Below are 514874 nucleotides of genomic sequence, written 5' to 3'. Positions count from 1 at the left end.
AATGTGATCAGAGAGACAAGTAGGACAGGACTTGGTGTGTCATCTGGAAGGAAATTAGATAAGGATACTTGGTGCTGGAATGAAGACGTGCAGGAGAACATTCAGAGTAAGAAGAAGTGGGACATGAGAGGACCGAAGAAAGTAGGCGGCAGTACAAGGAGATGCAGAAAAAGGTGAAGGTAGAGGTGGCAAAGGCCAAACAAAGATGACGATTTGTATTCTAGGCTGAACAGCAAGGAGGGAGGGAACGACTTATACAGGTCGGTGAGACAGAGAGACAGAGATGAGAGGGACGTCCAAAAGGTTCGAGTGATTAAGGACAGAGATTGTTGACAGGTGACAGAAGATGGGAAACTGGAAAGAATATTTTGACAAGTCGCTCTTCAACTGATGTTCACACCCAGACTCATCCCGCCTGAACCTCGTTACAGAAAAAGTATCTACTCGGCACGGTTAGACTCCTAGTGGGAAAGTGCCAAACCGAGTGGAGGCGAGCCAAACCGGGCTGAGTAGGTACTAGTGGAAAAGCGCCATTAGAGAGTGAAAGGATGCCTGAGGACTGGAGGAGAAATATGCTGTTGTCAATTTTTAAGAACAAGGGAGATGTGGAGAGTAGGGCTGAATGAGGGCTGAACAATGTTGGAAAATAATCTAATTGTGAGTTTTATTTTGTGGATAGCAAAACACGCATGCAACTCAACATATATTTGGATATCACTTTCTGTGCATTTAAGTTATTTATGAAACAACTTTAAAGGAGCTTGAGGCCGGATTGTGGCAAGATTTATGAAAAAAATCCGTATACATTTTAAGTTTTCTAGTAATAATGTCAGATGAAGCGTTCCAAACCCAAAAGAATGAGCCCTCTAGTGTATCTCTCCTTTGCCTTGAACAGGCTGTGTGCTGCAAAATGTGCTGCAATTCGGTCCCGAATTTCCCGCGCTGGGCTGCGGATGTGACGTCACATGACGCTGCATGCGCGTTCTCCCCGTTCTCCCGTGCCGGCTTCACTGTTGGCTGCAGTACCCCCAACAGCCATCGTGGTGAAGGGTGGCGCTAGAGAGTCTCATTTCTTAAAAGGAGCCTCAAGCTCCTTTAAGTTATTTATGAAATAACTTTAATTCCATAATCAATACATTTTGTCAGGTTGGCAAGTAAACATATTAAAGAACTGTCATCTCACATATTTGTTAGCAGTGCTTTGGCATAATTATGTATGTTTACTTAATGAACCCATCATAGATCAAAGAAATTGTTGGCACCCATCTTGAACATCAGCAGTTCATGTTAAGGTTCAATCCTTCGAATAAAAGGGCTGTGGGACCTTTTTCTATCTTATTACCATGATACTTTTCACAAGCACCAATTTGGTGTTTTTCAACACCTTTAGAAGTCCAGAGTGTACTGCTGTGACCAATAACGTCTTAATTTGCACAGTCACAGTAGCAGCTCTTCACTAAGGTGTTGGAAGTGTCCCAAATTTAGCAGAACATCTAGGTCACACAAACACTAGGTCAGTTGTGCAATACCAACGAGGCAGATGTTAAAAAACACACGGATGTACACAACGGCTTAAAACACACCTGTAAACAGAGTGTCCTTGGGGCCGGTCGGTGACCGTTCTCCAAGCAGATCGAATCATCAAAGTGCAAAACGGGCAGCACGCAGGCGGTAAAAGCTTATCGTCGCTGTTCCTAAAATAAAGCAGAAAGATGGAGATGATGATAGTTCGTTAAATGGTCAGAGACTATGCTGTGTAGCTACGTTTGTTTACTTTGTATAGGTCTCAGCACCATTTCCCTTTTGCTGTGTTTGTGTGAGGCTGCCTTGTAAATATGGGTTCAGCCACACACACTGCAGTTTAGACGTATATTTGTGTTTTTGCACAAAAATGTGTGTCGTGTGTGTTGTTGCATGTCTTTGCACAGTAATAGCATAGACTCCATGGAGTAATAGCATAAAATCCACGCCTCAACACTCACATCTAGTGAGCCAGTCACGTATTTAATCACACAATTTGACACGGCGCGTGGGCCCTCAGGTTGTGTGTTAAATTTCCTTCTCCGTTTTTTTTTTTATTTTATTTTTTTAGTCGTTTTTTTTTTTTTTTTCCTGGCTCTTTCTTTGGCATGCTTGGTTTATTGTGCTGCTGTCTTTGCCCCCTCTTTCATTTTTAATATTCCCACTGAGGCTAAATGTTTTTGAGAAGAAAAACAAAGGCAGCAAAAGAAAGAAAAACATGTAGCGGGTCATAGAACAGGGAAAGAAACATGAGATCATAAACACAAAGAGTCGGTAAGCAGCGCTTTATTTCTCAGACGCGCTGTGTTTGTCAAGTACGATAATGCAGACGAGAACATCTTCGGATGCGGCCCCGGCAGAAACTTGCAGGCAGGAAGATTCGGTTGACAGAAATGTTTATCCTTTTACATACAGAAGCAGCAGACTGTACAGCAAATATGCCGTCAACATCTGCTGTTAGCAACACTAGGGTCTTGGGTATAATTGGCTGTTTGTTACTTCTTTTGAATTAAGCTCTATATTTCACCTTACTTACTGTTTGCTTCGCCTTGTTTGGTGTCATTATTTTCAGCACAGGCTCGCCTGTGTGGAATTGCAGTTATTTTTTTTATTTTGGCAGACTGTATTAACACATTGGACCTCAAATTACACAAAACCTTCTTTACCGTGACAATGACAAACATGTTTAACGAACCATTGCTACAAAATTACATACACTTTTACATTACAATGCAGACAATGACTCACACCGTTGATGGATTTCCAAAAAATATGGAGGAAAGTGGGTTTCAAAACCACAGACTGTATAAAACAATGATGAAGATTTAGTCACGTGACTTCAGAAGAGCTTTGGCTACCAGCTCCAGCAAAGGACTGCGTATTTTACGTTCCATCACCAGTCAAAAACCATTCCATTTGCAGATTGATTGTTCAGGGTAATCAAATTGAAAGAGGGGTGTGTGAGAATGACACATCAGAGTTGAACTGAGGTCTGCTGTGTAGAGATGGAAAACAAACATCTGATTGTCTTAATTAGTGGCGGCATCAAGCGGAGTCTGAAAGTACGAAACTGTTGTCTCTGCTAACTTTCGTGACAAATTTGCTCCGACTGTGACAACTCAAAAGGAACTTTCTTTGCAAGGACACAAGTATTGACCGTCCTCTCTCTGATCAATCAGCTCTGTTAAAATACAGCAGATTACTCCCCGCGTCCCAGTGGAATCAACCTCAGTGTAAAGTTGTATTAAAATACCTTTGATTTATTTTCTCACCATTAAAACAAGATTATTAGGCTTCATAGAATATTAAGTTGTTAAGCTTGTTATTCAGTCATTACATGCATGTTTTTTTTTTTTAATTAATTTTCTTACTGCCAATCCCTTCTCCTGTGATGTTAGACCTTCATCCTTGCTTCTTCCCTCCTTCACTCTGCTCATCCATCAGGTCGCTTTATTGATCGCATCACAGGATTATCCTATTCAACATGACGTCTGGGAGAAGACGCTTGTCACGGCAGATACACTATCGATTATCTTTAACCAGGGCCTCCTTGTGACACGCACACATACGCGCAGAAACACAATAGGGGAGAAAATGGAAACAATTTGGTTGGAGGTAGCGTGATGTGGGAGAGCTGGGGACGTTGCTCTCTCTGATGTGAGATGAGTGGGTCTCTATATATGCAAATTTGGTTATAATATTTGCTTTGAATTATTATGTAAATTGGAGTTTAGCCTTTATCTGTGACATTAATGTTGCCATGTTTTAAGAAAGATCATGTCAGACTTGTTTGAGACAGGCTCTGCTTTTCCTCATTAAGCTCTTCTCTTCTCTTCTATACATAGTCAATAATATCCCTTCTGTCTTTTATTCTTCCATTATTTCTTCAGGATGGCCAGTCCAGGACAGTAAGGCAGTTCCAATTCACCGACTGGCCTGAGCAAGGTGTGCCCAAATCCGGGGAGGGATTCATAGACTTCATCGGCCAGGTGCATAAAACCAAGGAGCAGTTTGGACAAGATGGACCTATTTCTGTCCACTGCAGGTGAAGGATCCGTCATGTCACGCTTCATTTTCTTGAGCACAGTGCAATAAAGATGCAAAAGGTATCACGAGTTGTATATTTTAATGAAGAGCGCCCCGCTTTGCCGCTCGCACGGTTGGCTGCCTTTTATCTTTTAGACACACTTGCTATCTTAAGAGGTGTAAGGCTGTAAGTATCACAACAAGATTAAATCAGTCCTTAAGATGGTTATTGTTTGGTCCCCCAGTTCCTCCTGAGGTGCCGCTCTAACCGTATCATCAGATATGATTCCTCTTCTCCTTTCTGCCTCTTTAGAGCGCTACCTCCGCACATCCACAGGCCCTTCTCCTCCATAATTGATAAGGCTGAGATGTGGCTTGGCATTTGCAGAGAGGAGACCTATCAAATGAAAAAGCCATTCTTTTAGTTTTTATGGTTGCTTCATGATGCATTTTTATCACCTCAGGTGTAGCTTCCAAGGTAACTTACATCATTAACTCCTCATGCTGGATGATGGTAAAAATTTGATATTTGGTAGTGGTTGTTGCCAAGATTATTCATATTCACTGTTGGACCTTGAGGAGGAGCCATCTGGTTGAGTTCTGACTTGCTATTCCCGCGCAATAAACTATGATTACACCTTATTGTTTTGTATCACTTATAAAACTTGGGATATTTTTTCTTTGTTTGATTAGCATTCAGAAACAGATACTTTGATTTCACGGCAGTTCCTTGAGACAGGCTCAACAGTTTTCTTTCTGGCTCGTTAAAAATAGTTTCAACTTTGAACCAGAATGTCAGTTTTCTCTACATTTCCATCACACAGGCACCAGGACATGAGCTATCTTGTCTCGATAAGGAAAATGATGTCACCAGCACACGGCCCTCCGGGAGATGTAATATCTGTCGTTTACCGTTAAAGGGGTGGGGGGAGGAGAGTCCTTCAATTACTGAGCTTGGAGTAATGGACCAAAAGGCCCTCTGCCTATTAAAGGCATGAGTCACGTGACCGTGAAATCATAAATCATAAGGTTCTGTTGCTGCTGATCAGGTCACACACAGATGTAGAAAGGCTGATTGCTCCGGAAAGACATTGCTCTTGCGAAGCGATATGAAGATGTTGTCAGATCTGCCGGTGCAGCACCACCTCCTGCTCCTCCTCTTTCATCCTTTGGACTTGATCATCCCCTTCAGGAGGGCTTATGCACTGTTTTGGAGGGTTTTTTTTCTTACTATTGTTTTCTTGCGCTAGTCTTTCCCATCTGTCATCTGCCTATTCCGTTAATCCTCTCACTTTCTTTTCCTCTATGCCCTTTCTCTAGGATTTCTTTCCCTACGCTTGTTCCCTCAGCCTCTGTCCGATAGACCCACATGCCTTTTGTCATTAATTGCCTGATTACGTCCCGTGAATGGGGACACCAAATCCTCTCAGTCTGCAGTGACTCGTCGAGCTTTAAGTTTCAGATCGGGGGAGAAAAAAGAGGTTTTGAGAGAAAGAGAGGGAGAGAGAAGGTTGGACTGAATCTAAGAGTCCATGTGACACACTGTGACTGCAGCGGCTTTGGGTGGTCTTGGAAATATAGCGACGTATTGGTGGTGGGGTTGAGTTCTGCATGATTTACACTGCTGTGCTTGTTATCTATCCACATAAGTCAAAAAATACCAGGTACCTTTGTCTTCACACACACACACACACAAACGCACTCGTTCATTTACTTGCGTACAAGCCAGAAGTGTCTGCAGCAGTCATTTTCACCCCTCACTCAACAAAGTGGCATCAGAGGCTGGAAGAAGCCCAAATAAATCTGTTGTCATATCAATTATTGTTCCACTGGTGAAGTGGAAGTCATTTCACAGCAAAGCAGCTTAGAGAGGCAGCTCTCAGGATCTGAGTTAAGACTCAAGACTGTATTTCTGAAGAGCAGCAGACTTGAGGTTTTTTTCCCCTCGCACACACATGGGAGGAGGGGCTTAATGAGACGGAGTGTTGTTTGTGTGATTTTGAATGCGTGTGTGTGGATGTGTCTCCTTGAGGACGAGAACACGGGCACACATCTAAGTGGATTCGCAAGGTTCTCGCATGGAAATTTTCTCCTTGACATCAATGTCGTAGCTACCGTTTAAGGAGAATTTCTGGCTCGAGAAGTTTTTCTTCTTTAACTAGTTACATTTAAATCCTGCTGTTAATACGCTTTTCCATTTTTGGGAAATGTAAGTGTCTGAATAATTTCTTGGAGGCCTCGGTTAGATTAATCTGGCTATTGAAGTGCATTTAAAGACGGGACGGTTACCTTAGAGCAAAAAGTGAATTGTTTTGATGTTGAAATAAGTCGGCGTGATTGTGTGTGTTACAAACATTATCTCATGTATTGTTCATGCAAAACATACACATCACATCGTGTTTTTTTGTGCATCTAGTGCTGGAGTGGGAAGGACCGGAGTCTTCATCACCCTCAGCATCGTCCTGGAGAGAATGCGTTACGAAGGTGTGGTTGATATCTTCCAAACAGTGAAGATGCTCCGGACACAGAGACCTGCTATGGTCCAGACTGAGGTCAGAACTCACACAAGACCGGCACCAAAACATAAGAACATAGTCAGAAAATATTGTACTTACTTTAAATGTATTGAATAATCACAGCAAACTCCTTTCTGATGATTTATCCCCCCCCCCCATGTGTTTTTCTCTTCTACAGGATGAGTACCAATTCTGCTATCACGCAGCTCTGGAGTACTTAGGAAGCTTTGATCACTATGCAACGTAAAAAGCCATCTCTTCCCCCAGAATCCTGTTGCCCCCACCTCTACAGTTTCCTGAGCCATAGAAACTTAAATTTGAAACGACGACAGCAGATGACAATTTCACCACCTCTAATTCAGACGTACCAAACAGGATCCTGTAGATTTGTAGAAAAACAAAAAAAGAAAAAGAAAACATTATCCCAAACCAACCTGTTTAGGGTAATTCCGATTAAATCACGAGGAACAGGAGAAAATTGCCCATAATTTAAGAAGATCGTCAGTGGGGGGGGAGAATCTGAAGCTGTGGCTCAAGCTGTGGGGCGGGTATCGATCAAAGTGTCAGACTGCTTATTTTACCTCAAGTGTTTCAATGTGGAGGACATTGTAAACATTCGTGGACGTTTCTCTTCTGAAAAATATCTCTGTGATACAGCAGTAACAAGCAACAGAAAAAGGAGATAAAGGACCGTGAAAGCAAAAATCAAGAAGAAGCAGATGGATGTAGCCAAGACTGGGAGACTTTCTTGTTATGGGTGTGAAAGGGGTTCAGATATTTTTATCCAAGGTTTTTGTGTTATCCACCAACGTGGCCAAATCGCTGCCTCTGTAAACACAACTGGCTTTCAAACAAGATCACTGAGACGAGTCACTGAGACAGCAAAGAGCAAGATTACTATGATTTGGAATTAAATAAGCCTTCAGTTTTTCTACTGTTCCCGTAATATTATGCATAGGTTGCGTGGAAAAATTACTCCAAATCACTGAACTGCCTGTTTTTAAGCGCTCGGAGCTTAGAGGAGGAGCCGTCTGTGGTCGACATGAAGAAGCATCAACCCATATTGTAAATCTCATAGTTTAATGAATTGCGGACATGTGTAAAAGCCGTATCTTAAACCAGGTAACCGAGGCGATGTTGAGAAGTACCGCAGTATATTTAGAGCAAAGGTGCCCCTGGACAGTTCCATGTCTCATTCACAGGATAACCGGTGGAAAACCTCGTCTGGTGCGGGAATTTTCCTCTTGGTCTCATTTTTGATTGGCCGGGAAAGGAGAAATGTCAACATGTCCCATGATTTTTTTTTTTCTTTTACAATCACCCCTGTATTTGGAAGTGTGAAATCTAGGGAATGTGGCGTTGACATCCACCATCGATCCAGTGGGGAAGACGGTTTTGGAACAACCAAACAGAGATGGCCGTGAAGTCGGGCCTTCTCTGTGTACAGTGACCAATGCTCATCATCGTTGTTTGGAAATTTCCTGTCTTTTGAAGAACTATCTTTTTCTTTATCCTTTTTTTTTTTCTTGGATTTATTTTTTATTTTTTTTGTCAAAAACCAAACATGCTGCTTAACCCGTGTATGCTGTACATGTGACTCTTGAAGGGGAGGAAACTGATGAACAAAAGATGCCAGCTCTGCTCGCTCCTCGTGCCCCGGACAGGCACGTCTGAAAGTGCATCCACACAATTTCATCATCCACACTTCCTTCTTCTTTTTTTTTTCTAACATCCTCTGAAATCATCTATATCATTTTACAGGAGACTTCAGAGTGGCAAAGACCTGTTGCAATTCCAACGCTGTAATTAATGTGGTTGACTAATCGATCCTATGTTCCACTGTGTGTGTTTGGTAAATGGTGGATAAACAAAAACGATGCTTTGGTTTTATGCCCCACATTTTATATTTGATGTTTTTGTGGGTGACGCAACTAGACCGAGCAGCCATTTTGGATCTCGATGCCATAATGTGTTGACAAAAATCTTTCGGTAACGAGTTACACATCCCTGAGATAAAACAGAATAAGCTTGAAACAAATACCCCTGAAACAACTGCAGCGTGATGCACTTATGCATACGACTCTGATTTAAGGGAAGGCAAAAAAAGAAACAGAAAAAAAGCTTTTGAAATCTGCGGGTCTTATTTCGAGAAACAGCGCTTTTGCGTAAGCGTGGGTACGGACTTTTCAAAGGTGTCTGGTGGGTGTGCACTAAAACCAGAGGGATGGATAGAACTGTGTGTAATCTTTTCTTATTTCCAAAAAAGCCTTACTGTTATTGTAACATTATGAAAGCATTAATGTTGTATTATTATGACTTCTTTTACATTATGTATGTCTACTTTTTGTTTCCTTTTTGGTTTAGTTTTTTTTTAACAGAGCTGTTGTATCACTTTTTTTTAATTAGCAGGAAAAGAGAAATGCTTATCTGTTCATATTATGTTAAAAGACATTCTATTTTTTCACTGTAGAAATGTTAAGTATAACATGTCTGTCTGTGTGAACATGTGTGTTTGTGTGTGTATGTGTGTGTATACATACACACACACGCAAACACATTAGACACTCGCACATACATATATATTTAAATGCAGATTATGAAGATATATCCAAACACTTACCATGAATTTGATTTTACTCCTCATCTTTTTTAATACCTGCGGGTTCTTACATTTGAAAATGTGATTATTATTATTTCCTTTTTATAAATAACATTTAAATGTTATTCAAAAAAAAAATAGAGTATGTCTCTTAAGGAAAACAGGTGGTGCCAGCGTGAACCGGAGTCTTTTTTTTTACCCTCTGATCATTGGGTAAAGCCTGTATCAATGGGGAGATGCCATTTTAAAAACCTTGGGTTTTTTTTGTTTATTAACTTTTTTAGCCTTGATATTACTTTTTTTTTTGTTAATCCTCAAGTATCAATCAAAAATTTCTGAACTGACCATTTTTATCTATATCTGATCAACTTGACGTACTGTACCTTGTATGAATTTGTACAGACTCTGACCCTCGCAATGAAGACAATTCTCTCAAAGTCCTTTTTTTTTTGTTTTTTTTTTACTTATATTTTTAGGTACAATGTGGCCATTCATTTTATTAGATATCCATTATTATCTAGAGTATACCTGTAAATAAACAAATATATAGATTATATGTATTTGTATCATTTGACCCTCAAGATCTCATATTTTAAGTGATAACAAAAAATGCACAGCTGAAGGTTTTGCTCATGTCCAGCTTCTTGGTGTTTGTGGAGCCTGTTTTCTCAAACGCTCTTTCCCTGGTCCTGCTCCCTGGTCTTTAATTACCTCTCTCCTTTTTTTCTGCTTATAATTTCCCCTTTGAGCAGTTAAACTGGGAAACATGCCAGCTGCAATTCCCACAGCCATAGCCTCAATGAGGGCACAAAAATCGGCTCCAGTGGTCTCCTAGCTGAATTTGAAGCTCGGAGGTGAGTTAGGCCCCTGTGCCAAGTTCCTGTTTGAATCAACACTCATTATTTGCGCGGAAGCATGCGACTGGAGGCTTTCAACAACTCAGAGACCCAAGCGTGTTCTTCAGTCTTTAACAGCTTCCCTCAAATACCCCAAACATCTCCAATTGTCCAACTACCTGGGATGCCGAGGTGTTAACCCATAAATGAAATACAGCTGTGCTATAGGCCATAACTGGTTCAGTCATGACATGACGCTTTAATTTCTCCTCAAAGTATTTTGAAAGCCTTGTATCGAACCATGCTTATATCGTGTTTTATTTGACCATGTTTCATTATGGGATGCCGAAAGAAGTCAGGATTCTAAGAAAAAAGCAGCAGCGCGACACAACCAAGGACAGACCAAGACAACCAAAAACGTGCTGCAAATTCATAATTTCCAGCATGTCATTTCCAAACAGTGGGGACCTTGAAATGTTTCACGATGAACTGAAATCCTTTGGGATTCAAAGAGACTTGGTAAAAGGGGCCCATGCCAAAACTGAAATAATGGTCATTCGAAGCTTCAATGTGTTACTCTTTTGACTTCTTGTAAAGTTGCGAGACTTCGGAGAACAGCCGCCAAATTTACTGGAATATGTTGCTGAATATTGGGGGGGTGGGGGACAAACAAAAGGACAACACCTACAAAAAGAAAAAAATAAATGCCATCAAAAGAAATGGAACATATACAGTCATCCTGACAAGTGAAAAAGAACCCAAACTCAGCAAAATAGATTTTCCTTTGTATGAAGGCCAAGTGCTATCACTTTCAAACTGTTACTTCTAACTGAAACAGTAATTGGTTTAAAGCCACTGTGTATGTAGATATGTTGACTTTGTATTAAAGAAATGTTGTCTGAAAACCATTTTGCATGGGATTTCTTTAGCTCTTACAATGTTTTTGTCCCCTCAGCTATTCTCCATCATGCTTGGTTGTCTACCATCTACAATGAGGGGAGCAAACACAACAACTTGCACATTATTTAAAGCCTATATTTATATGCAAGACTGTTTCTGAACTGTTTCAAGACAGCTTCATTGGCCCTGTTTTTCTTATAAACCATTGCACAAATGTGACTACACTTGCAGCAGATAATCCAGGCAACAGTTTGCTCTCAGATACATACACCCCTCCACATGGTTCATTCCAGTTGCACCCTGTAGTTCATCAGTCTATTTAAAGACCAAAACGCTGTCCTTCTTTGCCTTGCCAACCCATGCACAACTTCTAAGCTTGCTCCTATTCAAAAGCCTCACCAGCAGCCCCAGCATCCACTTGTTGACTCCAGTTCTAAGGATGAGGACAGGGGTTAAGTTTTTGATCATCACCCCCAGTATCTTATAGTGATTAGGTTGGAGCCTAGATGCTATCATCTGTTTGTTCAAATAATGATAATAAAAAATGGGTATATATTGTAGTGTGAATTGACCAAATTTACTTTTATAGTCTTCTGTTGCTCTGGAACCAACTTTTTGGGGTTGTGTTGATGGCATCATGGTAAGAATAAGCGTATGCATCCATCTGTTTTCCTGGTTAATCCTGTTCAGGGTGAAAGGGGGTGGAGGTTGTCCCTGCAGCCACAGGACATGGTCTCCAGCCAATCACATGGCTACCATGGCTCAGATACATTACAATTCATTTCGGAATTACCAATTACCAATTGTAAAATGCTTTACGTGCAGCATTCCTGTCTTTGAAATATGCCAGGCGACAGCGGTAAACATTTTATCGCTGAAGATTCACAAAAAATAGAAAATATCCCCAAAAAATAGAAAATATCCATTCCAGTATTTCCAATATTTGTTCAATTTTCAAATAAAGATAGGATTTTGATGAGTGACACAAAAAATATTATTTACATAATATTTTTTGTGTTGTTATTTATTTAACTTAAATACTGGCTGAAAATAGATGATATGCCCCTATCTGTTAATGTGAAAATGTGCTGAGAATGCTTTAGCTACATGACTTCAATTGCATTAGTGCTTACTTTGTGGAACTTGCATAAAAAAAAATAATTTTAAATTAAATCTGTGAACAGTAGAAGTGATGAAGCAAAACAGATGGCGTATCCTTTTGTTGGTAGATAGCTTGATTAGCTCCCTCCTATATTTATCCACCAGCTACATTCACAAGCACATCCTGGTGTCCTTAAGCCCCTCTTAAAGCCTGATAAATGCCATCCAGACAGGATGATATTGACGCAGAGGTAAACCCTCACCTGGTGGTATTTTCTCTCTCATACATGCTTAAAAGAGTCTCTCTTCAGATACCTGCTAAAGTAAAAAGTCTGGGTTGTGTAGGTGTTGGGGCCAAACCTTCACCTTACACAAGCTTTCTTATTGCTTTCCATTCCGACCTGTAAATAAAAAAGGGTGTTATTTAGCTATATTGTTCAAATATTCGCTGCAGTAACTGAACCCTCTGGAGAATCAGGAAGGAAGGAATAATCAGAAGTCATCTATACCCAGGATGAGGAACATAGAGGAGTATAATTTCACATCTGAATCTACTCAAATCTTATACATTTATAGCAGCTCAGTAGAAGCTTTTTTTTCTTCTTTTTACTTTGTTTTTATTGCTATTGTTTTTGAAAGCTTGATGACAGCACGGGTGCTTGGTGGCGGAGGTGGGGGGTTGTTGAATGTGGCATATAGAGAGTATATCCCTTCCTTTTGCCATAAAGAGGGCTGGGATGGGCCCCAGCAGACTCTTGTGACCCAAAATAGCAATAAGTGGGTATAGATAATGGATGGAAGGTTGAGACAAATCACGGCCCACCTTATCGCTGATGACCACAGCTGACGGTACGTGGGGCTGCCTGCAAAATAAGTAGGTTTTCATCTTTAATGTAGTTACAGAGTGAAGAAACCGGAACAATGTTCACTTATGGCTCTCTTTAATTATAGCGCAGTCGTAGACCAAACTAAAGCGATCTCTAACACACTTTCAAGGTATATAGGCTAGTAGCTGTTGGGTGTGAGGGATGAAATTAAAAAGCTATTTATAGGCCCTGTTTAACTTATTTCTAGGTCTCCACTAAATGAAAATGTGTTACCCACTTTGAGGGCTGTTTTGGTTTTTTTCAAGTGATGTTTGTGAAGTTCTTCTGAGTTTCTGTAGTTTGTGCCAAACCTGATGCAGAGTGCAGTCACAGCACTCTCAGTCTGGAGATGGGCAGTGAGGCTAACAGCATTTCAGAATCAGGCCGTAAAGGTGTGAAATTTCACCTTTTAAAACTTCTCAAACATCATAAACGTCATAGCAGCTTGAGAGAACTGTAGTTGATTTACATGTAGAGGAGCTGAGAATTACTGATGGACATCATTTCTAAAAAGATTTCAAAGATGGAATGTGTTTGTACTTTTCCTGGGAGTTTCAGAAGAAAATCGTCACCGTTTGATTGTTATTGTTTTGGAAATAAGAGCAGGGAAACTGTCACGTAGAGCTGAGAGGCAGCTCGTGCCGCTGCACAATAACCCAGACCAACATGGATGAGAATGGTGATAAAATGAATAACCGGGAGGTCATGTGGTGTAAATATGGTGTTTGCTTAAATTTGTTAGAAATGTATTCAATTCAATGCGACTACAGGGCAGCATGCAGCCCTGGTTAACATATACAGAAGAGACAAGAGAGGGCAGACCAGCACAACAAACTACAAGAACAATGGAGAGAAATTATACTTACGAGATATTTCTAATTAATAACTGTGGATTGAGCTTAAGAAAGGAAAGAAGAGGAGAGGAAAAGAGGTGAGGAGCATCGCTCACTGGATCATGTTGGTGTGCAAAGGTGTCAAGTAACGAAGTACAAATACTTCGTTACCTTACTTAAGTAGAAATTTTGGTTATCTATACTTCACTGGAGTGATTATTTTTCAGACGACTTTTTACTTTTACTCCTTACATTTTCACGCAATTATCTGTACTTTTTACTCCTTACATTTTAAAAACAGCCTCGTTACTCTATTTCATTTTGGCCTTTAAAAAAAAACTATCCAGTTAAATTGCTCCATCCGGATAGAGTGAATTTGGTTGTGGTTGTTTCAGATGTTCTTGTCCAGTTTTGTTCTTACATCCGTTCCCTCAGATTCCTGCAACTAAACTTGGATGTACATTCCAATAAAGGTTAGGATAAATGATAACATGCCTCTGAAGTTTGACTTTTTGCACCATTACAATACTTATAGGCAACTAGTCATCATATCTCCTGCTCTCTGAAACACATGTTAATGCTCAATAGTACACATATATGGTTCTTTAATATATTTGCATTATACTAAGATGCATTCATTTTCAATGGCTTTTGTCCTTAACGGCTTTTTCCCCCTTACATTACTTTTACTTTTATACTTTAAGTAGTTTTGAAACCAGTACTTTTATACTTTTACTTGAGTAAAAAACTTGAGTTGATACTTCAACTTCTACAGGAGTATTTTTAAACTCTAGTATCTATACTTCTACCTGAGTAATGAATGTGAATACTTTTGACACCTCTGTTGTTGTGCCCCTACAGCGTAGGTCTGTAGCAGCATATGTAGGATGAAGCTATGTTTAACACGAGCTGCTGTAGTCTTGTCCTGTAGCTGCAGCTTTGACTACTGGCCCTAACAATCTAGAGTTTACACCAACTATAGGCTTTACTAAACAAAAAACATTTTAAGTTTGGTTTTAAAGGTGAAGGTGGTGTCAGTCTCCTTAACCCAAACTGGTAGTTGGTTCCATAGTAATGGTGCCTGATGGTGCCTGAGCAGAAGACCCGCCCTCCAAATCTGCATTTGGATACTCTAGGACAGGGGTGTCGGGATCCAGTCCTCGAGGGCCGCAATCCTGCATGTTTCAGATGCTTCCCTGCTTCAGCACGCCGTGATGAAAGGAGCTGTGACACCAACAGAGCTGTCCAGACCTTGATGACAAGCTGGTGACGACCATTCATTTCAATCAGGTGTGTTGATGCAAGGAGACATCTAAAACATGCAGGACACCGGCCCTCGAGGACTGGATCCCCACACCCATGCTCTAGGAACTATACGAGTAAACCTGCACTCTGAGAACGGAGAACTCTATTAGGGATGTAAGGCACTATCAGATGGTACAAATATCGCGGAGCTAGGCCGTTTCAAGCTTTATACTCAAATAATAGAATTATTAATTGGATTCTAAATGTTATGGAGTGCCGATGGAGGGAGGCTAACATAGAAGAGACGTGGTCTCTCTTGCTGATTCCTGTCAGCATTCGCGCTGCTGCATTTTGGATCAGCTGGAGGCAATTCAGAGAATTACTATTTATGAGGTTTGAGTTGGTGTAGAAGTTGAAAGCTTTTTCTCCATGCCGCTCATTTTGAGTAGCTGGTAGATCAGCTCACCATCAGAATTCCTGATGTTCCGAACTGAGGTTTCTGTGGTCATTGTTCACTAATAGAATGGTGAAGTATCCCACAAAATTATCCACAATCGAGCTCCTTCACTCTCTCGTATCCATATTGGACTTTCATGCGGATCAGTTGATGATGATGTCCCTCAGCATAATGGATCATCAGCTTGCGCTGCAACCTGACAACATTCTGCTAAGTAGCAAGGGAATTGCCTTTTTGTGATTAAAAAAAGGGTAATATACACAGGATGACTCCCTATTTCAAGGAAGATGTTACTAATTGTCTGTTCGAAGAGATGTTTCAGTTCATTCTGTTCTAATAGTGGCGAGCCAGCAGACCGAGCGTGAGGGTAGGCAAAGTGAATTAGGGCGGCGATTATGCAGTGATTCAGACAGCGCCTCATTAGGACCCAGCTAAGCAAGCAATCAACGAATCGATGTGACAGTGGACCCAAAAGCCACAGAATTTTGTAATAAATGGCAAAGCGATAAATTGGATTATCCACAGCCCCGTGGCCAAGCTCTTTCTGTTGCAAATGACAAATCAATCCAATCATGCCACGAAAGAAGCCAAAGAACCAGAACAGGGGGCCTTGTGTTGCACCAGCTGGGGAGGTTATCCGTCTGAGATGTGTCTTGTTAGGAGTGTAGTTTTCCAGAGGTCATTTCTGTATGATATTCAGGGCTCTAAAATATTCATGGCAGACCATTAGATGTTTATGACTGCCATTTATAAGAGGAGATTTACCGGCATTTGAACAACAGCCAGAACCATACAGGTGTCAAAGGGCTGCCGTGCCACATGCCTACTGATTCACCGGGAAGGAAGCACAGCTCTTCTTTGAGGATGCACTTGAGCAGCCATGGATCACCAATAAATAAGATGTACAGGCAGCAGAATCTTCCCTTACGGCTTAGATCGCTTGCACTATATTCAAAGCTCAAGAGATGATTCGGCTACATCAACTTGTCAAATCATTGTCACTTGAGCGTCACCACTCACAGCTGGAGAACAGGTTGAGGACACTCCGGTGGGCTGAAATGAGCCGGTAGATGATTTAGAAATGTTAACGGTTCAAATATATATGTGTAAAACTGGAAAATGTGAAAATATTGGATCGTAAATATCAAAAAGTGGGGGAGAAACTGTTAAAGGGCTTTGCTGCCACCTGCAGGATATTACGTGGTATTTCATCACCGTGGTGACAAATTAACGTTGACGATGAGATGTACTGAAGTGCAGTCTTCTCCACAGGATCTTACTTTCTCTATGCTAATAGACCACTATAATGTCCTAGTGGTGCTCACAGCTGGGAACACTAACAGCTTTTACTAGGTAAAATGAAAAGCCATTGTACTGCCAGATTAGGTAATATTTAAAAACACACCAGGCCCTGGCGGTGAACTGCATGTTCAAACATCTGTCAGCAATAAACGGTGGCATTTCAAAACTGTGCTGTGACATGACTCATGTTCATGGCTGGTTATTTCATATAATCTGTCTTATGTTCTCTGGTTCCTTTCTGCCGTCTCCTTATGCAGCCTGAGCTTTACCTCTGAGTGATTGCCGCTATTAAACACCAGCTCCTGTTTGAGAGGAAAGGCAGTTTCCTCTCTCTACTTTCCAAACACCGTCCCCCCCCTCCCCTCCACCTCGCTCCTCTTTTGTCCACTGTTCTTTCTCATCTAAAGTTTTCAGTTTCATCAATATTTGTACACTGTTCTTTCCTCCTCTCATTTCCTCTTGGTTATATTTGCCCTTTTTAATCTAAGGAAAAACACATAATAACAGCAAGATAAACAGTAGTTGTTTCAACCAAAGACAGCTGTTTGATCTGAGTTGGTTGCAATTTTGTTGTGCTTGATTGTTGTCTATGTTTTTAATGTAGAAATTTAGCACAAACAAATTTGAAATGTTTTTGGCTGATTACTGCTCAGCTTTTTCCACAATCTTTTAAAGCTTTCTGTCTGATCTTCTGTTCTCTTGAAGCTCAAACATATTGTCATAAACCCCAGTTCATATGATCTTTAATGCAACTCTTCTGGGTAAGGATGCCTGATTTAAGAAGAGTAAATGGACCTTAGGCTGCACATAAATCCTGCACATGGGGCAATATTTTCCTGCTCTTATTTGCCTCTTGGATTAGTCTTACATGACATGTTTGATCCAGTTTGTACTGTTGTGTATTTGGGTTAGCACTTAAGAGGAATTTGCGGATGTCTTGTTAAAGTGTTTTGGTTTTTTCCTTCCCGTGCCCGTACAAGGACAAGGAATGTCACTGGTACTACTGTTATATAATGGCTCCGTTCTAGTTACAAACAGCCGCCATTCAGTTTATGGTTTGCAAGAGCTGTAAACTCTGACGGAAACGTCTTCAAAATGTGCTTCATGTCGGGGTAAACCATTTTTCTATAGCTATTAGACAAAACTCATTTAGACTTTGGTCTCAAATGTCATATGAAACATTCAGTTCATCAAGCGAATGGGTCCATTACTTTACAGATAATGTTTCCGTAGTCGAAAGCAGAGCATAGGAACCATGGCAGTGAATAAAACCCTACATTATTATCTGTTCTGTTGGGCTCTCATGTGAGTTCCACCATAATGATCAAGGATTTATGAAACCATCTGCACGGGAACCATTAAAGCCTCCTTGTACACATGTACATTTGAGCAGAACAATTTCACACTCCAGTAGCGTGAGAAGCTGAGAAATTGAGTTTAGGACAAAAACTAATTACAATGCATTGCAATTTTAGATCAAGCAACACAGACGGAGCCCTCTACCGGAGCTAGATGTGGTCAGCATCTCCTGGTCAATCCAGATTTGCACATTGCAAACTCAGCCATACCAGCCCGAGCCCACAAATACAAACGCCAATAAAAAGAGGGCGTTTGCTAAATGCTAGATTCACTTGAGTTTACCACATATGAAAAGAGAATCACCACCACTATGTCCTTCATGTGCTCTTTACGGGACGAGCTGGAATCTGCCGCCGCTAATGCTGCAAACTCAGTTTTGCACTTCTCTAGACTTGGTTGCGTGGCCGAACCAAGATTATGTGAACATGGATTCATCACTTGCTCTGCACAACTGTTGAAGGACATGTATTCAGACTTTTTTGATTCTTTACAAGTTTCCACAAATTCCAGTGGTCTTCTCACCCCAGTCCTAGCAGCTATTTTTAAACACTAAATTTTAGATGGATGCATTGCACCACTGCTGGTCATTCCCACTTCTTTCACGGTGTCTTTTATGATTGGCTTTAAAACTTTGTGCACCTTTTGAAACAAAATTTGGAAACAAATTCATCAACCTTAGGTCCTGTTATAACATAAGATAGCATTATAGTACCTATATAGTCTATTTTGCCTAAAACATAGAACAATTAACTCACACAAAAAGTTGAAAAGGCATATATTTGAAAAATATATTTTGAAAAGTAATTTTTCTAGGCTTAAGAACATATGTTGTGGTATGAAGTGATAAAAAAAAACTCCAACTTAAGACAACCTTATTAGTTATTTAATTAGGGCGGCCTGAGTCATTCAGTTATTCTGTTCTGATTTGCAGTGATTTGTGACATCACAGACCCAACGATGAGTATATTGTCCAGCTTTCCCATCTTTATCTCCACCCAATTTCACATTATGCAGCACTCACGGTTCTTCTACAGTCTGTATTGCAAAGGTTTCATTCTTATTTCCAAAAATGCACACCTTACTGGACAGAACAGGCGAGCCAAATTTGTAGAAATGGATGGTAATGGAAATGGCTGTGAACGGGAGGGGTACCAGACCCATTTCATAAGAGAGCATTTTTGCTAAGTAAATTACCGTGGCTAGACATGGCTAATTATTCTGTGGAAAATGTGAAAGATTTTCAGTCGTCACACATGTAAATATTACCAAAATCCCTTTGTCTTCAACCTTATACAGTAGAAGAAAATCTTGCCAGATGACGCCTTTGTTATGAAAGCAAGATGTCATCATAGCACCATCAACTACAATTTCCCAGCTTGGGATAAATAAAGTATATATCTAAGTTTATCTATCGATCTATCTATCTATCCAGCAGGGAGATGCTTGGACTGAGGCCACAGAAAAGTCGCTTTAATGGGCCGCATTTCAGTCCCAATGTCAGATTTGTTTCACTGACCATCAAAAGAAAAATAGAACAACAAGAGCTGGTTTAGGGGAAAGTTGGCTGTATATGTGAGCACCTAGTCAGAAAAATGAATCAAAGACATGAAAAGTAAACACATGTAATATTTATAGCAGGCTGAATGTAGCACATCTGCTGCAACCAAATCAGGAAGGAAAGCTAGGAAACAATGCAGATATTGTGAAAGTGCAAACTGATGAGCTTATTAATATCACTGCCACGTCATAAAGTAAGTAACTGATTACAGATGCATCTGCATATGCTGCAGGTGACTCTCGCTGAAGCAGTTTCAGTCTCATTCTCTCAGATGTAACACTGAAAGAACATAAAAAACGATTCAGATCACTGGGGTTATTGATATTAATTTCCTGTCATCCAAGTCCTCAAAGGTTAGAAAGGATTTTAGTTGTCCATATGTAATTATTTTTTCAACATGCAAACATTGTTTGATGCTATTTGGCGGCTATGATGCACAGCTCACAGAGACCACAACAAGGAAAACCTTTACAGCCTGGATATTTAAGTAATGACAAGATGAAAAAAAATACAGCTCAAAGGCTAAAAAGGTTAACAGAAAAAAAAAATTGGAAGCAATTGGATGTGTTTTCAGCTGTGTTTTGCAAATACAGAACAGTCCCTTCTGCTGAGATACATTACAACTCTTGCAAAAAATATTTTCCAGTGAAAGTTGTCAGAAAGGTTTTATTCTGGGAGATATAAAAGAGAAAAGACTCCCCCACTGGTCAAACATGTCTTTTTTGAATGTGTTTGAATCTGTAATAAACACAGTTTGTAAGGAAATGAGGATTTAAAATGTATTGACTTTGATTATCAACCACAGTGAAGCTGCTGCATCGGAACCATAGGTAAAAAGCAATTTAACTGATTTCATGATGTGAAAATGCTCTTGAAATACTTGAAAGTGAAGCCAGCTCGCAAAGGCAATAATGCAATGTTTTAAGGGCCCCAAACAGGCAAACAACGCTTTGTCCAGTAGAAAAATAATGAGGTTTAAGGATATGTTTTTCCATGTGACAAATTATAATCATTATTATTTCATATCAGCTACTAATGGCATTTTTACCTGCACATTAAATATTGTTACAAGAGACAAAAGCCTGTCTCGATGTTTTTTTTTGCATCAAACTGGCACCATCCATGTCACATCTAATACATTGTTTTTGGGCTTCGATGGAAAACAGGCTATTGTGTACAATGACGCAGTTGCTGTGACTGCTAAAAATGGACTCAGTTTTGTTACATGAAGGCTAATAAAATACATTAGCTGTCAATATTGGAATGAAGTCAAGGGCTGCGAGCTATCTGTTTTCTGTCAGCTTATTTGTGTTGGCAGACATGCTCCAGTTGAATAATACATTTAGGTCTGCAGTGGTACTGCAGACAGAGCCTTACTTGGCCATGTTGCATATCAGAGACAAGAGCATAGATTTCTCTGTCACAAAGGCTGAGTGAACTTTTGTGACACATGCACTTTCTAATTGTAGCCTCTTTGTTTTGGAGGACACATTACAGCATAGAAATTCAGGGTTAAGGGTGCAAAATCCAAAGCTTTCTACAGGACTCATGAAGTCATTTGACTGTAAATGACAGTTTCAGTAAGGGAGAAAGAAGATGAGCTGTTGGATTAACATGAGTAAAATAAAGACTCACAAGAATTCAGAATTTTTTTTCTTTCTTTAAAAGATGGGTTGCTTGAGAACATAAAACAAATTGGGCATTTAACTGTGAGATGTTTTTAAACCATTTCACTTGTAATTTCAGAGGCACTGAGTATGTCTATATAAAACCATCAGCTCAACTTCTTTGTTCTGGTTTAAATGGGAAACACTGTGCAATTATAGGAAAATGTAGCCATGAAGCGATTTACGCTGTCTCAGCGCAGAACAAGAGGGTTCTGGGTTCAAACCTGGGGCACTAACCTGCATGCCATCGCCACCCTGAGCTGGATATTCTCCCAGCTCTGCAGCTTTGCATAAGTTCCAAGACATGCATGCAAAATAACCTTGTCCAACTAGTGTTTAGAGACAGTGTACTTTCCCATGTTTCTGTGTCCACCTCATTACACACAGAACAAAATGGGAACACATGTAACACATATAGTAATCAGAGATACTGTGTCTTTGAATACACAAAGTTTCCTAGTTACTTAGACAGGGCGCATACAGAATGAGTCACCTGGTTCACTTTAAATAATTTTTGTTGTTCCAACATGCCTTCATAGACAGTTGCAGATGACGTGACAGGTTGCTTTGTTTTTTTTTACAGCTGATTTTTCAAGATGCAGTCTTGCCTATAAAAGAAATCAGTTTTTACTCTTCCAGGCTCCTTTTTTCCCCCAGGGATTTATCGTTGAATTTTTTGTTTTGTTGTTATTTTGACCTTTTCTACACAGAACAAACCTATTTTGTCACATCTGAACACCAATCTCTGGAGTCATCTGCCACAGGTATGACCCTCTGGCTGCGTTCGCTGAGCTGCTTTGTGAGGTATTTTGGTTCTCCGATTCTTTCTCACCACACAGCTCACAAAAGTTTAAGAACAAGAAAATGGCATCAGACTTGGAACTTGTGTCCTTTGAAAAAAAGGTACGCTTTTAAAACATAGATTCTCTGAAAAAGGTTCAGTGTACTTCTCACCGGTGTGTTTCGCTCTGGTTTCACAGTGTGTGTGTGTGTGTGTGTGTGTGTGTGTGTGTGTGTGTGTGTGTGTGTGTGTGTGTGTGTGTGTGTGTGTGTGTGTGTGTGTGTGTGTGTGTGTGTGTGTGTGTGTGTTTATCAAACGTTTCCAAAATAACTGCATGTTTCAATCCCCATGTTGGTTTGCAAATGCATTACTTACTGTGTAAAGCTCATAATTTAGATGTTTAGAAACACAAGTTGACATTGATACGTCAATAACGCCTGGTGTTGTGCTTCATGTAAGTAGCTACTAAAGTCGTGTAAATAAAACCCAAAAACAGAATAATAGTGTTTTGGTTCAGGACCAGTCAGATGATATTTATGATGACATGTCCTTTAATTTTGGCGTTGCACAACTTCAGGATCTTGGTTTGAGAATGGCAGATAGCATAACTGCAAAAATGGTTTATTTTGATCACTGGCAAACTCACAGTTAATACATATTCCAAATCCAAGGTACAAATATAAAGAGGAAAGACGAAGTAAAAACTGCTTATATGGAGAATGTGCCATACAGAATCAATAGACTCCAAACAGCCAATGAATTACTGAAGGTGAGCGTGATGCTGTGTAAGAGCGAGTAGAAAGGATGCAGGAAAGAAGAATAAAATGGATAATGTTTAAGTGAAAGTTTTTCATTTTGTTTGCAGAGTTAAAAAGGTTTGGTGCCAATTGCTCTACTACTGTCAGGCCTGAATGTGCATAATATTGAGGAAACGCCACTGAATCCTTTAAATAGTTTAGCCTGGATGGAGAATAATATAATTTAAACCTCCTAGGATGCAGCATACATCCAGAACCGAAATGAATCTTAGCAGGTAAGCGATACAACTTAGAGCACAGCTGCTACTTTATTTGCAACTTTTGGAGAATGATTTGAAGTGATGCATGCAAATCTAATTGCAAAGTTAAAAGGCGTTTCAGTTAGCTGCAATATCCAGCTTTCAGTAACAATCGCAGAATAATGAAGGCAGTGTGATGAGATCACAGGTGGGTTGCAGTGCAGAGCACAAGGCTTAATTCAAGATGCTTCTGATGAATTGTTCTTAAACTCTTTGTCCCAATCTCATTTTATTTCTTTAACATGTGCAAAGATAAATATATAGTAAGTTGATGGAATTTGTCTATACTTTTTTTAAATTTTATTTTACAGCCATCTATACACCCATATAGCTTTATTATTCAACAAATGGACACTTGATGTTTTAAAACCTCATGTCCAGATTTTTTTTTATCCATTTGCATTTCCCTGACATATTGTTTTCTCTTGAATGTTATACCATAGAATCCAGGAAATTGACAATATCTGAGTGGAAGAGATTCACGGTTCATACAAACGTAAACGAAAAGTTAAATCTTTCAGATGTATGCACTCTACAGAAGACTGTATAGGTATAACAAATACCTGCTCTGATAATGAATGGTGAAATCATAGATTAGATGCAACAGATAAATGTACTCAACTTAATTTCTCTAAGATCTTATGCTCTGGAAAAACGTTCAGTATAGTGTAACCATGAAATGGTTTCCAGTCCATCAGATCCATGTGTGCGATTGTTGGAAAAGAGCTCGGCCTAGTCGCTTCAGCATGCTGCGTTTAATCTCAGCTCTCCCCTGCAGTGTATCTTTCTTCTCCAAAAAGGGCTCACACACACACACACACACATACAACCACACGAAGGGTATAAAGCCCATAGGATTACCTAAGCGTATTAAATTGACGTTTTTCGGACACCTGCTTTTTGATCTTTTATCTCGCACCCCGTCACCTTTTCATCTCCCAAACAAGGAATAGAGCAGCGAATGCCAAGCTTTAGCTGGGTAAAGTCAGCACACAAACTATGCTTTTGTCTTGTGTTTCATATTGTTGTTTGAATTTAATACACATTCACACATACTCTGCATATGGAAAATAATTAAATCATTACAATGTGACTGGAGCAATGGCTTATCCTTTATGGCTTGAACACTTAAGCAAGGATACATACATCATAACAAGGGCAAACACGAGATGCAATGTTTGCATTTGTAGAGTTAAAGCTCTATATAACTTAATTAAATAATTTTCTGGAGCCTTGATCACTAACATCCAACTATAAAGCAGCCAGAGATTATTTGATCACATTATCAAGTGTTTGAAGATCCGTCTGAAATGATGGAGCTGACGTATTTGTTTCTATGAAAAAAAGAAGGAGAACCAGAACATTTACCACATACATTTAAACCCCTTTATCTATTAATGTTATAAATTAATGTTGGTTGATATGCTGTGCAACACCAACACATCTATTGCTATAACTTCTTTTTTATCATTTACTTTTTAAATCTGTTATTTATATATAGGCTCAATAAGACAGAGATGTATATGGATGCATGACCCACAAATGGTATGTTGTGATTAGCTTTTCAACTTTCTGAGGGCAAGCAAATCATTCTGTGTTAATTTCTCCAATACTGTGCTTTAGGATGGGCTGTGCCTTGTTCGGACATCCTTAAACTTCAGGGGTTGCTGCAGTAAGCATGCATGTATAGAGATCTCCTGGAGAGTTCGAGGGCACAACTTATTTTGGCATCTTATTTTCACTTATGGTACCTGTATAGTGGTTGCATATGGACAGTGTTTGTAGCAGGTGAATATGCTGTTAGATCATAAAGCACAGGTGTGCAGCAATGCCGAAAACCAGGTGTGAAAGATTAAAATGGCAGCAAGCAAAACTGGAACACACAGACAGGATGAAATGCCATACTAAACAGTATATACTAAAAAGTATACTTAAATTCGGCACACTTTTGATTAAATATCAGTAGTGTGCATTAATTCGGACGTACTATTAAGAGCGCACACGTCACTTCCTGCCGTTGGGAGGAAGTGACGTGTCACAGCAGCAGTAGCAGCGTAGCAGCGCTCCGCTATTTCCCGTTTTATTCTGGCTGAAACAAGATGACATTATATAATATTATTAAATACGAATATTATAATATTAATATTATATAATAAGATTATTATACTTAATATTATACTTATGACATATACGTATCACTTAGCAACCAAACGCTGCTGCATTGCATTGTGGGAAGTTTCTGCTTAGCTAGTGTCCATCAATCCACACTCATAAATTTCTCCGTAATGAGTATGGATAGCGCACACTATTGAGTATGTACTAATGTTTCGGAGGCATTAAAAAATCTTGCATACTCATTTTGCATACTCATTAGGATGGAAGTATGCAATTTCGGACGCAGCCAGAGAAAAATATTTCCAACTAAAATCTGATGTATACAAAGAATTTGAATAAATAGACATGAAGAGCAAAACAAAACAGCATGTAAGCAAGACTCCAAACAGACTGTCAAAAGTGGCACATCCTTCACTGGGATTTTTATTTGGTTTCGGAGTGTTTGAAAACTCATGTTAACCCCTCTGGATGAATCTCAGAGCGTGTCACGGTATGATCATTGACACAGTTGTATTCCCATGCTCTAATCGGGAAGAAATGCAGAGGCTGTTTATGCTATGCTAGTCAACCTTGCTGTTTACTTGTGTTTCAAACATATTTAATCATTCTGTCTTACAGGTATTTAAACATCAAAGTTAGCCAGTAGAAAACCCTGTTGTATCCTGAATTCGCAGCAATGCATGACTCTCTGCTTATAGGTTACTGCTGGTTGCCTGGCAACAGAACAGCAACAATATGACAGTGTGAGGTTAAAATGTGTAGGGCTGTTGCTCACCAGGACCTCCTAATAGTGCCAATAGACTTTTATTTTATTTACCTTGGTTTATGAATTGAACAAACAGTTTGGAGTTTTAAATGGTTAAATGAAGAGTTGGTTGGTTTGTGCTATAATAAATACAAAAAAAAAGGTTTCAATGGACAATTGGGGAAAAAAACAATAGAAACTCTGTATTGTATAGCAGTATTTGTCAGCCCACCAGTGACTTATTCTCCTCTTATACCACGGTCTGTGTGAATACTCGATTCTGATTGGCTGGCAGGTGTAGGTTATAAGTGATAACCTCATTGCGCTGGATCAACTGCCAGGTGGTAACCACGGCAACGGAGATTCAGAGAAGAAGAGCCAGTTACCGCAGGACGGCGACATGAGTGATTTTGTAATTTCTTTTAATTTATTTGGTGAATTTAACAACTTTGATAACTGGGATGCAGAAGAGGAGGGAAAAGAAAAGGAAGGGGGCACGTAGGCGCAGCTGGTAGTGCAGCCGTCTCACAGCACACAGCTGGGTTCGATTCCCGCCGGGGACGCTGTGGGCGCTGAAGTGCGTGTTAGTTTCCCCATGACTTTGGTGGGGTTGGTGAAAGGGCCTTTCTGTGTGGAGTTTACATTTTCTCCCCGTGCTCCCTTGGGTAGCTAATGTGAGCTACCCTCACAAAAACATGCACACAGTCCTGGGCTATACTGCCCCCTCTGGCCAGCCGGGGCGCCAGATGGGGTGGGGAGGATCTGGCCGGAATAACGTGATCCTTCCACGCGCTACGTCCGGCCGGAGAAGCCCCACCCTGTCTGGTGAAAAGATGCGGCCTGCTCACTCCTCAGGTTAAGGAGGAGACCTCCCGGGGTTGGTAGAGAGGAGCAATGCCCAGGACTGTCACTTAGGTAGGAGCACTGGGTGATGAAAAATGGGAAAAAAATCGGGGATAAAAATAAATTAAAAAAAAAGAAAATGAAAAGAAATCGGAGAAACGGCACAAGGAGGTGACATAGCCTCCGGAGCACAGCTGTCGGCCGTCTCTCTGATGTTGGGCTGGAAACTCGCCAGATCATGTCGGTGACAGGTCATCGCTGTGAAAGCAGCCTGCAGGTTTACTGGGCTCCATCAGTACAGGAGAGACGAAAATGGAGCAACATTTTATCATCTCCCAATGCAAGCAGTGGCGAGGATTGCGAGCCGCAAACTTTAAACGAACAAGCGGCTGCAGACGAGAGATTAAATAGTCCGCTCAGCCGCTCAGCTGTGGCTTGTTATAAAGCTAATGATTTCAACTGACAAAACACATTAAAGCATGAATAACTAATTTAATATTTATGTTTTTTGGTAAGTGACCGTGGTATAAGCGGAATAATGCCCTTCGAGGTGTACATTGTCATAAATATATGGACTTAGCGGAGGCAAACCGTTCCATATATTTCTCATAACTTACACCTCGTCAGGTATTATCCCTTACGTAACTAACAAACTAAGAGTCAGAACTGTGCTTAGCTACAAGTATGTGGCCGGGCAGGCACAAATCTGCTCTCTATATGTGTCTGTGCTGTATATCTGTTTCTTATTTGATACTTAAATCTCTGTTAAAGCTAGTTCCTATATCAAATAGATTTAAAACATCTGCTATTGCTGTCCAGATTTTTCCAGTGTGTCCAACTTTTGAAAGTCTGATGTCAATGGCTTTAAATCAAGCTATACAAAATGTTCCAGTGTACAACAATACTAATGTTAATCAAGTCCTACCTCCCTGATAGTGAGAGTTTAGAAGTGGGCAGGACCATATAGCATTTTTGTTAGACATTCAAACCCTCATTTTGGCTCTTCTGTTCTCTAAACCACATGTTTACAATTCAAAACATTCAGGTTGTTTTTGTTTGTTTGTAGAACTCGACTAGACTCGTCCATCACATATTATGGCACAAGGAAAAAAGTTGAATTGGTAAAGCAAAAAAAGAAAAGTGCATATTTTTCAGTGAGCTCCTTTCTCCTGTTAAAAAAAGTCATTTTCTATATTGTCTTTCTAAAGCCCGCCCCCCTTGTTTTCCGGGGAGGGGGGAGCTGAGCAAAAGGAAGTGTGGTCAGAAGTCCAGATGAATATCTTAGCTGCTGGAGGAGAGAAAGCACAACTGGGGGAAGGGAGTGGAGTTGGTCCAGGATTACTGCACATAGCTTGTTGTTATAGAGGACTTTTTTTCTTCTCGTTTGTTTTTATGAGATGAGATTTACCGTATATGATACCTTCTCCACCTTTTCTGGTAGTTATTGTTTGTGTTGCTGTAGATAATCAAATAAGACAAATAAGACCACAGAGATGCATTGGATGGATTAATGAAAACTTGTTGGTAAGATTAATCTTAATTGCTCACAAAATATATGATTAGTCAAAACATATTTTAATGTTTTTATTATATATATTTTAGTTTCACATTGTAATTTAAGTTTACAACAAGGTATATGATGTGGAGATGAATTGTGGAGAAAGACCAAACTCAAATGCTATAGTGTAATTACAAAAATATATATTTTTCTTCCTGTCTATCTTTCTTTATCTCCTTTTTTAAAGAACTGTTTTGAAACAATAACATTGTAAGCCTCAAACCTAGCAAGCACTGCAGAACATCCCATTCAGCCACTTTAAAAGAAAAAAAAAGATAGCTTTTTTTCATTAGTAGTATTTTTATTTCAGTTTATAAGTTTTAGTTCAGCACAAAGGAAAGTTTTAAGATTCTCCTGATTTTCTTGTCAATACCTGCAAGAATGTACCAGACATTTAAAAGGTTTGTCAGGCTTTTTTCCTTCATATCTTTTCAACTCATTCCACAGCCTTTTGGGTCAAATTTGTGGAATCAGCCCCTTGTGGTTGTAGCAGTTTTGATCAATATAAAAATAAACCAACAACAGAAATTCAATCCCTTCTAAACGATTAAACAATTTAATATGGGACCATTAGCATTTATTTATTTCCATTTTCTGCACTCAAAGTCGTTTGCATAATATGTAAAACAAAAGTCAGTTTGCCGTGAATGGTCTTTATTGGCACTGATAGTTTTTTTCTTTTCATTGACGGATTTTTTAAATAATTTATTTGAATTTTGAAATTGATTGACTGTGAGTAAGTCAATCAATTTGAGTTACTCGAGTTACCTCCACCGTTGGTTTGAAATCTCTGTCTTTACGCTAAACATTCATTTCTGTGGTTTCCCATTAGCGTTAATGGGAAGTCATTTTTCCATTTTACTCAGATGCTAATATCCACTTTTGGTTGATGTCATTTTCAAAAGCATCATCTGTCTTCTTTGCTATTGCTCCTGAGAGAACCTGATAAAATGTAATTTATTAGAGAAGAAGCTATTCCTTGCCTGGATTCATGGATCTTTTAATCAATCATAGCTTTAGATAATCATAATTTATCCACAAATGAAATGATTAAAATTACTTCTTAATTTGTATGCAGGAGCCTTGATCGCTGAGTGGTTGGAGCAGCTTCCTCCCTGCAGGAAAGCTCCCAGTTTGACTTCCAGCAGGGGGCCTTTCTGTTGTGGGTTTGCATGTTCTCCCAAGTGTCGCAGTTGGTGTTAAACCTGTGTCAAATCAATATGCAGACTGCAACGCTCCACTGTGCCAACCCCTCTGAAAGTAAGAGGGATTAAGCCAAAAGATTAAAAACTTATTAGGATCCCAAAATTGCATAACATTGCTTTAAAATTGAACATGACAATCGTTTTTCTTGTTGTTTTTTTACTACAAATACAGGATTCTGTTTTAACTAATGTCTTAAAGCCATGTGGTTTTGCTCATTGGAAAAGTGGATGTCATGACCTCCTGTAGAGTGAAACATTACCCTTTGAGTCCGTTTAAACCAAAGATGTAAGGGGCAATATTTAGGTAAGAAACAGACTCCTCTATTGTCTTTTTGTGATGCGGTTAAACAGACAAAGGATTTGTCTTTTCCAGCTACATAGTTACAAACTATCTAGTACGTACACAGGGTTCATTTAAATCAGAGCAAATTCAAAAGAAGAATAGTCACTAGAAAAGAAAAGAACTACTATATTCGTGCTGGTGGGCATGAACTTTTTATGGCACCTAGAAACACTTTTAAACTAATGTATTTTGACTGGAGGTTTCTTTTATGTCTAAACCACAACTTTTGGAGAGGTTGTCCAGTGAATCACAAGAAAAGGAGCTTGTCTGATGGTTGAGTGTCTGGTTGAAGGCGAACCACAATGTTTTCACTGCCTAAACAAAATGTTGTCCAATGTCCAAACCACATACAAATGAGCCGCAACCATCAACAATAATGCTACAGTAACTACAAAAAAACTCTTAGTTGATGGTTTTGTGTGGCTTCACTTCACCACCAAAAAATGCTGATTATGGCCACTTTCATAAATCAGCAGATGACGTGTTGTGACAGTTTCACAAACACCTGTGAGACTGCTACAGTAACATATTTACACATTAAAGGAGCTTGAGGCCGGATTGTGGCAAGATTTACGAAAAAAATCTGTATACATTTTAAGTTTTCTAGTAATAATGTCAGATGAAGCGTTCCAAACCCAAAAGAATGAGCCCTCTAGTGTATCTCTCCTTTGCCTTGAACAGGCTGTGTGCTGCAAAATGTGCTGCAATTCGGTCCCGAATTTCCTGCGCTGTCCTGCGGATGTGACGTCAAATGACGCTGCATGTGCGTTCTCCCTGTTCTCCCGTGCCGGCTTCACTGTTGGCTGCAGTACCCCCGACGGCCGTCGTGGTGAAGGGTGGCGCTAGAGAGTCTCATTTCCTAAAAGGAGCCTCAAGCTCCTTTAAGTTACACTGGGCCAAAAAGCTCATTTAAAGGGCATTTTTGCTTTCTTTTTTCAATTCAATTCAATTCAATTTTATTTATTTAGCATCTAATACAACAAAAGTTGTCTCTAGACGCTTTCCAGAGACCCAGAACATGACCCCCGAGCAGTTATTACATAAACAATGGCAGGTAAAAAACTCCCCTAGTGGGAGAAAAACCTTAAGCCAAACAGTGGCAATGAAAAACTCCCCTTTAGGAGGGAAGAAACCTTGAGCAGGACCAGGCTCATAAGGGGGGACCCTCCTGCCGAGGGCCAGACTGGGGGTCGGGGACGGCAACAGCACAGCAGGCAGGTGGAAGCAGCAAAGGGATGACCGGGGGTGGGGACCGCAGGCCAGCACGCAGCTCCCGAAGCTCCGGCCCAATCAGCAAGTCCCAGGTTGGGGTGCAGGGTCGGGGAAAGGTTGAAAAGGGGCAGGGCCAGGGAGAGGAGTCTTGACGTACAAACCTCTCCCCCGCATGCCCGGGCCTTTACCCTGCCCCTCTCACTCCCACGCTTTTCTTTTGTTCTTCAGTGAAATATAAGTATAATTAAAGCTGCAAGCAGCGATGAACGGGCCCTCGCACTCACTGCTACCGCCCCCCATAAGCATATCAGAAATGACACCACCCACGACTTCCTATGTCAAACCATTCAAAAGTTATAGCAGAAAAAAGGGACAACCAATCAGAAGAAGGGGCGGGGCTAATTCAGGCCAATGAAGGTCAAGGACTCCATACAGAATCTGATGACACCACCCACGACTCTCTATGTCAAACCATTCAAAAGTTATAGCAGAAAATCGGGACAACCAATCAGAAGAAAGGGCGGGGCTAATTTGCACCAATTATGGTCAAGGACTCAATACCAAGTCCCATGACACCACCCACGACTCTTTATGTCAAACCATTCAAAAGTTATGGCACAGAAAAGTATTCTAGGGGGCGCTGTTGAGCCGTTAGGCCACGCTCATTGATGCAAACCATGAAATATCAAATTTATCACCAGGCCTGGCTTGCATGCAAAATTTGGTGACTTTTGGAGAACTATCAAATATGGACCAATCAGATGAAGGGGGCACGCTTTTTGGCGTCTAGCGTCGCCACCGTAACACTTTTGAAAGAGAAAAGTAATGCGCGTAGTTGCAAGATGAAGACGCACATTTTGATGTATAACACACCTGGGTGCACATTACGGTTCGGGCAGTATTAATTGCCGAAGGAATGGCATAAATTGCGCCAAAATTACACAATTAATTCAAAATGGCTGACTTCCTGTTCGGTTTCGGCCATGACACCAAGAGACTTTTCTTTAAGTTGCAACATGATACAGGTGTGTACCGATTTTCGTGCATGTACGTCAAACCGTATTGTGGGGCTTGAGGCACAAATTTTTCCGGGGGGCGCTGTTGAGCCATTTTGCCACGCCCATTAATACCAACCATGAAATATCAAATTTATCGCCAGGCCTGCCTTGCATGCAAAATTTGGTGACTTTTAGGGAACTATCAAATATGGACCAATCAGATGAAGGGGGGCGCGCTTTTTGGCGTCTAGCGTCGCCACGGTAACACTTTTGAAAGAGAAAAGTAATGCGCGTAGTCGCAGGATAGAGACGCACATTTTGATGTATAACACACCTGGATGCACGTTACGGTTCGGGCCGTATTAATTTTTGAAGGAATGGCTCATATTGCTCCAAAATTACGCGATTAATTCAGAATGTTCAAAATGGCCGACTTCCTGTTCGGTTTCGGCCATGGCGCCAAGAGACTTTTCTTTAAGTTGCGACATGATACAGGTGTGTACCGATTTTCGTTCATGTACGTCAAAGCGTATTCTGGGGCTTGAGGCGCAAAGTTTTTTCTATCTGAACCAATCAGATGAAGGGTGGGCGCGCTTTTTGGCGTCTAGCGTCGCCACGGTAACGCTTTTGAAAGAGAAAAGTAATGCATCTTGTCGCAGGATGGAGACGCACATTTTGATGTATAACACACCTGGGTGCACATTACGGTTCGGGCAGTATTAATTGCTGAAGGAATGGCATAAATTGCGCCAAAATTACACAATTAATTCAAAATGGCTGACTTCCTGTTCGGTTTCGGCCATGACACCAAGAGACTTTTCTTTAAGTTGCAACATGATACAGGTGTGTACCGATTTTCGTGCATGTACGTCAAACCGTATTGTGGGGCTTGAGGCACAAATTTTTCCGGGGGGCGCTGTTGAGCCATTTTGCCACGCCCATTAATACCAACCATGAAATATCAAATTTATCGCCAGGCCTGCCTTGCATGCAAAATTTGGTGACTTTTAGGGAACTATCAAATATGGACCAATCAGATGAAGGGGGGCGCGCTTTTTGGCGTCTAGCGTCGCCACGGTAACGCTTTTGAAAGAGAAAAGTAATGCATCTTGTCGCAGGATGGAGACGCACATTTTGATGTATAACACACTTGGGGGCACGTTACGGTTCGGGCCGTATTAACTGGCGAAGGAATGGCATAAATTATGCCAAAGTGACATGATTAATTCAAAATGGCTGACTTCCTGTTTGGTTTCGGCCATGTCGCCAAGAGACTTTTCTTTAAGTTGTGTATTGATACAGGTGTGTAGCGATTTTCGTGCATGTACATAAAACCGTATTGTGGGGCTTGAGTCACAAAGTTTTCCGGGGGGCGCTGTTGAGCCATTTTGCCACGCCTATTAATGTAAACCATTGAATATCAAATTTTTCGCCAGGCCTGACTTGCATGCAAAATTTGGTGACTTTTTGGGCACGTTTAGGGGGGCAAAAAGGCCCTCCTTTCGTCAGAAGAAAAAAGAAAGAAAGAAAAAAAATTCCTACAGATACAATAGGGCCTTCGCACTGAAGGTGCTCGGGCCCTAACTAGAACTGGAAGCTTTTAAAGTGCTTTTGCTTTTTAGGACAACTCATAAAACTTGTTCCGCTTATTGACGAATGGTCTTTGCAGTGCAGAGTCCTTTGTTTGGGGTTCAAGTGGGGAAGCTAAACAATAGCGTTCCGCACATTACTTTTGCAATGGAATACACGTTTACATAACATTTCCATAACAAAGTTTCTGGACATTGAAAGGGAATGTGTCAAGAAAATTCTCTCACTGCTGTTGACAGTTTACATGCAAAGCCGAACGATTAGCTCACTGCCACCTCAATTCATCAATAGAAACACACCTTGCGTTTGTGCATTTTTCTTTGTATCGGGAGTTAATTTCTCCCTGATACCCAAGTGTCGGCTTTTATTTTTCTTTACCATATTTGCTAATACAATTGTAGAACATTCTCCTTTATTTTAAAGACACCTCGTATCTTAAATATACTCATCTTTAAGCCATTGTATTTTATTAAAGTAGCACCAGGATGCTTATTGGAGGCCAGGTCCACATCCTGATGTGATCCCTGTTACTAATGCCCTTGTTAGTTATACATACGTTCAGTGCATGTACTTTTTTTTTAAAGAAACAGAGAAATAGTGAAAAAATACATTTTTGCTTCGGATACTTCATCTAACTGTGCAGACTTTTTAAATTGAAATATTCCAGGTTTTTCACATGGCGAGTTTTATGGTTGGTTAAGTTTATTTTGAAAAGTCAAGTCTTGAGACTTTGAGGCTTCCTTATCATTTAAAAAAAATGCTTTAATCCAAAATTATGTATTATATTTTATTGTTTGAATCCATACTTACTGATCTTATTTTTTGGATTCCATTTAACTGTCCAACACAATACAGATTTCTTTGTAATCAAAAACTGGAAGTTATTTACTGGTAACAGACCGTGGCAAACGTCATCATCACAGACTCATGGGACCACTAACTTCCTGTTAGTGGATCTGTCATTACCACTCTGCAACAGCATTTCCTGCCAGGATATGCCAGTTCTCTGTTTCTCTCATTTCAGCTTCATCACTCTGTATTGCTGCAACTGTCTACATGCTGCTGTGTGTGGCTGTAATATATGCATCATTTGAGTTGTTCATTTGGAAGTGCTTAAACATGTTCCTCTTATATATTTTTTTCAGGACAATTTATAACAGTGTTAACCTCGAGGGCCTGAAATCTGCACATTTTAGATGTTTCCCTGTGCCAACATACCTGATTCAAATGAAAGAGTCATTAAAGGACTTGTACAGACCTTGATAACAAACTGATGGATAGGATTGGGGTTAGTTGTTGTAACCTTATTAGGTTAATTGGAAACAAAAAGAGGATATTCAGAGGCAGTCTCTTTTAAGTAAAAGTGTGCACAGTTTAACCAGTCTGCAAAAAACTGTTTACACGTGGGGAATCCTTTTCAGAGTCATTTTTCTCAGTGTGAAATTATAGCGACTCATCTCATCATCTACTGTGCGTAATAATATGAAATTATTCCCAAAATTTGAAAACATTTCAGTGTTTAAAGGAAAAAGCTAAAAGAGTGTTGGGTGCCAGTGAGTTTTTAGTCCCCAGTCGACTAGGCACTAACAACAAGTATGAATTTATTACAGAAAACCCTGCATGGACTCAGTTGTTGCAAATTAAAGCTCTAAGAACTAAAAACATCGCCACTTTCTGTACACCAAGGATCATTAGTCAAACAAATCAAAATTTTAAATTCTGTTTGGATCACGGATGCCACGTTCTCTGGACAAAAGAGGAGACGGACCATCCAGTCCATTAAAATAATAGCTGGAATTGGCATCACTGGAAAAAATAATGTTAAAGCTAAAAGATAGATGCAGGTTTTAGAAGAAACACATGATTGTTTATTCTTTTTGGGGGGGCATCTTTCAGCAAGAAATTCCTACATGACATATTGTATCCTCTTACAAAAGCATGGGATCTTAGTAGAAGAATCTGAGCTGGCATGCTTGAAGACCAGATGCTTCACCAAATGAAAACCCTAAGTGCATCATGAAATTTAAGTCAAAGAAGATCCAGCACTGAATCTTATACAAGATAGAAAAGAATGGGACAGTATTCCCCTCCCAAAAGTCTCCCAGAAATAGTCCCCCCCTGTTCACAAACACTTATGGACTTCACATTTTATGTGACTTGTTTTGGTGTAGAGGTTGTATTAATCCTAAAATCATGCTCAACCAAACTGGAGAATTGAAAAATGAACGGGTGAAGACAAGCACAATTTCATTATCCGTAGAGTTGACTGAGGATCATCTAACAAGTTATGCACAAAAGTAAACACACGTGGATGTCAAGTGGAACAAAATCTTTCCAACTTTCCATTCTTCCTTTATGTTTGCTATGTTCATTTCATTAATTTGTATGATTGGTTATGTATTTTAAAATGAATGATCTTGAAATGTATCTTTTTTTCTTTTCATTTTTGAGGTTAAATGGAGAAATGAGATTCCCATCACTTGTACTGTCTCTCCATCGCTGAGTGACCTGGAACGCCACACCTGCTGAGCACCATGAATGACTCAAACAACACGATCCCACTCTGCTTTGCCAACACCAGCACCCCCTTCGTGTACTACCCAAATGGAGATGTCTCCTACTCAGCCACCTTCAGTGCTTTGGGCCTCACCTCTAACCTCATCGCCCTCATTGTTCTCTTCAAATCCTTCCATCAAACACTCAGCCGCTCACGCTCTTTCTTCCTGATCTTCCTGTGTGGACTCGTGGTAACTGACTTCATGGGCCTTTTGGTCACAGGCACTGTTGTGCTCTCCTTCTATGTTACGCGTTATGATTGGCGTCAAATAGACCCAAAGTGCCACCTCTGCAATTTTATGGGTATGTCTATGGTCTTCTATGGATTGTGCCCACTGCTGCTTGGTGCCACGATGGCTGTGGAGCGATTCGTTGGCATCAACTGTCCCTTCGCACGTTCTACGAGCGTGTCCAAGGGACGGACATTCTCCATGGTGCTGATGGTGTGGTTTATTGCTGGCTGCATATCGTTGCTGCCCTTAATTGGGTTTGGTAGCTATCACATTCAGACGCCGGGCTCCTGGTGTTTTATAAACGTCAGCTCGGAGAGAAGTGACTGGGTCTTCGCCCTGGTCTTCTCACTGCTTGGACTGACTGCCATCGCAGTATCAATTCTGCTGAACACAGTGAGTGTGGTGACCCTGATCAGGGTGTGCTGTGGACCGCACAGGACTCAACGACGTCGAGACCATGAAGTGGAAATGATGGTGCAGCTTCTCCTGATCATGGCTATTGCTACAATCTGCTGGTGCCCATTGTTGGTGAGTTGGCTTTTGTTGTTGTTCTTGTTGTTTTTAGACTTATTAGTGTGTGCATGTCCACCATGCTATCACCTATATCTGCTATTACTTAACACCAGCATTAAAGGTTCACATATTTGGCATTTAAATCTGACTTAAGCATATTTTCCTGCATGACACATTAGGGCTGGGCGATATGGACCAAAAGTCATATCTCGATATTTTCTAGCTGAATGGCGATACTCGATATATATCTCGATATTTTTTCTGTGCCATAATTGGGGTTTCCCCCAAAGCATTATAGCATAGCATCTCTGTTAGCTTCATTTTTTTCTGAGGCAAACCCTTAAAAAAACAGTCAGTTTTAATACAAAGCCTCGTGCCAAATGTCACACAGGTTCCTTTATTAACAGAGGTCTGCACAATATTAAAATGTATAAAACAAATGAAATAAAAATAAACTGCCTGCATATATAGAATAAAATGCTTCTTGAATAAAATAAAACAAATATCCCTTTCCTGCATAACAATTAAATTAAAATACACTGTAATTAATACAGTGTAGACAGTAACAGGCAGACTTTTCCACTGAGGTTGACAGTTGTGCAAATAACAAAACATTTGTGCAGATCTCAAATAAAACATTCAAGTCAATTTGTCACAAAATAAGCTATATCAAAATTTAAAAAAAAATAATAATATATATATATTTTTTTTTTAAATCGATATAAACGATATTGTCTTGTACCATATCGCGTTTGAAAATATATCGATATATATTAAAATCTCGATATATCGCCCAGCCCTATGACACATCATAGCTCAAGTTATATTTATCTACTGGATGTATCTTAGAATATGATCTTACAGATAAAAGCTTATTTAGTGAAACTACCATTGCCCATCACAGGAAAGTCTTTGGCCCCATTTCAACCTGGGAAAATGTGTGTGAGCTTCTGTGTCGATGTCTGTGGTCTGTGACAGTGTGTGTAATGTGTTGATAAGACAAGTATTGAGACAAGTATTCGCTCTGCTGCTGTAGACAAAAATGGCAAACATTTTACTCAGACCTTCATTTTCCTCATGTTCATTTTTATAACAGTTGATGGTATTATTTTGACTGTAACCTCTCAACATCACAATTTATTCAATAGGTAGCTGCAAAAGTACATGAGAAGTCATGTAAGGTTATTTTTAACCTGAGAGCCACAGCTCCTTGGATGTTTCAGGGCTAAGCTCCTTTTCTCTGCATCCATCTGAATGCTTCATTTCTTATTTGCAATGGAGTTTCATCAGAAGCTGATCTGAAAGCATTCTGGTCTCAGCCATAGAAGGTATAGGGGGCCTTTTATGCCCAGTGAGGAGGGGCATGTACTGATCTTTAGTGCATGTACAAATTAGTGCCTTTAAAGGAAATCCACAACTTGAATATGATGTCAAATATGACTAAAAATAGCTCCAACGGGACAGTAAACGCATGCAGCCAAGCATTCAATCAGACTGGAAACCATCACTAAGAGTGTTTTTTATTAATTGTAAAGAAAGTAAAGCTAAATGGTTGAATCACTATGTGAATTATAAACTTTCATACTTGCACCTCTCCTGTGTCACAGATCAATATAATTTGTTTGAAACTGAAACTATGTATATATTTACAAAGTTTATTATTATCTGCTGGGGTTGTGGTACAATTAGGCTCTTCTTTAGTGCCTTTCCATAATAATTATCTTCTATGTTGAAGCATTCATGTCTACAGATATATTGGGAAGTTTCTAGTTTTATAAAAACAAGAAACTCCTGTTAGATCCAAGTGCAGTCAATTGCACAACTTTTCATTTTACCGGTATTTCTATTTATTTATTTATTTATTTATTCTATTTAGCACCAAAGTCTGTCAGTCACTGTCTAAACCCAGTTATAAGTGGAGCACAAACTAGAAACTAGAAAGACCAACATCCCTGTCTGGAACTCACAGTGTTCTGCAGTCCTGTCTAACCTTAGATGTGTGATCCTGCACAGATATATATTCTGGTGAGCGCAGTGATGGACTCCGTAAAAGGTGAAAAGACTTTGAGCTACATACGAATGGCCACCTGCAATCAGATACTTGATCCCTGGATATACATCCTGTTTCAAGTGTCCCACCTGAGGCGAGTAAAAAGTAAGATGAATGTCAAAATGTTGTGGCACAGCTTACCAGGTCGCTGCTCACCTCCATCGTATATTATTTTTGGGCTGCAAGCCACTGACTACATCAGCATGCCAGACTCCGTCTGCTCATAAAACTCACGATACGCTCATTGCAATTGCCCATGCGGTTCATGCCAAACCATTATCCACGAGTTTACCATGTGACTCAAATCATGCTAGATTCCATGCCCCATCTGCACTTCGTTTCCATTTCAGGCAGTCACTGAACAGTCCGACAAAACATTTTGAGCCCTTGTATTTTTGCCTGTGTCACCTTTTTTTATTTCCTGAAACTAATAAAAGTTATTTCTAAATCAAATGCATGATAGCTTTTCAATTTGCCGAATTTATTCAATCAAGCATTACACTAACACCTGCCTAAAAGCTTAAATTTTAAAATTGCTGTGGTCCTTATTGGGCAACACCATGAACAGTGTTGGGCAAGTTACTCAAAAAGTTTTAACTCATTGAGTTACATTTTAGCTGTTACTCCATATAAGCTATTAAAGGTGTTAGGTGTTCAATGATATCCTGTGTCAAATTGCAAAAAAATTGAGCCGCCCTCCTCCCATACCGCATCCTCCTAGTATTTAGGAAAGATGATGAGATGAAAAATGCCGTGAAGTGCAGGTGTGGCAGTGAACAAGGTGGTGGACTGAGGCGGGATGCTGCAAGTTAATTTAATGTCATTAGTACAATTCTCTCAGGATTCAATTCAATTCCATTTTATTTACCGTATATAGCGTCTATTACAACAGAAGTTGTCTCTATGCGCTTTCCAGAGACCCAGAACATGACTCCCGAGCAATTATTACATAAACATAACATAAACAGGATCAGTGTGCTCGTGGGAAAGTGGGTAGTAAACTTTCCATCCATCCATCCATACATACATCCATGTCTTCTTCCACTTTTCCGGAGTCATGTTGCGAGAGCAGTAGCCTAGGCAGAGAAGCCCAGACTTCCTTCTCCCTTACCACTTCGTCCAGCTAATCTAGTGGTATCCCAGGGCGTTAACAGGCCAGCCGAGAAATATAGTCCTGACACATAGTCCCGAACGGAGGAAATAAAATGTATGTATGTATGATCCTTTATGGCTTGATAGGTTTTGTTTTCTTGAGATCCTAAATTAATTATCTCGTTATCACAGGAAAACAGAGGAAAATGATCCTGTTATCACGAGAAAACTGAGGAATGATCTTGATATCACAGGGGAAATGATCTTATTATCACAGGAAAATGGAAGAAATAAAATGTATGTATTACCATTTAGGGCTTCCATACGTTAGTCCATAAAAATTCATAAATTAGCTGCACCGTTGGTGTAAAAAAAGTACGGTATATGATACATTTTCAATGGTAATAGATTGCTTTGAGAAATCCACTTGTAATTGATAACTTGAATAAAAAAAAACAACTATTTGTTATGTTATTAGCAATTGAAGAAAAAAAAAGTAATTTAACATGTTACTTTTGGGAGTAATGAATTATTTAGTAACTTTGCAATGAGTTAAAACCAACATGAAACATAATTTGGAGGTGGTGAAAGTAATTGTGGGACAGTACTGCCCAACACTGACCATGAATCACACCATAAGCCATAAGCTACTTGGCACGATGCAAAGCTGTATTTCTCAGTTGTTTCAGTTTCTGAAGCCATTCTGCTGCTGAGGAAAGTGTGCCAGACAAAAGCTGTGGTTAACACCTCATTTCAATATTTGCATGCAAAAAGTTTTAACCCAATGATGTGGATCCAGGTAAGTGTTTTCTGCTTGAGTATAGACCACGGCAGGACACCGGCTAAATGTTGGAGAGAAACTGCGGCCAGTTCATCATTCTGAAATGTGCTTGTTAGCATATTTGTCTTCACCAGGGATTCTGTGGGTATTGATAATACAGAAAATGCTGCAGTTTAACCAAGATAGGGAGGTTAATTGTGTTGTCGTAACCCTTGCCTCCAGAGAGCAACAAAAGATCCTTACCACTGAATGAACTTAACCATGTCAATATTCATGTGCATTTGCAATGTTAACCAATTTAATCTTTTTTCTGGTTTCCTCTATCTGTCCTCTTTTCAATAATTTGCTTCCTTTAACTCTTCTATGTGTCATTGACTTTTGTTTTTTCTGATCTCTTTAATGTTTTCTATCTTTGCCCACTCAATTTCTTGAACTCTTTCCACCTGTCTCTATCCTATCCCTACGCCTTGCAGATCTTTATTGCTCAAAATGCTTTCTCAGGGAGTGGTCTTGAGGTCAAATACCTTGTACTGTGGATACGCTTTGCCACCTGCAATCAGATCCTGGACCCCTGGGTATACATCCTGTTTCGTAGATCAGTTTTCAAGAGAGTGAACCCTCGCTGGTCCCGAGCATCCATCATGAGCATGTACCCATCTTTCCGTGAGACTGTTCGCAGATTCACGCAATCTTCACTTGGAAGTAACATTGGCACAGAAAGCGCAGAAGACGTGGAGAAATCTAATGTGATGCCCCTATCGACTGAAAAGCCAACACCACCATCTCCCATGAGTAGCTGAATTTGGATTATGATAACAGGAGACTGACATAAGGGTCAAAGTTAATGTGATAGTTTTTATTTCTTAATCACTGTTTTTTATGTTGACTGTGTTGATGGTAAGCTGCAAGTTTGCACTAAGGATGTCAGAGGATTTAATTATATTATGTTGTTGTAGGCCGATGAAACGCTTCAATATTTAGAGCAAAGCATTCACACAAAGCAGGAGTGCACGGTTACCAGAGCCCAAACCTGTAACCTACCATCAAAAAAAAGAGTCCTGCTACACAGTTAATTATGATACTGCAATCAGCTAAGGCACTTTTATTTTTATGGTTTATTTTGCTAATACTCATGTTACAGCAGATAATGGCAGCCTTTATCTTTGATGAGATGATTACAACCTTTGTGACATTTTAAACAAATGAACATTTAGCTCTGATTTTCTTAAATTTCTTAAAGAAATCAATCTCAGGAGCACCAAACAATGAATACTGACTCCTTATCTTGCATTGAGTTTGTCTGTGATGGTGCGTAATCCTGGCATGTAAATGTAAATATTTTATATGTATTTGTGTATTGCAGATGATATTGTTCTATGTTCTTGCAGGAGAGTAACTGTTATATCACATTCAATCAAGAAAGATTGGTTGCAAGCTTTTTTGGCCTTTACACAAGTATGTGGAAATTATGAAAATCATTGTCTTGCATCTTTCATTAATCCCTCGGGGTCCAATATACAGATTTCATGCATGTATCTGTATATTGGAATCAGAGTTATGATAGTTAGGAATTTTTTAATAGTTTATGTTTTTTATTTAGTTTTTCAGTTTGAGTATTTCAGTTTATTTTTAGTTCATTTACAAAGCACATTATTATTTTTGGCTCAGTGTTAGTTTTGGAAAAACCTGGTTAGTTTCATTTTAGTTTCTTTTTCATCTAAGTTTCAGTTTTTGAAGAACTGACTGATATGGATGAAATAATCCTATTGACAGTGTCAACAGTACAAAATTACTTTTCCTTTGAATAATTAAAAAAAGTTTTTTAATTAGAAATTAGAAAAATGAAGCCGGAAACATTAAATAAAAGTTAAAATACTGCTACTCTTATTAATAATAATAATAATATTAATAATACAAATTATTTTACCAGTAAATCTAATTTGTTTCAGTTAGTTTTGTATTGTTCAATTTTTATTTTGTTTTATTTTAATGAAAAACTTTAGTTTTTATTTTCATTTCAGTTAACAGGATTATTTTTTAACTGTTAGTTTCAGATTTAGTCTTAGTTTTCATGAACTGTAATAACTCTGATTGGAATCTATGTTTGCAGAAAATCAAAGTGCAGAAACCAAAATGTGTGTTTTGTTTATTTTAATTTTGATGAATTTCAAAAATGTCATGTTGAAGAAAACGTTGGATACTGTTTGGTTCTCTACACTGGTGATTTCTTACATTCTTAAAAAATACTCCTAATTATCTCATACTCCTCTTGTCATGTATTTGTAGAGACCGTTATCTTCCTAAGACATTGTTCACAGGGATGTTTTATATGAGATGTAACATGTACTGTATGTGTGCTGCATAAATAAAATGAAAAGTGACATTTGAAAGCAGTTGTCCAGATATATGTTAAATATTAATATTTAGTGCAGTATTTCCACATTGTGGTATTAGTATGGAGACCGACCAGATATACAGGTAAGAGAATATATGTATAATTTGTGTTAGTCTAAACTTACCATAGGGACGCAATTAACTGCTGACCTTCTGGTTTTTCCAAGACAGCCATACAAGACTGACTATGGCGTTGTCATTGGACCAAACTTTATTTGTCTGGTTTTGTTCTGTGTGCGTCAAAAATATAATTACAGTAAATGATGTTGTTCACATAAGCCCTTAAAACCGTTTCAGATGCTTGACTTTACTGTCATAAGTTGGCACATTTATTAAATGTAAGCTAAAAATACCCTAAATACATTTAACCTGTCACTTGTTGGAGAACCTTAACCTTTTGAAGGTGAGACCACAAAAAATTTGACATTTCATTGAATTGGAACCTCTAACACAACTTCACTGTTTAATCCTTTTTATTAAAACTATGACAGAATGTTATCCCAGTGAAATCAAAGCCCCCCTGTGAGCTGTAGTGCTGCACTGATTTTTGGGCAAAGTAGAGGTAGGTGTGTGTGCGTGTGCGTGTGCGTGTGCGTGTGCGTGTGCGTGTGCGTGTGCGTGTGCGTGTGTGTGTGCGTGTGCGTGTGCGTGTGTGTGTGTGTGTGTCTGCTACAGGTGTGCTGCGCCCAGTGTTGGGTGTAACGAGATTACATTCGCCAGTAATGCAGTAATGTATCGCGTTACAGTTGTAATTTGGGTAATCCCGTTATAGTTACTCTAAGACAAAAAATTACGTTACTTTAGTTACTTTAAGCTTTTCAGCTACATGTAGAACGGGAGAACAGAAAAGAAAATCAAACTTGCCTTTCATGCGTCTTCAACATGGATGTCTTCACGCGTGCTGCAACACTTGTCTGACTTAAGGTGCGGGTATACTTCTGCGTCACACACACGCAGAGCACACGGCGCACCCGTGGTGCCGTCACGAATCGTTCAGAGTTCTCCGTCTCTCCGTTTGGTCGCGGTGCAGTACCCCCCGCGGCCACTAGTTAGCGATCTTTTTCTGAATGGTTTATCCGACTTTTTCCGGTCACAGTAAATCAAAGAAATAAGGACAACTATTGTGCAAAAAACAAAAACAAAAAAAATCACATATAAACGAAGAAAAAAGCCCTGGAAGTTCACTACTGATTCAAACCGGAAACCGGAAATGCTTCGCTTTCAAACGAACCAATCACAGCCCTCTCGGTCTGCGTGTGGACGGCGTCTCCTCGACGCGTAGTTACAATTTTCGGGAGGTGCACGTCACTGACGGCGCATGTGACGGCGTGTCCTCTGCGTGTCCAAAAACCACACGCCGTAGACACGGCGTCGTTTTGACGCAGAAGTATAATTCAGCCTTTAAGGCTGATTTATGGTTCCACGTTAAATCAACGCAGCCTACGGCGCGCACACGTACGGTGCGCGTCGCCGCGTACCATACGCCGTAAGTACTGCGTAGAACCATAAATCAGCCTTTAACGTGACTTTACGAGATTTTACGGGATTTTACGGGACTTCTGGTGCTGATCTGGGCACTGTAGTAATAAGGTTCCAATTACAGGACTGTCTCAGAAAATTAGAATATTGTGATAAAGTTCTTTATTTTCTGTTATGCAATTAAAAAAAAACAAAAATGTCATACATTCTGGATTCATTACAAATCAACTGAAATATTGCAAGCCTTTTATTATTTTAATGTTGCTGATTATGGCTTACATTTTAAGATTAAGATTCCCAGAATATTCTAATTTTTTGAGATAGGATATTTGAGTTTTCTTAAGCTGTAAGCCATAATCAGCAATATTAAAATAATAAAAGGCTTGCAATATTTCAGTTGATTTGTAATGAATCCGGAATGTATGACAGTTTTGTTTTTGTAATTGCATTACAGAAAATCACAATATTCAAATTTTCTGAGACAGTCCTGTACATGTTGTTCATTGGCAATCGAGTTATGGTGCAGCTCAGGTGATATTGTGGAGTAATCCAAAAGTAATATAACTAGTTACTTTCAGCAACCAGTAATTAGGTAGTGTAAGGGATTACTTTTTTTTAAAGTAACTCGTAATATGTAATGGATTACTTTTTTTGAGTAACTACCCCAACACTGGCTGTGCCATTGCTGCTGGGACGTTGCTATATTATCATGTCATCAATCTGCAGCTCCTTTACTGTGGTGACCTCATCAATCATTGTCAGAGGATGTTCATGTCTCACTATATGATCTGTTATTGTGGTTGATTAAACTAACTGTTGTCTGCTCTGCTTAAGATCTTCCACGTACTAAAAAACTTCAACATCAAGACTTTCTACACAAAAACAGCAATATGCCCATCTCTGAATCGACTCAGGAGCTCAGATCATTTGTCAATCTTTTTTTATGTTTATGGTATAAGAGATCTTTCAACTGTTCACTTTGGTCTGCGTTGGATATTTTTTGCTCCACTTAGTCAAAAATGGAGCACACTCAAATCATATTTTAATTTAATGTAATCCAACTTCTTTTAATTTTTATTTGTTTTATACTAATTTAAGTTTAAAAAGCAATATTTTCCTCCCTTCATTTGTTCCACCACTCTTTAAAATTGGTTCCTGTTTTTCCAAGTTGATAGTAAGTACAGTAAGAAAGGTTTATTTATAGAGCGCTTTTCGCAGATAAAAATCACAAAGTGCTTTACAATAACAGATAAAAATCAGAAAAACAACCTCTTAAAAACAAAGCACCATAAAACACACATAAAAACAGAATAAAATAGGCAAATAACAAAAAAAGGGGAATAACATCAAAATTGTTGGCTAACCTTAAGCAGATTTAAATAAATGCGCCTTGAGCTGGGACTTAAAACAGTCTAAACTGTTGGCAGATCTAATGTTGGCAGGGAGAGCATTCCAGAGTCAGCCAAGCTTTAAGCAAGAAAAGGGCTGTTTTTGAAGCAGTGGTGATTAGGTCACACGTTTTGTTGTTTAGATAGAAGACTGATGGATACAGACAACCATCTTAAAATGGTGAAAATTTACAATTTTTGAAGTGACTACATATTAAAATGCATTTTAGTATTTTCTGTACCTTCAGAAAGTAGAGCGGTGGGGTCAAGTTTCCATTAGAGAAGCAGCACTGGTCATAATGAGGTTGTTTTTTTTTTCAGCTAATGTTGACTGTTATGGAACCGAAACACATTTTTCTCTTTCATACGGCATTTGGGAATCCAGGACTCTTCATGGATGCAGCAAAGAGGGTTGAAGTAAACAGCCATTTGCGCTTCAGCCAAAGTCAGCACGCCTGATGCTCTCACTTTGGGAGACATAAGTAAGTGGAGGCTGCTTTCCATGGAAGGAAACTTGGAGCCTTTCATGTTTGTCTTTTATGGTACTGAGAACAGGGAGAGTTGAACTGAATATTCCAGAGCTTTCCAATTCAATTCAATTTTATTGAACATTAAGCCTGAGCAATTATTACATAAACATAAACAATGACAGGTAAAAACTCCCCTAGTGGGAGTAAAACCTTAAGCCAAACAGTGACAAGGAAAACTCCTCAGAGACCGTTGTCTAGGATGGAGATGGACAACAGGAAAGATCTGGAATATTGTGAATGCCAAACAGTTTAACGTAAAATAAAAGAAGAAAAAAAGGCAACAAGCATTTGCTTATTTAGGAGATGGGATTGACTCTCTGTATCATTAATATTTACAATATAAGCCAACACAGCAGTTGATCAATATTTTATACAAACAAAGAAACAATGGGATTTATATGAAAAGTTAAATGATACTAGAGTGATTGTGAAATACAATTTATGGCATGCAAATGATTACTACATATGATGTGATGGATATGTTAGCTTATGACATATAGAAGTAATTATCCTAATAGTATAATCATTAAAACTATAACAATACAAATAACCATCATGGTTTTGGTTTTTATTTCATGTTTTATTTTGAAAGCCTGTGTCCTTGTTCCTGTCTGCCCTGATCGTCTGCACCTGTGTCTCATCAAGCCTTCTGTGTATATCTTGTCTTGTCTTTCCCTTGCTCCCTGCTGGTCTGTACTGGTTTGTCCCTCCATGATTCAGGTCAGGTTTTTGGATTTTTTCATGTTCTGGTTTCTTTGCAATCCTGCTAAGCAGTGCCTTTCTTTGTTTTAAGTTCAAATGAATCATTTTTTTTGGAACTCCTGCCTCCTGGTCTCCTGCATCTGGGTCTTTTCCACCATATTGACAATAACATTGCTTTCACTGTTTTTGGAGATCCAGAGGTTTCCAGTACAGACGTTGCTCCTTGTACAACAAATCAATCACCAACCGTTGTCTGTTTCACACTCCGTCAAACGTCTTCATTACCTGTCTAAACATGGCAATCATCATGAAGTAGTATTGTATTGACAAAAAAGAGAGGCTGGATCAACAAACTGCTAAAACCATAAGCTTTATTCACTGAATATTGTTGGACTATATGAATGTTGATTTCACCATATTTGGTCAGAACAAATCAATATTGCATGTGAATAGAAAATTTAAATGATTGAAACCATAAAATGTTTCACTGACATAATACATTACTGCCTATGTGCTACAAATAAGAAATAGGAAAGATAAATTGCTTTTTTTTTTAATTAATACTTTTCAAATTAAATAAGTAAAGAAAAAAATTCTATCTCAAGTATCTACATGACTTCTGTTTATTTGTAACCTCCACTGGAGCAACTCCAATCAGGTATGGTCAAGTTTTCTTGGGATGGTTTTAATATAATCCCCATCACATACCTGCTGTTTACATTCTCTACTAAGAGTACATCCTTCTAAATGTACATTCAGCCACTAACCTTTTTAGTTTTGTTGAATAAATTGAATACACTCTGACTCTGCTTAGTCTGCTGTCTGAAAGGCCGCAGTTCCTGAATAGAGAAAATGTCACATCTCCTGGGAACCTCTGGGAGGTCGAAGGTCTCTGAGGCCCTCTCCGAGTTGTAGGGGAGGTGGTGGTTAACTGTCAAAACCTTTTTGAAGTGAGCCGTCTTCAAAAAAGGTAATAACTCTTTAACACTGCTGAGAAGATTATATGGAAGGTGCCCTTGTAGCTGAAAAAGAGGGATCTAGAGTTGTCTGAGGTCTAAATGACAACATGCTTTCCAGCAGCAAGGCATTTTGGATAGTTTCTGTCACCTCTTTCTCAACATAACTACAGTATAGTGCAGTCCTTAAAAACTCACCACTAGCGAGATAACGGCCATTTTATTTTGTATGCATTTATAGCCAACACTGTGGAGTGTGGTTTTCTCTTCTTAACCCTTATGGACACAAAAATATCAATATTTCCTCACCACTGATAGACCTACATATTGACTATCAAGTCTGAACTGTTTTTACTGATTTCCACCACAATCACATAAATCATTTTAAAATAAACGCAGGAGCTTTGATGGAATATCAAGCATGTTTCTGGAAGCTTTTCTTTTTTCCCTTCTGAATAGTCCTGCATTTAAAAAATGCAGGATTTTTTACTAGAATAAAAAGCTCATTACTTTCCCTTGCCAGGGATGTGTTGGTTAAATTGGTATTTTATGCATTACAGTGCAAAAGCAAATTAGAAATACACCCTGCATGTAGTTGGATATTTTAATATCCTCTGAAATCTAAAGTGAATTCCTCTACGAAACAAAATAGGAGAAGTGATGCGTCTGCACACAAAATCTGTCATGACATAGTGCCCTGACAATCATTCATTATTGTCTGTGTTCACTATGGTCTGCATCTAACATTTTTGGATCCAAGCCAGACTGTACAAGAAGAACTAGACAACCCCCCTGTGACATCACTCATTGATTTTTCTGAAAAGTGTTTTTAAAGCCTCCTTTTCCTTGTCCTGCATGACACCAAGTTAAGTAAGAATAGTATTCATCTGTTCTATTTATTGTAACGCAGTGTAGCTGCAAAAGTCTCTCAAACAGTCAACATTATTCCAAAAAAGTGTGTGTGTGTGTTATCTTCTGAAACCACCTCTTAAATCATTTAATTGTTTGAGTTTCATCAGTCAGTTATTCTCTTGTACCCAACTGTGATGGACTGGCCACCTGAGCCCTTCCTTCCTGCATGGTACTAACTGAACGGCTCCAGCACCACTGACTTGTGGGAGTTTTGAAAAACAAATCAATCAATTTGCAGAATGAACTGGAACACAGAAGAAGTAATAACTGTGTTAAGTTCGTGAATAACACTGACTTCACACATTTAAACATGGAGAACTTATAACAAACATTGTGGTGAACAGCAGGAGATGCTAGGTAGGATCGCCCACGCTTGCATCACAGAATCCCACATCTTAATGGTTCCCATGGTAACTATATGCATGTAGGCTACAGTTTAGCTGCATCAGCCGTAACGACAGAGCTGCTTTAGACGTTTATCGTACAGCTCAGCACGTTTAGATAGGTCTATTTGATATTTTCCCTCAGCTGAGATCTTAAATCACATCAGCAGTTAACAAAGTGTGAATTGAAGGCCTTATTTGTTCACATTAAAATCCTGCAGGACCAACTAATGGATTCAGAGCTAAACTAAAAAATGTAAACCCTATTGTGACTAAACTTCATCATATGGGTGGAATTATCAAGGCTGATTTTAAAATTGCTGCTCCATCCTACCCTGCTACATAAAAATGCGATAATCAAAGGAACTGAAATCATAAAAAACGTCTTTATATGCACATTTTTATGTACTCATCTTTGTAATGCATTGGAAATAAATGTTAAATATAAACCAATGAAGAACATTTGATTGAATTGATTGTCTTCTTTGTTAACCCTCAGTTTTTGGATTTTTAATCGGGTTATCAAATTTATTATAACCAGCAGCCATCATTCCATCAAACAAAAGGAAAGGCCTCAATTCAGTGAGTCATAATTGTATATGTTGTCTTTGTTATCAGGTGGTAAAATGTTCTAACTAGAACCCTGATTACTGACTGACATGAACCTAGGAGGAGCAGGCCGTGTGAATGGAGAGAATAGTATTCGTCGTATAACTATGAGTTCTGCAAAGTAGTTTGTCTGCTCTTTGTCTAATACTGTGTAGCTGCAAAACTCAAACCTTCAACATGATTCTGAAAAAAAGTATCTTATCTTCTGAAACTCTCTTGAATCATTTTATCATTTGAATTCAGTCAAACAATCCTTCTCTTATAGCCAGCTGTAATCAAGTGGCAACCTGAGCCGTGCCTACTCATGCGGTAGTAACTGAGCGGCTCCAGCACCCCTGACTTGAAGCAGTTTTGAAAATCACATTAATTTCAAGGGTTGCTGCTTACGTAGAACAAACTGTAAACAAGACCAGCTATAAAGGTAACCGGTACCTACAGTATGTCCCCAAGACAAGCACAAGAAATACCAAAAACTGCAAGCAGATATTGATGTCTCTGCCTTAATTCAAATAAACCGTCTTTTCTGGAACTCAAAGGATCTGTACAGCATGAAGCTACTTCTGACTAAAGGTCCTAACGCAAATTGATCTGTTTCAACTGAACTGAAAGACAGAAGAAGAAATAATTGTGTTAAATTGGTGAAGAACACCAATTTGACACATTTGAAAATAGAAAATGATTCTGGGTAGGATCTCCCATCCCGACATTGCAGTATCCCTCGTGATGCCAACTAGATGCTTGTAGCTTACAGTTTAACTGCAGTGGGCATTGGCTACAGGCCTCCTTTAAGGGCAGATCATACAGCTCAGCAGGTTGAGATTATTCAGTGTGGATTAAACGGTTTATTGGTTCAGATTAAAACACTGCAGGATAACTACTGTATCTAATGGAGTCAGACTTAAAGATAATAGGTCAAAATTGTAAAAACGTATTGTGATGAAACCTGGAAAATCAAATCATCAAGTACATTTTATTTACAAAGGTAATGCTTGAATTATTGAATTTCTGTCTTCCAATAATCTGACAATTATCTCAAGCAAGACATTCGGTTTGGTTAAAATGCCTGAAATGTCTGATAGCAAATATATGTGCTAACAGTTTATAAATGTTTTTAATTGTATGCCTTCATACAAAGCTTAACGTCCATCTGATAGGATCTATGGAAAAAAATATGATATAACTTGAATAAGATACTGCTCCATGAACATAAAAAACAAAACTGAGTTCAGGGATACTCAAGCAAGATCATATAATGTATTTATATTATACTGAAAAAGGGTAACACTGAAATAATTGAGTTCTTCATGGGAGCAGGATGTATGAAGATCCTGATTTTGTTATTAGGTCAGATTGATCCAAATGTACACAAGCTGGACAACAGATAATCACATTTTCCTTTGACTTGTTTATTTTTATCATGGGAAGCAAAGAGTTGAGTTACTGTTGGGAAAATTTGTATTGCATAGTTGGCCGTTCAGCCAGAGATTTGTCACTTGCCATTCCATTTTTCTCACGATAAACCTGATGAATGTCTTTTAAAAAAACATAATTTTTTTCCAAGTCCTTGGTCACCGACTGGAGGACTGACATTGACTGATAATTGTGTGTGCTGTTGTTGTGTCTTTGTTCTGTGGGTGGGGGGCTATTATTGATTCAACTATCAATCTTTTCTTTAAGGGGACTTACTGTTCTGCTCTGAACTGACTTGTAACTGGCTCTCCCAATGAACACCCGGGAGAAGGGACTGACATCTTATTTCCGATCAGAATAATAAGATTCAAATAAGTTGAAAGTCTGCTGTCGATTGTTTTTTCACCAAGAGAAACACGCAGAGAAATCTTGTCCACTTTAGTTTTGATATTGAGTGCACAAATACATTCATGGTCATCCATAAAAAGATCATGTCCTTGTTTTCCCTAGTGACTTTAATGAGGGCAAGTGAGTTTATTTGTGATTATTCAACTTCCTGCATTCCTAGATAGTTCACAAAAGTCATTTGCTGAAGTAAACTGCTGTTTTATACCTTCTTTAAATTGCAATCCATGTAATCATCTTTGATCAAACATGAAAAACCTATATGTCATGGTGAACCAGCAAATCCTAAAATCACCATCACATTGCAGTTAAACTGGATATAAAACTGCACTGCAGTCTTTTTGCATGCATATCATTGCATTTAGTGGGGGGATTTGTTAGGAATACCTTTCATTGTCCAAAGGTAAATTATTGATCTAATACTGGTTCCTATCGTGGTTGTAAAGATTAAAAGTCATGACATGGACTTGGAAGGCAACATTAAAACAATCTTATGCTGTGCTTTTTTTTTTACAATGGGATGGAATATGAGAAAAAATAATTTCTCTTTATTATGTCAATTTCTAAATTCTGCCATTTTTGACATCTCCAATAGCGCCCCATACATCAAACAAAAACACATCGGGGAAAGCAAAATCTCCCAACACTGAATCCAACGCTTCAGCAAAGTCGTCAGGATTCTTCTTGTCTTTGCCCGCTTCCACGATGGTGGTTGCTGCAAAAAAAAGAAAATACAAGTTAACATTTTTGAAACAGTGTCCAAGGTTAACAGGTTACCTATTTACTGTAGTTGTATCATTATTTGTCTTTTTTTTTGTCTACAAAAAAATAAATAAACAAGAGTAAAGCAAGCAAAGTCCATGGCTTACTCACAATATCATGTGTTGAAGAATAACTGTAAAATGAGGTCTGGGATCCAGTTTCCATCTGACTCTTTATAAGTAATAATAATAATAATATTAATAAGAGAAAGACAATTGATGGGAAAATGTATCTACCGGTATAGATTTTTCCACAAACTGCCTGCGAAACTAAATCACATTTTTTAAGGATTTTATTTATTTATTTATTTTTTTTTTTAGTCCCAGAAATAATTTATATCCCCCTCCATGAGCCTTTGGTCAAATATGTGAAGGACTGCACTTTTTCATGAAGTAATCTAAGCAAACTAAGGGGAAGAGCACACGTAAAAATCTTTATCTTACATCTCCAGAGATCCCAAATGTTTCTGAGGAAATCTGGCTTGGAAATCTGTGAAAGGACATTTCATTCTCTAACAATCACCACAATAAACCACAGCCGGTTGCCATTCTTCATTCAGTTAAGATGCTGTGATCTTCAGTGAGGATACTAAGTCTTTTAATGAGTGCAAGAGTGTAATTCACTGATAAAACAAAGATGAGATCTGAGTCAAATTAAATGGCTTTCTTTGGCTTCTACCTCTCAGGTACTTTACTGTAATGTTAGATCACACACATTAGATGACAACTAAGGAAACTGCCTCAGCACAGGAGTATGGGATGTGGCAAAAAGCTCTAAAAAAGCGTCTCCCCTCCCCAGGAGATGACATATTCTTGTGAATGAATAAATATGCAATTGAACTGTTTGTGTAAAAAGAAAGGTCAAAAATGTTGAGGAGGAAATAAACTCCACTCGAAACTTCCAAAAATATCAAGGATAAACACACAGCTGCTCATTTAGTACATTTACTTTATCAAAGATAATCCATTTTTGAGGATTATTATTTCTTCTCCATCCAGCATTCCAGTGATATGAACAACATGGGAAACAGACAGCATTGATTAGATTTTTTTTCCTTCTTTAAACCACTCAAACCGCTCTCACACTACAAGCCACACTCCCACAAACAAAATGTCTTATAGTGCTGTATAGTGCTTTTTCTATGTTACAAATGCACCCACAAAACAACGAGTGTATCGGAGAGCTGCTTCATATTTTGGCATCTCTTGAAATTTAGTTTGTCAGGACAAGAGTGTTAGGTGGGTGGTCTTACCCAACTCAAGATCTCTAATACCCATGTAGCTCTCCAACAGGTCATCTACTTTCCTGGTGGCCCGTTCTTCAAATTCATTCTGCTGGCAGAGCAAACAGAAAAACACAGATATGGAAAAAATGGTCATGTGTTTGTCAAAGCATGTGAGGCTCTGTTTGATTTCATGTAATACAAATACATCAAAGGTTATGGATAATTACATCCTCATTTAGACGTATGAGGGAGATGCGACTGTGTCCATGTGGAATCTTTCAAAGGTGCCCTGCCTTTTAAACCAGTGAGCCTTTTCAGCCTCCAATTATTAATTTTAAACAATTTTGTCTGTAAACATGAGTTTAATTTGTGAAATTCTGTGCGCGTATTGAGGAAGTTCCCACAATTGAGTTTGATTTGTTTGTTCGTTTGCGTGTGAGTGGGATCAAAAGTCAGTGTTTGGTTCAGTTCAAGTCAGCTCCACACTGTGTTATGGGAGCTTTCAGCATGAATGAGTACAACAACCCTCGAGTCAAGAGATCTGTAAACAACTAGAGCATAGAAATGACATGGAAAATGCAGTTTAAGTGTGAGGATAAAAACATAAACAGTCCAGTAGCTGTGTGTGAGTGTGTGTGCACGATTAGGAAGTTAAAGCAGACGTTGTTGGTCAGAACTTTTGTAACTCACCACCTCTTGAACTGTCGCCGCACCCTTGGAGCGTAGTCTCAGCGTCTCCTTCCCGTTCACCATCTTGCCCTCATTGGATTTTGGCGCTCTCGTCCTCATTCCAATCATGTCTAATTGCACACACAGGATGGTAGTCATTATTCAAAACAAATAATTCATTTAGTAAGTGATAACATAGTTAATATCCTTTAAACTTATTTTTTTTATTAATGAGTCTCCTTGTATTTGGCTTTGACTGTTAAACCAGTAAGCTGTTCTTCTATTATTACCCAAGAAAAGAATATATTGCCAACAACTCGTATCTGCATTTCACACACTGAAATTACACATCTGGATACGAAACATTGCAGGGCGCAAAATAAGGCGCTGTGATTCTCATTCCCTTGTTAAGAAGTGTTCAATTTTTTTCCCACAGAGGGAAAAGATGAGTTTTTTGATAAATTTAGGATAAACTAAGAGAACATGGGGACTCACAGCAGCATGTTACATCTTAGGGGACAGAGTACCTCCGCAGAGGCCCAGATGGCCCCACATTTTCGGTCATATGTCGAGCACTGAACTATTTCTCAGGGGGCTACTATAAAATAACATTGTTTTAGCATATGGGTCAACGACACTGCAGAGAAAAATAAATATTTCCAAGGGTAAGTCACTTGTTAACATCAGCTGAAGTGTGATTGAGAGAAGGCATCTACCCCATTGAATTAATGAATGAATGAATTTATTTCGAACATGTATATAAAAAATAAAAATAAAAATAAACAGTAACATCTTCATATGCATGCATAGGTTCGAAAAAGGAGTAGGAAGAAGTATGCACTTTTTCCTAGTTCCTAGCCCTTTATAAATCGAATGAAAGAATTTATATTATTGCTATTTTTATATCTACACAATATCCATATAAATATAGTCTATATAAATACTACGTAAACATGCCTATTACTACATAATTATCCATTTAAGTATATAGAAAATATAAATATTACATAAATATTATATCAATATATAAAAAATACAAATATTATATAAATCTATATAAATATACACTATATAAACTAAATAAATATCCCTATATATATATATATATATATATATATATATATATATATATATATATATATATATGCTACATACATAATAAATATATAATATATATTACATAATTATAACTATCCCTCTCAACATATAATATATACTACATAAATAACCACATAAATATCTAAACATATCTTAAGCAAGTATAATATACATTTTTCTCTACTTTACCTGTCTATAACACTCCTCGTTAACCCATTTCCTCTTCCATATAACTGTTTATAAATAATCTTTTTTATCTCTTTTTAAACAGATTTATTAGTACTTTGTTTCATTTTCTGCTCCGAACTGTTCCACAGTGTCACTCCACAGTTTGATATGCACATGCTTTTCATTGTTGTTCGTACGCTATGTTTTCTAAAATTTTGTTCTCCCCTTAGATTATAGCCCCTTTCTCTCTCTGTGAACATTCCTCTGATATTTTTTGGTAGTAGATTATTCCTTGCTTTGAACATTATTTGCGCTGTTTTGTATTTAACCAGATCCATAGTTCCATAGATCCATTAGTTATGTAGGCCATGCATGTCCCAAAAACGCTCAATGCTTTAACCATATGCATTCATGGATGTGACTTGGATTAACCCCTGACACAAATATTACACCTCTGCATGAGGAAGTGTAGACGTTCCTCAAATACAACATTATCCTTAGACAATGCATTGCTTTAATAATTTATTGCAATGCATCAAAACCATCATATTCAGATATAAGCTAATGTGGGTGTGTGTTTAGGGTATTCATATTTTTAATTTGCTAAAGTAAAAAGTACCAACTGATTTAAAAATGAAAGTGAGGTGGATTCTGCTCGACACCTGTGGCAGTGACCAGTCTGATGTAGTGAACAAAACAGAACATGACGGTTCACTCTCACACAAGAGGTGGAGGGTAGAAACGCCACGTGGAATTACAGAGTGGGACAAGTGAGCGTATATTTTATGACAGGTGTATATAGTGCTTCCCTCTATTATTGCAACTACAGTGTACATCAGCAGGAACCCATAAAGCTGAGTCCTAGAGACTGCAGCCTGAAAAGGATATCTGCACGGTTTAGAGGATCTTCTCTTTATCAATGTGAGCTATCATGTTATTATTTATTAACACAAAAGCCAAAAGCCCCCCCCAAAAAAAAAATTCTTAGTCATTTGATATAATAATGATATGAAGCCTGTGGGCTGAGAGAGAGACAGGGCCATTATGAAGCATTATAAAGCAGAAGATAAAGGAAGCGTTAGAAGCTGGAACAACTCCTTAGGTTATTTATATTTTCATTCAAATGGGAGGATTTTTGACTCAGGTTTCACGTAACAGTGAATTAACTTCTCATTCAGGTCACTTACACATTTTCCTGTTTACGTTTCCCTGGTATTTTCATCTTATCTTTACTTAACAGTGAGGTGACCTGAGATATGGATCTTTTCCAGGAAATCGCTCCGATTTACTGTTAACCACCTCACTCAGTTTCATGCCGGAAATGCGTGCTTTCCATGTTCCAAACCGCATGCAAAACAATAAAGCATCCGCTGGATATCTGACATGTAAAACCATTTCTTGAAAAGACGGTGGGAAAAAAGCTGTCTTGTACTGAAACTGAGCCATCTTGCACACAATTACTTGACTTGTGTGGGGAAAGTGCAGTGCACCACGAAACAGCTGATGTCAAATATTACTGGAAGTTGGGTCATTTTTTACCTATAAAAATAATAATCAAAAAATGGACGTATGAAATATTAACACAAATTGCTGCCTAAACAAGCAGTTAGTGTCTGAAATTTGATCACAAATGGGGACTTAAGTCATTAATCAGAATCAAATGTGTTTCAAAAGTTACACTATTTTTGAACCTTTGACCAAAAACATTTGATCACGTTACCTTTCAATGAAAGTGAACTTTTGTGAAGACTCTGACATGCAAGGCAATTAAACAGAAACTAGGTTTACTGAAGCGGGACAGACAGTACTGCCTGTTCTAATCTGTACAACATACTGTATGGTACTTATGAAAACTTTGAGCATGTACAGTACGTCTCACAGGAAACCAATCTTTATCCAATTTAAAGTTTGATTATTTACTTTCTGGGCAGGGTAACAGATGTTCTATTTAAAAGCTGTACTTGTTGTTGTTGTTATGTTGTTATGTGTGAAGAAATTTTTACCATCTGTTAGTAGAGTTGATATTTAGCATGCATAAAAGTTGGAACTGGCTTAAAAGTTAAAATGTACATGTACTGTACAGGTTAAGTATTCTTGGCAATAATTTTATGCAATAAGGGACAAGGCTCATTGCATAAGAGGTTGAGGGTGGACACCATGCTCCTGTCTGACAGGTGCTTCCTTGATCTTCTATTTTTGTTGAGAGTTACTTTATGCATTTCCTTTTGTGCCTGGAAATGACCTCACACTAATAATTTTGGCTGACGTTTCCCGAATGCTGTCATTACACTCATTTTATAGCTGTAGCTTCTGTGATTATAATTTTCATTATCTCGCAGGCAGTCTGTTTGCTGATGATGAGAAGAGGTTATTGTTCAATGTGGCAGAAAATTACCTTGTGGTCAGGTTTGGGTTTTCCAATAATCTTTCAGAATTTCTGCTTCATATGAGGTGAGAGTTTATGATTGAAATTTGGGAAAATGTGCTCCTTGTTCCAGTGTGTCCAAATCCCTATGCTAGCTGCCATTCATTTTAATTCATTTAAAGACTCAGAAGACACAAATAATTGCATTTTTAGTCCAAATACCCGCAAATGTTGTTGACTGTTGATGGTTTTTGTTGGCCAGTACTCAAAGGGCAATCTCAACCAGCGATTTCAGCTGACAATTCCCACATATTGTGTTGTATTTTTCACTTACCAAAGGCCCTTTTGGGCCCCACGAGGCGGAGAGTGAAGGGTATGCCTCTCGGTTGCTCTTTCAGCATCTTAGCCACCTCATAGTGCCGACATCCTACAATGCTCTGCTCATTGATAGCCTCGATGTGGTCACCAACACATACTGTCTTCAGCTGGTCAATGGTGCTGCCTTCTTTTATCCTCTGGAAAAAATATGCTTAAAATCATTCTCGTATATTTAAGTTGCACAGCGCTTTCAAATTGGTGATCCAGACATCATCAAATGGGAATTAATTCACGCAACTGTTGAAAATAGAAATGTTATTGATATCTAAAACTGAGTTTTAACATCTCTCAAATGCCCTTACAACTTGTTTTTGTGTCTTTGCTACTGTAAACATCATGATCCAAAGGGTTGCATTTATGAGTTTGATTTTATCTGTCTTATGTGAGTGTTCCTTTATGTCATAGGTCCTACTGTGTTATAAAACTTTCCGGAGATTTTCCATGCAACAATTGAGACTATAGTGGTTTTCAGAAAAAAAACACGGAAGAGGAATCCTTTAAATTTTTCTGTCACAGAGGAAAAAGCCATGATAACGTAGCCTCTCTGTAATTAGGTTTTACATCGGTCTTTTACTGAAAGTTCTGACCGACTTTCTGAAAACTGCAGTTGTATACTTTTACAACCAGCCAATAAAAAACTACATGTTCAGCCCTTCTTGTCATTCACCTTAATAAAAGCATATCCAGCTCCATTGTCTGTGATGGTCAGGCCCAATGCATCTTCTGTCTTTGTCACCTCCACTTCTTTGGTCTCCCCTCTGACGTGAGCGAAGATGAAGTCCTCTAGTCCAATCTGTCCCCCCAGGAGCTTCTGCATGTCCACTTTATGAGAGTTTAGGGTGCAGAAGAGGATCTGAAGGGGGGGGATCAGAAAAAAAGTCACAACAGTTACTTTTTACTACCAAGGTGAATGTATCAAACAGATCTGGAACAAATGTCACTATCATGACAAGTGGTTGACAAAAGACAAAAGACATAATATTCTATATTAAAGTATGGGACTATTTCTCTGAAATATCCTCTGAGTTTATTACTAAAGAAAATACAGCAGATCAGAATTTTTAGTGATGTAGTAAAGATATTAAACAGCAGGGGGCAGTAGAGCCAAATGGGTTTGAATTCTTGAAACATGTCCAAAGTAAAAGTCCTCAAGTCTGAATTTCAATCTCACACCCTTATACTTGTCTTAAATAGAAACACATTTTTTTCACGTTAGAACTTGCCACTCTCTAAACACACAAGTCAGCGTACTTTTCATTTAGTTGCAGTGTTTTTCCTCCTAATTCTTGGTTTCATGTTAAAATAAACAAAAACTGCTGTTTATACTCAATTTAGTATTCAGCAACGTTACCTTAAAGTTCAAGTAATAGCCTACTTCATAATCAATGAAGGAAATCCAAGATAACATATAAGGACTGTTGTCTTGGAGAAGTTCCTGTTAACACTGACTTTCTTGCTAAGTTGAACAGCCTGACTGGAGTCCAATGTCTTCTGCGTCTGACTGTATAGTACCGGTAATTGAACACTGCTGCTGCTGCTGTTCTGTCAACTGGAGGTCAAGGAAACATTTGCACTTCTCACTATCTCCAGCTGACAGCCTGATATTTCTGCTGCAAGGCGTCTTGTATCTAGGTGTGCGTGGGGTTCAAGGCCCCATAGGTAGGCTACACTGATAACGCAGCAATTTATATGCTATTTAGAGGAGGCATTGGTACAGATCCAAAATTAAATTACTATTAAATTACTTAGTAAAAACTTACTTGTACTTGTTACTTTACTTGTGTGGCAACTCCACCTGTTTCATACTTTACTCTTAATCTGAAGCTGGTCTATGCAGCAGGTTTTTCTACGGTTTAATTTGTTGGTGGACTGTAGTTATCCATACCAACACGTTCATACAGGAAGGAAAAGTTGTTCACATAACTTTGACAGTTTCTGTTTCAAGTAGAAAGCTGTGGTTAATGAAAGTTACACAGCAAACTATCAGGAAAACTTCACAATGCAGTTCAAGCTTCCTGGTGCACCTTGCTGCCAGGCTGGTTATCAAAAACTATTGTTTTGTTTCTGTCAGGCTCTCATAGCCATTTTTTGTAAGATTCAAAGAGTCCAAAAGCAGTAATTAAAACTCCTGCGTTAATGAAAATCATATTAGTGTTTAATAACTTGGCTTGTTTAACAAAAGGAAGCAGGGGAGTGCAGTAGACGCGACCAGGCGCAGTGACGGCCTGACAACAGCTAATAACCTTGGTGAATATGAAATATACACTTGTTCATATCACTTCATCAGTAATCATGTATGGTCATGTGTAATGCACAGGAAGCAAAAGCCTTCGTCGTGGCCTTCAATACTGATAACTATTTGATAAAGGTGGTGTTGAAAAGTCATTGTTGTTACTGAGTATTTATCCAAGACTGCAGTGGAATAATAGCAATTATTTGCCACTTGATTGATTTGCTATTTGATTGTTTAATTTAACAAAGTGTTCAAGTCCGAAACATAAAATAGCTACTCCGACTGCAAATGCCTTTCTGAAGTATTAAAAAAGAACGTGTGCGGAAGTGAAGCGTGGAATGTGGTAAGTTTGGTCACCCCTGACCTTGATCTTGTCTCGAGGACTCCTTACCGCCACTCTTAAACCTTTGATTACACAAAGAGGTTCTGATCAAAGCCTTAGTTCAGGCTTGGAGCCTAAACATTTAGGAAAAAAAATGAGCTGAAATGTACAGGACTGTCTCAGAAAATTTGAATATTGTGATAAAGTCCTTTATTTTCTGTAATGCAAAAATGTCATACATTCTGGATTCATTACAAATCAACTGAAATATTGCAAGCCTTTTATTATTTTAATATTGCTGATCATGGCTTACAGCTTAAGAAAACTCAAATATCCTATCTCAAAAAATTTGAATATTCTGGGAATCTTAATCTTAAACTGTAAGCCATAATCAGCAATATTAAAATAATAAAAGGCTTGCAATATTTCAGTTGATTTGTAAGGAATCCAGAATGTATGACATTTTTGTTTTTTTAATTGCATTACAGAAAATAAAGAACTTTATCACAATGTTCTAATTTTCTGAGACAGTCCTGTATAAACGATTGTCTCCACAACACAAACCTATGCAAACAGAATAGAGATGCTGGGTAATGTTTCTTTTTGGATAGTTTTGGGCTTATTTTCATTTTATTGAACTCTCTGGTAATTATAAATTAGATTATTAAAACATTTAGACAAATGCATTAACAACTAAGTGTTTGAAGTTCTTTTAGTAAACACAAGATTATTATCAGCTGGCTTTGTTTCACTCGGAAGTCCCACCCATGCCCTCTTAAATGAAAAGTATAGGTGTTTACAAAAATCTACTTGTTTGTTTCCGCTGTAACGCTCTATCGGATGAGTGCAAAGTCTGGCAGACGGTAGCAGTAAATAATCTCAAACAGTGCATCATGGAAAAAAACATGGAATGGAAACAGAATGCCAGCTTCCTACGGTGCTGTTGGACCAGCAATGCAAGACTGACCTATGACCTGGCTGTTTTAAATCTTCCTTATTTTCAATTTAACGGTAAATGCCACTTTGTAAGCATTTTGCTTTGGTACCTCTGAGGGTGAAATGTCAAACACCTCTGCGATCTTGGTATACAGCTCTTTCACGTTGGTGAATCCGTGGATGCGGCCTGTTGGACTCCCATGAGCCAGCTGGGTGTGGAATATGAGCCTTGGTCTCAGGTATTCTGGAGGCCCTGGTGGCGGTGGTGAAGGGGGAGGAATAGGGGGTGCTGTGGGCTCCATACACCCCTGTTTTTGGGCCTTCTGCTCCTCTGTGGCCTCAGCCCCTGCTGCCTTGGAGTCCTGCGGGCTCATATCCTCGCGGTGCTGCATCGACCCAGCTCAGGTTTTAGTCCTTCCCTGGAAGCCCTGCTGGTGCACCACTCTGGCAGAAAGAGAAACACCGTCCTTCCTTGCACTTAGCTGAACAAACACCCAACCAACCGCCCAGAGGTTTAGGGTGAGATAAATTAATGATGAGGTGTAGCTTGGTAACAGTAGCTGAAAGAGGCCAGCCAGTCCCTGCCAGCTGGAAACCCAACACCTTTTGAGTTCAGGTGTGTCACACCTGAACTTGTTGCAGCTCCCGCACAGAGAGCACTAACAGCACACACCAGGTACATTTATAACACTAATTCCCCATATCAGTCAAGCTGCAACAAGTCTCACGCACAATTAGCCCTTGATATGGGAACATCCCTCTGAGGTATGAAAATTTCCGGCATATCTGCATAATAACTTTTGCGCTGAGCAGCCACAGACAATACCCGAGTGTCACTGGTAAGATGATACTGCTGTGCACGCAGTAAGGTGCAACTGCCCACCGGCCTTGTTTAATGAAAGAGGATTTTTCTAGGTTGAATTTTTAGTGAAGAGCTGACCTTTTTAACAGAGCTTGCAAATACTCAAGATGACAGTTTTGGCCAAGTATACATATGCTAGTTCTCATGGGTATCCTTTTTACACTGCCAGCATTTTAAAATATCGTTTTCCTTCCTTTATTCTACCAAAACATGTATCAACACTACTTGGTGCTCCATGAACTAATAGGATAATGGGAATAACTAAGATACAGTAGCTTAGAAAGGGAATTTCCACACATCACACAGGAAAACAAGTGATGGATGTTTGCTTGTGCACAAATACGGGTGTTGTTCTGAAAATCCATGACAACCAGCCTTGGCATTTTTAATTAACTCTGTCATGGACCTAATATAGTCTTGACATGTTATTTGTCAGTTCATGCCATGTGATGTGCTCATCCCATGCAAAAAATAAATGTGTTTATGTCAGGATGCAGAAAGCTATCTTTCTTCCTTTCAGATGGAAAGATTCCACACAAATAGTTGGTGAAGAGCCAGTCCAACACACAGTAGGTCTTTTATTCACTATGACTTCTGTCTTTTTCAACCTGGAGTAAAGCGAAAGGAGCAACAACAGAATATGAACTCAGCCAAGAGAAGCCATCGCCTTAGATTGTCTCACATATTTCGGCCTTCCCATCCTGACAGCAGCACCATGATAAGTGTGATAACCCTACACGAATCACCGATACAGAGGGGTTGCAGAGCAATGCTCAAGGCCTTTGCGGGGTTTGTCTAACTGTTAACTGAACTGTTGGTGTATGGACCGGGAAAATCTTGCCAAAGCTTTCTACGATAAAAATGATGTTACAGTGCATTTCAATGCCTACCCATGGCATTTTCTTAACAGTGTAACATATTGCACATGCTTTGAACCATTAGCTCTAAAGCTTCACTATGTGACAAGTTAAAAGAAGAAAATATTCTATTTTTAGAAAGCACCACAAGAAAATGTGGTATATCATAAACAAAGTAGTCAGATGATTTAGCTGCAGGATTTAAATTATTGATGATCAAGTCATTTTCCATTTGAATAGTGCTACATTGTTAAATAATCTTGCAAAGTGTGCTCTCTGTTTTTGAAACATGCCAGTTTACTTCTCCTTTCCCAGACTTCTAGTTTTTATACTATGTCTCCATTTGTTAAACATATGCCGTGTTTTTGAATTAGATATATATTTACGTGTATCATCGTGCAGTATATCAAAAGTTAATTTAATGCATTCAGATGTATAGAAAGTGTACAATCTGTGTTCTTCTCCTTTATCCTGCTTTATAATCACGACTCTCTGCACCTGCGATATAATGTGCATGGCTATAGCTATGTGTGCGTCACTGCCCTGGTTTTTCATGCAGATGTGCCCTTTAGGCTATAACAAGGTTTCCTGAAGTGTTTCCTCATTCTTATCTTCCAGAAAAAATCATCCATATGTTGTTGTTTTTTTACTGCAGATTAGCACAGGCAAAGTACAGTATATAAGACAACACAAATGATGTAGATAGGAAACTAATGATACAATTTCAGAGGTTTCGTTTAAACTCAACTTACATCAGATAAACTATTGTAGCCTAAATTTCTCACTGGTCCGTAAAGAACAAAGTGGTTTACGGATGTCTCTGGTAGTGTGGAGTCTGTGACATCAACAGCTATAACAGATGTATGCTTGAGCTTATATTTTTACTTATATAACATTTGAACAACTTTGGCTGCAAACATTCTTTATTACAAAAGAAAGCCGCTCCTTCAAATCTGAAATAGAGAAGAATTTCATGACAGCCAGTAAAAGAAAGTGAGTTACATTTTGACTGATTGCATGACCATAGCTTAAATATTTTCCCCATATGAGACTCTGAAGAGATTGTGTGTGCATTATTTTTTTTATATTGTTAAAGTTACTTACAAATATTGACAAGAGGGTGGAGAAAATTAAGTTGAATACCGTAGTCTGTCAATATTAGCTAAATGTGTTGTCCGCAGTGAATAACTTAGAGCTGGTCAGCTATGTTGATGTCAGTTTTACATCTTTCCGTCCACTCAACATTTTGAAGTTTGATGATTTGCTGCTGCTAACTAAATTATCACTTAATAATTGTTATCCTAATCTTATATATTCTATGCCTTTACACAACGATGCATGCGCACACCAATACATGCAGAAATAAGATATATTCTGACCTAGGTATTGAGTCTTTGACGCACAGTAAATTAAGTGGCGTTAATAATCAGCAGCGTTGCTCTGATATTATCTATGATGTCATCAGAGCTGCTGTGATAGAAATGTTGTTAAAGGTTAGAATGCTGTTACTAATGCCTCTTTATGAAACACATCCTTGTGGACAGGGCAGAAAAATAGTCTGTAACCTTCATATTACGAAGTAAATCTGTGATGAATCAAATTACATCAAACCAACTGACATGCTGGAAGAGTGGGCTTTTGTGGTGATCAGTCTATCTGCCCACTTAATTATCCATCATCCACACTGATAATTCAGCAGGAAAAAAGAGGCGTTCATTGCCTACGCTACAGCTACTCCACTTCCTCATGAAGCGTGATTTCCTCCTCTGTATCTGCCTTGTTTTCTGGCAGTGGGGATGGAGGGAAAGACCAGGGACTGGCTGGTGTAAGCCAGAATGTGTGAGGGTGGTGTGTTAGCTGTGTCATGTGTCAGCACACAGCCTCTTCTGTTTCTGGTGGCGTGGCAGTGCCTGAGCAGCCCGGTGAGGGGAGAGAGAGAGAGAAAAAGCAAATCCTTGTGTGCCTTTCTCCGAATTGTTGTGTTATCAAGCTCTCTATCAGTAGAAGTGTGCGTTGTAATGAGCTGGAACTGATACCACATTGATTTTGTCAGCGAGTAAACAGCAACATATATATTCTATGTGTTTATATTTCCTTTTTATTGAGGCCAAGTTCAGGGTCAACTACTGAAACTCTCAAACAACTTGCCCAACTTGCCCAAGGTCAGTTGCTGTATCAAGTTGCTCAGATCTGTGCTATTTATGTAAAACTGAACTCTTATCACTACCCTGCTACATTTTGCTTTGCTTTTTAAGACAGTCACAAACAAACAAATTCAGTCCCCCAGTGTGATTACAATTTGAACAGGCTAACAGACAAGTTTAGCCTTATGACCTTGTTCTGCTGATTGTAGCTTATTGTGGATGAGGACTTTATTCTGCAAACAGGAGGAAGAGTGAGATTTTACCTTTTATTTAATGTTTTTCACTATGTGGCATTACAACAAAAGCCAAAAGAAGACTTTTTTCCTGAGTCAAGGATTTTTACTTCTTCTCATTAGAATGGGAAAACATGTCCCCAGCTTTTCTTGCTCATTATGGGTCATGAGATCAAATTTAATTATGACTTTATGACTGGTGGTTGTTACCTCACCACTGAAAGTGCATAGATGTATGCATGTTATACCCATGCTTGATTGTGTTTGTTAGCTATTTTATTCTCTCAGTTCCAAAGCATGCATGCATGCATTGGTGATTCTAAATTTGCTCATAGGAGTGAGTGAGCATGCGTGGTTATCTGCATGCTGACAAACGCTATATGCTGAGCATCAAGAGGCAGAGCCCCACCCAAGTGTTTCTGACAATATGACACGGTTTGCCTTTATGATATTAAATTTAGAGGTATAATATGCGTTTATATAATCAGTGTTTTTAAACCACGGCGTCCGTTATCCATCACATGTGACCTTTGAAAATTACTGATTAAAGACTAAGACCGGCAAAGACTGTATCCACCATTAAATGGGTCTTACCCGGCTTTAAGGAACGCCCATTACCATATAAGGTAGTGGGCGTTCCGTCCATTACCATATAAGGCAGTGGGCGTTCCTCGGAGCGCCGACTACCACATTCTGATTGGATAACCGATCTGACATGACCGCGTTTCTCCGGTCGTCGCCGCTTCTGATTGGTCGTCGGAGCTTGGTCCGATTTACCCTCATTATCCTAATCAGCCACGGATGAGGTGAGAAGGGGGGCAACAAAAAAAAGGCAAAAGCCAAAACAAGAACGGTGGAGTTTGGCGTGGAGAGTGGTTTCTACACGAACCGACCGCCGCTGGCCGAGGAAAGAATGCTTGAAAATAAAAGAGAGAGGTTGAAAACCTTTCTCAGAAAGATCGACGAGAAGGCGATCGTGAGGATAAAGCACTTCATGAAGGAGAGGTGAGTTAGCTGAGCCGCTATCTGCCGGCCAGCATCACCCACTCTAACGGGCTTTCTCCGCAACAGATAACTCTGTTCCATCAGGTTTAGCTGTTTTTATTTCAAAAGGGTCATTCACTATTAAACCCAGCACTTTGGGGCAAGTTTAATGTCGTGGTTTTATGTGAAATATATGAGAGATGGTGCTAGCCGCCAGCATGCTGGGCTGAGGATGTGGTTGCTGTTTAAATCATTATTATCAAGTATTGTTTCATGTTAGGGGGGACTGAATTCAAAAACGAAAAACACATTTCCCCCCTGCAAGATGATTGTAGTTATTTGGGGCATTATTGAAATGTACATTTGCAGCACTGTTAAATCCGTCATGACTCATTTCTTAAAGCATGAGTTAAATCGACGCAGAGCCTACGGCGTAGCCTACGGCGTAGCCCGCGGCGTACGGTGCGCGTCGCCGCGTACCTTACGCCGTAGGCTCTGCGTTGGTTTAACGCGGGACCATAAATCAGCCTTAAGCCTCACCAGTGACTGATCTGGTGACCTAAGCACCTGACTCCGATGATGTGTCTATATACACACTTTAAAGTTTGAGAATGATGCTTTACAGCAGTTAATGTTATTACTTGGGACTGAATTCATTATATACATTATTTGCTGGAATTATTTCAGTCATAATGCCATTCTTGTATATATGGTTATACAGGCATGCATACAATATATTTATAGTTATATGCATGCATACATAAGATAAGATAAGATATCCTTTATTTTCTCCCTCAGTGGGGACACTTATTTTGTTGTCAGCAGTACACTTAGCACACACATGCAGGGGAGGGGTAAAAAGACTGAAAAGTCAGAAATAAAAATATATAAAAAATACATATAAAATATGTATAATCACAGAATATGATCAGTATATACAGTTGGTTGAAAGAAGAAACGGTGCAGAAAAAGCAGGTGGAGTGTTGTGAGGTAGATTGGCAGATATTGCACATCTTATATTATACATATTGTACATACATACATACATACATATTGTAGATGGTTTAATTCCTTGTTCCTGCTTTTGTTGTGTAGCTGAGTATTTAATCAGGTTGGTTTAAACAAGCAAAATTATATATGGGACAATTGTGTAAAAAATACCTCATCCAAACAGTTTTTTGGTTGTTTTTTTTTTTTTTTTTTGTCTTTGTCTACCTCTCAGAAATCTTCATGCACGTGTCTATGTGGATTGGATTAACATCAAGAACATGCTGATCCAGAGTTACACAGTTGCCAAGCTTTGCAAGGGCTCGTTTATACATTTACACATACTCTTTTCTAAACATTCACATGCAACAGTGTATTGTGTTTCCCTCGGCCCAATGGGAAACGTGCACACTTGTCAAACATTAGATGAGAAAATGTGCTCTCTCAGGACAGCCTATTTTTAGGCTTTATAAGTTGACCACAGGTGTTGCATGGTGTTGAATGAATGCTCCCAGAATCTCACCGTTAGTACTCCCTGTCCCCCTGAGCGTTGCCTTTAATGTTCCAACCCATAGATAGCCATTTGCTGGAGTGAAAGACCCCAGCCAATCAGAAGTGGCCCATAGGTTATCAGCATGGTATGGTATGTTTGCGATATGGTATGCTGTAGAGGGGGATTATCAGTTTCCACAACACACGTGCTCTTGTTGTAGCTTTAATGAGCTAAGACTCTATTTATATAAATACAACACCCGTCCAAAGCCATTTCATCCCCTTTTTATAAGTTCTTGGTTATATATATATATATATATATATATATATATATATATATATATATATATTTATTTAATTTTTTCAGACTTGCCTTTAAAATTTCAATTAAGTTGTGCCAAAAAAAAAGTAGCCTTAACACTGAACATCTGCTTCCAAGTGCTTCTAAGTTGCTTTGTATACAGATTTGTGTAGCATTTTTAAAATTAAAATAATAAAAAAAGATTTTTCTGGTGACAGAAAAACCTGGTATAGCTGCAAAACCTCTGAAACTGGAAGATCCTAGAATAGGTTGGGTGGAACAGCTGCTCAGGCGTCCTGTTGGCTGAGGAAGATGCTCCCTGGGCAGAGTTTCATTGCTGCTGTGGGCTGAGAAAGCTGCATGGGTTTAAATTATGATATTCTTCAGACGGAGGGAGAGAAGCCAAGTTAGAGGATTAAAACCACATTTGTAGGACTGTTTACGTCTTAATGAAAGGTTGCCGACTAACCATCTGGTCACTGTTGAAGTTATGTGCTCCTTCTGTTGGACTAGTGCTAATGACGGGTCTGCTACACAATATAAAAGCTATATTCCTCTTAGCTGTTTCACCTTTTGGCATTTAAAGTGGCCTGGTTAGTTCCACTTAAGGCTCATGTCGTAGGCCACTCTAATTTCAGACATTCAAAGCTTTATTTACGCGTATCTAAAGGTGTTATTAAACTGTTTTCTTTTGGGTTTTTTTTTTTTATCTCCATGGCTTTTAAAAACAGAATATTATTTGATTTGATCATTTCTCTGCAGGAAATTGATTTGTCCGACCTTAATATTGAGCAAGTCAGCTATTTTTGATAATTCTATAATTTAAAAATCAATTAATTGTTTATGTTCAGGTGCTCATTGGAAGCTGTTGTATGTTTAGGGAACGGGAGGTTATTTTAATAGAGCAATTCAACAACAAGGTTTAGCTGCTCATTGGAAGCTGTAGTATCTCTCGTGAAATAATCAAATTTTGTTTTATTTATTTTGTTTTTTAATAGAACGATTTGTGGCTGAATGTAACAATACTTCTTCTAACCATTGCCTCTCTTGTCATAAATGTGGTGTAAGTACCAATCCAGTTCTATGGAAGCAGATGCCATGATCTCTCCACCTTTTGTGTCTATTGAGGGTAGTTGGTACTGGGGCTGCAACTAACGACTATTCTGATAGTAGATTAGTCATAAACTATTGAAACGATTAGTTGACTAATCGGATTATGAATCTCATAATTATTAAATGGCTCTTATTTAGCTGGTAGAAGATGCCTCATTCTGTTAATTATTTTTTGTTGACAAATAGATTTGTCTATGACTGTTTTTGTTATCGACTTTTGTGACGTCGTCGGCTAATCGCTGCACCCCTAGCTGCTGCAGTTATGGCCCTAACCCTATGACTGGATGGAGTTGTGTGTACAACTTTTGTACACACATAAAGTAAACATTTCTATTGTTTGTCTTTAGGGAACCTGTCAGCGCTTTCACTCAAGTGGAATAGTGTTTTTTGATACTAGTCGGTGGCTGAAACGCCACTTTACTCTGATGTAGCCGGAGTAAATTTGTTTGCAGCCTTTTTAATTGATTTGAATATTGAATACTAATTTCAATATGGTTAGTTGCATTTGTTTAAATGTGAAGTGGAAGTAAGGTCAAAAATAAGTATTGTCATGTTGTTTTTATTATATAAATGTAGTGTAGAGTGCTACAGACTACTTTTCTATGTAATTATTTTTAAAATCTAGTTGTTTATTCCAGACCCCACTGTACACATGTTCAGCCAATGAAGGGGGAGTAACCTTGAAGAAAAACCTGTCTGTATCCAGTTTGTACGGGATGCTTTGTGCAAAAGGCCACATGACCTCCCACTCCAAAGCACACACTCTTATTTGGTAACACATGAGCACAGGCGCATTCTCTGTTCCACTTGATAAACACACGTGCACACAAACTGCTCCCTGCTGTGGAGCCCTGCAGGACACCACAGACTTTTACTTTTCACTCCCTGCAGTGCATTTTTAATGCTTTATATAAGTCGATATTCGTCTATATACACATCGAGACAATAACTTTTCTTTTTGAGCTTAACCCAAAGGCAGGTTTGGGTTGTCTATAGACGTGTTTCCACTAGCAGGAGTGCACGGTAAACCCGCCAGACAGGAACCTCAGGGCGGACTGTTTTCTCAGCCCCTGCAACCAGCGTCTCTCCATTGCACTGTAGCGCCACTCAAACTTTGACTGAACAAATAACAAAACTGACCACAGGGTGGTGGTAATGTACATTTTTTGCTATTTGAGAACAGCCAGCAGCATACAAAGAGGAAAAAAAAAAAGAAGAATGAAGCAAAATAATAAAGAGGGAGGAAAATGTAAACAATGGATGCCACTTGAATTTTTTTAATTTTTTTTAAACACAGACGTGGTTGTAATGATTGAGATTAAAAGAAACCCCCCGCCAGACATCTACATTGGCGCGATATGCCAACAAGACCTGAACTGATTAGCTGTTTCCTGGTAATGGAGATGCACGCCAACAATCTATCCCTGAGAAATCTACACAGAACTTCCACTAGTGGAAATGTGCCTTTTGTCTCTTTTTATTTTCAGTACACACAGCAGCTCTATTGAACAATTTCACTTTTGTTTTTGCGCTCCAGATTATCACGGATGTGGACTGTGTAATGTGGTTGGCTCTGAAGTTATGAAACCCTTCATGTCTAAATTGCTCAGCTGCATTTCTGTGGAACAAATGAATTTAAATGAAGGGAATCAGTAGGTCATGTGGCCAAAAATTGAAGGGAGGGGAAAAAAAATCTTTGGCTGTCCAAAATATGGTGCTATCATACCACGTGGCTTTGCTCTTCCTCAGACTTTTGCAAGCCTCACACGGAAACCCGGGCCTCACGTTGTTCAAGCAGCAGCGCCGGTTGTGGGAGGGTGTTCGGCATAGAAAAAATTTTGCCTTAAGGGTGCTACAGCTGCGGACCAGCTGACGTGGCTGACTGTAGAGAGACTCTGGGGATCATCTCTCATATCTTGGGACAGAAAGTGAATGCGTTGGATCTTTTTTCCCTTAAGGAGTTCTTTTGCTGACTGGAATGTCCTGTTCTGGGTAGTTTTGACATTTGCCCCCTTTTTGAATCAAGATTTTAAAGTTTTTAAATATATGTAGTCCTGTTAAAGACACTTTGTATAGTAAATTTGCTGAATGTAATTAATGATTGGAAGATTATTGTGGGCATAAAAGCCTTTTCCGGGATATCTAAATGACTTTGCACATCATCATGAGCATCCTAAAGTCTTATCTGTAGATAACCTGGAGTGACAGAGCCAGGGTGGACGTGTGGGAAAATTGACGTTAGAATGACATCACAGTGTATTGTATGCATTTAGACATGTTGAAATATTGCTTTACTTTAGGGCAATTATGTTGTAAATACAGTAGTCAGCATTTGAAGTGGGCCAAAACATGTCATCGAAATTGTCCTAAGAAAATAATGGATATATTTAAAATCCTTAAATAACATGCAAGGCGGTTTTGAATCCACTTCAAATAGTGACTACTGTATAATGTCAAGTGACATCTGACTAATGCTGGGGCATCTTTCCTTACTTTTATGATTGGGGAAGGTTTTATTTTATTTATTTTTATTTTTTTTATTTATTGGCTTTGTCTCGAACACAACAAAACCCAATCAAATTAAAAGCATCAGAATAAAAAAAAATAAAAGCAAAACAATTTAACAGTCTCATTCAAAAATAAAACACACAGCAAAACAATGTGTTCGAGAGGGAACAGGAGGAAGCAGAACGCTTATTTAGTCCTGTCCCTTCCTCACAATATCATATATAAACTATAAAAATTAAATAAAATTAAAAGAAAAGAAAAAGAGAAAAGAAAGTAAGGAAAAAAAAACAACAAAATAACAAAAAATAAATAAATATTTAGTCAGTTAGTCAGTTAATAAATAATAATAAAGTGTGACTAAAACTGTGACCCATTAATTTATCCATGAATACCAATTGACAGAGAGCAGATCAATGGTCACAATTTTAGTATTTCTAACCAGGACAAATATTTATAGGGTCATTGGCTCTGAGAGGACGGATATTTGATCATTTTTCTTAGATAAGTCTATTCTTTTTTAAACTCTATTTTAAAAATGGTGGTCTCATGAGTATGGGAAAATCTACTGATAAGGAGTTAATGCTGAGATATGTGAATGTTTGCACTCCTTTTAACTAATTTTACTCATCTAATTAATTAATTCACAATGAATATACCTACTATTGTCGTGTATACTGTCCTCCTTTTAAAGTCATCCCCTGTGTGTTAATGAGAAAAGGGTATTATAATCTGGTTCAGGGTTGAGAATGGCTTTCCAGTGTTTGCATCAACCCCCACACTTCCACCAGCTACCTCACGCTGTGAACTGTTTCCACGACAACATGACACAGATGCTTTATCAGAAAAGGACAAAAGGCACGTTTGGTGTTTTTTAAAAGTGAATAGGTCTCCTTTTGCTTTGCCCTTCTTTATTTGGCACTGCTATGTATATCTATCTGGCTGTGGCTTTATCTTTATGGTATGCTCTTTGATGCTTTCTTTACTGGCAGTAAAAAAGACCTTTACTCCCAACTGAGTTGGGTTTAAGTGCGAAGGGTGCCGTCAGACGGTCATTCAGCTGACTTTTCCCAGGGGTGGCAACAAGTCTCTTAGGATTGTGGAAGAAGAGAAGGGAAACTTTACTTGGTCCTGCAGACAAGGAAAGACTTTGTGGATCAACAGGATACTTTGGCTCAGGCTATGGATCAAGGAAGGTATGTCGAAGTAACATCTGAGTTTCTAATATCAGCCAGCACTTCTTAAACCGTCAGACAAGCCATATTGGGTTGATAAATGAAAAAAGAGCATGCATTTTCCACTAACCCCTTCGGTCGAGTTTTCAGTTTCTTTCATTATGTCATAACGTTGACACAAACATGTATGAAAGCTTGCTTTTTTTTTTGTGGTCACCCAGTAAGCATTTGTAAATCCATGGAAAACTTGCGAGCATATCTTGGTGGTATGCTGACATCTGTGACTCCATAAGGAATGTATTGATCTTGGTACAGAACAAATGAAGATAAAAGAAGTGTACTAATATTTGTCATGTTTTTTCACTAATCTTAGTCACAGAAAATTACACCATGTGAGGCTGCTTTTAAGCTGTAAACACGGGACAAATCATACTTTAGATAGAAACAAACTTCTTGTTCACATCTGCAATCGTCAGTCTCAGATGATTTAATATGTTTGTGTTTTTAAGCCTAGTTCAGAGTTATTATCGTTCACGAAAACTAACGAAAACTAAAATTGAAAAAACAATTTTGTTAACTGAACTAAATAAAAACGAAAATTAAAAGAGAAAAACGATAACTAACTGAAACTATATTGCATGTTTAGAAAACTAACTAAAACAAACTGAAATTATAGATATAATTTCCTCCGTTTTCGTCCCTGTCAATATGAGAATATGATCAATTTATTCCGCTCTGGCCGTTTCTCTCCAACTGGCAGCTACGGCACCTGAACGCCAAAACTAAAACTAAAACTAAAACTAATAAAAACTAAACTAAAACTAAGCATTTTTGAAAATATAAAAACTAGCAAACCCACACTAAAAACGAATTAAAACTAACTGAATTGAAGGAGAAAAAGTCAAAACGAAATAAAACTAAACTAAAATGAAAAATTCAAAACTATTATAACCCTGGCCTAGTTTTAAACTGACTATAGCTCTATGGTGTTTCATAGCACTTGAAGAGAGAAGTAGGTAAGAGGTTAAGTTCTGAGTGTGAACAATCCACACCCCTTACCGGCTGCCTCCTGTTTTGTACATGCAAATCAGCAATTTAAGAGACTCCACTGTTGTGCAAGCTGAGTCAAAAGTTCAAAAGGTTTTATTCCATACTGCTATCATCAGATCATTTCTGTTTGTTTTTAATTTCCTCATTCACTACTAACAGGCCACCGTTGATGATTTTGACCTTGATCACTTTTATAGACTCCTGGCCTCATAAACGTTTCCTTGACATGAAAGCACATCATGCAATAGTTCACCATTGGATATTAGATAATTGGGTCCTTGTATGGTTTTGTTAGCCTTGGTGTCCGTGTTATAGCAGCACAGTAATTGTGCAATTATTAGAGGAGAATTTTACACACTGGCTAACCTAGTTGTTTTGACAAACATAAGACAGAATTGTGCAGATATAGACCATGTTTATCCTATCATCTGTCAGTGAAATAATCTGAAAATTCAAAACTAAAATTCTAAATATCTAAATTTAAAAATTATCTTATGTATATTCATCATCATTGTATTAGGTATACCAGTTGCGCCTATGAAAGTAAATGAGTGTTTTGTAAGTAAAGAAGAAATTCCGATGAAACGTGGACTTGGTTGAGGTTTCTTGCATGTTTAAAGGATGGGTTTATGGTTACAGTTAGACCTGTTTTATTGAAAGAGGAAGTAAGAGAAGAGCAGTTGTTTTTAGTTTTAATACCACATACGCTGCTCTGGCTCTTGGGAGCCAGGTGGGAGCTGGGTCAGGTGAGCATATTTAATCATATGCACCTGGCCAATAGTTAAGCACAGATTATTAAACATTTTCTTCTTTTTTTCCTTCCTTCCCCAAGCCAACTTGTTCTCTCAATGTTGTACAGTAACATGTCAGAGCCACCCTTTACATGCAGCATATTTTTATTGATTGTGTAAGGAAGGACCTCTTGCTGTTATTGACTCAATTTTGATAATTTCAGAGTTCCTTAACAGGTCTTGTCTGGTTTAAGTAAAACTACTGCATGTACTCCAGTCCAGTGAGCACATTTATCCCGATATACCTCACTACTTCAGGAAAAATACAAGTTCCAACATTAAAATATACATCTTAAGAAGCCTTCCAATCAGGCCTTACATCTTTTTTATTAGGCATCTATTGGTTTGATTTATATTAAAAAAGCTGGCTTTATATGCTTTCATCCATACCAAAATAATAAAAACCAAGCTACAAGTTTGAACAAGTGTCTTTGCTTGCTCAATAGCAATACGTTAAAAAAATTGTGCAAATATATTTCATCATTGTCTTAACTGAAAACGGTGACATGATTTTATGTTTAACACTTGCAGTTTTTTTCACCTATTACAAATAAAAGAAAACAATGGATTGATTTGCATTTCAGAACTAATTAGAGGCTGAAGTCCCACATCAAACCTCTCCACCACCACCACTTATCTCAAATTAATCACGTGCCAATGAGACTTGCAAAACAGGTGTTACTAGCAGAGTGAAATGGAAAAACACTTCATCAGGAAACAAGTGAAATATAGTTTAGTTCTTTTTTTTATTTCAATGTTCAGTTGTTGTAAATTTTTATTTTAATAGTGTTCCTCCATAAGGAATGGACCATTTTGTAAATATTTAATTGATTTTAACAAAGTCTTAGATTTCTGAGTCATCTGAAGAAAGTAATTTCTGATGATTTTTCTTGTGTCTTCATTACAATCATGGCTGAGCATTTGGTGGAATCAGCCGGGTTCTTAACATGCTGGTGCCTGTGTTGCTCTCCACTCTGTGTTTGTGTAAGAGAAGGAGGGGGCAGGCGGGCTGTGTATTGGCTGGCCTTTTTCATGCTTATTTGGTTTGGGGGGGGGGAGTGGCTGGGCTTGACGTCAGCAAATACGGAGAGTCACACCACTCTCAGAACAAACTGGCTTCCTCGTTACTGGCACATTCATAGAGCAATACAGCAGCGGCTTTTCTGGCAGGATGTGGAAAGGAATTATTCTTACTTTTTATTGTCATGTTAACTGGTTTTAAACTACGCATTTAGAACGAGGAGGACTAAATCTTTTTTGGGGGGGAGCGCATTATCTTTGTCTTGAGCTCCTCTTTTTTTTCTTTTTAAAGGCCAGAACATTTAGATTATAAAAGCTATTAAGAAACCTTTTTTTCCCCCTTTTCTGTAAGAGCAGGAAATGCCTACAGTCAGTAGGTATATGAGTTTTCGTTCATCAAAGCGGTTTAAGATTGGCAGGTAAGAAGTCATGGTTGTTTTGAACTTTTAAAATTGTTGTTTGCTCTTATATAGTTTAGTTGTTTTGCCAGAGATGTTCATTCAGACATTGTGTAACGTCTAGCCACTGGATTGGATTTGAATTCATATTATCATTCAGTTGAATCAGTGTCCTTTCAGTGAGTTGTTGCTTCTTTTTTTTTCCCGGTCAAGGACAGGCCAAGGCCTTTGAAGAACACGTAATGAGTACTGCAGTCTTCATTGTTATGGCCTTCATGTTTTTACTTTATTGAAGTGACATGTTTGCATATGATTGACAGTTGTATAACCTACTTGCAGCAGCTTGTAAAGGAGACATGAGATGGATTTGTGCAGTTTGACTATTGATGCAATATGTGTCTATAAAAATTTTCATTTGGAGGGAAATCATTTCCAGGACATCATAAAGGCGAGTCCATTGTTTGTCAAATAAATCCCATCCTTACAAACTTTAATTGTGAGTAATCTTGTTGAATATATACAGTAAATGATTAGATAGCAAAATGGCACATAGTTGGCAAAACACTAACTATATGCTGGTTAAAATGCCGAGCCTTTAATTATGGTCTTCGTTAAAGCAAGATTTTAGAGGCGACGGCTGTTTTTGCAGAGGTAATATTTCAGGGCTTTTTGGTAGCACTTCATTCTTTCATTTTTGTTTTTGTATCAAACAGCATTCTCAGGTCTGTTATGATTTATCTGCAGTAAAGTGGGGAGCTTCCTTTGAAACAGCTCTAGTAGACCACAGTTCTATTTTTGAATTGATTTGGGTACAAGGGCTTTGTAATTTATCAAATGGTTCTTTGTGACTCTGTGTGAGCAGGCATTAGGGGGAAATTTCAAGCATCATGCTGCAGCCTTTCTTCCCAAGAAGCATTGAATGTGCACACTGAGCGTGTATATACAAGTACTTTGCTGAATATTTAGCATGAAGCTAAATCTGTCCTTCTTTTTTTTTTTCCTTTTCTCCCTAGCAGTTACCCAGTCGACGGCAGTGGTGGCGGTCTGCCAGCCAAAGTGAAGAAAAGCAGGAGCAGCCTGAGCAATGGTAGCATCAAGAAGGCGGAGACGAGGAAAGCTTTGAGTCTAGACACAGCCCAGCTTGAGATCCAGCAGTCGCACAAAACTCTGACCAGGCAAGTGTCTGTCAGGTGGGTTTCATGGGGAAACTGTTGAAATTCTGTTAAAATCACAAAATGTGACAAAATCACCTTCATTTCAGACTGTAAAATTAAATTTACTAGTCATGTTGATATGAATTATTGACTGCAAACGACAACCTATATATTTCTTTATTTATTTGTACCTGTATCTCTTCAAATCTTAATGTAACAAAGACTTTTGCTGTCTTTGAATGCTGAAAATCACATTGTTGTGGAGACCTGCAGCTATTCATGTCTCGCATCACAAGACCTGAGCAACTGTCAGCTGTTGTTCACTTGTGACACACACACACACACACACACACACACACACACACACACACACACACACACACACACACACACACACACACACACACACACACACACAACTGCACTTTTAACACTTGTAAGCTGGCTGAGTTCTCACGTGATGCAAATCTAGACCTACATCTAGTCTCATTGAACTAAAGATGAAATCTAGAGATAAAGATTTACTTCATTCTGAATTGAAATGAGATAACGAAGCACAGCCATCACGTTTACCCCAGACTACAGCAGCTTTTTGCTCCCCGCGGCAGCAAAAGTCCACTAGTCAGACAAAATGTGACTACAAAAAGAAAAGCGAATCATTTTATCCCGTGTGAAAGTGACCTTTCTCAATCATTATAAGCTTAGAAAAGAATCAGACTAAGATAAAGATTTATTTTCTTTCTCACCATATTGAAATTCTTCCCATTCCATATTTTGTTTTTTATCTTTCCCTCCAAACTGACGTTGACCTTCTAAACACAGGAGTTTTATTGTTCAATAAAATTTGTATCAGAGCCACCGTATCAGTTGTGACACACACCTGACTGGAAAGCAGTTATAAGCTTACTAACGTCACTGCAGAACAAATATGAAATCCTTTTGCTCGTGTGAGATTGACCGTGCTATGCCATTGTAGGCTCCACTGTTTTTAAGATATTTGAATTTAATTTTTCTTTCCATAGTTCTGAAGTTTAACTTGTTATGACACTGGGGGCAGGTTTTTTTGTGTCTGTCTCTGCTCAGACTTGGTGAAAGATTTTGCCTCATGGAAACAATTGCACAGCCTATTATTGGAATAAAGTGCACATTCATGTTGTGTGTCCATCTTACCACATTAATGAAGTCTTTTCGGAAGCAGATTTCTTTTAAACTGACTGAGCGAACTCTTTGTCTTTGCAGGTCCCAGACTTTTGATGTGGACCCCAGAGGTGTTGAAAAGACGGAGGGCAGCGGCACACAAACTGTAAGTCCACCAGACTTAATTTATCCACTTATCAGTAAACCTCGTGTGTTACTTTAAAGGGCATGAAGAGTGTTTTTGTTCTTAAAAAATTTAATCTTGATCCTTTTTTTTTTCTTTCTATTTTTCTTTTTTTTAAAGAGTTTCACAAAGCACAACAAGACATTCCACAAGTTATTTCCAAACATTCCTGAGAATGAAGATTTAATACATGGTGGGTAAATGGAAGCAAACAACACTAGCCAATTCAGATGAAATTAATTGATCTGTATTAAAATGGAAACGCTTGTTCTCTCCCTTCCCAGCATATATCTGCGCCATGCAGAAGGAAGTGCCCTACCATGGTCGGCTCTACGTCACTGACACCAACGTCTGTTTCTATTCCTCAGTTCTGCTGAAGGACACGAAGGTAGGGAAGGACGCAAGCTGTCCCCTGGAATCTTTTTAACTGTTGTCTGACGCACAGATTTCTAAGTCTGAGCATTTGTGCTGTGATTTGCTTTTGCAGGTAGTGATTCCAGTTTCATCCATTCACTTAGTGAAGAAGCAGAACACAGCTTTGCTTGTCCCTAATGCCTTGTCAATTCGTACCACAGAAGGAGACAAGGTCAGTTTATCAGCTTTAACTCTACAATCTCTGTAGATATCACTCGATTAAATGATGGGATGTTGCGTTTTTAGGGTTGCTTGCTTTAAGACTAATATTCCTGAATTTCTTTTATTCTGTCCCATTGTGCAGCACCTCTTTGTGTCGCTGCGAAACAGACAATCATGTTACAAGCTTCTGTGCTCTCTCTGTCCTCACATGGAGGTGAGTGGTTCATAGCAAACATTACAAACTGCACCTGAAATCACAAGTGTTGCATAGCTTAAATTAAAATAAAGTAAAAGGAAGCAACTTTAAAGATATTTACACTAATGCATTAGTGTTGATGAACATTTGTCTTGTCAAACTGTAGAAGTGCATTTTCTCATCACAAAATGTACAACTCTTTAATTTGGCCACGAGGCAGCTTTGTTTATGAGCCTCCATATTTATTTGTTACAGGATGTCAGCACAAACAGCAGCCCTCTCTTCTCCTCAGGCGAAAACAGCTTTGACAAGAATAAAGTTGTGGTAAGAAACCTTTCCCTTAGTCAAGTGAGTAGTTTTTAAGAGCACTTTTAGACTCCTCGTCTCTAAAGCACTGGTCCTTTTATGTCTCCCACCAGCAGAACTCCAGCCTATCCAGTTTGGACGATAGCTTCGACCAGTTGGATGGCTCTGAAACTCAATCTTTACAAGACCAATCTGTGCAGGGACCCAACAGAGGTGAGAATTTGATGCCATGCTGTGACGTTGTGTTTACCTTCCAAACAACAGAGTTTATATAGTAAACATTATGTGTACCTGGAGTATTTATGTAAAATGGAGACATGTGTGCCATGATTTTGCTGTTTGTCATGCCGTGTGCATAAAGTAATGTTGAAATAAGTAGGCAGTTGGGAAGTTCAAGGTTAAACAGAAATGTCAAATGTTTTTCTTAATCATTTGTACTTTTTTTTTCTGTAGAAGCAGTGCCTAATGGAAATAATCCAACTTTCAGAAGCCTGCACATGCAAGAAAGTGATAGTTCATCCTCTGAAGAGCTCTCAGAGTCAGGTAATACACACATGTATAGATTGTATTTTATTTTTATTTCAAACCGTGTCTTATCCTTTACAACTTTACCCAGCTAAAATTAAGGTAGAAGACGGGTGCTTGTTATTTGGAGACTTAATATGCTGCAATATTCAGATTTTTAGTGGGACACGTGTTTTTAAATCTTCACATGATTTTAAAACTGAGCACATTTGTTTATTTTGTTTGTTTATTCATTTTTACATGTCTTTCTCCCTCAGGTGTGTCCTGGGTCTGGAATGTGACTGAAAAGGCTAAATCTCTGCTGGTTCAGAGAGAAGCCAGCACCCTCAACACTCTCCTCTTCATTTACTTGATTCTGTAAGCACTGCTTCCTTTGTCTTGATCGTCTTTCTCTGCTCCCTCCCAACTCCCTTTAATCCAAGGCTTCGACTTCCTGTGAGCTAGTCTCTGCTTCTCACTCACAAGTAGCAGTCTGTAAAGAAAAGGCTGAGAAATGTCTCCATTACAAACCGGATCAACTTGAAGAGTCTTATCACAGTAACAAAAATAGATCTTGTCCACTTATTGGAAGTTTGCCTGCATCATTTTATTCTGGTGATTCTTTCTCTGCATGTCTGCATTGTATACATTATTTATTGGCCATGCCGTCATTTTAGAACAACTGCCTGAACACAGCTGCTGCCCTGTAATAATGTGTGTGTGTGTGTGTCTGTGCAGGGTTGTGCTGCTGCTGCTGTCTTCGGGCTACATCGGTCTGCGTATCGTGGCACTGGAAGAACAGCTTACGTCCCTCGGTGCGCTGCCTGAGTTCAGCTTACAGAGTGAGTAAGATGTTTCTCTTTTCATTTCAGCCCTCGTTATTCTGTGCTCACAGGTTGATTATTTATTTTCACAACTATCCCCCATTTCATTGACTTTTTATCTAGTAAACACTAGACTAGTTGGTATTTTTTTATTCTCCAACAAACCTTTTTTTAAATTTTTTAAAAACAACAACATGTTACTGTTAATACTAAAACTACTGTTTACAGTGAGTCCTAAATGGGAATATATTTGTGTCTATAAGACTGGTTTTGTGGCCTCTTCTTATAGGAATATTTCCATAAGACTTACACTATTTATTGAGACCTGTGATTGCATTTCAGGGAAATGGAAAAATGAATTCCCATCATGGGTGCAGCTTCACTGTTTTAACTGAATGCCTTAAGTGGTGTGAGTGTCTGAGAATGGTATGCTTTTAATAACTGCTTTCTTCTGTTGTCACAGGTATCACAAAGGAACATAACACTCAATGACGGAAGGAGAGAATGGTCGACTGATGATTGGAAGATAAAGTCAGCCTCTTTTCAACAGAACCCAGAAGTTGATCTATGACGTTCTCAGCCTCTGCTTCCAACGTGGCCCGTGCTGCTGCGTAGAGGGAGAGTGGCCAACCTGTGCAATTTTAGAGGTGTTGACTTGAAGGGCTATATTTCCTCCTCGTGCAGTAAACAAAAGATCACGCCGCGGCTCAGTCACGCAGAGCTAAGCCAAATGTATTCTCACACTGCCTGGTTGCAGTGTGTCTGTTGTAAACCAAAGCCAATGGCTCAAACTCAGTCAGGTGCCGCATTAGCCAAGCTGGTGGGCACTCTGTTTTCAGAAACTGTTCCACATCTTTGAACTTGTTGCCCATTTCCCCCCCCCCCTCATCTCCCTGAGCATGCAGTCTAAAGAGGGCTATACCAGTCAGCATTAGCCTGCTGTAGTGTGTGTTACTGCACCTCAACACTGGAGACGTAGTGCTATGCATAGCCAAAGATGCACACTGTGCACATCTTTTGCATGAGTGCACACAAAAGACTTTTCTATCACTTATTTAACCCTCCATCTCCATCTTTAAGCTGTATAGTCAGTCTTGTCTCCATCTTTATATTCTGCTAATTGTGGGTACTTCAGGTGGGTGTTGTCTATCTAATCGGGTATGGGTTGAAGTGATGACAGAAATCTCAAGTGCAGATCAGCCCACGGAGGCTCTATACTTTCCTGATGGTCTTAATCCTTTCTCTCTTTCTCCAATCAGTAATGATTGCAGTATTAGTTTTCTCTTTGGCATGATTTAAAACTGGTAAATGATCAATGCTCAGAGGTTACTTTTCCATCAGGCTCTACTGGGTAATCGCATCATCAGTGCACCGATCTGTGCAATAGGATATGAGGATGTTGTCTCGGAGGCACAAATGTGTTTTTATTAACTGTTCCATGACTTTGGTCTTCAGGAGTGGATTTAAAACTTGTCTGCTTTTAATGTGCCGTCTACCAGGAAGAAGTGCAAACCTCTCGAGGACTAAGCAGCATTTCTAGATTGTCTGGTTATTTCTAAAAGTAGCACCAACATTGTATTTCAAATGCATGTCTGCAGTTGTTGAGACTCGGCTGATACTGTATATCCATTGTTGCGCTTGTCACGGGGGGGAGTTTGAAAAACTTGCTGCACGGTCCAAGTTTTCAAAAGTGAAACGTGGTCCAAAAATAACTTTCAATATGCAACAATTTGTTATGCATGGGAAAAAAATAATAACTTATGTTTGTGTGCAGTTTTAAGTGGAGCTTGATGTTTGTGGGGAAGAAGTTGTGCAAATATAAAGAAAAACGGAGTGAGTGAAAGGAACGGCTCAAGAGAGCGAGCGCACTTTAAAAAAAATGTGTTGTGCCTGTCACAATCCAAGACACCTGGTTTGGATTGAGAAGAAATGGCAAAGCTGGCATTCTGTGGTATCTGGTGCTAAGATTTTATTTTATTTTATTTTTATAATTGTTTTCACTCAGGGGTGGTGGGCACTATCTGCCATGTGGTTTTAGGTGGACCAGCATGTCAATTCAAAGTTGAGTGCCCATGATGCATTTCACATTTTGCACCTCTTTGGTGGTTTTTATGTGAACCCTCTCAAGGGAGACATTCATACACTCTGTCAGCTTTTCAGAATGCTTGCTTTATCTGTTCTTCCCCTGTTTTGATCAATTTTAAACTGACCTAAAGACTCATATCTGTACCACATCTCAACATTTCCTGTTATAAAGTCCTTCAGATGAAGTGTAGTAAGTGAGTCAGCTTTTGCTTCATCCAGGGGAGTCATTTATAATCTTGAAAGGTTTTTGCCATGCCATACACAGTACTCAGTTATTATAATCCCCCAGCAGGGGGCAGCACACACAGCCACTGTTCTCATACGACTCACTTCAAGACTCTGGATGAGGACAGCATTTGTGTGATTTTGCACTATTCAGTGTTGTAAATAATTTTTTACCAGTTGTTAATGTCCTTAATTCAACTATGGTCCTATATATATTTATTTGCATTCTGTGTAAGTCAAAGTAGTCTCTGTGAGATGGCTTTGCTTTTTGTTCAAAATAAAATATTTCGAATAAATCATGGAATGTGTCTTTGCTCTTTATTATTCCTGCTCCAGATGTGTCGACACTGGTCAAAGTAAAGTTTATGTCGTCAGCTTTCTCTATGAAGATCCAGATGTGTCTGAAGGTCTTTTGGCATGTTGAAATTGTAAATTCAACCAAAACTGGTCTTTATAACTCTTGATTATTCTTTCTGCTGGCTTTTGGGGGTAAACTGGCTGTTAATCCAGTCTTAATAGAAAAAAAACAAAAAAAACCATTGTGCCAGTTTTTACAAATGGTCAGAATCATAACATGTTAGATGTGCTGAAATCAGAACATTAATTTATGTTCAGAACGATACACCACGTTTAAACGTACTCGATGGCTGAAGACATATCCTGTCACTTTTTCAAAACTCAGGAGCACCATCTAGTGGAGAATTTGGAGCACAAAAACTGTACTGAGATAGAGTTCAGTTGTACTCATTTTGTTCTATATCTAAAAAGATTATGAAATATTTATGGCCACAAAACAAAAATCCCAGAGTTTGTAGGTAAGATGACAAATGAGCACAGGAGTAAACTGATTTCTATTTATTTAATTGTAACTAATCAAAAGCATCTTTTAATATCCGGTGCAGCAGAACTGGAGCTCATGAATGTTCAGCTGTCCGGGTTATTTGAAGGAGCAGGTTCTGCTGTTGTCCTCTGGAATGCGCAGATCTGAAACAGACCTAAAAGAGACAACAAAAAGTCCTTAATTTTTAAATGAAAATGGTACATTTCACATTGAGATTATTGCTACTCAAGGGTAGTTGTTGCTGCTGATTTTAAATTATTATGAATTTGAATTTAAATTTTAAATTCTATACAATCATACAATTTTATGCAACTATGCTGCTGTGAGGGCATTTTATCTGAGGTAGCACTGCTCTGCACAACAAGCATCAAGTGCGAGTTTTTTTTTTTTTTTTAATTGAATAAAAAACGTAAAACTTTCATTAAGTGGGTGAGAAGTTTGATATTGACATTTGGGTTATTTGACACCGACATAAGAGACAGTTTAAGGATAAATACCTGCTGCAAAAGCTAAAATGACTGCAACCCAGCCTATGATGTAGGACCAGGAAAAGCGCCAGTCCAGGAAGCGTTTGCCAAAGAAAGTCACGGTCACACCAGTGTAAACTGCCAAAGCCAGCAAAGCAAGAAAACCTGACATAACGAACAAGAGAGAGAAAAATCAGAAAAGGTACTTTTTTTTAATGAAATATGTCATTTGGAATTAGCTCTCCTCGTAAAGGCACAAATAAAGTGGACCCACATCTGGCGAAGGTCTGTGACTAGGGTTGCCACCCGTCCCGTAAAACACAGAATTGTCCTTTATTTGAGAAAAAAATGTTGCGTCCCGTATTGAACTAATACGGGACGCGATTTGTCCCGTATTTTCATTAATTTTTACACCATATTCTAGTTGAATTATTGAAATAAATTAACTTTTACATCATATTCTAGTTGAATTATTGAGATAAGTTAACTTTTACACCATATTCTAGTTGAATTATTGAAATAAATTAACTTTTACACCATATTCTAGTTGAATTATTGAAATAAATTAACTTTTACACCTTATTCTAGTTGAATTATTGAAATAAATTAACTTTTACACCATATTCTTCACCTGTAGGCTATATTATACATCTGGGCTGATGTGGACATACGTAGCATAGGAGGCTATTTCAGTTGCTATATGGTTGTCTGTCTGTACAGTCATGAAAGTTCAATGCTATTAAAGCACTTTAAACTTTAAATCAAAGCATTTTGTTTTTCATATAAAATAAACACATTTTTATTCAGTTTAGAAGTTTTAGGGCTTTTTTTTTTAGCTCCTTCGCTGCTGAAATCAGGGCGTCCCTTATTTCTATTTCTGAAAGGTGGCAGCCCTATCTGTGACCCAGGCACATGGTTAAAATGTGATCATTTATTTGAGCCTGGCCTTTAGTTAGGTTACCTGACAGCGCCAGAGCGATGCCACCGGTGCGGACTCTACGGTTCTTGGTGCCGTTCGTGAAGGCGCTCAAACCGAGCACCACGCCGGCGAAGCAGCTCAGCACGGCCAGCAGCATGAAGGCCCGTGTGGCGTCCCAGAAGGCTGGGCACACAAAAGGTCAAGACCAACCATAACACACACACAAATAACAAATCCAGATGGACCTTTGAGCTCTATGACCTTCGGGAGGATGAATGAGGTCACTTCTAAGGTACTTACCCACCGTTATGGTGTGAGCATGGCATTTGTGGTTGATGCAAAACCTCCAAAGCCCTTGGTTGGCCGAACTACCCGAGTATCGATACTGCATCCAGAAGTCCGTTGCTGTGGAAACGATGAGGAGCACGAGGGCGGCCACACCACACAGAGTGCCTCCTCCTGCCAGAGTGTACAGCATTGTGGAGATGCTGTGGAAAACACATTCAGCAACTGTGCAAGAAACACGAGACAGAGTAGATGGCACACTTAGGTTTCTTATTGAAGTTGGAAACATTTTCATCATTTCATCACTCCTACTGTTTGTGTTTGTTGCCTGCCATGTTAAAAAACTAAGAAGGGATGTAATAAAGAACCATAGGATTCTTAACCCAGAAATCAACAAGACTTGTATTTACATATACTGAAAGCAGCTAAACTTCTTTTAAATATACTTCCACCCCCTAGTTGTTTGAAACGGTGAGGTTTACAGTCCAGAACTTGCTGCAAATCTAAGGCCAATAAAGTATTAATGAGGCTTGAAAGCTGTAGCAGCTGCTGCAAACCAGCTGCCTTCCTTTTCAAGTTTAATGTAGAGTTTAGTTAAGTTTCAATGTGAACAAGAATCATTAAGCAGCATCTTTTTCCAGTAAATGCTCCTAAACGGCATCTAAGATCAACTATTTTAAGAAGTTTTAAAAAAAACATTTGTTTCAATCACACATGTTCCCATCATACACACATCAGGAGGAAAGTAACAAAGCATTAAAAAAAAACAAAAAAAAACGCAGTTAAATTGGTCAGATAGCCAGAAAAAACACTTGACCCAAACTGCTGTGTGACACTAAAGTTTGCCTATCAGGCAGTTCAGCACTATTGTTCACCACTAAGTCCCTGCACCATAAACTAATCTACGGAGCAAGTGAACTGTCAGCATTGTTGCTCTCTGTTACCCAGCCAGCAAACTGATGATTTCATGCACTGATTAGGACTCCTTTGCTCCTCTCTGCAGCTCTTCACGGCTAAAATACTCAAATGTCCAACAATATCCACCAGAGGTGGACATACACACTTGAATCTCAATTTTGTATTAATCTATCAGGTAACGTCAGCAAGCCCCAGTTTGTAAACTGTGCAGATGTTTTCTATCGCAACAGAGGATCAGATCCTCAAACTTAATCTCCTCTATGCCTTTGCAGCTCTTGTTGGTTCCCCAAAGCAACTCCACCGATTCGCTTGTCAAGACCTCAGAAAAAGTTGCATCTTCCTTGTAGCGCGGGTTCTGTGTAATTCCACAAGTTTTTCCTTGTTTCTTTCCCCCGTTTTTATTCTGATACCTCTTGTTTGGCTGGTCTCTCTCCAGGGATGCTGGCTGTAACTGTGTGCCTATCCTTTTTAAGCTCTCTACCTCTGGCTCCCATTGTCTGTGGGACAAAAGAGGGAATGATCGAGCGCAGCATGTGAGTGATGGTAAATCCCCCCCCTTGCCCTCCTCTCTACCATCACTTCTATCCATCTATCACCCCACAGCACCTAACCGTCTTGTATTTCATCTTTGCCTCTATACTTTCATGACTTTAAAAAAATCCTCGATTGTTTCTGTAAAATAGCCGATTAGTCTTGGTACTTGCCTCCAAAATAAGTTGCAGAATGAGACTTCTCTGTCAGTGGCCATGGCCTCATCCCAACACCAAACAGCTAAGCCCTGCCAGCAATGCAAGTGTGTTGCATAGGCGCTGGCAGTCATCCTTTTTTTGTAGAGAAGAAAGTAAAGCTGTGTGCACACGGTGCTGTGTGCACACGGTGCTGTAAATAATGCATATTAAAAACACACACACACACTCATTCATTTATCATATTTATTGTTTCAGATTGCTCTAAATTGCCCCAAAAGCAAATGCATGTGTGAGACAGAAACTTTTTTTTTTCCTCTGTTAACAGTTTGAACCACCCAACCTTTTGGTGACTCCAACAATTATAAAGCACTTGTGCATAAACATCCTTTAAAACTACAAAGGTGGACATCAACATCAAAAAATGACACAGAGGTTAAAAAATTAGATGCATTTTGTGATAACCATGAATAAATATTCTCTGCACTTACACAGGCTTGTCTCTCTCTCACATTTCTCAAGTTGCTCAATACAAGTGAGGATGAAATGCAACTTTTAGTTGTAAAATGTAAAGGGCTCAGTGACCAGATGCATAAAAATGTTGATTAGTTCCATCATTAAAGGTATTTGAATGCACAAAAACAGAAACATACAGACACATCCTTTTCTCTAGATTTAAAAAGCCATTCATAGCTTTGTGTATCTTTCCTAAATTAGTCATTGTGAATGAAATGCTATGCACATCCAATTTGATTCACAAATTGGTGTCGACACTGCCCTCATTAATAATTTCTACATAATCATGTGAGAAACACAACTAAATAGACTTTGCATGGAAGCAAATGGTCAGATAAGTAAAGAAAAGAGGAAACCTGCTTAAAATTCAATGTCTAATTTTATCAGAAGCTTGTTTATAAATTAGTTTCTGAACCAGTGAAGTGCCAAACATCAACCTATTTTGAACCTTCATGCAAAGTACTTTTATTATAATTACTGAAAAATCCCTTTATAATAACACTACAAGGGTGCACAAATGCCAGTGGCTGATCGGTACCTGCACAACAGAGACATTGTTTACAGAAATAACATTTTAATCAATACAGGCTTCCAAAAAAATCTATGATTATTACAAAAAGGCACATTATGATATGCATAACTGAAAGTGGCTTCTTTTTTTCCACAACATGGACTGCAGTAGTTGTAAGTTGCTTTGGATACAATCATAAATGAAACTGTTCCTGTAACGGTAGCATCCAGTCACTGCTTCCAGTGGAAAGTATAGATGATGCAGCGCCTCCAAAGCGCAGTATGCTTGCAGTGAACGGACTTGTGCCTTTTGATGAAGACATTATCAACCAGTTCTTGACTTATTCCACGTTTGTCATTATATCTTTTTACCAGAAGGTAATAAACCAACACACATCCTCTAAAGCCACATGGATCCCTTATGGAAACATAACATTTATTGTTTCCTTTTCCTTTGGCATTTTTCTATCAAATTAAATTACAGTCACCTTGAATGCCAAATACACACATATTTCTAAAATAACATATTTGCTGGCAAACACACAAAGCCACATGCTCATAAAGACACTCACAATAGGATTCAAACCTACAAACAGCAACTGTCATGTTCTGGGTCTCTGGAAAGAGCCTAGTGACAACTTTTATTGTAATAGACGCTATATAAATAAAATTGAATTGAATTTGAAAACACGCTCATGCGTGTTTTGATCGACTTGATGCTTCAAAATTGAATTGGGCACACGATTTCTTTGCTTTAAACCAAGCAACACTAAGACAACTCGATGCTCACAAAGTGCACTCACATCAATTCACATACACACACACACCTCACTGCAATTAGGGAACCCATGACAGATGTTTGTGCACACTGTGCTCTTGTGCTCACGGCCGCTCTTGCTTTTATTTGTACTTCTGCCTCTCAGGGGCCTGGACCCCAAAGGACGACAGTTCGATCAGCAGATGAAGACAGGAAGGTCCCGTTACGCGGGTGCCACCTGCACTGGATCACCTTGTCTGAGTGTTCTCCGGCTAACGTTTGAGGGAGGGGCTTCGTCAGGTCACCTGGGGTCAAGAAGAACGGAGAGCAACACAATGGGCATTTTATCACTCTTGTAACTGTAGGCACCAAATGCAGAATAATAAAAAAAGAAAAATATCACTTAAAAATGTATACTGTACTGGTGCACATGCTATGTACGCATTGTTTTCTTTCCATATGTAAGTGTTGGTACCTTGAAGGTCGCTGATGATGATCCTGTTGTCATAGGAGCCGGTGAGGAGGTGATGGGCTCCAGGTGAGAAGCGAACAGAGCGAATGTCGCTGCTGTGGGGGCGACACGTCTGGACGATGCGGCCTCCTCTAATATCATACAGCATGCAGGTGCTGTCCTCCTGACCGGTGGCCAGCAGGCGGCCACTGGGATCCACAGCTACTGAAGCAACTGCACTTCCTGGTTGAATGAGAGAGATACTGCAGGTTAGAAAAGCCTACATCTAAGGAGACTGAAGAGTTTTAATGTTTCTGAATCTTTTTTCCATGAAATCGCCTCATCTGAATTACCGTATTTTCTGGACTATAAACCGCTACTTTTTCATAGGTTTTGAAAAATGCGGCTTATACAAAGGTGCGGCTATTATTCTGTGGATTTTTCTTCCACCGCTCGGGCCGCTCTAACCGGGATTAGAATCAAAACTAAGACAAAATAAATGCAAAGAAGAATACGCTACTTCTTCTTTAGCAGATAGAAGTAGGTAGAAGCAGATTTCAAACAGATAAATAGATAAATAAATACTGGTTATTTTCTCTTGGTTCTGTCCCGTTTTAATCAGCAAAGTTGCTGCCGTGTTAAAAGACACTGTTAGGAAAGGATCTATTTAGGTACGTACCTGTACATCATTTACAGTTCAAAATCATTCTGTACATGTAGTAAATATCTAATCTAACAACATAAATATCTGCGGCTTGCATATCTTTTTTTTGTTTTTTTTTAAATAGAGCGGATGCGGCTTGTATATCTTTTTTTAATTATTTTTTTAAAAATAGAGCGAATGCGGCTTATATGTAGGTGCGGCTTATAGTCCAGAAAATACGGTATGTTCCTCCTTAATATTGTGTGTTAACTTGTATTTACTAATCGTTATCAGTGTGGGGTCAGCTGTTAACAGAGAGGATCAGCTCCAGCGTGACTCGGATGGGGTTGGACTCACCTGACCCGTGCAAAGTTGTGCCCACCACCCGAACACAGCTGGGTACTCGCAGGTCCCAGAACCGAACCGTCTTGTCCTGTGAGCCTGAGGCGATCATCCAACCTCCCCAGGTGTACAGAGTCAGAATGTGACCTGTTGAGATATCATAGCGTTAACTACATATCATACTCATACACATTATTACACTATTTCATGGTTACTATCTACTACTGTACTATAGTGTTAGCGCTTCTAATTATTTATCTATATAGAAACAAAAGGAAAGTCATTTTGTAAAACATCTCAGAGATTAAGGTTCTATGAAAGCCTTCTGCAGATGGTCTACTCTTCCTATGATAAATCAGTTTTTTTACATTCAGCTGCAGGTGGAGAGATAAGTTACCCGTGTGTCCGCTCAGGGCGTGAAGCCCTTGCCCTCTCTGGCAGTCAGTGGTGTAGATGTTGCAGTCTCCAGCCCCGGCACTGATCAATATAGATCCCCCACTCTCAGGGCCCTCCATGAAGGCCAGGTCCCTGATAGTACCATCATGCATGCTGAACTCCAGGTCTGGGCCTGAAACAGAGTGGTGTATATGAGCGGCAGCACCGAGGGTCACTAGCATCTCCCTACCAAGAGAAAGAGTGTCCTCAGTGGTGGGGGCTTTCTTTTGCAGACCTTTTGCATGCACAAAAAGTGACGTAAGTATTAGAACAATATAATTAAAAGATCAGCAGCAGTACCTGTGGCATTGCAGCTGTCGGCATTGAAGGGCAAGACTTTAACATATTTATCATTGGAGCCGGTAGCCAACAGTTGTCCACAGTGGCTCCAGGCCACACAGTAGATTGAGCCTTTGTGATGTTTGTTCCTTCTGAAGCGAACCGCAGGCTGCTTGACGGAGCCACTAAAAAAAGTATAAAAATTACAAATACAGATGAGAAACTGCAGGGGATCATTCTGCTTACTGAACAATGTAGGCTCAAGGAAAAATAGCACCTTTGACGGTTTACTCTTTATCAATCAACAGTCCCTTTTTCTGCAATTTACATTTTCTACTAAGTACATTTAAGTATTTAATCATGATAATTATATAATAATTATGTCATGTGCAATAGTGGCATGGCATGAAATATGGGGATGACAAAACACAAAGTATAATAATTATTATCAACATTTATGCTATCAATTAACAAATAATCTATTGTAAATGAGACTTACCTGGAGGTCATTGTTTCTGGATAGGCACAAACTCGGAGGGTTTTTGAGTTGGACCCGGCGGCGTACAGGGCTCCAGAGGGGTGGAAGGCCACTGCGCGCAGTGCCTGTGTGTCCTCAAGCTGGCTCAGTTTAACAAACTGGCTTTTCAACTTTCCTGGCTATAAAATATCGCAAAAAAAAGTCTATGAGTCCGAACTTGTAGTACAAAAGCAATAATTTTTCAGCTGAAAGCGTGGCAGAGGCCCGTATTTACCTCGTGTGTGTTACGTGTGGTCGAGCAGCTCAAATCGCCTTGGATTGTGGGACCAGACGCTCTGATTCTTTCAGCGCTGAAGATCATAATGAGAACAAGAAAGTCATTTTTAAGCAGCACATCTACTCCAGAATCCCCAATTCTGACAATATTAAACATGACATTTAAAATCCATTACAAAGGGCTTCATTATTATTCTTTTCTAAATTATAAGATATTTATTATAAGAAGATGCATTTGCTGCAAGGATGAAATGATGGTTCCACTTACCAACTTAAGCAATATAACATTCTGATTTCAAAAGTCTATCTTTAAATATGAATAGAAAATCCTTGGTTCTTGCATAAATACAATGCTGAGTTTATTGTTTTAGTAAAATCTGATAACACTTAGCAGACTCTTACCTCTGACTAGTAGGAAGTGGGGACTCGCTATGTGGAGGAAAGTCATGGCTCCCGGGGCTTAAAGGGCTGCTGCTGCTCCCCACACCCGACTTACTCCCCTTGTCTGAGGGGTGGCGGGCGTTGGGTGTCCTGGGGTTGGAGCTGTTGTTGCTAACCGCCAGTCCGTTCCACTGCTGGCCCAGCTGAGTCATCACTTCATCTCCTCGGTGGTCAATGCTCACGTTCATCTCCTCCAACCTCTGAATGGATCTAGGCAAAAAGGCAGGACCTTTCTGATGCTGCACTTCCCTCACCAGCGGCTCTGCATCCTCCCATATGATTCCCTCACCTGCTGAGGAACGTCTCGGTGAGTTGGTCGTGCTGGGCTCCATCCTGCGGCTTCACTCCTCCCTCCAGCAGCATCTGCTGGTAAAGCTGCCTCTGCTGCTGCTTCTGTTCCAGGTGCTGCTGCACGCGGAGGCGATGCCGGTAATACTCCTGTATGTGCTCTGTGGAGTCACAGCCCTGGACACAAGCAGACGCAGAGCCCCTATGATACAACTCAAATCACTCTGGAAAATAAGCAAAAATATATATACTGTATACACAGCTCTGGTAAAAAAGTATTCTAACAGCATCTACTTTAGCTGAGCGGCCCCTGTAAGCTGTTAGGATATTTATTATTCCCTGACAAACTTTTTAAAGAGCCACTAATAACAACTCTTCAACTCCCAAGGCTCCGATTTCCATCTTCCATCCCATAAAACTTGTTTCCAAGGCCTTTGTCATATACTACTCTACAGTATTTTTCTCTTCGGGCCTCACACCAGTTTTCCCACACAAACATGCACACGCAGACCACAATCTAATCTTAAACAACATTGTTCCCCCAGGTGGTACCTGGCATGCATAAAGATGAGCGATGATGACATCAGCGGGCCCACGCACATCAAACTAGATAATGTGCTCCCAGTGACCGTGATCTCTGTTATCATACTCTGGGACAGAGAGGGGAGGCAGCAGGGCGCCAGGGCCCCATGGATGTTGTCAAAGATCTGGTCCAGATTTATGATGGAGTAGAGGTACTAAGAACATAGGTTCAGGGGCAAATCATTTTATACCTCTTAAATCTCCCGTAATGACTCCAGAGATGCAGAAAGTCTCCCTTCGACTTTGACTCAAGTGACCCAAGAACATTTTTAGTACATCTCAATGAAATCCATGAGACCAATTCAGCCTGAACAACCAAAGATGATCCTGATCCCCTCAGCACCTGTAAACTTCAACATTTATTTTAAATAGTGCCAACCTAAGCTTTCATAAGAGGTGCCTCATAAATCTAGGGGTATGTTTAAGGTCAAAACGTGCTCAGAATATAACTATACACACATCAAGAGACCGATTATGGACTACAGTTTATATCACCTCGGGTGTTTCTGTGCTGGATGCTGGCCTGCCATCTTTCCCAGGATTCAGAGGGGTGCGTGTGCTGTTGGGTCTGTCCAGCCCCTGGGGGTGCTGCCTACAGGGAGGAAAATATACACACAATGTGAGTAGCTATAGTGCAATAAAAATCATCTAGCACCTTCTTTAATAATCATGTCTGCCTCACTCTGCTTCACCTCTCACTTTTGTACTTCTCTGTATAATTTTTTAAAATTTTTTTGTATAATTTGTCTTGTAAAATTGTAAATAGGTTATTCTTATTTTTATTCAGAACTGTCCTTTTTCACTACCTCAAACTGCTGCACCTTTAAAATGTTTATTCTGTACATAGAAATACCACATTGTTTATTGTTTATTTTTACTACCAAAGAGCGAAATTACCGGAGTTAAATTCCTTGTTGGACAATGTTCGAACCTGGCCAATAAAGCTGATTCTGATTCTGATTTTGATTCTGAGCTATGTTTGAACAGCTTGTAGAGCAATACATGCAAGAGAGAATACAAAAATAAGAGAAGAACTTTAATAAAATGAGTCTATGTATTAAACAGAATAATAATCTTCAACTGTAATAAGAATATTTTAACTGCGACCCTGTTTTAAGTTGAGATCATGACACATGAAATCCTTTCAGAGGATGTAAAACTCTTGAATCTGTTCATCCTATCAAAGTGACTTCACTTTTTATCAGTTGTGCACTCAAACTCTGTCCAGCAGGTGGAGCCAGAAGAGACTTGATGACGTCACCTGAGGGGTGTGACATTTTAACAGTGTGACTATAATAAAGGAAACCTGCTCGCTGGCCTTGATGAGTAAGTGAAGCGTTATCCATTGGACTTATGTCCTCTTCAGCTCTCTCTCTCTCTCACACACACACACACACACACACACACACACACACACACACACACACACACACACACACACACACACACACACACACACACAAAACAATGCGCCAGTTTTGCTCTGTGGCCAATCCACAGCATTAAACGTGGCTTGCTAGACAAAGAGATAAACCCCACTAAAGTCTTGGCTCAGATACAAACCCAGGAGGCCACAGTATTGGACGAGCAATTTACAGACACCCCTGTTCATAATATTTCAATGCTGTAAAATATCTGAGTTTCCACATAGGATAATTAACGTGTCTTCTCTTTTCAGGCCTGACTCAGTATTGCCCTGAGTATTACCCAGTTATCAGGTATAACACAAACTTCAGGTACAGCTTTAAGATGTACTCAAGAAGCTAGAGTCACCAAGTGCATCACTGATGGATGAGACACATTGTTTCTGTTAAGCTAATGGGATTAATGGTGCTATAGATAGAGCCATATAGCTCTAACCCGGCAGTAAAGATACTTAAGGTTAAAGGTGTGCACGATAGGGGACACAGCTCGAGAGGAGGAACAAGTTAGCACCGCCTTAAAATACAAAAGTATTCCAGATATTTAGTACCATTCATTTTGAAAATTGTTTTGTTGCAGAAACTGGCCTAAGTCATTAAATAAAGATGAAAAAAGAAATATAAGATCTTTCAAATAAAGCGGATGATCTTATCAGTTTTGGTTGTAAGTTGTTAGTAAAAAAAGGATTAAATATTGTTTTCAGCATGGGACGGAGGGTATTTTTTTCCCAGAGTTGTTATCTTTTTAAATGAAGAGCTTTATGAAAGTAAACCTTTAGTCGACAATGAGGAATAGTTTATACGTGAAAGCTTGTCAGCTCTGCAGAATTTTCAATATTTCTGCATATATATTAGCTAAACTTCCTCATATTTTCTCCTAACTTTAAAGGACATGAAAAAACTTGATTTAACAAAGGAAAAAAACATTTATACTCAGTTGTTAATTTGTTGAAAAAAGTGGCTCAATGTTGTGTGATCAGGTTAAATAAGGTAATGTGGAAATCCCCTCATTTTTGGAGCCGTACCTCTCAGGTGAATCATCCTGCTGATGCACATTGTTCTCCACGAGGCTCCGGCTGAGAGCAGGCTTCATGTTGGCCTCCATGCTCCTCTTGTCCTGCGCTGCCAGACCGTGAGACAAGCCATCCAGAGCTGGGTTGAGGGATCTCGACATGTAGGTGTCGGCTGAATGGGGGCGCTGGCGAAAGGGCGAGGTGGGGCAGGGGGACAGACGGTTGATTAATGGAGCGAGGAGGTCGGCATGTCCGGCCTTGCTGGGCTTCACCAGGCGGTCCACGTGGATGCTGAGGGTCTTCTGCTCGAAAGCGCAGGTGAAGGCACTGGAGGAGAGGTTCTGCAGCCAGGAGAGCAACGACAAATCCAGCTCTTCGCAGCCGTTCCCACACAGCAGATCCACACCGAGCAACACCTCACCCTCTCTGATCTCTTCTCCAGTGGCTTTACTCTAGACAGCACAAATAAGAAATTAATTCAATTCAATTTATATAGCGTCTATTACAACAGAAGTTGTCTCTAGGCGCTTTCCAGATACCCAGTACGACCCCAGAGCAATTATTACATAAACAGTGGCAAGAAAAAACTCCCATTTAGGAGGGAAGAAACCTTGAGCAGGACCTGTCAATTAGACCTGTCATGCTTTCTAACCTTTATAAACTTTCGGCTAAAACTTGATAAAGCGTTTCATCTGAAAAGGATGCTGCAACGTTACAACGTGAAAACAAGTATCTACAAATTCAGGGAGAGAGCATTCAGTGGTGATACCTGGCCAGAGGTGTCAAAAGTATTCACATTCATTACTCAGGTAGAAGTATAGATACTAGAGTTTAAAAATACTCCTGTATAAGTTGAAGTATCAACTCAAGTTTTTTACTCAAGTAAAAGTATAAAAGTACTGGTTTCAAAACTACTTAAAGTATAAAAGTAAAAGTAATGTAAGGGGGGAAAAAAGCCATTAAGGACAAAAGCCATTGAAAATGAATGCATCTTAGTATAATGCAAATATATTAAAGAACCATATATGTGTACTATTGAGCATTAACATGTGTTTCAGAGAGCAGAAGATATGATGACTAGTTGCCTACAAGTATTGTAATGGTGCAAAAAGTCAAACTTCAGAGTTATCATTTATCCTAACCTTTATTGGAATGTACATCCAAGTTTAGTTGCAGGAATCTGAGGGCAAAGGATGTAAGAACAAAACTGGACAAGAACATCTGAAACAACCACAACCAAATTCACTCTATCCGGATGGAGCAATTTAACTGGATAGTTTTTTTTTAAAGGCCGAAATGAAATAGAGTAACGAGGCTGTTTTTAAAATGTAAGGAGTAAAAAGTACAGATAATTGCGTGAAAATGTAAGGAGTAAAAAGTAAAAAGTCGTCTGAAAAATAATGACTCCAGTGAAGTATAGATAACCCAAATTTCTACTTAAGTAAGGTAACGAAGTATTTGTACTTCGTTACTTGACACCTCTGTACCTGGCAGAACTCCACACAGCACTCGTAAAGGACCCCTTTGATGAGGAGCTGGAAGAGGCGGTTCCCGCTGGCCCTGAATCCGGCCTCACTCAGCTTCCTGTCTGCCGGGATGAACTCGGCTACCATGGCACAGGCCTCCTCGAAGCAGTGGACGCGCGCCGTGCTCGGGTTCCAGTCCTTGAACTCGGCGTGGTGGGTGAGGCGGGGCAGGGTGAGGAGGAGGCACAGCTTGCTGTAGTCGTCCTTGGTCGGACAGAATTCCTCCAGGCTGTGAAGGCATTTGACCGCCGCCTGCATGGTGAGCTCCAGCTGTAGACGACAGCTGCAATTGTTTTACTTCACTGTTATTTCACTGATAACGGTCAACATTCAGTAAAATCGCTATGAAAACTGCTTTTCATTAGCTTTAGGAGGTCTTATCATTTCTCCCATATCTTCCGTATCTAAATGGCTTCATGCTCATGTAAAAGAGGGTATTACAAGTATTCACGCTGCTGCTGAACAACCTGAAATGCCTCAGTAGTAGGCTTTTCTTCAGGAACATAAAAGTAAGTGATTCAATGCCATTTCCTCCACAAAACCTTTTTTGTCACATTCAGTAAATAGCAGTAAACATCTTCTCACAATCCACTTCTAACTGATCTCCCGAGTGAAATCAAAAGGTCTTATATTGTCTACTAAAGGATTTCAAGAGGACATATTTGTCTCTGCAATAATTCAGGTTTAAGTGTATTTCTACAGTTTTACATATCCTGATTTTCTTGTACAGATTTATCATTCAGCTCCCCTGAAGCCGAGACATATCAAACTGAGCGTATCTGGTATCCTATTCAATCCCGTCCTTGTAAAACCACTAAACATACCAAAACTCACTGCATAATCAATCATGTACGTACGTTATGAGGATCTTCAGCAGCTGACATGGCGTTATTTACACACAAAGCTTCCAGGAACTTCTGTTTCAGGATGATGTAACGGAACCTAGAAGTACAAAAGTGAGTATTGAAATGGATTTTGAAGATTTATAGGTGAGTATGAAAACTCCAGAGAGTAAAATGTGGAACCAGTGGATGTCAGTAATATGACAAGCTCATACCCCTGCAGTACAGACACTTGGCCTACTTTAGCTCCAAAGACTATACCAGCTCCTCGGTTTAACTGCCAAAGCCAGTCTGGACCCCAGTGAAGGGACCTCATTTAATAACTGCAACTAATATAATACTTATAATACACAAAGCCTCGGTTTTAGTTGTAGCTCATGATCCTCTCATGATGACTGAACAGCAAATACCTCTGGTTTTCAAACATTTTCTTCATGCCCCTTTTTCTCAGTGAAGTGCTGGTTCAAAAATACAAATATAAACCGATCCGCTGTGATCTCTTCTCTCACCTTTTCTTGTCAAACTTGTCCATTCCTTCCAAAGGCTGAATGAACTGCAACACCTCCTCCCACTGGCCATCCAGAATGAGTTGCCTGTTAAGAGTAACCGATATACAACTGAAGAATCCTCTCAACGGGACACCTCTGTGTTCCCCAAGTCTGATGTGATTACCTGAGGAAGAGCATGTCGTCAGAGTAGAGTCCGTTAATGACCCCACTTTCCTTCTCCAAGGCCAGCATGCTGATGTGCAGCCTCCTGGAGTTGAGGAAGTCCAGGATGAGCTTGATCACCTCCCCCTCCTTAATGTTGATGGCTTCCTCTGCCGTCATGGTGTCAGGTGTGTGGTGGCGGCTCGTAGCAGGCTGGAGAAAAGAGAGAAGGAGAGTTAAACAAGTTCCAACAGAAAGGCAAACATGTTCCTCGTGTTTTTAATGTATACTTGCTGTTTCGTTTACTTTTTAATCATTATTTTAAGGAGTTCAAGTCAAGTCTGTTTAACAGCTACAGTTATCATTTAAAGACATGAAAAGGAGAGATTATTATTTACATACAATATTCAGTTGTTGCTTGGCCCAAAGTCCTCCAGCTCTGAAACTGTTCACATGATCTGCCGGCACAAAGGACAAGAAAGAAAAACATCAATCTTTTGCCTGGAATAAAAGCCAAGATTAAAATGTAGAATGTGATCAGGGATCTTTGCAGATAAGCTCATAATCTGCAAATAAATTAAACCATTCATTTGCGGAAAGCACTTCAAAGAAAGCACATCAACTGTAAAAATGAATAAATAAAAGAAGATTGTTTAAGAGGCAATAAATCAGATCTTGGGAGAGGTTCATGACCTCAAGCATTGTTACATGCATTATACAACTTTTCCAGTATTCTGCCTCTTCTGTCTCTTTTACGTCATGTTGCTGACACAGAGTTCAAAATGAGCCTACATTTTTCAAAACAACGTATGTTATTTGGAAAACATTTGACATGTTGCTGCAAAATTTGGGGAAATGCAGTGTAATGGAGCTATTTGTGTATATAAGAACAACATGTCAGTATAGACAAGTGCCATTAAATACATAAGCAGTGTCAGAACACAAACACCTAATAGAAAATCTGCATAAACACTTGTTATTTCCCCCCCTGCAGGCTGTAGCCTACAGTCACAACCCCCTTGATAAATTATAGTGATATTCTCACAAGGCCATATGGTGATCTCACATTAAAAACTACACCAGTAAGAAGGCACTTTTTAAACTCTATCTCTAACATGCATGCAGCATTACCAGATGTAAAGCACGTTTGGTATTATTAATGCCTTCTTACATGTATGCATGCACGCAAAAAAATATACATTTTTATGTTTTTATAAATTAGTTTGAGAACTTGTTTTGGTGATTTTTTTTTCATAAGACTTCCTTTCAGTTTCAGTCTTTCGTTTAGCTTGAAATGTATTTGAGAATTAGGCCATCCAGTTAAGATTAATGTTATGTTGTTGAAATTGGTTGTTGCTTGGTTGTTAAAATCTGGATGAAGGATATTTTATTTTACTTTTCATTTATTTATTTCATTTATTTTTCAGTTCCCCCCCTGATCTGGACACACAGCTAACAACTGCCGTAACAACTGCCATGAAGAAAACACTAACAGTGTTGATCGTGTTTGGAGTCTCTGTTCAGTTTTCTCAACTTAATAAATGTCAACAACAACAGTTATCTTATGCTTTTATTATAGCAAAGAAACTTGTATTGATGTTTTTTTTAAAAAAAAAAAAAGAAATCCCTCCTGTTAAATTGTGGCTGGAAGAAATGGTGAAGCTCTAGTAAACAAACTGAGACGGTTCAATAAGACTTGGCAACCCCTTCTGCGATATATTGATGACTCAAGCTGAATAGCGGTACGATTTGATGGCCACCTCTGTTGTGACAAGATGTAAGTCCTGGGAAGAGGGGAGGGGGGTGGGAAATGGGGATTGTTTTACACAGGTCTTTTTTTGTGTGTTGTTTTCTTATGTACCTTAGTTTAGTTTAGTTTAGTTTATTTCGGTCATGACATCACAAAAAAAAAGAATAAAAATGACTACAAGAAAACGAATACACTGTTCAAAGAAAACATTACAAAAATTTCCAATATACAAATACCATCTACACCGAAAAAGGTGTAGGCTGAAGCAAAGCTTATTATTTGCCTACCCTCAAAAAGATTAATTAAAGTAATGAAATGAAAGCAAGAAGTAAGAGAAAAGACTGACAGTAAAACAAATTGCCTCCATGGGGATAACAAAAATTCCTCAAGAAATAAAAACAAATTAAAATAAAGCTGCAGTCTACATGTTACCTTCATCCTTAAAAAATCAACCCTACCTTGTGTTCGTTTTGTATATCTTTTATTTAAAAAATTTTAAAAATTAGGATAAAACTGTGTTATTGGACATTTTCTTCTGTGACTGATTCCTCAATAAAAAAGTTAAACAAGAAAACACTAACAGTGTTAGAAATGTGTAAAAAAAAAAACACATTTCAGTCTGCCCCCTCTTATGTGCATTCCTAGAACCGGCCCTGTATGCATGTAAGTCATTGTATGTGTATGTCACAACTGCCCTCTTGCATACATTGAATGCATGCAGGAGGACAGTTGTATGTGCAGTATGGGCAGTTGTGAAGGGTAAAAGCGCGCACCATCACTCATGCAGTCACGTTATTGACGGTGCGAGAGCAGCAGATCACCCGATGACACCACCCAGCAGAAACACAACATCCAGCTCACTACCTGGATGTGGCAGCAAGTCCGCGGCCCGAATGTCACCGTTTCACCACTTTATCCGACACACCTTGTTTACTTGATCAGGACATACTCTCTGGACACACACACACACATACACACACACGCACTGCAGACGAAGACATCATGCCAGTCATGTTCCCTCACGCCGCAGGATGATCCGCGTCAGCTGCTCACCTGTCTGTCGGTCTGCGCAAACTCCAGTCCCGCCGCCTTCACTGGACTCACCAGCGTTAACGTAGAGGAAGATAATAGCGTGTCTTTAATGATCAAACTCTATTTTTCCCCCTGAAAGGAAACTCACCTCTGCCGTATTTCTTTTTTGTACACAGCTTGCGGTTTCCATGCGGACGCAGACGCAACCCACCAATCACGTTGTGACGACGGCCCGCGGCCACGCCCACTCTACGCCGCTCTAATGGTCATAAAAAGGTAGATTGGTGATATTATAACTTTAGTGTCCAGACCTTCGTTATTTATTAATAACAAGGGACATGACGCGGAAAAAGTATCATTTTAAATCATTTTGTGCATTTGGTGTGTCTACTCATTTGAAAGTTAGCACATAGGCGAGTGGTACTATAATTTTAATTTGAATATAGTCCCTCATATGCTTCCATACTATAGACCTCGATGAAAGTTATCTTAGGTCGAAATCATCAGCAGATCTGGAAAAAGTATTAGGAATTTTGAAAAATTTGCCTAAAACAGATATACCTCTCTAATATGACGTTTGTTATCGTGGAAATTTTAGGATTAAAGTAAAAGCAGTGACGCGTTACAATATCATGTTTGTTACAGACAATAATTAGTTATGTATAACACAATTTCAGCAAACTGTTTTCAGAAAAAGGTCAAATTTTATACCCAGTTAATTGTACTTCATTATGGGTTGGTTGATTATTGTCTTAGTTAATCATATTATGAATACTAATATGAAACTATAGCTTTCACACACTGAAGTGGTAGTTTATGCTGTTAAAAAAGACAAGTGAAAAGGTAGACTATCTCAAATTTGTACTTATGTACTTGTATACTTGTACTTGTATTTAGTTAAATTCAAAACTGCAGGGTTTTTTCCCGTTTTGAGACAGTCCTGCAAGACAGAACTACATATCATAATTCAATAATTTGACAAGCCTGCTTAGTTCATAATTGTCATCACTATTAGGTTGCCTACAATAGTTTTTATGACAGATTGACTGGAAATGTCCATTAAGATGCAGTTTTCAAGTAGAATATGCAGTTTAAAAACAAACAAAAAAAGCAAATACTGTCATGTCTTTTTCAGTATATTTTGCTTAATAAACAGCATAAATGCTGAGGCCATGCTTGAGTTTATTTAATGAAAAAAAAAATCAAAAATGAGACTTCAGTTTCTGTAGTATGTTGAATGACAGCACAGCATTTAACAAACTGAACAAAATAATCATAGCAAATAAGTAGTTCACATGAACAGACTGTACAGCATCGTTACACTTTAAATTATCTTGTGCCTCGGCCTTCAACAGCCAACTGCAGGTGGACAGAGCTTGTGTGGACACATCCTTTCAATTAACAACAGTGAAACACATCTTTCTGTCGTACAAGATTACATAAAAAAAGACAGACAACAAAAAAACATGTACATGCTCTCTTTTGGTCTTAAATAACCCCGCCCCCCACGCAACACCATGTTAGCAGATTTATTTTCCTGACAACTGCACATAGTGTGGATTTGACATTCGGTGGCAAAAAGTAACAAGACACAGACGCCAACAGAACCCAGCAGTGAGTCTCTACCCGTTTGCAGCAGTAAGGATCCACGTCCATTATTCTGCCTTGCATTAGAAGGTGGATTTTGAAGATTAAATTGCAAAAACAAGGTAAGAAAAACCACCATACTGACCTACCTAAGATGTGTTGCATTTATAGGTAAAATACACATTTTCTGCCAATTCACACACTTCATGCCTAAAACCTACATGTGTGACATGAGCAAAAGATGCAGGTGTGGCAAGTTTTAATGGGAAATCTTTAATAAACTGGGGAATACTGATCTTTACAGATAAGAAACATTTTGTTAATTCATCTGTGGTCAATGGTATGCACTATGCTAACATTTTGGTGCTTTGCGGAAGTGTCTTACATTTTGAGTGTAAACATTATTAAGACGAGCAGTATAAGTATGAATTTAATACTGTTAAAGCACTAGTGCAATTTAATTAAATTAAGATTTAAAGAGTAATAAGATTCATTAATATTTGTTGGATTCTAGTAATATTCCTCATCCCCATGTACTTTAAATACCACAAAGATCCTGCATTGGGAGCATTTGCTAATAATAATAATAATAAAGAAAGTAATACTGAATGATTTTATTTGTTCACAAACCTGTTGTGAACCAGCAGCAAAGTAGTCATTCCTTTCGGCTGAATTGATCCAAACAAATGTGGAAGTTAAGTCTGCTTTCAAATAACTGTTTAACTTAATTGAAACAACTTCTGTAGATCCAGATAAAATTTAAATTATTACTAAAATTATAACCATGGCAGAATGCTTATACTGTATATTAGAAAACAGTTTTTCACACATTGTTCATTATGGCACAAATCATCTGCACGCCGGTGGAAAACCGGTGGTCCGTAGCAACGCCCTGCACGCATTAAAATCTCCTCCTCAAAAAGGGTTCTGAAAAAAGCTGAAACCGCTTGGCTTTGTTGAGCTGAACACACACCGACTGTGTGGTAAACGCTAGCTGTATGCAATTAGTTCTTTTGGCCCTTCGCGTACCTTCATATACAAACTGTTTAGCCTACAGAGCTTAAGAAAAAGTGTTCTTCCAAATACAAAAAAAAAAAGAAAAGCTTCTGCTTTACAATCACTTCATTGCACTCACACGCTAAAAAAACAAAATGCTCATAAGGCCACACATCAACAGGATAATGCAAACAGAAATTCAATTTGTATGAATGAATTAAAAACATTCAGTGCTTCAGTGTCACAAGTAAAATGTCCTAGCATTCATATTGTCTCTTTTTTGATGTTTGGCACATAGAAACAAAAACAAGCTCACGCATGCCTTCATAAGCCGAGTCAAACATGGCCATCTTTAAAAACACAGATGATCAGATGGTCAGTCCGTCATTCTTCAGCATGTCATATATTTCAGTTATCTACCGCCTTAATTATTGTCACATCCAGTCCAGAGTAGACACGATAAACAAGGACATGAATGCAAAATGAAACTAACAGGAGAAAAAGACGCATATGCATTCATCTAACTGGCATTGCAGGTGTTTGAATCTTTATGGATATGTACAGTGAAGTGCAAATTGAGATGGGTTTGTGGAGGGGGAAATGGTAACAGTTGGGGTATCAAGTTCCACTAGGACTGCACAGGCACTACTTTCTTGGGGGTGGCTGGCTTCTTGGTTTGCCAGAGGTGGCTGTGGATGGTCACGGCGTCCACACTGGCCGACATGGTCTTGGCTGGAATCTGACTGAACTGCTTCTTGTCAGAGTTGTACTTGTAGAGCCCGTCGATCATCTTGCGTGTGATGCTCTTGGGGCCGATGCCCGCCAGCTTGTTGATCTCTTCCGTTTCAGGACAGTATGTGTAGATAGACCGAAACTGGCAGCCGGCATCCCGGAACAAAACCAAGAAGTTGTTGGCCTCTGATTTTTCCATTTCCTGTTCAAGGTCAAGAAAAGCGAAGTTCATGAAATACACAGAATACATGTTACACCTCCTTTAGAAACAGTGACACGCCTTCCCTTTCCGCGATACCTGCTTTTTAAAATATTCGTTACGTCTTATGTTAAACCAACAAAAACAGCCTGGAAAAATAATCCGAACTATATTGAATTGGCACACATGGTCCCTGTTTCAGTGTAGGGACCGGTATGAAAAATGCTCCGTGCAGTTACCTCCAGGATCTTGTTCTTTTGCCCCTCGTTGACCTTTCCTGCGAGGCAGCAGTGAGCAAGAGCATTTTGGATGATGTGCTTGTTAGATTTGGCACTGGGTTCCTTGTAAAGCTTCGGTCCTGAATTAAAGCAGAGCAGATAACGTCAGAATCAGTCTGTTGCCCTAGCAACCACTCACTTACGCCACAGAAAAGACCCGCCTTCCTATTTTTACTCTCTTGATAAATCATGGATGGAGATTTGTGTGCGCCATAAGTCTGCCAAAGGCATTTGATCAATAACAAACTCCAATTGTTGTTACAAAGACTTACATTTTTTTTAAATAAAATAAAATAAGATAAAGATAAAATGACAAACTATTTGCAATAAACACTGGACAGATATTTAAAACGGATATTTGCCACCTTAATATATTTACACTATAAATATCTGCTAGTTAAAGCATTTGCACCAAGGTGACCTACCAGTATATTCTGTGTTTGATGTAACAGACGAGGTGGTGGATCCATTCTCCCAGTCCTTTTCTCCATTCCTGCTGCTAGATCGACTTGGGGACAGGAAGCCATCTGCAGAGTCTGGCCTAAAATACCGCCCACACACACACACACACACACACACGCACACATACACAATGACTTTTAGTTCACCTGCACTGCATGTGTGCAAATCCCTTGTGTCCAGGATTTACACAAATGCAAGCGAGGCTGGGCAGTGATTCAAAAGCAAGGACACGGTGTGACATTACAGTAAAGGAGTAAAGCAGCAAAGCTTGCAAGCATGGGCAGAATGTGCAGTGTGAGACAAGGTTATCAAATATAGTTGAGCAGTTGGCATTTACTTGCTCTTTTTTATATTGAGACAATTATAATACTATGATAATTAGGAGACACAAATCCACCATAGCGTCTCTGTAATTATGTGAAAATGAGATAGACGAAACAATTTTTTGACAAGAGCAATTAAAGCCAGCATTGATTAGAGTCGGTAAGTGGTTTTTGCAAAGAGTTAATAGTTATATTTGGCTTTATATGTACCAAGAGCAGTTATTATAAAAGGGACAATCTTAAAGAAATGACTTATATCATGCATTTTATTTAGGCTCTAGGGGATTAGTGGTCCAACTCTCTTGTTCGGTGGTTACGAACAAGATAATTAAAATTCATCAGGTGAAAAAAAGAAAGAATAAAACAACTTAAGAGTAAAGGGATGGGAAGGGAACAGCAGAGAGGAAAGTGGCTAAAGAAAAGTTATTGTTCTCTGTCAAATATCACTTAATATCTCATCATGCGGCGGTTCACAGTCCACTTATATACCACAGTGAGAATTTATCTAAAATGTTGCCCGTGTCCTGAAAGGTCTTCTGAAAGAAGAGCGATTTTTTAAAGCTCCATAAGGACCGGGAGGCACTGCATAATGAGACACACTGATACGTTTTCAGAGAACTGCGATTACTCTGGTTATCAAACGTTTTGTGGTTGTGACAGCATAAAAAGCAAAGCTCTGGACCCGTCCTTTGACGTTTATCATGGGGTTGTTTGCAAACGGTGAATAAAATATATCGCCTTCGGCTCAAGTGCCTACTCAATCCGTGATAAAACCCACCGTGGGGGAAGGGTTTCGGTGCAGGATTGGGTTTGGGACAGCGGGAAGTGCCTCAAATTATAACTGCTAAGAAGAAACCAACCTTTTCCTTCTCCGCTTAGGGGAGCTCAAAAAGTAGAAGAGACCACTAGAAGCTAAACTAGAACTTCTGACACGTGAAAACAGCAGGACAGAAAGTGGTGAAAAGGGAAGATTGAAAGAGAGCAAGTTAGAGGGAATCACAGTTACTCTGGATGTCCAGATGCCACTGCAGTTGTTTCTCATCAGACGTTCAGCAAAACATCCCACCAATTGTTACTCTTTACGCTATGCAAGAAATCAGTCCTCATTTATGATAGATGAGTGACTGTAATTCTTAAGAATGAACACATTTTAAATGCTAAATTATTTGCAGCATAATCATGTTGCCAAGACTGCTGGGATGTTTTGCATCAGAAAAACACCAAAAAAAAAGGTACAGATTTACCAAAACACCACAAGATGGTGCATACAATTAAATTAAGTTGTGACCCCCATAAGTCCACAAACATGAGAATTACATCCTAAAATCATCAAGTCGGTTATAAACGGTACCAAAAACACCAAATCTTTTATTGAATTTAGCATTGGACACCATTTCATCTGCATTTGTAAACTGGGGCGAGCGTCTCACCTCGGCGTCCTCTTCTCAGACTGAACGCTGTCGCTGTCGCCCAGGGTGAGGGAGGCCAGGGACAAGCTGGAGACTGAAAAGACACGTTGCCGTGAACCTGGAGGTAGGACAATAAATGTGGCACAAGACAACACCGTTACAGACACTGTGAATGAAGACGACGCCGGGCTGTCTGCTCGCTTTTGTGCCAGCCACATCTCAGAGCAATGCAGGCAGTTTTATGACTAAAATGAACGTTCACATCCAGGAGATTAATGAAACATCGATCTGTTCACATTCTGCATGCCTGTGTTTAAATCAAAATGATGTTTTAAGCTGAATGCTGCATTGCTCCTCCAATAGGTCAGTGTATTCAATTTAAAAGATTTCTGGATTATTATATTTATTTATTTTACAAGACTGTTTGTTATTATTACTTATTAGATATTATTAGATATACTGACTTCAACTATGCAAATCTGACATTCTTAGGTGGCACCATGCAGAGCAGCAGCAGGACACTGATTTGACAGATGGGATGACTGTGACCTCACTGAGCCGTGGCTGCCACCACGTCTCCATGGTTACCTGTAGCAGTCCTGGCAGGCGTTTTTGGGGAGTCCATGCTGTCACGATGGATAGACTTGGGTCGACCTCGCCTCTGCCGGGCCGCGCCGGCTGGTCGAGGCTTGATGACAGTGTCCATGTCTTCCATCAGCTTCAACTGCTTCCTCCTCAGGTACTCCTGCTTGATGAACTCCCTCCTGGCCTTTTCCTCCTCCTTTCTGAGACGCTCCTCCTCTGCTTTCAGCCTGAGCAGGAGCAGGGACACAAGGAGAGGAATATTGGGGAAAGCTGATGTTTGTACAATGCTCAGATAGCTGATTAAAACAGCTGAACATGACTGTCTTTCATGCATTTCATTTTAGGTCAAACATGTCTGGATTCTGGTATGTCAGGCAGACCAAATATATAATTTAAAGATGCTATCATGAGCTTTCAAAAACTCTGAGAACTTCCACCTGCAACTTTCATCACAAGATAGAAAAACAGGTAACGATCTTCCTACCGAGCTTCCTCCTTCTTTTGTTCAAGCTCTGCCTCCAGCTGCATCTTCTTCTGCTGGCTCTCCTTCTCTCGTCTCATCCTTTTCTCCAACAGCGCAGCTCTCTTCTGTGCCATGTTTTCCTCAGCCTTCTCATCGTCCTGCAGGAAAGCAAAGGCAGTGGCCTTACAGGCTGAAACAATGGTTGTTTTAAAACGTTGAAAATTAATCTGACTTTCTAGCATTGAAACAGTCGGACCAAATGAGTCATTTTTTGCTTCTTAAATTCATAAAAAATAAATAAATAAATAAAATACAGTACAAATGTTTTGAAGTAAAAAGTGAGTCTGGGGCTTTAGCCTTTGAATATCCTCATTTCAATTATTTTAATATTTATTTTAATTTCTCCCTGTCATTAATAAAAACCTTCACTATGGCAGAATCAAAGGTCAATGATCAAATGATGATCAGACCTATGGTAAATACTTCTGATGCAATACTTAGACCAATCCTGATTAACAAAATACATTTGAATTCAGCCTCAGAGTTTATTCATGTGAGAACTCATTCCTCAGCCGTCTTCATCTATTCAACCCTTCTCCCACCCTCATTTCCACAGCTGGGCCTGAATTATTCACACCAGCCCCAGTTTTACGACCTACATCCAAACCCAGACGGCGGTGAACAACAATTTGATATACTGTAGCATACGCCGTCCTCACTCGACGTGTTTCCTGAGACATTAATCATCTCCTGCTTGGAGAAAAATGTCTCTTTCATGCGCATGTGTGGAAACGCTCAGAGCATCTAAAGGCTTCCAGTGGTGCGTCTGCTGCAAAATGAATTCTGCAAGTTTTAGTGTGAATTAATTTCTTTATGGTGAAAACTGTTTGAGTTACCTTAAAGAAGAAGCCGCGACACATCATCTGTTCATCGTCCAGGCTCTCCAGATTGCATTCCAGCTCAGAGCCGTCATCAGTCATCAGTTCCTCCAGCGGCTTCACGACAGACAGTGGAACTTCAATCAAACTGCTTTTGGCGAGGCCTGACGGTTCTGGCTCAGGAGGAAACTCTGTTGGTGCTACGGTGAAAGTCTCCACCACAGGGTGGGCCAGAACTTCAGGGAAGGACGACTCTAAAGTAGGTTTGAGTTCCATGTATGACTTCTGCCCACCGTCGTTCTGGTCGTGAGTCTCCATGTCAGAAGAGTGACCCTCTGCTTCCTGGTTTTGCTCATTTGATTGTTCTTTTTTGCTCTGCAGGTTGGGGGAACTCGGGGGGGAAGTGCCCGTGTATATATTTGCTATTTCTCTCTCTGGGGAAAGGAGCGAGTCCAGCTCCTTGTTATTACCCCCGTCTGGGCCGACTGGCTTCTCCCCCATGTAGATGAAGGCGCTCGCCAAGGGCTGGCACGGAGAAAACCGGCGCAGCCGTGGGATGCTGTCGACAGACTGCGGCGCAGTTAGGACTCGATTGTAAGGGGCCAACTTAAGCTCAGTGGGTCGAGCTGTGCGAGGATTGCGCGAGTGGAAGGATGCGGATTTGCGCTTGATGCTGGTTGGAGAGCGATGTGTGGAACGAGGCGAGTCGACGGGGGAAGAGGGTCCCGAGGAACGGGTGATGGCTCCGGCTCTGGTGTGCTTTTGCGGCGAGGGTGTGGTGTGTGGAGGAGGAATGACCCAAGCTTGTTGATGATGCTGCTCCCTCATGGCCATGATCACTTCCTGCTGCTGAGCCAAGCGCTGCATCTCCGTCTGGAGGAAAGCTAAAGAATGGTTGAGCTTGTCGATAGACCGCGTGTAATCTGAGAGATCCACCTCGGTTGGCTGAGGATGACTTTGTACTCCTTCCTCACCTGCTCCTGGTGTCTTTTGCCAACAGGGGGATTTGCTGCTTTGCTCTGCCCCGTCAGGGGTGTCTGCCTTGCTTCTACCAAATTTAAAGGTGGGACTGGTGCTTGCCGACTTCCCTTCTGCCTCACCTTTCCCTCCTTCCTCTCCACTAGCAGCTCCATCCCCTTTCCTCTTCACCACATTTAGGAATGCCGAGTTTCCGATCTTTTGCCGATGCCTCGTAAAAGCTGCCTCCACTTTCTTTTTCTGTGCTTCTATGGCTTTCCGTTTCTCCTCAAGCCTCATCCTCAGCTGGACCATCTCTGTAGCCATGACCTGCGCAGGGTCATTGGGTGGAAGTTGGAGGGGCGCGGCCGATGCCTGAAGAGGAACAGGTGGTGGAGTTTGATGGTGTATGGGGCTGTGCTCGGGAGTTGGGGCCCAGGACACGGATAGAGGTGCCCCAAACTCAGAGCCCTCCGGAGGCGTCTTCAGGGAGCTGCTGCTGCCCCTGCCCGAATCTGGAGCAGTTGGACTGAGCTTCTTCATCTTCTGCTCAGCAAAGGTGGTCATTTTCACTCCCGATGGGGATTTACTCCGACTGCTCGGACAGGGGCTCGGAGGATCCACATCCAGGTCCATGTTCACAGAGCAGTCTTTGAGAGACGAGTCTTCATCCAGCATGTCCTCTGTCCGGATATGGATGCCCGTGTCAACCTCTGTGGTGTCTGTCGTGCTCAAAAGTCCTTTGGAGTCCGACTCTGACACTGTGCCTAGGCCACCAGCACCGGCTCCGTGGCTCTGATTGTGCAGAAAGAAACCATTGTTGATTCCTTCTGCAGGTGGCCGACTGGGGCTGTGGATGATCTGGAGGGCTTCCTCTATGGAGGGAGACTTTTCCATGACACTGCCGTGTCCGTTGGGGTGTGCTCCACTGCTCGGCTCCACACCGGCGAGGCTGTCTGGGCAGCCTTCCTCCTCAATGCCAACGCCCTGACCGTTCACCGGCTGGAAGGACAGGTTGCGCTTCATTCCACGCGGCATGTGGTGGACCTTGAAACCAGAACCGTCGTCTGTGCTGACGGACCGGACCATGCCACGCGCGGAGGAAAATGGGTCCGGAGCAGAGTCCTCTTTGTCAAACGGGATGTCAAAAGAAACTCCATAAGGCCCAGACCTTGACGGAAAAGTGAGAAAGTTTCATTCAAACTGCTTTTACTTCTTTTATGACAAATCTGAATGTGAAGGTTACTTTGGAAGCAATCTGACAACACATTTTGCTACATCCCTCAATTATTACATTGGTTTGGATGGACTTTTTATTATCCCCCTGTTAGTTGGTACATGAGTAATACTAGCCTTTTCTCTTTGGGCCAAGTCCCCAGGTTGCCATCAACAAAGGACATTGAGGTTGACCTCTTGATTTCTCCTGGAGGAAACAGATAAGTAGTCACAAATTAAAATAAAGCTTTTTTTTCCTACACGTACTTGTATTTTTTTAAATAGAATAATAGTACAATGTAGGTGATAATAAAAATGTGATTAACCTGAGTTTCGAGGCTGGGGCCGAAGGGGTAAACTAGAGAATGAGACACGGACAAGTCTATCACAATTTGCATGATTACAGTACATATTAGAGATGGGCGGTTTAGACAAAAAAATGTATCACGATAATTTCTGGCGTTTATCCCGATAACGATAAAAATGACGATAACAAAATACCAATTCAACTCCACCTTTGTAACTATAAATCTATCTCGCTCTCAGATCCGCCATGTTTGTTACACAAAAACGTCATCGACAGGAATTTATCCTTCTTTCTTTCTTTCTTTCTTTCTTTCTTTCTTTCTTTCTTTCTTTCTTTCTTTCTTGCTCATTTCCTGCTTCCTTCCTTCCTTCCTTCCTTCCTTCCTTCCTTCCTTCCTTCCTTCCTTCCTTCCTTCCTACTTTCCTTCCTTCCTTCCTTCCTTCCTTCCTTCCTTCCTTCCTTCCTTCCTTCCTTCCTTCCTTCCTTCCTTCCTTCCTTCCTTCCTTCCTTCCTTCCTTCCTTCCTTCCTTCCTTCCTTCCTTCCTTCACGTACGTTGTGCGTGGATTTAACGCAGAACTTTAAATCAGCTTTACACAAAAACGTCATCAACGGGAATTTATTGTTTTTACCGCGAGATGACAAATTCTTACCATGGGGAATTTTTTTGATGGTAAAACGTGAACGGTAAAATATCGCCCATTCCTAGTACATATTATGTCTTACTTTATTATTTTGCTTAAATGTCATCAGACTCTTACACTGAATACTTGGGCCAACATACCTAGGTCCTTCGGGACTTGGAGGTCTCTCCATGAAACTTCTTTTAGTTGCCTTGGAGATGGGGATAGCTGGTATGTTCTTCAACAAGGATGAGGGTTCTGCATTGACAACAGACAAACGCTCAGTATGCTTTAACAATGGGCCACTGGATTGTGCTGCTTAATTGTCCTCTTCATTTTTATCAGTACATCTATAAGTTACATTATCTAATAACTACCATTATCTACTTAACCTCATCATTTTATTGCTCCTAAACATGGAAGACTAGGACATTATACTTGCCTGTACTGTCATTTTCCAGCATTCTTGGCTGCACAAAAGATGGTTTGACCACCTCAAACCACCAAAACAGCTCTGCCATGAACACCAGGTAGTTACTCTGGAGAAGAAAAGAGCACAAAAATAAGAACGTGCAGCGGAGGGTCTAATAAGCTATAAAAGAGACACGGGTTCGTGAGCATCCTTCCTTCCCTACACCGATACAGTTGCACTGAAACCATTTGTCCAGTAGGTGTCACTGCCGATGATGTATGAATTTGTCTGTCTGCATCTTTTACTGTATTTTTATTTTATTTATTGCTCTTAGTGAATTTCATTTTTATTGTGCAGCACCTTGATTAAGCTCTTGTTTTAGCAGTGCTTTGTGGAAAAAAAAAAAATCGACAGACAACAGTTCTGTTGTGTTGCAAAATAGTGTGAGAAGATGCAATTCTCAAATGAAAAAGGTGCTAATTAACATGTCATTCTCTACAGCAAACAAAGCTAACATAGTCAGCATAATTGTTTTTCACATGCTCCATAACTTAATGTTCCATTTTCATAATAATAAGAATAGTATTTATACCTGTGCTGATCCACGTGAGTGATTTAACCTAATTTGCATGATAGAGGGTAGAGGACTTCTCTTTATGGTCTCGGTCACCAGCAACCGACCCATCAGCCAGCACACGTGTCAGGCTAAGAAATGTTGTGCCAATACATATCCACATCTGAATCAGGTCAGCAAACAGCAGGAGGTTAAACAGCTAAAAGGACACTACACTGAAAAACGATCCAAAACTCGGGGCATTGCTTGTTTTCTTCAATCAAAAACGTGTGTACTGTATAATGTGGTTAAAATGCAGGCGTTGCACACGCCCATCAACCTGAATACCCCCCCCATCCCACCATCTCTTTAAAACATTAATAACTGTCTCATTCTCAATCCAAACATTGTAGTTGGAAGGATTTAAGCCACCACAAGAGACGGAAACCTTATAAAAAGACTTTAAATGTGCCATTATCTTAAATCAGAACAAAGGAAAAGTCAGATGATTATTTCAGCATCATTTTATTCCCGTTTAACCACATTTCAGGATTTGGAGCTTAATAATCTGTAATAAACTGCAATTTCTCTGCGGGCACATGCACATCTATGTCACTGTTGTGGACGCGCAGACACGAGGGCAGAGCATAATGAGCGCAGTGAAGCACAAACGACCTTGAGGAAACACACCCTTCTCTCCGCCCTCAGTCCATGGCCCCCAGACAAAGACAGCAGAGCACGGCTATGCTCCAAAGATGCCCAATTCCCCTCATCAGCAACATTTTGCACAACCAAAGGGGATACTACGCCGTGCAAACGCGCCTAAAGCCATTAGAGTGCTGCCCAAAAGCCCAGCAGGAGGGTCGGGGGCAATTAACACCAGTGTCACAGTCATACCTCGCTCCTTACTGCACATTTGACAATTCTTTTCTCCAATTCCTTCTCTTACCCACGTGCTGGGGTGCCAAGCTGCCATTACAAATTCTTTTGTGAGCATGCAAAGCAAGTACATTAGAATAAAAACACCTTTCTTAGCAAAATGAACTCTCAACATGAAAACTTACCAGTTCTCTTGGCTTAAATTAGCTCACAAGTCACTGATAAACTCTAAATCAAGCCCCCCCCGGGGTTATCTTTAGGCGTGTTCATCATGAAAAAAGCCATCCTCAGATGTAATGAATAATAGAAAAAGTAAGACAAGCAAATAGAGTCGAAAAAAATACAGAAAGATAGAGATATCCTCTTCTCTGTGGCGCCCAGGATGTTAAGAGCAACTAAAGCTTACTTATTAGCCTTCCTCCCATCTGTTCGCCTGTCTACTACAGGCACACCAGGTGTGAGTGTTACCACTTAATACCACCCAGAAGCCGGTGCACACACACTCACAGAGATCACCAGACAGCCCACCACTGCACCACCACCCTAGTGGCCGACTCTACTTCTTTGTGGGTTGCCAGGTTTGCAGCAGTGCCAGATATGGCTGTTTGCAAATTTTAATATGCGACTGTCGGAACCTGGTTGGTAATAACAAAAAGAGAGCTTAGAATTGATGATTTGGGAGGGGGGGGGGGTTAATCCCTTATTCAGGGATAAATCCACAATACAAAAGAAGAAAAAAATGCACCAAGGGGGTCACTTGTGTTTCCCTTGCAAACGATGGCATCCAGATCTGAAAGTCAGAGAACTGGCCACACAATGAGCATTTAGAGGGAATTCATTTTAACAATCAATTTGGGCCAGAAGGGTGCTTGATTAGGTCTTGCAGCCAGCCGGCCTGACTCACTCCAATCTGGAAATCCCACTCTTTAATTTACTGCCAAGTTTTTCTAGCTGCTGTCACTTGCCCGCTGAAAAACCTCGGCCTGCTAGTTTGTGTTAATAGAATTGCTCCGTTAATTCCTGAGTAATTAGGTCATTTGTTTAATTGTGTGCTAGTTTTTAACAGATGAAACTTCACAATGGGAGCTGTCCTTCATTGTTGGCATCTTTACTAGTTAAGAGTCACAATAAGGACGCAGCTTATGAATTAGACTGAAGTGTTAACCGCCTTCCTCAGAAGGTACCGAAGCATATTTCCTATGAATTCCTGACAGGAAAAGGCTGGCGAAAACCCAAAATTGGTGAATTTAATTTCTACTCCTTGGATACACAGATGGCAATTTAGATGTGCTGTGCATTAATTAAATGTAGCATTAGGAAATGGGAGTGTTTTGACCTGATTTACTAGCCTGGGCCTCTCAGGAAAGAACAGCTCTCAGTATGTGATGTATGGCTTTGGGGGGTTGTGTTCTGGAGGCTAAAGTATTTTCTCTCACTGAGACATGATGCACCGGCCACGGGGAGGGATCCTGTCTCCACCAGACAAGACAAATGCTGTAAATGGACATATCCCTTCATCACATCAGGTAACCTGTGCAGCGCTCTACTGAATGCATGGAACCTAATAAACAAATACACGTGGGAGGGTGTGGTGCTGGGTGAATAAACATACTTACACAAGCGTTAAAGGTTCACTGTGTGAGGCTGCGTTTTAAGATCCAATTTTATGCACTTAATTTTTCTGAATGACCGATGATATCTCATAAATTGTTTTACTCAGAAGAGCTGCGGCACAGTGCAGTCCTTCCATTTAAACTAAATTGAAACCTTTCCTGGAATATCACTCTTCCACGGATACCAATTATTTGTTAACACTACTGAGGCAAAAAGTCAAATTTATGATATCCGACTAAGGACTTCATTTATTTTCAGAGAAACATAAAAAAAAACCATCTACTCACTCAAGTTGTTCCTTTTCTTTTTTATATTTGAGATCACACATATTTAAATTCAGTGAAGAGTAGATGTGGTCATGCTGTGTCTGTTTGTAAGATAAATTGGGAGGTCCTTGCCCCTCTTTGCCCATCTTTGTCTCTCTCCCACCCCAGTTCATTCTTCCTTTAATTGTTTCACGCTCTGTTTTCCCGTTTCCATTTTCTTCTGTATCAACACCTCTCTCAATTCGCCTCACCTCTAATTTCTCCGCCTAGTCTCTATAATAAGGCCCTCCATTAGCGGGCCAGGCCACAAGCACACAGCCACAGAGGGTGTGCCCGCCTGGAATCTGGGTCAAGGTTACTGAATCTAACTGGTTCTGCACGCAGTTCTGGCTGCACTGCTTCTCTCAGGCAATAACTCTGCGCTGCCGGGACACTTTTATCCCTGCAGAAATCAGTGTCAGCAAAAACAATGCCGCTGACTGGTAGACATAACTCAATCGTATTTTTTGGCTTTGTGCTGTCTGCAGCATAAAATTCAGCAATCTGGTGCAAAATGAAACCCTCCTTCAAATATGACGTTATTCTAACACCGTTGTCGGTATTCGTAGTTAACATCACTGCTGCAGTACCGAGCACCTAAGAAACTCATTCTGCTGCAACGTGCATCAAATACTTTAAGCGACGGTTTCACACTACTGGTTTGTGGATTTAAGCACCTTTTTTTATCCCCAGAAAAATTAAATACGACCCTATTAACAGTATCTAATCCCATGTAATTATAGTAAGATTATTTCATTCATAATCCTCAGTCCTTTCCCTGCATAATTATTTCAGACTGGGAAAAACATTCACTGAAACTGCTCACTAAATATGTGACAACTACTCTGAGAGCAGCATTTTTTTTTTATTTTTAAATAATGTATCAGGCAGATGTTTGGTCAGTTTAGTATCAAGCGTGTCCATAGGGTGACCTGGATCCTGCCTGTGCTGAGAACAACAGTCCTACTTCTGACGACATGCTGAGATGGCAGAAAGGAAAAGCCAGACTCGTCCATAAGGACATACCAACTTACTGCTTATGCAGACCTCAGGAAAAACACGAAAACAGAAAACACTTGCATAACAAGAAGAGACCATGCAGAAGTGAGGAAAACTATGAGTTGTTGCAAACACAAATGTGCACAACAACCTTTAACGAAATACCTTTGATTCAATATTAACACTAAGCAAAAGATAAGATACGATAAAAGATAAGAAAAGATAAGATAAAGTAAGATTTTTTCTGTTTTCAAGCATGTAAATAAGTGTGCATGCATCAAACATGACAAAAAGCCTTTTCAAGCTTTGTTAACCAAATTCTAGAGATCAATATAACTTCTAATTGCTGAAGAAAGAAAGAAGGCGTTGTTCCTCTCTACATCCAGGTTGATTAAAACAGAACAGAAGAAAATCCTTTAAAAAAAGTCCTGAAGGCAAAACAAGAAAGGAAGACTTAAAAAAAAAATGGACAAGAAAGACAAAGGAAGAAGAAGAAAAAAGAATGGGATAAAGGGATTTTATAAAGAATAACATGGAAAAAAGTGTGCAAGGAAAGAATGGGAAAAGAACGCACTTATTAAGAAAGCAGACTGAGGAACCCTCCGAACTTGTGGTTGGTGAAGACAGTTTGGACTGGGAGGTTTTCCAGAGTGACTCACTACGCTGACCCACAGTCCTGCTCATTTCTCTTCCCCCAAGTAACCCTTATGACTGAATACTGGTGATTTTGTGTTTTTCTTTGAACACTTTGGATAGGAATTGTATTTAAAATATGTCCTTCGAGCACGATGGCAAGTAAAGAGAGAGGAAACTTTTCAATATCACAATGTGAGCACTCAGTCAGGCCAGTTCTCTCTAAACCTGTTTTTAGGATTAAAAACATTCCAGGTGCAGAAATAATCAACTCTCATAAAATGTTTTTCGAATGAAGCATTAGATATTTGGTTTTGGTTGTAAGTAGGGCGGACTAGAGCCGTACCTTGATGGTGGAGGAGCCGTACAGCATGTCCTCCAGGCTGAAGTGGCAGCAACTGCTCAGGTTGTCTTTGCAGAAGTCTTGTATGAGCTGCAGGTTGTAGAGCCGGTCAGCCAGAGTCATATTCTCCTTCAGACAGACATCTAGGAGAGCACAGGGAACCATCAATTGTCAGGGTGAACTTGATGCCTCAATATTTTAAAGCTCTCCTTCAGTTTTCAGAAACTCTCAAAGTTAAAATTGCAATGTTTAGTGAAATTCTGAACAATCACAACAGCAGACAAATGTCATCAACGAGAAGAGCTGCGTGCCGACATATTCAAGAGTAAACAAGGTCAACTGGTAGAACTTTAGTCCCCACGATTTCTTCAGACTAGATAAATAGCTTATTTACGCAGGTAATTGATGGGTTTTTTTTGTGTTTGGATCTCTAATCATCGTTCTGATGTGATTGTGTTGCAGCTATCGATCTTGGCTGATCTTTGATCTAGTGAATGAAGAGGTAACAGCTAGGGGATGCGGAGAGTAGGGCTGTTCGATTAATCGATTTTAAATCGTAATCGCGATTATGTAATTAGAACGATGTTAAAACGTGAAACTCGTAAAATCGATTTTTCACTTTTTTTTTTATTTTTAATTGGAAATATAACTTACTGTATGTTTGCAAGTGCTGATTTGCTGATTTTTTTTCAGAGATAAAACTTTATATTTTATTATATTTTTTAAAACTTTTTTTCAACTTATTTTACAGAGTTTTGCACTTTATTCATTCATTTTGGGGCAAATGTTCAATAAAAAAACAGCATATTTGAAATCATTTCTTTGCCTTTTGTCAATTCACAAAATAATCATAATCGTAATCGAAAATCGGATTTTGAGAGAAAAAAAATCAAGATTTTATTTTTGGGCAAAATCGAACAGCCCTAGCGGAGAGTGACGCTGAAACATTTCTTAACACCTGAAAATCCCGCCATGAACCAACAAACCCAGCTCTGCCGTCTGTGCACCCCAACTGCTATTTTCCAGCTGAACAAACCATCAAACATAACACTTCTGTTTCCTCACCATCCAGCGGCAGCAGCTGAGGGCAGTAAAAGTGCAGCAGCGCGCCCAGAGCTGAGCCATCTGCGCTGTCTTTCAGCAGGTTGTCCACTGGAGGGATCCAGGGGGCCGGCTGGGTCGAGCCCTGCTCCTTCCTGTAGCGCGCCTGCATGATAGAAAAACACCACATCTGTATCTATAGTGTGTGCAGCTTTATCCTGCATACATCTGCAGTAACTGTTGAACCAGATTTTACCCTCCCCTCCCCCAATTAACAATGCCTGCAAATTAGGCATGTACATATAATGGGGCAACCCACACAACAGCTGTGCTTTTACTGGTTTTTAAAGCGTCAACAAACACTTGAGAACACGCCGGAGCTTCATTAGATGCATTCGTGTATGAAGGTAATTGAACTGCACTGCAGCATTGCAGCTCGAGTTGAAAAAACAAGGACTTCATAGGAAGGCCAGTGAAATAGATACACAGTCATTACCAGAATGAACAGCCTCTGATTATTTTTCCAATGATGTGATCATTTTTCATGTTCAATTAAGTCCTGGTAATATAAAGAGACTGTCGGACTGAGTTCAGTAGGAGCCGAGTGCATTTATTTCACATTAAGAGCATAAAATCCAACCTCTGCAGTAGTTTTTTTTTTTTTTTTTTATTTATGACCAATTTTATTGGAGCACTTTAATGATTCCCACGGTGTGAAACTGCACTCACAAGAATCTATATAAGATATAGTTCTCATCTCAGGGTTTCAGGTTTCAGTAAACTTAGATCTATACTCCTTGTTTGAAAATATTAGAGGATTCATGCACATCCAGAGGTCAAAATGCACATTTTAACTGTTAAACGTTTTTCACTATTGATTAGGCATGAATTTACAATCCTGAAATGTCATAGTTAAAGTTAACGATGTTTGTAAGTTCTCATGTTGGTTTTTGATGCTGTTTGTGTGTTTCTGCTGCCATCGTTTGACAGTATCGTCAGCTTTCTGATAATATTAGTGTCCCGGCTCTCAATAAGTGAGAAAGGTTATAACGAGGCTCATTTATAACCCACCATTTTTAACTCAAATTACACTTTAATTTAATGTGAACATACTGCAGAAATCTCAAGCGGCAGCTGCCTTGGTCTTGGACCGTTGGGGCACTGATTACATCATCGTCTGGGGCCTTGCTGATAATATAAACACATTTGATCTCAATATATGTCGAGAAACAACTAGATCCCTTCAATGTTTCTAACAATGACTGGAGAAACATTTCTGAGAGAGTAATTAAACGGCCTGCTGTGCTTGCGTCATCGAGAAGCCAAGTGTTTATACAAAGGCTAATTTATGTGCATATGTATCGTCAGATAACATTTTGCATTTTTAGACACAGTGTCGGCAGAGACTATGCTGCCTTACAGACAGACTCCCAGTCTTTTCTTTCACTATCCTGGATCCCTAGCCCTCTGCTCTTGGCAAATTGCTGGGGTTTCCTAGTAGGGCTGGGCGATATATCGAGATTTTAATATATATCGATATATTTTCAAAGGCGATATGGTACGAGACAATATCGTTTATATCGTGTTTTTTTTTTTTTTTTTTTTTTTATGATTTTGATATAGCTTATTTTGTGACGAATTGACTTGAATGTTTTATTTGAGATTTGCACAAATGTTTTGTTATTTGCACAACTTCAACCTCAGTGGAAAAGTCTCCCTGTTACTGTCTGCATTGTATTAATTGCACAGTGTATTTTAATTTAATTGTTATGCAGGAAAGGGATATTTAATTTATTTTATTCAAGAAGCATTTTTATTCTATATATGCAGGCGGTTTATTTTTATTTAATTTGTTTTATACATTTTGATATTGTGCAGACCTCTGTTAATAAAGGTACCTGTGTGACATTTGGCACGAGGCTTTGTATTAAAACTGACTGTTTTTTTAAGGGTTTACCTCAGAAAAAATGAAGCTAACAGAGATGCTATGCTATAATGCTTTGGGGGAAACCCCAATTATGGCACAGAAAAAATATCGATATATATCGAGTATCGCCATTCAGCTAGAAAATATCGAGATATGACTTTTGGTCCATATCGCCCAGCCCTATTTCCTAGCAATACTAAACCATTTTTAGCCTGTGATGATGTTGCATAGGAATCCGTCAATAAAGCTGTTAATAAAGGAGATAGAGATAATAATACGATGTCATGTGATGCGCTTGCTGTACGTGAAACCACATGAAGGTTGTAACTGTGAATTCAGTGACGGCAGAGATGAGCTAAAACTGTGAATGAAAGATGAAAGCGGAGGAATGGTCAGTATGGACACAGATGAACGTGTGCAGCACGGATACGTTGACTTACAGGCACAAGCTTCATGTACCACTTGGTTGGAGACTGCAGCAAAGCAGAGAAAAGAGAGAACACAGAAACACCTGTTAATGCGATTTGTTAGTCATGTGATTAGTAAAATGAAAGTCACACCAAGGGTGACAGCAAACAGTGCGTTTTAAAGTACATATGAAAAGCATTCTTCTCAAGTCAACCCTGGAGTTGTGTTTACTGTGAGGCAGTAGCTAGTTTGGAGTGTGCAAAGTAGGAATGTACTGATTGCACTCGAATGATATGAAGCTAAATTGTGGCTCAATTTCTGCAAAATAGGATGACACCACGCCTCAAAACCTAATTTTCCTTCATATTTTAGGCCCGAGTGAAAATGACAGACAATGGAACTCTTTATGTATTTTGACCAGGAGCAAACAGGTACCAGTATTTGACCCTTTCTTTTGTCAATTCACAAGTCGACGGTGTGTATTATGCCTGTAAATTAACCTCGAGTATATTGATATTAGCCACAATTTATTCAGAATGAGAGAGAATGTGTGTATCTCCTGGTTTCTGAATTTGTTACAGCACATCAAAAATGCCACTTCATCTGCAGTTTTACTTCCAGCTTTGCTGTCTTAAACTTCCAAGGAACATCTTTGGTAACTCTTTGGAAAGAAAAATTCAGTGTGCACCTGACCACACGTACAATGCGCCAGGTGTCATGTGACTGGCTTCCACTTCTGCTAAAGCGTCGCCCCTTTTCTCCAGTGGCACACTACAAACTAATAACAGACACGTGCAGCATGTAGTATGCAGTGTCCAAAACGGCCTGTGATGACAAGCTGATGATGTGATCAAATTATATTTATCGGTTGTTTTGGAGCAGAGAGACATCTAAAACATGCAGGACAGTGGTACCCTCCCTCTTCCCAGTAAATGTTATTGCAACAACTCTCCAACTGCCTCCAACGGACCCCAAACTCTTCATCCCTGTCAGCCAGTTGCATTTCCTGAGTTTCTGAAAAACTCCTTCTCAAACCCGAGCGAGCGTCAAAAAGCTATTTTCCTTCAGTCATCAAACAAGTCATTTCAAATATCAATTTTAGAATTAGGCAATATTATACGCCACTCCAAAAAAAATAATCCTTAATATGGAAGAGTGTACTTCAAATGAACACTTAATCATTGGCTGTCACGTTACTGAAGTACTCCCACTTGAAAAACAGGAACCATATAACATTTGCAGTGCATTGATGTCGCCAGACTGTCAGCTCTCCACGGACAATGTAAGCTGCTTCCAGAAGAGGCTTGCCTGTTAATTCCTGCTCCACCTAAAGGCATCAAAGAGCCAAAATGTAAGAGCCACTCAAAGTAGCTGGAAAGTCCTTAACTTCAAGCACATGCTGTAACTCGTGAGAAAAATACAACTGCCGTATAACGGCACATTCAAAACAAGTGTGAGGGGCAGAGAAAGACAGTCGAGGCCAGTAGTAGCCGCCTTGGATTTTCCTGATTTGATTAGCGTCGCAGCTCTCTGAATGGTAATACGAGTCACCAGCAGAGTCTGATGCCATCAGTGGGAGCACACCTGATGTGATCTAATCTACAATGTATTAGTTAATCTGTTTTAGCCATTTGCCAGGAGCTGGATGGTCTTTGGTACCACAAAACAAACATTGTGAGGAATTTCAAGTTTTTAAATTAGCTGAAAGTTTGGATGGTTGGCCATCATGTCGTAAAAAGAGCTTTGGCAGATCAGCTTACAGGGACTCAGGAGATGATCCATGATTTAGTACAAGGACATTTGTGCAATTTATTCGTACCGTAAGTCCCTTTGCCCACTCATGAAAGTAGTTTACATGCAGGTCTTTATAAACGGCTTCAGGAGCCAGAAGCAGGCTCACGTCGTACTCACTGCATTAAAAAACGCGCTGATGGTGACCGACTGATCCCAGGAAGATATACTGTAGGTTACTTTATATTTGCAGCATTTCTTTTCTTTATGTATCTAAGATTTGTTCCCCTGCTCTTTGTTATATTTCCACATCTGCCCATGATACCTACCAGGGAGTTTCCATGGATGATTCATGTAAAGAAGAAAATCAAAGACTCAGATTCTTCATCTTCACAAAAATGCCATAATGTAATAGATTTTTGTGTTATTACATTATGTGTTTGTAGACAGAGAAGCTCCACCTTCATGTCACCTCCGGGACAGAAGGCAACAATAAACACAGGCCAACTTGAACATTTTGTTCACAGGAAGAGAACATCATAGCAAAAAAAAAAACAAAAACAAAAACAAATCAGAAGCAGTTCGGAATTTGATTAATTAAATATGGTTGCTAAGGTCTTTTTTTGTCTTTCCATTTCATACTGGCAGGAAACTACCATGAAGTAGATTGGTATTTACTCCCCCTCCGCTCCTCTGAACACTCCACTTCTTCGATTCACATTTACTGCAACTGGCTTGCGGTACGGATTGGAATCCGCGCTTACGAGCGGCACATTTTGAAGCCCATGTCTTCCATGTCCAGACACAAACCCAGTGAAATAAGTAGTTTTTTCATTCCCAGTCCACGTATATAATTCATTAAGGGGGTCAAACTGAACTCACAGTTTATTTTGACTTCAAACTCGTCCAGTTTGAACTCTCCCCGTTTGAAAATAAGAGGAAATGAAGACTGATTTAAGACTGAACTGAACGGGCTCAGAGTGTGACCATTAATCAAACCCCTGGGGAGAGGTGAGGCCCTCATCCTTTATCTCCTTACAGCAGAGCAGACACACACACTGTGTGAGTTTATACATCCACAAACCCCACCCAACCTAGTTCCATTATCCTGCGCGCTGACTTCTTCCCCCAAAGTTCATCCTCTCATCCAAAATTGTCCCTTTGAGCTGCAGTTCAGCTTCTTCAGCATAAAATGATTAGTTCTCCCTTCCCTACTCTGACACTGTTCGGATGCAGCTCCCTCCTGGCGAGTCCAGCCACCATCGACTCTAACAAATAATGCAGCAGGTTAAGATAGAAACGCTGTTGCCCCGGTGAGCTGCACACTGTCATCCCCGTGGGGAACATGCCTCTCTGTGGGTTTTGCTGAGACAGAAGGGGACTGCGTGACTCACACTGCAGTCGTACGGAAGAAAAAAAGAAGGAAGAAAAAAAAGGGGGGGGGGGGGGGGGGGGGTTGCGATGAATGTAGAGGATAGATAAAGCTGCTAGAGATTAGGAATGGGCGATATTTTACCGTTCACGATATACCGTCCAAAAAATTCCCCACGGTAAGAATTTGTCATCTCACGGTAAAAACGATAAATTCCCGTTGATGACGTTTTTGTGTAAAGTCGAATTTATGGTTCTGCGTTATGTACGTGAAGGAAGGAAGGAAGGAAGGAAGGAAGGAAGGAAGGAAGGAAGGAAGGAAGGAAGGAAGGAAGGAAGGAAGGAAGGAAGGAAGGAATGAGCCAGAAAGAAAGAAAGAAAGGAGCCAGAAAGAAAGAAAGAAATGAGCTAGAAAGAAAGAAAGAAAGAAAGAAAGAAATGAGCTAGAAAGAAAGAAAGAATGAGCAAGAAAGAAAGAAAGAAAGAAAGAAAGAAAGAAAGAAATGAGCCAGAAAGAAAGAAAGAAAGAAAGAAATGAGCCTGAAAGAAAGAAAGAAAGAAATGAGCTAGAAAGAAAGAAAGAAATGAGCAAGAAAGAAAGAAAGAAAGAAATGAGCCAGAAAGAAAGAAAGAAAGAAATGAGCTAGAAAGAAAGAAATGAGCAAGAAAGAAAGAAAGAAAGAAATGAGCCAGAAAGAAAGAAAGAAAGAAAGAAAAGAGCAAGAAAGAAAGAAAGAAAGAAAGAAAGAAAGAAAGAAATGAGCCAGAAAGAAAGAAAGAAAGAAAGAAAGAAAGAAAGAAAGAAATGAGCCTGAAAGAAAGAAAGAAAGAAAGAAAGAAAGAAAGAAAGAAAGAAAGAAAGAAAGAAAGAAAGAAAGAAAGAAAGAAAGAAAGAAAGAAAGAAAGAAAGAAAGAAGGATAAATTCCCGTTGATGACGTTACTGTGTAACAAACATGGCGGATCTGAGAGCGAGATGGATTTATAGTTACAAAGATGAGTTGAATTGGTATTTTTTTTATCGTCATTCTTATCGTTATCGGGATAAATGCCAGAAATTATCGTGATACATTTTTTAGTCCATACCGCCCATCCCTACTAGAGATGGAACAAAACAAAACAAAGCACAAAGTTCACCCTTTTTGCAAGGGACTTGTAGGACTCATTCTGATATTCAACAAAAAGCAATTTTTCCCACAATGCAACAGAAAGGTTAACATTATTTTCTATTCTGTCTTAGCAGCTGGAAGCAGAGACACGGATTGATGGGTCACTTCATATGAGAGTGCTCATTTGCAGCATTCAGTGACAGTTTCATTTGGAGCGAGGCGTACCACAAGCCAGAGACAGAGTCACATTGAGGACACAATGACATAGACACAAAGTGTGAACCGCTGTAGGCGGGCTGCCCGCAGGGTCAAGATGATGTAACCAACGCTCGGGCTCCAAACAAGTTGGCGTGTTATCCCTCAGGAATGAGCAGAAGCTGCTCCACATGTGAAACTATGAAGCATTCAACCGGCCAGCATAAAAAAAAAAAAGGGTGCTCTCGATCAATAAGCATGAACGATTAAATGATGATGAACATGTTTTGATTCCATCTCACTAGTTAAAAGTGTGTGTGTTTATGAGAGACAGCTGAGGCATGCAGTGCTGCGTCTGCACCCTGACTGCTCAGATCAGCATCAAACGCTGTGGAAGTCTGTACGGCCCTGGGACTGGCTGCATTTCCATTTCTGCAGGGCCAAAACAAACACCAGTGCTGTCATTTTTAACCTCCGGTAAACTTTTGACTCTCAAAGACGCATCACTGGCATTGATGCGTCACAGTGTGCTGGACGGTGTGAGCTGGTAGGAACGAAACAAAAAGACAAAAGGATAGTGAGCCAGTACTGATTAATGTGAAGAGTGATTCATTTTTCATGGCGACTGAGATTGTTTTGAAGGCATTTATGACTTTCAGGGGTGAATGAAACTTCCGACAAAAGACTTCCTGAGCATCATCTACACCCAGGAAAAAGGTCACTTTGATCCAGCTCTGAAAATAGCTGGTGGTGCATGATGAACCATGCGGAGGTGGAGAGCAGAAGTAAAGCATGAAGGATGAACGTGGAGGTGAATGCATGATTGACATCCAACTCCCTCTCCTCCCTCTTTTCTCATCATTTCGGTCTGTCCGGCTGAAAGGAGGCAGCTGCAATACCAATCTTTATCCTTGCTGCTGCACTAAGATAAATGACTGTATGTTCACAGAGAAGTCAATAAATACAGTAAATACTAGTTTATTCAGGTGCGACTATATACTAATATTTCTACTGATTTTTATTTGAGTAAAGGTAAAAATGTAGGGCTCATTAAACAGACACAATCTCCATCTGAGTGATCTTTACCAGCAACATTACAAAGCAAAATAAGCTCCTAAATCTATTTCATCTCACATTATAAGTGTATTATCCGAATCATGTATCGCACATCCCATTTTCTCCTTTCAGCAGCGGGACCATTTGTGTATCTGAATACCACCTGCTGATGTGAGCAGACAAAGACTGCATTCTGGGATTTATAAGGTGCTTGAATTTAATGTGCTATTCTGTCGGTTAATTCATTTCCACCGGCGAGCGAATGCATTATTCACCGGATGAGAAAACGATTCGTCACAAATGCGGTGTCAAACTTCAGAGTGCAGACAGAGATTACCCACAATGCACACACACACAGGCGGACAAATGGAGAGGCCACACAAGGATATTTTGCACTTAAAAAAAAAAAAAGACTGCTGATTATGAAGGCAGTTATGTAACATATTTCACCTCTGTAGGGTAAACGCTGAACAAGTCGCACTTTGACACCGCTATTCTAATTAGACTGGATAGCACTGCAGACACAGCAGCAAATGCAGTGAATGAAGTGAGTCAGATCATCAGGGTAGATAAATGATTTCTTTCCGAGTTATTAAATACACATCGAGCCTAAATCTTAAGCTCAGACACATGAAAATGAGATTTTATTTCATAGTAACTGAGGTTAAATGACTTAAAGGGGACCTATTATGAAAAACATGTTTTTTCTTGCTTTAACATATATAAACTGGTCTCCCCTCAGCCTGCCAACTCAGAGAAGGAGGAAAGCAACCAAATTCTGCAGTGTCTGTACAGCCGCCCGGATGAGCCATCTAGTCTGATGTGGATCTACGAGCCGTTCAGATTCGGCGCATTTTCGTTACGTAACCAAAATGCAAACCACGCCCACAACTAAACACCATGTCCTAACTGCATGCGAGCGTCCGACTATCGCATCGCACCGCGTGACATCGGACGCTCTCTGTCCATCTCCCTCCAGCCAGCTGCCACTTTATTGAGGTTTTTGTAGTTAAATGAGGAGGAATCATAGAGATAACTTCTCATTTCAACTAACTGGATCAGCCGTTCCTCATCCGTGACTGTTTCCTACAGCGCTTTCAACCGGCTTTCAACGGGAGCGATAGGAAGAAAATAGAAGCAGGGCGTCCGATAAATATTCAGCGCAAAACGGCGCAGCGCTGCGTCGCTGCAGCCAGTTAGGACAGTCCAATAGAAAATAAAGCAATGGAATTGATTTTGTCGCTGACGCTCGTTCGCATAAAGCCTGAATTATGGTTCCGCGTTAAATCGACGCAGAGGCGCGTCGCCGCGTATCCTACGCCGTAGGCTCTGCGTTGGTGTAACGTGGAACCGTAAATCAGCCTTAACTCCGCCGGCCGGAGCTTCCGCCATTTTTCGTAGCGGTGTATCGCGTCATTCGCGTCAGGCAGCCAATCAGCACAGTGCCTCATTATCATAGCCTCCACTAAGAATCCCTCATAAAGAATGAGGTTAGAAACGGTAAAGATAAAGACATGGCCCAGAGGCTGAATTTCTAATTTATTTAGAAAAAACAATCAAAAGCTTGTTTTTAAGACATTCAAGGCCTGTTTAAAATAGACATTAAATGCCATAATAGGTCCCCTTTAAAATCTTTCGAGGAAGCAGGTTTCTGGTATTTAAGTGACGCAGCGGCTCACGGACAAATAAGTGTCAGTCAAAAGACAAATGTTGTGGTGAATCCATTTAGGGGAGCCAATGATTTAATGTGGTTTGTTTAAAATTGTCCATCATATTTGTAATGTTCATGATGAATGTCTTCTGTAAAGTGCCACAGCTGTGTGAGTGAAGGAAAAGGAAAACACCAACCCGAGGACTCCCAGCTGGCTCAGCACTCTGCGTCTCCTTCTTCTGCTCCTGAGCTACAACTTCTTTTAGATATTCGTTGACCTGAAAGGAGGAGGACAAACAGGATTTAAATTATCTCCAGCAAAAGCTGGATCAATGAGAGAATCTCAAAAGGTCTAAAGTTCACTTTCATCAACACAACATCCCCCATCTTTTTATCTCCTGCTTTTACTTATTATTGATTCTGCCCTCATTTATTTTCTAAAACTAAACTGCAGCTGAAACACGGTAACCATCAGTTGACTGGTCCTGAGGTGGGAGATAACGAAAGGAGCTTTGTGAAATTTGTGAATTTCAGATATGAAATGTTTTCCGACGTCCACACCTCATCACGTCCACACCTCCCGCAACCGCTGTCTTTCCTGAAAGAGTGTGTGAATCTCAGAGCTGGCAGCGGCCCAGCGCTGCTGCTGAAAGAATGTAAACAAGGTGGTGTCCGTTGTGCCGGACTGTACGAGGGAGTTCCAGCCATCCGCAGGCAGGACATGTAAGCAACAGCATACACTTCACTTAGACCGGTTCAGATGGCATCAGGGAACATACTGTAACCTGTTGATGTATTTGTTTATTAATTAGAGCAAGGGGGTTTGAGCCTTTTCTCAAATTCAAATTCTAGATCATTTTAGTGAAGGAATAGCTTCTGTCTGGGCGTCGGTCTAGTCCAGGGGTCGGCAACCCAAAATGTTGAAAGAGCCATATTGGACCAAAAACACAAAAAACAAATATGTCTGGAGCCGCAAAAAATGAAAAGTCTTGTATAAGCCTTAGAATGAAGACACATGCTGCATGTTTCTATATTAGTGGGGGAAGATTTTTTTTTTTTATTATGCACTTCGAGAAAAAAGTCGAAATGTCGAGAAAAAAGTACAAATGTTGAGAAAAAAGTCAAAATTTCGAGAAAAAAGTCGAAATGTTGAGAAAAAAATCGAAATGTTGAGAAAAAAGTAGAAATGTCAAGATTAATGTTGAAGTACAATCTTGAGAAACAAGTCGAAATGTTGAGAAAAAAGTCAAAAATTTCGAGAAAGAAGTCGAAATATTGAGAAAAAAAGTCAAAATGTCAAGGAAATAGTCAAAATTTCATGAAAAATTCTAAATGTTGAAAAAAACATCGAAATGTTGAGAAAAAAGTCGAAATGTCAAGATTAAAAAGGAAAGGAAAAAACAAGGAAAAAGAGGAAAAAAGAAAAAAAAGGAAAAAAAGAAGAAAAAAAAGAAAAAAGGAAAAAAGAGAAAAAAGAAGAAAGGAAAAAAAAAGGTCAAACATTTTTGAAAAAGCTCCAGGAGCCACTAGGTAGGCGCTAAAGAGCCGCATGCGGCTCTGGAGCCGCCGGTTGCTGATCCCTGGTCTAGTCTGAGTAGCTGTCTGACCTGGGCCCTTTGTCCTGTTCGGCTGAGCAACGGCTCAGTTTCTTGTATCTCCTCACACTGTAAGCCTTAGGCAGGTGTGAAGAATGCTTTCAAAACTATAAAATGTAACAGTTTTTTTAAATTATTTTTACAAGATTTCTAAATCAGTATTTGGTACAACCAAGCTGTGTATTCATCACATCAGACGCTGTTATCCAAAGCGACTTCCATCTGAGAGAACAACACAAGCAAGATCCCATAGGAGGGTCCAGCTGCATCAGTGCTGGTCAGACTGCTGTGAGTAGTTGGACAAAGGTGCTGCCATGCTAATGCAAAGGTTTTTTTGTGTGTTCCCTTCCCACCCAACACAACAGTCCACTTTATTCAGCAAAACTAGGTCTTAAAATACACCATCATAATATCATCTTGGCATAAGTGGTGCAGCTTTCTCAGTGCTGAGTCATGCAAAGAGCTGGATAAATCTCCTAGCTCATTCTGATGAGCAGAGAAGTTAAACTAAATGCAGAAACTCTCCTTAAAGAGCTGAGTCTTTAGCTTGCTCTTAAAAGTAGGTACGGACTCTGCGGAGGGTGTGGAGGTAAGCCTCAATCCTGCGGTCCGTTCACGTCATGACAGACAGACTTGATGATGGTGGGAACAGGCCTCTGCAGGGCCATGCCATCACTTCAAAGACTCCTTGTACTTTTTTACATTAAAGATACTCTCTAAAGATATTGGCTGCATGTTTGGGGCGATTGTCCTACAGCAAAATGATTTCGGGAAGGATCAGAGGCCTCTCTGATGGTATTGCATGACCAAATACAGACACTCATTATTCTACCACTCTCTAGCCCTTTGACAAATGATCTACTTTCTTCTGCAATTGTTTCAAAATGTTACTTCGCCACTTCCTAAGTTTTTCTGTATGTTTGAGTCATCTGACCTTGTTTCCAGATCAGGTATGGCAACATTTCTGGCCAGACCTGTCAGGATATTAGAGGATTATACCCGGGACACGCTGGTTCCTGCGAGTTCCTGCTAGTTCTCAGCTGATTTCACAGCTTCTTATTTGATTCACAGAATGTTTCGTGCATCTGCTTAAGACTGCACAGCACTGCATGTGCTCGTGACACAAGGCTGTCTGACAGCTCTGCAGACAAGCGCCTCTAACCTCACGGCTTGAGATCCTCTCCGACAGACACCGGCTTTCACCCCTTAGATAGGTGTGCGCCTTCCTTAATTAAGCCTACTGCGCTGAGGTAGTCGTGTCACAGTCAAGTTGTAGATCCACTTTTAGAGTGTTCTGATAAACGCAGGATGCACGTGAACTCAGCTGCAAGGGTCAGAATAAAGGATCTGAATGAAGGATGTTTTATTCTTTGAATTTTAATAAATACCAAACACTTTTTTTCCTACAGTTATTTACCTGAGTAATGTGTATAAAATGATTGTGAGGTGGGAAGCATATTAAAATAAGTCTAAATATGGATGAATATTTAAAAAGGAGGTCTAAACCTTTTTATTGGTACTCTATTGGTACTAGGAATGGGCGATATTTTACTGTTCACGATAAACCGTCAAAAAAACTCCCCACGGTAAGAATTTGTCATCTCACGGTAAAAATGATAAATTCCCGTTGATGACGTTTTTGTGTAAAGCTGATTTATGGTTCTGTGTTAAATCCACGCACAACGTACATGAAGGAAGGAAGGAAGGAAGGAAGGAAGGAAGGAAGGAAGGAAGGAAGGAAGGAAGGAAGGAAGGAAGGAAGGAAGGAAGGAAATGAGCCTGAAAGAAAGAAAGAAAGAAAGAAAGATATGAGCCTAAAAGAAAGAAAGAAATAAAGCTATGAGCAAGAAAGAAAGAAAGAAAGAAAGAAAGATATGAGCCTGAAAGAAAGAAAGAAAGAAAGATATGAGCCAGAAAAAAAGAAAGAAAGAAAGAAAGAAAGAAAGAAAGGAGCGAAAGAAAGAGCGAAAGATATGAGCCTGAAAGAAAGAAAGAAAGAAAGAAAGAAAGAAAGAGCGAAAGAAAGAAAGAAAGAAAGATATGAGCCTGAAAGAAAGAAAGAAAGATATGAGCCAGAAAAAAAGAAAGAAAGAAAGAGCGAAAGAAAGAAAGAGCGAAAGAAAGAAAGAGCGAAAGAAAGAAAGAAAGAAAGAAAGAAAGAGCGAAAGAAAGAAAGAAAGAAAGAAAGAAAGAAAGAAAGAAAGAAAGAAAGAAAGAAAGAAAGAAAGAAAGAAAGAAAGAAAGAAAGAAAGAAAGAAAGATCAATTCAATTTAATTGGTGTAGTTTAGTAGTATTTAGTATTCTTTTAGAGCAGTGTTTTGGCTCCAAAGACTGAATGTGGTGATAGATTTATACATAGTTAAAAAGGTGGAGTTCAATTGGTATTTTTTTTTTTAATCGTCATTTTTATCATTATCGGGATAAATGCCAGAAATTATTGTGATACATTTTTTAGTCCATACCGCCCATCCCTAATTGGTACTGGTTTGAACATATTGCTTAGGTCACTGAAACACCGTCGTACACCATGACACACAACGGTCCCCGTGACAAACCTTGTTAATCCAGGTGGTCACTGCGTCCTCTGTGTCGTACGGCGTTTCCAGCTCGGCTTTGCAGAATGAATATTGACAAACGCAGGCCATCACTTTATCTACGCTCACAGTCTCTACCGTGTACGCCATCATGAGGGTGTCAATCATTGCCAAGTGGGCGCTCTGAAAGAAAAAAGAAACAAAGCCAAACAGATACATTAAGGGATGTTGTCATGCAACAATATACCTGCACAATGGACTTCAAACATAAAATCTAATTGACGAAAAGCCAACGCTCAAGTTCAGTGTGGAGTGTGCAGAGACAGTGATAAAACAGAAAATGAACCCAGTGTGTCACCTTGAAAAGACACAAACGCTCACTTTGCTGCTGGATCCTGAACCACGACGGCGATTTAAGCTCACTAACAGATTGAGAAGTCAGACTTGAAGAAAGTGTGACAGTCTAACAGGATCAAGATAATGGAAATAAATGAGAGCTGTCACATCCACTGAGAGACACTGAGGCGCGGTAAACGTCACTGAGAGATTATGAACCTGTCTGCAAAAATAAATGTGAGACTTTCCTCTTTCAAACCCAGGTGAGAAAACAGCTCAGGAATAAAATATTTTGCTAAGTAAAGAAACTTGTAAACATATAATATTTCAGCCTAAGAAAATAAATAAATCACCTGAGTAACTGACACAGTGGCTCAGTCAAGTGTAAGCTAATCAAACAGCAGTGATTCACTTGTGTGAGGCTGCTGTCCAGGAAATAAATACATCCGATTTCTTCTAATGACACCGAGTTTACTCTCAGCGACTGCTGGCCTTTGAGAAACTGATACCAGTAACACAACTGCGATCAGTTATATGCTCTATTATCTATATTACAGGTTTAATTTGAGAAAATTCAAACGTCAACTATCACAGCATCAGTCGTAGTAGAATTTAAAATTTTTTTGTCCACCTTCCTATGAACATTTTGCTATTTTTAACATTTTCCTTTGTGAATCATTTAATAAAAATCTCTCTGAAAAACCTAAAGCACGTACAAGGATAGACTTTGCTGCATGGGACACGGCTCTGTGCTTTGGCTTCATTCCAAAAAGAAGCTGCTCTTTTTCTTCTTTAAATTCCACGTCTGTAACTGGTGAAAACCAAAACAGAGAAAAAAGCGGAACTAATTGAATATTTGATTAAAGGATAACAGCAGATTCCAACGCAAGTTATTATCAAGTCGGTTTTTTTTTTTCCATCCGAGTCTCTCAAAACAAGATATTTCACGTTTTTTTATTACTGTTGCAAAGCAACAGCACTGACTGCCGTCTGAAAGGCCTGATCAGGGCCGATGTTTGAAACTAAAGTTTCTTAACTGCTGTAAAAGGTCACACAGAGTTTTGTGGTTATTACAGTCTTAAATATGCATGTTTGACATTTCCTTAAACCTAACCAGCCAATTTTCTTTGTTCATAATGAGTCTTACTAACTGACTGGACAGGTTGTACTAGTATGCAATATACCTTGGAAGAGTTTCTTTTTTTTTTTTGAAGTGAGGTTGTGTGAAGGAAGAGAAAACCATGAGGCTTGACTTGTTTAGATGGATAATTTTTGCTATTCAAACCAACGTCTGCTGCAGGTCAGACAAGAACTACTCAGACACCAAACACATCTATTCTCCTGATTAAAACCCGCTCCACCGCAGTCATCACACAGCCCTGCCCTCTTACTCTTATGTTCAATCATGATTACACATGAGCATAGTTAAAGATGCTGTACTACTAACATGTGATGGATCCCCTCAGCTGGGACTAGAAGCATTTTCTGCATACGTGGGTAAATACGGGTAATCAATTCCTACCTTTAGCCCCGTAATGGTTTACGCTGCCTTGTATATCCAATAAACACTAAAGAAATAAAAACCTCTTCATGAGGTAATCCTGTTAATTGGGCTTCAAGAAGCCCTTTGAGGGCCGGTTACTGTGCAGCAGACCAAAAAACATTCATTAAAAGAATCAACTGGGCTGTCCACTCAATCAAAACTAACGTTTGTAAGTCACATGGCAACAGGGCTGTTTAGCAATCTAGCTTGAACAACTGGTGTTAGCATTTACACACAATACTGTTATATTTAACTAGAAGATACTAAAAAATACAGCTAATGTATAGGACGATGTGACTTAAAGATGAGAAGCTACAACAGCGCAAACATGAGTGATTTTAGTTAATACAGATATGTTTAATAGATACTAAAGCACAGCATGGCCGAATTAGATCATTTGGTCAGTTATCCAGAGTAAGAGCATTGGCAGCTGTGAAATGAGTTTCCCGTGTTAAATAGAATTAGTGCAATGTGTAATTTCTTCCATCTCTAATTGGACTGCCAGGCAGCAGAGCAACACCATTTAATAACACACCGCCAAGCTGCTTCCTGCTCGCCTTCATTTAGCCTGTCCAAACACTAAAACATAATCTCAGAGGCAAACGAAATGCACACGTCGTATTGTGAATAAAAAAAAAAGGTCAAGTGACCCACAGGAACCCTCAAGGGGCTCCTTCACATCTCCTCTCCTCCCGTCCGCTGAGTGATTTGAGAATATTGATTTGGGTCTGCTCTGGGCTGATGAGATAAATGACAGCGAGGGGAGTTAATCTTGTTTACTAAACCTCAGATCCAGAGTTTCTACTCAATGAATGACAACATATTAGCGTATCAGAGGAAGAGGGTATTGTAGGACTCGAGCTGCACAATCACGTGCTTCTGACACTTGAATCATGCACATACATATAGTGTCAACATTTCTCAGCATTTACAGTTTCATTCCGCCAAGACAAATCCAAATGTATTTGCATAATGTGGAAATTGTGTCTTTAAAGCCGTCTGCATGCAGTATTTATGAATGACTGTGTGCACAGATGGCAAACATTGCGTTTCGGTTGATTTACTTCAAGTTGGAGCTGCTTTACTGTATAAAGGTTACGGAAATCGTACTCATGAAAGGATGAGATCACCGAGCTGCCCTACAAACGGACATTAGTGAGTGGCCGGGGGGGAGAATAAGAAGAACATCGAGAAGGAAAGAGTCAGTCTTCCTCATAGCAACACGTTTGTTTCATATTCACAACTGAGCAATTTACTGTTTTCAGGTGACATCATGGTTTCCAACCTTTAAGTTTCCTGTGGACATATGTTCTCCTTCGGCATTAGCTTTGGTTAATCTTCCTCCAGCTGCACAGATCACATACTTTGGAGCACGAACTCAGTGGCCAACTAAAGCTCCGCTGGGGTATTCACTCATCAGATGCCTTGCTTGGGGTTGATCTCGATAGCTGAAAGAGGTGGAACGCTCCCAACTCCTCCTGTTTGACTTGTGTTCCAGTATTCAGACTGAACAGTAGATACATATCTATTTTAAGTTTGCGTTCCAAGGTACTACCTCTATCATACACTGAAATCTGGAATAATGTTGATAATCTGTGTATACAAGATAAATATAAATATGATTAAACTTACAGAAATGAATACATAAGACATAAAAGTGGAAACCTATGCACGTTCCCATGCATGCACAGCTTTTGCTTATGCAGATTTCTAAAGCTGTGAAAAGATGCCGCTTCACGGTCAGTATCCTGTTTTCACTGTCCTGCTACATTGTCGACTCTCCGGGGAAACAGGTAAACAGCGCTCATCTTCAACACGTCTCCATGGTGAAAAAGCTAAAGCGCAGAAATCCAGCGTAGCAGCCCGGCTTTACAATGTACAAAAGAATTGCAAATATGAATCAAAGAGGCCTGCAAAAGACAGCTTGACTTCAGAATTATTGTGTCTGCTGTATATTCAACATAAATCTCTCCATTGTCAAAGCTCTGAACTGTTAGCGGAGGCCTGAGCCGGGTTATCAGAAGACGAAGAACAACATTTATCCTCACGGCTGAGAAGAAGCTTTATGAGAAGTCAAATTTTTAAAACAAGCATACTGACTTCATTTCACTGCAGAATAAAATGAAATGAGGTTGTGTCGCAGATAGTTTTTAACACGTTTTTCAGGAAAAGCTTGCAGGTTTGCAATATAGCATCGCTAATGGCCTGTATTCACTGATTATTTATAATAAAGACATTTTTAGAAAAGAAAGCAGAAACAGACAATGAAACATGCACACACAGTTATTTAAGATCAGCTCAAGGGTGATGAGTGTTGAAACACAGTCTGCTTTTGGTGTTACAGCTCTGCTGTCCAGCACTATAACTGGGACAGAAGACTAAAAACTAAATCTGTCTCGCCTCAAGTAACTTCAGCTTAACTCAGCTGGACATAGAAAAGCACTCAGCTGAACCTCTCTCTGGTCTGTTTTGGAGGTGACAAAAAGCACCTCAAGGCTGTCCTACGGTGGAAAGGTTTTACCTCTTCACATGTTTATAGAAAAGTTATTTTGGTTTCCTCTGCTAAAAGTGGGAGAAATCTGGAGATACAATAACTGCTAAGAAAATATCTGCTATATATATATATATATATATATATATATATATATATATATATATATGGGCTCTAACCAGAGACTTTAAGTATTGTTCTTATGGTGAAATTCAGATTTTTAGGAAATATTTACATCCCCAGCATATTTCAAACCAAGAGATCACCGTGGTGGGCTGATAAATAACCAGATCATGGCTGTTTTCCACCTGAACATTCAACAGTGAAGCAAGTAAGAGTGGCAGTTTTACTAAAAAATGCCTATTTGGGGAAAAAAGATATGCATATAATAAGTCTATTTTTTCAGCACTGCTTTTGTAGTAGACAGCAAGACTTTGTTTTTTTTGTTTTTCCTTTAATAGCTTTCCAAGTTAACAACAGAATTAAAAAACACTCTCACACAATTTCACACAGGCACATTTTTGGACGCCCAAAACGCCAACTGTGAGGTTTGGCTTCAGTTGTGGGAATGAAGCTTTTAAGCAGCATACGTTTCCCCCTCCATATGCTCAACAACGAACCCAGCAATTATCTGGAAACCTCAAAGCCAACCTTAGAAAGGGATCTGATGTCAGGATCAGGATGCTAGATGAGATGTGTCTGCATTCCCCGCTCTTACATCATGTTTAAAAAACAACCTTTAAATTGAAGAGCTTTTGGACATCCCTTGCTATAATTCTTGGGGACTTATCTCGTGGGAAGAAAACGGAACTTTGTAGGGAAGATCATCACATGCAGTAATATTCACTAGTACAGAAAGCTGCAGCTTGCAGGCCGTCACGTGGAAACGCATAACAAGCCTGTTGCTTATCCATCCATACTGTGCTGCGGCGGAGTCGCCGCTGGCATTGTGCATAGCGTGCTGGCTGCGACTTCGCTCGGGCTAACAAGAACAGAAAGTACTTGGATGTGCTCCTCTTCCAGCCTGCTGCTTGGGCTCATCTTTGTTCATAAAATCATGATGTTTGAGGTTGATGAGTATTGAGTTTTCTGCCCGGTGCTCATGCTAGCTTCCTGTACTTCTGTATATGAATGTTTTTATGTGAGGAACAACGTCTTTGTGGGGGATGTGGCGCCTCAGTAATGCTGGCTGTCTGCTTGTATGAATCCAGAAATTCAGCATTCTCTTCCTCATAGCCTGGCAGCACACACACCACTACTGTAACCCCCACTAGCGAAACACACACACACACACACACACACCCACACACACACACACACACACACACACACACACACACACACACACACACACACACACACACACACACACACACACACACACACACACACACACACACACTGCAAACATAGACAACCTCTCAGTACACATATACCATATGCAGGCATGAGCGCCACTCTCCTGCACCCACTAACACACAACCCCCTGCCAACTGTAACCATGGAAACCAAGCACCTGCCCAATAGGGGTTGCGATGGAAGCAGAATAGAGGGAGAATAGCAGGAGGAAACATACTCTCCATTTTCATTTGTGCTAAACATGAGCTGATAAAATAGCGTGTCACCCCGTAAAGCTAAGATTTGGCACACACTGTGCACATTTGCATGAGTTCATTTTTCAATATTCAAAGACATGTTCTTTTTTTTTATTGCACTGTGAGGAAGCTTTTCAACTGTTACATCGTTCTTATTCAGTAGCATATGTTACTGAGTAAAAATATTTGTTGTTCAGCATGGATAAATGACACAGATCCTCACCACATTAAGTGGGAGATTTATATGGAACATGTGTCTCACTGTAACCCTCTCATGATTCTGCAAGTGATCAATGTCCCATCACATGGTCATTTAATTAGCAAATTACCCATATAATTATAATAACCATACTTAGTAGTCTTTTTTTGTGTGAAACTGCACCTCCAGTTTCAAATGTTTTTGGATTATATTATATATAGAAACTGCACCTCCAGTTTCAAGTGTTTTTGTATTATATTATATATAAGTGTGTGTGTGTATATAAATAAAGACATCCTACCACTGCAAAAAAGAAGAAAAAAAAATTCTACAACTAATAATAATAATAAAAATACACTGCCTGACATTATGATTTATCATGGAAAAATAATATATGGTGACTTGCGTTAGACAGTGAAGCTGATGGTTAAAAGTAAGAGTGGGTCGTCTACTCTTTGTCAGGTGTGAGGGAAAAAAAGGATTCTATTCAAAAGCATTTTCGAATAGAAAAGTAAATATGGGTGTGGACGAGGCTCATGGGATGAGGTTAAGTCGTCTTACATTTTAACCACTAAAACTTTTCTCACTGTCACACTTGGCATCCACACTTCTTCAGAGGATTCCCCGTTTAAAGTGGATGGAGGTTAAAACGCAACCAGTCAGAACCAGAGATGGAGTTGCACCAGTTTGGCTCATGATCAACTCTTCTGAGTCATATTTAACATTTCCTGACTTGCCAAGCCTTTATCACGTGATCATCGCCAGAAGATAGCATGCAGAGGCACCTTAACAACGGTATATACAACATGGAGACGGAGAAACATGTGCTGCAGGTGTTGGTGTCTTTGGTATCAGCTGTTAGGCTTCCTAAATCTGCATCTAATAAAGCTGCGACTGTCTACATGTTGCCTGTATATATATATTATAAGAGTGATCTGCAACAATGTCCGGTGACATGCATTTACTGTTGTAGACGGAGATCTTTTTGACACAAAATGTATGATTGTTACTGTTGCAAAGTTGCCATTAAGGAAGCCAATTAACCATCTTAGCTGCAGTGTGCTAATCACTGTGACTGGAAATAAAAAGCAACCACCGTTTCTATGGACTAACCAGCTTGTACACTGAGGAGAAAAGACACATCAGAGAGAACTTTCATGTCATTAACAGGAATAATGTGTACGCTTGTATGCATGTATTAAAAGATTATTTTTATTCCCTATTTCAGACCTTTATGACATTTTCATCACATTTAGCATGGCTTCGCCATGGCAACGGATTAACTTTTTACTGGGTGCTTAATTTAGTTGCTCTGGAATTTAATCTAATACTGATTATTGTGTATAATGTCAAACTTAAATATGTTTTTGCCACTCGTCAAACAGGCACAGAAACAACCGTATACTTGATATGACTGTCGCAGTTCCCAGTTCTTTCTTTCCCTCTTTTGTTTAATCATTTTTCTTGCCTTTAAAAAATACAGTATGATTGTTCTCACAGAAGTGCTTCAAGGGAGCTTCGATATGAACTGCTGGATTATTTTCAGACCACTTGCCGGCCTCCACATCTCTCCCTCATTCTTTGCGAGCGCTTCAGGTGGAGGAGAGAGGCTGTAACACAGAAAGTGTGTGGGCGGCCAGAGTAGGCGCCGGCAACTGTGATTTGGATTCTGCATCTTCACGTGTTGGAATCTGTCACATGGCAGAACACAGAAGGATAGGTTGAGTGGGCAGAATAGTGACGGAAATAGAGGGATGGGAAAATAGGATTCGCAAGCAAAGTGACATTCGGAACGGAAGGAAAATGTCAGTGTATGTGCAGAGTTATGACACAGGTCAGACATCATCAGCATCCGACACTTGCGCTGACTGACGTTACGTACCAAGTCGGCTGAAAGCATGGTCCAAAGTTGCTTATTCTGAGAATTTGTATGCCTAACTCAGACTGCTGAGTTATCAGATGGCAAGCCGAAATAAAATAAAGCAGTATTTAACGTCACCATTGGAGCAGTCTTACGGTAGGAGCTTTGCCTCCTGGTTTCTAACAGACAGCAGCGGCACTAAAATCAGTGATATTTACCCAGTTAAAGAACTAAAAACGATTAAAAAAAACAACCTCTCAATCTTCTATAAGAAATGTTTGTTTCCCCCCCCCCAGTAGGGAAGAAGGATCATTTTCCAATATTCAAAGTCAACAGTGAGTCAACTAGCCCTTCTTGTTTTGATATACGTCTTGTTTTAAACTGGTGACTGATAATAATGTGTTACTGCTGCAAAAACATAATCACAGTTGATTAAGTTGTGGCCAAAAACAAATAAAACAGCGAAAGAAAAAAAGGTGCTTCAACCTCTAAATCCAAATTTTTTCTTCCTTTTTTAAAAAGTAAACCAGACAATTTATACCTATATAATACGTTTTCTCTGTAGAGTACTGTACGTAGTTTTCCTCAATAAAAGAAAAAAAAATATTTATGCCTAATGATGTCAACTTAAAAACTTTGTCTGTGTATCTTTATTTTAATTTTAGCAAAGAGTGAAATGGTAACCTGGCCAGCTGTACCCTTTTAACTAGCAAAAAAAAGAAAATAAGTAAAAAAAATACATTCTGTTGTGAAATGAACCGTATATCCTCCCATTTACAGCCATTTCTACTGGTACAGAACATGCTGAACCCAGCACTACAGGGTGAGGGGGCCTGTGTGATGTTTCACACAGCAGCAGAGCTGCAGAATAGCTAATAACCCTTTTCTTTTACTGCAGTTATTTACTGCTGTTCCTACTCCACTGTATGTCATTTTGAATATCTTTTATTGATTGTAGTCTGATTGTTGCTCGTCACATACTTCATTTGTCTGACTGGCTATCCACTAGAGAGATATTTTCCTTTGAATCCGTTGCTAGTGCCCCCTGGAAATCAAAATCATATCCCAAGGGACCAGACTAATTCTTTGTATGGAAGAAAAGAAACAGAAAGGCTAGCCAGGCAGGTGAAATGTAGCAACGAGTTGGATGTAAGTACTAAAATACAGACAGCACAGACTGTGACAGAGAAGAAAGGAGGAGGCAACTTCTGACACTGGCAGTAGAATGCAAATACTTCATATTCAATAGTACTATAATCAATGATGTAATTGTAAATCATCAAAGAAAATGGAGATATACTATCACCATTTGGTTATACATAGAAATATTCTTTTGGCCTTATTGTTCCACTCTAGTCTGAAACAGTTTGTTCTGCTGAATACAGCTTTAGATGAGTATAAGAAAGTGAACTTTTTTTTTGAACACATAAATGGCCGTCACAAGTCTGAATGTACAGCTGGGTCTGCGTTTTTTGGGGGAAGGGGCTATTCCGATACTCTAATTTGATCAGATGAGTTCTTATTGAGGATATTTTTGCTTGAAATGTCAATTTGTGTTCTTTATAAGCCACCGAGTCCAGCACGGAGTTGGCTCACCAGCCATGTCAAATCTTGACAGAAGCTCTTAATAATTGATGATCCCCCCGCTCCCCTTCCTTACTTCCAATGTGCAGCAGGTAATCCATGGATAACTGTGTCTCACGGAGCTCAAAGATCTCAGCGCTCAAAACAAACAACATGCATCACTGCTGCATGTTTCGTAGCGTTTCTAAATGCCATCAACATTTATTACAAATATGTAACAAAACAATAAAGGCTAAACATAAGCTACCACAAATAAATTCCTTCATTTACAAAAGTGCAAAGCAGTAAGTATTGTGTTACAGTTCAGGTTCTGTATTAAAATATAGTGAATATACTGCTTTCCAAAAACCACTGACTCAATTCTGAATTGTGGAATATCTACAAGAAAAACAATCTCTCTTTACCAACAGAGGGACAAATATGAAAATGTGGCTTCTGCTAGATAGCAAGATACTCTTGGAAGAAACGGTAAATGGGAATAAGGCTAAATTTGAAGGACATTGAGGAGAAACAGAAGAAGATGGAACCCAGTTTCATACTTCTTTATCAGCTCATTTTCATGTTCGCCAGGACGTCATCCGTCTCATACACGCAAACACACACCATTACTTTCATGAAAAACATTTAGTTACGAATCTAGAATCAAGTGTGAATCTTTTTATAGACTAAAATGAACTTTGCTCTGAAAAGATATAAAATCGTTTAAATCCTGTGAAAGCACTGTGGAATACATCCCACAGATTCAGTGTTAAATCAAACACGGACCTGCAAATACACACAACAACAAATCCAAATACTGGTTTGACAAATAACGTGCCTGCAATGAAAACCCTCAAAGAAAACTTAAATTACTTTTGAATTAGCATAGAAGTCAAATTAAAACCAGCAAGAGTCTGCAAACAGACTGCGGGCTCACTGTGTGTTAATTGTTTCTAAATTGCCATTCACTGAAGCAGTAACACCTCCTATTGAGATTTTGCCCCAAAATAACGAGGATGCCTCATTCCTGCACACTAGGCAGCAAAATCGTCTCATTTCCAACACTGACAGACAGGAGCTACAAAAAAGGCTCCTCAAGGTATAGCTCTTGTGCTATGCTGTAATCTGTAATCTAGGAGGCACCTAAACACACTCATGGCAGAGCTGAGGGCTCGAGGTCGAGATCTGCACATACTGTTTAGATGCTGGTTTGAATTTCCAGTCAAGTTTGGAAAAATCTGCATCGAAGGTGCCTCCTTATCTGTTTTACCACGGATCATCTCCTGTGTTGCAGTGGTGGGAGCCAGAGTATTGCATTTTTTTATTGAATTTTGGTGATAAAAACATTTACTGCCAGACAATGTGGCTTCCACAGTCCTTACATAAATAACTGTTCACGGTTCGCAAAAGCACAATAGATGAAATTTGCATGAGCTATCACTGGGGCTTTCACTGCCTGCAAAAACCTGCCGGTACATTTATTAGGTTTATTGAAATCATTTTCTGCGTATCCTGCTTTTTAGATACCCGAGCTAAGTTCGCAAAGTTATTCTATTAGTGTTTAATGAAGCGACACCAAGAGAAACTGCAAGAACTTCATTTTTCTGAGAAAAATTGATGTTTAATATGTCAAGATACTGGAGCATTGATGGAGATACTGGTTCCACTGGATTGTGGAACAGGGAAAGAAATCATGTGCATGATAAACGCCTCAGTAACAGAGATATAACGGAGTCACAAACACTGTGTGACAAATTCTGCTGCAGGGAATATTAAAAGCCAGACAATGGCTTGGCTTGGAGTTAAAAAAATATAAGATTTTAAAGTTTCTTACCATTTGCAGAGGCCTCCTCCGCAGGTCCCGCTCATTGACCAGCCTCTCCTGGTCCGTGACGTAGAGACCCCGCTGAGCCAACGCTTGGATGACGGCATCGTGGCCCAGCAGCGGCTTGGCAGCGTCACTCTTCAAGATGAGGCTGCCGGCCCGGCCGTACAGGTCTGCAGAGAGCAGGAGGCTGGCCACCGGAGGCTTCAGGTGCTCCTGCTCATACTGGTCTATGTAGAAGGGGTCCCTTAGGTCTGCTGGGATGCTATCTGTGGAAGAAAATGGGAACAAATATGCTGAAATTCATCCATCACAATATGTTCACCCACACTTACAAATTGTGTCTGACTGAGAGTGTGCAACAGAAGCTAGATTGGAATATTATACAATCTGATGCATAATTAGGAAAGGGGCTGGACAACTTGAGAGACAAATGGACCATCCCTCCATTTTCTTCCACATGCGATGATTTAGCTACTTAAATAACAGTGATGAAAGTCAATTTTTGAAGAATCATGTTAAAAGAAAAATAGATGAGCTAGTTTACACTATTTTGCAACAAATCTGCCTTTTTTTGTGGCAATTTTCTCCCTTTTAACAGAGCTATTTCTTTTAATCAACAACATTTTTATATGGATATGAGTGGGTAGACCTCAGTGTTACTATAGCAACTGCAGCAGGAGAGGAATCCGATCGATTCATCTCGTTTTTATCTCTGCAGCTTCGAGCTCCCTGGGAACACCCTTCTCGCAGCCTGCCTCATGAAAGAGAGAGGCTGCACGTGAGTGTGAGTGTGCGCGTGCATCATCTCAGGAATGTCCACTGCAATGGGACCAAGTCGAAACAGTTTTGAAACCGCTATGTTTTCTTCTGCATCGTCCAGGTCAGTGTTTGCGAAACAGAGAAACATCTGATACCAGAGATTTTGCTTATTGAATCCCCCCCTCATCAGATTAAACTATATCAGCACACTTATCCGGCATCAAAATTAGACTCTGCACCTGTGTGGAAACATTAAATTACATCACACACAATTATATCAGACACCACAGGAAGATCATCAAGTCAGCATCAGCAGAGTGGATCTCAACCTGGACAGAAAGAAGGCATCTAGTGACATGTGCCAATAGTTTTTTTTATGATTACCCCATTCCCCCACCTCCCCCAGTCCAGTGTGACTGCACATCCTCCAACACATTGCATGAATACACACTCAAAGCTAATCGATCGCGTTTTTCCCCAGACCATTATTGACATCATTGACGAGAGATTAACTTTACGTTGTTGTGGAAAAGAAAACGCAGACAGCAGCATTTATCAAGGATACATGCTCCAATTACGAGATGGATAGTTTTTGTCCTACAACTGTATTTCAAACTGAAACCCAAGACAACAATGAGTAGGAGAAATAAATATTATATATATATATATATATATATATATATATATATATATATATATATATATATATATATATATAGATATTAGGGCTGTTCGATTAATCGATTTTAAATCGTAATCGCGATTATGTAATTAGAACGATGTTAAAACGTGAAACTCGTAAAATCGATTTTTCACTTTTTTTTTTTTTATTTATTTATTTATTTTTTTTTTAAATTGGAAATATAACTTACTGTATGTTTGCAAGTGCTGATTTGCTGATTTTTTTTTCAGAGATAAAACTTTATATTTTATTATATTTTTTAAAACTTTTTTTCAACTTATTTTACAGAGTTTTGCACTTTATTCATTCATTTTGGGGCAAATATTCAATAAAAAAACAGCATATTTGAAATCATTTCTTTGCCTTTTGTCAATTCACAAAATAATCGTAATCGTAATCGAAAATCGGATTTTGAGAGAAAAAAAATCGAGATTTTATTTTTGGGCAAAATCGAACAGCCCTAATAGATATTACGTTTGGTCATATAGTATAGAGAAATTGGATTCCAGTCTCTCATCAAGAGTGTTTTGTGTTTCTCTCGGGTTCACAAGTGTGTTCAGCCTTCCTTCATTTCATTTATCAACTGTTGACGAAACAATCCTCAATGCCTGACATCTGCGGTTTAATTGATTTAGTGAGAACATCTGCAAAACTGTCCTACCAAGCGGATGTTGAGAGAATAACACTTGATTACTTTAAGCCCCGGCCTTACTTTTACCTTGATTACTTTCCCCCCCCAGTCCTTTCCTGCTGTCATCCCCCACCACATGAAAACAGGAGGCTTCAGGTCACAGTGAAGCTTGTCTGAGCTCTGCTTACGATGGAGGGCCGAAGCAGTACATAAAAACACTGTATGTATGCTTTGTGTTTGCATTCTGTGACAGCAGATCATCTGCTTGCATCGCACATGTACTTGACTGCACATCCTTGATGTATTTCTGCATTATTGTAATGAGGCTAGATATGTGAAGTATTCAGAGCAGTGTGGGCTGGGATCTGGAGAAGAGCCCGCTCATTCTGTCTTCTCCCTCATGCTCCCTCTGGAAGACTGTATTTTTGGAATCAACCCATTTCATTCAGCCCTGGTTGGGAGTAGGAAGAAAAAAAAAAACCCTGCGAGGGATTTCATGTTTACAGGGCTGTTAGGAAAACAGTAGCAGGGAAGGATCCTTTAAACAAACTGAGCTGCCTGTTTCAGAGCTGATTCAAGCAGTGTTAGAATGCATTACAGAATAAACACAACTATCCATTTATTACAGGAAATGTGTTTATAAACTATAAACCAAGGAAAAAAAGGCTGTTTTTACTTTATACATCAACTCATGATTGATTCGGCAAGTCCATCCAATGTGTATCTTCTTAATTCTTCCTTCAATTAGAAATGCATCTCTAACACAATAATCATGGATACATTAGATTGAAACCTTCTCGATGAGAAGGCAGCTTGTGATTGCAGTGCTGCTTTGCCACCCACGATCATATCAAACATTTGGTTGTTCCCCATTTAGTCCATGATTATAACATATAGGTTTTTTTTTACCTCTAGTGAAACACAGTTTTTGAGGAAAAACCTAGGTTTAGTTCAATTAAATAATACTTTATTAATCCCTGCAAGGGAATAGATCATCTCAGCTTGACATATACAGCACTACATTGATAGGTTTTAATCTATTTTAAGAAACTATTGGCCAAATAGTCTTAAATGACTCATCAGTTTGTTTTCACTGTATTGTTGGCGGTATGGATGCTTTTCTTCAGTAAATTAAAAAAAAAAAGAATAAAACTGGGCTAGACTGACCTGTCCGTTCACTGCGATCATTTAACTTAATGTTAAATAGTATGACTACTATCCACATTCTCCTGCCTTGGAAGAGTTTTACTGTGATCAATGCTGCTTTAATACACTGCCAGAATATCACTAAACCAGACACCAACAGGCAGACAAAAGTAGGCTACATCATACAAGGAGACATTTTTTCCCTTGTTATTGTTATGTGCCCAGCAATCGCACATCTTCAATTATTCCATATTATACTGGTAAAAATAAAATAAATAAAATACACTTTTTTAGTGCTGGGCGGTATACCGGTTCATACCGAATACCGGTGTTTATTTTTCTTATGATATGAATTTTTCATATACCGTAATACCGGTGAGTATGTACAGTAGCGTACACAAGTTGGGAACGCTGCGCTGCGCTACGTTCCGCGGCGCGGGGACTGGTTTGCAGTAGTGATGCACCGATTGTTCGGTAAGCGAAATTGTTCGGCCGAAAATGGCAAAAAAAACACTTTCGGTGTTCGGTGGAATAAGTGGGAAAAAAAACGAACCATTAATAACGGCGTTGTAATATAAGGAAATAGACTGGCCGCTCCCGTAACAGTTGCGCACCACAAACATAAATCGTTGGCCAACCAAAAAGTAACCACATAAGAATTTTACCTAACATTCACCAAGAGGTGGAACCAAAACAACATAATGCTGGGAAATTAAAAAATGTTCAGTTTTTTATGTTCAATAAATATTTTCTACCTTGTAATTTTGTAAAAGATCAGTCAGACAACACTTAAAGTCTTTAAGTGTTGTCTGACTGATTCTCTCACTTCATTAGAATCATAAGTGCCGCCACCTCATTGTAAACGGCATCATTTTGTGAGGCCATGCAAACCTTTATTTATACTAGTGTGGACATTAATGTTTTTCTACAATATTTCCTCCTCATGACAGTAAAATAGGCCATTCTAAGCCAATTTACTGCAGCAATTCCTTTCCAAATCATTAGAAAATGTGGTTAACACTAGCGATGGGCGGTATGGACTAAAAATGTATCACGATAAATTCTGGCATTTATCCCGATAACGATAGAAAAAATACCAATACAAAAACATCATCAACAGGAATTTTTCTTTCTTTCTTTCTTTCTTTCTTTCTTTCTTTCTTTCTTTCTTTCTTTCTTTCTTTCTTTCTTTCTTTCTTTCTTTCTTTCTTTCTTTCTTTCTTTCTTTCTTTCTTTCTTTCAGGCTCATTTCTTTCTTTCTTTATTTCTTTCTTTCTTTCAGGCTCATTTCTTTCTTTATTTCTTTCTTTCTTTCTTTCTTTCAGGCTTATTTCTTTTCTTTCTTACTTTCTTTCTTTCAGGCTCATTTCTTTCTTTCTTTCTTTCTTTCTTTCTTTCTTTCTTTCTTTCTTTCTTTCTTTCTTTCTTTCTTTCAGGCTCCTTCCTTCCTTCCTTCCTTCCTTCCTTCCTTCCTTCCTTCCTTCCTTCCTTCCTTCCTTCCTTCCTTCCTTCCTTCCTTCCTTCCTTCCTTCCTTCCTTCCTTCCTTCCTTCCTTCCTTCCTTCAATCCATCCATCCATCCATAAATCAGCTTTACACAAAAACATCATCATTTTACCGCGAGATGACAAATTCTTACCGTGGGGAATTTTTTTGACGGTTTATCATTAACGGTAAAATATCACCTATTCCTAGTTAACACCCAGTTGTGCATGAAAAAAAAAAAATACCGTGATATACCGTGAAACCGATATAATTTTGAAAAATACCGTGATATACATTTTTGGTCATACCGCCCAGCACTACTTTTTAGTGGCTATAGCCCTATTGAGAATGTTAAAAGGGAGACAGAACAAATCCCCACGTGTGCTGCATCTCTTTCTAATTTTGACTTGTATGCACCACCATGAAGGTGACATCCTTTGACGCACAGCATCCCCCATTCACCTTACATCTTAATGCACATTTTTGATTATTTTTCTCACCAGTCACGAATGCAAGATAACCAACAATGGGTAGGGAAACAATAATGAACAAAACAGTTTATTCTTACAGTGATTTGCATAAATGTTGAGCTCTTACCTGTCCCGTATGCTTTGGCCACCAGCCATGTGAGGCTGCAACATATCTTGGCTCGGGAGAAATCATAGTGTTCATAAGACTTTATCGCTGGAGCAACGCAGGACTTCTTCACATCTCTGACATCCTGAACTTCACCCATATTTCTCCCCCCGGTGCAGTCCAGACAGCCGTACCCTAAAAAGCGACACAATGTAAAAGCATCCCACTGGTGGAGTCCGTGGAAAACAATACACGACTGGGAGAGGAAGGGCTGCTGAAATGTCTTTCCAATGATTTTTCACTGCTCCTTTCAGTCATAAAATGTTATTCTGTCTGTGTTTTCACCTTTTCCGTCTCGCTGACACAATAGATCACTAGTCTTTTTCATCCATCCCACTCTTTTACCAGTTGAAATGGACTCCGTCGGTCCAAGCCAAGGTTCCCAGAATTTCAGAGGAAAAACTGTTCTTCGACTGGAGCAGTAACAACAATATTTCCATTATTTAGAAAGTTTGGAAGAAAAAACTGATTATTCGTTTTTAAAACTATACAATACTCTAAAAATGGGTGATGTATTTAGCATTTTGCCCTGTAATCATTCGCATGGAGCTCCACATTTGTCCTGCCGCACTATTCTGACTGTATTCTTCTATGCGCCAGCCCGACACCTTTGTTGTGCAGCACGCATGCGCAGGAGGTGCATTCACGTCTTATCGGAAATATGTAGACTTTATAGTTCTTTCCATTTCTTCAATAACATATTAGACAAATGAAATAAAATCGCACGTACAGACCACACATTGATCTAAAAAATGTATAAAATGTAAACATTCCAAACGTTAATTTGCCGTGATATATGCAGTTTAGTAATTGTATTTATTTAGGTGCATTTTTATTGTTGAATGTTAAACATCTTGTAGATAAGGCAACCGTATAGTTTTAATTTATACTGAAAAACACATAACAGCTTGTAATCATTATCAAATACGTCATACGAATAGTGGTAATAATCTTCATCTCTAGCGTTATCCATAGTAGTCGTACTACAGCCCTGTCGGTTAGCTTTACCATTATAATTTTGTACATTTGAACGTAACATTTAAAAGAATGGCTCATTCTTACAATAAGTAATATAACAAAGCTGTAGGATGTCCCCTCACCCTTTCAATTTTTATATTGTGAATATTAGCACTGTATAATATACCACTGTATCCGTCTGCATTGAGCGTATTAGGCAGCATGTCATTTTCCATGAGTTGCTCATTAAACTACATTTCCCATCATGCACCTGGTGTTACGCTATAAGCGTGTGCCTGTGGTTGTTTTGAATCGTCGGAAGAGTTGTCGCTAGAAGGTACAGCTATGCGATATTGTCAGTGGGTTTTTATTAGTTTAAATGCTCAGTTAGTATAGTAAACTGTTTATTAAGACACGGATTTCAAAGGGAAACTCGGTTGACGTGTTAGCTATGTTTGGCTTACGTTTAATTGCAAAATTGTAGTCTGTCTACTGTTTGTTTACATTTCCATCATCCTGTCACTTACGTTGTAAAAAATACCTGGGTTATCTCTGTCTGCTTGTGCTTATAGGTTACTGTGACGATGTTTATGCCAAGAGCCTTGAAAGTGAAGAGACCTGCCCATGGACCTGATAAAGGTTCGAGTAAGAAAAGCAAGGGGGATCATCAGGAGAGCAAGGAAAGTGTTTCAGAAGCAGCTGCCCTGAAGGTGGATCCATGTGAAGGCAATACAACACAGAATGAAGCAATACAAGCAGATGGAGACGCCGTGCATTTCACAGAGAGTGTAACATGTGAAGATGGTCATATGTCCTCCTCAGATGATGTGGAAGAAGAGGAGCCAGTGAAATCTTTCAAAAAGAACCAGAGATGGCCTGAGCCAGGGGAGCCTGTCTGTGTGATTTGCGGTCGCTTTGGGGAATACATATGTGATGCAACTGATAACGACGTGTGCAGCCTCGAATGCAAAGCCAGTCATTTGGTGAAAATGGGAATGGGGACTGGGGCAGATGCATTTAATCCTAATAACAAAAACATTGACGAAAAGACTCAACAACCTCATCAGCCAGAAGTTAAAACTGGAGGTACAGGCACAAGTGAAACGGTCTATTCTTATAAGGAAGATAAATTCATATCAAGCCTAACAGATGAGCAGGTCCAGCGAATTAAACAGGAGCTCGGCATTGAAACGCAGGGGAGAGATGTCAGGAGACCCATCATTGAGTTTCAACACTGTGGCTTTCCCTCGACCGTAAGTGGCAACCTGAAAAAGGCCGGTTATGAGGCCCCAACGCCAGTGCAGATGCAGATGATGCCAGTTGGTCTCACAGGCAGGGATGTGATTGCCAGCGCTGACACGGGCTCAGGGAAGACTGTAGCCTTTCTGATGCCAGTAGTGGTGAGAGCCCTGGAGGTACAGTAAAGAAGCAAATACTATATTAACACATTTCATTTATTTGTTGAAATGTATACATGTCATACCTTGAAAACTTTTTGGTAATCATAGATAACTGACTTTACAGAGAGAAAGAGGGGGGGGAGGGGGCAAGTATTATCTGGTGCATGTGTAGATTATTAGTAATGGATATCAGTCATCACTAATTAAACTAAACTATAGTTGGATGTAGGGCTGTTCGATTTTGCCCAAAAATAAAATCTCGATTTTTTTTCTCTCAAAATCCGATTTTCGATTACGATTACGGTTATTTTGTGAATTGACAAAAGGCAAAGAAATGATTTCAAATATGCAGTTTTTTTATTGAACATTTGCCCCATTGGGCTTTAAGTGCAAACTTTGCTCTTATTAAACCAAAAATGAATGAATAAAGTGCAAAACTCTGTAAAATAAGTTGAAAAAAAGTTTTAAAAATATAATAAAATATAAAGTTTTATCTCTGCAAATCTGCACTTGCAAACATACAGTAAGTTATATTTCCAATTGAATAAAACAAGACTTTTTCTAATTAAACTAAACTGGGTCTTTGCATGCTAAGTAATAATGCAACCCATGAAGGAGGTAGAGGTGTGTAATGTCAGTCATTACATTTGCTATTCACATTTGCAAGTTTTTTGCAAGGAACACGAGCCGGTCTACCGCATCTGGCTTGAGGGATGCCCGGTGGCATGTTACAACGCCCCCTCCTACACTAAAGAGCCTCTCCGATGGGGCACTTGTCGCAGGTATTGGGAGGTATTTCCATCAATCATCAGTTAATATGGTATCAATCATTAATATGTGTGCAGACAAGGTTAAAAAAAAAAAAAAAAAAAAAGTGAAAAATCGATTTTACGAGTTTCACGTTTTAACATCGTTCTAATTACATAATCGCGATTACGATTTAAAATCGATTAATCGAACAGCCCTAGTTAGATGGAATATAACCTACAAACCATCACCATGATTTGGAGTAGACGGCACAAACAGTTTTGGTCAGAACTTTTGGCGTCTTTAAATTACAAGTTTTCTATTAATTAATCGTGTGGTGTAAATAATGATGATGTAGACATGGAATCTGTAACATAGTTTCTGTTTTTAGAATCCAGCTCACAGTGTTTGCAGCCCTGTAGCTCTGATCCTGACCCCCACCAGAGAGCTGGCCATCCAGATCGAGAGGCAGGCGAAGGAGCTGGTGATGGGGCTTCCCAACATGCGAACTGCTCTGCTGGTGGGCGGCATGCCGCTCCCCCCACAGCTCCATCGCCTCAAGAGAAGCATCAAAGTCTGTTTTTCCTCCTCTATGTCAAAACACCCTCTTGTACATTCTTTGACTTTACAATATTGCCACATCATTGTCTTTTTCTCATAAACTCATTTAGATTGTCATAGCGACACCTGGGAGACTCATTGAGATACTGAAACAGAAAGCACTGCAGCTTAACAAAGTGAAGATTGTGGTGGTCGACGAGGTATGGGAAACATTTGTTGGATGTTTTGCACTTCAATTAAGTTCAGTTTTGGATTTTGCGCCTTTAATAAAATAAAATGTAAATGTATCAACTAATGATGGGAATAATGATAATAAGTAATAACAATGGTGAACACCCGGTAAACCTTTGTTTGTGTTGATAGATATAGTATAGTATATATATGTGTGTGTGTGTGTGTGTATATATATATATAATATCTATATATATATATATATATATATATATATATATATTAGTATATAGCAGTTTTTAAAGCTTTGAAAAACAAAGTAAATTGATGTCACAGCTCCAAATATATTATACAGTTTATAATAGAATAGAATACTTTTATTGTCATTATGCATGGGTACAGTGAGATTAAAAGCAGCATCACCTCTCCAGTGCGAGACAGTGAAAACAATAAGAAATATAAGAAATATAAAAAATATAAAAATGTTAAGGTGCATTTTGAATAGTGAAATCAAGGTTTATCAGGCAACAGATTATAATTTGAGAAATAAATATTCAACTGTATACATGTTTGTCAAGAGTAAATCGCTCAGTTCAATTACAAAGTGGAGAGACTCCTGCAGCATGAGTCTTGCGGTGTTCTCTGTAGGTCGACACCATGTTGAAGATGGGCTTCCAGCAGCAGGTGCTGGAGATTCTGGAGCAAGTCACGGAAGAACACCAGACTCTGCTGGCCTCGGCCACCATCCCAGCAGGGACGGAAGATCTAGCTGCCCGCTTGGTCCATGACCCAGTACGCATCGCCATTGGTGAGAAGAATCAGCCCTGTGCCAACGTTAGACAGATCCTGCTGTGGGTAGAGGAGCCGTCCAAGAAGAAGAAGCTGTTTGAAATTCTAAACGTAAGTTACTATTTTTAACTTGGATTTTGGGAGTTGTGGGTCAAAACGTATTCACTTCAAGTCTTAAAGACTGATTTTAGGTGCTAGGCTTTTTCTAAGTGGTCTTGTTTTTTGTGTAAGGCTTAACTTGAACTCTGTGAACAATACAAATTTGGTTGAGGGAAGCTTTAGTTATTTTGGTTTTGACACAAAAACTGGTACCAGCCCTGAAGTTGTTTTATTTTTTTTTTCACTGGCAATTAGAGATTGGAATTCCTCAAGTGGCAACAACTGATCTCACCACAGCACCATATTTAGACAGCCATTACTGCAGCTCTGGCCCTTTTCTGGATGAAATGGGTCAGCCCAGAGCTCTGGCCCCAATCCAGGAATCCCAGCTCTGGGATTCCACCTTTTACACAAGGCCAGGAGGTCTGCTTTAGTTAACCCTGTGAAAATGTGGTGTTACACGATAGTTTATCTAAGAAGAATCCCATTCTTTAGACCTCCTCCTTTTTTTGTTTAAAAATCCAAATTATACATGCCAACTTGGTTTCAATTCAGCACAAACTATAAGTCTGCTCTCTATACAAGGAGATGCCAGTGGGTGAGAAAACCAAAACACTGGAGTTGTCATGAAGTCAGAAAACACCAGAAACTGATTTATAACAGTATATTAGAAGACAAAGCAGAAAAGGCCCCCAACTTTGAAGAAAATGCAACAAAGGTATTGATACTACCTATGTAAAGGTGTTGCTTGCTTGTCGAGCTACGACTGATAAGACATTTATTGAGACCAAGTGAAAGAAAGTGTGGGCCAGAGTGATCTGATTTCAGGGATGACAACTTGATAACTAGTTTCTCAAAAATGGGTGTTGTCACGGTTCTCTTTTGCTGGAGTGATTTTTTTTTTTTACTTTTTCCAGTCTTTTTGAAGTTTGGAAATCAGCCTTGTGCAAGTTAATTTACCATGTTCTCCGTGTGTCGAGTTATTGCACTGTATTAATGAAGAAATTAACAAAAATGTTATTGTTTGTGTCATTCTGGACTTTCCAGGATGGCAAACTGTACCAGCCTCCGGTGGTGGTGTTTGTAGACTGTAAACTGGGTGCTGATCTGCTGTGTGAGGCGGTTGCCAAGGTGACAGGTCTCACTACCGTGGCAATCCACTCCGACAAGAACCAGTGGGAACGCAACCGCATTCTCAGGGTGAGACCAGTGGCAGGCAGAAGATTGATAGGCAGCTGAATAACAGCGCTCGCATGTTTACCGGCTGAGAATTCATTATATTTTCAAGAAAAAAACACATCCATCTGTGACTCCCTCTATGAGTTGATTGATACTGTTATATTAATGATCATCACTGAAATGTTCATCATTGGAAAGATCACTAAGTATTGTTCAAAGATAAATAAATAACAATAATAATAATCAGGTACACCAGACATATTCTACCAGATTAGAACCCCTGTAGGTATTAAAAACAACATCTGTAACTGAATGAAATAATGCTTTTTGGACCTCTGGACACTTTATTGTTGGTGCAGCTTAAAATCTGTGAATGAATGCTTTTACTCTCTAAAATCCATAATGAGAAGCATTGAAGTCTGGGGCATGTTCCAGTAGCTAAGTGTCACTGGAACAAATAAAACTACATCCCTGATATTCCAGCTGTCACCACTCTCATAATCCCACATTCCCCATTACAGTTAACAGAAGCGATGGTTTAAACTTCTTCCTTTACTCTCAGCATGGCTTCAGCTCTACAGCTGAAATGTCCCTGCTTCAGCTTATCTGGATTTGGGTTCTTATTTGTGAAACTATTTGGACTTTGGAAACCTCAATAAGATCCTCCTGCATGTAAACAACTTTCCCATTGACATGTTTCATCATCATCACAGATGTTTAAGTGCCAGAATTACTAGTAAAGTCCTTTAGCAGCATGGCAACAGCATCCAAACCAGCGCAGAAAAATGCTCCAGAAGATGTCTAAAACGTCTACTGATATCCTACTACTACTGTATACGCCAGGGAGGTTTTTAGGCTATTTTATTTTATTTGCCAGGCAGTTATATCAGATGGAAATATATACTAGTGTCTTAACTCTGTTTGCACATCTTCCTGCAGTTAAATGTTGTGTATCTATTATGAAAAGCCCTTGAATGTCATGTTCTAATCTAAATAGGATTATGTGGTTCATAAAAATGGGCAAGTTATTAAATCTAACTAGGGTTTGTGCTAACATTTGTTTAAAGCTACTGTATAAATTACAGTGTGCATAAAGTTAAAGGTGTGCAAAATTGGTTTGTAATGCAACATTTGGTCTGTTTCTTCAGGGTCTCCTGGAAGGAGACTTTGAAGTGGTAGTTAGCACGGGTGTGCTAGGCAGAGGACTGGATCTGGTTAACGTCAGACTGGTGGTTAACTTTGACATGCCAAACACAATGGATGAGTATGTACACCAGGTTAGTTGATTAACACTACCTATCACTTCTGTATGGGACATAGAAGGGTTATGGATTTGGAAGTATTTTTCACAAATTTATAGCAAGATGTTTATCTCTACAGGTAATACGCTTCACTCTTGGCTTGTTTTTATTTCTTCCCATCCAGGTTGGTAGAGCGGGGAGGCTGGGACACAGGGGAACAGCCATCACCTTCATCAACAACAACAACAAACGCCTCTTCTCGGAGGTGGTGAACCGTGTCAAACCCACGGGCTCTATTCTCCCCCCTCAGCTGCTAAACTCCCCCCACCTCCATGAACAACAGAGAAGGGGGAGACAGAAAACCAAGATGGGATCTGGGGGCAAGCAGGTTACCAAGGACAACCTGCTTGATATCATAAGGAAACACGACCGTCAGAAGAAGTAGCCGTTTCTTCTACTCATTCCTTTTTGTAGCACATCTGCTTGATGAGTAAATTAAAAAAGTTTAGTTTTTATAATGTTTGATTAAAAATAAAAATAATTGATTCAATTTATTGTGACAATTGTTTTCTGTTATGAATTCAAGACAATGTCAACAAACAGAGCAGTTGTCCTCTAATCTATAAACTTAAATCCAGGGATCAAATCATTTGAATGCATCCAATATTTTTTTTGGAGACAACAACATACATTTTATTGAGTGGAATTGGTCAGTGATGTTGATGTTTTGTTTTTCAAACTTAAACTTAGTTCCCCATTAACGGACTGTCTCAGAAAATTAGAATATTGTGATAAAGTTCTTCTGTAATGCAATTAAAAAAACAAAAATGTCATACAATCTGGATTCATTACAAATCAACTGAAATATTGCAAGCCTTTTATTATTTTAATATTGCTGATCATGGCTTACAGCTTAAGAAAACTCAAATATCCTATCTAAAAAAATTTGAATATTCTGGGAATCTTAATCTTAAATTGTAAGCCATAATCAGCAATATTAAAATAATAAAAGACTTGCAATATTTCAGTTGATTTGTAATGAATCCAGAATGTATGACATTTTTGTTTTTTTTAATTGCATTACAGAATAACTTTATCACAATATTCTAATTTTCTGAGACAGTCCTGTATATATCACTCTAAAGATGTTTTTATACATTTTATACATACATTTATACATACATTATACATTTATACATTATACATTTATACATTTTATACCTTCAGTAGATTGAGTGAGATCAGTTTGTTTTTATTTAAACTCCAGAGGCCCATTCCTTTTTCTTTTCTTTAACGGCAGAATGTTAATTTTAGAGGAAAGGACATGAGTCACTCATGCAATATTTCCATTAGATTGTGTTCAGTTTGTCCCGGCCATGGTGTGTGCTGTTGTTGCTGCAGCTGTGCTGCCCCCTAGCGGCAGCTCACGCTGCCTTCACCTCGGCGCTAAAACACACGTCAGAGGTTTCAGCCAATCAGAAGCCAGTGACGGAGACGATTTGAAATTTAAGCGGGCGAAGGCGGAAGCGGAGGCGAGACAATAATAAACACACGCACCTCACGGTGTAGTCGGGTTCATAGCTATTTTAGTCAAATACATTTATAGAAACTTTTTTATTTAATGTAAAAAGTCGTATTTGTGTCGGTCTTAATTGTTTTATTGATATGTATTGTCGTAGGCGGTGAAACCGGAGTGGAGTTTCCGTTAAAGAGCTAATCATCTTATTTCTGGATTACAATGTCGATGTTTAGCGTCCGGGCGAGGAAGCATACAGCATTTTATGACCATCTCGTGTCAACAACGTCCAAGACGCCGGGCAGAGATGGTCAAGCCGTGCAAAAAGCAACAGACTCTCTTGGAAAGAGCGATATTTTAAACTCCGACTGTGCGCTTGAGGACAGCAGCAGGTCGTCGGAAAGAAGCCGGCTGGTTAACGGGACTTATGTCGCCTCTGCTCTGTCCAAAAGCGGCAGCACTCCGTACAGGGGCAGACTCACTCTGCAGAGGAGGTCAAAGAGGAGAAGCGGGGCTGAGAAGAGCCGGGAGAAGAGCCGGGAGAGCAGCAGGAACAGCAGCCCGGCCCCCGAGAAGAGGCTGACGCTGCAGCGCAGGACCAGGACTCCCAGCCAGCAGGCTGCACACAAAGTCCTCTGTGAGCCAAACGGCAGGACTCCTGTTTTACTCAGGTCCACGAGTATGAAGGAAACAGCATCTAGTAGTAGCAAGGTGCCAGAAAATGCAGCCCATTTGGAGCGTCAAGGGACATTTTTGCAAAGCAAGACGCCCACATCCACATCCGCATCCTCTGCATCCACAAGCAGACAGCTTCAGGATCACACTTTTAAAACCCCCACCAAAAAGACCCCGTTTGAGAAAATAGCCGCCAAGAGGGACGTTTTCGAGAGACTGGCCTCCAAAGAGACGCCCAGGCTGGTGGCTGTCAAGTCCAGAAGTTTGGAAAGAGCCAAACCTGTGCCGCTTTCACGGCTCAGCAAGGCGTCTGCGGCCGCCGTGCAGGAGAGAAGGAAACACGCTTCAAACCAAAGGGCAGACCTGGCGAGATCCTCCACTGCTGCTCCTGCATCTGCATCTGCTCCTGCATCTGCATCTGCTCCTGCATCTGCATCTGCATCTGCTCCTGCATCTGCATCTGCTCATGCATCTGCTCCTGCATCTGCTCCTTCATCTGCTCATGCATCTGCTCATGCATCTGCTCATGCATCTGCTCATGCATCTGCTCATGCATCTGCTCATGCATCTGCTCATGCATCTGCTCATGCATCTGCTGAGCAGCTCCTGCTGCAGCCCAGCGAGGCTCTGAGGCAGCAGGATTCATTTAAGATGGAAAACAGTGCTGTGACTGTGGCTGTCCGTGTACGCCCATTCAATGCCAGGTTTGTGCACTGATACAAATATTGTGCTTGATCTACTTAACAAAAATAAGTCAACTTTTTGAATGAGATTATTATGTAGATCAAGAAAGACTAGTCTTTGTATAAACTACTTAATTTTTTGTATGTAAATAATACATTTTGCAAGTACAGTCAACTTAATTGTGTTAAGTTTACTTTATTTATCAAAATTAAGTTGACTTTACTTGCAAATTAATTTTGTACATGCTAAAAATGAAGTAGTTTATACAAAGACTAGTCTTTCTTGATCTACATAAAAATCTCATGCAAAAAAGTTGCCTTCATTTTTTTTAAAGTAGATCAAGCAAGATATTCTTTACTGTGGTGTTTTACTTAAACAAATAAAGCATGTTTCATCTAAACGTTGGTCAATCTGCCCAATAGATTAAAATTGTTAAAGGAAAAGTAAATACAACAAGATCATTGCTTGTTGTTTGTGTGTAAATTAAAAAAGATTGCCTGGGATTACAGAAATACTACTTGTTAAGGAAAAAATGCACAATGTCTTGTTTTTTGAACAAATGCAGATTAAGTTCAAAACTAGATGTACAGTATTCATTTAAAGCAACAAACTTAATTTTTAATTGTTAATATCATAGATTTGAATATGTTAAATTTACATGCGCTTAGATTTATTTTTTCAGTGTGTGTGTCAGTATGTGAGGGGTGGATATCCAGAATACAGAGATGACTCCAATGTAAAGGTCTTGATTCATGGGGGCGGGGGTTAAAAAAATCTATTCAGACAAAATCTTTAAATTGAAATCTTTTCTTTGTTGCCCTGGTTTAGGGAGCAGTCTGAGAAGACATTGCAGGTCATCTTTATGAAAGGCCAGGAGACCGTTGTCCAGCATCCAGTGTCCAAGCAGAACTACTCCTTCACGTACGACTTCTCTTTCTGCTCGATGGATGACGGCGACCCCAGGTTCGCCAGCCAGCAGCTGGTGTATGAAAGAATGGCTCGACCTCTGCTGCTGAGGGCCTTTGAGGGATTTAACACCTGCTTGTTTGCTTATGGACAGACAGGTTCTGGCAAATCATACACGTGAGCATTTTCCCATTTGGTATTATTAAACTCGTGCAATCTGAAAACGCCTCACTGCGTTTGATTTAACTGGTTGTTTTGCAGGATGATGGGCTTCGAGGAGGAGGCAGGGGTTATTCCACGTTTCTGCCAGGAGCTTTTTTTGAAACTGGCCCAAATGGAAAATGAAGAGGTAATACTGTCACACAAGAGTATTTGCTGTGGGGTATTTTCTCTCTTTTAAGCAGCTTGAGAATTGCTGTTGCTGCATCTTTTTACCCGAAAAAATCTTTTTGGATGTGAACATGAACTTTCTTTTATCAGTCTGGCTTCATCCAGGTTCAAATACCTTTTTAATTTTAGGTGAAATGTCACATGGAGATGAGCTACTTTGAAGTTTATAATGAAAAGATCCATGATTTGCTGGTTACCAGAGATGAGCCAAACCAGAGAAAGATGCCGGTGAGTAGTCTAATATTCACTCTAGAAAGATGTTGCTTTACATTTAATAGTAATAAGATTATTTTGCATCCATTCTACTGCTTATCCGAGAATTATTTTGCATGTTCAGGAAAAAAAAATGCTTAAAACTGTTGATATAAGCATTTTTTTCCCCCCTTATGGTCACATTCAGTTTTGCTTATAATTCAACAGAGACAGACTTTACTGATAATCCTTAAGAACTTAAGAACTTGAGAAAATGTAGAGTAAGGATAAAATGTGGATGATTTGGTTTTTCAGCTGAGGGTGAGGGAACATCCGGTCCATGGTCCTTATGTTGCTGAGCTCTCTGCGTAAGTAACAGCTTCCTTCCTTTTACCACATCAAAAACTGCACCATTTTCAGTGTCTGTTTTGCAGAATTTCTCGCTTTATCTTTATTTTATTCTTTCCCAGGAATATGGTGAGCTCTTACGGTGACATACAGGTAGGCTCATCCTTCTTTCAATACATTTCCTCTTCCAGTTCTTTAATGATGGTTTTAAGAACAAGTTTTGAAATTATTTTTCAGATCTTGGATTAAGATTTATATTATTTTGAATTGGACATAAATTGCAGTGTCTTCTCTTTAGGGCTGGTTGGAGCTTGGTAACAAGCAGAGAGCGACAGCAGCCACAGGAATGAATGACAAGAGCTCCAGATCTCACTCTGTCTTCACCCTGGTCATGACTCAGACCAAGGTGGGGCCTCCTGGCTTATAAAGTATATTATGAGAGACTTAACTCTGCTATATGATTTCACATGTACAAATAGAAACATTTCTGTGTGTGTGTGTACAGACTGAATTTGTGGAGGGAGAGGAGCATGACCACAGTATCACCAGCCGCATTAATTTGGTTGACCTGGCGGGCAGTGAACGCTGCAACTCGGGTCAGACAAGCGGAGACAGACTCAGGGTATATCCATACACACATCTTCCCTTGTCTGTCATTGCATGTACAAACTCACTGCAGCAATCTAAACATTTATCTAAAAAAAATGTTTAAAGTGTTTCTTGTCAATATAGGAGGGTGCTAGTATCAACAAATCGCTGCTAACACTTGGAAAGGTCATCTCTGCATTATCAGAACAGGCTCTGACCACGAAAAAGGTCTTCATACCGTACAGAGAGTCTGTCCTGACATGGTGAGGAAACAATATACTTGCACGCGTTGTTTTTTCTTGTTTGCTTTGGGGTTATATACTTTCTTTTTCTCTGTAACAAATAACTGTTCAGTAAGCTAAACGGTTTAATGCAATATACACACAGACAGTGGCATTAGAGACATTTTACAGGCGCAATTAATTACATTTTTTTTCCCACTAATCAAGTCCTGCTCTCTTTTGTCCCTCAGGCTGTTGAAGGAGAGTCTTGGTGGTAACTCCAAGACGTCCATGATCGCTACTCTGAGCCCGGCGGGCAGCAACGTGGAGGAGAGCCTGAGTACGCTGCGCTATGCGCAGCAGGCCCGCACGATCATTAACGTGGCCAAAGTCAACGAGGACACCAGCGCCAAGCTCATCAGAGGTCAGATACCCACAGTATACACATTCAAAAGTCTGCATAGGTGTGTGTTTTTTCCTTTTGTTGGTTAAAGTGAGTGTAATCCATTCTTTATTAAGGGTAATGGTGCTATATTTCATTCATTTCTGGGTTATTTCTTCTCTGAACTCTGATGTCAGTGTGTGTTTGTTTATTCACAGCCCTCCTGAGGTCCCACCACAGTAATTCATGTGGGTTGATATCTCTGGGCCGTTGCAACCCTATTTATTTGCAGCTATTCTGTTGTTGTAGTACCTCGGATCATTGTTCTATTACAGTCTGGGCAAGCGCTAATTTTGGTGCACATGGCTTTACATTTGGTTGTAGAGTATTTAGGCTTACAAAGCCCTTCGTGTTTGACTCATCGACTGTAAGGTGCCTAAGTCCCATGACTGGATAACAAGCCCATATTATCCCCTTATCACCCCTCCACCTCTGTGTTTGACAGCTGGTATGAAATGTTTGTGTTGATCTTCTCTTTGGTCAACAAAATAAGGTCAGAGGGGCAGACTAAACGAAAGAAACAAAACCAACAACAAAACTTTTTATCCTGCACCGTCAAACCCACAAATGTATATCCCTAAACTAAAAAAGTCAAAGGTATTTTCTCTTTTCAGATATTATTAGTATTATTATTATTTGTTTGTTTATTTATATCAAAGTCTTTCTATCAAGTTGTATTCATGCACTGGAAGGATCTTAAAAGGCCAAAAACACATAAAAAATAAAGTTCTGTAATACATATCATTACATGCAAACACTGAGCTAATTTCTTTTTGATGTGTGCTAATAATTTTTGTCTGTATTAGTTTTATTTTATAAACTACCTTTAGACTCATGCAAAGGGCTGCTTCCCTCATGAAGCTGGCCAAGGTTCAACTTCCTGTTTTTACACTTTCAATAAAGGCCACTAACTAACTATCACAAATGGGTACTTTTATAGCCTTACTGTTAATCTCCGTATATCCCACATATCCTCCCGTCTTCCAGTCTATCCATCACCAGCTCTTTGTTACCCAGCTGAAATCAAATCCTGATTATAAACCTTGCCTCCTGGCCATATTATTTACTGTCATTTGGAGGCTATCACAAGAGTATTAATTTTCAATTATGTGATGCCACCGCTAGGGGGAGCTCTCGTTATTGCTCACAGTCTGGCTGTGGTCAAACCTGAACAATGTTTTGCGTATGATATTGACAAAATGTCACCATTTCTTGAGTTTATTCTGAAAGTCAAATCTTCTCAGGGCATTTATTTTACTTTTCTGCAATATTATACAGACATTTGCTCAAAGGTGCTACTTTTGGTTTAGTTTCCAGCAGTTTGAGCCAACTTTTTGTGCATTTCAGAGCTGAAGGCAGAGGTGGAGAAGCTGCGAGCGGCCCAGATGAGCTCCCAGGGCGTCCAACCAGAGAGAATCAGGCTTTTCCAGCAGGAGGTCACCACCCTGAAGAACAAGCTGTGCCAGCAGGAGAGAGAAATGGTTGAGGCCAACCGGTCAGCATCATAAGAATTCGAACATTATGAGTTTATCTTGCGCCAGAGTATATTTCAGAGATGTTTTTATTCTATGAACCAGGAAGGCCCCTCAGATCCTCTGGCTCTTCCTTTTTAGCTGTTCCACAGAGTAGAACTAAAATATTTGGTGATGCTGCTTTTAGCCACTATGCTCCAAAACTGTTAAACAGCCTGCCGGAGGATCTGAGAGGAGCTGGAAATGTGGACATTTTTAAACGTAGAATAAAAACTCATCTCTTTGGTCTGGCTTTTATGTAGCATCAAATTTTATAGTTTTATTCTGTTTAACATGTATTTTTTAAAGGTATCTGTTTTATTTATTTATCTATCTCTTATAATGTTTTTATTATTTTTTTATTGTTGTGGACTGATTATTTTTTAGCCTTAATCCTTGAATTTTTATCTTTTTATACATTTTATATATTCTATATTGTATGTCAGGGTGCATTGGTCTCCCAGTTTTTATTTTCTGGTCTCCCAGTTTTTATTTATTTGTTTATTATGCTTATTTTTCAATAAAAATGTCAAAGCACTGTGTATTTCATGTACCTGGATGAAAGGTGCTATAGAAATAAAATTTGATTGATTGATTGATCTGCAATAATCCCTTAAATAAGCTACTTTGCATTTTGGGGTGGGAGACAGTCAGAGCAATGCTTATTTTCACTGAAGACTTTCTTTGAAACTTTGTTAAAAAATGAATCTTGGTAATCTATAGTTCACAGCTGTACAATAGTTTGAATTCGTCCCAACGGATCACTGCAAAGTTTCCATGTGATTTTCTTTTATGTGTGATTTATTCTCTGGCAGAGCATGGAGAGAGAAACTTGAGCAAGCAGAAATCCGTAAGCGGGAAGAAACGAAAGAGTTGCAGGTATGTCTTTGTAGTATTTTTCTTTTTCAAACTTTATACGCACAGTAGTGTCTAAGCAAGGCAAATTTATTTATATGGCAGATTTCATACAAAAAACCTTTCTTAAATGTGTTTGACGATAAAACTTCAACGCACACATCTTGGAACATTGAACAGAAAAAGCTGACCGGAGTTGTGCTAAAGTTAGAGAGAGATGGTGGCAAATCTTTGTAAATATCGCTGCTTCTGTCCAATCAGAAAGCAGGTGTGACATTCAAAGTGGACAACCGTCTTCCCAACCTGGTGAACCTGAATGAGGATCCTCAGCTGTCCGAGATGCTTCTGTACATGATTAAAGAGGGCCAGACAACTGTGGGAAAGCTTGAACCTGGATCGAAACATGACATCCAGCTTTCCGGAGGTCTTATTGCTGACAACCACTGGTGAGAATAAACCCCTGGCTGCCTGTGAATACAGTGGCTTTATGCTACATAATGTTATCTGTTTACAGTTGTGCATGCATTTAAAAATGGCACATAAGTGCAGCAAGAAGTGAACTCATGCAGTGTTTGCAGTGAATGAATGATTAACTAAATGGTAGATGGTTTTAAGATACAGCTGCTAATGGTGATGAATAAAACTTTGAGTTTGGATTTTATTTTATTTCTCACTTTTTTTTTTCTTTTTTTTTAGTGTAATATGTAACAGCCACAACACTGTCACCATAACACCGACAAAAAATGGGAAGACATTTGTGAATGGCCACCTTATTTCTGGATCCACTGTCCTACACCATGTAAGTAGAGGGTAAAGTTTAACTCCCTTCCATTATAGCATGAGTCCGGGAGAAGAATGACTTTAGCGTTTCATAAATCACTGTGACTTCTATCCGTCTGTTCGTCTGGCATTCAGGGCGACAGGGTCATTCTTGGTGGAGACCACTACTTCCGTTTCAATCATCCAGCAGAAGTCCAGTCTGGCAAGCGGGCGTCATGTTGGACGGGTGGAGGTGACGGTCAAAAAGACTTTGAGTTCGCAAAAAATGAACTGCTTGCAGCTCAAAGAGCCAAGTAGGTGTTAGAACCTTTATATCATTATCAGTATGGTCTTGGTCGTCTTTGTGTTTCTCTATTTCTTTGCAATCAGTCTTTTACATACAAATTCCCTTCAAGAAATGTTTGTGTTTCTCAGGTTAGAAGCTGAAATGGAAGACGCCCATGTAAGAGCGAAAGAAGAGATGATGCAGGGGATCCAAATGGCTAAAGAGCTGGCGCAGAAAGAACTATCCGACCAAAAAGCTCTTTATGAAAGCAGGATCCAAGTTCTTGAGAGAGAGCTGGTAAACTTTAACTGTTTTTAAACTACTTTTTATCTTGCTTGCCAAGTCCATTAGTTTCCTAATCTTGCGCTTCCTCATTTGAACATAACTGTAAAATCTGTGTTCATTCTGAGGATCCTTAGTTTTGTCTCATATGTTTTAAATGAGTTTATTTCCTTCTGATTCCACTTCAGTTGCAGACATTAGAGCTCAATGAATACTGTATCATTACAGCAACAGTAAATAGTGTAGACTTCTGCATATCCTCACACCTTCTGAGTTTGCATACACAATACCAGCATGAAGTGTTTTTTTTTCCCTTCTTTTCCTCCCTCAGACTCAAGAGAACGATCGGAAGCATCAGGAAGAGGTGTCTCTGCAGAGAGCTGCGGACCAGGTGGCGGAGCTCAAGGTGGCCAAGTTTGAACTGGAGCAGGAGGTGGACACCCAGAGGAAACGCCTCCGTCTCCACATGGAGGCCCAGGTGAGGACACCAGAGATGGCTTTTTTATAAATAGTGTTTATAGTTTTTTTCTTTTTTCAGTTTTACTGCTCCCCATTGATTATTTAAGCACATAATGTTGTTGTCTAATAGGTCACTTATATAAACGATAGTTGGTAAAATCATCTTTTTTTAACAATGTAATATATGTAAGTACTTTTATTATAGTAGATTTAAAAAATGAAGAATCTCGGGCTCCTGAAGTGGATAAAAGTGTAAGCCACTTTGGAGTTTGTTTATTCCTGTTTGAAGTTTTCAAGGAGGAGAGTGTGCAACTCATAACACAAAGTGTGCACAAAGTGTGCACATACTGTCACTGTATGATCGATCTCCAGCGTTATAAGCTCACTGATCCTATTTCGGTTTGTTGATGAGACTTTGTTCAGGTTCTGATGTACAGGAACAGGAAATATCTAAATATTAATGGCATCATCTCCTTCATTTGCTCATTCTCATGGTTTCTGATGATACAAAACAAACTTTAGAGGCTTGGACAAATATGCCGACATCTGGTTTTATGTTTAACCAAGGGGCCATTTGGGAAGTGTTTTAAGTCACGCTAGGGCTCGACTAAATAAACGCGGCCCGATGGTTTTTAATATTGTTTACATTGCTACGATTCACTTCAGGCTATGGAAGAACATCGCGTGTGCCAAGCAAAGATTGTTGAGGCCCTGGAGGCGGAGAAGAGCAAGATCAGCAAAGAGCTGGAGGAGATGCAGAGGAAAAGAGCTCAAAGGGAAAACCAAACAAAAACTCTTCAAAATGGTGAGAGTTTGAGCAATGACACTAATATTCAGATGTGTCTTGGCTTAATACTGAACATCTAGTTTTATTGTTGCTGCTATTAAAGTCTCTACTGGTTATATTATTAGGTCCCGAGCACTTACAGTGCGAAGGCACTATTGTATCTGTAGGAATTTTTTCTTCCGACGAAATGAGGGCCTTTTTGCCCCCCTAAACGTGCGCCAAAAGTCACCAAATTTTGCACGCAAGACAGGCCTGGCGAAAAATTTGATATTTAATGGTTTGCATTAATGGGCGTGGCCTAATGGCTCAACAGCACCCCCTAGAAAACTTTGTTCCTCAAGCCCTACAATACAGTTTGACGTACATGCACGAAAATCGGTACCCACCTGTATCATGTCGCAACTTAAAGAAAAGTCTCTTGGCGCCATGGCCGAAACCGAACAGGAAGTCGGCCATTTTCAATTAATCGTGTAATTTTGGCGCAATTTATGCCATTTCTTCGGCCGTTAATGCGCCCCGAACCGTAACGTGCACCCAGGTGTGTTATACATCAAAATGTGCATCTAGACCCTGTGACGATGGGCATTACTTTTCTCAGTCAAAAGCGTTACCGTAGGGACGATAGACACCAAAAAGCCCCCCCCCCCCCCCATCATCTGATTGGTCTATATTTGATAGCCCCTATTTTCTGCCATAACTTTTGAATGGTTTGACATAGAGAGTCGTGGGTGGTGTCATCGGACTCAGTTTTGAGTACTTCACCTTAATTGGTGCAAATTAGCCCCACCCCTTCTTCTGATTGGTCGATATTTGATAATTCATATTTTTTGCCATAACTTTTGAATGGTTTGACATAAAGACTCGTGGGTGGTGTCATCGGACCCGGTTTTGACTCCTTGACTTTTATTGGTGAAAATTGCACGCGCGAGGGCCCGTTCATTGCTGCTTGCAGCTTTAATTTATTATTACTATCACCAGCCATTAACTTAAAATTAAAATGCACAAGTCATTACACATATAGTATTAACAGTTTCAAAATGGTTGGTCCTTATTACATTTTTCACTCGCGTCTGCTGCTGGGCCCATTTAGGCCGTCCAGTGAATGCATTTAGCATATTTGTATTAGAATTGATGAAAACTAGTCTGCAGTCTAACGCTGCATGTTTCCTTGACTGGTTCTGCCATAATCAGCAGAATCTGGAGTTTCAGGTACATGAGTCTCAGTCATGTTTATGATTAATGCCTGAAAGTTGAACGTCATCCTAAAGACAGTATTACTTGTGTTTATTAGGGAACGTAATTGAACTGTTCTTATAAGGGGAATCCGTACAATTTACCATCAAGCGCTACTGAATAAAAAGATGAATCATAACACACGCTCATGTCTATAGGTTGTTGAAGTTTCTCTTCTGTGCTGCAGGATCTCCACAGTGGGATGCCATGAAGCTGTCTTTGATGATTGAGGAAGCCAATAAAATCAGTGCTAAACTGAAGAAACGCACCATCTTCAGCAGGTGGGAATGGCAAGACTGGGGCCAGCTTACATTTCATTACGGTATCTTTTCTTACACAGTTTACAAACACAAAAGTGACTAATGTATCCAGGGAGGTTTTGCAGTGCAGAGCTTTTTGAGAATTTAAGAGTTACATTTTCTGTCAAGAAATAATATACGCTTCTGCTCGGTTTTTGCCAGCAAATGTTTGCTTACCAGAGATTAGCCAGCAATCACACACATCTTTTCTGTTTTAGACATGAGAGTTGCGACGATGGCGTTCAGTCGGGTGGTCTGCAGGTGCGCGTTCAGAACACAAAACTGGGAATCTCCACGTTCTGGAGCCTGGACAAGTTCCAGAACAACATGGCTGCCATGAGGGAGCTTGAGCAGGTTGGTCTTCAGTCAGTTCTGGCTTTTAAAGAAAGGGAATGTGAATGTCTTGTTCATATAATCTGATAACATATCAACATTTTACTGGTGTTTTACTCATGCAGTTGATTTCTGATGCTTATCAGACCAAGTAGAAGTCCTTGATTACGGTTTGGTTTGGTTTGATCGTCTTTGCTGTTTCACCAGGCTTGGCTTGTTCTCAGTGTTCCAATACATAATGTTTGCCTTATGTTTATTATTTTTGTTACTTTGAACATTCCTTTATGGAATCACAATGGATGTAAAGATCTCTACTGCTACTAAAATGACGATGATGTATGCTGAAGTGCATTCTAATATAACATTTGATGCATGTTGTGTAAAGCATATGCAGACAGTCTCTCTTCTGTCCTCATCCTGCATATTCACAAACTGACACGATAACAACAAATAGTCTATTTCTCAGGCGTTTGGCCTTATTTACAGTCCAGAAAGGGTTGTTTTGTGCCTGACAGAGGGAAGCTGCCTCACTTTGCTCTGCTTTTCCCATTAATTTAAGTAAATGAGACTGGGCATGTCAGCAGTACTTTACTCTCCGCAGGGGGATTCCACCTCTAAAGATGACGATGTGTTTTATGACCCTGATGATGAGTGGGAGCAAGATATATCGGCCTCCTCTGCTTCTACCAGCTCATTTTCTCGCCGAAGGTAATTATCCAGCTCCTCTTCCCATCCTTCAGTCCCTCCTTTGGCACCTTGAATTTACCATTACCATTCAGAACAACTGCACAAAATATGTTAGTTGGGAAACCATAACTAGCACTACTTGTCCCTCATGTCCCTCTTACTGAATAACACTCAGGGGTTGGACATGGACATTTCTTTGTCTGATTCACTACCATTTTTCTCATCTTTTTTTTTAAATGTAAGCACAGTGCAAGCAAAATAATTTGTTTGCAAATTTGAAATGGGAAATTTGCAGTTGGTTGATATTTGGCTATTTTCAAAGAATCTTCCAAATTTCCAGCAGAAACTTACAACCTGCCACCTATATTTCACAGGCCGCTGGTTCTTTTCTTTTTTTCTTAAAATTGGTGCACACAGAATATTTCCCACTTTGTTGTGTTTGGTCTGTTTTATTAATTTCATCCCCATAAATACCTGGGAGGGCAGTTTGAGGGGAAGGGGAACAAAGGGAAACAGTTTCTGTTTTCACAAATTGATACCAAAACATGCAAACACGTCACCTGTTGTGCACTGAACCCCCAACATTTTCCCCTCACCGTGTTGGTTTTCTTGTTGACTGTTCCTTCTGGTGCCCACATTACCACCAGAGCCACCCCAAGGAAACATGGCAGAGTGTCTTATGTTCCATCATCCTTTACGCTCTTTAGAGTAATTAAAACATGTAAAAGCCAGATGACCATGGCTGTTAGAAATCAAATGCATCTTTATCTGCCTTTTTCAAAGGATGTTGAAAACATAATAAGATGTTTAAAATCTGTTTATCTTAACTGTATAAAATAAGCACCTACTAGTGAGTGTAAAGGCAAGCTGTGACTACCAGCACCATCATTGGAGCAAACTGGGCAAATGCATAAAAGAAGGGAGATGCTGGTCAGAAATCCACAAATGCAGAGGACATGAAGGAGAGTCTAAAAGAAAGACCAAATGTTGCGCCAAAAACTGATGGACAATACTGAAGCTGCAGTTAATACAACTAAATTTGAACCTTTTTTTTGTTTTAAATGGAAGCATGAACTAAATGTCCTAGAGTAGCATAAATGACCGAATGCTAATTTAGTGCTTTTGTTTTGGACTTCAGGAGCAGGAGTCTTCTGAAGAGCAGGAGAATCTCAGGGCGTCTCTATGAGATCCGGGTCCATCCAATTCAGAGCCTCCTCACTGGCCCCTCACAGTCTGCTGGTAAGTTGCTCCACAAAATTACTTGAATAAAATAGTAGTATATTTTAAAAAGCCACTTAGTCATCTTAGGAGAACATTTAGGTTTTAAAAATAAACAATCTTAAACAAGGTCAAGTTTTGGATGAGTGACAAAAGGATACAATTACTTTATCTGGACAAAGCAAAGTTAACGACAGTATTTCCAAGATTAAGTGATTCATCATTTTTGTGTTAATTTGTGAAATAAACACTACATGTTTTTGTGACAGTTGTGTGTTTCATGAGTGTTTCATAAGAACATCTTTGTCCATCTCCGCCTGACACTCAGGGATGATGGGCATGGCCAAACCCCCCTCCGTCAATTCCAGCACCAGTGACCCTGCCATTCCTGGTATCTGCAAGGAGCTGATTGGCCAGTCAATGTCGCGCCTGCGAAGCTGTAGTGGGATAGAGGAGAGCCTAGCAGATAGATTGATTTCTGATTTGAATCGGACTTACATGGCAGTCCAAACCATATCTGACCTGTATGATGGCCTAGATGAGGACAGCCAGGACAGTGGTGAGTCTACGCTTAACTTCACACTTTTCTGGATGGAAGAAAAGAGCAAGGTAGCTCTGCTCTTTCATCACGTGCATCACTGCACTTGTCTTGGATTTCTTTTTTGTTCTATGCTGAAGGTTTATTTAGCTCAAACTGTTATTATGGCTTTGTCTCCTGCAGTGTTTGTGTGTAACTTGGCGGCCCAGACTGAGTTGGTCAAGGCCACCACAGTCATGGAGAGTGCGGTGTTTGTTACCATGCAGTGGTTGGCCAATGTTAAACCCTCTTCTGGCCTGCTCTACACCATCGCTGAGGAACTCAAGAGCCAGGTGAAGAAGATAGGAGGATTCTTTCAGATGCTTATTCAGGTAAAAGCCTAAAACTACCACAGATTAGAGACTCTGGAGTGACTGGATACTGAAGATAAAATGACATTTTTAAATAACTTTAAAGTGCTATAGAGTGCAAAATCAAATCTGACAAAATGGTTTTCAATTTCTTGTAGTTTTGAGATGGGATGCTTTATCAAAATGCAGAGCATTGATTGACGGGTCTTAGCTTTGAGCTGTTTGAGCTCTGTCTATGGAAATGGCAAAGCAGAGGGAATTCTCAGCCTTGAGCCCAACACAGAACATGAATATATGGAAAGAAAATCTAAATTCCTTACCAGCCTCGGTGCCTAAACAGACAATTTTCCCTTCTCAATCCTGACTTTTAATATTTTCCGGCATTTTAATTTATTTACTGACCCTTCAGACTTTGTCAACTCTTGTGCTGGCTCGCTTGTATTGATTCACTATTAAATCGATTCCAATTCCACCTGCTTTTCAGTTTGTTTATGCTGATATGTTGTTGATAGTAAGAAAGAAAATGTTTGTTCCCCCTCACCCCACCCCCAGGGTTGTGAATCTGAGATCACATCGATGGTGAATGAGGCACGCAGGAAGAGCAGTCAGTGCCTGGATGCAGCGTTACTTGCACTTGGCCACCTTGCAGTGGTGACAGGCATGCCGATGAACATCATGGGGCTGGGCGCTCAGGCCACAGGCAAGGTAAAATCCCCAATAAAACTGCTGCAGCTACTACCTCTGTTCATGCCCTAGGGTCCAATGTATTCAAGCTCCCACTTCATAATTCTAGAAAATCCACTATAAGCTTTGAAGATCTCAGAGCAAGTAAGATATTAAGAGGTGGGGAGTTGATGATCTGAATATGGTTATGTGTTTGATTTGTAAATGTGCAATTGCTGTGAGTTTCTGCATAATGGACACACTCTGAACTATATCTGTGATGATGGCGAGCACAGCGTTTAGTCTGAGGGAGCGACGAAGGACTTAAGGTTCAGTTTCATTTTTGTCAAACGCGGTAACCAATGCTTTCAAGTTTCTGTATACTGTATCTGCTTTTCAACGTTCATTCAAAATCCAGTCTATCAACCCGAGTGGTTATTTAACAGTAAGCGATAAACAGAATTGCTGAGCCTAAGAAATAACCACCTGAAACCCAGTTATTTAGGTTCTTACTACTTGAACCAATCCTTTGTCCTCTGCAGTTTTTTCTTTTGAAATGTCATACTAAAATACATTTTTTTTTTTAGTTAGCTTTAATAAATTGATAAAAAAAATGATTTTCTTACTGGAGAACTAACAAAAAATTTTAGTTTATTAACCCAGTGATAATTATGTTGTTTCATAAGCCATTAGGGACATGTAGATTGTTTCTTTCACTGTCAAAAATATGAAGAAGTATTATTTATATTTGTGATTTTTATCTTTTCAGCAATCGCTGTTAATGTGTCTGCTGAAGGGTACCAATAAAGGCGTTCGCTCTCTGCTAGAAGAGAACCTCACCACTACCAAGGGAATGCTGAGAATGGCTCAGCTCGCTTACCCCAGAAACCCGGTAAAGGATCATCTCATTTCTTCATACACAGTATAATGTTTTGACATTATTCCTACTTATTTCATGCGTAGCAGAAACAAAATACTACTTGTCTTGTCTGGTCCACAATTAATCAATTAATTAATTAATTATTAAGAAAATGTATTAATGGGCTGCTCGGTGGCGCAGTGGGTTAAGCAGCAGCTCATATACTGAGGCTACAGTCCTGCAGCGGTCGCAGGTTCGAATCCCGGCCTGCGCACCTTTGCTGCATGTCATCCCCGATCTCTCTCTCTACCCCTTTCATATCTGCAGCTGGAATAAAGGGCCACAAGAGCCCAAAAAAATCTTTAAAAAAAAAAATGTATTAATTAACTTTTATTTTTCTTTTAAATTGTGTTGATTGATGTCTGTCTTTCCTGCTCTCAGGATCTGCAGAGCCTAAAATCCAAAACTCTTGATTTGGCTCGTACCCTGGAGAGATACATGCTTTGCCATATTTCCGTGAGTATCAACAACACAACAAAGTACAAACAATGAGAAGTGATAACATTCAAGCAGAGAGTCTCGTTTCTACAGTAACTGACTTTTCTAAAAATCTATTAAAGACAGATTTCTTCTACCAGAGGGTTCGCATAGTTTGTGTATATTAAGAAGACTTTACAAATATGTTAACTGGAAAAATCATGTCAGGTGCAGGGTGGATGTGTAATAACAGAGCAAGTTAATAGCATCAGCAAAACAGCACACAAAAAGCATCCTCTGTCACACTTACTTGGTTCTGTTGAGAATAGAAAAACAATTCCTTCATCTTGATTGATATACATCTACATCTATTTACACACACACCCACACACACATGTTAAAGATTAATAGTCCATCCCACAACAACGCTGTTAAAAATGCCACTTAGCATTTATTGCTCCTGTATTGCTCTGTGAGCTTATCTCTGCAGTCACCCCTTGTTGTGTTGAATAAAGTGGCATAAGTCACAGCTAACAGGCTTGTTTGGTTTTATCTTGGACACACAAACTACCGTGGCTTTTTGTTAAACCAATAATGGCCAGATATAAATGCAGGGACATTTTGCTGCAAACAGTGTACTTGTAGTCTAATAAATTATGGTCTCTGACAGCATCTCTCAGGGTGTGTTTTGAATGAGCCGAGTAACGCAGCTGCATTAAGGTGTATACATGGATGTAAATGCATCTGTAAATGCTGAACAGACATGTATTGAAAATATATCCCTGGGGAACACACCATCGGCAATGATATTTGGGAAAAGACAACTCCCTAGTGTTTAATAACCCCTCTTAATCTGCTTAGAGTAACACTGTTCATAGGAATCCTCCTTTTGTTTCAGTACTTTTTTTATTTTATCTGAGGAGATGTATTTAAGTTGTGCTTTACAACTAATGTTGAGTATTTTCTCTTTCTCTGGCATGCTTATGTTTTAAAACAGGAAAGAGAAACTGACCCAGAGGAGATGGATTGGGAGGCGTCCGCTACTCATTTACAGAGACTGAGGACAACATCGGCCAAACTTTCCCAGCTGAACCACGCTGTCCGACAGCTGCATTCCTGTCTGTCGACAGCCTTGCGAGGTGAAACTTTCTACTAGTCTGGGCCTTTAGTTGAATGTCTTGCACTACGTCCCACTAGTATGGTTTAGATTATAATTTTTTTTTTCTTCTAATGATTATTTCTGGTATCCACCTTGCACCATGGAGTCTGACCCTCAAAATGGAAAACCCCTGATCTGCTGAAGATCCTATTTCTGTTAGTAAATGCTTATTTTGCAGTGCAATGTGGATAGACAAAACTGAAAGCCTTTAGATCTAATGAAGTACTATCGTTGCACATGTATGCTTCCTGATTTGCGCTCATGGGCCACGACATATCCGTCCATATAGCACCAATGAATCATATCACCATTACAGTGAGATGACAAAAACAGATTAGGCTTAACTACAGTGTAAACAACAGCAACAGATGGAGTTAAAACAATAATGTGAATTGTTTTTTATTGAAAGCAAAAAAAAATAAAAAAATCAACTCCAAACTGCAAAAGCTTTAAAGCGACACTACGTAACTTTTCCACCTTAATATCATATTTCCAGAGTCATTGTGATGGTACATCAACTTCCAACAGGTTTAATGACACCTCTGTCATGGTCTGAGGGGTCTGTATCACCTTCACTGGCACTATGTAACTTTGAGGAGCATGGTAGGAACCCTGCCACACTAAAACAACTACAAATCTTTACGGCTTTGACTGCTTTACGGCATATGTCACCTCCCCCTCCTTCCCGATTCGCAGTCGAGACGAAAATGGGCGGGCCGTGGAGCGCAGCTCCGCAGAAGCTGGTAACCCGTTGCTGTGTTGTGGCTGCAGCAGCTCCACACAACAGATGTGGGGAAAAGATCCTAATGGTTTAACTTTTCACCGGTTTCCTGCTCGGACGCAGAACCACGGAGGCCGAGTATCTGAGATAACAGAGTAAAATAGTCGTCGGCTCGCTTGGATCGCGGCTGTAACGACCAAACCTTTCACACAGTAAAGCCTGAATTATGGTTCTGCGTTAAATCGACGCAGACCTACGGCGTAGGGTACGTGGCGACGCGCAACGTACGGTGCGTGTCGCCGCGTACCCTATGCCGTAGGCTCTGCGTCGATTTAACGTAGAACCTTAAACCACAAACACTCACGCAGACCGGGTCGGATCAAAACACGGGTTTTATTCCCCACTTTGCCAGCTAAACGCAGTTGCTGGCCAGCTCTCTGCGGTGCAATTAACCCCAATCTTCAGATAAAACTAGTTTGTTGAGGAAAAATATTAACTCTTTATTTGTAGCTGCAGAGGAAAAAAATAATCTCACGATGGAAAACAAAAATATTGCTCACGCCTCAGAGCCTCTTCAACATAATATAGCAGTCAAAAAAAAAGAAAAGAGAAGTAAGAGGGATACAAAACATGTACTGTATGTTGTACTATTATACAAATTTATTGAAACACATGGCGAGTCAAACATTTACCAAAGCAGCTGCCAAACACTCCTAAACAAGGTAGCCGGAGACGGTGGTTCTGCAGAACTGCGGCAGTAAATCCTTTCTAAAGAGTGGAGCTCCGACGAGGAGCTCCACTCTTTAGACACGGGACACGGGACAGGAGTTTTCCGGCAGTACGCGCTGGTGCTCATGGGAAACGTAGTGTTCTTTCTGGTAAAGTACTACCGCTTTTGTCCAAAAGATGCCGCCAAACTCAGAAAAGCTGAAAGTTACGTTGTGCTGCTTTAAGCCATCCCTATGCAGCTACAGAACAATGACAGGTCAGAGGAAAATCCAGAAGCATCATAGATCCATCTTCAGCCAAAACATCTGCATCCGTATGCACTGGCATAGACTCTTCATGCCTCTTGTCAGATTAGAGCCATTTTACAGGGATCACAAGTGTTGGATCTTAGTTGCAGCAGAACCTTATACTATGAACTGTACTGTTGGCATCACACGACCACTTGCAGTCATGGAACTGGAGATGCATTTTTGTGACCAAAAGAGCAAACTGCATTCTGCACGACATCTGCTGCCGCTTAAGCAGAGAGGAGAGCCAAAAAAATAAAATAAAATAAAAACATTACCATGGGTGGAGGCTCAGAGCGAGAAGCAAACTTGTGATGTGACATTAATGTTTCTCCAACCTGTGCAAATTACATTAATTAAAGAGATTTTTTTCCTGTTGGTTTTGCTTTGAGTATCACTGATAGGTCTATCCTTACTTCTACAGGTAAAGACAGACATTCAACCATCAGCAGCAGCAGCAGAGATCTAATCTCCTCTTCTGCAAAGGCTGTTGGCGAGTTGATCACTGGCCTCTTCAAGGAAGGAGCAACAACTCCTTCCCTGCAGCTGCCCTGTCCACAGACCGTCATCTCTGCACGAGATGAGCTCCACGCTGCCCTCCAGTCCTTGTCGTCCTCCTTGAGCCAACAAGGAGTAAATGAGAGTAGAAGTTCAGCTGGCTCTGAGAAAAGTACAGAAAATGACTATTTGACTACAGAGAGAGCTGTAACTCACAGTTCTGTTAAAAATCAAGTTGTAAGTAAGATTGTGTACTCTCTTGCTCCAGGCGAGCCCTGCAGTGGCAGCCCACACTGGGTCTAATGTGTATTTTGTGTTGCTTCTGATGTTGTGCTTTTCTTTTAAGGAATTCACTTAAAGTAATTTTATACCACAAAGGAAACTATAGAGTTGACTTACCGGTACTAAAGTTTGGTTGTTGTACATTTACATTACATCCTGCAAACAAGTTAAATTCACACGGCCATTCTTTTAACCTTTAACTGTTCATACAGCTGTGTTTCCTAAAACTGTGTAACGGCAACTGATATTGAGATGCATAGGGGATCCTTTCCTTGGTTTGGTTAAACATTTCCAAGCAGCCCAAAAAGTATTTTTAAGGCTGCAGAAAATGCCTCACTCAAAAGTGTGTGTAGTTTTTGACACATTCATTGATGAGAGAAAGTAGCAAGTAAGAGTAATGTCTTCAAGCATCATGTCTTACTTTATGATAGATCATCATTATACTGCATTTTCAGAGGCCACAACATGTTTTTTTTATTTAAATATGCAACATTCTGCAGAATGCTGATTTTGGAATACTTTGCATTATTCTGTACTGTACCTGTTTTATTTTGTAACAATGCACATTTTTGTTCTCATGTTTGCATAAAGCTTTATATCTTGTATAACATAATCAAACAATATGCACTCAGCAGGGACTTGTATATTTTGGATTTCTTCTTATATATTTGTAAGAAAAAACAAAGCTCTCTTCCTTTTGGTGTTGTACAGGGCTGCTTATCCCTCGCTAAAAAACTGGTATGTCAAACCAGTGGACTATATAGATACTTGCACAACTGGGATGTGGCTTGATTTTAACTGGTTCGAACTTTTCCAGAAGAAATATTTAACTTAAATAAAACATGCTCAATAAACAAGAATTGAATTGGTTGTGATATGCACTAAAATAGTATATTGACTTTTAATTTTTTTTTTTGGGGGGGGGTTCCATTGTAGGTACTATTACTTTTTTTTTTTTTTGTTCTTTTTGGTACCAGCACTGTCAAGGTTCTTATGCTAAAAATGATTTGAAGAATAAGAATAAGAATAAGAAATCCTTTAATAGTCCCCCAGAGGGGAAATTTCCAGGTTACAGCAGCAAAGGGGATAGTGCAAAACAAGAGGCATCAATATCACACAATATCACACAACAATAATAATAATAATAAACACTATAACACTATAAACAGTATATACAATAATAATAATAAGAAGAATAAGAAGGAGAATAAAAATAGTAATAAATAAAAAAATTCTAGTATACAAAAAGAAAAAACAGATGGATATTTACAGATGTTATTTATGCCCGTTGCAGAATGGTTTTTATTGTCAGGATTGTTTGTATTGTTTGTGGTCTACTGTGAGCAGTGCTGGTTGTGTAGTCTCACAGCTGCAGGGAGGAAGGACCGTCTGTAGCGCTCCTTCACACACCTAGGGTGAAGGAGCCTGTCGCTGAAGGAGCTCTCCAGCGCTCTGAAGGTGTCCTTCATGGGGTGGGAGTCCTTCTCCATCATGGATGACAGCTTAGCCATCATCCTCCTCTCTCCCACCACCTGTACTGTGTCCAGAGAGCAGCCCACGACAGAGCCGGCCCTTTTGATGGTTTTGTCCAGCCTCCTTCTGTCTGCAGCTGTGATGTTGCTGCCCCAGCAGACCACTCCGTAAAAAATGGCTGATGCCACCACAGTGTTGTAAAATGTTTTCAGGAGCTTCTCCTGCACACCAAAGGCCCTCAGTCTCCTGAGCAGATAGAGTCTGCTCTGGCCTTTTCTGTGGAGTGCAGAGGAATTAGTAGTCCAGTCCAGTTTATTGTTGAGGTGAACACCCAGGTACTTATAAGATGTCACCATCTCAATGTCCTTTCCCTGGATGTTCACCGGTGTCGAGGGGGATTTATTACACCTGCGGAAATCCACCACCAGTTCTTTGGTTTTCCCCGCGTTGATCTGGAGGTGGTTCTGCAGGCACCAGTCCACAAAGTCCTGGGACAGTTCTCTGTACTCGCTATCGTCTTCATCAGTGATGAGGCCGACGATAGCAGAGTCGTCAGAGAACTTTTGAAGGTGACAGGTTGGGGAGTTGTAGGAGAAGTCAGCAGTGTAGAGGGTGAAGAGGAACGGCGCCAGGACCGTTCCCTGCGGGGCCCCCACACTGCAGACGACCATGTCCGATGTGTGGTCCCGTGTCCTCACATACTGTGGCCGGTTGGTGAGGTAGTCCAGAATCCAGGATGTGAGGTGACTGTCAACCCCTGCATTCTCCAGCTTGTCTCCCAGAAGTGCCGGCTGGATGGTGTTGAACGCACTGGAGAAATCAAAGAACATGATCCTCACAGTGCTCCCAGGTTTCTCCAGGTGAGACAGGGCACGATGTAGCATGAGGATGACGGCGTCATCCACCCCAATGCCAGGTTGGTAAGCAAACTGTAGTGGGTCCATCGCTGGGCTCACCATGGGGCGGAGATGTCGGAGGAGCAGACACTCCAGATCAGGGATTGGAGATGCATTTAATACATTAATTGGTATAGTACATGTACCAGAGACTAATGAGGGGCACAATTTTAGTCCAGTTGGGTTGCAAAACATTTAGAAAAAAAAAAAGAATTACTAAAGTGAGCTTACTTTAAAGGGGACCTATTATGGCATCTAATACCTATTTTAAACAGGCCTTGAATGTCTTAAAAACAAGATTTTGATTATTATGATATTATTATTGATAAATTAGAAATTCAGCCTCTGAGGAATGTCTTTATCTTCCCATTCTCTAACCTCATTATCTATGCAGGATTCTGAGTGGGCGGGGCTATGATAATGAGGCTCTGTGCTGATTGTCGTAGAAGCCACATCACACTGGATGGATCATCCGGGCGGTGGTACAGACACTGCAGGATTTGGTTGCTTTACTCCTTCTTTGAGTTAGCAGGCTGAGGGGAGACCACCACATATGTTAAAGCAAGAAAAAACATGTTTTTCCTAATAGGTCCCCTTTAAGGTTGTTCTGCTGATCTTTCGGTGACAATGCCTTACAAAAGTGCTGAATCCTGAACCCTGTCATCGAATGGGGAAAAATACTCTTAATATTTATATTTCCATTGATAATCCTATGTTTTCTCAGCATTTCAATCTGTATGACATTACTTGTACTTCTGTTGCAAATGAACATTAAAGTGTTATCCAAAACACTGCATGTGTTATCTACATTTGGATATGGTGGTCTATGAATCTGATTATTCTGTTTACATTAGTGATTGTGGAAACAAAGTTTTACCAGACCATTTGGACCCTGATGAGAGGCCCCTCGGTGTCCCAGAGCCCTACTTTTGCAAGCCAGTGCTGCTGGCTGCAGTTCCACCTTCTGCTCTGCATGCTGCATGCTGGCAGCAGTTTCACCTTCTGCTCTGCATGCTGCATGCTGGCTGCAGTTCTTCCCACTGCTGTGCATGCTGGCTGCAGTTCCACCCACTGCTCTGCATGCTGCATGCTGGCTGCAGTTCCACCTTCTGCTCTGCATGCTGGCTGCAGTTCCACCCACTGCTGTGCATGCTGGCTGCAGTTCCACCCACTGCTCTGCATGCTGGCTGCAGTTCCTCCCACTGCTCTGCATGCTGCATGCTGGCTGCAGTTCCACCTTCTGCTCTGCATGCTGGCTGCAGTTCCACCTTCTGCTCTGCATGCTGGCTGCAGTTCCACCTTCTGCTCTGCATGCTGGCTGCAGTTCCACCCACTGCTCTGCATGCTGGCTGCAGTTCCACCCACTGCTCTGCATGCTGGCTGCAGTTCCACCCACTGCTGTGCATGCTGGCTGCAGTTCCATCCACTGCTCTGCATGCTGGCTGCAGTTCCTCCCACTGCTTTGCATGCTGGCTGCAGTTCCTCCCACTGCTCTGCATGCTGCATGCTGGCTGCAGTTCCACCTTCTGCTCTGCATGCTGGCTGCAGTTCCACCTTCTGCTCTGCATGCTGGCTGCAGTTCCTCCCACTGCTCTGCATGCTGGCTGCAGTTCCTCCCACTGCTCTGCATGCTGCATGCTGGCTGCAGTTCCACCTTCTGCTCTGCATGCTGGCTGCAGTTCCACCTTCTGCTCTGCATGCTGGCTGCAGTTCCTCCCACTGCTCTGCATGCTGGCTGCAGTTCCTCCCACTGCTCTGCATCCTCCCCTCTCATCCTCCCCTCGCACTCACGGGAGTCCGCTGCGACAAGGGCTGCACTCGCGTGCACTAAAGAAAACAGACTTTTGGTAAACTTTCCACATTGTGGAATTAGAAAAACGGAAAATCGCCCCGAGGAGGGGATGACTTCAGTCTTCACGGATGCTACACGAATGGAGTGAGAAGAAAAGTAAAGTACAAGTAAATCAGGTAAAACAAACGTCCTAGTAGTCCGTGGAAACTACAGTACGGCTTTAATCCCATTTTCGGTTCCTAGTTAAGTATTTTGTTTTATTTTTTCCCTCCTAGAATGCACTGGTTATTGTCTTCCAGTCTCTGCCTGTTCGTAAGTTTTCTTGGTCGTTTTCTTCGTTTTTTTTTTTGTGTGTGTTTTTTTTAAAACCTAATGTGGTCATTTACCCTAAAACTGGTCATAGACGTCTCCAGTAGGCTATATTTAAATAGAGTGGCAAATAGAAAGTAGTTCTATAGAAAACTGCTATGTGTAGGCCCTACTTGTCTTTAAAATTATGCAAAATTATCAAACTTTTGACCAGATACCTTTTTAATTGAATTAATTAATCTTGAATGTCCATTGTTTAATACGTTTAATTTGTTGCTTTAAAATTACAAGTTTTAACTGAGCTAATAAACGCAGGTGTTCTTACCTTTCGGTTGATTAAGTCTTTTTCGGATCTTTGCCCTAAACTTTTCCTTGTGTTTCAGGTATGTCTCCAAAGTTTTATAACAGGTGAGTCATTTTTCTCCCTTCAGAAATTGTGATTATGATGTTTGGACAGTTAAATGAGCCCCCCCACCCCAACCAGTTCCTTTTAGCCCAATTTGGGCCTCTTTATGTGTGTTATTAAATGGTACAATATAGCCTTGTGTGTATGTGTAATAATAATAATAATAATACTATTACTTAATACTACTAATTATTATTATTATATTATTGATTATTATCTGAACATGCTCAGTGCCATTGAGCATCTGAGAGTTTTGTTTCAAGAATTTCCAATGTATTTAAACTTTAAGTAAAATTCTTATAAAGCGCTGAATCACTTCAAAATGGACCTTAACATTTTCAGCTTTAATGATGATGCTTCCTTTTAACCGCAGTTAAAATCACCAGGGACTGCAGGGAAACAAATGAACTTTTACCCATTTTTAGCTCATAGGGTCCCCCCATAGCAGGTTAAGGCTTGATTTATGCTTTTAAATCAAACTGGCATTTGGCCGCTTTAGCGGGGAAACCTTCACTGTGGGCTCTGCTGTAGCATCCAAGCACCTCTCCAGAGATACTGGTATGTGACAGGAAGCAAGCAATGTGGTTGTTCTGCTTCGTTGGCATTGACTTTAGTCGGGTTTCCAAGACTGGCAAAAACCCAAATATCAAAAACAAAACCTATAATGGAAATGACTAATTCGAAAAAACTCTCAAATATTGCACACTTTCGCAAGGTGGTTTTTCAGGCGAATCAATAATCCAGTTTATCGCAAAAGTGGAATGGAAATTCTTTTTGTGCTTTTCCACATCTTGGTAGTGCTGGATGTGATGTGGCTGGTCAATCTAAAGTAATCAAAATGTAGTTTCCAGCTGTTTTTGGCCTCATTGATGTGAAGTAGTTGTGCTTTAACACTACTGTATCACATAAGGCCTTTGCCTCTGAATAATCATTTCAATGATCATCCACTACATTCATAATCTGATTATTTTCTCAAAAACGGCAGCTGCGATTGCAATCATTTGTCAAAGACTAAAAATGTTTTTGTCTACCTTCTTTAATGCTGAAATTTTCTTTTTCATTGTTTTGAAGAGAAATCCCGCAGGACAAGATAGTTATAAGAATTGCTCTTATTTGAACAACTTCTTTAAGTAGAAACACCAACCCCCTGCAGCACTACCTCAAGAGCAAGTTTTGATTTTCTTCAACGAAGAAGTGTAATGGAAATGTGACTGGACAAACCCTACAGGGTTTCTTCAGAGTGCTTTTGAAGCTTCTTTTTTGTCGTGTTGAGCGACTGAGTGTTGAAAATGATAGGAACGAACAGGATTGGGAAGAAAGTGCCAGCCATCTATATATAGATGCATTGGATTTATTTCTAATATGATTGACAGTTGCCTTAGCAAATAGCTAATCCCTATTGCTTCCTCATTTGTAACCATCATGGCAATTTAGTTTCATCAATTAAACTAACATGCATGCTTTTGGACTGTGGGAGGAAGTGTGGGAAACCAAGAGTACCTGGAGGGAACCCAACAAGCATGGGAAGAACATGCAAACTCCACAGAGGAAGACTCCCACTGGGCCCACACAATGTTAATCACGTTTAGCCATTTTAGCTTCCGTGACTGAATGTATTTAGCTTAATTGACAGGCTAACCTGTGAGGCTAATAACTGCTTTATAGTCATTCTTATCAAATCTGCCCAAACACCCTCAGTTCAAGTGTCGCTTCCAAAACAACATGTGAAACAAGTGCTGCCAGACCTGAAAGCAGAGCAGAGCTCTGGTGCAGCCATAGTTAGACCTGTTGCAGTCGGGCAAGCCTACCAGCATTGTGGCCTGAAAGACTGCAGATTTCTACAGGAAAGGTTCTGAAATAAAGTTGATCCTTCAGTCGATTCACGTTGGAGGAGCTATGAAACTGCTGGTGGACATTTCCAACAGCATTTTCTAAATGTTTTGGTAGCAAAATCCAAAATGCTGAAGCTCACTTAGCACAAGCTGCGTGCTCACAGCTAAGCTTTGTGCCAGTCACATTGGTCTGTTAGTCAAATTAACAGCACAATAAAATATATATAAACAAATATGGTCCGTTAGGTCGTTATTCACAGCTCACAAAACAGTGCTAAGCACTAGGTGTGCTAGCCACTAGGTGTGGTGACTGCCGAATAAAACGCCATCCCTCTGATTATACATATCCTGCACATGTGTAGGATAAGGCCAACAACACAAAACGAAAAGAAAACTATAATGTGATGGAATAGATGACAAGCCTTGTGAGGATTTTCTTCCCATTCCGTTTCTTTTTTCTTTTTTAGGCACCTAATGGCTCTTATCTCTTTATTTTTAATGCAAATACAGTTACCTTTTGGGTTGAGTAACCTGTATCTAACTGTTGTTCGTTATGGCGATGTTTTTCACAGTAGTGCCCTAGATGCCCACCTATGTCATTGCATTGGGAAGATTGGCCTCTTCAAAGGAGCACAAAACCCAAACTTGAACTAAAACAGTTGTCTAAGATGCTTTCCAGCTGTTACATTGTGGTTGCTCAGCATCTTTCTGTAGTTGTTTCAGTCAGTTTGTTTTCACTCAGTGTATAATTATTGTGGTTTTGTTGTGGTTTTTTTATTTATTTTATTTTTTTTAGAGTTAATACTAAATCTTTATGTGGAAAAGCTGTTCCTCTTATTGACTTCTTAGTTCGTTGTGCATTATTTAATGATGTGTTTCTCCATTTTGCCTTTTTTAATTTTACAGCTTGGTGTTGTATTACATAGATTTTCCCTCCTGTTTTATGTCTTTAATCAAGTAGGCTTTTGTAAGGGGCATTGTTCAGGTGAGGTTTGGGGTGCCTCTGATTCTCTGGTCCCCTGGTTTTTCCTCCAAAGGTCCGTCCAGTAATGCTTTCATTCAAGTGTGCCTACTTTAGTGAGTAACTTAAAGCAACCCTTTGTAAACTAACGCATCTTAGGCAGAGATGTCACTCAGGACATGAGTTGTGATAATGCAGCTGTGCATTGTTATTTACTGAAAGGTTGGGAATCTAACCAGATTTGAAACTGAGTTTTGCTTTAACACTGCAAAGCTCAGATGCAAGATCAGAAAACAAATGTTTTTAATTACTAATTTAATTAGTTCTTTGGAACTCCATTAAAGTGAACAGACACGTCAAAGATTTGAAAGAACCAAGTTGAAACACAATTACTGGTAAAGGATTAATCAAAAACAAATGCAGAGGAGGCAAGCTTAACATGCTTTGGATAGTTTATTGAGAGTTTCTTCTCAGTGAAGCAGCCATAACATATTTTAAGGTTTACATCATCGTTTGACTTGCCGCTTGCTGTACTTGGTGTAATCATCATTTGGCTTGCTTCTTGCTGTACTCTGTCAGTTACCCACCCTTATGATACATGCTTTAGGGATGTGCATTGAAAAAAAAAAAAAAGTTCTGGCAGATTTACATAATCTTCCTGCTGGTGGCTGGCTTGAAGTGGGCAGACGCCTGAATGGAAAACTGTCTTTCCCTCGATTTTTTGTAGTGTCATTAACATGGTGAAATATTTCCTGGAAATGCAGCAGAGCATGCTGTTAGTTTATCCAAATACCATGCTTTGTGATGGAGGCTCACATTGATTTTTAGCAACTTTGTCAGGTAAGGATTTTTTTCCATCAACGTTCTTTTTTTTGTCTTTCCTTTTGGACAGCCTTTACTCTGAAAACCAGAGCCCACACACATGACGAGTTATACTATGAGTATGTGCCTGATGGCCTGCAATGGAAGACTGCAGAAGAACTGTGTAAGCAGCGCTCTGGGGCCTTGGCCACTGTCTCCAGTGCAGCAGAGAACCATGAGCTTTCCAGCTTCTTAAAATCCTTGAACATCTCTCAGCCTGTCTGGATTGCCAGGAAAGTCTTAACACATCTGACAAGTAGGTTTAATATGTCATTTGTTAAACTTTACTCTATATTTATAGTAAAGAAGTCCTCTTTAAAAAGTAGAATCATTGTTTTAGTTATCTAAAACACTTTTCTACCTATTCCATCTTGTATCAAGAGTTAAAGATTGAACTGTTTTGCCACAATAAAAGCAATGTTTGCCTGAGTTAACAAGTGTTTCCAAATTGTTAATGGCAGTAATTGAGTGTAAAGTAGACTTTTAGAATTTAATCTTATCTTTATGTTTTTCTTTTCTTGTCTGTTTGTTGAAAAGGTGCCCGCAAGACCCTGATATTGGAATTCTTTGGGCGCTCGGATACAAAGTACGCTCGTCTCCGGCACAGGTTCCCCTCCTTGAGCTCATTGACCATTTGCACCCAGCTTCGTTTTGACTTGAATTCTTTTGGAAATTTCACGATCTTCTCTTATTCCATCCCATCCTACATAAATGAGTTCCAGCTTCGAGCAAAGCTAACCCAGGGCAAGCCTGTGCAGTTGGCTTTGCTGGTCCACGGAATTCATGTGCCTTATGAAGAGGTCTTCAAACATGACGATGCCTGGCACTCGGTTTGTGTTTCCTGGAGCCAGAATGGTGGACACTGGGTGCTTTATACTGGTGGTGTTGTAGTTTCAAGCGGCGATGGCTTAGACAATACTGACAGCATTGGTGGCCTCGATGGCCATTTTATTATCGGGCAGGAGCAGGAAACGTTCGAAGGCTCCTTTAAGTCTGACCAGTCATTCCTGGGAAGCATCACAGAGTTGCACATTTGGAATCGAGTTCTGACCAGCAATGAAATATCGAGCATGGAAAATGACTGCTCGCCCATCTCCTCTGGGCTGGTGTTCAAGTGGAGTGAAGCAGACATGGAAATAGAGCCCTCCCTTTCAACGCAGTGGAGAACGATCCCATGTCAAGGTAAATTCATTTAGTTGCTACCAGAGGGTAGAGGAAAAAGCTGAAACCTTTTCTGAAATATATACTGAAGCTAATTTGATCACCAAGTACAGGAACGTGCAGGATTTATTTTATCTGAAGAGAATGGTACAGCTCAAATCTCCCTCCTTGGTCCGGTAGTATAAGTTGGACCTTACATTTGCAAGGTGTTTACAATTTAGCTTGGCAGTAGGTCTGTGTGAGGTTGCTATGCAGTCAAAACAATCACATAGAAATGACTCAATTAATCTTTGACAGCGTACTTTCAGTCACATCTGCGTTCCACCCATCCTGCATTCTCGGCAGTCTAAATGTACAATAGTTTGAGCCCCTATGCTGTGAAATTGTGAGTTATGATTGTTCCTACATAAATTGGGACGCATTAAATGCTTTGCAAATCATCAAGAAACAGGACAAATGTTATGTGTAGATGTAGCTTTACACATATATTGTACAAAGAAGTTTCATATCTGTTGGATTTAAAATAAATCAGCAGTTAATATAGTTTATTAAATGGCTCAACTGTAACAAAACCCAAACAAACATTTCTAAGGTTTTTTGACATTTGGCAAACTGACCTACAATACTCAAACTTTCTCAAACTCCTTTCTTCTCCTTTCTTCTCTTGTTGTCTTCCTCCAATGAATTAAATAAATGGTGACCAAGTTGTAAATGGCCAACAGTGAGGCCTCCAGTTCTCGTAAATATTTTGTGACTCACATCATTTTGAGTCCCACCCCACAAAACAGACTTCATTACATCATGGTCCCCAGTGAGCTTTGCAAATCCAAAAGCTTCCCTCCCTTTTCTAGAGTGAGACATACATTAACAATATCACGCTTGCTTTCCTTCTGGTCTCTGGAATTTTTGAGCCAAGATTTTGTCTACTTAAAATTTGCGGACAGCGTCAAATGGTTTCCTGTAACTGCTGATTTCATGGTTGTTTCCTTCAATATGTGAGTTATAGAAATTTGACAATCTATTGTATTATTGGCCCCTTTATTCCTTTCCCACATATACTATACAGGCCATAATGCACTTTTAATTTATAACTGAAAAATACACCTTGATAACATAGTTTATTAGTACCCATAAAAGTAATTTGTTCAAAACATGTATTAATCATTTATAGCTGTTCTCTCCTCTTTTGAGAATAAATGTATCATTGATGCTAGGTCACTACACTACTACATAAAGCAGAAATAGTACTGATGATGACCAGTAAAAAAACAAGTTAGAATGGTAACAGTGAAAGTGCAAAAGTTCAGGCATTGACTTGTTTTCATTTGTTAAAAACCTCAGACATTTTTTTAAAACATAAGCTCAAAAATCATAAGCCATGAGTTCCTTTAACTATCAGAAAAAAATAAATTAATTGTTATCTGCTGAGCAGGAAAAAGCCATAATAAAAATATAGGATTTAAGGCATCTTAAATAAGCACTTAAACATTTGTGGCACAACACTGTAAGTCACAAACCACAGAAGAGATTAAGTACTATTCGTGAAGGCCTCAAACAGCAAAAATAAGCAACGAACCATAAGGCCTACTTGCAAAATGTAGGCTGTGGTGATACTGGATTTAAAGTCAGTGTAGATGTAGTCTATTTAAATCAATACTTTGAAAAGAAATGTATATTTTGATAAGTGTATTTCTTAAACGCATCAGAAAATACTGCAGAGTTGGCAAGGTACCACGTACTAGCTTTTTTCTGGCTACATAGAGCCTTAATAAATAATAGATAAAAACTGATAAAGGGACAGCAGAGATGCCAGTTTCTGTCAGCAGGTGGCGTAGTTGTACCATTTAGAGGGATTTAACCTCAATTTAAACTAATAGATGGAACATAATTATTTTTACTCTAGTACAATTATTTGTATTATATAATCAAATGTTTACCATACTGAAATATGTTTGGAAACAATCAAACAATAGTTTAAAATTCTATGTAGATATGCACCGCTTAAACTCTAGCCTATTTTTAATGCTCATCTGCTCATCTGCTTCTCTGCAGTAGGGCCCCCCGATTGGGAGACTCTGGAGTGGAACGGGTTACACTTGATTTCTCAATAGAAAAATGAGCAACACATATCCGGCCAAACTTTCCCTTTAAGGATGGGTTTCTGGCTTGCATAGCACAATATTTCCCAACCTCTGCAACTAATCTTCCCTCATCCATTTCACAAATACTTCGAAAGAGACTGGCACGCCTATAAAAATGTGGAAAATAATGATAAGAAAAGACTCTTTCTTGGTTACAAAAATGCATTCACGAGACGTGATACTTTATCCTGGCATGAATAAGGAGTCTGGGACGTTTCACTTCAAGTGTGTGATGTTTTGTCGATTTGTCATTATATCATAGCTTGGAGGCTGTGCCTTGGCTTGGCTATGTTGTGACTTGTAACATGTGCATTACTGTAACCGAATACAGCATTCAGCCCTATTTTGGGTCTATTCAATACAGCAAATAAATATTCTGAATAAATGTTACTGTTTATTTCACTAGGAATCCACAATTTGTGGAAGAATGGAAATCCTTTGCAGAATGGAACATCCTTTAACATCTTCCACAGCGACGTGTCTGATGAAGATTGTGACATCTTTGACCCCGTTACTGAGAAATGTGCGCAAGCCCAGTGCAACATATACAGAGGAGCTGTGTGCAAATTTAAGAATGGTAACTTAATATAAAAATGTAAATTGTTAATAAAATAGTGACTCACTCATACAAAAAGGTGCATGCTGCATTTTTCATATCAGTACATATTTAAGTCTTGGTGACACTACATTAACTAGCTTTTTTCTGTCTCTGCAGAGGGACTGAATGTTTTCAATTTGCCAAAGTCGCCATTCTTCAGTAAACTGAATGAGGATCCTCAGACTAAACTGGTGAGAGTTGTGTTGCAGCACATCGTCACTTTTCTGTAAATTCATTTATAAACATCACTTGTCCTAAATAAACATGATGATACTTGACAGTAACGGTAGAGGATAAGTTTGAATTTGGTTGTGTGGGTCATAGTCCTCAAGACTGTGGTATGCTTGCCGAAACTGTGACTCAGCGGCGCTGCAGCCCAGTTGAATTTCCACATGTCAAAATATCGATCCATGTTCTATCTCAGGTGATGAAGGTGATCAGTGTTAACACCACATGGAACAGAGATCTGACTTTGATGCAGCAGTTGACGAAAGCTGTCCTCAATGCATTGGAGGCCGGCGGCCCAAACCTCCTGACCCCCAGTGACGTCCTCTCCCTCACCCAGATGATCGAAGTGATTGCAGCAAGTGGTCACTTTGCAGGAGCTAATGCAGCAGAGGTTTTGGCATCCATTGCTACCAACTATGTTAATGTTGCAAGTGAGATGCTGGAGCCGGACACAGCTGCGCAGTGGATAGGCCTGACGGAGGATGGGGTGAGGAAGTGGAATCGGTTCATATGTTTTTGCTCTGTTCTCAAAATGTTCTTAAGTTGGTTATGCATTTTCTCATACTGATGTTTTTATAACAATTAGGATAGGTTAGATAATCAAAGATGTTTTTTTGTACATTTTGTTCCATGGTCATTTGCATATCTCTTCCCTTTAAAAAGGATGACCAAAACTTTTGTTGCCAGCTTTTGTATCTTAAATTATTCATTCTGGTATATCCATTAATCAGGATTGCTTGAACTGTTTGTGCAGGTCAGCGTTGGACCGTTTACTATTGTCAAAAGCATAGATGGTCTCACTGAAGCTCTTGCAGACGTGCTATCTGAAGAAGAAAGAGGTTTCACTCTTTCTACTAAGAACATAGGTAATATATGCAGAACACACTGTATTTACTGTTTTACACCTGTAAGATATTGCATCAGAAATAGAAAAAAAAAATTCTATTACATCTATTACAATTGTTTTTGTCTATTTTTTTTTTTTTTTTCCTATGCTGCCTGTCCCGGCAGATGTGTATATGAAATGGCAGGAACTCTCTCAAGAGAGCTTTAATCAAGTTTTCAAGCCATCTGCCGTTGGCTCTCGCAATCCCAGCAGCAGCAGTAATCTTGATGAGTTGCTTATCCCAGACTCTGAACTCCAGAGGATCAACAAACTAGGTAGGATCCACAAGCAAACACCCACACCTGATGTTTGCTTGCCACGAAGACCAAAGCATAGATGGTTAAAACATTTCAAACTGAAATATAAAGATTTTTCTGAATGTAGTATACAAGTTCAACAACATTTAGGCTATATCCACACGGAAACGAAACCCTTTTAATTCCTTCGTAAAGACAGAGATGTGCCAGTAAATGGCCTGATGTTGTCTTCATGTGGGTGGGGCCTTATAAGATAAATTACATTAACTCACACCCTCATGAACTTCTCTTTTTGCTGTCATTGTGTCTCTTTAGGCAATTAAATGAATGCAAATCAGTTGTAGATTTAAAGCTTAGAAATGCATTTGTGGTCATGTTGACGTATTTACCATGTGCTATAAGAAATGTTACAAAAAACAAAACAATAAGGTTACTAAATAAATGGATGCCTTCTCCCAAATCAGGATGTGAGGAAGTGATGTTTATTCATACCCACTACAGTCATCTCAGTGAGATTGTGTCTGAAGCAGATGAGCCAACACTGAGTCGTGGAGAGAAGAAAAAAAGGTTTGTAGAGTTGTAGGCTTTTCTGAAACCGAAACAAAATGTTTAATAAGTATTTGATTCAGACTTTGGCGTTACTGGATTTTACTTAGTTTTTTTTACAGCCTTTAAAACTTTTATAGTCTTACAGAAGTGCAGAGCATTTCTTACAAGTGTCTCATCTTAATCGCCTCTGATTTTCTTTTTCAGAATAAAAAACAAGCTCTGTACTCTAAAAATACGTTGAGCAGTAAAATTTAAATAGAGCAACCCATTATGATTTAACCCTGTTGTTAGTCTTGATTGAATTTTGTCTGTCTTAACAGCATTCTTCCAGGTCAGCTAACTTCTGCTGTCATATCAGCCAGCGTCCGAGATACTTCAAAGGCTCAAACCATCCCTGTGGCTGTCCAGTACACCCTCTCTTCTTCAAACACGGTACAGTCCGTCGTTCAAGGCGACCTCACTCACCGTGAATATCTAGGCCATGATGGGAATTATATATGGCTGTATAATGAATGCATCTTTAACAAAAAGATACATTCATTTCAGTTTTGATTTCAGTCTTGAAGCTGCAACGTGAAAAAGGACATATTTTTGGGAGTAGATGTTAAGTTTATCAAAGGGAAGCAATTCTTATTGTTCCCACCACCCGAAAACTGGAGAGAAAAGTAAAGTAAAAAGTAAAAAAGAGGCAAAAATGGAAATGATCCAAAACATTTTAATTCCATTTAATTGCCTTTTACCATCCAGTGAAAATATAGCTTATCAAAGTTTGAGGAAGTAGTTGATATGAAGTGAATGACTGGCTTTTGAGTCTGAATCTTCGTTGTTGGAGAAATGGATAGAGCTAGAGAGCGCTGTAATTTTGACATGGGCCTCATCATTGTTGGCAAGGATCTGCGGGCAGAACCCAGCATCAGGGAACATGTTAGGATGTGGGAAGCATGCTGGTGTCTAGCATCTCCAACTGGCAAAATATATGTCTGGAAGATCTCTTATTGTCTTTGTGTTGTGGTTTCGGATTCCTAAAGGCACTTCCAAAAACCATGGTCTCTACATGATCACTATTACATATTAAGCAGAAGAAGTCATGATATTTCTTGTATCAGGCATGTTACTTGTCACGTTACTTGTCGACTGAGAATGGAAACTGATGCAAACTTGTGATTCTGTTTCCAGGTGGAGTATTCCCAAAAAGTAACTCCTGTTTGTGCCTTTTGGAACTTTAGCCTGATGTAAGTAAGCATTCAAAAATGGTTTCCTCCACCTAAGGCATATGTTAACTGTTTCATGTTGTAAAGCCTATTGTTGTACATTTCCACCAAATATAATAAGCCAAGGCAAGTTTATTTGCAAAGAAAAAAAAACATTTTATATAAAAATGCATTAAAAAAGTGTTTAAAAGTAGAATTAAAGACAGACAGTTAAAAATAATAAAACAAATGACATGCAAATAAAGGTTCTAGTGCAAAGTGGTAAATTACGGAAATGCAGCAGTTAATAATACATTTTTCAAACTCAACTAAGTTTTCAACAGCCGTGATGCATTCTAGGAATTTTTCCACAGGTGAGGAGCATAAAAGCTGAACACTGCTTCACAGTTTTTGATTCTAACTCTAACTGGGTACAGAAAATAGGCGTGACCTTGATGACCTGAGGGTTGTGGTCGGTTTATAATGAACCTAGAGCTCAGACATGTAGATGTAGACCTGTCAGAGGTTTATAAACTGACAGCAAGATTTTAAAATCTATTCTGTGACGGACAAGAAGCCCCTGTAAAGATCTAAGAACTGGAGTTATATGGTCCACTCTCTTGGTCTTAGTGAGGACTCAGGCAGCAGCGTTCTGAACTAACTACAGCTGTTTGATGGATATTTTTAAGGGAGAGCCATGAGAACAGCGTTACAGTAGTCCAGTCTACTGAAGATAAAAGCATGGACAAGTGTTTCTAAGTCCTGCTGAGACCTCAGTTCTTTAATCCTCGTTATGTTCTTAGGTGATAATAGGCTGACTTCACTGCTGTCTTAATGTGGCTGTTGAGATCCAGGTCTGACAAGCCAGAACTCCCAGATTTCTGGCTTGGCTGTTGTGGCTTGGGGAAGTCCACATGCTATTTTTGTTTGAATAGTTACATAAGGACACAAAATAGTCTCTGTCCTTTAAATAGGACTCAAACCAGGTAAGTGCTTTGTCCCACCCAGTTCTTCAACCAGTCTATCAAGATGTCAGGACTGAAATGTTGCCACTATCCGTATTGAAGCGTACTGTATGTCATCAAGGACCTTTACTAGAGCTATCTTAGTGCTGTGGTGTGGCCAGAAACCGGACTGGAAGACAAAATACAAAGATCAATGTTCCACATTTGCTGTTACATCATTTTGATAAGTTTATGCAGTGTTGGAATATTTATTTCCATTCTGACTTGTATTACCTTTTCACAAAGAGCATTTCTTAATGAAGGGAGTCAGACCAAGGAGTAAAGTCTTCTCCTGCAAATCACAAAGATTGTCTGTGAGATTGAGGTTTTCTGGTGGCCAGTCCATGTGTAAAAATTATGTCATACGCTATCTAAACCTCTCTTGTATGATTTGAGCCTGATGAACCCTGGTATAAATCTTGGATTCATCAGGCGGATGATCAGGCTTGTGAAATCCTTCACGAAAGCAACGAAATTAAAAAAAGAAATATATTGATAGAAAAAAAAAATAGATGGTCATTTGCTATATTCAGGTGGTCTGCTGACTTAATTTTCGTGGCCATGCAACATTGTTGATCTTACTGAGTGAACCTGAAGCAACACCTGACCATGACACTGCTCCCACAGGTTTGCACAGTGGGCACTAGGCACTATGGGTGCATCACTCCATCTGCTGCTGTACTTACCTGATGCATCCATCCCCCTAGAATAAGATCAGTTTGCACTTGTCACACCACACAACCTTTTTGTTCCAGAGGCCAATCTTTATGCTATCTAGGCTCACAGATGAGAGCTCTTCATCAGGCGACACAGTTAAGTTTGAAAACCTAGGATATTTTTTGTAGGGCACATGTGAAAATGCTCTTTCGCTATTTAACATCAAAGTCAGTTTTACTTTAGATTTTTTTTTTGCAGTGAGTCAGTGAGTATAAAGGGCCTATATATATATATATATATATATATATATATATATATATATATATATATATATATATATCATATGAGTGTTGATATCCTCAGATTAGCGCATGTGAAACTTTACTCGTTTGGACCAAACCAATCAGTGTGTGTTTGTATCTGTGTTTTTGTATCACATAGGCATACTCATATGAGTAGCTGGTCCAGTGATGGGTGCACCGTGATCCTTGCCAGTTCTCATTTCACATCCTGTCAGTGTAACCACACCACCAACTTCGCAGTTCTGATGAATTACCTGGAGTCAAAGGTAACTCAGGTTGCTTTGTGGTGCACTTGGATAACTCTCCCGTGTGGTTGCAAGAGGAGAACTGTATAATGCAGCGGCTTCTTTTCTTCTTCTTTTGTTTTACTTTAATAATTATATGTAATAAACGTGATCGCTTATGGAAATAATGGTAGTCTTTCTAAAGAAAAGGGGGAGGGTCCCCTTTATGGATCTAAATTCTAGATCTAAAGTTTAGGTTGTATCCTCGTAATATTTACAGTTGCAGTCAGATAGGATTTGTTGTAGACTTCATCAGCCAACATGTGACACTCCCACTGTGTCTATATCACTGATGAATGTATTGATAGAACTTTCCTCTCACAGAAGTATGAAAATGTAAAATATTTCAACTCTAAAAGAATAACCAATCAATCTCAAGCGTAGCATTTTTAAAATATTTAGTTGTCCTTTTAAAGGACAGAGTGAGTCACTTTCTTGGAAAGGTCATTAGCCTAAAATTGATTTTGAATATTGTAAATACGGTTGCATATTGACCGCTAAACAAGACAATGTATTCTTTCCCTCCCATCATCACCCTTCTCCTCTGTTCCAGTGGAGTCCCGAAGACGAGCGTATTCTGAGCAAGCTCACGTTCATCGGCTCTGGAGCATCTCTGTGTGCCCTGGTGGTGACTTTGATGTTGTTCACTGTGCTTGAGTGAGTAGCTGATTTTTCTTTTCTGTTTACCTCTGTGGACAAACTGCACATTTGTTTGGAACGACAAACACAATTATACATTAGCATCAGTTGTTAATGGTGTGTCCACATTGGGTTCTTTCAGATAAACTGAACTCGGTCCTGTTAAAGTGGACCAAAAAAGTAAACCAACAGAAAAGGTCTTTCGACTTATCGCTTCTTTTTCTGGTCCCTTTCAGTGAGAAAACCCCCTTTAAACCCTCTCAGACCTGATATTAGCTACATGTGTTAAGTGGCTGCTAACTGAGGAGATGCAGATCTCTTAGCTGATAGACAGTAACTGTGTGGAGATGGTATCTGCTGGGGAAGTGCTAATCAAATTCCAAAAAAGGTTGAATGCTGCATATAATGTAAAGAAATAAAGAATGGAATGATTTGCAAATTGCAAAAACATGTATTTCATTCCCTATAAACATATCAACAATGGTTGTTTGGATTTTGATGGCAGCAATATGTCTTAAAGGGGCACAGGGGCAGCAAAATGCTGGGAAAGTAATTGGTGCAAATCAAAATCAACTAGAAGAGCATTTTACAATAAGTTTTTTCTTCTTTTATGTGAATCTTTACATTGAGGAAACGTGTCATAAACTAACATAACCTTTCTTTAACCTTTTTTTTAAGCAAAAACGAACAGTAATAAAAGAAATACCATTAAAAATAGTCATGCTGAATAGTACTGGAGTAGAAAACCAAAAAAAGATCACAAGCAATGTAAAGACCAATACTTTCAAGGACGTAGGATCTGTTATCGGGGGGGTTGACTGGAAGTCCAGAAATGGCTAAGAAGCAACGATAGCTCAAAAGAAACACTAATTGAGTTAACTGGCAACAAGTCAGTAACATGAGAGGGTATAAAAGGAGTATTTCATAGAGGCAGAGCCTCTCAGATGTAAAGATAGGCAGAGGTTCACCAATCTGGAACAATTTCAGGAAAACGTTTCTCAACATGAAATTGCAAAGACTTTGAATCTTTTGGTGACATCATACACTGTAGATTGTGGGATCTTCAGAGAATCAGGAGCAGTCTCCTCCTGACACACACAATACCAAAGGACAATACCAAAGATCAAAACTAAATGCTCATGGTCTTCGGGCCCTCCACTACATTGACAAACAGGCCTGATTCTCAACTGGAGGTCACTAAATAGGCTTGGGAACACTTCCAGAGATCACTATCTGTAAACACAGTTCATGCAATCCATAAATGCAGTTTATGGCTCGACGAGGCAAAGAAGAAGCCAGAGGGACCATCCAGCTTGTTTTCAGAGCTTTGTTCAAAAGTCTGCATCCCTGATGGTATGGGGTTGCATTAGTGCCTATGGCGTGGGCAGCTTACACATCTGGAAAGGCAACATCGATGCTGAAAAGTACATAGAGGTTTTAGAGCAACATATGCTTCAATCCAGATGTCTCGTTCAGGGAAGGCCTTACATGTCAGCAAGACAATGCTAAACCACATACTATATCCATCACAACAGCATGCCTTCTTCAGAGAAGAGTCCAGATGCTGAATGGACCTGCCTGCAGTCCAGACCCGTCACCAATAGAAAACATTTGGAGCATCATGAAGCAACAAATATGGCACGAAGGCTCAGGACTGTTGAGCAGCTAGAAATCCTGCATTAGACAAAAATGGGACAACATTCTTCTCCTAGTTGATAAAAGAAAACAGAATGCTACACAATAGTAAACATTGTCCTTTACAACCTTTTTGAGATGTGCTGCTGCCATCAAATTCTAAGGAAGCTAATATTTTCCAATAAATGTTAAAAAGTCTCAGTTGCAACATCTGATATGTGGGAATAAAATTTTATGAGCTTTGCAAATCATTGCATTGTGTTTTTAATCACACTTTTGTTGGGAAATGTGTTGTATGTAATCTTCACTTGAGTTGATAACTGTGCTGTTATGGTAGTATACTTAAACCCTCTCAAGTTTAGATACTACTCAGAGCTGTATCATATAGAAAAATGCTGCTTTTTTGCATCCCCACTTTGTGTTACTCAACCCTTGTCTGCTTGGCACACCAATATGAACAGCATGGTGTGAGAAAACTGAGTCTGAGGACCTCTGTTGTACCTGACCCCCTGGTGCTCTCACTCACTTTTACAGGCATGTCTGAATAAAGCCGTAGGAAACATTAAGGTTGACTGAATGCCATCAATTTACAGACTGATGAAGCCAATATTGCTGTAAAACATTATAATGCTGTATCTTAGTTTTTATAAATGGTAATAGAGAAACATCAACCGGACACTACGGAGTAACTTACAAGACGTATAACTGTTTCTCTGGTGTTTCTAAGGCTTCAGTCAGTATTGACTTCTGCTAATTCAGTAATTACTGTGGTTCACATGTGAGTCCACTCTGAGGGTTTATGGTTGAATGCTGCAGCTGTTAATTAACATTATGGTCGCTGAGGGGTCGCAGTCGGCACTAGAGAAGCTGCCCTGACGATTTATGACTGTATTAAAAACAGGGAGTGCAGCAAGGCATTTCACATATGCTTGTGTATGATGTACATTTTAAACACACACATGACCAAAGCCAAAGCACAAGTGCATAAACCCAAACACACTCTTTCACATTGTGAAAATCTAGCAGGTCTAAAGCTGTAATACAGTAAGACTGGTAAACAGACACCATCAAGAGGTAATGAAATCTGCTTCACTTGATTTTCCTCCCGACCATACGTCAGTGCTGCGTATTGTCTATGCGGTAGTCACTCGGTACACGACTGATAAATGACCGCAGGAGCGAGCAGTTGACAGTTTGTTGCACATTCTGTCCTTTGATGGATGCTTTACAACATAGCTGTTTCAGAGCCAAATATATTGATTGGCAGTTGAATGATACTGTGTAATATAATGTTTTTTGTATATATATATATATATATATATATATATATATATATATATATATATATATATATATTAGGGCTGGGCGATATGGACCAAAAGTCATATCTCGATATTTTCTAGCTAAATGGCGATACTCGATATATATCTCGATATTTTTTCTGTGCCATAATTGGGGTTTCCCCCAAGGCATTATAGCATAGCATCTCTGTGAGCTTCATTTTTTTCTGAGGCAAACCCTTAAAAAACAGTCAGTTTTAATACAAAGCCTCGTGCCAAATGTCACACAGGTACCTTTATTAACAGAGGTCTTCACAATATCAACATGTATAAAACAAATGAAATAAAAATAAACTGCCTACATATATAGAATAAAAATGCTTCTTGAATAAAATAAAACAAATATCCCTTTCCTGCATAACAATTAAATTAAAATACACTGTGCAATTAATACAATGTAGACTGTAACAGGCAGACTTTTCCACTGAGGTTGACAGTTGTGCAAATAACAAAACATTTGTGCAAATCTCAAATAAAACATTCAAGTCAATTTGTCACAAAATAAGCTATATCAAAATCATTAAAAAAAAAAAAATGTAAAAAAAAAAATATATATATATATATATATATATTTTTTAAATCGATATAAACGATATTGTCTCGTACCATATCGTGTTTGAAAATATATCGATATATATTAAAATCTCGATATATCGCCCAGCCCTAAAATACATATATATATATATATATATATATATATATATATATATATATATATGTGTGTGTGTGTATATGTAGTTATTTGAAAGCAAATCAAAATTTGGTCACATTTATATTAATGTTAATGGTCTTTAACTTGGTCAAAGTTAAAATCTTTCATGTATCAGAGTATTCTTTGCCCAACTGCCTCCGGGCTCCCTTTCATTTAGTCCCTGCAGCATGCTGAAGGCAGCAGGACAGACGTATTCACTCTGCACTTACTGGTTGCTCTAGAGTCTAGACCAACGGTAGGCAATCCTGGTCCTCGAGTGCCGCTGTCTTGCATGTTTTACATGCGTCCCTGCTTCATCACACCCTGATACAAGCGACTGTGTCATTAACAGAGCTGTGCAGACCTTGATGACAAGCTGATGATCACCTTGAATTAAAATCAGGTGTGCTGATGCAAGGAGACATTTAAAACATGCAGGACAGTCACACGACTACTACCACTACTACTAATCTGCCCATGGCAGCTTCATGTCTTTTTTACTCTTTAGTACGCGGCCTATACGCTGCTTTGATGATATTCACCTCAGACGTGTATGGTGTTGTTTTATATTGCTATATCACTATATCACTATATCACACCTAGTAATTTTGCAATTGCACATTTTTACACAGCAGCACCAAAATGCTCAATTGGCAAATTTCAACATACAGTATGTTGTTAACAAATTCACAGTCTTTAATTATGTTTATATAGTATTGCAAAGCAGAATACCTCTTTATTCGCATACATTTTCAGGGAAGACTTTTGTTCATTAGAACCCATCTTCAGTTTGAATCCTGTAAATCGTGTTTTAAATTACATAAACTTTCTTCCTCTGCCTCTACAAGAATTGGGTTAAGTGTCTAATCTTCTTTTGCAGGGAGATTACATGTATATGTGTTTTTGTCTTTTTAATTGTGATGCATGAATTTACATAGTCACTTGTCAATACTTATTTTTCAGTTCAATAATACTTTATTAATCCCTAAAGGGAAATTACATATTGCAGTAACTGTTAGTCAATAGATGAGTCTCTTTCAAGAGTCATTGTAAATGATTATAGCTGTGGGCAGGAGGGATCTCCTGTGGTGGTTCGTATTGTAGTGGAGCTGAGGCCTTTTGACTGAATGTCACATCAATGTGATGTGAAGAGGATGTCCAGTCGTGTACATTGTGTTTGACATTTTGTAAAGCATCCTTCTTTGCCCAATCAGCTCGAGGCTTCTAAACACTGTATCTGAGTCCTTTTTGACCAGGTAGAAACTTTGCTCGCTCTGATGCTGCTACAGACAACCAGGAACAATACAAATTGTCTTTTTTTCTTGTCCTCTCTTTTTTTGCTTTTGCAAATATGGTTTGCTTTTTTATTTATGTATTTCATTTTTTTTTTCTTTGCTCCACATTGCCATTCCCTCCTGTAATCTCAGGTCCTCCACCATTCACCTTACTGTCCCTTGCTGCCTATTCACTTTGACCCTGCCGACTGCTTAAGCACTGGTCTTATTTTTATATAATTTCTCTATTGCTTTTTTAGTTTATTATTTTTTATGTGAGATGACCTTGGGTGTAGAGAGGCACTATTAAATTAAATGTATTATTATTATTATCATTATCATTATTATTATTATTATTATTATTATTATTATTATTATTATTATTATTATTATTATTATTATTGTTATTATTATTATTATTATTATTATTTTTTTCTGCTCTAGGTTAAAAACTGTATTTTCTTTTTCAAATATAAATTTGAATATGATTTTGTCCTGATTTTTTTTTTAATTCTCTTCTGAAGAGTATTTTTCTCTACATGTGATATAAACAGACAATATTCTAACAATATCATGACCCCTAAGCAATACTCTTGCACTATCCCAATTGCATTTTTCTGTTTTTGCATCCATAGCATCCCTAAATCAGACAGGACATCCATCCATAAGAATCTGTTCATAGCTCTGATCTGCGCCCAGGTGATTCTGCTCTGCAGCGGCTCAGCAATTCACAACAAGGTACTGTACATGCAGACGTTAAGCACATCTGTTTTCACTTACCAGTGTAAATTATCTGATGCCACCCCAGGAGACGGACAGACAGGGAACAAAGGTCAATGATCAGTAATGATTAGACGTGCCTCCTTGTGTCTGTCTTTGTGAATTAACTGCTAATGATGGTGTGTTCACTAAGTTTTGTCAAGCCTTGCCTGGAAAAATAACCGATTTATTTTATCACATAGCATGGGATGTCGCATAAATGACCATAGCTGTTGTATTCATATGTGGTATCTTGGTGGTCACTCAGTGGCCTTTAGTTAACTTGACCAGATGCCCTTTGACCGCACAATCTGATCAGGCTTTACCTCTGTGGGTAGAGAAAGTAATCAATCTGTTATTTCAGAACTAAACAAGGTATTTCTGTATAAGGATTGAGCCGATCAAGCACTTTTAACAACCAATTTGTTTGGAAGGCATTCATATTTTATGTTTGTATTGTGTATATAAACTATATTTGCCAACATAAAAACATTCTCCGCTTGAAGCTGAAAAATAAACCAACTCATTACAGGCCAACCAATATTACTTATATTTTATTTTTGACACCCATCTTATGTTCAAGTGCTTTAGAGTAAGTACGGTATGTATACATGTTTTTAATTTCCAAGTAATATGTACATAATTTATTCTACTGTTGTTATGACATCAATCAATCAATCAATCAATCAATCAATCAAATTTTATTTATATAGCACCTTTCGTCCAGGTACATGAAATACAAGGTGCTTTGACATTTTGATTGAAAAATAAGCATAATAAACAAATAAAAACTGGGAGACCAAAAAGATAAAAACTGGGAGACCAATGCACCCTGACATACAATATAAAATATATAAAATTTATAAAAAGATAAAGGTTCAAGGATTAAGGCTAAAAAAAAAAAAAAAAAAAATCAGTCCACAACAATAAAAATAATAAAAACATTATAAGAGATAGATAAATAAATAAAACAGATACCTTTAAAAAATTTTAAACGGAATAAAACTAATGTTACTCCACAGTTTAGCTTTTTGAGAAATTGAGAAATGTAACTCCTGTTATTGTCTCTGTTTTTGAAGGTGGCGTGTACGCTTGTAGCAGCGCTGCTCCATCTCTTCTTTATGGCAGCCTTTAGCTGGATGCTGGTGGAGGGTCTTTTGCTCTGGAGCAAGGTGGTAGCTGTCAACTTGAATGAGGATCATCATATGAAGTATTACTATCTCATCGGCTGGGGTATGATGGGTCGCAGAGGCCAAATCATTCTTGTCGCATGTTGCTGTCTCAGTTTTGGGAGACAGATATTTTGTAAAACATGTTGAAATCATGTGTCTGTGAAGGCACTAGATGGGCCAGAAACACTGCTTATTTTTGCTTATTTGTTATTATTTTGAACCCTCCATTGTTTGCCCTCAAAATATCAATGTTCTTGTTACTTTTTTCCTTTTCTCCAACTAGGTCTACCAATACTGATAGTCACCATCACACTTGCTTCTGCCTCAGGCAACTACTCAGCAGATGGCTATTGTTGGCTCACTGTTGAAAACGGTGTAATCTGGGGTTTTGCAGGTCCTGTAATCTTCATCATCATGGTCAGTAAATTCATTCATACTTAAGTCATCTACACATTTCAACTAGTTTCCCACTTTAACAGTTATACATTTGCTGTTCTGGACTGTGTGAAGTAGGTTTTGTGAGAGTAAGTGATAGTACTAAAATAAAGGTAGCACTCTGTATTAATGTTTTATAACATTTATGTGTAGCAGTTCGTTCATGCATGTATTGCTGTTAGGTTCCTCTTTGCTTTTCCCCCACCCTCTTTTGACATATTACAATCAGAGATTTGTCAGCCTGCAATTCTCTTGTTCCCTTTTCTTTTTCCAGCTTCCTTTCCAGTTTATGTCAATTCTAATAAGCTCCCTGTTAGCCTGCCTGTCAATTGGCTGTAGCCACTTCATATACCCTAACCCTACTGTCTTTTTTAAAAATTATTTTATTTTTCTCAGGTGAATATGTTGGTTCTCACCAGGGTGGTAATCATCACCATCTCAACGGCAAAGAGAAGGTCCATCATGTTGGCACTGGGCACCAGTCCTGTTGAGCAAGCCTATGATCAGTTCAGGTAGTGACCACTAGGAGGCACCATTTCTCCTTTTGTAAAAATGTACTTGCTCAACTCAGTGGCCTTGAGACATACAAATCCCAGTCGCAGGGTAATCTTGTGTTGCAGTTTTTCTTATCAGACAAGTTGTTTGAGTTGACTGCAGTAGTGATATTTATTTTTTAAGTGCTGTAAGCATTGTAATTACTTATTATGATCTTGTTTTAGTGTCACAAGAAGGTTCAGAACAAAGCATATATTTTAATTTAGTTTAGTTAAATTTTATTTGAACTTGCTTCACTTCATTTATGATACTGTCAATAACAGAAGCAGGGCCTGCTGCTGCTGTTGTTTGTGTTTTTGTTATTATTGGTGGTGGTGTAAGTTTATTGTGTTTTTCAAATTTTTTTCAACAATTGACGAATTATAAATATATGTATTCTTAATCTTCTTTGTTAATACTTGTTGTTGTACTTAATGAGCGTATATATATGTGTGTATATATATATATAGTCTAGCATTTGTAGCTCTGTTTAATATTGTGAATCCAAGTACTACAATTTTGTTCGATTTGTTCCATCTTGCACTTGATTTTTTGTATGGAAATTATATTTTCATATTATCACAAGGTGCTTCTCATTGCTGTTATTCTCTTTAGCTTGAATTGATTTGCTCTGTATAAGCAGAATAGTGTGCTGCATGTGGTCAAGTAGTTGTCTCTTCAACAAGTTTCAGTATCATCCGATTAATGAAAATAGTGTTGTCCGATATGTTTTTTTTTTTCTTCTAATTTTTTCTTTCTAATTTCATCTTCTTTTTAACATTTAATTTCTTGAGCCCACTGAGGGACACAGTAAAAGCTCTATGAGAGTTTTCAAAGGAAGCCTTGAACCATTTGGCACCCCTGGGTAGCAGCCATCTCGGAAACTCAAACACATTCCTCCGCTGAGTAAACTAGGACTCGTTGCACGCCATGTCACACGCACACAAACACACAGACAGCTGTTGCGGTTTGGCGGTCACCTGAGAGGGAAGCTAATTCCACTCTAAACAGAATTAAGCTGGATGGAAGGTGGGAAGTTGTCACCCTGTGAGCCTTCCTGCCCACATAGATTTGTATATGGAACAACCACTGAGCCAGAGTTGCTTAGTTATATCCAGAAAGAACTGAAAATTTAAGAAATATAGAACTGAGCTCCAAATGATCAGAGAGGCTGAAGTGATTTGGGGGAAAAAAAGTTAATACTTAAAATTAATTTGGTTTGCTGTACAGCTGTTCCTAAACATCAGTATTTATATTTGGCTTAATATAGATTGTGCAAAACTTTATAGACCTAAGGTCGTTTTTAAAAAAAATATGCTGCCAAAAAAAGGACTTTTACTCATCTTAAAGTGAATGATCCATTATCAATTCATAAAAATCCCAAGACCGATCTTTTGATACATGCTTTTTCCTCTGCATGCGTTGAGCTTTATTCCCATTAGTCTCACTTGTGAATGTAAGACTTTGGTTCTGCTTTCATATCCAAGAAAGACTTGCATTGTAAATGAAATATTCCCAACTCAATCAATATTGAATTGAACTGGGAGTCGAATCAAACTGTAAGTCAGACTTGAATCCAGTTGGGAAATCTGTGGCGATATCCATTCCTAATCAGGTCTGCCAGTCAAATAGTTCAGTGTTTTTGCTCTTGTGTATCTAACTGCCAAAATCTGTCCATATCTGTTGATATTTTTTAAATTTATTTTGCTCTTGTGATCTCAGGGCAGCAATGAAAGCAGTGTTGGTGCTGCTGCCAATTCTTGGATTGACGTGGTTATGTGGAGTTCTGGTTCCTTTCTCCATCGTCATGGCCTACATCTTTATCCTCCTCAATTCCCTACAGGTACACACACACACACACACACACCCGCACACACGCTCACAGGTACGCCAACTCTGCAGTTGTTACTATGACTAATCTTGGTAGAACAAAAAAGATCAAACTAACTGCATGTCCCAAGACTATAAACACAAGCACAGTGGTAATACGACATCCTCACATTAATAGAAAGACAAAATCCATGCAAAAATCAATAATAATAATTAAAAATAAAGGAACAATTGTAAAATCTGGGGATGTCATCACCACTTAAATGGCAAGATGGACACAGCTTGTAATTAGTGATTCCTCGTATAACAGTGACTAACACTAGGAAAACAAAATAAATATCTAACATGTACATTGTAAATAATTACTAATACACTTTTACTATTGGCAGAGTCTTAAAAAGTGCCATCTCATTAGAAAGAATAATAAACAAAGTGTGTCACAGTTGACACAAGTGAGCAGCAAGTAGCCTGTAAACTGTTTTGTCCATCAGTGAGAAACAGAGAGGTTTTCTATTATAGATTGTAATTTTGCTATTCTCATATAGTGAGGACGCAAACAGTCGAGGTTTTATCTGAGAGTGACGAGGCTGAGGCATAAAGGGGTAAAAGGCCCCCAGTCTGGCTCGTGTTAAGCAAATGCTTCCTTTTAACAAGGAAAGTGGGCCGTATTGTTTGTTTGATTATGGCTGCTTTATGTCTTCAGATGTTAGCGTTATAGTTGTTTATGGTTTTTGCACATTAGTTTAATGCTTTTAGTGCTGAATTTCCACAGTTCACTTTCCAAAAAACTTTGGAAATAATTTTTAAAACTGTATATAATGAGTAAACGTAGCCCCAGGTTCCTGAGCTTCTCCAGCATCTGTAGGTCTGCTCCTGAAAATTATAGTCATCTTTTAATCAGCTGTATCTTTAATTGAGCTGTTTATTTAATGGGGAAATCAATGGAAGTCTTAGCTGCACACTGATCATTAAGCCAGACCCCTTGGTTATCATAAGTGGTTTCCATCTCCCTCTTATATCTAATTATGTTTTTTCCATGTCTGCAGTAATTAGCACCGAGGTTTTTGCTGGCCTCTTGTCGTATGCAATGCTTGTTAATATGTAACTTGGATTTCTTCTTGGATTTTTTTTTTTAGTGATGAATCTGTCCACTCTGCTGTCCACTTGTCATCTTAAAGCCACTGCTTGTCTGAGAATTCCACCACTTATTATTTATTATTTCAGTCATGACACTTTATGCTTTCAAATTTACACTTCAGTGAGAGCATGCAGCCCTGTATGGTATGTCCTTCTTGGATCTTATCAAGCTTTGACATTTTTGTCAGTCAGGTCAGTCATCTGAATAAATTGTTATCTTAAGTATTTTTGCAGACCACCAATAGATTTGAGCTTGATATTTATGGATCAAAGAGCTTGACTTTGTTCAGTTTGTGTTAGGTTGTTTCATAACTTACTAACCAGGTCAGGGTTTCTTCATGACCATCCTGTAACAACATTTTTGGGAACTTGTACGGTGCAAAGAGAAGTCCTTGGTCTGGGAGGGTTATTATAACTTACTACCATACTTATGTAAGAGCCGGTAGAAGATGTTCAGCCCTCTTGTTGTCCCCTTCCAGTTCGAGTCTTCTCTTATCATTGATGGCCATTATCGCTGTGTATCCATACACAGCAAGCATCTTTTTATTCAAGTTTGTTTTTTGCATATATTTAGTGTTTTTGTTGAAACTATTGCATAACATTAAGGTTGCAATGGAAGCTTTAGTGAAGGATTATGCCACTATCACAGGCCAGTTGATCCTGGTGGGGTCCCATGCTGGCCCGGACATAATGGCTGAAAGGGCTAAGGATGAGGGCCGAGCTGTTAGACTCCCTGCATCTTCGCTTTTACCCTCTGAACCCAGATAAAGGAAATCTTCCTCCAATTCCAGTCCAGTTCCTACAAACACTATTTTTGTGTGTTTGCTTGGAGCTTCCATCACTTGGAAAACCCTCAGACTAATTTTGCATCAGGGCAGGCTTACAACCATGTTTCTTGCATTTACCACATGACGTACCTCAAGATATAAAATAATATAATTTGGAAAGTATGATATTAATGTGGAAGAATCTATTTTTTTGACTGTGTTCATGGATCACGTGTTGAGCATGAGCACCTCCCCGTGACCCTTTTCAGGATTGAAGACAGATGTTAAAAATCTGATGGCTTGGTGTAAAATGTAATATTGACATGATTCTCTAATGGGTGAAAAAAATGAATAAGTAAAACTATGAGCTGGCAAACTAGTGTCATCATCTGGCCTAAATATTCAGTATATTTAGTAGCTTTTTAAGTGACCAAATACAAGCAAAACTAATGTTGTTCTTGGCTAGAAAGCTATTGAACTTAAAATGATAACATGTTTTTTTAATGATCTCTTTATCCATTTTTTTTAAGTTTCTATATAGGGCCACCGTCTCTGCTGTGGTCTCATGATCTTGTTAGAGCACAAGTGGTATTCTCCTTTTCCTCAATATGGGAGTTGTGTTGCTTATATAGAAGACACTCTCGCTATGTTCACTGTCATTGATCCTTTTGGCAAAGAGAGTTGAGTGGGCCATAGCTCCACTAATGGTCGCTCATAAAAATGATGAAATGTGTGTAACCATACGAATGATAAATACAAAACCTGGTAGACAAGAGATAAATAAGTAAATCAATAAATTAATAGGAAGTTTTTTAGTTTTTTTTTTTATCTGCAGCTGTTGTATTTTCAATGGGGACAGCTAAAGCAGCGTAAAGCTTAAGCGGCAAGCTTTTACTGTGAAATCAATAAAACAGATAATGTTGACAAGCCTTTTTCATAGCTCTCTTTGATCCCCTGCTCAGTCCTCTTCTCCCCCTTCCATCCTCACAACATTGAAGTGTCTCTACTGTTGCCGTTACTGCTCTCACTACTCAAGCAGGCCATTATGAGCAAACATGCAGCGAACCTGGCATAAATGTACGCCTGCCACCCTGACCTCCACAGCCACGGATTTTCACTTTATTTGACTTTCATAACCTGGAGGTAAATGATGCTCTGCAACTACTACACTTGTGTCATAATTCTTTATATTTTTTTCTCTGTTTTTTTGCCACTTCTCATCTTTGATGTAGAGAACTGATTTAAGTGGTTTTTTTGATTTTCTTTGACAAAACAAATAGACAGCATAGCGTGTTTTTTTTTTTCCCCCTCTCTCATCTGCTCACTATGAGACAGCGCCTTGTTGCCATCAGTGGCTCGCAGCTAAAGAGACCCTCTGTTATTCTGAAGTCTTTTCCTCCCACTGTTCATTAATGCACTAACATTTATGGGGAAGACTACGCTGACTTTATTCCAAGGAGGTGAACACCTTTTGAAGCCCTGGGGGATGAGCAACCTACATCTTAACAAGAACACGTAATGCTTCACTCAACTCAAAAAGCTTTAAAGAAAACAAACCAGAGAAAGTACTTACATTGTCTGCATTGTTCATAAACTAACTTGATCCAAACTTTCTGCTCTGACCTGGTAATTTATTTTTTATGAACTTCTTTACCATAAATTCAGATATGCCTCATCTACTTCCTTATCAACTAGAGATAAATAGCATGACATGAACTCCATGCGTTTGTATGTGTGTGTGTGTGTGTGTGTGAGGGAGAGAGCGGGAGAGGGAAAAGGGGAATGGCCGCTATTTAGGAAGACGATAAATTCTTCCACCCTCTGTCATCCAATCTCTGGGCAATGTCATTCAAACCCCCGCACTATCTATTACCTGGGCATAATAGGCTCCTGGCCATGCAGTGTCCATCTTATTATTAGCCCATAACTTTAAACAATAACTTTAAGGTGCAGAGATGTGTTGAAGAGGAAGAGAAAGGAGGAGAGGGACACAATAGAAGAAAGGTGAAGGAAGTTGGGGAGTTTGAAAGAAAATGTTTGCATGACTGTCCTCTGGTAGTCGTTTAGGATGCATAACGTCCCTGTTAGGTGTCTAGGTGTCCTTTGTCTTTTCCTTCTTTTTTCTTGTGGCTTAGGAATCTATGATAGAATTTATTTTTTTTGCGTTTGATTTATATCACGTTCAGTGTCTTCTAACTCAGAAAAATGAGTGCCTTGTAAATGCCTTGTAGAAAATTCAAGGTTTTAATAGATTTTTTGACCTTTTAGAATATGTTTATCAATTCACTCGGGAATAAAGATCATTTAAGAAAAATTATGTATATGCCCGATGAATGCAGTAATTGTGGATTACTAAAGCCTTGTCAAATAAGTCAATCTATGTAATTATTTTTTACTTAAATGGAAAGTTTGACCTCCTTAAATGCACAAACTACCATTCACTTGACAAGACCGTCTTAAAACTTTGGTCAAGATCATTAATTTCCTTTTCCATGAGATGGTGTGAAGTTAACATGAATAAGTGGCGAGTTAATTCACTGATTCACATGAGATGTTTGTTTTTTTTAAGATTTAAGACAGTTCAGTGTTTCACAATAAATGTTGCTTGCATTGAAAGGAATGCAGTGTTACACAGACACACACACACACACACACACACTTGGCTTATGGACATCAGACTGCATCCAAGATATAGATATGATCAATAGAGTGTTGCTCTGCCTATTGATTTTTGGCATGTGGGAGATTTGTTGCTTGAGTAAGCAATGCTTTTACAGCATCTAAAGTGATTGTGTGAGAGAAGGTTTTTCTTTTTTTTTCTTTTTCTTTATTTTTACTCAGTTCTTTGACCACAAAGCTGCATTTGTATTCCTACAGTCAGTTGTTCTGTCCCTTCCGTAGCATATTGCACACAGTTTTCAATTGTCGCTTTAGATAGGGTAGGTTCAGATATACAGTTTTACCTGCTGCCTTTTATAATTATTATTATTATTATTAATTTATAATTATATTTCCGTTTGAGAGATCACTGAAAACAATTTGTTTTTAAACTTGAATTTAGGTTTATACTTATACTGATCATTAAATTTAATTACATTTCATTTCATAAATAAATGCATGAAATGAAAGCATTCACAGCATTTTGTATCGTAAAGTAGTTGCATTTCAGCTAAAAGTACCTGATTCTGAAAAACTGAAACTGAAAAAAAAAAAAAACTCACTGGGTTTGTATGTGTATATATATGTATGTGTATGTGTGCGTATATACAGTATATATGTATATATGTATATATATATTAAATATAGTAATAATGAACATATATATGCCTTAGGTTTTTACCGGAATGGTATCAACCATTAATATGTGTGCAGACAAGGTAAAAAAAAAAAAAGTACCTGATTCTGAACCAGTCAAAGTTAAAACCATTACAAAATGTGGTGGTGGTTCTTGACCAGCTTGAGCTCCACAGCTAACCTTTGTTAACCTGGCTATCCACAACCATTTCCTTCGTGAAATAAAGATTGTCTCTATTGAAATGGGTCCAGTACTCCTCCCATTCGCAGCCATTTCCACTGGTACAGAATGTACCGATGCTATCGCAATGGAGCACGCGCCTTATAAATGAATCATACAGTATTCAATACAATCCAGGTGACACAAGATGGATCATCAGGTTTTAACTTCAAAACAGACAACAGTCGTTCATCACTTTCCTACTCCACCCCTTGCAACTCCACTTAAGGCTCAAAATTGTTTTTCGATTCATTGTGGACAGTAAAGTTAAAAAATGAATTCCTGCCACCATAAACGTTGAATCAAATGAAAATTGAAAGAAATTGATCTATGTTTTGACACAATTATTTAATTTGATTTGATGTGCATATAGTAGGCCTACGGTTTTAGGCACCCCTAGTGTTTCTGTGTGGCTGTCTAATCTATCCAATCTATCTATATTTTTTTTAGCAGTTATGACATCAATATATTGATTTTCAAGTGTTTTTAAGACACCAATAGTAAATTCAACCCTCTAAGACCTAAATAGAATAAAATCCTTATTTATATAATTGGAAATGTGTGTATGGGGCAGTTTCTTTTAATTATTTAAATCAGTGCTTGGATATTAAGGGGGGGGGGGGTTACACTTAATGCTGACTTTATCTGAGAGTCATTATCTTCTGAACAAGATGTTGACATTGTTCTGTACATATAACCTTTAGGTTTTTTTACTTTTTCTTTTTTTTTTAAGCCAATAATCAGCCAACTGAATCTTCCCATAATATTCTCAATAGATTTTTGGTTTGTATCTTAATAAAAAGACGGATGGATATGATTATTTAAACTTTGATTTAATCAGTATCTTTAATCAATATCAGGGGTGGCTAACATTTTTGCATGGTATTGTAAATAGAAACTCTTTGCTTTCACAAGGCAGTGCAGACCTCTGATCTCCTCGCAACTCATAAACATTACTACCTCAGTGGTGAGGCTGGTGATGGTTGAGCGAAGGGGGAAAAATCAATGGCATGTATGCTTTTGATAGAATTCACAGCTGACCTCCTACAAAAGTTCATACATAAGTGCACATGCACTGATTTAAAATATTTTATTCCTGTTTTTTAAACTGAATTCAAAAGTTTTCTCATTTATGATATACTGACGTTATAGGTTAACTACTACAGTAATTTATCAGGAATTTGCAAGCCCATGAATACAATTAAGGTGGAGGTGTGGAGGACCCAAATACAAAAGGAGCAATCAAAAGTCTTTTATTTTCACAAAAAGCACTGCACTGCAGATTATCAAAAAAAGAAACTACTTAAGAGGAAAAAAAGAGCTGCAAAGCAGAGCACCTGAAACACAGCAGGGCAGCAAAATAGACGCAGTGACAGGGTTAAAAGGAGAGACAAGACAATGAGCATTTCTCAATATGTGTACTTATCTGTCCTTGTGACATATCAGTCACAGCCAAAGTACTCCTCCAGTTCAAAGCCTACATCCATACAAATATGGTCGAAATCCTCACGTCCTCTTGCATTGCCCATTTAATTAAGGATGCATCCAATGGAGACATGTTTGGGCTTCTGTGGATCCCAGAATGCATTCCCATCAACAACCAGAAGCGATGGTGGGGGGAAAAGGAATACAAGAGAATGTTATAACTTTGTTGTGTAACAGAATGTACTTTTAGGACATTTTCATTAAAGAATATAGTTCTATTAAATTCAAATTTGTGGTTAAAGTGTCTAGCCAGTCACTCCAAGAAACTGAACAAACTGATAAAGAAGCCTGGCTCTGTTCTGGGACTGTTCTGGAGCCTCTGGGCAAAGAAGAATACCTCATAAAATGAAGCGGATCATGGACAACCCTGAGCGTCCTCTTCGCAACACAGAGATTCAGCAATAGAGTGCATTCAGTCAGGCTTCTTCAGATCCGCTGCAACGCAGACGGCTACAGCAGATCCTTTCTGCCCACAGCAATAAACCTCTACAATAAATGTCTGAAGAGACTCAAATCGTTAAATCATGACTACTGCAACAATTAATTTACCTGCAGGAATCAATACGTATTCTTGAATTGAAGATGGAGCCTAGACAATCTCCTGAGTCAAACATGGCAACTTTGAAGTAGCAAGTACACACTAGTCTACACTTCTTATCAAGCTAGTCAATGAGGAGTATTTTCTTGAAATGTGTTTTGCAAAAAAACAAACAAAAAAAACATAAAAACCTCAAAATCTACATGTCAGTTTCGTTTTCATGTCGGTTATCATTATAGATGCCAAAATGCAATCCTTATTAGGCAGAAAGACATTTTTGGGGTCAAGGTCAACTCTTGCCAAGGTTACAACTCAAGTTCAAGATGAGGTTAGGTTAAGTTAAGTATAATTTAAGGCAAAAACTGAAAATGGTTAAGTATGGTTAAGGGTTTAGGTTTGGCTGTCCACAGTCAGGATCTCGGTATAACTGCACATGATTTTGTGTGTGCATGCATATGGAGGATTACTTTTCACTGCTACTATTACACCACTTTCTGCACCAACTTTCTGCTTAGAAGCTACTTATTTTCGTGAGAAAAGGAATAGAGAACGGGTGGGAGTGGGGGATTTGCAACAATCAGGTCTGGTTTTGTAGTCAGACAGCTTCTGTCCTCTCATCAGGACTTCAGCACAGTTGGCCCCAATCTAAGATGCCCTTTTTCCTTACTTTCTTCAAAGAATGAATGAATGAATAAAAAAACAGCCTTCCCTATCCAACGGAGCTGGTAACAGACGGCTTTGCATTTTGTGTCATTCTGCTTCTAAAGCAGAAAAGCAACAACCCAGTCATTGTTTCAACCTAGATATGTATTCTACACATGTATTTATGATGGAAAACTTCTCCAGCCAGTTGAAACCAGAGTGTTTGACCAGTGTGACAGCAACATTGGCTTGGATGCAGCTCCCCAGATGCTCATCTGTAAACAGTTTTTAGGATCAATCAATCAACCAATCAAGTGCCAGCCGAAGTCCATACAAACTGTCGCACAGTTTGTATGGACAGATAGACATGGATAATGTGCAAACTTTGTACGAAAAGGCCATGATGGAGATGTGTGGAGAGACACACAACAGCATGCACTGGCATACATGGCAAACCTCAGTCGTTAGATGATCGAGGAAAATATTCTTAATTTTGGAGCATTTGAGCAGACAGGAACCATATTATCCTGACATCCTTATTCATTTTCAGCTGTATGTCAGATCAGACATGTTTCTGCCAGTAGGACAGAATTCACTGGATGTACAGTAAGCACTCTTGTTTATTATACAGCTCTATCACAAAATGTAAAGATTTAACTGAAGTTTACTTTTTCTTATGTTATTATTTGATACTAAATGTGTCTAGGGTGTAAACCTGCCTTCTGCCCGAAGGTAGCTGGGATAGACTCCAGCAGATCCCTGTCACCCAGAGCATGAGCGGGTATAGATAATAGATGGATGGATATTTTATGAAGATCACATATGGAGAAGAAAGTACACAGTCTTTCACTTCCAATGTGTTATGTATCAGGACATGATACAAATCATTTGGTCATTCCGTCTCAACACGAAATACAGAATTACACAGATATTTTTTCTTTAAACAAAAGTCAAAATGCACAACCACTGGGAATGTCAGACCTAACTTCTCCACATGAGTAAGTAGGATGTAGATCCACCGTTTGCAGCAATCACTGCAAAGTTAATTTTATACTTCTTTACGCCACTGCTTTAATTCATAGAGGTCTTTGTGTATCATTTCATTCACAGCTGTGTGCAGGTGCTGCCATGGCTTTTCAGGCAAGATGAAGTCTGAACTTTTTCTTCCATTCCTTCATTTGAGCTTTTGAAAGTTGATAAGATGTTGATGCAAAGAAATGTAGCTCAATTTAAAGAGCATTGCACAGTCTGATATTCAGTTGAACTTGCTTGGCCGTCCACTCTGGGAAGATTAACTGTCTGTAATTGCAGAGTAGCAAACAGCCTAAAAGTTTGAAGATTACTTCAATTTACAATGTGTTGGGTTCAAATTAAAAACCTATTAATTTTGGTTGCATTGACTCAAATGCTATTAAAATGGTGGGAACCTGTGTAACCAAACGTCCAAACGTGGACCTTTTCCTGTGTCACAGATATTAACCTTGTTCAGGTACCTGAATTCTATGTGTCTATTTGATAAACTGGATGGAAAAACTCCAAAAGGCATCCTTTCTCATTGCTGCAGTGAACTTTTTATGTAATCAAAAAGAAATGCATTTCCCTTTGTTGAATACTAGGGGGCATTGTCTGTATATCAAACAGACTTGTGTGAAATGAAAGTGATAAAGTAATTACTTCGTTATTTTTATACATTTAACACTTCCTGCAATATGCCAAATTAAAGTCTCCTCTGAATTTAATTAAATAGAAACCCTGTTGTTCTTAGCCACTGTTAAATGGACTGATCCAAAGTGGTTTAGAATAAAACAACACTATTGTAGGATAATACGTTGCTGTGACAAATGCTTCATCCAGTACAAAAAAATGTCACAAATAAAATTATGAATCCATCCATGGCATATACTTGTTCCAATCCTATTCAGGGTCACAGTGGTAAGGGGGGTCATGTTCTAAAAAATGTTCATAATATGACATTATGAACATTATAATTAGAAACATGCATTTACATTCAAGTATAAGTAGCATCCATGTGATTGACAGGATCGCAGATTTTCCCTGGAGAACATATTTTTAGAAGAGATGCAGTCTTACTTACTTTACCCGTCAGCGGTTTTCATGTTTTGGCTGACCAGTGTACCATTTTAAATGGACTAATTTGTAACCCTTTTTAATTAAAAAAAAAAATAAATCCAACTAAACACGCATTTCAATTTCAAATTGTAAAACACACACTCATAGCTGTAAAATACGTAGTTCAATTAAAGAATCACAAATGTTGAAAACATAAAAATCTTTAAATATTTGCGAATAGATAAAATAGAATTCCAAGGTTGATTTAAAAAAAAAAAAGTTAATGTTGTCAGAGGTAAAATCATGTAGATTTATTTATAAATCCAGATTTTAATTGGTGTCTTGGATAATTATGAGGTGGGATTAAAAAACAAACAAATAGATACATGCTATGATTGTTTGCATTCCCTTCCAGAGAAGATAACTTTCCCTTTGAAAAAGAGTCCACTGTTTGCGTTGCATCCTCAATTATCATGCGCGGCATTAAAGAATACTCTTACGGGATACCAAGGTCAGCACCGATTCCCACCACGCTTTTCTGAGATGGCACTTATAATGAGGATGTAGCAAAGCTTTTTTAAGTAGTATATTTATAGTTTGTTTTGTCTCAACTTGTACTTATTTTTTTCATGTTGTCTCTAGTCATCTTTTCTGTATATTCATTCTTTTTTTCTTTTTTTTATGCATTTTCTCTACAAACATCACTGGAAACTATGATTAACATTTCTTAATGCTTTATGTTCACCTGGCTAAATGGGCTTTTTTTTAACGTTTGGAGACTTAAGGATCTATGCTTCATGCAGAACATAAACGTGGTCACCAAAGTACCCTTGGAATTAACACAAAATGATTCTGTAAAGGAGCCTGTAAAACATATCCACCTTCATTCTGTTAAAATGTAAATATTAAGTCTAGAAGTAAAGACACAGACCAGCAAAACTGAACTGGGAGCTGAGGCAATTTGGATGAAGTGGGACTGTTTTTGGGAGGGCATGAAATGGTATTGGAGGGATCAGTCTTAGAAAACTGGCCTGGGAAAATAAAGCTGGGGGGAATAATAGGCTTTCTGTCAAAAGAAGCGAGAGAATTCCTGTCGTTGCTCTCGCCACCACCCCAAAGACCTTTCCCTGCGTTAAACCTGCTTGCATTTATTTGCCTTAGAATTACCTGCCAGCTCCATTTAGTAATAGACTGTGTCATAAGAAAGCAAACCATCTCCTGTGCCCCGGCCAACCATACTCGTGTGTCTGCTTTTATGAATCTGTGTTAGAAAAAGACCAGAGCGATTACGCTCATTTGCTTACTTACTGCACATCTGTGTTTGTATTTTCATCCATGCTTTGATGCCATCAGTGTGATGTACAGGTATGTGCGTGCGTGGGTTTGTGTATGTGTGTGTGTGTGTGTGTGTGTGTGTGTGTGTGTGTGTGTGTGTGTGTGTGTGTGTGTGTGTGTGTCTATGGTTTTCTGTGTGCGTATGTCAACAAGTGTGTTATCCCATCAGCTGACTCTCGACTTTGTGGCTTCACTCTCCTACACACCCACTCCAACCTACACACCCGCTGGTGTCAGGAACAACTCCGACAGCCAAAATTACCCATGTTGAAACAATGACCATTCTATTTATAAGTTCACCATCTTGCCTTTTGTATTGGCTGACACTACTTGGCGCGCACCCCCCCTCCCACACACACTCACACACACATTTACAGACATAAACTCCAAACAACCCTATGAATGACGGCTCGGGGTGACTAGGTTATGGATATCCCTGGCTTTTCTTACCCTACCACGTCGCGAGCAGGACTGCAGATTTGCAGGGCTTTGATGTATACTTTGCGGCTTATTAGTAAGAACTGGGTCAGCAGAGGGCAAGAAAGCAAAACGCTGTTGTTCTTCCCGTGGCTCGGTGGTAAAGAGTGTTGGGATGGTGATGAGGAAGGGATGAGGATGTCAGAAGGTTAAAAGGCTGCCAAATACTGGCTCCAATTTATGTGCGTGCAATTTTCACTGAATAGATGTTTATGTAAATGCACACTCTGTATGAGCATTCTTAAACCTTTTCTCAAGTTGCCTAATTAAACAATTAGCAGACTGTTTTTTAAAAGGATCTGTGGAATGAGAATTACTGAAATTTAATTAAAGAGATGGATGGAATAGGTTAACTACAGATGCATAAAATAATATGACTGGAATTCAGTAGTACAAAGATGTGAAGCCTGTAAATCCTATTTTTAATTTCATTTATATCACTTATTGTTAAACCTACTTCAGTCCAATTCAAGGTAAAAGTGATATTCATTAATTGTATTTCTAAAATTTATACTGTAATGGTTTCTCATTTTATAGATAAATTTGTTATAACGTTCCACTATTGAATTCATGCTTGCTCATTCGCCCTTTTTAGACACGTCAAGGATCCCTTTTAAACGTTTGATTTATGCCATTAGCAATAATTAAGACAACTACCTGTAATCACAGGCATGCCATTCAGAGACCATTTAGCATACTGCATATCCCTTGCAGAGGTGATTTATGGGCAGCGTGTCAAGGAGTCTGGGAAGCAGGGCGGCTACCTGTGCGTTTTACTGCCGTTACAGCGCAGCATTGTGTGAAAGTAAACAAAACAGTGGCGATGTGGACCGAAGAACAACAGCTCTGGCAGCAGGACACTGATTGCGTTGTCGACGTTGATCGTCCTCGCTGGCCTTTTGCCTTTCCTGGCAGGCCCTCCACCGATACCTAGGTCATTTCCTATGCATGTCAACACACAGAGATACGCACGCTTCCCGCTGAGCGTATACAGCCACATGCTGATTCCCATTAATCTGTTTCTCGTCGGGCAGAGAGAGCAGAGGGTGGGGTGTCCTGGAGGGGTTTGTGTTGGACTGAGAGGCCAGTGAAGGTGGGTAAAGCCCACACACACACACACACACACACACACACACACACACACACACACACACACACACACACACACACACACACACACACACACACACACACACACACACACACAACCTGACAGATTGCGTCAGGCCTGGACTTCTTTTTACACTGAGCAGATGTGGTCTCCCACTTGTTTTCCTTTGTAATTATCCCTCATTAAGTGAAAGCATGTGCCAATCAAACAGCTTGGAGAGCGAGAGCAGAGTCTGGGCCAGGGCAGGGAGAGACGGGGAGAGGCAGGGAGACCTGTAGTCTGATCTTCACAGTTTTTCAAAGCACAGTGTCATTTCAGAGTCATTACTAGATTAAAGGCAAGCATTACCAGTGCTGCAAAAGCTACAGCACTGCCATTATTATGCTCCATTTGATTGTTTATGGGTTGCAGATTAGGCTATAACATTTAACACTTGACATGCTAATTGTAACTACATAACGTATGGGTTTTGTTTTCGACTTTTTTTTTCTTCTGTAATTAGCAGTTGGCTGCATTATGGATAGCATGGTGGAGTGACTCGCTGCCACCTCAAAGCTAGGAGGTTTTCTCCAGGTACTCCAGCTTCATCCTACTGTATGGAAACGTGTGTTGAGTTAGACTTAGTCTCTAACTAAGTCATTAGAGACTTTAGGTTGTCTGCAGGAATGAGCATGAGTGTGTGTAGTTGTTTCTCTCATTTTTCTCTCTTTGGCACGGTTATGGACCAGAGACCTGTACAGGGTTCACCCTGTCTCTCAGCAGGGATAGGCCACACACACACACACACACACACACACACACACACACACACACACACACACACACACACACACACACACACACACACACACACACACACACACACACACACACACACACACACACACACACACCACTTCACCTGCCCCACATGACCCTGAACAGGATGAAGAGGTTATAGAAAAATACAGGGATGGATGAACAGATGCTGCATTATTGTGACATTTATTGCTTAAACTGTTCAATTTCATCTCGGGAAATAATGCATAAATTACTGCTGACCATAACTATAAAAAAATTAACATTGAAAATATTTTTTTGTTTTTGGTTGTTTTTGGTTTTTAACTTCAATGTACTTCTTGGATTAACTTCTGGATCCATGGATCCAAACTTCCTTTTATGTTAAGTTGATCTATTTGAACAGCGTGTTGCCTTCTGCCTTTTCTTGGCTTCCTGTTTTGGTTTATTGTTGTGTCTCTTGGCTCATTAGTTTTGGTTTCCTGCTTCTAAAACCTCGTTATTCAATATTATGAGCAGCCAACTGAGTTCCATACTTCCAGAAAAGCCAGGCTTAATTTACTAGACAAGAATAAGTTTTGATTTTCTTTGCTTCTACTGGACATGTAGTTTATTCATTGTATAAACTATGTACATTTAGTTTTATTCTGCATCTTCAGTTGAAAATGTGGGAAAAGCAAACGTTCTGAAGCATTTTTTGACAGTATTCTCAGGAAACTTATGTTTTTGTGTAAGATTAGAGGGGAAAACCTGAGTTACCTGTTCAAATAAAGATTTTGAACTTAGCATCTTTTTTTTTTTATTTTTTTTTATTTCAAATTAAAATCCAGGTGTCTAACAATGTATTTCAAAAGCAATGATCGTCACTATAAAAGGGGGCTTGGGAAAAGGTCCAAGTATTTTCCAAAAAGAGAGAGTGAGAGAGAGAGAGAGGGGAGAAAAAAACAAAGATATATGAAGTCTTCATGTCGATGAACTACCATTCATTTTCACTTTGAAGTCCTGCGAACCGTAGTGAAGTGTGATTGCATGTGACAGTCACCGAGTATGCCAGTTTATCATGATAAATAGTCCTGGTTGTCATGGTGCGGCGGCAGCATACACGTACACGCACATGCACACTCCTAGACAAATGCATGAATATAGAGAGAGACAGATGTTGGATTATAAAAGTTTATGCACACAGATTCTGAACTACACATAAAATCCAAATATTTCATTTATTGATAGCTCACATAGAAACAGTGTTAGTCAGATCCTATTTCAAAGAGGGCAAAAACTGCTGTTAGTATGTGGATCTCCACACTGAAGGGGTTGTTTTTTTTTAAACTTTTCTCCGATAATTTTACATTTACGAGTTAAATGAAATGACATTATTACAGATGGTTGGATAATTTGTTTTTAGAGTTGATTATGTTTCCATATCCAAATAATGTATATGTACTGGTAACATGGTGAACAAAGCCAGAAACTGATTCAAAGTCCACATCCTGAATGAGCGAGCTGTGATCCGTCTTTTTGTCCGATGTTTTTTTCTCTCCCATCTTTAACAGAACAGATCACATATACTCGCCTACACGTCTCAATCTTGCAATCCTGTGCCATTATCCATGGCTCAGTTTAAGGTAGTTGAGAAACAGGAGAGCACACCGTGTATGCCATAATGGAACCTGGCACTTTGGTTTCCTATTTTGCACTCAAAACCAGACATTTCTTTACTTTTTTTGTCTCTAATCCTTTTCTCATTGTTAGTTAAGACCACTGTTATGCAGACTTGTCAGGTGTACTGTTTGTTGTTTTCGGTTCAAAAATTACTGTCCATGTGTGTTAGTTGTGGGAGTGAGTAGTAATTTTACGTTTTTCTTTTCATGCCCACAAACATGTTAGTACATGGAACATTTACCATTGAAAAAGCTGAGTTCCCAAAGGCCAGTGTAAACTCAGTATGTAGTAGGATTATTTATTACTATCTACTTTTAGTGAAAACATTCTAAATTGGAGCTATTCTTTAGTGCTTTCAAACGATTAAAAAAAAATTAACAATTAATTCATTAAGATGTGTAATTAATTAATAAAATTAATCTCTTTTTTAATCTCACCTAAAAATTGCTGAGAAAAAGCCCTCAATTTGAGGTACTTTCTTTTAAATTCATTACATTATTGTGGCAGATTAAAAGATATAACAACAAGAAAGTGGCTTATAAAGTCATTTATTTATTTATTTTAACAGATTTGAGCAGATGCAGTCCTAACCATTTACATCCACTTGGCAAGAACAATCACCACTCCTCTCCGTCACAGACGAGCGCATGCACGGGCTGCTCTCCTCGAGTCTAGTTTGGGGGAGAGCGTTGCTGTGGTAACATGGTTGCTGCTAACGTTAGCTACGGCTGCGCTCGCGTCTGCGTTTATGTTGCCAAACTTGAACTGCTTCGGTGGTAAGTACATTTCTTTCCACAAAGAACAAATGTCTCTCTGCCTTTCAAAGGTGCCGTCGGGGCGTTTTAGAAATGTAAATTCCCCTTTCACTGGACCGACAACTTCCACATGCTCCTCCATTTCACCTCTCCCCTCCACCTGTCCAGCTACAGTGGGAGTCTACCAGCGTAGCTAACCACGCCCACACACAGGCACAGCCAATCAGTGTCCACTTCAAGGTGTGACGGACCATTGTTTTCCACCCACAATTCAAGCACAAGAAGCCCACCACACAAACACAGATTTCATAATAAAGGCAACTCGCAAACAGAGTTTGTAAAGTTGGAGATTAAAAAATAGATTAACCGATTAAAAAACATAACACGCTAAATATGCCTGTAATTAATTAATCAATCGCAATTAACGTGCTAATTTAAAAATCCTACTATTATTATTATTATGATTAGTGTACATATTACACAAGATAGATATTCTTCCCCACTTCTAGGGAGACTGTAATACAATTTTTAAAAGCCATACCCTTTGTTGGGTTGAGTTTCTGAAGAGAACAATGCAGGTGTGACTCACAGCCTTTTCTGAGGAAACGCGTCTTTAACAGGTGAACATAAAGATGGCAGTGCAGTACGCCTTGCATCTATGCTGCAGCTTCCCATTAATCTCTTGTCATATTAATATAGTGTGTGTGTGTGTGTGTGTGTGTGTGTGTGTGTGTGTGTGTGTGTGTGTGTGTGTGTGTGTGTGTGTGTGTGTGTGTGTGTGTGTGTGTGTGTGTGTGTGTGTGTGTGTGTATGTATATATATATATATATATATATATATATATATATATATATATATATATATATGTATATACAATAAATAGACTTCTTAATATTTTTGGTGCAAGTTGCTAATTTGTGAATGAATAAATACATTTTATGTAGCTATATCTAGAGTCTGCTGGACTTTAAATGGCGTTTTAAATGGTAGGAAATGTTTTATAGCAGAAGACTAGTGCTTGTGAGGACTGAAGCTTGAAACGGATTCAGATTGGTTGAATGTTATAAATTCATCTGTGGCTGTGTCGATATTGGTACATGTGCACTAAAAATAAAGCAATACACCCAGAATCAATATACAGGTCATTTTAACTTCATGGAAAGTACATTTTTTACACAAATCTGAAATCAAATCAATATATGCTGATTCCACCTGGATATTTAATTCCTTCAAAGATGGTCAGACTGGCCAATCTAATTTGAACTCTGAGTTTAGACCACAAAGTTGGCAGATAAAGATAAGATGTTAAAAACAGGTTTAAATGGGACCTAAATGAGTATCACACCTGAAATGTATTTGTATTTATAAATGTGCATCATCATATCTACACACTGATAGAACATATTAGTATTATGCAAGTACAACACGCGTGTGTGCATGTGAAATTTCTTTTCTAAATTAATCTCCTCAGCCGCTGTTTCTTGTGCATGTCCTCTTTTGCTCCTATTGATTTATTTATTTATTTTCTCTGTCAAAGGAAAGCTGTGGAATTAGAAAACACCTCGGGAGATTGACGGTGGGATTGCATTCAGTTTGACAACCAGGGGCCCCTAAAAAGCTAGCCTGATACCTAAGCATTTTTAATTAAACAGCTCTCTGCAGCCGCTGCATGCTTTCCCTCACCAGTTCAAAGCCTCTCATTCTGACCCATGTGTTAAAACTTTGTATCAGTTTTCCCCGGCTGTGTTTTTCTTGGCGCCAAAGCCACACAACCAAATTGTCCTGTTTAAAAGCTAGTTTGTTTACAGTTCTCTCTTTCTTTTGCTCTCTTTACCACTACCCATTACACTACCATATGTGTGCAGTGTGATAAGGTTCAGATTGGAGTTACAAAATCGCAACAGGCTGGGTTTGTGTATAGGCCTCAGAATTAAGTTCATTTTAAAAGGTAGAAAAAACCCACCTTAGTTTATGGAAAGATGTGCTACACAAGCCCATTGCCTTGAATCTCTGTCACTCTGGTTTACTTAAACGTTAAAACAAGTAAAATAGAGTGCCTATCTGTTTCTTTGACTCCTCATCAATAACATTTGTCCATCTGATGTAAAATCGATATGACACACACTGACACAATGCCGGAGCAATGGTAAATGTGTCGTCATTTGTCATCGACTGGTAATAAAGATATGTCACAATTGATTTTAGCCCATTTTCTCCCCTTCTCTCGCCCTCTCTCCTCCCCCTCTCTCCCTTGCTCTTTTGCAGTATCGGTAATAGAAAAAAAATAAATGAATGTTATGACTAAAGGATGGTCATCCATGCCAAACTCATTTAATAGTTGAGCAAGTGGCTGTGATGATTTGAGGATCTGTGTATTGTGTTTTTATAGAGATACCCTACTGTAGATGTTAAAAAACAACAAAAGGTACAGAGTAACTGATGGAGCGATGATTGGGGAAGGGATGTCTTCTATGAGGAAAAAGGTTTTGCTTTGGTGTCTGGTCAATGTGGGCATTTTCTTAGAATACAAGTTCTTATAATTTTTTTTTTTTTATTTTATTTTCCATGCCACTTTTTACTTAGCCACCTTAATTTAGGTGCAGCTGTTTGAGCATGTTATGGTACAACTAAATAATGTTTAATCTGAAAAGGAAACAGTATGAGTGTAAAATATTGAATGGCATGTGAAGACTACATTATAAAAACAATAGTATAATAGGCACAGAATAGAGATGGCATCATGAGTGAATGCAGGTGCTCATCTTTTTACAACATTTACATAGTAGGTCATTTTCTGTTGTTCAAGTCATTTTGTTTCAATATCCAGTGGCTTTATAGTAAATGTTGGTGTGCTACCTTCTGTCTCTGTTGTGTGCATGTTTGTGTGTCAGATATGCCATCGTGGTTTGTTGCCGCTGGGTTGTGTCTACCCAAGTCGCACCAGTGGTAGCGAGCAACATCTGTTTTGGGCTTGTTGTTCCCCTTGGCTGCTTTTCAATTGGATTTCCTCAAGCAGGGCCAAAAGCTGTCACCTCTGCCAGGCTCTGTTAGCGATCACCGCCGGCCCCTATATTAAGTAGGTGGTTCAGGGCTAAGCTAATAACTCTCCCTCCTCTCCTGAGCCACCACACACCAGTACTGGTGTTGCTCCTGGCCTCAGTGTGCCTCTGTGTGTGTGTGTGTGTGTAGACTCTCAGTTTTCCTCTGTAGCGTTATACCCCATTGAGGCAGGCTTACTTGGGGGTCCTCTCCTCAGTTTGACAACCAAACCGACAGAATGCATGTATGGGAAAGAAACAGAGTACCCTAATAGCTCATCTCAAGGAATAACTTATCCACTTTCCTGAATAATGTATAGGATGGAAACTGGAAGAAAACTTTGGCCCTAACCCCACCCTCGCCCACAGTCTACACACAACAGTTTGTCATTGTGAGCAGAGCTGAATACATTAACAAAACATGATGAACACTATCTCCACTTTAAACCATGTGCAAAACAACGTAGCCACTCTTTTAAATCCTATTTTTATTAATTTCTTTCCTTTTTAAACAATAAAAATTAGTTGCTTGTAGTATACCCTCATATTATGGACATACAACTTTAATTTGAACAATATATATTTTATTTAACCATACCATTAATCATTTGATTTAAATTAACCAGCAGAGAAAAATAAAATAATGTGAGAAATACTAAGCGCCTTCATAATTTAGGAGCTTGTAGAGATGCATGAAAACAATAACTTGAAACTACTTTTTTCTACATGACTATACCAGTCTTTCATATTGTTGTGAAGGAATTTTGACCAATTCTTCTTTTTAATTTTGCTTCCAGTTCACTGAGGTTCATTGCACAGCTCCTTTAAGGTCCTACTACAGTGTTTGTCAACTATTTTGATGGAGGTTCCCAGGTGTGTTTTAAAATCATTGTCCTGTTGTATGACCCAGTTCCGACTAAGCTTTTGCTATTTGCACAGATGGCCTTATATTTGCACTGGAATATAGTATACAGAGGAGTTCATCGTAAACCCAGTGACGACAAGGTGCCCCAGTCTTGTGGCTGTAAAACAATTTCAAATGATCAACCGTTCACTGGTGTTTCTGCTGAAATGCTTTTCGTATTTCACCAAATTTGGTGCTGAGCATCAAGGCCAAACTACTTCACTTTATATTTTGTTGCTGTAGTGTCCTTAAATAATACTTATTTATGATAATGCTTATGTCTTTCCTTTTTAACACTGTGTTAACACATACACCATCAAATTGCCAAAACATCTAGTTTTATGGATGTCTACATATCTGCAGATGATCAATTCATCATTGGCAACATCTGGCTACAAGGTTTTGCACACAAGATAAAAAAATAAAATAAAACTGCAGCCTTTAAACCTTTTAGGCTTCTGTCGACTTGCAGGTTTACACTCAGTGTAAACTTGAAAGTAAATCTAGTGGTCCATAGATTAGACTTAACTTTCTCCTTCTTTTGGTGTACTTAATTTTCCACATGACCAATATTAAAGCATCGTGAAAATAATTTAATGGGCTGGAAGACTTTAAAGATGGCTTTTGTAATGATCTTATGACCAAAGATGGATTCTGGATTATCATTATGTCCCTGTTACAACCTACAACTGCTAAGCAACCAATAGCAATGCAAAGTGAAATAGCATTTGAACAACACAACACTGAAGCCAATATTAACTAAAAAGAACAAAATAACGAAAAAAGGTACAATAAAGCCAAACATATCTTGAGTTGATTGTGAATTTCCCCGCTGTGGGACTAATAAAGGAATATCTTATCTTGATAAAGAAACAACTCCACCTCAGTTGTGACATGAATAGGGATATTTAAATGACATGTTCTCCAATCTATATCATGGCCATGCAAGAGGCATGCGATTTCTAAATGAATGGCCAAAGAATTGCAATGAACTGCAATCCAGTGAACATGTTAACATGCACCGTCATTAACTATGCATTGTCATAGCTGATAAACACATTTTCTTTGACATGAGGTTTAGAATCTTGACTGCTGGTTTAGTCTACCATCTACAGGTGTCAATGTGTCTGCGCTGCTATTGATCAAACATGATGTCACAGCCCAGTCCTTGGATGCCTGTTGCACGGTGTGAATTTGTAAGCCGGCCAAAATAGTGCAATATGTAGCAGCGTTAGAAACCATCACCGGATAGCTAACAGTACATGTAATGCAGCTGTACACTACACCAATAGATGATCAGAGTGTCTGATTGTACACACATACCAAAATCTGAGAACAAATCTAAAGTTCATTGATTTTGATGCAACCCAGATTTTAGAACCAATTGGTCTGTATTTTGATCTTTTATGCCTGTTTTTATTTTAGTCTTTAATCCTGCTCAGTTTAAGGTAGCCTGAGTGTTTTTGTTTTTGTTTGAGGTTGTTTACCTCTTCAAACCACTAGAGTGGCAGGCTAACCGTATGCCTGCATGTCTATTTGCCTTCATATCTACTGACCAGCTGGAGCTGGATTTGAACTGAGGACCTGCAGAGTATCAACTCCCTTTTTTGCAGCTTTGACAGACACTTTGATTTGACGTGCCATGAGCAGTTAAAGTGAAAGTTATGTATACATGTTAATTAAACTGTTTATGCATTGAGGGGTCAGAGACATTAGCAAGTCCTAGAGCACAAGTGTGAATTTCTTTCTTTTCCCCCTTCACAGCGTTTTAACCTCTTCTGTCTCTCATTTCCTTAATGATTGCCAGGTGTGGGGGCAATTTTTCCTCTCCTTTTTTTGCCAAGTGGGGAGGTAGATAGCTCTATTTGTGAGAAGTTTCTGTGTGTTTGAATTTAGGCTAGGATATTTGACGGCAGGTCCACCTTGCTCACATAGCTTTCATTTTTGGCATTGGGTGACACAGAAGCCTGGAATTCCTTATAAACATGCAGAGGTTGTGGTCCTTTCTAGAAAAGGCTCATGCCCCGATTTGAATTTTTTTCATTTGTGAAATTTTGTGTATTTATTTATGTATTTATTTAACTTTTTTTTTAACATTGAGCAAGGCCAGAACATTAAGTTTTCCTAAAAGTATATGGAACATCTGCCATATACAAGTGTTACCATATACTGCCATTTCATTTATATAAAAACTATTAGACTATTTTTATTGAGCTATATTAATCTAACATCAAAACTTACGGACACTTAAGAGTTACAGCAATTGAGGCAAGATAGATATGATACTGGTAGAGATAAAGATGGGAAAGTAACTACTAATAGTAACTAACTAATAACTGTACTCTGATCTGTGTCTGTGACGTCACTGAATGACATTTTCATATTTAATTGGTCTTGATTCAAAATAACAAGGTTGTTTTAACGCTTTAAAAAAAAAAATATATATCCTCTTTAAGGTTCTCGCATTATAAAATTGACATACAAGTAATCTTTTGAGGCTCTAATTTAGGAAATGGTCTCTTCAAGTTGGGTTTTATTTTGTCTAAACACAATATACTGAGGATGAATCAACGTTGATCACAAAAATGTAATTTATATGGAATGTGGTTGCTACCAGAAGTTATGGTCTTAAAAGAGACGGGCTATTACATATTGAAGGAAAGTGACTTTACATCTTTCTTTCTATCTCATGTTAACATTTTACCCAGTTTCCTTTTAAAAGGGAGCACAATGTTGACAGAAGCGATATATTCTATCATGAAAGAAAAAGCTGCCCCGTCAGTCCCTCTCTCCTTGCCAAGACACTGTCCTTCCCTTTTAATCATAGTTTTCATATTTGTACATTGGAAATTTGTTTCCCAAGGACAATGTCATAAATTTGCTGTTTTCTGATATTTTCACCCACCAGGCTCTCTGCTCCCCAACTGCACACAACTGGGGAGGTTGATGGAGATGGGAACTCGGGGTGGTGAAAGGTGAAAGAGGGGTGGAAATATGAAGGGATACTTGGGACAGACTGTGGAGTGGTGTGTCAGGGCTGCATATGTGAAGCAAAACAGATGCAGTGTCTCTAAATAAAAACAACAGAATAAATATACAGGGTGCAGTATCAGCACATTTGGCTTCGGTCAGAAGGCACAGCGGGTGGTCTGCAATTTAAAGGTTTCGGAATTTGTTCAATCTTTGTATAAAAGTATTAAAGAAAAGGAACAATATGGAAAAAAACAGGATTTTTATGGATAACTGTAAGCCATGATTTTAAAAAGCCAAGACGAAGCCCTTATGTAATCCTGAATAGTTTAAATATGGACCACCAAGTCTAACTCCTTAGCCAGCTCATTTTGTGTATCACACAACCTTAAATATGCTAGATTCATAATTGAAATCCATTTCATCTTCAATAAATATATATTTTAATCTTGGTGGCATGAGCAGTGTAGTTTGAGAACAACGTGACTGAAATTCCGAGAGCCTTAGGGTTTTTGTGCAAAACATGTAATGTGACAAAAGCTGACCTTTTTAATGGGGCCTACTTGTAAAACAACAACTGCATGAGTTCTGTGGTTTACGATTGTGTCATCTGTTCTGTGCATGTTCAAGCTTTGTCATTGTACAATGTTAATATTATTCTAATCTTGTGTTTTTTGTGTGTTAGTACCCTGGTAGCACCATGAATAGGCGGCGTGTCATGTTCTCTGTATTATGAGGGGTGAAATAAAAAGTTAAGCACCTGTGTATATAATATAATAATATAATTGCATGTGAATAAAAATCCTCCTTGAGCTACGTTCCATGTAGATCTTAGCTTTTTTTAAAGACTCTGCTTGTCACAATATGTCCATGCCTTACACAGACCATCCATCAATTTTTCCATTTTCTCTCCACTTCGTCAGGGTCAATAGTGGGGCTGGACCCCCTTATGAAGACCGCTTTCGCACAAAAAATGTTATGCAGAAGAAGAAAAATAATTCATATGTGTGATTGTGCCAGCAGCAAATTAATCCAGCGGTAGCTTTGTATCCTTCAGCTCAACACTCGGCCCACGTTTTTCTCCTCCTATAATTAAATTATTAGATTTTACCAGATTCAGATCATAAAAGGTCCACTCAGTGTTTTATCTGCTAATCCTGATTTCAACATAAATTATTATAGATTGGAAAATATAGATGTTTTTCGTACCTAAGATTTCCAGAATTACCTTTTTAGGAAGATTAACTTATTTTAGCATGTTCTCTTACTAAAGCATAGACTTAAAAACTTAAATTAAGCCTTTGATACAAAATGGTAAGCCTTTGTAAAAGGATTGCCTTAAACAAAAAAAAAACACCCTTTAAAAAGAAAAAGAAAAAAAAAGAACATTATCAGTAACACAGCCCGCCTCGGGTTAGAACCACAGCATCCATGATTTCAGGTGTCCTAAAAGTAAATCGACTCTCAGTTCTTCAAAGTAAACCAGTCTTTCACTCTGAATAGGTCTGTCCGTTTTCCCAGACAAAACTCGGTAACTGATAAGCGTGTTGTGCTTTCTCATTTACACAAGAGTTGTTTTGCTGTGCAGCAAAGTACATCTCTCTGGAGTGATAATATTTTTGGTCAAACACAGTGCTCGTTAGCTTTAACTTTTTAAACATACAATTGTTCTCTAATTAGTGGGATGCAAATTAATTTATGCTTTCTTGTTTGATGTGCAGTACAGTAATACTTTGAAAGCAATTGCGTTCAGTCTTTGCATAAATTTGTAGCATCTTCTGCTGAGTTCAAAAGAAACAGGACCGAGTTTAGAAAAAAGACTTGAATTTAAATAACGCCCCATTTTCTTGTCTTTGTTTTTAGCAATAACATTACTGAATTAACATTTTAAACAATCTTTATTGTTGTGTTGCCACTTATTTTTAACTCAATTATTTTTTAATAGATCATTTTTCTTAATAAGCACAGTATGTTGTCTCCACTTTGTTCGCTGCCCAACAAAAGATTAATTACAAATAAGAGGACTGATCAAAAACATGATAATCAAATTGCAACAGTAAGTTGAAAATTGCAATTCTAATGCAATACAATAGAGAATATGTTTCAAATTAACCACCCACTGTCTGTTGTTGTGTGCGTAAGCTTGTGGTGAGACTTGTGTGCATCCTTGTGTGTGCGTTAGAGTACATCGATATATTTCCATACACTGTAATTGGATTAGATTTTCAACGATGAACATCATGTATCGTGGTTTTGATTCACTGTATGAAAAGTTGTATTTGACATAAAGTTGTTACAGGTGTAAGAGCAATAACACATCGTCCTGATTCGGATCCTTGACTAATAAACAGGTCAATGTTATTATACAAACTTAATACAGCAAGCGACACAATGATTGGGATCAAGAATCACAGCCACTGTAGCAAACAGAGGGAACTGAAAAGATGTACACGCTCTGCTAGTGTGTACGCTGCGTGTAAAACAACCACGTAACTTTAGACTGTAGTCACAGAACACCTGCATTCAGAACCAACTGGGCCATTTCTGCTGACATCCATCAGACTCGTTCCCTGCAGCTTCAACTTGACCAAAATTACACAAACTGTTCAGAAATCACATCCTGCTCAAAAGAAACCACAATGGCTCATTTAGAAGATTTAACAAAAGTTATTACATATGTAAAACAGGTTTTACTTTGCCCATACTTCAACCAAATTTTGACCTCGAAAGTCACATTTTTGTTCAACTCAAAAAACACTTGTAGCCCCTAAATAGTAACAGTTATAGTATGAGATCTAATTTATTTTTGTGCTATGTGAAGCTCTGGCCAACATTACTACAGATTGGGGGTAAGAGTCAGAGGTTTCTGCGTCGGACCACTTGCTACCTATTTGTTTTCAGCGTTTGGTAGGCCTGTGGAGTTGTCAGTTGAAAGAGGATGGATGCTCTTGAGTCATCACCTGACAGCATAAAAGAGACAAGGCACTTCAGTCCCTGGGGTACAACAGTGGCCAGCAGGAGGTGAACGGGCAGTGACTTGGTCGAGAGGTCATCATTGTCACCCTGTCACTCTGGTTGGGCCCCCAAATCATGTTGTCAATGGTGATGCATTGAGATTTCGCTCCAGCAAAAATCTGTGGTTTCAAACTCAACTTGATTGATGTATTGATCGGTTGTCCCTGCCTGTTCTCAGTGAGCATGTGTCCTTAGCCCATTTAAATGCAGCAGCACAAACACTTGATAACAAAAAGGGAGAGATGTACTGTAATTGAAAAACTTTTTTTCTTTTTCCTTTCCTTTTTTGTGAGGGGGCTATTTAGACCCACATCGACATGCAGTTTTCTTATCAAAGCATCTGCTGTGTCTGTCAGCCTTGAAATTTATAGGATTTTACCTGCCTTTTCATTTTTTCTTCAGTACATTTTTAGTGGAACAGTGCAATCAGAGCTCTCAGAATGCTGTTCTCACTGTTTCCATTGAGGCCACAGGATTACATTAGGGTCTGAAGGCGACTGCGAAGCTTGTACATTCATTTGATGCCACAATGGATTTGAATGAAAAATAGCTGTTTTTCTGTGACCAAAAGTGTAGCCTTTATGTGTCCAAGGGCATGGCATTCTTTGACCCTCAGTACTAGCCGTGAGTTTTGTGTGGATGAAATATCTTCTTTTATGTACCATTTTTTTCATTATGTTTCCTCTGTCTCCTGTATCTCTTGCTTTGCTTTCCTCCAGTGGTTTTCCTTGATGGCCTCATCTGGCGCGGTTGCTCTCTTTGTGTGTTTTCTTAAACTCTGTTTCCTCATTTATGTTTTTTTTTTGTAAGGTGCTTTGCAGAGGCTAATAAACATATGTGCTGGGATTTTACACATTTGTGGATGTTTGTGTCGTTGTATATAGTGCAAATATATTTACTGTACATATGTGTATGTGTTTGTGTGTATACATATTTTTTTTTTCTTTATATAAGAACATTATCAGAACTCTGGTACTTGAGATTTTCCACTTTACAAAATCATTGTAAAACCTTGAGATTCACCTTTTGATTGCTTTTTACAATGTAGAATAAGCAGCAGACGTAGTGTCAGGCAAATGGCAAGCTTATCTTATCAGAGGTGTTCCAAGTTGGAGAAGTTGTTTTACCACTTTTCCACCTGTCCGGGTGAAATTAAGTGCATGTCAACCTTTTATATGTATTATATCAACATATTACCTTATTTTCTTTATAATCAAACGGCATAAAACAGAGAAAACAACAGTAACAACTTTGTCGTCCTCTTGTTTCATTGCCTCTCCTTCTTTCTCTCTTTCTTTGTCTGTGATTGCAGGGTCTGTTCATCTTTCTGATATATGGGGTGTACAACACAGAGGTAAGTCTGCATTGTGTCTCAAGGCTGTCGGAGTGAATGAGAGAAATGACAAGTTTCTGATGGGCTCCTTGCTTAAATGCTGGGTGGGTGGGGTGTGACTGAGTGTGTATGCCCGTGAACGTGTGTCTGCGGATGTGTAGAGAGATAGGAGGGGCCATCGTTTCCACGAGAGCGTCCCACTGCCCTTCATGCTTGGACTAACTTATATGCATCCGAGTCCAACCATTTAACACTGACACGCTGCGGTTCTCAGCCACTCATTCCTCACCCACATAGTCTAATATTTCACTGCCTCTTTAAGTTTTTAAACTCACGGCCCTCCATTTAGCATCCTGACAAAGCTGTTGGCCAGGACTTTGCAGAGCACCGAGCTTTAACCACTGTAGTACAACAAAGGAAAACAATATGCAGCAAACAATGAGGCAATGCAGGACTGAGAGAGTGTCATTACGGGCTACTCTGTTGTTACCATTTAAATGTGCTATAGCTGTGTGGGGGTGGAGAATGGTTATGTGTAGAGACAGGGAAAGGTTTGATTTAATGGATGGGACTCAAGTCATGAAAATCATTCATCGAATGTGGCTTTTGGTCTATGTACATGTAGATGAGGTTAACTTTACATGTACATAGGTGATGCTGCAGAGTGACCTCTCGAAATGCAGCACTTTTTCACAATGCATTGTCTAATTCATCATCTCTCATCTCAAACTTCATAGAGAAACAGGACCTGCTTGATAGCACTTCTGAAACTGAATCACTATATGCAATGCCATTTCAAATATGATTTAGTGTTGCATTACACAGGAAAAACGACTTTCAATGCTAAAAAGGAATCATCCCCTCTATGACTGGAACAAACCACTGCTGACTAGGTTTCAATTCTGAATATCAGTCAATCATATTCTTTCGTTTGCCTTTCCTTGCTCTAAATTAACATAGTTATTGAGGAACATTACGAGACCCAACCTCTTCCTTCATTTATTTGATCAACCTTTGCTTCATCATAACCTTTGTCCATCTGATCATTCAAGACTGTGTATCTCTCATACAACATCTGCATCTTTCTGTTCTCATTTTCTCTTTCTTTTCATCTTTTAAGTCTTTTCCAGAGCATAAATAGCTTATAAAATAAATCAACACTACATTCTTGGCTAAGTAGCTTTTTATAGTGCTTGAAAATTAATTTTCTAGCACTCTGGTAGTCCTTGACCCAGAGGATTTTTTTTTTTTTTTGTTTATGAGCAGCTTGTCTTCACGCTCCATTTTTCAACAAGACATTTTTTTTCTATGGAAATGAAGGGAAAAAAATGTAGTTGGCATTATTTACATCATGAAAGCTCTTAATTCATATGAATCTTCAACACTTTTAAGAAGGCTTCTCTCATGCGGTTGGTTCATAGTCAAAAGTGAGATACAAAGAACTGTTGGGTTCAGGATTCATCCTTGGAAAAAGAAACCCTGAATTCATTAAGATAACCAGTCTTAATGGACGGGGACGAGTATCTCACATTTGACACATCAGTTAATCACATAGTAGTTCACCACCCTGTTCACAGAGCGATGTGGGGGAACTGTTGCATGAACATCCCTGACAAGAAACACAGTTTAGGTGAGAAAGGTTCCAGCTGACAGGAAATACTACGCTGTGGCATGCTGTTTCTTTTTCATGGTGTTCCCTACTGATGCATATTGACAGGGATTGTAAAAGGACAACAACTGATACAGTACCTGCCAAGTATGGAGAAATGACAGACTGCTCTTTGTCAGAACTTTGTTGTTACAGTATGTGTTAGCCTGTTAGAATAAATGAGTCTTGAGCCATATTAATGTGGGGAAATGTTATTTTGATATGCAAACTGTAAGCTGAAGAATTAACCAGAGCCTGAAAGTTGAAACATGCTTTATTCATAAGGCTGTTTTTTAAGCTGAATAATTACAAAATGTGGCATGGAGGATAAAGTTCGTCTGCTGCTATTACACTCAAAATGCAACGTTTTAATTGCTAATTACCTGGCAGTAGCTTCCCATTATTCACTGCAATTAGCTTTTCCTTGGTGGTCACCTTGTAATCCCTCGCTTTGATGACCTTTTATTTCCATCAACTCCAAGGATGTCGGCAGGTGTTGTTGCGAACACTGCTTTTATATGGTAATCGCTTTGCGTAAATTTACATGGTGAACTATACTTTGCACCATTTTGAAAACCTTGAGTACGTACAAAATCCCTTAAACACATAACGATCATCTAAAACAAAGCCCTTCCCCTCATTGTCAAATGATTAATTACATCATGTCATGTAATTGCCTCAGCAGGCAGGCTGTTTTTGATATCAGTGGATCCTATTTTCCTTAAATAATGCTATACGTTGTTGTCTCGTGAACATCTGTACCATGCTGAAGGCCTTGTTAGGATGTCAGAAATAATGAGAAGGATTTAGAAATACAATGTTGACTCTGTGCTGTCAGACGGCTCTGCCTCTCTTCATTATGTAGGCCTTCAACACTACGCCAACCATTCCCTGCGTACACATGCTGTCTCTGAGAATGTGTGTGTGTGTGTGTGTTCGGTGTGGTGTCATAATTTATAACATAGTGTGACTTAATGAAGCCATAAGCCATAATGCATATTCACTAACGTAGTGGGCCGGTCTGGGAAGGGCTGCGCTGATGAGAGGCCAGCCGCTACAAATTTCTATTTAAAGCTGACAATTTGTTCAGCTAATGTGCATACTCACACACCCGCAAGCACGTACACACACACACACACGCACGCGCGCGCACACGCACACACAGACTGCACTCACATGAACATTCAAATAGAAGACTCCAGACTATATACAGTAACTGAAATCTGTCACATTGACTCATATTTGCCCTTTTTGTTTGTGTCCACCAATAATCATTCGACTGCTAACTGAAAGTGTTACATATTCGTACATATGTGCTATTATATTTTGACTATAGTACATTTTTATTCTAATACCTGTGATGAATTATATCATAATAAAATATAAAATCACTAAGTACAATAGAACTTTGTAAAATATCAAACACTAAAGTAAACGGCTGCTGATGTTAAGTAAAAAATATTTTTACTTAACAAAAAATTGAACAAAAAATGTATTTCATCTCATTCAAATGCGAACTTTATCCTGTGAGTGAAGATTTTGCATTGGGATGGACTCCTGCAGTCTAACAAAAGTGTTTGCATCATTTTACTTCTTTTTCCAATAAACAGGTCGATTTAAAATGAATGTTAGTTGTATGTAGTATACTGTATATGTCTAAACTTCCCCAACGCTGGGAATCCTGTCTGGCATTGCATGTGTTAAATAAAGGTGTGCAGTACACTGTTTCATCTCGGGTGTAAAAATGTAATCTGTTCTGCTAGGGCGGTCCCCTCTCCTCCAATAGCTCCATTTGTTGGTCCCGGTGCTAAATGTTGACAGATGATATCTTGAAGTCGTCTCCTTAGTTTGCCAGCTCTATGTGTCACTTTCAAGTCCCATTAGCCACTGGGACATACTGGAACATCCTCGCACATACACTTCTCCCGCGACTGCATGCGAGTGCATACAAACTAACCCTCAAAATATGCCATTTCCCTTCCATGTTATATTCTGTTTTATATGTATATATTTTTCAAGTCTTTACAGGAAAATATGTCTGTGTGTGTGTGTGTGTGTGTCTGTGTGTGTTTGCATGTTTTTATATAGTAAATTAATTATCTGCATTTTTCATTGAGTGTTATTCATATTTGGCCTTTGTTCCAGGTTCGAAGCACGGTCAACAGGATCAAGGAGAGGAGAAAAGCGCTTAATTTTTCAGTAGGTAGTCCTCCATATGCTTTTTTTGTGGGTGTGCGTTTGTGTGCAAGAGACAGTGGAAAAACACCAGTGTGACCAACTCAATTTTCCTTACAGATATTGCTCCTCATGGGACCAAAAAAAAAAAAAAAAATCATCACTACTCCAGCAGTGCCAATGAAAGCTGGCCACAAGGCAGCACTCGGCATCTGGTAGCCTCTGACTAGTCAACAGTCTGTGTTAGATGCCCTTATACATCAAACATAGACCCTCCATAATAGGCCCCCACCTCCCACCCCTTCCGTCATTGCAGCACCTTCATCCCAGCAATGTCAAGCTCTGCAGTGTGTTACAAGTTTCTAATCCAGGACAAGCCGTCCCCTGACATTAAAGTGTCAGGCCAATATTTATACCTTGTTGGACGCTGCTGTTTGGCTGAATCTCTGTGATGCCGTGTGTGTGTGTGTGTGTGTGTGTGTGTGTGTGTGTGTGTGTGTGTGTGTGTGTGTGTGTGTGTGTGTGTGTGTGTGTGTGTGTGTGTGTGTGTGTATGTGCGTGTGCGTGTGCGTGTGTACATACAAAGATTATAGCTTACGCAATGCATTTTAAAAGTACATAAAAGTCTACACACAGAAACATGCCACACACACAATTATAAAACTTGGCAAACACTTTGACAAACACCCACCCATCATTTGACACTTGGCTGCCCAGACTGTCTAGGAAGTGCACCCTCAATCTCGTGCACTCGCACGAAATGCATCTCGTCATGTTGGTTTGTCACACTTAATGGCCAGCAATACTCTGACCTGCCCCTCCCTCTGAACCCTGACCCACACATATCTACTACCCCCCTATTCCCAAGAAGCCATTTATGAACAGGAGATTGATTTTTAAAATTCAGCGTGCCCCTACTCCTTTCCTTTGACCCTCCCCACACAGAGATGGACATTGTGAGGATGGGAGGAAATAATATGAATAAATAGATAAATTAATGTGCATGTGTCTGTGTGTTGGGGGGGGGGGGGGGGGTTGCTTTTCCACCAGGTGCAATCTAATATACTTGCTTCTCGTGTTATCCGTGAAGAGCCCCCATCAAGCGTCATTTTTACTGCCTCCTCACCCCTCTTGTGGTGGCAATTTTCCAATCTCGCTAGGTTTCACTACTAGAATGCTTTTTTTCTTTTTTTTTTTCTAAGTCATCGCTGTTGCCTGACGGGTTTTAACCTAATGCTTTTTTTGCACCATAAATTCTGCTTGAAATACTGTATCTAACTGTCCTTTGGTTAGATAGGAGACATTTAGCTCTAGATGACCGCACACAACCCTATATATCCCCTTGTTGTAAAATAAAGGAATGGGTATTCTACATTTCCAGGTGAGGGGTAAAGAGGCTTTGGCAATGTTACTACACATGGAGTCATTCTGAGACCAGTAACCCTTGTCAGAGATAAAGGGGCACATATCTTTTGTGCCAGTGAAGATTTAATCATATGGGATAATTCATTGCAACCTCACTTTAACAATTTAAAGTAATTTATTTGAAGGCCCATTTGAAATGGTTTTATGTTTCTGTTATCCTTTTGTCATTAACATTAAGCTTAGCTGTCAGTTATCGTCAGATATTCTGAGATTCTAAAACATTCAGGATGATGACTTTCTGAGGAATGAAAAGCTGATCATTAACACTTATTGGTGATATCCAAACACTACAAGATCTTTAAAAAAAAAAATTGATGTTAGTGCAAACAATTCATCTTGAATTTTGTTCTTTATTCTATCTAACCTTGAATAGATCTAATGAATTCCACCAATTTTAATGACGCTGTCTTCCCTCCTTAATTCCAGACTACAGTTTACCTCTTTAGACCTCTTATTTTGGCTCACCATAAAGGCTTGGTTCTCAGACACAGCTTTTTTTTTTCTTTCTTTAAAAACCCCAGGGAGGTATGGTTATATATGTACACATGCACACGCACACACACAGGCACTTTTAGCAGCATTGCCGGCCTGTTTGATACTGCACACCTCTTGACCTACCCTGACCTTCTACTTGTACACACACAGCCAGATTGCTTTGTAAAATAAAGCTGTCAGTTGCAGGACCCAAATAAAATACACCCTCCCTTCTCAGTACTTCATGCCCCTGACACTACTGAAATATAGATATAAATTGGAAGCGGATTAGTTTTTTTTATCTTAATTCAGGTTTTGACAAGATATAGGAAGCTACATATAGGAGCCAGCTGGAATCAGTCTGCTTGGGGAAAAACTAAATTGGACAGGAATTTATTTTTGTTTTTTTATTTGTTTTTGTGGAATAGATGCATCTTGTCAGCCTTGCTGATGAGGACAAAAAAGCTTCTTTTTTTTTTAATTGTTGTTGCTGAGTTGCCGACAAAGGATTGACAGTTGCATGTAGCTTGTCATGTGTTTCCACTCCAATCATTCACACCAAATCTGGATATCAATATTCCACAAAGCCAGATCAACAGGGCCCAAGTATTTGCCATATGAACAGTTTTTCTCTGATAGAAATAAAATAGAATTGGCCATGGAGCCTGTTGAACTCCCGTACTCTGTTTAAGAGACGTGCAAACAAAGGGGTTTTGCGTGATTGATGTTTATTTTGGTCTGCCTGGAAGATGCCTGTGCTTGTGTGCACAAAGGAGCTCTCCAAATTGAATTCATACATCGGCTGCTCATGCTTCATGCTGAAATTGTTAGACATCACAATATTCTACAATAGTATATGACATATTGTTGATTAGGAATTTTACTATAATTTGTGACTAATTTTGATCAAAGAAATAAGCTTTGCAAACAAAAGTGAAAAAAGCTAATGCACATTTGTTCCTTGTTTGCTTTCACATAATATTCTAACATTTTTAATCACATTCAAAACTATATGTGAAGCATAGTGTAAACAACACTAAAGTATATACAAATGACAAAATGATCATCCTTATTTAAAACATAAATAAATAAGAAAAATAATTTTCACTCAGGAACCTGCTCACACAAGCATGAAAAACTGTCATATTGTTTATTTAATCTCTTACAGAACTGTGCCAGCTCTAGACCATCTAGCTCAGTTACAAACTCTCGGCCTGTCAGTTTTCCACTTGGAACAAGCCCAAGCCAAGAGGAGGAGACGTACACATGCAGCAGTGCACCAGGCCCGGTGGTGGTGGAGGAGAAGATCAGAGGTGAGCAGTCACACCAATGCCACACAACCACGCAGCATGGCAGCCTTTGGAACCAGTATATCCACCCGGGGGGCGGATCATTGATGGTGTTCCAGCTTCCTGGATAACATGCAAACTATTAAGCTAAGTTTGTGTTCTTCAAAAATATATAGAAAACCCCAAAAAAACAGCATCCCAAAAAGATCTGAAAAATAAATCGTTTGGACATTCATCTGCTGTTTTTGCTGATGGGGAGCTGCTGGCACATATTGGGCAAGTGTGTGAATGAGATCATGTTTTTAAATACTGTTTAATACGTAACAAGTTGTTGGATTTTCACTGCTGATGTGTTGCTAGGCAACCAAAATAACAAAGTGGAGCATTCCCTCAAAATAAACTTCAGCACTCATTGGCTAATAAAATATATATACAGACACATCTGTTGTTAATTTCCCTGTAGTAATTTCTGGATTTGTTATGGTGACATTCTTGTTAGACGTGATTTTAACTGTAATGCGTCATCAAATGTTTCTGAATATTTAAAAATGAGCTTTAAATTCATTGATATAATTCATTGATATATTTCTGTAGAAGCATAACTTATATTATCAGATTTTCACAGTAGTCTTAAAAGTAGAAAAAGGAGAAACCAATTATGGGTGAAACATCTGTATACTTAATTTATTTATCAGGAAGATTTGAATAATATCACAGTTAGTGGTGTTAGCAGTTAAATTTGGTTACATTTCAGTAGTATTTTCAATGAGGTGTCAGTGAAGACCTTTTGATTTATATAAAGAATAAAATCCAAGCTTCACAGCGCATTTTCTGAAAGTGGAGTGAACAATGATATTAGTGTACAAATGATTGAAATTTAAGATAATTCTCCCTAAAAACGGTTATCTAACAAGCACTACGCGTATCAGTCAGTGAGGTCTCAAAAGAAACCAGGGTAACATCTACAGTATGTGCGTTAGCGCCACATCAGGTGTAAAAGATAAAAGCGGTGGTGTGTATGACAGCACTTGAGGAAGAAAGAAGCTGCTCTCCTGCTAAGTGAATTTTTGCAATAACGATTTGCTTCTACAAAGGATTCAATTTGAACTGGTTGAACAAACATTTAATGTGGAAGAGTATGAGATGACTTTGACTCAGGCTTTTTGGCTTACAGAAGAACAATATGGTTTAGTTGAAAAAAAAATTCTCAAGTAGTTGTTTCTGTTGAAGACATCACATCAGCATAAGTAAAGGTCTCCTCTTGAGGTACAGTATACTGTGGCTACTCAGACAGGATTTTACATGATTTCTTGCAACAATGGAAGTTAGGGCTTTCTCCTTTACTTTCACGGTATTATACTGAGACAGAATGTGTAATAATTTTTGCAATGAAGGTGGATAGGACATGTAGTGATGTCCTTGCTGATATATTTAGTTTCAACAGCTTTGACTTTTACACTTATCTCTGATGGACTGCAGTTGATGTCATTGTTGTGGATTTGTTGCCTATAAATAGACCCACATTTAGAATTGTGAGGAAATTACACTTTGGTTCATCAGTAAGCTTGAGTAAGTTAACTCTGCTTTTCCTTTTATAACACTTTACAGTAACAGAGTCCAGTACCCCTTGAGTCACTTCTAACTCCACAAGCTGGAAGTATTTATCTACTTCAGTCTCATCAGATGGGGTAATCAATTCAACTTCCACGTTGACCTCAGATTTACTGGAAGTAAATCTGTCTAGCCAACTCTAGTTTTTTTATGTAAAGTCTCCTTTTCCAGCTGTAGTTTCTTTTTATCTAGTCCTAATTGCTGTCTCTGTTCCTGAATCTCATTCTGTTTCTTTTGTCTCCATTCTTTCTCAATCTAATCTTAGCATATTTTTCTCTCTTTTCTAATTCTAGTCAATTCATCTCTAACTCTGTTGAGATCTTTGTAGCCAGCAACTCCACAATGGACTTAGTTTCATGTTGAGACTTGCCAAGTACATTTCCAAGCTACCTGCAGTGAACACATAATGTTGGGCTATTTTATACCTGTATTTTTGTCTGGCTTGATTTCAGCAGTTTTACTGCTGAAATCAAGCCAGTGACACTTACAGCAGACATAATGAAAAATACCCTAAAATTCCAGTAGGAATTCCATTTATTCATTTATTATCTATACCCACATATAAAACAAACCCACGTACCTAAACAAACGCTGACTCTTAATAGAAGTTCATACCTGGACACTGGACCATTTGTGACCAGAGTACCTTGTGAAAGTCTGCGAGATCATGTGAACACAGCTCTGCATACATTCTTAAGAGGATGATTATAGAGAGAGAAATAAACTGATGTATGCCTCACAGGCCCCGAGCTCAGGTGAAGCTGCTCGGGGTGACGATCTTAATAGAATAATAGAATAATAGCAAATATTTTAATGAAAACTGTAGTGGATCAGATGTCCAGCAGTTGAACATATATTAGTCATTCCTAAGGATAAGTGAAAGCTATCTGGCAGTGCATGGAAATGGCATGTCGCCTCCTGTCAATCAAAAGTGTAAGTTCAGATCTCCAAACCTGGAATGATCGATATCCTGTAGGTTCTGTGAGGTGTCTAGTACGGTAAAGCAAATGAACAGGGAGAGAGTTCTCTTGGTTTTGTTTCATGGGTTGGGTGCCCTGGAAAAGAAGAATTAATGATAGGACAATTTGAGGCTGAACTACTTTGATAATGCATGTCGAAGGACATGTTTATCAGTCTTATTTTTTTATGAATATGCATCATAAGACAAAATCGCTAATTCAAGAGTACGGCTGCTGAATTATAGAGAAAAATCCTAATCACTATTATTTTGGTCAATACTGTAATTGCAATTGTTCAAAACAATTATGCAGTCATTTTTCAAGCCTACTGCATTTATCAAACTCAAGATAAAAATCTGGGAATTTCCATTTAAATGTTTTAATTGTGAACAGCTACTTACACCAATTGAAAAGGATTCCGTCCAACTGCTGGTAGAGCTGCTCAAATAATCCCTTTAATGTTTTTGGCCAGAATCACCAGTTGTGACCTTGATATTACTTGGGAATGGCTCATCCACAGCCATGTGGAGTCTGTGTCTGAAGTATGCATGTCGTTCACGACACAAGACGGAATATATGCCAAATTAGTGTTTTTTGTTTTTTTTTTCTTGATTATATTATTTTTAAAATGTTGTGAGCCAAAATTAAAATCACAATCAAAATGAAAATAATTATACAGCCATATTCTAGAGGCCTTTGCTGAGGGGTTTTAATTAGATTTATTCATACTGAAATAATGTGTTGCAGGTTAGGGGGATTGTATAATTTTTGGTTGTATCAATATAAAAGTATGTTCTCCATCTGTTTCCCTCCCCCCATGGTAGTTCTGCAAGGCATCACTGCAAGGTATTCCGAAACGGAGAGTAGCGTCTAGCAGGATGAGTGAAATCAGACATCAGAAATCTGCTGTTCAACTTTTACACTAACCAGACACCCTGGCTTCAAAACAGCTCCCTGACCCATGCTGCACTCAGAAAAGTTGAACTTCATTTCACTGTGGAAAAGATTGGTGGTACCAGTTTCAAAGAAGGGCAGAAGAGAGAGGCCGATCCCTGGTTTCATTCTGTCAGTTAGTCAGTCTCACTTGTGCTGGCCACTTAAACTGAGTTAAAGAATGTTTTATTTTATAGTTTGTTACTTCAAAGTAAAAACAGACAAAAGAAAGACTGAAAAAAAGTTTTTTCCTTTCTGTTTTGTTCATGCAGTTATCTTATATTTAACATTGCACCACATTTTCACTTTAAAAGCCTTTTTTATTTATTTATTTTTCTTCGTCTTCCTCACACTTTTGCTATGAAGTGAAGTTTATCGTGGCATCCTTGAGTTAAACATAACTGGTGGAAAATACCGATTTATGGTATTTTATTAGAATCTAATTATACTTTTTATTTAGTCTTAGACTAACAATTTGAACAAGAAAAATGTATCCAATTATTCGGTAGTCTGTCAGATCCTACATAAGATACGGGTGATCCAGTTTCTGAAAAGATTTCCTAGGTCTGATATGACACAACAAAACCTTTCTTTTCCTAAGATAACAAGCTTCTTTCTGACGCTTTGATTTAATTCTGATGTCACCTACTGTTCAATTGCCCTTTGTTTTGTTTATACAACAATGAAAAAGAGTAAGCAAATGTCACTTTAAACAAAGAGTTAAACCTTAAATAATATATTAATTGCTGCAAATGAGTTGTATAATTACATTTGCACTCTGAAAGTGTGCATTTTATGTGTTATTGCCCTTTATTACTGTTCTAACTAGCTCTGAGTGATTTATAACATTTCCTTTAGAAAACGATTTGCATGATCTTCAACATTATTACTGTCTTTTTCACTCTCTCTGCGCACAGTTGTTAAATCAATCCCTATGGCACATTTACGTGCTGAACCACCAGTCCAACTAGACGTATCCAACTGAGCAGCAAAAATAATGATTATGACGGCGCGCAAATCTAGAAATAATCAATTTTCATTTGATATTATTTAGCTCATTTGCTGCTCCTGCAGTCTGCCTCGCCTCAGTGCTACAACATGCAAATCTAATCGGCTCCATGTGATTAAGTGCTAGGATCGGATGGTTGCCGAGTGCTCACACAGTACTACTGCATAGAGAAGCGTTATGGTATTATGCAGCAGGCAAATATGCAGAGTCAGTACGCTGTAGCTTATCATCACGATGAGCTTTAATTCAGTTTTACTGCCTGTTATTATAACAAGCTATTTCTGTTCCATATCCATTATGCCATTAGGAGGTGATACACCATTTGGCAGTGTTGCATTTAAGTTTAGTTGGTTTAGTTTTTAAAATTATATTGTTGCTTTATGCTATTTTTTTAAAATCAGCTGATAGACCAAAAGTTAAATTTGTGGCAGAGAGAGAGGGTGTGTTTTAAAATCTAAAGCTATTTCAGTCAATGCATTCCGGTGCACTGTTTGTACCTTGGCAACAACACGGAGTCTTATTAAACCAATATTCTTGCTTCGTGTGGAAGTAAAAAATAATGTATGTTAGAGAGACATTGTTCATATTCACTGGGAATCTGAATGATCCATCCTCCTCTTTATTCGTACTGGCTAGCATGAATGTACACAGCAGATATTGGTCATTGTTTAGGGAGTATGAGGAACATTTCGAAATGAAAAGCATTTTTATTGCGAATTTAAGAGAAGGACGAGTGCATAAAGAAGAGTAGGAGGTGAAGTGAGCAGGGATTTGGATTTAATGGGTTGTGTGGGTGTTTGTGTATGTGAATATGAAGTGTTGGTTTTGTGATGAGAATGGAATCACAAAATGAGTGAGCTGAAGGGCATAAACCCTTGTAAACAGCAGCACTATTCTAGGCCACCAGTGTTATGCCACAAAATTGTCTACCTTTTGTTAATCTTGCTGTGGCAAGTAAGGGGCGTTGTAACTTACTTGCAATGTAAGTTATTAAGTTACTAAAAAGCATAAATCCAGTGACCTAAGTACATTTAGGTATTGCTTTGTTTACTATGAAATCATTTTGAAAGTCCAGTTTCTGCCACATATCCCCCCGCCTTCCTCAGTTTTATTGTAAGCTTGGCTTTGAGTCAAGTTATTCAGCATCTACATATTCCTGGATGTTTATTTTTCTCAGTCTTTATGCATTTAGTTTTCACTAGTTTTTTTAGATTAGTGTTAAAAAGTATTTTGCAGTATCATTGTGTCCACATTGGATCCTCATAGTAAACCTGATTCCTGGTGTCATGTCCAGTTTAAAAAAAAAAACATCTTGTACGAACCATATGCCTGCACATTGCTGACATCTGACACCCTTCCTTTCGTATTTTCCTCACATGTGTTGCACAGCATCCCCTGCAATTAGGGGCCTTGTAGATATAAAACAGTGTGGTGGTCTATTGCATGCATCCTCTGAAGATTACACACAGATCCTTGCTGACATCACTGTGGAGTTGACTCTTTTACTTCCCTCTAGCCATATACCATCACTTGTCATGCATGTTTAGGTCTGTTTATTGACATGCAACAGGATTCCCCACTCCAAAACTATAAAGTGACTTTGCGGACTATAGGAGCATAACAGCAAAGCCAGAAGTCACAAATGTCCCAGTATACTATTAGTATATAGTCAAGCTTTTTGCAAAAAGTTTGTGTTGACAAGAAAGTATAAAACTAAGAAACTATCATTTTTCATCTCTTTACCAGCAGAACAATGTCAGACTAGACATGTAGACACCATAAATGTTTTCTTAAATGAAAGTACCTGGATAAGCAGTTGTTTTTCTTGAATTTCAAGTAATTTTATGTTCATATTTCCATCTTTTACCTAATGGGAAAGTACTCATGGCAGCACTTTGGGTACATCCTGGCTCCTCCTTTAGCAAAATCCGACTTTGCTTTTTGTGTACTTTTTGTACTCAAATGAGTGTCTTATGTTTTTTTGGAGTATTTTCATATTTTTGATCATGCAAATGGTTTCCATTTCAAATGTTCTTTCTGGTTAGGATCATTATACTGCTGGAGATGCTAACCTGTTTTGGTCTAAAGCTTTTTCCTTTTTTTTTTAAACATAATATGACTCTTGATTTCAGAAATTGCTGCTATTTTAGTGAGTTCTTCCTCATGCCACTGGATGAGGTCAAAGCATGATGTTCTTAGCAATTTGAGAGGGCTTTTTTTCATAAAGCTCAATTCTCCAAAATCAACTTTTCTTTTTGTACCTGAAAAGTTCTATTTCAGCTTCATTAGTCCTCAAGTGGAATACTGCACATACCTTCCAGAGTTTGATACATTTTGTTGACGGTCTTGCAGCTAGGTGCCGTTACTGTTCAGAATTCTTTGGATGCTCCAAATTTGGCAGTCCTTTTTTTCTTTGTCATTTTAAAATTGTTTGCAACAATCTAGTACTTTTTTTTTAGTTTCACTTGCGTGTGATAGTTGTGGTGATCATTTTATCTTATATCAATTACTAAAAACTTTAGAGCAATTGGAATTTTGTTACTACAGGTAATTTGTACTCTGAAAGTAGGTTTCAAAGACAAGACAACTGTCTGGATTACTATATTCAGGCAGAGTGTATTTCCTGTTTGAGATCTGTTTTTAACCAGGTTTTTTTTTCCCTCTTAGCTGACGTGGCTAAAAAAAAAAAGAAAGATGATTGTGTTTTCTATTAGTCTAAATAGGCCACATGCATTTGGGGATTCCACGTTGAGAAGAATGAGTAGGAGAACTTGATCCACTGGGAACTGACATCACATTGACAATTAGCAGAATCCCAGACACTTGAGGTGAGGTGTGCATGTGTGTGTCTGTGTGACAGGGAGGTATTTGGCATTTGAGAGGCCGCTTGTGTTTAATGTCTAACTGATGCAAAGTGATGTGTACTAATTCTACATCTGCTCTAACCAAACAGGGCTTGAGAGTTCAGCCAAGTCCCAAGAAAATCAGTTCCTCGTAACTTATCTTCCCTCTACCCTCTCCCAGAGCATGAATTAAAATGCATTTTCTCTCTCTTTCCTTTCTGCATTTTGAAGTGATGGTCAACTAACTGTAACTGACTTTGGGGTTTGTGTGTGTGTGTGTGTGTGCGTGTGCGTGTGCGTGTGTGTGTGTGTGTGTGCGTGTGCGTGTGTGCGTGCGTTGACTACGATTTGGCTTAGCTGTTTTTTGGACGATGTGTGGCCCTGAAATGGGCTCCTGTCATATGGATTCAAGCTTTGAAGACTTGATTGTAGCCTCACAGAATAAATACCCGAACAAACAGACAGCGGTTCAAATGTGCTATCAGTTTGCCATGTATTTACATTCCTCTCCATCCCTCATCTCACTTTCTCTCACTCACGCTTGCTTAGGACTTGTTAATTTGCATTTACTCGCTATCTTATAATTCTTTTCTCTTCTGCTCCCCCGCTTTGTGTTATCCACACTCCATTTACTGATTTCTCAGTTTCCAAATGATATTTGTAATATTTGTGATTCCATAGTGACATTCTGAAGAGGAACTTACAACAATTGGGAGTTTAAATTACTTCATTCAGCAATGTCCCCATGAAATATCTCAAATCAATTCCCAGATAATTTAATATTCCTATATAGCTCCATTTACTGCACTTGAAACACATCCTGGCATTTTATATTTATCACCCAATGAAACAAATCTAAATATGAAAAATGGAGCCCATTTGGTTATTCTTAAGTGCCTGTAAGCACAACAGTTTATACATATTTGTCCATACACTACAAAGCGTGCCGAGCTTTACCAATTTGTTTTCCACAGCTGTTCTGCATAAGAACGCCACACTATCATGCACAAGTGAAACTTGGGTGAAGTGAAATGATTCATAATTCAAAGAAAGAACAAGGCACAAGCTATGGTGGTGTCAGATATAACAAATTGAGGAGGGAAAGAGTCGAATTTTGTATCTGCTTACAGAGGTTGACTACATTATACATACTGCAGGAGCCGCTGAGTGTGGGGTAATAGGATATAAGATGGATAGCCAAGTCGTATAGGCTCCCATCCCTCTGGGTTATTCATCTGTTTATCTGCTTATTTATTTATTCTTTCACCCAGAGAGACCCTCAGAAACTCAAGATTTGCCTAAGGTGCATAATACTTGGGGGGCGGGGGGACAACAAACATTGGTCAATATGGAAATGGATCTGAGCTCTGAGACGTCTTGAAGTTCCTGCTGCATGTGTCAGGTGTACTAATGCATGTCCCAATGTTCCTAGTATTGTAGAATAGCCTGTAGTTTGTTGAAACCTTATAATTCCCATTTCAATTAAAAGTAATGGGCAAAGCAATGAGTTTTTTTTTAAATCATAGATGAAAATTGTATCACATAACAAAAATATACCAGAACATTCTTGCAAATCTGTTTAATTTCAGCTCATTATACTTGATCTTAAGTCTCTTGGGATGCTGTTACTGATAAATCTCTAGAAATTCAACAGCAGTTCACAAAGTCATCACGTTTTTTTTCTTAGATATTTGAATCCTTTTCAGAACATCTTCCGTTTTCTCTGGCTTTTACTTTTTTCCGCCCTCATTTGTTTTTAAACTCACATTTAAAAGGCGAAAGTAAAGATAGCCTAAACTAATCAAACATATAAAACTCAGGCAGTTCAAATCGTGTGAAACATATTAGACGGATATTTGATGCATCTCAGCAGCCTTCAGCCACCCAGCACAAAACGGTGTCTGCGGGGAGTCTTGTGACATGAGTTAGCAGCCACCACATGTAATTGTCAGCTAACTGCCTTCTATGTTTAACCCTGTCACTGCACCACTATTAAGTATGTCACTCAAAGAACCGCATGTGCCCTGGGGCAGGTCAGCCCCCCTGGGCCAGGTCATCTCATAGCGTGTCCCCGAGCCTCACCCTTCACTCCTCCCTGTCCGATATCTTAGCAGATATGTATTTTAGTAAGTATATATAAATGTTTTTATGTAGAAATTCATCCATCCATTCGGGGTTTTTTTCTATCTTGTATACATTTACTTTGTGCAAGTCAATTTTCCTATAAGGTGCACACAAATCTTTTATTCAAGTGTCTTTACATAGTACTAAACATTAGCCACTACTATCCCGCAGCAGCACAACACACCTCTAACCTAATATCAGCACCTCACCTACCCCCTTCCATCATCCTCATCTCAACAGCCCATGGCAACGACATAGCCAGCAGTATACGACGAAGCAAAGTGGGGAAAAGGGAGAGAGGAAGCCAGAAAAGGCTGGTGGGGGTTAGGCTGTAGATCAGGGCAGGGAGGATGGCGGCGCGACCAGGAGGTGACAGGGGAATAACATCCCTTTCTCCTCAATCGACAGGGACCATAACTCCTGCCTCTCCAGGGACAGATTGAGAAAGGCAATAGCCCTAGGGGCTGTGAAGCACGGATGCTTAGGAGAATTGAAAGTTAAAAGAAAAACGCAGTTTGCCAAGCCACTGCCACTGATTGAGCCAGAGGCACCATTCATAGCCACTGGAATTTTTTCTCATTTCTTGTAATTTAGAACAGCTGTAGAAAGGCCCAAGTGGCATACTGTCCATGCCGATTATCAAACAGTAAATCTCCACGGATTACTGGTGAATATTGGTCCACAGAGTTTTCTACAGTTAGTCGTGATGGTGAATATGAATAAAGCCCCTTGTTTCTCTTTTTTAGTTGCTTGAGGTGTTGTTTCCCTTGGCCCATTTTGTTTTTTGGTTGGAGAGGGAGAGGTTGATGGGATAAAAATATCCTCCGTAGAGATGCATGTGACCAGTAAAACTCAGTATTTTTACACACAAGCAGTAATGCAATCTCACCCTTAGTCATTGTCTGGATATTCTGTGGTCAGGGTTCAGATTTTACATTACCATCAGTCATGCAAACAGATCATATTATATTGGACTGGACACAGTTTTGATGTCATCCCTGTTGTTGTGAAATCCAAAAAGAAGCTTTCTTTGTCAGAACTATCAACTTTTAGTTTTTAACATTTGACTAAACTTGATGCAGTCAGAGTACTTAATAGATGTATCACCACAGTTCCGTTTTTAGATTTTTGATGAGAGAAAGTATCATGTACAGTATTATATTGCACAAAAGTATCTTTGAGTTACTCCATTAACTTTACAATGAGATAACTGCCTACATCACAATGCTGGACACTTAAAAAAAAAATATTAAAAGAACATAATATTAATCTGACTATTATCTTTATTATTTGCTTGCCAAACTCTACTCAGTTTTTTTATTTTTGTTGTTATTATTATTATTATTAGTAATAGTAATTTGTTTAGATCTCACACTGAATTATATAATCCAGATTACTCTATGTCTAATGTTTAATGTGCAGGATGTAGCATCATCTAGTGGTATAAATTTCAGATTGCAACTAAGTGGAAAAACTCTCATCACCACCCTCTCCAAGCATCCATCCATCCATCCATTATCTGCTTATTCCAGATGACGGTCACGGGACCCTTTTGCAAACATGTTAGAAAAGCTATCTTTTGATGCATAAGAATCAGCAGACCTGCACTAGCGGCAGTTTACAGTAGGCACCTTATGATTTGACCTCATGATGAGAAAGCTGACAAAATCTGTATTATATAGAGGCATGCTCGTGTCAGAGCTGTGAAGTTGTATCAAACACTGCAACAGTAAAAGTTAAGGGGGGCGTATTACTTGGACTACACTTGTATTGCCTATGTAGTGCATTAAAGCATTTTTTTAATCATGTCTGATTTAAATTATAATCGCAAATATTGAAAATCCAGAAAAAAGACATCTCTTATTTCTCTGTCTGTCTGCCCCCTTAAAAAATCCCATCCTGTGTCAGCCTCAGTGTTACAAATACCCTCTGTGACTCTTCTTCACTGTTTTGTTCCTGCCAGAGTCATAATCCTACACGCTGAGTGGGTGAGTGGTTGAGCAGCAGAGAGGGAGCAGGCGCGTAGCAGCTTTTATAGCCTGATCAATTTTACAGTAGCCTATTGAATAGCTTTTAATGTCCTCTTTTTTCCACTTGTAACCCACAGATTGTCTGCTGCTCCAGGGGTAATTTGATTGCTCGCAACAGAGTGTGCGAGAGAGAGAGAGGGACAATAAATTTTAATACTTTGTCTCTGGAAAATTACACATGTTTAATCATAGATTTTTATTGGCTCATCATGATAACATTATTGGATTTGGTGAGGCTTGGCTCATAAAAGAAAAGAGGCTGAATTAATAAGGACATTTTAAAGACTGAACTTGACATACAGAATTGTTTGCATAATCAACTTTCTTTGCTTAATATGCAATTTATTGACTGCCTTTGTAACTGTTTTATCTGCAGATAATTTGATACGGCAACCATTTAAATCCTGTTCCGTTGTAAAGTGGAACATTCACCACTTATTTAATCCCCTCTTTTTTTGTGAATTGGTCTGTGTGATAGATACAATATTAATGCTATAATTATTGCTAGATTGCATCTTTTGATTAAGGAATTAAGAAGGCAAAAAAACACTGTGATCGTTTAAGAAACCAGATTAACATAAATTTAATCACTATGACTTTGTGCTGCTCATTTTGATGATAATTTTAAGTTTCTTTCATTGTACCTTTTCACCCGTTGTGTACCTTTTTTTTAAGTCTCCCTAAAGTAATTTAAATGTTTTTTTCCCTTCTCTTCCTCAGTTGCATGGATTATAAATATATTCTAACCAAAATAATTATATTGTAATATAAATGAAATTGAAATAAATTGAAGTATATTTAATATAAGTTCCACTGACCTTTCTTCTTTGTTCTCTTTTTACTTTTCTGTCACTCAGTTTTCTTAAAGTATTCATACATATAAAACAAATTATGCATGATTTAACCATTGATGTATGAAAAGACCACTAGAGGAAAATAAGTTGGAAAAACAGTGAGAGAAAGCACCTTGCATCCTTTCTGTACTCCTGGTTTCTCTGAAGTGCTCATATTTGATTTGGTCTCCTGTATTCTCTGTCACATTCACTGTAATTTCACCTAAGCAACCAGAGTGCAAGAAAGGTGAAATTTAAATGTGTACGCATCAAGATTTATCGACTGCATATAAAAAAAGAATACCAGGATCATTAAGTCCAAGTCTATTGCCATCAAGCTGATGAAAGCCTCCATACACACAAATTCCATAATGCTTGGTGTGTGAACCTGTGTGTATAAGAGATGTGATAAGGTAGATTGATTTCTAATATAAATGCTTGAAGTGTCTACTGACATCAGTATAGTAGTGCCCTCTGTGTCCCCTGGCAGCCTTATTCTGCATGTGCGTGTGATTGTTAAAGTGGAGGTGGAAGTTTCTTTTTTCTTTTTTTTCTTGTTTCTTTTTTCTTTCATGTTGAATTTGGAAGTATTAAAGCTTGAATGTTTGTATTTGAGTGCTTTCCAGTGAGTGGGGCAGCTTACACGTGAACAGAAATCTCCCTGTGTATGCTCATCTCCCCGTCTCCTTCACATGCACGCACACATAAAATACACACTCAGAGACACATCCTGGGACAGGTTAGCCCTTCTCTACAGCAGCACCTGCTCCGCTGAAGGTGAAAGAAGTGCTCACTTGAGCTCATTGAAAAGTAGATGTGACAGTAAATTTTTCAGGCCCTTGTGAGATGGGAGATCTTGTTATAGCAGTCAGGATGGGGGTCAGGGCAGTGGCTGCTTGATGATTGAGGAAAAGAGAAGTAAATTCATTCTGCTTCGGGCACTTTGTCAAGTGCCAGTAGCTTACCGTTGAGAGCCACTCACCCATCACTGTGTTACGGCCCCAGAGGTCACAACCACCACCATAAATCTGCCTCGCCTTCTCGCCTGCTAAACCTATTGCCTTACCCTGACTGAGCATGGGCAGGGAGCGATGCTGCAGCTGTCGCTTCTGCCGCTCATAGTCACTCAAATGAAAAAAGAAGACAGAGGGGACAATATAGATTCTCCTTTTTGATGCTGCAGATGGTGTAGGAGCGGGGCGCTTGGTGCACTGTTAAACAGAGGTTTATGTTTGGTTGAATAGTTGTGTGTGGAAGACCACGATCTCTTCCTGTGCATATGTTTATCATCGGAATCTCACTATCTGTTGGAGAGCAGGATGTTTTGCAACTTGCCTTAAACATGGACATTACCATGGATTGCCATGGACATATTTGTTTGTACCCCTCTTAAATAAAGAAAACCTACAATTTTCACTGAAATAACTTTTGGCTGACATGTTGAATAATAAATAATGATTTGATAAACACTTACCAATAAAAAAATCTGTAGTTTAACACCACTTTAAAAAAAAAAAGAAAAAAGGAATGAATAAAATTGGCTTGGACAAATCAGTTGGTACGCCTAGAGAAGATTGAAAATAATTTGACCATAGTGATGTGTTGAAACGAAAGCGTGTCCTGTAATTAGTTTCTTTCAGTCAGTCTCTCTATTTAAACGGTAAAAAGTATTTAGTTTGCTGTCAGTGTTTGGTATCACAGTGTTCACCACACTGAATATGGACCAGAGGAAGCAAAGGAGAGAGCTTTCTGAGGAGATCAGAGGAAAATTACAGACAAGGAGATAATGGCTATGAGACCATCTCCAAGCTGCTTGATGTTCCTGTGGCTACAGTAGTGAATTTCATTCAGGAGTTTATGGTCCATGGGACTATAGCCAACCTCCAAAGAGATTCAAGGTGAACTCCAAGGTCAAGGTACATCAGTGTCAGATTGCACCTTCCATTGCCGTTTGAGCCAAAGTGGACTTACTGGCAGACGACTCCAATGTTGAGAGCAAATCACAAAAAAGCCAGACTGGGATAGTCAAAATCCATCTTGATAAGCCACAAAGCTTCTGGGAGAATGTCCTTTTGGACAGACAAGACAAAATTAGAGCTTTTTGGAAAGTGAAACATTGAGGAGGCTTGGTTATATTCTGAGGCTGCTTTCTTGCATAGCTCAAGATTATCAAGACAGTCTGGGAGAAAATGTACTGCCCACCGTCAGGGGAGAGTGATTTCAGTCTCAGGTCCTGAATCCTCCAACAGAATAATGACTGAAAAGGTCTGATCCAAATCCTTTTGAGCATCTGTGGAAAGAGCTCAAACATTCAGTCTGGAGCAGGTACCCTTCAAACCTGAGACGGCTGGAGCAGTTTGCTCATGAAGAGTGGACCAAAATACCTGTGTACAGGTGCAGGAGTTTCATTGAGAGAACTGTTGATTGCAGCAAATACCTCAAAAGATGTGTGAAAGAAAAAAATTATTACTCAAGGTCAGTTTCATTAACTTTGTTTGTTTTGTTTTGAATGATTCTGTTGAACCAAAATTCAAGTAGTTAGTCTGTTCAGACAGTGTTCAGTAGAACATTTTTTATAATTAATGTAGTCAGTTTCAGGTTATTTCAGCTGCCACTGTTGGTTTTTCTTTCTTTGATGGGAAAGTGCCACCAAATTTGTCCATGTGTGCATCTTTTTTTAAATAGTCTAAGAATGTATTTTAAAAACACATTATTGCACATAATAAAGATAATGCAAGAATGTTATCAGGCCAAATATACATTTCTTAACCTTCAACTCGTCCTGCTGTACTCATGACCCCTTACAAACTGCTCTGACTTGATTCAGGCTGACAGTGAGTTTCGTGTTCTTTGAAAACAATACAGCCAAAAGAGATTCAACCCATCAGACACTGACTGGGGAAACTGAGAGTCTCCTGCTGTGTCTGAGTTTAGTCTATTGGCAGCAGATACCTTTGGATGCTATGAGAAGTGGATTGACTGTCCAAGTTTTGGACTGCTTGACTGGACTGGAAGTGAGGTATAGAGACCCAGGTCAATGTGTCCCTCAGCCCTCTCCTAGTTGGGCACTTTGTCTACCTGGAAGAGTGTAGTGCTGTGAGGCGAAGGCTGTTGCTATGGACCTGCTTGATTAAAGTGGCATTCATAGAAACGTATGATTCTCTACAAAACACTGTACCATATCATCTTATTTGTCTATACGTGGTGGTTGGAGTGAAGCAAGTCTTCAAAACTGAATATGAGTCCTGTCCTTTGGAAAAGTAAAGTAAAAATAAATAAAACTGCAATGTTTAGGCATGCAGTATGCTTTCACTGACAACCATAATATTAAAAATATGAGCGATAATATCCATCCATCCAGTTTCTACACCCATTAAATCCAAGTCGAACTAGGAGCCCTGTCGCGGTGAGGCAACAGTGTCAACCACTAATCCACCGTGCTGCCCAAAGCAATAAAATATTAATCTATGTTTGTTGATTGTGACATACTGTCGACTGCTTGTTTATGTTGTACACTTAACGGTTATAGACGTTTTTACACGAGGATATTGAGATGATGAATTCAGATAGGAAGAGATATTAAACATTGTCACTGACGTTTTATGATGACATTTCATCAGTATTGTTTTCATATAATCTTTTACTCTTGATATTTTGTCTTGAAAGTCTGTTATTTTCTGTTTTTAGTTTTATCTTGTAGTTATTTTCTCACCAGATATCAACTAACATATCCCAATTTTTTTTAGGGTAATTTTTCTAATATTACTGTCCCAATAGAACAATATAAGAGAATGTTTGAAACTTCAGCAGAATCTTGTGCAACTCCCTATCTATTACTCTGTTTACATCAACAGTAATTCTCCCAGCTACAGTTCATAAATCACCCAAATCATAGCTGTGGTCTTTGTGTACTGGAGGTAAGGGAATTTATTTGTGTAATTATGGGTTTTAGCCTGACGGCATTCTTTTTAGTCTTCATGGGAAGTTGATATGGGACAGGATTTAATAAAAAAGAAATGCAATGCAAACACAATCCAAAAAGGTAATAAAATAGTCTGAAACAAAATGGCACAAAAACTTGCTTTTCAAGAAAAAAAATGTGCAGGTTTTTGAATCATCATACATTAACTTTAAATAGGGTCCTTCATGAAAAAGCCTTTTTCAGTGGCTCTTTTATCTCTTGTCAGTTTTTCAAATGTTCAGTGAAACCTTTACAAAGTATTTAAGGAGTGGACATTTTCCATGATTAACTTCATACCCTCTCATAAGTTCACAGAAAAACAGACACATGCTTGTACAATAAAACCTGTAAGGGATCCTGTTCTCTGCTCCTAAATTGATAATTGATAAATTATCATGAAATGAATGATATTTTTGCCATATGCTAACATTTTTCTAGGATGGAGGTAGAGGACAAAAGTCAGAAGAAGGAAAAATGATCTGGGTCTGGTGTGGATTTCTGTGTTTGTGAGTGCATGTTTTGATTTTTGATTTTTTTTTTAAATATACATATGCTTTTCACTTGTACCTTGTTTTGAGTGATCGTTCCATTCTGAAGTTTGTCATCACGCACCATTACACAACTACATGTGATCGTGTGCATTTAGCTGTCCATGTCTATGTGGGTGCACGTGCGCGCACTCGCCTTTCAAGCTTGTAGTATGCGATTGCCAGCCTGCTTTCAATAAGGCCTCTTATTAGGTGGTGATTATCCTGCCCGCATCTGGCTTTTTTCAGCCGTTGACTGGAAGTTGGAGAGGCCAGGGGCATACTGGGAAAAAAGGAGTGAAAACTTCCTGAACCCAGCTTTCACACTCCACCTCTCACCTCCAGTGCCCCCCCCCCCCCCCCCCGACCCCCTTCTCAGAAAACACCTTGCATTCAGACTGGTATATTTCTGATCAAAAATTGTGACTTGGGTAAAGTCATGTGTAGATTTTATATATATTCTTTTTTTTAAGTAATAAATAAATTAACATGTATATTTCCTGTTTGTAGCATGCTGCTGTTTGTAACTTTTTGTTAACACAGTTGATAAGCACAACCCCCCCCCCCAAAAAAAAAAAATGGCCAATTTGTTGAACCACAAAGGCGAGTAGACATGGTAGGACCCTGGTGGCCTGGCCGGATATCTTTGTAAGAGCCCATACATCTGCTGCCCATCCATGAGCTTCCAAAGAGCGTTAACAGAGAAACACAATAGACTGGACAGATGGTCCCAAACAAGTTGCTGTGGGTTTGATGCTATTAAAAGCTGTTTGCATCATGCAGGATGCCAGCCAGTTTAGTGGATGCATTGTGTGATCATTTCTGAAAGTGTTTTTGTAGAAACGACCAGCTTCTGACGTTTGAGTAAATCCTCTGATGTGTTTTTGCCAACCAAATGGTCACTGAAAAAACGAGATGAGGATGTACGGTTAGCTTTTGTTCAATTCAATTCAATTCAATTTTATTTATATAGCGTCTAATACAACAAAAGTTGTCTCTAGACGCTGTTCCATTTAGACAGACAATAAAAAGAATGTGGTTAAGAAACATGTTTATTATGATAAGTGATTTAGTAAGTCTTGGCATAAACGTTGATAACTAATAACCAAATGAACATAAAACATACCCCCTCCACCCAAATCCACATATTAGTCCCATCTCTTTTTTTTTATCTCCCCCTTTTATACCCGCCTAAAGAGCAGCTTTGACACCTCAGAATGATGAACTCCTTTGATGCACTGACCTTTCTCCTTTGGACTAGTCACCCGCCCTCCTGCCCTCATTCATGTAGATGAGACAGAGACAGATGAAGATATTCTGTGATGTGTGTTCATGCATGTGTGTTAGTGGGGATGTTGGGTGGGAGTGTTGTGCAGTGACACAGTGAAATTAGTTTTGCTGGTGGTAGATGGTAGCCGTCCCACTGTCAGATCAGCAATCATCCTGGGAGATTAATCCAGACACAGGCAGTCTGCTGGAGAGTAGCCACGACGCGTCCTAAACAAGAGGAGACATGTAGACAGACAGATGGGTTCATGACAGTTATAAACCTACCGACACTTTGTGTATGATTGTACAAGCTTGTGTACAGGCGGTACAGCATATGTGGAGCTTTCAGGTTTAACATACAGATTGTCAGTCTGCTTTGGGCTTGAATAATGGAAAGGTCACGTTTTCTTCACCATGACATGTGGAAATACCTCATAGTTAGCACAATTCCTTAAGCTGCATGTCATTACCATGCATGTATGGTGGTTGGGTTTGTTGATCTTTTGAATAATTACCCTGCTTGGAAACCAGGATGGAAAAGCTGACCGTCGCCCTAGATGTCTGATCATTTCTTTTTTCTGCTAACTAGTTTGGAAAGGATGAGTTGTCCACATTTTACAACTAAAGCAAACTTACTTAATTAGGAATTTTATGATGAACCTCACTAACTCAACGGAAGCAGTAGTATTAACCGTTGTCCTCAATATTTTCAGATGAGATGGTGTGCATTTGTGAGTTAATGTCACAGAATCTGCTGAGGATAAGAACTAACTGAGGCACAGTTGCACCCAAGAGTGATCTGTTTAGGACACACTGTTGTCTTTTTTTTTAATCCCATGACCATTTATGTTCTTTTGCAGTGATTTTAACAAATATATTGCATGATGTGGTGAAAAGGTCTCGTTGTTGGTTCAGATCAAGATGCTGGTGTTTGTCTGAGGTCATCTGGGCCTTTCAAGAGTCCTTGAACAATATTTCCCAAGTCTCTCAACTTTCTTGTTTTTGTAAGATAATTTCAAATCACGACTTCAGTTAAGTGGCTCAAACATAAAATAAGTTGTAGTTGTGCATTAATAGAGCTTTAACCGTGCTTGTTTTCATTTTCTTATAATCTTTCACAATGATTCGTAATTCTGTCATTTCTTCGTGCCTCAAGCCCCACAATACGATTTGACATACATGCACGAAAATCGGTACACACCTGTATCATGTTGCAACTTAAAGAAAAGTCTCTTGGCGCCATGGCCGAAACCGAACAGGAAGTCGGCCATTTTGAATTGATCGTGTAATTTTGGCGCAATTTATGCCATTTCTTCGGCCGTTAATACGGCCCGAACCGTAACGTGCACCCAGGTGTGTTATACATCAAAATGTGCGTCTCCATCCTGCGACGATGGGCATTACTTTTCTCTGTTAAAAATGTTACCGTGGTGACGATAGATGCCAAAAAGCGCGCCCCTCCCTGTTTGGTCCATATTTGATAGTCCCTACTTTCTGCCATAACTTTTGAATTGTTTGACATAAAGAGTCGTGGGTGGTGGCATTGAACTCGGTTTTGAGTCCCTGAACATAATTGGTGCAATTAGCCCCGCCCCTTCTTCTGATTGGTCGATATTTGATAGATCCTATTTTCTGCCATAACTTTTGAATGGTATGACATACAGAGTCGTGGGTGGTGTCATCTGACTCGGTTTTGACTCCTTCAACTTAATTGGTGCAAATTAACCCTGCCCCTTCTTCTGATTGGTCGATATATGATAGTTCCTATTTTCTGCAATAACTTTTGAATGGTTTCACATAAAGACTTGTGGGTGGTGTCATCGCACATGGTTTTGAGTCCTTGAACATAATTGGTGCAAATTAGCCCCGCGCCTTCATCTGATTGGTGGATATCTGATAGTTCCTACTTTCTGCTATAACTTTTGAATGGTTTGATATAGAGTTGTGGGTGGTGCCATCCGCTAAATGTCCAGGCCTGAAGACATCTACATGCAAGTCATACAAGCGCTTCCACTGTAGCAGGCCTGAATGTGCACAAGGGTGCGAGGGTCCATTCATCGCTGCGTCTCGATCCTGCGAGGATGGGCATTACTTTTCTCAGTCAAAAGCCAAAAAGCGCGCCCCCCCCTTCTTCTGATTGGTCGATATGTGATAGTTCCTATTTTCTGCAATAACTTATGAATGGTTTGATATAAAGACTCGTGGGTGGTGCCATCGGACATGGTTTTGAGTCCTTGACCATAATTGGTGCTAATTAGCCCCACCCCTTCTTCTGATTGGTCGATATTTGATGATTCCTATTTTCTGCCATAACTTTTGAATGGTTTGACATAAAGAGTCATGGGCAGAGGTGGCAAATCCGGCTTCAGAAAGTAAAAGTCCTACCACGTATTTGTTCTGCACATTCACTCAACCAGCTGATTCTAATCAGCACAGCTCTTCAGCCAGGTAGATGAGCTAATTAGTGAACTCACCTGGTTTTAGTGAATGGACAGAACAAATATATGGCAGGACTTTTACTTTCTGAAGCCGGATTTGCCACCTCTGGTCATGGGTGGTGTCATCGAACTTAGTTTTGAGTCCTTGACTGTTATTGGTGAAAATTGCACGCGCGAGGGCCCGTTCATCGCTACTTGCAGCTTTAATTATTAGTTATTATTGTACGACTGTGCTCATAGAAATGTACTAAGATTTATCTTAAAGAAATAAGTGGAAATACGCTTTAACTTTAACTAAATTGCTATAATTAGTTCTTCATTCAAGCACTGTCTGTCTTTACACTGTAAAAACATGAGAAAGAATAAGCTTGAAAAATTAAACATACAAATCCACCATGTCCTGTTGGTAAAATTTGGATCTTTTAGATGCTCTTATGAGCTTGTTTAGTTTTCAGTGAAACTGAACACTGCTGGCAGAGCTAACTGTGTCTGCATGCTTCATCCTTCAGGTCAAGCATCCATTCCTTGTGTTGCAGCGAAACTGGAAGAGTCGCAGAGTCAAACTTCCAAAGGCAGCCATATGGACAGAAAGGTAACTGGCTACTTGCACTGTGCAAAGGAAACGGTATTATTCACGAGAAAATTGAGGTTTGGACATCACTGAAATTCAGCAGATTTTTATCTTTAATATTAAGACAAAAACACAAATCAGTTGTTAAGCAATTACAATATTGGGTTTCCATATTCATTTTAGTTTGTTTCTTTTTAATTAGTACGGTTCAGCTTGAATAAAATCCGTTTTAACTTTTAAACTGATTTTCTAGGCTATCAACTACCAAGTTTGACTGTTTTGTATTTTTTTTTTTACGTCGGTTAAAAGAGCAAAAACCAAAAATAAATAAACAAAATGTTACAATTAAGCACAGAAATGGATCAAAAATATACTGGCCACTTTATTAGGTACACTATTGTACATGTTTTTCACCTGCTAAACAAAAGCCCTGCCCATAATGATGCTTATCTTTAAGCCTTTAACCTAATATAGCAAAAATATGTTTTGATGATGTTAAAATACATTAAATTAATCATTAAAAAAAACAATCAAACAAATATTAAGAACATTTTCTCAACATGACCTATCATATTCCTGTGATATCATTAAAGCTTAATTTTTTTGTCATGTCACAGATTCTCATACACTTATCATTTAAATGTAAATACATGTTTACATATGGATCAAATAAAATGTATCAAGAAGCATTCTCATATAACTCCAATATTTGCATTCCTCCGTTGGCTCCCCATCTGATTCTAAACAGATTTTTAAGATTTTATTGTTGACTTGTAAAGTTTTAAATGGATTGCCCCACCCTCTTATCTGTCAGAACTTCTGCACACATCCTGTAAGAAAACTGCAGTCAACAAACCAGTTGATCTCGATGTTCCGCGATCAATATTAAAGCAAAGGGGGGATCCAACTTTTGTGGTGGCAGCCTTGTCATATTGGCACTGCTCAGACTGCATATATGCTCAACTCATGGTTAAAAACATGCTTCTTTTCTTTGGCTTAGAATTCTGAGAGTATGACACAAATACATATTCTACTGTACTGCTATTTTGATGTTGCTGTTCCTATAATGCATTTTTTTATGCCTTCCTACTTTTGCAAAGGACTTTGGTCAACTTTGTCGTTTTTGGTGTTCTATATAAGTACATTTGACCTTTGACCTTGATATATCAACAATATTCCTCTTCCTTAAGCTGGGCATACACTTTGCGATATTTTAAATCGATTGAGACTGCCTCATCTCACACTGCATGGCTACATCGCGGAGTTCAAAAGTTCACAGCCCACGATTTATGGTCTCACACTGTACGACCCGATACTCTGATGCGACCCGTCTGCTCACACTATACGATCATAATCCTCCCGTCGGACCTCTGTGTACTGGAACTCGAGGCCGGTTTCAGAGATTGCGCATGCTCTCTGCGAAAGGATGAGGCAAATCGGGTCGTAGCTGCTTCAACTGTGCGATTCCTTCACGAGGAGCGACCAGGATTTCAAACACGCTTGATTTTCTTGCGACCTCACGATTTGTGATCGGGAGCTCGTCGTGAGGTGTTAATCTCTTGTCGTTACCCCACGTATACTGCACGAGGCACGAGCAACGATTGGGTCAAAATCCGTCCCAATCCAAAAAATAGTCACACGACTGGAAAATCGTCTCAAAACGAGCCGATAATCGCACAGTGTATGCCCGGCTTTAAACACTATTCCTCCAATAGTGTCTTAGTTAAAAGTTCCATATTAGATATTTCCTTGGCACCTTTCATCCATCCACTCATGGAGGGTTTGCTTTGTACTATTTCCTTGTAATTACTTCTTTTACAAAGTGGGCAAAAGATTTTCAGTGAAATGTCTTTCCAAGCACAATATTTCACTTTTTATATGACCAGAGTACAGAACTACACAAGACCGTACAAATATAGCTAGGAATCTTATTCACAGTTATATGAACATTCCCTTAAAACTGCACTGTCGGGTTAAAAATTGGAATCATAAACCACAAAAATCACAATTAGAACTTTGCTTTTTCTTTTTGGCTTTTATTCCTGCTTGATCTCATTGAGGCATGGACTTCACTAAAGAATAACAAAATTATTCATCAATCAGGTTTCAAGTTCCTTATACAGCAGTTGGCAGATCAGCTTTTAAAGAAAATTACCACCAACTCACAATACGTTGTGCCAATTTTGCGAAACAAACCTTTCCAGGCTCATCAGAGGTCTTTTTCTGTGTTCCACTCGCTCTCAAAACAACCTCACATATGCTCAAGCAATGCTTGACTGACTGCCTCTCGACTGAAGCGCTTTTAAGACTTGCAGATCCTCACCCCCCTTGTGTCCATTAATGGAACCACATCACACGTTGAAAAGTCCACCTTAAAGAATTCATCAGAAAAGTTAAATCGTAACCAATCTTCCAAAACTGTCATCCAGACACGTTTTAAGTGAATAAAGCTAGTCATGCAGGTTTTTAATAAATTGAAGGCTTTGTTGAAATTAGTTTGAACTTTTTGCAAGGCGCAATTGCTTTTAGAAAGGGAAAGAAAAATTATTTATGCTTGAGATCAACTGACTATGTTTTCAGATTTAAATACATTTGTGAAGACATCAAATACACCAATCAGTGTGAATGGTTATTTTGAGAAGATGCAAGCGTTTTACTCACTGTGGCCTTCATGGTTTTTTCAGGTGTCGTGGTTCAGAGCTGGCCTTTGATTCTTGAAGGTCCATCAACTTTAATCTGAAATTCTGCTTCACAAAGTGACTAAATTGCATGCTTCATATAAAATTGTGGATATGGCTGCTGAATAAATATTAAGTGATGTTAATTTTACCATTGATTTTGAAAGCAGCCATGTCATAAAATAAAAAAAAAGGTTTTATCTTTAATTTAAGGTCATGTTTTATTTCATTTTTTCAGTTCTGGAAAGAAATGTACTAGCTCTTAATTAAAAGTGAAAATAAGATAAATGTACCTCCACCAGCGTAACGACCTGGAAATGAACACGCGTCTGTAAAGTTGTTGTCTTCTTCATATGCTAAAAGTTTTACCAAATAAAAACTATGTTGTAGGTTACTTTTACTTTACTTTTACTCTCAGGCGCTTTATTTAAACAAAATAACAGATTATTATATATTCTGTGAAAATACAGTTAAAAATGGACAACGTGGTCAGTTGAGTTTTTCTCACTTCACTTGCTGCTTCCTTTTGCTTTGGTAAATGGCCACTGCAAAACAACTCATAGCTGTCGTTCTTCTAAGCTGATCGAAGCTGACTCTGTTCTCCACCCAACCTTTTTTTTTTTTTCGCAGCTGTTGGGTGGTCCGTGTCCCTTACACTCTCTCTTCTTTTACTTTATCACTCGATCACTTGTTGTTTAATGCACCGTGTCTGTTTCTCTTTGAGTGCTGTGGGTCTGGGCACAGTCCGAAACCCAATACCTAAGTATACACAATTAAGTTCACACCAGAGGTTGTTGGGTGGAATCACAGTCTCAGTCCACACAATGTGCACGTCAGGATGGGAGAGTGTGAGTTGTTTATGCGTGGCTGATTAGTTGGTCAAGGTTAACTAAATAGTTGGAGGTAGAGATGGTAAGTGTTGTACGTCCATGGTTTGGGCTTTCATATCGAAGAGTCTGAGGCTCTATGCTGATACTTGAAATCTTCTTTTACATAGTGCATTACTCGAGAACTATTCGAAAAAAGTATAATTAAATGTTGTGTGTCACTGTTCAGTTGTGTTTGACTTTTTCAAGCCTTCTGTCATTTTGGAACTTGTAAAAGTTCAGAAATAAAGAAAAAAAATTAAAGCTGATGAACAGGCCCTCGCACCCTTAAGCATGTTCAGGTGTGCTGCAGTGGAAGCGCTTGTATGACTTGCATGTAGATGTCTTCAGGCCTGGACATTTAGCCTATCACACCACCCACAACTCCCTATATCAAACCATTCAAAAGCTATAACAGAAAGTAGGAACTATCAGATATCGACCAATCAGATGAAGGGCCGCTTATCCGTTCCCGGGTCGCGGGGGCAGCGGCCTCAGCAGAGATGCCCAGACTTCCTTCACCCCAGACACTTCCTCCAGCTCTTCCGAGGGGAGTCCGAGGCGTTCCCAGGCCAGGGTCTTCCCCGGGGTCTCCTCCCGGAGGGCCTCCTGGAACACCTCCCTAGGGAGGCGTCCAGGAGGCATCCGGTACAGATGCCCAAGCCACCTCAGCTGACTCCTCTCAATGTGAAGGAGCAGCGGCTCGACTCCGAGCTCCTCCCGGGTGACCGAACTCCTCACCCTATCTCTAAGGGAGCGTCCGGCCACCCTGCCGGAGGAAACTCATCTCGGCCGCTTGTATCAGCGATCTCGTCCTTTCGGTCACTACCCAAAGTTCATGACCATAGGTGAGGGTAGGTGCGTAGATTGACCAGTAATTCGAGAGCTTCGCCTTTCAACTCAGCTCCTTCTTCACCACGACAGTCCGGTACATCGACCGCATAACTGAGGACGCTGCACCGATCTGTCTGTCAATCTCCCACTCCATCGTTCCCTCACTCATGAACAAGACCCCGAGATACTTGAACTCCTCCACCTGAGGCAGGACTTCTCCACCCACCCGGAGAAGGCACGCCACCCTTTCCCGGTGGGGAACCATGGCCTTGCTTTTGGAGGTGCTGATTCTCATCCCTGCTGCGTCGCACTCGGCCTCAAACCACCCCAGCACATGCTGAAGGTCCCGGTCCAATGAAGTTATCCGCAAAAAGCAGAGATGAAATCCTGTGGTTCCCAAACCGGATCCCCTCCAGCCCCTGGCTGCGCCTAGAAATCCTGTCCATAAAAATTATGAACAGGACCGGTGACAAAGGGCAGCCCTGCCGGAGTCCAACATGCGCCGGGAACAAGTCTGATCTACTGCCGGCAATGTGAACCAGACTCCTACTCCGAGCATATAGAGACCGGACAGCCCTTAATAGAGGGCCCCGGACTCCATACTCACCGAGCGCCCCCCATAGAACACGAGGGACACGGTCAAATGCCTTCTCCAGATCCACAAAACACATGTGGACTGGTTGGGCAAATTCCCATGAACCCTCGAGCACCCTGCGGAGGGTGTAGAGCTGGTCCAGTGTTCCACGACCGGGACGAAAACCGCATTGTTCCTCCTGAATCCGAGGTTCAACTATCGGCCGTATTCTCCTCTCCAGTACCTTGGTGTAGACTTTCTCGGGGAGGCTGAAAAGTGTGATCCCCCTATAGTTGGAGCACACTCTCCGGTCCCCCTTTTTAAAGAGAGGGACCACCACCCCGGTTTGCCACTCCAGCGGCACTGTCCCCTTCCTCCATGCAGTGTCGCAGAGGCGTGTCAACAAAGACAGCCCTACGACATCCAGAGACTTGAGGTACTCAGGGCGAATCTCATCCACCCCCGGTGCCCTGCCACTGAGGAGCTTATGAACCACCTCAGTGACCTCGGCTTGGGTGATGCATGAGCACGCCCCAGAGTCCCCACTCTCTGCTTCCTCAGTGGAAGGCATGTCAGTCGGGTTGAGGAGATCCTCGAAGTGTTCTTTCCACCGTCCGACGATGTCCCCATTCGAGGTCAACAGCTCCCCACCCGCACCATAAACGGTGCCGGCAGAGTACTGCTTCCCCCTTCTGAGGCGCCGAACGGTCCGCCAGAATTTCCTTGAGGCCGACCGAAAGTCTTCCTCCATGGCCTCACTGAACTCCTCCCAGACCCGGGTTTTTGCCTCCAGGACCGCCCGAGCCGCGGCTCGCTTGGCCTGCCGGTACCTATCTACTGTGTCAGGAATACCACAGGCCAACATAGCCCAGTAGGACTCCTTCTTGAGTCTGACAGCATCCTGTACTTCCGGTGTCCACCACCAGGTTCTAGGATTGCCGCCATGACAGGCACCGGAGACCGTGCGACCACAACTTCGAGCTGCCACGTCGACAATGGAGGCAGAGAACATGGTCCACTCGGACTCCGGGCAACGTTACGGTCCTTGCTGTCTTCCTCTTCATGATAGGCTTGAACCGCTCTTAGTCTCACCCACGAGTCTTTATGTCAAAACATTCAAAAGTTATTGCAGAAAATAGGAACTATCACATATCGACCAATCAGAAGGTTAAGGGGCGGGGCTAATTTGCACCAATTATGGTGAAGGAGTCAAAACCGAGTCCGATGACACCACCCATGACTCTGTATGTCATACCATTCAAAAGTTATGGCAGAAAGTAGGAACTATCAAATATGGACCAATCAGATGAAGGGGGGGCGCGCTTTTTGGCGTCTATCGTTGCCACGGTAACGCTTTTGACTGAGAAAATTAATGCGCATCGTTGCAGGATCGAGACACACATTTCGATGTATAACACACCTGGGTGCACATTATGGTTCGGGCAGCATTAACAGCCGAAGAAATGGCATAAAATTGCGCCAAAATTACACGATTAATTCAAAATGGCCGACTTCCTGTTTGGTTTCGGCCATGGCGCCAAGAGACTTTTCTTTAAGTTGCGACATGATACAGGTGTGTACCAATTTTCGTCCATGTACGTCAAACCATATTGTGGGGCTGGAGGCACTAAGTTTTCTAGGGGGCGCTGTTGAGCCATTAGGCCACGGCCATTAATGCAAACCATTAAATATCAAATTTTTCGCCAGGCCTGGCTTGCGTGCAAAATTTGGTGACTTTTGGGGCACGTTTAGGGGGGCAAAAAGGCCCTCCTTTCGTCAGAAGAAGGAAAAAGACGAGAAAAAAAAATTCCTACAGATACAGGGTCTACAGATTAGGGCAGATAATATTACAGATAATAAAAACTGGGAATTAAGTTTGACCCCCCCATAACACAACGCTGTCACTTCGTTTGGGCCCACTAATATCTAAAATGTCTAATTTGATAAGCTGTTTGGATTTATAGGGTAACGTTTTGTCACAGTAACAGTAAGAGGAGAATTATCCAGCTTTATCACAACCCACATCATGCTTCAATAATCAGTTACTTAATTTTTGGCTTCTTTTTTGTCCCTTGACCTTAACACATTAACACCTTTTTTTATATTAGATTAAGAATAGCAAGAATATACAATTGGCTAAAAGTTTGGATTGACGAATTTTACCCTTGTTCCTTACAGGGAAACACACACACACACACACACACACACACACACACACACACACACACACACACACACACACACACACACACACACACACACACACACACATACTTATATATGTATGTATATATAATATACACTGTATAATATATGCATTTTAAGTTAAGATTTTTATTTAATTCCAAGGTTTATGTTGTGCGTTTCATGAAAGCATTACAAATGTATTCCTAGTTTTGCCCAGTTGAATTCACCCCAGCTGACATTTTCATCCTGTTAAGCGTTTCATTGTTGGACCTGTTAACCACTGCTCCCTCTGAGTACCATTCACACGCGATTGGGAGTCCCATGACAGGCCAGCTGGAATCTCCAGTCCACCCTTCCACACACACGAAAACACATATCCCCCACGGAGTCGCGACTGGCCAGTCAGGATGTCAGTCATTCGTTGAGAGGGTTTTGAACTTTTGTGTGCATAAGTGTGTGTGCGCGCTGTGGCTTCCTGTTTTGACCTGTGTTGTCCTTCCCTCTGGTAGGGGGACTGCTGGTGCTGGTGTGGTTGTACTAATAAAGGGATTTCGCACCTGACACTTTTAATCATTTAAGTGTCAACAGTATATCACAACGTCCTCACATCTGTGTGTGCGTTCCCAAAAAATAACAATTAAGCCTGAAGTCTGAAAATGTAATCTGTTCTGTGTAAAAAAAAATAAATCTTCACGATCACCTGACAGTTCCTTAAAACTGAGTGAGCAATTTATCATCACTATGTCGCCCTTGCACATGGTGACATTCCTGTTGTTTGTGCTCACTGGTGTTGGTGGGGTTTCTGTTTCTCATACATCTTCCATCATACATTTGCTACTTTTACAGTTTGAGATAGAAATGTGACTCATCACATCTGTCACTACAGGCATTAGTGTGATACAAGTGTGGATACATAGGATTAACTTAATCACATAGAATTTGTCACTTTGTTTGCTTTTTACTACGTACATATCACTTTTTGTGGAAAGCAAGTTCTTTGGGCTTTTCCTATTTCTAGGCCCTGAATCGTCATACATGTTTTGATGACATGACTGAGACAGTGACTGCACCATTTTATACCCCTCCTCCTTATTCATTACAAATGCACATAATCATATTCATAATAAATGCTTGTACCTCAAACACAAACTCTGTTAATGAGAGGTACGTGTGCCTTGGGGAGGGTGGATGATATACCAGTCATGTTCCATTAATCCAAAGCAACTAGTGGTGATTGATCAATTAGTCCTGCTTAAAGCTGAGAGCTCAGGATAATCAATAACACTGATCACCAGCCAGAGGTTTCTCATTAACACCTGATGCTCTGCATGAGTAGACATTAGCATAAACCATATGGACTGTCAGGAGTGCAGATAAATTAGTGCACACACAGGGCATGCAGTTTTTCCTCTTTTCAGTTCAAAAGTGTAAGTATGGACAAATGATTTGATCAGAATTACATAATCACAGATTATCAGTGTCATAAATCATTTGTTTGACTCTGGGTATTCACATTGTAAGTTAACCTTTTTACTAAACCAGATGTCTTTGCTGCGGCTCTGTTGAGGTGTATGGCTTCTCTTCACACCGTATACAGTTTTAATGTTTGTGGATGCATATTTGGCAGCCAGATCAAATAGCTGAGAAAAGAAAAAGGGCCACATTTTAATTTTTCAGTGCACTAAAATGTAAGTAGATTGTCAAAACTAATTTTAAAGACAGATAACGTTTTCATAAACCATTAATTAAATAGTTAGTTTCATTGAAAAAAAAGCAACCAGAGAACAGAGCTGGGATCAGAGAGATCAGAACAGCCAGTGAGAGATAGAAGGGTTTCATGTGAGTTTATCTTTTTTCATATTGTAAAAAAATGAGGAACTTTCACATTAAGATTACAAAAAAGTAATTTTATTTGTCCTGTCCTATTGTTCTAACAAATAAAATGACTGGAAGTTCTGACTATTTAAAGTAACTTATGTCTATTCTTATAGGGTTTAGTTTTGATTTGAAAGATGAAAGAATAATAGTCGGGGAGAAAGTCAACGGACAGTGATGGTAATCTCGCTGTTGACATTTACTTCCTTTATTGTCCCCTCCAATATCGAAAATAAATTCTGGCCTTGAATCAGTGTCTCAGGTTCCTTTTCACGACACTTGTTAGACATTTTAACCCTGAAGAAAACAAGTTATGTGGTGTCAATTGTGTTATTTTGTCCCATCCTTCCTACAAACACATCTGAAGGTCTCCAAACTGACTTGGGTTTGTCACATTTTTCTTCTTTCGAAATTCTGGACACATTCTCAGTTGGGAGCCGCTCAAAACAGCAGGCAGGTTAGTCCAGTACCCATGAACCTCTTCTTACTCAGCTTTGCCTTTGTAATGTGTGCAGAATGTTATGCTTGTCTTGCGTGTGGACATCCTTGGAAGAGATGATACAAAGGCAACATGTGTTCCTCTATGATATCACTTTGTTGCATAAATGTTGCCATCATAGCTGCATAAATCACCTTTACCAAGGGCACCAGCACAACCCCAGACTAACACAGACCCTGGCTTTTGGGTTCGTTGCTTAGCAGGATCCTCCTTTTAATCTTTGGTCCAGATTACACAACTTTCCTTTTTTTCAGCAACATCCGGTTTCTGTTCTTAGGTGGCACTGATGAATGCAACTCCATACTGTAGTGTTGGATTAGGTTTTCTCAAAGTAATACCTCTCCCATATGTATCAACTACTGATGAATAATGAGAGCAGGGCATTTGGCATTTAATATTATGACATTATTCTTGAGGATGATTCATAACATCAGACAATGTTATATTTGATGTGATCTGATGCTTCCAGTTTATCTTTTTAATGTCACACTGGTGTATATTTCTACACCTATCGCAGGATTTTATCAACATTATCAGATACTTCTTATTGGTATCGATAGCAGTACCGACTCTGTAATTTAAAGTTAAACTTAAAGGCATTAAATGTAAATATGTAAAAAGGTGCAACAGTTATAAAATATCATAACCAAATGGAAATTTCCAACTACATCTTTTTGTTTGTTTGTTTAATTGCCCTCCATTTGTTGTCATTGCATTGATGCACACAAATCTCAAAAGACTATTATGCCATGGAGAGGGATGTGGAGTGAAGTACAGTGTCGGACTCTATCTCTTAAAACCAGCTGCTTTATACAACAGCACAGACATGGTTGAAAACAGAACTGGATGTGGTGTTCTGACCAAAACAGGTGACGGATATGTCATTTTGACCTCAGGTTGCGTAATTGTTTCAACATTCATAAAATGGTCATACTGTATGTCTGCTGTCAGAACCACACATCAGCTTTGACTTTGTTGCTTACTGCACACATCTGCTCATATGTACTGAAACAATTATTTGGGCAACCATCTGGAACAAAATAAGAGTAAAATGCATTTCCCACGTCATCCCTACATATGTGGGGATTGTAACTGCTAAGAGGTCTTTTTATTATTAGAATTCTCTTTGCCTAATCCTACTTGAACAAAAAATGCACATGAACTCATCAAATGGTATTCCACACGGACAATCTAATCAAGGCACTTTCTTATAAAGAGGCTATTGTGCATATGTCCCAAAATATAAACATAGCTGACTCAAAATACCTTCAAATGCTCTTTATAGTTCCATAGTGACCATGTCTGACTGTACTTCCCTTCCAACCTGGTCATTGTCATCCTAGCTGTTGGTTACCTGAAAAACAGCGGATGTCCCGTGCACCACATTTATACATCTGATAAACGACCCTGTTGAACCCAGGGGATCATCTATGGGCTAAACTACAAAAACACCGGTCCATTACCATTTACAAACTCACCTTTCTCACCCTTTACTTACCCTCAATGGAGCCGAGAGCCATTGTTTTACTTAAACAATCCTCATTGAATTAAAAAGTGGTAGGATGCTTTGTTAAGTGAAGCTGATGCATACTGCTGTCATGGGTCCTATCGTTAATGTGCCATCACAGAAGCTCACATCCTTTGCAGACACAGGCAACACTGAGTGTATTTCCGTCATCTGTAGTTGAATGTGTTTGCACATGACCCACAGCGCCAGTGTGTTGCTGGATCGGGTGCATGAGCAAGAAGAGAGTCATTTTGCATTTTTGTGGGTGTGTGATAGTTTTAAATCATTCAAGGTGAAGCAGGACAGATAAGCACAGTGCCATGACATGTTTTGATCACTGCTGGAAAGGCCAGATAAAACTGGGGGCAATACCACACCTGCACAGTACAGTCAGCTGACACCTTTCTACAGAAAAACCTCGTTCATAATCCATATCTAATCTATGCATCTTTAATATAATCTGTATTTTTGGTCAAGTGCCAGGGTTGCATTATTAAATTAGATAACATAAGTCCTTGCATGATCTTACTTTGGATGACCAGTTGGTTTAACTGTGATCACCTTGTAACCTGTGCAGGGTCTATTCCACCTCTCAACCTGTGGCTGAGGCTCCAGCCCACCTGGACCCTAAAGAGGATAACACAAGTGCCTTGAGGGAATGCTCTTAAAATGAGGTTCCAGGGTTTGATCTTCTCTCCATCAGGCCTGTGTGACTACATACCCTCATTCCTGCAGGCATTCAAGTCCAAGATCACAGAAGGGATCAGGACGTTAAATACTGTACATTTTAGGCCAAATAGTGTGTCCTGGTGACTGATTAAATGAACTGAAAAGGAATTGTTTAATTTTATAAGGATGGGTTATAATAGTCATAATAGAAGTTGAAAGTTAAAATATGTTGTTAATGTGTAAATACTGTTTAGGTAATTTTGGTGCATCTATTAGTAGATTACAGCTTTAAGCCCGAGCAGAGATATGAGGCAGTTGCATATATCAAGAGGACAAAGAATATCAGAAGACTGGCCTTTGTTTTCAATTGAAAATATTATCGGATTAGAGCAAGAGTTGAGGTGTAGGAAAGGTTGTGGATAAAGAAATGTTCATTAGTGTGGTTGCTCTTACACATGCAGCACGGTGCTGTATTGCTGTGTGCTTTTGCGGGAAGGAAGGGAGTTGGTCATAGAGATACTGGGGCAGACAGGAAAAGATCATCCTGGTGTTACCGTGGCTGAGGTTAAGTCCTTTGGCTCTCCTAGGTCCATACACAATACACACGTAAAGTTCTCAAATCCTCACTTAGACATAGGTGCATACAAAATGACAATGAAGAATGTATTTTTCCTCCTCTTACTGCTCTGGACCCAGTGAGACTTTACCTTCTCAGCGGTAAGTCCTCCACACACTCTGAACAGATGTCCAAAGAGTTTAAGAATCATTTTTGCCAGGGCTGGATGACAGCATGTGGAGATTTCCGGGAGCCGTGGGTGGGTGGAAGCAGTTGGGATGGATGCACCGATGACACCGTGTCCACCCCCACTGGGGAGAGGAAGTCCCTATCAGAACACAACAGGAAAGGAACAGAGCAAAAACAAGTGCATGTCTTTTTGGACATTAAATCACTTCCTGTAGGGCCCTGGACTGTTTCCCCCTCCATCCTCTGCCTGCACCTCTCATTACAGTTTAACCACTCTTTTTGAAGACAAATGAAAAGAGCCCATAAATATGAGGCATGCATGTTCATGTGGTTGTGCCTCCAAAATATTGTGTTGAATCATGAAATAATGCATCACTGATGTGTAATGGCTTTCATAAACAACTCAATATTTATCTTTTAATTTAAAAAACACACTGCTGGATCCTTGTCCTTACGTCCAGTGTATGAATGGAATACTGTGCAGCCTACCCATCTGATTTATGGCCTTGACTTGCAGATGTGATGAGTATCATAGGATAGGAGAGCCATATAAATCCTTGTTTCATGACAAATCACAGGCCCTAAGTCTGAACCAGGTGCCTTGATCTTCATTCAAAAATAAAACAATGAGGCAAAGGTGTGTCTGTGTCTAGTGCAGGAAAATGTAATTTTATTGGAGGACGGAAAGGACGATGACCTCACTTTTTTATTCAAAACAGAAAAATCGGCTGCCTCTAACTGGTTAGTCATTATCCACAGGTTGTTTATAATCTGACTGGCTTGTTGCAGAGATCTTGGACAAATCTCATACACTTATTCGAAATTCAGATCTTACACCGTTGTCCTCATCGCAGGGCACCGTTGTAAAAAATATGACTTCCTTCCTGAAAGCAACTTCCTGTTTATGTCTGAATGCAGGTCAGGAGAAGGAGTATAGTCACCCCCCCTCCTCATCATCCCATCCTTGTCCCACATTGCCATTCGGACATGTCTGGATGATGCAGGATGTTATGGAGCCCTCTATCATTATTTCGAACAAAGTTCCTGTCTGGACGAAGCTCCACCTTGGGCAAGACACTGCCCCTTAAGTTGCTCTGCCCTTAACGAGCCAGTTTCCTGATGTGTGAGACTGTGCATGAATGAGGGTCAAATTGTAGTGTGCTTTGAGGTTGTGAAGTGCAGTGCAATATAACATTTCCCTGTTCTTTATTTCTGTCACCTTCTTTTAGAATCTTTAGCCTTCTTCCAGCATGCAGAAATGAAAAGCTGCTAAAGAGCCTCTTTCATCCACATAAAAGGCAGTAGCCACTATGCAAACAGTCTTGTCACATTTTCTGCGTTTTTTTTGCTCTTTACAAGACTTTAGAGACCACAGCAGTCACTGCCAGAAATGTCTCGATTGCACACACATGGATCGTCCTGGAGCACCCTGTTTGTTTCATTTTCTGCTGATTTGCTTAAAATAGGCAGCTGCCGCTGCTGTCAATGTTTAATTTAAGATCTCATGTTCCCCTCCGCACAAAATGCTGTGGTTGGGAACATAGATGGGCCTGATGAGGTGAGCGGGGGGGTCAATGGGTGGGCTCACCAAAACTGGGGGGGGGTTGGAGGAGACTCCCAGGTCTCGGGGCGCAGTCATTAAGATGGCTCCGTGGTCTGGAGATGAGACAGCATGCTTTGCACCCTGAGCTCATTGAAGATGCTCCCCTGCCTACTTGCCACATCCATTATTTATCAGTTTTACAAATTCCAATTGACATTTTTATCAGTTATGAATGTCAGTTTCGGGGTGTATACTTAGCCCTTCAAAAGTTGAAAATGTTTGTCAAACATATGGTTTTATCTTAAAGCATATATTTTACTGTTGGGTGCATTTACTCTAACGCATGTCCACGTTCTTGTCTTTTGTAACTTAGTTCAAGGAAATGTGTGTAGTTATATTTCAAAGATGGCAATCCAAAGAATAAGTAATAATCTCTTACACTTTTTTCTTTTTTCTTTCCTCAGCTAGAATTCTCACTATTTTCAACACATCAGGTGTTTATGTTCAGTAGTTTGAAATATTTACAGGCTGATAGTTACTCTGTGTTATAATTGTTTATACTGAAAAACCATGGCAAGAAAATGCATGATACAACTATGACATTACAAATAATTTAGGGCACATTCATGTCCAGTGCAGTCTATCATGAAGGATTAGTCCCTCTGCTGTCTACAAGTGTTATCTTGTACATGTGGCCAAGCCAGTATTGATCAAACTGCTGCCCGGTGCTTTGGTGTTTACAGCCTCGGGCTTCACACATTCTCACCTCACCTCACATTAGACTCTGGGCTTGATCTGCACTGTTCGGCCCTGCTATACTCCCAGAGAAAGCACTTGTCAACATGAACTCCTTGTTGGCAAGTTAACATGAACTCCACCACCCAGATGCTGTCAATCTCGCATCGGCCGCACTTTATTTTAAAATGGGTATTTGCATTTGGAAATTCCCAAATTGCTTTGTTACCTCTACAGCCTTGAGTATGCAGGGTTTTTTTTTTCTTCTTCACTTGTATATTTTGCTCAGTGCTAATAATGTATGATAATCTCTCATCATCTTTGTAGAATTTGTCCAAACATTATTGGCATACATTTTATTTCCAGGCACCCTTTTCTACATTTTGTCATCTACAATCAATCTCTGAGCAGCTTTATTGCTGCAAGGCTTTTAAATGCTTTGCTCAAGGGCACCTTTGCAGTGATTGTCTAACCCAGCCAATTGTGTTTGTCTCTCCCCTTAACTTCCACTCTTATTTTATAGCTGGTAGTAATATGGTGTTCATAGATGACAAATGCACTGTCCTGACACTATCCCCCTGACTTCAGAGGGCTTATGTAGCTTAAAGTGACTTTTTAAGATTTTATGTTAATCTATGAGTCTTTTTGGTAGAATAATGAGCAACTACAAGACCGCTATGCAGAGAGTTTCTGGTAACACTCAAATGAAAAAATTAGCACTTTGGACCATGGGAGATGCACATAAATCGATTCATCGTCTGATGTTATGATCTCTCTTCCTGTCTGAGGGCATCTTGGAAAGATTTTTTGGGTATGTTTTTTTTGGTATCAAACTCTTGAATTTGAATAATCAAACACTATGATCTGATTTCTCATCTTTGTCCCACACGTTTTTGTCCCGGGCTCACTGATGAAAGAGCCGTCAGAATACAAACTCTTAAACTGGCCTGATTAGATCATCAAGGTGTTCTATCTGTAAAACATTACGCTTAAATGTATAGTCTGTAATCGTATTCAAAAACATTTATTGTTATACTGGGTGAAATGGTCCTTCCATCCTGAGAGTAGCCAGTGAATAATGTGTTCAGAAAAAGGAAAGAAAAAAATCCGACCTCTCTGACAGCTTTAATCCTGTAAAAACTCTGACCAATCTGTTTTTTGCACACCGAATCGCACGGATTGGTCAGAGGACCAGAGGATTGGCAGGGGGGAAAGAACCAATCAGATCCCTTCATTTTAAGTCCCGCCCACGCCCCCCTCTCTCCCATGCGCGCACTCGTCACGTCAAAACATTACAGACTATACCTTTAAGTGACATACTGTATCTCTTTGTCACTACTGCTGTGTTGTGCACCCTTTGGTTGTTATGTGAAACGTTGTTGTCTGAGGCCAAACAGAACACTGCTATGTGGGTCATGGTCTGGCAGAGGATAGGCCAGCTAACTAACCTGTAATACCCCTATGAGGGTAAGCCCATACAAGGAGAGCACATTCAAAACTTCTCACCTTTTAACCTTAATTAATCTGGAAAATCAAATGTTTGGACGAGTTGCGGCTTGTTATTACAAAAATCAATGATTCTGATTCGTCGTCATTCTCCGTGGCAAGACAAGTTTGTGAACCATTTTGAAAGAACTGGTGATCTTCATGGAAGTAAGAATGATAGACAAATGCAAAGTTGTTAAATAATTTGAATTTCTCGTGGCTTTATTGAACAAACCCATAAAATGTGCATTGTAATGGTTAGTAAAAAGTGAACCCATGAGACTACACATGAAAGAACTTGAATACACCTTACGGTGATACTTGGACACGTCATCAGTGATTGACCCGGTCACAGGGTGTTTCGGGTCTTTAAAAATCATACACCGTCACCCGGGCGAGGACTAGTAGAGGTTGGGTGATGCAGAGAAAAAATTACTCTTAGGCATATAGACGCTGTGAAAAGACCTTCAGAGCCATTCATACCAAACGTATCGTAGCTGAAGCAGTTCTGCAACCAGGCATGGTTAAAATCTCCCCCAGATCATTTGTTAGAGTTGTCAACTCACAGGTGCATTAACTTTTCCTCCAGCACTATGATTGTTTTAATGGATGTGTTCAAAGATATGAGACATTGGTATTTTGTGTTTCAATTTAGGCACATTGTTTGTCTATTGTTGTGACTTGCATGAAGATAAGCTCACATTTTATGGCAACAAACTGGTTGATTTTAAAGGGTTCACACACTTATTCTATCACTGTGTAAGAGTCGTGTCAGTATTAGGAACTCTGGCAAAAGCTTGAACCTCTTGATTTCACGGTAGCTTACTGATACTGCTGCTGTCTCAAGAGGGCAAAAAGAAGACTAAATAATAATTTTCCCATCACAGAGAACATTTGAGAGCAGCTGTTTGTATCTGAGGGCCTGCCAGAACTCGTCCGAGGTGCTCTCAAACAGAGTAGGAAACGTAAGAGCCATGGAAGGAAGGAAAGTTAAAAGAAAAGCATTTCTCTTCTTGATTCTGGCCTCTCAAATTGTGTTTTCACTGATCTTAACAAGAAACCTGCAAATGTAACTGTGGAAACAAATAGACAAGTTCTAAATACATTAATCTTAGAGCACACATGTAAGCACCAGCCCTGATGCACATCAACAAACAAAATATATAACAGGGTTTTTTGGTTGTTGTGATGAGCATTTATTTGCAGCGTATTTGGAATTTGACATGCCGTGCATCCTAAACACACAAATGAATACATTAAATAAAATGGTTTTGATTAATGGCCCACATGCTCTGCAGTATTTGTGTAAAAACAGGAAGATAAATAAAATAAAGGTTCTGAACAAATCAAAACCTTTTTTTTTCTTAACCACCTCTTTGTGATACCATGCCTTTCTGATTTACACTTCATGGAATGTGCCTAGAGTAAATCCTTTAACATGCATCTATGTATTTCCTCTCTTAAATTGGAGATGATAGATGAATCAGTGCATGTGAGTGTATTACATGTTCGTAGTGTAAAAGATCTTTATGGATTTTTGATTGCTAACTGTTCACATTCAGTATCAGCCCCTCGGCTCTCCCTCTTTAGGTCGCAGGTCAAGGCTGCTGTCGTTCCTGCAAGGTCCTGGTTTTACATGATGGGATCTCAGGCTTGACCCACTTCTACTGCTATCTTTTACTTTGAGTCAATCAAATAAAATGTGAGTGGACGGTATAAAACACACGTTTCTCAGTTTTATACTGTAACTTTTCCATGTACGGCATTTCTATATTTTAAAGAGTGAAGGAAAATAATAAAAAATAAGAGTTAATAATCCAACAAACAGTAAATGGAAATGTAAAGAGTGCCATTTGAAGTCACTGGAAGGAGATGGAGCTGTTCACAAGCTTCAAATGGACGTTTTTATAGAACAATCACACGACAGCCTCACAGGGCTAAACAGCCAAGTCTGAGAGGTAGATGCCCTCTTAAAGCTCACCACACATCACAGTGACCCAGGTGTAGAAGGTTAACTCTTTATACGGCACTCCAAATACTTTTCTTTAAAAATTTCAACCATAGATGGTGACCAGATAAGACATTTTTTTTACTTTTGTTGTATTTAATCCTACCAAAGTCACCAGATATGGTTGGTTGCATCATGAAGGGTCAAGCGGATGTATATACCTTCTTGTAAGTTAAAGGCCTTAAAGTTTGGGGTGTCCCCTCACAAAAAAACAAATGACAAACAAAAAAAAACTATATATATATATATATATATATATATATATATATATATATATATATATATATATATATATATATATATATATATATATATATATATATCGTTTTTTTTGTTTTATCCTGAACTCTGCTGCTGATAAACGGTGTTGTGAAATTCAGGTTGTTATGTTATTACAGATACCTTTTGTCCCTGGGACATAGCAGTCTCTTTGATGCTGATGTTGAAGGAAAGGTCAAGTTTCCACATGCAGACATTCACCAGCACTCACCTTTGCCACTTGGCTGAGGTCTGGCAAGATGAATTCTTTGTGTTACCATCTCTGTGTTATCTTTCTTACAATGGAACCTAGCTAACAGGAGAAAAGTGTGTGTGTATGTTTTAAAAGACATTGCTGCAACCATTTTAACAGGGCGACTACTTTTGAATTAGATGTTCTAACCCCCTGTTTGCTAAATGGATTTCTAAAGTGGCTGTAGTTGGAGGCTTTCAATCGGATGCAACCTTGAGTCCTTTTTTATGTGAGCTCTGTAGGATTTAAGTGCCCGTATAACATGAGCACGACTGAATGCATGCTCCTCATTTTTTGAAATTGAAAAATCTCCAAAGGCTCTCCCCTTTGTGCAGGCAATTAATGGAATGCTTGCAGCGAGGTTCAGGTGCTTAAAAGTTGCATTTTTTTTCTCTCCCTCTCTCTCGATCTCTTTTTAATGACTAATAAAGGATAATCATTGTGGAAAAAAAAGCTGTAATGCTGTAGGCTTCCTCCTTATGCACAATGATGTATAATGCATGTTTTGAAATGAAACGGCAGCGGCCTTCGAACTATTCCATTTCCAAACCTTAGTGTATTTGTTTTGCATGCTGCAGTGAGGCTTTTGCATAATAATAGTGAGTGTTCCCATTAACAATGCTTGCTTATTAATTTGATCTTTACATTTTTAAAGTTTGTCCATCAGGCCGCCAAACAATGGGTCCCCTAGTCGCTGTTTGGTGTAAGTGATTACTACGTGGGCTAATTGCCTCTCTGAAGAGTTGTGCTGTTTTTCTTTTTAGTCTGTGTTCTTCACCTGTGAGCTTCCACCAGGTTTAATGTTGGAAAGATGAATAATAAGGGATCTTCCACATCAATAAAGATGTTAATTTATGAGGCAAAATGGAAAGAAATGCAATAAAGGTGGACTTAACATAAATTGGAAATATCAGCAGGAAATGGTTATTAAAAGTTACATGTTTTTGTATTTCTTTTGGGTAAGGTTAAACTTTAGGATTGAATGTTGGTTGTAAAGGTCTTCTTTACACTTTTCAGTAATGTTACATGGTTCAAGCATTTAAAGTGAAGCATTATAGCTTCACTTTCTTTTACCTATTTATTTATTCTCATCGTTATTGACTATAGCTAATTTCTAACAATTTTCCTGTAAATGTGGAATATTGTTTATTTCTTTATTGGGAATGGCTTCTTATATTCATGTTCACCAATTTTAGCAGTCCTCACTGTGTTTATATGCTGTTTATTTTGATTCATGGGATCTTCTTGTACCAGCAGTGAACACTGAACTACACACTCGCCATAATGACCCAAACCAACCGAACAAGATGAAAGGTTGCAGGCTTTGCTGGCTGATTTGAATCTGTGGTCAAACTAAGAGCGGCGATGTGGGATATAGCATTAAATAAACAATGTAAATGCAAGCAAATAATTTCCAATGAGTGTCGTACTTGGATCTGCTATGATGTGGTCAACAGTGTACTACAGTATCCTCTGTGGCCAACGAGTCTCGCGGTCATGTGACCTGTTGAGCTCCAAGGCCTGCCTCAAACGGGCCTGATTATCAAACTTACTCCAGCGTTCAGTTACACATTTTCTTACAATCTTGGATCCCTTCCAAACCCCCCTTCTTCTTCTTTTTTTTTTCCAACAATTTTACCCTCAGTCTCTTTCCTTTTGACTGTGCTTGACAATGCAGGAAGATGTACAAGCACATCTCAGTAAACACGAGTGATGTGGTTCCAGAGTTTAAAAGCTTCAGATAGCACTGGCGGTCGCAACTTGGGGCTGTTTGTGTGACTGAAAGGAAAACTTGTTTAGAAACTGACAGCCCTGTGTGTGGAAAAAATATAAAATAAATAATAATAATAATAATAAAAAATGTGCATATGTAAGTGTGTGTGTTTATGTTGCTTTTGGCAAGTTATTCGTGTGCATGTCTTTCTTTTTTTTCCCTTTTTTTTTCTCTTTCTCTTGCTGTCTGTGTGGTTATCTTTTGAGTTAGTTGGTTTCGGGCTGATGTCCACCTTCGGGGATGCGCAGAGCATGCATTTCTGAGTATTTTTACCTGAGGCTGCTCTTGTTAGAGTGTGTGGATAAATGTATATACATTATTTACACAAATTCAGAGCGAGTGAAAGCAGGTTTAACACGTTTACAGACAGGAGGCCAAGCACTGCAATCCAAGCTTCAAGTGAGAACTGGAACGCTGCGCGTGGGGAATCGGGCTGCCCACTTGTCCGTCTATGATCAGCATCCTAAATGCTGCATGTGAACACCAATAACTATCTATTACTGCTCCACCAATTACATTTCTTGTTTACGGGTATATAATAACAAGAAAAGTTATGCCCTGCTGTAATATTTACTAATTTCTTCTTTAGGGAGCATGGATATGTTGCACAGAAAACACGAGAATAGAATATATTTAGGAAAACAGTGGAAAGAAGATGCTGTTCCTGAGTTGGAGAGTTACATGGACAGAAAGAATAAAGATGGAGGTGTTGTCTGACATGTGACCAGTTCAATTATTGTCATTATTAGGATAAAGAAAAGGGAAAGTCACAAAAAGGATCAACGGCCCAAAACGGTCCAAAGCTAGCCATTTGAACAAAGCTGTATTTACTCAAAAAGAAAAGGTATTTTTCTGACTTGTTTGCATCATGCTCAATAGGTTTGTACTACTAAAAGTGTTTTTTGAATAAATTTCCATGGATTACTGGTATTACCATGACATTTGTGCTGTTAAAGGTTGTTGGATGAGTGGAGTTGAAAGCGAGGGTTCAGAACAGCCCAGCAAACTTGAACTGCTTGTGATTTGAAGCCGTTTTCAGGAGCTAATTTACAACCAACGTCGTCTCAAACACTTTATGGAGAAAAATGACGAGACAAATTCAAGTTCAGATAAATACAGTTATAATGCAATTAAATAACTAGTTGACTATAGTTTAGTGTTGTGGTATTTATGACATGTCAATACATGAAATGTTCGAAGCAAGATAAACCCAATGGATCACTTTAATATTCACTTTCATTCAATCTCCAATAATGAGTGCATGCGGGATGACGGACGGCCAGTTCATGACTGATAAGTTAAAAAAATGAATCATGAACTAAAAATATGGATGAATGCCAGGTACAAATGTGCATCGTAGCAGTGAGGCTCAATGTCATTCAAATTCATATCCAACTTCAGGGACGTGCTGCTGAAGTGGCAGATGTTATGCACTTTTCCACAGCGGTTTCCCCTGATGTCAGTCTTGTGTTATTTGAGCGTAAGTGAATACAGTTTGCCTTATAAGCTGTCGCTCTTTACCTTCTTTTTACTCCATCCAGGAGTCCCCTCCAACGGCAGTGGATGCTTTGCCGCCCGGCTGTAGTCTTCACGTTCCCATGGAGCTGGAGTTCGCAGCGTCCTGCTTCCCTCGCCCTCCTGCGCCTCAGAAAAGCAATGGCCACGTATGTGCAGACTGACCTGGCTGCACTGTTGATTATCGGTTTCATATTTTGACTCACTTTTATATTTGGCTCACTTACGTCTCTGACTGTTGCATTGTTTTATGCTTTATGCAAACTTTTAATGAATAAGCTTTTTAACCCTCATTTAAAGATGTAATTGATGGTATATATGTAAGCTTAATTTCTCGAGCACATGCCTAATTTAAAATTACCTGATTTTACTCAGACATTCTCTTTTAAAGTATTTTTTCTGTCTGTTTTGGTAAATTTGTCTCTTTTGCTCGTAAATAGGACCCTAGATCTAAATATCTAGGCGCTCCTGTGACCTGTACATATTGTGCAACTGTGATGGCCCTGGTTTAATTTAAGCAGGGACATTTCTCATATGGCTAACTGATCTTGCTCGTGTATGACAGCAGAACAGACTGGTGCCACGTGTCATTTTCACTCTAAAACTTAGGGTGGATTGTGATTATGGCTCTTTTTTTGTGCTGCAACTATAGTTGAGTTTTGTAAGAATAAATCTACATTTTATTTAATGACTATTTTCTATAAGTGGTTATGCAACGCTAATATGCAAGGTGAAATGGAAGTGGGGAGTGTTAGTTTGAGGAGGAAGCAAGAATCCGGTGTTATAAGCATGATAATAATTTATTGACATACGAGAAAAGTTTCAGCTAGCTTCAGAGAGAGAGCCTAGGACTAGATAGTGATAGGAGCATTCTGAATGTCAACAGGAGGAGCAAAAGTCAGTCAAGCAGGAAAGAAAGGGCATCTTGATGTTTTATGTGTCCACGTGTGTACAAAAAGTCTTTGACAAATCATTTATCTTGCCTACGAGTCTGTTTGACAGTAACCGCATAAAGATTGGTTGTTGTGAAGCAAACCGCTGGATTTCTCTCCGCGTCTCTTAACTTCTGACTGCAAAGTCACCAAACACACTTCCTCTGAGCATTTATTCAACTATCCTTACACAAAAGGGCTCTGTGCTGAAGCAGAACTGCAGCCGTGTTGCAACAATCATGTGGAGAGGAAACGAAAACAGGACTTCTGCAATAACCACATAGATGCCTGCAGTGCAGGCATGTATTCTGGAGTTTACCTCTATGTTACAGGAAGTTCAAGGCATTTGCAGGATCTTGACACAGAATTTGGAGAGGATAACAGGTAAGATTGTCTGATCAGGAGACACGGTGAAGGAAGGGAACCAATGAGGAGGCTCAGATCAGAAACAGCTTATTGACGTGGGGTTTAAGGGAATTCTCTGTACATTAAACATGCCACTGGAAAGACTTATGATCATTCCATGTCTTATTAAACATTTTGATGAGTTACACAATTCAGGTTTTTGAGGGAGGCTGGAGTGGAGACATTTTTGAATTAGAAAAAAAAAAGTAATTACTGCGCATGTGGAGAAATGTGGCATGAGGACAATGTGGGCTGTTGAAATGTTAAGAAATCAAATTTAGTGTTAATTTTGGACACGATACTAAAAGCTACAGATTACAGGGTAGAGATGCAGTCTTTGGTATAAGAGCAAACCAGAAAGCACAAAGATGCAGTTTGCAATCCAATTATTAAAAAAAAAACACTGATGTGGTACAAACATCTTTCACACATATCCATTTAAATACAATATTGTTCTTAATGTACAGACTTGAAACTTAGGAGACTTTTTTTCTTTTGAAACCATTACTTTTTTTCTGCAGACCTGCATCTCAGAACCACTCAGAAACAAAACAAAGAGCATGCTACAGTAAACCAATTTATTCTGGTGTGGACACTTCATGTCAGGTAACACAAAGCAAAGAGACCCAGCGACGCAATAAATTATCTTCATCATTAAGCGAAATACTGTACATCAAAAATGCCACAGAATTGTTAATAAAAAAAGGAGAAAAAAAAAGAAATGTTTTACAAATAAAATGCTGAGAGAAGCAGAATCCTTGACAGCAACGCTCATAAAACAAATGTTTTGAATGTCAACCGACACAGAAATTAATATTTGTGTGATTCCTCTTTGATTTTAGTGTCTCACGACATAATTTAAGTACTGCTCAATACAATGACATGAAAAAATAAACACTGTTCACAAAACAAACGCAGGATATTTTTTCTTCATTTTTTTCTTTTTTGTTAGGAAATCATTGCTTTGCAATTTATGCATCATCACAGTTCTCTCCCATATGACGACATGAATGTAAACACCTGTTGAATTACTCTTTTTTTTAATCGTTTTAAATTTTTTTTACAACATTAATACTTTATATATATATATTTATATGTATTTGTACATATTTTCATTCACATCTGCACTGTTAGCTAGCATGGTAATGAATAAGGCAAGACTCACATGACTGTGACATCACAATTTGTTTTCCTCTTATAACACTGATTTTGAAGGTATTTAGTTATTTCTTCCCTCTGGTCTGCAGCAGGCTTTGGTCTTTTCAGAGCAAGGCAGGATCCGACCTTCTCTGTCTTTTGAATCACACACTGTTTTGTTCCAGTTTTAATGAAAGAATTAAACAAAGAGTTTTGTTTTTGTGTCCGGGAAAAAAAAAGGGTCTGTAAATACAATTATTTAAGCTGACATTGGGTAAATCAATCTAACACTGCTCTTTTCTGAGGTACATAGTTAAAGATGATTCTGAGAACATGGAATAAGAAACCGGGAGCAACGAGGTGACTGTGAGAAGCAAATGACTTCCATTTCAAGAAAAAATCACATTCTTTTCCAATTAGACAATTAAGCATTTGCGAATTAAAAGTTTCTGTTTCCGGAACTGATATTCTAACCTTCGGTCCTCCTGTCTGAGTTAGGTTAACTTGCTGTGACAGGCATCTTGTGGGAGTTCAAAAAACAGACATGTTAGTCGAGTCTCTTGCCTGGTTGGCTGCGTGTTCGTTTGACTTTTTACAGTACCGACAACAGCTAAAAGCCAGTTTCAGTGGGAGATCGCACGAGAGGTTCATCAGCTCGTCGGTTCAGAGCTGTCTGGAGGATGGGCAGTGTTATTTTGCTTCTTTTCTCAGCACAAAAGTCCCGTTTTGCTGTCACCAGTGCAAAAATGCTCGGTCGCTGTCCATTGCTGAAGCTGTGTTACTGAGTCTCACCTGTGATTTGCTTCAAGCATTTTTTCTTCTTTTTTTTCAACTCTGAAAATGGTCTTTTTCTGAGGTTGAGGACAAGTGATGCCTCTTTGCTAACTTTTTGTCGTATTTTATTTTAATATTTACAATAAAGGGATCCATATGCGCGGGTCTGCGCATATTGTGAGTCTTCCGATCTCGGCCTCATATCACTGGTTGAACATCAAAATGAGCTCAGTCTGACTCTTGCTGCTCTCCTCTCTCCCGATCACTGCACAGTCAAATGTGACCCGGATCAATATGTTGACTCTTTTGTGCAGCAGGGGAAAATAAACGTCTTTGCAGTTGCTTTAAAAGCCGGGAACAGTCCGTCTCCTGTTCAAGCTCTTTTGGCGTGCAGCATTTCAATGAGCAGGTTGTTGCAGGGCACGTCGCCGTTCAGGTGTTTGTAGTAAAGGTATTCTTCAGCCTGCAGGCTAATGGCTCGGATCTCCGGCAGCCGCAGGAGCAGCTGGCCAAACTTGTCCGTTTGCTGGGGGTAGTTACACATGACGTAGTCCAGCAGCGCCGCGTTGACCTGCTCCTGGACACTCTCCACCAGGTGGAAGTTCTCCAGGTTCTTCACATCTAGATGGAGGCAAGAAGAAAGCAGAGGCGTTTTAACACAAATGGAGGCAACAGTAGTTTTCTCTTCTTTGGAGGTTATCAGAAAAAACAATCGGGGGAATTGTGAAACCTTCAAATTGTACTTTTGGAAGCATGTGGCCAACTCTACACAACCTAAACCATAACACTTAAGATTTAATCAGCAGCTGCGCGTAAAGTTGAACGTGAACGTAGTCACAACAGGCATGAGTTTGGAAACTGGGAGTACACACAGAGCTGAAGTTGAACTTTTGATTTGTATCTTCAGGGTTTGGCGGTGGTCTTTGTGCCATCTGCTGAATTGGAAGCTAACAAGGCTCGTGGAGCGTGCTTAGGGTTGCCACCCGTCCCGTAAAATACGGAATTGTCCTTTATTTGAGAAAAAAATGTTGCGTCCCGTATTGAACTAATACGGGACACGATTTGTACCATATTTTCATTAACTTTTACACCATATTCTAGTTGAATTATTGAAATAAGTTAACTTTTACACCATATTCTAGTTGAATTATTGAAATAAATTAACTTTTACACCATATTCTAGTTGAATTATTGAAATAAGTTAACTTTTACACCATATTCTAGTTGAATTATTGAAATAAGTTAACTTTTACACCATATTCTAGTTGAATTATTGTAATAAATTAACCTTTACACCATATTCTAGTTGAATTATTGAAATAAGTTAACTTTTACACCATATTCTAGTTGAATTATTGAAATAAATTAACCTTTACACCATATTCTATATGAATTATTGAAATAAGTTAACTTTTACACCATATTCTAGTTGAATTATTGAAATAAATTAACTTTTACACCATATTCTAGTTGAATTATTGAAATAAATTAACTTTTACACCATATTCTTCACCTGTAACTATATTATACATCTTGGCTGATGTTGACATACATAGCATAGGAGGCTATTTCAGTTGGTAGTATGGTTGTCTGTCTCTACAGTCAATGCTATTAAAGCACTTTAAATCAAAGCATTTTGTTTTTTCATATAAAATAAACACATTTTTATTCAGTTTAGAAGTTTTGGGGCTTTTTTTTTGGCTCCTGCGCTGCTGAAATCAGGGCGTCCCTTATTTCTATTTCTGAAAGGTGGCAACCCTAAGCGTGCTGCAATCTGGAGATTTAACATCACCACGACACATTAACCTTCAGCTGCAGGTTAAACCACAGCAACTAATGAAAGCCATAATTATTTTTTTTTCTCACATCACAAAGAGGGTTTAACACTTAAACGTTAAACTTTAAACCTCGGCTAAGCTATCAGCAGTGAAACTGGCTCCTGATGTTTCAAACAAAGGTCTTCTAAACTCTAACAGTGTCCTCAATACGGAGACAAAACAGTGCGAGTATTATGCCTAAATAACTCCAGGGTTCGTTTTGCAAACTCGTAAAGGTGAGAGGAATCGGTGTTACAAGTTGGCTCCTGGTTGGGCTTATTTTCACTTGAATCAAAATACATCGCATGATGAAATACTCCCCTCGTCCTTTTTTATTTTTTTTCGTATGATTCATCTCTTGGGACAACAGTATAGAAGGAATCAGGTAAAAGCAAGAAAGTTCTCCTGAGAGACAAATTCCCCAAGAGTCAATGAATTATGTAGGGCACAGTTATTGTCACGTTAGCGCCACAGCTGCTCCGTAATCTCCCACACCCACACCCACACCATCCTTTTGTCTTTGTTTTTTAACTCTATCAAAACAGAATGTGTCCAAATTATTAACAAAAAGTAGAAGTGCTTTCTAACAACATACATTTTTGGGGAAAACAGTCTCAACTTTATACCTGGAGTGCAATTCATGAGCAGGAATTCATTTAAAAGGAAAGTCTTCTTTCACTATTAATTCCTTGTGCAAAATACATTGCACATTTTTCCAAAATCCCACCTTTCTGCACAGCTATAAGCATTTTTCCTTGACAATAATAAGCTCACTGGGGGTTTAAGGAGATTAGTGCTAGACCAGACAAAAATTTGCTAAATGGATAATGGCGAAGCACAGCACTGTGTGTACATGTCATGATTATGAAACGCAGGGCTGCAGAATATTTAATCAGGTAGAAGCTCTTCTGTTCCTGGGTGTGATCTTTTATTAATCTGTTTGACCCCAGGTTGAGTGTGTGGAGTGACAGAGTCCCTGCGTATACTTAGTGCTCTGAACCAAACAAAAACCCACAATCTTTCACACTTAATTTCTGCCTTTCACACACACAGACACTGATCTATAGTCATAGGTCTAATATTTCTTTCTCTTTCCTACAGTACCCTCTTCCCACACACACATACGACCCATCCACCCACCGAGAGCATTAGGAGGAAGGTGGGGGAGATAAATCAGCGGCTAATGAGGTCTAGAGAATGAGAAGCAGGTCCTTCAAGGCACTTCCATCTATGATGCACTCTACCATCCTATTTCAATCCGCATGCATATGTTTGTCTGTCTCCTCTTGTGTTTGGTTGTGCATGTGTGAGCGGGTGTGTGCTGCATGCACGCTCTCCCTGACCTCCGGGTGACATGGCGGGGGGCTAAATAAGGCCAAAAAAAGGGCAGGGGTGTGGGGGAGGGGTGTGGCCTGTGACAAAAGAGCCTGAAAACAAACATGACATGTGCTCTTTCCTGCTGCCACTCAGCTGCCTGACCCTGTCCCACACTCGCGACCCGGCACCGACGCCGCCGCCGCCACCTCAGAGCCGCTCCATAAGGCCTTACATAAGTTACCCCTGCACAATGTGCTCTGAGCATTAGCACGTCCTACGCAGGTCAACAAGGGGGGTCGTTTTCATCTGCACATGTGGGAACGACATGCAGAGAAAAGTTTCTGAGATGCTGAGAAAGATTAGTGTGTTTGCATGTGTCTTCTGGAGCTGTAGCTTTAGAAATTAATCAATTCAATTAATATCATTAATCCCCAAAGGAAAATTAATTATTGCAGAAGTTTGCATGGTTTGAGTCTCTTCAAAGATTCATTGTAGGCGGTTATTGCAGCGGGCAGGATGCTATGCTCCATGCTCTTCTTTCCATGGGAGGTCAAAGTTTTTAGTTTCTTTAAAAAATTGATAAACAACTTATTCGTCTTGCTAAAATATGATCTCATTAAATATTTACAAAAAGGAAAAAACAAAGCTTACATATGGTTTACACAAGGCATGTAAGTGATAAACTTCCAGTTAGTTCAAAAATCAGCCAATTTTAGAGTTGACTGGTTATCGTTTGTGTTAAATGTAGAAAATTAAAAATCGGTTGGTGAATTCCCAATTCCCAGAAATAAACAACAAAAGAAACATTAAGTTTTAAGTAGGAATTTATAAAATATAAATAAAAAGACTACTTTTCCACGAAAGGGATAGATAAAAGCCGTATCTTAAGCTTGGAAAAAGAAATTCATATCACATACATTTTACATACATTTTCAAACATCGTCTAAAACAAATGATGAACTCATGAGATTCAAAAGTGTGTTTTCAGATGTCAGAGCCTCTTCTCAGTCTGATTTGATGACACTGGCTGAAACATGACAGGGTGATGCCAGAGTGATGATCAAACATGTGAGGTGTTGCCATGGTGTTCCAGAAATATTTGTACTTCTGCATTAAACGCATGTGGAGAGGAGTGTGGCGCACTTCTGTGTGGATGTTAAGGGAGAAACGTGAGAAAATTAGTATCCAGTGCCTCTATCAAGCTAATTAGAGGAAAGTAAAGGCAAAAAAAAAAAACATGGAATTTTAATTGCTAATTATTATCAGACCTCCTTTTGAAAAAATAATGAATTCGGTCTTCCCAAATGAAGGAAAAAAAATGACAATAGCTTGATATTATCTCCCATTTGTGAAAGCCAGTGGGCAAGTGGCAATAAAGATAACATGATTGGAGGGGAATTTGTTTAAATTAGCTGAGAAATCAATATAAATGTCCTGATATAACTTACTGACGAGTCAAAGGCAGGATGGGGGATGGAGACGGAGAAAAAAAAAGTAAGGAGGAAATAAGAGAGACAAACAAAAAATAAGCAACTGATCAATGATTCCCAGACAGTGTCGGGGAGGAGTATTAAATGTGTTAAGCACTCTCTACTCTGCCTTCAGTGCCCCCCATTTCCCCCTCCCCTTCCTCTCCATCTCATCCTTCAGTCACTGTGGGACTAATTATCAACTTTTTTTTCACATGAAACAGCCACAGTTCGTTGCAGTGCCGTGTCCGAATACTCAAACGGAAACCCCGAGGTCCCACAGAATACATTGTTTCATTTGACGGCCGATCATGCTGAAGCCAGCGACCTAATGCAACAGCGCACACATTTGCACACGCACACACACACACACACACACACTCTCTCTCTTTCACAGAACCCATGAAATCTCCGCTGTGCTTTTTAATTAGACTCGATCTGCTCTGTACTGTGCGTGTCTGCCTCTGCATGCACTTTTACACACTTTTTCAACCCTTACAACCAACCTGCTCTGAGTACACACACACATTCTCTCTGTCTCCCTCGCTCTCACACACACACACACACACACACACACACACACACACACACACATACACACACATACACACACAAGTGCATTATTTAGGCACACTGCACATTCAATCAGGCTAAAGCTTGCTCCTTTATTCCATTCTGACCTCAGAGATGCTTTACAGGGTGGACTATGTGGTTAAAAAAAAACTCAAAACAAAATGAAACAAAAAAAAAAAACTAGTGATTTTAAGTCAGTGTTCACCACCTTTACATGACGTGTAAGGAGCAAAAAAGGCACAAAAACACAGAACATGGGATAGACAACCTTGTTTTCCATCCCAGCTGTGTATAATCTCATCTTTATGAGGTCAACATGAAATAAACTTACTCAAAGATTCAAATTCAGACAAATAATTTACTCTCAAATTATTGAATGTTTAGTTAAAAGTGTAAGAGATGCTCTGATAAATAAAAGAAAGGGGGAAAACCTGTTACCTCTCCCACATTTATTTTCTATGCTGCTTCTCCAACATTAAACTATCACCTATTTCCAGCCCTGCCCTCTCAACCGCATGGTGCTGCTTTATGGACGACAACCAGTTCGTGCCAAAATAACTCCACACTCTCACATTACACTTTTACAACCCCAATCAATAACCTTCGTCGTCACATGGTATCAATACACTCTCTGCCTTTCAAACTACACAACATGTGCTTTGTGCATGTGCTGGGTCTCGAAACAACGCATAAAACTCCTAAGTCATAAACAGCTATTGAATGAGCTGCTGTCAGTAAACTTGGCCAATTAAACGTGAGTGAAAGACAAACTGGTTACTTCCTGCGTAGGCGGGTTTTAGTGGGCTTCGCTCCTCCAATAGGAGGGTTTCACAGGTGTTTATATGACCCTATCACCGCTGAGGCATCTTTACTATAGCGACGGGGCTTCAAAGGGCAAAGAGTTGAACCTGTGACCAAGTTAAGTCCTCTTTACTGAGCTCTACTGAATTGTTATCAAGCGAACACTATCCTCAGCTACTTTATTCGTTATTAATCTCATCTTATCTGCCATCAGAGATGGGGTAGGGTTGGTAAACTCTGTGACTCTTGACTCACTCGTGACAGAAAAAGTGCATTGCTACATGTTTATTGGAAGAAGTAATTTGTAAAATAAAAAAAAATAAAAAAAATACAAAAGAAAAACACCGGTCAGCAGATGCAGACAAAGCAAACAAAGGCCACAGGGCAGGGAGCAATGTCCGGATGGTTAACGGTACAGCTCAAGCAGGCTTTTATCAGCGTTACTGTGCGTTCCACTGCCCTGATATGCAGGCCAGGGTTTGGACCGGGGAAATATAATGTTTTTGTGTTGTTGTTTTTTCTCCAGTTTATACCCTCGCATCACCAAGAAGTCATGTAGTCCATAAACACACATTACTTCCACCCAGCTCCCACCAGTACTCCACTGACAACATTTCACATGGAAGTGTGTTTTTTTTTTATTTTCCCTCCACAGCAAGCTCTGCTCCCCCATTAGAGTGTTACAGTCCTCATCTATATGTACTTGTCAGAAAACAAGTTTCCCAACTCCCTGGGGCTCTCATCTTCACTGTTTTCCTGCTAGTCCCATTTGGGGAATTCCCTTTTTCTGATGCAGTGCCTCCATTTTAGAGGTAAGTAAAAAAAAAAAAAAAGACAAACCGTAAACTGTAGAGATATGCCTATTAACATTTAATGGAAGGGGGGGGGGGGGGGTCGGTGAGATTCGACACACCAAACAGGATAATGTGGAGCACAACTATCCTGACAAAAGTGGTTTTATTAAGCTCAAAAGATCAGTTTTTGCAACTAAGGAGCACTAAGGAATTTTTTGGATAGGGATATAATAATGTGTTAATATAATAATAATAATTAGCTCACATCCAATACCCTGATATTTTATAAATCAGGTTTTTTCACATATTTTTACAGCTAATTTTCTTATAACCAAAACAGGACATTATTTTGGAAACATTTTCAAACACAATTATTTTGAAAACATCCACTTGTCCAATATTTCACCTTCAAATGTTTTAAGGCTGATTATGGGGCCAATATAACAATATTATATAAATTAAAAGGTATCGGAAAGTTGGCTTTCACAGAAATAGTTATGATGTAATACTATTCAGGCATCAGTTTACTTAGTGTCTAATCAAATGAAATTGCCTGGACTCCCCTAAACTTTGAGCTCTGAGCAGTAGACTTCTTTAAACATTGACCGTAATTTCACTCGCATGCAGTTGCATGCTGTAGCAAAATGCCCTCAAGCTAACATAGCGCCCAGTGTCCAGAGGCCAAATATCCTCTTTGCAACCAATGCATGATAACAAGGGTCTCCCAGCTCCTGGAAACAGGCCATCAATGGCAATGGGCTGTTGCCAGCATGCCAGAATAAAGCATTAAGGCTCAATTTTCCCACCGACCCATCAAGCCGTCCTTTTAGCCTCTCAAGGGGCCAAACGCCATGCAGCTATGAAAGAGAATTATGCAGGGTGTCCAGTTGGGGATATATTAAGTCAGATTTAAACCTTCGCCGACAACATCGCCATTGTTGTTAAGCTAAACAGGTAGCGGCTGCTTGAGTTCTGTCGCCCAAGGATGGGTCGGCAGGCTCAGCGGAGCGGCGCAGAGATGTTGAGAGACATTGAGAAGGAGAGAAATGTGCCTTAGGTCTAATAAAATAAACAAGAGAAAAGGCGCTCGGAGCAGGAAGGATCCAAGCCTCTCTCATTGCCTATGCTGGCTGGAAGGTGCTGGGGATTTATCTTGAGGTGAGGGGGAAAGAGAATTTACGCCCTGAATTAGCTGGTCCTGTATGCAGTCGCTTTAGTGAGGACTTCAACAGACGGACGGGCACAGCCACGGATGTTAATATCTGTGGGAATAAACAGTAAAGACTTTTTGACACGAGATGATATGTATTTACGTTTTTTCAGTATGACTTATTGATGAGGGTATACTTTGAGGTATATCTATAAATATCTTATTTTGCTTGGAGTTCATCACTTGGTTGAATCACTTTAGATAAATCATTAAGTTGAAATATAAATTGCCAACAAGGAAAATAATCCTTACTTGCATTTCTGACATGCTGCAGATTTACTTGAGTTAAAAATAAATAAATAAATAAAACCCTCATATTGCTATGAGAAAAATCCCATTGTCTCAGCATTATGAAAATCCATTTGCCAAAGGGATACTGAGAAACTTGAATCAGCAATGAAGCCAGTGCTTAGCCCTCTGTGGTCCCTCCAGTCCTCCCCCCCTCCACGTCTTGTTGCCCCCTGCTTTAGCCCCCCTGGAGGTGGAACCAAAAGCCTTTCAATGAGCAGGGCTCGGCTGGAACGATGCCCCCGCCTGCTTCCGCTCTCTCCCACCGTCCTAATGCTGTCTGGATTGAACCCCCTCCACCCAACTCCCACCCACTCAAACGGCTCCCGGCCATGCGTGCCGTTAATGACACCAACTCCTGACCAGCGGCTTCAAATGTAATGGACAGCGATAAAGATGAAAAGTCACCGTCTTTGGTGGAATCTGAGGAAATGATCAGGAGCACTGAAATGTAAAGTCCTATCGAATTGTAATGAATTAGAAATCAATACGGCTACCTCTGAGGTTGCTCTTCGGGCTCTCCTTGACTCTACCTTGTGTTTCATTTGTACCTGTCAGTAACAGTTCAAGCGGGTGCTCGTAATGTGTGTGTGTTGTTACCGTCTCTGTCTGCCCGTATCAATACATGCATGCGAGCCTCGTTTACATTCAGCGCACTTTTGCACCCGTTGGCTAATTACACACAGGGTTTGTTTTGGTGGTGCTCGGAGGGTGCAAGGGAGTGGAGGGGCATGTCAGCCTTTCTTGTTTATGATAAAGTGACAGAAAATCATTGGGGGGTCAAGTACCCCCCCTACAACCCTCCACTGCCCTGAAAACTCCTGCAGCAGCACAGAAGGTGTGCAGTGTGGGAAGCCTCCCCTTTAATGAGACCATTAAAGGGCCCGTGTCCCCGTCAATAGATTTCTCTCATTCTTTCTCTGACAAATTTGAATTAATAATTCAGCACCAAGCGCCCGGGGATGTATATTTTCAGCATGAAGGACAGTTAATCCATAGCGTCAGTTTCCCCCCCTCTCTGTCTCTCACTCCTATTCTCACCCCTATTTTACATCTACTTCCCTCCATCCTTCTTTTGCACCATTCTCATTTGATGATGGAAGCCAGCAAGTAGAGTGCTGAGTAAAGAAATACTGTGCCACATATTTTACACACTTTTATTGCGTTTCTTTTGTACTCTGTAGGTTCGCTCATAGACACACACACACACACACACACAACTACACACACACAACTACACACACACACACCCATGAGTTACTTTAGACTCTTAGTACCGTGCACGTTGGAGTTTAATTTATTCTGAAGCAATACTAGACTAGTTTGCCGACCACCTATTGTAGATGGACTTGATTTTGTGAACTGGATTTCTACTTATTGTGTCCAATATGCTGAATACTGTTCATTCAATTGCACAAGTAGGGGAAATGTGAGGAAATTTGAAATTTTGAACGCGCATGTTGAACTGAAAGAAAAAAAAGACATCATCAAAGGTTTATGAGGTCAAAGGTGTCTTGCTATGCTTCCAGTTTCATCTGCTTTACAGGGGAAATACTGACATTCTTCAGTTTTTCTTGTGTGGTCTTTGTACGTTCTAGTACGCACTACATGTTACTCTCAAAGAAAAAATTCCAAAATGACAAAAAAGGGGGAAAATCAGAAGACAATCCTCAAAATCATGAACATGTAGGACTTCCTAGAGCAGTGGCTTTCAACCGGTCCTGCTTTGAGATCCTCCCCTGATGACAAGCCGCAACTCAAATGGTGGAAAATGTTCAAAACGGTGCAACAACTGAGAAGTAGTTCTAGAAAGACTCAAAAATATGTAGCTTTACTTTTGCCTGCGGGAAAGCACCACAGCCCACTCAGAACGGGTCCACGACCCACTAGTTGGGAATCTCTGTCCTAGAGGACCTGCAGGATGGTATATTCTCCAGGAAACTCACTTCCTCCAACAGAATGCCTGATCATAATATTTTCTTCTTTTAAGTGAATTCTGTCCAACATAACTGAGATTTTGTGATTCAGTGACTGTGACCACAGTGACTAATTTGAGATTCAATATACTCTCCATTGCAAGATGAATGACTAATGTTGTGCATCTGTCATTTATAAATCTCAGCAGTGTATAAATCTGCAGCCTGATGCCCCCAGTAGCTGTGGACAGCTCTGGATGCCAGGTGGCACCAAAGCACAGCCTCATGCTGTAAAGCAGTTCACGTAGGTCAAGAGTTTTTGACATGACAAATGCCTGACTTAGTTCAGCAACACTCTTTTACATTGCGCTGCATTATTTTGAAATGATATGTGTGTGTATATAATGTGGGTGTTCTATGATGTTGCTATGTTTAAACCAAGTATTTAAAAACTGCCCTGCAATTCTTTTTTTTTTCTTCTTTAATGCCAAGAATTGGCTTCCCTCAGAGTGTGTGAATCTTTGCATTTAACACAGTGGACTCTCAGAGCTTTGTTGCTTAAAATATCCTTCAGGATAAGAATGAAGACAAGAAAAGAGCTGTGGCGGTTCATGAGTGAGGGAGTAGGGTGGGTGGGGAGAGACAGAGAGAAAAGGGCTGAGGAACAAGAGACGGCAACTGTTGGATCATCTGTTCTTTAAAACATTTAATCACGGTCTCCGGTTACATGCATCCACACGCTGCACACACCACAGCATGCACGCGATATTCACCTTAAAGCTCTGCTGTTTTCTGCTCTGCCAGGGGTATCTTGTAACCACATTGTGCAAAGGCACACACACACACACACACACACACACACACGCGTATGCACACACAAAGAAGCCCAAAGAGCAAAGGGTGGCCGATCTTGTAGCAGCCACCTGACCAGATAGCTTACCGCAGTTTGAGCACATACCTCTGCACTATACATAATCACACAGGGACACAATGACTGACAATCCACATGCCGAGCAGTTCTATCATGCCAGTGAGCTCCATTTGTAAAATCAGACTGGTCGGCCAGTGAGGAGGATTATTTTTACCCCCAATCCAGTCAGCATTTCTTCAAGCAGCAATTCAAACACATGTGACATTTAAAGTCAGCCACGTGTCACCAGCAAGATGAGGTAACTAAGATGAAGTTAGTTAGCATTTTTTGACCAAAGTGACATATCTGTGTCAGTATCCTCACTGTGCATTAGGTCTTTTCAAATGGGTCAGCTTGTCATGGTTTTTATCTTGTTTAATCATTACAACCGTGCCTCTGTTCCTTTTACATATTGCGCGGAGTAATTACCATCCAATGAGTAACACCGATGACACATCTTGAGCTACAGCAGCCATAAATGTCTTGCCATAAAGATTTCTCTGTGACGACAGATGCAGAAATTACAATCTGAGGTTCTGCTAGGTAACTGACTGAAGGAATGAAGGGCTTTTACGACTTTACAAATGATTGACAAAGCTGGGGCACCATCTGATTGTATTATTTGTAATAGTGAACATTTGACCTGCAGCTCGCTGAAAGATTTAAAGGCCAAGTCACTATCATTTAGCCTGGATTTTATGGTCTGTCTACTTACTGGATGCACATGTATGTAATCTATAAAATGAACCAAGAAATAATAGTGATTGTTGGAGAGGGACATAGGCAGCTCCTCCACTTGTGTGCTTTTGTGTAAATAAGGGCACTAAATGCACCCAACAACTCGTAAAACACATTATATACCAAACTTCCAGAACCGTGTTTGACGGTTACTTTTATTTCCAACTACTATTTCCCTCAAATGCACTTCATTCGTGGACAGTTGCTACTGATTGTTCTTTTGCCACAAAGTTAATCGAACCACATGTATGATATTTTGGAGAGAAATCCCACTAATCAAGAGTGGGATTTTCAGCAGTGGTCAAATACATGCACAATTTGTTGTCTGTGTTTGCTTTCCTTGACTGATGTGAGTGTGTTCTCCACAGGGCCTCACACAGCCCAGGTTTGTCCTCCCTACCACAAATAGATATCTCTCAGTTTTTAATTGGAGAGGAGTAGCAGCCCTGCATGCACAGCGTTGGGACCCGAGCTGCAGCCATTGAGAATGTATTAACATTAGCATTGCAGCGGACCAACCGGTACATAATGATAACCTCAAGCTCTGCCCACTGGGAGCATCCCTTGTTCACACACACACACACACACACACGCAGAAATGCACATCAGTACTTACACCCCTTCCCCTATATATGCAGTCACGTAAACAAGTAGGTGTAATGCAGCCCCAGCGGTGGGCAGTTTGATGATCATTGGAGGGGGAGCAGTTGCCGCTGTCCAGCTGAAAAGTGTGTGTAATGAACTTGAGTTCCATTGATCTGGACTGAGAGCACAGAACCGGGGGCTGTTTGTCCCAGAAGGGTTGCCATACTGCTGCTCGGTAGCCACTCATAAATGTTTGAAAAGTCTGAGCCGCTCTGGATCCACCCTACCTGGGTTTAAATTCTCTAATACAACACACACATCCGGCTTGATGCCTGTGATGGATGGCTGGCTGCGCGGTGTTGGTGATTCAGGCAATCGATAGTTTCAAGCCCAAATCAGAAAAAGTTGGGACTATGTGAAAAGAAAAAAAAAGAAAACAGGGTGGGGTGGGGTGTTGTGGCAGGAGTCATTCATATATTCACTTTGACTTTTAATTCACTGCAGTATAGTCAACGCAAACCAATTAATCTCCTCACAGAATCACAAATCGCCAGGTAGGTCCATGGCACTAAATTTAGTAATATACATTTTAAATACTTTCACACATGTAGCTTAAATTTTGAATTTTACATTTTCCTCCATGTTCCTACAGCATGACCTCCACTTTCCACCTCTGACCAGTGTTTATTATTTAGGGACTTATTGTGCAAAACATTTTACACAGTCATTGCCCTTCCATCACAATTTTTACTTTGACTTGCAATTCTTTACTTTTCTTATGTGCTTTAACCCATAAATGGTTAGAGTTTCAGTGAGTTTCAGTGGGCTCCAAGGGGCAGCGGTGCATTTATGCAGGTGGTGCTGGGTTTGATAAAGATGTTGCAAAATATGAAGTTAGATTTTTATCAAATCTACACGCAAGCAGATTTTACTGTCACGAAGTATCACTACAACACTGTCTGACAGAAAACAGCCAACTATGGATGAACTATGAAATAGAAATGATCCTGTCGAGGTAATGTTGTAAAAACAACAGGGATTAGTTGACGCCTCACAATTTAAGATCGTGTGTGGTGTTTATTTAGTCTCATCAACTTAATTTCATTTGTGAATGTACATACATTCCTGCAGATACAATTTGCTAAGTCAGCAGGTGATTGTGAGGATTATTTGACTCAATGGTAGCATCTACTAAAAGACCCTGAAAAGGAAAGATCCACAGAGAATGTCCAGTTGATGCATAAAACGATGCATAAAAAAGTCAGATGAGTCAGATGAGACATAAAAACAAGTAAACACAGATCTGAAAAAGATTATCATGTTTTCCCCTCCACAGTGCACAATATATCATTTCAAGGAATCTAAGCTTAAACTGGGCACCTGTGATCTTTGATCCCTCAGACATGCACTGCATCAAGAACATCATCATCATCATTCATCATCATTCAGTCATGCATCAGCTGATCTAATGACATGGGCAGGAGATTATTTAAATAAACTTTACAGACTAAACTTCACAAATCTCAAAGATTGATGACCTACGTTGACATTTCCCAAATGTACGGATCGGTTTTCAAGATTTCTTCTATTTTTTTGTAAGAAATTTATTTCAGACAAATGCTAGCAAATATGTTTATTAACAAAGAAATGAGGTGGACAAGACAAAAGTTTCAGGTTCATGTATCCAGTGCCACAACAACCAAAGTAGATTTTAAGAATCACTGATTAGTTTGTTTGTTTGTATTTTCCATTCAGTCCTGTAGGAGGATTTTTTTTTTGTGGCACTCAGAATGATTCAAAAAGTTGCATGAATTTAAGATAGAAGCTCCCCGACCTGTCCATCCTCACATCCAAGTGTCTTTTCAGCCCAGTGTTCATATCGCCAAAGTCACCAGATGAAATATTCGTATTTCCTTTCGACTGCCAAGTACAAGCTGGTCCTCTGCGTTATGCAGCTGGTGATAAAAGTTGGACACTGATTTTCTGTAGTAGCTTAACTGTTAATGTTGAGACATCAATAGCCAAAGCAAAGTGCTGGTGCCTTAATAGGAGACCGGGAAAGTGTAGGTCGTGAACAGAGGCTGACTCTAAATCACAGAATCTATCCCTGCCGATCGATAGGACAGTAACTGCAAGTGTCCCTCTGCTTTCCTAATGTTTTATAATAAACTGACAGCCTGTAATAAGACCAAGGGAGAGCGAGAATGAAAGGAAGGGAGGAGGAAGAGATGGAGGGCAACAGTTTTTCCATAGCCTCTGTGCTTTAAATCACCCCGCATGGGAGTGCAAGAAGAGCTGAGGAAGAGGCAAGGGGGTTAGAGAAAGGGGAAAAGGGGGGGGAACTTTTACTGGAGCATTTGTCTACTAGTGGTGGGGTTAATGAGCGTATCGATGGAAAGGAGCAGTGTTGGGGATACTGTATGTCCTAGGACAGTGATTTGAAGCGGATTAAATCTTGCTGCTACCAACCAGCAATAATCACATTTAGATAGAAGTAAACAAACCAGGTGGATGTGGAGCACAATTTGCCAGTCTAACTGGGTATTTCAATTTCTAGAGAGATTACAGCAAACATTGCTGATAGAGGGCACTGAAAGTGTGATTAAGTTAACAAAATATGTTTCGTATGTAAAACATTTTTGGTTTTTAGTTAGACACACCACGGCTCGTCACCTTGCTAGTAACTTTAATAGTTCTTTTAATAGGTCCTACAGTATGTTAGGATGCTCACACTATTTAACTCCTTTAAACAGACCAAGAACGAGTAGGTGGGACTGAAAAGAAGAATGGAGAAGAGTGTAGGCGAATACAAACTGCTGCTCAAGTTAAATATTAACTGGACTTCTAATTCACTTCAGTCCAAAGTACTCCAATTTGCTTTAAATTTAAATCAAAAATACATAATTAATCCATGAAAAGGAACTATGAAAAGAAAAAAAAATGATGATATTTGATAGTCTCTATTTTCTGCCATAACCTTTGAATGGTTTGACATAGAGAGTCGTGGGTGGTGTCATCTGACTCGGTTTTGAGTCCTTGAACATAATTGGTGCAAATTAGCCCCGCCCCTCCTTCTGATTGGTCGATATGTGATAGTTCCTATTCCCTGCCATAACCTTTGAACGGGTTGTGATAAAGACATGTGGGTGGTGTCATCAGACTCGGTATTGAGTACTTGACCTTCATTGGCCTGAATTAGCCCTTCTTCTGATTGGTCGATATGTGATAGTTCCTATTTTCTGCAATAACTTTTGAATGGTTTGACATAAAGAGTCGTGGGTGGTGCCATCGGACTCGGTTTTGAGTCCTTGACCTTTATTGGGGAAAATTGCACGCGCGAGGGCCCGTTCATCGCTGCTTGCAGCTTTAATTTTTCTTTTTTTTGCACAAGTGCCACACAGTGTGTGTCTTATTTTGACTTTATATCAATGCACAACTTGTTCATCGCAACATAACGCAGAAGAGGTCCTATGTGATTACAGTGAGGTTCATATTGGTCACGGACAGGCAGTGACTCCATCAGTAACTGCTCTCGTTTGAAACTGTGTCAAAATAATTACCATATATATCACAGGAGAGGAATACAACCTAAAAACGGAGTAAAGGCATTTGAATGATGATTGCGTGACAATATGTTGAAATCCATCAAGAAACCATAATTTACACTGACAGATACTTAAAGGTGGTCAAAAATACGCCTGTTGCCACCACATCTCGCTGCAAGTGCGAGATATGCAAGACAACAGACAGCAGTTTTGCCAGGTAATATGTGGTAGGCCAGGTACCTGGAGCTTTTATTAACATGATAAAGTCTGAAAGCCTTTTAGAAAGCCTCATTACATGGAGTTCCCTACAAGTTGGCATGTTGCATCAGGAGCTGACAGCTCACCATGTTTGCTTTCTTAAGATAAAACTGACAGGAAAAAGGATGGATTAGGTAAATGACTTTGAGTAAGACGGTCACCTACTCCTGATGAAATTATAGAAAATTAAAGAAAAGTTGGAAATCTCTTTCACTATTAGCTGTGTGTGGATGCGTTGGGGATGAAGTTTCAACAACTTTGCCTGTGTGTGTGCGTGTGTGTTTGCTTCATGTATCAGATTGATACCTAAAGTAAAAAAGCATAGATGTCAAATAAAATTAGTTTGATGGGAGTCCTATAGTTTTCAATCAGCTCTTGCTTTTACTGCACTGAACTTCAAAACAGAGTGATGAAAAAGCACCGCATGCAGCCACTCGGTACACGGCATCTTAGGTCTCCTGTAATCACCACTTTAGTGTTTTCCATTTAATCGGTCATAGCATCGACATACTTGCTGCTATTGGGAGGAAAGGGCAAATAATTGTGCACAATTCAAATCGCAGACAGATCACGAATTAGCGAGGAAAAAGATCCTTGAATAAAATTATAATGCCAATCTACCTAGGAAATCTCTGACTCAAATTTAAATTCAAGTTTTGTGGGTACAGGCGTAAGGTGTCATGGTGAATTTGACGTGCATCTCATCCCTCCCTGGACACGTCTTTGACACGAAAGGTCTGTTTCTTTCTGAGGACTGCTAAAAACCATCGTACTGCATACCACTGTTGAGCTTCACAGCAACTCATCATAATAAGCAAACTAATTTCCACAATATGTAATCCTTTAATACACTCTAGATGTAATACTAGTCCTCAGAATGAACCCACATTTATCCCCACAACATGCTACACTCAACAACTGTGCTGTAAACAATTAACTGTTCCTCCTAACAGTCTTGAGAGATGCTCGGCTATGCTCTTTTTCCAAAGATAAGTCATTTATGGTGTTGTTTGAGGGTATAAAGTAGTTTATTTGATTAATGACTGTTACTTGGAGTAAAGTTCACCTCATTATATTTTATTAGTCATTTATAGCCTTTTTCTGGTAAAACTGGATGTTCTTGACATATTTTTCTTTTTTGTTTGTTTGTTCCATCTTCAAGCCACAAAGACACAGCTTGGGTTCAAGGTTTCCTGAAGGCCGAGGGCCTAAAAATGCACACACACGCTCACTATTCTTTATTTGTGTATCGATCAAGTCGAGAGTACTCACGAGACTCCATTCTGTTGACTTGCATCCCAGCAGGAAAGCTTGGGTTGCACAGAGAAAAAGTAAATCCTTATTATGCTGCAATGTCCCTATTAAGTTGTAAAGTGTCACGGCTTAATTAAATGCAGGTTATATGCTCCATTATTTGGCCCCTACATGCGTCTCTATGAAGCAGAGTATTGAACCGCCACTACCTCTTGATGTTAATCAATCCCCGAACGTATTCTAAATGATTAAGTCCTTTACAGGAAATGGATATTTGCCAGGCTTATTGGCGGCGTGAGAAGAGGGGGCACCGGCCGGGGATCAGGGCATTGATTGTAAGCAAACACAGCTCTTGCTTAATTAGAGCTAACCTGCCTGGGAATTAAATCTTTTCTTCTTCTTCTTCTTTCTCTTCTTCTTTTTCTGCATCTCATTGAGTAGGGAGACGAGATGATAAAGGAAGAGGAAAAAAGAAGATGTATCCGTTTTCATCAAGGTTAATCACATTTGCTGTGTTTGTGTTGTCATCAGCAGATTGGTGACTGACCTTGCAGTTAAACTAAATTAATAAATTAATAAAAATACCAACAACAACAAAAAGATAGCTGTCCTTTTATGTATCTTTGTTAGCACCATTTTCCAAACATGACATGCTTGACATCTTAATGAGATATGTATCAGTATGTGGTTTGAGAAGAGAGGAGTTGACTGTTAATTTAAAAAAGGGTTAACGCAATAACATAAGATGGGGAAAAAAGCCCTAGTTTTTTATGGCAGTTTAATTTTTAATTATCTATGACTTATTTTCATTGAACACTAACTTTTATTAATTAATGTGTGATCAAAATCATAACTTATTCCAAGATTTAGCTTCAGATGATTTTAACTCTCAATTATATCATGTTTGTTTTACCTTGAAAACAGCTCATGTCTTTTACCTGGCTAATATTAGGACATTTTTTTTAACTACCAGGGGATGGAGGAAAAAGTTGAGGTGTGAGGAAAAAAGATAAAGAGGAGAGTTAAGACAAATGTGGATGAGTGGAGGTGGATGTGGTGATAGAGCTGTGATAGATCAATGCGTACAAAGATGGATGTGGAGAAAAATAGGGAGCAAGGGTAGAGCGATGAGACAAGAGACAATGCGGAGGGCAGGATGGATGAAGAGGGATGGAGAGTAGGTGGGGGATGTGTGCATGGGTGGGGTGGGGGGGGCACGACTGATGAGTGGATGTCGATAAATTCCAACCTCAGAAACAGACTAATCGCTTGACAGACAGGTAATGTGGTTCTGAGGCAGCTCTTGAATTACTGCCTTTTTTAAGAGTTAATTATTAATATTATTATTAATTTTTTTATGAATGAACAGCTCAACTCATTTTCTGATCTCAATGGATAAACACCAACTAACACTCATCAACATTTAGCTTTTATATTTAGTGGAAAAGAGTACATGTGATTATTTCCTGATCAAATGTATCAGCTGCAGTTAGATATCAGAATCAGGTCCAGCTGATCAGCAGTTATGGAAACATGAACCTCAATGGACACTTTGTATCTTTGCCTGCTTTCTAAACCAGCACCAGAAACAAAGACTCAACATTCAACCTCTGCAACTGTTTGTGATTTCAGACTCGTACCATCAGATCAAACTCTGCCTGAACACTTTTTATCATTACTTTTAAAGATATTTTGATTTCTTTTAGTTCCATGATGTTGTATGAATGAAGATTTTCCTGACTCACTTTAATTTTCTCTCTTATTTGAGTAATGGAAAGTAATACAAAGATAAAGAAAGGCAAGGAAAAGGAAGACATCTAAGTCAGTGACAGACCCTAAGCCAGTAAAGTGAATCTATTGCAAGTGTAATTATTTATTTTTTTAATTACCCTGTAAAAAAAAAAAAAAAAGAAAAAGAAAAAAAATCTAGCACAATTTAGAATTCTCCACACTACCGACATCCACTTTTCACTGACTTTGTTCCTGCTACGGGACATCATTTAAAGCTGTGCCCAGATTTCTCCCCTCTCCGCTGGGACCATTTACGCCCCTGCAGGTACGCTGGCTCGACTCAGGGCTGACGAGGCCTGGCAGCAGCCGTCCCACCCAATTACACCTGACGGCGTCTGACCCACCGCGCTGGGCGACCTGGTTGCTGCCTGAACACTCTCTGACCTCCATCAGGGGCGTCTGTTTTATTGAAACTTTCTGTGATGCAGCAGCTGTGCGTCCGTACAAGTTTGCAGAAATGAAAATGCAGAACGAATATTCAGTTAAAAAAACACAACACTTTACAAAATAAAATGAATTTTATCCACAACTTAAAACTTGCCAGCTGCATTCTAGATAAAACAGAACGTGTAGTAAGGAGTTGAGGTAATTCTCCCTAACGTGAAATAAGAGAATCTTCAAATCACTTATCTGAGCCAGAATTCACTTGTGACCTCTTCCTAACCCAGGCGATGTTTTATCACCAACTTGTCAATCTTTCTGTTAGGTCTTTACACCTTTTAAAAGGAAATCAAAGGCTCATTAACAGAGTTCTCACACTGAACGACTTGGAGTAATCCTTTACTGAACTCTGACCTGGGAGCCCTCAAAGTCTTGACTGTTTGTTGGTCAATGCCCAAGACTTACAGTACAATCATTGCTCTCACAATTATAAACAGTTAGGAGATCGATGATCACAAAGTGATCATTTCCTCCTTGATAGAGGTTAAAAGCTTTCACTGGAGACAAGGAAAGAGTGACAGCGCACACACAGCGAGAGATAGACTGGAATAGAATAAAGCAATAAACTAAAGAGGGATGTCTAACTCTGAAAACAAACACTCACAGATCATGACGAGTGTCTCCTCTCAGCTGGGCTGACATCTACATCCCTGCTTTTATTGACAACTGGCTTAACTAAAAGCTCCTCTGGCAGGGGGTTAGTGACTGATCATCCACCCGCAGGAAGAGAGACGGAGAGAGAGGACGTTGTAGATAGACAGAGAAGATGGCAAAGATAATCAAGACACAAACAAACAAAGGAAATAAATGAAAGAGAAAGTGAGCCAGGCAGAGAGGAACATTGAGAAATAAAAGATAATATTAAACTGAAGTACTTCCATGAGTCTCGTGGGAAATCCCAAGCTGTATGGACTTTAAGTATTGAATGATTTTGTGAAACTGGGCATGTATTATAGTTTCAGTTATGTTAAATGCATCTGAAAAATATTTTATTTTATTATTATTTTAACATCCCCCCCCCCATGTTTGTATTATGTCCAGAAGCAAAAAATAATTCAATAAATATATATATATATACATATATATATATATATATATATATATATATATATATATATATATATATATATATATATATATATATATATATATATATATATATATATATATATATATATATATATATATATATATATATATATATATATATATATATATATATATATATATATATATATATATATATGCATACTTTGTATATTCTAATAAATAATTTGGCCTTGTTCTTCATCTGGTTGTTCGTGTTGAGAATTATTATTAAACATAATTTAAAGGCTTATTTGTAGAATTCAGTTCATGTTTATTTTCAGACTTTAAAGCAAAAGCAACAAAAGCCAATGAATATCAATGGATTAAAGTATAAAATGTTCTTTTTTTAATGTGTCACTCTCTGCTGATCAGTCCGTCTGTGCAGGTTCTTAATTTCGGACAACTCTATCTATATAATCTACAGTACATATGATTTTTATGAAGTAAGACACAGTGGGACAGATCATAGCAGTAGTATGAAAGATAAAGGTGTAAAAGAACGACAAAAACAGCTGGGACAGAGGGCACATCTACGTTCCTCAGAATGATAATGATTTTCTAACACCATAATAAGCCTATAATAAAGCAATAGGAGTGAAGTACAGCAAACAGTACTTTACAGTACCATGCCAGGTTCAATAAATCAGTTTTCCTATTGAAGAGAGCAGCGACCAATGTGAATGATTAAATGAAGCTAATAAAGAGGGAGCGTCTGATCTTTCAGTTCAGTCATTAGTGCAGAGCTGCTCTCATGCCTCATTTCACTTCAGTCTGTGTTAACTGGCGCTGCTTAGGGAACAGCTGGGTGTCTACGCAGACACACAAATGCATGCATATGCAACTGTTCTCCTACTGTTACTCACATTTTGCACCTTTACTCCCCGGAGGAAACTCTCATGTATCAACAGGCATATGCTTCCCATCCATCTCAAAGTTGCTCACATGCGAATCACTGATAAGCCGTATGTGATATTAACCACATTATTTCTAAATTCCCTGGCTTTAGTTTCCTGAAGAGCATCCCCTTTTCTTAATCCCACCAACAGCATCTCCTCAACTCATACCCCCTCTGCCACCTCCGCTGCACCCGCGTCAGCTTTCTTTTGCGGGAAGCCTGGACAGCACCGGAGAGCAGGCACTGCCGGGGGCGATACACATCCCTCAGGTGGCCCTTTCATTATGGATGATACTTCTGCCAAATTATTTACATGCTGAGCTCAAAAAAAGATCCCTGCTCAACAATAAAATTTAAGAAAAAGAAACAAATGCATGCATGTGGTCGTCCACATTCCAATGTCTGTCTGCAATCCACCCCATTCTGCTTGCTTTCTTTTCAAATTCCACCAATACAAACATTAATCCCATCTAATCACACACACATGCATCTCCTGTTCATTAGAGCTTTTTTGTTTTTTTTTTCAGAGGAGGCAAATCGCTAAAGGCTTGGCCCTTGTGAATTACACTCATGTGAAGACAGTGGAGGCTGAGGATGAGGAAAGTGTATCATATACACACTTCTGGTGCTTAAAGTGCCACAGAAAGGCCTGGCTGTGTGAAACTACCTTATTATTGGCTTCAGCAATGTGACATGTATTAAATAAATAAAAAATAGTTGAGCCTTTATCTTCAATGCAGTTTCATACGAATGACTGATAAACTGTTCCTCTATGCTATAAACCAGAATGGTCTCCATAATGATTACATTCTGACATCTGCCATATAAAAATCTAACTGTTTTGCATTTTGTCAAACTGTCAAACATCATTGAAAATTTTAACTATACCACATTTTTGTGGCTCAAAAAAACATTTCAAATTGCACTCAGTCTGTGCAAAACAGCTGGGAAACTGAAACCCAGCCATCTCTGTTTGACATGGTGATAGCGCTAGAAGTTGGAACTATGGACAGAGGCACTTATTCAATACTTTCTTGTGAGACTGTGCTCGTGTATGTGTTCCTCAGAAGCCATTTGTTGACGACTTATCATGAAAGAGTCAGAAATCGGTACCTTGATAGTTATCCCTCTTCTTCTTTTTCTCCTAAATCCAATGCTGTTTCTCTCCTCCCAGGCTCAACTCTCCCACCCATCCATCATAAAATTCTTCAGTTCCCAACGTCTCTCGCTTCATCCTTAACCTATCTTCCCTTTTACATACCTTCCTTCCACCCTTTTCCCCTCCGAATTCCTTCTTTCCTTTCCGAAGCCCTAAAGCTCAGTCTCGCAGAGAAAATCTAAAACTCCTCTTGGACCCTTTGCTTCCCCATCAGTTCCCATAAACCAAAGAAAATGGAAGGTGTTATCCATCCATGTATCCATCTATCCATTCATCCCCAGGACTCAGTTCTTATTTACCCTTTTTTTTACACAAGGTTTTCAGTTAATTGTTCTAGTTGATATCCATTCATTCGCAACTCATCATGATTCATGGATTGTGAATTGATGCTTCTTCAGCTCCTGCTTTAAAACATTCTGCACCAGAAGAGCAACAACTACATTCCAATAATGCAAAATGTCAATATTAATTTTCCATGCACACAGTTCATATTGACCTCCTCCTTCAAAAGTATTTTATGAACCACAAAGCTGAAGATGCAGCGGATGATCAGGTGAGAGATTTTCTTCTGTGCCAGTGAGAGTTTAATACGAGTGAGGCTAATATTTAAAGAGCAAACCTGTCTGTGGTGAACGTCTCTTGGTAAAACATGAAAATAATTCCATTTATCTACACCTTATACTCATCCTTGACGAGGCTGCGGAGCACTGTGCAGAGCACTGACACAAACTACATCTTATCTGGATTTGTATAACCCAGCATGCACATGTGGTTTTAATACTCTTGCTTCTTATTTGATTGGGGGGATTTTGCACATAGCTGAATTGAAAAGGGTTTTTGGCTTTAATAGAATGTTTGTGGTGGAATTTTGACATTTGTTTCTTTTTTGTTCACTTTTCTCAATCAACGATAAATTGCTTAACTGATCTTGTGACTATTTGCAACCACATTTCCAAACATAAAGCGTTAAAATATTGCATTCATGTGTATCCTGCCTTAGTAATGTATTAAGAGGACCATTCCTTCCTCACTTCCTTGCTTTTTCCTCCAAATCACTGGTCTCTCTTTCCTACATTTTCCAATATCCCTGAAGCCCTTTGCAGTTTCCTTCACAAATCAGTGACAACAACCAAAGTTTTTTTTTTTTTATTGCTATCCATTCCACCCATCTAAGTGTTGCAGGTGATAGAAGAAAACTGATAATACCAGCCCTTCCTCGGAAGCAGAGACCACTGTCTCACCGCAACACACAGACATACACACACTTTTCCAAAACTCACCCAGGCTGAAGAGGACCAGGAACTTGAGGCAGACGAACTCCCGCTGGTCCAGCTGCAGGGAGCGTAGTTTGGCTACCATCTCTTGGGCATGGCTCAACAGATTGTTGAGGGTGGCTCCTGCCTGGGAAGCAATCACTGCATAGTCCACCTGGAATGAGCAGGGAGGGAAGGAACTTAGGACAAAAGCAACATTGGAATTGACACAAAACATTTTTTTTAAGTACAGTATTATGTGTGGATTCACCAACCAGATGTTGGCAGCTTGTGCAGCATCTCAGTGTAATAATATTAAAATGCTGGGACATGTGAAGCAGTCTGTGTGTATATATTTGTTTTATTTTCTTTTTATGTTTCATGTGGCAGTTTATAGTGACAACATGATTTGCAAATATACAGCAGGAGCATGTAAATTGACCTACTTGTGACACATGATAAATATATTACAAAAAATAATAACAACAATATAGATAGATTATCCAGTCAAATAATCTGTATCATTTGATGGAGCTCATCCATTCAAACATGCAAAAACGCACACCCCGTTCTTAGATGCACTTCAGATCTGCAGCCGCAGCACATTTGTCTGGGAGGCAAGTCCTTAGCTGCCACTCAGCGTAAGCAGGACCATATTAAATTTTTATATTTATTGACGATTCATTACCATAATTGACTGAGCAAGGATTTCCAGGGGAAGGTAGATGTTGGCGTGCGCAATTCCTAAAGCTCAGAGAGGAAGAGAGTCCCACTGAGCTCACATTTGCAATTAAAACTAGCCCCGGGGTTTGGAGTTTATTTATTGTGTAAATAAGATGATTGGAAACCCCTTTCTTCATCTTTTTTTCAAGTTGCTCAAAGAGACAAGGGTTAAAACTAAGTAATTATTGACCCTGCAATTGGATTTCACCTACTGGGTCCTCTTCTTTGACTTCCTCATGCTTTTGCCTTACAAGTCTTTGTTTAAACTCCTTTGTCCCTCCCTTTTTCTTTCTTACCACCTATGAGACGAAAAGAATTATGACCCCGTGGAAAGCAGACACTGCCTGCCCGCCGTCCAAGGTGTCAATCAATTTACATAAAATCAACTGTGCATGAAATAAGTTCATTGAAGGATTGGACTGTTGATGGTGATGCCTTGGGTTATTACCTCGCCTGAAGTAAAAAGAGAGGGGGGGGAAAATGCTATAATGTCACTATAGCAGACTTAGCACTAACTCTGACTTTGATGACTTGTGTATCAATAAATCAATCAATACTACTTTATTACTCTTTCTGGAGAGACATAGAGGGTGATTATATGAATAAACCTTCACGTTTTAAACCTGTGGTGTATATGATGAATGATCCTGGCTGAACGTTAAGAAGCGGCTGTGGAAGTGAGTTTAGTTGGATGTGATAAAGAAAGAAAAAGATCAAACATCTAACTTGTCTGAAAGCACAAAAGTCATTTGACTGACATAGGGATGTCTCTTTTTTCCCCCTCTCTTTCATTTAAATTTCATGCACTCCACATCAGTAGGTTGTGCTTTCAAAATATCAGGATTTATAATGAAACTGGCTGCCAAACAGCGAGACCTTGCTTAATCATTCAAGAGATCAGTGCAATTTTTGTCATTTGATGTTTTTGCACACATTTGTACAAGTTGCACTGCGTGTTTGATCCTATGACACGAAAAAAGGAGCAAGCACTCATGGCCACCTCTTTCTGATGCTGGTGACATGACAACATGCACCAAGAGAAGAACATACAAGAAAAGACAGGAATTTGCAAGCAAGGAGGGGCGAACATCAGGACAAGAGAAAGGGCAAGGGAGAAAGCAAATGACAAGCTGTAGCAGTTAATTTGCTGCTTCGGTGGCTTTCTTTTCAAATGTGTGTATGAGTGCAGCGCATTGACCTGCAGACGCAAAGAGCCAGACTGCTTCAAAGCAAACTGGAATAAATATCTGTCAAAATTCTCTATGTGAAGAAAAATACTCTCGAAAAGTCACATGTTTTCTCAAATGCACACATATATTTGTATCTAATATTATTCTCCCCCTGACTCTTGACTTAAAACGCTCTACAGCTTCACACAGACAATAAGTGGTGTACATTACAGTTAAAGGTACAGTGTTTGTTGGGCCGAACCTTCTTTGTTTGCGTGTGTTTGCGCAGCATTTGCTCAGGGTGATGCAGGAACTGTGGTCTGCATATCCCTGCTATTATCGCTGCGCTGTCACCCCTGGCCAGGCAGAGAATAATAGGAGATAATGAAGTGTTTTAGAGTCTCTCACACACACTGACGCAGAGCCACATGCATACATTTACGCACACGGACACACTCCTCAACACCAGCTGTTCATTAAGCAAAGTATGCAAACGAAACCGCTGACCTGCGCGTCCCCTGACTATCAGCCCTCCTCCTCTTCAAACTAAATCGCTCGCTATCCCTCTCATCATCTGCTCCTCACCCTCCCTTGACTCCTTTGCCTTTCCTTTTTTAACCTTACTCTACTTCTTTCTCTCTTTTTCCTGCCTCCTCTCCATTTTTGTTTTCTGTACCATGTAATCCTATTCTCCAACTCTTCTCTCACGCCAGGGCACATCTTTGTCCTCATTTATTATAATATAAACATATACATACTTTGTGTTTTGAACGTAGCATTTAAAGTAGTACTGCTCCCACTAAACACCTACCCACTCTTCATTCAGAATCATGGAATTAAAAAGGACTCCCCTACATGCAGCGCTTTCTCTAATATTTATGCCAGCCAGCATCTGTTGTAAAGCATTTTGTTAAAAAGCAATGCTTTGGATAGCAAGACAATCTATAATTTATGGCTTCTCGTCTCACTGACAGCCATGTGATGGGTCAGAGGCATATTCACAAAGATTTTTTTTCTTGTGTGCATACCTGCATCCCTGAGTTGAGTTTATAACCATGGTTGCATGCTGAAGGAAATCTCTCTTTGCTTTGGGTTTGTGTGTATGAATCAGAAATCAACACACAGCACCCTGAAACACTGAAGGCTCCTGTTAGGGCCTCAGGCATCCGCTCCCACCAACTTCCTCAAAGACACCAGCGAAACACAATAGCACATTTAGCCACATTTATTATCTGTCCACCCACTCACAGTGCTACAGCATACCTATCTGAAGCCTTTATTTATTTGCTGTCAGAGTCTTTAAGCATGAAGGAAAACACATTAATGTGGGGACATTAGTCCATATCTATAATATATTTTTAATGAAGCGGTGACTCCTGTGTGGCAGTGGAATCAATAAAGCTTCAAGCGATGTGGAGGTTTTGCAGACAGCGCAAGATGAGTGGGCGGCAGGATTTAAGAGGGAAAAAAAAAAAATGAAACGGTTGAGGTCGCTAGAAGTTTTCACTAACTCACCTGCTGGCCTGTGACCAACAGGATGGAGCCCTCCTTCGCATGCACCACCTGCCGGAAAACGTGGTCGAGGATGAGAAGTTCACTCCAGCAGTTCTGCAACAGCTTCATCTGATCATCCACCTAGGAAGAGATACATAAAAAAAAAACCTCAGGTCATCTGTTTGTCTTTCCTCTTCCATACAGCTGTAACAACACCGCCTGCTAGTGTGACTGAATGTCATATCCACAGTAACAAACCTGTCATCACTGCAGATTGTATGTCTGTCACTGCTCCTCTTATTGTGTATCACGACTTTTTTTTTAATCCGTGGAAGTTGACGTAGATAGGTTTCACACAGTCTCCATAATTAATTATCTGTTTCTGCATGTGGGGTTTGGTAAAAATACCAAAAATAACATATGTTAAACATTTAATGTCTGAAAAAGGAAGTTGCTGTGTTTTAAAGATTTAAGCATCTGGACATGGCCCGTCAGGTAAGGCTTTACAAAAATGTGACGTTGTTGCATCACCTGCATTCTCCATCTGTCCTTTGATCGTTTCTAAATGTGATGCAAGTTCAAAACTATTAAAACTGTTCATTTTTCCTTGCATCAGCATCAAATTGACTCTATTTGATGAATTAAACTTTTTTAAATTCTGGTAAAACAGGATGCTGTCACTCAGAAATGAAGGCTTACTTAAAAAAAAAAAAAAATCCATGTATAGTGCAAAGCCCCCCTTGGAACATAAAGCCGGGGCACTATGCCAGTCTTAGCAGCTTGTGAATATCAAAGGCAGCTGGGTGCAAGGTACGCTCGCTCACAGGTCAATCGCTATTGATTAGGCACATGTTTTTTTTTCGACACCTTACACAAAGCTCAAAAGTCCTCTGTATTCACTCTGAGGCTTTCTCATGTGAACTTCTTTCCAGTTATCATCACCATCAGTTAAGCGCTTTGCTACGTGTCGGCTTTAACAATGTCGCCACGCTTGTCTGTTTGCCTATTGCCGGGAGTTTCTGAGTGATTCCACGGGTGATAATGATTAAGTGGTGAGTTTTTTTCTGATGTCCCGAATGCCAGCCGCTGGCTCCCAGGGATCTGCCAGGTGAACTCAGGGAAGATGAGATAGGTGAAACGGTGGGTTTGTGGCCCAAAACAACCCCTTCCATTGTAACACCAGTATCTTCCCATGCCCGAGCGCGTAAATCATTACCCCACATAGTCAGACCCTGAAAAAAAGGCAACATTGAGCGGAGAGGAATGAGGAAAATGCATGAGAGATTCTTGCCCCCCCCCCCTCCATCTTCCCCATGAAGAAAACATTGTGGTCTTTGTAGCATTATTGGGAATATTGTGAGCGTGCTGATGTGTTGTGCCTCACATCTCTGAGTGTGTGAGAACTGTCTGTGATTGAAGAATGTGGATCGATGTTGTAACTTTGTGACACAGGCAGGTGCAGTGTGAAGACACCTGAAAGGAATGTCTTTTTTTATCATCCCATTTGTTGAATTTAAATGACCTTAGGTACTCATTTGATGTCAACAACCGTTGCCGCTCTAACAAACGTCAGACACTTTATTTACCTGTTGTAAAAAGGCTATGAATGGGGCCAAGCTTGATGTCTGGTTTTTGTTTATTACAATTGTTTTGTCTCTGGATTTATGGCTGGATTTAAACGACGACTATTCACCTTCCCAATAGACATAACAAGAGACAACACACGCAGCTGGAAGATATGAACGCTCTGGTTGTTTTGGGCCAGTTTTTAGTTTAACATTGTATGAGAAAAACACTTGGAAAGCCTCTGTTAGGGTTTTTCATTATGATTGTTCCCTGTGATTTATGTTTAAAAAGATAATAAAGCTTTGAATTGACCCTTTTAGCCTTTCAAAATCACTTCTGAATGCTGTAGCAGACGCTGTCCTTTCAAGAAAATAAATGAGCGTATTATTGTCGGTTTAACAAGGTGGAGAGGAGTTTGGGTTTATTTTAGACCACTACATAATCCAAAGCTGGGTTTCGGTTTTTGAGATGTGAAGACATTTCCTGACCCAGCAGCTTAATTATTTGGCGTCCTTTTGTCGTGACCATCGCACCTGAAGTTGAATGAAACATAATAGTGCAAGTAACAACACATCGTGGTGGGATTCATAGCTTGCTTTTTTTTAAATCAGGTTTGTAGAATAGAAACAAAAAGAGGAAATAATGTACCACAAAACTGCTTTGACCTTTTCTACCATTCCTCACAGCATCGTGGACTCTTTTTGTCACTTTTCCTCACTCTTAAATCTATTTTTTTTGTGACTCAAGCACAAGACGAAAGCAAAATTCAAATGCCTTCATTAAAACCATCACAGGGCACGGATGGCAGTCAAAAGAGGGACTTTCTATACTGATCCTTGATCCAATTTTCTTCATCTCTCCATCTGAGGATGCTGGAAGCACGCGTGATGCATGTGTATGTGGGAGGGTTACTGTGTGTGGACGGGTACATTTAAAGCCCGAGCTCTTCAAAGGGCTCCGCTGCGTGTCACTGGTGTTGGCAAGTGTCGGGGTCCTCATCAAAGGCTCGTCCTCACTCTGCCTGTCTGGAAGCACCTCTCTGACAAGAGGCCCGGGCCATCAAAGGGGGGCAGCTCAGAGGGGAAGACGATGGGTGATAGCAGCCTAGACAAGGGCAGGGGACACCCGCTTGGAAGAAGTGGACTGGTGACAGACAGACAGACAGGCGTGAGGGCGGATCGGGGGTTGGTGTACACTTCGCTGACCTTTTAAGTACCAATGACACGAGCAGTTTCCCTGACAAGCTCTTCCTTTGCTCTGTCAAAAGAGCAGCGGTCACAGCGTCTGATCTTACAACACGGCCTGCCCGCTCGCTAAACCAGTATAAACTCTGACAGGGAATCAATGACCACAAGTGTTTTCATGAAAGCAAAACGTTATACTTTCATGTCTGTCACAAGACACTGTCTGATTACGGTAGCTAATCAAAACTTTTGTCTGTTTGATTTCTTCCAGGATGTGACACGACAAAGTTCAGATGGGAAGTGTGATGGAACTTTACAAAAGCAATAAAAGTGGTGATTCATGACCATGTTTGATACTGATCTCACATTTATGGAAAATATAGATAAAAGGCTGTTCCAAACTGTTTCCTGCAATGTTGAGTCACAATGAAAAAGATAAAATACTAAGCTAAACAAATCAAAAACAACCTTCTTCCTTCTTTCATTTGCATTTCTCTCCTCCAAATTTGATTTAAAATGACCAAGACACTAATAACTAATCTCATATTAAAAATGTGTGGGTCAATGAACATTAATGTTGAGGCCTGTCTTATTTTTCAGTTTTCACCTTTACTGGAGGCACAGGCTCAACTGGGCATTATCTGATGCTAAAGAAACTCATTATTGTACTGTGGTGTACTACATTGTAGCTAAAGAATATAATATAAATTCAAGAAATTATTTACAGCAACATAAATGAAAGAGCCCCATGCTTTTGCTGCAAGACTTAGAGAAACACCCCCAGCTCCTACCTGTCCTTGGATGAGGCAAATCTCATTACAAGGATTTAGCTGCTGAGGTTCAAGCTCATGCAGAAAACACGCTCCCCAGAAATTGCTTCAAACTGCCCTCAAAATCCACATTTAGGGCTATACTTTTCAAGGCGTGATATATTAATATTTAAATATCCTCAGCCATTTTTGGCTTTATTTAAAAATAAAAAAAAAAAAGTGAAAAATTCCAAGCAGGAACTTTTACTTGCAGCAGCCAGCGATGAAAAATACATATCCTCCAAGAAACCAATTTAACACCTTTATGATCGTTCAGGCGAGTGGGATCAATGCCCGGATCAATCGCTTAGCCCATAGCTTTTGTTCAAAACCACTGGCTGAGATTAATGGGATTTTCCAGAGACAGGGGTATAAAACGAAGGAGAGCCCGGTTGAGAGGGGGAATGGAACTGGCAGACAGGCAGTGAGAGAATGAGAAAACACTTGAGGGAAATTGATAAAATAAAACATCATTAAAAGCACATACTCCCTCAATATCTGTGCACATGTAAATTAATTGGAAATAGTGCATTCAGATACTTGCTGACAAAAGTAATGTTTATTCATAGCCCCCTGCAAAGAGCACAGCAATTATCATGGTATGGTGAGTCAGTGTATCCGAACCCCCCAACTCCCCCAACTTTCTTGTGGCCGGGTTTTGGTCCAGTGCCACAAACATTGTTAAGATTCATACGATATGGTGGTCTTTAACGAGAGTACACAGCTGGATCTGATTTTAATAAGTAGTTCCATTTTTGATGTAGCCTAATGAACAGATTAATGGAATCTCCTTCTGTGGCGCCTTAATGAATGGAGGGAGTCATGTTTTTTTATGCAGGGGGGAGAGAACACACACAAACACAGAACATGCGTTAATCGGCCTCAGACGTCTCGAACATAAACAAAAGCTGTGCTTCCATCTTTCCACTCTCTCTCTCTCCATCTCTGCCTCGCTCTCTCTGCTGGATGGGAATCAATGCCGTCTCAGAATACTACAGGTGAGATTTGAAGCTCACATCAATGCACGCGCATCTCAAGCAGCCAACCTTTGGTGCGGTCCCTGTCATGGCATCTGTTCGCCTTGAGCCAAACAGACCCTGTATTCACCTGGGAACGGGCATTAATTTACCTAGAACAGCTCCTGTTGTTCTCAGCGCTGCAAACACTTAATTATGCTGTGCTTGTCAGCGTACTGTAGCTCGTTTCCAGTTTAGTTCATTAATTTAATTGAGGAGTCTCAGCGTGGCGGTACCATGGCCCACAATAACATTTTGATGATTTTTTTTTTTTTTGTCATTCAAATTAATTGGCCAGCAATGTATCACATATCCTGGAGTGGTTAACATTTAATTCATTTTGGAAAAAAAAGACTTAACAGGGGAGACGAATTCTCTTAAAAAATTTACTGTGTTTTCTTTTCTGCAAATCAAGGCAGCGTCTTGTTTTCCTGTGAAATGAGGTGGCGTATTACTCTCAAATCCATCCGCAAATCATTTACGAAAGCTACAACGTCACAAGCCGCAAATAGAGTCGTATCCATCAGGAATAAAAAGAACACACTGAGTGACAAAATTCCCAGGATGCCCCAACTATGTGACCTGCTAGGAAGTGAGAGGTGGAGGAGAGGTGACCATGTTCCAAACTCCTCCTCTGCAACCTCTGCAAAGGCTGATGAGAATTGAGAAAAAAACAAAGAAAACAGTATTCTGGGTCCCTACTTCAACAAAACCGTGCCTCACTTATCATAGTGCACAGTCCATTCGGACGTCAGTCCTCTGGCTGCTGGGCTGATAAGAATGCTGGGAAAGTGAGCAGGTGACAGGTGTTGTTGCCAGTTGAGGCGGCTGCACGCTAAAGAGAGGAATGATAATACTGCTGATAATGTACTGAGCAACCAGCTTCAGTGAAACTGATATTGTCTGGCTGCAGATTAAGTTAAGGAACAAAGCATCCAGGATCTGTTCTTGTTGACGCACATGAACATGGTGCTTGTTCTCTCCCAAAAAAACGACATTGCTGCAAATGAGTTTCTGACAACAAAATGAGCGCATAATTGTGGAAATTTCCCCTTTAGTTACGCAAAACAATCTTAATGAAAAGTACAACTCATGTGTTGTGTGAATGCTTATCAGCATTTTACGTTTCTGGCACCTGTTTGTTGGTTGCATGTATTTCTAATCCTCCGGCTCAGGTAGTGGAGAATGCCTGTGGGTTTATCTCCAGCTGAGAACACAGAAATCCTAGACTGTTATTATGTCTCTTAGCAGCCACTGAGATGCCAAAGACCATCTGTGAGCTCAGAAAAAAAAAAAACTATCACCCAAGACACAGCAGGCATTATTTCTGCAGAAATGTTGCACTCCAGCTTCAAGGAAAAGGATTTTTATGGTGGAAGAGTTGACTTATATTAGCATCAAACAAATAATAATCAACAGAAAGCACAGAAATCCCCTCGTGAAGAGTACAAAATATGTTAAATTAATATTTGTTTGGTAAAACACAAACAAGTGCAGGGGCTTGTGTAGTTTTTCAGGCTTTTCACAGACCCACTCGATGGTGAAAACAGAAACAGCAGAGACAGGAAATGTGAGCCTTTTTCATGCATGCTCTTTCTGAGTATCTGTGTCCCTGAAATATTGTAGATATCATCCAGGCAAGATTTATGAAAGAGTGGAAATGTCCAAATCAGCCAGAGGGGGACTTTGTGCAGAGAAATCATAGCTGGTACATCAGTGAAGAGGTAACTGTGGACATCACTCAGACCTGAAGACCTGCATCACTTTGCCCAGAGCTCATATGGGAAAAGCGAGTACAAGAAAATTGCTCTCAAGAATAACATGTGACTTAGACGAAAATGCAAAGACTTTGTCATTTATGTTTTAAAGACGTAGCTGAATCTGGTCACAAGACTTATGAATTAACTAAGTGCATCAAAATCCTAAAGTTTACCCTCACTCCCAAACTGACTCAGAAATACTGACTAGAAGATCTGTAAGCTCCAAAGCAGTCCAATTTATTCTCAAGGCATTCTTTCCTAGTCAGATACCTTACTTTTATGTGTTTTTTCAATATGTGTAACCAGGGAGCCATTGAATGCTAGAAGGGTCTGTTATGGTTCCATATAACAGAGAACTTTATTCACTATTGAGCACGTATGTGATGACACATTATATGGAACAACTATTTAGATAACTTCAATATGCTGTGATTCATTGTGTTTACAAATTCAGATTCTGTAAAAGGTGCTCATGTTCCTGTTGAACCTCTTCTTGTTAGGGTGACAGTTATCTATAACTTCTTCTGATCTGGAAGCATTAAAAAAGGCATTAACATGCATGTGTTTCGCTGTATACTGTATGTACTCAATGTGTGTTAAACTGAGAGCAAGAGCAGCGTCATGAGGGTGAGTGAATACTGCATCGTATGAGTGTACAGACAATTAGACAATAATGTGTGTCTGTGTGTGTGTGTGTGTGTGTGTGTGTGTGTGTGTGTGTGTGCGTGCGTGCGTGCGTGCGTGTGTGTGTGTGTTCAGCCCTACATCGGATCGATATTGCTGAGGCATTGAGATTGATCGGTTCCCACGGTGACTGCATTAACAGACTCTGGAGGCTGACCTTTGACCCTGAGAACACTCCATATTCGATTGACCACGTGCTCGCCCCCTTTCTTCACATCTTCTCATTCATCCAGTAATCCCGGCGTTCATTCCTTTTGTCCCAGACTTGTTGTAGAAAGGGAAAACAAAAGCCCAGCTGGTATTTGGATGTGCCCTGCTTCTCTCCCTGCCCTCACCTGTTGGTTCTGTTACCGCATACATCAGGTTTTTGCAAAAAAGAACTGCGAGGAAACAATACATGAGTCTAAAAAGTCCACCTAGCTTAGCCTGGGTCTGGCAGCACACTCAGGAAATGCAATTGCTGCAGACTGAAGCAAACAAGTCGAAAGTGTGCTTAATAAATATGTAAATATAAATGAATAATATAACAAAGATGCTACGAGAATAAACTCAATACAGCAGCTGTAAGAGGTGAAAAATATTCGTAGCTTATAACCCATAAGGTAAAGTTGCTCAGTGAGTAAAAGCACACACACACAAGCGCCGCACATCAACACATCTGTGAGAATACGAGAGAAGCGTGGCACTACATTCATGAGGAAGTGAAAACAAAGTATCTCTGTGGGCCTTGGTATTGCAGGGGGAATCACATCTTGTTTTCTCAAGGACACTGATGATAGCAACAAGCTCTCCTCTCTGTCTAATATCAGTGCAGGGATTTGAAGATGAATCAAGCACGCCCAAACTTTCCTATTCTGTTTTTACTTAATGCATAAGCATATGAAATACATAAAAATCAATACGGCAAAAGAATGGACTGGTGGAAGGCCAGACTGGAATTTCAATGGGTATCTTTTCATGGATATTGTTGTCTGCTACAGTGCTGCTATTTAGTAGTTACAGATGGGTGACAAATTAAAGGAAATAGCTGGGCCATGACCCGAAAGAGTGAGGTGAGAATCTGACACATGTTTTTCTGATATGGCCTACATTTTTATGTCGATATAAAGTTGTTCTGAGTGATCTGCTTTGTCCAAAGACAAAACAGTACTTTAATGTTGGGACTGCTCTCTGCAAGGATGTCACTGCCCCATCCACAGGGAAGACGCAGTCAAAGAATAGCTCAATAAGGATGGAAATAGAGAGGACTATACAACAGTCAACCCACATAAATACCAGTGTGACATTCAGGCAAATGTGTGCTTTTGACCAAATTCATCAAAACACCAAATAAGGCATTAGCTGTTGGAGGAATTATTTGATCCTTGTCATTAGAATTTGAGAGACTTCCAGAACCAATACAAAAGGTGTACTGAAGATATTTGTAGGGCACTTTACGTTGGTTTACCTTTAAATTGTCCATTTCACATCTGGCAGCTTGCTTTTGTCATTAACATGCATCGTTAGGTCTTTTTCTTTCAATCTTCCGATTTTCAGTGTTTAAAAGAGGTTAGTTGAGCTCAAATGTGTTACCTTGGATAACATTTAAAACACAATAATGAGAAAATGAGAACTCCAGAAAGAAAGAAGGAAAAAAGTAGGTTATGAGAAAGCCATGTGTGGAACGCCTGACTAATTTCTTGAGAAAGTTAATCCATGAGTGCATTGCTTAAAGGCAAGGAGATATTTTTTTTGAACACTGTTGTTTCCACGATACCTTAGAAGTTGATAACCTACTCCCAACTACACACACACACACACACACACACACACACACACACACACACACACACACACACACACACACACACACACATACACATACATACATACAGAATCTCAGGGCTTACAGCTAAGAAGCTATCAACTAATTATCAAAAACACAGAGAGGCCCTAATCAATTATTCACATGAACATTAGACCACTAATACACATGCAGCCCAGGGAATGACATCTCCCAAAAGTAAGCCTTCCTCTTTCACTTAAACACACACATACATGCACTTAGATGTAGTCATGTCAAGAACTATACTTAAACGGATACACAAGTACAAATCTTTGGCAATAACATCCATATCTGCACACACACACACATTCGTACACACATGTTGCTCCACTCCTGCCATCCTACTCTCCTCGCTATGGATATTCCTCTATTAAATGCAGACAGAGCAAATGCATCTCGTCCAAAAGTAATGCATCACTGCTATAGTAGGCTGTCCATGAGGCTCTTGACTACGAGGATCTGATCATATGAATCTTATTGATCCATCATGAGCCCCAACCTCCTCCACAGATTCCCCAAAGCACACATAAACACGCACCCAGAACTTAATCTGCAAGTCAATTGCAAAGCATTAAGACTCAGTCATTGGATTTTTTTGGGGGGGATTTTTTTTTTTTTTGTGCCATGCAATCATTATTTAGGCTAATGCTGTGATTTATTACTTTGTGTTTGGCTGCTGACTGTGAAAGGTGGAGGGAGAAAAGATGTATTGTTCAGAGATGAGAAAAGGGAATGCATCTACATCTACACGTGTGTATGCTAGCTAAAAGTGGGGTTGTGGTTTACCAAAGTACCAGAGTACAATTTGTACATACGTTGATGTGCATGAGTGTTTCAGTGCAACTTCCTTGAGTTTGTGAGCAAATAACTTCAATGGCAGACATTGGGAAATTAACTCACTGTCCTTGCCACGCTGTCTATCAGTTAAGTTGATGACACAAACAATAAAGCAGGCTAAAGGGTTCACCCTTTTGTATTATTCAGAATAGTAGAGATAATCCTCCTTGACTTTATGTTCCTCACATGCACCCCCATCCACACACAAATGTATCCACGCTCATATTCAGTTGATGCAGAAGAGAAGACTAAAGCTGTTTTAAAATGCAGAGACTGACGCAGCCAGGCTGTATGTCTGAGAGGGTGGAAGACACATATTCCCATTAGTGTTTGACATGCTCTGGGTTGGGTGTTCTTTGTTTTTCATATAGGGAGGTGGAGTGGAGTGGGGGTGGGGGGGGGGGGGTGGCCGGGGGTGTTAGATGGTGGATTTTAGGGCAAACAGCTGTGAATCCATATCCATATGTGGCACAGCTTCAGAGATAACTGGGATCACAGCCCTTGATGCTCACATCAAATATGTGTTTTACCTAATTGAGCATTTCCATAACTCTTGTGATATGTAAGCCGTCCAAATAACAAGGAAGATGAGGCATCAAAACCACAACGCCACAGAACAGATGGGGTACTTCTCCCTGAAGGGTATCTTCAGGTTTACAAGCCTAGAGATTGTCACAAATGCATCTGGATTAAGTAAAAACAACAAAAGACTCTGTTGCTGCAGACCTAGTGATACTGCGGCTGCTGCTGCAGCTTCTGATGGGAAGCTCAGTGCAACATGTGGCGTATAAAGCTCTGGCTTATGGGAAAGTTGGACTGTAGTTCGCCACCTGAAACTCTTGTCTCTCTCGGTTTTTGTTCAGCATCACTTCTTCATTTTTAGCACTTTAATGGCGTTGTCGACACCTTTCTCAACAAGTGCCCTTTCAGCATATTTGGTTTATAGCTCGTCAGTTGTTTCAGCTTTCTTGAAAAGCCTCTTTTCATCCCCCTCGGAGAGGGCGCGAGCCTGAAAGAACTCGGGCCTGTAATGGCTATTATTAGTGCCATGCCTTTACTTCGCATGTATGGAATCATTTATCCGCGGCTCTCGCCAGGTTTGAAGCTATGGCATTTGGGGAGAAAAATAGAGAAATAGACTGACAGCCTAGAGGTGAGGTAAAGGGAATGGTGCAAAGGTAATAAAAGGTCCCTGGTCTTGTGTAAAAGAAATGAGAAGCGCGACAGGAAAATTAAAACCAGCAAAAAAAAAAACAAAAAAAACACCTAAAGTAGGAATAGGGAACAGGTGTCTTTGTCCTATTTTGTCGACAGGGCTAAAGCCATTTTCTCTGCTAGGGCTCCATCGAAATTTCTCGCCCGTCGTCACAACACAACCACAATGTCTAGTGTTACGCATATGAACTGCATACATCAGTCATCAAGTGTGCGAGTTCAATCGCCCGCCTTACCAGATGAATATAAATACCCCCTCAACTCTTTAAGTGTAAAACTATCTGGCAGGCTGTTGACTCTCCTCTACCACTGTGTTATCTATTGTCTTCTGGACCCCCCCCCTTCTCCCCCTACCCTCTACCCAAAAGCTTCCCCACTCCCTGTCCAGAATAGACAAGCCGTAAATAAGCATCAAAAATAGACATTGGAGGGACAACTGTTGACAGCCTGGTGACGAAAGCAGCAGACGCGGTCGCAACCACTATGCAGGCTGGATTACAGGCAGATAATTGAGACCACGCAACATGGGCGCATGAGGGACACTTTGTGTGTATATGTGTGTTTTTTCCTCTTTTTTATACTTAAAATTGAGTGGAAACATTGTATTTTGTAAAAAAAAAGGCTTGGTGTACAAAAGCTTTGTCTAAAGAACTTGATCTATACATGTGTTTTATTTCATTGCAGAAACACCAGCATATGCCACTGATATAAATCAGAGGAGCTGATCTTATTGGCCGTCTAACTTCATATTATTTAGTAATTTGCCAAACCAAGTTGTAATGGACTTGTCTGATATATGATCCTTCTGAAAAGAAGACATTTAGGCAGGCACCAAAAAGGAAAATAGATTATCTGACCTGTTTGCATAGTTTGGTACGGTGGATTTAGTTTAAAGGTTGAGGGTCAGCATGAGGCTTCACCTCAGGCCCCCTGACCTCTTCAACTCTACACCCAGTAACAATTTAGAGGCAAAATGCCAGTGCTTCTGTCTATACGTTTGGCACGCGACTGACAGCATATTGCCACCCTCTGCAATGGAATTTTTTATTTTTTTTTGTTGCTTGCAGCGTTTCTGAGGCACTGATAGGCTGGACATTCCTAGGATCAAATCTGGACTTGAGTGTGGCTCAAAAGTATAGCAGAGGAGGAAAACGTAGGGAGAAAGTTACTTTTTACTTTGAAGCGTGTAGAGTGTTTGGTATTGAGTTAATTTGTTAGCAGCCTGACTAACTAAATCAAGTTCCCATATGTACTTTGTTTACCCAATTTCTTTGTCTTTTATGCCCCAATTCTTTTGCTTTCAATTTGCTTGCCTTTCTCTTCCTGCTGATTTCACTGTCTGTCGCCAAGTTGACGAGGGACAACTGTGTTACTTTAGGGGGCACAGAAGCTAACAGCACATCCCAGTCACCTGTGGCACCGTCTTAACAAGCTGCATGACCTGCCAATAAAAAATGCTTTTACCCTGATGATTCTCAAACAAGACTTAAATGCGCCCTGCTCTTTCTCCTCCCGAATGCCCAAAGTGCTCGCAAATTCGAATCAGGCCGTGTTAACTTGCTTGAAAATAAAAATAAAAGAAAAAAAGAAATGAAAGCAGGTGGAGGCAATCTTTACTTTTCCTTTCAGCATTAGGAAGGGGCTCTACGGGGATGGTGGGATGGCCAAAACAGCAGAGACAGACAGACCAAAGACTTCACTAATGTCCATCTGTTAAAATCTGCATGTCTTTTCAGTGGTCTGCCAGTGTTCTCACGAACCGAATGGCTATTTCAGTTAGGTGTCGAAACAGTAGAAAGAAAAAACCTACAAAAAAAAAATCCTTGAGAGAGCAAGAAGGAGTACATGGAGGAGGAAATGTTGAGGACAGTTGAGTCTATCATTGCTTGGAGCTCTGTAAACGTGTACCTCATGACAGCCTTTCATCCCTCATCAAAGCAACAAGTAGATGAGCAGACTTTGCGCATGCTGAAACCTCCTAAACCCCGTTGTCTCCTTAAAGTGGCTGCTCCTCTGGGACGGACAACTTTAAATCTTCTCTTTTAACAAGTTTCCTGTTCCTCCTTCCGGCCTCCTGCAGTCCTCCGGGGCCGAGCCTACAGGACCATTCCAGTATGTGGAACGGTTGTATCTATTATGCTCAGTCTACAACCATCAGGGGATAGGGGGATAGGAAAATTTGATTTCTGTCATATCAGTCAAACAGCCAGGCTCTGGCTATGGTGACTAGGAAATATGCACAGAGAAAAAATGATGATGATAGAGCATAGGAGCTTAACAATATTCACATAATTTTTATCTTGTTATATTGGTCACAGTAGAGCAAGAACTTTTTTCTCAAAAACATCGGAGCATACATCTATGTGCTTGTCTCGCTGTAATACAGTTGCAGAGCACAGAACAGTTTCAGCGCCCTACTGAGGGGACATTTCAGTGGAAGAAAGACATGTAGGAGATTCAACTGGTAGCCCTCGTGGTACAAACTACCTCTGAAAGTCTAAATTTAACACACTGTTTGTCATCAAAATTGGTTCAAAAATCAGACTTTTTCCATTTTGTATAGGTATTACACAAAAAAGTAAGGTCTTTTTACAGTATTTATGAAAAAGATGGAGTGATGTCTTGTCACTCTTGTCACTCCATCAAATAATTCATGAATGAAAAGAGGCCCTTGTGAACCTCCACCGCCCTCTCGCTCCAATTAAGTATCCCCCAACTCCTGTTCTGGCCCAGCGCTTCTGATCAAACAGATATTGTTACCACTGAAATAGCAACTTAAAAAAAAAACCACACGGAGAGCCATAAGACCTGCCTGTAGCCCGGGAGACAGACGGCAGGGAGAAAGAAAGAAAGAAAGAAAGAAAGAAAGAAAGAAAGAAAGAAAGAAAGAAAGAAAGAAAGAAAGAAAGAAAGAAAGAAAGAAAGAAAGAAAGAAAGAAAGAAAGAAAGAAAGAAAGAAAGACTACACTGAGAACAGTGGGTGGGTTTTGAGGGACAGTGTTGTATAAGTGCATGTGTGTGTTTGCGTGAGTTGTGGCGGAGAGTGTGATCTATCACTGGACAAATGCTAGGCCGTGTGTGTGTCTGCGTGTGTGTGTGTGTGTGTCTGTGTGTGTCGGTGCCAGTGGAAGTGTGGGGGTGAGGATAGGTGATGGTGGTGGGGTGGAGGGTCAGCAGAATGGTGCTGCTCCTCAAATGAAATAATATATCTTTGAAAGCCTACGCCCCGCGCCGGGCCCTGGTCCCATATATCAAGCCCAAGAGCGTCTGGTGGATCCGCTCCAGGGCCATTAACCTTCCACCTGTTCCCCCCTCACACCCCCCCAACCTACCCCGCCAACCTACCGGTCCTCTTTTCACCCACCCTTGTTGTCCTCCACCTCCTCCTCTTGCCCTTGGTCATTGCCTCTCACAGTCCCTTGTTCATCTTCACATTTAAGCACCCCCCCCCACCCCCCACCCCCAACCCCCACCCACCGCCACCCTCCTCTTCATTTCCCCTTTTTTGTCTTCCTCTGGTCATCCCACATTATCACCTCATATTCTCTCAGTCTCTGTCTGTGTTTCTATTGCCTAACATTGCTCAACTCTACTACTTTTTGTCTACGTCTATGTTTGGTACAGCTCTCCATTTCTACTTCCATCTCGAAGTCTGTGCTCTCTCTTTGTGCGGTGGTTACCAAGCCTTCCCTCCCCTGTCTCAAAGTCATTCTCTCCATCCACTCAGCTTCAGTGTCACCGTCTCTGCCTCCTCTTCCACTCTGTCTTTCTTTGACTCACTTAAACTTCTAAACTCATCTCTTCTCTTTCATCCCAGTCCATATTTCCTTGCCTCCTTCTCTCTCGTCATAACCCCCCACATCACCCGGTGTAAAGTAAAGCATGTTACAAGATGTGAGTGTGTTCTGGGGGCTTCAGCACAACCTGCAGAATAATTCAAATGCAATGGACCAGGGACACGGTTACAAATCTCTGCCAACTGCATGTGGCCGCCAACCCCATCACGCTTGCAGTTTGTCAGGATTGGGGTGTTGCGAGGGGAGGTTGTGGACGGGGGGGGGGGGGCATTGACCTCTGTGACAAGACAGACATTGCACCATCAGGCTCTGAATGTCTGTGAGTGTGTGTGTGTGTGTGTGTGTGTGTGTGTGTGTGTGTGTGTGTGTATGTTGGCGTGTGCAAAGATGGTGGTATAGATGTACTGCTTCCTAGGGTTCACAGATCACGCCTGAAATGGCTTATTAATTTCCACTCAGTTATGGGGTGTGAATATAAAAAAAGGGGGAAGAAAAAGGTGCAATCACTGGTCAACACAGAGCAGGGCCACCGTCCTCAGTCCACTCCAAAACACACACAATCATGTACACACAGGCCTGCTCATGCTCTTTGAATTTCAAACTGCTTCTGAACAGCTTATGGAAGAAAAAAAAGAAAACAGCGTGAGCGTGGATCCGCGTGTATGTGTGTGTGTGTGTGTGTGTCTGTATATGTGTGGAAAGAGGATAACTAAGACTGTAGAAAAAGACCCTCCAGTCTGAACCAAGCGGGTGGGTGGGTGGCTGGTGTAAGTATAATTCCACCAAAGTAAATTCATGTAATATTTATGGATGTAGATGGAGGTGAGGAAGGGGTGAAATTATGCAGCAGGGTAGAGTCAGGTGCATCTGAGGACCCTTACATTATTCACTCAGGTAAATCTATAAGCGGAGAATATTCACGTGTGATATGCGAACATAAACCACGAACAGTTGGAGGATCTGTCATACGGTGTGATTGACTGGCGTGCGGCTGCTTAGAGAAGTCAGCTAAACTGGTGGAGAAGAGTCAGCGCTGTAAATAATTCTGGCGTTCAAGATGCATGTCTTACTTTTTTAAGCTTGCTGTAGACTACTGCAAAATCTGGAGGTCTTTAAGGTTTTTCGACATTTTAGTTGGAGGAGACTTAATGAGCCGAACTATAAAACTAAAGTAAGGTGGACTGAAAAAGAAGGCTTGAATGACTGTATATCTTTCATCAGCTTCTTCTATTTTGTTCTGGGCAGCATGTGATGCAAACTATTGTGTTTTATATATTGGTCTTTCAAAAGTAATAAAGTGGTGAAACATTAAAAAAAAAGTTTAAACATGTATTTTTTATGAAAAACGAGTGAATCATATCATAATTGGACCATTACCTGTCAGAGGTAAGGAACACCATTGCACTAAATATTGATAGAATAGTTAGTAATGGAGTTAGCAATGACATATTAACAATGTTTGTTTGGATTTTTTTGGTTTCTGACATATTTTGGGTATTTAAACATGCACCGGGTCAAATTGACCAGGGAACAGCATTGCTGTACCTGAGAAACGAACATAACAGGAGGGTTAAGGTTTTTCGACATTTTAGTTGGAGGAGACTTAATGAGCCGAACTATGAAACTAAAGTAAGGTGGACTGAAAAAGAAGGCTTGAATGACTGTATATCTTTCATCAGCTTCTTCTATTTTGTTCTAAAATTGCTGAATTTTAGTTACCGGTTTGCATTTGATATGATCATGGAATTGTATTGGCTTTAAAAGTAAATCATACAGCATTTCAGTTAAATACCTTGGTTTTTAGTCAGTATGCTAATCAATATCCCTCTTAAGGTAATCTTGAGCAAGACACTGTAAAACCAGCTAATTATTAATAAAATGCATTTATACCTATATTTAACAGGAAATGAACAAATAAGAGCACGTGTAACAACAGGGACAGGGGACATTGGTAGATGACGTGCTACACTAGTCCCTCTTCTCTCCTTTATCTTATTCCCCCCTTCTTTCCTTCCCTTTCACCAGCTCTCTTCACATGCCTCCTCAGCTCATCTCTCCTCTCATCTCCCCTCTTTGTTTCACCTCCGTCCTCCTTGCTTGTCCTTTCTTCTCCCCCACCATCTGTTTATCCAATATGGCTGTCCCATCTCAGCTGGGAGCTTTCCCAGGGAACACAACTTTTAATACAGTTCCTCTTGAACATAATGGCCCTCAGTTCTGCTTTTGCTATTCACGCTACATGCGGAGCAAAGCAAAACAGAGAGAGGGAGAGAGAGAGAGAAAGAGGGAGAGAGACAGAGAGAGAGAGAGAGAGAGAGAGAGAGAGAGAGAGAGAGAGAGAGAGAGAGAAGGAGAGACAGAAGCACACAAAATAACAGAGGAGTACAAAAACCTGACTGGGTATGTCTTGGACACTTAGCTCAGCTTAATTTTTATCACTTGGAAAGGCTAAATGTAAAGTTAGACTGTGTTTGCTGGTAATATAACTCAGAATTTGGAAATGATTCAAATGTTTTTCATCCAAGTGCTACAAAACTGTCACGGCTTATCCACTGATCCTTTCTGGCGTTATCTTTGAGGGTACTGTGTGGCTCTTAGGCAGCCATCATCTTCTAGGGTCCCTGCCAACGTTTTGAAAACACTGTTCCTGTCATGTAAGCTGGCACACACGCGATTCTTTCCAAACAGGTTAACATCTTTGTTTTTTCAGCTTCCCAAGCGTTGGATTGTTCACACACTAATAGGGAACGTGAGCTGGGTTTAGACCGTCGTGAGACAGGTTCGTTTTACCCTACTGATGATGTGTTGTTGCAATAGTAACAACCTGCAGTTCAAAAATGGTCTTTGGCGTCTTTATTCTTGCTCTAATCAAATGGTTTTTGTCAGCGTTTATGTGTTGACAGAAAGTTGAATAACTTTTGGATTGCATCTCCAAAAAACACTTAAACAATATATATTTCAGTGGATAAATGCAAATTTATCACAGGAAAAAGGTAAGGCTATGGCAGGAGGGAAAAAAATATATTTAATAGAAAATATATAATGCAGCAGCCTTAATCCATGTAACTCCTAAATCTCTTGTCTGGTTTTGCTTTTTTCCCTTTCGACCTCTGCATGTTGTGTGTTGACAGACAGGGCGCACTAAAGTACTTGTTGTCCCAACACCAAACACGCATCTCTTATTTTTTTGTGTAGAGAGGAAAGAGGGTGGAGTGGCTTTGGTGAAAAGGGAGTACAGTTAGGAAGGTGAGATATAAACATATGAATCATCAATAGTCCCGATCGCCCTGCTAAATTCTCTTTCCCATTGTGTTTGCTGTGGGAGTCACACAAGCCATCCCTACGCTGGAACAATGGAGGAGAAGGTAGCGGTGGACCAGCCAGAAAAATGAGTCACCACCACGCACGCATACACTGACGAACATGAAGCAAATGCACAGAAAAATTAGAGCTGTTTCTTTTTAAGTTGGCTGCTTTCACGTGTTTTAAACATGCCATCAGATGGTGTAGGTGCAAAGGTTAAAGACATGTATTTGTTATTTTAAAAGTCTGTTTATTTCACAACATAGTTGTGTAATTTAAAAGCATTTGCCAGACAAACTCTTACTGTACATCTGTCCCAATTTTATGTCTTACAAGGTTAATTGAATTTATTTTACAATTTAGTTTATTTTTCTGGGGACTTTATCTTGGAACAAAACATCATTTTATTTAAGTCCCCTTGCTTTTTTCTGCTTTCACTCATTTCTTTTTGTATATGCATCGTTCCCTTTCATAGACACAAAATCTTTATTCGCATCTTCTAAACTAAATCCTGCTCGTATAAAAGGGAAGAGGAAGGTCAAAGTCAAGAAGAAACAGTTGAATTCAAAAATGAAACAAATTGGGCTCTCTTTGCCTATTCTCCTCTCAATGTCAATTTGACATGAAGGGTATTATTTCAAAATATGTATTGAATACATTGATACACAGAGTGAGGAAGAGCGATTTAACAACAAAAGTTCAACACTTTCTGGGCTTAAACGTGTCACATTTCTATGTTTTCCTTTTCATTACATTGCGTACTGTTACACTGGATGACTGAGTTTGAGCTGCATCCAATCCAGCTTTCACTTTTCAACTTTCTTATGAGCTGCATTTGGTAGAGATTAGACATTAAGAAATAAAAGGCTCGGCTTAAACAATAATAAACATGCAATTACAGTTTTTCCATGATTTCACATGAATACTGCATGATATGAAGTAAACATTTACTGTCAAACCATCTCACAATTACTTCACCTCTATTATGATCTTGTATTATGGACATATTAACAAGCGCGCCAATTACATATTTTCTTGTAAGACTTGGCTGAGTAAGTAAAAAGCTTCATTCTGCCTCATCTATTTATTTTATTGTGAGTAGATTCCTAAAATTCCTGGAATGACTTTTAACAATTGTGCTTAAGTAATGTTTCTTCTTTGTTTTTTTAATCTACAGATTTTTGGGAAATTCTGCATCCATGTGATCAACTCAGAAAATAATTAGTTTGACATCCAATGCTGCCAAACAACAATAAATCATACAAAAAAATAATAAATAAATTCCTGGCTTTAAAGTGTCTTAAAGTATATTTCGGTGGACACATATCAACAACGGTTGGCAAAAAGGCGAGCCAAGGGGTTCATGGCAGGACAGGGGAGGGAGGGTTGGAGGTGGTGGCGAAGTACCAGCAAATGTCACTGAGAGGCTAACGCATTTGTTTCTGCCTTTTGAACTTATTCAAACAATGGATACACTGTGAATCAAATAAGCTTGAATGTAGTTTTGCAAATGTCATATATATCCCCCAAAGCATTCATAAATTGTAAATCTGTGTTACCAGATCAAAAACAACCATCTGCAAAGTGTAAATTTTTCTGCAGTGGTGTAAAGACTAGCCATATACTTCAAACTGTTCTGAAACACCCCTGCAGTCTCTGTGAAGGATATTATAGTGGCGGTTATGAGGGGTTCAGCCAAGGCCCACCACTCTGTGCACACGAGCCACTATCTAATCTTTCAATGAGAGAGACAGACAGAGAAAAAGAAATAAAACACATTTGAATGTAAGGGGTTAAGCCTTATCTTTAACAGCATCAACATGTCAGCAAGTGCTCAAACCAAGTCTGCACACACTCATATTAAAATGATTTCTAGATACATAAAAGCTAAAATACACACACCTGTACATTTACACATGCACCTGTCTTCAGCTCGCTTAAGATTTAATAAAATAACCACAAGTGACCGTGGCTGCAACCCTGCCAAGAGTTCCCCGTCATCACGTCTATGATTTCATAACCAGTGCACCAGACCTGCTGAATTATAACCTTCAATGTGTTAATCCAATTGAAACCGAGGTAGGGTTGACAAAAAAAAGGCAACTCCAACTTCTCAGATCCAAGGTGTTAGAAATAAATGACCCTCACGTCATGCCTCATTCCCAGAAGGAAAGAGGGGGAGAAAGAGAAGCAGCATGCCGCACTGGAAAAGAATAGGGAGCGCTTTTTAGAAGGTTCTCTTAATGGCAAAATATTTATGAGTCCTGTGTCTGAGGCCAACTTATGGAAACTAAATCTTTAAACACTTTTTTGGCAGATGCTTCGTGCACACCCTTCCAGCTTGGCTCTATTACGAGAGAAATTCTTTTGTTCTTACGGAGCTAATAATAGTCAGAGGGCCTGTACGTTATGTGTGAGCAGTCTCTGAGTCTTAATGTGACTATGTGTGTGCATCAGTGTGTGTGAGATGAAAGCGTATTTATAACTTCCTACAGTGGCACACCACTCTTGTAACAAACTTTTAATTCAACTCAGCTTCCTGTCTTTGTGCTCACAGGCTTGGCCTTATGTCCGATATTCAGATCTCATATTCACAAGAGAAGTCAGAGGTCAGAGGGAGTCAAGTTCACAACTTATTTAAATCTGATTAATATTTAAAGGTTACAGCAGGGGGGCAATCAGCATTTACAAAGGGTGTTTTTTTAGTATCTATATTTTTATCTCTTTACACTGCCAGTGCTTGTCATACACATGGTGGATTCATGTACCCTAGAGACATGTACACAGTGGCAAACTTGTGAAACAACAAAATAGCATATTTGTATACTCTGCATAACACATCAAAGCTAAATCCAACCCATCACGCTAACAACCATCTTCAAAATTCCTTAAACTATTATTTTCCATATCACCCTCCTATAAACATGTAAATTGATAGTTTTGGCTGCCTTATGCTTTGCATGTTCTTCTCACCACCTCCAACACTAATCTTTGCACAGCAGTCCTCACAGTAACTGCTAATGAGAAACAAGCATGAGGAGAGGACTGTGGAGTGTGTGGGAAAATATGTCACAGCCACAGCTAGCAAAGTGTTTATCAAAACCCCTTGTGCTTTGGATGACCCATTAACAAGAGAGGAAGTGGGACAAGTTCAATTATCTCCCTCTGTTTCGCAAAATGCAGTCCTGCCTTTCCCAATAAAGCAGCGGAGCTTGTGCGGCAGAGAGGAGCTTTCTCCTGCATTGAGTTCAGGTCATTTTGAACCTCTGTAGCATGCACTCGGCTCAAATACTATTAAAGGCTGCATAATATGGGTAATCATTATAGGCAAACATAATGGCAGCTCATTCAGCAGCAAATCAGGGAGTGACAAACACTTGTGGGTGAGATAATTGAATTAGGAGGAGGGAGTGAGAATGAGAGAGGCTTCACAATGGAGCAGAAATGATAATTCAAAGTTAATAGGCAAAGCACACGTAGTTATTATATGTGGCCACACCCTTCAATGAGCCCTTGTATGTGTGTGTGTGTGTGTGTGTGTGTGTGTGTGTGTGTGTGTGTGTGTGTGTGTGTGTGTGTGTGTGTGTGTGTGTGTGTGTGTGTGTGTGTGTGTGTGTGTGTGTGTGTGTGGAGGCGGGGTGAATCTATGCATCTGTAAATGCAAATGCAGACCTCAATGATGTCAATAGAGCGGACACAGTGTATGCTAAATGTCAACATGCTTTTTAAAGGACTCTTAACTTTATTGTCATCGACTAAAATTTTGATATAATTTTTTTTTTCATGTGTTATTTTCCCCTTTGAAAATGAAATTATATTAAATATTTGGAGGAGATATTGCAGCAGGCTCATGAATATGCAGCTGAGCCTTTGGCGGTATGGTGTGAAACACATGGAAAAAAGAATTTAGACAGGGAGAAGGAAAACAGGTGAGCGTGGACTTATCGTACGCCTAACCCACTGTTCTGAGCATTAACCTAATTCAGAGAAAATAAAGCTACGAGTGTACCACGTACAAACATGCACGTGAAACTCTTTTGAGCTCCATGAGCGGAAGTGAAAATTGACAGTGAGGCATTGGAGTTGTCCATTAAAATGTTTGTGAGAGTTAGATTCATTATTTTGAAGGTCCAATAATGTAGAATGTTACAGATCATTTTTATTGATAATGTATTATTAATATATCTGTTTACTTATTTGAAGTAAAATTTAAATAAGAGTTACGTCAATGCCCGATCCATCTGGAGATGTGTAACATTGTGATGTCAGAACAGAGGACCATCCTCCCAAGACTGTCTTTCCTTGGTTTTGCCAGGATATCCAAGGTATTGGCAAGAATTAGCAGTACTGTTATGCTACCTGCACACTAGTACTGTATGTCCACATTATTGTTTCAACTGCTTATCCGAAAAGATGTCAATGCACAGTACACCACCACAAATGCATCTCACGGTACCACCAAATGTGTGCAACTATGTTTCTAAAGACATTCAGAGATGTCTGTCTTTATGAGACCACAAGAGCTCCATTTGCAAACTGAAACAGCATCTTTAGAGGATCAAAGATTTTCCATCCAGATCCATCTTATTTAATTTAAAAAAATACAGGTCTATACAGGAAAGTACTCAGAGCTGGGATTATGAGACATTCAGTGAACAGATTATGAGTTTGGCAAATGGGACCAATATACCCTTGGGACCTTTATGAGACTAGACAAATTACCCAGTGATAAGACTTCTAAACCTCCTATCAATAAAGGTACAAAAAAATCCGATGAAATCCGATTTATTGCTGCAATCTTCAAGATGAACTGATCAATGTGTGTCAATGTAGCTTGAAGGGTGTGTATATCTGTTCACGCAAGACCCTCATCATAGTGTTCATAATAAAGGTTTTCAAGACCTACAACAAAAATCTGCCATGCACTTGGTAAATGCAATTGGCTGCTGAATTTTGATCAGCAGGGTGATAGACAGAGGAGCCGGTGAGAAGATGAGGATGAGGATGGCTCACCACTTCCTCCCCCCACAACGTTGTACACTTAGGGGATTCAAACTGAGGATAAACAATTGAGCTGATAATATTCATTAACTAGGTATTGTCAATTACGGAGGACATCTTGGGGAGGGATTTAGCTTTGGAACAAAGTATACATTGATTTATGAAAGGGTTGCACAACTACTGAAAACAGAATCAAAGCTATGTAATCAATACAATGGTTGCCCAAACTATGTAAAACAAGTATAAAACACCATAATATAAATATGGATAATATAAAGATTTCCTTATACTTGAATAAAATCATGAGTGAAATAACAGCATAAGCTTACCTTGAGTTCACGGAAGAAAATGCTGCTGCGTGCCCACTCCACGATGGAGAAGAGTGTTTGGTCGGCCATCTTGCACATCAGGCCAAATGTGTTGAGCTTTTCGTGTTTGCCCCGGCTGGCCTGCTCCTGCTGCAGATATGCCAGGATCTTAGCCTGAACCTGCGGCTCGTCCGGCTCACACTTCAGGAACTCTACGATCAGGTGGGGGAAGCTGGGCGGCGAGCCTGACTGGTAGGCGTCAACATAAGCGTAGCCCATGATGGACTCTGGCGAGCTGGTGTATGGGTCTGGGTACTCTGACTTGATGGTGCGCGTGCCCTGAAAGTGTCCGTAGGCCGCCTGGTAGCCCTGCAGGCTGCCAGCATGCGGCGGCATTGCCATGCTGACTGGCGAAGTGACAAATGGACTGCGGTCGTAGTCTGTAGGGGGCAGAGCAGTGGCATGATGGTGGTGATGGTGGTGGTGGTGGTGACTGCTGTGGTGGCCAGCATGGTGGCTCAGCTGGAGGCCCTTGGAGGCTGCTGAGTGAATGTTCTGGATGGCTGAGGAAATAGTGAGGTCAGTGGGTACAGCCTGCATCACCTGGCTCATGGCCTCGATCTTCAGGCCGTTCGCTCGTATCAGCGCCTTCTTTTGCTGCTTGAGGGCACGGTCACGTTTGTACATTGGGCCAAACTTGTTGCGACCGCCACGCATGCGGTCTGCCCGCACAGCTGATGAGAAGAAGATAAGAATACAAGAACACAGAATTAGTTTCATTGTATGTAAAAGTTACTCATTCTCATGATCAGGCGGGAAATATCTGTTATAAACAATACAAATGAAGCGTGACATATTCATGGGTATAGTATTAGGAATAGTATTTCTGGATCTTTGATTGAGTTCAGAACATACATCCACTGTATTTTAGCTAAACTGTTACATATGTATACATGAATAGACACATGTGGTGTTTTAGAGGTGAGCCCCTTAGTTGCAGCATTTGTGTAGGGCAAAGGTTTTCCTGCGACAGCTACACTTGACATCTACATGTTGACTCTTAAAACCCACGGATTGCAACTGATACCAACGTTACTCATTGACCAGAGACTCAAACTCCTATGAACCACTCTGGTGAATGATCGTTGCACAGCTGGCTATCTCCGTCTGCCCCAGAAGCTAGTTAACTGATATAAACTCAAGCTAAAATATTCTAGCTCTTTTTCCAAGATACATCTTCTTTCTGATTATGCAATTTCGAAAAGCTTTTAAAACGTCATTGTCAATTAACAGAAACTTCTTCTTGGGAACAACCTAAGGCTTAAAAGCCTGACAATAATCCAATCTGGGTTGGTTTTTTTTTCTGATGAAACAAACATACCAGTGATGCCCCCTGCCGCCCCCCGAGTGCAGGATCCCGTGGTGAGGATCACAACAAGTCTGTGCCGTGGGTATTTCTAATGAACGTACTGGGCACACAGTGGACTGCAGTGAGGGGCATGTGTGATCTGGCCGACTACTGCCATGGGGAAGCTGTCTCTCAGTTGGGGGCCGTTGGTGTTAATTATTCATACTTAATTATCTCTTATTCTGATGAGTCTTGCAGAGCCCAGCATGCAAAGAGCTAACGGACGTCTGGGAATTTATGCAGGGGGGGAAGAAAAAAAAAATCTTAACTAATACCAATATTCCACAAAATGAAAGGCTGATATTTCACTGAATTTGGTAAGAGTTTTCCATCAGTTGAAGAAAGACATACGACTGAAAATGCTAATAAATGCACATACATTTGACCTGTTCATACATGACAAACGGCCAGATAACATGGAGAGTCAGTCATCTTGGGTTCACTCCAACTCGTGGTGTCTTGACGTGTGAATGAAAGAACAGAAGAGGAAAATTGAAGAGGGGGTGTGGAGAGGGCGTGTTGGGGGTTTGAGTTGAGGAGCAATGATGGGTAGACACCCCCACAAAGGCATATACGCACACAAGCATGAACGGACGCACACACGCCAAGCTGCCTTGGGAGGGATTTTAATGACCTCCGTCACAAAAAGTGCCTGCCACTGATCTGAGCAAGTACAGCCGAGAGGTCTGACACACACTCTTTCTCACTTGCCCTCTCTCTCTTTCTCTCTCTCTCTGCCACACACACACACACACACACACACACACACACACACACACACACACACACACACACACACACACACACACACCCTCATGCTGGCTGTCTCTCACCCATAAGGTGAAAACACACACAAAATACAAAATGGCCAACATGGAAAACATCACACACTGCTCCTGATCAGAGAGATGGGAGCTTGCCAGACACTCGGCCACCTTGAGGGGCTCCTGACGGCTTAAATAGTGTGTAATTTAAACACCGCGATCTTCCTAACACTCACACAGTCTTATACCAATATGCTTCAGGTCAGCTTTGTGCTGTGTCCACTCACTCAGGATTAGAGATTAACATGACTGTTAAAAAATTGATCAAATATCAAAAGAAGAAAAAAAAGAAGAAGAAGCAGAAATCAGAAGAACCGTCATATGTATCCATTATACATTATTGTAGGGTGCCTTTAACTATTAATGATTCTCCACAACAGTGTAATTAATGAGCTGAGAAACTAATAGTTGGCCCTATTGGGAAAACAAAATTAGGCCCTGACTGTCTTTCTTGCCTGCTTCGGACCCAGGGACCCAAAGCGCATCATGAATACCAGAATTGAATTGGGGGGGCAGGGGGGGGGGGGGAGCCCTTTTTTTTTCTTTGTCTCTAATTAAACAAGGTGATTTGCATTCATGTAGCATGGATTAATATGAAGTGGTGGTGGTGGGAGTGGGGTGTCCATGCATGCATATCTAAAGGGGTGTGTGTTTGGAAAAGGTGGACATTTGTTAAAGGATTTGGACGATGCAGAAATCAAACTTATCACAGGATCTGATAGAATGTTAAAAATATTGGTTTTGACTATTCAAAGTAATATGTGATATTATATGAGATATCTTCTTTATTTATTTATTTTTAACCTGTGGTTTGCGTGCCATAATCGGGACAAGCAGAAAAGTTGAGACAGCCACCGACAGATATTCACATGTCATTTTCAATCGGTATTCTTTTGGGGAAAAAAGAAAACCGTTGTGGTTGGCAGGCCATTACCTGGAAAGGACGAGTAATGAAACGTCACTAGCACAAAGGCAAAGGATGCGACACTTAGGGTTTTTTTAGAATAGCAGTGAGGCATTGGGGCTATAGCCAGGTGGCTCATATTATTTTACACTTCAAGTTCATGTCTGAGACTATATTCACACAAATGCACAAACCTGGGCACACAGCATCCATAATTTCCCAAGCTAACCCAAATAAAACCCCGTTCCTATTCCCCAAAACTGCCCAGAGCACCCCATACACATAAAACTTGTATTAACACAAACACACACTGCATTTATTAGAACACCGTTTCTCTGCATACACCTTCAGGTAGCTCCTAACACACTCCAACGCACCTCACACATACAGCCCTCTGTGCTTATATCCTCTGATTTATGGTTGTTTAATATACAGGAATATTAAGCGTGAGTATGTGAGGATCCCTGTCGGCCGCCGGCATATTAATGGGTCCCACGGAGCCTTGCTGACACCCTGTTTGTCATGTCAGGGCCCCGGCCCCTGCTCCGGATGCGCCCTATCCCATGCACACACATGAATACCTATGATACCTATGCATAAGTAATGGGACAGATCCCTGGCTTCCACCGCAGGTACTGGGAGGCTGATGGAAGACAAATCAGAGCAAGAAAGATGGAGACAGGGAGGAAATAAAAAGTGGAAGGAGAGGGGGAGAGAGGCACAGAGGGGAATGTACAAACACTCAGCTGGTGGTGCTAATTTCAGCTAAGTGGTTCTTCAGAGGTTTTGCATGTGTGGTAATAAATCAATAAAAATTTGACGGAGGATTAACTGCACGCAAGAAAGAAAAAATGCTGGAACATGTGAAAGAGGAGGAAGAGAGGGCCTGTTCAATGCAGCATTTTTGATTCATTAATGTTACAGAAACTCTACTTTTTGGACTTTTCTGGTTTAAAACATTATCCACAAATTATTAGATCAAAAATCTACAAGCACCTATGAGGTATTTTTTTTACCTATGAAATGCAAAATTGGCACATTATTCTTTTCACAGCATACTAAAAAATAACATTCATTTTTGGAGCAGTGAACCCCCTCCAATCATTTTCCTGAAAGGGCACTCAGTGGAATGAAAATGCATCCAAGCTCTACTGTTCTGCTCTGACTTCAAGATGAAGAACAAGTGAAGAAAATATTAGGCAGCTTAGTGATGCATATGAAGCAAGACAACTATTTGTGAGCAAAAAGGAAAACTATGCCGGTGGGAGCCGTTCAGATATAGCACGCTTCACTAGCTTCAGTGAGTGATGTTCTAATGGATCAGATCCTGTTCTCTCAATGAGACAATGCTGGGAGAGATGCTACACAGCATACCAAGAAGCGGGCTCCCGAAGCACATCTATTTGACTGGTTAAATAGCTTCCAGTCTCCAAAACGAGTGTTTTAATTCAATGTATCACACACCCACTATCTTTTTCATTTAAAGAAAAAAACATGTACTTTACTTTTTGTTATACTTGTAGGATTCTTTTTAAAAAAGCATGAGAAATGTTAAGTTTTGCTACAAAAGATTAAAATAATTTCCTACTACCTTAACCAGAGTGAGGGATTGAATTGGAGATTATTTAAATAGTGTCACTATTTTGAATATGACTTGTGGAGAAACTGTTTTGCAATAGTTAATTTCTCTTCTGGGATTAATAAAGTATTTTCAACTGAATTTGAATGAACTGCTTTGTTTTAAGTCCAACTTTGCTGACCGTTTTGGTTTTGCCATCAGGTCAGGACACTACAGCTGTCACTGTTTCACTGCTTTTCCTCAGATTAGAAACATTAGATTCATCAGCCGCATTAATTAGTTGGCTGATAAATAAACAAAAATGGAGCAGACGAAACAACAACATGACACCAACTGGCATCCTTCTGTTAATGACTTAAAACGCTTTCTAAAATCTGCGGCTTTTGTAAAACTGCTCCCATAAACCTTTGAAGAAACTATAAGACTGAAAAAAGATTAAAAAAATTTAAGAGGACTTTTGACTTCTGGTGTAAATGATTAACTTTGCTTTCCTGTTTATTTTATTACCGTATTTGCATGTCTTGCATCCAGCTTGAAAGGCAAAAGCACTCACGTGTCGCCTCAGGTCAGAATGGGTTAAACTGTCTGTCAATCCAGATTATAGAGAGACCACTATTGCCACAGGAACAGACCTCTTTTCTGCCACCTCCCGCGTTGTAACCTGAAAACTGAACGGTCTGTCTCTCTGATCGACACTCAACAAACACAAGGAACGCTGCACAACCGAGGGGCTGAAGCCAGAACACACACAAACAGGAAAAAATACAGTTTCATTCAACTTTCAAGTTTTTTTTAAACATTTAGTTTTCCACTTCAAATATGTTGGGGTTTTTTGCAATCGAATAAGAAGATTCTAAAGTTATGAAAGAACAAAATTAATGAAAAATAAAAAAACTTTTTTTTAAAGAAATGACAGCCTTTGCCTTTTGCGTGGGGATGTCTGAAGATCATTTTCGGGGCTTCACATGAATAAATGTATGTGCTCACCAGACAGAGCTCTGTGTGTGTGTGTGTGTGTGTGTGTGTGTGTGTGTGTGTGTGTGTGTGTGTGTGTGTGTGTGTGTGTGTGTGTGTGTGTGTGTGTGTGTGTGTGTGTGTGTGTGTGTGTGTGTGGTGAAGGGTGTCAGCCTTGTCTGTGTGGGAGGTCTTTACTGGTTGTGGCAGGAGTCGCCCACTGGAGCTTCTGGCACCTGACAAAGTGCTGCAGGGCCTGTCTTCCCCGCAAGCGGAAAGTTACCACGGGCAAAACAAATCAAACACTACCCCTCTGCCCTCCCCGCCACCATCAGCTTTAAAATGGCAGGCCAGGACATTCTGCCCAGCGGCCATTCACAATTAACAGCAATTAATTAAAGCTTGCATGGCAGAAGTCTCTAGAAGGATTTCCGAAGGCTCTTCTTTTTTTTAGCTTTCATAATGCCACTCACAGGGTCTTATTTCTTTAACATGTGTTTTGTCCTAGTTGTATATGATCATTTCATGGGACTGGGAATTTTCAGCTCAGTTTAAATAACAAATGTGCAAATGTGTGAGGACTAATTCAGCGCCAGTTTCTGTCATTCGAAGGACAAAGGTGTGATTTCTAAGCTGTAACTTTAAATACTTTCATTTTTACACTTATTGATGGCAATCATGCCGCTAAATTCAATCAATAATGATGTATTTCAGAGGGGAACTTGTCGACAAATGTAAGGAAAGAAAAGATTTCCGTCAAATATGATATTTGAACAGAAGAGGAATGTTTCTCGCCGTGCCGTGCTGTCACCTCTGTATAGCCAAATTTAAATAAGAGTCTGAGCTGTGTTCAAGTTAAACAAAAAGACCTCGAACCATCCAGCCAAAAGCATCATCATTACCATTCTCACCCTGCCGCCAACCCTAATATTTTTATCTATTACTTTGTCTGGCAAGTTTAAGTGCGTAGCAGCTACCAGATACCCTCCAACTCCCTCTGACCCCATCCCAAATACCAACAAGCAATGATGGATTTCACCACATTGGTCGAAATGAAAGGTTTCACTTCACATGGTTCCTGATCATTTTTTGCGAGAGCGGATATTACTAAGATGATCACGGTTAAATTTTTATATAAACAAAAATTTCTCATTTCTTCCACTGCAATCATATTGTCAAGGCAGGTGTTAACTTTTTTTTAAACAGTGGATATCTCAATTTAGGGGGGAAGTGATTCAGTTGAAAAGTAATCGCAGAAGGCTGTTTTCACTCTTGAGTAAAAAAAAAAAAAGAGTTAAAATACTTTGACAACATCAGCTCAATTGAGAAATAGTGGAAATAAAGAGATCTGAAATAGTCTGGATCTACTTTTCCACTAATGCAGACATGGTTTACTAGAACCTGAACTAGAATATATTTTTGTGAGTGATGTTTAATATAAACCTCTAAATGGACAGAATCTGTACTTAACTATTTGTGAAACTCCACATCAGAGATGGATGCTGACTTGTTGCAAGCAGTAGTGAAATGTTGCTAAATCTACATTTGACTTCAGAACTCACATTTTAAGCACTATATTATACTTTTTACCACTTTGTTTTCTTTAAGATACATAGAGCAGTATAAGACTATTAATATAACTATGTAATGAAGTACTTTAAGTGCATTCATTAATGTTCATCCATCCATTATTTCATACCCGCCTCCTGCTGTTCGGGTTCGCGGCAGTACTGGAGTCTATTCCAGCTGTCACTGCGGTGGAGGAGAGGTCACCAGTTCATCACAGGACTTTTCATGAATGTCTCAAAAATCAATAAGTGCTACAATATATTTATCACTCACGTCATCAAAACTCGTCTTTATTAAAAATACTTTTACTTTGGACGCAGTGTTCATTGTGAAAGCGAATCCTGCTTTGCGGTGGTGACACTTTAATTGGTGTGCATGTAATTTAATTGCAACTTACACTAAAGAAAATGTCTTTGAACGCCTTCACAAAGCCAAAACAGAAATCCAAAACGTCCAGTCTGGCTGCTTTTTTCCAAGCAACAACTATGTCCTTTTTTTTTTTTTAATCCGTTCTGAAGAATCCCAAACTTTTAACCACCACTCATTATCCACAGATATTGCTGCACCTTATGCACATAGACTCCCTGTATTAGGGCTCACCAAAGCGTAATATTTGGGCAGGCCAACAAATCAAATAACACTGAAAAGAAAAAAGAGGCTCCTATACCTTCTAGCTTCATGCCGACGGTGAGGCACTTTTGGAAGCGGCAGTACGGGCAGCGCTTTCTCTGGGTCTTGTCAATCTGGCAGCTCTGGTTCTCTATACATGTGTAGCGCTTGTTGTTCTGGACGGTGCGCTTGAAGAAGCCCTGCAGAGAGAACCAATTAAGACGTCAACACTCTTGACCCCTGCAATGCGATGGTAATTGGCCCATTCACACTCCAGACAGACGGAGAGGGACAGACTAAATGGATACACACAGGGAGAAGTTTTAAACGATATACTTCAACTAAAATGATGCGAAGCGCGCGCGCACACACACACACACACACACACACACACACACACACACACACACACACACACACAGACTACAAAGAAAGCAAGACATGAAGATACATACATATTCTCATAAATAAAGCAGTTTTAACTATTTCTTTTTTAGTTTTTTTCACTTCTTGAGTAAGTTTCTGGAATGTATTCCTTGACTACATTTAGTTCTTTTCTTGATCCTATTAAAACAAAAGAGCAAACTATAAGCTCCTATTGGCTAACTTTTATTCAACTACTTGTTTTTTTCAGTGCATATTAATTTTTTTTTTAAATAAAGGGTAAGAAATCTTACATCCTCTCCATTCAGGGTAAGACTCCAGGAATTACAGGGTAAGCATTTTCTCAGCCCCCTACTTAATTATTGAAAAACATGGCCACATGAGTCCAAAAAAATCCAATAAATTATATCCATAATTCACAGTTCCGGGATTAGAGAAATGCATACCTGCAACATGGAATTTATTATCGGCAGCAGCTGTGAAAATCAAACGGAGGGAAGATGGTATTAACGTATTCTAGATCCATAACCTAGGAGGAGAATCCTTAAACCTCGTCGTTAAAATAAAATAAAAAGAACGCGCTGCTGTCAATTTCTCACCAAACACAAATTTAATTGACAATCTACGGTGCCTGATCTGACAAAAAATAAGATTTTTTTTTAAAAGAATTCACCTTTGAAATATTGACCCTTCAGTAGCAAGAAATCTAAGCTTCAGAGAAAGAAATTTCTCCCCAGCTCCCCAATTTACACTGCATGCGCTATAAAAACGTTCTCCAAACTGGATTCAAACATATGTTCTGGAGATGACTGCTCAACATATACCTGAAAACACTTTTTAGACACTTTTGAGTTGGAGTTATATATATAAGATATGGCACCAATTGTTGCATTTTTAAAAAAAAACACAAAAAAAAACAAAAGAACAGCCCCTCAACGTAAGTGCTGAAATTATCACACAAATATGGATATCAGAACTTAAATCTGACTTGGATGGTAGGGTTTGGATATCACTAGCTTTGTATTATTATTTTTTTTAATTCTGCACTTTCAGGTCAAAATAAAAATAAAACCGCTAAAAAGAAATGATTTTAACTTGCTGTTTTTGCAACAGGCATGACGTCCTAAGATGTTTACCCAGGGAGTGCTGACATACACAAGCTAAAACTGGGAGCTTGAATTAAAGATGATGTTTGTACTAATGTGTACATAAACTGCAAATATGATATGTCCTCTCTTTCGGCATGTTTGTGTATTTCTGCTTCTTCATTGCAGCAACTGTGTAATCCAGGGAGGAAAATGTGTTAAATGGGGGTTAATAGTTAATAATGAATTAAGAAGAAATAAAAAACATAAAAAGCAAATAACAGTAAAATGTTAATGTTCCTTTTATTGCATTTAGCCTGGGAGAAGGTTTCATTACACATGAGATGGATTCTACTGCCTGGTTGATTGTGTGTAGTTAATGCTGAAATGAACCTGTAACATGTCAACGGAGTGATAGACCAGTCCAGCCCTGATGATCATACAAACTGCAACATATTAGATATAATCAATGGCAAGCTGCAGGTAATTATCAATATCATTAATGTTTCAACAAGGATATACAACACTTTATGAAACACCTCGCCGTCCGCTTCTCGCATGCTCACGTACACACAGGCATGCACAGCTCAGCTGGGAGACGTCCGGATTGGCTCTCCACCGTGAGCCTGTGCTGAGGCTGAGGAGCAGCAGAGATGCCACTGACGTCTCCCTTCAAGCAAACGCTCAGCATCTCAAGGTCAAAATATGGGATAAAATCTATAACATCTGCTTTGAATAATGACCGCATAGGCTAGAAATGTGTGCTGCGGCATCAATACCGTGAGCTGCAATTTTACAACTGAATAGTGTTAACACAGAGACATTTGTCTTTGCTTAATTTTGCACTGACAGCTTTATTGCACGAAAAAAGAGGGGGGTAAACTTGGGAAATACCTATTAACTCCACGTTGAGGAAACAAGGCAGAGAGGGACAAATAAGTTGTTGATTGAGTTCATATTAAACTGCACAGTTTGCTTTGGCTGTAGCCTCATTATAAGCCTGCATGGAAACATTTTGCCACCAGACAATGCAGACAAGCTCTTAATGAACTCGTGATGAGAGTTTTAAACAGTAGGACTCAAGCTTGTACAAACAGAAACATCACTAGCGTTTACTTTGCCTAAAGGGTTAAAACCACCCCCAACTTATGTAGTTGGTGGTTGCAAAAATGCGTGAAAAGACTTTTCATGTATTTCTTCTCCTACTTTTTTCCTTCCTTTTTTAAATAAAAAGCTGAATTCCTCACTTCACAAAAGCTTCTGACACACACAGGATGAGTTTGTTAGATCAACTGTCACAACAATATTCGACCCTCAGCCGCTGACTGATTGCTAATAGTTTTGCTCTGCTGTTACTTGTTGCAAGTCCCTCTGCAGAAGAATGTCAGCTTAAACGCTTGGCGTGCAATTATTGTAGCCTACTGTGAATATTGCAAATCTTAATATGCTGAAAATCAAGTACTTGTAGAGAAGGCAACACAATTAAAAGCACTGATAACTAATAGAAAGAAAACCTAAAAAAAAGAAATAGAAAAATGAATCAAACGCAGTCATGATTCACTTCTAAATACCTTTTTATACACACTTTTATAATAATAATGATAAAATCATCCGTGCAAAAGTGATGACAAGTCATCACCACTTAGAAAACTTTGATTCAGTTAAAACACAGACTAAAATAGAGGTGGTAAATTAATTCTACAGCTGAGAATGTTTATTGCTTTTTATTTGATTTGATTTCAATGATGATGGAGAGGGCACCCACCTTGCAGCTCTCGCAGGTCAGGAGTCCGTAGTGATAGCCTGAAACCTTGTCTCCGCACACAGGACACATCTCGTCCAGGTCTTCGTCATAGGAGTAGTCCATCATTTTTAACTGGGGGGCTGCGGAGGACACGCAAACACACAGAGAGAGGTCTATTTCAGTGCTGAGCGCTCTCTTTCCCAAAACTCGCTCTCATCCATCAAGGTGAGCCACCGGGAGACCCCATGTCGCAACTGGGCGAGATTTTTTTAAAGTTCCGTTCACTTCTGAAGGTTTCCTGGGAGGAGGGGAGGGCCATGCATAGCCGATTTTAGACTGAGTTGAGAGGACCCAACCATTCCCCTCTGTTACTGTCTTCTCTTCTGCATTCATTGCAGACAGGAGCAGGAAAAAAAAAAGGCGCTCATGAAAGTCAGCCTCATAAATATGCATGCGACTAAGTCGTGAAATCGCTGGGGGAAATAGCGAGATATTAGACTTGAGGATTGGATGAGAAAATGTTACCGCCCACAGACAAATGAAGACACACAGAGCAACCCTTATCTCTGCAGGCGAGCAGAAAAACATCCAAAACCAACATATTTTCTCTCTCTCTAAGAATCGCCAGAGCCTTTAGCTGTGACATTTAGATTCATTTATGCTCTTAAAACGTGAAAAGTAATAACATAGTTTTATATGCCACGTTTTTACTGTGTTTTACAAGTTTACAGTGCCATATACAAATTTCTTTTGGTTCCAAAAAGTTCACAATACAGAGCGTAAAAATAATGACAGAGGCCAGAACTGGACTGTTTCCATTTAAAATGACTGCAGAAGTGCGTAAAATGTCCCGTTTTTCTACATTTGCCAAAATCTGATTTATAAAAAAGAAAATAAAATAAAAAATGACGGAGCTTTCTCAACGATTTGAGCACTTTTAAAAGAGAGTATATTTGCCGCAGTCCCTCTTGCCTTGAGTTTCAGGATTATGCTGCTTACTTATGAGTGTGTGTGTGTGTGTGTGTGTGTGTGTGTGTGTGTGTGTGTGTGTGTGTGTGTGTGTGTGTGTGTGTGTGTGTGTGTGTGTGTGTGTGTGTGTGTGTGTGTGTGTGTGTGTGTGTGTAACAGCGCTAAGCAAACAGCCAGGCTGACTTTTACAACACTTGCAAAAGCATTTATGGTACTAATAATAAAAAGCAGCCGGGATCAAACAGGAAAAACCTCAGTGGATGTGGCTGTAAAAGTGGAAATATTTTGTCAGCTATAGACGGCCTGCGCGGCACACACGCATTCATTCAGAAGTGCACTCATCCTCTCACCGAGACTCTCTAATTAGACATGATTCCTAGTTTGTTACGGCGCGCTGTCCTGCTGGGATCCGCGCTGAATATTCAGACCAAGCAACAAGTTCCACTTAGCTCCCGATTTCTTTCCTTTTGCCCTCTCCCTCCTCCCTCTCCCCGTCATTCCGCGGAATCTAAAAGATAACTCATTCTCGGAAGTTCTTTTTTTTTTTTTTTTTAACGCGCATTAAAGAGAGACCGTGCCATGGCTGGAGATTCGGACACGTTCGTATAAAATTGCCGTCATCCCGTGGAGGAAGACTGGTGAAAAGGTGAAATAATTAGTGGTAAAAAAATGTGGAGGTGGCCCTAACGCCTGGAATATATAATACATTCAGAAACCATTTTCAGGCCTATTTGTCCAAACAGTTTTTCGCTTATAATGCGATTAATTCTACACTTGGTTGTTTGGATTTATTAAATATCTGCAGTGAATCCAGCTGAGCACTTCTTGCAACATTGCTTCACGGGCAGGTGTGTGCAGGAGACGTAGTTTTAGAAGCTGTAGAAACACGGCCACGACAGTCACCTACAGGCCACTTGCTCATGGAATCAACATAAATGATCTTTGTCAAATTTCCCGAAAAAAAGAGCATCCCATCTTCCCATCCCCATTAGTTTCAGGCGATTATAAAGCTGATAACGGCACCTCTAACAAACCACTTCTCCTGTTTAGTGAGTGTAGCTATGCGTTATCAGCGTCTCATAAACCAGGAGCGCACTAATTGATTGCCCGGTTTTACTGCTGCGGAATGACAAGCGGGGAATAAGAGGGGTGTAGGTGAGTTTATCTTGGCATAAAAAAACAGAGCGTACCTAAATGTTGGCTGCACGTGTCTTTTATTTTGCAGGAAGATCAAGAAAATAATAATAATAATATATGCCCTGGAGAATTTGAATTATGTCTGAAAAAGACACAGGTGTCTGGAAATGTACCCAAACTGGAATTAAAACTGTACTATTGGATTTTAAAGGTCTAATACAATTCTGTCTGTCTTTTGTTTCTTTTTTTTTTAAATCAGCAAGATGCACAAAAAAGAAAAATATCAGATACGTCATTAACATTTTAAATTGTAACATTACAACTACTACAAAAAATAGGCACTCCTGCAATTCATGTGTTTTATTCATTTTTAATTGTGTTTTTTTTATCTGTGTTTTTAAGAGTCGCTTATGTTCAGTTTCAGGTGAAAAAAATATTAAAATGCTTAACTGAAAATTATAATAACCCAAAAAATTGCTTGACCTGATTTATTTTTCAAATATTGACAATCCTTTTATACTGTCAATAAATTAGACTTCTGAGATTAAGCTTTACGACTCTGCCCTCACATATTTTGCCGCGTCACTGAAACCTTAAATTTCAACAGTTTTCGCTTCTTAATAAATACGCAGCAATTGTTTCTTCATTATTTTTCTTTAATAATCGACATAATTATGGGATTAGGTACGTTTGGCATTCTGCTGACACGAAGTCAGACGGCTCATTTGTCTAAACAGAATTTAAAAACTTAAAAACACATGGAACATTTCTGCCTCTTCACGCGTCAGCCGAGCCCACACTTTCAGTGTGGGTGACAGCTGGGCACAATAATTGTCTGATCAGGTGCCAAACCTAAAGAAGTGTGTCCAAGTTGGATACGAATATATTTTGTGAAGCTATTATTGCATCGTGGAGTTTGGGATAGCGTTAACGCATTAAGGGGTGAGTGTAACAGCGTACCCTCCACGGGCCCCTAATAAACACCTTTCTACCGTGCAGCAATAACACAAACCATAAGCGGACAGTCGTGGATTGCTGGAAGCTCCCGTGAAAGGGAACGGGACCGAGATCGCGCTGAAGTTTTTCCAAGACTTCAGCATTACCCGCGGGTCCATTAAGTGGAAGCTTATGAATCTGCATTATAGGGTCTAAGAAATTCAGAAGAATGACAGGTCTTACCTTGCATGTTCCTGGGCATGTGCCCCTGTTCCCCATACGATCGAGAGAGTCCCAAGGATTCAGTCTCGACTTTGGGCAGCATGTCAGCAGCGCCGGCCCGAGCTGGAGGCTGCGCACCGCTCCGCGGGACACTCGGATGACGGACACTCACTCACTTTAGCACAAACGCGCCTTCGTGACCCAAAAAGTGGCTTCTCGCTTCGGTTTATTAGCTATACCCTCTGTCTCTCTGCCTTCGGATTATCGGACCATCCTCTGAGGTCAGAGCCCGATTCTAACCGTTCAGAGTTTCTCTAAATGCCCGCGTTGCGCATGCGATGGCTCCGTCTGCTCCGGCTAAACTTCAATGATAAAATATTTGAAATTGTATCTAGTTAAAAAGCTAAAAAAAAAAAAAAAAAGAAAGAAAAGAAAAACAACTATTAGAAAACAAACGACATAAATAAGCTAGACAAACAATTTCTCGGATATCTACTTATAAATAGTTGCGCGCTGCAGTTTGAGAATCACTGTCTACTATGTCACAGCTGCGTAACGTCCGGACTGAAACAACGACGGCAAGTTTCCCTTTATCTTTTCCAAAAGTCTTTGCAGAGCGTCAACAATTAACGTGAGATGGTCGGAGTAACTTTCAACCTTTAGCAGACGTGCACGCGCCGCCGGGGCCGCCCTCCCTCCCCTGTGCGTAAAAGTGGGATTCGGCGCGTCGGTCGGACCGTGTGGAGATGTGGAGAGCTGTCCTCCTCCTCGCGGCTTTGTTTACTCCGCTCGCTCCAATCCGGGCCGCATGCGGTCGTCTGACATCATCCTTCCGCGGTCCAATCAGGCGGAGAGACCGGGAAACATCGCCTCAAAACCCTCCCGGTCCGCGTCGACAATCTCAGCTGTTAAATCTCGTTAATGATGGACTTTAAAAGCGGAGGGAGAACAAGGAAATCAAGAGAGGTGATGCAACTCCGTGCGAGAGAAGAGTGTCAGTGAGCGCGCGGAGCACAAAGGTATGTGGACTGGACCGGAGCGTGGAACAGGAATCTATTGTGGCATATGCACGAACATGTGTGCGTTCACACGCTCAGAGCGGGGTTTGTATTAGTTCATCAAAATAATTATATTTACAAGCCTTATAGGTGTCCCAGCCATTAATTACTTAAATAATCCATTTTATCAAGTTGCTTTTTATGCTGCAACTCAGATAAATTGGAACAATTAGGATATATGTGTGCGCGCGCGTGCGCACACAAGTCAATTAAAGCTGAACAGTTCAGATTGGAGACTTTTGGGTTTGTTGGCTCAATTTTGGGGAAAACAATTATGCACATTGTTGGCCTCAAGCTTAAGTTGGCTTTAAAGTTCGCATCAAAGCACCCTCATACAATACATCTTACCTTTGACTGAAAATCACTAATGAGATGATCAGGGACCACTTAGTCATCTGAAGTCTCATTTAGGCTGTTTCGGCTTTTATTTCCTGTCTTTATTATAACATTAAATGCATTAAAAGAATAACTGTGCTGGCCGTTTCTATAGTGCCGTGTTATTCGACGTTGTCAAAGGGAATCCTTAGGAGCGAGGATGAGCTGAGTATAAAGACATAGAGAAACCATCAGGTCCACCTGAGTGGTTGCGCTTCACGCTCGCACACACAGCGCACAGTGTCCAGAGCGACAAACTCCGTTTATAAATCATTTTATACTCAAGACAGAACCCTTAATGATAATTGTGAAATAACAGCATTCGATTAAAAAAAAAAAAAACTTTCTACATTTAATTGAATTTAATTAGTAAGTTACTTACTCTCTTTCGGGTTGGGAATATCATGATGTTTCTCCACTAATACAACCCCCCCTCCTTTATTGAATATCTGGAGAAATGTCATATAAACATATAACAGTGCAAAACATGGTTTTGTTTAAACACAAAGACGCAGAGGCCTGTTGCATAATGTGATTTCCTCAGCTTCAATGAAAGTGAGTCAGAGACAAATATTAGGCCAAGAATTTGGGCAATCATATTACTTAAGAGTACCTTAAAATTCTCATATTTTTCTCTGTTTTTAAAAATGCTCTTTATAAAATCTCTATGAGTAATGAAAAAAAATGGCCTTGAGACATTAACAGTTAAACTTAAGTTGCAAGTTCATACATACTACTTCCTGTAAATACACTCAACCTGACCCAGTAAACTGGCTCTTCCGATCAGGTCCTCTGAGTTCCGGCTTTTATTGCATTTTATCTGTTTATTTTTTTCCTTTCCCAAAATGCCCTCCTACCTGTGCCCTAGCCTTCAGTCACGTATTCCTGTCTTTTTGAGGACACTCAAACATTAACCTAAACCTTGCTGCAATTTAAATTGATTTGTCATAACAAATTAAAAGTTCAGGAGACTTAATATTTGTCCTCAAGTCCCACTTTGTGACTGGAAACAGATTCATGTCCCAATGTCACGAGTGACATCACTGTACACTGTTACTTCAGTGCTCACAGTCACATTTACACATATAGCATTTTTCAATTTTCTGTGTCTGATTATGCTTCTTTTTACAACTTTAGAACAATTCAAATCACACATTGAACTAAAGTCTCTTCCTGTCTTTAACACAGGCAAACCACTGTTTTTTCCTTTTTCTTTAACCATATTTTCAGAGCAGCAGATCAACAAACCCCAGTTGTTGCCATAAAAGCACAGAATAATACGGAACATGCTGGTGCTGGGATTGGTTAAAACTGGGCTGCTTGAAGGCGGTCTGGGGAGGAGTTAGAAAGTGACAAGCAAAGGAGCTGACAAGCAGAGCGGTGAAGGGGGGCGAGGGAGATGGGGGTTGCAGGTTGGGTTGTAAAACAACACAGAGGCTGATAAGACCTTCTCTGGTAAGATAGCTCCAGAGAAATGATTAACCTGTATAGAGAAAAAGGGTGATGTGGTGAAAGGTAAAGAACACAAAGGCACAAAAAAGTAAGGGAGCATGAGTCAGGACTGAAAGTTTGAATGTAAAAAAACATGTAAGGACAAAGTATGTTAGTGGTACTTTACGGGTGTACAGATGCTGACGTTTGCTGTTTGAGGTGGTAAAAGACACAAACGTGACACGCAAAGTCTCATCATCAGAGTAGCTCAAACTTTGGACTAATCATCAGACATGGTGAAATTTTCAAGTTTGGGTTTGGGTTGGATTGGTGCGCAGGTACAACACATGCTCACAGATACTTTGAGAGACAACACTGGCTGTAAAAAGTAATTTTCCAACAGGCGTTGACATTGCAGCACAAAAAAAAATAAATATTGTGGCTCATTTCTGATATAACAAGGACCTTGTTTGCTTTGTGTTTTTGTGTGTCTTGTGTACTTTAAATGCCCCAGATGAGATAGTTAGGCTGAGTCTGCTACTTCAGAACAAAGCTTTTACATTGCCATGATATTTATGATGCACTTTAAAAGTTTCTGTTGAGAGTTAACTAAAGTAAGATTAGGTTGGCTTCAAAGTTGCAATGCCGCAGTTTTTGTAATTAAGGTGTTCAACCTTACAGCAGAAATGAAGACGTTGACATCCTGGTATACTACAACAGTTTGCAACAGTCTTGGTCTCTGTGTTTTGTTTTGTTTTTTGTTTTTCCTCATCACCACCCATTTGCTGTGTTGATTCACCCATTTGCCTGCTATTATAAAGGGTTACTTGCTTTCGATGTGCTTTGAATCCCCAGCTTTGTCCTAAAATCTATTCTTTGATAAATGTCTGTGTAAAAAGTGGATGTTATTGTGGGTGTCTATTTCCTGCAAAAGTCCACTAAAGCGGTATGAACATGTATGCCAATGGGTGTTATAAAAGTAAATTTTAACAGTCCATATTACACGTTTGAAACATTTATTAAGAAACTTCTTTGCTGTTGCAAAAGAAAAACAATTGTACAGTAAACAAACAAACACACAGTGCACAGTGCAAACTAGTGTGCTCTCACTGCTCCATAGCTTCACTTAATTAACTAAAAAATGAGTCGCCCTGTGATAGACTGGCGACCTGTACCCCTGCCTCTTGCCTGTAATGAGCTGGGATAGGCAGACCCCGTGACCCTGCACAGGATTAAACGGGTATAGAAAATGGATGGATGGATGTGCATGAGTCACGTTATACATCTCAACCAATGAGCATGCTGACAATGTTCAAATGGCTCTAACAGTGGAGATGACAACAGACAACTGCCTCAAAACAGCAATCCATTAAACCATTACATTAGGCAAACAAGTTCAATACAGTCAGTAGGAAAAATATTTTTTTATTTTTTGCAGGACTTAAAACTCTCACTGCTGCATTTTGGATCAAATGGAGGCTATTATAAGTAATTTTAGGATATCATTTCAACATATAGACAAATCTTTACGTCAACAATAAAACTTAATGAACCCTTGCAATTAAATGAGTGTAAGCTCTGGGTTCCATTGTACATTCAGGCGCTGATTCGGAAAATACAGAAATATATCCTGTTTTGAGACAAGTGCACTTTTTTTCTTTTTTGAAACACTGCTGGTGTTACAGTAACTAATTATAATTACATAGAAGTTTGTTATTTAACAGAGGACCTGCAATCACTAGAAATAATCTCACCCTGACATGGACAAAAGTAAAAGTGTTTTTCTACTCAGGTGAGGTACTGTGGCAGATCTAAATCTAAAAGTTTGAGAATCATGATTCAATCTCTCAAGTTCAAACATTTACATGCCATTATTGCATAATGATTACACAATCATAATGGGATGACCTTTTGTAAGATTGCATTCAAAACAGAATAAGCCTTTCCAGATTCAAAGCCATGTGTTTATGTTCAATCCTAGTTTATAACAATATGCATCATTGGCACAACTATAGTGAAGTTTCATAGGGACTACAGTCAATAATGTGGTTAGTGTTTAGACGCTTAGAACAGCTGTTGTATCAGAGCAAAACAGTGTCTTGATCTGAGGTTTTGAATGTTTTCTTTGTGCTCAGTTGTACCTCATTTGTTCAATTTTTTGGACATATTCTATTTTTTTTATTTCTTTCTTGGCCCAAGTTTCTGGTTGATGAAGCTTTAATCTTGTGCTCATTACCATTGTAAAGATCCTTCTCTGTCTTAGGTCCATATTGGACTATATTCCTTGTTCCGCTGTTGAGTCAGCTTCATTTAGGCTTGCAACACTTTGGTTTGATTTGCTTTCTATTTAACTTTTTTTCCCCTCTTGTACATTCTGCTTAGTTTTAGTTGTACATCCTGTTCTTGATTCACACCAGGTCCTAGTTTGCTGATTGTCACACCTGTGTTTTGTTAGTTATAACCTCCCTCTGCATATATTCTGGCCCGTTTCTTTTGTTTTATGCCAGATCATCTTCTCATCTCCCATGGTCTTTCACTGCTGCTCCCTTGGTGTTTAGTTGGTTGCTTTGGCGCTTTTCCTGTTTTGTAATTAATATCCTGCATTGCTTTTAGTTTTTGTTGAGCCTGTGAGTTGTTAAAGTGTTTTTTTCTCCCTCTCTCTCTCTCTCTATTCAGCTGTCCCCTGTGTGTTCTTACATCTGGGTCTTCTTCAGCACACTCTGAGAGAGGAGAGTATTTGAATTAAACATCGGGTTAGTTTTCAAGTTTAGCCCACATAACAGTACATCACCTGGTTTTAGCACCAGCTTCCATCAGTTGATCAATTAGCTGCTTCCTTTCTGTGCATTCAACTGTATTGCGCTCCTGAGTGCTTTATTTAAAGTGCTCTTTTCCAAATATGTTGATTGCCTCTTTGTCAAGCTGATTTGGAAACTACCACCACCCCAACTCCATTTCTTTTTGTATCTGACTTAATCATTGTCACGTTTGTCACTGATGCTGCTCTGTTCTGCACTTTGGGGTCATTTGCCACAGCTCTCCTCGCCTCAGGCACTCTGTGGTTCTATGTTGAAAGCTAGGGGGCCAATTGCGCTGTTACGAGCTTAGTTAGGGTTAGAACTTGACCCAGCGTTAATACCATGTGTGATGTGAGAGTCACATGACCTCTTCAACCAGTTGCACTGTTGTTAGCACCTGTGGTTTAACCTTAAAGTTAGTTCTGTTGGTATCACATCAACCAACAGATGTCTCTCTTTAACAAGTCATTTCTTAAAAGTGGTTATGTGCTAATTTTAAGCCATCTAATTTTCATCTTTGATACCTCTGGAAGAGGATTTGAACTGGATTAAAAATTTTAAATTGGACAAACTACAAGAACAAAAATTACAGCGGGATTACTCAGATGGGTAAATACACGCTAACTACCTGCTGTTGTGTAACATAGATCAAACTCCTTTCCACCTTCTCGTTAACCATAAATCTGTGTTTATAGTTGTAGATGTAGGAACTGTGGTAAAGTGCCACTTAAGTCAGAAAATCCTTCAGTCAAAACATACAAAAGTTAATTAAGCTATTGAGAAACCACTTTTAACCACACTTTCATCTTCATCACATCAACAAAAAAAAAACGTTTATTTGGGGTCATCTTGGAAACAAAAGCAAAACTTATTAAAAGTAGGCAGATCCACCCCCCTGCGCAAACTCAAATTTCCACTTTTAAAATGACCACTGAACATCTTGCTCTTGTGAAGCACACTGCTTGGAGAATATGACCATAGAATAAAATTCCGCCCCCTATAACATCACAGAGAGCAATTGTTAGAAACAAAACTGCTGAAGGAGGCGGTTTCAGCACCCTAAAAACACCCTGTTGGTTGTTTTTTTTTTTTAATCATTATTTCATTATATCAGTGTAGCCAACTCGTGCTACCAGGGTCAGCCGACAGGAAAAAGGACACAAGGTTTATCGGAGAAATGGGTGACTTTATTTGTCACCTAGACACACACATGCACCAGCACTCCGGCAGCTCTGTGTCATCCCTCTCCGGGATGACATAGAAGGCCCGCACACTACTGAAGTACACAGAGAATGATTAGACACACCTGTCATCAGCTGTTCCAGCCGCGTCACCTGCGCGCTACTCCTCCGCACTACTCCTCCGTACTCCCTCTCTCCCCTGCAGACCACGCCCCAATCCTGCACCCTGCCACATTCCCGCATCGCCCGACTCAGGCACCCAAAATGGCCCCCAGCCCTCTGTTCGAGGCATCCGTCTGCAGGACAAAAGGGAGAGAAAAGTCAGGAGTGTAAAGGAGCGGCTCCCCACAGAGGGCCTGTTTCACCCTCTCAAACACCTGCTGGCACTGCTCCGTCCACTGGACCGGATCTGAGGCACCCTTTCGGGTCAGGTCAGTCAGGGGGCTGGTCAGGCCGGCAAAATCGGGGATAAACCACCGATAATACCCCACCAGCCCCCAAAACTGCCTAACCTCCTTTTTGGTCTTGGGCAGGTCACAATTGCAACTGTCTTGTCTACCTGGGGACGCACCTGCCCGCCCCCCAAGTGGTACCCCAAATACCGTACCTCCCTCTGTCCAACCACACACTTCTTCGGGTTGGCCGTGAGCCCTGCCTGCCTCGGCGAACTGAGCACCGCAACCACCTGCCGCACATGCTCCGCCCAGCTGTCACTGTAGATGATGATGTCATCCAGGTAGGCGGCCGCATACGCAGCATGTGGGTGCAGCACCCTGTCCATGAGACGCTGAAACGTGGCAGGCGCCCCGAACAAGCAGAATGGAAGTGTGCGAAATTGGTACAAACCGTACGGAGTGGAGAAAGCCGTAATCTAGACTCTGGAGACATGGGAATCAGCCAGTAGCCCTTGGTCAAATCCAGTGTAGTAAAAAAGCGAGCCATGCCCAGTCAATCCAGGAGCTCGTCGACCCGAGGCAATCGTATATGCATCAAAACGTGACAACTCATTCACCTTGCGATAGTCCACACAGAAGCGTACCAGCACCAGAACGATGGGACTAGACCAGCCACTGTGAGACTCTTCTATTACCCCCATTGCTAGCATGGCGTCCAATTCTTCCTTTCACCACTTTACAGTTGTGTTTAGGCAGTCGATAGGGACGTGAGCGCACAGTCACCCCCGGACGTGTCACAATCTTGTGCTCTATGCTCTATGAGGTTCATGCGTCCTGGTAAGAGAGAAAACACATCAGCAAAACGCTGTTGCAATGTGGCCAGGTCTGCCCTCTGGGACGCAGAGAGCCGGTCCCCAAAAGGGAGCGAGGCTGGATTTGCCAATTTTGGTACCTCAGGCCCAACTCATCTCTCTCTCTCTTACCTGCACCACCAGAGCAACCGGCACCGCCTCCCTCCATGCTTTAAGGAGATTGACGTGATATATCTGCATCGCCCCACCCCTGTCAGGACGCACTACCTCATAGTCAATGTCCCCCACTCGCCGCGTGACCACGAAGGGCCCTTGCCACTTGGCAAGTAATTTGGAGCTAGAAGTGGGCAGCAATACAAGCACCATATCTCCTGGAGTGAAATTTCTCAGCCTGGCTCCTCTGTTGTACAGCCGTTGTTGCCGCCCCCAGTGTATGGAGTTTTGCTCTCAGCTCCAAGACGTGCTGAAACTCATTATTACTGGGGCTTGGACAATCCTCCCAGTTTTCTTTATCCAAGTCCAAAACCCCACGCGGTGTTCTACCAAACAGCAGCTCCAAGGAGAAAAACCCTGTAGAGGCCTGGGGAACCTCACGCACTGCAAACCACAGAGGATCCAGCCATCTATCCCAATTATGAGCGTCCTCGTGAATAAACTTACGGATCATGGCCTTAAGCATCCGGTTAAAACGCTAACATAAACCATACGTCTGGGGATGATAAACTGAGGTCCTAACCGACGTAATGCCCAGCAACCCATAAAGCTCTTTCAGTGTTCGTGACATAAACTGAGTGCCCTGGTCCGTCAGAATCCCTTTCGGGATAACGATGCAGGAGATGACCTGAAGCAGCGCCCGCGCCACACTCGTTGCCGAGATGGTGCGCAGTGGCACTGCCTATGGATAACGTGTTGCATAATCTGTCAGGACTAGTACAAAACGATATCCCCGTGCGCTCCGCTGAAATTGATCGATGAGGTCCATTGCTACCCGCTCAAATGGAACCTCCATTAACAGCAACGGCTGCAAAGGTGCTTTTGGCGCAGCCGGAGGATTAACTAGCTGGCATTCGGGACAGGAAGCGCAGCAGCGGCACACCTCCCCCCAAATGCCTGGCCAATAAAATCGGTCCATTATGCGAGCCAGTGTCTAGTCGCACCCCATGTGACCAGCCATTGGGTTGTAATGAACTGCCTGGAAAATAAATTTCCCCACGGTTCTTTGGTACCAACAACTGGGTAATAATCCTGCCAGATTTAGAGTCACGGCTCACTCTATACAAACTGTCCCTATTCAACGCAAAATGTGGATATGTGAGTGCTGCGTCAGGGTGAACCTTGTGACCATCAATCTGAATCACTTGGTCAAAGGCTGAGCGTAGAATATCGTCACGAGACTGCTCGAGTGGAAAATCTTCCATAGAGTGCAGCGGCCCTCTCCCTCTCTGTCTGCAGAGTCGGACAACCTTGCGACTGCCGTGATTGCCTCCCCACACATTGACTCACCAATTTTCCAAAACCTGGCCAATCATGTCCCAATATCAGAGGATGCAAAAGGCGGGGGCTAACCACGGCCTTGACTCTATGCTTTTTCCCCTTGTGTCTTATTTCGCGCCGTGGGTCCCGCCATCGCTGGGGCCACCAGATGGACCACCAGGTGGTCCTCCGCAAGCGTGATAGCCTCCTCCAGGGTTCCCGGGCGATGGCAGCTGACCCACACGGCCGTCCGGGTGGGGAGCCCCTCTACAAACTGCTCCAGGACGACTAGCTGTGCCACTCTCTTCTCTCCCTCCGTATCGCCGGGCCTCAGCCACCGCACTGCCGCGTCGTGGAGCTGGTGGGCGAAGGTGAAGGGCCTGTCCTCCGTCCCCAGCTTGAGCGCCCGGAAGCGGTGGCGGTAGTCCTCCAAGGACGCCCCAGACGGTCAAGCACTGCTCGCTGCACGTCTGGGTAGGAGGCGCGTGCTGCCGCTGGGAGGGCGAGAGCCGCCAGCTGGGCCTCCCCTGACAGGAGCGGCAGCAGGCGCACCGCCCATTCGGCCACTGGCCAGTCGCACGCCACCGCCACCGCCTCGAAGGTGTCAAGGAATGCGAGGGGCTCGTCCGCCGCTGTCATTTTCTGCAGCGTCACCCCCGCGAAAGGAGCAGGCGGGCGACCACCCTGGCCTGCCTGCTGCTGCGCCGCCAGCGCCGCCAGCGCCGCCAGCGCCGCCAGCGCCGCCAGCGCCTCGAGCGCCTCCAGCGCTGCAGTCTGCCGCTCTGCCTGGCTCCGGAGCAGGGCCGCGGTGCCCTTCCCCACCTGCGCCAGTGACGCCATCGCCTGCTCGGTCGGTTTCCCACGTTCCTCCCTCATCCTGCCTCAGCCCCACACTGGGCGCCACTGTAGCCAACTCGGGCTACCAGGGTCAGCCGACAGGAATGAGGACACGAGGTTTATCGGAGAAATGGTTAACTTTATTTGTCACCTAGACACACATGCACCAGCACACTCTGCAGCCGTCGTCTCCAACTCCGGCAGCTCTGTGTCATCCCTCTCCATCTCCAGAGCGTCACCTGTGCGCTACTCCCCTGCACTCCCTCTCTCCCCTGGAGACCACACCCCAATCCTGCACCCTGCCACAATCAGAAATAATGAAAATGTATATTATTATGCCATTTAAATGTCATTGCAACAAAAAGCTTGGACATTGTCATAAGTATCTAGAGTATAACATTAGTAGGTAAGAGACAATGCACCTACCAGAGTTATTTTCACTTTGTCAAATGATGTCAGTCCGATTTTGTGGTCTTCATGTGGCCCACTCATTGTAGGGTTGGACAAAGTAAATGTAAGAATCACTGTGATTTTTCTTTACCATTCTGAGTTACAGAACTGCTCCGACCGAAAGTAATTGCCTTGAAACTGTTAAGCTACACATTAAAATCATTAAATCATAACCCACACACATTTTCTATTCATAACCAGGAAATTACCCCTCCACCCCTGCTGGCTAGGATTACACACACGCTTACACATACACACCTTTCTCCCCCAACTGTTTTCTCTATTGAACATGTAATGTAAACAGTCATTTGTTCTAAAAATACAGCAGGACTTCGAGTACAGAGCAACAAGTTGTATTACTAAACAAAGAACGTGGTGGAGTGACATAGACAGAGCTTGGAATTTGTAAATAAATCTCAAAAGAAATATGAAAGGAAGTAACAGAAGCATCCTGCTGTGTACTTTAAACTGTATTTCAAAACAGATAAAAGTATAAAATACAAGCCTACAAAAAAAACAAAACATTACTCAAGTTTATTCCTTTTTTTAACTGCTTTTATCACTAGCTCAATTTATATATTGTTTCTGGATCCACTAACTCCTAGAGGAGGCTCATTTAAAAAAACATTTTCATTGCTTCCTGCTCCTTTTGCCAAAAGCCATGACTACAGATGAAGGGGTGGACAAATGATAGCACTTGTATAATGCAGTTACACCATCATTAAAGATGAGTGACAGATACTGTACCATCAAAACCTGCTTTCTGCTTAAAAGAACATTTAAACATTTTCACCACTTATTTGCAAACATCAGTAGTATTTGTTTAATTGTATACTATTGCATGCCCCTTTTGCGACCTTTCATATTGTCACTCTATAATTCTCTCTAATTAAATCTGCACATCTCATTTCGGCTTGACTTTTTTCTGCTTTTAGGTTAAACTCCTCTTACTTGCTGGTATTCAGATCTGGGATGGAGAAAGTCAATGGATTATCTGAGGAAACTGAGTCCTCAGCATCAAGTGTTGACATTTGGGCTGAGGAGATAAACCTCACAGGGATCAAACAGAGACAGACTCTTTTGACAGAAGAACAGAGTGTGCATACGTGTGTTTGTGTGTATGTGTTTATAAGTGCATGTTTGCGTAAAGACTTTTTAGTGTTTCAAGTCTGCCGCTTATAACTTGAAGTGAGAGAGTACTTACATTGTCTGGGTGGTTTGCTTATCTATGTGCTGCCTCAAATGTCTAAAAAAAACCCGAACAACCCCCCCCGCCAAACAAACTTAAAAGCTTGAAAGTGAAATGAACATCACAACAGTTAGTCCTCACACAAGCCCAGTCTCCCAAGAAGATAGGTAATATGTACATTTGTTCATCCGTCTAAAAGACAAGTGTTAAAATCCATGATGCCAATACCTGATTTGCTGAGCAAAAGTGTCAAACAACAATGTGGGGGATGAGTTTGTACAGCAAATAAGAGGACCTTAAAAATAATTAATACTTATTAACTTCAAACTTATGAACTTTAATTAACTTCACTGTTAGTGAACTTCACTTCACTGTTAGTTAACTTCACTGTTAGTTATTTATAACCTCTACCACTTGTATCCATCCACCTTACCTTTTTTTTGGAGGGGCAAAGGCAACATTTTCTCCAGGAACGCTCACTGTAGAAAAATTGGACATTGCAATTTAGTCAAAGTTTATCAACCTAAAGTTTAGAGATGTAACATTATTGTGATGCAGGCTATGAATCCTACATACTTCAAATCCTCACTTTGAGGCACAAAAAACCAGAGGTGTCAAAAGTATTCACATTCAATACTCAGGTAGAAGTATAGATACTAGAGTTTAAAAATACTCCTGTAGAAGCTGAAGTATCAACTCAAGTTTTTTACTCAAGTAAAAGTATAAAAGTACTGGTTTCAATACTACTTAAAGTATAAAAGTAAAAATAATGTAAGGGGGAAAAAAGCCATTAAAAATGAATGCATCTTAGTATAATGCAAATATATTAAAGAACCATATATGTGTAATATTGAGCATTAACATGTGTTTCAGAGAGCAGAAGATATGATGACTAGTTGCCTATAAGCAGTGGTGGACAGTAACGGAGTAAATTTACTTGAGTACTGTACTTAAGTACATATCCAGAGGATTTGTACTTTACTTGAGTATTAGATTTCTTTGGTACTTATTACTCTTACTTGAATACATTTCCAAGACAAATATTTTTACTTTTACTCGAGTAAATTTCTAGGAAGGCTGAAAAGTACTCGTTACTTTCAGGTCTGCTCTTTTTTCTTCTTCCCTAAAATCCTATTGGACACAAGCTGTTTTTGTCAAAGGAGGAGACCTATCACAGTGCACGCTCTCCACTGGGATGTACGTGGGAAATACGTCAAGCCTCCTCAAAACGATACCGCCAAAGTAGCCTGCGTTTGTCAGGTTCATTTGGTTTCAGTTCATGATTGTTAATAAACTCTGCATCATCTGCTGTCCTCTTATGATGCCATTCATTTGATTTGTTTTTGGTGTTTCTGCAGGTTTTATATAACATTGTGGTTCTAAAAGCAGCACAACAGTGCAGCTGGTTTCAAAGAGTTAATTCTCAGAAACAAGAGTTAAAAGATCCTTAAATTAATTTAGAAAAAATATAGTAATTTACTGATGTGGAAAATAAGAAATTTACTCTTACTCTTACTCTTACTTTTACTTAAAGTAAATTTAAAAGCATTTACTTTTGGATACTTAAGTACCTTTAAAAGCAAGTACTTTTCTACTTTTACTCGAGTAATATTTTGACTGAGCTACTTTTACTTGTAACGGAGTAAATTTTGACTAGTAGTATTTGTACTCTTACTCAAGTACTGGGGTCGAGTACTCTGTCCACCTCTGCCTATAAGTATTGTAATGGTGCAAAAAGTCAAACTTCAGAGCCATGTTATCATTTATCCTGATGTTTATTGGAATTTACATCCAAGTTTAGTTGCAGGAATCTGAGGGCAACGGATGTAAGAACAAAACTGGACAAGAACATCTGTGAAACAACCACAACCAAATTCACTCTATCCGGATGGAGCAATTTAACTGGATAGTTTTTTTTTAAAGACCAAAATTAAATAGAGTAACAAGGCTGTTTTTAAAATGTAAGGAGTAAAAAGTACAGATAATTGTGTGAAAATGTAAGGAGTAAAAGTAAAAAGTCGTCTGAAAAATAATTACTCCAGTGAAGTATAGATAACCAAAATTTCTACTTAAGTAAGGTAACAAAGTATTTTTACTTTGTTACTTGACACCTCTGCAAAAAACCAGTTGGCATCTGCCTTCCCTCCTGGCTGAGAATTTACATCATAAGGTGTTGCGATATGTAGATTATAAATAAAGAAAAATCTCCCACTATAAATGTGTGTATATCACACATTTGAAGTGATTTCTGTAATTTGAACTCTGCCCCACACTGGGAGATTATTGGACTGCTCTGTTTTAGACATTATGCCAAGCACAACATAAGCTTTTGTGCAGGCTTGTGGGGACTAGGGGTGAAATGATTAATCGACGTTGTCGACAAAAATTGATAATAAAAATAGTCGCCAATAAATTTAATTGTCGCAAAAAAATAAATAAATAAATGAGAGTGAGGCATCACCTCCCTTCTTATCACTCCTGAGAGTTGCACATGTGCAATAGAGTACAGCACCAGGTAAACAGCACCAGGTAAACAGCATGGCGGTGGCGGATGCAACACCAGGGCCACTGGAAGTAAAGTTCATTAATAGGAATTTTTCATGAATTGTCAATTTTCTTGTCTTATATTAATTAATAAGCACATAATTTAAACAACCTCATGCAGAATTTAAAAGCTGAGAGCTAAATAAGAGCCATTTAATTATTATGAGATTCATAATCCGATTAGTAGACTTACTGATTCAACTCTCTATGACTAATCGACTATCAGAATAGTCATTAGTTGCTGCCATAGTGGTGACACAACATGGTGATGAGACGCATATTATAGACACAATGTACTTCTAGATACTGCCTTTACTGGTGCTTCACTGGATGGACTCCAAATTGCCTGTCATGTCAGAGGTAGATCCATCTTGCTGGTGCATACAGTAAATGGCAAGTAGTTTTTGTCAACAAATAAAAACATACACTTTAAAAAAATGCTGTGACATTTTGACAATTAAAATGCTCAAAAGCTCATAGGATGGGAATTTGTTTGTTTGACGAAACACTGGGCAAAATATTTTGACCAGGCTCAATGAGTTAGGAATGAGAGTTAAAAGCTTCGTCATTTTCACATTTTGTTCTTGTCATTAGGCGGTTCTTCAACTTCATTTTTTTTTTATACTTCCTGTTGTGTTCCCCTGTCTGTCTGTCGTGGTGTAGGCGGGACGTCAGGCTGAGTCGAGGAACACCTGCTCAAGATTCACAATCAACACTGCAGCTTCATATTCCCAGTCCTGTTCACCACTCCTGGCCTGTCTGTTGTTATCTCCTTTGTGGTAAACAACTGCTGGAGCATTCGCCTGAGGCTACTTTTCTCTCTATCTCCTCTTCTTCCCCAGTTTCCAGTGATTAGTAATCTCATGGTTTTTTTTCCCGCCCTGTTTTCCATCCTGCTTGGCCCTGTGTCAGCGACTTGCTGCTTTTTCCTCCTTATGGATGTTTTAGGCTACCATGAATTACTTCTAGACACTGGGGACATTTAAGTTGACCTCTTCTCATAGATCTACTTCTGTGGATTATTTTGTTCTTTTTCTTCTTAGTTTGAATAATGAATTGTCCTTGAGAGCCACCTGTTTATGTACACCGAATCCTGCTTTTGGGTCTTCTTCATTGAGCATGTAACAGATGCCTATGTTAAATGGGCTATGCTATAAGTTTAAGTTCATACTAGATAATGAAGATGTTTTTTTTACCTTCCATGGTGATATTTACTAATGTAAAAATACCTGAAATAAAATAATAATAATAATACTTTGTGTCACATGTCTGATAACCCATGTCATACTTCTTTTAAATTAATTCTTTAGTTGCCTTTACTCCACAGTTGCCTCATTTCAACCCATTATTTTGAGTAAAAGACTCAACCCAATTGACAGGTCAAACCCATAACCCAACCGTGATGTGCTAAAAGAATCCATGGCTGGGTTGGTCCGTATCTGACCCAGCACCACGGTACCAGGAAGCTTTCAGAACGTAACTGTGAATTTTAAATCACTTTTGAATTGTTTGGTTTATAATAAAGGTCATACATTTGTGATAAAATACACTGTTCCGTTAATAAATAAGAATTAAGTGACAATAATAGTGCTAGCGTACTTTTAAGCAACATTAAGGGCTTTTAGCATGTTAAAATTTTGTTTTCTATTTTCTTTGAAGGTATGTTTGATTGTTTTTAGGATATTTCATCTAGCTCTTCCATTCTCCTCTCCCTACTAAAACAATAAAAAGAAAGAAAGATCAGGCAGAGAAGGTTGACAGGAAGAGGATTAGAAATTCAAAAGTCACTTCTATTTCACCAACATTCACTGCAGTGGATTCCTCAAACACCTTCACACAACAAGCTGGTGTGCTAAAACAATGTTGCAGTTCATATACATTAATGGAAGTTTCAGGTTTAAGTTTCAGGTTTTTTGCATGCTTTAGAAAGAAACATCTGACATTTACTACATAAGTAATGCATCTCAATTATGAACAACATTGGAAGATCTATGACTAAGGAAAATAATGGTGACATAAGTCAATATCCTTTTTATTTAAAGGCACAATTGAATAACATCACACAATGTATAAGAATATTTCAAGAACTCTTCTAATACCTACCAATCTCTTAAAGATGAGATTAGTGTAACAATCACAGAAGGAGCAAGTGGAGAGTCTGCTGTCCAAGTCAAACTGCAAAAATGTCCATATGGTCTTTCTGTTTATTGTCACTCATAAAGAGATCGCTCTAAAAGAAATTCAAGCTGCTTGCTACCCATCAAAGAGGGGATTTAAAGAGAACACAGTCCTTAAAGAAATGAGGATCTCACTGACAGATTAAACTGGTTATGGGACTCAAGTCTGTTTCATTTATATCTTTACATCTAGGAACCAGAAAAATCTTAAAGTTACATTTGACAAAATTTTCGAAACATATAAGAATACCATTACAATCCTGGTTAAAGATCTCCTAAAGCTCTTGATTTCTTTCCATAGCATAATGGTAATGGTGATCCATTAGTAGTGGAAACCATAACTGTGTAGATTTTCCTGACCCAAACTATATTTCTTTATCCTAAACCAAACCATTCGCTCGTGAAGTAGAAAAAAGTGTAAAATGTTAGAAGGAAAACAGAACACCTGGATTCCACTGATGAGTGCATTGCACTATTTAGAGATGTTTGATTGAGAAAGCGAGACATACTGGGACACTAAACACTGATATGATCACATTTTGAGACAAAAGCTGCACCTGCATAGGCAGCTAAGGAAAATGTAGTAATTGCTCGATTTCAAACCTTTATTGTGAAGCTGCAACATTGTGCATATATACGGTCTAATGGAGAGAGTTTAGGGGTGCCAGAAAGCACACATTTAATTCAATTTAGAGTAAACATCAACCCCTAGAGGATATCCAGGAATATATGCTGCGGCAACTGTGAGTCACACAGGTCCACCATCTCCTCCCCCTCCACACACACATATGTCCAAGATAGTAATTAATCTACCAGCATCTTGATTCCTTTCCAAGCACGTCTTGAGCAACGGATATGCAATTATGTCCACTAGTGCAACTTTGACCCATGGCTTTGTTTTTATTGTGTCTTTTAACATGGGCCATTAAGGATTGACTGCTGTCAGACTGACTTTAGATTCATTTATACAGGAGAATACATGGAATGCCAAATTCAAAATATGTACATAAAAGCTTCACAATACAAATACCAGACACCATGGTTCATTTCAAGTTATGTCCTGCTGTAAAAGCAACTCATGCTGAGGCCTGAGAGCTCCTGCGGGACTTTGGATACCATATGTTTTCCTTAATCTTTCCAGCGGTGCTCCAAATGTACCGCAAAGATATATTTGCATGTGTTAGGGCACCAGAAGAAAGCTTATGCATACCCACAGACATATCCTTTGTCATGTTTGCCACTTTTCTGTCTCTCTCTTTTGGTTTCTAAACAGAAATCTTCAGACACACACACGCAAGCATGAGTTAAAAGCGTAGAGCGACTGCTAGATCCATTAGCAGGTCATGTAACAGTCATTGTTCATTGCTTCCTATAGGCTTCTGTTTGTAAGAGGTGACAGGAGAAACAATAGTACTCACCGACATTGTCGCATGTTTATTTTCTAACAAAACAAACAAACCATAACTTGAGAACTCAGAGTAAATACTGTATTTATTTGTGTCACACACAGGGCACTATAAGAGTGTTTTTGTAACTTCTCATTGAGTTTTTATATTCTTATCTAAATACATTTGTTTACAGCAGCTAGCCTTGCCATCGTCAGGTGAACTTCTCCAGTGCAAGTCCCTAAAGGAAAGTACAAGTTCCAAAAAACATCTGCAGCGGTAAAATCGCCTCATGCTATTGTTCTCTTCAGACACTCGCGGTGTTCCTGTCATGCATATGTAAGCTTGGCCCTTTACCGTGCTGTTAATGTTTGGCAGTGGCTCAACTGAGAAAAATCAGAGGACATCTGTAGTGGCTAAATGTGATGAGCTTTTAAGCTGCCACAGATTAATTTAATGATGCTTGCTTGAGAAAAATAAATTCCGAGGATTAGATGTCTTATGTGACTTGCTGTTCACATGACAGTTTTCCCGTTGATTCAAAATCCAAAATCTTTTGGAATCAGACACAATATCCAGCTGAGAAAATATCAGTCCACAATTAAAGGGCTATTGGCGTAACATACTGCCAGCTGTGCTGACATAAAAATGAAATAGGATTCAAGATTTTGATTATTCTGTGAAATATTTGTGTTGACTCTGGTTTGTATATATAACTGAAGATCCTGTTGCTGTTATATATGTCGCAGTATGTCACCGGGACACAAAACAGGTCTGTGTGATATCAAACAACATGCCACATATTTGTTTGACATTTACTGGCTTTAGACTTTTCCTCTGGATTTACTTGAAGGCAGTAGTGTGGTGCAGGCTATACAAACACCAGTCTAAGGTATACATATAGAGGTATTTTTGCCAGGATTGCATCAACCCACTTAGTTTGTGGGCAAGCAATCATTTCAAAATCTGCACCTCTGTTGTGGAGAATGTTAATTATGTGTTGGTCCTCAGTCCCTGAAGTTTAAATGTGCAAACACTACCGATCCATACTTGTGTCAACAAAATATGGCAGAGTAGTCTTAGGACGTGCTCATACTAACCAAGTTGGACCCGACTGTGCCCAAGCTGTCATATTAAAACAGCACAAAGAAACTTTTTGTCATATTCACCTCAATGGGCCCTCCTGTAGGTGCCAAAGTGACTGGAGTCACTCTCCCATTTGTTCTTCGGTCATGACTTTCCTGAGCCTCTGCCATGACGTCCACCGTAGCCAAGTGAGCTAAACTCTTCATTGTTGATGCGTGGCATAGTGTCAATAGCATTACGCAATTGTTGCAAGGGATGACCTGGATAGGATACAAAACTTACTTCAGCTAGTATTTGCTGACAGCAGAGACAGAGGACTGTGACAGCTAGACAACGTTTTCTTAAAGTATGAAATGCAACTGAAACTGATATTCTTACATGAAAAAAACGTTAACTCGAGGAGCACACGGTCTCAGATCATCAGAACAGTAGAGAACAATACAGAAAACACCATTGAAATGCTGCTGATTCTTGGCTTTTGTGTTTTTTCTAGTTAAGTGAATTTGTGGCTTTTGCTGTGTTTCAACGGTTGTCACGAGGGACTATTGCATTTACAGATCATGCATATATTGTGTAAACACTAGGAATGGGCGATATTTTACCGTTCACGATATACCGTCAAAAAAATTCCTCACGATAAGAATTTGTCATGTCGCGGTAAAAACGATAAATTCCCGTTGATGATGTTTTTGTGTAAAGCTGATTTTTGGAAGGAAGGAAGGAAGGAAGGAAGGAAGGAAGGAAGGAAGGAAGGAAGGAAGGAAGGAAGGAAGGAAGGAAGGAAGGAAGGGAGAAAACAAGGAAAGAAGGAAGGAAGGGAGGAAGGGAGAAAAGAGGAAGGGAAGAAGGAAGGAGAGAGCAGGAGGAAAGAAGGAAGGAAGGGGAAAAAGAAGGAAGGAAGGAAGGAAGGAAGGAAGGAAGGAAGGAAGGAAGGAAGGAAGGAAGGAAGGAAGGAAGGAAGGAAGGAAGGAAGGAAGGAAGGAAGGAAGGAAGGAATGAAGGAAGGAAGGAAAGGGGAGAAGGAAGGGAGAAAAGAGGAAGGGAAGAAGGAAGGAAAGAGCAGGAGGAAAGGAGGAAGGAAGGGAAAAAGAAGGAAAGAAGGAAAGAAAGAAAGAAAGAAAGAAAGAAAGAAAGAAAGAAAGAAAGAAAGAAAGAAAGAAAGAAAGAAAGAAAGAAAGAAAGAAAGAAAGATAAAGTTGAATTGGTATTTTTTTTATCGTCATTTTTATCGTTATCGGGATAAATGCCAGAAATAATCGTGATGCATTTTTTAGTCCATACCGCCCATCCCTAGTAAACACACTCCTCCACATAGATGGGCACACTTCACGATACAGATGTAGTGGCTTGAATGAAATGGTGGCTGTGGTCACCAGGTAAGTGCAGTTGATCATGACAGATGTGCTGTAACTCATACGACAACATGCCCCTTACTGCATAAAATATCTCCTGTTTTCACACTGTTGTTTAAGATTTGTATGGTATTTTGCATGCTTTTTTCCTCCACGCCTGAGGGCAGCCGTGGTGTAGTGGTTAGAGTTGGTTGCCGTCCAGCTGGAGGGCTGCTGGATAGATCCCCAGCCCCATGATGTGCCGATGTGTCCCTGGGCAGGACACTAAACCCTGCATTGCCCCCTCTTGCAAAAACCCATCCACTAAAAAGTCACAAGGGTATCAAATGTAAAACCTATGCCACATCAATATGCAGAACACAATGATCTGCTGTGGCGACCCCTAAAGGGAAAAGCTGAAAGAAGCTGCTTCTACGCCTGAGACAGACACACAAACTCCCAGCGACCCTAGGGTCAGTGTGCGGTTGGCTGTAACAGTCTGGATAGTGAAAAAGAAAGAAGTGTGTGAAAGAGGATGGACTACTCCCTCTGCCTTTAACACATATACACACACGCAGCCACAAACACACTCATAAATGGCTGGTTGACTGGTGTCTGTGGTCGTGGAGCGGTCACTTGTGACAGACACATTGTATCCCCTTTGGCTGACCTTTGGCCATTAACAAACATGCACTTACACACGCAAACACACACACACACACACACACACACATCCATACAGCTGTGCCCAGTGGAGCATTCCCCTTTCCTTTTATCCAACGCCTGTCCCTTTCAACGAGACCTGCCATGCCATCTAACACTGTGCTAATGACACAGAACAGCTAACTAGCCATCAGTGAAATACACATATCCACCTCTGACGAAATGCATAACAGTGCGATGTTTGCCCAAATCCATTTCCATTTCCATTTTACACACTACGCAGAAAGTCTCAGCCTATGGCTATCAATGCAATCAATGAGACATAACCTACAGAAGAGAATCGTCTTATATAGAAGAACTATGTATTCCTTCTGAAAGGTGCTTTATCAGTCAAAACAGATAATATTGAAACGTTTAATGACTGTAATTGCAGAAAATGAGAATATCATGTTGTAATCTAGGAAAAAAAATAAAAATCACAGTGAATGTATTTCTTCTGATGATGTAAACAATTCAGATTTTCAGTTTAAAGGGCTAACACCCTTTAATCAATGTCCCATCATTCACTTGGGTCAGCTCCAGTGCTGTGTCACCGGAACAATGGCTAATAAAGTCTAATTGCAGCTCTGAGATCCATAAAGTCAGGCAGGTGAACAGCCCGAGAGAGCTGTTTTATGGGTTTAAAAAGAGGAGAAGGGGCGAACATTGTTCCCCCATGATAAAGTCCCGCTCCAGTCCAGCGTGTGTACATTCACTTACCTCCCTGGCATCATTTTTGGTGACACGTTTCATGTTTGCTTACCTCTAAGTGACAACCCGAGAGAGGTGGGTGATGCGCAGGTCACTTGTTCCTTATGGCGGCTTGTGTGTGAGTGTTGCTATGTGTGCTGAGACTTAATGGAGAGTAAATACAAAGATCTTAACCATTAACTGTGGCATAATGTTTGGTCATGGAGACACTGTAGGAAACATTATCTGTGGTCAGTTCCTGTCTTTGACTGAAGGAATTCACTCCTTGAAATTTATGTTCTTTTGTTCTCGTTTAATCTCTTAACCTAACAAAGAAGGCCAGAAAAGGAAGACGGACAGAGAATTGAAAAAAAAAACCTAAATAACCATAAATCAGGGAAGAATTTTCATGGTTGCAAATGTTAAACAGTCTTTCTTTGAAAATATCATTCTCATCTGCAAAAAATATTTATTAGCCTCAGAAATCAATATAGACTGATTAAAGAAATCTTACTCTGCATTCTGTTTTGTCTGTGAGCACAGCGTAATGAACATGAATGTCGCTGACTGGGTAATAAATTTACACTGGCCATTCAGCCATTACCTGAAGTTTCTATATCGGCTGCAGCCATTTCAAAATATTTGCTGTGACTTCTCTACATACATGACGGGCAGCACTCCCCGAGCATACGTACAGAAAGAAACCACACGGAATGATAACAGAACAAAACACACAGACAAAAAACCTTCAAAAGTATGGTTTCCTACATAAGATACAGTGCTAAAGAATATCATCAGTGATGTGTTGGTAGCGCTAGTGAAAGTGCATCACACAGAGGCAGAGCAGTGCGCTGCATGCATCATAGCTTCCCTCTGTTGTCCCTGTAAGACTAAGTTATGAATTCCTGCAGCCTCGGACCCACACATGGAGTTATCTACATCATCTTGGGTGCTTTCATCATTTCCATTTTACGTTGTCAAAACTTCTTAGATATGTTTTAGAGTCCTCAGAGGCAGGTGGATTTAGTCATTTCAAGGTCACAGGCAAACACCGTCATGCTTTATTTTCCTCCTCCCTCTTCTTCCACTGGTATTGGCAGTGATACATTTGAAAAAGTCCTGCATCAAAGTTTTAAAAGGCATGGGTGAAAGAATCATGATTATTGATGTGGACTTACAGCTATTACCTGTTGTTACTCGATACTTTTCTAGGTTTGAGCTTTTAGTTTTTATAAACGTGGATACATTCATGAATAATAATGTCCCATATGTATACCCTTTCCATAGTCTTCAGATCCAATCTCAACATCTAAGATTAGTGTTTGTATTCTCTTAAGTATCTTTTGACTTCTGATGACACATGCACAGACACAAAGTGAACCCTCGTGGCAGAACATTTACTATTTAAAATTTGGAGCTCCAAGATTTTAAACTAATACGTTTTCAATCTGATTTAAACATGAATGCAGTTTTTTTTCCTTAGCTCCCCTTTCTGGTTTGGCAGCTAAATTTAATTTGATCCCAAAATCCTGCAATCTAATATTAACAGGGTACTCTTATTATGTGCATTTTCTCCTCAGCTTGACTTTCCAATCTGGCAGCGACTGATCACGGATATGGAAAGTTCACCACTTTAACCCCTGTGTCCAACATCAGTTATAACGGAGAGTTGGTCCTTAACTATTACTCTGAGTTTCCACCTACACACGTTTGATAAACATAATTATCTAAATATGTGATTTCAAGAATAACATATTTCACTGAAACCAATGCAATCTTTTATATAAGAACCTGACATGATGAATGGAGAAAGACGCTTGGGAGTTTCCTGACATATTTTTGGGCATAAGGATAGTTGAATGCAAGATAATTTTATCTGGAAGGAGTCCCTTCAACTCTGAATCATGTTTTCTGTGGGTGGTCAGTCAGTCAGCCAGTTGGTGAGGCAGTTACTGGGTTGTGTTTGTCTAACGGTTGATTACACTGTCGACCCGTCAAGATCCAGTCATTCAGGCAAAAGGTGCTGTTTGTTACAAAGATGACCAGTTAGCCATCTAGGTATAGTTATGCAACAGCCGCCGGATATTTTGCTTATCTACCAACTAGCTGATCATCGTACTTGCTGTCACAGTTAGCCAACAACAGTGGAATAAGCCTTGTGCCTTCAGAGCTTTTCAATCCTATGTACAAATGCCTGTAGCAGAGTATATTATAGAGACAGAAAAGGCAGAAAGCACGGTGGTATAGTTGATGTATTTCCTGTACAGTAAATATGTTCAGTAGAGTCTGCAAATATCTGTATTTGTTTCAATTCCATTGTGGACCACCCATAGTCCTCCAGCATATCTTGGGTGAGGTCTAGACCTCGATAATTTATAGTCCCCCTATGAGGTGGTTTTGTGGCAGGTTGGGGAGGGAGTGGGGCCTGGTTTGTTACACCTGTGCACTCGTCACTGCAAACCTCAAGCCAGCTCACAAACTCTGGCCTGCAGACATGTTGGCCAAGGTGAAAATCACTTTCAGCTTTTCCTCCTGAGGGTGCAAAAAAAAAAAAAAGATACACATATGGTTCTTATAGCCTACTTGTATGTTCAAATGTAAAGGAACTGGATATGTTTTAAAGAATGAGAAAAACCTAGCTGTCTAGCTGGTCGTGGAAGTGGGAGCAATTTTCTGAGAAATACAAACAAGAGTCCCCCTGTTGTGGAGATATATAGGAGCTACTCTTTACTGGGACCACAGCAGATATAAATGACGCTTCTCATCTCTCTGGCAGTCGGTCTTTGGGTGTTAGAAGGGTTTGAGGCATTTTACCTGCATGCTGACGCTGATAAATCTGTCACCTGATGGAATCTGTCTCCCAACCAACAGCAGGAGGGAACAAATAGTGGCTTCGGCAAGAGGAGGAAAGAAGAAGAGGAAAGGGTGAAAGGAAGGAGAAAGGGAGAGTTTGAAAAAAAAAGAGAGCAAGAAAGAGAAGTGACCTGTCAGCCCAGCTCGTTCATCATCTGGACAAAATGGTTGCCTTCGTTCTTTTCCGCTGACCAGCCAAAACATCTTGTGGTAAGCAAGTTTAAAGGTGACATTTAAGAGTGGTTTAAGGGGATGTTTAAGGTTTTGTTTCATATTTTCTAAAATTTTATTTTATTTCATCAGTATTAGCAACATTTTCTCATTTTCTCTTCTTTTTATAAAAATGAGCTTTGCCTTGATTCTTAAGATATGTTTTACACATTAAATGAAGACTGTGTGCTGCATTTTCTCCCTTGGCATCTGTATTTAAAAGTGCTTCATGGTTTTGAAAATACGATGAGGTCATTCGAAGCTGTCACTAATATGTAGCATGAGAGAAAAGTTGTATGCAGTATTTATAGAATGCGGTGAGACAACTTCTCGTGCCCCATGATCTGATAATGTGCATCTATGCATAACGATTAAAAGTTGGCATCCTGAGGACCACATTAATGAGGACCTCCAGTTGCAGTGGTCAGGTAGAGTTGGGCCTGCGGCAGCCAGAAGCTGACGGCATCCATCCTCCTGGGAAAATGGTGAGCCAGTTTGGGTTTAGCAAGTCTGTGTGGGGATGTATGTTACTGTGAATATTTCTACTACTGTAACTACTGTTAATTAAATGTGCAGATAACAAATAAATACATGCACACGCAAACACACACACGAAAAACACAACACAAAAAAGTGTTTAGTTTAGTCAGAAGAGATCTAGAGCAAAGGCAAAAAACTACATAGTTAATGTTTTGAAGCAGCCAAGTCTGGTCCCAACATACAGTATAGAAATGCTTCAGTTGAAATTCAGTTCATACCTCCAATCCCCTAAAGTTGAAGCCCTTCGACGCAATAGATAATGCAAGCTGACATAACTGTAAAGTGTAAAGTTAGATCACATTTTTTTCTCCTAATTGGTTTTTGTAATATACATTTAGATCTCTATCAATGCATATACAACCAATTTATTGAAAAAAAAAGTTTAAAGAATTAAAGTTTTTGAGGTAAATATGCATGTACGGTAAATAAATATAAGTGTCGTACATGAAAGGCTTGCTTAATGAGTGAATATATGACTTTTTGCTTTCTGTCTGGCTACTTGTGGGAGTAATCTTCTATGCTGAAATGGTATTCAAGAATACCACCACCTAGATTTATAAAGCAAGGGGGAGCCAGGAACAAAGGACCACATGGACAAAGACTGAAGGAAAAGACATTTTAAATTTCTAATAGTAAAGTCTGCTTTTTTGATAAGAAAAGGCATAAGAGTTTTTAGCTAAGACACCCAAACTTGTGTCCAGGAGCCAGAAGGTACTACACACACTGGTGTTGAGGATCTTGTCCACCAGCCAGTCTAGTCCCTTCACTGTGTCCCCTCGGCAGCGAAAGAAAAGGAGTTGGACAATACTGGTTCATAGGCCCTTAATGAGCCTACTTCTTGTCCAGAGGTGGAGGAGTAGTGAGTTTATCAGGATATTTCTCCTAAAAAACAGAAGCTCTGGCCTCTGGCCAGTAAATATCTGATCAGGTCCATTGTTTCTGTGTCAGGTCAATTCTTCAGCCCGTGCCTGATCAACCCCAGCACCTGTAGCAGCCACTGCAACAGCAGTTGTAAACTATGTCGTCATGCCCTTCTCTTTCCTTGCCTGGTTTCCTTAATCTTTTTGACTCAAACACTGTGGCATCTTCCAGGTGTCAGTAATCTCAAGCTGCTAAGCAATTGTCCAAGCATGTGAACTCAAGTCCAAGATGTACAATCCCACAGCGACACATTACACTGAATTGTCATAAAATGGGTTTTATGCAACTATAGTCTTTTCAGAGAGTATGCTCCGGTTGGTCCTTCTGGACACCCGCCTTAGTCCCAGGTGTCATTGTATAAATAGATGAGATATTAATCAGCTGAATGAAAACAGCTGTTGCACTTGTTGCTGAATCACTGCAGCACAGTTAACCCTACAGCTGAGGCTAAACCCCATCCCAGCACCAGCACCACACGCACGTCCATCAGTAGGAGGGACTGCAAGACTGTCAATACATAGTGGATTGACCAGCTGATATTTTGGCCAAGGCGGAACAGCATACATCTCTCTGGATAGTTATACTCTGAGCTTAACATGGTTCAGCATTTTTTTCATATCTCATGTGACTAGCCATAGGGCTACACCAGCTTGGAAAGTAATTTTTTAACAGATTTCTGCCACAAAATAAGATATTTTCAGCACCAATTCGAGTTTCACAACTAACCTCAGGGAACACAATTGGCCCAAATTAATATTTAGTAGTCATTGACCAACTTCTACTTGCTGTCACAGAAACTTATCAAAACCTGGTAGACCAGCAATCAAAAAGAAAGGTATATACATAGATACTAACTATTAATAATCTTTGATATGGAATAAGATGTTAACTAGTGCTGCACAACATCAATGATCACATTGCTAATTTCCACCAAAACTGCATCCACTTGACCCTTAAAGGAGCATGAGGCTCCTTTTAAGAAATTAGACTCTCTAGCGCCACCCTTCGCCACGACGGTCGTTGGGGGTACTGCAGCCAACAGCAAAGCCGGCACGGGAGAACGGGGAGAACGCGCATGCAGCGTCATGTGACGTCACATCCGCAGGACAGCGCGGGAAATTCCGGGCGCAATTGCAGCACATTTTGCAGCACACAGCCTGTTCAAGGCAACGGAGAGATACACAAGAGGGCTCATTCTTTTTGGTTTGGAACGCTTCATCTGACATTATTACTAGAAAACTTAAAACGTATACAAATTTTTTTCATAAATCCTGCCTCAATCCTGCCTCATGCTCCTTTAAGTAGAATAGATTCTTGTGCATCACAGGCTGTGTACACCCCAAATGTGACAATGTAACCCGTTGAAACGTTACCATGACCCAGCACACCTCTCTTAGTCCATTAAAAGAGGTTGTCAGACTGGCCACTTGACCTAGGTGACCTAGCTCCACACATAGATATTCGCCATAAAGATGGCCCACCAAAACTGCTATGATGCAGGAGTTTAAGGGTTGGGAACAGCACTCAGGGTTGCTGGGCTCCTGACCTGTAGAGAAGGCAGACAGGCATGTTCAGCTGCTGTACAAGGCAAGGCAGGTTTATTTGTATAACACAAGTCAACAAGGTGATTCAAAGTGCTTTAAAGAGCATTACATTACATACAAGAGGGTAAAGCAAGAGAGCTGTTCTGATGAGTGGATGTAAAGAGGAACCATATCCACAGTGGTGGAGTCAGGTGACCGACAGGTAAGGACCGGAGGTACAACTCCTGGGTCCTGTGATGTGGTGCCTGGTTCTCCACACTTACTGCCAATGGCTGCAGGCCCAGTCTGGAACCCCAGCTGGAAATCTCTCTGCAAGCTGCTCCACCAAAATGAGTTCAAATATTACTTTCACTTCCTTTATCACACTAGGGTTAGTGTTCTTTGTCTAAATAACATAGAGGCTAATTACTAACATGTTGCAGCCGTGTCAGTCCGTCTCTCCTGGCATTTTTACCCAAGTCCTTCCCACCACAGTCTTTTGTACCTGAGCAGAAGCCATCTAGCACACTTATTTTTTAAGATAAGTTTGCACTGTGTAACACAACCCCAATACTATGTACTGAACTGAACTAAATTATATATACATACAGTTCACATTTTCAATTTTTTTCTGTTATTCTACATCTGTTATAAAAAGAGAACACATTAAATACTTTTGAAATCTGTTGAAGCTCCTTCCAGTTTGCCAATAGTCTCTACCCAGTTTGCCCCAGACTCTTCTAAATTTATGTTTAAGCATATAAATGTACAGTAGAACCTTTGTCCATATAAAACCAGGCAAATCGTCCAAAACAGCACACAGCTCCAACAATATGACATATATTTCCTCATTCATGTACCGTGTGTTGTGAATGATGGGCTTTAGTGATGGCCTGTCAATAAGCAGCATGGGCAGGAAATAAAGAGACCCCCGCTTTTCTCAATAGGCAGCAACATAAAGAGAGGTGGGGGGGTGGTGTGACTGGGGTAAGCAGATAGATCATAGTAACAGCCAATAATAAATGGATCATGCTTCTATGTTTTTAAAGCCAGTGGCAGCTGTATTGAATGGGAAACCTTGTGTGGGGGAGAAAATAGAGGTTTATTGATCAGAGACAGCATGTTGGGTGGAGTGGTTGGGCTGTAGGGGGTTTGAGGCCTGTCATACTCCAGGAAAATGATGTTCTCACTGAGTATTCTATTTCATGGACAACCAGACCACCATCCTTCGACATACATTTCAAGTCACTCATCCTTATATCACATGCACTCCAAAAAGCACAAACACACATAAATGCTAGGCTGCGGCTCTGAAGAGACGTGCAAGCCCTCGTTTTAAATGTTTATGTTAAATCTCAGCCCAGATGGGATATTTTTATGCCTATCTTTGTTTTTCTTGTGGTCATTTGGATTGCTGCACAGCGTGGCCGTATGTGAGAACTTCACAGTGTTTGTGAGAAAGAGAGAATTGTAATTGGCATACAGAAAGGAGCATTGTAATGTTTTCAGTTAAATGTTGAATTAATAATGTCATGTATATATTGCTTAACTCTATTTGAAATACTATCATTTCTTTCTGATTTTGTCCACATTCAAGTATAAAACCCTCTGTTATATGATTTCACTTCAAAAATGTTAAGTGCCAGTCTCTCCCCATAAAACTTTTAACATCCTGATGGTGTGTTAGCGACTTGATTTGCAGTAATGTTCATATTTATTTTCTCAGTTGCCCTTGCCAAGCTGGAATTCCGAAAAGGATTTTCTCTCGTTTGTTTCTCCTTTTTTTTTTCTCCCCGAGTATTATTTTTCATGTCTTTTCTCTCTCTTGCTCACTCCAAAACCCCAGTCATATCCAGACTGGGTTGCCGACCAATTTAAACAGCAAGGTTTTCGGCAGCTAAACGCCTGCTAGAAGGAGTGCTGTGGTCTCTGCAGTACTTTCTCTGCGGCCACACAATTAAGGATTTAGGTGTGGCGATAGGAAGAATGTGGAAATAGGATCCTGGCAGTATACACCCTGCTAACTCTCTCCACTTTTTTCTGGCTTATTCTTTTAGCTCTTAACTTCACCACTCTACTCCTGCTTGTTTGCCTTTTCACTTGCCTTCTTTTTTGTCTACGCTGTATCTCCGTTTGTCCGTCACACCTCCTCCCTTTTATTACGTCTGTCTTCTTAAATGTCCTCTCTGTCTTTTCTCTCCTGTCTCCACCGTTTTTCTTCTAACCCCATCTTGATCTTTGGCTGCGCCACTACACTTCCTAAAATGTTACCCTTTCATCTTCATCCTGTCTCGGCTGCACAGTGAACCCACAACTCCATTCCTCTGTGTGGAATGAAGTGTTGGGTTTTCCTCAGTTCTTCTGGTTCCTCTCTCACACACACTGAATGTGGTGAGAAACAGGAAGGTAAAAGTAGTGGGAGATAGAGAAATGGGGAAATGGGATGTAGAGGTCAGTACACCTATATTTACACTTGTTGTTAACCGCTTTCAATAATTATGTCTTTTCAGATTTGTGTCATTGTATTTCTTCTGAAATAAAGCTCTGAAATTAAAGGTTTGAAAACTTGTTCATGATTTCATTTTAAAGTAAGTAAGCTTCAACAATCCTTGATAAAAACCTAATTTTTACAAGAATATGAGCTGGAAGGAAGAATGTCAGCATAAAAGTCATTATCTCTGTCTGTACCCGATGTTACAAAATTAAAAAAACATACTTCAATCTGTCTTTGTAACGTGTAAGACACCAATGGGAACTCATCCATCAAACACAATCTCATTGCAGTCTTCCTGTTACAGGATTTATGTGTGTGTTTGCATGGCATTCAATGCAGGAACCCTCTGTTTTAAATGATTTAACTTTTCCACCTAACACTTAAGAGGCTACAAGGAATGTATAATGTAGCAGTAAGACCTCATGTTCAATGCAATAAAGAAAAAACAATAATAAGAAAAAGAAAATGCAAGTATCAAGTAATATCATCTATTCATTATCTACACCCACTCACTCTTATTTGGTGTCACAATGAACAAATCCCAGCTCTCTTCAGCTGAAAGGCGAGGGTACACCCTGGACAGGTCACCACTCCATCACAGGGCCACATACAGACAAAGAAAAAAAAAATGCAAATTTGATCCATGGACAATTTGAATTCCCAATTAATCTGATACATATGTTCTTGGACTGTGGGAGAAAGCTTGAGGACCCACAAAAAACCCACTGAAGCAGAGAGAACATGCAAATTCCATACAGGACAACAGCAACAGTGCTATCCACCAAACTACCATGATGCCTGCTCAGACGAACACCAAAAAACCCAAATATACCTGGATCCTCACAATGATTATATAAAACACAAATAAAAAAATTAAAAACAATATTCTCATTAACTTGCCTTTAATTGTGTGAAAATGGTTGCAGAGGAAAATTCAAGATTTTAGTCAAGAATCCCATGACTCATCAGTTGATGTGGTCAAGCCATAGAAAGACATCTCATGACCCGCAACATATGCATTAATTATATTCCTCCACAGTATCACTTAAATAGATTCCCCTAAGCAGAAGGAAACAGAAGTATGCCCACTGTATTTCCTTCATATATTTCATCTTCTTTCTTTATTTGTATAAATCTGAAATCGAAACATACAGTAACTTTTTTATTCTTCTCTGTAACAATATAATTTAGCATATCAAAAAGCAGCTTTAGTATGGTTCCAACAAGCTTGAGATTTGACCTATAAAGTTCACAAGAGCATCATCCTGCCTTTGATCCACAAACTTTCCACATAAATCCCAGGGGTGTCAACAACTCATGATTTGTGCTCCATAAAACTCTTTCATTCATCACCTCCAATTAAGTCAATTATCATTCCTGGGACTGGAACCTGACAAATCACAGCAGTTGATGGGTGGGTAGGCATGGCCCAGTCAGGGCAGTTGGACAGGCAAAATGAGACAGTGCGTAGATAGTGTCATCCTTCACGCTAAGTGGGATTGTCCTGACGCAGGCTGAGATAGACCCTGAAGTGTAATGGGCATTCTTGCCTTGACTTCATCTGGCCTGACCAACAGTGTAAGCTGGAACTAAGACCTGGGTCGAAAAGCGTTACAATATTTTGGATGGAAAACTAAATAGTTGCTTTTAACATTAAGAAATAAATGATACAAATCATAAAAAGTGTGCACAATATTCAGGGGAATTTTCTTATAAACAACAATTTGATGTAGTTTGTTGTGATTTGATTCAATTTTGAGCGCTTGTTTAATGCAGATATGTATTTTCTGCTTTAAATGAAAAACTATTCCTATAAATGTGGCATTAGTTAGTCACCTTTAGTGAGATATAGCAGATAAAAGACCTCCTGACCCAATAGGTGTTTTGTACCTTATTTAATATGAAACGTATTATTTATGTCCGTGTGACTGTAAATATTCTTTAATATTTGTACCTTTTACCTTTTGAATTGCTATTGCTCATGATTTTGCTAGCCATATTAGCAGGTATGTCTTCTTAAGATCACCTGGTGAGCCTTCATTACGTGCTACAGCTATACTTAATCATTTACAGACGTCTATCCAATACGCAACCTTCTTAAAAATCTAAATGATGTGCAGATTTGAGACATGATGGAGCCTTGTAAACCATGTGGTGTCCGTCCTTGGGTATGCTGTATGATTTTTGAAACTTTGCAAGCAGATAGTGGGAAAATATGCTGCTTTTGCTGTTATATCTGATGTGCATACTGGCTGATACACAGTTTAAATGTTCTGCAGACTACTCGAACAGCGCTCTGCCAGAGTGTGCTGTCATGGTAATGGTGAGGAGCCATAATGATGTTTTACTGTGGCATTGATGTGAAAATTGAAATTTCATTCAGTGCAGGATTTACAGCTAAACCTTTGTGAACTGACTTTTAACTGAAGAATAGAGCCCTCGACTTGTTATGGTACATTTAAATCAGTCTAGGAGCCCAAGTGTTGAAGTATTTACATATTTAAAGGGCGCATATTGTGGGAAAAAAAAAATTACAACTTTCTGAAGTCAATGTCCACCAATATTTCAATCTCCATCCACAACTTAACTCTTTTGCTGTCTGATCTTTGCTTTGCTATTGACCACAAATTCACATTAACAGTTTTACACTTCATTTATTTCGGGGAAAAAGAAGCTAAAATGTGCCAGTACAAGTCCCGTTTTATTGTTTTACATCCTCATAGAAATCTGATTTCTTGTAAATAGATTTTTAAAATTTTTTTCATTCACTTGGAATTTGGAGGTTCTCACTTCTTGTCTAATTGAATCCAGCTCTACGGAATACACTAAAGCATAAAACTTTGAAGTACACAAACTTTGTGGTATGAGGGAATAGTTATAACTCTCCTTAAGACGGCACACAAAAAGCTAAATCATGCACTTCGTACAGCAGGCAGGCATCCAACTGGATTGGTCACATTGAGTTCAACCAGAAATTCTCATACATACATTTTGCCAAGATATGATTTAGGGACACAAATGGAAGATGAACAGTTGACATTTCTTTAAGGACCTTGTGAAAAATAGCCTTTGCAGTTTTCTGACTGGATGCGTGAAAGAGAAACTGAATGTGTGTTGCTATTGTGTGTGTGTGTGTGTGTGTGTGTGTGTGTGTATTGAAAAAAAATGCTAAAAGAAAAAAAACACAAGGTTTTGATTATTGAAAATAATCAGTGATGGAGACAGATTGTTATGCTGAGTTTACATGGGTCACATCAACAGAGCTGTCATTTAAGTAATTTAAACACATTTCTTAACTAGCAATTGCCACTGAAAATCTCTAACAATGTTTTAATTTATTAATATTGAAATATTTCCAGTGCATATTCAACCTAAATGTGGATTTTGATAAGTACTTGATTATTTTATTTAATTGTAAATATACTATACTTGTTTACTGTGATTAATGAAATCTTTTTTCTCTTGCATGCATCTGTACAGGCTATTGTGTAGACACACCGTCACTTACTGTTTGAATTGGAACAGCCACACATGAAAAAAGGCACTTATTATTTCTGCGGCTCATTTCTATGGACCTGAAGAATAATGGCTTCTAGCTTCCGAGTAAACTGCAGAAATAGTATGTAGCTGATTATGATGTATGATAATAATGACTGGATGGTTACAGAGCATTGCAGTTTATGTGGACCATTAAGATATGTATGCAGTATTCCTGTGTCTGCAACAAATTTACATTTCCATCCAGTCATCCATTTCCTGGAATTTGCAGTTTGTTGACAATTTACATTCTTTTTAAAAAACTGCAAATGACACAATTCTGTTCAAACACATGCATGCAAAAGTTATTGAGTCATATTCACCTCGCAAATCGCAACACATGTACAAAATTGACAAAAATCAACCTATTAAATCAAGGTAACGCAAGACTGAGAGGGATATGAGGATCACATGGGGTACAGAGGATTTCCTGAGGCGATGGTATCAATATGTTTAACATGTCCTCTATGTTTTACTGTCCCGGCACCAGCTTCCCACCCTCTCACTACATAAAACACATCATCGAGTCCTTCCTTTCTTCGGCAGCTCGCAAAGATGTTGACGGATGCTGATTCACACTCGAGGATGGGGATGGTTCACCACAACGGAAACAATATCTTCTCTTTAACCTGCATCATATTTGAGGAGAAAAAGGGGGAGAAAACAGGAAAAGTATGGCAATTTCTGAGGCTATTGTTTACAGTGATAACATTATGAGAGAGTCTTAAAATTAGCAAGAAGTTAAAGAGCTCGGTGAGTTGACCTCATGAGAATTTTAACAGATGTTTCAAATAAACCACCAATTGAAAAATATGAACAAAATGTACGTTTACCAAGTCTACCTCGTTTTAAAAGTTTTAAAACAACCACAAGATGGTATAAATACTTTGTTGCCTTAAAATCTGATAATTTTAAGGCAACAGGATCATTTATATGGATCCTCATGTAATCAAAATGTAAAAATGATGTGCCTTATTGATATATAATTATCTTTCACCCACTGGAGGACACAGAAAAAACGACAAAAGGAAAGAACAAAATAGACAAAAAAACATAAACAGTAACATAAAAGTGTGAAAAAAGGAGTGACTGAGAGTGAGCCACAGAACAAGAGGAAAAAGGAGAAACGAGAGAAAATAAAGGAAGGGAGTCAGGTTGAGGCCTGTGGTGGATTGTGGGCTGGGGCTGCTGCTGTCTCAGCATAGCGAGCCGACGGGTCTAGCCTGAGGTGATATGTTTTCCTCAGGAAATATCTGTGGAGGCTGGTGGGTCTAGCACTGGGAGCCCTACTGGCTGTGCGTGGCCACGGGTGGTGGGGGGCGGAGGGAAGAACCGGAATGAGGGATCAGAGCGGCCCCAGGAAAAGACTCCTTTCCTGGGGTAAAAATGGGAGTGAGCTGAATTTCAGACTTCTCACATAATGTAGCTCTAAATATTTTCATACAAGGTGTATATAGCCTGGGTGTTGAGTGGTGTGTGAATACATTTGATGCTAACAGTTGTGGAATTGTATTGCTTTTATTGCTTTTTTTCATCGTAAGATTTCTTTGTATAAGACTGAATAAGAAAAGTAAAATGTCCTGAAATTGGACAACCGTGCTTTGGGATATACAGGGGTGGATGACTCAATAAACACAAACGATAGTGATTCAAACAGTTTGAAAATGTACGTAAATTGAATGAGATTAAATATACAATCATAAAACAAGCAGTGAAGTCACTCTGAAATGCAAGTTATTGACATATTTTAAACATTCTGTCAAACTCGGGCTCTATATTTACGTGACAAACTGATCCAAAGGAGATTACGTTCTTCACACATAACAGAACATTGTTTTCCACTTGACTCACATTTAAAAGAAATGAATTAAAATGTCTGATCCGAGATGTGGAAATTACCATGATCTGTTTTAATGAAGCATTTACAACGCACACTTTACGTGCAAAAAACAGCACCTAGAAAAAAATTAACAGACCAGTAACTGAAACTCTTGGCAAACAAAATGAAAATCCAATAGAAAGTGGGTCTAGATTTATAAACATTGAACAGTAAATCTTTAACAGGGATTTATTTTCATTTGAAATTATGTAAAACATACTGCCCCCAGCGCCATTAAAAAGATTTATTTTAATCAGGTGAGTCTGAATGTCTAGACCACTAAAAATTATCTGGTACTCTTAGCATGTGAGGAGTGATGTCAATGTTTTCAGGAAAAAGGAAAAAAGGGAACATTTCAGGAAAAAAAAGGGGGAAAGGCTCTATCGGGAAAGAAGTCATGTTCCTTTGCCTCTGTCTCCAAAGTCCTCTACTGAGAGTACATCTGTTAGATGATCGTGTATGTGTTTATGTGGATACAGGTGTGTATATGTTTGGCAGCGGTGTGCATTTGTGTAAGCTAGTACATGTTAATTTGTGTATTTTGCTTTAAGTGAAGTGAGAACATATGGAGGATCATGTCAAGGTAAAAATCTGTGTAAAAAGAGCTCATGTGTACATGTGGGCCTGTCTGAGGGAGCATCCTGTAATTTTTACCGTGTGCAGATTGCAGCACACGCCTCCAGGATCCACATTTGTTGATCGCAGTGGGACAGGATGGAAGATTATGCCTGGATTTTCATGTTTTAAACTTCATCAACCAGCAAAGACGAAGATGTGAAGGCAGAAACATGTGGTAATGAACTTGCACTAGACACACAACAGCACAGAGAACCGCAAACAGAAATATGCTCTTAAGGGGATTACAATACAACATCATTTTAATTAACTCCTTTTGAATTATATTTTTGTTTTTTGAATTGTATTGTAGTTTTTTTCATCTAACACACATTTACTGACATGATGCATTCAGGATTTATACTTTGTCCTCTTTTGAGTATTTCCGAGTGTATCTCTAGACCGTATATTTAAAAAAATTACAATATTCACACTTTAAAAAAATAGACAGTTTGTAAAATCTTTTCCATAGCCATAAAGGAGGACATTTAATGATTTTAAAAATGAGCATTCTTTTGTGCCATTTAAAAAAATGTTTTACCTTACAGTTAGCTGTACTTACTTTTGTATCAACTTTAGTTTAATTATTTCATTTATATGTCAGGTTTAGTGTACACTATGCACTTACCTGCCAAGAGGGCATTATCTTTGATACAAGTTTGATGTCTCAAACTTATAAAACTAGTTTGAAACAACGGTGTGATAAAATATGGCAATTGTTACTGAAAATAACAGTTGATTGTTTTGCTTTGTTCTAAATTTGCCTCCCGTGGAGAAGCTACAGGGTGGATGTCTTTTTCACCAACACAAACAGTAACTCCACAACGCATTAATCAGCACACTTCAAGTGGAGCACTGAATTGACCATTAGAAATAAACTCCCATGGTACTAAAGTACCAGGTGCAAGGCGTGAAACCTTATTTGTCACATGTACAGTACAACTGTATGGGAGTCTGTGATTTAAAGGATACATATGAGAAAAAATATATATAATATTTGTTCCAGTGTTTGAGGGTATTTTTTTTGGTGTTTACTCTCACTTCAAATGTGCCATGCAGGGAGTTATTTAGGTCCACCCCATTGTTTTCATACAATTTCATATCAAGCATTTTATTGTACCTCAGAAGTGGCTGAACAAATCTTTAAAACCAATTTCAAAAAGAGGCATATTCCACAGAAGAGGGAGTTTTATGTGGCATTGAGATAATGACTCTACCTTTGCCTTCTATGAACAGAGGAGTGAAAACACGGCTTAATAGGAAGCTTTCCTTTTTTTTTTGATCGATATATCTTTCAAGTATTTCATTTAGACTTGTTTTGCACCTTTTTAACCATATCCAGGATCTAGAGAGTACCGGTACTTTATAATGTGTTTCTCACTCACCGATCCAAACACACACTTTGGGCTCAATAGGATGACAACCAACTTTAGATGCCCACATGAATACCTGAGACCTCCAAAATACACATTATATCAAAACATTACTCAATTAACTTTTGTATACTACTAGAAACTACAAATGTCAGCGTATTAGATCTGGTGTCAGGCATCACTGAGTGAAGAAGTTGCATCCACTTTTGAAAAAAGGTCATAATGTATCTCCTGTATGACATTATGATACACTCTGCCCTCAAAAGAATTTGGATTTAGCTATGGAGACACGTCACTGGTGAGTTTGCATACAAAATGGACAGGGTAAGCTATAGCTGTTGTTTCTTTATGTTATTGTCTGTTTGGTGTTTATATTCAGCACTGGCCACATTATTGCATTTCTATTAGCCTAAGATTCATAATTAAAACAATATCCTCTCTGCTTTCCACACACTTCCTGGTTTCTAGGTGTTTTCTCAAGGAAAACAAGTTTTCCTTGTTTATAGGAGGTTGTTTATGTGAGATGGATTTTGAAACCAAAGCAGGTGAATGACTCAATACTTGGCAAAGCTTTTTGTGCTGCTCAAACAATGCAAGTGGCCAGTAAATAGGAAGCCTCTTTGAAAAAGATATGACCCTGAGTAGGAAAACTAGTAGGCAGTATTAGTATTAGGATTAATTTACTATATGACTTCACGTGTCGTGATTGAAATGGGCACATTAAGCCTGTTATGTGTAAATGCATGCGTGACACTCAGAGGTGCATGTGTGTGCATGTGCGTGCATGCCGTTTGTAGTGTGTCTCCTGACTATCTCAGGAAGCGATAGAAAGTCTAGGTCCAGTCTTGATCGATGTGCTCCAGCGTTCAGAGGAAGCAACAAGTGTGTTTGTGTGTGAGTGTGTAAATGTGTGGGGTGTGTGGAGCGGAGGAGGGGCAGCTATTTTGGAACTGTCCAGACGGAAATGGGCCCGAACCCAAAGAGGATGCAGATTGGGCTGTCAGTTCATACATGTGCAAACACACTCACATTACCACACACCTATAAGCACACACACATACTTTTCTAGTGTTCTCCTAGATGGGATAAAACAAAAGATACATCAAGAAGCTGCACCGTAGTTTGGTGAAACATACACATGTGTTATCACCCATAAATACGAACATTAATGAGGATCAAGACACTATTTTACAAGCGCCATTGTTGTCATACAGTGTATATGCGTGTTCGTGTGTGCGTAACTCTCTGCCAGGACCTGCCTGGCTCCCTCCATTTCCTCTCAACCCAAACACTTAAAAATGAGTTTCTGAATGTGTCCAACTGACAAAACACACTTTCAAAAACTGGAAATCTGCTGTTCTGCTGGATCTGAGTGATTGGACAGAGAGAATAAAGGGTAACTGCTTAGGTTTTGTGTGTCATTAGAGGAAATATTCACAGACCTTCCAGTATCATTTTCTATGTAGGTGGCTGGTATTCTTAGTTCATTCAGAAGTTCTTTTTATGTTACTCCGGTCGAGAGAGGGGACCATAAATCTCTACAGGAAAAGTCAAACTGGTGGAGCTTTTTCTCTAAAAATAAGTTCTGTTTTCCTTGTCAGGGGTGAGAGGGCTTCACGTGTGGTCTTACTTTTTAAGAAAAGAGTTAATATTGCAGCTGGGAGGTGGCAAATGTTATGGTCAGAGCCCAAATTAAGAAAAAAAAAATCTCACTTCTCTCCAACAAAGAGGAAAAAGAGAGAACTCATATTTTATGCTTGCTTTAAGTGTCAGTTCAGCACTGAAGTTACACTTTTGCTGGGGAGATTTTTCATGCACAACTTCTCATGGAGATTGTGAATGTATTAAATGGCAGACGAGGAGAGTGCTTACGTGCAGTCAAACCTCCCCTCTCTTTGTCCTTTGAGAATAACCCCCACCAGTCTCTCTTCATATCCAGTCCAGCATCATAAGTGGTGGTCAAACCACAATGTTTTCTCAGGGTGGTTGGTTACACTGTTCTCCACCCGCGGTTACTAGACCATGGCAGGGGAAGAAGCTTGTTCAACATGTTTCCCTTTTTTTTTTGGCACCAAAAAAAGAGTCAGTTCACTCCCTCCTCTCCAATACCACCCAAGTGTTGGTTGTGATCCTACACCATGTGGAGGGAAGCAAAAATTAAATTGAATCTTGTGACATCACATGATTTAGATGGCTTCAAGTACAGACTGTCGATGTATGTGTGGTGTCCCGAAATGTAATTCACCTCAGACAGCGGTGGTCTATAATCTGGGATGCATTTGTAAAATCCAACCCCAGAGACAGAACATAGTTACACAATAATTCAGAGAGGTACAACTATATAAGTACACGGTGCAGAGAATGTTACTTTAAGAATTGACAGTTGTTGCTGCTCTGATAGTTAAGTCGTTTTTCTCATGTTTGACTGCTGAAATCTATAAATTATGACTATGTCAGTGTTTTCCATCCAATTACTGTAATTTGTAAGTTCAGAATTTACTGAAAAACCAGGAGTTAAACAGGTTTTGTCACTTGGGATGGGTTATTATCGATGTTGTTTGTTTTCCTCGTGTTGTGTGTTTAATTTATCATTGATCACTTCAACCATTCAGAATAAAGAAGCACATGAGTTGGAACTTGTTGGTGAACATTTAGCCTTTATTCCTTAAACCTGTCACCAGCTCCTGGTCTGGATCAACGTTTTCGTCTGAACTTTTGCTCTCTGTCTATAAAAGGATTGGCTGGAGTGTGGCGAGTCGGCTTTGCGCTTGACTGGGATCTTCTTTGCAGGGAAAGTATGATTGAGACTAAGATGAGAAAGATGTATAAATTCATGCTTCAAGTTTGTTGGGCCACAATGAAGATGTGTATATAAACGATTTTGATAGATTTCAGTTGATTTATATATTAATTAAAATTAATTAAAATGTATTAATTGAAAACTCAAGCAGCTTTTTGATCAAACCATTTCCTAGAAGACAGGCCGTTGTGCTCCCACTCATGCTACACAGTCTCCTATCTCAATGCACGCAAATGCCATAATGATACATGATACTTAATACTACTTTTTTAAATTATATACTACTTTCAGTGTAGTTTTGTATCAGTATGTTCCCTGAACAATGCTAATGATAAATAATTTGAATCATTTTAGTGATGGGAGTGTGCCAATTTCATTAAGCCTCCACAGAGCAGGACAGAAAGAGTTGAATGATCACTGGTTCAAAACCCCTGTAAGACACTGCAGCCTGCAAGTCACTCATAAGTCCTACAAGATGCAGGTTATACTTTGGAAAAGTTTATCTCTTCATATAGCACCACTCAGATTGCAGAAGTATACAAATTACTGCTGGAAACTCACTTCTTTTTGAATTTGTATTCGATTGTAAAGCACTTTGGATATCTTTGTTGTTTTTAAATGTGCTGAATAAATAAATTTGATGTTGACCTTGACATTCTGTTTGTGGACAGTGTTCCTCTACGATAGCGTTTGAGGCTGTGGCCATTTTGGCACGCTGGTGTCATAGTAGAAGGAAAAATAAATAAATACAGCTAAAATAGGAATGGGGCTAACCTTGAAGCTTAGGTCAATTTTTTTTGGGTCATGCAGAGATGGAGCCCTTTATCCCCATCGTGCTGCTCCTGTTCATGATGCTGAGGTTGATATTTCTATAGCCATTTATGCAGGGCAATTTTGGCCAGTCTGCATGATTGGCAAAAGGAAGCACAAGAACATTTTATGGAACCACACATGAAACCTGACTGAACTAGCCTGTAGAGCCTGACAGAGTTCAGCTACATTGTTCAGCGTACCAGATGGACAATGAGGAATCTCAATTCTCCTGAGTGATACAGGCTTTTGGTGAAACGAAGACATTAAACATGCAACCCTCCTCAACAATCCAATTTGTTTCTGTGGTTACTGCAGTCTTGGCCACAATGGGACTGACCTTCAACAAAATGCAATGCATCTGGATGACTCATAGACACATTTATCCATCCAGAAAATCGCCAGACCTTGCCATTGAACATGCTCATTGAGCATGTCACATGTCTCACACTCTTCCTTCAGGGAAAAAATACAACTCTTGTCTGTGTTGCAAAATAGCTGTTTGCAGTAAACTTACTGTTGGGTTTTATGCACACAAATAAAACATAAAACGTCTGCAGTGGGATCTGTAAGTGAAAAAGAAATCGGTGGTAACAATAGAAGTTCAGTTCTTCTTCTGCACTAAAAGCTGCATCAACCATGGGCTTCATTGTCATGAGAAAGTGCACTTTTCTATTTATTATCAAGATTGCTTGTGACCTCCACACCTCAGCTCAGAAGATGGTGGTAGAGTCGTCTTATTTCGATGAAGGAAGTCAATTAATTCATAAATACTTCAGCACATTTACAGTAAGGCAAGGGGAAGATGGCTATTGATCTATCTCACTAAGATCACAGCCTTCCCTCTCCTGCCGACCAGAGTGCTTTAATGAAGCAGGGGCTTTTCTTAACCAAGAATGATGTAGTCCAAAAAGAAAGAACAACATAATGATTTTTGGCCTCAGTTAAGTGGTGAGGACTTGAAATATGAATTGGCTTGCCATAAGGTGGGTGTTAGAGGTCTGTAATTGATATTCCATGGGCATTACAGATGAGGTTTCAGTAATAAAACATAACAATGGAATGAAACTATCCAAAAATAACTAAGTATTGACACCATTACTTTTCATTGCTTTGCTTTAAAATTCCATATCGAAGGGATTTTTTTAAGAGCATCACAGAAAACAAAATGCATGAGGCTTTAATGGAATAAAAGCGAGTAACCAGACAGCTCTGACTCCTCTCCTCTCGACCTCAGAGAAAATTTGGTGAAACAGCAGAAAAAAGTGACCTCATTTTTACAGTGCAAATATGGTCACACCTATGGTGACCCAAACGGACCAGGGCATCAGAGAACTCAGCACTTCACAGAAGTAATCTTCACACTGCAGTCACAAATAAGAAGTGATGATGCAGAATCTGTAAAAAAAAAAAAAAAAAAAAGACACTAAAAGTTAAAGAGAGGGGAAGAAACAAAAGCCTCTCATCATCTTTGCTCTTTCCGTAGGAAACCAGCCACCATATTTCATAGTTCCTTGACAGGGAAACTGGTAATGCAACAAATTAGTTTCAGCAGTGGGAGACAAACTCCTTCCACTGGAAACAGTTTCCTGTGAGGAAAGTTCATGCTCGGGCTATTACTCCTACTTGGGGTTATGAATTACCGGCAGCCCATCAGCCAGGCAATATCTCAATCGGATAAAATATGAATGCACTTTGAGGCCAATTTTATGCCCTTTAAACCCCATGCAGATAAATGGGTGTGTGAAACACTTTTAAGGCCGACTAATGTGGGAAATATTGAGCTAAGTAATTGCATCATTTTCATCAATATGTTCAGGAAAGTAGATCACAACAGTGAAATGTGATTAACACAGAAACCAGTGGGCAGTCTGGGAAGGCATGTGGGAAATAGAAACAAACAAATGAAAATAAATTGCTGAATAATTTACATAATGTGGTTTATTGGTGATTAAAAACTGTAAACATGGATGGAACATGATGCATTGTGATAATTTTGAAACATAAGCGAATGTACTTCCTTTTTTGTTTTGTTTTATTTTTCAAAATGTTACAGAAATCAGAAAATAATCAAGTAATTCCTCTCTGAGCCTGTGAACGCTGGTGTGCATTTATGCAACAAGCTGCAAAGTCTTTCGTGGAAGCTGCTTTCAGACAGTAAAATGAACATAGTGTATTGTTAGTAATCATTAATGTTATGCAGACTAGAGAAAGTTCTTATCAATTACCTAATTTAACTTACATCAAATATTTAAATACATAAAATAATAATTAGTTATAAATTTACTGTAAATATGTACAGATTGTACAGGCTGAAGTGTATTTAATTTTCTCCTCCTGTAAACATTTTGACAACTTTTTTCACTTATAAGGCATAACTAATTAAATACATAAAATTTTACCAAATTATAAAGGTGCATGAACACACAATAGACACACATACACACACACAGAGACTTCAATGAAATTCAGCTGCTTTATAAGTTAAGTTCAATTTGTCTATACCACAGCGTTTTACAAGAAAACTCCTCCCTGGGCCCTTAACACAGAAAACACAAACAAACTCAGTTCAAGTCCAGTTAAATACAGTCCATTGCAATCAGTTATAATCCAATCCAAAATTACAAAATGTATACTGTATAGTTGCTACAAAATGGTTTTATCTCATTTGTGTCTGTTTACTTTTTATTAACAAGCATAACCAGTTGAAAGTACAAAAGTATGGTGATGACTTTGTGTCGCTGGGTTGATAAAAAGTAAGATTTATCTACCCTTTTTTTTTCTTTGATGTGTGCAGATACTTCTTTTATATATATTAGTAGTGAAAATGAGTGACAGAAGAAACGTTGGGTAATAAGTTTGTATTTGAGTGTGTGTGTGCCTGCATGTCAGGTGTGTGTGTTTGTAGACAGGCAGGGGCTATTTGCTCTCCTCAGGGCCCCCAGAGCAATCAGTCCGTCAACGGAGGTGGAGCTCAGCTAATTTCCCACCACTCCTCTCTTCCCTCTTTCGTTCCCAAGACGGATGCTTTGGGTAATAAGGCTGATCAATACACTTCCTCACAGTCCCGCACGTCCACCCAGTCCCAAGACATTATCAGCCGTTTGTCATCAGGAATGTCACTCGTTCTTATCAGGCATCACTATCTTGTTTATGACGTGCTGCCTGCCTCACATACGAGAAAACATAAACAAATACACATGGGAGGTAAGATACTGCTAATATATAGTCTGAGTACATGTCCATACATTCTTGTGTGCGCACAAACCCAAAATTGAACAAAAAGCTCACACATTTCAAGCAGATGCCACTTCTGCGATGTGATCATGTAGATGCACTTCCCCTCATAAAATGGCATATAAACGTGCGCACTATATCAGCACGAAGCCGCACGCCCCAAGCGGTGATGAATAGACACGTGGGTGTTTTGTGACAGGTTACACATGCACAGCAGTGTCGGGATCTATACTGAGAAATTAATCAACGATGACAACAGCGCTGATGGCTTCTCTCTCTCAGCTCACAGTTCACTGTGCTGTAATTTGTCCTGTATGATTACCCAAGAGTCCACGGGGGGACAACTGGCACCCCCTTCTTAATTAATTAAGCATTGTGTCAGCAGGGAAGCATCTCAAGGGTCCCATGGAGAAGCACATGCAAGATGTTATCTTATCTGTATGAGAGCGTTTCCAAACGTTTTAGGCAAGGCAAGGCAAGTTTATTTGTGTAGCACAATTCAACACAAGGTAATTCAAAGTGTTTTACACTCAACATTAAAAGCAGCATGACACAATAAAAGAGTAAATAACAAATAAAATGAAATAAAATGATAAGAAAAGAGGTAAAACAATAAAAAGCACAAGTTGTTAAAAAGTAAGGGCAGTAGAGTGCAGCAGGTAAGTATTTAATTTAAGAGTGCGCTTCAGTAAACAGTAATGTTTTTAGGCCTGATTTAAAGGAGCTGACAGTTGGAGCAGACCTCAGGTCTACAGGAAATTTGTTCCACCGGTGAGGAGCAGAATAAGTGAACGCTGTCTCACCTTGCTTGGTTCTGGTTCTTGGGACACACAACAAACCAGATCCAGATGAACCTCAGGGGTCTGGGAGCTTCATAGGAACTAACAGATCAACCATGTATTTTGGTCCAAGACCATTCAGTGCTTTGTAGACCAGCAGTAAGATTTTAAACTCTATCCTTTGACTCACTGGAAGCCAGTGTAGTGATTTCATGTAATATGGTCCAGTTTCCTGGTGTTTGTAAGGACTCTGGCGGCAGCGTTCTGGATCAGCTGCTGTTTTCTACATTGTTGAAAATTCTTAAAACGTAGACTAAAAAAATGTTTTATTGTGTTTTTCGTGACGTGACGTGTTTTTCGTGACGTAAATAAAGATGTATACATGTGACTATGTACCTGTCCAACATAAAATATCATTTGTAATCACTTTTCACCATGAATTTGTGTTGTGTGGCATTTTAAGTCTTTGAAAAATAAAGAGACACATGTGAGATATGAAATCAAAAATTTAAGATCACATTTTAATAGTGGTTACTTTTCAGCTGTAATCTTGATGTAATGTGATGCCTAGCCTCGTTTAATTTTTGATCAAATATTTTAGTTTTTATGTTCAGAAGCCTGATACTAATTATTAAACAACATCAATCCACTCATTCTAATCTGTTCTTTTATTTGTATTTTGGTTTTTTTCTTTTTCTGTGGCTCGAACAACATTGGAGCTACCTCAGAAGACATTTTCCTCCCTCTTTTCAGCCAGTTTAATCTTTGATGGGAGAAGCAGAGGATCGTTCCATCTATTTTATTCAAACAAGTCCTTAATAGGACTGTGACAGTTTCACTCCATCAGCCAGCAGGTGGAAAAACACCTCTCCGCTTTACGTTTTTCTAATTCCCTCAAGGCCCGGATCGTAATTGGCAGAGGGGGTGGTCCATTCCCAGGAGGAGACACAGATAGGAGGGAGACAGGGCTCTCGATGACACCGTTGTTTACCCCCAATAACGATCGTGGGACTGATATGGGGGCCTTTGATAGATGACTAATTTATCAGTGGCTGTCTTTGTCTGACGATGGTTAATGATGCCACGAGTGACCCTGCATGGGTTCACTGTCAGAGGGGAGGTGATGTGCATCGTTTAAAACCTTTTGGATTTTTGCATTTTTCACATGTTGCTGTTTAACTGTGAGCACGTTCATAGAAAGTTTCTTATCCAGTAGACTAAATCAATGAATTGAACACTGAGTAAAGAAGTTCCATTCAGAATTTATTTAAAAGTGAATTAATAGTGATCCTTGACATCCTTCAATGCTTAAGTAATTATACGTTACACAACTGCTGACAAAAAAATCATAACACAAGACAATGCAGCCATAATTACACGGTCTCCCATTGTTAGTAATATGAACCAGGGAGAACATGCAGATTCTACAAAAAAAGATAACAAAGCTAATGTTGAACAAACAGACTTGACGTCGCTGCAGCGTGGAGACGGTACCTTTCAGCAGAGAGTCGTTCCAAGGCCTATGCGCCATTGTTCTTTCAGCTGATCCTTGCTGGCTGTGGACCTCTCTGGAAAACAGGTGAGGCAAAACAATCACACAAGCTCCCACCACTCTCTCCACATTAGACAATAACACTCCATCTGTATCTTTCAATGATAAACACAGCCCCTGCATGCAGGCCCAGAGCGAACGCCGCTCCGGAAACAAATACATTGTCGGATACAGAGTAGGGAAATAAAAGACAGAGGCCAAAGAGTATTGGAAATTGGAAAACAGCTCTCTGCTTCCTTTGAAAAAGTCCTGGCGTTGAAAATATGTAATATAAATAAAGCTGTGGATGCTTTGAAAGCCAAAGCCTTCCTTCCTGGCCCAGTCCTCTGCGGGGGGAGACGCCTACTTCTGGGCCTTTGCTCTTAAATTCCCAAAGACCACTCTGTCATCAGGGTCCCAACTGCTGCTTTTCAAACATGCAATGGCCCGACTCAGTTCCCAGTCCTGCTCAGCTCTCAGTCACTCTCTACCCACCAATTCCTTTTATGTGTACCCCCCTCCCTACAGAACTTTCCTCCTAGTTATGTCTCCTTAAATGCCCCTCGAAACAAGCTCCAATTATTTCACCAGTGACGTGTTTGTGGGTAGTAAGTGTCAGAACTCCAGTCTTTCTGTTAATGCTTCAGAGAGCTTCTGATATTGGAACCTGACTCGCGGATGTAAGAAAGGACATAATGACAGATGTCTGGCTGATTGGCGACAAATATGTAACAAAACATCAAAGAACAAACAGTGTAGGGGTGTTTTGAAACTGACTCCATATCCTCACTTTTACCACATCCCTGCATTATTTAACTGTAGTTGCCTCACTGGCACTTTCACGTCTGGTTTTTCTGGGGATTCTTTTTGTACAGTGATGCTTTTGTACTGATTGTTAATCAATTAATGGGCCTTTGTTAAAGAGATATTAGGCTTTGTATAAGTGGGACCATGTGAAGTACTTTTAATATTTAACCCGCAGTAAAAACTGGTCATAGCTCTCTAGTGTAGAAAATCAAAAGTGATTTCTGTCATGAGAAGGATTTTTTTTGTCTTTTTGCCACTTCATAAACAACTCAAACCTAAAAAAATTAAAGAACTATCTGATAACACCTACAATGAATCACTGTTGTTTTTAAAACAACTTTTACTTAATTTAACCCCAAATAACCAATGACCTTAACTAAAATAGCTTTACATGTCTACTTAGCATAAGCTGGGAACAAACGCCTGGGTAACTAAAATGATATTGCATATGTGCCTCACCTGAAAAAACCCAACTTGTAGTAACAAAGGCAGATACTAAACAGATACCAATTAAACATGTATTTTCTATACAGATGTCAGAATTGCCATTCATTCTTTGCAGTTCCCTGTGGGAGAATCCTTGGTACAACGTACACGCAGCTTCATGTACATGTTGGGATAAGACAATATCTGATTTACAGATTTGTAAATATACATGCCTCGTGTTCATGGGCAGCAAAAAAGTGAAAGGTGTTTTGAGTTTATGTTCAGCATCACCCGAAAAACTCCAAGATCGTATATCAAAATCACACGGGGACGCAAACCACGCAGTGACCCTCGGTGGCAGGGTCTCTAATGACATCCGCTAGCTCGACCAAAACAGAGCAGTGGTTTCCAAACAAGACAGGCTCTCTTGATGTATCTGCTGAGCTGGTGGAGCTCATGGGTCAGGGTGAGATATGTGCCGGGCAGCTTACTGGGCAGACCTGACTGAACTCAGGTTAATTGCAACTGATTCCCTGGTCTATCATGTCTTGGCTTTGTTCTTTTCTGTTTTGTTTTAATCCATCATTCAACCCCCCCCCACCCTACCACACACACACTTTTTATTTTGCATCCACTAGCTCAGAGGTGGTCTGAAAATAGCCATTTTTAATCTGAAATTACCAACTTAGAAAACCCTGGTTGAGGCAATAATTTCTGCCCACATCATGCTTTATACTTTTAGTGAAGAAAATGTTGCAGACAAAACCCCTGTCTACTGATTTCTCCTTCACATATTCTATGTGCCAAAACTTTATTTGTTGTAATTCAATTTTTTTAAAATGTTTTCCACAAATAAATTGTATCCATAACATAATAGACTTCTGGCCAACAAAAAGAAAAGGGGGAAGACAATGACCATCTAAAATCATTTATAGTTTCCTGAAAAACACACACACACACACACACACTCACACACACACACACACACACACACACACACACACACACACACACACACACACACACACACACACACACACACACACACACACACACACTGAACTGCTAGACATTGTCTGGAGTTTATGCTCTAAATGTTTTGAGGAAACACATAGTAATCAAGTGAAGCTCCGTGAGAAACGGGCATAAATAATGGACCAGGAAACAGGAGATCAAAGCCTCTGAGTTGGGCCCCTGTTTGTTTTCATGCTCACCCAGACTTCGCAATAAAACACGCAAGAGTTGTACTTCAGAGCGTGGGGGGCGGGTGGGCGATGCGAGGAAGTGCTGAAAGCGGTTACGTCTCATCCTGAGGATCCCGTGCCACTATCCCCACGTTAGGGAAAGGCGTCAGGTGCAGCACTATTTACCAGGAAAAGGGACAAGGCACACAGAAACATTCACATCAGAGGGGACACAGTGACCAGGGGCCATCTTTTGAAACAGACTTTTTGTTTATAGAGTACCATTTTCCTCATATCTTGATACTGCCATGGAAACCCAATGTTTTTTAAAGGACAAAGGAAGCTGTGTGTCAAAAATGTAAGCACTTTAAGTGTGAATTCATGTTTGCAGACCTCTTAGTAGCTCCGATAGCATCAATGGCTTTAAGACAATTGGCAAAAGATGACAATGGCCACGACAAAAAAGCTTTTTTTTCTTCTTTTTTTTCTGTGACGGCTACCTCTGTTATACCTTGGCATTCAGCGCTCATTAATTGGGACTCACATATCAGGGAAGGAAGAAAAAAAACTCTGCACCTGTGTGTGTGTACAGTATGTGTGTGTGTGTGTATGTTTGTTTTTTCAATTTTTTAAATGTAAAATTCAAATAAAACAATCATGAACATGCATCATTATCCACTGAGTGTAATAAGCAGTTGGTCTTGTTGGAGGTCAAATGCTAAACAGGGACGACATAGGTGGTGCTTCAGCATATAAAGCCCCAGCGGAGGTTCTTTGTCTCTATCCTTCTATCCTCCTTCATAGTTACTGGAATGTGACATTAGTGTTGATGTTTTATGTCAAGTTTTGATAAATCAGTTAGAATAAATAATCCCCAATGCATTGCAGTTTTAAAACTGTTAAGGCACGAGAAGGTAATAGAAGGAGCCACATTAAGTGTGATCATTAGTTTTATTCAGTCTCAAGAACCGTTCTTGTGCATTTATTTACTGTAACCTGCCAGTCATTCTACTTTGGCTAGGAAGGAAATACCTTAATATCATAGCAACATTATATAATACATTGTGTAGTTGGTAACATTGGAATGTAAGCCAAATTAAAAGTCTGTGAAAGTAAAATAGAATGCTTAACACATCTGTAAACAAAGAACAAAAAGCTGTTTGGATGTTTTTAACAGTACACACCAGTGACACAAGCACTGTAACTACTCCTGAAGAATTTAATCTTATAAAAAGGCAAAACACCAATGTTCAGTAAATCTCTTAACACTGACTTCCTTCTGGGTGGGTAGGTGCCTACTCTAAGATCAATAGTATTTTTTTTGGCCCTTATTTCCCTCCGAGCTTTTAATAGTATTTTGATATGCAGGCAAATTAAATCTCCTTAATGGTGCCCAGACATCAATAGACTTTGATTCTTCTTGGGATAAGGTCTGGAAGTGTTCCAGCCTAGTATGTTCTTGGATGCTGTGTATGTTTGTTTGGGCTTGTAAGTGGCACTTGCTGCCAAATATTCCCACTCCTCTCCTCACTCTTGAAATTCTGATGCTCATCTATAAAGCTTTGAATGGTCTAGAACCAAAATACATCAGTGACCTCCTGACCCAGTATGGACCTTCCAGACCCCTCAGGTGATTGGGATCCGGTTTTTTGATCAGTTCCAGGAGTCAGAACCAGACATGGAGAAGCTGCGTTCAGCTTCTACGCTCCATGTTTGAATCCAGGTTGAAAACATACCTGTTCTCAGCTGCATTTGTTACTTTTAAACTTAGTTTAAAAACTTGATCATATTTTAACTACTGTTTTTATCTATTGTTCTTATATCTCTCTTTTTGTTAAAATTTGAATTCATGCTTTTCAATTATTTATTTTTATTTTCTACTTTGTGATGATGTTTCAATGTCTCTGTAAAGCACTTTAAATCACCGTATTGTTCAATTGTGCTGTACAAGTAAACTTGCCTTGTCTTGCCTCTTCCCAGGGACCCCTGGACGACCTCCTTGGTCCAATCCAGAGGAGCTAATAGCTTTATTAAGCACAATTTTAAACTCGATCTTGTAATGGAGATTAATTATTTTGCCATTACTTCAACATCCCGTATAGAAATGTGTAAATATCCATCTTAAGCAGATGTAATTGTCTTTCTCAAGTACTTTTATCACAAAGCAATACAAGCAGGTGAGCTTGATGGATTTCTCAGGGAGCCCATTGACATTCAAATAAATTCAAGTTTTTTTGTTTTTTTTTCCTGCGGTGCAATGAATCTAACGCACTCTGTCCCTCGTCTCTTCAGTCCCTTTGTATTGATCCCAGTCTCTCAGCATTTTCCAATAAGGGGGGGTTCATGAGTTCATTATTACGAGATTGGAGGTGTAATTGGCTTTTAGGCACGTAAGAGGCTTTTTGTGCTAATATATCTTTTTTGGGAGATGTTAACGATTACTTTGAGTGGGACAGCGTGAGCCAGCTTTGCTCTGTGCGCCTGTGATTTTGGAGCTATCAAGTCAATCGATGAACACATAAAAAAAGATATATTGAAAAACAGGGTTTTCTGATGTGCTGAGGAAGAATGCTTGATTTCTATTTTCATTTTTCAAAAAGAAAAGCGGCATCTGAAAAATAACATTCGAACAAAACCATAGAAAATTGACAAATTCGCAATAAAAACCCAGGTTTAAAGAAGTGTCAGATGCAGTTCAGAACAAGTAGGATTAATATTCAAATGTTCATTTAAAATAGGATGCAATGATTTATAAATCTTTTAAACCCATATTTTATTTACACACAAACATTTTTTTCTATTTGACATTTTACCATCTTATGAAAAATATCACCTCATTTTGTTTAGAAAAAAAGTGAAAAATTATATTACTTTTACCATCATCAGATTCAGTATGTGTGAGGTCTGAGGAGACGAGCTGGGGGTTTGGGTCTGATGTAGGAGTTGAGCTGCTCAACAGTCCTGGATCTTCTTTGTGATATTGTTATATTTTGCTTCATGATGCACCAAAGGCTTTGCATTGGTGAAAGGTCTGGGCTGAAGGTCGGTCAGCTCCACATGCAGACTCTTCTAATACAAGGCCATGCTTTTGTTATGGATACAGTATGTGGTTCAGCATTGTCTTGTTGAACCATACAAGGTCTTCCTTAAAAAAAACTGTTCTCTGGATGGGAGCATATGTTGCACTACAGTCTGTCTATATCTTTCAACATTAATTTTTCTTTTCCAGATGTGTAAGTTACCCCGGCACTAATACATCCTCGCACCGACAGGGATGCATGCCATTGAACTGAGCATGAATAACGAGCTGGATGGTTGCTCTCCTCTTTAGAGGATGCAGCGTTCAAGGTTTCCAAAAATAATTTTAGAATTTTGTCTGTCTGTTTGTCTGACAACAGTTTTCCACCAATTAATCTTTGACTCCGGGAACATGGCAGCATTTCTGAATAACATTTGTTTTGTTTTTTTTCTTTTCGTGATGGAACTTAAGTCTGTGTTTCTACACAGACTTCTTCTTTGACAATTATTTCCAGAAGTGTTCTGGAGTTACTAGTGATCCATAGACAGAAATGCAATTTAATAAGCGTAATTATGGGTTCATTGTTGTAAAAGAAGCTTTAAGGATTGTTGTGTTTGTCATCCAGAACAAACCAAACAGAGGTTCACTAACAGGAATGTTGTAGTTCTTGTGGCCACCATTGTCCTAAATGTGGGAGGGAAGGAGGAGGTTGGTAATCAATTAGTTGATAAAATATTGTTACTCGACATCATGAGTTCTTGCATAGCCTACTGGACTTTGACATCAACTAATATGCATATCTCAAAATGTTATGATTTCATGATTATGTATGGATATTGTGATTTAATCTTCTTTCAGTCTTCTAACTCTCAAGGGTCAAATTGTCTTGGTTTTTTCTTTGTCTCCTGGGGTGTTATAAACACATTTGTCAAAAAAACGTATTACCGTACCCGGCCATTCAAATCTTTTTTTTTTTGTGGAAACATCGAACACCTGTTACAAGTGTGGACATTTAAATAATCAAACATAAGATTAGATTGGATTAGATTCAACTTTATTGTCATTGCACATGTTAAAGTACAGGGCAACGGAATGCAGTTATCTAATTGGAAGTGCTTGTGCAGTGAAATAAACACAATGTACAGCATATACACACACACACATATATACACACACACATATATAAAAAAAAATATGTATATATATATATATATATATATAAATATATATATATATATATATATATATATATATATATATATATATATATATATATATATATATATATATATAAATATATATATATATACATATATATATATATATATATTTATATATATATATATATATGTATATATATATACATACATATTTTTTATATAAATATATATATATATATATATATATATATATATATATATATATATATATATATATAATATGTATGTACACTGTGTAGATTCATAAATACTGTTGTTATAAGGTGCAGGTCAGACATGAATAAGTGATAATATATATAATAAACAGATGAGATTTGATAATATGATTTACAACAGATTTGAGTTACAGTATGTACATGGGTGATTGCAGCATTCACAGTGTGGAAGTATTTACAGTAGTGCAAGGTGGTAGTTGGTAAAAAAGTCCAGTGTAATTATATTATGTACAGATGTGCAGAATAGTGCAGAGTTAGTGGGTACTAGCCCGCTCACTTCTGGGGGGGTGGAGTGAAAGGGGGTGGAGGCCTGGGGAGTTCAGCAGGGAGACAGCTGTGGGAAAGAAGCTGTTCCTGGTACAGTCTGCTACGGGTACGGGAACTGCTCTAGCGCTGACCGGAAGGCACTGCAGAGGGTGGTGAAAACCGCCCAGCGCATCGCCGGAGCTTCACTTCCTGCCATGAACACTATCCACAGGAAGCGTTGTCTCAGGAGAGCAACCAACATGATCAAGGACTCCTAAATAATCAAACATAAAATATAGATGGAGATTTTCAGATAAACTGTTCAGAGTGGTCCCAAATCACAGTTACATCTCTGGTTAGCACTTACAAAGCTTACTTAGACTTACACTTAACTTTCACATTTCCAAAGAGAAAGCATGAATCCATTACATACACCGTCTCTTTGAAATAAATGCCCTCTAGACAGCAGGTGCAGTACGCGTCTAAACATCCAGCTAACTGCTATTGTAGCTGCTACACAGAGTGGGAGTGATCCAACACAGATGCACACTTCACAGAAGTCAGTGTGCATTACTCTGTGCTCTACTTTTAACCAGCAAAATGGAGTCATCGAGAAAGATTCCTGGCTTCGCAACAGGAGGACTTTTTTTTTTTTTTTTTTTGCTGTTGGTGAGTGGGAGGGTTTGAGACAGTGTAACAGAAGGAGGAGCAAACCGATGGATTTGAGGGGAAGGCGGGAGACCCAGGCGGTTGTGGTGACTTCCTATGATGAAAAGTTCAGTGGCACCTGTAAATCTGAGCAGCTGGAAGAAGTATAGAAGCAGGGTTGTGGTGAGGGGGGCGAGCGGAAGAAGTTTAACTACTGGGTCCTCTGCTTCTCTGAAATCCTGCTTATAAATTTTTCAGGATTATACCTTAAATCATCTGACACTGTTTCTCCCCAATCTGCCCCAATCAAGATGTTATCCATTTTTTTTTTTCTTAGTGGAAAAATAAAGCCTTGCATTTAACATAAACAGAACTTTCTGTTTATGAATACAGCTAACCATCAATCGATGTGGCCTCATCAGTTCCTGTTCCAATTCTGAGGCACACAACACACATTCAGAGCCAGTTGCATTATGATAAAAAGCAAGATAACACTCACTGTGACTGCAGGGGCTAATAAAGTGTGTATAGTGTGTGTTGTGTAGTGTAGCATAAGGCAAGTCTGCAAGTGTGGATTTACTGTCCACTGCTCCAGGGCAGCTGTATGGGGGTGCAGGGCAGAACAGAGTCTGGTCAAGGCTGCTTCCTCCTCCTGCAACCCTAAAGGATACGGCCTGCTGACAGATACCTGCTCTGAGCTGACAGAACACTTCCTACTCCAAATTATGTCCTCATTTAGCTGACACACTGTATCCACTGTGACTTCTCAAATGCGCAGACGGCGGCTGTTGCTACAAAATCCATGTGGCATTCCTGACACAGAACGGCTGTTGTACTTGTTTGGAAGGAAACCCCGATGATATTCCCCAAGATTACCTGAAAAGGAGTTCTGTGTATGTCAACTTTTTGATCAATTTTCTATATTGTGTACTATAAAGTACAGCGTGATAATAACTAAGCTGATTCTGACTTCATAAAAGGTTTGACGCAGGAAGATTTCACAAGGGATGTAAAGACATATCACATTATTATTAAAAGCAATTATTGCACTGACTTTTAGAAAAACCTTCTTTTTATCTATTGGGTTTAGTTGTGAGATTAAATAGTTGTCCGTCTTCATTCAAATGCACAGCCCCTTTGGAACATTTTCCAAGCTATTACCAGTGACAGATCTATAGTAACAGATTTTGAAAAGTGTTGTTTTTGAAACATTCATTGTGCTTAAAAAATTTAAACATATTAACATTAAATTCACCATACATCACACACAAATATCTGAGCAAAGTTTTGACTTTGAAATAAACTACAACTTTACAAACCAACACTTCCACCAGTTAACATTCTCTTGATATTTTTGACCTTGAATTGCACATGAAATGTTAAAAAAAAGAAGATTGAATTGCTTCTTGTTTTATATTATTGTTTTGTTTTTCTTTTCTCTCAGAAAGATGTGAATGAATCCAAGACCATCTTTGAGGTAGAGTTTTTTGCAGCCACCCCATTGTGGGTCTTCTAGTTCTTGGAAATGAAAATCAACCAGATTGTTTTTCATGTGCAGTACCCAGAAGGGAACTACACTCCGAGATGCACCCCAGGACAATGAACCATCCACATTTTCAGATATCAGTTGCAGGGAACTGATCCCCCGACCTTTATAATTTTATGACCCGCTGCAGCAAGTGTCCTGATGTTGTCACTTGTGATTATCTTTAGTCTTTGCCCTTCCCTCCGTGTTCTCCTGTGTCATACTTGTTGGTCGTTCAGACTACAAGTTCTTGGTAATCCAATCCCTCTGCTGCACACTTCAGAGTCAGCATGCCTGACGTCCGTCCAGAGAGTTTTAGTCACTGTCACAAGAGTGCATTGTTATTTTAGAAGTAGCAAGTGTTTGTCTAACGGTGGCTCGGGTTTCCTGCTCCTCCAGCGAGACTTTGCTTACTTTGGTCTTCAAAGCAGCCATGATGGATGGCGACCCCAGCAGTCACCACGTGAATCTCCTCCTCCACCGCTTTATGAGAACCAAAATGAACGAGAAAAGTGTGCAACGCTACAGCTGAAGGAAAGAGGTCAGAGTTTAGTTATTCAGATGAAGCTAATTTGAGTTGGAGCAGTTGTTCAGGTCAAATGTTTCTCACATGAGGAAATATCCTTATTTTTTTAATCTAATATTGTGATTTTCTTGAGTCATTGCATCAAAAAATACAAGAATAAATTGCACAATTCACGAGCATTCCACTGATTAAAATGATGCAATAACTTTCTGATACAATGATAATAGTAGTTTTTTTATAATGTTCTTTGGCCCTTGAGAAGGAAATTGAGTGAGATCAGTCAAGATGGAATCTTGCCTTCGCATGTGAACGTGAATCTGCCCTGTTATGCTTCATTTGATAATTGATAGAGCGGGTTAATTACCTTGATCAAAGGTCAGGAGATTTAGTATTCTGAGGTTAGTCTACAGGATTTGAATTGAACACGTCAAAGGTTTTATAAGATGAAAATCTAACGTAGTCATGGGACTGTGGCCAATTAAGAACATTAAGAATGTTTTATTCTAATCGACGGTGATATCAGTTGCAGACGTCCACATTAAGCTTGATGAATATTCATGAAACCTCCTCTCTGAGCCTATCGAGCGCATATTAATATCAGAAACGTGTGTCTGGAGTCCAGAGACGTGATCACATTTCCCTCTAGCATCAATCCTAATATGCAGATGAACACTCTTTTACACCTAACACCGGCCTCTGAGGTATAGTTGATATTTCATTCATGTGAACAGCTACAGATGAAAAGGGAAGAGAAAGGAAATGGCTAAAACAAACAAAAATACCCACAATGCCCCAGTGTGAACCCTCCTGAGGTTGTGCATAATTACCCTGCAGAGCACCTCACCTGAACACCTCTCACTGCCTGTCAGAGCTGCGCACACACACACACACACACGTGTGCACACACACACAGGACCAAAGACCCACACAGGCCTTTTCTTTTTTTTTCCTCTCTCACATACACAGTCACAAAACCCTCACGTCTCTTTTTTTTGCTCTCACACACATACACACTCGCTAAATCACACACCAATACATAGACAAGGGCATCAGCAAAGAGCATTGCGGCTCTGCGGCTAACCACGGCATCCACAAGGGAGAAATCTTCAGCTCATTTCTGACCCAGGCTGCCGAGGTGTTAATTGCCCTCCTGAGTTGGCAGAATTTTCAGGGTAAAAGGTGCTATCCTTGATGGATCAGCACTGTTGCCACCAGTGACTGATTCTTTTAACTTGGACGTGTACCATGCATATCCTATATCTCATTAAACGGGCCTGCAGGATGGGGAGAGGGGTTGTTGAGGAGCAACATCGCAGTGGATAGACATATTTGTCTGCATACAAGAGCTACATATCTCTCCAACAGTCAAGCAAAATAAAAAACTGAAAATTTAAAAATTTCACCCTCATACAATAAGTGAAGGAATTTTAGCAGCAGTAATAACGCGATTAACTCCTAAGGTCAGAGACCGACAGGAACCTGACAAACCTGTAACCTTCACAATCCCCCTAAACATTTTCAATATCAGCACTCAAAAAGGCTCATCCTTTGTGCGTTATATTCACTGTCTCTTTCAAATCTTTTCCAGGGCACAGTGAAGGCTGCATAACGTGCAATCTCACGCCTTGACCTCAACCATGGGTGCTGTAGTGCTGCGTGACCCGAAGTTTGACGAGTCTCAAATATTCAAGCAGTTCAATCCAAGGCAAACATGTTTGGCTGCATGACATCTGTAAACAAAATACTGGGGCCCAGATACTTTTGTGCTGTTTGCGTGAGTGGGTCTGTGTATAAAATATTTATACAAGATGTGTCCATTTGATTAGATAGATAGATAGATAGATAGCTCTACTGTGATCCTGGATCTGCACCGAGGAGTCCTGATGCAACACGACTGAAACACCTCCTCAGTCGCCCAGCAGGTGTCCAGATTAGAAGCCCAAAACACCTCATCTGCACAATATGTGTAATATTTTGATTACAGCAGTGACATATTAGTACTTGAGAAACCAAGTCGTACAATCAATTACAAATGCTTTAGTAGAAGAAAATTGAGATTTCATTACACACAGAGATGCTTTGATGAGTGGTTATGGACCGATATGCAACTGAGGTTCGTGAATTAAGATCTAATTACTCATCCCTTTGCAGATATGTTTATGTTGAGAAATAATATTGTTTTGTAATACGTAAATATGAACATTACAGCTCTGTGGAGAGCACATGCGGTGTATAGTGTGTGTGTCTGTGTGCGTGAGTTTGTGTGCTCTTTTATATCACAGCAAATCCAAAATAGGTACAAGTGGCAGCAAAGAGACTCCCAGATGCGTTCAGTGATCACAGGTGTTTGTTTGTTTCTTTTTTAATTCTCGTGTTGTTATTCTTATCCATTGACCAGTGTAGTAATGTTTCTTGATTTTTTCGTATTTAAGGAAATTAAAGAATGGATACATGTGCCTTTAATGAATAGTTTAAAAGAAAATGATGCAGATGTGCAACAACATTTAACTAAGTCATCTTTCTCTCAAAGTTCAAAGAGATGTAGCCACAAATGTTAAAAAATGTATTTGTTTTCTAGTCCTGGTTTTAATTGAAGGTAACTGAATTAACTGAGGTTTTAACTGAGGTCTGGATGAATTCTCCCAGAGGCACATGGTGAACATATACAGTACAAACCATCTTAACCTCTTTGCTCCACCATTGTCTGTATTATGTTAGTTTGGCAAAACCACATATTCTTCAAATGCCCTTTACACATATTATGGTTTATTTACATTTCTAAATTTTCATTTTGGAACATTCAGCGGTTTAAAATCATGGTCATCTTTGACAACTGACAAAACCAGCATGTCCCTCCTGTTAGTAACATTTAACATTTTTATTGGAAACATTTCCACCGTCAGAAAAAGAGAAAATAATACTATTTTTTCCCCCAAGATGTTCTGAATTCAGCGTTGAGTATGCAGCCACATAAACTTCCCAAATGCCAAATGCGTTTGAAACACCCACACAGACAGAGCCTAATAATGCACAGATATACACATGTGCAAACATAAAAGTCACAAACGCACTGAAATGCAAACACAGACAGATGCATAGTTGTCTGCTTTCACACACACACACACACACACACACACACACACACACACACACACACACACACACACACACACACACACACACACACACACACGCACACACACACACACACGCACACACACACACACACACGCACACACGCACACACGCGTGCACACACACACACACACATACACACACACACTCACCCCCACACACACGCACGCATCACTAGCATGGCGTATATCATATAAAGCTCAAGCTATTTGATATTCAGACATAACTTTAAACCGCACATATATTTCAGAACACTGTTATTATTACATCAATAAAAACACATCCTTCAAATGCAGAGCTTTGGTTTCACATTTTCAAAAATCTCACCAAAACCAGAGAGTAAGAACCTTTAATTAAGTTTGGAATCAGAGAAAACTTGAGTCGTAGTCCAAATGTTTGCAAAAATTCTTTCCCAGGACTTGTCAAATATTAACCTTCCCTGTTCACAACCTGCCCCTCAATCCCCAGAACTAAACCCTTTCTGGGTTTTAATGAAAACGCTGAACAACTGGACAACAAAAATATATTTAACCCTTAAATACACCCAAATAGCTGTTAATTAGATAAAGAGGGGAAAAAATCAACTGGCATTTAATAAAATGTATTATTTGGTGTTTCGCTGCAATAATTTATTCAGCAACATACAATGAAGTTTATGAATAGTTTGACCTGTTGTAAAGTTATTATTTTAACATGAGCATTGTTGTGTGCTCTTGTTCATTTGGAGAGACTGAAAGATGAAACATCCTTTGAATGTCAACACTCACACATGCAACATTCATTCTGACCTTGAGGATAATTTTTGTCTGATATGATTGATCCAAGTGAGAAACAATCCATCTGTGCTGCCAGGCTTAGCAAAGTATGAAAAATTGACACAGAGAATTTGTTGTACGACAGGAAAATGAAAATATACCAGATAAAGACAGAGAACATTACGGGAAGAATGCAGCAGACACACACACGCACCCAGATGTACTCAAAGCAGAGGGCCGTGTGAACCGGACGTGCAGGTATATGACTGCAGGTCCTCTGCTGGGCTCTGCGGGATTCGGCCACGTTTGATACTGGTGCCAAGCCTCGTTTTTGCCCTGTCATCGCTAAAAACACGGTCCTGTGGAACACCTGTTCTCCACATTTAGGAAGCACTTACCACGCTCGGCTATTACACCAAACAATCACGCGCTTCCCTCCTGTAACAACTGGTGAAAATCTATCTCAGAAATTGAGTTAAAAAGAACGGGATTATTATTTAAGTGATGAAACGGCATAAGAGTGCTTTAACATTTTTTACCCTCAATACCTCATTCCCAAACTGTGTTTCCTGTGAAGAATATTCAATTAGATGGAACTCTTTCCAATTCCTTCAAGAGATAAGTTACAGTGATCACAACTATGTGCTTGCAAACAGAGATTATCCACAATCTAAAATGACAAAATATATATATAATTTTAGATGCTAAGGGTTTTGCTGAGATGTTTAGCGCCTCAACAATATCTATATCAGCACTTGGAAATTATTCAGAATTTCAAACATTTCAAAATACCTCAAATTAAAAGAAAAGGTGAGGTAAAAGAAAGAGTTATTCTAAACCAAAATAAGATTTTCAAGGGCTACAATGTCCTGTTCGTAAAAAACTAAAGTATCACAATGGTGTTACGAACATAAACCCAAAATAAACAGGCAAATTTACATATTAAGAGCCTTCAAAGCTGTCTGCCACATCATAAACATCTCTGCACACTGAAGTATGTATTAGCAGCTCTTTATGGGTGAGTGTCAAACTGACCTTTGTATTGGAAGAATGGCATTTCTGTCTGTATTTAGACCGTTCTCAATGCAGCGGAGCGTTGCAAACAGTAAGGACGGAAAGATGGTTTGAGACATGTGACATGAGCTGATTTAAAGGAGACACTTTACCATCAAGCACACATCTGTACTGCAGCTTTGTTTTAACTTCTGATTCAGATTTTATAAAAATGTTACTCGGAATTTACATTACAGAAATACTTTAGATATCAAAAAGACTAACCAGAATATAGTTTTCCAAATTCATTAAGTATATACAGCTTGTGTACAATGTAAAAATAAAATGGAAAATCATAAGAGAACCGTTATTAGCGGGTTTACCTGTCTGCGCTTTACTTAAACAACACTGCCATCTAAAGACAGAGCACAAAAACTGCATTCTGCTCATGACATTTACTTAGAAGTGGTTCCTACTTGATGGATCTACTTCGGACAATCACTAACACATATGCACACACAAAGGCAACTTTATTTCTATTCTATTCTATTCTATTCTATTCTATTCTATTCTATTCTAGTCTGCAGAGAAGCTTGAGTAGGTTATTGTGGATGAGGCCAGCAATATATGCAAAAATCTTACCTATTGTAGGTAACCATCATTTCTGTTAAGAAATGATTTCAGTGTCATAACAGTGTACTAACACTTAATAGGCTCACAGTGATTATGGTGTTTGTGAGGCACTTCATCACATGTTATCCGAAGTGAAATAAATGCCTTCAAAATCTGTATATCCCAAAAGACCCACAATCACTGTGTATGGATATTTATCTATATAATGTTTTTAAAACTTTTAGAAGAAAAATAAGAGCAATCACATGTAGATTCCCTTGTATTTTTCAGTTGTATTAGGATTTAAATGTCTTAGGGAGTTATTTGAGCAGATTAAATGGACAACATGACCTTTCATATAAAAGTAGTCCTTTAGAAAAGACCAATATTTTCTTATTTGTGGCAAGACCTTTACTGCAGCGACCTTATCGCTGCTAATGATTTCAAAGAAGAATCCCCAAATCGTGCAGCCAACATAGGGGATTTTTACCCAGATACAATCCTTCTAGATGCATGTGACCACATTTGACACTGCTTCAAATGTGTATTCCCACATAACTTCATACAGGCACACACACATTTACACACAGATTTAAAAAAAAAAAAACATGCAGATCCCACCTTTGACTGAGAACGAAAAGATTAAAAGTGCTGAGCAGCGCTGAGATAACCAACACATTCACACACACGGCGTAATGGGATGTGGGACTTTATCATCAAATCTTGAGACTCAAAAGGAAGACACATGCCATAATGCCAGTCATGTGAAACGTGCAAAGCGCTTGCAGAGATCCACCCCTTATCACATCTGCATTCATGAAAAAGCAAAACGGTTAAAATGCTAAAATTGAGTCTTCAGAATGCAGCTGTCCACTAAATACTTGGTGACATTACACTTTTTTTTTTGCAGTCTATTTTTGAAAACAAGCCGATTACGTGACCTGAGTTGCTAATATCATCATACTAATATCAAACAAAAACTGATGTGTCCAAAACACTCAACTGTAGCTGTGACGTTTATTCACCTGACAAAAGGATCAAACCAGATTGTCTTGTGTTTCCAGCAATTACACATATACACACTACACCATTAACGTTTCAGACTAGGAACACAATTTCGGTTTGAGGTTTTTGGAAATATGATATTTTCCATTCAATTATCAGACTGTCTTTTGCCCATCCTGTTTTCATCCCTGAATGGAATAAAAAATAATAAAAATCCCAGATATATCTGTTGGGAATAATTTGGGGACTATTTTGTCTTCTCTTTCACAATTCAAAGAGAGGAAAAGAAGGGACAAACTGAAAACGTCAAATGGTCCTTACTGAGAAAATACCACAAAAAGCTGAAAATAAAAGAACATATTAGACACAGTTTCAGTTTCACGCTTTCAGACACAGTTGCACATGCTGGCAAATGAACATAAACATACATCCTACTGTGTTACCCAGGGGCACAATGAACCTTGAGCTGTTATAAAAAATGTTTTTCAATCTAGCAACTCGCTGGCACATACACGCGACACACACATACGTGTTCTCGTGCTCAACGTCCCAGACAACCCAGGTCAGCTGGAGGTCAGCCGCTCACTGGTCTGTCAGATCTTCCCATCTCTTTCATTAAGTTCTAAAAAAAATATTTTAATGATGATTAAATTATGTGCTGAAATAAAAAGAACCATAAGGAATGGGATGACAGAACACAGGAATGATTGTGATTTGAAAAATATGTTTTACATCATAATTAACTTTGTTTATTTTATTTATTATTTTGCTTTTAAACAGTTCATTGAAAACTTCTTTAAAATGTTTCCATTGAAAGTATCGAAAATTATACTTTTTAGAATTATATTCCTATGTATGTGTATATATATATATATATATATATATATATATATATATATATATATATATATATATATATGTATATATATTAAATATAGTAACAATGCACATATTTATATGCCTTAGGTTTTTACCAGCATGGTATTAACCATTAATATGTGTGCAGACAAGGTATAAAGAAAAAAAAGAATTATATTCCTTAATAGCTATTGTGCACAATTAATGCCACCTTAAATATTTAACGGTTTTGTACTTTTATTTCTTTGTATTTTTTGTAAATCCAGGTTAAAGGTTGAACTAAGTGGAGTGGAGCAGAACACGTTCTGCCTCAGTGTGCAGCCAGTAGCAGTAGGTTTGCTGCAAACAGTGTCAACCCCGCTAACTCACCCTCTCATGCGGGTCTCCTTCTCAATCCTCTCACCTCCATCCTTCTTTTCTCTAAAGAGTCTGTCCCTCCGGGTCCTAAGGGACTGTGGCCACCCAACGGGGACCTATTAAAGGGGGAGGGGAGGGGGATAGCAGAGTAAAAGAAAAGGGATGGCAATGGGTCAAATCACTTTGTGGCCGAGGAGGGCTATCATTTACTGTAATTCAGGTCCTGTCAGGCTGAAGGAGAGGGAAGGTGAAGTGGCCTGGAGAGTCCCGGCTCTCATCTATCTCTCTCCCTCTCCCCACCTATCATACACAATGTCTAGCTGATGGTAGCTGGTCAGAGGGAGAATCACTGGAGAAGATATCACAGCTTCATTGAGGTTTATGTTAAGATTTAGTTATTGATAATTGTTCTGTGTTATTTTGCATTTGATGAGCAAGATTTGGACAGGTATAGGTTTAACTGTTTTTTTTTTGGGGGGGGGGGGGGGTTGCCAGTACATTAATAAATGAGCCTCTTTTTTTCTTTAAAATCTCCTCCGATTTTAAATTTTGAAGCATTGTTGCCACATAAGCACTGACACAAACCGGCTTGTTGAAGTGATTCCAACTGACACTTTTCAGACACTAACAGCTTCTCTGACCTGAGCATCTTACTACTGTCATTCATATCGATACCAGTGAGACTCTCCTCTTCATCACTGTCAGCAGGACAAACATTTGTCTCTTGTTGTGCTTTTTTGATTAAATATATTGTCCAAAACATGAACTGAGTTTAACAGATTATTGGTTGGCTCATGAAAATATTTTTTTAAATATTTTAATTTGTGACTTTGGTCTACTAAAGGAGTGAATGAGTGAATTAATCGCATTATGGAGAGTTATTTTTTATCCTATTTAGAATAATGTTTAGGCATGTTGAAATAGAGATTGTAAAACATTTAAATATTTGATAAGATTAACCTATCCATAAAATCAGGATATATTTTTAAACTTGCATTAATTAAACCTTTACTCAAAAAAACATATGTTGCCCCAGACACAATATCCAACCTTGCATTTATATCCCAAATTCTGGAAAAAAGTAATTGCAAGCCAGGTAGGTGACCACTTGTAAATAAATACATGTTTAAAATACACCACAGTACAGAAGCAGCACTGGTTAGAGTCACTTAGAACCTCCTAATGGCCTCAGATAAAGGATAACTGTCCATACTAGTTCTGTTGGACCTCAGTGCTGCTTTAGAGCATGTTGTTGGGATTAAAGGGGCAGCATTTGACTGTGTAAATCATATCAGATTCCAGTTCGCTCATGTTAACGAGGTTTCTACTGCACGGACAAGGGTCTACTACGGTGTCCCGCAGGTTTCAGTGCTGGAGCCAATAGTGTTAATTCTATACATGCATCCCTAGGAAAGTATTATCCAAAACCATGGCATCATTTTTTTGTTTTTACTATGGTGATGATACGCAGCTGTATTTATCGGTGAAACCAAATGAAACAAAACCGTTAGCCAAACTTAACGCATGTCTCAAGGATATTAAGCCCTGGATGTCCGCAAACTTCATGCTTTTAAATTCTGACAAAACAGATGTTATTGTTGGTCCCAAACACCTTTGAATGGATCAGCCTATTTTGAATTGGCCTCCAGTCGTATTGTGAAAAACCTTGGAGTTTCGTTCAAACAGCAAATTAATCAGGTTTGTAAGGCAGCCTTTTTTCATGGGGCGGCAGCTGCTCAGGCGGTAGAGTGGGTCATCCAATGATCGAAGGATTGGTGGTTTGAATCCCGCTCCCCTAGTCATCTGACATTGTGTCTCTGGGCAAGACACTTGCCCCTCCTTGCCTCCAGTGAGATCGCTGCTGTGTGAATGTGTATAAATGTTCCGGTGGTGGCGGAGAGGCTGTTGGTGTGGATTGGCTGTTATGTTTCCATCAGTCTGCCCCAGACCAGCTGTGTCTACATACGTAGTTTACCATCACCAAGTATAAAGGAGTGAATGAATAATATAACCATTGTGAAGCGTCTTTGGGTACCAAGAAAAGCTATATAAAACCTATGTATTATTATTATTATCTGCGTGATATCGCAGAGGTTAGGAGTATCCACTCCCCGACACAAGCAAATATATGCGTTTCTAACTTCTAGACTAGAATACTATAATGTATTATTAGCAGGATACCCCAGTAGTTTTCTGAATAGCCTGGAGCTGATTGAAAAGGCAGCAGGACGAGTGCTGACAAGAATCAACAGATTGCATCTCTCCTATGTAAGCCTCTCTACACTGGCTTGCCGTAAAATTAAGAATCCAATTCACAATTCTGTTACTTGCATATAAAGTCCTCAGCAGTCAAACTTAACGTTATGTACTGGACCTGTTAGCGCCTTATGTTCCTAATAGTGCAGGTTTACTTAGTAGTTCCTAGAATATCTAAATGTAGATCTGGAGGCCGGGCCTTCTGTTATCAGACACTATTACTTACTGCATCGTTCTAGTAGTTAGTTGTACTTTCTCCCTCTTTTCTCTTCTGTATGTGTTTGCAGGACAGAGCTGCATACTGACCTGCAGCCCCATCCTCTGACCATCCCAGTGTTTACCTTCATCTGTCTATACAGATGCATCTGTACGATATCTACTAACATGCTCACCTGCAGTCCCAACCTGGATCACCTCAGTGTTTGCTGTCCACAGCTGTTTATATATTTGTGTCTGTACCACACCAACTATCCATGCATCAGTCATAATATATATTAAAAAAGTACATAGAACTCTTTGTTCTCCAGCTGATTAATCACTACAAATATATTTTATCCAATATAATATTTACAATATATCTGTACATCTCCTCTCTCTGTTCTTCATTCTCTGTTTCGTATCTGTCTTCTCCTGCTCTACCCAGCTGGCCTTCGGCAGGAGGGTCCTCGCTTTATGAGCCAGGTCCTACTCAAGGTTTCTTCCCTCTTAAAGGAGAGTTTAACTCCTGTTAAAGGAGCTTATTTATTTATTTCTCTTAGTTGCCATTGTTTCTTGTCTCTAATATTTGCTTAGGGGTCATGCTCTGTGTCTCTGAAAAGTGACTAGAGACTATTTATATTGTAGTAGAATAGAATTGAATTTAACAGAATTGAAACGTGATAATAGTGCAGATAAGATCTCTGCACTGAACTGGAATTACCAGTATTCTGATTAAGATAAATTCCCTGATCATTACAGTAATGTAATGCAACATATATTGTTGTATTGGTGCAATTTTGTTGGACCAACAGGACATTTTGGTTTTTTGAATTATGTCAATGAATCAACTCCAGTTAAGAGTACAAATACCTGCACTTGGAGATTATGTTTGAAAGGCAGTGTAAGGACTTAATTTGAACTCTAAAGAGTCATCAGTGGCTCAGAAAGTAGAACAAGTCAAAAATATCATCAGTGCATGATGTGATATGAGTGTGCATGACAGAAACAAAGCACTCAATGGAAACAAAGTCTCTGTAAGTCTCTTCAGAGAGCTGTAGACTGCAGAATAAATGTGTGTGTGGACGGGTGAATGTGACTTGTAAGGTAAAAATGTAAAAGTGGAAACAAACTAAACAGAAAAGCAATCTTCTGTAGACTGCAGATCATTTACTTTTGCTAAACAAACCCACACAGGGTTAACATTCCGTGGCAGCAAGCTGCATACTTGTAATAATCAAGAGCAGTTAGCTGCTCATCAACTACAGGGGTCGAGTTAAAACATGCTCCAAAATACGGACTCAGTAAAATGCAAAATAGTATCCAGGCTGAAAGCATTCCTGAACACAAAGTACAGTTAAAGGCATGACATAAACTCCAGAAGGTCTAACATTTTACGCTCAGGTACCAGACTCCAGATTTTTCATTTCAAACACAAGAAAGAAAAATTGTATAACAAATAAAACAGCTGCTTAGGTAATTCATGTCTTAAAATTGAATGCACAGTGTAGGAAACATGAAGACATGGTAATTTGCTTATTGAGCATTTGACATCACATCTAATCTGTTTCTCTGGTCCTCTTTCTCTACATTTATGTTTTTATATATATATATTACAAATGTAAAGCTTTCTTGACCACTTTATTCCCCAAAAGGAATTATTATTATTATAATTATTTTAATAGTAAATAAACTATTCTAATATTTTGCATTATTTTATTCTTTAATAGATGTTAAGAATCATCCTAAGGCGTATAATTGTATTACATTGTTTACAACAGATGGAAAACTTTTCAATTGTTGAATTTGTTTGAATTGGAGTTCATTTGTATTTATCTGTATTTGTACTGGAATAAATATTTTGTACTGGGACAAATGTTGATCGATGTGACCTAATTTGTCACTAGAGGGCAGCACCTTCTTCTTTATTCATTTTCTGCAGGCCGCAGGAAACACCCTAACAGCATACCTCATGTAAGGTCTTTTGTCTTTTTCATCTTATCTTTGAGAAGTTGCTTCTCTTGAAAACAGAGCTTTACAGGATATGTCGGTTGAAAGCTGCCCAAATTTCAATACATCATCTACTAAATGATTCCCTTCTTATTTTATTTAGATTATGCCTCATAGGAGAGGTTCCATGCTCTGCTTGAAAGGCATCAGCCTCTACCCAACATAAAGCATAGTTGTTTTAAGAAATCCTGCTTATTATGTTAGAAATTGAATTTCTAGATGTGGTGCCAAGATACTGATGAGCAATAAATTGTCTACATTTGTTTAAATCGGGGTCAACATAATTTTAGGTGCACATTGTTTTCTTTACTAATGTCAATGTCATGTCATGTCCTTTTGTCCTGCTGGTGCTGCTCACCAGCATGGTTTGGGCCTTTATCTTAAAGTAACGAAAGTAGGGTGCCATTGGTGTATTTTGTGGTAGAGATATAAAGTGAAACCATGTACATTTACTGTTACGTGCAGAATATAAATGCTGATCACGTCTTATCTCAGCTGACCTTATTCTGAAACCTCGTTCCTGCGTGCTCGACGGCACCAAAAATGTGTAATCCGCTATTTGTCCACAAGGGGGCAGTGTTGGGCTCAGTTTGTACTTTGGAGTCCATTGAATATAATCATTACTGTATTACATTCATTTAAAGAGTCACGCAGCTGCAGACGAGAGCAGGGCCTTTGTCTGCATCCTACCGTTCAGCAGCACAGCTTCTACATCCCTTTCGCTGCATCCTCCAAGGCCGGTTTTGTCAGTCATCGGGTGAGTTAGGTTTGTGGACAAACCAACACGTTCCCAGCCCAAAAATAAGCCCTCTATGTCTCCAGCTTTGAAATGGGATCTTAAAAACAAGAGCCCGGCCCAGCCACACTCTTTAATTAGAGAGGCCCACGGATGCCTGTGCCCCCCCTCTCTCTGCACACACACACACACACACACACACACACACACACACACACACACACACATGCACACCTAAACACATGCATACATACTGTCCACATGAAAACCTCGCTTGCACACACACAAATTATAGAAAAAAAACAGAATAGATCAAAGAAAAGAACACAGAATAATAGCATGCGTATTTACAACTACCCCTTCAGAAAAAAGACAAGTAGCAAGTGTTGTCCTTTTATTTCTGGTGAACTGATGCTGCTTATGCACTGAATGCCATGAATGGTGCCTCTCCCAGAGCTTATTGGCACACCCATTGGTTTCTGTGTTGCGTGAATGAGCGTGCTGTCATTTTCTATCTATGCACTTTTTCAGTAATGTGTCACTATCAGAGAGGCAGACCTAGCCAGCCTTTATCATGCTAATGTTTTTCAGTTTTCCTCGACAAAGAGCGTACATAGCTCATACAAAAGCTGGCTTCACACAGACCCGTAACTCTCCGTCTCTGTCCTTCTCTCAGACATACACACTCACACACACTTTGACAGACTCCCATTTCAGAGGCCAGATACAGTGATTTCTTGTCTGATTCACACACTGATGCATTGAGGTTCACACACAGTGCATACACTCGAGGGACTTGCATGCCAACAAACACCGCCATGCTTGCGTTTACGCTGTTAAACTGAACAATGCAAAAATGCACAACTGCATGCGGTTGTACTTATCCTCACAGCTGGTTGTCCCTCTGAATGTGAGCGAGTGGATCTTATCACTACACACATAAAACATGCCACGAAATGGTTGAACCAATGTCTTTTTGTTTTTTTCCTCGATGTTCTTCTCGACCCTCAGATAAACAAATCCCCTCAGTTTCATAACAAAGAAATCTTCTCGTCCTGTCCCTTTATACTGTTTAGTCCTTCCTTCTCCAAAAAAGCATTTTATGCTAAATTAGATTTGTTCTATCCTCAGTAAGTAGATTGCCCATATATTAGTGATTAACACTGTGTGCAGATCACTTGTAAATGCACTGAACCGGGGCAGTGGACTGGGACTCAGTTTGTACTGGGAATACAGTGTAATTATTCTGCATGTTCTGCATGAAGGAAACTGTAATGCATTTGGGTTTCGTGTTGATTTAGACACATTTACTGTATCTTTATTACTGTTTAATATATTGTAAGCGAGTTGGCCACCCTTTGGAAATATTTCTTCTTTCCAGTAATTTGAATCCAGTTTGAAAAACATTTATTTTTTTTTTTTTATAAAATAGTCCTTGAAACCAATTTTAAGTAATTTTGCCAGACAAACGAGTAATAGGGCCTACTCAGAACGAGCATATTTATTGCGTTACTTGACTAGAATATTCTATCTGTTCGAGAGACGTACAGTTATTTTTAAGCAACATTTTCTGCAGTCAGCCAGATTAGGGAGGTCGACCTGACAGTCGACCTAGCTCCAGGCTATTGTGTGAAATAACAGACACACACAAACACACAGATGCATGCATACATGTGCTGAACTCCCCTCCCCCCCGAATAAATCAACACATGAAGCATATAATTTGCCGCGTACGGGCCGTTTAAGGGGGCATTATGGCCCATTTTAAAATCTCATTAGTAGGACAGCTGCACTTTGCACCCCATGCTGGTGATTGGGGCTCTCTTTTTGTTATCTTTTATGTACTTGGTGCCCAAGCACAACCATTGTCGCACACCCACCATCTTCTCAGTTCTCCCCCAAAATAAAGGCACACTCAACGGGTAACACTGGAGGTTCAGAAGGTTGCGAAAACACTGGTGGGCACGCACAAATGGTATTTTTATACCTCATCTCAGACGCTGACCTGTGACATTTTGTTAGAACTGTGAGCAGCAGGAGACGTGTAACATGTACTTACATTCTGTTTCGATATTCATTTCAGGAAAAGAAGCAGTTATCATTTTCTCATTAAATAATTTGTAGATTTGAGACTTACTAGGTGCATGGTGATCTATTGTATTTGATCTTTATTTATTAGATTTATTTAATATTATTTTGACAGGGTAATCACATTTACAGTTGCTGTTTTTTCCTCTGTAATTATTTTCAATATTGCATTACATTCACTACAGCAGTTGTTACTAGCATGCTGTATTATTATTATCCTCATTACTATTATTATTATTCATATAACACCCGAAACTGCTCTGTTGGGGAAAAAAACCTTCCTACAAACTGAATGATTATTATTTTTGCAGAAAAAAGAGAAAAAAAGTTGCACGAGCAGCTTAACTTACTACTAACCCTTTGTTATGTTTAGCTATTTTTACATCATTCCACCAGTTTCCAGTTGGTTTCGAGGCAATGTGTGAAAATAATAATTTCACACCTTGTCTGAGAGGATTCAGCCAGTTCCCCTCACATGTATTTTAGTGGAACAATAAATCTCAGAGAGAGGGAGAACTTTGTTCTCCCTGCAGGCTGATTTTGCACGATCGGAGCGTTGTATAACAAAATTGCAAGCGTGGTGAGGGTAAACATGTGAGGTGGTTGGTACACACCTTTGGGCACATTTCTGGCACTCCGTGCAACATGGAACGAAGGGTAAGGTAAAAGTGGAAGTGTTAGCAGGAAAGAAAATAAATAAACTATATTTAAACTGGGAACAAGCTGACTCCCTGTACTTTAAACAAAGGTCACGCAAGGCAAAATGGAGAGGTGCCATAAATGAGTCGCTGGCACATGTTGAGCCTTCATCTTGTCTCTTTTTCTCTGTTTCCTTTCTTCACTTCCTCCACTTAGTTTCAGGAAGTCTTGGTCCAGCCATTCTCCCTGACTTTCATGTACCTCTCCGGTACACATGTGTGAATTAACTGCTCAGGAAATTCCCAAGAGTGATGAACTATAGAACTCTTGAAATGAAATACAAATGTATTTCAATAAATTGTGTGAAAGAACTATGATGTATTTTGGTAAAAAAAAAAAAAAAGAAAATTGCTGTGCAAATGAAAGGTGCAGTGTTTGCTCACTGGCATACTGAGTCAATATATCCTCAGCATTTACAACTGTGTGCCAACAGTGGGGCATTAGCATAAGCAAATAAAGGTTTAAACATCATTCAGTCTGCGGAGACCTTGAGACACACAAGTTGTCCTGTGTTGAATTTATGAATTGGTGTTATCAAAGTTGTCAATCTTCAAAATGCAGACATATAGTTAAGTAAAAATGTAGCACTGTTTTAGCTGTTCTGTGTATTAGTGACACAAAATCATCAGTTTGGAGATACAGTTTTAGCTTTAAATTCTCCTTTCAAGTTTTCTCAGTTACATTTCAAGGGTTAATTACACTGTGTGTGTGTGTGTGTGTGTGTGTGTGTGTGTGTGTGTGTGTGTGTGTGTGTGTGTGTGTGTGTGTGTGTGTGTGTGTGTGTGTGTGTGTGTGTGTGTGTGTGTGTGTGTGTGTGTGTGTGTGTGTGTGTGTGTGCTCACATGTCCTAAACAAGAAAAACACAGCACAAGTTGACAATGATGCGCAGTGATATATTGTTTACTTAGCTTGCAAATTTGACGTTAAACAGGGGGAAGTTGCACTCATCCAGTGTACTATTAAATGAATTTGAGGGGGAATCTTGCTTTTGCGAAACACTCATTACGTTTTCTATGATTTTATTTCAGCACTACTCCTGTGCCACTTTGTGTCCTCTTCTAAGTAATTTACTGCATGTCCTTGCTGCTGAATATAAAAAGAAAGGGAACAAGGAGAACATCAGATATGAGTGTGACTGCCACCCCCCACCACCACCACACACACACGTACACACACACACACACACACACCAGATCCAGCAAGATGGACTGATAGATGTGAGGCTGACGGAGAGAGTCTATGCTCCAAACAGGATATTAGAATGGACGTTTCCTTCTTCCCTGTGCCACAGGCAGGGTCCTCTCCCATTTGTCTTGTATGTGGAGAGACACAGAAAAAGATAAAGACATGAGCGGACCTGACAGGCCGCTGGAGCGCCGATCTCCTTTGCCGTTTGCATTTTGAGATGGTTTCTGATTTGATCCTGAGAGCATGATTGTGACGGCGGACTTTTTCTCTTTTTTTTTCTCTATTTATTTTATTTTTCTATTTTGATTGTATGGACAACAGAGCAGATGCTGCTGTCTGTGTCAGAGAAGCTATTTGACAGTGAAGAAGAGTAATTGTCTTACTTTAATTCAGCCCTTATTTAATCCCATTGCATTGTCAGATAAGGCCTCTTTGGAGAGATGGTTTAAGAGAGATACATTTATTGGCTGAAATTGAGAAGAGACGGTGAAATATCCTCATTTTAAACAAAGCCATGTGAGCGGTGATGGGGAAGCATCCAACATATGTGAACTTTATTTATTTAACATGTATATATGAGCTGCATTTACAATTTTTGTTTGCAGTGTTGCTCTAAACATTATTCTGCGGTCCATATTTGTTTGAATGAAAATTAATATTTGTTTAGCACATATTTTCACTGTACTAAATCATGTTTACTTCCAGCTTCTATATTAATATATAATAATAGGCTGGTTTGGATTCTTGTCTTTTTTTTACTTTTTTGGGTGGAAAGCCACAGTAAGAACATTGTGCAGGTCGATGGTTAAAGAGATGCTTTCAACAGCTGTGATATCTCTGGAGGAGGCCGGAGCAAACTAGCGCGACGTGTTATGAACTCGCATGACCATCAGCTCCACCTCATTTGACAGCGTTCTGTATTTAATTGCTTATGTGTGAGCATGCCATGCGTCCGGATTAGCGTATATGTTTTCCCGTGTGTGCATGTGAGCTTGTGTACATGCATGCCTGCGTATTACTTCACACATGACCTACAGCCCCTTCAGACAGAACTCTGCCCTTTCTACTGTCGGACATCTCAAAACACGTAGGCGGTGGGCCTTTACACTTCATTTTGAATAGGGGTTTATACGTGCAGTGTGCAAATAAGAAGCACTCATATGCATAAGCTCCACCGCCACATTCCTCTTGAAAATGTCCTAATGAAGGCGACTGATCAACCCAGTCTTTCCCTACAACCTCTTTTAATCTACAGCAGCTTTTGTCTGACCTGACCTCATTAGCATGTAAAAGTAGACTCATATGTGCTTGATGTGCTTGCGCATGTGAACTGACTCATGAGTTACATAGTTAACAAGCGGCCACGCGTGAATAAAATATATGAACCGTAATGTAACAAGCAACACACTTCCACATATGTCTCCACATCCCGCCCTATTTAGGCTTTGAGCAGAGCACGTCAGTGCCTCCGGAGCAAGAGCTGATCCAGATGTTTTTTTTTCTTCTTTTTTTCCTTCTTTCTCTCTTTTTTTTTTTTTTTACATGATATGATGTGATAAAAATCCTTCAAACTCCCAAGGGGAAGGGGCACAGCGTTTCCTGACAGATTTTATGGCACTCTGCGTGGTGTTGGTGGTATACTAGGAATGGTTTTAGCTTGCTGTAATCTGTTGTTGAGCTACGCAGGATGGGGTTAGCCAAGAGATAATATACATATGGGATTGCTATCTGTCCAATATGGCGCAGACTTCACCGCATATTTGTAAACCGTGTGGATTTATTGGATGACAGTGTGAGTTTATGGTTGAGCATGGACACACCTGCCCTCCTTATTTCTGCATCCCTCTTTCGCTTATTGCTCTTCATCTTTAAATGTGCTATATGTTTATTGGTAATTGACACATTGGGAGTTTGATGAGAAAATACCTGGTGAAGGCATCACCATTTTCAGCAAGGACAGATTATTGCAGAGAGAGCACAGAAAATAGGATGATTATGGAGTTTCTTTTATAAATTGCGAATGACAGAATGCATTCCCGAGTTAGTATAATGCCTCCTCAAACTATTTCAATCCTTATACTTTCTTTAGACCATGTTAGTGCAAATTCCTACATACACATTAAGGTGTGCAGGTCTGGAAAAAAAAGACAGACCATAGAAAACTTATTTTTGACATGTTCTTTTTTTCCCCCATATGTCTTTTTATTTAATGAAAACGGAGGTGAGGAGATTAGAAGGTATGAGAAGAGAGGAAAAATGTTTTTTAAAGTAAGCAAAAATGTATATTTTTTCAACCAATGATGATGATCATCATCATCATTGAGGTTCGTCAGTGGTTGTATTGTTGCTGTGAGTTGGTGAGAATGTTACACGGAGTGTGAAGGTGGTCAGTTTTGAAAATATAAAAGTTAAATGGTAAGCTTAAAGTGAAAAAAAAGGTGTTGCCAAATATTTATTAATTGATTTTATTAATTTCTTTTTTTTTACTTAAAAAATTTCCTCTACAAGAACCCTGAAATCAGGCAAACACAGAGCCTCCCTCAAGCATGCGTCCACATACGAACATTTTTGTGAGGTTGGTATAGTACGGTTCCTGTTTCCTATATAAGGTTTGTGGATTACCACGTGGGCACAAACCCACTTTATCTAATGTCTTTCTGCGGAGCTATACAAACTCCAACTCAGTTGGTCTTTCCATTCAGGAAAGTGTTGGAAGCGTTCCCAGAATTAGAGTAGGCAGAGCCTGGTAGTGATGACTTCATCCACGGAAGACCTGACTGGGGAGCTGTCTTGACACATTATGGCTAAATCCTACTTTAAAGAAAAAAGATCTTTTACTTCGACTAGAGCTCCGAATTATGGTTTTGAAGAGACTGCCTGTTGCGATTTTTGTTGATTAAATGTGTCAGGGGAAGTATTAAAAGGTGGGATGGGGGTGATGGTATGAGTACGGAGAGGTAGTGTATATATGAATGGTTTATCACACATGCAGGCACTGGACCTGCCACCTAATACTCTCGGCAGGGTCCAAGGTAAACACAGCTGTGAAAAATCCTGAGTGACTGCACAAGTAATAAATCTGTACGGCTGGAATAGGCAACTGCTGAGCTGCTCCAGCTTCACGGCCTCTTTCTGTTTGTCCGTCTCTCCTCTCGTACCGGATGGGGTTATGTTACTAACAGAACTGGGTAATTATGTACAAATGTAAGACGGCACAAAAATGAAAGACAATATGGCTGATCTGAGGATACTGTCATTCTTGCTTCAAGCACCGATCCATCAACATTTACTCTCAAATGAACAAGCTTTCATTTGAAGGACTGTGCGTCTCAGAAGTGTATAAAACATCAGTCATAATTCATTCATGTGTTTGGACTATAAAATCCCCTTTCTACATATGTACGCACCAGAACCGATCTTAGATTTTTTTCTCTGAGGTAATATGCATTTAGCCAAGAGATATAAAATAGTATTTACCCGCTATAATTGTATACTAAGATAAAAACAAAAAACCCAAGCAAACAACTAAAATGCAAGGCAAAGGGACTGGAGTCTTTGCCATGTCTCGCTGGTTGAACAGATCGCCTGTCCATGGTAAATTAAATAAATAATGAAAAACCAACTGATTCAATTTTGCTACTTTACGTAAGTAAGACATTTTTTTTTTTTTATAGTTCCAGTTAAAATATGCAAGTGGGATGTGTTGATCATTAAAAAAAACTGCTATTGTTTCTTATTTTACAGAGTAAATTTGGATTTGAGACTAAAACAGGAACACAGTCATAATGGACCATTACATCATAGGTGTTATATTGAAATAAATGTTATATTGAAATACGTGTTATATTGAGTGAAATACAGGACAACACACAATGTCCAAATGTTTCAAAATGATAATTTATCAAGTGTATCCAAGTAAGATTCCGAATTATGCCATGGTCATGAATAAATGTCAACATTTCCTTTACACGCATTTATACACTCACTGGCCACTTTATTAGGTACACCTGCAGAGAAGAAGAGTGAGAAGAAGAAGAATCTCTATGAATCTATTTGTAAATAAGTTTCAATCTGATGGCAATGTGCCTGTTTTCATGCTCAGGTTTTGTATTGATGTCATTCAAAACCTTCCCTTCGCTCTTAAATAGTCCATCAATCATGCATAATTCTATTATAATTTAATATGTATCTATACGCCTATTTAAAAAAAAAAAAGTATTCTCAGGGGATTTTACAGGCAAAGTTAAAATTGAGTCCAGTTATCTAGTGCATTATAAAGTTCGACTTGAGACTCCACTATAATTATTGCACATGCTATTCTGGGGTCCAGTTGAGGATAAGATACAAAAAGGGTTACAAAATAACACATCGCTGCTGTTTTTATGTATTTTACCCTGCACAACCTGGACAGAAACTGTCAGTGCCTGCCCAGCGGGAGAAAATGACTGCTGACAACATGATGAGGCTTTTGCAGCTTTAGGCCTTTGATTTATACAACACATCTGTTTGCAGCACTTTGCTATGCCCTGCCCTACATGTCCAGAAAGATGGCAAAGTCGAGGAGTGTTTAATGCCACGATCAGTGATCCAGAAATGATCGTGCACATGTTCTTCACGCATGTGCACTTACATGTTATCTAATAATGCAGATTGTCTGTATTTCTCCCCAAACATATTATTTTTCATACCAAGAGTATTTCCAGCAGCAGAGCCGCAACGTTACTCTTTCTGTGGCTCTTCTTCCACCCTGACATATTGTGACTTTTCATTTCACAAACATAGTACTACTCTGGACACATTATGCTACTTTGAACACATATCTTAAGTTATATTATTGCATCAAACTGAGTGATGTACTGTAACTGAGTCATGATTGATTTCCACTACCGAAGAGACTGGTGTTTGCATGTGTTTGGGAGACTGACAGAGAAGCCGGATTTAGCCAAAGCATCCATAGGCTTTTTTAACTGCCGGTATATATTTGTTAGAGGACCTGCTTTACTTAGGATTTGACTTTTTGAATCTTAGAGACTTGAGGGTCACCAACAGGACATATTGGAGGGGCTACTGCGCATCCCTTTTGGGTAAATGTTAATTATTTGGCAAATATTTTGGATTTTACATGCTGGGCCAGATCCCAATGGCATTCGGCTATTCACAGACTGTGGGGCAGATTCCAGCTTAAATGCCTGAGCGCTCAGAGCCACCGTCAAATAATGAAGTGAATGAGGACTCTTTATGCACCCTTTCTATAAATATAAACATTTGTAGAGTTTTCTTTTCTAATGAAGGTCATTGTGAAATAGGTATAAATGTAGCATTACTGTCCTTCCTAAAAACTTAAATTTACTCAATTTCAATTAGTATTATTCGATTGTACAGTATAGTGCAAACTCAAAGAAGAAGTAATCTTAAGGTACTTTATACAATAAGTGAACAACTTCCAAAGCAGGCCAAATACTATACAATTAATCAATCAATTTTTTTGGGGGGGAATCCATTTATAATCCAGCCAAATCAGCTACAATACAAAATTGATATAATGCCAGCATGGATGGTGCCACCAGGAACTTTATGTGTAGCAACATTTCACAAGGTTTTGTATTTCCAGTAAAGTCTGTGCATAGAAATTAAAATATTTCGAAGTTTTCCTAACGTTTGGAAGTTTATAACGCATGCTGTCGTAAACCCTCTCTATCTTCTCTCATTTTTTCTTATTTTTAGTTTGTGCCCTTACACTCGCACATACACTGTGAGTTTGGCCCTAAATAGAGTCTGCACACGTGATTTTCAACCCGTAACTGAAAATAAACTAATTCTAAAACGACAGTAAAACCAGTACCAGACAGCAATTTAAAAAGAGAAATAAATAAAGTCTAAAATGTCTCCTGTCTAAAGTCTCCTGGGAGAATGCTATGTTTGTGTTTTGGGATGCCGCTACACCCTCTTGTGCCTCCTTAAGGATTGTACAGACCCAAACAAAGAGGGAAGGGATAAAAATGGTGAGGTGCAGAATTGATCTATGGCCACTGGAGCTATTACTGCTGTTCATGAAGCTGCTTAGCAGGAGTGAAATGTATGTTCATCATCATCATCATCATCATCATCATGGCCTGTCATTTGAAAAAACACAGTAAATGTGACTTACGGTACGTTTAAAACTCAAGTCACGAAGACCGTCGGTTTGGATGTTCTAGTTTTCTCAACTCTGTCATTTCTTTCTCACCAAGTTGTAGGGAACTCCTGGAGGCTTTTTAGTGCAGGTGTAAGAAAACTGACTACTCTTTGACTTTTCTGTTCCTCTTGTCAAGATATGTTGAATACACTTGCAGTGGGAGCGGGGAGGAAGGCCACGGAGTTTTTCCCTTTCAAACATTACATGCCCAAGGCATCTACTTAAAACATCAGCCTCGTTCATGTTAACACAGTCAGACAAAGATACTGACTGAACCACAAAGAGATTCATTTTGACCATGATATGGGCGGCTTACACTCTTTCCTTAAAGTCTAGAAAGTTACATTTTGGATTTCACAAACATCGACATAACAGTTGACGTAGACTGTGTGCTAATTGCACTATCTTCTAAAAATATGTGAAATGTTGAATCCCTCAATATAATCATTGAGAAATGCTTTATAAAATCTTGATAAGACTACAAATGCACCATTTAAAAGTGTACACTTTTCAGTCGGGGATATTAACTGCTGCTTTTAATGACCTCACTCTTCTGGGGGTTCAGCAGAAAATTAAATGACTTGAGCCGAAGTGGCATTTGAGTTCAGGCCGTGAAAGACAGTAGCCTCATTCTCACAAGCAAAGAGCCAGGAATGCACATGAAAAATAATAACTAGCGGCTGAACAAAAGGCCTCTGAAATTGGATTTTCACTCTTCTTTGGAGATGCTTTGTTAGTCATGGTGACAATCTTCGCACCTTTGCACAGATTGAGTCACATGCATAAGTGCTTGTGTGGTTTCAGCTTCTGGTAGTCGCACGCATTAATGTGCTTATAAATGGAGCACTATTTGACTGTTGCTTTTCATCCTCCTAATAGTAAACAAGGTGGAACAGGCCCGACATCCGCAAATAACTCGAGACGACTGCACACACATTCAACTACACTGAGGAGGTTTGTTTGTGTTAAGGTCAATTTTGTTTAGATAGCTTTTTGGTCGTAAGCCATTTTTTGGAGTTTTGTTTGTTGAGCTTTTTTTGTACAAGAAATCATATATTCATGTACTTTGAAACGCAACGTTGTTGAGTATGACAGTGTCTATGTGCATTGTACTGATCATTTCGGGTGCTTGTGTATTTTGAAGGGGGTAGGGGGCTTACAAAAGAATCAGCACAGTGTGTGCACTCACATGCAGTACAAACAAGAGGTACGTTCAGCAAAGGCTCATGGGAACACAGCTACATGTACTGTAAATGTACGGGCTCATTCAGTAGTTGAGACCTTCTTCTCTCATATACCACTGTCAGTTCTGGGAGGAGTGTGTTTATTTATGTTTTAAGTCAACAGAATTCTGTCTTGGGTCAAAAACGTTCAAGATTTGCTCAAGAAACCGAAAACCGGCAGTTGATCTTATATCAACCACAACAACATTATTCTTTCGTCTGCCTTTTACTTGAGGTTTACATATTTCTTATTTTACTTCACAGCAGGCACAGAGCCATCGGGTCTAGCATTATTCAGTGAATAATAAAGCAGGACTACCGGCAGCTTTTTAAAGAAAGGTCTATGCTACCCATCTCTCCCAAAATGTCAAAAGGGAAAAAAACAAGTGGCCATGAAGGTCAGTTTATGGCACACTGCAGATCCAGAGGAATAAGGCCAGTGCTGTGTCCATTATTAGGTGGGGCTTGCAATATATATATATATTTTTTAAAGTAAGAAATCACTTCCCCTCCAATTATATGACTGAAAATATTTGAAAATAGCTGTTTTTGTGTACCAAAACACTCCTGTAACAACCCACAGTTCAACATCTCTGGATGCAGCCTCCACTTTTGCAAATTGGCTCCCTTGATGCTTAGCAGGTTGGTCCTGCAGAGATACTGGCCTTCACTCCCTCTGTAACCCTCCTCACTATGCTTGCACCTTGTTTGCCCCTACATCCCTACACTTCTACTAGCAGTGTTATCTGACCTGATTGTTGGTTTACAATCCGGCCAGGAACTGTCAGGAACTACAGTTAAGTTTTGTGGTAATTCAACTGGACTGGGAGGTGATGTTAACTCTTCCCCATCCGTGAGGAAAGGAATGGCTTCTTCACTCTGCATAGGCACTGGAGACAGACTACTGAGGATGACTGCCACAAATGAGGCTTTAGGAACTATGCATGGGGACCAAAGGAAACAGACGAACAAGAAACCTGGTGATCTGTTTTGACAGAAACTGGCTAAGCCTTGGACTAAAGCAAGGGCCAAAGCTGAGCTTTCCGACCGCAGATGGGCAGAGCCATACTGGAGCATGATGGCACAATTGCAACCCACCAACTCCATGTATGTGAATCCACTCCTATAATCAAGCAGAGGCACAAAGAAGACAGGAAGAAGAGCACATGGCAAGGAGGGAGAGGAAGCAAAAATATAGGGCTTGACAATGACGTCCATTATGGTCAGCAGTGTTGCCCTTGCTTAAGTCAGACAGCTGCTGTGAACCAGTTCTTCATTTCAGATAGAGACCGCTTATCCAACGATAAATGTGAGCACTCAGTCACAGGTCTCTAAAATGTGTCATTATAAAATGTTACTTTGTTGTAATAGCATTAGTAGCATAGAGTATTTAGTTGTGTTTACCACTATTGAATGAAATCTTCTAAGGTGAGACTATATTTATTAAAATTCAATTGTTAGATAGTACCAAGGTCTAGAGTTGTTATGAAATCTATGTCAACAGCACAAATGCACTGACACAAGGCAGCATGTATTTATCTATTTATCTTTGTTGGCTGCTTACTCTTTTGGAGTATAGCCACACAAAAGAGTAGCAGTGACTGTCAGAGTGGTGGACAGGTTATACAGTACGTAAGATCCATTCATTAAACACTGTCAGTCTCCTCTGAACAGCATGCAGATGAGCACACTTAAGACAATGCAACATGTCATCGTGATGGGTCCCATCTTGGCTGTTTAGTGACATTTAGTAAAACAAAGACAAGATTAAGAGCATGGATCAAAATGGTAAATCACAGTCAATTTGCCACTGTAACATAGTATAGTCTCCCAGCTCCCTTCAGCGACCTGCTTTGAGTTATTTATGATGTTGAAATTAATCTCACTTAGCGCGACGGGCTCTCGATGAGGGGCCCTCCTTCTGAGTCGGCAGCCGAGCAAGGGATGAGGAAGAGATTGAGCAGAGGAGGGAGAGTGCGAAGCCACCGAGGACTTATTCAAATCCTCTCTCATAGATTAGCAATCGCAGCTTGACAAGCCGCCCCGCGCGTTATTATTTATTTAATTTTTGAAAATCGAAGCTGCTTCTTACTAACATGTCAGAGACAGGGGGTAATCCGTTTGGAATTTACCAGTGATAAGACGGGAGACAAACTCGCCTACATGTCACATAGTACCAAGGATGCAGGAAGGAAAGTATGCAAATGAAATCTGCAGGCTTTAAAGCAGCTGTCTTTTCCAGTAGCACGTTGTTTGTCTATGATCGATTAAGGCTCTCACTGCAGGGGCCTCTTAAGAGAGCAAACATGATCATTTACAATTATACGTAATCTTGGACTGAGTATAGATATGGTGCTCTGTGGTGATATGCTGTGTTCTGTAGGGATATAGTGTGGTATGGTTGAAAAATGCACTATATGAGCGTATAATCTCTAACTGGATACTACTGAAGGGTCCGGTAAAAAATCATCTTGGACAGTGACAGAATAAGTCCCGAAAACTTTAAGACTCATGAAAAATGAAAGAGAAGAAAAGTATTCCTACCTAGGATGTGCATCACATTCTAGACACTGCTTACTGTTTTTCTCTCTTGACAAAGACTTAATCCATTAAGATAATCTTTCTGCTAAAACAAATTGAATGTGACAAGGACTGTCTGAAGAAATAAACAGCGCTCCTTTGTTGCAGCTTCCTCACTGGGACAGTGTTTAAAAGAGATAAACAAAGCGTTCAAGTGAATGCCAGTAACTACTGGTGACTCTCTCTGCAAATGCTGTAAAGAATAACTGGAGTTTAGTTGGATGCTATATCAAAAAAAGAAATGTATTAAGAAATGTGACTGTGACACTGAAATACCATGACAGAATGTTTAAGAAAAAGTTACATTTTGCTGAACTTTGCTATGATTTATAATCAAAAGTGCATCTTTCATTTAAGTATTAATCTGAGTTATTGGCTGCACAAAAGTAAATACCCCCTCTTTCAATCGTATGCAATTTGCAAATAATCACAAAAATAAAATAAAAGAAATCATTAGCATTATATACAGGATGTAGTGGTTCTCAGAAGCAGAGGTTTTTTGTTTGATGATCTGTAGGTGTTTTTTTAACACAATGCCAATTGAGAAAGTCATAATTAGTTGTCTTGGAGAAGCAGTGGCTGCTGCTCGTTAACACTGGAAGGATCTTAAACAATTTTCAAACAATTTGGAGAACAAAATGTCATAGTGAGAAAGATTATTACCAATGGTATAATATAATATAATAAAAACAGCTACACGCTACATAGCATGTATTTTTAAAGTCCACGATAACACTATCAGAAGAAGACTACGGTGTGCTTGGAAGGTTTGGCAGGAGACAACTTCATTAGTCTAAAAAGAAAAGTGAGGTGCGACTGAGGTTCACAAAGCTGCAAGACCTCTGGAACATTGTCTTATGGACAGATGAGACCAAAGTGGAGTTGTTTGCCCTTAATGCCAAATGTTGTGTTTGGTTTTACAAGACCTCAGCACAGAGATGTCAGGGCTGATGATTTGAGGGTGTTTTGCAATCACCAAACTCAATTTTTCAAGTAATCGAGTCAGCCATGAACCCCTCCATATACAAGAGTATTCTAGAGCAAATGTGAACAAATGTGAGGCCATCTGTTCGACAGCTAAAGCTTGGTGGAAATTGGGCCATGACATGGCAGTGGTTAAAGACAATTAGCACCATTTTCACATCAGTAAATCTCCTTCAGAATAGCTGAAAAATGAAAGAGTTGCAGTTTTAGAATGGTGTGGTCAAAATTTGTGCCACAAACCAATTGAAATGTTAGTGCAGGATGTTGAGAGACTTTAAAACTATATAACTTGTTCACATTTATAACTTTTTAACATGACATGAAATAAATGACACAAAAGCCTTTTCAAGGAATGTGTAATTTTTGTCTCTCCATGGAGGCAGAGAGAGCAATCACATGGACCCTCTGGTGAACAGACGCCGAGCGCTGGAGTCATCACATGAGGTAATTATCCTTTTATTAAAGCCAGAAATGTTTGTTCTACACAACAGAAAAAGTGGATCGTAGAAAAAACTGTGATTTGAGAAGGTAGGTAATGGTTGCTATGCTTGTTACACACAGATTTGTTACTGCATAATGTATACAGTTGTGCTCCATTAAACAACCTTGCTAGCAGATCATATTTTTGCTAATACAAATTTAACAGAGAAAAATAAGTGGAGCAACACTTTGCTGCAATTAATAAAATCATGATGACAGATGTGATTATATTATTCACAGCCATAAAGTGTTGATATAGATAACCACAGGTTCTGAGATAACGTTTAAATGCTACGTAGCGTGCTCAAGCTCTCAGAAGTAGAAAGGAAGATCTGATTGATATACAGTCCAGCTGAGACAGTTAAGATATTTTAAACAATTCATCAGCTATGATTGTGATAAAAAATTGCTTGCCATTAACATATTGTTCTTTTATTTTAATAATTGCTGACCATTGTGAATGGAGTATCATGATGGAGTCAGATGTGTGCTTGTGTTGCTTGTGATAGCATGAATATATCCCATGGGGGGTGGGGGGGCATCAGCATACAACAATTTATTTTACCTACTGTAGTATTAGCTGCATTAGTAACTTAGATTTTTAACACATAGCCTACTGCTCTCTATGTAAACCAGCGTAAATTATGCTCTTTTCCACTGAAGGTATCAGAGGCAGCTCCTCAACGGTCTCGGCGGATGAGAGTTGGGTACTCGTGTTCCCTACAAAGCTTTGCAGATTTCTTTTCATTTTAAAGTGAGCTTTTCTCTAAAAGGCTCCCAATTAAATGGCTTTTGAATCCAGTCATAGTCCTCAATGTCAGCTTCACACGAATAATAGCATTCAAATCTCTGACTTAATGACATGAAAGAGGAAAATATGTCCATCGAGGGCTGCTCTAGAGCCGCCTGGCAAGTTCTGAATTCTTTTCACGATTGTATTGTCAAACAAAGGCACACCGACGAGTTTTTCCTCAAACAGGGAGGACAAATGTTTCTGCTGTCATTTATTTATTTCTATTGTTTATTAATACAATATGCAATATAGAAAGATATAAAAGGCTACAATATAACTCACCTTCACTGTATTATCACTGTATTATGCTGCTGCTTCTAGTTGAGATGTCCGACACTTCTGCAGATCCTCTGTTTTTGTCAACATGGTTGTTACATCAGTTTTGAGTGGACCTGCTCCCTTCACATCATGGTAGAATGAAGCCGACTTCTTCTGACAGATGATCATGTGGCAGGCCATTGACATAACTTGTGCAGATGAAGCCAAAGCACAGATGATGCATAAAACTGTCCAAATATCAATTTTATTTATTTGTTTAGATAGTGTACAATCTGCATGGTGAGTTTGCGTTGAGATTTTTTCTGGAACACTGATATAGTTCGTGCCAAGTCAATTTAAAGTTTATTTCTGCTGCAAATAAAAAAAAATGACTTCATTTGACCAAGATGCTGGGCAAGAAATAGAAACGCATACCCCGATGCATACTTAACAAACTCTCATATTAAGACATGCCGGAAAACATGCTCTTGATTTGATTTAAAGCTGATCAAGAGCTAATCTAAGTACCGCCAACGTGTGGGTTACCAAAGCTGTAGACAAATTTAATAGGCTGTCAACTTGTTCATGCTTATTGCTGCCCTCGTGACATTAATTCCCACCTGAGGCAATAGATGATCTAATATGGAGCTGTGTTAGACGCTTGAATTACTGCTCAGGTCAAAAGAGCCATCGCTTTCTCGTTCGTGACAGCCATTTTCTCAGTAACAATCAGTGGTTAATCATTGGCAACATCGGTAGCTGGATTTGTCGGGGACACGTGCCCCATCTATGTAGAGCCTCGGTCAAGCACAGAATGGTTAGGCTTCCAGTAAACTAACCAATGCATTATAATGGGATGCTCACACACGATGCTGGCATCATTTGGAGGTCTTATCTCTGTGACATTTATAAATATTTGACAACAGAAGAGTGGGCTCTGTAGGATGCCTTTTTAAGCACCACAGACAAGTCTGCTAATAAAGCAGAGGTTATCAGGGGTTCCTGTGCCGAAGACTGTGATCGATATCCAGACAGCAGTGAAAACATGCATCTGCCTGCTGATTCATACATTGGTAGGTACCCTTTCCTCACGCAAACCTGACGCCATCCACATATATATCTGAACATGTAAGCACGCTGAATTAACCAATAAGAGTAAATTAAAAAGCAAGGTCATTTATTTCTGAGTGATTGTAATTATTGACATTTTCTTTTTTTAAAGTGACAGAAATCCTACGACTCTACTCGATGTTGCATTACCTGAGATGCTTAGTACAAAATGTGGCGGATGAAGTTTGTCTGCGATGGGCATAGTGTGGGTCCCAGTATCTCCATTGACAAAATAAGTAATGCAGCCTGTGTTTGTATCTTCTAGATTGTGTGCATCAATCTTCTTCCCAGGCAGCCGGCAACCTTCCAGGTTTGAATGAGAAACAGGTGGTGGGGCCAAAGGCACACTCTTGGCTCCAAGGAAAACCCGAAAGCAGCATAATAGCTGACACATTGCTAATAACGCAATAAATATCACCCACTGGGGTGAATTAGTGTATTTTGTGTGCTGAATCGTTTATTTGTTCACCACCACATTCTACGAGTGAAAATGTAACACAGTTACTTTGTGCAGATGTAGTTTGCAAAGGATTTCTTTTTCCTTGGTTTGTTTTCTTTGCTTTATTCTACCCAGATAGTTGGGTTTTTTTTTATTGTCATTTTATTAAATTGTGAAAGCAATGTGTAAATAGTGTTATGGTCCAAAATAAGTTCTGAAGTGTTTTCTTTGACAGAAAACTTAAGAACTGTGAAATGTGAAAAGAACTAAGAAATGTGGCAGAAAATATCGAATGCTGCTGATGTTACAGCTTATTTTTGTACTAATTTCTTCTTTTAAAATTTCGGCATATACCTTTTTATTCTGCCTTCTTATGAGCTTCATTATCTTTGATTGCCATGCTTTCATTTTTGCTCTCTTCATCCTTCCTGCTCCTCTTCAGTCAGCTTCTGTTCCTGCCCCTCTGCGTTTGTTGCATGTCTACGGTGGCATGTGCACCGCCGTTCCCTGGTTAGTTTTTGCCGGCTCCCCCAACTCTTGCGTTCTCGCAGTCTTTCATCCATCCCCACCTTCCCTCATCCTTGTCCTCTGCTTCCCATTTAGCATGTGTGCCAGGATCTGAGAGGATTCGACACAGTGTACAGCCCAGTGGCCTAAAAGTGAATACTTACGTAATTGCCAACTGTCTCCAATCATTAGGGGCAGCCCTTAAAAAAGATATGCTTCGCCGACAGCTGCGTCCCCTCGCCTTTGCCAGCCTTTCAGATCGCATTTGCTTTAAGAAGCTCGTCCATATTATATTTAACCCCGGAGCGCCATGTGCAAGTAGGCAACAGCGGCAAATTCATAAGCGATACACTTTTTATGAGGCCTGCAAGACGAGGTATGTATGAAAATAAAGAGCAGCTAGTTCAGGCTGCCGGGAACTGACCCATGTACTATCTACTTAGGGTGCTTGTGCCGATATAGTATCAAAACTAGCAACTGAACGATAAGGTTGACCAGTTTTGTGAAGCTTGTGACCTGACTGCATACAAAATTATGCAGCAAATCATCAACATAATCAGTGTAGCAAAAGTACCTAATACCACAGCCCAGTATGACCATAATATGCATCAGCTTGTAGACAAGTTAATTACTTTTTAAGCATGACATTTGGATTAAATGATATGTTTCTCACCCATACAAAAGTCAACCAAGCTACCGTTGACTGTGCAGCTCTGTTTAAAACCAAAGATACAGAAATTCAAGCTGAGATGTGTTCAGATGAGACTCATTTGTTTATATTAACAAGTGACAGTTCCCTGCCAGTTCCTGTTGAGAGACGAATGTACATTTTATTTCCGTTGCTTTCAGAGAGACCTCGCACAGTATGGTTAGTGACAGCTGGGTCAGGTCCCTACATATTGAGGACACAGCTGCCCTGCAGACGTGTGCTCATGCACATAAACACACACACACACACACACACCCATGCACCAGGCAAACAGGAACAGGAAGGCAAAGCATCTGAACAGCCCCGAAGGAGAAGCATGCAACCACATTTCTGTTGTCTGACGCAAAATACATATTTGCAAAAAAATTATTTCAACAAGAAACAAAAGTGCTTAGTTCTTACATTTACAATGATTCTTCTGTGTTCAAATGAACATTTTACTCGCACAAAGTTTCAATGGTGAAACAATAAAAATCCATTAAACTTTTAAGCTTAAAACGGAAAAGGGATTTCTTACCTATTAGTGTCAGATTGTCTAATATTTCAGAGTTTCCTTGGTCGCACAGCATTTCAGCATATTTCAAAAGTGTATAAGAGCGTCATTTTGTTAAAGCCTTTACAAATCTTATAAAGACTATCTTACAACTGTTGCTATTCTGATTTTGGACAGGGCAATGGTACTGACTGATGTTTGTTGGCTTTATGTGTGACTTATCAACAAGGAAAACAAAAGGAAGCTCAGAAAAAATATGAATTAATCAATTTATTGTTGCCTTTCATAAACACAAAATCACAATTTTACCGAGGTTAGCTGATCCAAAGCAAAGTGCAATCACTTTTCTTAGGGCCAGCAGACGAAAGAAAAAAAAACTGAATCAAATCAAACAATTCCAATTGATGTTTGTCCCTTCACTGAAAATCCCTTTTTTAAGATGTGATGCATAATATATCCAGGCCCTAAAAGAACACAGAGACATTCTGTCTTCTAAAATCTTCATCGGGAGGCACAGTGTTTGTCTATTCCTAATGGATGTTATGGTTACATGAACTTTATTACCCTATAACACTTTAACACCTCATGCTTTTTATTCCACATCGCATTTGCAGTGCTTAAATAAGGACTCATAAAGACATGCACATAAATATGTTTGCAACTTTTATTCAGCTTCAATTCACTCGCTGAAATTACTAATCTCTCAACAATTTATGAAGTCAATTTTTCCAAATGTCCTGTTCTTGATTTTGTAGAGTTCGCTTCAAATCTAAATGGAAATCACAGGTTATGCATTTGTCTTCTGGACATGAGAGATGGGAATGTTTGAAGCTACAGCAGTTTCTTGATGACGAAAATTCAAAATGAAAACCACTGTGAGTGTAAATCTAACATGTTAGAAAACAATGTATCTCATTCAGAAACCAAACTAAAGTGTCACTATATATATATGTTTTTTGTTGGGGTTCATTTGCGTTGAAATGCTGTTGTAATGCTGCATGCTGGGAAAAATAAATTGCTCAGCTTGAAAAAACATTTAATGTTGTATTTTATTCAGGTTATATATCTCTTTATCTGCATTGAAAATGTAGTATCCTAGTCTCAGGTGAAAATAAAACTTACTTTTTAGAGGCTGGAGAAATTTGAATATCTTTTTTTTCTTCACTGATTCACATTTAAGTGTGTCAGACTGATGGCTTGTATAAAACGTCCCCTAACAGAAGCTCAGGGGGCCATGAATCAACCATGAAGGATAATCAAATCAAATGCAAATGCAGTTTGTGTGAATTTTTTTTTTTTCTGCTGCTGATGCTTGATGCCCTGAGGGGCCCTGTCAGTTGTAAAGGGAGGGCCTGTACATAATGAAGGGTCACGCTTGAGGGCCCTTTGTAAACATGGTGAGTTGGAGTCTTATTCTTGAGGACAAGATTGTGGAATTAGTCCAAGTCAAAGGGAGGTGTGAGCAAGGAGCCTCTTCATCTCCTTGTAACCCCAACAAGCTTTCACTCACAAAACATGCGCACACCAGCATACAAACAATCCTGAATCTACAATGAGTTTTGTCATTCTCATTTAATTTGGTCCTGAAAGTGTGTGTTGTGTGTCTGCTTGTGAGTGTAGCAAAAAGCAAAAACCCACACACAGTATTCAGACATTTCTGTGATTCCAACTTCATGTGTCCTTTATGTGTCCACTGAAAATGATTATATTCTTGTCATAACCTCTGCCAAAAAATATCCAAGTAACAGCTCGGTGCATGTCCTGAAGAATTTCCATCTACTCATATTCAGTCCCTAGGAGTCAACAATAAAAGTAATCATGTGCAGACTTTTCAGTTTAGGACCTTTTTCTCCAAAATATTTACTTCTTTCAGTATTTTATTCATTTATTTATTTTGGTAAAATCATAATAAACATAGTGTTTTGGTAAATACAACCTCAGACAAATGAGAGCAAATAACTTTTGTCACTGTGGTATTTCTTATGAAATGAAAATAAAGCCAAGCAGGAAAATAGGCGGGCAATTCTAAGTACCCCCGCGAATCAGCGGCTTGAAGACCCAGCGGCAGCAGGAACAACTGGAAGGGCTTGTTTCTGCTGTGTATGAAGAGTTTTAGGTGGTCTGAGCTCTGGATTTTGACAGAGCCTATCCAAAAGTGTTTTTCAAGTTACCCTGATGTAGACGTGCTCATATGCTTTGGATCATGGTCCTGTTGTATGACCTAATTTTGACCAAACTATGGCTGGTGGACAGGTGGCCTGACATTTTTCTATAAGATACTTTGGTTTACAGAGGAGTTTGTGATCAACTGAGTGACAGAAAGTTGCTGCAAGGTCCTGTTAATGGCAAATGGCCTATGCTTACATAGCACTTAAAACAAACAACTTTATTCAATATCTACAAATAACTTTACATTGTGTTTCTCATCTACCAGTATGGGGTCCAGTGTCCTGCCCAAGGTCACATCAACATGTGATGGGGCCAAGGATCATGCGACTCCACACGTCCCCCCCACCACTGTGCTTGATACTGTGTTTTAGACAGAGGAAGCTTTCTCCGCAACACTTCCATGCGAACTTCAGTGTTCCCCATAGTTGGAATAAAACATTGTTGACATCTTCTCTGAGCATTGCATGGGTGATCTTGGGGTAAAGTGGAGAAAGATAGGAAACTTGATTTTTGAATGCTTTCAACTTGTGAGTTACCTCTCTGTGTGGAAGATTGACTTCAAAATTATTTGGCAATAATTGTGCCCGGGTCGTGGCGGGGCTCGCCGTGCTGCCCGGGGGGCTAGCTGGCGGTGCTGGACCCCCTCGGGGAGTGGGAAATGGTGAGTGAATGAGTGTCCTTCTCTTTGTCGATGAGTGTTGGTATGAAAGGGTCCTGCGATGGAAGACGCACAAAATTTGGGCCATCGGCAGGACAAAAAAAAAATATATATATATTATTTGGGCCCGAGCACTACAGTATAGGACTATATTGTATCTGTAGGAATTTTTTTTTCCTCGTTTTTCGCGTTTTTATTTTTATTTTTCCAACGAAATGAGGGCCTTTTTGCCCCCCTAAACGTGCCCCAAAAGTCACCAAATTTTGCACGCAAGCCAGGCCTGGTGAAAAATGTAATGGTTTTGCATTAATGGGCGTGGCCTAATGGCTCAACAGCGCCCCCTAGAGAACTTTGTGCCTCAAGCCCCACAATACGGTTTGACGTACATGCACGAAAATCGGTACACACCTGTATCATGTTGCAACTTAAAGAAAAGTCTCTTGGCGCCATGGCCCAAACCAAACATGAAGTCGGCCATTTTCAATTTATCGTGTAATTTTGGCGCAATTTATGCCATTTCTTCGGCCGTTAATGCGGCCCGAACTGTAACGTGCACCCAGATGTGTTATACATCAAAATGTGCGTCTCGATTCTGCGACGATGGGCATTACTTTTTTATTTTGTCAAAAGCGTTACCGTGGCAACGATAGACGCCAAAATGCACGCCCCCCCTTCTTGTGATTGGTCCGTATTTGATAGTCCCTATTTTCTGCGATAACTTTTGAATGGTTTGACATAGAGAGTCGTGGGTGGTGTCATCGGACATGGTTTTGCTCCTTCACCTTAATTATTGCAAATTAGCCCCGCCCCTTCTTCTGATTGGTCGATATGTGATAGTTCCTATTTTCTGCAATAACTTTTGAATGGTTTGACATAAAGACTCGTGGGTGGTGTCATCGGACATGGTTTTGAGTCCTTGACCATTATTGGTGCAAATTAGCCCCGCCCATTCTTCTGATTGGTCGATATTTGATAGTTCCTATTTTCTACCATAATTTTTGAATGGTTTGACATAAAGAGTCGCTGCCCGTGCAGCGGGCGCTCCTTTGGTCCTGGAGGGCCGCTTTCGTCAGGGTGGGTGCACCTGCCCGCATCGGCGGTCGGGGTGGCCCCGTCTCCCCGGGCAGGCTGGCCTCTCGCCTGGTGGGGGTCGTTGGCCTGGGGGGTGTGGGCCTCCTGGCCGCGTGGCTGGGTCCCGGGTTCTTCCTTGTCGGCCTCTGGTCTCTTGGGTGGCGGGGTTGCGCCCTCCCTCCTCCACTATAGTTACAGTTCAGGTGGAGCATCGATTGGACTGACACACACACACACACACACACACACACACACACACACACACACACACACACACACACACACACACACATACCAATTTCAGGCAGTCTTGCAGTGACGACTGTTTCTCTAAGACCAGTGCTTATTTCTTTCTCTATAGTTGTGTTGTGTTGTGTTGATACAAACCTGAAAGCTGCAGACCAGTAAAGCGCCAAAACATCCGTTGTTATGGAGGTCTGCACACCTGCTGATGATCAAATCATTACCATCTAAGATCCTATACAGGAAGTAAAGAAATACTTGTTTTTTTCCTATTTGCTTGACTTTTGTTAAAAATATTAATGGTGAAAAATGTTCCTAATACTGAGCCTTACAGGATGAGATTACTTTTATTGTGTTTGTACATTTTAAACAATAGTGTTTACCAAGGACTACTAACTCCTGTACATGATTGTAGCTTTATGTTTTAAAAATAAACCTAACTTCATACAGTTAAGAGAAATACAAGTTGAACTACGACCTTTCTTGCTTTAAGGTAACAGTGCTAACTACCAAGTGGCTGATGCTGGTTTGAAGCACAATGATGTCTTGTTTGAAGGAAATCCTTCCCCTTAAATTTCTCAAACACTCCTCCCACATTTGGAATTACAGTGATTTTGTGCCTTTTTCCCCTCCCTTCTCTCTTTGATGTTGTGGTGTTTTTGTTTTTTTTTCCCCCAGATTTCTTGGCTTCCTTTACAGAAGCAGTTTCATGCTAAAGAAAAAACACCCACAATGAAATTGAATTCTCTTGTGTAAGCAGTCTGTTGCTGTACATGGTGCACAGATCTTTATATAGGAGAAACTAAAAAACAACTTCACAATCACATGGCTAAACAAATGGCAAAGCACAACTCTCTAGGTTGAAAGTCAGCAGCTCACCTGCATCTCAAGGAAAAGGGAAACTCTTTACATCTAAATTAAGTCACAATTGCAACCATCTTTTCTCATATCTCTGGTCTCTGCACACTTTATATGCCTCAGCTCTTTGACATAGATAAAAGGAATGAATTCATCTAGTATTTTGCACATGATGATTTAATTTAGAAGCCAACTAGAAGGCCCTGCTCCAGAACCATGTGGAAGGGGCCTAGTGAGTAAATTACAGAAGGAGGATAATAACAGCGTCGTATTTGGAGGCAGTGCTCCAAGCCAAGAAGGGCAACAGACTTTAAACATATTGAAAGGTTTTTATTGCAAAGTGTTCCTTGGTTTACTACTCCTCCAGAACCCCAATAGAGGACATGATTGCACCTGGGTGACTAGGCCTTGGACTTCTCTGTCTTTGCTGCTGCTCTCCCAATGAAGGGGAAGTGAGGCGTACTGATGACAAAAACGACAGGTGTTTGCAAACACAAAGACACTGGTTGACCATGGCCCTAAACTAAAAGAAGTGTCAATTTATTGAGTCATGGCATCCAAGCTACAGTGCAAACTTGGCACTGATTTAAACCGAGTTTCAGCAGCTCAGCATCTAATAATAACATCAACTATAAGCAATTGAAAATTACACTCTGTAGAGCAGCTAACACGATATCACTAACGGTATTTGACATACTGAACTCGAATGGAAATAGAAACTTAAAATACATTTTTAATTAGATACAAAGTTTTTTGTCTTCTTTTCTGAACTCATATCTGTTGGTATTTATCTTGAATTTAATCTCACAAATGCATTTTTCTCTGACTTTACTTTCAAATTAGGCATTTGAATGTATTTAATACTTGTGTTTCATAGCAATAGGAAGAGGAGAAGACAGCGAAGGCTAATTTAAGGCAAATGTTGATAATCTGTTCGGGCGTACACCCATTCTGACTAAATGACTGAAGACATTAAAATATCTCTGATTCCACAGAGTTGCATATAAATTTGTGAGGCTGAAAATAATACATTTCCTCTGCCTGATGTACACAAATGCATCTCAAATGAGCAGTGTCCTAGTTGTGCAATTCATTACAGAGATTTCCTGATGCTTTAATCCTGTGCACATGCATCTGTACAAGACTACAAATTGTGTTTGTCACAGAGGTCCATGCTGCGTGTGTGAGAGAAAGAGTAGTAGAGGGGACTTTTACTCAATTATATTATATCTTCCTGCTCACAGTACTTCGGACTTATTGTCTGTTTGCGTTACTTCCTAATCACACAAAAAAAAAAAAAAAAAACTACAGGCATCATCTCGTTGGAAAGGCATGAGTGGTTACATCTCCCAGCCGAAGGGCAGCTTTTTCTTGCCAACAAGATACAAAGGTGTTATGGGCCAACATCCAAGTGGAACCCTAGACCCCTTCCCCCTGGGTCTTGTTGACTTCCAAATGCAGTGCAGGTGCTGCATTTTGGATCATTTAAATACAATGTTTCCTTTATCAAACTCTTTAGTAAAACTGGTTTTGTTCTCTTGTCTCTTTTGACCCTGTTAAACTCTGCCGTATCAAGTCACCTCTGTGCTTTAAGACGGTAGTTGAGCGGGCTGGTTAGAAATGGCTGTATGTTTTCAGAGATTGCACTTTTATCTAGTTCAGACGGTGACTGACCCTGAAGGCTTTTAATATATCTTGTCTGACTGCCATGAAAAAGTCCAACTGTGTAGCCTATGCAACTCTTTCTTAACTCACTCTCAGTGTTTTAAATTATTAGCTCAAATGAAAAACCCTTTAATGAAAGCTGTTGAAAATTCAGTTAAAACATCTGGAAAGATTGAGCATAGCACGGATGGTAACCAGGTTAAGACTATAAATAAATTCAAAACAATTTCTATAAAGCCAACCCCAGTGTGTCAGGAATTTAATTTGATGTGTCTATAAAGCTATAACATGTGTTGGCCTGCAGCCAAGACATTTTTTATGGTTTTTCACTATTGACCATCTTCAAACATAATGTTTTAATAGCTGGCAGGGGTACAATAAAAGCAAATACTACCATCATAAAATGCTAGACTGTAATCATCTCTAGTCAAGGACTCTATACACAAATTGTTTGTTACAAGGCAAGTTTATTTGCATAGCACATTTCATGTAGGCCTACAAGACAATTCAAAGTGGTTTTACATGAAAACATTTTTTTTAACGCATTAAAAAGTTAAATAGTTTGAAAGCAGAATTAAATACAGACAGACATCAAGTAAAGGGAATAAAACAAATGAGATGCAAGAAATAAAGGTTGTAGTGCATAGTGGTATATTACTGAAATTCAGCAGTAAATAACAGGGTTTTCAACCTCGACTTAAAGCAATTGAGAGTCTCAGCAACACTGATGCATTCTGGGAATTTGTTTCACAGGGGAGGAGCATAAAGGCTGAATGATGCCTCACTGTGTTTGGTTATAACTCTGAGTACCGACGACCTGAGAGTTCTGGTTGGTAATGGACCAGGAGATCAGACATGTATTTTGGCCCCGGACCATTCAGAGGTTTATAGACCAACAGCAGGATTTTAAGAACTGGAGTTATATAGTCCACTTTCTTGGTCTTAGTGAGGACTCGGGCAGCAGTGTTCTGAACTAACTGCAGCTGTTTAATGGATTTTTTTGGAACACCCGTGAGAACAGCGTTACAGTAGTCCAAGCTACTGAAGATAAAAGCATGGAGAAGTTTTTCTAAGTCCTGCTCAGACATCAGTTCTTTAATCCTCAATTCATTCTTTAAAGGAGCTTGAGGCTCATTTTAAGAAATGAGACTCTCTAGCGCCACCCTTCACCACGACGGCCGTTGGGGGTACTGCAGCCAACAGTGAAGCCGGCACGGGAGAACGGGGAGAACGCGCATGCAGCGTCATGTGACGTCACATCCGCAGCCCAGCGCGGGAAATTCGGGACCGAATTGCAGCACATTTTGCAGCACACAGCCTGTTCAAGGCAAAGGAGAGATACACTAGAGGGCTCATTCTTTTGGGTTTGGAACGCTTCATCTGACATTATTACTAGAAAACTTAAAATGTATACGGATTTTTTTCATAAATCCTGCCACAATCCGGCCTCAAGCTCCTTTAAGTGCTAATGGGCTGACTTCACTACTGCCTAAATGTGGCTGTTAAAATTCAGATCCAGAACCACTCCCAGATTTCTGGCTTGGCTATTGGTTTTTAGCTTCACTGCTTGAAACTGATACTTTCTTTCTTGGCTTCAAACTCTGAAGAAAATTATGGTACATCCACTCTTTAATTTTTTGGGGCTCTAGTGGCCCTTTATTCAAGTTGCAGACAGGAAGGGGGTAGAGAGAGAGAATGGGTATGACATGCAGCAAAGGTGCGCAGGCCGGGATTCAAACCTGTGACCACTGCAGGAGAACTGTAGCCTCAGTATATGAGCCGCTTGCTTAAACCACTGCTCCACCGAGCAGCTCCCGCTCTTTAATTTGATCAATGCATTTGATCAATGTTTGAATTGGATTATAGTCTCCAGGTGAGATGGTTATATAGATTTGCGTGTCATCTGCGTAGTTATAAAAGCATTTTTTTTTTTCATAACTTGAGCAAGTGGAAGGATACAGACTTTAATCACATGTTGTTTTTGTTAGCTCTGATTAGTAGTTACAGTACCTAAAGACACAAAATATCCCCTGTCTAGAACTCAAGATACAGTTTTGACTCACTTAGAAAACAAAACAAAATTAAAGCTGCAAGCAGCGATGAACGGGCCCTCGCACTCACGTCAACCGCCCCCCATAAGCATATCAGAAATGACACCACCCACGACTTCCTATGTCAAACCCTTCAAAAGTTATAGCAGAAAAAAGGGATGACCAGTCAGAAGAAGGGGCGGGGCTAATTCAGGGCAAAGAAGATCAAGGACTCATTACAGAGTCCCATGACACCACCCACGACTCTCTATGTCAAAACATTCAAAAGTTATAGCAGAAAATAGGGACAACCAATCAGAAAAAGGGACTGGGCTAATTGTCACCAATTATGGTCAAGGACTCAATGCCGAGTCCCATGACACCACCCACGACTCTCTATGTCAAACCTTTCAAAAGTTATGGCAGAAAAAAGTATTCTAAGGGGCGCTGTTGAGCCGTGAGGACACGCCCATTAATGCAAACCATGAAAAAAAAAATCAGATCACTCAAATGAACGACGATCATACAGTACAGCCGTATCTCATGGTCCAGAATGTATGATATTATATTAATCTATTATACCATATTATATTACATGTTGTTATTTCATATTAGCGTACCCAGTAATATAGCATATTGTATTATTGCATTGTATGTTGCTTCATTTCATATATTTTTGACTGTATTATATTGTAAAATGATATATCATAGCGATTGCATTATTATATAATTTCAATTTATAACACTAATATACAATTCCTCACACACACACTCCTTCCAAATGTTTCTTTTTTTTCTCCATTATGACAATTGTATGCTGTCATCCGTTATGTTTTTTGTTTTTAAGCTTGTGTGTGTGTATACCTGAAGTGTGACTACCTGCAGAACGTATTTTAGCATGAAAGCTTGCATATTTAACGTACATCAAGCATCCTGTATCATAGCTACATGTCTGCCGTTTGTAACAAAGCAAACCGCGTGAAAATCGGTTGAAAATCAAGTGAGTTATAGTTATTTTACTTATGCAGACACCTCCTTCCACAATAGAAGTGAACGCTCTAGAGTTAAAGCGATACCGATCCAAGATGGCGGCCACGCCCGACGTTCTCAGGCAGTCAATGCGGCGCCTCGACCAAGATGGCGGCCACGCTGAACATCAGCCCCTCCCCCCGCGGGAGCTGCGCGCGCAAACTCCACTCAAATTCAAAAGTTATGGCAGAAAATCGGGACAACCAATCAGAAGAAGGGGAAAGAGAAAAGTAATGTGCGTCGTCACAGGACAGAGACGAACATTTTGATGTAAAAAAAACACAAAAATTGCTGACAAAAATTTTGGCATATCAAGCCAGGCTTGAACTCTCGACCTCTGGCAGCAAAGACCGCAATAATCTGGCTGAGCTAAGTCTCAGCTATTCCTTTTATTTGACCTACTGGGTTAGGACAGACCAACATAGCGATAAAATGTCTGGAACTTTTTTTTCCTAATTTTTTAAATATTTGTAAGTTATAAATATTAGTAAAACCCTACTATTTAAATTATTACTTTTTTTGTAACCATTCTGCCAAGGTTGTAACCGGGCTGAGCCGGGAATATTTCTGAAGTCACCACATTACAGGGAGCTGATTGGTCGGGGGGCGGGGCCGTCATCACCCTACTCGCCACTGATTGGTCAGGGGGCGGGGCCGTCATCACCCTACTCGCCACTGATTGGTCAGGGGGCGGGGCCGTCATCACCCTACTCGCCACTGATTGGTCAGGGGGCGGGGCCGTCATCACCCTACTCGCCACTGATTGGTCGGGGGGCGGGGCCGCCATCACCCTACTCGCCACTGATTGGTCAGGGGGCGGGGCCGGCAGACGTTTGAATCAGGAAGCGGGAGTCAGCGCGAGAGCGACTGGCGGCTCGCGGCAATTTTATTATAAAAAAAGGACAACCAATCAGAAGAAGGGGCGGGGCTAATTCAGGCCAATGAAGTTCAAGGACTCCATAAAGAATCTGATGACACCACCCACGACTCTCTATGTCAAACCATTCAAAAGTTATAGCAGAAAATCGGGACAACCAATCAGAAGAAGGGGCGGGGCTAATTAAGGCCAACGAAGCTTAAGGACTCATTACAGAATCCCATGACACCACCCACGACTTCCTATGTCAAACCATTCAAAAGTTATGGCAGATAAAAGTATTCTAGGGGGGGCTGTTGAGCCGTTAGGCCACGCCCATTAATGCAAACCATGAAATATAAAATTTATCGCCAAGTCTGGCTTGCATGCAAAATTTGGTGACTTTTGGAGAACTATCAAATATGGACCAATCACATGAAGGGGGGGCGCGCCTTTTGGCGTCTAGCGTCGCCACGGTAACACTTTTGAAAGAGAAAAGTAATGCGTGGTGTCGCAGGATGTAGATGCACATTTTGATGTATAACACACCTGGGTGCACGTTACGGTTCGGGCTGAATTAACTGCCGAAGGAATGGCATAAATTTCGCCAAAATTACACAATTTATTCAAAATGGCCGACATCCTGTTCGGTTTCGGCCATGGCTCCAAGAGACTTTTCTTTAAGTTGTGCCATGATACAGGTGTGTAGCGATTTTCGTGCATGTACGTCAAACCGTATTGTGGGGCTTGAGGCACAAAGTTTTCCGGGGGGCGCTGTTGAGCCATTTTGCCACGCCCATTAATGCAAACCATGAAATATCAAATTTATCACCAGGCCTGGCTTGCATGCCAAATTTGGTGCCTTTTGGGGAACTATCAAATATGGACCAATCAGATGAAGGGGGGGTGCGCTTGTTGGCGTCTAGCGTCGCCACGGTAACACTTTCGAAAGAGAAAAGTAATGCGTGTAGTCGCAGGATGGAGACGCACATTTTGATGTATAACACATCTGGGTTCACGATACGGTTCGGGCTGAATTAATTCTCGAAGGAATGGCATATATTGCTCCAAAATTACACGATTAATGCAGAATGTTCAAAATCGCTGACTTCCTGTTCGGTTTCGGCCATGGCGCCAAGAGACTTTTCTTTTAGTTGCGACATGATACAGGTGTGTACCGATTTTCGTTCATGTACGTCAAAGCGTATTATGGGGCTTGAGGCGCAAAGTTTTTTCTGTCTGAACCAATCAGATGAAGGGTGGGCACGCTTTTTGGCGTCTAGCGTCGCCACGGTAACGCTTTCGAAAGAGAAAAGTAATGCGTGGGGTCGGAGGATGGAGACGCACATTTTGATGTATAACACACTTGGGGGAACGTTACGGTTCGGGCTGAATTAACTTTCGAAGGAATGGCATAAATTTCGCCAAAATGACACGACTAATTCAAAATGGCCGACATCCTGTTCGGTTTCGGGCATGACCCCAAGAGACTTTTGTTTAAGTTGTCCCATGATACAGGTGTGTACCGATTTTCGTGCATGTATGTCAAACCGTATCGCGGGGCTTGAGGCACAAAGTTTTCAAGGGGGCGCTGTTGAGCCATTTTGCCACGCCCATTAATGCAAACCTTTAAATATCAAATTTTTCGCCAGGCCTGACTAGGGTGCAAAATTTGGTGACTTTTTGGGCATGTTAAGGGGGGCAAAAAGGCCTTCACTTTGTCAGGAAAATAATAATAATAATAATAATAATAATAATTAAAGCTGCAAGCAGCGATGAACGGGCCCTCGCACTCACGGCCACCGCCCCCCATAAGCATATCAGAAATGACAGCACCCACGACTCTCTATGTCAAACCATTCAAAAGTTATAGCAGAAAATCGGACAACCTATCAGAAGAAGGGGCGGGGCTAATTCAGGCCAATGAAGCTCAAGGACTCAATACAGAGTCAGATGACACCACCCACGACTCCCTATGTCAAAACATTCAAAAGTTAGAGCAGGAAATAGGGACAACCAATCAGAAGAAGGGGCGGGGCTAATTTTCACCAATTATGGTCAAGGACTCAATACCGAGTCCCATGACACCACCCAATGACTCTTTATGTCAAACCATTCAAAAGTTATGGCAGATAATAATATTCTAGGGGGCGCTGTTGAGCCGTTAGGCCACGCCCATTAATGCAAACCATGAAATATCAAATGTATCGCCAGGCCTGGCTTGCATGCAAAATTTGGTGACTATCAAATATGGACCAATCAGATGAAGGGGGGGCGCGCCTTTTGGCCTCTAGCGTCGCCACGGTAACACTTTTGAAAGAGAAAAGTAATGCGCGTAGTCGCAGGATGGAGACGCACATTTTGATGTATAACACACCTGGGTGCACGTTACGGTTCGGGCTGAATTAACTGCCGAAGGAAGGAAGGATGGCATAAATTGCGCCAAAATTACACAATTAATTCAAAATGGCCGACTTCCTGTTCGGTTTCGGCCATGGCTCCAAGAGACTTTTCTTTAAGTTGTGCCATGATACAGGTGTGTAGCGACTTTCGTGCATGTACGTCAAACTGTATTGTGGGGCTTGAGGCACAAAGTATTCCGGGGGGCGCTGTTGAGCCATTAGGCCACACCCATTAATCCAAACCATGAAATATCAAATTTATCACCAGGCCTGGCTTGCATGCCAAATTTGGTGCCTTTTGGGGAACTATCAAATATGGACCAATCAGATGAAGGGGGGGTGCGCTTGTTGGCGTCTAGCGTCGCCACGGTAATACTTTTGAAAGAGAAAAGTAATGCGTGTAGTGGATGGAGTCGCACATTTTGATGTATAACACACCTGGGTGCACATTACGGTTCGGGCCGTATTAATTCTCAAAGGAATGGCATATATTGCTCCAAAATTACGTGATTAATTCAGAATGTTCAAAATGGCCGACTTCCTGTTCGGTTTCGGCCATGGCGCCAAGAGACTTTTCTTTTAGTTGCGACATGATACAGGAGTGTACCGATTTTTGTTCATGTACATCAAACCGTATTATGGGGCTTGAGGCACAAAGTTTTTTCTGTCTGAACCAATCAGATGAAGGGTGGGCGCGCTTTTTGGCGTCTAGCGTTGCCACGGTAACGCTTTTGAAAGAGAAAAGTAATGCGTGGTGTCGGAGGATGGAGACGCACATTTTGATGTATAACACACCTGGGTGCACGTTACGGTTCGGGCCGTATTAACTGCCGAAGGAATGGCATGAATTTCGCCAAAATGACACAATTAATTCAAAATGGCCGACATCCTGTTCGGTTTCGGGCATGACTCCTAGAGACTTTTCTTTAAGTTGTGCCATGATACTGGTGTGTACCGATTTTCGTGCATGTACGTCAAACCGTATCGTGGGGCTTGAGGCACAAAGTTTTCCGGGGGGCGCTGTTGAGCCATTTTGCCACGCCCATTAATGCAAACCATTAAATATCAAATTTTTCGCCAGACCTGACTTGCATGCAAAATTTGGTGACTTTTTGGGCACGTTTAGGGGGGCAAAAAGGCCTTCCTTTCGTCAGAAGAAAGAAAAAAAATTCCTACAGATACAATAGGGCCTTCGCACTGAAGGTGCTCGGGCCCTAATAAAAATTCCTGCAAATACAATAGGGCCTTCGCACTGAAGGTGCTCGGGCCCTAAAAACAACCAATGGTTTCCACACAGAAGCATAAGCGTTAAGCCTAAACTGTTAACTCGGCCACTAAACCATCCTAATAACCACTATCAGGCATGTGTTGGATGTAAAAGAACAAACTTAACTCATATGACACAAGGGATATAGCTCCGATATCCCCATGGCAGATATAGGTTTACAGGTCATTCCAGACCCCCCTTTCTTGTGCTCAGATGGGTCACACTTTTTTTTTTAGAGAAGATAAGATAAGATGATGTTTATCTATACGTGGCTCTTTGATGTCCATGTTGTACAATTGTTTTTCGCCCGAAGAGAGCTGGGATAGGCTCCACCATGAACATGAGAAAGCAGGTATAGATTATGATAAGATAAGATAACATAATATATTTTCATCCTGAAGGAAATTTGTCATGGGCATTTCCCATGCTGCATCCTAATTTACATGTGTCATGGTTCATATATGTTCTTGTTTTATTTTGAAAGGCTGTGTCCTTGTGTTTTAGTTCTATTTTGACTTCCCTTGTTCCCATCTGCCCTGATTTTTTGCACATGCATTTCACCAAGTATATGTATATCTTTTCATGTCTTTCCCTTTTTTTTTGCTGGTCTGTACTGTTTTTCCTTGTCCTGTTTCTGGTTCTGGTTACTGTTATGTTCATGGTTAGTTTTTGGTTTTGTCAAGTTTGGACTCTTGTTTTTGATTCTTTTCGATACCTATGTGTGCAGTGTCTTTATTTAATAAATCACTTGCCTTTTTCTCCTGCATCTGGGTCCTATCTCTCTAAACTGTGGCAAGATGTAAATGAAGAGACAATAAAAGAAGGATTAAAATACAATATAAAAGAAAGGGAACTTACACAGTATAAACAGCTGGTTTAAAGCTGATGTATGTAAGAACAATATTTCAAAGCTTTCCAAAGTCAAGTGAATTAATGTAAGCAATGTAAGGCACCATCAGTTTATTACAACCAACTACTAAGAGATTAGATGTGACGGTATAAAGGATTGGCCAGCTGCAGCCATTACTGATGTTACTGCAGGTGCCATGAAAACAGTCACGAGATACAATAACAAAGTTCTGAATATTTGTTGTAATATTTTACTTAAGCTCCAGGGATTCATAAAAAAAAACAGCAGTCCTTATCGAAACAGTGTTCATTTGCATGATTACCATTTCCTAAATAACAAGCCTACATATATAGAACAGAAAGTTTAAAAAAGTCAAATTAAATATAGCTAGATTTATAAATAAATGTAATGTCAGCTGTCTCAGCTAGATTTAAGCCAAACCACTTCTCATAAATTCTAATAAAAAAAAAGTGAGCAAAGTACACACTGAACAGGACTCAGCCTGGAGTAAGAAAATATGACACTCTAGCACTTTAGATAAGTATTATACGATTCTGAACAAAAAATAGCATTAGCAGTGCCACTGGTCTGCAAGCTCAGCAGCAAAAGCCAATGTTATTAGTGTGCAGGATGGGGAAAGTTCAGTTAGTCACCCGGTGTGAGGTGGCGGCTGCCTTTGCTTCTCCGACTGCTCTTCTGCTCTTCTCTTACTGCATTAACAGCAGGGAGTCGCCTCCCAAAGCCTGGAATAGACACACTCCATTAGGTCTCCTGCAGGACCCAGACACTACTCAGATATGTGACCAAAAAAAAAAGATAACACACCCAGCTCAGTGGAAATTTACAGCCTTGTATTTTTTTTTCTTTCTTTTTTTGTGAGACAAGAGTGTCCATGTAAGGTACAAGCATGACGCGTGCTTATCCATCAATGTTCAGATGTCTGTGACTTTGATGAGGTCAACTGTTAGTAGATAAGCAGAATTATGTGTGAATGCAAATTTTCCAATACAGAAAATGAATTCATGAAGTCATGTTACATTTGACTTGAAATATCTTATGTAAGGGTCATCCATTATCTTGACAATAATCACTGATCAATGGTGACTTGAGATATTTCACATTAACACTGAGGACCTGGACGGCTATTTTTTGGCTGTAGACTGTCAGGATGAGATTTATCATCTAATTTTTTGAGTGAAGGCTGTGTAACTAAATGACATTTATGTCATACAACTTGGAAAAAGGGCACTGCCCATATTTAATAATAGAGATAGTAATTATACAGTCTAATTACCGTACATTTATTGTTGATAAAATGGTCATTGTTGTTGATGCTCATCCCCAATATGAACGCTCTGCACACCTTTCTTCACTGTGTTTTGAACCTGTGTGTCATTACAGAATACACATAGCATCTTCATAATGACCACACCTGCATGGCTATTGATTCGTGCTGTTTTTGCTCATAACATAGAAAAAATAATCAGTAGTACCCAGTTATACTTTGATTCTTGTGCAGATCTGACAAGGCTATTGAAGGAAAATCTGTAATAAGCAAACCTTGAGTATGACCGAAAAAGTTGTTTGCAAAATAAAGCCAAAAAAAGACAACCCAAACCTTTCTTGGTTTTTCAGAAGCCCACCTTGGGTCTTGGTTATTATATTCACACGCTCTTATGTTAGTCTTCAGGCAAGCTGTTTTACAGCCGTGTAGCTTGAAGCAATTTAATGTCCATGTTCCTCATAATTTTTCTTTTATCCTTTTGTTTAAGCCTTATGTGTCTGTAAAAATAAATAAATAATAATCTCATCAAATAATTGGCCTAGTATGTGATACCTTCTCACATCCCATGGCTACTGCCTAGTATTATTTATTTATTTCAATTTTGTCTTAGAAATTGTATCTGTGCATTGTTCTAAAGCTGGTTTAAAAATGAAGCCATTTAAATTGAAACAAACTTCATAAATGCTGCAGAGATCCGTTTTGAAATATAAAATAGTTTGACAGCTTTAATACAGATACACGCAGCGTTATCAAAACAACAGTGGTTGTTATAAGTCACAGGAACACTGGGATTTCCACAGCAACCGGTTTGCATCTTGTCTTCCCTCCTGGGGTACTCCACAGTATTTCCACTTGTGAGAGTTTGTCTCTCAAGGATATCTCCTGCGGTGCAAAGGTGAGCGAGCAGCTTCCAGAGTATGGACCTGATTTTCTTATCATTTAGCATCGGTAATCATTTGGGGTAAAGAATCACGTTTTCCTGCAGAGACAAATATGAAATATCTCATGAAATACCTCTTCATATTGTGCTCATTTACTCAAAGCAATTAGGCCACGAAAAAAAAATCAATATGCATTATGTATTTAAAACATTTTCCAACTTAATTATGAACATTTCTCAATTACCATGAATTGACTATTGATTAATAGGCTTCAAAAGCTAATTTCCCCCTTTTTATATTTTTAAACTGTTTTGGCTCACATTCCTGAACAGAATTGAAAATAAAACTAAACTAAAATGTAAAATAACATACAAATAATGCATATAAATACATCTATTGAAACTGTGACCGTGTTACTGTCGGTCCAGAAACATCAAATTTTTATCCCAGCGCATTATAAAACCCATCTGAGATAAATGATATATTCTGAGTTGCCACGCCAGTGATGCAGAGGCCACATCGCCTAATGCTTGAGTGAGCATGTAGGCCATACGCCATGCACCACACACCCTGAGGTGAATGCAGAAGATTCACTAGTAGCATTTTTGTTTTGTATATTTGTTAGATAGATAGATAAATATGACATCAGCAAATAAAAAAGTGCATTATGTGGCTCAACAGAAACATTGACTTGTTTTCTGACATTACATTAACAGGAAATATTTGTAATATCAGATGACTTATATTTTTTTCTTCCCTGAAATGCGTGATGTTATATTATGGGTTCTTTTGTATGTGTTTTATTTGTGTCTTGATCTTGCAACAAAGGCTAACAATAGCATAAGGTAACATAGGAAATGTACCGGTTATAGTCCGTTATTTTTGTTTATATCTTATGTATTCATTAATTAATTAATGTATTTATTGTCTTTTGTGGACCTACACTCATACGCTGAGATAACGATCAAAATGCATCCAATCAGATATGTGGAGACTGGATATGATTTCCAAAAACATCTATGTATTAAAATGACCAATAATATAACTTCAAAGCTGATGCTTGAGAAACTGGGAGAATAATGACTTGATAATAATTTGGGAGTGGGGAAAGCATGTAACACAGACACAGAGACCAATGACCTTTTTGAAAAGGGTGCACTTCTACAACAAAAACTAAATATTCACCAGTTGTGTTATTGACAAGAAGATGGATAACCTTTGACTCGGTAGTGTTATTGTTGTTAGGTCATTACCAGCATTTTGTAAGTATTTTGTAACATTTACAGATATCAACAAGCCATAAAAAAGTGTCAAACAACCAAGAGCAAAACATATGAAAATACTGTATATGAAAATATCACTGAACTACAGTAAGTGAAATAAATAAACATTGGATATTCATGACTGTTTCTATTTAGACATATGAATTAGTCTGGTGAGTTTGTTTAGAGGTTGTTATTCCCCTATAATATAAGCAATGAGAGCATGTAAGCAGATATAAATGATTATTACCCGGTTAGATCCATAGGAAATATTCAAGGTGAGCAGAGCTGACAGCAGGAATACAACTTAATTTTGTGACTGCAATAAAGAGGATGCATGAATACCTGATAAGTAGCATCAGCCAACGGTTCACTTTTCTTATAGTTATACAAAACATAGCATTTAAAATTCAATAACATCCAGTAAGGCCCAGATCATGTCTCAATATCAGCATAACCTTTATTCTAAGACTGCCTTTTGAGCATGTCGACGAAAAAAATTGCTATTCAAGGTGAACATGTTCGCCGGCGAGCCTTGTGTGACAAATGTTTCCTCTGCTCATCCATATATCCTAAATAGAATATTGTAAATCTATGACAACCCATTTCCCCCCTTCCCTCCTGTCATAATTACAATGACCACTACTGAGCACTTTAACAATGAAATGTAATAAGTAGCCATAAAAGCTGCATGCACAAATGACCTAGGTTGTTTTTCATTGGACAGTGATGAATTAAACATACTGGAGAAGATTTGGTTGACTCAGTTCCTTGGGAATGTGACTTATCAAATCTTGTGATGGAAATGGGCAAGCCAATCTTTGTTCCCTGTAAGAAATCCTTGGTGAGATTAGACATGAAATTTGAATATGAATTAAGGATATCTGGGCTAATTATAACCCCTCATCCAGCTACCTCACTTTTACTGAGCAATATGCCGTTGAATGAAAGGAGGCCAAGAAGGAGGATAAAAAGAAGGAAGAAAAAGTGGAAGCAAGGTCCAATGAGGGAGGAGTCAAAAGATCAATCCCTAGTTTGGGATTATATATGCTCAGATAACATCCTCTGTCCCACCCACCCCCATGACGATCTGTTCTATTTTATGGTAAATGGTTCACGGCTGCACTGAATGATTTCCTATCACATCAACCTACAAACTCACACACGTAAACACAATACCACCTTCACTTATACACTACATCCCCCCATCCAAATAATGCCGCTGGCCAAATTTACACCTAGATCCACTGCTACGGTCTCTAAATGCGATTAGCGCTTATCTGAAGAAAGACCAAACTACCTTCGTCATCTAGTTCATGATTATCATATCCATATTCATATTCTTTAAATCCCCTCTCGGGTAAAACTAAAGGGATTCAAGCACCTGTGAACACTGAGCGCTTAGTAGAGAAGGAAAGATTTCAGATTTTACTATTAAGGTCAGAGCTGCAGATGAGACTTTTGTACCTCAAAGAAGTATTCACCACAGTGATACAGTGACAGGGCCTTCCATTATGGTAAGTGACTGTACACAATGAGAAGAAATTAAAGTATCATAAAAATGATAGGATGTGATATAACACTGGGGAAAAATATAATTACCATATTTTCTGGACTATAAGTCGCACCTGTATATAAGCCGCATCCGTTCTATTTAAAAAAAAAAAATATGCAATCCGCAGATATTTATGTTGTTCGATTAGATATTTACTACATGTACAGAACCATTTTGAACTGTAAATGATGTACATGTTTGTACCTACATAGATCCTTTCCTAACAGTGTCTTTTAACACGGTAGCAACTTTGCTGATTAAAAGGGGACAGAACCAAGAGAAAATAACGGTATTTATTTATCTATTTATCTGTTTGAAATCTGCTTCTACTTCTATCTGCTAAAGAAGAAGTAGTGTATTCTTCTTTGCATTTATTTTGTCTTAGTTTTTATTCTAATTCCGGTTAGAGCGCCCCGAGCGGTGGAAGAAAAATCCACAGAATAGCCGCACCTTTGTATAAGCCGCATGGTTCAAAACCTATGAAAAAAGTAGCGGCTTATAGTCCAGAAAATACGGTATGTAACTAAATATTAAGATCAAGTTTTTTAGCATGTTTTCTGGTAAGCTGAAAGTTGTGATCCCCATGAAAATAAAGGTGGGTTCATTAGACACCTGGACGCTTTTACAACAGAGCCGCGATGCTGTAATACAGAATGTGGTGTAAATGTACTGCAGATATGAAAAAGATAGACATATTCTGGATGCACACATATGCTGCTCCAAAAATTGTATTTACTGTTAAGCATTATGGCTGACAAATTACTAATAGATTGGGAACTAATATTTTCAGTGTATACTCATACTGTATACCTATTCACTTAAAACACTATCATCCATCCATCCATCCATCCATCCATTTTCTATACTTGTTTAATCTTGTCCAGGGTCACGGGGGTCTGCTGGAGCTCATTAGAGGCGAGTGGCGTGGGGTACACCCTCGACGGGTCCCCAGTCTATCACAGGGCTACCATCAAACATTTTCCTTTTTTTTTTAGCCTCGATGAAATCATACACGGTGCCCAAATATAATTTGAAATTCTGGTTGATTAGACTACCTCACCTCAGCCCCTCTCAAATGAGCTCAAACACAGAAAGCAGCTGGGTTTCCAGACCTTAAGATAAGGTAAGAACCCTTTATTGATCCCACAGTGGAGAAATGCAAGTGTAGCAGCAGCAGAAAGGGGCAAGAAGAAAACAATGCAGGTCAAAGAAAAAAATATCTTTCTTTTATCAATTTCAATTAATACATTAAAACTGTATGTACACAAGTATCTAAAAACATTATACACACATACAGTATAAACAATTTCATGATATATTGGTTGCATGGTTGAAAGGATAGTGAAAGAAATTGTACCTTTTTTTAGATTGATCTCTTGCGCTATTATTGCTCGTATTTAAAAAAAAAAAAAAAAAACTATTTTACCTGGCTCGGTCTTGTTATACAGCCTCATGGCTGTATGGATGTGTCGTTCCTTTCTGTATTGAGGATGCAGTAGTCTAGTGTTGAAGGCGCAGGAGGTGGGAGGAACTGCCCATTATAAATGTCATTTTGGCTAATATCCTCTTGTCACCCGCCTACTCGATAGCAAGGACCAAGATGGGTCTCTTAACCAGTTTATTTTCTCTTCCTGTCCTCAGACCTAACCGCCCTCTGCCCAGAGCACTACTGAGACCCCCAAAGTGTCATAGAACATCAGTGGGAGTGGTGATGCTGTATATAAAGTCTGATATGTAAAAGGTGCAGAGGAATGGAGACAGTACTGTGCCATAAAGGGCTCCATTATCACAGACTGGCAAATCGGACACACAGTCAGACAGGCTCACGCATTGTGGTCTGTTGAGAGCTAGTCAATAGTCCACGCAGTCAGATGACGGTCCATGTCTGCTCCCTCCGGGTGAGACAGCACCCAGTGCAGTAGGTAGAGGTTGATCCCAGGTGGATATGGAGACTGGAGCAGGGCCACCACTGAGCTGACCTGGGAGCAAAGAGGGTTGAGGACGTGGTTTGGCTCTCTGGGTTGAGCAGTTTAGGGAGCCAGAACCCCACAGGAGGTGTTCAGACGACTGGAACTCTGCCCAGACTGAGGCTCAGGTGAAACATGTTTAAGGCCACCACGATGAGCTGGTCGGCCTATTCCCTGAGCATTCTGGAGCTGATTCTGTTTATCCTGCTTGAAAAGGACTTCTACTACAGAAATGTTTTTTGAACCACTTCATATACTTGAGGGATCTGATTGATTTTAACATTGTATTTTGCATTAAAAAATGTTTTCAATCGTCTGAATTTATTTGCTATTTTTCCCCTCAATTTTAATCCTTGAATTGTTTAAATATTTGCCCATATAATTTTTTTTGGAGCATGGTAAACCCTTCCATCCACAGAAATTAATGCTGAAGTCTGTCTGGGATGCTCTTCATGTCTAAAAATATTGCTGAGCTGTTGTCAGGCATATAGATATATTATTTTAGCAAATTATAATGCAATTTCTTACTGACATTTGATTTAGATTTCTGTCTTTCTAATATTTCCAATAACATAGACATATTCAACTATTTTTGCTCACACCTTCTCCACTCATACTAAATGTTTATATTTTATCAAAGTACAACGGAGATAAAGTATCACAGCTCACCTTTCAACCATGTTTTCACACCTCTGATTATTGTAGCTGGTTTTAAGTGAGTCTAGTGACTCTTTCCTCTGCAGCAGGTTGTGGCTCTCTTGAGATCTAAACTTAAATTTGGACAAATATTGGACTGAGTAGCCCTTTAAGAACATCATTACAATAGCGGAGAGTGTACAGTACCTAGCCAAGAGAGTACTTATACAGAAGGAGATGTGAATGGTTCCGTCTGCTCCTCTGATATGATTGTATTGAGGGGGAAAATAGAATCATTTTGGTCCCAAGATGAGTTTGCCCGCGAGTCAAATGTCTGGTATGCCCGAGTCTAGCTCTGTTTCAAACAGGTACAAGACATGTACACCTTGTTAGAGGAGCTGGGAGTGAAATTTAAATGATGGGAAACTCCAAATGAGGCAAAGAGGAAATTTGGGACTAGAAAACAAGCTGTATCTGGTTAACTTTTTCACAAGTGAATTACATCAATACACATGATTTGTATGCTTCAGATGATAAAACTAAACAGAATAAAATGTTAAAAATTAATAAATAAATTAAAAAAAAAGATCCTGTCTTGTACTACTGATCTGAAACCCACAAAGTGTAACACGTGGTTATCATACAGGTTTATATATGTCTTTTACTGTATTGTCTCTCCATTATTTATATGCCCTACAGTAAGCCGTGGATACAGCTCCTCAAAGCTACTGTAACGAATGTTTCCCATCATCAACCACATAGGCCTATCTTCAAAACCACGGCGTCAACGGTTTTGTACCGCTTCCACCGGCCTCTTTATTGTTTGTGTGCGAGTGTGTGTGAGTGTGTGTGTGTGTTTCAGAGCTGTATGCAGTGCACAGCTGGCAAAAAGGCGTCTCAAACCCTGATAGCATCATCACACAGGAAAGAAGTAAGGGAGCTACAGATTCTAGCTTGTTCTGCTAAATTTGATGGAAAGGGGAGAAGCGGGGTTGAGTGCTACATGTAATCAGTCTCTTTGTGGATAAAACAGATGTTCAGCAAGTATGGGAAATCTTCACTCCTTCTTCAATGTGGGTTTCTTTGTGGAGAGCAGGGTAGCAGCAAGTCCTTATCCACAGTTTGTTATTGCTACTAATTAACTAAGATGGCTGCACAGTATTTAACTAAATAGTCGCGCAAAGGCTTCAGGGAGGCTCCAGACACGGTATAGACTGCCAGAATCACTAAACCTTGTCACCGTTCTGCTGGTTGAGCTTCATCTGTTTTGAACAACTTTGTGGGGGCATCACTGGTGTCAACTCAAACGGTTACACGTCACTATTTGATGTGGTGGTGCGTAATATTTCAAGACATGGCTGCTTGAAGTAATGTTTTGTTGCGCTACCAAATAAAATTTGCAACAAATACTGTAGTGACGAGACAACATCTTTTTAACGGCATTTAGAAAACAGAGACCACAGAGGAAAAACACCTGTAGTGCTGCGGTATATTGAATGACGCGTGGGCGCACGAAGAGACTCCACTTTCACACACTTCTTGGCTTTCTTATGAATACACCGATATCTTTATTTGGATATGTTTATCATAAAGCTCATATAATAATATTAATACAAAACAATGAAAGTAGAACTCAATACGACAGATAGTTAGGTCTACATTTATTCACACACTTTACAAGCTGAGTTACTAATTACACATTTATTATTTTTCTATTAATGCAGTGCTCTCACTACTTGCAGTTCAATAAGGTTAAGGAACCTGTAGGAGAAATAGTACACATTTTATTGTAAAAATAAAAAATCAAGCCTACAAATCTGTATCACCAAAAAATATTACCAAAAAACAAAAAAAAAACAGTCTACAGAAGAGAGTGGTGGAGTGAACGTGGGTGTAATAAAAGACTGTATAAATAATGGACAAAGGTATGTGACCATAGACATGAAGCCCATCACTTTAAAGTGATATGCCAGAAGTGGCTATCAGGTACCAGTTACTAAACATTTTTTGACTTCCAATTCATAAAAATGACACCCTCATTCTTGAAAGTCTAGTCTCCAAATTCAGCATGGTTCAGCATGGCCTGATGTATTAACCCTCCGCAACGATGAGTGTGCTTCTGACAGTAATTTCGTAATTCCACATAGATACGAGGCCTCAAACAAGTCCACTTTTGTCCAATCAGCACGTAAGGATCTCTCTTCGGCTCCACCCTTTTCCAAATACAATCAATTCTGACTCCAGAAAAAGCAACACTGCCGTAGCCAAACGCCCAAGCCGAGGCTTCAAAAGGGCAAACCAGGGCGTGACGTCACAGAGGTTGAGTCCATTCATGTAGAAAAAAAAAGTCTGTGGATTTAAAGACAGGGTTGAGGAAAATGCAGCGGCATGGTAATCCTGTGGTATTTCGACCAGAGCATGTCAAAGATATTTAATTAACCCTCAGGATACGGTGTCAACTTTTGGATAAAGAGAATAATGTGTCCCTTTTTTAAAAGGAATTAAGAAAAAATCTTAGTTACAGCGATAAAGGAAAAGAGTCAGATTACTTTAACAACAACTCCACATATATTTCAGTATTTCTTTCTAGTTAAAGAACTGTCAGCTTAAGTCCAATTTTAAAGTACATTTTGTAATGGGAAGAACTGTCTTTTAGTCACAGAATGAAATATAATTACAAATACAAGCACAAACACAAATAAAGCTCATAAAATCAACTGAATAAAAAAAACACATTTGTACTGCACAGGTAGGCTCTGTTATGTAATATATATATATATATATATACATAACATATATATATATATATATATATATATATATATATATATATATATATATATATATATATATATCCCTACAAACACTTAAAAGGCATGCCTCTGTGGGACAAATCCTTCAGCTAATGTAGCATTTCACAATATTTACATAATGCTAATTTATAAAAAGTTATACATTGAAGGTTTTTTTGTTACACTTCTTGTTTGACTCAACTATATTATAAAAAAAGTACTTAATCCAGACCTTTTCTCAAGTTTTTACAATTCTTCCTAAGGCAAGAGATGCATATCCGTGCACAATCTAGTTTACCAATCAGCTAATCTAATGTGCTGCAAGTGAACTTTGTTCACACCCCACAAGTTTTATCCTTGGCCCCACTGTCACCCCCCTCCAAGAAAGAAACTACCCCACCCTCACACCCACCCTTTTCCCTCTTGCTCCACTTCTTTCATCACTCCACATCCGCAGGGGAGATGTAAAGCTTTTGGAGTAAATCAAGGCTTTCTCCTTCATAAACGCCTGAGCAATTAACTTAGCTCTTTCTCCCTCTGATTTACGGCGACCATGTTGGGGACTGGAGTCAGCCAGGCCCTCTGGGTTTCAAATGAGAGGAGTAGTTGGCTAACTTCCCTCTCACTCTTTCTTTCAACACACACATACACTTTGAACCACAAAAATGCACACACTCACATATGCATCTCTGAAAATAAAATTATGAGTGAAAAAAAAAAACAAGAGCAGTAAGAGAAACAATGTGACTTAACGGCAGATAAATCTTTGATTGGAAGCTGAAGAACAAACTCATCTGATATCAGACTTCTTAGTAAGGTGCAAATTGAATAAAAAATTAAACATAAACACAGTATGGCAAATGGATTTGCTTTCATTTTTATGTATTTGTATTTTAAGTAAAAGAGATAAGCAGCTTTCTTAAATAATTATTTCTAGAAAAATAAAAATACAAAAAGCAATTGTTCAGAGAATTACAAGTTTGCAGTTCTCCATGTGGTTCAAAGCGGTTGGAATGTCTCGGTTTATTGATTCATCCACAACTTCCCCGCCAGCCCTGGCCTCTTCCTTTGACTGACTGCATTCCCCCAACTTTACACATTTTATTCCTTTCATAATCTCACTTTCATGATCTCACATCATGAATGATGAACAAGTTCAGAGTGAGAGAGGAAAATATTAAGCAACACTACATAAATGCTGCAAAACCTATAACCAATTTTAAACGGCAAACATTATTGTGTCATAATAATGATTACCATGTCTAAACACAACCTGAGATGAACGACAATACATGAAACATTACATCATGCCAATGTTTTTGTCTGAGCCAAAATGCAGTATGGGAAATGCTAGGTGCACCCTTTTTCCCCACAGGAATTAAGAGAAAAGTCACAACAAAGGGCTGCCAATTAAACACATTTTTAATTAACTGATCATCAGATGGTGTGAGAAACTCTATAAAAGTAGACATTTGGCATTTTTCTAGACTCTCCATACAGATGTGAGTTAAGACTGCGAAGAAGGAAAAACAACAAAGACATTTTTAAAGAAGCAACTGTTGCCTAGGGGTAAAGAGCAATTAAAAAATGATACTGATAAAGACTTCTGGTGCAATATCCTTTCGACAGATTAGATGAATGTTTGGCCCAAATGCACAGCAATATGTTTGGCAAAACACAGCCAGAGCATATTGTATCAGCTCATCCCCGTCTGCCAACTGTCTGGCACGGGAGTAGAGTAGTGATGATTTGGGCTTATTTTCATTCTCAAGTGAAGATAATGAATGTAACATGATTTCCTTTACATAACAAAATATTATTAGAATAAATATGTGTGTAAATGATTGCCCACAAACCTCAATCAACTAAATCAATGTTGTAAGGAAGAGTCGAAAAAAGAAAAACCTGCATAATGTTGTGAAAGAGAGAAAATTTCATACCAACAATTATAAACCCCCATATGATGTAAATGTTTTCTTTTTTGCACCAAGGTATTCAGTGGGTGTAGTTTACTTTGATGTATATTATTCCAAATCCCATTACATGTATTTGAAGAAAACAGTACAGACGATGTTAGCTTGAAGTGAGCATTTACTTAGCTCAGCTTAAAGGAAAAAAATAAATGTGCTTTTTGATCCAAGATGAACCTGTTATGAAACACCACATCTCATTTATGTGAGAGGCAAAGCAGTGTGTTCTGCTTAAGTGTCCTTGAGCAACATTAACATCCTACCTCACATTAAGCCTATGCTGTGGGATATCAATGGCGATTAAGAGCCTGCAACTCAAGCACATTAAAAAGACCAAAGTAGAATTCATTAAACACTCAGGTAATATTTCAAAGATCACAGAATATGCAGTCCCTCTGTGTTCTCAAGCTATGACAAATTAGCTTTTTTACAGGTGGCAGATTTGGACAGAGCATTCAGCATATTTTTCGAATACTCCACTGTATAATTCTACAAACAAGCTTGTGCCTAGAAATCCTATAACTGTGTGCTTCCTATGTTTGTTCAATAGGCCAAGATAGACCTATGGGTATTAGCTTCCTGCGTTTGTGAAGTTCAGTTGCGTTTCAGCTGACAAGAGGGTGAGCAGGCAATGACAGACTTTTGATATGTGTTCAGCATTTCTTTAAAGAGATTTTTTTTTCTGCTCAAATCCTTTGAGTACTGCTTTTAGACAAGCTTCTATATTTAGCATGGAAGCATCCATGATTTTAATAATTTATTCCCAAACTAGCCTGTAAAGATCAAGCTTCAAATCTTTCATAAGCTTTGTTCTCAAAGTAAAACCACAAATATCCCAGTTTGTCATAATGTGACTCCCAGAATGTCTCGGAATCTGTGTCTCTGTCTATTTACTTAAATGCATTTTAAATATATTGGCCAGGGCCCCTCCCAAAACCTACCCGCATTTCCAAGCCTGCTGTGCCCCCCAACACACAATGTTTCAAACACACACACACAAGCCCCTGAAAAACGCCGGGCCCTGCCCTTGTCTGCTGGCTGCCTCACACACACTGGATCCATTCTTCCATGCCATGGAATGAGAGGGTGGTGTGTCTGCATGAGCATTTGTGTGTGTCTGCGTGTGTTAGAGTGCACTGGTGCATGCAGTGCATAAAGTATGCTTGGAAGCCAGTGTGTATGTGCGCATTTGTAAACACTGGATTAAAGGCTGCAGTTAGATGCTTCATGTTTTTGAAGTGATTACACTGTTCACATTTGTGAGCAAGGCACACACCGCAGATGTGTTACATATAAGTTGGAGAGAATGTGCGTACGGATCCTTGCGCGCAGCAGACGCACATACAGCGTGTATAGATGTGTGCAGAATTATTCAGGCAGCTGACCTTTGACAAGCTCCTCTTACCCCTATCCTGTCCGGCTCTCACAACAGCACAAAGTGCACCATCTGAACTCTTCCACCCCATCTCACCGTGGTCAGGCCAGTACACAATGTTCCATCCGACATAACGTGCCAGAGTGGATGTACAAAGACTGCCAGAATTATTACCGCTTTTTTAGCACAACTTAAGACGACGCAATTTTTATTTTCTTCACACCTTATTGGGTGTGTGCTTTGGGCCACACTGCTGAAAAGACACAGGACCTTTGCTTAAATCCTAGAATTCTGATTCTGTGATACGGTGTACCACCCCTCCCCTTTCCTTTTTCTTTTTGTACATATATTGCGTGCCTACAGTTCTTGAGGCAGCCAGGTAGCCCCCAATGACTGATAACATCTTTGCCATGCTTTATTGCATCATATGTACTTTCTATGTTGTCTACTTTAAAATCACTCGTGTATTGCATTAGCTGTTTGATTCCTCCATCCACATACATTATTTTAGAATTACGATAGCATTTTTTTTGCAACACTGGTGTTATCTTTTTGTACTTTCTTTATTTAGTATCCTCATTGGTCTTCTGTCCAACTTGTTCAGTGTTCGGTGTGGTACAGGCTGAAATAATGACTCACTGCTTAATATAAGTTCATACTCCTTTACATCCGTAAAGAGTTTACCACCTGCACCAGCAATTCTCTCACTGAGTTTCTTCTTCACACCAGTTCTTGGAAGCCGCATGATAATTTCATGATTACATTAGATCTTGACATAAGGCTTTCTAGATATTTACCATTTGCTTTGCAGCCTTTGAAAATGTTATGTTCAGAAGGCTGAAAATGAACGTCTCAGTGAATTCAGAGGCTTCTGCAGCTTGCCATAGATTTGTGTGGAGGTGTAAATGTTATATCTTAATAATGTCTAATTCTCTGATGAATTACTTTGTTTGGTGATGGATAGCAATCCATCTGACTTGTTATTGTTTTACTGCATTTAGAAGCAATTGGGTGGAAAAGTTATGTGGAAAAGTTTGAAATGCAGCAATTTCAAATTACACCTGCTGGTATTCTAAATAGCATCTCTTAATATAACCACAAGAAATTCTGCCCAAAAAAAGGCAGTTTAAACTAAATTGTATAATTCCCCAATGAAATATGTTTTATGTGTTTTGTGCTTCAAATCAATTTCTCTTTGCGAAGGGAACCTGACTCTCGACCAAATGGATTCCATTGTTTCACCAGTTACGCTGTAGTTTAAAGCATTTGTACAAAGGTTTCTTTTTAAAACGGCAACCTTGAGCATAACTACAGCACATGTCTTTGATCAGCGCATGGCTCAACCTTTGTACAAGATTATACATAACACTAAAATGGACCATGATGTGGCCTGACATGCTTTAACTCTTAAATTGAAAGCTACCTTGGGTTTCCACTCCTCGTACCACTTGGGCACTAAATCATAGAGACAGAAACATAACGGCAGCTTACCTTGGTGTCAGCCCAAGGCTCAAAGCGCTTTTTCCCTCCCTACATCTTCACTTTGTAGCCCCTGCCAAATACTGTCACCCCAAATCTCCAACTAACCTGCCTCCTTATGGCGGCGGCACTCACACGGCAACCGCAGTGGCATGGTGGAACCACACGGCACCATCTGCTTCAGCAGGACACATGGTGGAAGGGAAGGATGGGCTTCCTCTGTGCACTCTATCCCCTAAACCTTCTTCATCCAAATCCTTCTCCCTCTGTGCTCTTGCATAGCCCCATCCAGTCCCAATCCATCAAAAAAAAAGATAATTTTAAAGGAATGAAGAGTCCCTCTGCGCTTCGATTTATGAACTCCTGTTGTAGCCATAGCAACCACAGGCAACTTGTATTACAGGAGGGGAATAGGGCGGGGTGAAAGGAGTTTTGGGTTAGGAAAGCGGTAGTGAGATCACAGTGTGTGTGTGTGTGTGTGTGTGTGTGTGTGTGTGTGCGTGTGCGTGTGCGTGTGTGTGTGCGTGTGTGTGTGAGAGAGAAAGAGAGAGATAGACCAAGAGAGAGAGAGATGGCATTGCAAGTGATGGTGTTGGGGGGTGTCTTCTAGAGAAAGAAGAGACATTGTGGTATTGGTATTCAGGGTGTCAGCAAACCAGAGTAATTGCTGGGTCTTTATAAAGGGGGTGAGGTTATAATCTTGTCTGGAGTGCGTGTCCCTCTAAATACTCCCACTGCATGGCTAGATGTAATAAACACTCTGTTCATAATGTACTGTACATAAACGCTGTTTATATTGTTGACAGATATATTTTTTTTCCTTTTTTTCTTTTTTAGAACAATAGTGATGGCTGTATACAATTGTTTTTCAAATGTATCCTTGCTTGCTGTCCCTTCGCTGTGCCAGGAACTTTGCCAGCCTTTGGCACCTCTGTATCATACGCAACATTTAAATCCAGCAAACATAATGTATTTGATCTGTCTCCCTAACTGTTTCTGCAGCTCACTCCAATATGTATATATTTACTTGCAGCCACTTATCACACACTCGCAGTGTTCGCTGTAAAGCACAAACTCAACCAGTATAGAGATGTACTCACTGTGAAAAAAAAAACAAGTGAGAGAGAGGAGAGAGGAGAGGAAGTGGGGGACAGAGAAAGAGGCGGATAGAAAGAAAATCGTGACACCTCAGACTCCACTTCACAGCCAGTGAAGGAAGAAAGTGAGCAAGCCACTAAGCCTTTCCTCCCTACAACCGCCTGCAAGGTGAAGATACTGCAGTTCACATTTGGACAGATGCGAGTGTGTGTGTGTGTGTGTGTGTGTGTGTGTGTGTGTGTGTGTGTGTGTGTGTGTGTGTGTGTGTGTGTGTGTGTGTGTGTGTGTGTGTGTGTGTGCGTGCATGTCTCTGCATAAGCAGGCAAAGCTAAAGCCTTCAACTGTCACTGAGATTGTCGATTACTGTTTGATTTTTTTTCAACATGTATTCTAGATGGACAGCTTAAAAGATATGGTCTAAAACCAAAATAATTTTTTTTGATGCTTCAACAGTCCAATGTCCAAAAGGTATGTTTTGTTTTAAACCTCGTGAGAAATTTCAGTGTTTTCTACCGCTTTGGTTAAAGTAACTGTTAATGGCTTGGGTAAAACATTTGGACACTTGCTGGAAGCTACGGATGATTGCTGAAGTTTATGTATCCCAAATGGTCAATTGTGAGAGCCCGTAAAGGGTTTTGCCATGGTCAAATTTCTAAATTCACAGCAGGACTATTTCTGAGTGTGAGCTCTGAAAGGCTCCATGATTGAGCTGCTTAGGAGTGCAAAACAAACACTGTAAAAGACAGCCCTATTAGTGTGGGACTATGTACTGTGAATTTGATGGTGATGACATAGTCAAACATTATATGAGCTTATTCCCCTTATGATTTTGAATGCTTACGGCAAAAGTTCTGTATTTGCCAGTAGCTGAGTGGAGTGGAGAGCAAAATATTTTATTTTGTACAAAGCTTAAAAAGTCTCGTAAAATAAATACTCAAAATTAAAACTGCTGCAGTCAACACAGAAACCCTCATAAAATGGTTAACTAGGAGGAAGTCTGAGTGACTTGTCCAAACCCTCGTCTCATGTCTTATGCACTTTCATGTTGCATTATATTTAATTATAGATCATACCGGGGCAGCCCTTAACAGGGTCTGCATGCCTCACAGGTACAAACAGTTGAATAATTCAGCTGTCGGCTGGTAGGATAGGATGTACTGCGAGTGCAGCAGAAGAATAACTTTGCTGTTATTCAACTTTCCGCTTCATCTTGCTGTGGGACAAAATGGAGATTCTGTGAGGTTAGTCCCAGATTTATTATCGCTTTGCTGCTGCCTCTGTTGTGGCATTAAAGAATAACTGCTGGGATTTACTATCCAAGCGCAGAGGTAGGTTAGTGCCTGAAAGGATGACCAAGCACTGCTAAGCATCTAAAATGCAGACCATTTTGAAGGCTAACTGCGGAGAAGGTGAACCAAGAAAAGGTGGAACGGCATTTTATCATGCCCCCTTTTCCATTAAGTACACCTTCAATAATATATTGCATAACTGAGATCCTTTCTGCTGGTCAGAATCAGTTGTACAGTTGTCATTTGTTGATTATAGCTCCTATTTTCTGTATCACATCAGTCTTAAAATTGCATTGGTGAATTTTGAATTATCATGTACTACAAGAGCTTTAACATTAAACTACAGCACCAGATTTGAGACAGGAGATATCCCATTAAAATTCATTTGGTACTGTTCAATATCTTGTCTTGAAATAGCCTACTCCTTTTAAATGTGACACACTTCCATGTTCACTGTTTTAATTCACATATAACTCATAAAACTGAAATGTAATCCATCCATAACTTCTATTTCTCCAAGATTGGATCACGGTGGCAGCAAACTAAGTAGAGAGGCCTAGGTCTCCCTCTCCCCGGGCACTTCCTCCAGCTCTTCCAGGGAAATACCAAGGTGTTTCCCGGCCATCTGAAAAATATAACCTCTCCAGAGTGTTATGGGTCTGCCCCGGGGCCTCCTCCCAGTTGGACATACCCAAATCACCTCTAAAGAGAGGTGTCCAGGGGGCATCATCCACATCACCTCAGCTGGCTCCTTTTCATGTGGAGGATCGACTTTACTCTGAGTTCCTGGCAGATAGCTGAACTTCTCACCTTATCTCTAAGAGAGAGTCCAGCCACCCTGTGGAGGAAACTCATTTCAGCCACTTGTATCCACAATCGTATTCATTTGATCACTACCCACAGTTCTTGACCATATGTGAGGGTAGGAACATAGATCAACTAGTAACCAGAGAGTCTTGCCTTTTGGTTCAACTCCCTCTTTACCAAGGCAGCCCACTATAGAGTCTGCATTACTGCAGATGTTGCACCAATCTTCCTCTCAGTCTCCTGTCCCATTTCTCTCACTTGTGAACAGGACGACGAGATACTTAAAGCTGAATTATGGCTCTGCGTTAAATCAACGCAGAGCCTACGCCGTAGGGTACGTGGCTACGCGGGAGGCTCTCCGTAGCCTACGCCACAGCCTGACGTGCACCTTCCCAAAAATGTAACTACGCGTCGAGGCGACGCAGACCCAACGCAGACCGAGAGGGCTGTGATTGGTTTGCTTGGTAGCAACGCATTTCCGGTTCCGGTTCGTGAAGCAGTAGTGAACTTCATCAGCATCGTGTGTGTGTGATTTTCTTTGGGGGGGGGGTTGTTTTGGTTTTTTGCACAATAGTTGTCCTTATCTCTTTGATTTACTGTGGCCGGAAAAGCCGGAAGTTAAACAAAGTATCAACTAGCGCTCTGGGGGGGTATTGCACCGTGGCTAAATGGAGTGACGGAGAAGTCCGAATGGTTCACGACGGCGTCACAGCAACGACGTAGGCTCTGCGTTGGTTTAACGCAGAACCTTAAATCAGGCTTTAACCTTTTCCAGTTAGAGTAGCATCTCATTCCCAACGTGGAGAGGACATTCAAGCCTTTTTCTGAATGAGAACCATGCTCCTAGCTTTGGTGGTTCCCGCTGCTTCACACTCCATTCCCAACCATTCCAAGGGAAGCTTAAGATCATGACTCGATGAAGACAACAGTACCACATCATCAGCAAAGAGAGCAGATGAAATCCTTTGGCCACTAAACCCCCTTCGTCCCTTGGCTGAGCTCAGAAATTCTGTCCGTAAAAATTCTTAATAGAATCGTGAGAAACGGCAGCTCCCACCTGGTATTAATCCAATTTACTACTCTCGCTTAGTATGTATCGGTACCGTAGAGCCCAGAATAACGAATGCAGTACCCTATATTCTCACATTTCAGATCTCAGATTTCATTTTTGCAGAGAGACATCTAAAACAAGCAGACCGATGGCTTCTCGAGGACCAGGAATGAAGACCACTGCAGTAACGAAAGTTAATTCTGCATGACTAGGCTAAGTTTATAATTTTACGATACAGTCACACTTTGGGAAAAAGAAGGAAAGGAAAGAAAGGGCTCACATACAATGTCAGAATAAAAAGAATGCTTGTAGTAACATTTTAGTGTTTCCAGCTGCTGTCTCTGCTGACTAAGCTGAGAGGAAGTTTTGGATGCACAGCAGGAGTTGCGAGTGGGTGGAATGTGTTGTGTTCCTCAGTGGTTCCCACTGAAACTTAACAATGAAAAAAGGAAACTTTGGATATTATGTGGCATCATATCCCCCAACATATTAAGATTTTAAAAAAGCAAGACTTTTCCTGTACGTCTGGGATATAACTTTGCTCCATTTGTTTAAATTCAGTTGGAATTTTATTGGAATGTCATGTATGATGAAAGTAAAATTCATGACTTTTATCTGAGTGATACCACAGGAGAGTGGTAAACGTAGACAAAATGTCCTATCTGGTTTCAGTTTCATTGTCTGTGCTCTCTAAATCTATATATATAAGTAGGTATAACACCACGAAAATGTGGTAGGTTTTCAAATGTGCGTGACAAAGTAGAGTTGGGTAATGGTACAGATATTAAAAAGGCAGACATGAAGAGGAGTCACAGATTGAGAAAGAACAGCATGAGAGAGGAGCGGATGCAATGAACAGGAAGCATCCGGAATAAATTCCCAAAGATGGCCACGCATGGCTGGGCTGAACTGGCCTGGATCTGTGAGGTGGAGGCTGGGTGGGAGGGGGGTTGAGAGGCTCTACACGTCCAGCTGGACAGAGAAAGAGAGGGAGAGGCCCCCGAGCGTTGACAGGTGTAGCCTTCCACTCCAGCTGAGGCCACACAGCTGACCTGGATCTCTGGATATTTCGTTCTGTATAAATACCCCCCCCTTCCAACCCCATGTCAAAACACATCCATGCTAGAACTCAGAGGGCTATAAACATGACAAGGTATGGTATGTTACACCATGTTTGCAATTTTTCATTTAATATGACAAGCTTCTTAACCCAGGAGCCAAGCTCCATCCAACTTTCTGTAACCACTTCATCCTTTTCAGAGTCATGGGTGGGTGGGTTGGGGGGGTGAGGCCTATCTTTGTACAGATCAGTAAGGGAACCAAACTGATACTCTTTCTATCTGAATATTTTGGTTTATCCTTAATCTTTACTCCGACCAAGTGACTCTTTTGTCTAAATCTAACTGACTGTCTTTGGTCCCTGACCCTTATCAAAGTTATGAGGACTAGCTTCTGTATTTGGAAAGATGACTGCTAACTGCAACTTGTTGGCCTGTCTTAAGCTTAATAAATTCTCTAGAGACATTTTCTTGTTGACTTTGGTGCAAAATTTTAACTCAGCATTACACTAGTCATCTGTTATGGGGTTACTGGGCACATAAACCAGCCCATTAGAATGTGTCATTGTAACCTCAACCAAATCAGAGATGGCAGTACTAGGAAGATTTTAAATGACACCACAAAATGCTGAATCTCAGCTTCTCTTCTCCACCTCAACTGGAAGAGGATGGCATCAGGAACCATTCTGAGCATTGTGATTGGTTGTCGCTAACTATGACTGGCAGAAGGACCAGTCAATAAAGATCTTCAATAAATATCCATTGCACATGGACCATAATATGAGTTAATCTTTTCTACAACAAACAGCAACACGGCACAAAAGTGGAGAAGATACTGGTGGAAGAGTTCAAGGAAGTTTTTCTCCAGGGGTTCCTCCAACCTTTATAAATACTTAGTAGCTCTTTCATACTGGTAAGCACACGCTGTCAGATATGGTTGTGCCTTTTGTATCATTGTATGTTATATCATGGGGTCTGTTAAACAAAACACTGTAATTTCATGGTTATGCATATGCATTCTTTTAATAATAATAATTATATATATATATATATATATATATATATATATATATATATATATATATATATATATATATATATATATATATATATATATGTATATGTATATATTTTTAGATCGTTTTATGTTAATGCATTTTATATGTATAAAAAAAGATATTAACATAAAAGTATCTACAAGGAAGAAATACAACTAAAATGTAGTACTAAAACGTCTATCAGTAAAGTAATGTCTTTTCATTGATGGTCAGGTTCTGGTATCTCAAACTGAACAAAAATAAAACACAATAGAAACAATCAATTCTTTAATTCCACAGTTATTGAACCTGGAGGAAAAAAAACCTTACAAACATGGAGTTAAAAAGTGCATCAGCTTAAACAAGGACAGTATCAAGGACATGGAAGCTGAACCAAAAAGCTTTGAGTTATCTTCAGATACTGAATTATTTGTCTGCATACTGAAGCATATCATCAAGATGACAGAGATGATGTAGAGTTGGAGTGGCACATGAACAATGATCATCTGGTGCCACAAAGAAAGAACAATCTCTAAATAATTGTTATTTTCTTAAAATCAACTAACAAGGTCTTCAAGCTCCACCAGAGAAACCATCCTTATGCACAGCTATAATTATTTGTATCAGTTTAAATAAAGACATTTCTAAAAACTTATAAAACATTTTTTTTACATTTTAGTAAAAATGTCAGTTTTTATTTTGTGAAATTCTTACACATTTCAAGAATTAAAAGTGCTTTAATGTGTGTGCATAAGCATCTGTGAGGTTTGCACGTTCACACAACACCTTTTCTTTTATAAATACCAGTTTGTGTGTTATAAAACATGGAAGCAGGGTTTTTGTGTGTACACATCATTTGTGCACCTATCTTCTCTATTCATATCTCAGAGAAGCGATCCAATCTGGCCGAAACAATACTAATATGGAATAACATGAAATGTCTTTGACTGGATTCACAACAAGGACATTATAATTAAAGTACTGGCACCTCCAGGCCCACTGGACACCACAGAATAAGTGAAAATAATGAGTGTGCTGAAATTTTAATTAATCCAATTGCCGTAGAGAAATAAAGCATATAGAGGATAACATGCTAATGGTGCATAGATGGAAATAGGACTGCCCAGTTTATTATATATCTTTATATATTATACATCACTGATATTTTCAGTGTTTATGAATTTTAAAACTACTTTCCATACATATTCTACTGCCTCTAACCATATAGAGAAAGAGCTTTCTCAATCTAAATTTTTTCACTGGCTTTGCAAAGAAGATAAACCTGCTGAAAGTGTCATCTTCACTATTTTCAGTTCTAAGCTACGGTTCTGTTTCTTGATGGATGAAACTGACCTCCTTTCTTATTTATGATGCACAGGAATCAATGAATGCTTCACTTTATCTGACTGATAAATCAGAATGTAAAATCCAGAGCTTTTACTGCTCCTCGCCACATAAGTGGTGTCAGTTGTAGCTATTCAGATATTATAATCATTTCTCAAATCCAATGTGGTAATGGTTAATTGCGGTTAAAATGATATCCACATTACATTTAAGAGCTAGTTTGTGGTCATAAAGTCTGTTCTTTACAAAATTACACATTACACAAGCTCGCCCTTTACTCTCCTTTTGTGCAATGCTACAATATGATTATAGTTTAATGTACTTTTCCATATATTAATGAATATCAGCCAGACCTTTTTGTCATGGATCATTATTTCAAACATCAACACAATTAAAAGTAGCAAAAATTAATTCAATTTGCCTCCCTGCCTTGTTACATGAGTCAACTCTTAACGTGATGAGTAAATGAGTGCTCCAATATGACAAGTTAAAATGATAAGGTCAGTGCTGCTGAACAAAGAGAGACCGTTTTCTGCCATTGAACAAAGGGATGGGTTACACTCGTATTAAATAAACAATGAATTAGAGCGAGTGAACAAGAACAGATTGATTTTCTGTTAGCAGCATGGCAATTAATCGTACATCATAAATGAGGTTACAGGAATAAAGTCAAAGAATGGCAAAATACTATGGGCACTATTGCGAAAGCTGCATTGCTTTATGCAAGTGCCAGATGTATTTAGTGTACTGAAATGTACTGTGCTTATTAAAAGCTTTGTATTTTTGTGCCTAACAGAGGTTTTACACATAGTTTTGTCATTTTATTTACATGAAAAAAGAAGCACAGTGATCTGCAAATTGCACAAGTTAATTTGTTTCTTGCCTTTTTTTCATTTTGTGAGTGTCAAAAGTGGGACACAACAGTTAAGTCCATGTGCATACTGTCCTTTAATTTAACATACAGCAGTTTTTCAAACAGTTTTAACTGCTTTGAAAGTGCTTTCATGTGTAATCAAGATGTCTGCACTTGCTAAGACATTTTTGCAAAATAGTAATTTGTTTGTGCCTTTGTTGGTTTTATTTTGTGCAGATTACTGAGAGCAAAAAGGATTTCTCAAGAGGAGAGAAATATGTACACACTTCTGTGACCATTTGGCACCAAACCACACGACTTTTAATTCTTCTGGGGTAGGCAGTTTTGTCTTAGGCGCAATATTTCAGTGTGTGCACAAATGTGCAAATGTATGTACTTCTGTGCATACTCCCACCACATACACAAACACTCGCATCCCCACAACCAAATCCCCTCTTGACAATACACACCCATTCAGCCAAACCCACGCGCACGTACACTCATGTGGATATTATCAGTGGTGCTCAGCTGAGGCTGCAGGCCTGTCCGGCCCCCACGGCGTATAGCGGTGACCAGGGGAGGAAGAGCTTATCTCGGCCCCAGGCCCCTCCCTCAGCCCCATGCCTTGGCTCCGGGTGCTGGGAGGCAGATGCCATGCAGGCCCCAAGTGTGGCGTGTTTCTGTGGCCAGAGCGTATAACGTTCAATGCTTCAGGGATGAGCTTTTGAGCCAGATAGTCCATCGCATCTGTGTGTTTCTGTGCTCTGCAGACCACACAGCAGATGGAGGTAAAGGTTTTTGTGTGACCAACTCCCACTGGCCCACCTATATCTAATCAAGACAAAGTCATACACACACAAACTGAAATCAGCTGTAGCCCTGGACAGCGACAAATGCGCGTGACTACTGACCACGTGTGATGTCTGTGGATTTATTTTCTTCCTCTAAACATGTATGCACACCATAACCGAAATGCAGCATTAGATTACGCGATGAGAATAATGGGGAATGTGAAAAGTGAGATCATTAACAAATCAGTTTCATGTTAAATATAATGCCAGAAACAAATGTTATAGCTAGGATTTCACTGTCATCGTCACCATTCAAAATAAATAGTTTCCTCGCAGAACTGGTGAGTATCACAGGGCCGCAAAGATCAGAGCAGGTGTTTAGGAATGTGCAGCTGAAAAACTGCCAATGAGTTTTAGAGATGTGAGGTTAACGGCTTTGAAAAGCTTCATTCGTCTCAGAGAATTATGCTAAGTGTTCACAAAACAGCAGTCTAAATATAGGGCTAGAGCATGCTGCAGATTAGCTCGCGCAATGATGGGTCTATAAGACGGTAGCACCGAGCTGTCTTTCCTCTTTGACTGGCACAGCTTTGAACCCCACAGCTCAGATTCATTCCATAGTAGGTTTATATCTGTAAGAGTGTACCTACATTAGCCTTAGCTGTGCATCTTCCTATAGGAACCAAAGGTGATGCTTTTTCCCCTCTCTATCTTTGGAGAACATCCTATGTGTTTTGCTGAACCTGCTGTCATGTAAGGCATACAGGGGACTGCAGTAGAATAAAGATGACGCCACTGGAGTTTATTTTAGACTGAGAGCACCCTCCTCCTGGCTGTTAAAAGGAATTAATAAGAGAGTGACATTTTGGCTCTTTGGGCTAGAGAAAACATTCAGTGGCTTGACTTTCTCAAGCCTTGTTTTAGCAAAGACACCCATGATCGAATACTGGAGTTTTGCCTTTCATGTGTAATTACACAAACACAAGTCTACCACTCATACGCTCACATAAGCACAATACATTTGCTGAGATCAAGTCGCTGCAGTGTATGACCCATTTTGCAGAGGCAGGGTTTTGCTTTCGTAACGACGGAATGAGAGTGAATGCGTTGTGTTTGAATGCGTACCTTCTTACACCGGGATGATGCTGCATGACAGGCTTTTAAATCTTGAAAAGGAAATGCTGGGTTGGTTTCTGGTAACCAAAAAAAAGAAGAAAAAAAAACAACCTACTGTCACACGTCCAGTCATAATGCCGTTAGCCGTAGTCCCCTGAGGCGTCATACATAACAGTACTGAAAGTTCTAACAAAGGCGCGAGAGAAGGGGAAGCATTATCTACAGTCAAAAAGATTACAAAGAACAACAAAACCTAAGTTCTCATGGATGTTGTACTGTGCGATACAGTTCATATTCCTTAAGTGTGGCAACAAGCTTCGAAAACCCCTGAACATGCTCCTCAAGCAGCTAATAATCACTGTTTCACGGTACTGGAGAAGCAAAGCGGAGATAATGTTTTGTGTCGAGATAACGCCTTGCCTTATTCCTGCCGCGTCCCGTTAACGCGGGAGACAAATGGAATGGGCGCATTGCCTTGGAGCCATCCAAGTGAGGGTGTCTGCTGTGGAGTGAGATGAAGTGAAGTGAAGGAAGAGGTGGGGGGCAAATGGAGGGGCGGGGGGCGCAAGTGCCACAAAAATCAGGGAGCGGTTGCTCGACCCTCGCGGCGCATTACGGCAGCAGTCAAGTGAATGTGAAAACAAGGGAAAGCTTTGCGGAATATCGATTTAATGCTGCAGCCTGAGTAGGGGAACATGCGTGCTCCAAATTACATGCGCTCTATTTCCCATCTACACAGATCCTTGAGTTCTTCTGTCCCCACACTCCAAAGAACCACAGAGAGACAGAGGGAGGATGCTCTGTCGTTACCCTCTCTGCAAATCCAATTGTGTAGAGAATTAATGCTGAAGTAAAGAACATGGCAGAACGAGATAACCAATAAGAAAATGTGCAAGCTTATATTCTCTTTATTTTAAAGCAATTACAAATGAGCTTGCTCTTCTGGTTGTTATTTTAGTATCTATATGTTTTATACTTCCCTTTCAGTTATCTCCATGTCTCCTAAATAATGAATTAGCTTAAAAACTAGTGAGAATGAAATATTTATTGTAAAGACCGTGGTAAAGCAGGAAAACATCCAATAGTAACATTTTCATTTTTGGAAAGTGAAAATGAGCAATTATTATTTGATAACAATATTGTTGTTTTTTTTAACATATTTATGATGTATTTTTTTTCTCTTTATGTTTTTATCATTATGCCATTATCACTGTTTTAATGATGCATGTGAGTTGCATGTGAGCGCTGCATGAGATGATCGTGTTAAGTATCTTATAACACGGATCCTGATCCGCCCGTGTTAGTTCATTACCCAGCAAATTATCCAGCAAAACTCTTCAACAAATCAATCTAGCTGAGACACAAATTGTAAACCCTGCGTTTAGTCCTTCCTTTCATCAAGCGTGTTCACGCTTTTTGTGGCACTTCAGAGACCCGAGTGCAAATGTGTGCAGACTTCAACATCTGGGGGTAAACACTGGAGAGTGTTACCAGATTTTTAACAATGGAAACTTGGATTTAGCCTAAAAAGTTAAAATCCTCAAAAGTTGACATGTGGACTCACCCATTCCTTTTTTATCTGTAGAGTAGAAACACTGCATGCTTCATCTTGTCCATGACAAGATGAAGTAAAAAAATACATCAGGTTCAGGTTACTTTATTGATACCCAAAGGTAAACTGGTTTTGCAGTCGAGAGTTAACAGAAAACAAACAATCAGTTCAGGAACAAGACATTTAAGAAGAACACATACACATAAAACAAGAGACAGCTTCGGCTCGACAGAAAGTGCTGCAGTTCATGAAATAAATATAAGAAATAAAAGACATGAGGCTAAAAAAGAATTAAAACACCAAGAGCAAAATTTCCTCCAAGTTAGGAATGGATAAGAGCAATAAGATAAAAACATTGTAAAATACATGCTCCGAAAAGTGACTTGTGCAACTTTTGTGCAAACTACAGCTTGTTCACCAGTGTATATAGTGTATTTGGAACAATTTGTTACAATTTGTTAGTTATGCCCTCTCCCCTCCCAACACCACCACCACCACCACCCCTCCTCCTCCTCTGTTGAAAAATTATGAATACTGAAGGCTGATTTATGGTTCCGCGTTACACCAACGCAGAGCCTACGGCGTAGGGTACCGCGGAACCATAAATCAGGCTTGAGCCGCACTCACATTCTTGCACACAGCCGGGCGAGGCGGCGCCTCCGCGCCCGCGCTGAGCCAATGGCGCGCCCAGCAGCCGTATCATGCTTCCAGCCGGCCGGCCAATAGCGAGCCGCGCCCCGGCTCACATGACGTCTTTCTGTGCGCTCCCCTGTCCTCTCAGCGCTCAATCCCGGCGAGTGCAGGCATCACTGAAGACCTGACATCGGCAACAATCGGACGTCCGCTGTCCCTCTCCGGCCTGACCGGGCTGACCAGGTGTTATATCTTAACGCACACTTTTATCTCCTCCCGATGAAGATGCGCGCCCTCGTCGATGAGGATGAAACCTTCCCCGATGACACTTTTTTCCGTGTCCGAGCGGGGACGCAGCCTGGGCGAGACAGTGACGCCCAGAAGTTATTGAAATGAATTGTAAGTGGACACGTTATATTTTTTCCTTATTTTAATCACTTTTTTTTGTAATTGTTTTCAATTCTGAAAGCAATAGTGGAATGGATGGATTTGATTGCCGCATGCATTTGTATTACTGCATGTGATACTTTAACGCCATGTGCTTGTCTGTTCTTTTTTGTTACAATTAAAATAAGATTTAAACATTTTTAAAACCTTTTCCATGATGTAATACTGTCAACACATTTGACATCAGTTAATGCAAAAAAAAAAATGCTCTGATTTCATTTTTCTTCCTTCTGACGAGATTCTTTGTGAGTGTCTGTGAATGTTCCCCATTGTGGACGTGCGCCTGTCTCCGCGCAGCGCCATAGCATGAAATATAGATAAAAAAGCACACGGTAAACCCGTTGACCCCAGTCAGGCAGTCAGTCAGTCAGGCATGCAGGCTGTGCAACCGGTCCACACGGCTCAATGAGGACAATTAGGAGGGGGGGCGACAGGAGGAGAAATAAATGGAGCACTTGAAGCGCACTAAAACAGGGCTGCACTTCACTTCAACCCGCTGGGCAGGATAAGGGTGAATCTTCAGTTATGTGCCACTTCAAATGGCAATAAGTTTTCCAAAAAAGAATGGAGGAAAAAAAAAAAAAAAAAAAAGGAAATGGGTTTTCTAGCTATTATAAACTCAAACATGCATTAGTGTGTGTCAGATTCCGCTGAATAGAATTTCACCTTATGAGGTCATGTCACTCACTGAACCCTTCTATTGATTGGAAATGAGGTGGTGCTGGGGGTCAGGGGAGGGAGGAGAAGGGGATGTGGGGGTGGATTACGGGGGTTCAAAATTTATGTACATTTTTGAGTCAAGGCAAAAATAGGTGCCCTCTGATTTTTTTTTTTTTTTTTTTTTTTCTTCGTGCCTTCTACACAATCAGAGGGAAAGAGTGGGGGACCGGGGCCATTTGATGTTTTGAAAGGCTTCAGATGGCTTTAATTAGGACCTATAAAATCTGTCTGCCCTGTTCTCTGAGGCAGCGGTCTGGAGGAGCGAGAAAGGAGGGGAACTGGCAAGGAGGGGGGGTGAAACAAGAAAAAAGAGAGAGAGAGAAAAGAAAGAAAAGCAAACCGACACAGAAAGTCACTTCAGCGAAGGATTGTCTAATCAAATTTTTATAACCCTCCTCTTTTCTTCTCGTCGCTCCCTCCCTTGCCTCCCACCCTCCCTTCCTTGATGCTGTTGGTATGTAGGCAGCACTCATATTCCCTCTTTGTCTGGCTGCTGTGTTATCTACAGTCACCCACTGCACCTCCATCCCATCCTCCCACCACCCTCAATCCAACCTTTTCTTATATTCAGCCCGACCCCCAGACACCTGAGGGCTAGACGTAATGATCAAGAGAAGTTCCAGTCTGTGTGGAGTGCCGCCAGTTGCTTTACGCTTTCTTCTTCTCCTACTTTTTTTTTTTTTGGTTCGCCTAGTTTGCCCTGCCAGAGCCTTGACTTCGTTTCCTTGCTCTTCATCCCCAGTCAAGACCCACTATCATGTTTGTGATTGTGTGTGTGTGTGTGTGTGTGTGTGGGGCACCAGGGTTGCACTTTCATTGGTACTGTGCTGCTGTTGCCGTGAAGCCTGTATGGATGGAGTGTGAGAGTGACTCACAAAGCTGCAATGCACACACCCATGAGGAAACATCAAAGACTTCTCCAGTCTTCTTTTGTGCCTTGCGCATCCCAGTGTGTGCGCGAGTGAGATTTTAAGCTTTGTCGTTCAGACGAGCATCAACAAGAACGAGGTTTATCTGGTGTTATATGTGGCTCCTCTACATTGTTTGCACTTAAACTTATTTCCATACCGCTCACAGGACTCTTTATGGTATTATTAAGCCTTCATCTTCATCTTGCGTAAAAGGATTGAGCTTCATGAAATGGGAATATCCCATTTTTAATGAATAGGAATCTGAAAAACAAACATAAAATAAAATTCTGGCTCCTTAACTCCATCTTTTAATCAAGGGCCCGGTTGTTTTTTGCATTTCGGTTTTAATGGTAGTTGTGTTTCATTGTAGCGTCTGAAATCTGCAAAGAAAAATAGCGTTAGTGCGTGAATGTTCTTCAGTATGTGCTGTTCTTTCACAAATGAAGTGAAAGTCACCAACAGTGTTTTGATTTCTACTCCTCATTATTTCTATCCGTGTCTGTTGGATAGAGATTGCATCATTTTGCCTGTGCCTCACTTGGCTACATTATATGCTAGCGTGCTCAAGAGAAAATGGCTGGTTGGTGCTGCTTAGGTAGGCATATTTTGCTATTTCTAACCGACTGTGGTGATGTTTTCGCTGCGATCCCAGTTGTTTTTCTCAACTGTGTCCATTTTTGATAAACTTGTTTGTTAGGGGATTATCCCCTAACAGCTGGAGGGGCTCTCTCACCACATCCACAACAATATAATCTTCTCAAATATGATGTTTCGAAAACCAAAGGTTGGTCAAATCTGCCCCGAGCTTCTGCTGATAAACTGCCCCCCTCTATGTTTGTCTGAGCTTTCTGTTTGTGCATCATGGCATCTATAAGAGTTGAGGTTGTCTCTTCTTGTGCCACCGTCCTTTGAAGGGGGAAGTAATAAAAAGCTCAATGGGTGCAACAAGTTGTTCCTCCCTCCTACACTTTGGGTCTTGCTACCTGGAGATGAATAGGAGGCCCCTCCATAACGTAGGGGGAGAGATTTTATTGAAGGCTGAGAATGTTGGGGGATACAGCTTATAGACACTTTGTCTGAAATGGTCTGGTTGTATTATTTTTTTCTAAAAGTGCTGTCTATTAAATGTAATTGCCATGTGTTGGGCTCCTGTAAACGAATTAATATCTCCAGAATCACTTACACATAAGCGTTTAGGTAGAAATAACAATCGCTTGGTTATTATTGAAGCAGGTTATAGCAGTGTTATGAAGATGTTAGATTAAAACTTTATAGCTTAATAATACAACATCCTCTAATGAAATTGGAAAATCAGAGGCACAGATTAGTATTTTGGTAACCAGATTTGAGCATGAAGGAGTGAACTCGTGGTCAGGAATGTAAATGGTGGAGCCATTCAATTACCACTGTCCCCTTTTTCTGGAAAACATCCCCAGCTCGAAGAGGTTAATTGTTTTTGAATCTCCATTTTAGAAAATGGGGAAGAAAATAGTGGAACTGGAGGGATAATTGAGCGGCTGATAGCTGAGTGGGCTATGGATTACCGTGCTTTCTGAAGGAGAAAAAAAAAAAAAGGAGCGGGCCAGAAGAGGAAGGAGAAAAGGAAAAGGAAGGAAGGGGCGTGAAAGGCCGGTGTTGTGTGATTCAGCCGCGGGGGTCGTCTGGCCTCCTTGGGAAGACGGAGAACTCCAATCCTGTTTGGCCCACAGTGTGACCCTTGGCCCCTCGCTTGCTCCTCCCTGCTCCAGGTGCAAGCCCTCACTGCTGGCAGCTCGCTCACAGACACTCACTACAAGCCAATTTTTCACACACTCTGCATGCACTGAAGAACACGCCACATGAAAATGCAGCCCCCCTTCCCATTTTTCACCCCCCCCCCCCCCCCCTTTTTTTTCTTTTTGCCCTTCCATTGTCTGGGGTTAAAGATCCAAACATGCTTGTCAGATGGAATGAGTGGTGTGATAATGTTTTTTTTCCAAATGTTTTCCCACCAAGAAAAGAAAATGGATAACCATCTTTAGATGTAAATTAGATGCTCTCCTTTTTTTTCTTTTTTAGTACATGGTTTAATGATCTCAGTAGTGCTAATCATTGGGACATCGTGTATAATTACTAAAGTGTCTGATATGATCACAGCAAACCCCGTTGTGCCATTAGGGAAAGTTTCCCGGTGTTATTAATGGGTGTTAATAAAATTCAAGAAAACTCAAAGACCTAGATTGAACAAGCCCCTTGCATGGCCTACTGGTTAAAGTGCTGTAAGGTTAATGAACCAATTTACATACTCTCTGCCGCCATCTGGGTAGAGTGACGATGCTGGTGCTCCCTCGCCTCCACTGTTGCATTGTGCGGCTCAACATGGAGGAATGTTTAAAGTCCTAAAAGGTCACATATACTATTAAGCCTCTGGTCAAAAACATGTGAGAATCAACTGAAAATCAACATTTTTAAAGAGAAAAGTCCTACCATAGTGCTCTTTTTGTACTTACTTAATTCGATTTAACCCTTTTGCAAATGGATGAATGAAGCCCATTGTTCTACGTAGAAAAATAACTCTTAAGTGTCATTTATACTCTGGCCTAGGGAGTCTTTGGTATTGAAAAATTTGGCAGGATGAGCCAAAAAAAATAAATAAATAAATGAATAATCACAAAATGCAATGTTTGAGATTGCAATGAAGAGGATTAGTATATCTTCACCTTTCTGCCATCCTCATCTGGGAGATCATGTGACAAATAGTGTTCCGGAAGCAGAGGAACAAAATTAGGTCTGTCGGCGATCAATAAACTAGTGTGAAAGCAGAGGGACATACTTAAAGAAAAATCAAAGACTCTGGCTGGCATGGCCATCATCTCGCCCCGTCTGCTGGAATCAGATAAGGGAATGGGGCCTTGCAGTAAAGGATGTTCGGCCCCGGGGCAGCTTGACTTGATGGATATCCTTATGTCTGGCACCCATTGCAGGCTGATTTCATCTGCACATGGGCCGAATCAAAAACATTTTGGATTATGTCTGGTGCAACTGATCTATCTGGTGAGAGAGCAATTGATAGTGTTACTGAGTAAAATAAAGCACAGTATGTATGGGGAGAAAATACGCAGCTATCTCTGTAACTTCTCTGTTGCCCAATAATAATGATGACTTTCACTTCATACTTCATTTACATGTTTTGAATAAAACAAAATTACCCCAGTTTTTCATTAACAATGTGTCGAAGCTGGTGCGGGTGCTTGTCTCAGATTAGCTCTTTGTGCTGCGAGCACTGGGGTAATGGGGGCGTCTGGGATAGGGCTTCAATCGAGCAACAATCTCAAATAAAAGAAATAATTTCCACAATTTTATGAAAGATGTATTTGTCCGGTTGGGGGATTTTAACAAAACTCAACATCCTAAGCACGGCGGTACATGATTTAAAATGACGTGGCGAGCCACAAAGGCGATGAGATGTCGGCCTGGAGTCATTTCTCAGCTGAACGCTCTCCAGGTAAACGCTCTCGAGTTTCTCTTTCTTCGAGAAGTCTCATTTTTACAGATGGCTCTGACACCAGAGCTGCTGGAGCTTCAGTTCTCAGAGCTTAGTTTGTACAGCACTCTCAGAGTAAAGATGAAAAGACATCATGGCGACACTTGACGACTGTAAATTTATCCTTGCAAAAAGTCACTCAGAGAAACGTGAGTTTTTAATTCTTTTTGAAGTATTATCTGTGACTTTTTTTTTGTCTAATTTTAATCCACTCACTCTTTTTTTAAAACCCTTCAAAGTCTCACTTTTAAAACCCTGAATAGAAGATTTGTGAATGTACACGAGACAGGTAAGTTAGCAAAAGTTGTAATTAGGAGAAAAGTGCAATTCCATAAGTTGGAATCTGTTAACTTGCACTGCGGATAAAGATGAAGATTTGCCCCCGCCTGCACCTTTTGTTATCTTCAGCTTCAGAACCCCCTGCAGCTTTTCCTGGTGACTCACTTCTTTCCGAGTCATTTATGCTCAAAAATTTCCATATAGGACGAACCACATATTTTCTGAGTTTTATCGTCAATGTGGGACCATTGGGTATAATGAAGTTCTGTTTCCCAGCATGAGTTGGGGAGGCTCATGATTACAAATGCTCCTCTCATTGTCCCCCCTCTTCTCCTCCCTAATTGAAGACAATATAACGAGACAATGGGGTCTCGCTCATCATTCTGCATCAGTGGCATTCTCTATGGAACGTGCCAGTCCGTCTAAAGTGGGGTGGTGATGGTGGGCGGGGTGCTTATGTTTATGGATACTCCAACATGCTCCAGCTTGTTTAATTTGGACAAAGAAGATGGACAATTAAAGTAACGCTCCCAAGGGGGCTGTTCATTTTGGTCAGCTTCCCCACTTCATGGCCGCCTGCCCTTGTAAACACTCTGGATGTGTCTGGGACTTGCCGTAGGGGGTGGGGTGGGGTCTGTAGGCGGGAAAGGTTTGCCACTGAAGGGGTTGTCTCAGACGATTAGGACAGCCCAATGAAGAGGGTCCCTCTGTGCCTGGCCCCCTTCACCTCCCTAATATGCTCTGAATAAGTCTGTCTTCACCCCGCGTTTGTTGTGGGTTTTGGCGGGAGTTTTGGTGGGGGGGATTACGAGTGTTTGTCATCTGCCCCTTGAGCCCCCTTTGTCTGATTGTCAGGCAGGCGATGTCAAATCACAATGTACCAATCCAATCAGGGCATCTTGGGTTAAGAAGTAATACAGGATTTCATGTCTGGATTTTCCTTTTATTAGTAACTTGTTGTGATTATAGTATACGTTACCCCATACGTAATTACGATAATGATATCATCATTTTATTTTAATACTAAAACAAGTTAGATTAGTGGGGGGAAAAAAAAGTTAATTCATGGTAAAACCACATTTCTTACCTCCTATAAGATTACAGAATGTATTTTAAATCAAAGGTTAATAGTCTTATTTAAAGCAGTTCATGTTTAGTCCTATTCTTGGTTACTACACGAAGTCTGTACATCAGTTTAGTGGTCTCAAAGGTGTCTCTATGGTTTCACACAGAGCATCTCTGTATAAAATTTGGAAGAAAGATTCATTCATCTCAGCACAATGGCTAACAAAGAGGGCACTGAGCCTCAGCCAAATATCACAAGTTACATTGAAAACACACAAACGGCCTTGCAGTACACCGAGGAGGCAAAACCTCCCAGTGACCGATAACATTTCTGCAGGATTTAAGTTCTGTGGGAGAAATGCCCTCTGTGGCTTTCCATTCAAGTCATTTAGCCATTTGGAACGCCAGGAAATTACGCACATTCCTCATTTCCATTTAGAAAACAAACTTAAATCTGGCTTTGAACCTTTTCTAGCCAATTATGCCTAAAACTTCAGTGTTAATTGCTACTAGAAATATAGTGAAATTGAGTCATTTACATGATGGTGCTGCACTTTTTGAATCAAAGTTGGAGGTCATGTGTATTACATTTTAATTAAAACTTAATAGAACACTTGTAGTGTCTTGTAATGTTAGTCATGTTTAATTTTTCAAGTACTTAACGAAAATGTAAACACCATAGATAACTAAATTTCCTTAAATACATATAACTAGTTGTACATTTAGCGACCTTAACCATCTTCTAAGGTCAGTTTTAAGAGAAGGCGTCTATACACACACCTATATTTGAATCCGTTTTTTCTTTCTTTTTTCCTCCCATTTTCCATTTAGTTTCTTTAAATTTGGCTTGAACATGATAATTTGTGTAATCAAATGTCACTGACATACACCGCCCTGGAAATGTCGGGTTGACTCAGATCACAACAAATGCGATTGGTCTGCTTGGTAGCCTCGTATATTCTTGCATGTCTTTTCCACTTGAACTACCTCTTCGTTTTCAAGCCAGCTAGAAAGATTGATTGTAGGTATGTCAGTGAAAGTTGCTGCTGTTCAAAACTTATCAGATCTAACTCATGCAGGAGGTGCTTCATTTTCTCCATTGCCATACAGGAAGTAAGCAAATGGAAGCTGCAGCTGCTGTAAGCCACAGTGATTCAGAAAAGAACACAAATGGATACAGCAATGAACAAGCCATGTGTGTAGTTGCTTCGTAGAAGCATGAATCCATCTTTAGACTTAAAGTCAATAGGAAAGGGCCTTGATATGCAATAATACTGAGAACCACTAAGTGCTAGCTAAAAAACATCTCTGTCCACAATAGAATTCCATTAAAAATATTTTTTCTTCCTCACCAAATAGGAAATTTTTTTCTCAAGTCTAAGTCAATACATTTTTTTACAAAAATGCTTATTAGCCCTTGTTAGCTACACCACTCCCATTGATCAGTGCACCGGTGGTGCATCTGAAAGTAAATATGCAATATGATACAATTAAGTCCAGAAAGAAATGCATGTTTGTCCAATCGACTCTCAAATAATATTCTTAACCTAACACCTAACAGAATACATTCATGTCTGGCCTCAAAAAGACAAAAACGCAGATGACCTAGGGCTGTTCATAAATTAGTGATTGATATCACAAAAGACTCATCCATTATATTAGAGAGAAAAATCAAATTTCACAATTTTGAAATCTAACATTGGGCCTTGCAAGTGTCTGTTAGCAGAAGTACGTGTGTTACTACTTTACCAAAACACGTGGGACTGGTGCTTTATTCCCAAAACCATTTTCATTGCCTGGTTATAAAGCCACATGCAACTATGGCTGTTGTCCATACATTGGAATCCTCGTAAAACTGTACATATAAGTACAATTGGGAGTGGAAATATGGAAAGGGGAGTCTCATTTTTATCCACAAATGGATTTTGACACCCCCTACTTAGTCATTTGCTCAAAAACACACTGAATCAATGAATGTTTGTAATACAAACAAGCTAAGAAGTGCATCAGCTCACAGCCAGTAAATAGTGGACACACTTTGAATGAGAAAGTGTGTACAAACTTAAAAACTAAAAACAAAGCAACAACAAATAAAGCATATACACATGGTCTGAGAAATGTGGGATTTGCACATATACCGGTATATGAAAAGGAGAATGCCTGGTTTATCCATGCACACTATATACATGCATCTGGCCTCAGGGATTTCAATAACGCCCAAGAAGCTATTCTTGCTAACTATACCCTTTGCACAAATTTAAGTGACGGGTTCATCTGTTCTCTTTAGAGTGTTAGTTCTTTAATCAGCCGACAAAAAAACAAAGCAATAGCAGGCTACATTACAGAAGTGTACTTTTTGGTCATTTAAAAGTGAATGCTTATTTCAAGCTTTGTTGTACTTCAAGCTTGTGTCTTAAACCTTTTTTCAAAAGCCTCTCAACAGACTGCCCTTCAGGCATTTTAATAGCTCAGGTTTTAAAATAGTGTAAATAAACACATCAATAGCTGTTTGTGTATTTGGGAGCGAGTAATTACAGTTGTGTGTGTAATTGCTTTCAGAATTGAAGGTGACCCTGACCAATATAAAGACTTGCATTGCTCCTCTAAAGCATTGGATCACACTGAAAAGAGGGCATAGCGTTGTAACCTTAAAGAAGCTTTGTATCAAGTTTATTTTTTTTAGTGTACAATTTCATTTAAGATTCTAAAAGGACTTTCCAAACTCCTAAAAGTTGACAAAATTGGGAAATTTCGGAGAATACTACTTTTACAAATTAAGGTAAAAAAATCAAATGTCTTTCTTTTCATTTTCCAAAGATATTGGACGTTTTAACAAAATTGGGTTTAATACGCTGGTAAACATTGCCCTATTCTCAAATCCTCCAATGTAGTCATCCAATGTTTACTCGATGTAGGAGAAGCCAAATCAAGTACAGATGATCTGTGTAGGCAGGAAGCCTTGAAGGTTAGCACCATGTCTGCCACGTTTTACCCAAGGGCATTCTCGTCTCTTGTACATGCACAAACACACACACACATCCATGCAGTCGGGAATGCAAGCTACTGTTTTCCCTCGCAGAGCAGCAGGAGTCTGTCTTCATCCGTCCTATTGATTAATGGAGAAGGCACAGTGGGTGCCACATGGAGGCAGAAGTCTAGATCAAGGCTGTGAGTTGCATCACTGGCAGAGTCATGCCACGCAAACACACGCGGGATCACGATTCTCACACACTCTTAGTCGTGTTCTCTCTCTGTCGCTGCTGAAACTGTAGACGCAGACACAAGAGTGTATATGAACACTAAGGGTCGTGACTTGCGTGTGATCGCAGTTCACAAATATCCCATTTTTCTGAAACCCAGAATGAATTAACGTGGCTTGGTTGTGTGCGCACTTAAGCTGGAGCGGCGTCTTCAATAAATATAATGTTTGTAGATTACTTGGGGTTAATGATCCGATTGCAGCGGGGCTGCCACGACATTTGTGTGCATGCACATGTGTGCTTTGGGCTAAAAGGTTCTGCTCTACTGTACCGTCTTCCTCTCCTCCAAATGAGACATTCCCCAGGCACCATTACAAGAGCAGTATTTATGCTATTAGGGGGGACTTTGCATTGCTAGCAGTGGTACCAGAGTGAAACGGCTAAAATTATGTCTTGACTAACCTCAGTGGCCAGTCCCACTATTTTCTTTGCATAAATGAGAAGTTATACGCTGTGTATTTAAGGGTTATTTTTACGAATTCCTTGGTGAAATATCACACACATTATATTTGAGCCATAAAAGGCAATGAACTAAGCTGTTTTTTTGGGGATTTTTTTCAGAACAGGAAAAAAAAAATCAAAAGGTTTATTCCTGTCTTTCCAGCCTTACTTTGGAGTTTAAAATTAGCTTCCTTGTCTAAACCAGCAGTGGTCCTCTGCAAATGACTTTCTGCAAGAGCTGAGGCTGGTGGAGTCGTTGGGTTAACTCAGGGTGTGGTCGCTTGAATCCCACCTTCATCTTTCCCCGCAAACGCTTTCAGAGCATTCCCCCCCCCCCCCCCCCCCCATGCACGGCTGAATAGACAGAAGAGTGTGCAAATGAAAGAGTGGGGGAAAGAATGACAGAAATTGACTTGCAAGACCCCTCCACCTACATTTTTCCTCATTCATTCCCTCCCTTCCTCTCCTCCGGTGTTCCTGTCGAGGCATGCCTCTGTCCCCACCAACCAGCATCACTCAGAGCAGGGTGAGGGGGTAAGGAGAGAGGAGGGGAGGAGGACAGACAAAGGAGCACTGTTGCTGCCTTGTTCGAGGGTCGACACCAGGCTGGAGGGGCACGGTCGGAGGGGTACAGGCGAAGAGACACTGTGGCCGAGAAGGTTTATCGTTTTGGAAAAAAAAAAAAAAGAGAGAGATTAGAATGAATGGGTGGGTAGCAGGGGTGTCTGTTTTGTTCACAGTAATAAAGAGGGCAAGCAGTGCCAGTCATTTTTTCACACAAGCAGCTGGCACACTCTTAGAAATGTTGCCGTTAGAGTAAGTAAGTGTGTGTGTGTCTGTGTGTGTGTAATAGGGGAGGGCTGGGGTTGGGGCATTGTTTTCTGGCCATTGTGCAATATTTGCTTAACCCTCATGCTTTATCTGTGCAGCTGTATGCTACAAATGAGATGGCGAAAAGCGAGTTTGTGTGCTCAGCGGTGGCTGTCACAGCTGTTAGCAATTTCATCAGTGCACTGTAAAAACCCACCATGTCAATTGTTTTGAGGCCGTGATAAAATTATCCAAACGACGCATGTCACCTGGTTCCATGTCAACAAAAGAAACACAAAACAAACTAAAAGCCAATGCAGGAACGGTAGCTGCAAACTTGCTCATGATACCTTTTTAGTTCTTCGTCACCAATGGCTGCCAGTCACCGTTTTCTTAACTCGACTTTAACCGTTTTTCTTGTTATGATGATCCACCGTATTAGATCCAGCCAATGAAAAAAGTGCTGTATTTGCTATGAAATTCCTTGCAGCTGCTGTAGGTCATGAACTGCACTGATTTTTAATTGTCTGGTCTCTCTTTCTTTTTTTATTCTAATGGTAATAAACTTTCTGAAAAAAACATGCATTACAGGCAACAGCAGGTTTTCCTGTTGTTCTGTGTATTTGTTTTGCTTGATGTGATCTGCTTACACTGATATCTCCATCCCACTTAAAGTGTTTTTTTTGTTTCCTCTTCTTCTGATCTTTTTTTTTGTATCAGGTCATGAAAGGTAGTTGGCACAAGAAGAAGAAACACAAGAGAACTTGCAGTGCTGGCCTTCACCGCAGAGGCGAGGAAGGGAAGAAGAAACCCAAAAAGATGAGACAGATTAAAGTGAAGTAAGAGGGCTCAGTTTACTCCAAGTCTTACACTCTGTCTCTGTCTGTTTTTGCCTTTCCACCTGGATGTCTGAGTCAGCTCAGCACCTGGGATGAGTTTGATGTTTGCACGTATGCATGTTTTTAAGTGTTTTACTGAGCCTGTTTGTTTTGTGCGTCTGTGGCTCGACACGAGGCACAGCCAGCAGGTGAAGACCGTATCATCCTGTCTGAGTCACCAACTGCCACCTCACTTCACTACCGTCTTGTTTTTCTCTCACATTCATTTCTCTGCGCTGATGAGGGACCTGCCACCAATTCTCAGACTGATGTTTTCTCTGTTTTTTTCAGTTTGTCTATGTGTCTGCAAAATTGTACAAAAATAACAAGGCTGGATTTCATGACTTCTTCTTATTATTATTTTTATTGTTAATTTATTATTTTTTCATGTAATCAAAATAATGAAAAAGATGGGGGGCATCAGCAAAGTGCCCTTTTTATAAATGGGTCTCCTGAAGCTGTAGAAAAGTCAGCAAAGTGGGACTTCAAGGAGGGAGACCCAATAATAAGTATCACAATATAGACCCAGCACATGATTTGCTTCTTTTCTAACTCCTCCTCCTGTGAGTGAATCTGTATAAAAAATGTGATTTCCAGAACTTCCAATACAACTTAATTTTGTTTCCTATCATGTAATTAAATTAGTTTAAATAAGAATAAATGAAAAAAGACTGATTTAGTAAAATCAAAAGTATAGAAATATAGTATATAGTATAGAACTGGTTTATGTGAAAGATTGACTGCAGATTTGCAAAAGTTATAGTGCATAAAATGTTCAAAGATGAAATTTCTCTCTTTGCCTTTCACCTCATCTGCAGATTCAAAGATAATCCATCAATGGTATGGACATCAACAAATTTGATACACAGTTAAGAAGATTAAAAACATCAAGCCTAATTGAAGGGTTTTTCATTCACAATTTGAGATCAATAAAATGATCTCAGGTTTCACACAGTGATTGCACGAACACAACGATAACTTTTTCCATTGGCAATCTTGTATATGAATATATTTATTATTTATGACTGGAATGTATTTTTGGGAAGAAAAAAAAGAGAGTGGAGCTTACATAGAGTGCTTTTAATATATAGTACTGAACTTTTCTGTATTTCTGCTTGGAATATAAAAAATATTATTTCTACTCTGGCACCATTGGTTTTATTGGAAAACAAAAAATGGAACAGGGAACAATCTTTTCCTCAATTACAATAATAACAAAAAATGTAAAGCTGCATTCTTGATAAGTTATTAAAAGAAAATAGAAATTATTATTTTAATTATTATTAGATGTTTCAATACATCAGCGAGCTACTGGCTGATCATACACTGTGAAGATAATTATTATAAAGACTAACTTGAATGCAACTCTTAACATTTTTGCCTTTTATTCAAACATGACCGCTTTAGATAGAGTTTGGGCAGAGCGGAAGTTAAACAGGTAAACACATGCTGCTGCAGGACAGCGATGGATATGGGGGCAGAGATTCATTTGCATATTCATAAATCCATGCTTTCTAAATGACATAAAGGTGTAAAAGAACATCAAAGCCGTTTTAAGAGATGAAAGGCTTATTTAAATGGAGGAAAATATAGATAAGGAATTTTGAAAAACTGCAAGTATATATTGGCTTACGAAATGCCAGTTGGAAAACTTTATAGGGCAGGGGGATTACAAAATCCTTCCTTTTCATGAAGTCTGTGGTCATCGAAGTAAGAGCTTAAGCTTTCACAACCGAAAATGTCATCTAGTATCAGTTTTATAGAACCCTGCACATTATTACCTTTTCTTACTGTAACAAACTTTGCATGTGTTATCACAGAACATCTTTTTCATATAGTGAGAATTTCAACTTCTCCCATTAAAACAAAACAAAAAAAAATCCCAACATTTCAGAGATGCAGTAAAGAAAAAGAAATCATTGCCAGAATACCCACTAGGCAAAACACAGGGGTGGAACTGGGAGAGGAGCCACCTTATTGTTTTAACTGTGTTTCAGCGGTTTCCAAAGTGAGCAGTCTCACAGGAAGAAATCTTCTCACACTCTCTGTGTGAGGCTGAAAGCAGCAGTAAATCATTTTCGGCCATGCAGGCATGGCACCATGCACAGACTGGGGGGAAGTTAAGGAGGAGAAGCATAGACAGGAAAAAAAAATGTTTCTCCTTCTCTCAGCTCTTCCACTTCAACCTTGCTCCCCAGAGGTTACAATAGCACTGATGTGATTTTTCTCCAAGATTTTCTTTGAGTCTTGTCCAGGATGCTAGAAGATCCAGCCTTATTTCTAATTTTCATCCCTCATTCCCCTGCATGTGTCAGAGCTTGATATTGTATTTTTGCTGTTATTTTATAATGACTTTATTACCAATAAATATTCTCCATTTCCTTTCTGGATGATTCAGGGTAATTCAGACATTGAAATTGAGTTTTTTCTTTTCCTTTTTTGTGATATACAGAACCAGTATGAACTGCACTTCACACTTATGTGCTGCAAGAAACACAAGCAATTTATTCACTGTATTTCACTTTATTTCAGGTTAACTTGTTTCATATCAGTGAAATCCATTTGCATTCTGACTCCTCATGTCTTGCACTTACCATTTTTCCGTGTGCCATATAGCAATATTTCACAGTAATCCCCACTTTTCCAGTTCACACACATTCAACAACCTTCCACGGTTTACAGTGTTAATACCGTTGAGCGATCCATTGTTTCTCTTGTCTGCAGCCAGCAATAAAGGGGGGGATTTCAACATTTTAACTGACAGGAAATGATGATGATGATGATGATGATGATGATGATGACTGGGTTCAGCAGGGTTATGGGTGGAGGGTGGTGTTTTAAATAAATCGGAAGTTTTAATTAATAGGCTGTCTGCTAAAATCACCCAAACAGGAGAAGAGAAGAGGCTTTGAACTCATTTGAGTTCTTTCATTATTTTTTTTGATGGATGCACAAAGTATCAACCCCCCGGGATTAGTGGAGGCATAAGTTGCACTTCTGCGCTCAACCCCATTGTTTTAGGGACTAGTCTAATGGTGCAAGAGCGATCTCGGGAAAGAAAGAAAGGAAAAAGGTGAAGGATGTTGTAAGAAAATATCCAGACATCCCACTGCTCTTTCCTCTCCCCCTGGTTTTCCTCTCAAGTGTGTCATCCAATGGAAGGAGGTCTTTCAGGAGCAGCCGAGAGTGTCTAATCTGGTTTTTAAAGCTGCAGGACTCAAGAAGGAGCCTGCTTCTCTTTTAGTGTCAGTTTGCATCGATGGAGGGAGGCAGGGTCTCAAAGCTGAAGCCACGGTGTGTCACATGGCTTCATTTTTCAAAGGTATGGCTACGGGAAAATGACAGGCAGATGAGTCACTCCGTCATGTCATATTGATTCACTGCAGCACTGCGGGACAGGGCGAGTAATTGTCAGTTTCATGCTCACGCAAAATAACCAGCGAATGATGCACAATGGCGAGGGTGAAGACCTACTTAGCTGGGGATCGACCGTGAAAACCTAAATGACAAGTGGCAAGAATGGTAACATTTGTGTCTAAACAAAGAACCGCGTGAAACAACAGAGTTCTATTCCACCAGTGACACAGACACTCACACACCCAAGCCGATGGTTGAAGCTCAGAAAGAGATGAGATTGAGTTTGAAGCGACCACAATTTAAAAATGGAGGTATGGGTGAAAGATTGATGAGGATGGGAAAATATGAAAAGGAGTGAAGGCGGCGGGCTGACAAGTATTCACAGTGGGACTCTGCAACAAAGGGAAATTTCAAAGTGAGCATTAACGAATTATCTCTGAATGAGGACCAAAAATAAAAGGCCTACTGCTAAAACTGGTAAATTGAGAAGGGGTGAGCACAGGTGTAGCGGGGACTCTAATGTCCTTAAAACATTATAATTGGGAGGTGAAATGTAGAACAAAAGAAACCCAGGAAGAGACTAAATCACTATTAATGTTCACCTTAGAGCAGTCTTGCCAGGAAATAAAGATAAATGGGTCATGGAGAGGGGGTGTGTGAGGAAGAATCCAAATATGCAGAGGAGGAATAAAATGCACTTATGTTCTGCAAAAACAGAAGCAAATTCAAAGTAAGGCTATCACAGACAACACATTGGGAAAGAACACTTCATCCGCTTGGCAGGAAGAGACTGCAGAAACGGCTGGGCTTCCCTAAGGTGCTGTAGACTAAACTCTTAAAATTTTTAAGAGTGAGAGACGATGTTTGCCTTACTTGAAAATGAAAACATTTTCATTTCCTAAACGGCTTGTCTAAAGACCATGCCTCAACTTCGCAACTACAGGTAGAATAGTGATGAATAGAGGCTTTTAGCACATAAAAAAATAAAGTCTGCCAAAAGCTATCAACTCAGCAAGTGCCAATGTAATTGGATAACCAGTTCTATCAACTTTTCTTTTGAAGTCAGTAACAACCTGAAACCAGTGGCGCTCTTAGTGGAGCAAAAACCCTCAAGGAAGGTATGTTAAAAAAAATGTGTGCACCAGTTACGCAGATTCCCAAAAATGTAATGGATGCAGCGGTTGACTGGTGGAAAGTAGGATTTGGACAAATAAAAAATATTTTTCAATAGACTGAAGTTAAAACAAAATGACAAAAAGTTGGCATTGATGTTGGTAAAATGTACCTATATCTATTGTCACAGAAACCACATTTAAAAATGAACTTATGAGTAGTGAATTCTGGGAGAGTGATTTTGTTTTGTGTATTTAAAAAAAAAAAAAAAAAGGAAATGCCAGCCTTAATCTTCTCCTTTTGTTTGTGACTTATGAGTTTTTGAGCTGCGTCTAACTTTTGCTTATTTTGCTGATGAGTGTGGAGGGCTGGGGGGTTGTATTGTGACTAAACTTGCCACACTGCAGGAGCTGTATAACAGTTGCCTTTTTTGTACGGGGTTTTATCAGTGGGGTGAACGAATGAAAGAGGAGTCAAAGGCAGCCCCCTAAGCTTTTCATAATGCGTCCCGAGAGGAGACAAAGGCCTGCATTCACTGCTGTGTGTCGATAAGACCTATCATTAGTCTGCCATTGGAGGTATTACTGACACACAAAAACACACTTGCACACACATACATAGAGTGCAGTAGGGTACTTATTCCTACGCCCATTCTCTCTTTTTTTTTTTTTTTTTTTTCACATGTGCACGCATAAATATTCCTGTGCGTGCCAAAAGTGAAAGAGGCAGCCAGGCTCGACTTGAATCGAATAAAAGCAGAGGAGTGGACCCCCTGCTGCTTTCCCATCACAGCAGAATTCCCCCCTCTCATAGCAGGAGCATCCATGCCCAGCTATACATTGTCTGTGCGTGCATTTGTGCTCCTTCATGTATGGCAGCAACGTTGAACAGCTTTAAAGCAGCTATAGATAAGAAATGCAAAGTACTTTGAAAATAATGTATGCGTTAATATATAGAGGCCCTCATGTTTATTCATGTGAAGTTTCATGTGAAGAAACTACACAAGAACTGAAATATTAGAGCCATAGCTTCAGTTCTTTTATAGGTCATTGTTTATTGTTCAGTATTTTTAGAAAAGTTGTAATGTCTCTAGTTTAGCTTATGGAAAGTACATTAAATACTCAAATGTTAATAAAAAGCCAGTTAGTGGGAACTTTTAAGCCAATATCAACTATCGACAGCATTTTTTATACACAGAAGCAGCTTTGCTTACTTCTGCTTTTTCAGAAGAGCAGCAGCACACGTGCCATGTTTCGTGGCAAAAGCAGCTTTGCGCAATAAAACAACCCAAAATATACTGACAAATTCCAACCGAGTGGTTAAAAACAGTTAAGATGGCAGAAGGAAACGGCCAGCCCTCTGGATGATGGAGCTGAGCTCCCTGTTTACCGTAATAATTCCAGCGTTCCAGAATTAATGGGCTATTGACTTATTGATGGTAAAATGCAACACGTATTAGTTTTTCTTTACAAGACAGGAGTAAAATTAGGTGCAGAGGAGGAGTTGGGTTTTCTGTTGATGTTTGTTTGTCTGACGACTGGAGGGGGAGGGAGGGAGATGGTGCTGCTGTCTGGCTTCTAAGTAGATGATGGACCGTAGCTCGTATTCCCATTCTCTCTCATTAGCTTGGCCCCATGAGAATATACGAGGTTACTTACCTTCCTTCGCTCCCCGCCGAACGCCAAGCATCAGATCAGGGTCATTAACCTCGCTACTTGGAACAAATGGCTTTCGATAGCATCTCAGCTGAACTACAACAGGGGCAGATTAACTCCTTGATCCTTGAAGGATAGCATATTGAAGACGCCATGGTAGGAAGCAGCAGAATTTTATTTCAGTCTTATGTGTTAAATCAGCCTCCTTTTGTCTCCTTCTCGCTGACATTCGTCTCTCTTTCCGAGTCTCGGAATCTCATTGCACTTCAGCGAAACATCACAGCTGTTTGCTTGAAAACAAAAACCGCAGAGGGAGAAGTGGGCAGCAGATCAAAGCACACGGAGGATTTGTCTGGCAGTTCTAGTCGCTGGGGTCTGCCTGCGTAGACTCTATCTGTGTCTTCATGTGCCATTGTATCTCCGTGTGCACACCACGCGATCGGCCCTCACATACCCAACTTGAAAATTACACATCACGAAGGAGAGCAGTGCAGTCACAGCAGCCTTTTTTCGTGGAACAGTTGCTGCCATGTGGGTCCACATGCGCATGCTATCATATCTTTCCTCTTCTTTATAAAAGCACTGAGCATTATGCAGGTGTTTACTTTACTTCCCCTTATTTCTTTACATTTTGCGAATCACATTCTTGATTTTTCTTTTCTTTTTTTTTCTTTTTTTAAGATTTGCTCTCAAAAGAACTTTCTGATGTCTAGACTTGTTTTTTTTTCCTTAAGCCTTTTGGTTTGAAGATGAGATAACAGCAACGTCCTATCAGATTGCCTTTGCAACCACAGTCGAGGAAAATGGCTCTGTGCAGTACTGAATATGTTTATTTCCATCTCAGGTCAGTATGTTCACCAAAATGTTCTTTCCATAAGGCCTCACCAGGAGGTTTGTGGCCTATTGGTTGGGGGGGTGGTTCAGATGTCTGTTTTAGGCAGAAAGCAGAAAGACACGCCCAGAGGATGGATATAATTAAGACTTTTTTTTTGTGGATAGTGTTTTTGGTCGCTACTCTGGGTGGTCTAACTCTACTTGTCTGAGCTAGTTTTATTACAAACAGGCACAATATGGTAAGAATTCACACACACTGACAAAGCACAAAGTTTAGCATGTATGGCAAAACATAAACATGAAAGCGGCGTGCCAATCGCTTCCTGCTCTGCTGCCTCTGTTGGTTGTTTGGACGTGGCACGGCTGAAGTGATCAAAGCGGCCGTCAGACATACCTGACATTCATAGATGTGCACTTAAACACGACTGTATCAACTGTAAATCTGCGCCTCCTGCGTTTCATCATGCGACTAACTTTAGTTTACATCCAAGCCTGTATTTAGCCATCGAATGGAAGCCAGATGATCCGGAAAGGGTTTATATTTATGCATGTAATGTTACCATGAAAGCCATAAATGCTTTTCTAGCCATTGTAATCTATCTATTTTCTTAAAGTACTTATTTAGTCCAAAAAATTTCAGGACAGTGTCTGTCATTCTCATGTATTGTAAATGTCATCCCTGGGTGGCCAGTAGGGTTAGACCTCTAAAGCTTTGTGTGTTTGTCTCACACAGGACCGCAAGTGCAGAATTTAGCTTAAACTGGAGGAGAAGAACGTCTGGAGGGTTTTAGTATCCACTGACGGATGCGTGACGTCAACCACGCTGCTTTGTCATCCCTCTTTTACATAACCGTGCAGTTTAAAACACTGCATCCTTACACAGCACCCGGAATATAAGCTGACTTTCAAGGGACGTCGTCAAACGCAGGATTCAGTCTTTACAATAGTCAAGTTTGTCTAAGAATTGCTTGAAAAAAATTTAAAAGTCACAGCTGTTAGTCCCGTTTTGGCACACATGGAAACAAGTTGAGATTAATTTAAGGTTTCCTTAACTTTGTGCAAAAAGAACAACTGCCATGCCAGTCAAAGCCACAACAAGGGTTTTAGGGCAGTCTTGATTAACAGCCTTTTCTCGTCAAAAGTGTTCCGCCGAACCCTCAAATATCTGTTAATTTGTTGCTTTTTCCCCAACTGCTGCCAACTGGCTCATTTAACTGGATGGGAGAATACTGATCATTACTTCTGCATTTTGTTTTGAAAGCGTACGAGAGCTTCCATTCTTTCTTTATTCCCCCCCCTTTTAAATCTGCTTAGAGTATAAATTGGTAAATGTGCTCAAGCTTCGGTGATGGAGTCACCCTTCCTGGTCTCAGTAAGTCTGCTTACTGAAGCACTGAATAAGAGATGGGGCAGAGGGATAGAGACGAGGGGGGGCATAAAGCAGAGAGGTGGGAGAGATGATGCAGAAAGTTGCCAAAAAACAAACATGTCAGACAAGAGAGCAGGAACTGTGAAAAAAGTACATGTCATATTTATATTCTGGCTGTGGCCGACGTCGGGAACAGAACTGATCTTGGGGAGAAAAGAATAAGAGAGGGAGTTCTCAGCCAGCATAAAAGGCTTAATTTCTCCATCTGTAGCGAGCAGCTTTCCTGTGCTGCCCTGGTTCACTGTATTTAACATCAAAGTGAAGTATGAACAATTGAGGCAATTTTTCATACGGCCAAGGTCAGTCATTGTTCTTTCTCGGTGAATGAAGTCTCAGCTGAGAGGAGTGCACGGGAACCGTATTTAACTGGCATGTCTTTTTTGGAATGCCACCTTTTTAAAAATCCTTTTGGACATTTATGTTTTATAATTCTATTATTAATCAAGTTTCTTTTGCACTGTATATGTAACGACTTGGAAGTTTCAGGTCCGTTTTTGACATCATGATGTTCATTTAGCATGGTTTGAAATATGCAAAGAACGCTCAAATGCAGGTCATTTAGACTTCTACATATCTTCACTAACAAGCGCTTGCATTCGCCATGTCTGTTTATGACCACTTGCTTGAGTTATAGCCAAGGGGCATGGAGATCTTAAACCAGAGAACATAGAAGTAAAAAGGACTCTGAGGGACTACTTAAAAGTACGAGCAGCGGGGTGCTTAAAGAAATCATTAATGCGGCTAAAGAGGCTTAAAGAAAAAAACTGTTAATGAATATGACTTCCATCGAAACTTTGATGTGCTTATTGACCACAAATGAGCCAGCAGCCTTCAGATTTCATAGTGTGACTCATTATCTTCTTACACAATGGGAGACCAAACAACCCTCTAATCAAAGAAACCCTGGAAAGGTTGGATCACAGAACACCATAAACTAAATTTTGATATGGTAAAGCAAGAAAAAGCAAATCCAATCTTAGATAAATGGATAGATGACTATACCCCATATGTATAGTTTTAATTGAAAATTCAGAAGGCAACATCAGTCACTAGTGTTGTAGTGATTCTTTCTTTTCTCGTTTTTTCTTTTCTCCATCCGGTCAGCTTCAGATTTTATACTTAGATATTCTTTTTGATAATTCATTCTGTGTCGGCGCACGTCTCCTCTCACCCTTATCTGTCTGTGGGCATGTCAGACGCAGATCTACAGTATAATACTGAAATCCTACTGAAATGCAGGACCACGTTTCATCTAGATCTGATTCTTTTTTTTTTTTTTTTTTTTTTTTTTTTTTTACAGACTACAAAGCAACTCCAAAGCTGATTGTGTTTGTAAAAGTAAAGGCTTCTGTCCTTGTGGCGCCTTTTTGATAATCAGCACGTTATTGTACATACGCGCTGGCCTCTTGTCTGCGTTTCTCAGGACCACCCAGACAGGAACTGGTTTGAGAGTGGGCAAGTTGTTCATATTAAAGCGTGCGAGTCCTTTGAAGGGGCTGAAGTGCTGACTTATTAAAGCAAATACTGTTCACACAGTTAGTCTTGTTTAAATAATTTAAGACACATCTCACCACTACAAAACATGTATTTAGAAACGGAGCCACATGTGAACCAGTTGGTGTTAAAATTGCACGTTGAATGAAGTGTGTTAGACATTGTGTTGGTTGGAAGAATTAGTTTTGTGTACATGTCTGTCTTTCCACCTCTTCTTTCCACTGCGTGTGTGTCTGAGTGTCATTTTAATAACACGCTTTACCCAACGACACCTGAATTTATTCTGTGCTCTCTTCTCCTCTGTTTTTCTGCCCAGGTCCAGACATGAAAGAGGCACGCAAGCACACACACCCGCTCTGTGCAATGGCACCTAGAGGCTGTCTGCGGTCTACCATCATCCTGACACACACACACACACACACACACACACACACACGCACACACATGCACGTATAATAACAGTGGGGATGTGAGAAAACAAACTCATTATCTGTTGCTGTTTTCTTCTTTTACTTCAAATTTATAGAAAAAAAAATGTACAACTTATATGGTCATATGCAAAGAAAATGTCAACATGTCCACAAAAAAAAGCTAACTTGGGAAGTAACATAAGATAGTCGCAAAAATTGTCAAATTCTTTTCTATAAAATGTTTTAGTGGGGTGGGGGGCAAATTAGACTTTGACTATTCAATTTAATTTCATTGAATTTACAAGTAACTGTATGTGTATTCTGCTGTGAATGTCATATCTAATGTGTCTGTGTGTGCAAGTGAGGCCTCTAAATGTTTTTTCTTTCTATTTCCATCTGTCAAAAGCAATCCACACAAGCTTAACAGCCGTACCACATGTCCCCACAACCCCTCCATAACTAACCCATATAACCCACCCAGTGCTCCTCCCAGGCTTCCCAGCATCCTGCCAGCACACCCTCAGAAAAAGAAAAAAAAAGAAAAAGAAAAATCCGGCAAGCTGAAATTACAGTGCGGCATGGCGGGAAGCCCCTCCCTAGCACCCGCTGCATTCGCTCTCCTTATCTGGTCATCGTTCTGCTTCTGTTTTGGATGAGTTCGGGCAAGCGTTACTCAAATGTTCATTAAACTTTTATACAGCTTTCCATGCTAATTTGCATTTACAATTACAGAGATTTAGGATGGAATGAGGTTAGTGTGGTATGAGTATAGTCCGAACGGATATCAGCCTCTTTCTGTTGTGGTTTTTGTTTGATTTTTTTTTTTTTTTTTTCTTGGTATAGGAATAATTACAGTTCAAGTTTGCTCTTTAACATCTAAAGGAAAAAAAAAAACGTTTCATGATTTAAAACGATCGCAACTAATTAGCGTACAAAGACTATTTTAATTGTCTTGATATTCTCTTTAAAATGTCTGCATGTTTACGAGCCTCGCAACCATGTTCTGAGAAGGGGCCGTAATGGCGCCGCTTTTGTTTGTGCAATAACATAACACAAAATACAAAATAAAGCTGCTTAAATAAAGCAGCGGCACCATTCACTCCCAGCTTCAGGTTAACTGACGGCACCACCCTCACAGCGACCGTGTCACTAACCAGCTTTAATGATACACTCCGGCAGTTCAGCTTCCTCTGCGCCGGCTTGGTTAACTGCCGTGTGTGGGTGTGTGTGTGTGTGTGTGTGTGTGTGGGGGTAATATTAAAGCGCTTGAGAATCAGAGAGGAAAGAACTCGCACTGCTAATGGATGTGTCTATTGATGTTCCCATTTAGCAACACACTGTAAACGATAGGGCAATGATTGTGTTGAAGATGGAAGGCAGTGGAGGAGGAGTGGCGAGGAGTGTGCTTTGGCTGGGCGATGATAATGACAAGGAAGGTTATTATTTGGCGCCCTGTGGAGTCTCTCTCCACTCTGTGTTGTGCGTGCAAGTTGGAGAGACATGGAGGAAGAGTGGTACTTTTCCTCCATCTCTCTCAGTCCTGTTACCTTCCCAGCATATTGTCTATTATTCAGCCTTTTCACCCCCACTTCTCTCCTCTCGTGACATTACTTACCGCTAAAGCTCCTCATCCAGTCATGGCTGCACCTGACTGTATCTCTTTACCGCTTTTCTTTTTCCTTTTTTTAAATAAAAAAAGTGGAAATATGTAACAGCAGATAAAATATCAAGAAAAGAAGTCAAATATAATAATGCAGCAGAAGCAACTAAACTGTTTCTTGTTTTGAAATATAGAGGAAAGCAAGTTGCAATGAAATATTGATGTACTCGCTAGTGGATATTTTTACCCGGGCTGTGTGGTGTGCGTGTGTGTGTTTGAGTTTGTCTTGTCAGTTCCACTCAGTACGTGTGTGATGAATATGAATACAGTCAGCATGCCTGCGGTTTGGCAGGACACCTCCTCCAGCTGGGCTCAGGCCTCGACTCAGGTGCGTGTGTGTGTCTGTGTGTGTGTTTTGTGAGCACGGTTGTATAATTCAGTTTGCATCCACCAGTTTCAGTGACAACCTCATAAGGAAAATAGTAAAATATAAATCATGACTCACGTGTGACGCGCAGTGCATCCAAGTCACAGAGAGGAATTCGTCAAAGCTGAAGGATTGGTAAGAATTATGCTGCGCACTGATTGAAATGTCTTGAAATTAGATTTAAATGCATGTTTTGAATCAGTTTTATGAAGATTGTTTTTAAGTCTTGTGATGATGTATGTTTTAGTTTTCCAATTTCCTTTCCCACTATAACTTTACACCAGCTTTCTTTTTTATTTCATCTGAGCTTGTCAGTTCCCTTTTGATGTTTTTCCTCTTTTAAAAAAAAAAAAAAGCATATTCTTTGTTAGAAGATTAAAAATATTTCCAGCATATCTTGTCCTTCCAGTAAAAATACATCTATCATTCTGATTTTGTGTATGTGTGTCTATAATTGCAGGGCTGCAGATAAAGAGGGAGTTGCCATTCCAGCTGTGAGGAGACAGAAGGAGTCAACATACTCACGGTCACACACACACACACACACACACACACACACACACACACACACTGAAATACAGGCAGAGCCGGGGGCGAGTGAGCAGGTGAGCATTAAGTCAGGGAGCTAAACAGATCACTTGGTGGTATGATTTCTGTAGACAGGCAGACAGAGGCCGGTCTTCACCTGCAGGCAGAACAACTCACAGCATCTTCTGCAAGAATTGCTTCTCCCTTAAACTTAAAATGTATTTTCCTTTTTTATTTTTTTAATGCAATGCAGCATTTTGCTAAATTATATCCCTCACACTTTCATTTTTTTTGTATAACAAGTTTTTTTTAACATTTTATATCAAACTTTTTTCAGTTTTTTTTCTTTAAAAATAAATTTGGAAATATGAACTTTTTAAAAATGATAAGATTACTAAATGCAGTTCATATTAAAAAACACTTACTATTTTGTTCTGCTGGATCAAGACAACTTCAGCAATAATAAGTTGAGTTATTTATAGAATGTTTTCCTTTTTTTGCTCTCTTCTTTTAAAGCCTGACTCTCAGATGTTATTTTTAAATAATGAAGGGTTTTTTCTTCTTTGTATTATCTTTAGCAAAAAGCTTGTCAATCTTAAATTTGGAGCATTGGGATCAACGGTGCGGTGGAACGGGGCAAATCCTGCGCAAAACCATTTTCAAATGTTCTTCGGCCACATTTTTGTCCCCAGATATTGTCCCGTTACCTCAGGAGGACATTCCAAAACCGAAACGCTGCATTCATGTGCTAGTGTAAAGTAAGCGGAGTACCGTTTTGGGAGTCATCTGATCTCCTCATAGTCCACAGTACTGATTGAAGCACTTGACGGTATTCATTACAGAAACATGCTCTGTTTTTTGTTTAGTTTTTTCCCCCCGCTGCATCACCAGCATTCCTATTACAATCTCTGTCGCCATCGCTCCTTCACAATCTGCTCGGCATATGTGGCCTTTTAACTATGGCATCCTGTATCACTTGCACAGTAATTCCACATTGCCTCCACAGTTTTGGTCGTCAGCTTCACTGAACAGGCCGTGCTTGCTCAGATTTTCCCAATTCTAAATTATATGGTTTCACTCATTTGGAGGATCACCCAAGATCAGTTATTCTTAAGTTACGGTTTTTATTGTCTTTTTTTTTTTTTTTTTTTAAGCTCCTTATATTTAGCTTGCGTCTCAACCCTCCCCACCACAGCCACTTATCTAAAAATGATTCGGTGGTTAAATGTCAGAGCTGTCTGTGCCATTAAGGCCAGCATGTTTGAAGGAAGGACACCCTCCCCTCCTCTTTCCTCTGTCTCTTCTTATTTCTCTCGCTCTCCCCTTAGCTTTCACATCATCCACCTCCCCCCCACGTCCACTCGCTCAACCCGGGCTGGTTTGAGGGCTGATGTGCAGACCTTGTCATTCAGATTAAGGCCACACTGTCAGCTCAGGGCTCTTCTCTCTTTAGTTGCGTGTCCCGGATCTCTCTTCCCCCCACTGTCATCCTCATCCCGCGGCCAGAGAAGACCTTATAAAGCCACACTCCTTCTCATCCACTTCTGTCAATTCCAACGCTGTCAATCAAATAACTGCTCGCGAGAGTGAAGAGAGACTAAGTTAGCGGTGTCCCTCGCAGCAAGGACTGTGCTTTTCGGGTCCAAGCTTCGACGATGTGTCATCAGCTAGCAAAACTAGCTTTCTGACCTAAGTCAATACCTATAGATCGCTTGTGCACAACACAGTAGAAGCAGCTGTAATGATGAAATGAGACAAAAGGGGTCTACACTCTTGTACAAAAAATGTAACACAATGTTTTGTGAAGACAAGTCACGTTGTTATTTTTAAATCCAAAGTTTTCTTTGTGAAAGGAGTTTTTTGCAGGAGGTGACAAATCCACCACATCATCTTAGTCACTCCTTATCCCGCTCTGGAAAAGCAATGAAGTATTTATCATCCCACCAGATCTTGACTCACCGCCACAGTTACCGTCACGTCATATCTAATTACTATAGTAGCTCTGCGGTATTTGATTGTTGTGCTTCTCACTAACGCTGCTCTTTTCTGTTTTTGTTCTTCTTCTCAAGATGAGCAAATGACTCAGCACCGTGTGAGATAGTGGACAGAGTTTCTTTTCTTGGTAATCTGTACAAGCTGATAAAATTAAACACACTTTAGCCACAGTGTCACGTCATAATGGAACAACAGATGCTATTGATCGGTGTGAGTCTGCAGTTTCACAGCAGGTTTCTGATTCAGGTCTGGTTCCTCTCGGGAGGCCCGGCAGCTGCGCTTCGACCGCTGGATGTGAGCTCCACCCAGGTGCTGTGAACCAGAACCTAGTATGAGTCAGGAGTTTCAAGATGACTTCCTCCATATAACTGCTACTTACAGCAAAATAAAATGTGTTCCCATGCACCCAGACTTGGTGTAATGTGTGTCATTATCATAAAATGTCCTTGCAACACTGCAAGTCAGTTCCTTTTTTTTTTTTTTTTTTTTTTTTGCCGCAATAGTTGCAAAGGATGAAGCCGCTGAAGACTCATTGATGTGTTTTATTTAATTAATTTATTTTTGTTGAAATATCTTTGAGGCCTGTATTCTTATAAAAAATGATATTGGAGTGTTTGATCTCTTAATTAAGGTTGTTAAATACTTTTTTAATAAAAAATAGTTATCTTAAAAGCACTAATTGGAAAAGATGGTATCATCATAGCTTGGCAGACACCGACTCTTGTTACTTGGTGTCCTTCAGAAAAAGGGAAAAGTGATGTGGCGCGAGGGTTGGGAGCTGCAACGCCCTCTTCATCTTTAAGCAGACTGTCATCCCTGGTCACCATCAGGTCTGTTCTCGCCCCAGTGAACATTCAACGCTGTCGGTGAGTTTGAGCTAAATTGAAAAAACCATCGACCGTTGACTGTACCCTGTGGCCAGCCTTTGTCGCCCGGTGCCTCAAAGAAAGAAAGAAGACAAAAAAAACAAGTCCAACACATGCATAAATCTGTACGAGGTCATGGCCGACGGTCGCCTTGTAAAGTCCCAGAACGACGACTGCATTCCTCCTCTCCACAAACATGCTAAACACCTCCAGCTTCCAAATAACACCAAAGGTCACAATCAACATTCATTGCTGTCGGTGGGTTTAACTGTGTGGTAGAGCTCACTGAACGATGAATGCAACTGTGTCCCAGATTTCATCCGACCGTCACAACGAATAGAGTCACAACATGCTGATGATGGCATAATTGAATCCGCCTGCCTGCCTCTCTCCCTCGCTACCTCCAGCTACGGCCGCTTGGATGGTGTGATCTGACATTGTGCCATCTTAAACATTAAAGAAGTCTGATGAATATGAATACACATAATTAATATGGAACGGTAAGTGATTCATTGTGAATGGAAATATTTCTTTGTTAATGTCTTCCAAATCATGGGCATGCCATTTTGAATTTGTTGCTTGTAATACATTGTGTAAAATTTGTACTTTCATTCATGATGTTCTGGCAAATCATTAAAGAGCTATAAAGTTAATTTGTGTTCCTGATTGATACCACTGCATTATAATCAAAAAGGTTATCACCGTTTCAGGTGACTTGTGTTGTGGGGTTGGCAGAATCTGAGAGTTTTCATATCGATGTTGGATTCAACAAAGTCAAAGCCCTTTTTTTTTTTTTTTTTTTTTTTAAAGCATTTCCGAAACGAGAAGCAATTTAAAACAGATTTTTGAAAAGGAAGAATCACCAGTCAAAACACCATGCTGCTGATGAGATGCACATGGAAATGTGGGCAGAATTTTTCTCACTGCAGACATATTTTCTATTTTCCTAAATGTCTGCTACCATATTTTTTAGTTTTTGCTTTATTAGATTTATAATGGTCTTTCCAAATATTGGAAATATTTATCTTTGAGGGCAAGTTTTAATACAAAAAATAGAAATGTACATTATCAAATAGGCTTAAAGT

General features: G+C 39.7%; 11 protein-coding genes and 1 long non-coding RNA gene across 39 annotated transcripts in view; 7 read left to right on the top strand and 5 right to left on the bottom strand.

The window, feature by feature from the left end:
- The window catches only part of ptprsa (protein tyrosine phosphatase receptor type Sa), a 228068-nt gene extending 217165 nt beyond the window's left edge, over window positions 1–10903 (top strand). For all 7 annotated transcript variants that reach the window (XM_061738512.1, XM_061738513.1, XM_061738511.1 and 4 more), the window contains 3 exons: window positions 3912–4066; window positions 6464–6599; window positions 6742–10903. In XM_061738512.1, the coding sequence (XP_061594496.1) occupies window positions 3912–4066; window positions 6464–6599; window positions 6742–6810 (360 nt within the window). In that variant the 3' untranslated portion in view covers window positions 6811–10903. The remainder of the gene's footprint in view (window positions 1–3911; window positions 4067–6463; window positions 6600–6741) is intronic.
- Window positions 10904–28122: 17219 nt separating this feature from the next.
- On the top strand, window positions 28123–42197 carry tbxa2r (thromboxane A2 receptor). 3 transcript variants are annotated; one of them, XM_061738510.1, is made up of 4 exons: window positions 28123–28351; window positions 36185–37050; window positions 39049–39190; window positions 41432–41601. In XM_061738510.1, the coding sequence occupies exons 2-4, from the start codon at window positions 36268–36270 to the stop codon at window positions 41470–41472; spliced, it is 966 nt and encodes a 321-aa protein (XP_061594494.1). In that variant the 5' UTR covers window positions 28123–28351; window positions 36185–36267; the 3' UTR covers window positions 41473–41601. The 3 variants fall into 3 exon arrangements, with proteins under 3 accessions (XP_061594494.1, XP_061594492.1, XP_061594493.1); XM_061738508.1 differs by lacking the exon at window positions 39049–39190 and having other exon boundaries at window positions 41432–42197; XM_061738509.1 differs by having other exon boundaries at window positions 39049–41570.
- Window positions 42198–52429: 10232 nt separating this feature from the next.
- gipc3 (GIPC PDZ domain containing family, member 3) lies at window positions 52430–62891 on the bottom strand. Of its 3 annotated transcripts, none has more exons than XM_061737193.1 (6): window positions 62393–62891; window positions 59459–59644; window positions 58748–58928; window positions 54804–54913; window positions 54141–54222; window positions 52430–52841 (listed from the first exon to the last, which is right to left on the bottom strand). In XM_061737193.1, the coding sequence occupies exons 1-6, from the start codon at window positions 62672–62674 to the stop codon at window positions 52690–52692; spliced, it is 993 nt and encodes a 330-aa protein (XP_061593177.1). In that variant the 5' UTR covers window positions 62675–62891; the 3' UTR covers window positions 52430–52689. The 3 variants fall into 3 exon arrangements, with proteins under 3 accessions (XP_061593177.1, XP_061593178.1, XP_061593179.1); XM_061737194.1 differs by having other exon boundaries at window positions 54141–54219; XM_061737195.1 differs by having other exon boundaries at window positions 54141–54219; window positions 54807–54913.
- Window positions 62892–67174: 4283 nt separating this feature from the next.
- Window positions 67175–84680, top strand: si:zfos-943e10.1 (GRAM domain-containing protein 2B). Of its 8 annotated transcripts, none has more exons than XM_061738501.1 (13): window positions 67175–67383; window positions 78211–78384; window positions 79588–79651; window positions 79790–79862; window positions 79954–80057; window positions 80157–80255; window positions 80388–80459; window positions 80697–80765; window positions 80861–80960; window positions 81201–81290; window positions 81530–81629; window positions 81990–82093; window positions 82539–84680. In XM_061738501.1, exons 1-13 carry the CDS (start codon window positions 67292–67294, stop codon window positions 82565–82567), a joined length of 1170 nt encoding a protein of 389 aa, XP_061594485.1. In that variant the 5' UTR covers window positions 67175–67291; the 3' UTR covers window positions 82568–84680. The 8 variants fall into 8 exon arrangements, with proteins under 8 accessions (XP_061594485.1, XP_061594483.1, XP_061594486.1 ...); XM_061738499.1 differs by having other exon boundaries at window positions 78208–78384; XM_061738502.1 differs by having other exon boundaries at window positions 67176–67383; window positions 78208–78369.
- Window positions 84681–85225: 545 nt separating this feature from the next.
- On the bottom strand, window positions 85226–88320 carry lim2.2 (lens intrinsic membrane protein 2.2). 3 transcript variants are annotated; one of them, XM_061737189.1, is made up of 5 exons: window positions 88226–88320; window positions 86913–87122; window positions 86655–86795; window positions 85724–85858; window positions 85226–85380 (listed from the first exon to the last, which is right to left on the bottom strand). In XM_061737189.1, exons 2-5 carry the CDS (start codon window positions 87088–87090, stop codon window positions 85310–85312), a joined length of 525 nt encoding a protein of 174 aa, XP_061593173.1. In that variant the 5' UTR covers window positions 87091–87122; window positions 88226–88320; the 3' UTR covers window positions 85226–85309. The 3 variants fall into 3 exon arrangements, with proteins under 3 accessions (XP_061593173.1, XP_061593176.1, XP_061593174.1); XM_061737192.1 differs by having other exon boundaries at window positions 86913–87100; window positions 88226–88309; XM_061737190.1 differs by lacking the exon at window positions 88226–88320 and adding an exon at window positions 88135–88158.
- Window positions 88321–88780: 460 nt separating this feature from the next.
- Window positions 88781–102889, bottom strand: LOC133458523 (WD repeat-containing protein 47-like). Its single transcript, XM_061738519.1, has 17 exons — window positions 102762–102889; window positions 100354–100412; window positions 99974–100164; window positions 99811–99894; window positions 99317–99401; window positions 98421–98729; window positions 96946–97385; window positions 94995–95091; window positions 93919–94094; window positions 93591–93839; window positions 93187–93262; window positions 92934–93091; window positions 92456–92619; window positions 92118–92288; window positions 91736–91867; window positions 90760–90978; window positions 88781–90589 (listed from the first exon to the last, which is right to left on the bottom strand). The coding sequence occupies exons 3-17, from the start codon at window positions 100129–100131 to the stop codon at window positions 90447–90449; spliced, it is 2661 nt and encodes an 886-aa protein (XP_061594503.1). The 5' UTR covers window positions 100132–100164; window positions 100354–100412; window positions 102762–102889; the 3' UTR covers window positions 88781–90446.
- Window positions 102890–103907: 1018 nt separating this feature from the next.
- On the bottom strand, window positions 103908–151428 carry camsap2a (calmodulin regulated spectrin-associated protein family, member 2a). Of its 8 annotated transcripts, none has more exons than XM_061738491.1 (19): window positions 150816–151428; window positions 145523–145782; window positions 134122–134283; window positions 130168–130248; window positions 122892–122924; window positions 120549–120690; window positions 119487–119626; window positions 114188–114284; window positions 113907–114003; window positions 113144–113175; window positions 112956–113025; window positions 110664–112773; window positions 109789–109925; window positions 109308–109531; window positions 108741–108837; window positions 108171–108236; window positions 106951–107066; window positions 106487–106605; window positions 103908–106250 (listed from the first exon to the last, which is right to left on the bottom strand). In XM_061738491.1, the coding sequence occupies exons 1-19, from the start codon at window positions 150952–150954 to the stop codon at window positions 105945–105947; spliced, it is 4428 nt and encodes a 1475-aa protein (XP_061594475.1). In that variant the 5' UTR covers window positions 150955–151428; the 3' UTR covers window positions 103908–105944. The 8 variants fall into 8 exon arrangements, 7 of the variants coding, with proteins under 7 accessions (XP_061594475.1, XP_061594476.1, XP_061594478.1 ...); XM_061738492.1 differs by having other exon boundaries at window positions 108741–108813; XM_061738494.1 differs by lacking the exon at window positions 108171–108236.
- Window positions 151429–152141: 713 nt separating this feature from the next.
- ddx59 (DEAD (Asp-Glu-Ala-Asp) box polypeptide 59) lies at window positions 152142–158488 on the top strand. The gene is made up of 8 exons (XM_061737188.1): window positions 152142–152170; window positions 152384–153226; window positions 154350–154532; window positions 154630–154719; window positions 155339–155590; window positions 156626–156778; window positions 157906–158034; window positions 158183–158488. The coding sequence occupies exons 2-8, from the start codon at window positions 152396–152398 to the stop codon at window positions 158441–158443; spliced, it is 1899 nt and encodes a 632-aa protein (XP_061593172.1). The 5' UTR covers window positions 152142–152170; window positions 152384–152395; the 3' UTR covers window positions 158444–158488.
- Window positions 158489–159560: 1072 nt separating this feature from the next.
- On the top strand, window positions 159561–180132 carry kif14 (kinesin family member 14). Its single transcript, XM_061738490.1, has 29 exons — window positions 159561–160893; window positions 161702–161956; window positions 162041–162128; window positions 162299–162397; window positions 162677–162729; window positions 162832–162862; window positions 163008–163115; window positions 163215–163331; window positions 163442–163560; window positions 163770–163942; window positions 165308–165455; window positions 166287–166350; window positions 166588–166772; window positions 167023–167125; window positions 167242–167399; window positions 167521–167668; window positions 167985–168131; window positions 168779–168917; window positions 170320–170413; window positions 170650–170785; window positions 171366–171472; window positions 172590–172690; window positions 172998–173228; window positions 173391–173578; window positions 174110–174262; window positions 174990–175112; window positions 175521–175595; window positions 176554–176695; window positions 178877–180132. The coding sequence occupies exons 1-29, from the start codon at window positions 159737–159739 to the stop codon at window positions 179251–179253; spliced, it is 5019 nt and encodes a 1672-aa protein (XP_061594474.1). The 5' UTR covers window positions 159561–159736; the 3' UTR covers window positions 179254–180132.
- Window positions 180133–183412: 3280 nt separating this feature from the next.
- LOC133458514 (adhesion G-protein coupled receptor D2) lies at window positions 183413–285674 on the top strand. 2 transcript variants are annotated; one of them, XM_061738487.1, is made up of 25 exons: window positions 183413–183569; window positions 183669–183705; window positions 184086–184110; window positions 187794–188018; window positions 188300–188944; window positions 191471–191641; window positions 191780–191853; window positions 192087–192377; window positions 192645–192756; window positions 192902–193051; window positions 193498–193600; window positions 193903–194014; window positions 194759–194814; window positions 196875–197001; window positions 197573–197676; window positions 203234–203336; window positions 204437–204590; window positions 204813–204946; window positions 205361–205476; window positions 207221–207341; window positions 234838–234879; window positions 238652–238705; window positions 241749–241893; window positions 262916–262998; window positions 285009–285674. In XM_061738487.1, the coding sequence occupies exons 2-25, from the start codon at window positions 183670–183672 to the stop codon at window positions 285144–285146; spliced, it is 3321 nt and encodes a 1106-aa protein (XP_061594471.1). In that variant the 5' UTR covers window positions 183413–183569; window position 183669; the 3' UTR covers window positions 285147–285674. The 2 variants fall into 2 exon arrangements, with proteins under 2 accessions (XP_061594471.1, XP_061594472.1); XM_061738488.1 differs by lacking the exon at window positions 262916–262998.
- An 84-nt stretch (window positions 285675–285758) lies between these two features.
- On the bottom strand, window positions 285759–354155 carry nr5a2 (nuclear receptor subfamily 5, group A, member 2). The gene is made up of 7 exons (XM_061738489.1): window positions 353370–354155; window positions 350106–350224; window positions 346930–347071; window positions 339046–339758; window positions 315741–315860; window positions 312361–312508; window positions 285759–288851 (listed from the first exon to the last, which is right to left on the bottom strand). Exons 1-7 carry the CDS (start codon window positions 353449–353451, stop codon window positions 288604–288606), a joined length of 1572 nt encoding a protein of 523 aa, XP_061594473.1. The 5' UTR covers window positions 353452–354155; the 3' UTR covers window positions 285759–288603.
- Window positions 354156–485937: 131782 nt separating this feature from the next.
- On the top strand, window positions 485938–508524 carry LOC133457838 (uncharacterized). The gene is made up of 3 exons (XR_009783906.1): window positions 485938–486146; window positions 497924–498042; window positions 508280–508524. It is a non-coding gene; the product is annotated as an uncharacterized LOC133457838 (long non-coding RNA).
- The last annotated feature ends 6350 nt before the right edge of the window (window positions 508525–514874 follow it).

The sequence above is a fragment of the Cololabis saira genome, chromosome 13, assembly GCF_033807715.1.
Source record: "Cololabis saira isolate AMF1-May2022 chromosome 13, fColSai1.1, whole genome shotgun sequence".
Taxonomy (NCBI): domain Eukaryota; kingdom Metazoa; phylum Chordata; class Actinopteri; order Beloniformes; family Belonidae; genus Cololabis; species Cololabis saira.
Note: the sequence above shows the minus strand (reverse complement) of the source record. Positions and strands in the feature narration are given on the sequence as shown.

What these genes read in the sequence shown, in the direction of transcription:
- tbxa2r (XM_061738508.1), top strand. Translation starts at nt 36,268, where the DNA reads ATGAATGACTCAAACAACACGATCCCACTCTGCTTTGCCAACACCAGC. An exon ending in TCTGCTGGTGCCCATTGTTG is followed by an intron (nt 37,051 to 41,431) that starts GTGAGTTGGCTT and finishes TACGCCTTGCAG; the next exon opens with ATCTTTATTGCTCAAAATGC.
- si:zfos-943e10.1 (XM_061738499.1), top strand. Translation starts at nt 67,292, where the DNA reads ATGCTTGAAAATAAAAGAGAGAGGTTGAAAACCTTTCTCAGAAAGATC. An exon ending in TGTGCAGGGACCCAACAGAG is followed by an intron (nt 80,961 to 81,200) that starts GTGAGAATTTGA and finishes TTTTTTCTGTAG; the next exon opens with AAGCAGTGCCTAATGGAAAT. An exon ending in TGAAGAGCTCTCAGAGTCAG is followed by an intron (nt 81,291 to 81,529) that starts GTAATACACACA and finishes TTTCTCCCTCAG; the next exon opens with GTGTGTCCTGGGTCTGGAAT.
- lim2.2 (XM_061737189.1), bottom strand. Translation starts at nt 87,090, where the DNA reads ATGCTGTACACTCTGGCAGGAGGAGGCACTCTGTGTGGTGTGGCCGCC. An exon ending in CATCGCTCTGGCGCTGTCAG is followed by an intron (nt 85,859 to 86,654) that starts GTAACCTAACTA and finishes TCGTTATGTCAG; the next exon opens with GTTTTCTTGCTTTGCTGGCT. An exon ending in CATTTTAGCTTTTGCAGCAG is followed by an intron (nt 85,381 to 85,723) that starts GTATTTATCCTT and finishes TGTCTCTTTTAG; the next exon opens with GTCTGTTTCAGATCTGCGCA.
- kif14 (XM_061738490.1), top strand. Translation starts at nt 159,737, where the DNA reads ATGTCGATGTTTAGCGTCCGGGCGAGGAAGCATACAGCATTTTATGAC. An exon ending in GTCTCCACATGGAGGCCCAG is followed by an intron (nt 168,132 to 168,778) that starts GTGAGGACACCA and finishes GATTCACTTCAG; the next exon opens with GCTATGGAAGAACATCGCGT. An exon ending in AAACGCACCATCTTCAGCAG is followed by an intron (nt 170,414 to 170,649) that starts GTGGGAATGGCA and finishes TTTCTGTTTTAG; the next exon opens with ACATGAGAGTTGCGACGATG.
- camsap2a (XM_061738491.1), bottom strand. Translation starts at nt 150,954, where the DNA reads ATGGGTGAAGTTCAGGATGTCAGAGATGTGAAGAAGTCCTGCGTTGCT. An exon ending in CAAAAGAAGGAGGAAGCTCG is followed by an intron (nt 109,532 to 109,788) that starts GTAGGAAGATCG and finishes GCTCCTGCTCAG; the next exon opens with GCTGAAAGCAGAGGAGGAGC. An exon ending in GCCTGCCAGGACTGCTACAG is followed by an intron (nt 108,838 to 109,307) that starts GTAACCATGGAG and finishes TCCTACCTCCAG; the next exon opens with GTTCACGGCAACGTGTCTTT.
- nr5a2 (XM_061738489.1), bottom strand. Translation starts at nt 353,451, where the DNA reads ATGCTGCCCAAAGTCGAGACTGAATCCTTGGGACTCTCTCGATCGTAT. An exon ending in TGACCTGCGAGAGCTGCAAG is followed by an intron (nt 347,072 to 350,105) that starts GTGGGTGCCCTC and finishes TTCTCTCTGCAG; the next exon opens with GGCTTCTTCAAGCGCACCGT. An exon ending in CGTCGGCATGAAGCTAGAAG is followed by an intron (nt 339,759 to 346,929) that starts GTATAGGAGCCT and finishes TCTTCTCATCAG; the next exon opens with CTGTGCGGGCAGACCGCATG.
- LOC133458523 (XM_061738519.1), bottom strand. Translation starts at nt 100,131, where the DNA reads ATGACGGCAGAGGAAGCCATCAACATTAAGGAGGGGGAGGTGATCAAG. An exon ending in GACAAGTTTGACAAGAAAAG is followed by an intron (nt 99,402 to 99,810) that starts GTGAGAGAAGAG and finishes TTGTACTTCTAG; the next exon opens with GTTCCGTTACATCATCCTGA. An exon ending in CCAGCACAGAAACACCCGAG is followed by an intron (nt 94,095 to 94,994) that starts GTGATATAAACT and finishes GCTTGTGTCCAG; the next exon opens with GGCTGTGACTCCACAGAGCA.
- LOC133458514 (XM_061738487.1), top strand. Translation starts at nt 183,670, where the DNA reads ATGCACTGGTTATTGTCTTCCAGTCTCTGCCTGTTC. An exon ending in TAGGCCTGACGGAGGATGGG is followed by an intron (nt 192,378 to 192,644) that starts GTGAGGAAGTGG and finishes CTGTTTGTGCAG; the next exon opens with GTCAGCGTTGGACCGTTTAC. An exon ending in CTGTAATCTTCATCATCATG is followed by an intron (nt 204,947 to 205,360) that starts GTCAGTAAATTC and finishes TATTTTTCTCAG; the next exon opens with GTGAATATGTTGGTTCTCAC.
- ddx59 (XM_061737188.1), top strand. Translation starts at nt 152,396, where the DNA reads ATGTTTATGCCAAGAGCCTTGAAAGTGAAGAGACCTGCCCATGGACCT. An exon ending in GCCTCAAGAGAAGCATCAAA is followed by an intron (nt 154,533 to 154,629) that starts GTCTGTTTTTCC and finishes AAACTCATTTAG; the next exon opens with ATTGTCATAGCGACACCTGG. An exon ending in AGCTGTTTGAAATTCTAAAC is followed by an intron (nt 155,591 to 156,625) that starts GTAAGTTACTAT and finishes TGGACTTTCCAG; the next exon opens with GATGGCAAACTGTACCAGCC.
- gipc3 (XM_061737193.1), bottom strand. Translation starts at nt 62,674, where the DNA reads ATGCAGCACCGCGAGGATATGAGCCCGCAGGACTCCAAGGCAGCAGGG. An exon ending in TTGACATTTCACCCTCAGAG is followed by an intron (nt 59,645 to 62,392) that starts GTACCAAAGCAA and finishes CCCCCCCTTCAG; the next exon opens with ATCCTCTTCTGCACCCTAAA. An exon ending in TATTAGAGATCTTGAGTTGG is followed by an intron (nt 52,842 to 54,140) that starts GTAAGACCACCC and finishes TTTTTTTTGCAG; the next exon opens with CAACCACCATCGTGGAAGCG.